General features: G+C 43.3%; 13 protein-coding genes and 1 non-coding gene across 31 annotated transcripts; 11 read left to right on the top strand and 3 right to left on the bottom strand.

Annotated features, from left to right (window-relative positions):
• Positions 1-15,816: 15,816 nt before the first annotated feature.
• On the bottom strand, positions 15,817-19,809 carry si:ch211-141o9.10 (probable endonuclease 4). The gene is made up of 8 exons (XM_047609618.1): positions 19,689-19,809; positions 19,098-19,266; positions 18,794-19,003; positions 18,504-18,686; positions 17,504-17,635; positions 17,239-17,343; positions 16,422-16,551; positions 15,817-16,246 (listed from the first exon to the last, which is right to left on the bottom strand). The coding sequence occupies exons 2-8, from the start codon at positions 19,246-19,248 to the stop codon at positions 16,186-16,188; spliced, it is 972 nt and encodes a 323-aa protein (XP_047465574.1). The 5' UTR covers positions 19,249-19,266; positions 19,689-19,809; the 3' UTR covers positions 15,817-16,185.
• tnrc6ba (trinucleotide repeat containing adaptor 6Ba) lies at positions 19,680-37,378 on the top strand. 5 transcript variants are annotated; one of them, XM_047609613.1, is made up of 22 exons: positions 19,680-19,828; positions 21,457-21,543; positions 22,539-22,560; positions 22,745-23,182; positions 23,310-26,288; positions 27,165-27,329; positions 27,516-27,712; positions 27,926-28,000; positions 28,889-29,098; positions 29,308-29,427; positions 29,605-29,730; positions 30,867-31,034; positions 31,558-31,677; positions 31,775-31,976; positions 32,098-32,265; positions 32,403-32,549; positions 32,662-32,805; positions 33,045-33,137; positions 33,368-33,571; positions 33,864-33,931; positions 34,098-34,237; positions 34,900-37,378. In XM_047609613.1, exons 2-22 carry the CDS (start codon positions 21,487-21,489, stop codon positions 35,468-35,470), a joined length of 6,414 nt encoding a protein of 2,137 aa, XP_047465569.1. In that variant the 5' UTR covers positions 19,680-19,828; positions 21,457-21,486; the 3' UTR covers positions 35,471-37,378. The 5 variants fall into 5 exon arrangements, with proteins under 5 accessions (XP_047465569.1, XP_047465568.1, XP_047465566.1 ...); XM_047609612.1 differs by having other exon boundaries at positions 31,555-31,677; XM_047609610.1 differs by having other exon boundaries at positions 31,528-31,677.
• Positions 37,379-38,485: 1,107 nt separating this feature from the next.
• csnk1e (casein kinase 1, epsilon) lies at positions 38,486-49,461 on the top strand. 11 transcript variants are annotated; one of them, XM_047609836.1, is made up of 12 exons: positions 38,486-38,533; positions 39,614-39,721; positions 41,129-41,226; positions 41,350-41,460; positions 42,882-43,030; positions 44,821-45,049; positions 45,228-45,398; positions 45,529-45,677; positions 45,779-45,977; positions 46,064-46,209; positions 47,052-47,117; positions 48,059-49,461. In XM_047609836.1, the coding sequence occupies exons 3-11, from the start codon at positions 41,151-41,153 to the stop codon at positions 47,082-47,084; spliced, it is 1,263 nt and encodes a 420-aa protein (XP_047465792.1). In that variant the 5' UTR covers positions 38,486-38,533; positions 39,614-39,721; positions 41,129-41,150; the 3' UTR covers positions 47,085-47,117; positions 48,059-49,461. The 11 variants fall into 11 exon arrangements, with proteins under 11 accessions (XP_047465792.1, XP_047465791.1, XP_047465796.1 ...); XM_047609835.1 differs by lacking the exon at positions 38,486-38,533 and adding an exon at positions 38,820-38,956; XM_047609840.1 differs by lacking the exon at positions 38,486-38,533 and having other exon boundaries at positions 39,449-39,721; positions 47,052-47,106; positions 48,062-49,461.
• A 1,326-nt stretch (positions 49,462-50,787) lies between these two features.
• On the top strand, positions 50,788-61,659 carry tmem184ba (transmembrane protein 184ba). 2 transcript variants are annotated; one of them, XM_047609863.1, is made up of 10 exons: positions 50,788-51,166; positions 51,276-51,329; positions 53,049-53,282; positions 54,072-54,237; positions 57,354-57,444; positions 57,627-57,794; positions 58,087-58,256; positions 58,348-58,542; positions 58,763-58,789; positions 59,393-61,659. In XM_047609863.1, the coding sequence occupies exons 3-10, from the start codon at positions 53,049-53,051 to the stop codon at positions 59,620-59,622; spliced, it is 1,281 nt and encodes a 426-aa protein (XP_047465819.1). In that variant the 5' UTR covers positions 50,788-51,166; positions 51,276-51,329; the 3' UTR covers positions 59,623-61,659. The 2 variants fall into 2 exon arrangements, with proteins under 2 accessions (XP_047465819.1, XP_047465820.1); XM_047609864.1 differs by lacking the exon at positions 58,763-58,789 and having other exon boundaries at positions 50,790-51,166.
• A 1,616-nt stretch (positions 61,660-63,275) lies between these two features.
• Positions 63,276-69,028, bottom strand: maff (v-maf avian musculoaponeurotic fibrosarcoma oncogene homolog F). Of its 2 annotated transcripts, none has more exons than XM_047608707.1 (3): positions 68,888-69,028; positions 66,159-66,242; positions 63,276-65,977 (listed from the first exon to the last, which is right to left on the bottom strand). In XM_047608707.1, exons 2-3 carry the CDS (start codon positions 66,189-66,191, stop codon positions 65,534-65,536), a joined length of 477 nt encoding a protein of 158 aa, XP_047464663.1. In that variant the 5' UTR covers positions 66,192-66,242; positions 68,888-69,028; the 3' UTR covers positions 63,276-65,533. The 2 variants fall into 2 exon arrangements, with proteins under 2 accessions (XP_047464663.1, XP_047464664.1); XM_047608708.1 differs by lacking the exon at positions 68,888-69,028 and adding an exon at positions 67,246-67,904.
• A 1,076-nt stretch (positions 69,029-70,104) lies between these two features.
• On the top strand, positions 70,105-72,893 carry tomm22 (translocase of outer mitochondrial membrane 22 homolog (yeast)). The gene is made up of 4 exons (XM_047608710.1): positions 70,105-70,402; positions 70,818-70,936; positions 71,297-71,414; positions 71,893-72,893. The coding sequence occupies exons 1-4, from the start codon at positions 70,313-70,315 to the stop codon at positions 71,965-71,967; spliced, it is 402 nt and encodes a 133-aa protein (XP_047464666.1). The 5' UTR covers positions 70,105-70,312; the 3' UTR covers positions 71,968-72,893.
• Positions 72,894-73,624: 731 nt separating this feature from the next.
• On the top strand, positions 73,625-77,748 carry dmc1 (DNA meiotic recombinase 1). Its single transcript, XM_047609425.1, has 13 exons — positions 73,625-73,993; positions 74,185-74,229; positions 74,317-74,463; positions 74,550-74,632; positions 74,843-74,895; positions 75,017-75,058; positions 75,176-75,248; positions 75,452-75,543; positions 75,691-75,764; positions 76,582-76,696; positions 76,961-77,021; positions 77,108-77,224; positions 77,553-77,748. The coding sequence occupies exons 1-13, from the start codon at positions 73,928-73,930 to the stop codon at positions 77,620-77,622; spliced, it is 1,038 nt and encodes a 345-aa protein (XP_047465381.1). The 5' UTR covers positions 73,625-73,927; the 3' UTR covers positions 77,623-77,748.
• Positions 77,749-78,741: 993 nt separating this feature from the next.
• gspt1 (G1 to S phase transition 1) lies at positions 78,742-90,343 on the top strand. Its single transcript, XM_047608607.1, has 14 exons — positions 78,742-79,152; positions 79,432-79,476; positions 81,332-81,601; positions 81,691-81,724; positions 81,812-81,889; positions 81,977-82,157; positions 82,296-82,450; positions 82,608-82,748; positions 86,302-86,395; positions 88,297-88,377; positions 88,510-88,683; positions 89,189-89,278; positions 89,373-89,541; positions 89,617-90,343. The coding sequence occupies exons 1-14, from the start codon at positions 78,957-78,959 to the stop codon at positions 89,667-89,669; spliced, it is 1,761 nt and encodes a 586-aa protein (XP_047464563.1). The 5' UTR covers positions 78,742-78,956; the 3' UTR covers positions 89,670-90,343.
• A 1,673-nt stretch (positions 90,344-92,016) lies between these two features.
• rsl1d1 (ribosomal L1 domain containing 1) lies at positions 92,017-101,357 on the top strand. Its single transcript, XM_047608608.1, has 9 exons — positions 92,017-92,135; positions 93,749-93,888; positions 95,029-95,167; positions 95,258-95,406; positions 98,194-98,295; positions 98,626-98,719; positions 100,567-100,692; positions 100,788-100,964; positions 101,055-101,357. The coding sequence occupies exons 1-9, from the start codon at positions 92,100-92,102 to the stop codon at positions 101,184-101,186; spliced, it is 1,095 nt and encodes a 364-aa protein (XP_047464564.1). The 5' UTR covers positions 92,017-92,099; the 3' UTR covers positions 101,187-101,357.
• On the top strand, positions 98,408-98,534 carry LOC125023065. Its single transcript, XR_007114527.1, has one exon. It is a non-coding gene; the product is annotated as a small nucleolar RNA SNORA55 (small nucleolar RNA).
• A 2,268-nt stretch (positions 101,358-103,625) lies between the features above and the next one.
• On the top strand, positions 103,626-106,719 carry LOC125022191 (transmembrane protein 238-like). Its single transcript, XM_047608609.1, has one exon. The coding sequence runs from the start codon at positions 103,895-103,897 to the stop codon at positions 104,381-104,383; it is 489 nt and encodes a 162-aa protein (XP_047464565.1). The 5' UTR covers positions 103,626-103,894; the 3' UTR covers positions 104,384-106,719.
• Positions 106,720-107,818: 1,099 nt separating this feature from the next.
• On the top strand, positions 107,819-251,807 carry snx29 (sorting nexin 29). Its single transcript, XM_047609141.1, has 21 exons — positions 107,819-108,242; positions 109,655-109,719; positions 110,638-110,690; positions 110,945-111,069; positions 113,094-113,274; positions 113,529-113,599; positions 115,189-115,446; positions 117,694-118,096; positions 118,897-119,009; positions 119,271-119,367; positions 119,542-119,624; positions 125,433-125,496; positions 126,050-126,178; positions 142,141-142,226; positions 181,319-181,425; positions 199,299-199,415; positions 203,096-203,151; positions 203,490-203,571; positions 228,138-228,278; positions 242,748-242,887; positions 249,403-251,807. Exons 1-21 carry the CDS (start codon positions 108,236-108,238, stop codon positions 249,527-249,529), a joined length of 2,505 nt encoding a protein of 834 aa, XP_047465097.1. The 5' UTR covers positions 107,819-108,235; the 3' UTR covers positions 249,530-251,807.
• A 78,030-nt stretch (positions 251,808-329,837) lies between these two features.
• Positions 329,838-380,136, bottom strand: shisa9a (shisa family member 9a). 2 transcript variants are annotated; one of them, XM_047609377.1, is made up of 4 exons: positions 379,104-380,136; positions 378,346-378,380; positions 346,407-346,583; positions 329,838-338,448 (listed from the first exon to the last, which is right to left on the bottom strand). In XM_047609377.1, the coding sequence occupies exons 1-4, from the start codon at positions 379,616-379,618 to the stop codon at positions 337,580-337,582; spliced, it is 1,596 nt and encodes a 531-aa protein (XP_047465333.1). In that variant the 5' UTR covers positions 379,619-380,136; the 3' UTR covers positions 329,838-337,579. The 2 variants fall into 2 exon arrangements, with proteins under 2 accessions (XP_047465333.1, XP_047465332.1); XM_047609376.1 differs by having other exon boundaries at positions 378,274-378,380; positions 379,104-380,130.
• A 2,773-nt stretch (positions 380,137-382,909) lies between these two features.
• On the top strand, positions 382,910-416,334 carry cpped1 (calcineurin-like phosphoesterase domain containing 1). The gene is made up of 6 exons (XM_047609822.1): positions 382,910-383,096; positions 386,582-386,800; positions 399,312-399,484; positions 399,735-399,866; positions 399,978-400,110; positions 414,257-416,334. The coding sequence occupies exons 1-6, from the start codon at positions 383,033-383,035 to the stop codon at positions 414,481-414,483; spliced, it is 948 nt and encodes a 315-aa protein (XP_047465778.1). The 5' UTR covers positions 382,910-383,032; the 3' UTR covers positions 414,484-416,334.
• Positions 416,335-417,505: the final 1,171 nt, after the last annotated feature.

The raw sequence follows: 417,505 nt of genomic DNA, 5'->3' as shown, positions 1-417,505 counted from the left end.
AAATATGTGGCAGAGCCAAGACAAGATAGCTATTTACCCAGTTTTTTGTAGTTTGTATGCTAAGCTAAAGCTAATAGTGAACTGGATGTAGCCTCTTTTGTATACAATCTGTGGTTGTAGTTTCATATTAACTGTATTGGAATAACGAGACATTTGCTACTGACTGGTAAAATTCATAAACGGCAATAACGAGACATGAGCATGAGCATTATGTATATATATATATATATCACACATTATAAATGTCTCAGCACGTTTGCCTTTAACTTTCAATCAGTTGTTCCCTGACTGCAGATCTTCATCCAACACTCAGAGAACAGAGGTGCAGCCCCATTAAAGTGCACATGACAGCAGCCCCACGCTGACCTGTCCAACAGGAAACAAGAGCCTTATCAACAGGAACACAATCCTCATTCCGTTCTCAAAGGCTTGTTACCGTCTGTCTGTCTGTCTGTCTGTCGTTAAAGCTCCGCGGTGGGCTGCAAGTCTGCCAACGTTCACCACTACTGATGACACCGCAGCTGGAAAACACTTCTGAGGGATGCTGCGACACTTCCCTTCTGTCCCCAAAACCGAGGTAGCACAAACACAAATGCACACTCATTTACGTGCATACGTACAAGCAGGGAAGTAACACAATCGCACACGGTCTTGGAAAGCTGCCATTGATCACTGTTTCAGAAAAACACCCTTCTCACGTCCTAACAAAGGACTTAATTGTCCTCTGCTTCTACAGGTTGTCGTGTTTTTGTAGTTGAGAGAACTGTTGTTGCATTTTGTTGCACTTTATACTTTTTGCATTTTGATAAAAGTTATGGGACTTTCGCTCTCGGCGTGCTTTTCAGGTTTTAACAAAACCATAAGAAATGTGGCTACGTGGTTCTGATTGGTCCAGGGTGCTTTTGCTGCCTTTAAATGTGGTCAGTTTGGCTCATTTGTATGTTTAATCAAGTTTATCTGTGGCGCATCAGCTGATTCATGGTGTGTTTAGTGACAAAGGGCTGAGCGTCCTCTAAGCACAGGCACTGTTTAATACACACATCTAATCTGTATATACAGTACAGGAGGGTATTAACGTGTGTGTGTGCGAGAGAGAGGGTGACTGCATGGCTGTATTTGGTCTGCGTCGTCTCCTGCTGCCATCTTTGCCCATACCTCCCAGGCATGAGGTGTTGGCACTGGTGCTCTGCCTTCACTCCAGCTTCAACACAAATTCATTCAACTGAGCCAAAAGACCAGCAGCGCTTTCAACAGATTCATTTGGTGACATTTACTTTGGATGTTTGTTGACTGAATTTCCAGGCCTCCAGGCCAAAGGGCCAAAGGGCCAAAGAAGTTGTCTTCCAGTGTCCACTTAGAGCCAAAAAACTCTTCTTTTTTTAAAGGAGAACCAACTTTTGTACTTGTGTGCACCATTTCTCTGTAAAGAAATATGCACAATAACTGCTAGCTAACAAGGAAATGCATACAATGATCTTATGAATGGAGAAATTTCTCAATATCAGCATGTTTCCTCAGTCAATGCATCATGGTACTACACTCTTACAAGTGTTGGATGCCACTTAATCGCACAATGAAGAGTGTAGGTGTGGCCACATGAGACTTGTTTGCAATTGTTATAAATTAAAAGAGCTTGAAATAAATCATGGGCTGAAGTTCAGCATGTTGTTGCAACAACACAAAAAAGTGGATGGGTGCAAAGTTCAACATATCTTAACTTTCAGGTGACTTAAGGCGAAGTCCAGTCGGTGGAACTGATACAGCTGATTGACTGATGACAGACACAGAGTTCCCCCATACATTAAAAAGACAAGGAGACAACGTACACGGCTGTGGTTCCTACCATCAAATTCACCACACTGATACCAGGCTTGTTACATCTGATGATGGAGCAGAACCTGCTATTCAGCCGACATATTTTTATTGTTGTTCTTAGGCATAATGGCGTCAGCCAAAGGCGCCGCTCTGTTGGCTAGTTTTGTTCCGGCACTCAAGCACGTAAACCCATAGCCCTTCACTCTGAGTAGAGAGCTATGCACCTATGCTGAACCTGTCCACCCGGGATGCCATACGTCATGTCCGGGAAATCTTGATGTGAGCTGCACGTACTCGGCTGTGTTTATATGCAGCTTGTAAAACAATATGCCACACTTTTTATCGATCATGGCAGTACATTGGCAAGACCGTGAGATACGCGAAAGGCTCTGCATCCGAGGAGAAGAGGAGATTCGGTGCACTTAAATATGTGATGATGAGTGGGAGGAAAAAACAGGCACGTAGCTCTCATAGCAGGAGGTCAGACCCGGGACTGCTGGTGATTGAAAGACCACCAAAGGCGGGGCTGAAAATCCTGTGTCAACCTGGTGTTTTCAATGTGAAAGGGGTATATGTGTTAACCCTGTGATAGACTGACAACCTGTCCCTGGGTGTACTCCGCCTCTCGCCCAGTGACGTTGAGGATACGTTCCAGCCCCCACCCAGGTCAAGTTACAGATAATGAATGAATGTTCTGATTATAAGTTGCTTACAAACTGCATTAACATAATCCAAAAATATGTCATTCTGAACTGACATTTTGAATAATGATTACTCACGTATACGTTTATTTACGTACATTTTGATCCTAATCATATTTCTTAATCTTATTTCTCCCTACATTCTTTCCTGTGCTATTGCTGCATCCACCACAGTTTAACTTTCAGTCCTGCTTTCGCAGCCGTGTATTATCAGTGTGCCATGACCTCTTTAGTCGAGACATTTTGAAGGCTGTGAAATTGGTTATTTTAAGACCGTGCCTTTCACCCGGAGATGATTGACTAATCATGCCGCTCTGACGAAATCATGTTAGTTGAAGAAAGCATTATGGGAATTTTCTGTGCTTTTTGTTATCTTACTTGATGTGTAATCGGCATGAAGTCAGCACCTCAGTCTGCTAACCCCGTTAAGATGCTGAAAATGTATTTTGTGCGGTCTGCAGAATGCCGTTTTCTTTCATGCCTACCACTTATTTTCTTGCCAACTCTTTAATTTTAGTCCTCTTTTACCACTTTGTGACTCAAGAACGTTTAAAGCACTTATGACCTCATACTGGTTATATTCTTAGATCTGCGTTTGCTGGTGTGAGTTTGAGACTCAAAATATTATTCGTGTATATCTGCCGAAGCTGTCATTTGTGCATATTTACCGACCACTTTCCCAAGCGTTTCATCTCTCATCTGCCCTCCCCCACTTTTTTTTTTTTTTTGCATAATGTCAAATCGTCCTGTCCATCTCCCTCTTTTCTCGCCACCCCCTTCTCTCCCAGGCTTTCTATGCATCCCTCCTCTCCCTCTCTCTCTATCCTTCGCTCCGTCCCAAGATAAACAACCTCTGTTCGGAGGCATGTCAGCTATTTGTTCCAAAAAGCTCACAAACCTTTTGGATGCTGTTCAGAGCTCTGTCCCCAAAGGGAGGGGAGATTACAAATTTAGTGCTTTTTCACAATCTCTCCCTCTGTTTTTCATTTTTCTTGGTCTGCGCTCCTCTCTTTTTTTTTCTCATCCAACTCTCTCACGACTTGTACATGCCTCGCTTGAAACTCGGTGATTCCCAGATTTGTGAGTTTTGACGCCTTGCCACCTTTATGTTTGACCCTGTGTTCCCGCTGCCCCGGTCTCCGTCGGCCACACAGGCTCTCCGGACCCTGCTCTTGTTTGTCAAATGGTGATTTATGTTCTGTCAGGCCGCTCTCCTCCGATTAACACTCAGGGTGAGAAACTAGCGTGAGCGCACCAGTTCTCATGCCTCGAGGGCAGCCTGTGTCAAGCCTCTTCTGAGAGTTACACACACGTGAACGCACAGACTTTGGTGACTCACTGTGGCAAAACACTCCCGATTTGGAATTTGCTTATCGCAGGCTTGTTTGGAAAAGCTTTTTTTTTTTTTCTCAGAGTAATGACCTGCAGTGTACATTTCTGTGATGACAAGTATGCATGAAAAGTGTGTGTTTTCCTGTTTTCCATTCTCAAATTAAACACAAATTACATTTTTTCTTTTTCTTTTGGTATTTACCCATTTCTGTTCAGCGTGTTTGCGAGAGAGAGCGTGTATGCGTAACACATAGTGATACACACTGACACACAAATCAAAATTAACCTAATTTTATTCTAAACTAAAACTCAGGCAGACAGAGAGCGTGTAACCTGTCCCCCGCTGGGATCTGCTTCTTTTTATAACCCTCGCATAAACACACATGCACATGTACAACAACACGAGGACTGTGTTTAGACTAGGCCTCCATTCCTAAATGGAGATACAGATCACTGTTTTGCTGCTCAGAGCATGACGAAGGGGTAATTATACCTGACCAGAGAGAAAACAGCAGGGAGCAGGGGGGTGTTGGAGCCCACCCCAAGGCAGGAGGAGGGAGGAAGGGGTGGGGGGGAGGGCAGCCTCTCTGTGCATGGACCACGCTGGCCCACTCATTGTTTGTACAGTTGAATATTTCCCCTGTGGGCACCGGTGGCATCTTTATACGCTCGCGTGTGACTCAATAATCCGCCTCCAGCTTCACGAGCGGACCTGCGACGAGAGGCGGCGGCATCTGACGCACTTGTCAACCGCTCGCCGTGATTAACTTTGAGCCGGAGAGTGTCAGGGTTGCTCGTCTGACCTCAGCCACTTTGTCTGTGGCTTGTCTCCTCTGGGAGTCCCTCCAAGAGCGTGTCTGGGAGAGAGAGAGAGAGGACTCCACCATGAAAGTCGTCAGCTGGGGTGTGCAATTTACGCTGTTCGACGCATCGGCTAGAATTAATTACAGCGTTTTGCTCGGGGACCGGGAGAAGTTTTCCATACGACACAAACATTATTTGTTTAATGTCATCCATAATAATCTAATGAGGATGCTGAGGTTTTGCTCTCTGTCATTTATGATGATATAATGCGCCCTAGCAAATCAAAGATTGAGTTTTCATCCAGCTCATTAAGCTCAGCCTCTGATATACACCAATCAGGCATAACATTATGACCACTTTCCTAATATTGTGTACGTCAGTTGTGACTCATCAGAGAATGGACATGGGCCTTTGGGTGCCTTCCTATTAGAGACTCCAGTGTAACGGTTTACATGGATGCGACGTCTAACGCTCTAATGAGATTTAAGTGTCTTCATACCGACTCAGAATGTGACTTTTTTCTTAAACAGAAAAGATGTTTCCCAACCTTATTAACAGGACAGAATTCATCCAGCTGGAGAAGATGATCCAGATGCACCTCTTTGCTCTCCCTTCAACGTCTTTCAGGCCAAGGACCCCCAAACTGATGGAGAGATTAAGTAGGGACCCCCTACCAAATATATGCATTCTATATTACACTTGCCCTTATAAATATACATTATTATATGAAAATTACAAGAAAAATGGATATAGAAAAATCTATAGACAACCAAAGATTTTGCGACCCCCCCTACAGTGACTCCACGGACCCCGTGGGTGTCACGGGCCCCCTGTTGAAGACTTATAGCCAAATGTTTACTTCACGTGGGACAAACATGCGCTGAAAGGTTGGATTTATTCCAGCCAGACAAAAATAGTCAGATTAAGCTTTCACGTTCTTATTAGGTGCTAAAGTTTTCCCTGTGAACCGCTAATCAAAGTTCTGCTCATTGTGCCAGTCTGTTCTGATAGAGCTGGTTACACAAGGCTTTTGTAACATGATTGTGCAATATGATCAAAACAGGAGCGACCTGTGGCACAACTGGATCCAAAAACCGATGAGGGCGAAGTGAGAGAGGAAGCGGGATGGCAGAAAAGCACGCTGAACAGGGTATCGAGGGAGGCCTGAGGAGGAAGGTGTGAAGGGAGTGAGTCGAAGCAGAATGAATGTTATATAATACGGACGAGAATGCAAGGATGTCTTTCCAGGAAAACTACTTTCGCACAGCGTATATACGCCTGCCAGATACGCTGGAACTATTTCCAGCAGCTCCAGAAATTCAGCCAATTACCAGAGTCATTTTCAAGCCTGCTCTGTACTGTGAAGCATTTTGAAATTATGAGTAATGGTTCGGAAAAAAGAAATATATAAAATCGCTCCCATATCGTGCAGCAGCATTATAAAGTTCTTATAATGGGAGCACTTAGTTCTGTTTTTAGTACTCGTTATTATGTTGCCGCTACTTGATCCATTAACGCACATAAATTAAACTAAAACTGGTTGATCTCGCCCATTGAGCCTACTTTAAAAAATGCATGCAGAGACATTTAAACGGCAGCCGTGACTTCTTCTCACTGCTGCAGTTGGAAAAGAGTCCGACTCTGTTTTTTTAAGTGGCCCGGGGTCCTTTGAGTGAGTTTTGGATCATGAACCAGACAATATGCCTGCCAACAGACGGCTCTAGAAAGTGCAAATTCTCACTTTCAAACTGAACCAAAGTTAATTAAATGCAGCTTCTTGGTCTAAGCAATATCCTCTATTTGATGCAGCGCTGCATATTGAAATAGGGAGCGAGTACCACTTAGTAAATCCCTTGTCTGCGCCCTGATCTGCTCCCCTTTGACCAGGCTGGTTTAAATTATGCCTCTTCAACCTTTAGTGGCCCGTCCGCTAATTTGACTCCTAGAATAACAGCAGCTACTGTGTTTTTCAGGAGTCTGGAACCAAACGTCTGTCTGGGGAGTCGGCAGTGGACACAGGTGCTCTCTCTCTCTATCCTGGTTGAATTATGTGCTCAGGAGGGAGCTGTTTTACTGTTTTAGAGGAAAAAAAATCCCAAATGTCTTGTTTTCATCAAGACTATTTCCTGATCGGCTCTTTCCTCTCCAGCCTGTCTGTGGAGTTGGCAGCGCGTGTGTGTGTGTTTGACTGCGGTTGCTCATGTGGGTGTAGGTCTATGCTTTGTATATGAGTTGGGTAAATGTCAGCTAACCCCTTTCAGATTATGTATTTCAATCATCTGCAAAGCAGCAAGATCGCTTCCTTTTAATTCTAAATGAATCATCGTAGTCATCTGGTCATCCTTAGCGAAATATTTATGTGAAAAAGCAGCTGTAACAGTGACCCGCAAACCCATTTCGTACACATGCAGTAGGCGCACAAACGCACACGTGTTCCGTAGTCCTCCAAACACACAGTATGACTAAAACGGATTAAAGCAAAGTGCAGAGGTAACCTTCAAAAGTTGACTCCGTCCATTAGTGATGCAGAGTAATACCTGAAATACTGATGGAAACCTGCTCAAAAGAACAAATGACACAAATATGACGCCAAACACGGGAGGAACTAGCTAGCCTAGCCTAGCTGTCAAAATGCCAAGGTTTACCAGCAATAGCCTAAAAGTAATTAATCAGCACAGTTTGTCTCATTTGTAAAAAGTCAGTCATGTCATTTTTACACATTTGTTTGTGGTAAATATGAAACCAATCATTCAAAACAAGTGAATTACTCAGCACGTGAAGCGTTACATGAGCTTCTTTCAATATACATAAAGCTGTAGGAACTTTGCCTCAGGACCAGGAACTTTTCAGCCATTTGTACTCCAGAGACCAGGGTCTAAATTAAGTTTGAAGCAAATGATTTCACACCCCAAATAGTCCCTGCTCAGGGTGGCTAAACACCCTTCTGGGTACAATCTGGGTACTTGGAAATACAGTTGAGGGTAAGTGAGCTGTCTGCTTCTGGACTTAATTGCTGAATCTTTATGGGTCTCTGGGAAGTGGTGGAAAACAAATGGTGTGAAGGAACCTTTTAGGACACCGAGGCTTAAAGTTCTAAGTATTTTTTGATGGAAACTCAAACGAAACTATCTGTCTCATGGTGGCGTACCATTACAGGTAAGCTATTGTGTCTCCATTGGAGTGGTATTATTGTAACAGCGGGGAACAAAGTGAATAAGCATATTAACAAGATTTTCAAACTGCTCCTTTTAATACTCCTTTGCCTTTATATGGTGATACATTTATTTATACAGCACCATTCAAGAGCAGATCAAAGTGAAGCAGACATAAAATTTAGACTTAAGAAGGATGAAAACACTATAAAGTATATTGCACCATCCATTAAGTTTACAGCCTCGGATTCAGTTGATACCACAATGACCTAACTCACACAGCGTTTCTGGATGGTGCCAATTTTCAAGAAGATGTCAGACAAGAAAGCAACTTTGGATACAGTTCATTCTAAATCTGGCGTATTATTTCTCCCACTTGGCGTTGTTTGTTAAGATGAGAGTGGAGGCATTCACAGGCATAAACCACACAGTCAAAAGTATCGTCTTCCCAGAAGACAGTGTGTGACTCACTGGTTAGAAGGTTTAATTCGGGGCTTAAAACTCTTTATGGGCCGATTTGCTCAGATCAGGATGAAGAACTGAGTGGGACGATTACTTCTTAAACCCCAGCTGCTTTAAAACAGAGCGGCCATGTTTTGACAATGCACCCAAACCTAAAAAATGTGCAAAGTTTACTTTCCCACAAAAGAAAACCAACACGATACAAGGGTAATCATACTATTTGATACACTACAAACCATACAGGCCCCTGTTGGAAATCCCCACCATTCCTGGCTTCGCTTTCCAAACCCCATCCCTTCTGTTCTCCACCCTCCACCAGCCCACCACCTCCTGCTCTGCTCCTCGTCGGTCCATACGCTCATCTGAGTGCACACATGCATACCGTGGACGTATGCGGCTCTCCTGCACTCGTTACACCGGGATGCGACGCTGATTAGTTTCCTGGCAGGAACGCTAACCACCCAGCCCCCGATTCGAAGTCGGGTTCCTCTTGAAGGGTCCGACAGTGGGTGGAGAGCTGTAGCCGCCGCTGTTTGTTTGCACTGTGTCCTTATTTCCGTGAATTCTGACCTGACAGGAAGCGTGGATGGGAGACAGGACAATGGGCTATTGTAAGACAACGCTTTATGTTACTGCGAGGCTCAAACAGGAAGGCACACTAAAACGGGGAGCGTGCATATACAAACGCTAGACTGCACGAACACACAGAGTCACAAAGACCCTAACGAAGACCGTCATGTTCCCCTGCCCTGTCTTCTAATCACGCACACGCTCGCTTGTGAGGATATTCCACTGACGACGCAGTTTGAACCTCCTCCCGATCTTAAATTCCAATCCCGAGTCCCGAAGCTGGTCTAAATCCTCACCTTAAACCCCGGCCAGAACACAAAATCTATCCCCGTTCATAAGTGGCAAGCGAGGAAATGTCTCACTATGCTGGATTTTAAGTCCCAGTCCATAACACATCTGTTCTTCATACCATAGCAAATATAAAACATGCACGCAGTGTCGCAGCGGTGCCCTTACATACAACGCATACCCCTGCATAAGCCCTCTATTTCAGACAGAAAGCTCGATTTAGACCGTGACCAGGCTAGCTGAAGTGTATTTGTGGTGTGAGAGAAATTTAATACATAACACATGGAATGAAAACCCATGAAGTGAAGCCCTGTGGTCAACAATGAGTATATACCAGAGCTTGGTTCCTGAACTACTGCAAACGCATAAACACATCTTAATAGTAGTAATCCTGGGGTTTCGCTCCCTGGCAATGTTTACGTGGATGCTAATAGTCAAAGTAATGGGCCAATTAAGAACAGAAATGCTCCATGCTAGCAACTCGGTCAGAGGAGACTGGCCCAAAGACTTTTCATCTGGACCGAATGAAACTGCAAACTGTAAAAAGAAAAAGAAAAATCAGCGATTACTCAAGGTTCATTGAAGCAATCCTCAACAGACCTATCAGTTAGGTGACACATTGCTGCTCCACATACTACTGCCTCGGGCCGGTCGGCTCCAGCGCAGACATCTGACCGCCCATGTCCAAGTCTCAGCCCGTGACCTCGGCCATGTCACCCTTCGGGTCAGCGGGGAAGGCCGGGCTCTGAGGCCGGGTGATGGATGGATTCACACCGGCTGTCAAAAGGTGCAAAAGGAAGGGAGCGATCCAGAGGAAGAGACGGGCTATTTACAGACATGATGGTATGTGGCAGAACTGCGCTGTTTACTGTGATCTGTGCTGTGTGTGTGTGTGTGTGTGTGTGTGTGTGGCTGACGGTATGGATTTTTTTGTCAAAACTGAAGGTGTGATAACAGAGCTGCTTATATAAACTGTACCGCGTGCTTATTTAGTCAATCCATTGATGCCTTAGGCTCCATCAGAACAGAGGTCAGACGTGTGTGTGTGCGAGTACCTTTGTACTGTGAGGAATGTCGATGTCTGACCTGTGCTCTTTGCATACGGATGATTGACCCGAAAGACTGACCCTGTGTCTGCTGGCTGGCTTCCCTCACACACACACACCCACCCACCAAACACGTGAAGCTCTGAGGTACGAACAACTCCCCAAACCCGCTAAGCAAAAACACTTTCTACGAGCGTTTAGCATTCGATACTTATCCGAGCCAGTCTGCGTGGAGTGGCGGCCTCACTGTGATTTCACTCACCAGACTGTAATTAGTTCTCAACATGTTTGACCCGGTGGCATCTAAATAACAGTGTGTTACCGCAGTGGTGAGATTGCAAGTGTGAAAATAGCAGTGTGTGCGTGGAGAGAGTCTGTTGATTGAGGTTTCTATTCCCGTGCGACGCAGGAGAAGCAGGTTTAATAGTTTTATTTTCCCCGTGAATGAGAAGGACAGATGTGTTTTGTCACAGTCCGAGGGGCCCTTACTGCTTTGGAGTTAATTGTGATAGTGATTCTTTGGGAAAGACGCCCAAGTACAGATATTTTTAAACTAACAAGGTGGGATAGACAGTTGCTCCAAATATCTGAGGGGACCTGATGTCTCCAGAGACGTCAGGAAGGAAGCTCTGATTCGATAGTACCAGACTGACTGGATGTCAGGAATTCTACGCATATTAGTCATCAAATGTCATGTTATACTGCTACTGTGCAACTGTCTGTAAATAGTATTATCCAAAAATTAATAGGTGCTCTTTCATGCCAACCCTGGGGACCTATTTGGGAATTTGGATGCTTGATACTCCACTAAGTTCACCTGTTACTTACTAAATTTGTGTTCTGTTTGGTGCTGACCATCATATATTCTTGCTAAAAACCAATAGCCGTAAGCAATGGTGATTACAGAGTTAAGGATAATATTCCAATTGGTAGGCCAAAACAAGTTGCTAAAAGATGCTAAAACAGAGTTAGGGGATGAGTCTAAATACTTTGAGGGTAGTCTTTTAATTATAAACCTTGATTATTGAATTAAAATTTTGCTGACTTTGCTTTCATCTGAACCTTTGAAATGAGGATTTTCAGTGTGTATATATCATACAGAACTTTTTTTTTATATAAATGAAGGTCCACTACCATTACCCAATGAGTTCACTCAAGTCCTGATCAAGCCAAATCTCTTTGTATTTCACTGCACACATTGATTTAAATCTGTTAAATTATGTGGCAACCGAGATGAACAGAGGAGAGTTACTAATGTAACGCGGGTTCCATGAATTAACAAGAAATAGACTCTTGAGTTGTGTCCAAGAAGAATTTCTGATGCTCCAGACAAAAAAAAAAGAAAAATTAAAAGAGAAACTCCATTCATGGTGAGGGCAAATACAGATTGGTGTTGCTTTTCTTTGTTGAAGTGCGCTGACAGGGGGGTAAGAAATGAGACTAGACAGACAACATTTACATGCGTCAACAATGTTTGTGTAATAACTGGCAGCAGGAGAAGACATTATCAAAGAGTATTCAAGCTAAGGTTGCATTGCTCCGTGGACTTTTAAGGAAACTACCAGAAGAGAAATGAGCCTCATCTCCTATTATGTTGTTGCTACGATGACTGTAGCTTATATTACACTGCCAACTTGCAGAGACATCAAGCAGATTGAAAGGTACATGAAATTATCTGAGTGGCTTCTCTTTTATTTAATGTTTTAGTCTACAACTTTCAATTCTGTGCCTTTTCATTCTGTTTCCCTCATGGCCTCTCTTTTTGGGGCCTTTTTTCTTTTTCACATCTTTCTCCTCTCTGCTGCTGTGATTGCCTGTCTCCTTGTGGCCTAATGCCCAGCCGCCACTGGGTAGCATTCCTCACGCCGAGCCAAGGGGAAGAGAGGGATCGAATGGGGGGAGGGTGGGGGGGCAGAAGAGAAGGACAAATGGAAGGAATGAGAGGAAGAACCGCAGTGGGTCTCCTGTGTTATAGATCTGTGACCGCTGCAATGAGGCCAGAAGACAATTTCTTCTCCAAATAGTTTGTCGTTTCCTCATTTTTCACTGTGCCCACTGCTCATAAACCTTCCCTTCTGTTTATAGTTGCATCCACTCGCTTTCAGACCGCCACTCACTCATTACAACACTCTCTCTCTCAAGCCACAAGAAACCCACGCAGTTTGACCATACAGATGTCTACTAAAATACATACAGCCTTGCTTTCTTCTTTTTCTTTCTTTTTTTTCCTTTTTTTTGCACTGGGGAATTAAATGCCATATCTTGAAGGTAACTTATGATGCCTAAAGCGCTGCCGAGGTGCAAAAATAAAGGATTTGCTGAGAAAGCAGAAAGGACTCCACCCTGAACTTCAGCTCTTATTTCTTCTCAACAACTTAAGCTCACGTGTGTGTACGTGATTTTTGAGGCTTGTAGGAGCATGAATGCGCGGGCAGCACAGAGGATTTTGTGTCTGTACTGTGGGCGAGTGTGTGTGGCATGTGCTTTGGGAAGTGCTGGCAGATGGAGCAGTTAGACTGCGGGTACAGTGAGAGGGCTCGGGAGTTTGGCTCGGCCCGTAACTCAAGCCACACTGGAGCAGGAGAGCCACGCACACAGTCCTTTCTCTTTCATGTCTCCCTCCGCTCGCTTTCTCCACAATATTTCACTCCGATTCTCATTTTTCTTCATTCTACACACGTTCTACTCTTCTCCTATCTTGAAAAATAAATATAACAAGTAGCCCTTTGGGTGTAAAGATGTTACGTTAAAAGGGTTTGCGTACTTTAGCAGGTACAGTGTGTGTAATATTGGCTCTCCTGAATAAACAAACACACAACAGTATTATTACAGTTGTTCTAATATTACAGTTTCATATGTTTAATTTGGTTTTCTTTGTCTACCGTCTCTGAGGTTTTCAGTCATTTTTATGCAGAAATGTAGAAGCTTGAAGGTAAAGGTGGGAGCCGCTTAGGTTAGCATAATAGCTAGTTCAGCTCCGACCAAACTATAACAAACTTCACTTACCAGCACCTCTTAAAGCTCACTAATTACTATACTAATAGGCATGAGATATATAATTATATCTCTTTTGTTTGATTTTCTTTGTTAGGCAGATTGTGTTACCTTTAAACAGAGCCAAGCTAGGTACTAGCTTATGCTAGCATGCTAGGCCATCCTCCTGCTGGCTGTAGCTTAATATTAAGAAAACAAATACACGTATTTTCCAAAATGCCAAAGCACATCACCCAGTTATTGAAGCAGGATGGAGGTCAGGGTCAAACATCATTATCTATTAATGGTTCTTCTTTAAAAGTCTTTTATTCATATCCTGTAATGAAAAGCATTTCCTGCAGACAATGCTCCACTCTGATACACCATAAATGTCACAAGCTGTTGTGTCGCGGCCTGCATTTGAAGTGAGGATGACTGCAAGTAATTAAGGCTTATGAAACCAAGGTTTTGGTGTTCGTCAGGCTGCTCCAAAATGACAATATACTTATAATCGGCAGCCTGAAGGTCACTGAGGTGGGTTTGAGAGTTAAAAGTTGCCATCCCATGACTAAAACCGTGCAGCTGGGCCAGAGGAGCCGTTCAGAGGAAGGCTGTGGTTTTACAGAGCAGCTCCAAAACATGCCTTTCAGCTAAAATTAATGAGGATAAAAAAAGGAGATTGAGGAACTGAAACCCCACTGCAAAAGTTTAGCTGGTGCGCGCGCGCTGCAAAGGGTGATCAAGTACATGACACAAATTAAAAGATAAAAAATGATCTCAAAGTATGCACGGTCCTGAAGTTTTGAAGTTTCTCCCCCCCCCCCCCTTTGGAGCCATTGAGGTCAAACAAACAGTGTTCATTTAAACAGTTTGAGACTTCTTTCCAGCTTCGCTTTGGCAGGCTGTTTCCACACAGCAGCAATCAGTCCGAGTCCAGCGAGAGATCATCAATTGGCCATTCGAACGCCCCTTACATAAGAGTTTGGAAAGCGGCTAAAAGACACCAGAATATCTGGTAGTCTTTACAAAGTTGTATAATTAGATCAGTGGCTTTGGGCTGCAGTGGAAAATATTTGCTGCACAATGTAATGACAGAGAAAGAGGAGAAGAAATGGCTGGACGAGAGCTCATAAAACATAGGCACACAGTGCACCGCAACCAATGCTGCACATCTTAATGTAGTTAGATAATGGAAAGGTATTTTATAGTCCCATCAGTGTTTTCCTTCTCTTGCCTCCTCTAGTAAATGATTCATTTAGAGTTTAGGAATGCGTGTTCACTGTTTAGTCTTCAGCTTCCCTGGGTTGTAACCCTTGACCCAACCAGATCACCAGAACGCCTCTGAAAACCATCAAGCATCTGCTTATCTAAACTGTGGAGCGTACAAGTTCCAGGACCGGGCCTCGTCATTATTCAAACTCCCATCCGTCCAACCGTTCCTCTGGCATCACCAGAGCTCTACTCTAACAGGAGACTTCTTTTTCATCGGTGCAGACTCAAACAGGCCGGACAGGCATTTCCTGTGGGTGGGACCTGAGAGCAGAGACATTCTTTTACCAGGCACCTCCACTTCCTGTCTCCGTTAACACCGCACTGAAAGACACTCAGTCTGGACCTGTGATCAGTTCACATTTTATTTGTGGCACAAAAGCAGATTAAGTTTAGGTTGCGAGATTACTAATGTGGCATGTGAACAAGAGTGCGAAATGCCGGGTCAAAGCGACGAGATAACGGAGGGAACAAAATATTCCCGTAAACCCAATGTCCTGAAGTGAGATAGGGGACAAGGAACAGGCATGTCTTTTTGAACGTATTGGCTCAGTAAAGAAGCAGAGAATATTTTAGAGCAGGGAGTGGTTTCATTAAAGACATCACTTTCCCACGTTTCTTCATCCATTCATTACGTCAACCACTCGCATTTATTATATTAAGATATAGAAACCATTCAACTTCATGAAACGTGATGACCGCTAATGGGTGGTGTTTTACGGTGCACTATGTTGAGAGTATTGTGAAACCATGCGGTCAACAAATATCAAACACGTCCCAAAATCCATTCTTGTAACTTTTTCTGAGCCGCATATTCTGTAATATACTAATGGGCATGTTTTTTTTTTTTTCTGTGTGTGAAAGCATATTTGCGTGCAGCACGGGGTGTTAGAATAAGTGTGACAATCAATTAATGTCCTCCCAGGGGTCAACAGCTGCACCAAAGTGTTGGTCTGAGTGTTTGTGTTGTGGTATTTAACAGCTGAGGGAATGTGATGGATCACTGTTGGTGAGAGAGGTGTGTGTTAAAGAGGGTCCTTACATCTCCACATTCATCCAACAATTGCCAAGTTAAGCTTTTTTTTTTTTTATTATCTAAAGAACCAACATAAATGAATTATTTCATGTCACTATCTGGCTATATTTAAGTTTTTTTTTTATATACATGTTATGTAATGAGTCCATCGGATGTACCTGGAAACAAACGGCGTCTGACTTCCTCTCCAATTCCGCTTAGTATATGCAGGAAGAATCAATCACTGTAACTACTGAATGAAATTTCAGACTGGTTAAAATCTTTTATATATTTTTTTCCACTTCTACCATATTATTCTTACAGATGGACATAGGAGATGAAGATGTGTTCCGGAATGAGGGTAATGTAAAAGGTAAAGGCAAAAGACCTGAACTGTGTTTTATTTTATTAAGTTTAAAGTACAATAGAAAAATGTGGCCATCTAAAGCAAATGTGCAAAAAAGTAGTCCATTTTTATTTTCAAATGCGCCTCTGTCCACATCCTTTAGGTCAGTGTTGCATTTGTGTGTTCCTGCTGCCCCCTAATGGTCCACTGTGAGGAGGAGGGCTCCTCGCAACTCAGGTGAAAACTTTAACAACAAAACATTCATTCCACTCATGTTCAACATGCTTCATCATCCATCCATCTCAGCACTTTTGGACAAACACTTAAAAACGTACAACTAGAACACACGTAGAAAAGTGTGAACTGTAGCTTTGCAGGTTTCAGTTTAGCAATGCTAATTCACCAGAAGGAATTATTTTTTCTCACACAGCGAATAAAGTAGTTCAATCTGCTCAGCATGTGTGAATCCAGGCCTGTGGGGGAAGGAGCATAATAGCCACATTTAAACTGGAGCCCAGGGCCTTCTCCAAACCAAAAAGAGACTCATTCCTAAAGTGAAATCTTGGAAATTAATAAAAAAAATTGTGTGTGTATATATTATATATATATTATTGCTTTAGTTTTCTATATTCCCTCCCCATATCTCACCGTCCAGGCGTCTCCAGGATCATAGGGATGTTGTCCAGTCTGGGCTCGTTGACGATGTCACGGAACGCGGAGACTCCAATGTGACCCTTTCCAATGTCTTCATGCAAATCAAGGTGACATCCCAGTTTACCTGCAAATCATTGGGAGGAAATGTTGCCTCTCTTCAAATTGGACTCCTGAGTTAAACTCACAAGAATCACAAAGGGATAGTTCTGTTTCTATGGAGTGGGGTAGTATGAAGTAAACATAGCGTATTACCTACAGTAGATGATGGTTGGCACTGAAGAAGAGGAGGAGAATGAAGCTGTTGTATTGTCACCGACTCCACTGATAAAATAGTACACCAGAGGACACAGGACTAGCTGGTGCAGTTCTGTGAGACTGGTGTTTTAACTTCAGATCAGAACCAACAGGTCAAAAACCAAACGTCCTAAACCAACACTCATGGAGGCAGAGGTTCTTGTGTCCGTCGTCTAAGCCAATGAAGTCTGGTTCTTTTGATGAGAGCATAGAGCAATATATCAAATTATAGCATCGCTTGAACTGATACTGACTTTTTCATTTCTATTTTTTAGATGGGCCTGGGCTAAAATACGTATTGTTGATGATTCCCTCCACTTAATTCATTGCCTGCTCCTCCAAGTTCGGGGCCTACCTACCAAACATCATCCACTGTAGGTAACACACTGACTATAAATGAACACCTCATGTCAGAGAAACCAAACTACCCCTTTACAATGAAAGAGACACTTGGGGATGAAGTGAACAATGCTACGTGATGCTACGTGATATTCCTGTGTCCAAGTCCTGCGTGTACCTTTGGAGTCATTGAGATGGATGGCCCTTAGATAGTGGAGACCTACTTCCCGGTCAAACTCGTCAAGCATGGCCTTAACTCCTCCCTCTGCAGCTAGGTCATGTCCTCTCAAAACAAGAAAGAACACTTCAGCACAGAAAGAGACACTCGCAGCCCTTCTGGTACTTTTAACATTTTCAAAAGGCGTGGCATGGATTTTCTCCATTTTTACCTTGGACATAAAAACAGAGGCTGTTACCATGCACCGTTACTAGGTTACACTCACCTGCTGCGAAGGCGTGACACGTGTCCAGACACACTCCTACTCTGGTCTGGTCTCTCACTCGGTCAATGATGCTCTTCAGCTCAGAGAACTTGCCGCCAACTGTACTGCCCTGGCCACTCATGTTCTCCAACACTGACCACGTGGAGGGCAAAGGGAGGAAACAAATACTATTAACTGGACACACCATTAGATTTGTCTTTGCACTTTGCTGCTGGCCTCTCTTGGTATACGTTCCCCAAACAAAATGATTAAAAATGCCCAGAATTTCACTATATGGACTGATCATAAAAAAACACTGTGAAGATCTCTACTGTTCCTCTGTACCAATGCAGTGCAACCTTACAGCGGATGTCTGACACATTTTTCCTTCAAGTATTGAGTTATACCTTTATTTTTACTGCTTTATATCTGGCTATAATAAGAGGAATTTCTGCAGTAGCTGCAGCCTCTGATATTAAAATTTATAGTAGGTCCTCAGCTGAATAGATGCACTTATTACCAATACATCTACAATTGTACGCTCATTTGCCAATTCATTAGGGACATAAGTGAAACTTATTGCATTCTAGTACAACAGTCCTGCTCCAAATCATGGTATTCAGCATTTGTTTGGGAGCTGTGGATTCATCTGTGTTTACATTTTTGTACTACTATTGAATCATTTGTTTCTATTTTTCTGACAACCACATTTCAGTCAGTGGGCTTGGCCAAATAAGAGAAGCGTTGTACTGTTAAATTCCTTCCAGTTTAACAGCACCACAAATGACATCCTCCAAAATGGTTAAATGACTTCCTTTCTGGCTGTTTCAAACTGAACATTACAACAGCCGTGAAGCTGAGATTTAATTATAATGTTTAGGCGATATCAAAAGGAGCATTTACATCTCGAAGAAACCCTGTTTCAATACGGAGCCGGATACACTGAAATTGCTAATGGTAAAATGACCCACATTACGAGTTTAATTAGAATTTCTGTGTCAGTTTTGTCAGGGCCCAGTACCTGTAACTACAGCCGATGTTTCAGAGTGAGCGTGGTTGATGCTGCTCGCTATCTTGTCCACACACTGCTCAGTGGTGATGATGCCCAGGGAGGAGCCCGGGTGGAAGTTGTAGAGGCCGAGGCCCAGGAGGCTGCAGCGGCTCAGCTCGTTCACCAGCAGGGCCCGGCTCTTCTGGAACACATCTGCGTGGGAACACGGTGAACAGAGCGGAGGAGGGAGTCAGGGCGGAGAATGTAACGCAGGAAAGATTAGAATCTGCAGGTGAGCGAATCAAAGTCAGAACGTGCACCATCTTTGGGAGATCCACAGTTCAGCAGGTAGGGCCCGTGAGGCAGGATGTGAGCCGGGTCGAAGCCCTGGAGGCTGCACTGCTCCCGAAACTTTGCCGCAGCCTTTTGGTCCGGCGCAGCCCTCTGCCATGACAGCTGGGAGCCCAGGAACAGGGCGAAGCTGCTGCCACCCATCTCGGTGCAGTACTCCACTGCTTTCCAGATGCCACCTGGGAGCAAGAAGGGATTATTTTGTGAACTGTGAGCAGGTGTGTGTGTGCTTGAGTAACAGGAGGAGCGTCAGAAGATGGCACCAGGTCCTACCTTTAATGCTGACATGAGCTCCAATGTACTTCTTATTTCCACACCTCTTCCTCCTCCTGTCTAACTTCTCCTCCGCGTCCTGGCCCTCCTTCTCCCTTTCCAAAGCATCCTCGGGTTTCCTTTTCCTCGCTCCCCTTTTCCTCCTATCCATGCTTCTACCAAGAGTAAACTGGTAGGTAGGTAAAGGGTAGAATTTGCTTATTTCAAACTACTACTTCATAAAAAATAAATGAACATGAGAGGGCTGGTCGCCTCTGGTGAATGCACAAGCAGAGCTGTTCAGTTTGATTGTCAACAGTTTGTGAAGGTTAAAACACGTCTTTTATGCCCCCCTCCCTCTCTCCACCCCACCCCCCCTGACAGGAGCCAGCCAGTCAGAGGGCTTCCACGCAGCTGCTGCAGGCTGGCCATTGGGCCATTGGAGACGCTTCAAGCCGAGCAGCAAAATGGCCGCCCGTCAACCGACTGACTCCACAGCGCTTTGAATTTTAAATTCTTCTGCACATTAGGGTTTACATTATTATAACGTTAGTACTTATTTACAAAACCAGTAGCTTGTCGCGCGTGTGTTTCCCACCATCTGCTACTTACTTGACTATCCGCTCAGGCGTCGCTGTTCTGTTCCCGTAGCCTCGACGAATGCCTCAAAAAGCTAGAAAAAAAAATTCGCACTGAAGCACTTTAGCTAAGCTAGCTAGCGCGCTAGCCTTTCTTCATATGTGATTCCTGAGGTGAGTAGCTTGGGAGATTTTGCGCAACGCCTGTGTGCGTCGCGCCGTGTCATTCGCGTGCAAAGACCAAAAGACTGCATCTGTTTTTATTAAATGTCGCGCCGCTGTGTTTGCAAACCAAGCGGACGCCGTTAAGCTGGCTACTTGTAGCTGTAACTTAGCTGGCTGTTAGGCTAACAGTCGGTAGCATTAGCTCTGTTTTAGCGGTGTGTATGTGGTCGAGCGTTAGCGGAGCTGGTAATCTGGCCCTCGACATATTTAGCTTTCAAAACCGCTGTGTACACACAGTAGAGTAGTCAGCAAACTTACATCGGCTGATCTCGTCAAGTTGTCAATATGCGCGATTTTGTGTGTACGCGCATTTTACGTGAGGATGGTCTGAAGCCAACTCTTTGGTAGCATCGAAGAAATTCTTATTAGCAGCTACTGTTCAACTTGTGTAGACCTGCTATGGCAGAGGTGAAAGTGGTTTGCCAGTTCCGTTTCTACATGGTTTGGACAGACGACTCTAACCACTTTGGGTTTTCGCGTTTGTGAAAACGCCGTTTAATTTTAGCATGTAGCTCAGGGCTTCTTGTGCCGTGGCGTTAGCCGTGTAATTGCTGATGAGCTTGGGATAATGTTGACATGGCCAGAGGGACGGCGACATAAGCTGCTGGAGTTTAGCCCCATCAGTGATTTGAAGGGCTGTGGGATAGAGCCGACTGCAGATCTGACAGGTCGGAATGACACCACAGCCTGGTCTGGTAGCTCTGATCCTCCAGGCCCGAGGTCGCTAGATTAGCTTCAGGGTGGATGTCAGGTTCGTTTTCCGTGAATCTGGGAATCCTGCGCGTTGGAAGAGTCTCAACGAACAAAATCGAAACCAACTAAAGGCGGACACAACCCGAGATTAGCAGTGCACAAAGTTCATGCGTTTAAAAGAATCTGATTTAGCCAAAGTTGTCGAAGATTTGTCGTCAGGTACCCTGCAGGAGTTTGGTGATTTGCCTTGCGCTTTAGCGAATTGCGTTTTCTTGTCTTGGTTGATTAGTTTAATGTAAGATATACTTTACATATATATGTATTACAAATGGCTATTCAGGATATAATGTCACACATTTCAAAACAGACGGCTAAATCAGTATCATGACTTCTGGAGATTCTGATCAAAAATATTTAGGGTTGTCCTGACCTGTCTTAAAGCTGTTGCAAATTTGTTTTTTTGCAGATATGCTCATGTTCAAACATTTAAAACTAGGTTTCAAGTTGAGTTGTTTGTTTGTTGTGATTTCCATAACCACATCCAGATCAGTCAGTCTGCTTGCAAGTGAGTTAGCTGACCGTGCTAAAGACCATCTAAAATGATTAAAGCTTTAAGTGTGAGCAGCTTACCACAGTCATGCACGCTTGTGATACAGATAATGACTGTGTTTGTAACATACATGTTCAGCAGTTCAATCTTTTTTGGCTCTAACACCTGATGGTTGATTCATCCAGTTGTCCATGGGGGTCTACCGTGGCTATTTAGCAACTGTGATGTGATGTTTGCCTTTGATTTTTGATGGAGACATCATCGACAATTACACTGTTTTTCAAAAGCTTACATTGTGATCACATTTTGGAATTTCCCCCTTTTGCCCTAGAAGAGAGGAGTATCAGGACAGGAGCAGTAGTTCATGGAAGACAAGAAAAGGAAAAAGGACGAAAAAAGAAAAAGGGAAGCCTCTCAGAAGGTGAGCATGTTCATCTCTTATAACTCCTTTGACAGAAACACTCTCAAAGTGAAATGGACTTTAGTATGAAAAGTGTGCATAGTTGAATGGTACTTAAATCTGTAAAAGGTGTGTAGGTAAACCAGCCAACTTGTACACAAGGTAATGGGAAAAACAAACACTAATGGCAAAAACAGATTTATACTCCGGGAACGCTTATTTGGTTCATTTTGCATCTGCTTCCCAGAGTGACTTGTAGGCTCCTCTGTCGAAGGTGGACATAATCAAGCAACTATATTACAACGCTGAGTTCAACATAATTGTTAAACCTGTTTTTGATCTAATTCTGATAGGATCTGATGATATTTTTTTGGACGTGTCAATATTAAGCAGCATTACAGATGTTTAAAAGAGGAGTCATTTTACATTAGAGAAGAAAAGGATGCCATCCCTCATGTATTCAACTGTTGGTCCGTATTAGTCCAGTCATGTTAGGGTATGTAAACTTGATATGTGAATGAGACATTTTATGTGTATGGAGTCTCTACTTGAAAAAAATCTTGGACTAGGGCGTTGACTATCTTTGTAATTAGTCACCTTCCTACTATTTCTAATGTTTGAGTTGATCTCACTTTGCTTTCCATTGTAATGAAAATATGAATTACAATTTATCTAGAGGTGACCAAACTTCAGTCATGTTTTGTTAACATCTCTTAACACATTGAATCCACTCTTCAAGACAGAGCAAGTAGGATCTTGAATGCAGGATGATATATTTAGTATCCTGGCACACCCACAATCAAATGATTGTGTTATTTTATCTAATGTGCTCATAGTTGCTATCTTTGCAAACTCATGATATCTCATGTTTTAGACTTTCTTTATCATTATTCCTCATCTTGTTCTGTTTTACTGAAGTTTGATGTTTGAATTAGTAAAATGCTTTTATTTATTGCTTCGTGCTGCTGCTTTTTAAGGAATAATTGAATAACTATTGTGTTTTTTCTTATGTATAGGTTACAGAGCAAAAAAACAAAGGTAAGCAGTGCAGTGGTGTTTGTCATTTATTTGTAAAGTTCATATGTTGTAGCTTTTACAAAGAAGATAAGAGTTGGATAGATGGGTATTTTCATCACGTCACACATGTGATGAGCTATTTCATACCAAAATGTCCAAAAATGTATTTAATTCACTCCATTTCTCTCACTTACTCTTCCTACAGTGCCAGATTTGACCAAGCCGGCTTCTGCCCAGTCCTCTGCCACTCAGAGCAGCTCTGCCTCCCCCAGCCCTGGACCCACCCCTTCTGCGTCCCCATCCCCAGCCACATCAGGCCCTGGCAGTGCTGCCACCCCGTCGCAGGGCGGCAACAATGCCAAGCGCCTGGCAGTGGCCAACGGACAGCCCACCTCCACTACCAGTTCTTCCTCCACCTCTGGCGGCCCCAGTGCTGCTGGAAACGGCAGTACAAATAGCGGAGGCGGAACTCAGGCGCCTCAGCAGCCACCACGCTACATGCCGAGAGAAGTGCCGCCGCGATTCCGCTGCCAGCAGGACCATAAAGTGCTACTGAAGAGAGGTCAGCCGCCACTGTCCTCTATGCTGCTGGGAGGGGGGGCAGGAGGGGATGGCCCCAATGCAAACATGGCTGCTGTCTCAGGTAAAGTGGTAGTGCAATAGGGTCGACTTAGAATGCATGAAATCATCTACAGATGTTAAATCATTTCTTAAAGATTACTTAATTTGGTCTTCTAAAGTCTCTCTCTTGTGGCATTTACTTTTTTCAGATTCTGGCACAGCTGCCTCCTCAGTGGCCCTCACCTCATCATCAGTTGCTGCTTCTACTACTACTTCTAATTATGCAAATTCCATGTGGGGGGCAAGCTCAGGCAGCCAGGCCTCCTCTCAGGGCAGGGAGAAAGTGATTGTTGATGGCAACGACCTAGAGGAGTGGCCTAGCATCGCTGGCAGTGATGGGGGAGGAGCTTCTTTCACTGGGACTGGAGGCGGCAGCGGCAACAACGGAATGCCTGTGAATAGCATCAGTGCCTCTGGCAACCAATCCTCACCCACTTCCTCGTTCTCTTTGCCCAATGAATGTATGCAGTCGTCCAACAGTGTGGCGTGGGGGACGGCTGCCTCCCAGGGTCATCTTGGAGGAGGTAATGCAGTAGCTGCAGCTGGGCCTCTGCTACAACAGCCCTCCTCACTTTCCAAAGCCCCCGCTGTGCCAGGGAGCCATGATGCCAGTGGCCCCATCGATGGCAGCAGTGGGATTCCAGGTGCCAACTTTAGTCCAAATGCCAACCCTTCGGCCTGGCCTGCCCTGGTGCAGCAGGATGGCCCCGCTGCTGGGGAAGGAAGTCTGTCTTCCTTCCATCACCAGGGCCCTGGAGGGTCTGCCAACAACTCTGCTTCCCTGGGGCTGGGAGGTGGGGCAGTCGGGGTGCTGGGGGGTCACCCATCTTTATCTGTGAATCAATCAAGCGCCCATCAGCACCAACTTCACCAAATGCAATCCAGAGACAGAGAAATGGGAGGGGGGAAGTGGGACAGTGAATCAGCGGGACCAAAAATTGCAGGGGGGGAAGGAATTGGGGGAGCAATGGACCATGGTGTGGGAGGAGGCGGAATGAGTGTGAGAGACCACAGCCTTGCCTCCTCATGGAGAGGCCAGCCTTCTTACCCTGCAGCTAACTCCAAAACGGGTGCCTCAAGGACTGATGGATGGGAGGGTGGAGACGGTGGCAAAGGAGGATTTGGAGCTTCAGATGGGGATAATGGGACCTCGGGTTGGGGATATCCGAGTTCCACAAGTGGGGTTAATGCTTGGGGCAGTTCTGGAAATGGGGGAAATGGTGGTCAAACCTCCGGGGTATCTCAGGGAGGGTGGGGGTCATCAGCAGTAGGAGAGAGAGGGGTTTCTGGTGGTGATTGGGGTGGGAGTTCTGCTGGTATTGGCGGAGCTAATCCAGGACGTGATGGAATGGGTGGAGCATGCAGCAGTAACAGCAGCAGTAGTGGAGGCAGCATAGCAGGCAACCCACCTCCTGCTGCTTCTTCTTCCTCAACAGCCACCACTACGACCAGAACCTGGGACAATCAGAAAGGAGAGGGTGAAACTGGGGAATGGTGCGCGGGATTAGGAGATCAGGGAGCACATGGAGGATCTTCATCCAGTGGTGGAAATTCCAGAAGTGGGAGTGGGCCTAACAGCAGTCGTCCTCGCCGGCCAGCTCCTAATGCTGAAGCTGCCTTACAGAACCTCCTGACTCGGTCTGATTTGGACCCTCGGGTCTTGTCTAACACAGGCTGGGGTCAAACACAGATTAGACAAAACACAGCCTGGGATGTTGAAGAGAATGCAGCACAGAGTAAAGTTGCATCTGTATCAGCTACATCAAAACACCCATCTTCTCTTGGTGGTCCTTCTCAGTATTCAAGTGGACCTAGGACCCTAAGCACTGATTCTATGGGTCCAGGGGTCGGCCCTTCCCTGGTCCCATCTACCGGGTCTTCTGGAGAGGGTTGGGAGAGCAGCAGTAACAGTAGCAGTAGTGGGGCCTCTTTGTCTGGTAGAGCCCCACCCCCTACAGGCCCCAACATGAGGAATCTTGGCGTCTCACAATCTGGGCCAGTGACCACAACTGGACCTGGTATGGGGTCAGGGGTAATACCAGGACCTAGCCAGCAGGGGAAGTCTACGGGCTGGGGTGGAGGAGGGATGGGTGCTGGGGATGGCCAGGAGGCCAAGGGTTGGGGCAATGAGGAATGGAGAGGCGGCAGCAGGGGAGGAAGTGGAGGTGGATGGGGTGATCCTGGGCAACAAGGCGATCAAGTGAGTGGAGGCTGGGGTGGAGGTCAGGAAGAGAAAGGGACCGGGGGCTGGAAAGAAATGGCTGGAAATGCAGGAGGAAGTGGGTGGGGATCAGAACAGAAAGTTGGGGCAGGTAAGGATTGGGGTGAGCAGGAATCCAAATCAAATAGTAGTGGTGGTGGAGGGGGATGGGGGGATGAGAGGAAGAATGGAGGTGGGCACTCAGGTGTGGATTCAAGTGTGGGTGGTTGGGGCAACTGGGATGACAGTGCTCCAAGGAGGACCTGGGGTGCAGGGGGCACCGGAGGAGGAGGAGGCAGCGGAGGAGGAGGGATTGGTGGTGTTGGAGGCATGGGATCCAAACCCCATCAAAGTTGGACTGGAGGAAACAAAATGCACCAGATGCCAAACAGCCAGACGGGCTCCATCACAGGCCCACAGGCACAACTGCAGCAGCAACAATCACAGCCCCGCAATCAGCATCCACAGCTGCAGCAAGCATTGGACCAAGGGGCTATGCAAGGGGGCGGTGGGAGGAAACTCATCTCTCAAGCCCAGAATCAGAACCAAAGCTCAGGCTGGACATCAGGGCCCATTCCTGGTGTGTCTGGAGGAGGTGGAAGTGGATCTGAACCGAGTGGCTGGGAGGAACCCTCGCCGCAGTCCATAAGCAGGAAGAATGAAATAGATGATGGAACATCAGCATGGGGAGACCCAACCCATTACAACTACAAGCCGGTCAACCTGTGGGATAAGAACAGTGGTCCTGCCGGCCAGCAGCCACATGGCCAGGGTCAGGTCCCACAACAACAGCAGCAGCAGCAGCAACAACAGCAGGTACCACAAGTACCACAAGTACAGCAGCAGCAGCCTAGCAGGCAAGCTGCAGGGCTTGGAGGTAACAGAGACTTCAATGCTGGCCACGGACCAGCCAAAGCTTCAGCTATGGGTAAGTCATAGAAACTCAGGTTGACCGTAATTGGAATTAAAAGCTTTCATGAAGGAGACGGTTCCTTAATTTGTGAAGTTATTGATTTTATCATTTCCCTATGACACCCTTTGTCAGTGTTAATGGTTTCAGATAGTACGCATGGAAGTCACTACAAATGACAATATGTGCATTCTCACCCACTGGCTTTCCTGCAAGAATCAATGTGTAATAGCACTTTTGCATTTTTAGGGTCATGCACTTTTTGGAGTTTGTATCCGAAACAGCGGTGGCGGATAATGTTCAAGTGTGTCAACAATTTTCACTTGCTGACTGTTACCGTAAAAGAAAAATGAACAAATCAGAAATGCAGCATAGAAACCACAGTCTTCATGGGAGAAGTGTGCAGTTGCTTTACAGGCTATGTTTGTGGTTTAGTGTAACAAAGCAACAACTGAATCATGAGAAAAATAGCAGTTCAGCCTGCCACCTGCTTGTTATCTATGCAGTTGCATCTAACCACAGAAACAGTTGTCAACTTCCATGGGTGCCCCAGCTAAGTATAGTCAAGATGTGCTAAACAAGATATGTTGGAGTTAATATAATTACGGTGCTCGGGCAGGAGATAGACATGTTTAGATAGTTTTAAGTGTCAGACCACATCAAGCCAATAACGCATCAGATAAGTACACATGAAGAATGCCACTGATTTTTAATCTCTGTGCCACAAACTAACCTAATAAAGACTCGGTTTAGACTTTGGAGTACATGAGCTAAAGTTAATTAAGACTCCCCATGTCTATAAAACATGTTGACACTGGACTCGCATTGATTAAAACAGGTGTCCTCACCATCTGTCCTGTTTCTCAGTTTAACCTTGTCCATGTCTGTCTGCAGGTCCTTCAGGTTGGGGTGGCACTTCTCCAACTAGTCCTACAGTAGACAATGGCACAGCAGCTTGGGGAAAGCCCACTGAAACCCCTACTGGCTGGGGAGACCCTGATGAGGCTGGAGGGAAGACGACATGTTGGGGAAGCGCCTCTTCAAACCCCATCAAATCTGGTAAGTTATTCATATCAAGAATTACTAAAAAAATGTTCCAGTAGAATCATAGCTGTCAGATGGGAGATATTCGTACGGGATGTTTTTGTTTTTTTGGGCTAGATCGAATTACGATTTGATCGAACAGTAAATAAAAACCTAAACGTCTGTGTTTTCTGTTATAACTGTGGCTGTGATCTTTTGCAGGTCCAAAGTCTATGCAAGATGGCTGGGGGGACAAAGAAGGCTCTGTTGCAGCCTCTCGTCACTCGAGCTGGGAGGATGATGAGGATGGTGGCGGTATGTGGAACAGCGCCGGCTCCCAGGGAAGTGGCTCGTCTTGGGGACAAGGGAGCAACGGAGGCTGGGGACAGAGCCATGGTGGGAAGAAGCCCAGCAACAAGGTGGGTTCCCTATAGGGAAAAGTAAACATAAAGAATTATTCAGTAAACAAAGGCGTCATGTTCTGAAACGTTGAATTAGTTGAATGCTATTTTTTGTAGCTACATCAGCAGAATTACCTGGAGGAGGAAGTACTCAAATGGTGCTGCTGGGAAAATAGGCAAAATTGCATTATAGTTTGTGTAATCATTACCTCATCTCACTTTATCTCTCAGGGTCCACTGAAGGCAGGTGGGGGAGACTCATGGATGGGGCCCATCAACAAACAGTTCTCCAATATGGGGCTGCTGGTAAGAACCAAAATTAGATACACAGACTAGGGATCGACCAATTATCGGCCTGGTGGATAACATCGGCCGATGTTCGGCATTTTTGCGATCGTCGGCATCTGCCGTTGTTTTCACCGATAACCGATAAAATTAATGTATTTTAAAACGTGCTCCTTTGGCTCTGATGCTGCCGACTTATCAGTTTCAGCACTCATGCTCTCACTACACTATCATCAACTTAACTACACAGAATAGATGTTAAATATTCGTCTTTTTGCCGGTCACTCGTAAAATCCAGGGAAATGATCCTGGCCATTCAAATGAGTCAGGCAGAGAGCACACAGCGAGTTTTTTCAATCAATAAATTTACCGTTACGTCTCACGTGTGTAAAATAGCCTTTATTGTTTGCATTTACAATTGCCAAGTGCCTTGTTCTTATTTATGTAATATGACATACAGTTCTAAGCACAAGATGGATTGGAAGTACTGACTCAATCACAAATTTGAGAACGGTTCAGTGTATTTTGTTGATTTTTTTTCAAAAATTCAGGGAGCTCCTGCACTTTTGTTTTAAAATAATTAAACTTAAAGGCATTTCAATTAAGATTTTGTGTTTGTGTAATTTTACAAAAAGTTAAGGACATTTTTTCAGTGTACACAGAACAAACAAACAGTATACTGTATTCATTTTAATCACAGTTGTGTTACTCTAAATTTTGACACCAAAATTTTAATTTTTACTGCAAATGAATATCGGTTCTACATATTGGCTATCGGTTTCGCTTGGTTATTATTAATCAGTATCAGCCCTGAAAAATCCATATCGGTCGATCCCTAACACAGACATGTATCTGGTAGCATGTCATGTAGTGCTGTTGGTGACCTGTGAACAACCTTTCCTGGTACAGAGCGATGATCCCAGTGGCCCCAACATTGACCTGGCTCCAGGTTCCCTCCAGGAGAAGAAGATGGAGGCAGAGAAAAGAGGAATGGGAATGAGTGATTACAATGGAGACATGAGGAAGGGGGGAAGAGGAGGAGGAGGCGGGGGGATGGGTTATCGTCCCGCTAGTTCCAAAGAGGCGCCGCCTGGGGATGCCGGATCCTACTATGACAAGGTGAAGCCTCACTGGCACCTCGCCAGCCGTTGTCTCCAATGTCTTTCTCGTGTCTAGATAACATTTTGTCCTTTATCTCTATTTATTTCCTCTTGTGATTCTACCTTTTCTCCTCACCTGTCTGTCTGCCTCATTTCTCCTTTCCTCAATCTTCCCCTACACCCTTCACCACCACTCACATTGGTCCACACTGGTTGTCACTGTGACAGACCTTGCCTATGATCAATCAGGATGGGTGCCTTGGGGAGGAGGGTCCTTGCTCTCTGTACTCACCACCCACTGTCTACAAGCCCCATTCCCTCTTCAACCACTCTATCCCCTTTAGACAAGTAAGATAAACACTCCTTTTGTTTCCGTCCTGCTGTCCTTACATTAGATTCTTGTAGTTGGTCATAAATACATCCCAAAGTATTCTTCATCCCGTCGGGTGTTCTGTGTAATCAGTTGTGTTTTTCACGTTATGGTTATAGGTGGCATAACACCTCTTTTTCTGCCTTTTATCACAGGGGGGTCACAGTATCTTTGGCAGTAGCGGAGGAATGCCCCAGTCAAGACATCAGCCAAGTATCCCACCAATAAACCAGTCCCCAGGGATACGAGCGCAAGTGCCTCATCAGTTCCTGTCGCCTCAGGTATCGAAACGTTTGCTTCTGCGCTGCTCATCTGTATTCTTCCCAGCTGACGTGTTTCACACCGACACAGGAACAATATGCACAGATTTATTTGTAGCTTCTTTGCTCTTCTTTACTGATTGTGTGTGGTCCTAATTGTTCATCAAAAAATGCTCACCCCTTTACTTGTGCATGGAAAGACGTCACGTATGGCTTATGATAAGCTGGTGTTATTTTAAATGACTTTGAGGAGCAAAGAAAGCCAACATGTTATTTGCTGCTACTGCGTGTTTACAAAAGGTACAGGGAGAGGTTTTACTAGAAAGGGCGTCTCACTTTATTGGAATTGCTGGAACTACAGAATCATAGTCTGATTGTAAAGTGGTGTTCAACAGCAAATTCACAGAGACACAAGCGCAACGACAGCAAAGTTTAATTTTGGCCTCCCGTCAGTTGAAGTCTTGTGAGCAAAACGCGTAGCCCTTTGTTTTGTTGTTGTGCAGTTTTTTCTATTTTTTTTTTTTTTTTGGGCAACAAGTCAGTATTAGCCTGCACATTGGAACTTATTCCCAGCTGGTTTCTATGATGGATAGCCATTTGACTATTAGTATGTACATTGACATCGAAGTGGTCGTGTGTGATGGATAACGAGCAGATCAGACAGAAGTGAGAAATTTGAATGGAAACCTTTTGTGGTTCTGTGCGGAAGTTGCACAGGTTGGGATGACATCGTGTTTAGATTAATCGTGCAACCCTTATAGGCTTTGTATATCCATGACGTGAGCTTCACAGGATGTTTTCTGAACTTTCTCACATAATCTGCCACCGCTTTGATTCTTCTATATTGTGATAAGGCTGGATGTATGCACACGGTCCAATCTTCAGTTCACGTCCTACAGAGTTTAATCACTTTTCAGAACAACATTGCCCACGTTTCTCTTCCTAAAGAATACAAGTAGAGCACGTGCCTTTTCCAGGGATCGAATCAGTTCCATCCTTTCACTCGGTCGCTCGTTAACACCGGTGTAACGAAAACATGCAAGAGAGTCGATGTTAATTGTGAAGAAAGCTGAAACAAATGTAGTTGCTAGTGGTTACAGCACCTAAAGGTTTCTGTGGTAACAGGTGTGCCTGCCTGCCGTTGTGTCTGTCTCCAGGTGCCAGGCTCAGTGTTGAAGCAGATGCCCCCTCCCAGCGGGAGCGTGGGGGGTGTTGGCAGCGTGGGAGGAGTGGCAGGAGTCGGGGGAGGTGTGTTCCCTCCGCAGCTGTCCCCCCAGCATATTGCCATGCTCAGCATCTATCCACCCCACATCCAGTTTCAGCTGGTGAGAAGCAGCGCTGTCTCTCTCTCTCTCTCTCAAAGCTACAGCGAGTTTCCACGATGAGTCGGCTCGGTCCGGAAACACATGGAAAAGGGCACACGCGGTTATGTCATTATTTCACGAATATTGATTTCTAAATGATCAAATATTTGTTTGTGCAGTCTTACCACAAGTGTCAAATCAAACAGTGAGAAAATTATTAATAGACTTTGGAAGTGGAAACCAGGCCTGGCACATTCGCATAATGGAAAAACTGTAATGCTGATCATGAAACCTTTTCCTTTTTTTTTTCTTTTTCTTTTTTTTTTTAGCTCTAGCTCCGCGGCCAAATATTTATGTAGTGATGATTACCTCTCACGAGAGCCAAAAATTACACTCAGGGTTTGTCAGTGCAAGCCTTGGAAAATATTTTGTGTTGTAACTTTGTGTCTTAGTTGCCATCTCACTCCACCTTTTTTTGTATAATTTCTGTTTTGTTCTGCCTGTGTTGGTCCAGACTTGTCACTTCCTCCTCCAGCAGCAGCAGCAGCAGCAGCAGCAGCAGCAGCAGCAGTCGCAGCAGCAGCAGCAGCAGCAGCCGCAGCAGCTCCTGCAGAACCAGAGGAAGTTCAACTCAAACGTGCGGCAGCAGGGTGACCCTCAACAGGTACGCACGCACGCACCCAACATCTCACTGCCACCTTTGTTCCTTTAACTTCCTCCTCCCCGCTAATGACTGTCGCTTTTTTGCTCCGTGACCTCAGCTGGCCAGGATCATGGCAATGCTCCAGCAGAGGCAGCAACCACCGGTCGGGGGTTTAGGTGGCAGCTCCAAACTCTCCCCCTCCCACCACGGTGGTGGTGGAGGAGGGGGTCACAAACTGCCTGGGGCTGACCCCCTGTCCCACCCGGGCCTGGTTGGATCTGTGGCTGACATGCACCAGAAAACTCTTGGGCCGTACTCCGGTGAGCATTTGTTGAAGCGTTGGTTTTAATGAATGGTCTGTTTGCCATATTTAGTTTAGCACTGTGAAATCATTTTACTGTCCTGTTCATGTTTCTCTTTGTCGCCTCTGCCTCTGAGTAGGGTTTGGTTCTGGTGTGAACCTCCCAGGTCTGGACCTCGGCGGCTCTGTGGTGGGAGGGCCTGGACCCATGAAGGACCTAGGTGGCCAGCAGTCCCGTTTCAAATGGATGATGGAGGGACACTGTTCTCCAGACACCTCCTCACCCGAGAGTGTGTTTCACAAAAATGGTGTGATGTTTTTTTAAACTTTTGCTTTATTTACAGTTGCATTTGATAGAACGTGGATATTAAGGCGTCGAGGCAGATAGTCTTGATGTCTTCTGGTATTAAGTGATGTAACGCAACACTCTCCGGCAACCTCCCAGGTCCCGTCACCCCCATAAAGATGCCCGGGGGCTCGCCCTTCTCCCAGTATGACATGATGGTTGGAGACGGGCTGAGTGACAACTGGCATCGCACCCCTGGCAACAAGATGGGCTCCAAGCCTGCCACCACGCCCAGCTGGCCCCCTGGTTAGTGTCGGCTTTAAAATCGGATGATAATTATTTCTGCGTGTGTTCTCTTCTCTCCTTAGTGCGACTGTTATTAATAGCACAGGCCACGTTTGTGTTTCTTCACGCGCAGAGTTCCAGCCCGGTGTGCCATGGAAGGGAATCGACCGTGTTGATCCTGAGTCAGACCCCTACATGACACCAGGGAGCATGATGGGAAACGCAGTGTCCACCAGTCTCAATGATACAGAGCACCAGTTGTTACAAGACCATACTGGTAAGGATTTGTGTGGTGACCTTGCTTTCACTCAACAGTGGTTAGTGGATAGTTTACACTGTTGCTACATAGTTAGCTTCTTGTGTCACTCATTGTCTTTTTGTTCAATAAAAGTTTTTACTAACACTCTTCTGGTGTATATTTTTGGAGGTGTTAGCCAAAAACAAAAATATGAATCTGTGTACTGGGATAGTTTTTAGTCATTCATTGATTGGAGCCCTGTGCCTCTGTGTTTGTAGATTCCACCCCTCCCCTCAACACCTTGCTGCCTTCACCTGGTGCCTGGCCCTACAGTGCCTCAGACAGTCCCCTCAACAACGCACACAACCCAGGTAAGCATGCACAAGAATAAACTGCACAACCTATTATGTCGTTTCTTTCTTTTTAAAACAAAAAAAAACAGCAAAACTCATTGTGTTGCTGATACGGTTTTTGAAGGAAATGTAGCACACACATTACTTCTGCCATGTCAAAGTGACACGTTGATGCATGAACCGTTGAGTAAAGTGTCAGCATGTATATTTCATAGCCTCTGACGTTCGTCCTTTTTGTCTCCCTTCAGGAAAGTACACAGAATACAAGACCAGCTGGCCCCCAGAGCCCATTGGACACAAGTCTTGGAAAGCCAGCCGTGGCAGCAGCCAGTCCCAGTTATCCCGCCCTCCTCCGGGCCTAGCCAGTCAAAAGCAGCAGTCGCCTTCCCCCTGGTCAGGAGGAGCCCCTCGTTTGGCCGGCCGGGGCTGGGGCAGTGGCTCAAGCACCACTGGTAATGCTCCTTTTCCTCGTTGTCCTCTTTAAAGCACAGTACTTGAAATATTTAGCTTGACTGAACATTGGCGATAAAACAACAGCCGGTGATTTCTGAGATACAACAACCCCGGATTTATATTTGATTTGGAGGAGCAAACAAGCTTCTGTTGAAGTAGCAGGGAAACGTATTCATCATTTATTACTTTTGAGTAGCCAGAAGAAGAAAAAAAACAGAGTGGGGTTGTGAGTACAGGTAGAGTAAAAACCTCTGACCCAGATTCTTCTTTCCGTTTGGTTTCTCTGTGCAGGTTCAACCTGGAGTGACGGCAACTCTCGGGAAAGCTGCTGGTTGGTGCTCAGCAACCTCACACCACAGGTAGGATTTTAAAATGTGGTTGTTTTAAAATGTGGGTGGTGTTGTAAATCTATGCTACAGACAAAAAAAAAAATAACCAGATGGAAACACCGGTCTGAGTTTCATATGTCAACCCATTACTCTTCCCTTTTAACTTCACTGCCATCCATCTTGTATAATTCTGCAGATTGATGGCTCCACTCTGAGGACCATCTGCATGCAGCACGGTCCCTTGTTGACCTTTCACCTTGGCCTGACCCAGGGCACTGCTCTGATTCGCTACGGCTCTAAACAGGAGGCAGCCAAGGCCCAGAGTGCACTCCACATGTAAGGAATCTTCCTAATTTAACTCTCATGTCTGTGTGAGAAATATGTATCTGGAGCCAGCAGCTGCTTAGCATAAAGATTTACAGTGATGAGGAATGTACCTAATAACAAGTTGGTCCAAGACTGTGCCAAAATATCTTTTCACTGTTTCTTGGCAACAATTAAATCCTGAAATAGACTGGAAACTGTACCTCTCATAAAAACAAGAGAAGAATTTGAACAGGATTCAACAGGGAAAATTAAAGGTTAAAGGAAACCTTCAATTTTTAAAGGAATTTTAATAGGCATTACTTTTCTTTCTGTCCACCCACTATCATTTTATTTGTCTTTTAATGTCGGACATGATTCAAAATTGTGTCTTTATTAAATATTATGTGCTGTAAGTCCTATTCAGTATGAACTAAAAATTAAATTAAATGTGCTCCTTCAATGTGTGGAGAAATATTCACAATGAAAATATTAGAAAAACTATTGAGATTTTTTGGGTGCTACTACTGAAGCTAAAATTACAAAGACAAGGAAATTGCAAAAGTCTTCATGACTACAGAGAACTGGCTAGTATTTGGGTAACAGCAGCAGGACCAAACTAAAAAACTTAATTTGATGTATTACTTAATGTCTGCTAATGTCACTGGGTTGAAAACCGTTTTGTTCGTTTTCAGGTGTGTTCTGGGTAACACCACCATCTTGGCAGAGTTTGTGAGCGAGGAGGATGTGGCTCGCTACATTGCACATTCCCAGGCAGGAGGAGCGGGGAGCGGAGGAGCCGCCGCCGGCTCCGGAGGATCCGGGCCTGCGGCAGCCTCCGCCGTGGGGGCTAACAGTAACGGCGGGAGCTGCGAGAGAGCAGGAGGCAACAGCGGGGGAGGAGGAGTAGAAGGAGCCTCCACGGCTGCGGGAGCAGGAAGTGGAGGAGCCGGGTCTTCCAGCTCCGGGTGGCAAAGTCTGGACAGCACAGGCAGCTCATCAGACCAGTCTGCCACCCAAGGGGCTGGACTGGGCATCTTTGCACAGTGGAGCAACAATGCAACAGGGATGGGCGGGGCCGGAGGCGTGGAGACTGGAAGGCAGGGTCTGTGGGGTGGGATGGGCGGGATGGGAGGGATGAGCGGGGCGGGGTACCCCAGCAGTAGCCTCTGGGGTTCTCCGGCACTTGAGGATCGTCACCAGATGGGCAGCCCCGCCTCACTGCTGCCAGGGGACCTGCTGGGCGGGGGGGCCGACTCCATCTGAGAGGCCGCGCGACACACACATTTTACACCTAAGTCATAATACATAATGTCACACTCTGCATTTATTTACAAGTAGAGATGACGTGAAACAAAGCTACACTGGTCATCCAACACAGAGACACTCATTATTTTCACACATGTACCGCTTAACTTTAAATGAAGACAACAGTAAAACTTGAACCGGGGGAAAAAGGTGAAATCCATTCAACTCTATAGGACTTAACTGGACAGCCCTTTGTCTTTGTCCCACCATCTGCATTCAGAGACACAATCACTCAGGCATGCACTGTAGACAGGCTCAGCCAGAGTCGTACATGTCAACAAGTTTAGCTATTGCTGTTTTTAGTGTGCCACTTTTTTTTTTTCTTCTTCTTCTTTTTGTATTACTATTTAATGGTCTAATATCAACATTCAGACTTGCAGACTGAGCCCTCGTAGACCTGGCTGGCGTACTTTGGAGTTCCCCGTGTTTTCTTCGGAAGCTTGAGAATGAGAAGGATCTGGAGGGGAGGAGGTTGTAGAAAAGTTGGGACAGCGCCACACTACTGAGTCAAGCAGATGTCCTGCAACGTTTGAGGTGCGGAAAAGGAGAATCTTTTTTTTTTTTTTTTTAGTAGGTACTGACGCCTCTATCTTGGTGGAAACACGCCATCACTATGGGACCCAGGGTGGAAAAAAAATAATAATAATCCAAACAAAAACAACATTAGCCAAACTTGCACTATATGCCTCTGGGTTTGTTGTTGACGCATCCTCCATTTTTGAAGCAGAGCTACAACACAACAACTACACAGACCTTACAGGACGATTTAACGTTACAACAGCAGTGGCCTTGGCTAACGCCCAGCGGCCGCCCACCCATGTCAGCAGCATCACACTCTTCTCATCAGTTACACTGCTCTTATATTTGACAAGCTAAATTGTATCTCCCTGTCAGTGTACGTTGGTTGTTTATCTTTTTTTTTTTCTGTTCTAAAAGAAAAAAAAAATGTGTGAAACTATGTGGAAATCCAGAGATGTCCTTTTTTTGCCCTTCAAACACTGACCTCGCTATTGTATTTTTTCTTACTCAAGAAATCAAGTTGGTTATTATTATATATTGTCATGATGTAATGATGACTATGATCACTTATTTACTCGCTGTACAAGGTGCCCTCCTGCCTGCCTGTGTGTGCATGAAAGGAGTGTTGACAGTTAACGACCGAATGGAGGAGGATGTGATGAAGATGACAATATCAGGAGTGTCTGTGTTATTCCTACAATGTTGAATGTTTTTTTTCTTTCTTGTCCATGAGAGATTCATGAGAAATGTTTGTGTGTGTGTGTGTGTGTGTGTGTGTGTGTGTGTGTGTGTAAGAGAGAGTATGCTTGCTTTTGAACACTTATCTGCTCCAGTCAGGGAAGTGAATAGATGTTAATCTGACGGCTTGCATTGAGAGAAAGGGGGTGCGTGGATGTGTACACGTGTTTGCGTGCTCGACTGTCTGGATAGTGTGATAGCTAAAAAGTTCAAAAACATTGGCACTATTGCATATGTCTCTTAAGTTGTGTTTTTTAGCAGCATTTTATTCCTGTTTGTATTTTTTTTTTCTGTCAAATGCAATAAGAGAATGATATTTTGTTTTTAAGACGAAGCAACCAACTGAAGGCATTTCTATTACGATGCCGCATCCTACCATACCAAGCTGAGCTGGAACAGTGTTTTACAGACACGTTAAAGACATTACATGTTATGCTTTACTGTGTTTCTTTTTTTTTTTTTCTATTTTGTCGTTATGTATCAGTTTAAATTAAGTCAGTCTTTATTATCACTCCTGTTCAGGATGTTTTCATTTATTTCAGATGTTACAAAAAGGAGAGGACATTAATTTAAAGCAGAAAAGAACAAGATAATAAAGGTTGAGTTGAAGTCTGGTGTTTTCGTTTGATCTGTTCCTTTGAGTTGTTTTTGGACCCCAGGATGCCGCGGCGCATTTCGCTCTTTCAGATTACTTGATAGGCGTCGCGTTATTCGTGTTCCATAGAAATGCGAAGTTCAAAGTCGATGCTGCACTGTCACGTACCCCGAGAACGGAGCAGAGAGGCCCACCTGAAAGAGATTCAAAACCTAACCTGAACTCATGAGCAGGTTCAGATTCTGAAAACTTTTTATTTGTCCACGGGGGGCGATTTGAAGCACGTGTGAGCAACATGTGGTAGAAAACATGATGTTGGGGTGATTGTGTAATAATTCTGGAGCTGTTCTTGATTTATGTCCACATCATTATTTGTTCCTTGAGTTGTTTTTGTAGTGAAGCAGACCTCTGAATTTCATCATTTCTGTCAGTTTTGCAGCTTTAGTCATGATGCAAAACTTCAACAACATATTTTATTTTAATCCATGTTTTAAGCCACGTCCAATCAATCCAGGGCTTGTGGAATGATATTTCTGTACACCTTGTTAGCAGTGGGCTGTACCTCCAACTGAGCGGTGTTAATTCTTCGTGGCATGGATTCAACAAGGTCCTAGAAACATTCCTCTCTGGTCCATGTTGGCATCAGAGTTGCTCCAGGCTTATGGGGATCATCTTAATGATGTGAGTGGTCTGCTGGACTGAGTGACCGTGGAGGCCGTTTGAGTCCAGTGAAGTCACGGTCACGTATCTGAAATGATATCTTGCCGAAAATACCTCCTCAAAGACGGGTACTTATCTGTGAGTCAAAGGGTTGGACTTGACCAGCAAACCGTAAGAAGACTGAAAGAGTCTACTGTGTATATACTTGTCTGACTGACGGAGGCAAACAACTGTGAGGCTATCAAAGCAACTGCTAACATAGCTAGCTTGCATCATGTAAGTTAATGACATAAGTAAATAAATAAGACTTGACTTAATTATTGGCAAGGATAGTTTAGCTCCTAGACTGTAAGGTGGCTTCAAAGGGGGTCGTGTTTGACACATTCACAAGAAGAGTCCCTTTGAACTGCCCATTCCTGAGCTATTCACAACGTCTGAAGTAAAAATGTGTAAAAATTTCTGACACCGACAGAAATGTGAAGGTGCTGGAAGTTCGTTTTCACTGGAAGGTGAGATTTTATAGTGTCATTTTGCTGTTGTGTAGTTTATCTTTATTAATTTCAACATTTTGAGGGAAATATTGATATAATGGCCTACTTATTTTCATCATGTCTTTGCGTTTTTCACTCTATATTAGCTTGTTAGCTTGCTAAACGTTCACAGCTAAACCGTTAGCCTCGATGGCTTCTAGCTGACGACTGTTGCCTAGCAGCGGCGTGGTTGCGACTTACCACTGATATTACAACGTGAAAACACATGTAGAGGCATTAAATAAATCTTTTAGTGAGTTTACAGTTATGTGGTCATTTAAAAAAAGAATATACGGTGGTTTCCAAGCCTGGAAGCCGGAGCAACCTCCGTTTCCACAATTTCTCGTGACAGAAAGTTGGCCTGGAGTCACTCCGATGAGAACTTCTTATCCTCCAGCAAAGGTCTGTCGGGCCAGTGTAATAGTTTGGTGATGCAGGTTATCTGAGTGCTAAGAAAAGGGCTGTTGTTGGTTGTTGGATTATACAGTTGCTTGCCCCACAATTAAATTCAAATGCTGTTGACAGACTCATATTATGATAAAAATGAAGCCTGACTATGCCAGGCTAGGCTACACTATTTACCACTAGAGGGAGCAGGTTGACATTTTCCTACAATTCCGCTTACATTTGGCCTTATTTGATCTATAACAGGTAGAGGCCACTAATTCTCTTCTTTTTTTTACACTATGAAAATTGCTTTGAGATTGATGAGTGGTGCAAACACACGCAGCAGCCATAAGTGAGCGCTGCCGGGGTGCTTCATTCATGCCTGCAGACGGCAGCAGCGGCGGCTTTAAGACAATCCGGGCATCTCTGCAAGTCTGCGGATGACATCATTGATATTGTCAATGGTGTAAACTGAGAGAGAGGGCTGGGTGAGTGTGAGGGGGAGACAGAGAGGGGAGAGAGAAGGAAGGACCTCCGTGTCTAGTTAGGCGTTTTTCCTCAGGAAAAAAAAAAACAAGACAATAATCGTGACAAGGAGAATATTCCAGAGTCGGGTCAACTGCACTTTTTTTTTTTTAGGTCTTTTTTTTTTGTATCATTTTATTTTTGCAGGACTGAGGGTTTGCAGATCTCCGAGGTTATGAGCCGTCCGAAGCCGCGTCGCTACGTCGCTGTCCAGGGTCCTGAGTGAGACGGAGCCACCGGGCGACCACGGAGCAGGTGAGGAGGTGGAGGAGGAAGAGGAAGAGGAAGAGGAGGTGTGGTGGTGGTGGTGGTGGTGGGTGTATGTTGGCTAGTCAAGGTGTCTGGAGATTGTGCGTGCGTGTATGTGTGTGTTGTTGTGTTGCTTTTAGGTTATGCAAACAGAGTCCAAATAGAGTCGCGTTGGGGCGTGTGTGGGGGCCGGTGGGGGTGCGTTTTATTGAGAAGTCCTGTGTGGAGGGTGCGGTTATGGGAATTATTACCACATCTGATGGTCAACCAGGGATGAACGGTGCGTTTTATTTATTTATTTATTTTATTTTTTTTTTTTCTCCATCCAGCGCCTACCTCATATACACTCTTGTGGTATCTGGGGCAACTGCATGGAAGTATTCTCTGTGAAAATATCACGTTTTTTTTTTTTTTTTTGGTGCAGTCTGTAACACTGACAGTAAAGCAGCTTTTTGGAGGCTGGGCGATATATAAAAAAAATGATGTGAAAGGTTTGGTGATGTGCAGCAGTGGCTTGCTCTGCCTCATTGTGCCTGCACGGTGCATGTGGATGGGGTGTATGTAGGTCCACAACGAACGCAGCCAAGTCTGGAAAAAAAAAAAAAAAAAAAAAGAACTTAGTCAGCGATTAATGCAATGTCAAACTGGCATGTAAAGTGTAACCTCTGTTAAAACCCTTCAGTCGTTCCCCACTTTTAAGTCCCCGTTTCATGGCTGTGCAGACAGATAGGAGGACTCGGGCAAAGGGAAACATGACTCACTCGAATTTTGTCAGGGGACTCCAGTCAAAAACTGGGAGTTTATGCAAATGATTGTACACAGGACCAGACTCCTTTGAAGAGCTTTGGGAAGAGTGTGTGAGATGCTGATCCAGCCCCCCCCCCCCCCCCCTCGCCCCCCGCAGATCTGCATAAATCATGTTACACAACTACACGCTTCTTCTCCTTTGCTCTCACCTTTTCCCCATGCACTTCATAAACACTTCGTTGGCTCGCATTGTTGTCTAGAGTTTATTACCGTCTAAAAGTGTCGAGATTCCAGCACAACAAAACGTGGCTTGGCGTTAGATCTAGAAAGGCTTTGCTTCCACGGATGGGTTAGCGAGCAACGTTTTCCTTGATGCTTCCAGTGATTCAACTCCGGCTGCAGTACGTCACTGTTTTGGCACAGCTATTTTCACTTTTCTTTTTCATCTCCTCTGTCAATCTTTCCCTCAAGTATTCGGTTTTATTTTCTCTCATGCTACAGCGGCCCCAGGGCACATAGCTTTGAGTTTGAAGTCTGCAGCTTTGCACCACAGTGTCCTTTTACTCTATTGATCACCAGTGATTGATGACAGCTTTGTGTGCGTTTGTATCTTTCTGTATGTGTGTGTGTCTCTGTGTGGTGTGTGCGTTTGTTTTAACCCCTCAGTGAGTTGAAACGCTCAGGGGCCATGGAGCTGAGGGTGGGGAACAAGTACCGCCTCGGGAGGAAGATAGGGAGCGGATCATTCGGAGATATTTACCTCGGTGAGGATCAATCCCACACGTGCTCCACAGAGTTTTCGTGCGCCGCGATAACCAACTCTGTCCTGATTTTCCGCCGCCGACATGTTGCAACTTCACTTCTCCCTCTTCGATTTCTGCCGACAGGTTCAAACATCGCTACAGGAGAGGAGGTAGCAATCAAACTGGAATGTGTGAAGACCAAACATCCACAGCTCCACATTGAGAGCAAATTCTACAAAATGATGCAAGGTGGAGGTAGGGCACACCAAGAAATGTCTCTGGCCTGTTTTTTGAAGGTTTACTACGGGTGAAGCCTTTTAGGGGCACTGAGGAGTGTTTAAAGCTGCAGTGGGCTATTAACAGTGATTATACTTGTTTAACAAGCATTGCACTTCATTTATAGACCTTGAGAGGCATTTGAGGTCCATTCAGGGTCATTCAGGGACACCAACAAGAAACTCTGACTTACATTAATCAGCTGTTGCACCAAGGTGTACTATGGGTTAAATGATGGATATACTGTGAGACAAGACACGAGCTAACGTGTTATATTGATATCCATTGATTGTCAGCACAGATTTATAAGACAGAAATAAGGTCAGAGCAAAATTTAGTAACAAAACATTAAACAATCTACAATGAAAACATTAGAATAAATTAGACTTTTTAAAAGTAAATGTGCAAAAGAGATCCGGTAAACCAGTTTTGCCACTCTGTCAGTTTGGTGTATGTATTATTTATAGTATTAGTAACAATACACTAGATAATGATTCTCACCGATAATATCATAACTGGAGAAGTGAATAACCATCTTGTGACAATTCAGTGTTCTGCTGGGAAACTTTCGGACCTGACATTCATCTGGATGTTACTTAAACATGTATCACCCACCTAGATGAGACCAGGCCCCCCCACCACATAGCAATGACTCTCACTCGATGGCAGCAGTCATACACACAAAAATGATTTAAAAAAAAAAAAACAGCACAAGATGACACCTGGATTTGACTAAGCCAATAGGTACGAGCCTCCTATTGGATAATTACTGCATGGGTGATAATCTTTCAGCTGGCGACAAGTTATTTAACCCCAACTGATGCATTGAGTAGCTTCTCAATTCTCAAACAACCGCATGGAAAGACACATCCTGTGTCCATGGAAAAGATGTTGGTCTGTTTGAGAAGGGTCAAATCATTAACATGCATCAAGCAGGGGGAAGGAGATTGACACAGAAACTATTAAAATTGGGATAAGGACTGTCCAACGCTGCATTATTAAAAACTGGAAGGACAGTGGGGAACCATCATGATGGGCGCGTCAGAGTAAGAAGAGAGGCAGATGAAGTTTTTTTTTTTGTCCAGGCAGTGTATAATATAATATAACATAATATAATATAATATAATATAGACCAATATTATTAGCAGTAATTAACATGTTATTATTAAGTACAGTAGTTATATTGATGTCAGGAGAGAATGGACAAAAGCAAGGAATAAATGACTGAAATGTAAAAATAATATAACCAAAAATAATAATGTAGCAGTCAAATAAAGACATCTGAGGAGGTGAAAATATAGCCATCGAGGAGAATTAGTGAAGTAAGTGCGATCCTGTGTTATTATTCTAAACTCTTCTATCTCCCGACTCTCTGATTTGCACCCCTCTCGGCCTGACAGTGGGGATCCCGTCTATTAAGTGGTGCGGAGCGGAGGGAGACTACAACGTTATGGTGATGGAGCTGCTGGGCCCCAGCCTGGAGGACCTGTTCAACTTCTGCTCCCGCAAGTTCAGCCTGAAAACCGTCCTGCTGCTGGCTGACCAGATGGTGAGACATGTGACTGACTGACTATAAAACATCATAATCACGCCTCACCGTTCTCCAGGAGAAATGAATCACAGAAGGACTCCTTTATGTGTCACGGAAAAACCATCAGGAGTTTTTTTTTTTTTTTTATAAGTGGCTGACAAATGAATAAGAAATAATAAAGGTGCGCGTCTACCTTTGCTTGCACGCAGCTGGCTGAAGTCGAACTCGGGCTGAGGGATCTCAACGAAACGACGTGCATATTTTTAGACCGGAACTAAAAAGATCATTTGAAATCTGAGAATAATTCTCATCTAAACCTCTGAAGCTGGTTTCCTGCCGTGAGACAAAGTCTAAGCCCCTCAACGTCTTCGACTGCACAGTGCAATTTAGGACGCAGGAGCACCGCAAGACGGCTTAATCATTATTGGAGGGGTTGGCCAGCCGTGTCTCTTATGAGCCTGTTTAATCCCTCATATGTCATTCTTTAGTCTACAACTGGCACACTTGTTCTTTTCATCCCATTTTCTCTTGGCCACCTTGACCTCTCCCTAATCACACTGGCTGTTGTTGTTACCTCTCCTCTCCTCTCCTCTCCTCTCCTCTCCTCTCCTCTCCTCTCCTCTCCTCTCCTCTCCTCTCCTCTAACAGGGCTATAACTAAGATTTTGATTGCCTCATAACGTAAAATGTCCTCTGTATATCTGCGGAAAGGCTGACAGAGTTATTGATCAGTATCCATGACTCAACTACTATTTCACCAGGCAATGAGACACGTAGCCTTTGAACCTCGCTTTCAGTTTTGGCTTAAACACTGCGGGAAAATAAAGTCACCGCCAGAGTCACAGCTCTGCTGGTAAAGGCCAGTACAAGTCTCACCTGCTGAGGCAGATGCTCATCAACCTACACTGAATTTGAATTTTAATATTCATTTTTTTCCATTTCTAATTTTTTCTGTTATCATTAAATTGTGAGAAATGTAAAATTCGTCCATTTGTCAAATTCAAACTAAGGTGTTGATTCATTTGACCTGCAATATATGCATGTTGTATTCTAATCATGATAGATTTTTTTTTCTTCCCAAAACAAACCTGTCATTAGCTAGTATTTCACCTGAAATGACTCAGTCTGGTCCTCTCCTTTAATTAAACCAAGGTTTAGATAAAGAATGATTTCCTGTTTTGATGCTGAGCTCTTTCCAGACATGTTGCTTTATTTGTAAATGTGTGATTCTCCGGCTGCAGGGAAAACGAGAATGAGTCAGGATGAGTTTGTCACTTAGCTGCTAGAGGACCTGACTAAACTTACTGGTGGTCAGATTACAGAGATTATGCTAAGTAGCAAACTACCACAACAACAAACACAGACTGTCTCTTTAACTAAGTAGTGAAATACGTTTTGTAGAAATGGGAAACAACATTTAGTTTTTTTGTCAAAAGCCTTTGGTGGTACGGTCTCAACGCAGCATGTTTTCATGCTCCTTGTTGGTGCATTCAAGGACACTGACATTATAAATAGTGTAGCTGATTGCTTAAGGGCATAAACTATTTTTCACGTCTTGTTGTGATAATTTTCACCTATTGTTCAGATGTAATCAGAAGGGATTTAACGTCTCAGACTGGATCAGAGTTTATCTTCAGTATGTGATAATTAAAACTTTTTACCAGCACAATAATGAGACGTGATAAAACTTCACGGCGGCGGTGTCTGAAGGCACCTCTGAGGTCTATGCTGTATATTTACCGTTACTAGGCCTCAACATGCAAGAAAACCAATACCCTGCTCTTTGTGTGTCTCTCTGTGTGTCTCCAGATCAGCAGGATCGAATACATCCACTCCAAGAACTTCATCCACAGAGACGTGAAGCCTGACAACTTCCTGATGGGGCTCGGGAAGAAAGGAAACCTGGTCTACATCATCGACTTTGGCCTGGCCAAGAAATACCGCGACGCCCGAACTCACCAGCACATCCCTTACCGCGAGAACAAGAACCTCACCGGCACCGCCCGCTACGCCTCCATCAACACCCACCTGGGCATCGGTAAGACAGCGCACCTGAGCAGGACCTGGCCTAAGTGACCTACCTAAGTGGGAATGTGTGTGTGAATGTCAGTAGAACATGTTTGCATGTTTATCAATGAGGATAGGATTTTTCCTTTCCTTTCCCTCCCTCAGACTTTAATCTCTCCTCTCCCTCCGTCCTGTCTTTGTCTCCACAGAGCAGTCGAGACGAGACGACCTGGAGTCTCTGGGCTACGTTCTCATGTACTTCAACCTGGGCTCTCTGCCCTGGCAGGGACTCAAGGCTGCCACCAAGAGGCAGAAGTATGAACGCATCAGTGAGAAGAAAATGTCCACCCCCATTGAGATGCTCTGCAAAGGATACCCCTGTGAGTACAATTTAGAGGCTGGTTTTAGATTACATAAGAGCATACAACAGAATAAAATCATTTATTTGTGGGTTTTTTCATCTGTTTTTGCTTAAAATCTTCTTCTCTCTCCGTGTGCTATGTTTTCCAGCTGAGTTCTCCACCTACCTGAACTTGTGTCGCTCCCTGCGGTTCGACGACAAGCCCGACTACTCATATCTGAGGCAGCTCTTCAGGAACCTGTTCCACAGGCAGGGCTTCTCCTACGACTACGTCTTTGACTGGAACATGCTGAAGTTTGTGAGTGTTGCGCGTTTCGCAAAAACGTGGAGGTCAAAATCTTTTTTTATCAGCGTTTACATTCCCGTCTTTACATTCTGTACCGTTCCTCCGCGTTTCAGGGCGCAAGCAGAACGGCTGAGGACGGAGAGAGGGAGAGGAGGGAGGGAAAAGAAGGGGAGGAACGAGCCGGAGGAGGCCAAAGAGGAGCCGGAGGCCGAGCCTTGCCTCCCGGTCCGAACCCGTCTGCGGCCAACAGGGTCAGGAACGAGGCCGACGCCGCACCTTCAAACCAGGCCACGCGCGGGGTCCAGCAGTCAGGTCAGGGTGTTTGCTTTCGGATGTTGCGCGAGGCTGACCCAGTTAAGACTTTCATTTTAAACGACGCGTTTTGTGCGGACGTGCAGGAAACCGCTCTCCTCAGGCGGGCAGAGCGGAACGCGCCGAGCGGGAGAGGAAGGTGGCCATGAGGCTTCATCGCGGGGCCCCCGCCAACGTCTCCTCCTCGGACCTCACTGCACGCCTCGACCAGTCACGCATCACTGCGTCACAGGTAGACATGACAGGTTTGACAACGCTTATTTGTGATAAGAGTTAGCACAGATTTCATGGGCATCGGCTGCTTAACCTGTTCTTGTCTTCATTCATTAGGACATGCATTCAGTTCAAAGTACAGATATTCAGTCTTCCCTTAATCATCTTTCATAAAATGCTGAGTTTCCCAACATTTGATTACTGACGTTACAGGATTGCCACTTAATAATACAAATAGTTAATTCAGAATGCCAAATTGGAAATACTGGAGCTGGGGAAATAACCACACATAATCACCTCATAATTACCACCAGGGCGTTGAGGTGAAGAGTTTTTTTTTTTGTTGAAAGTTTAATACGATATCGGCGCAGAATAGGCTAATCCTCCCAGGCAGACTCCATGTGACCCGCAGCCTCTTCATAAATTGTAATTGGACTCTTCCCATCGCTTCGTGGCTCGTTAAGGGTCACGTCTGCATCCAGCAGCGGTGACAGCAGCCATGTCCGGACTGAGTTTACTGTAACTTACTACTCCTCCATTCAAAGAATCTTACATGCGCTGTAATAAGGAAATAGTACAAATTTGAGCAGATACAATCTTAAACTGTATGAATTTGTGTGAATGAAGCATGATACAGATTAAACAAAAGCCTTAAGATGCACAGAGTTCTATGATGACAGCATACTATGGATAATAGTTCAGTAGCTGTCTATTGATTGAAGCAGTATATAATGATAGTCTGCTCTTCTTGGTCTAAACCGTATCCGGTGTCTGCATACTGTATGTCTGAGAAGGCTTAGGTTTGACCCTAGAATTACTCATTTGATTTGAAAACTCTTCTTGTTTTCCCTTCACACTCAGGTCAGTGTGCCATTTGAACATCTGGCAAAGTGAGTTACTCCTCGCTGGCCTGCAGGTCAGTGGCAGGTATGAACATGTCTGACACAAACACACATGCACTAAGCATATTTAAGCATCCATTTGTCCTCATGACCCCTGACTTCTCGTGTGTGAAACAAAATCCTTGCTATTAAAGAGGCATAAACTTATCAAGAGAATATGATGAAGGAATCAATGATGATGAGGCAGCTGTGGAGCTTAGCAGATAGAGCAGATTGTCCACAAACAGCAGGGTTAGTGGTCCGCTTACTGGGAGTACTAATAGGTCACTATATAAATACAAGCCATTTACTATCAGAGAGTATTATTCTTTTAACTTCTTCTCAGTCTTGATGAAGGACAGATGACAAATGAAACAATAAATCCAAAGTAGTGGCAGAAACGTTGCGGTATTCATTCCAAATACTCACCAAACCACAAACGCACACATTTGTCATGTGAAAGGCCTGGTCCCCAGAGAAAAGCAGGATTACATAGTTCATCCCATAGATCACATGCACATAGATTACATTTATTTATATTGTTTTACTGTTTGACATGATCCACCTTTAAGGTCAAAGTGTGTAAAAAAAATGCATTATCGTTCATAATATAATTCTGTCTTTTATTGATATTATCTTTCTTTTTGCTTGTGGTTCTGTCTCTTCTATGCACAACTAAGCTACTGTGACCAAGTAATTTCCCTCGTGGATCATCTAAGAAGTTTATCTGAGTCTAAGTAAATCAAAAAGTGACGTTTTGCTTAAATAGCGATTAGATTAAAAAAAAGAGGAAAGCAGGTGCTTACTTTCTTACTGATCTCTCTTCAATTCTAAAACAAACCAGGAAGTTATTTTTATTTTATTTTAAACTGTTTCTCTCCATCGAATAAATGTGAATGTAAGTACTTTCAAAATCACAAACTCGAGTTCTCCGAACATGAGCCTAAACTGACACACGTAATGTTTTTCTCCCTTGTTGTGTCTCAGCAGCTGCAGGGTATCAAACACCCCTTACGTTTCAAATGGATGAATGAAGACATGAATGAGTGAAGGAGGAGAAGAGGAGCTGGAGGAGGAGGAGGAGGAGGAGGAGGAGGAGGAGGTGTTGCGGTCCTTTAAAGGGGGACCGAGGGCGTCCGTGTGTCTGTCAGTATGCGGTGTGGTGAGCATGCCCGGTCTTATAAAGCTTGCTGAGACGATGGAAAACCAGTAACACAAACAAACTTTAGGCTGGATATGTTTGGCTTTTTCAAGGGTGCATCCAAAGGGAGAGGCGGAGAGAAACGACAAAAAGCACCTCCCCTTCTTCACTCATATTCACCTGCCATCGACTCAGAGGCTCAACTTGCAAAAAAATTTTAAAAGCGAAAAAAAAATAAAATAAAAAAAAATACAATGCACAAAACGGACTAAATATCAACTATTCTGTGGTTTAGACCTGTGGTTAAACAAAAAAAATATAAATCTGCTAACGTTTGAGAGCTACACATGCTGCTTATGGTGTTCTTTAGTAGAAATAAATATGTAAACAACCACGGGGACGAACACAAAAGCGTATACAGACGTGAAATGGATGAGTCAGGAGACGAGAACGTTCTTAAAAGTGTCCATGGAGGAGCGGAGAGAATAAACGTGAGAGGGTTTACGGGAGCGAGGCTGCTTTTCGTCAGTAATCGTGTCTGTCTGTGTTTTTGTCTTAAGTGTTTTGCCTTCAGCTTTGCTTTAGAGAGTCGGAGGGAAACCAAGGACAGAGTAAGAGGTGTGACAGAAGACGTGCCCCCAGTTAAAAGTTCCTATTTTTCAGCACACTTCTCACTTCGTTGGGTGAGACTGAAAACATGCTTACTGAATTTAAGAAGAGGAGAAGAGTCAGACTGCTGTGAGCAGAGGGTGGGAAAAAAAAACAAGGATTGTGTGATATGATAAAGCCTTAGTCCGGTTTGTAACACCAGGTATGAAACGACCTAAGAAAGTTATAAGATCTTCATGGTGAGCGGGTCTGGTGTTACGTTTATTTTATTTATTTTTTTTATTATCATTTTTCCTTTTTTGTTTTGTATTAAATGTAAAATGTGTAGATATATTTTGCCAGAATGTGACAGATTGTTTTAAAGAAATGGGGCTGGAGAGAAGAGTACAGTTTATCTCCTGGCTTCCCTGGGACAGAATTGTAAAAATATTACCAGAAACCTTGAGAGTCTGCCAGACGTTTGGGCAGGCAATGACAGGAAGGTTCTTGTTGATATTTTTTGACTGAGATGTTTTGACCCAGGGTTGGCAGGACGGATGGAAAAATGACTGATGTCCTGTACATTTCTTTACCATGCTTCAACTTTATTACTATGATATTTGTGTATATTTTCTGATTCAATAAAAATATACACAACGTATACAGGCCTCTAACATGATGCTTCATTTGATAAAATACATATAGATGTAGAGAGCTGAAGAGGTTGTGAGTACTAAAGGGTGAGATCAAATCAGAAGTTCTGAAATAAAGAACAGATGTCTCACTCTCTGTGCTATTTCTCTGTCGACAAATTTAAGTGCGGACTGTATGTGGCGCTGATATGCAAATGATCAGATTTCCTTGAGCTGCATCCTTCTGTTGAGGCAGCGTTCAGATGACATGACGGATGGTGGATTTGATCAAGTCATCAAGGACTTGTTCATGTTTCAGAACATTGCTTACTAAGCGCCACTGTGATCATCACAACTAAGTGTAACTGACTTTCTCAGTGTCAAATCCCAGATAGGTTTGAGTCTTTAAAGGGGCAGTGCATCAGACAAACTGGATCAGTTGGGGCCAAAGTACAATAAATGAGACCAAAGGAACACACTTCAGTCAGGAAAGGGTTGTTCTTTATGAGTTAAAAGATTCAGAATAACCGCACAAGGCTCCAATCAGATGGAGAAAAATACCTCTTAACTGATGAAGCTTTTATAACGAAACATGCGCCACCCTCTGGTTCGCATCTCGAGGTTAAGGATTCATACTGCATGTGATAGCAAAAAAGTCTCAGATCTCAGCACCGGGACACTGAGACACAATGACCCCTTTCCTGTGCAGATATCTGAACACGTCAGAGATAGTTTACAATAGGTTTGAGAGAACTGTGGTTCCAGAACAGCTTGTCCATAGATTTATCAAAGTTCACCACAAGACACCAGATTCTCTGGTTAACTTTAAATCCATGAATCTGCACTTGAACTTTAAATATTGAAAACTTTTACCCACTAATAAAGCTTATTACATTCTGATAAAGCTACCGTGGCACAGAGGCACTTAAGAGAAACCTTTTCATTGTTAATGTCAGTTACACCTGAGCACTTCCTGCCATGACAAGTCAAAATATCCGCCGTTACAAACAAACCTTGAAAGTTCATCAGAAAACTTTTTTTATTTTTTATAATAATATGAAATGATTATGATGCGCATCCGTTGCCCACACGCTGACTACGCAATTATGACAGGAAGTCGTGAACAAATATCGCATCACTCACTGCGTGAGTGGGAGCACTGCTCAGCTCTGATTGTACATCATCCACATTTTCAACCTGGCTGCACCAAGAATAGAACGGCGCATGCTCAGTGTGAAGGACACATCCTCCGCCCTCTTCCGGGTTATTAATGGTATTCGATGCGTGATTGGCTGAGCCCGCCTCGTCTCGTCGGAGTGGGCGGAGCCAGTCTGATCTGCCGTTAATCCTACAGGGATTGGGTTGAAGCCGTGGAGTGGAGGAAGAGGAGCGGAGACGAGAGACGAGTTCAATGCTCCAACTCATCAAACTCCGACTTTAGAGATTTTTAAGGGGCGCGCAGGAGCATTTAAAATACAACCCCTAAGCTGCGCAGCATGATAGTCAAACTTTAAACGTGATTTTTTTTTGTTTTGTTTTGGGGAGGGGGTGTGTTGGGGGGGAGAAGACGCCGAAGTGTTGACGGGGCAGTCCGCTGTGGCTCAACATGGATGTCCGGGGAGCAACGGTGCGGCTCTGAGGAGGAATTAAGGCCGTTTCTGGGTTATTTCTAGCCCCGAGAGTTTGTCTGACGGGGCTGAGGAGGATTTTTAAAGCAACAACCAATTTTACCAAGTGAGTGCAGTTTCCAAAAAAAAAAAAAAAAAAAAAAAAAAAAGCTTAAAGACACTTATACCGGTACTACAACTTCTCTGTCCAACTAACACAAATGTCTCAATTTCAGGCTTCAGGCAATTCAGGTTCATCTGTGAATTGTTGCGGCTGACTGTTATCAGAGGTGAGTCTGTTATGGCTTTGATATTTGCTCTTGTATTTTGTTTGCGCCATAATATTCAAAGTCGTTAAACCGCGACAATTTGCATTTATTCTCGGCAGCACAACAAAACCACAGTTACTTAAGGGGGAAAAACAAGAAAAGAAAAAACCCAGATGTGTTAGTAGCAGCTTTCTGTTTCCTAAACATTTGTATTGTTGTTGCCACTATGATAATCCTATAACTATCAGACACATTATTACTTATTATGAATGACAAATACCCCCTGTCTGCCCCCCATTGACCCTTTCCATCTGTTGCTCTGTAGCTGACCCCGTGTGTGTGTGTGTGTGTGTGTGTGAGAGAGACTGTCCTTTTTTTGCCTTTCAAATGAAACACACAGATGTCCTTTTGCTCCCGTGCAGCATCATTTCACTGCCACCGGTATTGTGTGTGTGGCTGCTGATGCCTTCACTTCTTCTTGTTGACATGTGGATCTGCTGATTCCCCGCAAACCAATACAAATGACCTGCTGCCTATCACACACACACACACACACACACACACACACACACAAGCAGAGATATAACCCCTCTCTGTCTTGCCTAATGCGTTCTATCGAACCACCAAAGTGAATTTAACGCAGTTAGTGTTCTTAAGAAACTAAATGGCGGCTGTAGTGTGTGGGGGGCGTCATTACGTCCGTCATTGTCCTATGACTTTTGGATGCCTTTCTACGCCATTTCCCACAGCTTAACATGCTCAAACTAGGCGTTTTTAGCACTGATTCACACTTATTTCTCACTCTATTAATGTTTCACAGCCGTGTGCGTTTGCCTCACTCCACCTCCATAACACTGACGTCCCTGTCTCTCCCGACGTTGCAATTATCTGCCGGTGTGCAAGAGCAAACACGCCCTGAGAGCACGACCGCGTCCTCCTGGAGGTAGCGAATAGCTGCTGCTGCTTATGCAACCCATCCTCTGGCCACGTCAAGTTCATCTTCAGCCGTAGACAGAGGATACGGCTGCACGTATCGCATCTTGTTGTTCCACATCGGCCTAAACTTGACGGCGCTGTGAGCTGTTGTCTCGTTCAGCCGTCTGCTCGGACGCTGAGGCGAGAGAATGACCCCTAAATCCTGCTTTTGATGCATTTACAAGTAGTAAACTCTGTGCTGTTATTATTTCTAATAACATTTTACAATTTTGCATCTCATCCAGGATCTTATTTGTCAGTTTGCAATTGGCTTGAAAATGTTGCAGCATGAAAAATATCCTGCTGTAAATATCGGGTTTTGTTCCGCTGTTTTGTTTTAATACAAAGAGAGATCAGTGAAGTCCCAGAACGCCAGAATGCCTCGAAGCTAAATGACATGTTGCTCTGGAGCTCATATGCTCCACCTAAAACCACAGCGGAGCGGTAGATGTTTGAGCCTGTTATCTGGCAGCGGTCAGATGTCATTCATCTTTCCTCTAAAACCTTGAACACATATAACACTGTACAAACAGAACGCACGCATTCTTTGCTAACAGTGACATGTGGACGTGTAGCGTCTCTGTTTGTTGGTCATCTTCCTAACTCAGATTACGCATTAAACTGATAACGCGGAGAGTGATCTATATTCCAGGTTGATGATTACAAGTGGAAACGAACGCTCATACTTTATGGATGGCGTCACACCATAGTTTCTGTTGGAACCGTGTAAATGTGATCGTTTGACGGCCTCTGTGTCACTTCCAGATGTTGAGGCTGTGGAGGCGAGACGTTCCGCTCTCGGAGAGGCTCGGCGAGGACGCTCCTCTCGCCCCAGCGCCCGCCCCCCCGCCCACGGCAGCTCCGATGGGTCCCAATATCTCATGGCTCCCTGAAGCCCCGCTGCTGGGCCCGGATCAGCCCATCTTTCTGATGACTCCAGCAGCGCAGGCCGTGTCGGGCTTCTTCGTTTGGACTGCGCTCATCCTCACCTGTCACCAGGTAACAGCTTCCCAGCCACACGAGGACACGGGGAGGGGCACGATTTTAATTCTACTCTATGATACGTAGCTATTTACTCTGCTGGAGTTACAGAAAATGGGGTTGGAACGAGCAAACCAGCTTTTCCGACACATGTGGACTAGACAGGCCGGTGGGTGTGGTGTTTAATGCACACACACAATACGATCCTGCAAATACACAAGATGCTCTCCGGGCCTGAGCAAATACATCTGCTCGTGGCCCAGAGAAGGGCAGGGGTTGCTTGGCAACATCCCTCGGCAGGTGTTTGTTATACAGAGCATGAATACATGCACACACACACATGCAAAGGTGGAAAAGCCTCATGAAATGTGTCTGAGAATAAAGACGGAGTGAAAATCTGAACGAATTCTCGATGATCTCGACGATGATGATGATGTCTGGCGACGTATTGATGTTTGAGGTCGGTGACTTTGACGGACTGACAAGACTGAAAACAGTCATTAAATATACACAGTATAAAGATGTACGTCTTCTAAAGACTGTCTTCACATAATGGTAATCATATTTTATAGCTCCTAAAATCCATTACCTCAGCCTGTCTTATAGACTCTCTGCTGTTTGCTCTTCCTACTCAACCATTAAAGCCCATTAAAGCTCTACTCTTATCGTAAGAACAGGAAAGCTGCTTTCCTGCTCGTTTTCTATTCCTTTTTCTACAGTGTCCAGTAAAAATAACGCACACACTATTCCAATGCCCCAATAACTAATTTTCCAAATCTTTAAAAAACACCTCTCTGTCCTTTCCAGATCTACATGCACTTACGCTTCTACAGCTCGCCGAGGGAGCAGCGCCACATCGTGCGGATTCTGTTCATCGTTCCCATCTACGCCTTCGATTCCTGGCTCAGCCTCCTTTTCTTCACCAACGACCAGTACTACGTGTACTTTGACACAGTCAGAGACTGCTACGAGGGTAAGGACATGGTTAATCCTGCCAGTGCCTCTATGTTTAGAGGTTTATATGCACCGTGATTCATCTCGAACGCTGAGCTCTCATGATAGATTATAAAACATAAAACATGTAATGGGTTGACTTTTGATCTCATTTATCGATTGGAAAAAAAAAACAAAAAAAGCATTTGTGTGGGCAACGTCTCCAGACAAGTTTATCTCTTTTGTCATCAGCAGATTAAGCCCTGCATGCAAGTGAGTGTTTGTTTTACAAAGTCCTCGTCACACATGTTGGATTCCTTCATTTTCTGTGGTAGACTGAAGCCATGTTTGCCAGTTTAAGTGGTAGCAGGTCAAAATGGACCTTTTCTGAGACAAAGAAAAGACTTGACCAACCGAGAAGCTTGAAATGAACTCGCATAGAACCCAAGTGATGTTGGGTTTACTTTAAAATACGTCATTCAAACATTATTCTTTCTAAGTCTTAATCTTTACAGTTAGTTCTAAACTCACAGACTTTTACTCTGCAAGCAGAGTTTTCAAAAAGCAGGTACTTTCATAGACACTCATTTTCCAGTTCATTAGGTACACTAGTAAATATAAATGTATTCTGATGTAACAGCCCTGCACTAAATCTCTAAACCTCTTTGTGATTGTTATAATGTTCAATTCGTGTTTAAATGGCATCAGAAACACGTTAGTTTAACAGTATGATCTTTTTGGAGGATGTAGTTTGTGTGAGTGTATATTCGTTGTGTAGCTGCTTTGCTTTTGTTCCAACACAAGTTCATGTTTATTTGGTTCCCTTTAGAACACGCACTGCGCTTGTTCCCAGTCAGAAGTGAGACGGATCCAGATGAACGCGTAGAGCTCGATGGTCGGAGTCTGTGATCATTAAAATCTTGAAATGACAAAAGTTATTGAAAGGCAGCCCACTGTTTCCGCTCTTTGTTCCTGTCAGTCAGTTGTCACGATAAGGATAGAAATAGCGTCCTTGCTGCGAGACATAACCAGCGCGTCACACTCTGTGTCGGCAAAGCCGATGACGTCACCTGCTTTTGAACGTGGGCCGGGGGGGCGCTCAGTGTATGGTTCTGCTTTTGGCAGGAAGCTCTGTCAATATTGCGGTCGTCACATAGCTCCCTCTCGCAGATGGCTCGCCCGCCTCCTCCTTTTTCTCCTCCTCTTCCTCATCTTCTCTTCCTGCACTGTGTTTTTTTTCACACTTGAGTCCTAATCTTTTTTAGTATCTTCTTCTTTTTAGGACACCATTTTTTTTTTGCCCTCATCTTCCTACAGTGCTGCTGAGCCCTGCCCAGATCTTTTTCTCAGCGAGGAAGAACAACCTGTTGCGTGGCAACCGCGCTCACAAATCTTCCTCGTCGACCAGCCCGGCTGCATCGGATAATGAGTCTCTCTCAACCAAACTTGCAGCAAAGTTCCCATTGTCATTGCATGTAGGCCTACTGTATCACCGTGGCAACTAGCGCTGCCGTGCACGAGGGTCCTTGGGGAGAAGTGAAAGAGCACAAACAGCTGAGACACACAGAGAGAGCAGCTCGAAGCAGATCAACCAGTTCTCATCACTCGGTCTTTAACACAAAAGGGCATGTGAGGCATCTTATTACCTGAGTATTGTCTGACAGGCATAATGCGCCGGTAACAAAAGTTGTAGCGAGCCTGCAGGCGGAGAATATTATAACCGATCTGCAGAGAGCTGATGTAACAATAATCACTGCCGGCAGCACGTCTGAGATATGCTTTGAGATCTGTCATGCGACACAACACTGCAACGCACATCTGCAGTCACCGCCGCCCCACACACGCCAGCGCGCACAACAGCGCACACCCAGGACGTACTGTACATCTGTCACACTTTCACACATTCAGAGTTGACTGGTTCACACCCATCGCGCTCTTAATCTTACGCTGCCTCGCATGCAGCCGCACGAAAAACCAGCCGAGATTCTGTGCGTGCGTATGTGTAGTAACCGTCTGGGGTTAGAAAGTTCTCGGGGGGGGGGGGGGGGGGGGGGGGGGGGTAACTGGATTAGCCATCAGCCTCTCAGCGAAGCAGCACAGAGATAATCCGCTGATCACAAGAGACGGGTGAATATCAGCGAGCAAAGGAAAAGCGTCTGAGGTTTTGAATTAATATCCTAACCGTGAACGTATATATCATTGTTGAAGAAATAAAGCACAGATTAATATGCGAGGAATGGGCAAAAACTTTTATCGGGTTACTGTCAGGCCTAATTACCGTGTCCATGTTTAGTGCATTGCTCCTTACCAGACGGCAGAAATCCGTGCTTTGGACATTCGTCGTCTTCTTTCACGTTTCTCCGTATGGTCTGAAACAGTTGGTGAAAACGGTGAAATATAAAAGAAAATACACGTAAACAACCTAATATCTCCTCTGGTAACATTATAAGGTCTCTGCACCAAGGTCAGCTACTGGTTTGGAGCGACAGGCAGCTGTCAGTCAGTCAGTCAGCTGGCCGCATTCGTAGAGCAGCATTAATGTCAGGAGACAGCTGCCTGCTTCACATCATCGGCTTCATGTGACCTGTCGCCTGCTGCCTTTCCACCAGTGGCATGATCAAAGCATCAGGACATCACATCTAATCATGGCCGCGCACTGTAACTGTGCAAACGTGGAGCGAGCGTGAGGCCGGAGCTGCTGCTGCTTCCAGGAGCAGCTTTGATAGCACATATTTGAGAAACGCTGCTGAATCTGTTTTCAAATTAGATTAATGTTAAATTTAATAGTGATTATGGTTTAAAGTGGCAGTGTAGGGAAGAACTTCAGGTGGAAATAAACTGGTGAATAATGGCTCAGTAGACTTTAATAGAATAGAGCTATAATTAATGTCATAAATAATGTTTTCCTGCAGTGACGATGCACAATGTCTGCTGTGCTTTTTTTACACCGCATTATATATTCATATTATCATTATATAACTTAAATATCTTATCTGTTTCAATTCGAACACTGAATTATCTATCCGTCTGTCTATTGTTGTACTTACTATAAGTAATTCTTTGTTTTTTAGACAAATAGCAAATGCTGAATTATCATGGACTGCATAACCAGACATAACAGACCAATCAACTGTTTCTCTCCGTATTCCTCCACAGCATTTGTCATCTACAACTTCCTGAGCCTGTGCTATGAATACCTGGGAGGAGAGAGCGCCATCATGGCCGAGATCAGAGGGAAACCCATCGAGTAAGTTCCACATTTGCCCAGCTGAAAGAACAGCACATAAAAGTCCCAGCTTGAAACAAGAATGTTTGTCCGATGGGCTGTCGTGTAAAGCTATCAGTGTGAATTTTTCTCTTTTCCTGGATGTCTCCTGAAAGTTTTGCTGCATCAGCACTTAACCGTGAATCTGGCGTTTGACCCGTCAGGTCCAGCTGCATGTACGGTACCTGCTGCCTGAGAGGGAAGGCCTACTCCATCGGCTTCCTGCGATTCTGTAAGCAGGCCACTCTGCAGTTCTGTGTGGTGAAGCCGCTCATGGCTGTCATCACCGTCGTCCTGCAGGCCTACGGGAAGTACAAGGACGGAGACTTCAAGTAAGTTCGGCACCCAGAGAGAATCCTCCGTTAATGGGAGCGTAGCAGTTGTTACATATTCAGGTGTTTAACAGCTTTCACAACATGTGCTGCACCTTTAACCTTAATTTTCCAGACTGATCATCGCCTCCTCCCTTAATCGTTCCGCTTCGGGACTTCAATCTCTAATGGGAAATTTAGCTTTTAGCGTGACCTATAACAGGACATAATCGGAGCAAACTTTGCTAAAAATGACGTGCGGATCAGAAGCAGCGTCGTTCCGACATCGTTCTCCGTTCTCTCTCCTCTCCAGCGTTGCCAGCGGTTACCTGTACGTGACCATCATCTACAACATCTCGGTCAGCCTGTCTCTGTACGCGCTGTTCCTCTTCTACTTCGCCACCAGGGACCTGCTCAGCCCGTACAGCCCCATGCTCAAGTTCCTCATGGTCAAGTCGGTCATCTTCCTCTCCTTCTGGCAGGGTGAGGAGACTCGACACGACTCTAATCAAACACACCGATCGTTATCGAGAGCAGACAGGTCATCATGTTCCCTCTGTTTGTTTCTAATCAGGCATGTTGCTGGCCATCCTGGAGAAGTGCGGGGCCATCCCTCAGATCAACTCCGTGGAGGTGTCCGTCGGCGAGGGCACGGTCGCCGCCGGTTACCAGAACTTCATCATCTGCGTGGAGATGTTCTTCGCCGCGCTGGCGCTCCGACACGCCTTCACGTACAGAGTGTACATGGACAAAAGCCTCGACTCCCACGGTGAGAGCGGACGGAGGGGGAGGATTTACCGTCTGCAACGCCACAAATGTTCTCACTAACAGACAAACTCAATCTCAAATACTCGCTCACCTGTTTTTTCTCCGTCTGTTCCGTCTCTTTTCTTCTCCTTTGTTTTCCACCTCACCGTTTTATTTCCTTTTTCCACTTGTGTCTTCATTTCTGTCATTTCTTCTTCTTCTTCTTCTGCTGCGCCGTAAAGGACCCGTTACTACATATGGAGAGTTTGGTAGGTCGAACACTGGTGATGTTTTCTCTTCTTTCCTCCCGTGTGTTTTGTGTTAGATTTGTATGTTAAGACGGTTTTAATTGTATTTTTTATTTTATATAGTCGTGTTGTTCTTCTAGCTCTGACCTTTCCTTTTCCTAAATCATCCCCACCCTTGTTTACTCTCTCGTTTTCTACTCTTCTCTCCCTGCCTCTCATCCGTCTTCATCACTGAACCCTTTTTTTTCTCCTCTCTAAATCTCACGCTGCCCCGACACAATCCCTCCTCTTCCCCTCATGTCTTTTTTACCCTTTCCCTCCTTTTGTTCACTTCTCTAAATCATTGACTCCCCTCCTCTCCCTGTTGTCGCGCCTTTTCTCACCCCGGCCTTCTCTCCTCGCACTAAATCACTCCCCGTCCACTCTGTGCTGACTCTATTATGCTCCCAGTACCAGTTGTTTACCACCGCACATTCTTCACTCGCTTTCCAGATCTGCTTAAAACCTAAATCTCTCTTTTCTTTTCGCCCCCTTCCCTCTCTTTTCTCCGCGCCTAAACATCGCTAGACCTTGACACACTTTTCTCCTGGATTCTAACCCTCGTGTCGTTCCTCCCCCCCGCAGGTCGCTGCGCGCCCATGAAGAGCATCTCCAGCAGCCTGAAAGAGACGATGAACCCGGGCGACATGGTCCAGGACGCCATCCACAACTTCTCCCCGGCCTACCAGCAGTACACCCAGCAGGCCACGCTGGAGCAGGGGGCGCCGCCGCCCGTCACCCGCACCCACAGCACCGTGAGCGCCCGCGGCGACACCGAGAAAACCCTCCTGCTCAGCTCGGACGACGAGTTCTAGATCAGAAACTGTCAAAAAAAACTGACTGTCGCTCAGACCGGGCGCATGAGGCGGCCTACACCGCGTGACTGATTAGACATTATGTGTTTGTTTTTTCCTGTTTTTTATTTTTATTTTTTTTAACCGGAGTGACCGCGAATGCAACAGCCTTTCCGTGTAAACGCCTCTCATTCGTCTTATTCATGGGAGAACTTGAAGCTGAGTTGGTGTCAAATTGGAAAGTTTGTGAGTCACGCTCACACACAATGAATCATACTTAACATGTGGAGCGAATTGTTTTCTGCTTTGGACAGAAGCTTCATTTTTACATTTCATCTCAGTCACGTCTCCACACGTAAACATCCCGGCCGACGTTATTCCTCGGTTCTGGCTCCGTTTTGGGCCGGACTTTGAACTGCCCGTTGTTTCCCTGAAGGGTCTAGCCTTAAGTTTACATATGATAAGGTCCTGAACTTTTCATTTTGCAAACCTGAAGCTACATGCTTAGGCATTCACTCGCAATTAAAGAGAAATTAGTCCGCTGGTACTTTGACGTGCTTCAGTGTTGCAGTCTGAACATGTGGTACGACACCATCGTGGGAGTTTAAGGGGACGTCCGTTGCGTGGGAGAAAGAGAAACCGAGCCGGAGTCAGCACACGGATCAATGTTGTTATTGGTATTGACGTTACGGATGACGGGGAGGCAGAGCGGCTTATAGATTATACGCTGCGTCTGCTCCAGCGGGCGGCAGGGGTGAGGAGAGGGCTGCAGGGGAGGCGGTCAGGATTACACCCGTGTAATTGGGGCGTTGTTTGAACGGCTGGGATTAGAGCTGGCTGTCCGCTCAGACGGCAGAACTCTGCCGGCCGCAATGTAGGTTAAATACATCGAGGAGGGAAACATCAGAGGAATATAGGTTGAAGCTAACTTTAGATGTTTGTTCTCATTAATGGGACATAAAAGGAGTTAAATGTTTCATATGTTCTTCTAGATGTTAAAGCTGGTCATAATTTACTATTAAAGGCAAATTTCCTTTTTAGCGCACAGGCCTTTTTAAATCACAGTTTGACTTTAAATCCCGACCGGCTTCTTCCAATTGACGACGCGCCGGACACACCCACTGTAACCGCTACTCTCTCATCTGGTCTGAATTCAGTATTGAGAATGTTGTTTTTATTTCTTCACACATCACACAGCTCTCGTCCTGAGGGTGTATCCGCGAGCAAAGCTGAATATTAGCCCTAAAATAAGGGAAAGTATCAGTCACTTTTTTTGTCAGATTGTTTGTCTTGGTTTGTCGGAGTTGGTTGTCTTTTTTTTTTTTTTTACTCATAGTTGGAGCTGTTGAGTCATCTGAGCGTGAGTCACGCTCGGTCTCCCAACATGTTTACTTGTAAGTACTTTCACTTCTTTGCTGTAGCTCTGTGTGAACACCAGGGGGCCGTGTGAGAAGATGTTTACGGTTCTAACGCTTGAGGAGGGTTCACATGGAGAGAAAAAAAACCCCAACCCTTTGTTGCTCTTCTATCTTCTTATCACTGGAAACCCACAGCGTGGCTCAGTCGCAGACAGTGGTCATTAAAGGGGGTTGTTTTCCGTTTATTCATTTCTTTTTTAACCACCTCTGTGCTCATCAGAAGCAGCGGCCTGTTTTTTTTTTCTACATACTGGTTTATTTTAAGTGACGATGAAACTTTGCAGCTCCTACGGGCAGTTTTCTTTTCTTTTTTTTTTCTTTTTTGCCTAACATCAGAATAAAGCAAAGCAGACAATGTGTCAGTCTTACCGCACTTTGAATGCCATAATTCACCCTCCATGTTCTTGCTCTGTGTTCTTCGGTCGTGTGTGTGAATATTGCTGACTAATGTTTTAAGTGCTGTCTACAGGAGGAGTAGTGTGCTGAGGTAGTTAAATGTGCTGTAAAAGTCAAGCACGGGAGAATTTTGTTTTTTATTTTTCGGTTTGTAGTCCTTTGTATATCATAAAGCTGCTCACGATGCTACTATTTCATGTCAAATGGAAAAAAAATAAAAGATATTTAGTTGGTATAATTTAAATGGACCACTTGGGTTTTATTTGACACGTTGTAGGACAATGGCCTATAGTGACATATGAGATAATGAAATGTGCTCTTGAATTGCATTCTGGGAAATGTAGGATTCCTGAGCCTCACTCCTGTAAAGCTTTCTAAATTTCCCTAAAAAAAAACACCCTGACATTGTGCTAGAGCCCCTTGAGGTTTTTGTTGATGATCTCTGTTAAAGTCGCTTTGAAGAATCCTTTTGTAAATATCTTTTTGAGGTGAAATGCTTCCCCACGGCTTTAACATTGTTGAAGGGGTCAACGGCAAGTCGTGTTTTAGCTACCTGAAGTAATACGCGTCACTTTAAGTGTAGTCTACATTTAGCTATTTGCTATATTTAGCCGTCATACCACCTTTTCCAATGTGGAAACTTAAGCCGTTGAATTGTTCCGTGCTGTCTTTGTCGCCACCAGACTCCATTCAGAAAAACATTAATTTTACTTCACAGAACACGGGAGCGTCTGGTCTAATACGGGCTTGATCGGTTCGCTTGGTGAGTGTTATTCTGTGACTTTTGGTCCAAATGAATGTGTTAAGGCACCAGAATCACCAGAATAGACCAACCATAATAGACCCTTATGCTCTGTGATGTAAAATTACTGCTTTGTTTTTTTTCCAGTGGAGTCTGGTGGCTTTCAGGAGGGCAGTCGATGGTCACATTGGAAAAGGCCGCCTCAGAGCAAGGTAAAGCAGTGCTAGAGCTCTTAGAAGACTCCAATTGATATGGAGGTGGCTTAAAGACGTCCACACCAGGTCGCTGCTTGGACAGAGTTTCAGTCTATTGTAGATGACACACTGATGATGGATAAATACCTCAAGCAGCCTCACTTCAAGGAAACCTAACAATGACTCTCCTCATATAACCTCTCCTGTCCATGTTGTATTTGTGCCCAGAGTAAGAAGAATTAAGACTGAATGTCCCAGTGTCCTTCTAAGTCATGAATGTAGGAAGATCTGAATTATACCTGGGTTCTGGAAACCAGAGGTTCTTAAACAAGGGTAATGGAAGAAATATTTTTAATAGCAATAATTGATTTTAAAAGGTTGAAATATTATGATATATTATTTGGATAGTGTGCCCTAGTAATAAATGATAATAATAATTTATCTGTTCTACTATATTAAGAACTGTTGGAAATCATTGTTGTAAATATTTGTTTTTAGCTCGAGCTAGAAACCAAGGTGAATGTGTGAAACCAATCTGAATCCACATCTGAATTTTAACACATTCACATTTTGTTACACGTGTGCGTGTTCACGGGGCCAGATGTGGTTAAAAAAAACGCTGAGACGCTGTAAAAAACCAGATGAGATACTCCTGACGCTCACAGGGAGAACATCGGGGACTTAGCGGAGGAGCCGAGGTAAACAGCGTAGCATGAGTCAGCACTTTTTTTGTTGTCGTGAAGCACATTCAGACCGAGCGTGCGCTCGCTACAAACACGTCAGAAATAATTAGACCATCGATCCTCCTCTCGCAGAGTTCGCTCCACGCGTACGTGAAGCTCCTCTTTATCTTCAGATCCGGGGCGGGTGAACGCGCGCGACTCCACTTCCCCCTCTCTTCCAAACCAGTCGACAACCACCATGTTATGTACAATATGTACAACATTTATTATAATTAATATATAAAATAGACAAATGTACTTAAATTTTCACAATAGAAAAAATACAGGTAATAAATACAAAGACCATTTTTTGTTTTGCAGGTATTACAAAACATCCAGCACAAATTGGACAGATGTGAGACGTTAAAATATTGAGAATAAATGCTGCCACACTGATATTCATATATAGCTAAATATATGTCCTGTATCTTTAGGAGTTATTTGCCAACACAGTTTAATGTGTTACACAGCCTACTTATACACAATATTGCTAGCACTATTCAGTGGCCTAAACTCCGTGGAACCTAAGGCCGACGTCTGATGGAGGTTTTCAAGTGAATAAAGCGCCACCCCTCTGCACCTCCTCTCCCAGTCCTCCTTTCCTACTTTCTTTCTCCATCGTCCAGCTCCTCCTCAGCCCTCTTGTCTCCTCCTCATCTCCACCTTTCTCTTTTAACCTTTTGACATCCCGCCAATTCAGAAGTGACCTTTCGCACGAACGAGTCATCATAGAAAAAAAAACAACAAAAAAAATAAAATAACGTCCCTCCAAGGATCCACCATGACAAGCCAGTACGAACATGACAAAAACAAAAAAAAAAGAACAAACACACACAAAAAAAATCATCATCATCATCATCATCATCATACAGCAATATGGCCATTGGCTTCGAGCATATTTCTACACTGCTAATAATTAACATTTCGTAATCATCGTCGCCACACAAACACAACAATTAGACATGAGAATATCCTCAGACTAGTCATAAGTACTTTTTTTTTGAAAACATACAGAACATCACAGCACTCGTTAGCTTGTCTTTCATAATATCTACCTTTAAATACAAATAAAATATAGAATATATCTCTGATAAATGTCACTCAACATTGTCGTCTCTCAGCGGCACGTACAAATATTACAAACAAGAACACAAAACGGGGAATGTATGCAAAAGATTTTTCGACTTGAGCGTAAATTCCTGCCAGACGCGACTCCGCTTTTGTTATGTTTTTTTTGTTGCCCTCCCCCCCGAGCGAAGTGACCAACGTGTGTCGTCGGAAGCTCACCACACGTGAAGGAAGGAAGCCGCAGCGGACTGTAGCGGAGTTACTGCACAGTAGAGGTCGGGGAAAACGGGTAATGTGGGGTTATAGCTTAGAAAATAGAAGGTGTGGTTACGAGCGGGAAAGAGGGAGACATTACAGCCTGTTTTTAACTTTTTCCTTCTTTAGCTCTGCATTCTTGAAACTCCTACAGACACTTGAAGGCACTGCGTCGCTCTGAGAGATGTGTACACAAGCGGTACAGAACAGGTAGGGAGTAGTGGCCGGAAGGATCCCCAAACTAGAAAAACATCTACAGCTTGAAAGAATTTTACGGACTTGTGCAGCGATTCCCAACCTTTTTTCTGGACAGTGAGGCGGCTGTCAGCGTGGTCGCTTTACTCCGCTCTGGAAACAGATCAAATAGCGACGATCTACTTCACAGCACCCGTTACCCCCCACCTGCGCAAAGGATAAGGACGTCTCCTTGCATGGTAGCAGACACACATGTAATTGCTAACTACGTCCGTGCCAGGAATGTTGTAGAGCCGAAACACGAACTCCTGCTCCACCCTGACATTTCGCCGTTGGTCACGTGCCTTAAATGTAAGCGGAAAAGACGCGCCCGGGCCTTTAGGTAGCTCAGCCAGAGGGCGCCGGCCGCGCGGCCTCGGGTCTGCTGAGCGGCGGAGGTGACGTACAGTAACTCTGCCGGGGTCGGTCTGGCTTCAGTCCGAGTTCAGTTACGCCCCCGTCTGGATCCGGGGGGGGAGGGCGGGGGGGGGGAGAAAGCGAGAGAGTTTTGTGCATGTGTGTGTGGTACGAGTACATCAGTGCCCAACACCCTGTTCACATTAAACCTGATGGTTCTGAATCTAAACTTTGAGTAAATTCAGTCGACTAAGCTGCGGTGTGATGAAGCAGCGACGAGCAGCGGACCCCTCCACCAGGCCTAGATGAGTCTGGACTACCGGGCGACAGGATCCTGTCACTAAACTAAATTACTACTGCATATGATGACGTGAACGAGGCGCTTAGTATTTTCCTACTAATATAGTCTTCCTGTTCTCCTGGGTGTGTGTGTGTGTGTGTGTGTGTTCTATGTGTTTGCCTGCAGGTGTGTGTGTGTTTGCATTGCAGGCTGTCTACCCCCCCCCTCCCCGACCCAACCCCCAGTCCGGCCCCCAGCAGCTCCTTCTAGGACGGCTCCTGTTCTCTCTGAGCTGGAGGCTGCGGCGGACTCTTGACGATGGTGATGACCGAGGCCGTGTTGAGGCGCGGGGCCGTGGCCAGCAGGCTGCCGCCTCCAGCCTCCAGGCCCCTGGCGAATCTCTGGAGGGCGGCGAGGCGCGCGCCCAGCCCCTCCAGCTCTTTCCTCATGCCGGCGTTCTCCGCCCCGAGCCTCTCCACCTCCCTCTGCAGCTCCATCTTCTGCTGCTCCAGGGCCTCCCGCTGCGACACCCGCTTCACCCTGCAGCTGGCGGCGTAGCCCCGGTTCTTCAAGGTGCGGCGCCGCTGCTTCAGCTTCTGGATCTCGTCGCGGGAGAGGCCGCGCAGGTGGAGGTTCAGCTCCCGCACCGACAGGGACATGAGCTCGCTGTCCGACAGGATGGGCACGTTCTCGCCGCATTCCTGCTTGACCTGAGGGGGGGGAGAAAGACGGGGGGAAATGTTAAAAAAAAAGAAAGAAAAGAGAGGAAAATGACAAATGACGCCAGGATGAAACTTCCTTTCAACATCAAAGTTTCAGCTCTGGGCTACAAGCATGACTCACTCTCCTTGAGATAACATAACTCGAGTGTTATTTCTGGCCATGTGTTACCTTCAGGGCTTTGCTGCTTCTCTCTGTCGCCATGATCCAATCGTCTTTTCCCCCCGAACACCACTCAGAACAAATATAGACACTCTGGAAGGACAGAAACGGGACACAGAAAAAAAAACCAAAGGTGTGTTATGACATGTGACTCGGGACAATGTGCGTTTTTTTTTTTTTTTTGGCTCAAGTGTGGTCTGACATTCACCATCCGCTCACAAGATGGCCAGTCATGCTCGATAAAGAAAAAGGGAAGCCGCAGACCTTTCACGCTTCTCCAAACACGCTCTCTCATTAAACGGTGCTGTTTGATATGAAAGCATGGAGGGGGGGGGGGTTGAAAGAAACACGTCTTTCTCTGTTAGCTGGAATAGTGAGGGGGAAGTTGGGTCTGCCCTTTGGTTGCTCAAAAGCAGGTGTCCTAACCAATTCCCTCAACACTTCCTCTTGTCAACATAACACCAACGGTTCACGGCTGTAACTGTGAAAACATTTTAGCGAAATATTTCCACACAGATGAAACCCCCGATAATGAAAACAATCTCAAGCGGCGTGTTACAGATCTGCAATTGGATTGCGCATTCAGGTCGTAAATTATCGGCGCGATCTGAATTTTTAAGAGTCAAAAGAGAACTAAAAGTAAAACCGGGCTCCGTCTCGTAACATGGTGAAATAAATGAGAAAGTATTTGGTAACTCTCTCTCCTGTTCTTCTCACTCAGCATTTCGCGCAGGCTGCGTCGGGACTTCCTACACGCCTCTTAGGTCAGCTCACAAATAGTGCTGTGTGGGATTAAAGTCTAACCTCCAAGTGGGCCAACATCAGCGCTTTTTTCCCCCTTAGTCACTACACGGTTGATCGTGTCGATAAAAAAAAGAAAAAAAAAACGACTCTGCAGCACACGCTGCGTTCACTTCACCTACATGCGGACCCGGGGCGCAGAGGATACAAACAGAATAGCTGCAGACTTTTAACATTTGATCAAAAGCACCAAATTTTACTCTGACATCACACGGCCGCAGGGGTGCTTTCCCACGTTGCATGTGCAAAGTCAGGCTGTTAACTTTCATATTTATTGCAACACTTGGATTTTGACCTTTTCGTCGGTTCACCCCGGCGGTCCAGAGGTGAGGAGGAAAACATGAAGGAGCTGTTAAAGGTTGCCAAACGCCGTCCCGTGGTTCCTTTGAGGTTGTTGTTGACCTTTTGGCGGCTCCTCTGACGAGCCAACTGCTTGCCACTCAACAAACTGCCCCGGTGGCGGCTCACACTTCTCGGTTCCCGGGGAATATTTATGATTGCTGACAAACTTTTTTTTTTTTAAGCCTATTTCCTCTTCTCAGTCTTTTCACAATAAAGTCAAAATTATGTAATTATCCTGCCATGTAATGTGAGCGATTTCATTCCGTTTCTTGTTGCGTTTATGCTCTTTCCCCTTATTATTATATAACACTTTTGTGACTCGGATCATAAAACTTATTGTAGAGCCATAACCCAGGTAGTTTCATTTACTGTTTTACACAACTGCACTCCCTCTGGTGTCTCTCTGAACTTTCTTACTGTGTCTCCTTTAATGGCCTTTTTTTATGGCGTAAAACTGTGTCCAAAAGATATATAAAAATAATAAAAAAAACTCTGTAGACACAGTAACCTACATAAACTGTAGCTGTAAACGATGCCGTTTAACCTGAGAAGAACCCAGGGAGACATGAGCAGGAACCACACAAGCCAAAGCAGTCATTTCATAACAGTGGTTTCACTTAGTGTGGCCTTTGAGTAACGCCATAGTAATCCTATTAGGGCTCCAGCGCCACACACAAGCTATATAAAAAAAGCACCTGTTTAGATGGCCTCGAAGGCAACAAACTGCATTTCCCGAAATGCGTAGGAAGTTGCAGCAACGGCGGCTGGTTGTCCGACCAGCCGGCGGACTCCGGCTGTAAACCGATGAGACCGCCGTTTCGTAAAGTCAGGGTGATTCAGCAATAAAGCCTTTGCTCAGCTCCACCAAGACTGCCAGTCTGTACAAACCCAGGAAACCAGACGTGACCACGTCTTTCTGTATTGGACCCAACAACACAGGACGTCCGTGTTTGTATTTCACTATAAATACCTCGTTGGTGGACTTTTAAAAATATCAAAGCGAGCGAGCAACAAGTGAACGCACCACCGCCGAACCTTAGCCAGAACATGTGTTGTTTTCTTGTCTAACTCCGTAATATCTACACGTTGTGACTTGAAATGCCCGAATAATAAAATGTTAACACGTAAAATCGTGCAAACCGTATTAATTTATCAAGCTAGGGCTAGGATTGAGCCTTAATCTTAAACGGTGAGGAGCTGGCCAGCTCAGGGGAACGGCGCTGCTGCTATAGTAAACACCCCGACAACCATTTATTTACTCTTTAAATAAACAATTTAAACCATTTCATACCCGCACACATAAAATAGGGGAGTGGAAACACCCTCCAGGCGTCAGACTGTGCGACTACAGAGGCGCAAATATGAAGAGCGAGGGCAAATTATCCGCATCATCTCAAACATGCTAGTAATGTTAACTGTTAGCACCTAGCATCCACGGTATCTGACGAGCTAAAGGAAAGCAAACAGCTGCCTGCTCACTTGTCCTTGGCAAGAGTCCCCCGGCGGAAACCAGTCCCCTAACGCTCGGCGAACACCACCACGTACCAGCCGAACCTCTTAATGTTTAGTATTTTGTTTAAAATGTGATAATTTACCTGCTGGGTCGACGCAAGCCTGGCGACAAAATGTCAGTCCGCCTTTTCCCGGAATTACTCCGCTGCTCTCTGAGGTTGGATTCTTTCATTCATAAAAAACACAAGCGACAATGACGTCAGGCCTAAAGAATGAGGGCGGGCCTAACCCCGCCCCCGCGGCGTACTCCGGGAGGATGTAAACAAGGAATCCCTGCATCCCTGAACTTTTCCATGAACAGCCCCCACTTCACTGCTCCCACCAGCGACAATAACAACTCTGGAAACAGATAGAAACGCTGCCATGTGGTTCTGAGTATATATATATATAAAAACCCGATTCCAGCTAAAACACATAAACGCATCACACGCACAAACACACCCTCGCTTAGTTTACAGTATAAGTGCTGTCATATGCCGTTTCATGAGGAGGCTGGCGATCATGTGCTTGTTTTCCACCATTTGAGTGTAACAGCGCATTCTTGTTTTCTCTGGGCTTTTGTTGGTCTATTTTAAAAAGTGACGATACATAAAAATCCCATAAATAAGACGTGGAGAACACTTATAAAATTCTTCTACAATACTTAGATAGATAGATAGATAGATAGATAGATAGATAGATAGATAGATAGATAGATAGATAGATAGATAGATAGATAGATAGATAGATAGATAGATAGATAGATAGATAGATAGATAGATAGATAGGAAAAAGGAGTAAACAAAAAAAGAATAGTTATATTTCCTAGTCCAGATCATGCTCCAAAAATTTAAAATATTTGGTAAAAAGGGTTTATCCATCTTTTCCATGTTATTGTGTTTAATGTGCAAAAAATATTTTTGGTGACCTTTACAATATAACAACTATGTAATAATACTAAAACCGTGCTAATGTAGTGCTTTAATTCATTTAATCAGTGCTGTGTTATTGCTGTATGTGATGCATAGTAGTATACTTTTGTGATTCCTGAATAAGATGTTAATCACATTTTTCGAAAGTTGTGTCCGGCTTTTAAAATAACCCATTGGTTCCATAAATCATATGTTTATCCACTGATATTTACCACAGATACCGTTAACCCGGTGATGATCTTAAGTAACACACTTCACACTGGTGTTTTTGGCCAGCACATGACACGACAGTTATGAGTCATGACTACAGTGATTGTTGTTAGTCAGTCAGAGCGACAGGGGGCGCTCGTTGTAAAAACACAAACACGAAGCGCAGTCTGACCCCTGCCACTCTGACGTCATCCGACCCTGACGAGGCTCACGTTTTCTAACCGTGACCTCAGACTGTCGTTGGACATATGCAGCCCCTTTAGCATTAGCTGTAACGAAAGCCAGCGGGGGAAATCATCAGAAAACGATCGTTTGCTGTAGTTTAGTTTCAGCCGACTCGTTCGCTGAGTTTACGCGGTCCATACAACCCGGAAAGAAGAAGAAGACATGGACACACTCGAGGAGCATTCGCCCGCTGCGGGCCCGGTGGCTACCCGGCCCCCCGAGGACGAGATAGACGACGACGAGGATGAAGATGTAAGAAAATGCCCATTCAAACGCACCCGGGGAATGTGATGGATAGAGAATAGAAAATTAACACCGTCTTATTTGACGTCTCCGGTATTCTTGCCAGACATGGCTATATAACAGGGTTGCAACGAGGCTAATTAGCTAGCTACTTAAGATGTGAGGTCTACCTCTGACAGCCATAGTCTCTGTCTGTCCGGTCTGTTCCTACTATACACAATCAATGAAAGTAGTGCAGTAATTAATAGTAGTCAATACGTTGATTGTTATTACGGTTTAATAGTGAATTTTCCATGGTTGTAACACCAATCTTAGATAGATAGATGTTGTTGAAGTATTTTTCCTGCATGTTCTTTATTTCTTCTTCGTTTTTTTCCTTGTAATGTCGCTCGAGTTGACTGTTGTTTGCGTTTTCCTTCTTAAGCTGGACGAGACCCTGGTGGAGAGGTTGTGGGGCCTGACAGAGATGTTTCCTGACACAGTGCGAACAGCTGCTGAGGTGTCTGCACAGTGCTCCATGTCACTGGTCAAGAAGTTTTACAGGTGTGTGTGTGTTTCAGGAGTGTTTTCATCTCACATCATTGCTGCATGAATCTGCTCATGCAGATGCCCGCTGTGACAGTACTGGAGATTAGTGTTGCTTACCAATAATGCTCTTCGCAACCAAGCTCCGCCATATCTGTCTCATCCCCCCATGTGCTCTGATCTTCCTCTGTCACTCAGCTTTTGTCACCAATAGGCTCATGTTTTTTCCCTGTCATAGCCTTTAGACATATAACCTGAATGCTTACAGGCTGCAGTTTAGAAAAGGATGATCTATTCTATTCTATTCTATTCTATTCTATTCTGTGATTGAACACATCTTGAACGTCGGACACTAATCAGGCTGTCGACTTGTTTCAGTTTTTCCCGCTCCGCTCTCTGGGTGGGCACTACCTCCTTCATGATCCTGGTGCTGCCCGTTGTGTTTGAGACGGAAAGACTACAGCTGGAGCAGCAGCAGCTACAACAGCAGAGACAGGTCAGTCTTCCTGGGTTTTAGAAGCAAAGAGAATGGAGACAAGCCTCAGCCGTGACAATTAGTAGTTTGAATGATCTGATCTGATCTGATCTGTTTCAGAAGCCACCACATTACTTCACAAGTGTGAGGTAGCAAGAACTGTTATTAGAGCTGCATTCAAAGATTCTTTTTTTTTCAATTGATAAATCTAAATAAACAAAATCCAATTAGTCAAAAGGTTGCTTACTCTGATTTTCGCAAAGCAGCCCTCTTTACTAGGCCTGTGTTTAAAGAAAGGTAATTTTTTGATGATTAGCATCAGGCTTTTCTGGATAAAGTTTAATTTTCAGCGAGAAAAGCGAGAACTTTGTGACATATTCCCCTCAAATCAACATTTTGCATGATTGATTGCATCCACACGTTGTTGCAGCATTATTATTACTATGCAATGTAACTTGAATCGAAAAGCAACCTGATTTGTTGAATCATTCCCTTCCAGATCCTGTTGGGGCCCAACACTGGGATGTCTGGTGGGATGCCGGGCATGATGCCTCCTGCACCTGGCAAGATGTGAGGGACGGGAAGCGCCGACACGAAACCGAAACCTGCTGCTGACGATACAGCAGGGTCACTCGCAAGGAGAGACAGAGAGACCAGGGAGAAGAGAACCTGCGGTTAAAAATACAAAACAAAAACAAAACAGCAAAATCTGCCTCTTCAGCACTGCATTAGGCTCACCCCAACGTAAAGTTGGTTAATCGGATCGGAGGTGGAGACTTCTCTCTCACTGTCTCTCCTTACTCCCAACATCATGCAGAGACTGATTTCCAGGAGCGCTGCTTCTGTTTTCTTGTTCTTTTTTTTAAAATAAATATCAGCATAAATAATGTGTTCTTTAGGGGTTAGTAGGTGGAAACACTGAAAAGAGGAAAAAAATCTTAAAGTTATCAGGTGTACGTCTTATGTTTGCAGTTTGAAGAGCATTAGTTTTGTTGGCAGTTCTGTCTACTTTCTGTGTGCTTGTCGGTTCCACTTGTGTGAGAATGATCTAATAATAATAATAATAATGACATCTGACAGGCTTGTGTGATAAACTGCGAGGAATGGTGTCTACACAGTGGCCTCTTGAAGTTCAGTGAACCAAATGACACTCTTTTCTACGTGGTGTTTCCGTCTGTACAGTTGTCACGATTCCCTGTTGTACTGTTTATGTCAAAGTGCAATGCCTCTCACTTGCCTCAGTGCAGTTTAAAGATTGTTCCTTAACGTTAATGGCATGTAACATGCAACAAAAGTCTGCCCTTAAAGACTTTGGAAGAAGTTTTTCAGTTACGAGTGTTTACGGTGGTGGAAGACGTTTTGATGCCATTATTACTCTGACACATCCAGTCTGAAGAGAATGCCATTCTGTTTTCTCTTTAGTCGTTCACAGCTCACTGACCAACACATGTCTCTCTTTCAACATGACTGCAAAAATTAAAACACCAAATGAAACAAAAAGTCTCGGGTGCAATGTTTATGACCATCTTCACTCCATGTGTCAAAGCAAAAATTACCATCAGTAAGTTTTTTTTTTTTTTTTTAAACCCTAAAAATGACACCCACAGCTACCATAACCATTAGAGCATTTCAGGGATGTGGTTGAAACAGAGACTCATTATGGTTGTATAGCTGACAAATGTGCATCAAATGCATGATGCCATCGTGTCAGTATGGTCTAAACTCTCCAGGGAACCTTGAATCTTCACTGCAAACTGCAGAAACCGGCAAGGTGGGCAATGATTGATATACATGCTTTGGTCCAACTTCATTCATCCGTTTTTAATAGCCAGTGTCCAACGTTGCATTCACTGCTGGTTTTATGGTCTTGGAGACTTTATGAGAACATGTTTCATAAGGCAGAGAGCAGAAACTAATTATGTTTTTTATATATATATAACTTCAGAGTTGTTATAAATCAGAATCAGCTTTAGAATTTGACTCCAGTCTCTTTGCTCATCGGTACAAAACATAAAAAATAGAAAACTGTAAAACATAAATTTCACTTTAAGAATAAAGAATTTTGAAAAAATAAATAACTTAATGATAGAGATGTTGTTATCATTAAGATCGAATTTTTAGCCGGCAACACTCAAAGCAACATTTATTTACTTGTATTTGGTCAAACATTTGTTAGTTTAACAAGTGAGAATAGAATTTCCGATTGTACTTGAATACGCCTCATGTCGGAATCTCCCGCCGCTACGAGCATCGTATGAACGTACAGTGGCTAACTTTTTAACTTTAAGTTCTTCTGACAGCGGATAACTATTATTAGTAACTACTCTTAGTTAGCTCGCCAAAAACAAAAAAACATATTAGGTACAGCCGTTAGTCCTTTTTGATATTTTAATCCGTGAATTGTGAACTCTTGTTACCAACATACGTTGAGCTAACAATTAACTTAGCTAATTTTAGCTGAAGTTGTTGCGGTTGACCTCGTCTTAACAGGAGATAAAATATATACATTTTATTTGTAACCGTGAAGCCATTCGATGGCGAAAATGAAAGCTGCAGAGGATCAAGTTGTTGAAGATGATAGCAGCTTCCAGGATGATGAGGTGAGAAATCTTTAGCCTCCACTACAGGAAAACCCTGAGATAAAAATTAGCCTAGCGTGCTAATGATAAGCAGGAGAACAAGTTGACTGGGTGGTTGGCACAAGATAACGTATATTTACATTATATTTCAAGGTATATTTGTATAGGTACAAACACTCTTATTAATGAATGTGTTGTATGTCTCTTAACAGGAGTCCTTCTTCCAAGACATTGACCTACTACAGAAACACGGCATTGTGAGTAAACGCCAAATCTGAAACATGCTCAGCACGAACAAAAATGTGTCTGTAATGACCAGCATCCATCGCTTGGTGTGACCACAGAACATGGCGGACATCAAGAAGCTGAAGTCAGTGGGTATCTGCACTGTGAAGGGGATCCAGATGACGACGCGTAAAGCTCTGTGCAACATCAAGGGCCTGTCCGAGGCCAAGGTGGAAAAAATCAAGGAAGCTGCTGGAAAAATGCTGGTGAGACGTTATCTAGTTATCTAGAGAGTCGATCGGCTGAAGGACTCGCATGGTTTATGTTTTAGATGGCTCTCTTTACACCGTAGACTGTCGGTTTCCAGACGGCCTTCGAGTACAGCGCGAGGAGGAAGCAGGTGTTCCACATCACGACCGGCAGCCAGGAGTTTGAGTTAAGATTAAGTCATAATAGTGTTGATTTTATGTGGACTGAAGGGGCACGCACACTTCAACTGTGAGACACATGATTATATATTATGTATGATTAACGATTATACATTTTCAGCACTTTGAGATTTACCAACAGCACACACTACCAGTCAAAGTCGAAATAAAACACAATGTCTGTGGTTGTGTGTCTGTTCGCCTGTGTTCTCTGCAGTAAACTTCTGGGTGGAGGTTTAGAGAGTATGGCCATCACAGAGGCCTTTGGAGGTGAGGGCACGGCTACTTCTGTAATATTCACTCTGCGATTTCCAATAGTGGTTAACACACGGCGTATTCATAACGTAACGGATGCCATTCAGTCTGCGTCATGCAATTTTTCATCCTATAGAGTTCCGCACAGGAAAAACCCAGCTGTCCCACACACTTTGCGGTGAGTGAGGAGCCTTTTTAGTTAAACCGTTCACTTTGAAGAGGTTAAAAAGGCAACACTGTAGAAAAAAATAAAATAAATTTCACGTAGTTGACTCGCTGCTGGTTCTTTGTCCAGTCGCCGCTCAGCTGCCAGGGGAGGACGGCTACTCCGGAGGAAAAGTCATCTTCATCGACACGGAGAACACCTTGTATCCTTCCAGTGTAAACAACCACGTAACTTTCAAAGCGCAGCCTCAATTTGACTGTGTGTAAAAACTTTACCGATGTAGTATGTGTGTTTTATATTCGTCATCACATTAAGAGGGCTGTATTTATGAACTGTGAGTATGTGTCACCAGGTTTCATAATGTGACTCCTAATCTATCTGTTATCCTTAACTGTCTGATTCTAGTCGTCCAGACAGACTGAGAGACATCGCTGATAGGTTTAATGTGGACCACAATGCTGTGCTGGACAATGTGCTTTACGCCCGAGCCTATACTAGTGCGAACAACACTTCATTTACCCTACAAGACTATAATATTGTACTATTGTACATTTGTGGTGTGCAAAGTCTAAAGCAGTACGCCCTGAAACGGTTTGTCGTGGTAAAGTTCTCCTGTGTCGCTTCTTTACTCTTCATCTCTGCAGGTGAACACCAGATGGAGCTGTTGGACTTTGTAGCCGCCAAATTTCATGAAGAGGGAGGAGTGTTCAAGCTGTTGGTAATTAACCTTGTCACAAATTTGGAATTTAATGGTAATGCTAATGATATTATACTGTTAAAATATTTCTTCCACAACACTCGCATCATGCACAGTCAACATTGTTTCATGAAAGAAGTTGCAAGGGACGCAGTTAAAGTGAGATAAGAAGATGAGTACATTTTGTAGTCCAGTGTGTGCGGGAGGGGAGTGAGTTTCAGCATTTTCGATGCAGCAAAGCAAAAGGTCCTGTTACCCATTGTTCTGAAGTTGAAGACATGTAGTGCCAGACAGACCTGCAATCTGAGATAGGCAGCGGAAAGATTATGAATGAATGATATTATTGAGATTCTATAGTCAATTCGGAGCCAGTGTGGTTGAATCATCAGGGGTGAAACATATTCCCTGGACTTTAAATGTGTAATAATCAGCACTGCAGACACCTGGATGAGTTGGAGATTGCGAATAACTGTATCTGTCATGTCTGATAAGATTTTACTGCAGAAATCAATTACTGTTGCAACCAGTGCCTTGACTATCATGAAGTGTTGCATCAAAACAGGATGTAGGCTGTAGGAGATGTCTCATGGGTCATAATCCACGAGACATTAATGTGGTAAGAGTCAGAAGGTACTATCCCAGAAAATAACAGTTTCTTAAGCTTCCGTTTTGTCTTTGGTTTGGTCATCAACTCTTAAAGCAGATCAAAGTGGAGTTTTATTATCTTTCTTTGCTGTTTTCTTCTGGAAAATTTGCACAAAAATAATTGGTGTGACGTCCAAAACGATGTTTCTGTTCTCTAACTTTTTCACTGTGTGTTTGTGCTTCTTTCTATTAGATCATTGACTCCATCATGGCTCTGTTCAGAGTAGACTTCTCTGGCCGAGGGGAACTGGCTGAACGGCAGCAGAAACTAGCCCAGATGCTCTCAAGGCTGCAGAAGATCTCTGAAGGTCTGATATGTATTTATTTTTATTTATTTATTTTCCTCATGAGCCATCCTGGACAAGGAATAGTAAAGCAAGTAACAAAATATCTCCTTAAAAATATTATTTCCGGAGATAAGAAAACACAATACAGGGAATGTTTGCAGAAGGTGCTGAACTAATGGCTCAGCATCTTTCTTACTGTGTTATCTTACACTCATACAGATTTAGAATTACACCAATTTCAGGATTTTATTTATATATATTTATTTGCTTCCGTATTTTCTGTAGAGTACAACGTAGCCGTGTTCATTACCAACCAGATGACAGCCGACCCTGGAGCGGGAATGACGTAAGACATCACACATTTCCTAAGAAGTCTTTTAATTCCATGAAAACACTGCAACACTTTTTTTTTTTTTTTTCTACCCATTTCAGATTTCAGGCTGATCCTAAGAAGCCAATTGGAGGACACATCCTGGCACACGCCTCCACCACACGGATCAGCCTGAGGAAGGGCCGTGGAGAGATGAGAATTGCTAAGATATTTGACAGGTATTTAGCAGTTTAAGGAATAAATCGTAGTGCTTACAGGTCCTTGAAGATTCATGACAACATTTTCTCTATGTTTTTCCTAACATGCAATATTCAGATTAGATGAATATCATCAAACTGAAAGTGATTTCCCATACTCAAATAAATAGCAGAGCAACTCCCTACATATAGTAGTGATACATAAAACAAATCTTAAAACTCACTAGTGCAGGACAGGAAAACATATGCCATTAAAAATGTTAATTATTTATTATTATTACTTATTAGTGATTACTTAATTACTCTCTTAATTTGTTATACTCATCTGTCTCTTTGTGATTTCCTCCAGTCCTGATATGCCTGAGAACGAGGCCACCTTTGCCATCACTGCTGGAGGAGTTAGTGATGCTAAAGAGTGAAGTACAAAGGAAAGAGATAAGACTTATTAACACCGTTCCCTGTTATGTAATGTATTCCTAATGTATTTATTGTTATTTATTGAGTTTCCTAACTTTATACAGCTTATTGTAGTTACATCATATGAACTTTTCTTGATTGTGATTATTGTGTTTTTGTAGTCAGTCGGAGAGATGTTGAAATAAATGATTACAGTTTCTAATGCCACCGGGGGCTATTGTTTTTTATACACAAGTACGTACAATAAAAACAGATAAATATAGAATAAAAAAGCAGAAGAGAGCAAGTAAAATGGATGGTGGAATCAATGGTCAGTAAAGTGATGAATAAGGGAGGGATGATGTAACCTACTGAGGCCCAAACTTTTGTTTGCTATGCATTTTTAATTTTGCCAAGGTATTTGGGATTAGTAGGACCAAAGACATATAAAAACTAAGTGTTATCTTTGAATAAGAAGCCCATCTTTTTTCATTTAAAAAAACAACAAAAAAAAAAAACAGGGAATATTTCATGGATTGATAAAGTCACCAATGTGACAAACAAAATAGAAATAGAAAACAAAAGTCCCAATGTCCTAAAATGAACACTTTAGCTAACTAATGAGCTAATTAGCTGTAGCTCGTTACTATTGACAGAATTTAGTTAAATTTGAGTGTTAATAAGCATAAATAAATGTGGACGCAGGGTCTGAGGAGGTTAAAGTAACGACAATTTCATTTTTGTCCTATTTGTTTTAGTTCGAAGACGAATAATTAAATTAGGAGAATGTTTACATTTAATAAGCTGTCCCTCAAAAACAACAATGAATAAATAAATAAATAAATTTCTTAATAAAAAATAAGTGCACTTGAGTCCAAAGTGCACTTATTTTTTATTAAGAAATTTATTTATTTATTTATTGTTGTTTTTGATTTATTATTTATTTATTGTTGTTTTTGCTGTTTAGTCCTGGGTCTCAGTGTTGTGTCCAGTGAACCATTTACCAGTGAAAGTTCATTGAAAAGGTGTCCTTTATGTAATTTTCACACGTCGCATTCATGCCGTGGACCAGATTTGTCGGTGTTGCGGGTTGCGGGTTTGACACCTGTGCACCACAGTGATCCGGTGCTGGCCTCTAGCGGCGGGCCCCGGACGCGCAGCTGCTCTCCACCACTTCTCGTCAGCTACGGGATCCATATGCCTGTCAAAGCGCGGCTTAACAAAGCGATGGGAACTTCAGCTGACGCGCTGCTAAGAGTCTGAAACACACCAGCAACTGGACGCGTTTGAACGGAGCCGTAGGAATCGTTGACGTTTCGCGGCGGCGGAAAGCCTGTCAACTCCGGAAAAAGCAGCGATGGACCCGAGAGACACAGCCCCGGATTCGTGGGAGCTGGAGGAGGATGCCGAGGCCCCGGCTGCCGCGGCGGACCTCCCCACCTCCTTCGCAGCCCTCAACGTCAACGCCAAGCCGTTTGTCCCCAATGTCAACGCCCCGGTGTTTGTCCCGAGCTTCCTTCAGAGCAGCCCCGTGGAAATGCCGGCTTCAGACGGTGGGTCAACCCTGCAGACACCTGGCTGGAAGTTAGCTTAACTGGCTAGCTCGCTTGCTAATCCAGCTAAGTTAGCCTTCCTCCCTTCAACTCACTGAGCACAGTTATAGCATTTTCTAATAACTAATCAACAAGTCCACGCAAGGGCGCGTCCTGCTTGTAATCTTGTAATAGCTGGTTTACAACTAAATAGCAGTCACATTCAAGTGTAACACGTGACCTCCCTTTTCTAATAAATGTTTATGAAACTTTGACATGCTCTGCCTTCTTTCCTCATAGGTACCCCTGATCCAATTGCCAGCATGGAGGTGGCAGAAACAGTCGGTATGCTTCCACATTTTTTTTGCCTCATACCTCACATGTTCAAGTTAAAGTTGTCAGGCGGGCGGACGGCAGGGGGAAGGTGTGGTTAGAGGCTCAGGTGTGCACATTTACCTGCGCACAGAACCCCCTCACCTGACCGGCTGCAGTCAGATGTGATTTCCCCACTCGAGCTTTCTCTCACTGAACCATATTTGGGTTTAGCGGTTAACCCATGTGCACGGGCCTACGTAGAATATGATGCAACCTCACTTGTCCCTGCCCAAAATAGACATCCCTTTGGCGCCTGCTATGTGCCAAAGGGTGCTGCATGTCCAAAGCCCCCGCCGCCCACCCCCACCTCCACCTGCTGCGTGAAACTTGCTCGGTCGGACCAGGAAAAATAGTCCCTTTCTGCTGACGTTGATATGCCTATATTCACATTTAGGGCCTCACCCATTACACCTACTGCTTAACTTAAAGAGCTGAAGGTGGAGCTGGAGCTGATCAGTTGTGGTTTACACATGAGACAAATGAGGGAGCCCGGTCCGGGGTGACCTTTGCTTTTCACATTTCTCACAGACATATTCACTGAAATGTGAGATACTGTTCCAGCATTTGGGTTCTCTGGCCATGTGTGAAAAACAAAGTGCAATTACAGCCCGGAGCCTGACGAGACTCGACAAAGTCACGGCATGAATGGCTTTCTGCGTCGCCAATAGTAATTTCTCACAGGCTGATTATAAACGAAGAAGGGTGAGAAGATAATGGGCATTGTACATGACTGCTGGGCTGCATAATTTCATAGTTACAGAGGCGGGAGGCTTATTTGTGTGTTGCTATGGGGAGATGCTTCTTCTGCTCGACTCAGCAGATTTCCGTTCACCCTTGTTACTGATTTTTTATTTTTTTATTTTTTCCTCTTTTTTTGGTTCTTGTTTGCTTGGCAGGACATTGCATCGATTGTGTTTTTAACAAGTGCACATGACTGTGGGACCACACGGAGTGATGCTTTGCAGTGCTTTCTAAATTATCTGGAGACAGTGCACAGGTTCAGCCACACTTCTGTTAGTATTTATAAAAGGGAAAAACAAGACGCTCGTATTGGAAAAAACATGTAACAAAAACAAATGCTTACAGTTGAACACAAAATACAGTTTATATAAACAAGGGCGAATTAACACTGTTTTTCAACTTGTGTTCATTTTTATAGGAAATTACCATTATTATAGTTTGCTGCTAAAAGTTGCCTATAACTTCTTATAGTGCAATATTAATAGAAAACTACATAATTTAGTTTTGTAGGTTTATATGCTGCGCTGCTGTCTTATTACTTTGAGGCCAAAAAACTAGATTATCGTCGTTGTTGTGAGTGGTTGTGTTTCTACCGTGTTAATTCAGTAAAGAGTGCATCTCACTTGGCTCTATCTTGTTACCTTTACTTAATTTATGTTGTTAATTAGCTTGAAACCAAAGACGGTACAGCCACTAAAAACATTAGTAAAAACATTTACTCGGTGCGGTTTTATTTTGTCCAACTTATTTAATAGTAAATTCAATTAAGCGTTTCTCTTTTTAATTAGCTTGTTTTCAGAGCAGTTTTAACGCACACACACACATATAAAAGAAACCAAACGTCATCTCGTGTGAGTGGTTTGTGTTTGGATTAGATGAATGGAAATTATATTATTTGTTACTCGTTTGAGGGAGGGATCTCATTCCAAAAGAACTGGCATATTAATTTGAGCTCGAATGGTGTCCAAGATCCAGAATTAATATGAATTGGCTTTTTTTTATATATTCCAGCCATACTTAAAACAAAATTTTGGTCAAAGTTGTGTCACGACACCAAATCTTTTTTTTTTTTTTTTTTCCCCAGCTCCGGTGGAGAACGGAGGCACAGAGGCAGACATGACCACGGAGGAAGAGACGTGGGAGCAGAAGGAGGAGCCGGGGGGAGGAGAAGGAGGCGGAGGACAGGATGACCTGGGGATGGGAGGAGCCGGCGAGGACGGGGGCGCTGCGAGAAAAGAGGACGAGGAGATGATGGAGGAGGAGGAGGAGGAGATTCCCACGCCCAAGGTGGCTCCGGCGCCGCCGGACGCCCCCAAGAAAGAGCACGTGAACGTGGTCTTCATCGGTCACGTGGGTGCGTCTCGTTTAATGTGTCGGCTCGTCTTCGATTGTCACAGGAAGATTACTGAAGTTTTTTATGTTTCTTCTCTTTTCATGTGTCAGACGCCGGCAAGTCAACGATCGGAGGGCAGATCATGTGAGAAAAGCATTTACCCTGAAGCGTAATTACACTTAAACACTGAGCTGCATTGAGACGTAGCGTGTGTTTTGTTCCTCTTGTCAGGTACTTAACTGGAATGGTGGAAAAGCGAACCCTGGAAAAATATGAAAGAGAGGCGAAAGAAAAGAACAGGGAGACATGGTAAAGGACAAACAGCTAATCACCATGAGACGTTTTCATTTTTTGTAAAATATAAATGAATGTAACGTGTGAACGTGGCGGCTGCAGGTACCTGTCGTGGGCTCTGGACACGAACCAGGAGGAGAGAGACAAGGGGAAGACGGTGGAGGTGGGAAGAGCTTACTTCGAGACGGAGAAAAAACACTTCACCATCCTGGACGCCCCTGGACACAAGAGCTTCGTCCCCAACATGATCGGTGGGGCATCACAAGCGGACCTGGCAGTCCTGGTGAGCCGCTAATGTCCCCGTCCTCTTCTCCGCTGACAATTTAATTTTCTAAAAAGGTTCATTTACCGGAAGGTTTAATAAAATGCTTCTTCTAGACGCTTGTTACGTCTGACAACCAACCGCGCCGGTCTGTTTCAGGTCATTTCCGCAAGAAAGGGAGAATTCGAGACCGGATTTGAGAAGGGAGGACAGACGCGGGAACACGCCATGCTGGCTAAGACGGCAGGAGTTAAACATCTCATTGTCCTGATCAACAAGATGGATGACCCCACTGTAAACTGGAGCCTAGAGAGGCGAGTAGGGCCTGGATCACAAGAGACGCGACAAGAATGTTTATTTTTCGACTAAAGAAGCCGCTAGCGATGGTTTTGGTTCCATTTCTATGACGGATGTCCTGCTGGTGTACACGTACAGTTCCTGTGTAATGAATTGTTATTTGTGTTCTTGCAGGTATGAGGAGTGTAAGGAGAAGCTGGTGCCTTTTCTAAAGAAGGTGGGCTTCAACCCTAAGAAGGACATCCACTTTATGCCTTGCTCTGGACTCACAGGTGCCAACCTCAAGGACCCTGTACCTGAATGCCCCTGGTACACGTAAGTGAGCTCCCAGAAAGGACTCGTTAAGAGTCGCACACTGTATATATTTCACTATTATTCTCAATATGATAATATTCAGAATTTGAATCAGGTCATATACATAATAATAATAATCAAAGTGTTTGTATTGATTTTCGTATCACAAACATCAAACATCCCAAACAAGACAAAATAGTAGGATTCAAAATATACAGCACAACAAACACAGGTCTAAACTACAGACAAAACAGTAACAAGACAGATCCTACTACTACTAGACAACAGACATAGCCACCACCCGTGTGGTCCAGACACTCTCGGGTTAAAAATAAATAGGTATATAAAAATGACAACAATAATAATAATAGTGATATTCATTATAACACAAAAACAAAAACAAAAAATAAAGGGAGGAGGGGGGGGGGGGTTCAGAAGCTGCCACTTATGTTTGAGCGGATGAAAACTCATGTTCAAAGTAAGAAATAAAAGGCTGCCAGACCTTAGAGTATCTCTTAGTATTGCCCAGTAAAGTAAATCTAAGATGTTCTAATTTAAGGTGTGCCATCACCTCCTCTACCCATCGTTTGTGAGTTGGCGGTGCTGCCTTTATCCAGTTAAATAAGATCAATCTCCTGGTCAACAGTGACGAGAATGCTATTGCTTTCCTTTGAGCCATCGTTAGTTGTGTTTCCCCTGGTGCCACACCAAAAATGGCTGCAAGAGGACCAGGCTCTATATTCTTGTTATATATGGATGAGAAGGTTTTGAAAATTTTGGTCCAAAACTCTTTGAGCCTGGGACAAGACCAGAACATGTGGGATACGTTGGCTGGCACCTGTTTACATCTAGGGCAAGTCGGATCAGCACCCTGGTAAATTCTTGACAGTTTGTCCTCGTGAAATGAAGCTGTGTAACACCTTAAACTGTATCAGTCCATGTCTAATACATACAGAGGAAGAGTGTATTAATTCTACTGCCCAGCCCCAGTCAACATCCGATATGTCCAGCTCTAACTCTTCCTCCCATTTCCTTTTTATGTAATCGAATCAGGTCATATACATAGTGTAAGACCTTTTCCTGATTGGTGCGATTTCCAGACATTACATAAGATAAGATAAGACTTTACTGATCCCCATTGGGGAAATTCAGATGTTACGATTGTCCACGTTATTTTTGTTATTATTATTATTAGTTAATTGAATTGGGACAATGCACATTAATTAACATTGATGCATTAGTCATCACAGAACCAGACACAGACAATGTCAATACAGACCAGAAAGGACACGGACAGACTTTATCGAAACAGACAATATAATGACAAAACATTTGCCCCACAATTATATATATATATATAAAAACATTAATGCACCAAAATCCAAAGACTATGCATCAGATTAAAGGACCCATCTAGGCTATGTGAGGACACGTCTGATTTATTTTTAACCCGTGTTTGAGATTTTAGTAGTAGTTGTCGCAGTTTCAGATGTGTGGTTTTAACTAGTTCCAGGAACGTGTTCCTCTTACAGATAAGACCGTTTGAGAGAATTCAGTTCTACGCTTCGGTACATTAAAGTCACGTCTAGTTAAAGCTCTCGTTCTTCGTCCTTCAAAGTTTTTTCTCCGCATGAATTAATTCAGCGGTGGGGAGGCAAGAGCATTTAAAAGTTTGAAAATGATGCAGGCGTCCATAAAGATTTGATACCTGTCTAGATTGAGAATATTATACTTTTTTAGGGCGTCAGAATAATGAAAGTAAAGAGGTTTCCTGTCTAAAATGTCAATTTTATGTTGCATTATAACAATATCATTTAGCTGTAAGGACCATTATTTAGCCGCGTATACATTGCCTTCTGAATACACCTCTCAGTTGTTTTTTCTGTGTTGCGTTCAGTATAGGCAACAGTTTGCGACATTAACATTACTAAGCCAAGCTGTATTTAAATGGGAAAATCATGGAAATATTTATTTTCATTATCCATGTAAGCAGCTTGGTGGGAATGCTGTCTTTTTGGAATAAGTGAATGATGCTGTGTTTTTGATGACATAAAATCTTCACATCTCAGGAATTCTTTTTTATTTTAGTTCCCTCCCTGTGCAGTCTGCTTTGCAAATTTTCTGTGTTTTTTTTTTTTTTTTCTCCAGTCAAAGGAATAAATGTGTATATTACAGTCGGGCTACTTGGGTCGCCTGCTGACTGCTCCTGCACTTTTAATGCTACATCAATTATTTCTTTTCCTGAAAGTTAACAGCTTTCCAACCACTGCCTTTTGAACATATTCACACTCAACCAATGGTTTTGATTTACTTAAACTACATCTACAGAATACAAGTAATACTATATCTATTGTTTCTTTTAGTGTCTTGGCTAAAAGAAAGACTAGAGCGAAAAGCAAAGAGATAAGCAGTTGACATTAGGCGTGAGTAGAGTTGTGTGTTTAATGATAAAGAGGGCAGAATGACGAAGAGAAAAATGGATAAAATCTTAAGTTTGGGACTCGTCTATGTAAATGTCCGTTACACTGAAGTTCTTGTCAGACGAGTTCAGACAATGTTGATTAAGCTAATCAGCACAAGGTGTCTGGTGTCTGTGGTGACTTTCTCACTCTGGTCAGGTTGGTTGATGCCAACCAGCCGAGGCTGCCAGAGGAGGCCATCAACTGTTATAATAGAGATGTATTGTCCTGTAAAAACTAGGAGCACGACAGATCCTAAAAACAAACAACAAATGTACCGTGGGTTTGATAAAACAGAAACTAGGGACTGGGAAAAATAACAGTGTTAAACAGAAAGCAGCCGACTGTGAGGACAAAAACAGTTTACCACCCGTGTTGGTTTTCCTCATTGGAAAACACTGAAAGAGGAGAAGGAAACCATAAACTGGAAGAGTCAAAGAACAGTTACTCTCACTGCCAGCAGGGGGAGATAAATGATCTCTATGACACCTTTAATATATATGTGTGTATGTATGTGTTGAGGAGTGGTATAAAAAATACATATGTATATACATAAAGATAAAAAAAATTAAAATAAAAAATAAAGATCACCATTACCAAATCAATAACAATAATAGTTGTAATTAGTTGTCTGTGTGATAGTATTATACCCTTACATAGAAGGTAATTTGTCAATGAGAGAATCTAAATGGATCGTCCATCAGCTCTTCAGTCTCTTTCTGTCCGACTTTAATAAATGCTTCATGCAAGATGATTACAATTTACCTGTCAGCATTTAGAATACATATGTCTAAGGGGAGTGAGGTGACGCTTTTGATTTTATGTATTAAATTACAAGTTCCTAAAGCTTAATAATGAAAACTATTTGTGCCGTGTTAGTAACACGCAGAGAAAACAGACTGAGCAGATTTGTTCTCTGTGTCGTCTGTGCTCGTTTCTGTGGAAATGTTGGCGGTAACATTGTGTCCTCCTTCACATTTTACATTTTTTACATCTGCCAGAATGCACTTAAAATACGAGTCACAAATCACTTACATTTCTCCGTGTCTACAGCTGCCTGTAATGACAGACGTTACTGTTTGTTTTGTTTTGTTTTGTTTTGTGTGTTTTATCAGGGGTATGCCATTTATTTCCCACCTGGACAGTTTGCCAAACTTCACCAGATCCAACGACGGACCGGTCAGACTACCCATCGTAGACAAATACAAGGTGAGCATACGGACACTTTGAATTTCTATTTCGAGAGGAGGGAAAAAAAAGCAGGAATCTGTTTTCTCCGCTGCGCCTCTCTCAGCCGATGAGTGGGTGTAAATTTTCTTTTGGTTTTTGCTCACTTGGCCACAGTCTTTCTTTGCTCTCGCTTCTGTCATTTTCTTTCCTCTCGGGTGATTTTCACAGCGCACAGAAACGCGCACATACACACTGCAGCCTCTGCACAGTCACGGCTCTTTAAGATCATTCAGCTTCTTGGCACTCAGCTCGGTTTATATGTTGGAAGCGGTTCAACATACATACTTACGTACTGTAAGTGTTCAGTTTTTCCTACATTAATCATCAGGTCTTTCCTTTCTTAACGTGTCCCCCTCTCTTTATCCTGTTTAACGCTGCCCTCTCGTCAACAGCCTTGTGTAGAAGTTACATGACTAAGTAGCCTGGTTGTTCTCCTGATGTAACAGGATTATGGTTCAGTTAACTGTGCTGCATACTAATGATACAGTATCTTTCAGCAGGACACAGAGCTGTGGATAAAACAGTAACATGATTATTTTTCTGGCCACTGGAAATTAACTTAAAGAAGATTATTATTTAATGTTTACACTGTCAGCACAAGTGAATCATGTATTTTGCACAGAGCGGTTCGTTCCTCTCATGATGCACTATAGAGATAAAGACATAGTTGGTCATTTTTGGCCCCGATTCTGGTTCTTGGTGAGAGTTTAAAAAAAAAAAAAGCTTTTTAGCCTTAAAAATAATAACGTTCCAAACATGTCAAACTTTAAAGAGCGCACATGGCTCGTAGTTTTTTCTCTTCCAGGTATCCAAGGCCTGTGTTTGAACTACATCAGGGCCTGATACTGACAGTGAGGGGAGTGTTTTTGAGCTGGGACGTAGTCACCGCTTGAATGTTTCGTACTGCCAAGTGCAAACATACTTCAGCCCAAGGTCGATCTGATCTTTGAATATTCATCATCGTTTGATCCGAGCCCAGATCTGATCTTAAGTAAACAAAATTGACAAAGTGTCCTCTCCTAAAGACGTACCTCACTTATTCTCCTAGATTAGGTGTGCACTGTGCAACCCTATTAATAAGTAGGACTACTACTTAACGTAACTTACAAATGTCTGTCTGACTTTGTTTTCCAGACTAAAGGTTTATAGCCGACCTAAAACTACATGAGGCTGGACTTGGCTGAAGCCAGATATGTGATATCCCTGGTTTCCCTAGTTTGAATAATACCTGTAACGGTCACAGCCACTGTTTATCTCCCTGCTCTGGGATGAATTAAAGGATTGTCTCATCTTAAACTCTAGCTAGCAACCGAGAATGTTCTTGTCTGCTGAGTTCATCAGAAAACCTGTGAGAACTTGCTGCGAGCCAGACAGCAACATTCATAAACAATAGTACTGTGTACGTTTGAAGTATCTTCAACAACCAGACCAGCTCCTCTTGGAGCTTGTGTGTTGCAGTTTTCATTAAAATCTGTTTGTCAGAGAGGATGAGGGTTGTCCTCAGTGTTGTGAAAAGGATATCGAGATATATATTTTTTATTCGTCCGCTGCCAGCTGATGCCTGTCTAGCTGAGGTTTGTTGGCCAGAGTAATTATCATTCCAACAGCTGTTAACTTGTTAATGTTGCAACAAACTGGAAACAGAGACGTTGTCTGTGTCCTGGTTACCCACTTAAAACACAGGGGAGGCTACGTATTCATTGACTGGACGTTTTTAGTAGGCGTTCTTTCCTTCATTCCTGCCCTAACCAGTGGGATTGTAAATATGTCTGTCCATGTTTCAGCTGGAGTGACTTCATTTATATTTAAATTTATATGTGTTTATATTTAAAAGTTACTGAACATTTGATTTTCTGATCCCTTTCCACATGTGTTTCCAGGATATGGGTACAGTTATCCTGGGGAAGCTGGAGTCTGGATGCATCAGTAAGGCCCAGCAGCTGGTCATGATGCCAAACAGGGTGAGTTCTCCTCCGTTTCACTTTGATCCTGCGAGCGCAGCTATTCAGTTTCTGTCGCAGCTCGTCACGTTTGAGCGCAGGAGTGTCTTCGTTTAGGTCATTCACAAATGTGTGTGTGTGTGTGTGTTGCAGCACACGGTGGAGGTGTTGAGCCTGCTGAGCGACGACGTGGAGACGGACGACGCGTGTCCCGGCGAGAACCTCAAGCTCAGGCTGAAGGGAATAGAGGAGGAAGAAATCCTCCCCGGTTTTATCCTTTGCAGCCCCGACAACCTATGCCACTCCGGTCGCACCTTTGACGCGCAGGTAAAAAACCAAGATGATCAAAGTGACTGTTTGCAGAGATCCGTCGTTAAAGCTAACAAATGCTCAACACATGCTTCTGCAGTTTATCTCTGTGCACTAATCTTATAGCAACAGCTACAAATGATCCAGTAGACAGACCGTGACATGAAGCACATGTGAATGTTGGTTCTTGTTTTGGACTAAATATGGAGAGTAATCATTTACATTTTATCTACAACTTTTAAGTACTAACTATATGTATGAATTAACACTAGTGCGTCTTTAACCTGGGCTTCCACCTTGGCAAATGTACATTTTTAACTCTGGCCTGAAAATAATTCCATTAAATAAAATCATTCAGGGCTGATCACACCACACTAAACTGTACGCTTGCATACACTGTGTTGTATTAAGAGATCACAAGCCAAGCGATGTCAGACACCCACTGCTTTATGATGTGTCAGATCAGCTGACTTTTAAAACCCTCTGACCCTGACACGCCGCTCGTTTGATCCGTTCGTTTCAGATCGTCATCATTGAGCACAAGTCAATCATTTGTCCTGGTTATAATGCAGTCCTCCACATCCACACCTGCATCGAAGAAGTGCAAATCACAGTGAGTTCAGCGCTCCGCCCGTTTAGCTGATGTGAACGCATTTTAAAACATTTACAACCGGGGTGCGGTTAAACTGTTTGTGTCGTGACCGCAGGCCTTAATCTGTCTGGTGGACAAGAAGTCGGGGGAGAAGAGCAAAACGCGACCACGCTTCGTCAAACAGGACCAGGTTTGCATCGCGAGGCTCCGGGCAGCCGGAGTCATCTGCTTAGAGACGTTCAAAGACTTCCCTCAGATGGGTCGATTCACGCTGAGAGACGAAGGTAAGGCTTTAGGGCTTTTCGCGCACGTCCGGCTTATTTCGACGGCGACGCCAACACTTGTTTTCGTGTCTCCAGGCAAAACTATCGCCATCGGCAAAGTGCTGAAGCTGGTGCCAGAAAAGGACTAAATGCAACAAGGGCAGCATGCATGGAGTTCTTCCACTCGTTACCAGAGGAGAAACGCTGCTAGAGCCGACCCAAACAGCTACTCTCTCTTTACACACAACTATGCTGAAGAGAAGGAACGACGACGACGACGACAAGGAGGGTAAAGGAGACTAAAATCACATCCAATGAAGAAAACAAGACTGAATCAGTTTTTATGATGAACAATATACAATGAGAGACCAAGTCCAGTGTGTCAGCTTTCTCATATTGAGAGCTCAGCTATGCCACTAAATGTAGCCACATGTCCCCCCCCTTCTGTACTCCCCGGGCTAACCGCGCCACCGGCTGGCCACGCCATTTATTTTTAGAATGGAGATGGATGCAGTGTAACTGAGTTTGGGGAAGAAAAAAGAAACTAAAACTACAGAATGATTTCATATCCTGCAAAAGAGCAGAGTTAGCCTGTAATTATAATTTGCATCTCCCTTTGAAGAGTGGGATTAGGAATCCGGCGGACATTTGATTTGGTTTTAAGGTTTGCTGTATGGAAATGTTTTGGTTTGGTCTCTCTCCACGTGAGATGGCTTTATGGGATTGAGCTCACATACTACTCTGATGAACCAAGGATAAACACACAGACAGACACAGACAGCTGTTACATAATCTAAAGTGAAAATAAATGATCAAGCTGTAACGGAGAGGTGTTGTTGTTTTATTTGTAATAATAGGTTTCTAAATAAGGGATCGTGTACAGTGAGCCGGTGATTATTGTGGAGGGGGTTATTTAGAACATGACCTACAACGAAACTATTCAATAATGTGACACAAAATAATGATTGAAAGAGATTTTATTTGTGTAAAATTAGCCTTTTGGTTGCTAGGGTGAGTAGTGTTCTTATGGAGAAATAAGCACAGTTAAATATTTGAGATTGACCAATCAGAATCGAGTATTCAAGAGAGCCGTGTTCTAATGTATAAATATCTCTAATATCAGTAAAATTCCATTTGAATGGTTTAAATTAAGTTATAAGTCGACTTTCTGCTGTAACAAAGTGCAGCCTGATCATTATATTTTATGGGATATTTTGGAGTTAGCATTAACAACTGTATTCAACTTCTCAAATTCTTCGAATGAAAAGACTGTGCACCTTGAACCTTTTGTAGTAGAATAGAATATCACAGTATGAAAACACACAACGAATTAATGATCGACCAGAATGAGAAGTAAGTGTTAATGCCAGAGAGGGAACTATTCCCTTTTACACCCAATTAGTTACATTTTAATTCAAATCAAATTTCTTCACTTCAGTAACTTCAGCAAACACAAAATATAAAATGCTACTAAGAAGTAGTTTCGAAAAGACTGAATGTGTAGCTTTAGCTGAGGACCCACTCACTGAATACATAACAATGTTCTATTAAAACTACTCAACCACTTATTCAAGCATTAATCAGAAGAATGATATTACAATAACAAACAGACTGGAAAAACTGGAACTGCAACTTGTGTAGCATTAGCTGAGAATCCTCACTGAATCTATGATGACCAACGCTGCACTATGGAAAAGATTTGGTTTCTTCAGTAGTGTTTTTTTTTTTATCCACAAACCCAAAATTCACAATCCAAGATTTGCCTTCACATGCCAACACCTCGCTGCACAAAACACACTGAGGTTTTTGTCATTTTTTCCCATTTATCATTAACAATAATCCTTGAAAGCAGTCATACAAGAATGAGTAGTGCAATGATAGAATGACAGATAACTAACGAACAAGGTTACACAAATTAAAATATAACATGGGTTTATCAAGGCAAACATTAACAAAAAGCTACTTCTAGAAAATGTTGAAGTCCTTGCAGATTCCAGCCATTTTGGCTGCTTTATCATTTTTCAGTCCTTGTAAAGAACCTATATGATAAAGAAATTCAGTGTTGGGTGTCTTATCTGTTCATCTGCACTTGTGTAGGAGATACTTTTTTTTTTGATCAACTGTTCCATTGAAAAAATTACTAAGAACATTGCGGAACATCTCATCTCATCTCCCATACCGCTTAATCCTCACTAGGGTCGCGGGGTTGCTGGAGCCCATCCCTGGAGCCCATCCCAGCTGGCTTCGGGTGAGAGGTGGGTTACACCCTGGATAGGACCCAGCCTTTCTCAGGGCTAACAACAGAGACAAACAACCAATCACACTCATACCTAGGGTCAATTTAGAATCACCAATCAGCCTAACGAGCATGTCTTTGGAGGTGGGAGGAAACCCGGAGTACCCGGAGAAAACACACGCAGACACAGGGAGAACATGCAAACTCCACCCCGAAAGACCCGAGCATTTAGTCCGAGCCCCCCTTGCGGATCATTAGAGAAATTTAGCCGTGACGCTGTACGTTTGTACGTCGTTGCGTCAACATTTGACATGCGCAGTAAGGAACACGTGAAGAACACAGCATGGCAGAACGAAATTTTCAGTTGGATTCGTCTCAGGTAAAAGTTTGTTATTTATCGCAGTTTATAAAGTATGTATACGGGATTACAGGTTAGAGGTCGTCGCTAGTTTCGGCTAGTGCTCGCTGCCTCGTTTGTTAGCCATTAGCCATTTGCCATTTGTCTTCACGGGTTTAGGAGGAAGTCACTTCAATTTTATTTACATGCCCTCAAGAAAAATACACATTTTCTCAAGAAAAGTCCGGTCTGAAAACCCGGCTTGAAACCTCCAGAGCAAGCCTGGAGGCGATCGTGGCAAGGGGGGAAAAAAATCACCTTTAACAGAGAGAAACAGGAAAAATCATGAGCAGAACCAAGCTCATGTGGAGCGATCCATCGGCCGAAGGCCGACTGGGTAGACAGAAAAGAAAAGAGAGAGAATAAGAGCTCGGTGGAGATGGTTCCCCGGCAGCCTAGGTCCATATCAGCATAAATAAATGGATGGTTGAGTCCAGCTCTAACTATAAGCTTTGTCAAAAAGGTGTTAAGCCTGATCTTAAAAGTGGAGAGGGTGCCTGCCTCCCGAACCCAAACTAGGAGCTGGTTCCACAGGAGAGGAGCCTGATAGCTGAAAGCTCTACCTCCCATACTGTGGGAACCACAAGTGGACCTGAACTTTCAGATCATTGTGATCTGTTGGAATGATATGGTACAGTGAGGTTTTTCAGATATGATGGAGCTAGGCCTTTAAGGGCCTTGTATGTAAGGAGCAGGAATTTAAATTTAAATAGACTTCAAAGGGAGCCAATGAAGAGAAGATAAAGCTGGAGTGATATGATCTGGCAATGCTTTTTCTGCAGCATTTTTCAATCAAACACAACTAACATGTTTTTAGCAACAATTATTGCCTTAATCGGACTATAACAAGACCACTTAAGTGCATGTAAACACATTACATGTTTTTTTTTACTCCAATTAAAATCAGAGTTCTCATTATCTGAATCAGTGCGTTTACATGCAGATCTTAATCGAGCTGTGCTCACAATTCGACTTTCTGACAACAGTCCTTGTCCCAGTTTACATGCAGCGAAGAAAATCGAGTAACTGTTCTCCTCCTCCCCACTAGGTGGCGATATGTGTCTTTTCAGCATTATCTGGGTGTGTCACTCAGTACGTTTACATGCAGGTAGAAAAAACGAATTATTGCCTCAATCGGACTATAACAGGAGAACTTAAGTGCATGTAAACACGTTACTCGATTTTCTCCACCATATATACGGCTTAATCGCAGTATTGATCGGATAATACGTGTGCGCATGCGCCACAACCGCTGCGCTGGCGTGTGACCCCGGAACAAAAACATCCAAGAAAGCCGGTCGTAGAAGAAGAAGATAAACACAGACGCTAGAAGAGCCGTCTGAGGGATATCGCGGATCTTACCTGCACTAGAAGTAGTGTGAACATTGCATACGTGATTTAAAAATGTACTATTATCCCTTTGGTTGTTGTTTGAAATGTCGGTCTGCCGCATGAACGACTCCTGTTTATTATATCACGTAATATGTCATAACAGGTCAACCGGAAATCGGTTATTTAAACAATTTGTTTATAATTTAAACAGTTATTTGATTTTCTTGCGTTCTTATTTTTTTTGTAATTGACCTTAATGACAGGTGAAGAAGGCGGTGCAGGCTCTGCAGGCTTTCCTTAAAACCAAGACCACTGGTGACGCGCTGTTCCTGGATGAGACTCAGCACATCAGCCTCCTCTTCACCCTGTGGAAGGTGCCACAGCGGGCCCAGACCATCCGCATGTGAGTACGATGGTGGTGGCAGGCTGGAGCCTGGAACCTTGGCACATATAAATAACACGTAAAAAGTGAAATACGTGTGTTTTACATATCTTTTCCGCCTTTATATTTTATATTTATCATACATTCTGACAAAGTACTTGAATTAACACATGCTCTGAAATCACAACAGTCAGAGGGATTAAATAAAAATATAAGGCCTTACACACAGTGGGACACAATGCTTTGGCCTCATATATGCGAAGTATGCTCTTGTGTTATTTAATACTTTGTCTTTAGTTGCATGTATGTTTGGTATTAAATAATATTCACCCAAATATATATATTCAACTTCATCTGCCTCTAATAGCTTTTAATAAATGACCAAGAGGAATAATATAGAAGTCTTTAACATCTGTTTAATTCAAAACAGTGAAATTAAAGGGTAAAGTGTTTGGAACGCACCTGCAAGTTGTTGCTTGTTAGCTTTTACAGCTGAGCGCGTAGCAGTTCATATACCAGGGACGCTCCATTGTTGATGTGTATCGGAGGCTTGACTGAAACAAATGGCTCCACTTGTCGTTGCTACCTGAAGCTGCGTAGATTGACAGGGCGTGGCCAGACAGTTACGTCACAAGCAGCTAAAATATCAAACGCATTTTCACTTTTCGACAACTCATAACAACCTGCGTGCCTGCATGGCATTTTATCAGCTTGTCTGAGCTGGCAGAGATGCCACACAGCCTAGAAGATGTAGATAAAGCTCACGGGGGCTCATGGAAGTTGTCATTTACGTACCAAGAAAAAATGAAATAGAAAACGCATGAGGGTTAAAGACCAGTTAAGAAAAAAACGGCACGGACAGCGCTCACGTTATGTGAAGCTATCTGTTTCTAGAGCATGGAGATTTGCAGTTATTAAACCAAACCTAACGTGAACCATAGAATGCCACGTTTCAACAGCTTATGTTTAGTATTCCTATATGAACGGCACAAGCTGCTATTTGACGCTAATTCCAACATTCATGTTGTCATGTAATTTAAAGACGGACAGATTCCGAACACATGATCTTATCTCACATATTGTTTGTAAAAGTTATAGTAGCTGTGATAACATAACAGAAGATATTAATTGATGTTGTCTGTTACCTTGTTTCATCGGTAGTCCTTTGCCCCATGGCCAGCGACCTGACACAGAAGACGTTTGCCTCTTCACCAGAGATGAACCCAAGATGACATCGGAGCAGTGCCAGAGGTTTTATAAGAGGCTGCTGGAGGAGAAGGGTGTCAAAAACATAACTGAGGTGAGAAGCATGTATCCAAACTCCTACAAACAGCACTGTTGCTGTACCAGCCAGTAACATACATATGTGGTCCATGTGTCTGTCTGGCAGATAATACCATACAAGATGTTAAAGACAGAGTACAAACCATTTGAGGCCAAGCGCCGCCTACTGGGGAACTTTGACTTGTTCCTCTCTGACGATCGGATCCGCCGCCTGCTGCCGTCTCACATCGGGAAACATTTCTACGAGAGAAAAAAGTAAGAATCCTTCTGTCCTTGTTATTGCTGTCCAGTCAAGATAGTCAGTTCAGTATAAAACCTTAACTGTTCAGTTCAGTTTGTAAGCCAAACAATCATTACGACAAGTGTAACCTTTATCACGTACAAGTGGAAACTACAGGAAACTAGAACAGGAACTACTGATAATTTTGCAATTGCTTGAGAGCTCAAAAATAGGGAATTGATTTGAATTAAATTCAATCTATGAAGCGGATAGAAATTCTTCATTGAACGTGGACTTCCTCACCAGTTAAGCAGGAACAGCTGGATACACACACCCAAATACTATACTAAGCCTCTATGAGCAATACAAAGCCAACATGAGCTAAATTTACGTAACGTAAAAACGTTTAAAACACCCAAGCTCCTGTTGACAAATGACAAAAATTACTCATTTGAGATTAGGTTAATTACCTTTAAAGAGGGAGAGGAAAAGCCAAAAAGAAAGGTCGTACGCTTCCGAAAACATGAAGACGAAAAACAGTTGCTAGGTAAACTTGCTAAACGCCAGCTTATGGTAGCTAACACTAATAGAAATACAAGTATATCAAAAACACTAAACTTGTTTGGCAGCTTTTATTCTATTTCTCTCGGTTCATCACTCACGTAATGTAGTGGAAGTAGCTGCCCTTGTGTTCTCGATCGAAGAAGAAGAAAAAAAGAAAGATTCACCTGGTGCGGAAAGGGATAGGTGGGCCTAATCTGTCAGCAGGCTGCTGATTGGCTAAAACAACCACCTATCCTGCTACATTCAGTGAACATTGGAAATTAGGATTTTACTTTTAAGGAAATTTGAAGGAACTTCGATGTATGTTGACATAAACCTCTGAAGCGCAAGTTCCAACTTGAATGTTTGGGCAGTGAACCAGCTGTTGTTTGTGTAAACACACCAAACCCACATTATATAACTAGTGGCGACAAAGGCCGCCTGCAGTGCCACCTCTTATCACCTGCGTCTTGACAGAAGAGTTGCACTTGAACACATGCAATGGCGACTAGCGTTGGCCAGCTGGACCACCTACATGAATAGAACTACACTATATTGCCAAAAGTATTCTCTCACCTGCCTTAACACGTACATGAACTGAAGTGACATCCCATTCTTAATCCTTAGGGCGACGTCGGCCCACATAGAAACATAGCTGAAATTGGGACGGCTTTCCAGAAGGTTTAGGAGTGTGGTCAGCATGGTCATTTTTGACCATTCTTCCAGAAGTATTTGTGAGGTCAGACACTGATGTTGAATGGCTCACAGTCTTCATCTGATTCATCCCAGAGGTGTTCTATCGGGTTGAGGTCAGGACTTCCTGACTTCAAGTTCTTCCACACCAAACTCACTCATCCATGTCTTCATGGACCCTGCTTTGGGCACTAGTGCACAGACTCAAACTGTTCCCACAAAGTTGGGAGCATGGAATTTCTCTTGGTGTGAAGCATTCAGAGTTCCTTTCACTGGAAGTGAGATGCCAAGGCTCATCTTGTGAAAAACAACCCCACTCCATAATATCCATCCACCAAACTTCACACTTGACACAGTGCAGTCAGACAAGAACCGTTCTCCTGGCAACCACCAAACCCAGATCGGTCCATCAGATTGCCAGATGGAGAAGTGTGATTTGTCAGAGCACGTCTCCACCGCTCTAGAGTCCAGTGGTGGCGTGCTTTAGATTGCACTTGGTGATGTTTGGCTTGGATGCAGCTGCTCGCTGCAAACCCATTCCATGAAGCTCTCTACGCTCTGTTCTTAAGATAATCTGAAGGCCACATGAAGTTTGGAGTTCTTTAGCGATTGACGGAAAGTTGGTAACCTCTGTGCACAATGCACCTCAGCATCCACTGTCATTTTACGTGGCCTGGCATTTCGTGGCTGAGTTACTGCCATTCCCAGTCACTTCCACTTTGTTATAATACCACCAACAGTTGACTGTGGAATATCTAGTAGTGAGAAAGGTTCATGACTGGACTGAACCAACTCATTCTTTCACAAATGTTTAGAAGACTTTATTGAGTCTGTTGAGACTTTATTCACCTGTGGCCATGGAAGTGATCGGAACACCTGAATTCAGTTATTTGGATAGGTGAACAAATACGTATTACACTGGCACTTTAGTGTATCTCTTCATACCAGCAATTGGTAGTTGTCTGTAGTCCTCATTCAAAAACATAATGGTTATTAATTGGTTATTATCTGTCATACAGAGCTGGCTTCTCATGAATGATGAGGAGTCGGTCTGGTTTGCATATTTGAATGTTCAGATAAGACAAAGGTCTGGTTTCACTGGTCGTCAAACCTGATCAACAAGTCGGAGCGATATCTCTGACCGGCTCATTCTGACATCGTTTGGGTTCAAGTGTGAAGTATGGCTAGTGATGCACTTTGGAATGTTTTTTCATATTTTAGTAAATTAATAAAAGTAATGCACCAACAAAATCACAAAGCAGTCAGCGTTTTCTGCTTTTTCCGTTCATTCAATTAAGAGATGACAGTAAATAGAATTTTATCTTGTGTAATGGATGATGAAAAACTGATGCATAACCATTGCTTCCAAAATTTGTGGCGTGTTTCATTCTTTGAATTAGTAATGTAAGAAATTGGTTTTGAAACCAACTTAAAACACAACATCAAGCAGTAAACACTGTCAGTCAGCAAAGGGACAAACCCCACACAGACCCATGTCAAAATTAATATCATGAAGGCAGAATATTTGTTTCACAACGTGCTGATATGTCATGTAGATGCATTCTTACCCTTCCTCTCCCTTTCAGAGAGCCGCTGTCTGTTAACCTGCAGAGCAAAAATCTGGCCAGAGACATCCAGAGAGTGATCCAGGGAACCAGCCTGAAGGTTACCAACAAGGGCTGCTGCTGGTGAGCTCAGCTCTGTTCCAACACAAATCTGGCTTTAGTTTTCAGTGCAGACCATCTCCTTCCGACAGCTTTGTCAGGGAGGCAAATCAAATGACAAGTATGAGAAACAGCAGCACTTACAACAACCCCGTCAATTCTGTGTTTTTGATGCGGGTAACGCAGGTGCAACAGTGACTCAATGTAAATCCAGATGGACCTCCTCTTCCCGTGGAGCCTGTCTCTACAACTTTGAAACACAAAATATAAGATTAAAAGATACCTTTTACATTTGTTACTTCAATTTGTGCTTCACCTTGTAACAATGCTGCTCCATGTTGGATTGTGTTGTAGTATGGCACGCGTCGCCCACTCCGGCATGACTGCAGAGGAAGTGACTGATAACATCGAGGCTGCTGTTCAGACCATAGTGGCCAAGCTGCGCATGGTGAGTATTGAGTCCGTAGACGGTATAAATATGGACAATGCGTGTCCACTTCTTGCGTTAGTCAAACTTCTGCTATTTTCTCCGGGATATGAGCAGCGCCATTTTGAAGTCTGGAGCCAGAGTCTGCGCAGTGCGGTCCATGAGGGCGCCACACTTCCGCCCACACTTCCGCCATACTCACTCGGATATTTGTTTAATTAATACTATGCTCTGATACCTCCACCAGTTACAAAGAAATGTTGGATTATACACTATAATTATTTTTTAAAAATTTATCTTTCACAACTCTCGCGGTCACACGGGACCGCCTTACGGAGCGGTTGGCATGGCAACTGGTGGTCGCTGTAACGTCACATCCTGTGGGACTAAAATGATCCAAAAAATATAATTTAAACATTATTTTAACTACCTAAAATGACTGAAATCACACTTGAAAAAAATTGATGTGTATTTTAGTGTTTTAGTGCCATTTGCTAACATGAAAAAGGTGGAGCTTATGACCTATACTTCAGCCAGCCACCAGGGGGAGCTCTACTTTGGCTTCATATTTAAGGAGCAGTTCTGTGTCCATCTTTATACAGTCTATGGCTGAAACCCAGGGAGATGACTTCTGTTTTGCCGACTTTGCTTTAGTCTTAATCCTCGATATTTATTTAGACTTAAGTCACTAGTGGACAGAGCTGGTTGCTCCTGCTCCATCCAGTGGTTTATGGCTCTGGCTTCCTTCCTAGATAGATTCTTCTCCCACCTTTACTGCATAATCAACAGAGATAAAGTGACAGTCTAAACAGATTTCCCCAGTTTCCCTGTTTGAATGACAAACACAAACACCTGCCCTAGCTTCCTTTCATGCCTTCTCATGTTGTATGCACCAGCTGTCTATTGACAGTTGTCCTTGTGTTGTGTTCAGGTACAAGTTTTTGGTCCAGACAAAGACGTCTACTTTTCCGGTAGTTCTTTGATAGGGTTTGATGCGTCTGAGCCCTAATGAAACCAAGAAATTAATGAATGTGCTCTTGAGCCTTTGCCAAAACCCACCCCACCTGTTGCTGCTCATTGGTTAAACAAACAAGTCTGGCTCAGAAAAATAATGAAAACCTGTAGACTTATTTGGCAATAAAACTCTCTTCTTCAGAAACGACAAAAACTTGGATATGACATGGGGAAGAAATTACCAGACATTAAAAAGTGAGAATTGGTGGGAAAACTAGTCATTTTTTCCTGTGTCTCCCAGAACGTAGCAACTGTTAGCTGCATCGTTTACATTTTACGCATAGAATCTACGAGCCAACATTTCTGAAGTCAGGAGTCTTGAATATCTTCTAAATGTAGACGACACTTACCGCAATATGCTGTGGAGAGTCGCGTATATAAATGCTTTGAGGAATCCTCCATGTGTTCCTATTTTTCTGTCTGCCTAGTTAAGCTAGTTGTGGATGCTAGTCAGATTAGCCACAGAAATGGTAACGTTGCATTCGCAGCATTAACGCTGTTCAGTATAGGCAGCGACAATTACTTAAACAATTAGAATACTGTAAATAATGAGAGCTTTTTTTCACTGTACCTTCTACACAGTACGTTAGTTAGTTTTCAGCGGAAGTTGGTTTCGGAGTCAGTTCACTGCTCTGTTAGCAACGCTATCCATGGTGGGAGCCCTCTGATTGGTGGGTCAGCTGCTAAGGATACTACGTATTAATTGTGTGAAACCTAATCATACAACAGCCTACAGCACAGTTGAACATTTAATTATTTTTCGTCACATTAAAAAACTATCTAGTTGTACTCCCGAAACACATTTTGTTTAAAATATGTAATTATTCGATCTCTAAATCGATTTCCATTGACAGAAAGGACCACTGATAAAGCTGATCCATGTAAAGAGTCAGACATCAGTGGCTCTGCCCATCTACACCTCAGACCTGAGCCACATTAGTGTGCTCGAGGAGATGCAAGCCAAGGCTCGCAGTGCCAGGGTGAGTACTGGTTAGTAGTCACATGGTTGTCCTGTGCGGACGGAGGCTTTATTGAAACAGTGAACATGACCGCCTGGCATATTTTTGTATTTCAGGCAGAAAAAAATCAGAAAAAAAAGAAGACGACCAAGCGCGTAAAGAAAGCAGATGCTCCAGCAGAGGGGACGGAGGAGAAGAAAAATAAGGCAGAGGAGAAGGAAAAAGAAGAAGAGGAGGAAGAGATCCCACAGCTGGTTCCCATAGAAACACCCAGCAAAAAGCCCAAACTGGAGGTCAGTGCTGTTGAGAACAGCTCGCATACTTCTGCTTCCGTCTAGAGCGTTCTGTGTTTCATTTAGCGAATCATTTCTTGTGTCTTGCAGAAGCCGCCCAAGAAGAAGCAACTGCAGAAAGCACCCAAACCTGCTGCTGTGAAGAAGGGAGCAAAGCCTCAGGGCAAACTGAGCAAGAAGGCTGGAAAGACAGACTCCAAAGTAAAGAGAAAAGTGAAATGATTCAGACTGGAGCGTTTTCTCAACGTGGACATTTGATTCCCAGATTGTTTGTATGGAGTTTAAAGTTTATCCGAAGCCGTCTAAAAGCTTTGTTTATCGCTTTAAACTCTTTTCCGTTTATGTTGAAACGGTGTCAGAAAGGTGATAATTAAAAGCTATGATGATTTTGGAGGATGTAGTTGTGTTTGTTACTTAGCCTAGTACACCGGCTAAAATGGGGCTGTCAAAATATTAGAAACTTGTCAGTACAACACAATTAAATAGTACTACAAAACGCAGAATCTAAAATGAAAACAGCTCTCTCTGTTATTTGGAAGGAATGCTGAACACCAACCATCATGAAGAATTGGTGTATATTAGAAAACATTTGTGTACGTAGTGAACACAAGAGTGTACGGTAACACTGCTCGCGGTGACTGTTTCATTCAGGGGGAGTGTAGGTATGAAAAAAATCTCCAGAATTAAACCTGTGGTTTATTTGCTGTGTAACATAAAAATATCAGCCCTCGCTGAGTATTCATACAGTACACGATGCTTTACACTGTGATACTTCCTGAAATGTCTAGCATGAGCCTCAGATAATCCTCCCCTATTTTTTATATGTTTAATCATCACTGAGTCAAACATTTCATCTCACACACTGTATTTTTTTTTAGATGCTCTAAGATTAAATCTTTTCAGGGTTGTGTCCACCCATGACTCCTACTTTTTTTTTTTTTTTTTTTTAAATAATACTTTAAAACACAGTTTGAAGTATTTTTTTTCTTCTGAGGAAGCTTCAGAAATGTGGTCATTTGGAATAAATATAGATATCCTGTTAAACCACCCCCCGCCCAAACAAATGGGTTGATCAGCCACCACATTAAAACCACCGACAGCAGACGTGAATAATACCATCTTGTGACAATGCGATGTTGTGCTGGGAACGAGCCTGACACACAGAGGCCCCTCCCCTCAGCCCACAGGATCCAAAGGTCCCCCCACTAACAACATTCAGTTTTCAGACACCGTAGGACACACTCAGAAGACCCATGTCCATAACTGGCGGGCACGAGGGAGACTTAGGAAGGTCATAATGTTATGCCTGATCAGTGTATACTGATTCCAGCCTTTAAAAACATGAATCTTACACTTAGACAGACTTTAATGATCCACAAGGGATATCACTTTGTCACCATAGCTTTGTTGCACATAAAAGTAAACACTAAAAAAAAAAAGATGAAAAAAATAATTTAATCCTCAACCGTGGATCAAACAGCAGCAGGATTATAGCATATGGTTCTTTTCTTAGCACTATATTAAAGTCCTTTGGGTTTAGCCGTAAAACTGACTTTTTATAAATACTTGCGTTGCTTTCCTAATGATGCATATAAAGTCTCAACGCAGTGTCGGGAGTTAAAAATGCACCACCTAATTGAAAATGAAATCCGAATCGTGTCCATCTTTTGTTAGTTTTAATATGCATTAGCCCTGAGTGGTGTGTTTGCTCATGATGGATGCAGTCATCAGGTCTGTGCTTGTATAGCTGCCAGCTGTATCAAGTGACACGCTTGTTGATAATGACATTGTACTCCGGGCTTGCAGCTGCCTCTCGCGTGTAATAATGCTACATGGGTGCGAGTGTACGCGGCATCAGAGGCTGTGCATCGTTGTAATGTCTGAAGGTGCGAATAATTCACTTCATTTTTATAAACACACACCGCTCTGATGTTAAAACTGATTTCTTTTTCTTTTTCTTTATTTTTTAACGTTGCAACAGAAGTTTGTTTGTTCTGAGGGTTTTAATGCAGCGAGGACATCAGCCGGCTCGTGAGTGGCGGTGACATTGTTAGGAGGTGGGCTGGGTCTGTGTTCATTCAGCTGTGTGGGTGCGGTGGGCCATCTGGAATTACACTTTGTCCGCGGGTTACCATGCAGGAGAACAAGAGATGCAGACACTCACCCTACAGGTGATATAGCTCCTTCCTTCCGTGAGGTTTTCTACGTTCACAGATGACTTCAGTACCGACTTTGTGAACAAACAAAGGCGGCTCAAGAGAAAATTAAAGAAGCAAGTTGGAGCGTTGTGGATTTTCGTGCGTCGAAAAAGAGGTTCTTAGGGGGACGAATCCAAAGCTTCAAACGGGTCACAGCCATGGAGGCAATTGGAGAAACTTCGTCTGCGGAACACTGCGGGAGTCAAAGCCTGTATCCTGACCCACGGTCCACAACCACAGGCTGTTCCTACCTCCACAAACCCATCATTGTGATGGTGATGGGTTCTCTCATGTCGGCTGTAGGCGCTCTCCTCTTCCTGCTCCGGTCCTCGGGGGTGGCCGAAGCGTCCCACTCGGTGGCCTCGGCGTGCCTCTCCATAGGGCTGATGTTTGTGGTGGTGGGGCTGGTGTGGATCCCCGTGCTCAAAGAGAAGCAAAGGCGGAAACGTTGGAGCCAGGCGGCTTGAGCTCGGAGGCGGTAATGACTCCCATCACAAGAAAATACAAACGTTATTTGTCAGTGATGATGCAACTGTTTCCTCATTCTGCTCTGAGTACAGTCAAGCTGATGTGGTTGTAGCTGATAACCGCTTGTGGACATTGCACTTTGACCAGTGCGACAGGACCGCTTCATGTGTTTCTCTTAGTTGAGTCAGAACTGCGCTTTATCGTCTTGCGGACACGTCGACCTCCTTTGGAACTAACTGAATCTGGAAGATCTCCGCTCGCACCATGCCGTCGTCTGTGAAGATGGAGCCGGTCGAGGAGAAGATCCATGGAGGAGTCGGCCGCTGCAAGTTCTCGTTCTGGTTCGCAGTGGCCCACGACATACTCGGCGTCTTCATCATGATGGTGGGGGTGTTCGGGGGCCTGGCCATCCACGACCTGTTCGTCTACGCCGGGGGCATCATCATCTTCCTCAGCCTGATCTGGTGGGTGTTCTGGTACTCGGGGAACATCGACGTGCCGCCGGAGGAGCTGGAGGACGATGTGGGCATGATCAAGCTGAAGAGAAGCGGACTGAACCAGGTTGTGAGGCGCATGTCCGGCCGCATCGCCAGCGGGATCAGGAGCTCCTTCAGGAGGAGCGGCCGGTCTTTCAGGAGAGGACCCGCGGGCGTCAGCGCACCTTCAAATGCTGGGACCAACCTGCCGCTATCCACCATCTACGACACCACCATAACCGCCCCATCCACAGAAGGGGTGTATGACACAGTGTGAACTGCGTCATGCCAGTGTGAACTAAAATCTAAAAGCAGGTGACACAAAGAGACTGATTTCTTTATGTTTGTCTCCTTTTGCTCATGGTTTTGTGTTGTTAAAAGGGATTTTTGCCTTTGCTTTTCTAACGTGCGCTTGTAATGATTAGATAGCACTGAGATCATCTGTGGATTAACATCCACGTGCTCATATCTGGCTGATAAGACTTAAACTTTGCACACAATAACAGTGGCTCTAATGACACCGCGGCAGAGACAGCAGCTTTCTCACCGGTCAATACTTTATTCATTAGTCACGTGTGGCTGATTGCAGGTTTTGAGGAGTACAGCTGTGGTGAATGTAAATAGAGGAATTAAGGAGGCCTTGTCTCATTTGGGTGAATAGACGTGAAGATAAGTCATTTAATCTTTACGACCTCGCATTGTATCATGCATTTGACGGTTAACATTCACAAGCATTACATTCAATTTTAGAACAGAAAAGAGAAGAAAGCAACATGTTTTGTTTTTGATTGCTAAAAGCAGAAGATGCAACATGTTAGGTTACTAAAACTCTACTCGGTGCCGGCTCTCCCTGAGGTTTGTGGAGGTTCCCGAGCTCTGTAAATGCTGTTTCTTTTGTGATGCGACGGGACTTTGAGCGTAAACGCTGAAGACATCTACAGACTTTAAGCTAACAGATTCTGGAGAGGACCTGTCTGAAACGCAATGGAGATGCTGTGGAATGACTTTGAGAAAACCGTTCACACTGGTTATCAGAAGAGTCTGGAGCTGAAGCAACTCTGTGAGGAACAACGATCTCAGATCCCTCTTGGACACTGCACCAGTTAAACTCTTTCCTGCTGCTGCTTGTTAGAGAATAGTGTTGTCCAATGAGGCTATATGAGAAATTAAATAATACTGGGTAGTATCTCAGCCATATCTAGAGGTAGTGATAGTTCAATGGGTGTGTTAAGATTGTACAACTGTGTTTCAAGCATGTATATAGTGTATATATAGAAATATTCTGCTTTGACAATAATTTGCGTCTGAAGTGGTTTTTCCAAAAAAAAAGTGGAAAGTGGAACTCTCGGAAATCTTAAAATTCTATGCGAAGGTTTTTCACTTGCAAGTACTAGATCAGCCATATCATTGTGACCATTATGACAAGTTAGGTGAATAGAACAGTTTGTTATCATGGCACCTGTCCATGTGTGTAAGGCAGCAAGGGAAACTTTTGTCCTCAAGGTGTGTTAGAAGCAGGATAAATGGGCAAGAGGCAGGATTTGAGCGACTTTGACAAGGGAAACACTCGGATGGATGGGTGTTTTGTGGGGTCAGTTTCGTGGGCCATGTGATCTGATCCAACGGACGACCTACTGTCGCTCACATTACTTCACTGTCCAAAATTTGTTTTGTATGAGGCTGTGCTGCTGCAGACCAGTCAGGTTTGTCTTTCTGACCCCAATCCACTGGCAAAGATGCCTACAGTGGGATAAAGTCCTCGTTAATGGGACCCCCAACTGCTAACTTACATCCACGTACCACAGGACACCTTCAGAAGTCTACTGGAGTCCATGCCTTTCATGGTGGTTTGGCAGTAAGAGGGAGATCATAATGTTCATAATGTTACAACATATTGTTATGGAGTCCTTCCCCTAATGTAAAATATGACTTTCAAAGTTCCACATCAAACTTATTAAGGTTGCCTGCCATAAAGATCTGGATGCTGTAGAAGGAATTATATTTCTTCAGCAACTTCATCTACTTCCAACATGTGTGGAGGAGGGAACAAAGTATACAGAGTGAAGAGCCGTAGAGCACGTTCTGGCCCATCGTTACTGAGGCTACATTTTAAAAGAAGCACCGCGTCCTTAACATTTCATCATTTTCCGTTACCAAGTGTAATATCATTTCCAATATTTCATGAGATTTCTATATTTGATTCATTTTACTTTTCTCTCGATGAAAAACAAAAGTCAGCGTGGTAAACTTACATTGCGAGAACCACAGGTGCAGCAGAGATGAGGCTAGCTAACTCCAAGCTAGCTTCAGCGAGACGCATCGGAATTGAAATCCAAACAACAAAAGGTGATACGACAAAAGATTAGGCGACGGATAGAAACAGAACAGAAAACACAGGTAAAAATATTCACAAACAACCAGGTCTCACAACGCAAAGAGGAACTAGTTGGACGGACAAAAGACGGGGGGTGGGGAGGATAGGACTATTTATACACTAATGAAAATGACACACAGGTAGTTAGGGTGGAGCCAGTTAAATGGGGAAAAGGGAAGCAAACCTGTTTTTTCATTAGCTACGTGTTACCAGGAAGTAAGCACAAAAAAAAACAACAACAAGCATTAAGCATGGCCCAGGTTGGCCAGGAGTCAGAGCATGGGACCTGGATGGATATGGCCCGAGGGCGAAGCACGGGGCCCAAATAGTTCAGGGGGTTGGCCCTCCAGGTGCCTGCTTGGAGGCAGGCAGAGACGCCAATGACCTTCTGCTAAGATTAGTTATCTTAGACAAAAATCCATTCATAATAGAAAGAATAAAGCTGTCAATCAAAGAACGCAGCAGGAGCTTGCCTCCTGGCTGCTGTCCTATGAGGGCAGAGCAAACCATCACTCAGGAGGGAAAACGCAATGTGAGTAAAATTAATGAAAGACACAGGGACAAGAATCTTTTCAGAATAAATGAGGAAGTAAGCGCAAGGAACCTTAAACACATGGTAGGATAAGATAAATAATCAAGATAGAAAAACAACTGAGAACCTTCACAGACTAAATCTGTGGGGCCTAAAGCCTAAAGTGATCACACAAAGGCCAGTTTCCTTTCAGAGGATAAAATGGAGCAGCAGATAAGTACACAAAGTCAGTTAGTGTTAGTCTGTAAAAATACTAATCCACTGATTTGGAGCAGAAACTATGGTAAAGCAGTACTTACCATTAATATGCTGCACCAAGAGAAGAAACTGATATATACAAAGTGTATAAAAAATGTATGTATGAATATATGTAATTTATTTATTGCTCATTGTTAAAATGTATCCTGGAAATAAAGGAATAAAACAAACATGAGAATAAAAAACAGAACAACATCACGTTAAACACGAACAAACTGTCAAAATTAACCTCAAATTATCTTCTTTTTTTTTGCACGTTGTTATGTATGATAAACAAAAATCATGAACCATGTACAAATTGTTCATTTGAAAATGAATTAGAGTTAATTAGAGGTCATTTTTGTATCCGTTTTTAAACTCTATAGTACTAGTGCTTTCTTTCAATTAATTTTACTGGTTAATAATGGTTCACTACTCACAAATGTCACGAAATACACAGACATGTAAGTGTTATTATCCCCGTACACGTCTTTCTGTAGCTCGTTTTACAAAAGACTACAACTCCCGTTGGCGCCATGTAGTCATATGACGGCAGCGTGTTTTGTCATGTGACCTCGCCACTGCTCTGTCAGTCTTTTTCGCAGTGTCACAGGCTTGAAACCGAAACATTTATTTCGCAGACGCTCCACCACACTTTACACAGGTGGTTTAAATGTTCTCAAACTACACTCCGACTCGGGCCCAGTGCTCCTCGTCTGTTTATTAGCCCGGCTGAAACTCCTACATGTCGGCGTGTGTTAGACTCGCAGCCCCGGCGCTTCTCCGGCAGGCCTCGCTGTTCACCGAGTGAGCATCTGTCCTCACGCCGCGGTTGGGTGGGTCCAGCTCGGCCACAGAGGCAGCATGGACCCGGTGCATCGCTAGCCTCCAACTCTTTGTGATTAAAAGCTACGGAGAGGGATGAGCCATACGGGAGGTGAACTGTTTAGCTTCGACCTCGCTGCTATCTGACTTTGGCTGTCAGAATGAACGGTGAGTTTACTTTGCTTCATTGATTTTGTTTTTATTTGGCACTCGACCATGAAATAGTGAAATTTCAAATCCCCCCCATGCAAGAGGCGGTTCAGCAACTTTACAACAGCTTTGCACCGTGGGCAACTCACTTCCTTCTAGTTCCCCAGTGTTAAAGTCCAGTGCATGGCTTGCAAACGGTGCACGGATTTTTGCTCTGAATAAAAGTGAAAACAAAACAGTTATATTCTAATTAACATGTTATGTGATCCAGTGTTGCACGTAGGAGCTCTCTCCATGTCACTATAACCATTTATCTCATGCATAATTCACTAAACCGTGACAAAATTATGTAGGGTGCTGGCCAGGTCCACTGTGACAAACTGGAAATCACTTGACAGACACGAGGAGGCTTATTCTTGAAGCGGAGAGTGCGCCTGTAGCAAGTAGCTGCCCTGAATCCCATTTCAACCAATGGGCGCTCCAAAGTTGACTTGAATCCCTGTGATGAAGGGCCCTCGAGCTGCGTTTAACCCGGAGCTGTTGTAGTGGGTTGGCAGCTCGAACAAGTTTAAACTTTTATCTGATATTCGGGATGATATATAACAGTATAACTGTGGATCAGAGAGAATCAGGAAGAATAAACCTGGAAATGCTGCACCAGGCTGCGGCCGATGATTATTTTCTGGGATTATTTGGTCTATAAGATTTTACAAGATCAGCAAACGTGAAGGAGAAATCAGGGTTTTATTTGAGTTTTTTTTTTTTTTTAAAAAGACAATTTATCCATCCATTTTCGTGTTGGACCATTAATTTTCTGATTAGATTTGCTCATAAATGCATTAACTGTATCCGTCACATGCCGCAGATGTGACTGAACTCTACAACAGCAGCAACCGTGATGGTTTATTACCATGCAGAACAATATTAGTGAGTGAATATTGGAGTTCCTCTTAAGTGGCTTGTGCAGTGCTGTTTGCTTCCACATGTTTTTATCATTTACATAGTTCCTGGAAATAAAAAGAGCGAATGAGGCGGAATCCCCCTACTAAAAAGCCTAGCCTATTCTGATTGGTTGGCTTAATACATATTTGAGGCTGAGGAGTTGAGAGGCATGTAGGGATGGGGAGGGAAGAGGAAAGCATATTACTGGATGTGAAATTCGTACATTTACATAGGTGCAAGATGAGTTGAAAACATTTTAAAATAATTTTCCAGGTAATCTCAAACTTAAAAATGTTGCGAAAAATCCCTAAAGAAGTACAACAAGTAATGTTCAAAATGCCAGTGGTCAAATAATCCACATGGTCCCTTTAATATTATATATGATGTACGATATATATGCCGGTTAAAATAATAACATCCATTCAGTATTAGTCTTTTTCTCAGTCCCTCATTAGCGGTTGTGGGTCTGTTTGTGTCCCCCCCTGCAGGCACTCAGCAGAGTGATACAAAGAGGCAGAACCTCCTGGAGAGGCTGCTGGACGCTGTCAAACAGGTGAGTTTGCCCAACCTGGTACCTGTATGATATTTATGTTGGATACAGCATGTGGCTGATTGTTAAGCAGAAGATCACAAAGGGAAAAACTAAATATAAGCATTCCTAAAAAAAACACCTCATATCAGACAAAGACACATCTGAGCCTGTGTTTGTAGTCGATCACAGGAAAAATCATTTCACATTCAGTGCGTGAAGTGTTTGGAATGGTGTCTTTACGAATGTGGTGTTTGAATATGTTTTACTTCCTTTATCTGCTTGCGTGCCAAAACACACCAGAGGAAGCAAAACTATTTACAACCTTGACAAGTTAAGCGTCTGCGACATTTAGAGCAAATGTGTTTGGTAAATGTGTGACTGTTTGAGTTTTTACTACTGAGCAAAGAAAGACAACGCTGGCATATAATCTGATGTGATGTCCTGTCTCATCCAGAAAGGGAAAGAGAAAGTGAGACCTGTGTTTACCGACTCTGACTCTGTATAAAATGTAAATCAGTAAATCAGTGATGCTTGTTAGCCCAAACAACAGGACAATAAAAACTTCCATAAACGGCGAGTACACACCTCCAGCCTTCTCCAGGTCACTACTATGTGTGATATTGTATTCAGGTTAAGAGAGAACGTTGAGTCATGTGTGTGTAACCTGATCCAAGGTCCCTTGATTTTTTCCTGAAAAGGAAATCAATGCCCCTGTTTGGCCTTTAATTTCCTATGGCCCGGACCGGGACACTAAACATGTAGCCACAAGTCAAGTGTTAGCAGTTGCTTGGTGTCCAACTAATCCCTGTAAAAATCCAGTCAGTTCTGTGGTTTGAGGCTGAGGAAATGTTGGAAATGTTTTATGTGCGGGGTGACTTTTTGAACCTAGCAGGCAACATTTCATACACGTCTGTTATCATCCTCCGCATATTTTTCCAGTGCCAAATCCGCTTTGGAGGAAGGAAAGAGATCGCCACGGACTCAGACAGCAGGTAAGAGAAGCTGCCTCTTACAAGAAGTGCTTCGGCTCTATGTCCGCGTGTTTATGTGGCAGCTAAGGGGCTGTTTGGTTTGAAGTCAGTAGATAATGTAGCACTTTAAACTCCACTTATCTTACCTCCAGCTGCTCATCATCTGAAAGTCCATTAAGATACTCCTGGCAGAATTTTAAATTCAACTTAAGTTTTCAGTGTGTGAATCGCTGTTTGGCTCCTCTCATCACGCTAACCTGTCCGTCTTTCTGCAGGGTGATCTGTCTGTGCGCCCAGTTTGAGGCGGTGCTGCAGCACGGTCTGAGGAAGAGCAGAGGCCTGGCCCTGACAGCGGCTGCTCTGAAGCAGGCCGCGGGCTTCAGCAGCAGGACTGAAGCAGGTACGACGGGGTTAGCGGGCTGTGCTGTAGGTTTTGAGTATCAGAGCCTGAGTGTTGTGTTAGCCTCCGGACGTGACTTTGGAAGAGGCTGAGGGGAGAGGGCTGGCAGTCGTGGAAGGTTGGAGGATGTGGTTGTGTTAGTGGGACGCTCTAAGCTGCAGGTTAATATTCACAGATGTCTAGACAGCCTCTATGGCAGAAAATAGTAGGAAACTATCTGCTTCCTTGTTTCTATTACTTGTCTGCCATAAAATCTGGCTGTGTCTATTTCAGTCTGAAGTGGGCTGCTGTTGCTTTGTACACGAGATGTGCTAGATATTACCAGATGGTCCTTCATTATTCGAGCGCTGTTCAAACTCACAAATAGAAAATATGACTGGCTATTAAATTCCACTTAATATCTCGTAAACAACAACATCAAAGAACAACTGGCAACGAAGGCTGAGTGTGTCGCTGCTTCCCGTATGGACCATAGACTGTATAAAACATGGATGATGCATTCCCACTTCCTCGTATTGGCCAAACTGACGCTAGAATTCCAGGGATACGGGCGACGCCATCTTAAGAGTTTGGAGCCAGAGTCTACTCAGTAACTAATTTAAATGAAACTACTCAGAAAAATGGACACTTGGACATATGCCATCGTTATATTAACTAGCTAAAACGACAGGAACCTAAAAAATAGCCAAAAAAAGACATTTGACCTGTCCTGTTGTCCATCTTTAATGTACAGTTTATGGTCTGGTCTATAACTTTATACCAGTAGCTGGCACTAGTTTATTAGTTTATACTTTATATCTGTGTTGGTCTTTCAAAAGGAGAAATGAGAAGAGCAACTACTGTTGGCTCAGAGTCAAGGAGTCTGGAAGGACCTTCAAACTGTTATACAGAGCTGGAGTGTGAAAAAAAACAATCGTCTTTGTCTTTTCAATTTAGCTTACTTTCGTACTCTCCTCTTGTCGCTGCTTAGCTAAGCTGAACAGCCCACTTGTCCCAGCACCAGCAAAGCCTACTAGTGTGGGACGCCCTGGGAAAACTAGCGCCACAAACATTCTCCGACGGCCCTACGCAAGAAAAGGCCGACTGTCAGATTGGAGCGTCACCGCCCTTGAAAAATATTTGTTTCTTTTACGAGGGACAACTCTATTCTCCTCCTTTCCTGTCTTTATTGGTTGCAGCTGAGATCTGCAGCCCTCTCTGGAAGTACTTCCCAAATTTCTAAGTTCAGCATGTGGACATATTTTTATGAAAACAGATCATTTCTGTTATTAAATCACTTGAAGCTCCACACCTTTAACCCCTTTTAGTAAAGAGCAATGATTCTTTGAGAAAAATTACACCATGAAAGGTTTCAAAGTCCAGTTTCATTTGCAGCGTTCAGCACTTATAAACACCATCCTGCTGACTGAGAGAAATTAACCTTCACATTATGTGTTTCTACTGTATCGTACTTGAGAAACGTGGGGGCTATTAATCCCAAATGGAAGAGCAGTACGCGACCCGTGTAATGGCTGCGGTTAGCAGAACCATTAGCATTTCTGATGTTTTTCCTGAATTTCATTTAGAAAACTGTGGCGAGGCTGAACTCAAGGATTTAATAAGGACGCGCCCTCTGACAAACTGTAGCAGCCGTACTTTTAACGCATTGCTCTGAGGACGTATGGTAATTTCATGCAAATGAGCAGCATAGCAAGCATTCCTGTCAATTAACCGAGAAAACTTTACATTAAAACAGACGCCTTATATTTTTTGTCTTTTATCTTCGAGCACCTGTGTTACAAAAATAAATTAAACGGTTGCAGTTCAGGATGGAGCCGTGCGAAAGGAGGCGTAGATATTCATTAGTGAGGAGGGAGAAGTTTCTTCACGGCTACTTTTCTGAACTTTTTGAACCACCAATTTCTTTTTTTTCAATGAATGAGTTTCTTTCTTGCCCATCCTCACCTACATTTTTTCCCTTTAACTTCCTCTTGGCTACTTTTATTATATTCTCTCTTTTTTTCTTTTTTTTTGTCTCCCACTAGAGTTGACTTTCTGGTTCTATGTGAAGGAGCACTTAAACCGCCACGAGCTGCAGCGCTTCTACTCCCTACGCCACATCTCCTCAGAGCTCGGCCGGGGTCGCGCCTGGCTGCGCTGCGCCCTCAACGAGCACTCTCTGGAGCGCTACCTGCACACTCTGCTGGCTGACCGCCCACGCCTGGGGTTAGTACTCTGTGTGTGTGTGTGTGTGATTCTCTTTGATTAGTCACCCTCACCTGTTCACTGTACATCACTGAGCCCAGTAACAAGGACATTTGCATAAGGCTGCGCTGATAAACCGCTCACACATTTGTGCAGAACGGTGTGAACTTGTGTGCTGTTTTCATAAGTCTACGCCACGGTTACGTCCTGTACAGGTTTCGCTTCCTGAGATATTTTTGGATATTTAATCACTTTACCTCTTCTCTGTTGTTCAGGACTTACTATGAAGACTGGGCTTTTATTCTGGACGAGGAGAGAGCCAGTATGCTGCCCACCATGGCTGCTGGTGAGTTTGGGTTTTAACCACTGACCATGTCTAAAAATGGGCAAACCGTGCATAATGTCACTCAGAGAGATTTCTGAAGAGAGGTTTTGAAGCTCAGCGGGAATTAACAGCTGTCGTCGCCATCTTGGATCCACCTTTTTTTTTTTTCCAAATATGGGTCACAAAATTCAGCTGTGCATGACACAGAGGTTAACAGCTTGGGACATGAGGTGGCACCCAACTGATGCTCAAAGCAGCCACACCCTTAGCTATGCAGAAATATAAACCTTGATATAATTCAAATTCACCACCTGCACTTTTATGTGGTGATATATAAAGGCTAAGTATGTTTATTTACCAGGCCATTCACATGGTTATTTCTGTTGCATTTTAGCATTGAGTTCTCCTGTTAAAAGGGAGCTTTTGCAGGCTGTAGGCTGGTATTTGTAAAGTTTCTTGTGACAGTTTGCATTGTTATTGGCGCTATATAAATAAAATTGAATTGAATTGGTGTATACGGGGACTGACTGTTTATCCGAGCCATTCTCAAATTGTCATTTCAGGAAGTGTAAATTGAGCATTTTATCCTCGCTTGGTTTAATGTTAGTTTAATGCAGGGAACCACACAACAGAGCCAACAGTAGTTGGAAAGAACTTTGTTAGTGTAGTGGCTAAACGTTAGCCAAGCAAAGTAAAGTTTGTCGTAGCACCTGCTATTATGGCATAACATGTTTATATGGTTTTGTTAAGGTTTTATTTTTAATGCAGTTCTAGTTTACACATCAGTTGTTGAGCATGTTATGAAGTAGACCTGGAGCTGACAGTGTGCTGATGCTAACACGCTAATGATGTTATTAGCATAAACTTAGCATGATATAGTAGATATTTTAGCATACATAAAATGTTTTTGGTTAGCATGTTAACGCGTTTCTGTAACCTGCTAGAATATTGGCATGTGGTAGTCGTAGGCTGGAGCAGACACAGCTAAAACTGATTAAGACTGTCGACAAACTTCTCAGCCTGAGATGACTTTGCTGCCACAGAGACGTGATGCCGTTTTAATTTATGAGCTTCATTTCAGTCCCTCAGGGTGTATTTTTTTGCCCAATTAGTGTTAAGGATCTGGAAATGGCAAAATTTTGACTTAATTTTTAATCTAAAACTGCTCTGTTGTGGTGTAGTAGTCATTAGTGCTTATTATCCTAGCTTGCTGAAGCTGCTTCATGCATACAGAGCTGCTGTAAAGACCGTAAATGAACTGGCTTTGGTCTTGTAAAGCACGGCTGAGTCTTCCGAGAGTTGGAGCTCTAACCTTGTTTGTGTTAATGTCTCGGCTTTTTCTGTTCAACTATTGATGAGTGCAACTCAGACAAACGCAAACCCTAAAATATTAAGAATATGCTCCACTGATCTCTTGCCAGATCTTTCCTTCTCCTCTCATAAACCATCAGATAGCATGAGTTCACTTTACCCATCTCGCTGTGGGCGACCAGAAATGCTTACAGAGGAGTTTGGTAAAGTTCACTTCTTGTGATTTGAAAGGCCTCATATGTGATGAATTACATCCCCCCCTCTCCCTCTGACTCCTTCTCTCTCTCTGCTGCCCTCAGGTTTGAACTCCATCCTCTTCGCCATCAACATCGACAACAACGACCTGAACGGCGGGGTGACGCGAGGCGGCTCCTCGGTGTCCCACCTCCTCAAGGAGTCGACGCAGGGCATCGGCAGCCTGTGGAAGGAGTCGACTCAGGGGGTGAGCAGCCTGCTGCGAGAGATCAGCACCGCCACGGCCGTGGTGCCCGGCTTCACCCCCAGAGCGGACGGTGCCTCGGACCCGCTGCCCGTCGTGCCGCGCAGCACCTCTGCTGGTAGGGAGCAGCGCATAGTCAGCTCAGTAGACTTCCTCTTCTCTCTAAAGCTTTTGTGAGAAAGCATTAAATCCATCTCATCATTCAGAGCCAGAGGCCAGCTCTGAAGTTGGAATACAGCAGATCTCTCAGCAGCAAAAATTTCAATTAGAAATAAACTTTGAATTCTTGGAAATAATAATTCATTTAATAATTTCCCTAATGGGGAAATTTGTTCTCAGCATTTTTTCCGACCCGTTCGTACTCGCACAGTAGTAGACACCCAGAACCACACATGCTACATTAGAAGAGTGAAGTGTTTGCTTGAGGCACCTCAGCTGTGGATGTTGGGGATTAGAACCAGCGACCTCATGCTCCCAAACATGCCACTCTACTCTTGTTCCCCGTTCGGACGTTAAGTTAATCGACACAGGACCTGCTTTATTTTAGCGCCGCGGCATACCGAACGTGTCAAGAGGCTTCACAGAACAAACACTACAGACAACATACGGCTCAGTTTGCGCTTGCACAGCACATTCGCTGGTGGAGCGGCTCTAGCGGAGGCAACTCGAGGGATCTGTCGCGGTGATGAAATCCCCCGTGACGTCTGGCCTCTCTGTTGGACCTCATTTAGCTGCCTGCCCGCTAACATTCCCGTCGGGGAAAGCTCACACCATGTTCTCTCCATATGTTTTGCTCGGGGGGGAACCAGCAAACATTTAAATTTGAGCTGCCTTGGTGCTGAAGCTTTCCACTGGAATGAGTGTAAATGCAATTCTGGCGTGGTGCACCAGTCCCAGCCGATGTGAGAAGAACCATTGAGGTTATTCGCTGGTTGATGACTTGCTAATGCACAGCCAGCCTCTGTCTCTGGCAGGGAGATGGGAAGGATTTACCTCTCTCTCAAAGCTTTTAAATAAATAAAGAAAACAGCTGCTTAACAGTCATGAATTTACACTATCAGGTACTTTCTGAAGGCAATATACCGTATAAATCAAGTGTAAGCCTTAAATATCGAGACAAAATGCCAGGAAATTCATCACCAGAGAGAGAATCAACACAGCATCTCTGGTTATATCCTTCATTGTACATAATTCTGGACAAAAATACAGTGTAGTTTATACCACTGAACCTTTGCAGCTTTTTTATTGCTCACATCTATCAGTTAAGACTCGGTTTGTTAGTTTAGTTCATGAAATGTGTTGCTGCTAGGGCTAAATGGTTTCCTAGTGTTTGTTCAAATAATAATCCAGGGTATTTCACATCGTATTATATCCAGTGAACTTTGGTTTGTTGAGTATTAAGACGGAAAAAAGGTTAAAGATAAACATTCACTTGCGAGTTCGTTAGGTACAGTAGGCGGGGCCTTCTGTGTGCAAGAAACTAGATTGACATGTCTCTCTAAAATGTGCTGGATTCACGTTAATGTGTAGTATTTAAAGAAATTTAAATATGTGGGGGAAAATAATTAAAAAATATAAAAATGTCTAATAAACCAAAGATTTTGTGACCTCCCCTTCAGTAACTCCGCTGACCCCCTAGGGGTAGCGGACCCCCTGTTGAAAACCTATGTTGTACTTTGTAGTAACGATACATGTTCTAGTAGCAGCTTCCTGCTACGGTTTCAGCATAAACCAAACATCATAACCGTCACGAAGGAGGAGTCGGTGCAGGACTATTGTATTTGTATGCATTTATTTTGTCTTTAAATATTACATGTGTTCGTCTTCCAGGAAGTCCAACATAGTGGTTTGATATTAACAAATTAGCTTCAGCGGAAGTGGAAGATGAGACGACACTGATATGGAAACATTTTCATTCTGTTTTAATAACTGGCTGGAAATGAACACAAATGTTTTCCAAGTGAAATTACAGCAATTTAAAAACTATGCGACCATAAAGTCTTAAATATTATAGTGACATTGCTCCGAGGCCACAGAGAGAAACTAATATCTGCTTCAAAATAAGCTACAAACTAACATGTAGTTTTTGGAGCCTTTTGTAACAGGACTTTAAGATACTTGCTTTGTGACACTGTCCTTTAATTTGCTGAACTTCTGCTTGGTTTCAGTTTATTTTCTAGAAAGTACATATTTCAAAAACCTCAGTAGTTTCTTGTTGGTAATGATAGAAGTTAGACAGAATTGGTCTTTACAAGGAATATATATTAAACTGTAATAAACTTAGTTCCTACATGTTAAAGATACTGAATTTATGAAGAGTGAGACTGCTTTTTTTTCAGCCTCTTTTTCATCTTTTTCCTTCCAGACTCGGGCCTGAAGAAGGAGCGCCGGAGGAAAAAGAAGATCACCAACATCATTTCCTTCGACGACGACCTGGACGGAGGAGCCGAGGACGAGGAGGAGGGGGAGGAGGACGCCCAGAAGATCGGCGCGATGAGGAAGAGCCACACCGCCCCCGCTCAGAGCAGCGTGGAGGAAGGGATAGACCCGCTGGAGCCGGCGTTCTCCGAGTCGCCCGCCCAGAACGGCCTTTCTGAGCCCGGGATCGTCAGCTGGGTGGGGTCCCCGCACGCCTGCCGCACGCCTCCCTTACCTACGCCTCCTCTGCCTGACAGTAAGAGCGTGGACAACGAGGAGGAAGAGGAAGAGGAGGAGATGTACAAACCCAGAGCACACACCCAGGAGGAGGACAAGGTCACCTCTGATCAGTGAGTTAAACGGAAATAAAGTAATACAAAACCGACTGTTATAATAACGGCAAGTACTCAGACCTTTTTCTTTATCTTGTTATTTTATCATTGGCTCAGATTATTGCCAGCTGTACACATTTTTATGGCATCCAAAAGCATGTTTCTTCTTGGAGCTGCAAAAAACAAACAGCATAAATGAAAAAGAAAAGTAGAACATGGACCTTAATGTTAATTCTCCAATATACAGTGAAAGTTGCGTGATTATTTCACACATAAATAAATGATTCTGTGGGAAGTAACTAACCCTGGAGGCTAAACTACTGAAATCCTGAAAAATCAGAATAAAGGGCAAGATATAGACAAATATTTATCTCTTGCTCTGATCCTGACATGCAACAAGAAACCTACAGAGTAGACTAGAGGCTTTAAAATCTGAGTTGTTGGTAAGTGTTTTCCGGTGTTGTTGTCGTTAGATTCAATCTGACTTGCACGTTTTTACAACATACACCAATCAGGCTGTTATCAACAATGGGGTGGGGGTGTCTGGTCTGGTCTAGGTGGGTGCTACATGTCTAAGTAACATCAACATGAATGACAGGTTCAAAAGTTTCCCAGCAGAACACTGAATTGCCACCTGTCAGTGGTTTTAATGTTGTGGCTGATTGGTATGGTATGTTCCTTGTCCTTTAATCTACATGTGGTTTTCAGTAAGTGTATAGATGGATGACACACGGGGCACAACAACACTAAAATGCTGCCGTTCCTTCGGGAAAAAAAACAAAAAACAAAGAAACTGAAAGTGAAATGTCTTGTCTCAGAGTGGTGGTGGGCAGTCTGTCCAGCGTGTCCACGTGGAGTCCCCTCCAGGTCATGGCCGACCACCGAAGCTCGGATATCCTCATTCCCCTGAACCCTTCAGACTCTCAGCCAGGTACTTCAGCTGCTCCAAAAGCACCACGCTCACACGAGAGATAATTAAAACGCTTCCTGATTCCTCAGCTCTCAGCATGTCGAGCGCCTCTGGCCCGCACATCTGCACTAATCTTTTACTTTCTGATGCGCTTGTTTAACTTTTACTGCTGCTGAAAAAAAAAAGGCCGCTTCAGAGGAAGAGCCAGTTGCCCACCAGATGAAGTCTAGGGACTTTCTCTGACTGGCCCGCGTCTTCACTTTCACTTCCATTTTGTCTCAGTGAGCTCTGTGGAAGACACGGCCGCGTTTCCAGTTCAGTGTGACTCAACGGGATCAGTGGGAAACTCTGAGAACGCCGCATCGCAGCTGACTTTCAAGTAAGCTGTGGTTTCAGGGGAGGAATGAATGCCCTGTGCTTGTAACCGATGGAGATTTCGCTTCCCAAATAATTCACACGCCTGTACGGACAAATCTGCTCAGTGTTATTCAATCTCAGCTTCTTAAAATAAAACTGAAATAATTTACCTGTCTCCTGTCATCCTTTCTTTCAGCATGGAGTCCAGTCCACCCATTCAGTCTGCTCCACTCTCCAACGCGCTGCCAACATCTGGTCTGCCAGAGACCATGACAGTGGGTGAGTGTTGTGTTTTTTTTTTTTTTTCCATCTTTCTCTTACTAGCTCTCGCTTCCTCCTGTGCGTTCTCAAACCTGTTCTGCGGTATGAATCACAATGTCGCGTGTTAGCCAGCGTCGGGACAACTGGACAGAGGTGTGTGTTTCACAGGTTTTCAGTCACTGCAATTAGATCATAACACTAAAAAACAAAAACAAAACACGGTTCAAACACACTCGTCAACAAGGCGGTTTTCATTTGTTATGGCTGAAAGCAGCGGAGTAACGTCCCAGACGGTACATGTCGGGACATGGCTGCTGCACGTCCATCTCTGACTTCTGGAGAATACACCCTCAGATCAGATTATCTTTTGGCAAAACCACAAGCGGAAGAGTCGACAATAATGCGCTGTAAAAACTTAGAACAGATCAGAATAGCTGGTGAAATCTCCACAACTCCTTCAGAGAAGCTACAAAACAAAACATCTAACCTGGTAGTTTAGATTTAATCTTTTCATATTCCAAAATATGAATATCACAGCACGGGTAACGCTAGCGCTATGTCCTTTGTGCTGCTGAGCACAACTGAAGATTTCCACTAGATGTCCCTGCAAAAGATTGAGTTACCACTTTCTGGTGAAGTTAAACAGGAACAAAATCAAATTTGGAGGGACGAAAGCTGTCGAGTTTTTAATGGTGATGAATCCTCCGGAAGCCCTGACAAACCATAGTCTGGAAATTTCCACCGCAAGCTGTTGTCTGCTGGAAATTAAATCCACCTCTGATTAGTGTTTTCAAACCTTGTTTTTCTTTGCTGGTAAAGTGATTTAATTTGCTTTGAGTGACGTTTTGTGCCCAGAGATTGTTCATTGTTTTTCCAGAATATTTCAAAAACATCGAATGCTCCACCAGGTGGCACTGTTGCTCCAGTTAACGCAACATATTGTACGTACAGTATATCTGCGAGCCATGTGTCATTTGTGACCGTTTTTGCTGGTGAGAGAAAAAGAGGAGAAAAAAAAATCTAATCATGTCAAGGTCTGCAATTTTATCAGACTTCTGATTTGGAGTAAAGTAAAATGTGTGTAGGACCCCCTTACACCACAGCCTTACGGGCTTTTTTTTTATTCTCGCCTTGAGTGTGGTCAGTGCCCCAGAGCTAATCAGAGCTTCGGCCCTTAGACGACGCTCAAATGGATGCTATTTGATTTTTTTTTTGTTTCTTGATTTTGTGTGTGAAAAAGAGAGAGTGACAGACAACTGTGGTTGCAAAGGTGAGGGGAACTGCTTCTACTGCTGGAACTGAGCCGGTAAGAGGAGGTCACAGGGTCAGAGAGAGAGAGTTGGTGACCTAAAAAAAATAAAATAAATAAACACCGTAGTGGCTGAGAGAAACAGTCATGCAGCACTGTGATGGAAACCAAATCTTGCCTGAAACACTGTAACGTCTCTCCAGACTCAGTCACATCACACGAGGAGAAATCCATAGTGGCACATGCGGGGATACCATTTTCTACGCCTTCAGTAGGCAAGAATACAGCTCATCCAAAACATATTTTACATTTCAGGTGGAGACCAAGATCCCTTTTTCTAAACTGGAAAAATCTCTCTTGCCCTTGCTCTTCACTCACCTAACAAAAAGCAACTCCAGGGGTTTGTTCACAGTAGTTCTGCTGGGAAATGCTGCAAACCACAGAGGACGAAGCGAAAGAATAACAGAAAGCTGGTTGAATGATGAGGCTCTGAGAAAACCTAGAATGGAACGTGACAAATTGATAATGTATTGATTTTAGAGGAATATTTCACTGTAGATTGGCCTTCAATCAAGTTAAACCTAATTTTCTGTTACTTAACAGGGCAGTATGTAGGATTTATAGGGATCATTGTGTTTAGATTAGTGCAAAATAGCACGAATAAGCCCTTTATTTCTACATAAGGATCGACTTGTCACAGAAATGAAAAACCAAACACTGACCTGCTTATTTGAATGTGTGCTTAGTAATCTGATCACAAGTAACCAGCTGATAATATGTGCGCTCACGCTTGACATGTGAAATGAAATGTTTCTCCAAACGTGTCTTCAGATCCGATTACGGTTTCGTGCTTCAGATGCAAATGAACACCAACATTGTTTGGAGCACAGGCGGTAGGATAATGGAACAGCAAGTGTCTCTGATTGATTGCAATGAGGCCGAGGATGCAATGTTTGTTCTTAAAGGAATGCGGTCACAGGCGGCTCCTTTTAGGCGTGATCTGACCAGATTCAAGATTTAACTACAAACATAGCATAGTGCCATGTGATGGCACACACACGCCCACATCAGTGAGATCCTGAGGAAAATCAAACAGCTTATCTAACCATGGATGAATGAATGTTGATGGGAGCGAGCTACAGTGTTAGCTTCTCTTCTGATAATATTGCGGAGTGCGTCTGGGATTTTCCCTGGGGATTGAGTAGGATGTCGGCCAGTTACGGGAAACCTGACTGAGTCGACGTGTAATATGCGGTGTCTTGAGTGGCTCAGCTCAAAATATGTTGGATTAATGCTAATGTGTATTTAAAGATATTTAAATTTGTGGGGGGAAATAAAATAATCAGCCAAAAATTTTACGACCCCCGCGTGCAGTACCTCCATGGACCCCTAGGTGTCACAGACCTATGCATTAAGACCTTTAAATAACATTTCCTACCAATGTGCACCACTTATATCTTTGTAAAAGTCAAGGTTTCAAGGGACACTCCAGCAGTTTCAGACATGGAAGTCAGTGTTAATGAATTTCTGTTCTTTTGGGTTTCCCCAAGTCATGCACGTAGGTTGCTAAAGTGGAGCTTGCTGATTAAGTCAGGAACTAAAATCAGCAGCTGATTGGCTCATGCGGTGACATAAAAGGATAATAAGACCATCTATGAATGGGAAAATTTGCACCGTGTCATTACATCGTGTGTATGTTTAGTGTTAAAGATCAGGTTAATGACAGTGTTTGCACTTTTTTCTGATTAAGGTTTTGTGAACCCACACAGACACTCAGATGAATTTAAAACAGACTGGATTTAAGGTGTGTGGGAGAGAAACTGAGAGGAAGAAAAACGATGTGTGTGTGTGCGAGAGAAAAGAGCTTTTCCTCAGTTATTTCCTTCCAGATCTGACGGCTTGCGAGGCCAAGCATTGGCTGTGCATTGACTGGAGACCACGGAGTCTATAATTCACAATGCACCTCGACTGCAAGACTTAGGTCTCCACTAATGCGTCTATTATTGGAACAATTGAGCAAGAGCGCGTCTGCTCACACATGCAAACACGCACACAAATCTTTTCTCCTAGGAGGTGGCTGTTCCACCTATGGTGCGTGCATACGTACTTCCACGCACATGCACACACTTGTGCTGTAATTTGTCCACGTCCCCCTGCGAGGACCGGGGGGCGTCTGGCGCCACCGAAGTCCCTAATGGCTCGTCTGTGGCACCCACTGTGAACGCGTGGTCGGACTAAAGGTCACGTTTATTTCTGGCCTGCTGATGTGAAGAACGGAGCTGTATAGATAATAGACTTCCTCTTTTCTCCTCTGTGTTGTTGTTGTTGTCTCTTCATCACACTCCTCCTCCTCCTCCTTCTTTTCCTCCTCCACTTTCTCCCCCTCCTCCCTCAAACCTGGCACTTAGCCTTGGGCTGAGGCAGACCTACTTGTCTGGGGCTACATCGACACCCTACATTAATTATGAAAATAGAGTTGTGGTCTCTGTGTGTGTGTGTGTGTGTGGAATGCAAAGTGCAGGGTAGATTAACTTCTTGTCTCATGCTTGTTATTTTTGGAAGTCCCGGTAACAGCCTAGTTATGGGCTTGGAAACCTTCATGTGCACCTCCAAGCGTAACTATGGAAACGAGCCCCTGCACCTCCACACAGCCCATCCGAAATCTGCCCTGAACATCAGGATGGAGATTAACATCAGCCAGCAGTTGACTGCCAGCGTACGGCTTCACTGACAGACGCTTTGAAAGCGTAAAGAAAAACGAAGATGATCTTAACTGACATTTTATTTCACATGGTTCAGGCTTCATGGAGAAAAGAAGAAGTTGTGCAATGTGGTTGCCCAAATTCCAAAAAAAAAATGTTTCTGAAAAACACAGGTGGTCTATTTGGTAAAAGATCAATATTTTAGACATGTTTCCTGGTGTGTAATAAATGGAGGTATGGAGTTACCTCCCCCCTCCCCCAAACAGTGCTCTCGTTGGTTACAAGTACATGTTCAAGCCTGAGAGCTAAAGCTGGCAGTGCTGCTGATAATGAATAGAAGCGGGAGGAGAGAAGGACATGAAAATTCAAGGAAGTGTTTCATTGGACAAAAAATTTGTATACACTCAATAGTGCAGGATGAGTCTTCATCTACTGCTGTCAGCTAGGCTAGTTAGCTGGTGTCTCCTTGTTGGTTGTTAGCTGTAGCTGACGGCTAGCCTGCTGGTCGTTTATTTATTTATTTATTTTTATTTATTTTTTTTGTATTTCAGTTGGACTGGAGATGTGTTGGTTGACATATAGTTGCATATCACATCACTTCTTACCTACTGCTGTTGGCTAGGCTAGTTAGCTGGTGTCTTCTTGTTGGTAGTCTTCTGGTCTTCTAGTGCTAGCTGACTGCTAGCTCGCTGTTTGGTTTTTCAGCTGGACTGGGCTTCTAAATGCGTTTTGCCTCAGATCTTGGCACAAGCTATTGTAACATTTCATACCTACAAAATTACCTTTTGGCCATTGTTCAGTCAGATGCTGCCTTATAGGTTACTTATAGTGAGTCTAGCAACATGGTTCTAGAGGTAGCAATAGCAGCCAGTCTGAAGTATCTATAAGTACAACAACTATTTCATCAAGAGATGAATGATCCCCAAATTATTCCTGTCTCCATTGAAACTTATCAGCTGCTTAAACATGCCCATGACTCGGAAAACACACGTTACCTGAAGCTCTTGTCATCGGCATCGGGTCAAGAGTTTAAATCGGATTTGAAGTGCAGATGACGCCTCGCTGGAGATCAAAATAAACACAAAATTTAAATTGCTCAGCATTTCATATTTCGCCAGGATGGAGAGGCAAACATAATTTAACACATCATTTGATTCAAAAACACGCATACATATTTTATTAAGCCTCTGACTGAACGCGTCGGTGAATTCACGAGGCCTCGACAGTCTCGTTTCTGCTCTTCCGTGATTGAAGAACAAGATGACTGCGGCCGGCGTTGGGTTTTTCAGACGTTTGGGGCCGAACAGGTGATGTTTTTTCTTGTGTAGCGGTAATGGAAGTAGGGTCACAAAGACCCAGGAGAGGAGCTTAACCACTTCACATTGTATTCCCGCCGCATTGTGCACATTCAGAACAAATACTGTGCCGTACGTGCTGATGATCAATCGAGGAGCACAAAAACAATATTGCAACAACAAAAAAAAAAGCTGCACCGCGAAATGACTCGTCTGCTGACCGTGATTCATCAGCGTGTGTTTTTGTTTCGGCGGTGGCTAAGTAGAGTTTGATGTTTGTCGTGATAGAATGTTTAATATAAATGGTCGCCGGTGTTCTCCTCCCCCTACACTCATCCTGGATTAGTTCCTTTCGCCATCTGAAAAATATGTTTTATTGTGGCAATAAAACCGAAATGATTCAGTAGAACTTTTGTCAGCTGAGGAGGGGAAAAAAAAGGGATTTTATCAAAACAGTTCGTCTTTGGGATGAAAGGAAAGCATAGATGTTATTTCTTCATTTGGTAGGTTATTAGTTTGTGAATATTACTGTGTCTGCGTGTGTGTGTTGTGTCCTTGACGTCTCACCTCTTCTCCACAGTGGAGCTCCGCCAGGCCATTGTCGCCATGATGAACAGGAAGGATGAGCTGGAGGAGCAAAACACGTACGTTGGGATGTACTCTCCTTATCAGCTGCTAGTGAACCACCCAGACAGACTGGGGGAAGCCACCGGCTGACCTTTCCGTGGAAATGATTCTTTGTGCCGACTCGCAGCAGTAAACAGTTTTGTTGTGTTGTTTTCCCGCAATAATCCCCCGTATACTGTGATTTACACTCATTTAACATCTGTTAAAAGCGTTCAGGAGTGCCACAAAAAACGTAGCGTTAGTACACCTCTGTGATTAATCATAATTAACGTGAATGTTCTGCCACGCAGTATTTAGATTTTCGCGATAAACTGAGATTTGTGTTCGGAGTATTAAATTTAAACGATGCAATCACAGATGTGTGTTGATTAAGTGTGATTCAGTCACTCGGTTATTACGGCAATTAAAGAAGCATCATGGTGTTTGTCTAATCTTCTGTTTATGAAAATAACATCACCCAGAGTGCCAACATTTAGAAATGTTAAAGGCTGGGTCTTTAGAGCGCGGGAGGCCTGATCCGAATGCTAACGTCGTTTAGCGTTGATGTGACATGCTCCGTGTGTTTTATAGGTCTCTCCGCAGCCTGCTGGATGGGGAGATGGAGCACTCGGCGGGCCTGAGGCAGGAGACTGATCTGCTCAGGAGGAAGCTGTCCGAGCTGGAGGAGAGACACTCGGCCAAGGTCCAGGCACTGGCGAGGTGAGATGCAGCCAGGACACAGCGCATTAATACGTGATGTTGTTTCGGCCTTTCGAGATGTTTAAGTCTGTACTGACAGATCTACACCGATCAGCCACAACATTAGCCTTTGTGCCTCCAAAACAGCTGAGACTCCATCAGAGAATGGACGAGGATCTTCTGAGCGTGTCCTATGCTGTGAATTTGGAGGCCAGGTCAACACCTTGTGCTGTTTTTCGTGTTTTTTGAGTTGTTCCTAAACTGTTTTTGTGTGTGCGAGTTCATGCTGGGGATGGATGATGCCATCAAGGAGTGACACTGCTATGGGGTGGGGGTGCCTAATCTGGTTCAGGTGGGTGGTACATGTCTAAGTAACATCCACATAAAAGCCAAATGTTTCCCAGCAGAACATTCAGTTGTCCCAAGATGGTCGATGTTATTTACTCCTCCTGTCGCTGGTTTTAATGTTGTGGCTGATCGGTGTACTTTGAGCCTGTGACGTGTTAAATTGCATTAGAGAAGAAGGAAAAACGGAAATGGCAATAACACAGTTCACAGAGCACGTAGAAGGCTCTTTTCATTTTCAATCTTCATCTTTTCTGAACATTTAAATGTTTTCACAACAGCATGATCGTCTAGAATGAATGAACTATAGATCAACTCAACAGCATAGTTCAGGAAAGGCCAGCGTGTAGCTACTCCTAGCCTCCCACCTGATGGTAGCCTAATAGTTGCCTCCCTGGTGTCACCCACTTTGAATGAGAAGAGTGATTTCCGTTTGCATAGACACACAACGCGTGCTGGCTGTGTTCTCCGTGGTGTGTTCGTGTGCATCTTTTTGGTTCAGACACAGGCGACGTGAGGTGGCTTCACAGTTGGTATCTTTTGCCAGTTGTCTCTTGGCATCAGTTTGGTGCGCACGTGCGTTTAGGGTCATCACAAATTGATAGTTTGCATGTTATACAATCTCCGTTTTTTTTTCCTTCTCTTTGAGGCTGATTAATAAATTTCTCTGAGATTCTATCTGTCGATTCATCGAAGAACTTTACAAATCTAGCAGATCAATCCATCTGCCATTAACAAAAAACAGCGCTGATTAAATGTGTCTTTCAGCTTCTATAGAAGTGAATTCCTTGGAACAGGAAATAGACTGACTAATGTCTGAATCAGTTGCCAGATGATTTTCAAATTATCTCCTATTATCATCCATAATAGCTGAGTAATAGCTTCCACCTAAGCTAGTACACTGTACCTGCAACTAAGGAGCTGCAGTCCTCAGAGACTCCTGGCACTGTTTGTGGTTTTCTCTAATCACCTCGCAGCATCTTACAATGGCACTTAATGAAGGAAGGAATTCCAGTTAAAACTTCCAGTCAGTGGGAATTTTATATCTGATGGTCAGGGGTCCAGCTTTTAGTTTTTAGTCTGAGGACAAAGGTTATGCGGTTTCATGGCGGCACTGACGGGAGGAATTATTCCAAAGCGGTGCTGGGAAATATTTTTGATGAAACCAGGGACTGAGTCACTTGTTATTAAAATACTTTTGTGATTAGAAATGGCCATTAATCAGTCATTCCACGAAAAAAAAGATGCATAATAGCATTTATTTGTGCTTGTTGTCAAGTGGCGCACTTTTTACATACTGGGGATTTAATTGCATGGCTGTACAGCTGATTTGAACAGCCCCTTTTTTTACATGTTGTTATTGATGCTATATAAATAAAATTGAATTGATTTAACATGTAAATATCTAACTTTAGGAAATAAAGAAAAAAAAAACATAAATGTATTGATTAATTCAGAACTATAGAAACAAAGCCGTTAATAGTTTTGTATAATTTTTTGGTGGGACTAGTGTCATATTCATTTAGTTTTGATTACGATCATATTTGTCTCCCATCATGTACAGGCATTAGCCTCCATCTATTTGCTGTAATGACCCACTTACGCCTTCAAACCAAAAAGTTTTCGGTCCTGAGTGAACGTTAACGCTGTGATAACCCAGAGTAACCTTCATGTCTGTGATTAAAGCTTCCTTGTCGCTGCTGATTGTGCCGGGCTGTGCTCCTTACCTACAGCAGCTGCGTCACCGTTTTACACATAATCACAGTAATTACCGCTACACCACCTAATGCCAAGAGCTTTACCCAGCCCCGAACAAGCGGCTACATTTACGCGAACATCACTGTTCGCTCCCCTCATCCAGTTTTGTCCTTTTGCGATGTAAAGAACTGGAGGAGGGTAAATGTCGGAACAACAGAAAACCTTTCCCCATTCATGCTCGTTGTGTTACGTTTCCTTCCGTAAATCACAAACGTGCTCGGCTTCGTCCCTATAATTGACCACCTGCAGTCTCCCTGAGACTTGGCTGCATCACACTGGCTTCTGCATTGTGCTGGATGTGGCGCTGGAAGTCTTCAGTCGAGCCCTGAGACCTTTAAATAGACGATTAGTCATCCCCCTAGCAGCCTAAACAGAAAGCCCCAGCCAGCCTGAGTTCGGTAACCACCAGCTAGGATTGATCGAGTGACTCCACTTGAGTGTGCGGAGAGGCTAAAGCTGAAGCTGATGAGTTTGTTGTTTGCGGAGGACAGCGCAGCAGCTGCCGGACTTTTAAGAAACGCCACGAAGTCCGTGTTCGACTCTTTAATGGAGTGTAAATGGCAATAGAGGGTGTAACGAGCGCACAGGGAACAAGGGGTGGCCTTAAGATCGCCTCTGCCGCTGAGACGCACCACACACACACACACACACACACACACACACACACACACCAGGCCTGTTCTGTCGTCTGCTGCTAAATCTCAAGTGCTGCTTTTCCTTTTCAGCCAAATCTTTCTCGATCAATAGCGGCTATAAATACCACTGAAGGAGCAGCTAGCCACTGAATGAGGGCTGGAAGCTGTCAGCGTCATTCAGAGAAAGAGGATACTGGCAACCGTTGCCATGCGCCCCCGAGATTCTTTGTGGCCATTGCGCCAAAGGGTGAAAGGACAGTCGAATCGTAACATCTTAGCACTTAAAAGATCAGCCGTGGTTGCTCGTTGAGTGGCAGCCGGCCGGATTACTTTAGTGGCGTTGAGTTAATTGAGGCGCATTGTTCAACCTTCGCTAATTTTGAGTGGGATCACTTTTCCACCAGCAGTAATGCTCAGGTTAAATGTTTATCTCTGCTACCAGATGGTCCCGCGGCTCGAGGAAAGGAGCCGCCAGTCAATTTCTTATTTTAGAGCTCCTCCAAGTGAGCACCCAAGCCCGAGGAAGCGGCGTCCCTTCGTACACAAGGCGTGCGTTTGTGTGTGTGTGTCTTGAGCCTGGATGTATAACGGGGGTGGCAGAGGATGAGCGAGCCGCCATAGATAGATCCCGGCTGACGTCGGCTCCGGCGGAGGGGAGCGGGCTAAAACGAGCTGCTGCTCACTTATTGACTTTCGCGCGCACACACACACACGAACCTCAGCAGGACCCTTACTCACACACCCATCCAAATATATCGCGAATATCGAAGACCCTTACTCACGCATTGACACATCAGCCCACGGCTGCTGAAACCTATGCCCACATGCAGCAATCCTCATCTGTGATTATAGGCACAAACAGCTCAGAATATTACGCTCGCAGTCGAGTTGTTTGTGTTGAAGGTTATTGAAGTAAAATGTCACGCTATTGAGTCCTCCACACAAAAAGTGCAGTAAATAGAATGAAAAAACACTTTATTTATTCATTGTTTTCGGAAAGAATCTTGTTCGAGGCATTATGGAGAATCTTTCTTGTCTCTTTATATAATCCCAGATGGACACTGTGATCAAGGCTCCATGGGGGACACATTATCTATTGTTCTTTTTGTTGCTGAAGATGGTTGTTTGTGACTCTGACTTCACATTCAGTTTTGGTTTTAATTAGGAGAATGTCAATATGTACAAAGAGAGCTTAATTTGAGAATAAATGCTTTGGTGGTTAGCCTTCAGTTAGAAACGGACAAATGGAGCAGCAGGAACAGCCCAGACTAACTGCTGACAAAATAGAAACGCAACAGATCAGTGGACAGATTTTCCTTATTGAGTTTTAGTTTAAACTTCATTCAGTCTGGGATGTCAGTCAGATGCCCGCCTGATGAGAAGCTGTGATGGAAAACAGTCAAAACATTATGACCACTGATAGGAGTGTTGAATATCATCGACCATCTTGTGACAATAGAATGTTCTGCTGGGAAACTTTTGGACCTGGCATTTATGTAGATGTTTCTTAGACATGTAGCACCCACCTAGACCAGACCAGGCACCCCCACCCCATAGCAATGACACTCCTTGGTGTTGACCTGGCATCCAAATTCGCTGGATCCCAAACCGATCAACATCCTGTTACCAAAGGACACCCTCAGAAGGTCCATCTTCATTCTCATCAGAGAATGAAGACCTACACAATATAATGTTATGCCTGAACGGTGTAGGTTGTGGTATAGAGTCTATACATCTTGTCTCTCTGTCCCTACTAGTTGGGGGTTGTCTGTCAGGGGGTTAGGGTTGAGGGTTTAAAGGATGTCACGCCTCTTTTGCCTTCCACATTGGCAGATTTTTGATATCGGTGAGACCCAAAGAAACGATGAAGTAGGTCTGTCTCTGTGTGCCCACACTGGAAAAAGATTTCAGTCTGTGTAAAAAGTGTAACAATTTCAAACTGTGTCGAGATGTAAATTAAACTGTCTTCAGGACTTATCATCCCCTGTACTATTTCCCATTTTTCTTAATACAAGAAGACTCCGCTTGTCCTGGCTCCTGTAATGCTTTATATAAATGAAATGGCGTGTCTTTCAGATCCATGGTCCCTTTTACGCTGACACATTTTAGCTGGTTTTGCAGTTTCGAAATGATTAGGATGATTTCTTACCAAGTGCCTAGCCCGAAGGTATCGAGAGAAGTCTCTTTTTGTGCAAATGGATGTACAAGTTGCCAACCCTGTATAACTCTCTCCCACCAAGATATCCTTAAGTGCTATGTAGATCCCCAATTGACTTTTAATTCTTAATTCACACTGTAGGGTTTGTGTCTACAAAGAAGCTTTATGTGTCATCGTTTTAATGAGTGCTCCCCTGTTGCATTCTCACAGCGGTGCACAACTTTCCACATGAAAGCGTACAGGTAATGTAACGTACGTTCATGCTGATCTTTGCTGTTCTACTGTCAACGTGAGTCAAGCAAAGGTTAGGAAGTACAAAATGGTTAACAGTGCACATGAAATATTTTCCACATATGAAAAAATGTTCTTATGAGGCAGGATGTTCTTGCACAGTAAGTTTTGGTTGTTGAACGTTTTCGTCAAATCGCCATTTAATTATGTTGTTCTTCTGGTTCCCTACGCTTAATATTTGATCAAAACCAAAATCTTACATGACACTTGGCCTCCATCTTGCAATCTTCATCGCACAGCACTTTTTCTTTTTTTGTTTTTTAAATTAGTTACTGTCTCTCGGGGTGCTAACGGACATTAAGTCATTAGAAAAACTGTTGCGTTAAAAATAGATGTCCAAAACCGAAATGGCCTCGCTCTGAATGTCTAGCCCTCCAGCCCATTCCCCCGATGATAGCGGTTGAGGCGCGCACACACACACAGAAACGCTCCCCTCAACCGTTCCTTGTCCTCGTTTTTAGACGTCGGTTGGCAGAGCAGATAGCCGACAGAAAGCAGGCCTCTCGCAGCAGGAAGACGGGAAGGCGGCCAGTCGACTGGGCCCGGGCCAGGAAGTGGTTCCTCGTCACTGGGAGTGGGGGCGGTTGGACAGGCAGACACATGGGCGCATAGAAAAGGAACGAGAGCAGATGCCTTTTTCTTAGCTGGCAGAGCCGCCTTTCTCCAGGCAGTCTGGTATGGCTGTTCTGAAAAAGTGGCTGAGAGAGCGGCTGTGAAGTTAGCCTAGTTTATTTTTTGGGAGTGTTTAGGCTTCTTTCTTTGGGAAGTCAATCATGTCACTCTACTCAGGGGGGTTTAACAACCCAGGCCCGCAGGTACACTACCAGTCAAAAGTTTTGGAACACCACACTTTTTCCATTTTTTTTATAGAAAATTATTTAGTTTATTGTGTCATTGCACTCTGAAATGAAAGCATAGAACATATAAGCAATTTGAGTAGAAAAAGAAATCGTGTATTCTAAACTTTTGACTCATCAAAGTAGCCACCTTTGGCAGATATAACAGCTGAACACACTCGTGGCATTCTTTCTACAATAGAAATCAAATATTCTTCAGAAAGTCTGTTGCAGAAGTTCCCATAAATATGTGGCACTTGTAGATTGCTTGGCTTTCACTCTTCTGTCCAGTTCATCCCACACAAGCTCGATGGGGTTTAAGCCTGGAGACTGTGCTGGCCACTCCATGTTTTCACACTTACCATCTTGTTTTTTTTTCCTGAGGTAGCTTTGGCGTAGCTTGGACTTGTGTTTTGGGTCATTATCTTGCTGTAGGATGAACCTCTGACCAACTAGGCGCATACCAGAGGGTATTGCATGGCGCTGCAGAATGCGGCAGTTGTAGCCGTTTTGGTTCAGGGTGCCGCTCACTCTGTACAAGCCACCGACCCTGGATCCAGCAAAACAGCCCCAGGCCATCACACCTCCTCCTCCATGTTTGACTGTTGATGTCACACACTGTGGAGCCATCCTCTTGCCTACTCGACAGCGTACAAAGAACGAAGATTTGCAATTTTGATTCATCAGTCCATAATACCGTCTTCCAGTCTTCAGTAGTCCAATGGCGGTGTTTCGTGGCCCAGGAGAGCCTCTTTGTCTAATTCTGACATCTTAGCAATGGCTTTCTTGCTGCAACTCGTCCTGTCAAACCTGCAGCTTGAAGTCTTCTCTTTGCGGTTGAAACTGAGACTTGCTTACTACGACTACTATTACTAATACTACGACTACTATTAAGCTGTGGTTGAAGCTGTTGTCCTGTTAGCCGCCTGTTAACTCTCAGAAACTTGTCCTCTGATTCAGTTGTGGCTTTGTACCAGACCGCTTCCTGTCAGAGTTTCCCCCTGTTTCTGAGAGCCGTTTGATGGTGAAGAAACCTGTACTCACTGACACCTTGACTTTCTTTGCAATTTCCCTGTAGGAAAGACCTACATTTTTATGATGGTCTGTCTCTCTTCCATTGTTAATTGCCTTTTTCTCTCCATTTTTGTAGCAACACACTACTTTCTGCAGTACAATACTGTTCACCTGGTGCTCATGAGGGTCTGGTACCACAGTGTGTTCCAACACTGCTTTTATGCAGACAGAGGGGGTTGTAAGTAATCATGAAAAGTTGGAACACCTGTAGGAATTAGTAGCACCAGCTTTCAAGGCTGATTCAACCTTCATTGCTGCAAAACAGCAGTGCATATACAAAAAGTTCCTCATGTCCTGTGTCGTCCTCAATCGCGGGTCTTCTGCTAGAGGTCTGGGAGTTCTTTCAGGACAGTATCTTAGCTGTTCCTAGGTGTTGTCAGGTGTTGTTCCTGGGATCAGTTGGAGCCATTCTCCAAGTTTTGGGGGTCACTGCCCCGAGTGCTACTACCTACTACCATGGGCACCATGCTCTCCTTAACCTTCTACATCAGTTCCAGCTGCTCTTTCAACCGTTGGTACTTCTCAACCTTTTCATTCGAGCCTTCAGAAATGTGTCGCAAGAGTCTATTTGTGCTTCACATGTATTTTATAAACTGTGCCTGAACATTAAATTGGACTCGGGAGCATTACACAGTGACTGAGCTATCTGTCTCCTAAGGCACCTTTGTACCTCTCATTTGCTACTTCCAAACGTAAAGAACAGGCAGGTTAGCGGTGTTTATTGCACATTAAGATGAGTACCGAGCATGAGGATAATAAAGGAAGGAAGAGGAGAATCCAATAGAGACAAGAGAAAATCACTCCAGGGCTTTAACTCAACCCAAGTAATTACAGCAGTTACATTAAGTTTAAGTTTTCCTCCTGAGATGGTTGGTTTGGTCGTTCTTCAAGAGAAGATACGATCCATCTTCCACCCTAATAATCACATACAGTGTTTGCTTTATATAAAACACATTCTCAAACTTTAGATTCTTCCCCCACTGTCTCCCTTTCAAACTAAATATTTACAGTCTTTATCTCTTGAGTGCACACAGTTTCCAGCTCTGTTGCCATCCCATCAGTTTTCAAACAAGACAGCTACACTTTCTTTATATCCATTTCTAAAGCCCTATTGTCACTGTTTTTTTACACGCGAATCACAAACTCTTTTAGAAAACACGCGAACACTGTTCATCCTTCTCACTTGTCTCACACGGAAGAGAACGACTTCAACCGTTTTAATGCCTTAGTGTAGCTAATAGGCTTATCCTCCGAGCAGGCGTTTACACTGGCAATATTCGTGCATCAGAGTATCGCCCTTAATGAGAGAGTGCTTTGTGGTTGGTCCCACAACAGCTGGACGAAGGATGCGGTTTCTGCGACGGAGATGCAGACTCCTTAACTTTTGAAAACTCATTTAAAACTTTACTCTCCCTGAAGGCAGACAAGACACTGAAAGTTCCACATCAGTTCAAATAATTTCATTCATCCCTCTGAAACAGCAACCAAACAAGAGACAAAGTTACAGTTGCATCATCCACTTTGGATGTTGATAAGGCCGCACATAGAGTTAGTGTCTTTTGTTTAACCTGTGCCTCTTAATTAGGGGAGGTTCACAAAGGGTGAGACTAGTGAAAGTTGAGGCAACAACCCAGGGAGTTTGGTGTGTACCACTGAATTCACCGCGTTGGCCGAACCCAGATGGAGGACTGTTGTCAAATATACCGTATATTTGTCTTCAAGTAAAGAGGAAGATTGGATAGTGTAGCCGGGTTTAAAAAATTGGTAATTCTCTGAAGCCTCCTCCGTGTACTACAGCTAAAAAGGTCTAATAACTTTATCAGCTGTCTTCTCCCTGTTACCGCAGGGCATTTGGCCAAGTTGTTAATTAACTGCTGCTGAGAGGATTTGGACCATACCTCTACTAGCGTTACCGGATTCCTTTTCATACGAGCGTGCACTGCGGTAGGACTTTTCTTGTGTTTCAGGACTGGTTATGCGTGGCTTCTCCATTAGTGAAGTGTTTCCACACACTCGAAGGGCTCCTCATCCGTCAGTCTCGCAGGCGTCCATTGTTACAAAGCGTCAATAAACCAACTAGTTTGAACAATCTCTACTATGTACAAGGCTGGATTACCATATGATTTGGTGCAGATATTCATGTTGCTTGAAGTTGACATTTGTGGATAGAAGTTCAGCCCCACAGAGCTGCTTCCTTAGCTGTTGACTGCACCTCACCAGCCTTGGACGCCTCTTTGGGGAAAACAATCCTACAGTGTAAACAAGTTTAAATTAATAAAAGAGTAGCTGTGTAGTTGGTTGCCCCGATCATAAATCCACTTATGTGTCCTTGGATTTGAAATTCTTCTCAAGCAGGCAGAGAAGATGAACCACTAAGAAGTCTTATCGTAGTAGTATCATGTGTTGGCTGCTGAATTTCTCATTGGCTTGGTATGTTAAATACGTCTCCTGCGTTACTTTAACTTCAGAGTTCAGCTTTTCTTATTTGACCTCTTAGACAAGCCTTTTTTTACTCCTCTGACTTTTATGTTGACACCTGTAGCATAATACGACGGCAGCACTGACCCTGTACGGGGAATCCAAACCCTTGAGATTGTCTTTTGGATTCGGCTGCTCGGACACAAGACAAGCCATACATCACTGTGAAATTCTGATAGACAGTTTTCATTATTTTATGACATTTTATTGACTAAAGCACTCATATTAAATATTTCACAGCAATTGCAGATGACCTGATAATGGAATTATTCATTAGTTGGAGCCTTATAAATAAGACAGTGAATTTTCTTTGGACCTCAGTGTGATTTATGTCGTTTAGCGAGGCCTTGGCTTTCTTCCATTTCTACTCAGTGATTGGAAACAACATAAAATGAAGTGGAAAAGGGCGCATTTGAATAACCGTTAAGCGTTGAGGAATGGTGGATGTTCATTGCCCAACGTATTCTGTGTTTTGGTTTTGCATGCGGCTGCCTACGCCTCTGATTAACTTGACGGAAACCGCGATGACACAGGCGCACTGCAGGGCGTGTGCCACTCCACCAGGTTGTGCTTTATCTGCCTGCTCTGAAATTGGTTTTGAAAACTGCTGCCGGAGCGGCGTTCCCTCATAACTGGCAGGCCGGTCGCTTATTTCCATTGTCCCGCTGACAGCTGCTATAATATCTGGTGCCTTTGTGCACTTCCACAAATTTCCCTCAAGACTAGTTGTATTGTTTGTGTATTGTATTGTTATAATATGTGTGTAACGTGCACTCTGTTCAGGCGTGTATTCTCTCCATCATCTTGTATCACGATACAGAGAGTGCTGCCTTCTTATAGTTGTACGCTTTATACTGTGAACATGCGTCGCTCTCACTGCAAGGACTCGTAAAACACAGGGCTACAGGGCTACTCCTGCGCTGACTTTTATTTAATCAGCCGTTGGAATTAACCCCCCGGGCCCCACACGCTGTTTTCTGTCTTAAATGGTAGAAAATACAAGCACATTACATCTGAAGAAAACACTGCACTTGTACCAAAGCGATCGATAATTCAACATGCGTTCATTGTCAGGCTGGCGTAACCTGAATGAGAAATTCAATTCCAAAGCGCAGGCACATTAACTGTTGTTTGTTTGAAATATAATTTATTCCTAGCAGAGAAAATTTGCTGAACGATTCTCTGAGCAGTTTTTCCAAGATCAAACAAAAGTGCTCATGTAAGTTATTTGCTGTCAGCGGTGCCATTACAGGTGTCGAAATTATCTGGGTGCAGGTTTTCCAAGCATTTTAAAAAATCATGGCGTCAGAACGCCTGACAACCAAGGCAATGGGATTAGTAATAAAAAGACTAATCAAACAGAAAGTGGGACCAAGTCACTGACCTTTATTACTGTTTAACACAGCAGAAAAGCTCTGGTATAATTAACAACACTAATGAGATAAATCCGTGTCCTGGTCTTGGCCCCTTGTTAATGTTATTAGGCCTTTTTTTTTTCTTGCTGTGTTGTCTCCACCAAGTCCTGTGGGAAATATTCGGCTTTTTAGCTGCTGAATGCTGCATTACTATGAGGCACACCTCTGTCACACACAAGTCTGTCTGCTGTTTGTGCTGAGCTGGTTTTTTTTTTGTTTTTTTCCAGGCTTGGCTGTTTGCCGCCCACATTACAAGTAATAATAAAATAATAGTAATAAAATACACAGAGAGTCAGTAAGCATTTCTTCCAGTTTCCTCAGTGGAAAAAAAAGGAAGAATCCAGATTTGATAGAAAGTGGATAACGAAGAAATGTTTGCGACGTTTGCTTAAACCTACAGGAATTATTCAACACATACATATTGAACACAAATTCACAAAGTCCGTCTGATCTTGGGCCTATAGACAAAGGCTCAGGATTACAAAACTAATCACACATCTCGTACTACCCACTAGAATTGGGTGGTGGTGTATTGTTCTGCGGGTGCGGTGCCTTCCGCCTGTATTTTCGTGTTGTGTTTGTTTCTGTTCTGCAGCCTTTGACCAGTGGTTGTGTAGTGTCTAGCGTGTCGCCGGCGCTCCAGGTTTCAAGCAGAGAGGTAGGTGAACGGCGCTCTTCAGCTGCATTGACTCAAAAATCCAGCTATTTGGCACCTTTATGCAAGGAAAAACGTATTCCTCTGATTGCTCTTGCCATCGCCGCTCCCTCTCTTCACTTAACTGTCGAGCTGACTTGACCACTCTCTTTTTTTTTTTACTTTTACTTATTTACATTATTATTGTCTCAAAATAAATATATAATCCATGTAGGTAGATGTCTGTGGCACCCCATAAGACTCTTTATTTAAACATGACAATCACTATCACCGGGTCACATGACCCCTAACCTCATGTGTCACATGACATTAGCTACACAAAAGACACTGACGTTGAAAACATTGAAACAGACATATCACATTTTGGATACAGGAGGAGTATATGGGAATATGAATCTTGGCTACACAGTAAGTTCTGTTAATGTTATCATTTATCTTTGAATTATCAACAAGGTTTCCCGTATAAATGACCTGAGATTGAGATCCCTAAAACTGACTAGTACCAGAGCATTATACTGCTACACCCGAGCAGCACTCCTGGCTGTTTGTTTGTGGCTTTAAATGTGTAATCCAGTCAGCAATAGATAAATGAATGTAGATGCACCTCACTATGAATAGGTGATTAGCATCAGAATCAGAATTACTTTATTGATCCCAAGGGGAAATTACTTTTCTTTACAGCAGCTCCAACCCAAAGTGTACCAGTGTTAAGAACAAAGAGCAGTCAGAATAAGTAAGAGACAATAAGAATAAGTAAGAGAATGTTAAAAACATAACATATAACCTGTGTTCTGAGTTATTGCTCTACAGAGAAAAAAAAAAGAATCACCAGATGAATAGGGATAAAATCTTCCATGATGAACTGCACAACCCTCAACTTTTTAGTTTTTAACGCAATCATTTTGTAAGCTCCAAGAACAAGCTTTTCACAAAGATTCCAAGTTTATTTTTTACTTTAACATTATTCATAATCATGGATTCAGTTTGGTCTGATTTTACTAATGAAACTGTAGACCAGAGGAAACTCGGCTCTAATCGGAGAGGACTCTAATCGGACTGCTTGTTGGCCGTCAGATTTGCAGCACAGGGTGCAAAGAGTATAGTACACAGCTGTTTTTGTCATATTTTCATTTTTGCATTTTTGCATATATATATATATATATAGATAGATAGATTACTTTATTCATCCCCGAAGGGAAAGTAGGTTATCAAAGCAGTCCGGTATTTGAATACAATAAAATACTGAGATATAAAAATAAAAGCAAGATAAAAACACAGAATAGGACAAGGACACTTAACAAAACACAGGATACATAGGTGGATAAGGTGCAGTGGCAAGAGATATAGCTTTACATATGGTAAAAGAAAATTTTCACCTGAGTTTCAAATATGTTGGTTCAGTCCCATTTTGTCAGAAGCTGTGATCTAACCTTAAAGCTGCTATAGGAGTAGAGATGATGAGGCTCATTCTCAGTAAAATGATTTCTCTGATTTAGCTTCTGAATATCAGCGTATCTCCGTGAACCTCTGTACAAACACACACACACACACACTTGGAGAAAGCGGCTTATATTAGCTATAATTTAATCAGGTTGAGAAGCAACTGGGCTCCGGGTGGTTCTGATAACGGCGTGTGGTTTCAGGAGGTCTCCCGGCAGGCGACTCTTTTGTTGGTTGTGAAGGAGGGCTGATAAGCAGGGCACCGAAAATCACCCATGGAGAATGAGGGCTGGTGTGGGGGGTGGTGGTGGTGGTGGTTGGGGGAGCAGCGGGAGAGCGGCGGCGGAGCAAGACAAAGGGTGTTAAATTTAACTACCAGGGGCGTAAAGCCACACTCCAAGTCTGATTGATTTCCTCCCCAACGTCGATGATGTTCTCACCCATTTACAATAAAAAACCATCTTAAATCTCTGGGATATTAAACTCCAAAATCCAGTTTTGGTCTTTCTTACAAAAAAACCCCATTTTGGCCCAAACACACCTGCTGCTTGTCTTAATACTCACATGGAAAAGACTTTAAAAAAAGACTTGAACTTTCTTGTATTCAGTAGACACACAATGATCCTTTTAGCCTGTGGATTTTGATATGAGCATTGATGCAGTAGATGGAGTTTATTGATGTGTTTGAAGGTTGTCAGAACTGCACTTCAGTACAGCTTTGCGAGTGTTGCTGCGATGTTTCCTTTCCCTTTATGTCGTCTGATGTGAATTCATATTGCTAGTTTGATTTTCCGTCTGCTTTCTGCATTGATTTATCCTCGTCCGACTTTGTGATTTATTGTATTTGCTGAGTGCTTCCAAGCTAACGGCGAAAATTGACTTGAACACTTGAGTGAAAAAGCGCATGCACTTAAAAGATCTGGTTTCCTGTTTGTTAAACATTTTCCCCAGTGAAAATCGGGCCTCTGTAATTTTAAATGTGGTTTGTGAACCCTTGAACATTATACCCGTGTGTGGTTTGTGAACACCTTGTTCTAAAGCCACAGGCATTAATCTGCTGCTATAACAGGCTTGCAGCTTTCTGCAGGATTTGGTTTAGTGTTGGTATGGGGGGGGGGGTAAGACCTGGCTCACAGGAGGTGTAGCTGTTTACTGATGGGGTTGTGCTTTGTGTGGGCCAGTCAAGTGTTGTGTTTACATGTGCTCAGACAGCACACGGTGTTTCTCCAGTTGGATGATTCCTCAAATCTCCTGTAACCATGAAAATTGTTTTCCTTTAGAGATATTGCAGCAGCTTACTGGAGGTGGAGGTGTCCACCACATGTTTATATCAATGAACTAGCCTGGCGTAGCCACACCCAATTCTGGGAGTCTAGCTGTGACATAATCAGTCCCCAACGGTGCACTAAAATGTTATGGGTGAAGGAAGCTGGGCCTGACTTTCAGGTTATCACTGAATATATCACGTCTTTGAAAATGTGTTCTCCAGATTGTTGCAAAAATGTCACTGTATGCTGTAGGATTTAGGTTTCCTTTACCCGGAGGTAATAAACTTGGCCACTGACTATGTATAAAGATGCCCAACTCCTTGTGACTTCGTCCATAGATATACTAAAGAGGAGTTTTGAAGTTCAGTGATCCTCCACTAATGACCTCTGCATTAAGTTGCCACGGCGAAGTATTTTAGGCTGCCTCTTGATCCCCACAATTTTCCAATTGATTGTTTTGGGTGAGTAAAGAATTGGTAAGATTAATTGAGAAGGTTTGGAGAAACAGACATTTGTATGACTTGTATTTATGAAATTTCATCAAAAAAAGATGCGGTGTCAACTAGCGTTTAACTGGCGTATACAGAGCGAGACAGACTGATGAGCTCACAGGTATAAATGGCTCTCGCCAGCATTGGCTATGTGTGTAGGTTATGGCGTCTCGGTCCCAAAGTGCTCTAAAAGCACCTTTACTCCTAACTTATTCAAAAATGGGCAAAGAGGTTGGATATAGGATGAGCTCAGGTGGCTAGGTAATGCCTCAGCAGACAGCTAGCTACCTGTTACGGCACCCACCTGTAAATCAAATGAGCTACGGCCAGGTAGCATAAGTTCACATCAGATTTAAAGGTGGAACATAAAAATTCACCCTTCTATGATGCAAGGCATGTTTGTTTCTACTGTAAAGTTAGACATTTGGACGTGCGATGTCTATACTCACTTCAAGAGCCGGCCTCAAGTGGACATTAGAGGAACTGCAGTTTTTAGCACTTAATGTTCATCTCCAGAGGTTTCCTCTAGCTGAAACCAGTAAAAACAAACCAAACGACATCTATTCAAGGTATGGGGGAAGGAATATCCTGCGTTATACTTACCTTGAATCTAAGCACACCTGTCAGTGTGTTGGAAGCTGCCTATTTGCTTCCTAACTTCATCCTAATTGCACAATTTTGTAAGATGCGTGGCTGCAATACGTCTCAGTCCGTCCACACAGCTGCTTTTGTTGATCCCGTCCACAGCATTTGATTCTTTCCAATCATCAAGACGCATCTCGGTGAATACATCTCAGACTGGCCATCTGGATTAGTTATCGAGTGTTTATATTTCCATCACTCCTCAGGTGACAAGATGTCACAACGACATTCACACCATCTCCCTCCACCACATGCTGCGATAGAACCAAGTAAACAGCATCATGTTACTGGCTTGCGACAGCTCCGAGAGTTGCTAGAAAATGTGCCCTTTACAGACTTGTGCATCTTCACCGTGGCAAGCTGATGATTGTTTTGTCTAAATGCACAAATATGATTCTGTTAAAAAAGCGAAACAGCTTGCGTACAGCGTGCTGTCCTTAGAGGGGCCTCTTATTCCGTTAACTGATGGTTTAATGCTTGCGTTTCTGTTTGTGCAGGGAGAATGAGGTCCTCAAGGTCCAGCTGAAGAAGTATGTGGGGGCGGTGCAGATGCTGAAGAGAGAGGGAAGCCAAGGCAATGACGGTAAAACACACACTCTCGCTCTCGCTCTGAAGATCGTTATGACCTGAAATTAGATTCCATATCTGTGTCCCAGTCCATCTATTTCGCTCTCAAACAGAAGCGCTCATGAAGGCAAAAACAAAAAAAAATGAGGTCATCAGTTTCCCTCCACATCCCACATCACTTCTGATGGGTTTCTCAGGGGCTCCGACCACTAACCTCCGCTCTTACAGTGTGAAACCTTGTCAGAAGGAGCGATGTGGTCCCCGTCCCCTCCTCCGTCTCTCTCGCTTATCCTTCTTTTTACGTTTTGTGAAGATTTGATAACTCTGACTTTGTTTTCTGGTTGCCGCGGGACGCACGCGTGGCTCTGCGTAAAGACAAGCGAGATAAGCCCGTGCTGTATCAAAGGCATAATAACATGAACATGGCAGATTGTGGGGGGCCGCACAATGGTTAATTGCATTCTCAGGATGGAAGTGAGAGTGGTTATCTTTGACGCCTGAGGAGTTTGTGTTTGTGAGGTTTGCGTTGCATGTTTTTATGGGTCAGAGAGGCAAAGAGACGTGGAGGACGTTGTCGTATTAAGTTAATTTGTTTATGATGTTTTTAAGATGCCATGAAAAAGTGTTTTTCTTTAAATCCCTTTCTTTCTTTGTGACAACCTCTGATTTTTCTGTATATTAGGTTGACAATATGAAGTTGTGATAACACATTTGTATGCTACGTTCTTGGCAGCCAGTGTTGCAGATTTTTAAAATGCTTTTCAAATTTACTTCACTGCATTTAAATCACTGTTGCTGTAACAGACTTGAGTCCAGTTCAAGTCTTGTTGGGCTATGAAACCTACCATCCACTGTATCCCAAAGATATCAGAAGGCATTGTGGCCAGGGCTTTGTGTGGGCCAGTGATGTTGCACCAGATAACACACACACACTGTGTTTCTCCAGTGAGGTCATTTCCTAAATGTCCTGTGCCCAAGGACACTGTTTTCCACTGGACATTAAGGAAACCTGATTTCCCCCGGTAGCTTTTCCTTGGTGAGCCGTGGCCACGTTTAACGGACAATATGTTCTTCAGCCCAATAGGAATCGTTCTGATTAGCTGCTTACAGGAACTCTAAACAACATGATCTCATAAGACACAGTGTGTGTTTACATGTCCCCAATTGATTTATTTTACATGCTTAAAGTGGTCACTGCTCATCGTGATGAGACTGAATTTGTCTGATAGAAAAGGGCGGAGATGAACGCACGTCGCTTTCAATGATTCCGTCCGCGTACACTACACGGATCGAGCATAACATTATGACTACTGCCTGACAATCCCCAACAGGTAATAGACAATGTGCTGCATAGACTCTAAACCACAACCTACACTGTTCAGGCATAACATTATGACCAGCGTCTTAATATTGTGTGGGTCTGGTTGTGACTCATGTGAGAATGGACATGGACCTTCTGAGGGTGTCCTGTGGTAGCAGGATGTTATTCGGGGCCTTTACAGATTGCTTTGTGTTTGCTGTGGGGTGGAGGTGCCTAGTCTGGTTTAGGCGGGTGGTACGTGTCTAAGTAACGTCCACATGAATACCAGGTCCAGAAGGTTCCCAGCAGAACATTGTGTTGTCACAAGATGGTCAACGTCATTCACTTCTCCTGTCGGTGGTTTTAATGTTGTGGCTGATCGGTCTATATAACAAATCAGCAACAGGTTACTTTAGAAATGTAATCTAAATGTTTATTTTATGTGGCTGTAAATTTGCTCTGTCACATTCTTATTTTCTACGTTAGCGGAGGAAATTTTAGATCCTCTAAACACTTCTATATGTACTATGTGTTGAAACTGAAGACACACCTTTATAGTTTAACAAACAGCCAGGCCATGCTTTGCTCACTGGCCATCATCTTATCCTAACTTAACCTTCACTAGTGAATTCCTTGACTTATTAACTGGATGTAAGCGACGCTGGCTAAGAGTTAATACCTTCGCCTCCTGTGTCTTCACTGTTACTGACTGAGCCGTAGGTGAGACTGCTGACACAGATGCCCCTTTGTGCTGAAGTAATGAAGCTTTACTCGGTTTTGTAACTGGTGGTGGAATTTCAGGCTATTATTATCTTTCATAAACAGGATGATTCATAATTGTTTGTCATACTGAGGCTTTTGTTTAAATGATTCCTGCATGTACAAGGTTCATCAGTAAGACCGACACAAAAGCAACATCACCCCCCCCCCAAAAAAAATTTTAACCATATCTGTTGTGAGAAACATGCAGCCGTTCAGAAGAGTTTGACACTGTCAACTGATGTTGTCAGGAGCTCTGACAGCCCCCCACTTGTTAAGACCTGTGCAAATTCGGTCTACAACGGAGTCATGTTTTAAACATCGCGGCGGTGTCGCATTTCATCCCTGCGCTTCCCGGCAATTACCGCGCTCGGCCTGTCAAACGCGGCCGCCCGGCCTGCTGACACCGGAGAGCTCGGCGGGGAGGAGGAATGAGGAGCGGGAGATGATTGGAAAGAGAAACAGCGATTCCCTCGTGATTGAGGAAGAAAGAAACGGCCATTACGCCCCGCTCGGCTCCGCGGCCGCTGACGGATCTGTTGGGCCTCGTCGTCTGCCTCCTCTCTCGAGTCTGCTCCTCTTGTTTGTTATTTCACCGCCATTATCTCTCCGGCTCACGTCGACTTTCCATTCTCCCGTCATTTGTCCCCTTTCCGTCTCCTTTTCTCCCCCTTTTTTTCCCCCTCCCTCTTGTCTCTCCTTTCCACCCGCGCTCCCCTCCCCTCGTCTTGACAGGCGTAGTAATTCCCGCTCCACGGCGGCGTCTAAATGATTTCATCCATCCTCGCCTCTGTCTTCTGCTAATGATGTGGCCCGTTCCGTCACACTTTGATGTTGACTATCAGAGTCTTCTGGTACGTTATGTGTTGGGACTGGAGAAGGGGAGGGTGGGGGGTAATGATACACAAGCAGACCTTTTTCATGTGCTGTCAGCGTGATCAGTGCGCTGCCTTTTAGAAATCCCTCCCGTCTAATGATAGCGCCGCCGACGTGATCTCTAAAACGCTCCTCAGGTGCTGTCAGAAGAAGACATCTTTCCTTCCCTCCGTTTCAGACGGTTGTTAATTACTGTTTCACTTCTTGCTGCCATATATCCCTGTTTTGTTTGCGGGGTGCCCTCCCAAGTGCTCATACTACTTGCACGTGAGGAAATCAGCGTGCTTCTGGTGATGCTGATTGCAATTCGTGTCACGCGCACACATCTAATTTGAAAACGTGTACACGTCGCCGAAGTGGAAGATGGGATGTACGTTTACTTTACATGTCACATTAGCATATATCCCGTTTGCGTAGCGCCAAAGCGGTTCATATGTTCACGAGCGCTTGCGTGCACGCGTGTGTGTCTGCATGTGTGTACGTCATTAGGACAAACCAATTAGCTGAGTCTCGGAGGACTTGTAGTGTAACGGCGACAGACGTGTTTACTGTAAAGCGGAGTCGGATGAAGAGGAAATCTCCCGGGAGAGACTCGGAGCTGCATTTGGGTTTGGCGCACGCGCTAACCCAGTTTCACACAATTCCTGTGGCTCCTTGAAGTGTAAACGTAATAACTGTGCTGAGTTTTTCAGCCTATATCACCCATTCTCTGTGGCCTCGAGATGCCTGCAGTTTGCTTCGTACTTGTACAGACTCACAGAGGGTAGGGCCTTGCAATCATTTTAAAATAAGCTCAGTGTGGTCCAACACTGGCTTGATTTCATGAGCTTTGTCATGTAAAAGTCATGCATAAAAAGTGCCCATCTGTCTCTTCCTGTGTTTTGGACCTGATGCACGACAAAGCTGCCAAAACTATCCGAACCCAACATGCATTACAGCAAGAATGCGGAGACCCAACTTTGGAAAAGGCGAATATGAAGCCGTACAAGATCTGAGGGCGAGGAGGCTTGGATTGCCTCATATCATAACACTTAGACATTAGCAATCCAGGTCAGCTTTTGTCTGTTAAGGTTCTCAGTCGTCCAGGTCATGGTAATCCAATCCTCAACTTCCCACCAGACTCTCAGAACTGAAGAAGCGAAACGCCGAAATTCAGCAAGTCCAGTTGCCTTTGGTATCAATAAAAATCTGTGAAGTCACCTATGTGACGGATCCCTACAGAACGGTTTTGCAGTCTAGTGCGGGTGGCGCCGGCCCAGGCCATCACGGCAGTGACTGACTGCGTCTTAAATGTCGACTAAGTGAAACATTAGGCAAAGAGGTGAGGCGTGAGTGTAGCTGAGGCCGGTGGGGGATGCCTAGGCAAACATCTAAAGACCCGAGAAGACACCCAGATGTCACTTAAAGCTGCTGCTCCCTTAATAATGCATGACTTTTAGCCTTGATATAGTTGAAAATAAGTGAGTTACATAAAATTCTCCTCCTTCACAGCTGTTTTTGTTCTGTAAGGGGCAGTAAACACGTCCATTTGTGCTGTAAAGTTGGACAAACGGGGAGGTCTATTGGAGCCAGCCTCAAGAGACACTTAGTCGTACAGTCACATACGGACACAAACATGTCCTCCTTTTCCCTTTTCTTTTTCCTCTCATGTCTTTCCTCCACGCCCCTCATAGGATGAAGGCGTAAGTAATGATATAGTCGTACACATGCTCAGGTTGTGGCTGGTAGTCAGGCAGGAAGAGTAATGGAATCATGATTGTGTGACAGTACTGAAGGATGATTGGAGTGGACTGGAGAGCCACTGTAGTGGTTTGGATGGAGTTGGATAGGTTTTGTAATCCATAGCAAGTTTTTCTGATAATATGTCCCTTGAATCCCGGTTCACGAGGACAGTCTCCTCCGTGGTAGACCGAGCCCTGTTCATTGTTGACGTCCCTTGTGGACACTGGATGTAGTGGATGGAGCAGGTCACAGGAGAAATAAAGAGTGTTATTGTCTTAACTGGTGGAGTAGAGTGAAAAATATTAAAGGTTAAGGACTGCGTGACCTGTGGCGGAGTCTGGAGTCAGTGGTTGCAATGATAGAAGGTTGGGATGGGAAAAGAGGGCACCGAGTGCATTAAAAAACATTTGTTTCCCCCTGAGAGCTTGCAGTGTCGCTCTTTAAGTGGAAGCTCTGTCTCCACCAGGTGATGATATTTCACACGGTTTCATTCTCCCAGGTGGATGTTTAATGGCTGACTGGCTGACCGAGTGCCGTGCCCTGGGGACGGTCACTGAATCTGGGGGAGACGCTTTCGCCGACTCTCCCTAAGACGGTTGATTGCTCCCCACAGTCGGCTGAAATTGGCCTGCCGTGCTGTGTGTGTGTGTATATATATATAAAAAGATTGGCCTGCCAGTGGTGGATAGGAATCAGGAGTTATTAACCTGTTAAGTGCTGGCTGGTCACGCTGAGGACACTTGAGGAGATCGATAAAGGGTCAGAGGGTAGTTAGTCTGGCGAGATGGAATTCCCTCCTTTCCATCTTCTTGTGAACAGCTCTGTGAGCTTCTTACTTCCTCTCATTTTGATCTATGCCGACCTTTATTTCATAACACTAATGGTCTTTTTTGTGCAAACGGCAAGAAGGAAAAAAGTGATCTTATATCTAATAGTGGTCTAGTAAAATGTTGGCCTTCAGAACTGCCTTAATTCTTCGTGACATACTTTCAACAAGGTGTTGGAAACGTTCCTCAGAGATTTTGGTCCATATTGACATGATAACATCACGCAATTGCTGCAGATTTGTTGGCTGCACATCTATGATGAGAATCTCCGGTTCCACCACATCCCAAAGGTTCCTCTATTGGATTGAGATAGACTGTGGAGGCCATTGGAGTACAGTGAACTCATCGTCACATTCAAGAAACCAGTTTGAGATGATATGAGCTTAGTGACATGGTGCATTATCCTGCTGGAAGTAGCCATCAGAAGATGGTCCACTGTGGTCATAAAGGGATGGACATGGTCAGCAACAATACTCAGGTAGACTGTGGCATTTAAACCATGCTCAGTTTGTACTAAGGGGTCCAAAGTGTGCCAAGAAAATATCCCCCACACCATTACACCACCACCACCAGTCTGAACTGTTGATACAAGGCAGGATGGATCCAAGCTTACATGTTGTTTACACCAAATTCTGACCCTGCCATCCGAATGCCGCAGCTGAAATCAAGACTCTTCAGACCAGGCAACGTTTTCCAATCTTCTATTGTCCAGTTTTGCTGAGCCTGTGTGAACTGTAGTCTCAGTTTCCTGTTCTTAGCTGACAGGAGTGGCACCTGGTGTGGTCTTCTGCTGCTGTAGTCCATCTTCTTCAAGGTTTGACATGTTGTGTGTTCAGAGATTTTGCATTCCTGCATTATCCTGCTGGAAGTAGCACCACCAGCCTGAACCGTTGATGCAAGGCAGGACGGATCCTTGCTTTCATGTTGTTTATAAATTCTGACCCTGCCATCCGAATGTCGCAGCTGAAATCGAGACTCGTCAGACCAGCCATGTGATTGACTCATTAGATGTTTGTGATTGAACTGGTGTACCTAATAAAGTGGCCATTTTTTTTAACTATCCCTACAGCTCCCTTATTTCTTTTTATCCAGCTGTGCTCCTTCTCACCTGTGCTTCCCCCACCAAACTCCATATGAACGGACCCGCGCTTTTATCCATTCTACGTTTTGCCTGTCTTTGCGTACGTGCCTAATTCCACCATAAATAAACCTGCCGCAGACAGCAGCTTATTCATCTCCAATGAGGAAATGGATTACACGGCCGTTTAAAACCCAATAAGCTCGCCTCGCCGCGCCTCGGCCCCTCTTGCGTCCTCTGACTGCCACTGGCCTAATGAGTGAATGAGAGGCATTTGTCAGCGCTGCCTGCCTAATAGGGGAGTGTAACTTTTTCATTAAGGTCACAGATCTGCGTTTACTGTCCCTCTGCGCGCTCCATTTTGCCCTTGCGCGGCCTCAGGGGGCGGTGGTGGTGGGGTGGGGGCAGTCGGGCGCCCTCCTACGGGCTGTCAGCTGTGTGTTGTACGGTTTTGTTTATGCACTTAAACTCGTGCGAGGGTGTGTTTGCAGGCTGATGAAAACTCGTGTACTACGCCGCCAAACCTGCTAAACGATGTGTGGTTAATACGGGGGTGGAGTTACTTTGGGGGTTAACGTGAGAAAAGCAGGTCACAGTGACAAGAGGGAGGTCGTAATTAAACAAGTGTGTAGGTATGTGTTTTTTTTTTTTTTTCCTGGGAAAATGTGCATATGAGTGCGCTTTTGTATTAATTGTCTCTATGAGTCTCATGTCCCCTTGTGTGAGTGTAGGTGAGACACAGCGTGTACGGATGTGTGTGTGTGTGTGTGTGTGAAAAGCCTAAATTAAACTGTGCATTAGCGGCTGTAGGAGGGTATGAAACTGTTGTAACTGGTGTGTAAGTGGTTTATGTTATAAAGTTATTTACGTCCCAGCAGGCCGACTGTAAAAGAGCAAATGATGAGTCACCCTCTATGTGAATTGAGCATAATTGAGCCCACACATTCGTCCGCGGCCTCAGATCATAACATCAGAAGCACATCGTTGAGCCTTTCAGGTCTTAATCCTCCAGATCGGGCCTGTTTACCGGCTCAAAGGTGCGAGGGGCTTTCATTTATTCGGCAGAGGGTGGCCTGTTTTTGTGTGCATACGGCAATTAATTCAGCAGACACTATTTATTAACCTGGCGCGGGAGAGGTGACATTCCATATTGTTTGTCCCAGGCGGGGCCAGGTGGTCAGCGGCGTACGTGTGCGAGCGCGGGGGGGCGGGCGCCTGAGCGGCGTCGCGTTTCTCGCGGGCGCTTCCATGCGGGCGCGGCGGGGGTGCGTGACAGATTTCATCACCTGGACGGATCGGTGTTAATGAACATTTTAATCGCCTCGCCGACTGCCAGGGGCCTGCTGGGTGTCGCCGCCCGCCTTTTCCCGCGGATAAATATGGAAAAGCACGGCCGAGGAGGGAAAGCGCTCCAGCGGGGCGTTGATTCTCATCCGATGCACCGTTTGGCTGCGAGGCAACAAGAGTTTTTTTTGCGTTTGGTTGAGGTGTTGTCATTTTGTTGCAGTTTCTTTTGCTTGTGTTCACTCTGAGCTGTTAAAAATGTCACAAAAATAGATAAATAAACAGGATTTCTGTTAAATCTTATTCATGCTCTCTGCCAGTAAATGAGTTGTTTCCAAACAATCGTGACACTGTTTCATTAGACTTTTTAATAGCTTGTTAGCTTTTAGTGAAAGGAGTGATTCTTCAGCTCGTTGCCTGTCAGTCTCTGTCGAAGGAGGAGACGTACCGATACGTGGGATATTTTTGTTGTTTGCTCTCATGGCTCATAAACTAAGTCACATTACTTAACAACAGGAGCTAGGGATCAAACCACAAATCCTGCTTTTACTGGAACCTCTAGTCTTAACTGCCTCCACTTTAGGGCTGGGTGGTATGACCAAAAATGAATATCATGCATAATCACATGTTTGCAACATTTTCAGCTGGTTGAGAGAGGAGTTAACGCAGCTATTTTACTGTGATGATGAGTAAATATTGTAGAATAATCCGAAACTTGTAGTAAAACTGGTTTGCATGGCCCCGTATTAGCACTACCTGCTGATGTGGACATTTGCAGCCCGGAGATTAAAAACAAAGAATTCAATATTATCGCGATGAAATTAATAAACAGAGGAAACTACGGTTTCATTTATTTTAACATATTTATTAATATTTAAACATTTTAACTGCTATGTCTGTAATGTCAACAGCAGCACGACCAGCTACCGTAATGTTTGTAGTCTGCGCCTAACATTTTTTTCCTCATTCGTGACGCTAAAACTGGGGACATATTTTGGGACAGTTTTAGCTGCGGGACAGGTCATCCAAAATGGGGACTGTCCCCCGAAATCAGGGACATCTGGTCACCCTAAAAAACAAAACAAAAAAAACCCACCTTTTTTTGCTGCTTAATTTTTTAGACCTTTCCATCTCCACCACGCCTCGCAGTGACGCACTCGCACTATGTGTGTTTACAAGCGCTGCACTGAAAATGTTCTATGTCTCGCGGTGCAGGGTTCCCAACGCTGTTTAATCAAACACACCAGTATATCACCCAGTTCTAGTCCACTTCTCCACGCTATTATGTCTTGCAGAATAAATATTGACTGTATATAAAGATGGAGCAAGCGTCATCTGTAAGCATCCTGAAGAGGGGTTTTGAAGCTCAGTGTCGTGGCTCTGATGGTCGCCATCTTGGCAGAAAGTGACTCTATTTAACTCATTCAAAAATGGGAGTGTGGCACTGAGGTGGATGATGCCTAAGCTGACAGCTAGTGAACCGCTGGATCGCCCACTTGTCACTCAAAGCGACCACACCCTTAATTATACATTAAAAACAGTTGAGTTTTTTAAAACTTCTACAGTTGTCATGAATGGACAAATCACATTTTGAAGGTGCACACCAGTGGACATACTTTACCAAATGAGAATATTGGAACAAGACAAATAAGTAAATGACCACCGAAAAGAAGCTTGATCAACTAAAGGCCATGAAACCAGTTTAAACTGAGGATTTTACTCTTCACACATCTTGTGAAAACAGGCGGTTGCGCAACTGTACTTGGCAACTGGTGTCCTTGTGTAGTTAATTTAGTCTCTACAGCCTTTATTGTTGTCTGACTTTTAAAGATATTGACCAGTTCTTATAACAACAGGGAGAATATTGAAAGAGCTCTACCTTCGCCCTTAAATTTCATCCTCTCACTTGCTTTTCAGGAAAGTTTGTTACTACCCTCTCACTTTGCAAGTCCATGTTGCTCCATAGACATTTACGCTTTACAATTTAAGCCTGAAACGTCTTTAAACGTTCCCAAAAACAGTCCCGATCTGATGATCTCAGTGGAAGCCGCGATCCTTTTACTTGTTTCAACTACCAAATTATCTAGAGACGGGATCAGGGACGAGCTTACAGAGGCGCGGAGGGGATTTTCGAGCTCCGCGGGCAAACTGAGGCATTGTGTGCAAAACTTGAGAGCAACTCAATTAGTGGAGGACAGTTCTAATATTTGCGCTGGTCTAAATCCTCCCGAAAGCTTTGTAATGGAGTGAGGCATCCGTCTCTGAGACTGGATTAAGCAGGGGGGGTGGCTGTGAGTCTGAAGAGGGAGGAGAGGCAGAGGGAGCGGGAAGCCCTCAGGTGATGCATCTGGGTTATTCACCTTTTCTCTCGCCTCGGGCTGCTTATGAATCCACACAAACACGCACATATGCACGGACGTCCAGGCGCACACACACATGCCTCCAGGTGATTACTGGACCTGGAACTCAAAGCCTCTGCTCTGATGCATGTTGCTGCCTTTTCAACCACTGCTGAACACACGTTTCTATCTTTTAAAGGTCTTTACATTTCCAGAACACATTCCTTACCCTGACTTTAACAATCTCGAGTAAATATTTAACCCTAACCCTAAGCTAAAACCAACCAGGTTTAACCCTAATTAAAAATTATTGGGCCGCAACACGGCACCACAACGTTGGTATTCTGCAAGAGTTTGCTCCACACAACTCAGCAACAACAACACCACACACACATCCTCATATCTCGTCTGTAGCTCCCAGCTCCAGTCTTGGGGAGCGATTACATCTGGTGCCAGCTCGCCCGCCTGCCTTGCAGCCCATGTGCAGGACCTGGTGCTGTATTAGCTGAGGCCAGGTGTAGCCAGCCAGTCATTTACTGCGCGAGTGCCTTCTCTCTGATGTTAACGCGGCTCAGGCTCTGACTTCAGGGCTAAGCGGCGCAGGCCGCGGCGAGCAGATGTCGGGTACAGAGGGGTGACGGGGCTGCCCGCCTGCCACCTCCGCCATCGCTTCATTTGGAGACTTTTATTTGTTTTCGCGGCGGCTCGTTTTGAAGCCGCATGACAGCCGAGTTTGTGCGTCGCGGTAGAGTAGAGAAGGGGAGTTAAAGTGTGTGTGTGTGTGTGGTTTGAATTAAAGGAGAGTTTGAGGTTAAGTGTCTATAGACTTGTTTGAAGGGGTTGGGTTTTAATCATAACAGCAGCTGCGTGTCGGATACCTGCGGCGAGCCCGCTGATTTCCAACAACTGTGGGAGGTGTACTCTGGGTGGGAGGTGGAGGCTTACAAGCGCGCGTTATTAGCAATGATGTCATTGGCTCGGTTCGGCCGAGGGGGATATTAATCAGAGCTGATCAGTGCCCCTGCGACAGCCAACCTACGTGGCGTCCCACACACAGAGCTGATAATGAAATTGTTGTATCATCTGTCTCCGGTGTCCTTTCCCCGTTGGTGTTGTCTTATCGTAATAAAGCCGCTCTGCACACGAACGTCGGCTGTTGTTCCACTGCTGTCGTTAACGCGCGCCGCACACGCTGACTGACTTCGGCCATCAGAGGGGGGGCAGAGCGATGTGTTTGTTTTGCATTAACTTTGAATTGTTCGTGTGCGGCGTCACAAAAAAAAAATGGAGATCCGCTGATGAATCTGAAATGAGCCGTAAAGGGATCGCGGCAGCTGTTGCTCAATTTTCAGGAGCACGGTTTGAATAAATCAGCCTAAACGTTGGAGCAAATTTTGATGTTTATTACTTCAGGCAACCGACATCAGTGCGCGCGTCGTTGTGTTAAATGTTTCTTTCAGTTCCACTTGCACTTTTTTTTTCACGGCGAGGTGGAAAAGATCAAAACCATCCGAGCAACCCCAGACGTGCGTTTGATATTGTCATAACTGAGCTTCGCGCTGCTCAGGTGAGTAATGACAAAGCAAACGCACGGCGATCAATTGCTCACCGTCGCCTGACAGATTTCTACGCATCTTATCCCGTAATCGCCTCAATTACTGGGCCGTCGGAACAATTGCCTCTCTTATTAAATGCACGGCTTTTTGTTCGTGATGTAGTACATCTGCTTCTGTTCCCTCAGTTCTCCTTTAAGCAACAATGTGCTGGTATTTCATCTTAAATGAACGGCTTTGAAATCATCTTTATACGCTGACTTCTAATATCTTGAGTACTCGAGTACGATTTTGTAAGTGCTTCAGAAACTACCAATTATGAGTTGTTGTTTTTAGATACAGTGCCTATAGGAAGAACTAGCTCTGTGTTATCTGTCCTAACTTTATAGCAGAAGCGAAGACTCGAAATATGACAAAGGAGGGAGCTAAGAAGAGAAAACTAGAGCAACAGTGCATGAAAATATAGAGCACACCTTTGACTGAGGGTTGGCGGTTGGCCTTAGCTTCTTTTGAACTAAGTAGTAAATAAAATCCCAGAATGCTTTGCTTGTGCGTTGGTACGCCTCCTCCTCTGTTGACTTTCATTAGCAACCTCATGCTACGAGTCACCGTTCTCCCAAAGTGGCAAAATGAAAGATGGAAAACAGGAGATTTTTTTTAGGACAGGTTGGAGACTGTGGAAAATGGTTTCCATTAAAAATGAACTGGAAAGGCCACAGATATGAGAATATATTAAAATGAATGCCAATGGACAGAAATATTACATCGCACACACATGCGCACAGGCGATTTTTCAAAAACGACAGTTTTTAATTTATAAATACCGTGTATTTGAGTTTGATGCCCCGGCCATAAAGTGACAGCTTCGAAAAGGACAAATGCGGAGCCTGTGCAGGTCATTTTTTTTTTTTTTTATTCGCGTGGACGCCTGAATACGAACACGATGATGTCATCACCTGTGTGACGATGCTGCATCAGATGTATGTAATGCAGCATTTCTACATCTAGATGCGGTTTTTCAGTGGATCCATCTTTACGCAGTTAGTTCTCGAAATGACGCCGAGGAAAACCGGAGAAAAAAAGTTCGGGTTGGTACGAACCAGAGCAGGTTCATGTAGGAGCTGTGTAGAAAATGTTAAGAAAGTGGCATAAAGTGTCAGCTACGCAGAGGTTCCTGACTATTCTCCTCACCAGCACTCCTGTAATAATAACAATAATACTAACACTAATAATAATAATATTAAAAACTCTATTTAGTTTTAAGTGCCTTCTAAGGAACCCAGGGATGCGGCACAACACAAAGGAACCATTCAACTTGCATCGTTTCGGATTCTCCAAACATGTGGGTATAATCTGTTTGGAGTGATACGTCTCTGCTTGATTACGAGTTTTCTTCTTCCTTTCTGGAGCGCCGCTGGGATTTCAATGCGAATATTTAGAGTCTTGCACAGATAACTATCCACGCTTGTTTGGAGCCCTTTCATACGAAACCCTGTGGAGCCTTTTGAGAAGCCGCGGCAACTCTCTGCTGAATGAGCGCCACCAGTAGACTCTCTATCTCTTTATCGCTGCCTCACAGCACATTTCACCCCCTCCGTGGGCACCGACGCACCGGTTGTCCTCTTAACACCCCCAAAATCCCCATCCTGTACGCGTATGTGCGCGTTTGTATTACGTCTGAGTGTTTACCTTGTTAATGTGCTGCGAGATAACTCCCCAGGACTATGAACAACTTAATCGTGCTTCTTATCTGCTGAAGAGCACTGGTCTCTTCTCTTCCAAATACCTGGAGTCTTAAGAGAAGAGGTGCAGGTGGTTGCGGATAGGTCTGTGTATAAGGGAACTGAAAGTAGGTGAGAGGTACGGTATACACGATCAGCCACAACATTAAAACCACTGACAGGAGAAGTAAATAACATCAACCATCTTGTGACGATTCAAGGTTCTGCTGGGAAACCTTTGGACCTGGCATTCATAATAAACATTCTATTATAAGAGATAATAAAGCAAAGCAACAAAACACTTTTCCCTGATATACATTTTAATACCATGATAATTCAGGTTAGGAGCATGGTAAGACTTAGCTAATACTAGCTCTTCCAGTCTCATCTTTTTGAAAGACGAACACTGACTGCTGCCTCCTGCTGGTGTGGAGAGTTATTTTGTTTCACAAAGTGCACGTGCCAGCTGATTGTTGGCTCTAGTCTTTGCGCTGTGTTCAAGGGCAACTTTTCGATCCAGACACAGGCAACGTGAGCCAACGTCGCCTTTCTGAAACGCACACTTAATCAGCTGAAAGCCACGTGGGCGTGTTATAAATGACTAGCCTACAGTGTGCTGTGGTTTGACCTTCCCCAGTCAGTAGTACGTCTCGTAGCTTTCCAGACTCTCATTCAGACAAAGCTTCACCATGAATGCTGGGGCTGAGAACAGCCTGATGGACGGTTTGACAATGACAAGGTCCCATCCCTGAAGCTAACATTTTACATGAATGCTGTTCAGTGGCAAAAAAAAAGTGCAGCTCGACATTAGTTGTCAGGGATATTGAAATAAACTATTGAGACCAACAATATTTTTTTTCTACCAGGCTGTAAACATGTTTAATAATGCTGTAAAGTTGGGCTCTTTAACATGGGGGTCTGTGGGGATTTGCTCCCTTTTGGAGCCTCAAGCGGCCACTCAATGAAATGCAATTCTTTGCACTTGTGCTTGGGCTTCTTCGCTCAGACCCGGAGGTTACCGCCTGAACTTACACCTGAACTTACAAGCTTGTTCCTGCTGCAATACTGAAATATAATTCCAGCTTGCAGAACACATTTACTGCAAGAAAGTGTGTCGAAGTAAATATTGAATCCATCTTTTGCAGAAGCGTCAGAGAAGTATTGACGTGGCGAGTTCTTTTCGTATTGATAGTACGGAGGGTACTAGCTGCAGAGCCATGAGTAAGTAGAGTGGAACGAGTTTTTAACAGCCTTCCCATCATTGCTCCAAGAGGCTCCTTTGTATTGGCGGTATATACCTGAGCTGAGGATAAGGAGGAGCTGGCCCTCTTGTCATTTCTTCTTCCTCCTTTGGGACGGGACCCAGGCTTTACTCATCTCTCCTGCCAGCTGTGCCACGTCAGACTCAGAATACCGATGAAGGAGGTTTGTCTTCTGAGGAGCAACACACAGAGGAGAAAAGTCATTTGCAGTTAGTTTATGTCTTCCACGACAAAAAACATGAGTCAAGGGCAAAGCGTCGGTACATGTTGGATGGATGTCCACCTGGATTTTGTCTCTGGCACTTTCAACAAACCCATGTTGTGGTCCTGGGCGGCCGACACTCATATGTGATTCGTCTGTGGTGTCGTGGATCTGAATAAACTCTCCATCTTTGTATACGTTGGAGACAAATATAGTTTCTGATTTGGCTTGTGTCTAATGGCGTTATTAGTTTAGATCAACGGCTTAATAGATGGGGTTTTTGAGATCAACTTAATCCCCAGTTTGTTTTTAGCCTGACGATTAATTCCTTATATTTTGGTGTTTTCAAAACAAACTGAGTTACAGGTTTTGCTTTCATATCTTTCTCAGCAACGTCGTCTTACGTCGTCTTTGGTTTCATGTACCAGTGAACTGTACTTTTTCAGTTTCATGATTGCATTACAGATGTGGCTAAGAGATGGTAATGATCCCCCCCAAGAAATAACAAAGAATGAGATGGAATGAGCATTAATGGACAAATTGTCTGTGTTGTCTTGTAGTGTGTTTGAAACAAGAATCAATTACTCATCACAAGGTGCTCAATCCCCAGTGCTCACTGAAAAAATAATTGTACAATAATACAATAATTTACAAGATGTGCTATTTTACTTTTAACATTACTTAGTATAGCTCACTCAAAACGCCTTTAAAGATGTCGACTGCTCAGACACGTCGACTCTTTTGTGTTTAGCACATGTTGGAATAAAAACACATTGGAGTTTAACATGCAGGCAAACCACAATGTTAAAGGTTTTACTGACCATCCTGCAGCTAGTCTTCCTTGTGCTGCCGTACACCGTCCAACCCTGAAGAACAGATGACTCCACAAAGAGTCCATCTACAACATGCGTACCTGTGGCCGGCAGACTCAGGCTATGCCGAGGTAATCCGGAGCGGATGCAATTTTTTGCAAATTGGATCCAAACCAATCCATACCACCTTTGAGGGTGGTATGAAATGTGATTCAAATTGTTTTCTGCAGCTGCTTTGTCGCCTCAAATTGGATTTCAAAGTGTCTTTTGCGTCACTTGCAACGCAACACACAGTGACAGTAATGTCGAATCCCGAGTTACGGAAGTGCTGAGCAGAAGCCGCGCTGCCGCAAGCGAAGCGCTATTTAGGACAATACTGTATGTAGAACAACGGTCCCTGGACTGATGGCAAAATAAATAGTCAGCTGGCTCTTTGGGGAGAGATGTCTGAACAGCCTGGAAGGAACCCACCACAACAAGACAACTGCTTAAGCTACTGTAGACATTCAGTCCTAAACATCTGTTTTTTCCACTAAGACACTAAGAATTGATACCCACCCTGCAGAATAAAGTGTCATACACACAGAAACAGACTAGCAGAGGTGTATCGACAAGTGACCTGGGGGATGTAAATGAAACTGTGGCGGCTGTAGGCGATACGGAGGCACGGAGTGGAACTGATCTCACCTTTCCATCATATGTCGTTTAACCACATCAGTCAGTGAGTTCCCCAGATGTGTATCGCAAGGACACACTGTCCAGCGTGTTTATGTGCTGCTTATTTCTCCCGGAAACATTCGGGGTGGGAGGTATACGGGAGAGGATTACCTTGGCAACGGGAGCCTGGGAAGTTCGCAAGCGGCCGACATTCGACTGAGAAAAGCGAATTGACTCATATGCGGTCGGAGGCTTAAAGCGGCTAACAAGTAAGCCCGCTATATGAATAGAAGTGTGCATACTTGTTTTCTCGCCTCAAGGCAGCTGTGGAGATCTTAGCCACTCGTCTGCCGCCTGTTATTTCAGCTAGGAGTGGAGGACTAAAGCCTGGAAGCAGAAAAGACACAGACAAGAGGTTTTCCATGCAAAGTGCTCCGGAAATATTTAACCTCACAGTGAAATAAAGTGTCCAATCCTGCACTTTGGCTGTAATATCTAATAATATATTTCAAAATGTAATGCTACATCAAATGTGTGGGTTTATTCATATGAAATGTTGACTGAATTCCAAACCTCCCTGATGGTGTTGTCCTCCACATGCCCCCCGCTGCTGCCCACTCCCTCTTGAACCGAGAATTTCTGTCGCGCTAAATTCAGTTTAGTCCCCAAATTGGCCATCTTTCATCGCTAAGTATACATGCACAACCCATGGAATAATTTATCTTGGAGTGACGACAAAAACTGCCAAAGATGAAAACAACTTCTACAACTTATGGTAACTCGCTTGGAGAGAATCCACTCAGCGATTCTCTGAGAGCATTTTCTTGGACTTTATCCCCCGGTGAATCCCACTGTGCTGTAGCCAAGTCAAAGAAATGCTTGTTTTGTAAAAGTCCTTTGGAGTCTGGATCAAAAGAATTTTTATAGCAGCTCAATCTGTGATTGAAATATGTAATGCTGGCACCGAGCCTCGTGCGGTGCTGCTTTCTTCTCTGACATATTCTCTGCTTTACATTCGCTTCCTCCGTCTTCACTCCCTCACGTTTGTTCTCATCTGGCCGGCCCTGCCTCCGTCCTGTCACATTAATAATCCACACTAATGCACAGAGGGTGTGGATGTATAGGGAAGAGACCGTATGTATATTTGATTGTCTTTGAGCTGTTTTTGCCGCTGATGACGGTTCAGTCGCGGCAGCAGGAAATAATGGAGATGGATGGAGAAAGGAAAAAAAAAATGGAAACACAAAAGTACACTTTAGAGTGGTTTTGCTGCTTTCGCGTCCCTTTCATCTTCCGAATGTGTGAAAAGCTTCTGAAGTGCTGTTATTTTTTTTGTGCCCGTATGAATATGGAAAGACGTATCATGATTTTTTTTTGGGGGGAGGACGCCTAGTTTACATCAGGGAAGTTGCAGACTACTTCCTGGAAGTTTGCCCCTTAATTACTGAGTGCGTTTTGCATATTCCAAGGACCAGAAGAGGTGATGTGATGTGTTTTTGTGCGGATCCCTCACATTATTACAACAGCGGGGGTCATCTCACCGCTTCAGCTGCTGACAGGCTACATCCCTCCCTCCTGCTTTCTGCTTATTAAGCTCGACAAAGAAAAAATAAAACGACAACAAGATTAAAAGCCTGTTCATGAACTTTGACAAGTTTTTTTGCGTTCGGCGCTCGTGAATGAGTCAAGATCCTGACTCAAGCGAGGTGAAGTTTACGAAAACAAAAACCACCGCCGCGCGGTTGTTTTCGGCAGCGGCAAGCGAAGAGCAGGTGGTGCTGATTGAAGGTTGCCGTCGCCCTCGGTGATTAGCCACGTCTGAACTTCAGCGTGTAATGGCCCCCTCATCTCCTGCGTAATTGGCTCTCGTATTGATTAAATAACATATGCATTTGTTAGTGTTTGTTTAGGAACTCGGGAAGTTGAAGTTCTCGAACTCTCGTGGCTCGTTCAAGCGTCCTCTCGTACGCCGGCGCTCGGTGTGAATGACAGCTCGCTTTGCAGCGCCTGTTACGCGATCATTTGCGGTAATTCAGGTTTTGAGGCGCGCTCCTTTCCCCCTTGATTTGGCTCATCTGTGTCTCTCTGACGTGTCTGAACTTCACGTTCGCTTCCCGTGCAGCGGGTCGTTTATGGAGTATGCTCATTGCGCTGTGGCCTGTGAGGAGTGTGATTGTTTTCCACTTCAGAGGAAATGTAGCCGGGGCCATATGGTTGAAACCCTTTTAACTATAGAGAAAGTGTAGCCGGGGCCATATGGCTGAAACCCTTTTAACTATATTGAAATCAAATTCAGTAATTGTTGCGCTTAAATTATAGTATCGTACGGTTGTTTTGTTTTCGCTTCTCCTGTTTATGGCTGAGCTGACATGTGCTCTCGCCCACAGCATCTCATTGCAGCATTAACCCTGACCAAAAAAAAAAAAAAAAAAACTGAATTGGAATAATATATTGAGATGTCACTAGCTTCAGGGAACAGCTCCAGGATCAGCACCATGGACAGCGAACGCGGCAGGAAAGAGGACACATCAGCAGCAACTGAACCTCGCGTCTTTTGGGGTTGTTGGACGTCCTCTGATTGTTTGGGATGAAACGTATCTGTGTCAGGGGACAATTTTCAGTTTTATTTCATATATTTATATATTTTTGTTTGTTTGCAGCAATTTACAGGTTCTGAAATCCAATGTTCTGTTTAAAAACAGCAGCTGAAGGGTGCAGTGTCTATTCCAGGGTGTTCGGGATGATTATTGCAGATGGATCAGGGTGGCCGTCCTGATCACTGAGGGTCTATTTAGATTAATTTAGCGGCCGGTTATATCTTTAGTACTGTAGTAGCCACAAAAATACCCGTGAAGTGTTCCCTCTGTTTGTTTGGGCATACATCCAAAACAAATGAAAAAATAATGGAAACGAGGGCAATTTCCTTCTGTTTTTGTGATGCGCTATGACCTGGATGTCTGTGAATTTTCGCCGACTTTTACTACGGCGTAACCACTAATAAAACTGGAACTCGGTTATATCTGTGGTTTATATGAGAGGAAAACGAGTGACTCTCCATCATTCTTTTGTTCTGTGTGAGCGCGGCCCTGAGTCTTTTACCCGTAGATGGCAGTGTGTCCACGGGTCTCCCGCACGGCGCCTGTGTGTCTGCCTTTAATGGTGTGAGGAGAGGCAGACAGCCGCTGACGGCCCTCCATAATGTAGATTTACAGTAATAGCCTACAAGGAGATTAGATGTACACTGTTAAATAGTTTGGAACGACGTCCCGCTCCGCTCTGCCGCGGCCTGACCTCGCTCAGTGAGCCGGCCGAACGCTGGACTAGACCATTGAGTCCGCGCGGGCTTTGACTAATAGTCAAGAAGAGGGAAGAGAGGACAAAGAAAAAGCTCGATCGAAGTCCGTCTTTTCCTTTCCTCCCCTTCCAAGTTGAAATGGTCTGAACCTGTTGATAAGGTCTCGGCGGAAGAGGGGGGGCATTAACGAGCGCCATCGACACACGCTCACGTGCTGTGAATGCGCCACCTCTTTCCTCCGCCACCTCCTCTATTCCTCTTCTTTCGTCTTGAGCCCTTCCAATGAGGCCGTCTTTTTTGTCCCCGAGGCTCATGGAGCCACCGGTCTATATCATTCCCTTCATTCATAATGGATCAGCACCAGGAGGAGCAAGAGCAGGATTTCAGGTGTTTTTAGTAGAAAGACGTCACAGTCTTGTGTCTGCTAGAGCGAGAGGTCGTCCCGTTTGGATTGAGTGATGATATAATGATATGCATTAACGTAACACATGAAGGTTTAAGTACAGCTCACATTCAGACGTGACGTAAAACACCTGACATACGTGTGATTACATTTTTCCGTTTTCTCCTGACTTAAATTCAACAACTGATTATATGTCAAACTTTTTTGTAATTATTTCTGCCAAACAAAATTGCAGCCGTGTCAGTGCACCGTCATTTATCACCTTGTTTTAGTCCTCAGACCTTTAGGATGGGAGTTATATATATATATATATATGTATATATAAAAAAAAATAAAAAGGGTTACCAGGGCAACCAGAGCCTGGAACATCCGCTAGCGACAACCTGTCAGCTACATCCGGATGGTCGATGAGCGGTGTACGCGGGCCAGGCTTTAGCCTCGGGGGTCGAGTGGTGTGGACCTAAAACGTGACTTTCCGTGTGACCTCACACACGTTAAACCGAAGCTTTCCGCTGCACGGCCTCGACTCGTCTCAGGCTGAACGGAGGAGTCTTTTTGAGCACCCTTTAAAGTAACATTGTGTCATCGCGGGGTAAACGAGGTAATTGTTTCTGCCTCCTTTTCTGATATGACACTGACAGTCTCAGGGAGCTGCTGTATGTCTTTTTCTTCCTCTCTTTGGAGGCATATTGTTAATAGTCAAGTCTGAGGATGCTTTGATGGGATTTTTTGCCAACTGGAGTAGATCTGCGAGAGGCTCCTCCTTCGTTTGCTCCCTTTATTTTTCATTCACAGTTTTTTTTTCCCCCCGTACATTCGTGTGACAGTTTCGTGACCCTGCCTTTCCTCTCTACGCTCATAATAGCCCACAGATAGCATCGGAATAAAAGCCGATCCCGATAACGACCCCTGTCCGGTTTCTGTCACTTTCTCTCTCTCTCTCTCTGCCTCCTTGTTTCTCATTATCTCTCGCTCATGATCTGCTTTTTCATATCGTGTCTTTCATATCCTCCTCTCTCTGTGCCATTCTGTGCAGCCTCCCTCAGTCACCATCCCCCTGGCTTCCCCTCAGCTCTAAAATAGGAAATGTCTAAATTACACTTGCTAATAGGTTGCAGCAGCCCCCCCCCCTCCTTTTTTCCCCCCGTCTCCGCTCTTTGTCTTCCTCTTTATAATTTAGCGTAAGAGACAGAGCACATTTCATTAAATACTAGAATACAAAGTGAAAGGAATATTCTCATCAACTCTTGAAAAAGATAGAAGACGTTCTCTCCTCTCCTCTCCTCTCCTCTCCTCTCCTCTCCTCTCCTCTCCTCTCCTCTCCTCTCCTCTCCTCTCCTCTCCTCTCCTCTCCTCCCAGATGGGAACATCAATACTTAATGCTCATTCTGCCACGCTGGCGCTCACCCCCCCGGCGGGCGTGCAAAACCGGAGCACAGGGCATCATCTCACTTGGATCATATGAACCACCTACACGAAGATCTCGTTATCTGTTTTTTTTTTTTTTTTTTTTTTTAATAATAAACCTTCCCCGAGACACCTGAGCCAAATCCTCATTAAAAGTACTCCATGCGGCGCATGCACATCAACACCTCATTAACATATTAATTTTGAGACGTTAAACGAACGACTCTCGACAAAAGGGGCCGATCGCTGAGATGATTGACTGTCTCCTTTGGCCTCAATGATGGATTCAACATTGAGCTTGACTTCGTTGCCTCGGGGCAGAAGGAAAACAGAATGGGTGTTTATTCATTTATTTATTAATCTTCTGCTGTATCGAGGACACACCGGGAGACTAAGAGGTATCCCTGAAGGCGACGTGAGAAGTCTGTGTACTTGTTATTGATTAATCTACATTGTGTTGTTTTGTTTTTTGTCACACGAATGAAAACGGACATTGCAATGAGTAATTTAACGCCGGCCAAAGATCCTCTCTTGGTTCTGGTCGCCGTGGGAAACGCATAATTTGTGCAAAACTGAAGCTGCAACTAGTAATTATTTTCAGAGCAGAGCAACTTCCAAGGGAAATACCGTTGTTTTTTGACCTGCAGTGATCTGAGTTATTTCCTTGTTGCTGCGACACAGAAGTGCACTTCAGTACCAATAAGACTTAACAAGTGTCTGGTTTCCCTGCAAAGCTTCATTTATCAGTTTATTCTTTAATGAATTAAGGAATATTTAATAATGCGTAATGTCCATCAGTTTCCAGGAACGATCTCTTCTCTTTCCAGTGGAACCATCAAGTCAACATTTTAATATGTTTTGAACATCCATCAACCTCGGCTGCACTTTGTTTCAGCTCTTAAATGACGATTGTTACCCAACAGTAGCTGTTGACGTTGTTCTCGTGAGCTTGTTAGCCATTTTTATCATAGCCTGAAGTTGCGTAAATACAGGAAGAGGCTAGTTGGAGCGATGAAATCCTTCGGTGACGCAAAGTGGGCAGGTACCAGGTGGAAGGAATCTCAAAAATCCTGATGTATAGACTTAAACTTTAATAAATCTTAATTTATGTGAAACCTTACCTCCGTTAAACTAGGAGCTAAAGAATGACATCATTGTGCGCCCTTGATTATAAAGCGCTGCGGGTAGGTGGGTTAACACGTTTCATCTAGTTGATTGATCAGCTGTCGCAGCAGCTTGTCCACTCCCCTATAATGTCGCCTGTTTATCAGAGTCAAACCATTAGAACAGACTCTGCTGCATCCACCAACGCCCTCAGCTCTAAACTGCGCCGCCGACTCGATGGAATTGCAATAGACGCTGTTACCTGAATGCATGTTTGGGCAGCGATCCGTGGCAGACGGGATGGCGAGACATGCTCGTCCGTTACTATGGCTTCGTGTCGCCTTTTAAGTGCGCGGGGAACTCAGCTGTTATACACCTGTAAATGTCAGGCCTCCGTGATTTCTGCCCGCGTTCTTTCCGTTTTTGCCGTCTCCCGGCACATCCCGTAAACATGTTTCCGCTCATCGTCGGGGACGAGGAGAATCACTCAGGCTGTTGTTGTGAGAGCAAAGCAGCTGCTGTGACCACAGTTTGAACCCTTCCCTCCTTTTCCAACCCTGCGAGTGTTTTAACCTCCGTTCCACCGGGGGAGGTCGGCCGAGGAGAGACGACTTTATTCACAGGCTTCGCATTAAAGCCGTGCAGTATAAGCAGTGTTTTACTCCTTCATGCTTTATTTTCTGGCTGCAGCTGTGAGAGGCAAATCGTAGCCATTACTACCTATTCTCCCCCAGACGTTTCCATTTTGTCCTCAATCCAAACTGATCAGTCCAGCAAAGTGAACGTTTCCAGGCTTCTCATTCCTTCCAATTTGGGTTTAGCTGCCGAGCGGTTGCATGACACAGGTTTGTTTCAGACTCTTTTAATGTTTCTCGTGAATCATTACAGCTAGACAAACAAACAAGCAGCGAGAGGAATGATCTGTGTGACTGAGTTGGATGTTGGATGCAGCGCAAGTGCTCTTTAACGTCACACAGACCATTAACACAATGAGCAAAAAAAACCCCAAAAAAAAAACAATTACATTGACTTTCTAAAATGGCACTGAATTAGCAAAGCCGCGGAGCTGCGTGGCGGGAGAGACGATGGAGACGCGCGGAGAAAGGAAGGCAGTGCTGCTGGCTGCCTTTGCTTTAAATGATCAGAGCCGAACAGCACGCTGGGTGGCTGCTGACAGTGTCGGGATGTCACGGGGAGACAAACGTCAGATCACAGCTCGTCGCCGGCTGCGGTTGATATTAAATCATCTCAACCTGCGATTTTTTTTATTTATTTATTTTTTTCAGCTCAGCAGCGGAGAACCAGGCCTCAACTTTGATCAGGCTCATGTGAGAGAAACACCTTCATTCTTAATTTTCAACACTTTTAATTTGAGAAAAGTTTTATTTAATGCAACTCAACACTTTGATAGTTTTTAAAAGTCGCAGGAAATGTGGATTCCAATCAGTAAAACAAAAATGTGAGAAAAGGTACATCAATAAATGGATGAGTAGTTAAGCAGCCAATTAATACATAGAAAATGATCTGGGGTTAATATCTGTATCAGGTGATCTGATCACAAGTGGACAACTTATTATTCTTTCAGCAGTTTGACTGTGTGATACGTAGGCCTTCGTTGTTGGGGTTATTTTAGGTCTACTTGCCTTTCCAGTCACAATTTGCTAAATTTTAAAAGTCTGTTAAAGAGCTCAGTGCACTTTTTGTCACGTCATTTTTAAGTCGGAAAAGCAAACACTGGGCCCAGCTCTCACGAAGAGTCTTTGTTTGTACATTAACGAAACAGCGTGAACTATTTTCCATTTTATTGTGCAGAAGTCTGGCTTTGTCAAGTGTCTCCTGGCAGGACAGACAGAGACGGAGAGAGAGAGAGAGAGAGAGGGAGGACCAGATTGACAGACATGGATTTATCCGACTCTAATCCTTAAAATTCCTGCTGAAGTCTCTGTGACGGCGACTTAGGTTTTTGCGTAGTGAAAATATTTGACCTTAAGAAGACTTGTGTCTGTTTGTGAAAGCCGAGTGTGTTTGTTATTCAGGAGCGATGTGCACTGCTCGAAGGAAAAACTTTGAAAAAGCCACTCTTCTCGCCATGCATATTCAAGGCGTTTACTCTGAGATGTGTTGGTGGTGTTCCATTTGGAAATAAGAGCACTCAGAGTCTTCGCGTGTAAATAGAGAATAAATTATGTCAGGACATCAACAGGTGTGATTTTGTGCGTTGCGAGTTGAGGCTCACAATGTTTGGGGCGCTGCAAGCGGACTTGACAGGGAATAAGTAAATCTTGTTGCGATGGGAACAGACATGATAATGGGTGACGCAAACGTCTGAGGATGATAAATGTTTTGAGTGTTGGCCCCGCTGTTCATAGTAGTAAGTAAAAGTGGATAATATAATCATAAATGGGAAAAGCTGTCAGGCATGTGATGGCATCTCAGAGGTAGTCACGCAGTGAACCATAAAAAGCTGGTGACAGCGTGGAACGCCTTACGTCTTGTGCTCTGAGCTGTCGACATTCATTTGGAATTTTGCTGTTAAAACCCTTTTCGGCGGCTGGAGTTTTGTTTGTGATGAGAGTTTGGGTTGGAGCCATAGACTGTATAAAGACGGAGGGGGGAACAGCTCAAGCAAGCACAGCTCCCCCTGGTGACTGGCTGCAGTATAGGTCGTAAGCTCCACCTCCTCCGTCTTAGTGGACGGTAGGAACGGGCGATACCTTATCGTGCTTGATTTACAACCAAAAAATATCCAATCTGGCATCTCACAATAAATGTGAGACAAATGTTCCTGCAGCCGTAACTCACCTGTGGCTAGTGGCTAAATGAGGCTACTGCTCAATAATGTAGAACTGGTTTGGCCATCAGAAGGTGGATGTGGAACAAACTTGCAAGGTGCAAAATAAAGATAATGGCTAAGGGTAGCAGCACAACAAATTTATTCCAGCACCTGAAGTACAGCCACAAGCTAGAATACGACGAAGGCTGGCAAACGAGTCAGGAGAAAGCAGCCACATCCACCGGTAAATTAGGGAGACCAGACGTCCCTGATTACTGAGGACAGTCCCCGTTTTGGAAGACCTGTCCCCCGGCTTTTAGCTTTTATGAATGAGAATAAATAAATAAATAAATAAATGTTAATATGCCAAAATAAATTAAACTATAGTTGTCCCTGTTTCCTCATTTCATCTTGTTGAAATTTAATCTTTTTTTTTTTATCTCCCAGCTGTAAATGTCCCAAAATTTTATTTCAGAAGACATTTCAGACATTTCATTTTTCACATTTCAGACATATTTGAGTAGTCAGGACGGGTTTCTCCACAACTGTATTTAATCACTACTTAAACCTGTAGTTAAGCAGCTTATTTGACTGTTCTAACTGGTAAGTATCATCTCAGAGCAGTGATTGTGAGGCTCTCAAGACAGAATGTGGCGACACATTCAGTCAAAGACACGGTTTTATGGAAGGGTTTCTGTCATTTTAGGTGGTTAGGGTTTAGGGTTAGGGTTACTTACACTATAGAAACAGAAACAGAAGTGTCGTCGGGTTATCGTTACCACGGTTCTGCGCAGACTCTGGCTCCAAAGTCAGAAGATGGTGCTGTCTGTAACCCTGGGAAAATAGTGTCTGTTTATCCAATGCAAGGAAGTGGCGAGACAGCATCCATATTTATACAGTTTATGGTTGGAGCAAATAAGTGTTGAGCAAAGTTTGAAATCACTGCAGCGCAGGAAGGAAGGAAGACATCTGAGAAGATGGTGTGTGGGAGGAGACCATTTTTGACAACCAATCACAGCTTTTCCCCCCAAAATAAATAAAGAAAAACTGAAAGAAGGACAGCTGGACTTGGTAGAGTTTCTCGAAGATGTTTCACCGCTCATCCAAGCAGCTTCTTCAGTGGGGAGTTGGGGTTTAAGTAGGAACATCTGTTGCTCATAAGAAATTCGCTTGACTACCGTCTGTTAACAACCAGACACTTACTTGTAGTTCCAGGAAACTGTTGATTCTGGATCCGGCTGAGAACCTTCGCAGACAGATCGCAGCTGTTGTGGTCTGCGTTGCCGCGACACACGGTCACATTTCTGGGTGGGTGCAGGTCCGTCTACAGCGGAGGCTACAGAGTAGGACACATGCTTCGTAGACTGGACCTGGGTGGACATATCTGATTTTTTCCTGTAGAGGGTCGTAAGGGATCAGGAGACTATCCGAGCTGGTTTTTGGCAAGAGGCATGGTGCACAAGTCAAACACAAGGCAGTCAACCGTTCTCACACTCTCGCGCTAACCTGCGGCCACTTCACAGGTTAACTTAACATGCAGGAGGCAGGTGTAGCTGGACACTTAGGACTCCTTTTGACAGTACAACTGATGTAAAAACTTAAAGTAAGCAAACCACTGGATTCATCTTCCTCTCCAGTTGATAGTTAGATACACAAAGCACTACTGTGAAAAATGCAGTCTACACAGAATTATTATGAGTGCAAGTTACAGAATATATTCATCGTATATCAGTCCAACTTTAACAGTAGTTCACGACCTTAAAATGCATCTATGGTATAATTTTCCTCTTGTAAATCAGCACTGCTCACCGCAGGTCGCGGACTAGATTATTCATGAAGAGAGAGAACTTCTGCCAAACTTTCTGCGTGAATATGAATACTTTGGGAGTAAAAGCTGACGTTAATGGTTTTGGTTTAGTCAGTTGTTTAGACCTAGGGACGCTGAGTGTCATCTATCTACGCGGAGAGGTAATTCATGTATCTGCATGTATGTGCGGGTTTATCCAATATTTAACGGCAGTCATAAATGCCTACACGCGGTGCTTCATAGGAGAATGGATGATCATCATGGATGCGAGTTTCGCTTTAACTGGTTCACATTTTGCACGCGATTGGTTCTGTAAATGTGCAGATTTTGCCGTGCATGACTGTCAGAGAGTGTGAGCGCTCTGTGAATGCTTAATAACTCTTTTAATAGGTTGCAGCAGATTGAGCTGTGATGCTTTCCAGCCGAGACAGTTTTGGGTCAGAGTTTTTTTTTTTTTTTTTCTCTCCTCTAATAATTGCTTTGATCACAGGAATAATTAGGTTTTCTTTTTCCCCGGCTCAAAACGCACACGTTAGCAGACTCGGGCACCTGCTTCGCACATGATTCCCTCCTACCCGTGGATGCACGGTGACATACATTTGACGTACGTGTGAATGTGCGAGGAGGATAGAAGGATTGCCGCTTCGACTATAAAACAAGTGAATTAATGTCGGGTCGGAGATTTACTGGAAACTCAGATTTGTGAATGCACTCAGTTGAGATAATGTGGATTTTAAATAGAATATTCATGTTGCGGTGCCGGGATAAGAAGCGGTAATCGCTCTCTTGAAGCTGCCGTTCTAACTGTTGCCTATTTGTAGAATAGATCTGGGCATGCTGTGCTGAAGGTGGAGACTTTCGTAACTCAAATTCAATTACCCAGCACCCCACGGTGGCACTTCTTCCCTCCCCAGTCTTTCTGATCTTGGGAAGCCACTCATATGAATCTATGGCTATGTTCAGATTGAGCCCGATATTCTGATTATAGGAGGTTTAGCCCAAACAATAGAAATTCTCCAGATTTATACCTCAGTGAGAACGGGGCTCTAAATTATTAACATTTAAATCAGTTTCAGGAGGGTAATTTAAACCTTTTTATAAACCCATTTTTTTGAATGTTCCATGTTAATAGGTTAGTATGTTTCCACTCTTCCCACAAATTGCAACTCCCAAACCGAGATGGCCGTCTGCAGAGAGTTTGTTCCTAATGAAACTTATGAAAGAACTGAATGTTGGACGCTTGGGAAAACAAGAAACAACAGAAACACTGGTCGTAGCGAAAACACTGCCGTGAGGCGAGACGGATGCGCAACTTCATCGCATCGCTGATGAAATGTAGCTACACACAGAAAGCACCAGGCTGCATTTAATCACAGCCCATTTAAACAGCTGACCTGAAAACTCTGTACGCAGCCGCGGCTCGTGAACTTCATTCTTGGTAAGAACAAGAACTCCAGATTCAGTTAGTTAGTACATAAACAGTGTATGTAGATATATATATAAATGCACTCATCAGCCACAACATTAAAACCACTGACAAGTATAAGAAAACAACATTGACCATCTTGTGTTCTGCTGGGAAACAGTTCTGACCTGAGATTTATTTGGAGCAGCCATCCCCAGGAGGATGCGGCCTGACACAGACACACACATAAAAACGGTTTAGGAACAACTCAGAGAAAAACATGTAGAACATTACAAGGTTACAAAGACCTGGCCTCCAAATTCACTAGATCCAAAACTGATCAAGGATCTGTGAGATGCATTGGAAAACTTGGTGTCCAACGTTGTTTTCCACCTTTGTCTGACATCAATGTTGTCATCAGCATTAAAACCACCAGGCACAGCCCCTCCCACTAGGTCAACTAGAGTGTTCTTGGTAAATATATGTACGGATTCTCACAGAACCATCTACTCAGAGTTTTTAATTAGCACATATGTCCTGCTGTAACTTTTTGTAGGTGCACGTTTGTTGTGTTCACTCTTATGTTCCAGGTCAGATTCACGTACGGATCTGAAATGTGAAATGATGTCATTTGATAGCCTTTGTGGGCGGAGTTTGCATGTTCTCCCTGTGTCTGCATTGGTTCTCCCCTGGTTCTCTGTCTTCCTCCCGACATTTAATGACATGCAATTGGCCGTAAGTGTGAATGGTTGTTTGTCTTTCCTGTCCAGGTTATACCCTGCCTTTCGTCCAGTGATGGCTGGGATAGAAGAAAGTAGGTTTTTAGGTAGGAAGGTTTTGCAGAGACAGTAACGTTGCCCGTTTTCTGCAGTGTCTAAACAGAAAAAGAGTGAAGCATCAATAATAAGAAAGAAGGCATCTTTGAATTGTATGTACTGTTGGTCCACCAGAACAAAGACGCTTAATATTTTTGCGCTTCAGACTGAATTTTGCCACAATGCGAGTTCCCTTCAGAAAGCCCCAAAGCCCTAAGCCCTTCCACAGGTTTTACTTTGACAACCTGCACTTTGAGCTGTACTATTTGGATTTCGTTTGTCTGTTAGTCTGTTCTCTACATGTAACACGTGCTTGTGATGCGTTGGTGCATTTGTGATTTTGACGCCATGACACATGCACGCCACAAATCCAATTATTTTCTGTCACACCGGCTACGAAAATTCACGGATATGCCCTTTACACGCCTTTACATATCCTATAAATATTGATCAAAACTTTCCGCTACACATAATCCTTCTTCTCCCTTACGTGAGCAATATCCAGTCCTATTATTATTATTATCACACTGCATTGTTCTGCTTGCGTACATGTAACCTCGGTGAAGGTCCATGTAATGCTGAGACGTGTCAAGGCAAAGCAAAGGCAGAGCACCTCAGATTAGAGCAGATAATAAAATGAAACTTAATGGTAGTGGTGAGGCTTAACAATAATACAAGTGATTATCACCAAAGAACATGCGGTTCTGAGCATAAACGAGGAAAGATATGGAGAGAGTTTGTTTTGACGTCAATTTGGGCAAAAAATATATTAAAAACAAGTTCAGAGATGTAAGTCATTCATTTAGAGCGAGTGCATCCGTCTTCTATTAGGCTGAAATGCCCAACAACGATCTTGTCAAGGAAGGGACAAGTGTTGAATGCAAATGCCAGTTAGCAGCTTGTTCAGGTCACAGTGACAGCCTTACGTGGATTATGTGCTTGTCCAAACAATCAGCCCGCTGATGTGATCTGCACTGCAGTAGACATAGCACAATTTGATTGCAGATTGAAGCTCTCATTATAGCCTCCGTGTAACATAATCAGATTTAATCACCTGAGTCCTTAGAAGAGCGTCAGATGAACTTTATTGATCCTGGCAGCCAAATTGGGTGACTGCCGTAACGGCGAGATAAGGCAGCGGAGGACATAGAGCAAACAAATTTTCTGAATCTCTCATGATTCCTTGAGGAGAAACTCTGATTTTTGTGCCACGTTCATTGCACAAGTTGACTGTGTGCGAATGAGGGTAGCTGATACTATACTGACGTTTGAGTTGGGAAGTTAGCCACCATCAACACTAAGTCAGTAGCAATAATCAGACATAGTACGCTGCCTTCCAACTTTGGTTGCATACACTTGTTGTGGTACATTGTGTAGAAATGTACATGTGTGAGACCAAACCATTATTGTTTACTTTCAATAATGTGTAATAATTTATATTTTATGATTTTGGCAGTCAAATAATTTGGTTGGCTTTAGGTAGTGATGGATAGAATTGTAACAGCGATTTAGTCATACGTGTCATCTGAGCACCATGGCGTTGAAGTTGTTTACAACAAAATTGCTGTGTAGTTGGTCCCACCAACAATACACTCATGAACACTGACCCCTTGTCAATGGACTGTTGGCTACAGTTAATAATAACACCTGTAGTGTAATATCACATACGTGTTGGGCACAGCACATGGTGAAGACAAAGACAGTGGCAGTAACGCTGTTTGGTTGATGTGCTTTGTAGAACTGAGTTCCTAAAACTTGCCTCCTGCACCTTATGCTACATAAATAATAAGCAACTTACCGCCTACCCTATATCAGTTTTACATTTTTAGTAGGTTCTTCAAAATGTTTTTTAAAGGTAGGAGATTGCAGTCTCAAACCTTGACACTAGGTGGCACTGAATTCTGCACATGGGTCCTTTAAGAGAAAGTTATTTTTTTAGTTGATAAGTCTGTGGTCTCTTTGATAATGTTGAGTAAGTTTATGCCCTTTTTCCATTGAAGATGTGCACCATTAATAAAAGGCGAAGGGTGGCAGTAGTTAAAATGAAATACATTAAATACTAAAATGCAGATACGCAGTAAGCCTGGGGGATGACATGCATGATTGTCTGTTCCAGTGTGATCAACAAAAAAATCTGATTGTATCTGTTAAAAAAGGATGACTGATGAAGCTTTGAACATTGGGAATGTTCTTGGAAATGTTTGTCAGATATAACACGATTCATATCTAAAGTATTCAGCCGATGCTTTGAAGCTAGACAAAAGGCATTGTGCTTTTGGAGAAGGAGTAGAAAGGGCTATTTCCGGGGCAGAAGAAAAATACTTTCAACTGCTTTTTTACCTTTTATGTGATATGAGCCTGCAGGCTGGCTGCAGTTTTGCTGCGATAGATGGGGGAGGTATTTGGGACTCGTCTAAGAACAGAGACTTGATTTGAAAGTAGAGCATTCTCACAAACAGCCGGATGGTTTTGAACTGATAGGTTTGAGTGTGTGCTGTCGGTGTGTTTAAACTCACACCCTAATTTTTTGGGAATACGAGTTGATTTGGTAATTAAAACATTGCAGTTTGACTTTACAATTCCAATCCTACACGTGCAAATGTATTTGATAGTTTATTCAGTGGAAGATGTGATTCTCTGATTCAGCTTGGGTCAGAACATCTTTTTATTTGTTCTCTTGTCTTGTTTTTGAAGTAAAATCCCTTACTAGGCTCAAACCAAGAGGCACTGTTCCCTCTCTGTCTGCATTTTTTGTCATAGTATTTGGAGAAGCTGCTTTCATGCCTCCTCAAAGAGCTCAGGGGAGAGTTGAAGACAACTTTGTGCCAAACCCCAGACTGACTGAGCCAGAGCTCTCCTGATTGGAACCATCCGAGCAAGATGAATCGTGATTTCCACACCTTCTGCCTCTTGCATGTGAATATAAACCTTGGGCCATTTGTCCCATGTAACGAGAGTGAACCGCCGACCTGATCCCTCCCCTCTATCTTTTTCGTCTTAGTACACATCCATATATAGAAACACAAAAGCTTTTTGTTATCTGAAGGAGGGGTACGCGACAAATGAACTATGAGCGATTAGAAAATGAAAGAAGATTGCTTTTGATTAGCTCTCATTAATTAACTCAGTCAGCCGCCTGCCTTTTCCCTAGCCGGCCCATCCACAATGCGTGGCCTGACTGCGTGATTAACTCAACCTTATGTGTGCATGTGTGAGTCTGAGGAAGGCCTGCTATCGTCAGTGAAGCAAGGCGTGAGGACTTTTTTTTCCCCCTTCCTTCTGTGCCTCATTTTTTTTGATCTTGTAGTTGTATAATAAAAAACAGATGAACCCTGAACCTCAATTTGCTTCGCCGTCCGCCTTTTGTGCTGATGTGCAGGTGCGTGCGCATGTTTAAATAATCCTTTTTTTTCCTTATGCATATTTTCATTAAAATGCACGGTGGGAAGTAGCCGGCCTTTTGAACATGCATGATTAGTGGCATGGAACAACAGTAAGCTGCCAGGTTAAATTGAACGGCACTGAATGATTGATATGGAGGAGAAATGGGAAGGAGATGAGAAAAAGACAATGAGGGAGAGGAAGAAGTGGTGAGGAAGATTTCAAAGGCAAAGTGGGTAAGTAGAGAAAGGATGAATGAAGGTGGCACGATTAAGCAGAAAGTTTGGAAGGAAGACGCAACAAAGGTAAAAAAAGAGAGAGAGAGAGAGAGAGAGAGAGAGAGAAACCAAATCAATACTTCATAGAGGAGAAGACTCAACAAAAACAAGGACATGTTTTTTAAGTTAAAAGAGATGAAAGAAAGTTGCAGGCACAAAAACAGGGAGAACAAAGGATAGGAGGCAGGAGCTGGGAGGGATGGAGCGATTTCTTAAGAAGATAAGATATGGAAGACGAGATTCAGGAGAGCCCCAATTTCACAGTGGTGTGAGTGCCGCTGGTTTGTGCTGCTACGGCATTACAAGGAGCGCTTCACTTGATTGCGCATTAGTCCTATTGTGGTGGGAGCACTGCACATGTTTTATTTAGCAGCTTTGCTCCGGCTCGGCAGCAGCAGGACGGACGTTTGTTTGTTCTGCAGGCTGCTGTGTGCTCGGGGTCGCGGATGCAGAGCCACGTCTCCTTACCGCTAATGGACGGAGCAGCTTTAGTCGAGTGTGTCAGCCTCTGCCCCGCTTTCTCAACCGCCGCCACCGACTTGCACTTTGGAGCGGATGTTTCAGGTTTTTCTTGATTTCACAGAAGGGTTTTGTCACTCTTTCTTTGAGACCTCTCTCTATTTGTTTCGCGGCACAAGCGATCGCGCTGCTGTACGTACGGCTTCAAAGGCCAAACCGAGTTAAAGTGTCTCCTCTTGTCTCTCTCTTCGTCCTCATCCTTCCAGCCTACAGCAATAGCAAATCACAAAAGAGATGAAATGTCTGGTCCATGTTTCACCTAATGTCATTCCTCTTCCGTATTTTGACCTGTAGACAGTTGGCAGTTTCTAGCTAGCTGGCCTCAGATAAATGAGAAGAACTTCGCCTCATCTGGCAATCACTTTGAGAGCTGACATCTGTCTGACATCTGACACCAGCATGGCGTGCACTGAAAGGAAAACCATAATCCCAGTTCTGTAACTGACTAGTTGAAGCATGTCTTCTGTCCAAAAACTTGTCATTGAACATTTCCCCTACTGTGCCGACCTGTATGGGAAGCTTTGTGGAGCTCTGTTGGAGTGTGAGGATTCACTCATTCACTCACTTGCCTCACTTTGTTAGGTCAGTACCCGGTGAGCGGGAGTTATTTATGTGGACGAAAATGCCTTGTTGATGTGAGAGGTCAGAGGAGAATGGGCAGACTGGTTGGAGATGATAGAAAGGCAACAGTAACTCAAATAACCACTTGTTACAACTAAGGAATTCAGAATACCATCTCTGAACGCACAACATGTCCAACCTTGAAGAAGATGGGCTGGAGATGGGTCTGACGAGTCTCGATTTCAGCTGTGACATTCGGATGGCAGCATCAGACTTTGGCGTAAACAGCATGAAAGCATGGATCCATCCTGCCTTGTATCAACGGTTCAGGCTGGTGGTGGTGATGTAATGGTGGGGGATATTTTCTTGGCACACTTTGGACCCCTTAGTACAAACTGAGGATGCTTTAAATGTCACAGCCTACTTGAGTATTGTTGCTGACCATGTCCATCCCTTTATGACCACAGTGGACCGTCTGCTGATGGCTACTTCCAGCAGGATAATGCATAATGTCACAAAGCTCATATCATCTCAAACTGGCTTCTTGAACGTGACAATGAGTTCACTGTACTCCAATGGCCTCCACAGTCACCAGATCTCAATCCAGTTCCAAAGAACTAAGGCAGTTCTGAAGGCTAAAGGGGGTCCAACCTTTTACTAGCAAGGTGTACCTAATAAAGTGGCAGCTGAGTGTATATTCAGGGTTTTGTTGTACCAAGCACTAAACTCCATCCTTTGGCTACACCTGCCACTAGGTCACAGGGATATAGGCATTGCCCAAAGGTTGGGGTACTACCTGAGAGAGACTATTAACATTGACACAGACAAACAGTTCAACTAACACGCATGTCTTCAAACTGTTGGAGGAGGCCAGAACATTTACAAAAAAAAAAAAGAAAACTCCTCACACATCAACAGATTCATACCCAGAATCCTCTTCCTGTGAGGTGACCCCATAATGTCACACAACAAAACACAACATGGAAGTGTTTTATCTCACATTTAAAATGTCACTCCTCACATGCCGTACTGTACCGTGCTGCTGTCAGCTTATCTCCTCTGGCATGGATGGCAACACATGAGGGATTAGCTACATGCTGTATTAATTTACTCTTTTAACTGATTCTGATTACAGTCACACTTTCTAGCTAGCTCTTTATTAGTCTGGTTGATCCACTGCAGGTTAATGCATCCAAGGGAAGTTGCAAAGATGTGTATTGCATCGCTTGTCTGCTAACACTTATGTATTTTGAGCCTCTTCCTTGTCCACATGATACAAAACGGGGTGTCCTCTTGTGAGAATAACTCTCTACAGCTCCAATAGTTGTCAGGAACTTCACAAACTCCCATTGTTCTGACACACCGACAGACTGAGCCTCGTACACGATGCATGAAACACTAGTCACAACTTAATTAACCTCCCACAGCATTGTCGAAAGCTTCACTTGAAATTGGAATAAAAAAACACATTTTCATCCACCCATGTGTCTCCTGTTCCTAGCCCCGTTTTCTAGTTCCTCACAAGGTATCCCAAGGTATTCCCAGGCCTGTCCAGACACATAATCCCCCCCAGCGATGCCTGAACCACCTCAGCCTCTTTCGATGCAAAGGAGGATCGGCTCTTCTCTAAGCTCCCTCCGGATATGAACTGCCCACCCAAACCCCGAGCCCAGCCGCCCGACAGAGAAAAAGCCTCATTTCACCAACTTGTGTCTGCATAGCCACGTAAAAACACATTCAATAATGAAATTGTTTGTCTGACACAGGGGATGTATATTGTATATTGTACCAAAGGCAAAGCAAATCTGGGACGATGTTTAAATCTGTGCAGCATGAAAGAAACATGACTTGACTTACAGGCACATTATCTCAGTTATTTAACAAACTCCTGGGCCGTCATCCCCCGGTGAACTCGTCAAAATGCTTGTTTGTTCCCGTAAACATGGACTAGTTGTGTATCTGAAAAGAGCCCCACAATGTCACCAAGTGAACCGAAAGCATTGGTGGGAGTTCTTGAATCGCAACAGAAACTCCATTGTACTCTGTTTCTTGAATGTTGTTTTGCCGTTTAGTCCGGGTTCAGGGGAAATTCTCCGCCAACCTGTGTTTGTGTGTCTTTCTCAGCAGACCTCCCCATTAAAGTGGCTCATTATCTCGCACACTGTGATCATTACAGAGACGTCTCCGGAGACTGTCGCGCGCTCGGCAACGCTCGGAGGACGCACACTTTTGGGAATGGGACAGAGCAGCAACAACACCAGTTTTCTGTTATAATCAGATGCTGTTTCTGTATACGCCGTTCAGGCGTAACATTATGACCGCCTTCCTAATATTGTCCACGTTGTCTCTTCAAAACAGCTCTGACTCATGAGAGAATGGACAACACGGTGTTGTTTAGTGGTGGCCTTTGGGTCCTGTGGGTTGAATTAACTAGCCTCTGCGGATCAGGCTTGTTCCAGTGCATCCCACGGATGCTGCTGCCATCAAGCAGTGTCATTGCTTTGGGGTTTGGTCTGGTCTAGGTGGGTGCCAGGTCCTAAAGTTTCCCGGAGGAACACTGAATTGCCAGAAGACGGTTAATTTTATCCACTTCTCCCGTTAGTGGTTTTAATGTTGTGGCTGATTGGTGCATGTAGCTCAGCTGTCCTGAGTTCATTGCTCACTTAGTTTTGTTATTGCAGACCAGCTGTCTACCTAATTTTGCAGAGTAGAGGAACATCTGTGCGCGCCCCCCCCCCCCTCTAGTTCACCCGCCGTCCCCTCACCCTCTGTCACTCCCTGCGTCTCTTATTCACCTACGCACCCCGTGTATCTTTCATTATTAGGAGCCTTTAAATATGACAGGTAACAGAAATCCAACTAGAAGAAAAGCAGAGCCGAGGCAAATTGTTACCGTTGGAGCAAACGTCAGCAGTTCTCCCTGAATGTGTGTTCTACTATGTGTGTGTGTGTGTGTGTGTGTGTTTACCTCACATTTTTGTGTGCGTTTTGTTGGATTCCTCTCTCAGCTGGGGGAAGTATGCCTTTCAGTATTTTTAATAGGATGTGTATATATTCTCAATGCCCGTGAATGTGTGTGTGTGTGTGTGTGTGCACCTGTGTTTGTAGCAGTCTTTTGGCTATTAGGCTGCTGACTGTCATGCACACTCCAGCGGGCCAAAGGTTTTTGCCGGAGCCATGATAATGTGTTTCTGTCAGCAGAGTGTCTGGATTTGTCAGTGAGTTGGTCACGTGTAAACATTATATCAGGAAAACGCCAGGATTGTCTTTCGATAGATGCTTCTGCAGATGGATGTCTGGCTTCGTTTCTTTATCTGTGTGACTTCTTTCGTGGACCGTCCATGGCACCTTACAGTTTAATGGAGGGGAAAGAGTCAGTGGTGTGAGTCATTTCATTTTTTTTTTTTTTTTTATTATTATTATTTAAATTGTGCCAGAGGTGAATTACACATAAAATATCAACTAAAAGATACAGTAATGTTGCAAGTTAAGAAAGTCAGTGTGTTGAAACTGAAAATACGCCAATCGGGTGTAACATTATGACCACCTTGTAGATTATGCTGCATGCTATGATGTTCATCATGGAGTGTCATTGCTATGGGGTGGGTGGTGCCTGGGTTGTACATGTCTAAGTAGCATCCACATGAATGCCAGGTCTAAAAGCTTCCCAGCAAAATATTGGATTGTCACAAGATGATGTGTTATTTCCTTCTCCTGGCACAGTACATTTTATATACTAACTAATCCTAACTTACTGATACTGGAGTACAACATTCCCAAGAGATATTATGGTAGGTGATAGAAAGAATGGACTCGAAAGACCAAGCTGAACTTAAATAATGCCCACATTCAGAGCACGGCAGTGTGTTTATCTGTAGTCCACCGAACCTTATTCATCACTGCTCTTGTTTGTGAACTTATACCTGCCTGTGATTCTCATTAGCTTTTCTATCTGCACTCGCCTCTGTTTGGAACCGCAACAAGCTGGCCTCCTTCATCAAGACCTGTCTCTTCCTCGCAGTCCAGCTGTGTATTTTCTAAAACCTCTCCCCGGAAAGCCGCCACCGCAAGTTTACCCGAGCTCCGCGGGGTCTTCGGAGATGCTGAGTTTCTCCCTCTTTCTCCTCGTCTTCGCCGTCTCGGCTCAAATCTCTCCCTCCTTCGAGCTGCAGTGTGTTTGCCTAGGTGTTAGCCGTCTGTGGTGGCGGCGAAATAACGGCGTTAATTTGCTTTCGCTGAGGTGATAAAACAATCCATCTCACGCCCACCGTCTGTAGAGGAAAAAAAAAAAAGACACACAGAGCTCAGTTAAGTTCGCTAAGTTTCTGTCGTTCTTCACCGGGGGGGGGACCGGATCCGTTGGTGTTCGTGGTTCCAGGAGCTTCGCTCGAGGCTGTGCTGTGATGACTTTAGCCGGTTATCAAGCTACAGTGGTGCAAAGAAGCAATAAACCCTATGTGAACACAGAGACGGAGTAAAACAGGCAATGATGAGAGGAGGGAGGGAGTTCATCATTTTGACAGAACCGTGAGAAGTGTCCTCGGTACGGAAAAATGTGTGTGCCGCGGTATTTCATGATGTACACAGGCGCGAGTGTACGCACATGAACCTGAAGCCTTTAGTGCTCCGGCGTGTCTCTCTGTGGGTGTGTGTTTGCATGTCTTTCCCTGCATGATTATATGTGCTTTTTATACTACGCGTGACTCATAACTCCTCGGTTGTGTGATGTTAATTAAATAAAATGGATATTCGTGACAAACCATAGATGCGCCGCTCTGCGCGAGCCATTCCCTCACTACGAAAATAAAGGAATCAAACAGCCGACCGTGTCACAACGCGCCACATCCCGGCGACGCAGCGTGGATAATTAGCAGAAAGCCGGTGCTTATAATTGGCTGCATTGGTCTGACATCTCAAAGCGTGGAGGTAAATATGAATCCTCTCTCTCTCTCTCTGTCTCTGCTGCAGCCCTGTCAGTGTTGCAGTCGAATGAAGACCAGGCCCCTGTCCCGCAGAACAAGTTCATGGGTGACATTGAGGAGCTGGCCGCCAGCTATGAACGCAAACTGATCGAGGTGAGAGCTGTCTCTTTTTTATTCCATCCCCTGCATCAGTTCCTGTCCTTTGCACTTGTTTAAGTTGGTGCCAGAAGGTGATTAACGTGGCTTTTAAGTGTCAGTTAGTGGACTGGGTAAACAACAAATAACATCTCATTACTGAGCTTTTCTGATGATGGCTCAGGCTTTTTGCTAAGTGTCGCTAATTATCTGCTAGCCCTAGCTTCAGAAGTCTAATGGGAGCGACTGATACAGCCGATTGACGGGGTTGGGTGCTGCCGCTGATCGAATCGACTCGATTCTCAGTCACAGTGTTCTGATCGCTTTCAGTGTCGCTTTGTGTAGACATACGCCGAACAGCCACAACATTAAAACCACAACATTAAAACCACAAGCCATAGGACTCTAAGCCCCCCACTAACAACATTCTGTTTCCAGACACCAGGACGCCTTCAGAAGGCCCATGTCCATTCTCTGATGAGTCACAACTGCTTTGGAGACTCAAAGGAGACCTACACAATATTAGGAAGGTGGTCATGATGTTTTCGAAACAATTCCATCTAAAATGTTTCCAAAGATTTTTAGTATTTCCACAATATTTTACTTCTAGCCAACGCATCTTTTAAAATCCAATCTGCCTTAGGTTTGTCGTGCAGAACAAGTGTCGCAATCCAAGGGTTTTTGTAAACCAATATCGGCTACAACAACATTTCGTAAATGTACCTAGGCAACTGTTACGGACCACCTATCAGTTACAGGGTAATGGGCAATGAACGCATCGCATTACATGAAGACAGGGCTTAAGTCTCGGTACAGCAGTTACAAAGTGGTGTTTTCCTTCCTTTATGCCTCAATAAGCCTCTAAGACATTTATGTTGTAAATAGTTACTTTGTGAATGCCCGACGCCGACTTTTATTCTGCTGGTTTTACCAAGGAGGATAAGTATGATCTTTGCATCCGCCAGGGCAAATGACCAGATTTCAGTCCCAGCCCAAGCCCCTGCCTCACACCGCACTGTGCTCACTTACTGTATATCTTATCAAAAATAATGAGGTAATGATTTTCATTGAGAAATATCTGGATCGCTAGTCTTTTTTTTTTGGCCTGTTGAGAGCTGTGCAGGGAAAAATTCTCCCCAAGCTACTCTGTCTAAATCAAGCAGAGAATTGCACTTGCATTGATTTAAAACCTCTAACAGTACCGAGAGCTATTCCCCGAGCAAGTTCATCACAAAAATATCAATCGCAGGACACGGGGAAGTGCTCTAATAATTGGACATCAGGCATAATGCTGCCCGCTGTGTGAGCGATGATGAGAGTTGTGTCTGCTTTCCTGTTAGGTTGGCTAATGAAGCAACACTCCCAGTAAGTGTGTATTCTAATGTGTACTGACGTGTGTGTGTGGTGGTTATCTACATGAATAATTTATGTGCAGTTTTCTATTTCTTTGACAAGAAAAAGAAAAAAAAAAAAACGTCTCTGTGTTTGCCCAAACTATGTTTTCACTTATTTATGCACATGCATGTGTGCTGAATATTTTATGGTGTTTACTTATTTATTTGTTCATTGGCTCGGCTGTCAGTCTGAATCTGGACTTTCGCAGCGACCCAGGAGGATGGGTGTGGGACACGTTGGCACTGCGGGCCCTCTCCCGGTGCCTGGCCTCGATTCGCTCGTGCAGAACACAGGTGTTTTCCTTGTCCCTATTAGGTAATAAGTTGCCCGATGGAAATATTGTCAAATGTGACAGCAGCTGCAGCGGCGAGGCTCACGCATGCTCTTTGGATAATGATATCAGGTAACCGCGGAGGAAAGAGGACGACAAAGGCACACGGCTATCAGGAGATACAGGATGTTCTCTTCGTTGTTCACCACTAACGCTGCCAACCGTCTCGAGTTTAAAGGGAGTTCCCATAATATTCAGAAGTTTAGTGAAACAGTGTCGTAGGGTTAGGAAAGTGCACATTTAGTGACAAAGAAAAAGAATTGTAGCTGATTATATATTAAATTTAACGATTTCCATGATTCAGAAAAAAATGGGATCTACATGAGCGGCCGTCAACACTCCCGATTCAACTGCCCTCGCTCGAGTGACTGTGACAAAATGTGACCGGCCAAGTTATTGATTTTGGGAAATGTCACATCCAGCCTCGTTGGGTATACACCGGCCTGCAGGAGACGAATAAATATCGGACAGGGCTTAGCCTTCATTAACCTGAGGAACACACCCGCGTTTGTGACCTACTTGAGTTTTAATTTAATGATGCTAATGCATCGTATTGACTCTGACTTTGTTTACACTTGACTGAAATCTCAGGGCACTCGATGCTCTTTTCCTGCTGCATCCTCCTCTCTTCCTGTGTCCTGTCAAGCTGTGCAGTGGGGAGAACACAAAGTCTCAGAAGAAGCCTCCCTAAAGGAAACTGGTTTAAGGTCTGGGTTGTGGTCTGTGAGTTGGGGAGGAAGGGGCGATGAAGGTTACCTATGCCTTACCTTACCTTACCCTACCTGAAACAAACACTCAGATGTCTTGTGTGAAAAGCCAAAGTGCAGCTCCAGCAATGAAACGTTAGGGTTGCTTTTTAGGACACTAAAAGGCAAGACTCGTTCCACTGAAACTACTGATTGCAGCATTCAAGACAAAAATGTGACCCTTTGGGTGCTGATGAGGCATAAAAGCATGAGTATCTTTTCTACTTTACCTATTCTTTTTTTCAAACATCACTTGGTTTTAGATTATGTTACTGGTCCCCAACGACTCCATCCACAAGTTGCTAGTAAATCCCCTGTTTAAGATCTTTAGGTGATGTTTTGGGTATTTTGGATGCTTTGTCAGGGAAATATCACCACCCAGTCTTTAGCTTTACTCTTTGGTACCGAGCAGGTGAGTTTATTTTTGTCTGTTACTAGAAATCACCAGATGTGGTGAGAGTTTGTGCATCATTAAACCAAAACAATGAGCTAAAAGTGTCTAAATTGCTCATTTGAACTGAAAGAACTCCACAGAGACCTGTTACAGTTTCCTGTGGGCTCTGTGCTGTAAGCCTTATTCACTCTCACAGTAGGTCATTGTTATGTGAAATTATGTGAATATTATCTGTCCAAGCTACTGTTTAGTGACACATTTGTGTAGCGTTACCGTTTACAGAATCAAAAAAACTAGTGAACCGACAGTGATTTTGACTTTGTGGATCTATAATTTATTAGTTATTGCGTCCTGCTGGTTTCATTTCTCTGCCTCTAACACATAGACCCTATTCACACTTTAAACTGTCTGTGCAGCTCTAAATGGTCGTATAAACGACTGGACATTTGACCGATGCAGTGTCCCGAGTCTTCACCAAAAATAACATCAGTGTAAGGATGTGGAGGTTGGTTTGGCGACAGTGGAGAAGGAAGTAAAGCTAGGAGCTCTTGTACACGTTGTACGTATGTATTATTGAAACGGACTGGGGACAGACTGATGTAACCGCCAACCTTAGAGATGTGCTATAGACAAATGTTACAGCAGTTACGGATCACCAGGCTCTGTGGCGCTCTGTAGACACCACTACACCAACCACTTAAGGTTTTTTCCACGAATGTCCAACCACAAACTAACAATGTGGTGCGCAGTGACTGATGTAATGAAACTTTTTTTTTTTTAACCTTGGATGATTTCAGGATTTCTTTCTTGTATCTTCATGCTTCATGCTCTCCTCAGTCAAGTCATTCTTTATTCCTCTGCATGCGTTCATGTGCTGTATGTTCGCATGCGTTCACCGGATATGTGAGTCTCTGCCCAGATGAGCGTCATTTCTCACATGAATTAACGTGAATATATTTTGATCTAAGTGGGTTTAAGAGAAACGATCAGCGTGGGAACCCTTTAACATATCCAAAATAAACACCACTGAAAAAAGTAAAGTGGAAGACGTACATATGCGCCAAGATAAACACAAAGGGCGAAGAGGAAATACAACAACGCGAGGGGATAAAGACATTTTATTATCATTTTTATTGCGTGCTTCATTGTCTGTGAGTAATAAAAACAAATTGCATAATGCAGTAAACATGTCCGCTGAGATTTCTAAGAAAAGGCTAAACTGCATGACATTGAGCTGTGAGTCTCTAGTGGGGAGGAAAGGGTGGGCTGATGATGATGATGATGATGATGACGATGATATAACACATCTGCGAATCGGTGCACACGGGGCTGTTGTTGTCACGCTGAAGATGCACAATACAGTACTATCAACCCGCAGACCGTTCACGCTCATCGACACGTGACTGGTCAGTTTTCACGCTCATATTGTTCATAATTATTAGTATTTGCAGATGGCAGAGGATAAATACATAGAGGAGTGTGCTTCATGAAGGCTCCCTCTGCCCAGCTACTTCAGATGTTCTAGCCCACCCGTAAACCTTAAGATGTTTAAGTACTCCTTTCAAGTGATATCTTTGTTTTTCAAAAAAAAAACAAAAAAGCTAGAACCCTTTTGCCTATTTATTTACCTGCAGGTGCTAATTAAAATTGAAAGAAGGCTGTTGCATGTGTTAGTGACTTGTTGTTTGATCTGCTGTAATTAGCAAACAGAAGCTTAAAAAATGAAAGAAGAACTCACAGAGTTTGAGAAAAGGTTGAAATCATATGCAGAGGTGGTGGTGCAGAGTTGGCAGAATGGCTGATTGTGTGACTGACGCACCACAAACAACACAAGGACCACAACAGACTAGGGTTGTCCTCAGCGCTAGTAGAGCGATGAGATTAATCTGGAGAATTAATAAAGAGTGGGAGTAAGGGCTCCTTCAAATGGGGATGTGATTATGAGTGAAGTTATAACTTCAAAGTTGTAACTTAAACTTTATTTCAATCAAAGCCTTAAAGTTTTTTTCAATTTTTTATATATATAAAATTATTTTCTTAACAGTTTTAACTTTAAACATACTAAATAGTAACGTACTATAATGTATTGAGTATATGTATTGAGTTTTGTTCGTGTCTATTCAAAGAAATTTAAATTTGTGGGCGAAAATAAAAAAAAATATATACAGTGGGGGAAATAAGTATTTGATCCCCTGCTGAATTTGTAAGTTTGCCCACTTCCATAGAAATGATCAGACTCTGGTTTTTATGGTTGTTTACTGGTTATGGGTATAGACAGAATATCAGTCGAAAATGCATTAAAAACACACAATCTAAAAGTTATAAATTGTTATGTATTTTATTAAGGGAAATAAGTATTTGATCCCCAACAATTCACTTAGAATTCAGGCTCCTACAGATTGGCTGGTGCGCATGTGGCACACAGCTGTGCTCAGTCAACTAATTACCAATACTCCTGATCTTAACTCGTCATGTATATAAAGCACACCTGCTCTAAGAATCAGTTTCTTACATTCCAACTTCTACAGCACCATGGGCAAGACCAAAGAGCTGTCAAAAGATGTCAGGGACAAGATTGTAGACCTGCACAAGGCTGGTATAGGTTACAAAACCATCAGCAAAAGGCTTGGTGAGAAGGTGACAACTATTGGTGCCATTATTCGCAAGTGGAAGACCCATAAAAGGACCATCAACTGTCCTCGGTCTGGAGCTCCCCGCAAAATCTCGCCTCATGGAGTGAGGATGATGATGAGAAAGGTGAGGGAGCAGCCTAAAACAACACGGCAGGAGCTTGTTAATGATCTGGAAGCAGTTGGGACCTCCGTCACCAAGAAAACAGTTGGCAACACACTGCGCCGTTATGGATTGAACTCTTGCAGTGCCCGCAAGGTCCCCCTGCTCAAGAAGGCACATGTACAGGCCCGCCTTAAGTTTGCCAGTGAACATCTAAATGACTCAGAGAAGGCTTGGGAGAAAGTGCTGTGGTCTGACGAAACCAAAGTTGAGCTATTTGGCATTAACTCGACCCACCGTGTTTGGAGGATGAAAAAACGTGAGTATGACCCAAAGAACACCATACCCACGGTTAAGCATGGAGGTGGAAACATCATGTTTTGGGGCTGTTTTTCAGCAAAGGGTACAGGGCAACTTCACCGCATTATGGGGCCAATGAATGCAGCCATGTACTGTAACATCTTGGACAAAAACCTTCTTTCCTCAGCAAGAACACTGAAGATGCCTCGTGGGTGGGTTTTCCAACATGACAATGACCCAAAACATACTGCCAGGACAACAAAGGAGTGGCTCAAGAAGAAGCATATTAAGGTCATGGAGTGGCCTAGTCAGTCTCCAGACCTTAACCCGATCGAAAACCTGTGGAGGGAGCTGAAGCTCCGAGTTTCCAAGAGGCAGCCAAGAAACTTGAAGGATTTAGAGACTGTCTGTAAAGATGAATGGGCCAAAATCCCTCCTGCGCTGTGTGCAAACCTGGTGACCAACTACAAGAAACGTCTCATCGCTGTGCTTGCCAACAAAGGTTTCTCTACAAAGTACTGACTTGTGTTGTGCTTGGGGATCAAATACTTATTTCCCTTAATAAAATACATAACAATTTATAACTTTTAGATTGTGTGTTTTTTATGCATTTTCGACTGATATTCTGTCTATACCCATAACCAGTAAACAACCATAAAAACCAGAGTCTGATCATTTCTATGGAAGTGGGCAAACTTACAAATTCAGCAGGGGATCAAATACTTATTTCCCCCACTGTACATATATATAAAAAAATGTCTAATCAACCAAAGATTCAGCGACCTCCCTGCAGTACCTCTGCACCCCCTGTTAAAGAACCATGCTCTACAACAACAACTACACCAACGTTACTTTTAGTTGGACTGTTCATAGGACTAGTAGACTAGTCAACATTTATTGGGTCTGTTTCATTGGACTAATTTTTATGTGTGTAACATCCGAGTCATTTGGCTTGTTCACGTCAGCGAGATTTTCATTGGCACTGGCTTTTTTGTTTGACCTAGCTGAAGAAAATAAGCAACCGCTTGTCATCACCCACCGTCCTTTGGTCATGGCGACTGAAGAAATCCCTATGACAGCCACAAAAGTTTGCGTTGCTTTTTTCTCTAACACGTCTAAATAACGGCAACAAAATAGCCTGTGACGCTCATTTTAGTGCAGACTTTCTCAACGGGGACGTTCATTCTTCAATGCAACTTTTTCTTAGTTCACCTTTTATTGTGGACAAAAAGTCTTTCACATTTGAGTCAGAGTCTGAAGACAGTTACAGGGTCACCCTAACACCTCTGATGAGCAGATTATCTGTAGGTTTGAAATGAGTTATAGGCAAGTTTTTACTTTCATGTTGCTTACTTAGGCTGTGGAAAAGTTCTTTACTGACAAAGTCGTCAGGGTCTTTAAACCTGCATGCTATACTATAGTTGTGCATATGGATTGTTAGCAAAACTATCTGCTAACACTAATACAGGGAGAAAAGGCAGAAAGCTTTTTCACAAGCTATTAAACTTGTGCTGTGGTTGTGTAAAGACACCTGGAAATGTAAATAATTAGAAAGTGCTGTAGAGAGTCTGGAGACTCCAAATCCTTGCACCTGAAATTGAGTCCACATTACATCATACAGTAGCGCAGTAGACCAACTTGTCTGTAGCTCTGAGGCTGGGTCGTCCTAACCCAAATCCTTCTGCAGACTCACGCCTGATAAACAAACAGACGTTAACTGCATTAGGAGTCACGTGACTCCGCAGCGACAGCGGAGGCCCTATTGTTGCCGGTTTCGTGTTTTCCCGCGGTGTGTTTTTTAATATCTGCTGTGTTGTACTGATAAGTAGAAGGAGCGTGCTGTTTGAGGATAGAGAAGACATATAGGTCGAAACTTCCAGTGGGATCAGGGATTCTCCCTTTGATCCGCGAGCTCATTAATTAACCATAAACAACATCGAGAACAAGAGCAGCAATTACAAGCTACCGACTCAGAAGAGACGAAGTAATAACCAGAAGACTATGAGCTAATGTGCTTGCTGCCTTTGCTGTGTAATGCAAGTGAATGTGGCCCCCGAAAAGATGCATAATGCATACTACTCTTCCTCCAAAAAAAAAATGCAGGTGAATCCGCTCTGAAGTATTCACACGTGCTCCAAGTACAGTGTTTCCCTAGGCGTTAAATGAGCTTTTATTTGAGTTATTTTTGTGATGTAAGGGCCTCTATGTGCAGATTCTGGTGCCTTTGATTGCAGGAGCACGATGTACTGAGGGTTTCAGTCACAATTACAGCAATTTTATTCAGCTTTTAGATGAATGATTCAAGGCCCACAGCGCCGCGAAACCGCCGCAGTAGCGTTGAAACTTAACGTGCCCGCTATAGGGCTCGAACACGTGCGTGTACGGTCAAGTCGCAGGGCTCATCAAAAATCAGTCGGAAAATGATTGTGGGAGTTACGCACAGCGCTGCCGAAGCTCTGCAGCAGGAGAGTAAGGTTTAAAAGTCTGTTAAGAGCAAGTCTAATATGATTAACAGGACTCCCCCCCCCCCCAACCTCATTTTCTATTTTCTCCTGTGCTGCTCCCTTTAAGCCTCCATTGCTCTGCCTGTTATGTTTTCCGTTCTCACACAACACACACACACACACACAGTTTTTAATAAAGCGGTGGCACATTTATCGCTTTAACGTCTTTGCAATTTCTGAAACAAGGGATCATCTCAGGGCCAGACTGAAATGATCTCTCATTTCCAGCCCACAACTCTCATTTTTCTGCCTGAAATGACACGTACTGCTGGCTAATTCTGTCAGCCGTTACTAGCCCGCTCATTAAATTTAATATTGAGTTCAAGTGAGAAGCTAAAGCTGTATACCACGTTTAAAAAGTCAACATCCTCATCCCCTGGTGTTGACGTGTGGGGTTAATTAGACCTATTGTTAGTATGAGGAGAAAAGTTATCTTGGATCAGACTCTTTGGCATCCTTGCTTACATATTTGTTTTGTTGATAGTGATGATCCTACCTCAGCTGGACACCAAACATTCTTATTCTGAAACAGATGGTCGACTTTGTTCATCCTCCTGTAATATACACCAGTCAGTTACAACATTAAAACCCCTGACTTGAGAAGTAACTTTTGCACCTGGCATTCACGTGGATGTAACTTAGACATGTACCACCCACCTAGGCCAGACCATGCACCCCCACACCATAGCAACGACACTCCTTGATTGCTCCGTAGCTGGATTAGCAATAACTCAAAAAAACATGAAAAACAGCACAAGGTGTTGACCTGGTCTTCACATTCACTAGATCCCAAACTAATCAAATATCTGTGGGATGCACTGGAACAAGCCTGAACCACAGAGGGCCCTTCCCTCAACCCAGAGGACGCCCAAAGATGTCCAAGACACACTCTTAAAGCCTTAAAGGAGGCCTATACAATATTATATACAATTATTCTTCTTGATCGGTATACAAGGTACTTTTGGACAGTAAATTCCTGGAGTATGGAGTACCCTTATTAGACAATTGTCAGGATTTTAGCACCTACCTAGGATAGGTAACCCCAGTGCCTGAGGGACTTCCACCGTACCTTAGGTGTAAATAGCTGGCAGCCTTGGCTCTACCGTAGCTGTTCCTAAGGTAAAATGCAGCTCAGGCACAACCAAGGGACACAGAAGGCATGTGAATGCTGCAGGACAACTGATTGAGATTTAGAACAAACAAGCAAAATGCATAAACATTGGGGACACATTAGTCAGCAAAGCCCTTCTCTTGAAGTTACCCTTAAAAATGGAACAAAACACTGGGAAATGGCTTATACTGTACATCATCAGAGTGTTGCAGGTTGGTACATTTTGTGCAGTACTGAGTGATGTTGATATACCAGCTGTCATCTGGCTATATACATCCCAAATATTTGCCTGATTTTCCTCTCTCAAAGACCTCTGGTTGTATAAGCCAGTCTTTGGCCTAAGCTTTGGTAGGATCCAGGAATTGCTTGGGGAAATACTACATAACATATAGTATGTGGAAGTTTGTTAAAGCCTAACCTGTAATCGTAAACAGACTTTCTGCTACCAGCTAAGTTGTTTAATCCACTATTTTCATCTTGGCACAGCCCTGCCGGCGTTGGTTTTGATAGTGAAAGTGACTGACTTTATGAATGTAAACTTAATCTGTGTCCGTCCAAAAGCCCTTAGCATTCGTGGACTCATGGAGAGCCTCCGTTTCCGGGAATGTCCATCTGCTTGTGATACATAAACGGCCCAAAGTAAAGCTGACAGACTGTACTTGAACATTGTCAGCACACAGCGTTTCAAAGTCATAATAATGCATAACCACAGAATGTGCGATCCAAGTGCTCGTGGCTCTCGCTGTGTGATGCGGCGGTGACAAAGACCGACGTCTGTACCGCGGACCAGATTTAGCCTTTTTCTATAAACTCCCCGTTTCTCTATTTTCTGTTGGGCCATCTGCTGCTTCATGTGCTCACGCCTCTTAACTCATCTCTCATTGTATGTTTTTTCCACCTCAGTTCAGAGTGGACGGCACAGCTTGTGATGTCTATATTGGTCATTTCTCGCACTCTTTCTTCTTCTTTTTTTTTTACCCCCGTTTCTCAGCGATGTCTTTTCCTGTCCACGAGCAGCTGCGCTCGGTTGAGTCAGATACATTGATAGAGACGCAAGCTGCATTTGGATTAACAAAGGCGCCTAGTATCGGCCACATTGTGGTTGAGGTCTCCCCCTCGTTAGGATGTTTAAGTGAACCTTTGATATCCTTTGATCGGATCTCAGATCATCCATGAATGAAAAAGAGATGAAAGAGTTTTCCTTTCAAGTCACGGTGTCCTGCCCCCTGAAATCCTCCTGGCTGTAGTATGAACACTAATAACAGCCTTCCGGTTTTATATAACACCAGAGTCCCCAGCTAATAGCTGATAACGAATCCTGATGATGTCAAAATTCCATTTTTAGAGAAAATTGGATTGGATAGGGAAAATGTACTTGAACATACAGCATAACAGCAAAACTGGGGAGAATACTGTCACTGCCAGGGAGTCAGATACTGCTGGTTCCTTGTGCCCTGGTGTCGTTTTTTCCCCCCATTGAGTCCAGTATTAGCTGAACTGTCTCATCATTGCTCTTGTGTTTAAGGGTTTCTTAATATTACTACAGAGACAGCAAACAACTTTGACTTTGAGCGTGGTTAGATTGAAATATACTGATGTCCACATTGTAAACACTGAATATAAAATGTACAAATATACGCAGAAAAGATGGTATGTTTACCATGTCTGATGGAGGGAGCCACTGATTTACAGGTTCACCACCGAAGCAGCTGCATTTATTCATCATAGTTCACGTGCGTGTTTAGAGGGGAAGTAGCAGAGCCTTGAAAGTTAAAAAGTCAAACACTCTCTCCAAACTTAGCATGAGCATCTCTGGATTGTTGTGCGCTTGCACTGAGTATATGAAACGAGGCGGGAGCAGGTAAACATTTCCACTAAATTGGTTGTGACCTTTCAGCATGGATTTGATCTCTCACCGAATACTTCATCGTCTCCCCGTGGGTTTTCATATTCCCTCCACTTGACCTCCTTTTGCGGCGTTCCATTAATCGTATGGGTCCCATTTCATTATTTTATTAGGTTTTGGGTCAGCCGTATCACTACTGTTCGTGCTCTCCTTTCTCTCTGTCTCCTTTTTGGGGTTTCTGCTCAGCTGGGGGTTGCTTAGCCTTTCTATTCAGGCCAACTTGGCACGGTTCAGATATGATCATACGCTAGGGGACAGCAGAAGAAGAGGGACAGAGAGATTCTGTAAAGATGGACGCAGCTAGTCGCAGAGGATAAGGCGTTATCCCCTCCTTATGCGTGCGTGCGTGTGTGTGTGCGATTGTGTGCGCGCCTCTCAGCGGCGTAGCGAGTGTTTACGGGTTCAGCCTCACTTGGATGGCAGTTAGCCGCCATGACTCCAGCAGTGCTGACAGTTGCATCACACTAAACCAACACTGCAGGCTTTAAAAAGTGTCAGATTTGTTACTGCGTTCACACACACACACACAACACAAAAAAACAGAACATGAAAAATTCCTTTGAAATAGTTAAGTTACTGTGTTGTGTGAAATTACATTTGTTCACAACATGTGATTTGTTTATTGATTCAGAGTTCTACAAAGCAAGAAAAAAAACATGTGTTTTCATTGTCAGCTGTTCCACTTGGCAGCACTGGAATAAATAAATGATACCGATTTGTCTATGTAGCATAGATGGTAATGTTTAGTGTATTTGTCATTATTAATGCCACTGGAAGAGAAGGTGCCGACAAAACAGAGCGAGATCATGGCAAGTTTTTTTTTTTTTTTTCCTTTTTCGGTTTGTTATTTATGCAAACTGAGCAATTTCGCCTTTTCTTGTGTGTAGATCTCAATTAGTAGCATGAGAACTGTCCTCAGACGTATGTGTCACGTTACCTGTGTGCTAGCATGTATCAGATAGAAAAAAAGATGTAGACAAAAGGGGGGTTCAGTCACCACAACATTGCACCACGGAGCTGCTGCTACTCAAAAACCGTACAGGATATCTTTGAACCTTCCAGGACCTGCAGAGGGAATATAATGTTCTTAAAGGTCTGCATGAAAAAAAAAAAAACATCTCCTCAGACGGGAGATTGCAGCATTCTGGTCACTTTTTGGTCCTGAGCTTTGATGGTAGGATGGCCCTGGGAGCTTCCCTGCCTGAGCCAATGCGGCGGTGGCTTCCAGCCTGTGGACGGTCTGTAGCCTAAAGCTTACAGCAGCACCCTGTCAGGCTTCTGCTTTGCTGACTTGTTGGGCTGTCAGGGCTTTTGTGATGTTTTTATGTTTCCTCGCTCAAAGCTTTACAACTTCGTATGCTGCAATAGCTTGAAGGAATTTGTCAGCCAGTCCATCAGTTTCAGGACAAACAAGTTCTGTTCAGTTGGTGAGTGTCAGGAGGGGGAAAAAAATATGTGGTAGGCACACGCCTGTGTACTGCTGCGTTCTCAAACTCAGCCACATGGACACACGGGTACAATGCACCACGACACACTCATGTTGGAATTCATGTTCTCCCTGGTTTGCTCATTAATTTTTCTTTCCGTTCTCTATTTCCAATTTATGTCATTGCCCGTCATGTTATCTTTTTATATCCCTGGTCCTTGTTACGTAAATCATTGGTGCAATTAAACTTAACTTTAAGTCTGACTTGTTCTGACAGTGCCCAGCTGCTTATCAAGTCGTCTTAACTGTGTTGTGTTGTACAGATATCTTGATTTTACGTGGGTGATTATTTTGATGATTATTAGCCCTCGTCCTGCAGATGTTCATTGGTTGATGTGAGCTTTATAGGCGGTTTAGATCAGGGGTCTTTAACGTTTTTCAGACCAAGGACCCCAAACTGATGAGATATTAAGTAGGGACCCCCTATGTTTTAGACCTGCGGTTTAGAATTAACTACAGCAACAGTGCAGAGCATAAGAAGACTTTAGCCATTAAATTTCTTTTTTTTTTTTTTTTTTAATTTATTTATTTTATTTATTTATTAAATTTCTTTAAATATGACACTTTAACACATCCAACATATTTTACTGAAGGGATAAACGGAGGCAGAAGACGTTATCTTTCAGTCCTGTTCAGTATTCTGGGGAAATCCCAGAAGCACACTGCAATATTTAAGAGAGTCTAACAGTGCAGCTCGTTCCCATCAACATCCATTCATCCCAGGTTAAATAAGTTGTGTGCTTCTCCTCACATCAGGGTCAGACATCTCACTAATGTGGGCGTATGTGTGCCATCACATGGGTTGGTAATTCACTGTCCCTACTACATTTAGCTATGTTGCACGGCCCCCCTACTGTTGCACATGTTTGAAATAGAAAAAATGAATATTTGAACCTGTGTATCACTTGAACAGCTTAATATTGAATGCAACATGATAATAATAAAGTATATTTATAAGTAGTACAAGGCAGAGTTTAATATAGAACACATATAGTAGGGAGGGGGTCCTTACTTAACCTCTCTATCAGTTTGGGGTCCTTGGCCTGAAAAACGTTGAAGACTCTTGCCCTAAATGAACCTGTAAGTGAGCCTGTGGTTTTCCTTGTCTACAGATGGATCAACTTCAGACTATGATTGCACCCACTGAGCAATGACCCTTGCATGTGAGGCCTAGTGTGAATGAAAACGTAAACCTGGTCATGTTTCCTAATGACCCTGCATGAGTAACAGTTGATGAGATGAATTTGCCCAAATCAGCAGCACGTGCTCGTAGCCAGACAGCCGCTGCTAAATAAAGACCACAGTTCGGTGTGTAAAATTAACACTTTTGAGAGCACACCCACATCCATCCGCCGCACGGTGCCACACTTATACACACGATACTGTACACGCACACGCATGCACATCCAGGGAATGACAAACTTATTAGCTCCCTGTCGCCGAGAATTAATTGGGTTTCTTCACGCTTAAAATGAATTCCCCCCCGTTTATAATGTCCTATTTAGGATGTAGTGGTTAAATGAACGGAGGTGATGAAGGGCTGGTGTGACAGAAGCATTTTAGGGTGTAAACGCAAACGTCCCCTTGCTTTTCTCCTGGTGGGAAATGACAAGAGGTGACAGAGGTGTCTGCCGGACCTGGGCCGCGCGTTTGTTTTGTTGTTGTCCATCATTGCGTTTTTTTGTGCCTTCAGCTCTTGTTTCGGTTTTTAATAAGAAGGATCAGGGTCCTTTCTGGATGCGGACAACATTTAAGATTCAGGGATGAGTCGCAGTCTGCTGTGTTTTATGTTTAAAGATTACCATCATCCGTGTTTTATTACTTTGCTGCCCTTTCTGATCCTGTGATTTCTGCTGTCTAAGTTTAGAAGCGTTTATATATTGACTGAGCACATTGGTGTCCCTGTTTGAACAGAAAGTGGCCAAGCAGGGGATCAGCAACAGACTCACCTGAACACTATTCAGATTTCTGGTGCACTTCTCCAAGTGAAATAAGTCTTTTATCCTTCCAGTAAAAAAAAGTTATCTTGCTGTTATTTATGTATTTTTTTTAAGGAGATTTCGAATGATTATTGTTCAAATCCCCTGCAAGAGACTGAAGGCCTCCAAGATTTGATGCAACTTGTTTATTTATCTGCTGCGGATGGATTACCGCCTATAGAGTTGTATCTGACAGTGAGGAGATTTAACAGCTCGCTCGAGGATACGCACATTGTTATTCAATCCGTAACTTTTGAGCCGCGGGTGAACAGTAATTCTGGGAAACAAAGACGGACGAATCTAAGCTGGGTGTCCTTAGTAAAACATCAATTATAACGTCTTATTTTCTGAACTGCTCGGATGGTACCGTTAATAACCGTGCGGTGAACGGTGGGTGGTTGTGTACTGTGTGATAGTTATTTATTTAGAGTGCCAGGTTTTGCCTGTTGGACTAACAATTAATCGTAATGGTGTGTTGGACAATGTGTGGCCACGTCCTTGCATTGGCCGGTGTAGGGGTTAGGTGGAACACGCAAGGTTATTAGTAATAATTATTAAGAGTAATTAGTAACCATCAAGAAATTAAATTTATAATATTAAGAAAATTTATATTTTCGGGGCACAGCCCTGGAACAGGTACTGATAACCTTGATGTAGGCAGCAGTCTGAAGTAAAAAGGTTAAAGTAAATGAGGCAATAAAAAGAAAATGATAGCAAGCAACAAGCATGCACAAGGATGAACGACAAGAGAAAGCAAAAACACCAAAGCGTGGGTTAAAGCAGTGCAATACTTCATACACTTCAGACACAAACAGCTAAACTAGCTCTGCCCAGACACTAAGCCTCTTAGTTGGCTCGCTTCTTCAAGCTGTCGGGCTTTTCTTCGTCGTTCTGGGTTCGACTAGGGCTCCTGCAGCTAGAACTGACGACACCATCCACACTAGCTGGCGTACGAGGTGGGGAGGGGGGGCTGATCCTCGGCGGACTGCGGGGTAATACAATGACGCAGTGAAGCGTCGTCCAATGAGAGTCAAGGATTTGACTCCACCGGTTTTCACCTAGCAGTGAATGATGGGTAAGGACTCCCTTTGTTTGAGTTTTATGAATGGTCAGGCTGCAGTTGAAACCTACAGACCCCATTCAGGCTTTTAGACCCGACACCAAAGTGACGCTATTTTCCTGGGGATACGTGCAGCGCCATCTTATGGTTTTGGAGTTATCATTGACCCAACTACATTCCCTCCAGACTCACTTAAGTTTTCGTTTAATTAACACCACGCTCTTCTCCACCTCCAACAGTTGCGAAGGTAGGTTGGCATGGTAACTCACCACTATGTCATCCTGTTTCTATAGTGTCAAATTACTAAACTTAAAATCAACATAATATGAACTGCCTAAAATGACGGAAACTATCCTTGAAAAATATATATACTTGGCATATGTTTCAGTTTTTTAGTTTAGGCGCGAGTCCCATCCGCTAACATGGAGGGGGAGGAGCTTATGACCTATACTGCAGCCAGCCACCAGGGGGAGCTCTACTTGCTTTGACTTCACTTTTACCATCCATATTTATACATCCTATGGTTTGGCCTGAGAGGATGCCATATAAATTGCATCCTCCGTTTCTGGTAACACACGCGACTTCATAATGTAACAGAACAAAATCTGAATTGTCCTAATTTAGGAGCGCCTTTTCAAAGCAGTTGTGAGTTCTCATGACATTTTAGGCCAAACAGCAGATCTCTTGATGCAGAGGCTGATCTGTACTCCACAGCCATGAACACTGCAGTCGACAGTTTTTCTCTTTTGTTATCAAAGCTCCTATTATAGCCACCGAATGCTTTGCCTGAGGAGCTTTGCCTAGATCATTTTGCACCATCCTTTATGTTACTCCTTAAATCACAGTTGTGGTCTGTTTGTTTTTTTACAATTGTTTTCATGTCCACTTTTACTCTCAGCTTTGTTTGTCCGGCTTACGTCCCCAGATCTTTTCGCTTTGCTCACTTCGCCTTATCGCGCTTCACAGTTTAACCCAAAAAGGAGGCGTTCAGATTAGGCGCTCGAGGAGAAAGATTTGTTATAATTTGTTCCAGAGGCAGAACACATTAACTGTACTGCAGCCTTAGCGATCTGTGTCTTTTGTGATGCAGTTGCCATGGCAACTGAAAGGTGAGTTTTTATAAAAAATTTAGACACTTTAATTAAATGTGATCTTGTGTAAACTCGACCGCGGCCTCACGTCTAGAGGGCGCCAGTGACACCCTGACAGCAGACCTCCTCCTGTCAGTGACTGTAATCACTTCTTATGGTAACATTGATTTTTTTTTTTTACATATAGACTTTGAAATATTTTGTGAAGGATTTAGTGAGTCTGCCTTTGAGATTAAAAGTGTCATCTTCTTTCTTTTTACATAACAAACCTCTCCTCCACCTCTGTGCAGCAGTGTGTGGGCCCTGTAATGGCGAATAAGTTCATTTATGACGGTCCGTGGCGGCTCACCTGTCAGCGAGCAGTCACGCTCTTCTGAAGCGGCTGTGACAGCAGGTGTGTCCCCTGTACAGCACAATATGTGTCACAGCTGTCAGCCTCCTGACAGAGACCTGTCCGCTCTGTCCGGCCTGGTTAGGCAGACAGGCCGGGGCGACGAACACACAAGCGTCGCATAATCGCTCGGCCATATTTTCATGAGCACACGCCGCGTCAAGGTTAGTTAGCGCTGATGACAATGGAAGGAGCAAGAAAGGAAGGGAGTGTGAATTCACAGAATATGAACTGGTTTCACCCCTTCAATCTTTTATTTTTTTTATTTTTTTGTCTCTGTCTGCTTCCCAGAATCTGTCCTTGTGTCAGCCTCTATTACGTCTCACCTGGTGTGCTTTCCCTCCTTTGTGCGTTTATCGGAAACGGAGAGCGGTCTCATGCTACACATAGTGTTTACATGCTATAATTGTGTCTCATGTAATAAAAGAGTGTGTTTTGCTCCTCTGTGTGTGTGTTTGCCGCAGGTCGCCGAGATGCACGGCGAGTTGATAGAGTTTAATGAGCGCCTGTACCGCTCGCTCATGGCCAAAGACCATCTCATTGTCCAGATGAGACAGGAACTCATTGACCTGAGAGGACCGGTGAGTGACTGGAGATACACACACACACACTAATGCCACATCCTCCTCCTCCTCCTCTTCTTTTTTTCCCCTCTTAGCCATCCTCTCATTTTCCTGACTCTCATCTAGATTTTATTTTCCGTGCTCGCCTGCTCATTTCTCTCTACGGTTTTCATCTGCTGTAGGAAAGCCCTGCTATCATTTGACTTTTTTCTCTCCCACACTGCAGTTCCTAGAGAGTTTCCTGTGCATAAGCTCTAAGGGTGTTTTCACATCTAGGCCAATGTTACAAAGCCAGGAGAGTTTTCCTGCCAGGTTAGTTTGCTTGACCTGGTGTGAACACAGCAGTCACGCTCCATCCAGGAACAAATCAACTAAACTGAAACCGGTTTGAGTTGGTGATAGCTCCCTGGACTGGTGCATTTTTAGAGTACGTGTAAGCTTTCAATTCCAAAATCAAGCAGTTAACCTGACGGAAATAGGCCGTCGTATGCCCCCGGAGCTTGTCCTGTCATTCAGATGTGTCTGTCCACAGCCGTGCGCCTTCTCAGTCTATAGATGCTCGTTACTTGATCTGTTGTTCATGTAAAGAACTGCAGAACATAAATGTCACTGCCCACACTCTTTGCCGATGCTCCATTTTTGATTCGATTGTTTCCTGAAATGCAATTATCCCGCAAAATTATGACCAATCACAAAACGCGTTGTGTTGAAGGTGCGTTGATTGCCTTGCGAGCACGACACCAACCAAGGTCAAACGCAACACTGGAAGAATAATGTTGCAATTACTCCCAGGATCTGAAAAAAAAAAAAAATAGATTCAAGATTCAAGTCGTGTTCGTTGTCACTTCCGCAATAAGTTAGACTCCCAGTCCCTCCGCATACACCGATCAGCCACAACATTAAAACTGCTGATAGGAGAAATAAATAACCGTGATCATATTGTGACAATTCAGTCTTCTGCTGGAAAACTTTTAGACCTGGCATTCGTGTGGATGTTATGTAGAAATGTACCACCCACCTAGACCAGACCAGACACCAACCAACCAATCGTTTAGGAACAACTCAAAGAAAAACCCTCAACCCATAGGACGCAAAGACCACAAGAGTATGGATGTACAAGAGAGACCTACACAATATTAGGAAGGTGGTCATTATTTCTGCTGTGATGGGTTTTACGTTACTAAACAGTCCAGATTGTCATACAGGCACCATCTCTGCTGAAAGTAGCTTCTAGCATCAGTTTTTATTGCCGACTATCCATTTCTACCGTTAAGGGACGTTTCAACTAAACTACTTTTCTCTGCACTTTCAAACTTGTCCTCTACAATAACAGCAAACCCTCAGAATGTCAACATCTGGTCATGCTCAGGAGAGCTTGAAGCTGTCTGCACACACACTCAAACACACACACTCTCAAACACACACACACACACACGCATGCTGGCCACAGTTTGAGATATACAGCTGCAGTGAAGGGAGCCCCAGGCTGGAGATAGGGCCTCTTATCCCTCAGCTTCAGCCCTGCTCTGCTGGACTGCTCACTCTCTGAGTTGTGTGTGTGTTTGTGCGTATTGATGTGTGTCCATCTCTGGCTCCTCATTGCGGCATGCTTCCGACTTCTAAGAGCTGCCACAGATGACCAGACCAGGGCCGCTTTCCCGCTTCTAAACCTTACCACCTCTTTTTATTCATCTCATCTTCTATTACTGTCTGTGTGGCTGCCCGTGTTTGTGTGCGAGCCTTGGAGGGTTTGATCAAAGCCTGGAGGCTGGAGACCCAGTAGAAGGGCATGTAGAGGCAGCGTCAGACCAGGTTTTAAATGGCCTCTCTGGGAGAGCTAGGAAACTGACAGTCCAGGTCTGAGTGACACAGACAGGACAGCGTTTCCACCACTTACACTGACTTGTATTTATTTCCAGGTGATTTGCCGTAACCTTGGCTATGACCACCATCTGTCCAAGCTAAACCCTACTCAAACTTTAAAGTCTTGACAACCAAAAACTTTGTAAAACTTGCTCCTTCCCCAAAAAATAAAGTCCTTTCAACAACTATAAACAGATTTAGGTCACCACAACTACACATTCTCTCTTTTTACCCACACATCTACGAGGCCAACATCTGGCCCTGACACGTGGTTCCTCAAGGGACCAGGAAGCGAGCGAAGATTGTCACTAGTTTGATGAATTTGTTCACACGTTGACATATCATGTCTGTCAAATTAGTGAGAACGCTGCTACCCAGCAGTGTTACCGTATATAACAGCAGCGGATGCTCATCAGCGATGACGGGAGCGCACACACAAACGCAACTGTTTCCGATGTCCATATGGAGGCTTCCCAGATGTTTTTGCCACACGAAAGAATGTGCGCATTGCTTTAAGCTACCCCACAGCTTGGTCAGATGAGCTCAGGTCCTCTTTCCTCAATACGCTGCCACCTGTCACATTTCTAATTAGTTATTATCAGTCAGTTTTAATTTAAGCTAGGCTTATTTTTCATCCGCGTTACTTCATCCTTGAGTTGCATTATATTTGTTTTTCAAATTCATCCTCTATCAAAATATAAGTTCAATTGGTGTGGGTCCAGTACTGACTGAGTTTATGGGTTGGAACCAAGCGTAAATGAAGAGTCCAATGGACGCCGCAAACCGCCATCAAAGAGCTACCGGCAACGAGTGGTGGCTGTGACGTCCCCAATGTCTGTAAAGAGTTCAACACATCACAAAGACTACAGCCAACAGACTGCTGAAAAATAAATTTTTGGACCTGTGTGGAAAGAAATAACTCTATACCAGCAGCTGGCAGTCGTCTGCATTTGTTATTCAAAATGGGAAAAGGGCTACCATTAGCAGGGAGGCTAGGACGCTAGGAAGACCTACAAACCGTCATACAGAACTGGCCTCTCCTGAATCATGTGGACCCGGTGATCTGCATTTTACTTTATTTTACTGGACTAGTGGTTACAGAAATAGGACTGTTGGTTGCCTACATCCATGGCTGAAGTGCCCTGGCTCAAGGCACCTGAATAAGATGCAGAGAACAAGCTGCTCACACATAAGCTTGGCTAAAATAACGCTCATTTCTACTGGCACTACTGTATGGCTTGTCGAGTTCTCTGCCACATCCTTGGACATCACTACTCTACTACTACTACTACTTTAATTCAACGCTCTTGGTCAATTATGGTCAATTATGGTCAGTTCTGACGGTGTTGGGCAAAATGACAGATTCAAGGCTTTAAACCTCTAGTCCACAAACCAATGGTTGCCATGACCAAAACTACATCCACCTATTTTAAACCGTCTGTGGAGGGAGTGACAAAATTGTGATGGACCGCTAGTATGTTCACTTTGCAACATGGTATCCAGCTTATATATACTTAAGAGAATATACTTAGCTAATATATTTACACCTATTTAGACATTTCAATAGTCAAGCTACTATGGAGTTACCTGTTTTCTCCTTAACTTAATGTTTGATGATATTCATATTTTTAATTGGAGAGCCCACCTTTCCGCTCTGCTGGCAGCCACACAAGTAGCCCCTGGGGTGCAAATAGACATATGCTTATGACTCACTGGTATCCTGGACACTGTGTGTTCTTGTATATATGTGATATATTTGTATATGTGTAATGAATGTCTATTGTATTTTTTTCCCCTCGCCCTCTGACACTCTCTCTCCCACTCATTGTTTCCAGGTTCCAGGTGATTTAAGCCAAACCTCAGATGACCCCAGCCTGTCAGATTTTGAGACGTAAGAATATTTCTCTTTCAGTTTTTCTTTTTTATCCCCACATATCTTCCTATCGCTCCCTCTCTACCCTTGAGCGATCTTGTCCTTCTCTACTATTCTTAAATCTCAAATTTGCACGGCAAAAAAAAAACAAAAAAAAACTGTTCAAGTTAATTCACAGCACTTTGGGTTTGTGACCAAATTAGACTCTGCTGTGACTTACTAGAGTGAACAGTGCTCCGCTGTAGCCGTCCAAGCATAGCTGACACACTGTTGATGCTGCTGCTGCCACTAATAATGCTAATGATGGTGATAATGATGACGGCAGTGAGCATGGTTTTGCTGTTTGTGTCACTCAGGGCTCATCGCGCTCTCATCAACGTGTGGATCCCCTCTGTGTTCCTGCAGGGCAGAGCTGCCAACGCCTACCACGTCTATCAGGTACACTCAGCCACATTAATATCTCCGTCTGTCTGACCGCTATCTTCTGTCGAGCAGCCACAATTAGTCATTTCTGATCCGGATCCATTTGTCCGAAACCCACTTTGAGACGTGATGTACTGTGTGTGATGTTCGTAGTGAAGTGCCCCAACGCAAAGCGATTTTGCGGTGGTTTTTAGTTGAAATGTAACGAGCGCGATTAAGGGTTGAACGCGACTGGAAGTTAAAAGTTCATGAAGGCAATGAGTGAGGTACATTAGCTCATATTTACATTAATAGCTCGTCATCGGGGTTCATTAGCTCTGATGTCTCACTGTTTTACCTTCTCATCTCTGCTCGCGTGGTCAAAGTAAACACATTTACTTCGGCAGCGCTTGGCACTCGGTCCAGTCGTTTTCATCGTTGCTTTGATTTTCATCAGTGAGGTATGCGGTTTTCTGTAGATAGTATCATCAACTTTCAGCAAGACATCTCTGAAATTTGGTCCTACAAAATTGTAAGAGTGTCTTCAACAAGAGGTCCGCAAACATATATAGTAGGTAGGAGCTTCCCTACTTGATCTCTCCATCAGTTTGGGGGTTCCTTGACCTGAAAAACAGTGACCAAGACCTCTGGTTTAGGTGACTCCTCAACCTTTTAAAGACAAAGTTTTTAGGCCTTTTGTGCCTTTATTGTATTTTTATGTTATCAGAGAGAGACAGGAAGTTATGAATGAGAGGACTTGACCCTCTCAACCAGGTGAACTATACAGCCATGCCTCTTCCTTTATTTTTAATCTGGTACCATCAACCGTTTTAATGTATCAGTTCATTTTGGAGTTTGATTCATGATTTTTGAAATTGGCAGCCATTATGTGAAAACACCCCTCTCCTGAAAACCACTCTGAATGTTTGACTATTAGATGAATTAAATCCAGTCATTAAATCAACCACTTTGTGTTAAGTGCAATTTAGAAAACGTTCTTGAGCATGCTTAAGTAAGACTTTTCTTCAGTGAGAAGGTAAGCGTGGTAAGCCATACACGCCAAACTCTTGCCAGATCATTAGGTACACCGGTGAAAAGAAATGCATTCTAATATAACCATCCCTCATGACTGTTATAAAGTTCAGACAGGTTGAACGTAGTTTGTGGCGCTGTTAAACTGGATTGAATGAAACACTATTCTATATAATATGGGGCTGTCAAAATAATAGCTACATGTGTCAGTACAATACTATACAATTCAATACAAAAGGACAGCCTCCACAATGAAAGCTCAGCTGAATCAACAGCTCTCTGAGTTATTTCAAACAAAGGCTGAATACGACAACCTTCAGGAAACTAGGATTTAGTGCAGGACTGAGCGAGTATAATAGAATATTTATGCTAGCATTTAGCTCAAAGCATCGCTGCACTTTACTATGACATGGATGGAGTCTTCTCATGACCATCTCGGATATACTGTATGCTTGTGATGTGAATAACTGAACAGACGCACAGAAGAGGAAAAAAAAAGAGGAAAATCTTAATTTTTCAATGATCCACTACAACACTGAGTAAATGATTCAATGTGATGGTCCGTCTTTTCTCTTGTCGGTCCTCCAGCGTAGACGTGTGTCATTGATTGGTGCCTACTTCTCTAGACCTAAATCGACCAAACTAATGACTGCGCCTCCCGCCACTTCTACGTTCACAATCAGGTCCTGTCAGAACTTTAACATCAGTGATAATAGCACGCCGCCACTTAACTAAAATAATGGTCCTCGATCTCGACGCCACGTACTTGTCTGAGAGAGGTTGGTCGGGGAGCTGGACTCGAGAGCAGCGTAACAACTGCCTCCAGCTCAACTGCTGCTTCTTCATGTATCTGTCAAGTTATCGAGCAAAGCAGACGACGGCAGCTCATTCCCCCGGTGACTGCTTTACGGTGTCTGTCACATTAACAAGGTGTTACACCTCAGCTCCCTCACCACAGCCGGCCCCCCCCCCCCCCACCCGGTTCCCCCCACCCGCGTGAGGCTGAAGCACACACGCTCAGGCATTCAGTCCCCTGGTTCAGATTTCGAGTTGCACACAAACAGACTGTCACACGTGAATGTACGAGTACAGTGGCGCTAGTATGATGTCCGGTGCACGAAACACACGCCGAGACATTGCAGCTCAGGTATTTACAGGAAACCGTTAGAGGTCAGACACACACTCGGACAGAAACACACGCACCCGCAGTGGACGCACTTCTTCGTGCTGTACAGACACACACACACACTCACACGGTGCTGTTATCTGCTCTGTAGCCAGGAGGTACACCTGTAACGTTAGTCGAGGGAATCCGTACGCGAGAGGCGAAGACAGGTGACACATCCTTAGCTCTAACTGATAGTCAAGACTGGTTGGCAACCGAGCTCAGCTCAGCTCCAGCTTATACATAATAGATGTGAATTCACAATCCAGGACTTGATTTTTTTTATTTTTTATTTTTTTTTATTTAGAGCTGGCTGACATCCTCCTGTGTGAAATTGTCTCGTGCACCTGACAGGGCAGGAGCACGGCAATGGCAAAGCGCTTTAATTCCTCCCCATTCCCGTCACGTACAGCTCAGGACCTTCTGGCACAGATGCTTGGGTCAGCGCTCTTCATTCGGCGCCGCAGCCGCGCCGAGATGAATGCGTCTGGGCGTGTCTCGACGCGCGTGATGAAAATAATTTCGCATTTGCATTTTGTGGCGTCGGCGGTGGTAAAATATTCAGTGGAAGGCAGATCACATTTCAATTTCTGCGCGGTGTTAAGAGAGCGACTTGTTTCCTGCAATTTGGCAACTTTTATATTTAGCAAGGTTTGCAGGTGAGGGTTTTTGTAATTGTGCCTTCGTAAAAACACAGAAGGCATTACAGATTAATGTTGCCCTAACCCCCTTTATACAGTATATGTATTTATGAATCTACGTCTTCAATGTTTTTCAGATCAATGACCCCCAAACTGATGAGAGATTAAGTACATACTATATGTGTTCTATATTAAACTCTGCCTAGTGCTCTAAATATACATTGTTATCATCATTTTGCATTCAATATTAAGCTATTCAAATAATACACAGTTTTATTATTATTTATTTCAAGCATGTGCAACAGTAGGGTGGTAATATGTGGCCTTGTGATTGGCTCAGCAGCGATGGGGGCGGGGCTTACTGTGCGCCGACTGAAAGATAACGTTTTCTGCCTCCATTTATCCCTTTACTTAAATATGTTGTTTTCATGTTAATGTGCAATTAAAGAAATTTACATTTGTGGGTAAAAATTAAACAAATATATATAACAAATGTCTAATCAACCAAAGATTTTGCGACCCATGCACTGAACGATGAAAGAAAACAGTGCCTACTAATACTTTTGACCTGAAGGAAATCCACACACTTGTAAATGAGTGACATATGTTTGAAATTTGTTTACAATAATACAAAGTATAATTAGCTAGATGTCCACTGCTCTGTGGGCATAAATCAGTGTCCACCTGCAGTTGCGGACACGTGAACCGACTCCTGCATCCAAGCGGAGCAGTTTCCATGTGCTGTGTTGATTTAGTCCATTTCCCTCCCTGCAATAGTCTCCAAGAGACTACTGTCCAGTCCTGGAGTCGGTATAAAGCACAGCCCATCTGGTGTGTTGGACCCTTCCCAGAGATATATTCGTCTAATGGCTCCCCGCGGACACCGCTTTTGTTCTTAGACAGGCTAATGGATGGCCAAGGTTACTGGAGACGTTGTTGTTAAGGTGAGGTTGTTGTGGTGATTGAACACTGAGCCAACAGTCTTAAAGACCTGAGAGTATCATGAGGAGAGGGCAGGGGTCTCTTTAAAATACCCTCGAGTGTGTGCGCATGGATTTCTTTCCAACGCCTTTTTCTCATTGTCACACTCGCCCGCCTGCGCGCGCACACACACACTCACGCACGCATATGCTTGCAAAATTGAACCAATGATGAGAGCAATGAGCCATAGCCAAAGCCAGAGAGGGTTTTGGGAGGCTGGGTGACTGAATGGGATTTTAGGTGCCGGAGCCTAAGTTAGGTCACAGCAACCTTGTGATTGAAAATAAGCATGCAAACAGCTCTATGATGCAGCTGAACCACTCCAGAGAGGAGGAAAGGCTGATCTAACCATCCCTCTCTTGCCTGCTTCATCCCTTTTTTTTTCCCACTCTTCCCTTCTTTTCAGCCTGTCTCCCTCTTCCTGCCAGATTGCATGGCATTATTATGACGGTCGAAACTGCTTGTACTCCATTTTCTCTCTCTCCGCCTGTCTTCAGAAAGTCAGGATTTCTGAAATACTTCTGTGGTGATGGTGAAGGCCTGTGGATGGAGACGGACAGAGGTGGAAGAGTGAGAAACCGATGGATTTGCTCCATCCATTATAGCCCGGAGCCCCCCCCCCCCCCCCCCCCCGCTCTTTGTGGCATGCAGCGCCTTCGCCCTTCCACCGTTTCATTACTCCCCGCGCCTCTTTTCCCCCTCCTGAACTCATAATGAGCGAGTTATACCGGCCGTGGCAAATCAGTGTCTCCCTCCCACATAACGCCAACAATGAAGACTATTAAGGGAGGAAGGCAGGAAGCACACCATCAGCGAACGCGAGGAGTCGTGCGGGAGACTCTTTGTTTTATTACCTGTGTATTTTAAGCCGACGTGCTGTGAAAAGAGCATCCGACGGAGGTTGATGAGAAACTGGCTGATTGTAATGGTATTTGTTTTGAGGAGGTAGTCAGCAAAAACTAGGATTTTAGGAAAGAGAGCCTGAAACAATGAGGAGGTATTTTGGCTTTGACAATGGTCATGTCAGTCAGTCGGTCCATCAGTTTGGACCAACCATAGGTATATTACCATCTATCACCTGCTATGATTCCATGATTTCGCTAACTGTTACTGAGTTGAGCCATTCTGACTTGTCCTCTAGTGCTACCATGTTGATATTTGTAGTTTGAATGATGTGATGACTGGACGGATGGAGTTCAGTATACTCAAATCTTTATCTAATACACCATTTTAAATTATATCCAGGGTGTGACTGCCACTCACACTCCACCCAACATTTGAATTAGTTGGAGTTAGTTGAGTTGGTTGGAGTCAGGGACTGAAATTAATTGGTGTTGGGTGGTGCCACCAACATTGAGCTCTTGGGGAATCTTGGGGGTGATGTCATGGAGGGTTTGAACAATGTCAATGAGTAATCACAAAACTTTGTTTTTTCCTCTGGTTGCCTAGTAGCACTTTCATGCCGAGAAATATTCTATGGTGCAGAACGCCCTATGATTTCTATTTTCCATTTTTTCCACAACCAATTAACCTGTGTTGACAAAGCAGCTGCTGGCTGTAAACTTAACTGACAGATCTGATATGGGTATCAGGGGTTTGGACAGTTTATTGCACCAGTTTCTACAGTAACTACATCGCAACACATGACAATATGGGTTCATATTCTAGGATTTTGATTGATTTGTGTCCAATGTACCCGGCCTATATAGGCTTACAAGACAGTAAAACAGTACGGTAAACAGTATACGTTTCAACAATCCAAAGATTCATTTAATGTTCGTAGCATTTTCAATAAATCTGACTGAAACATAAGTCTCCTCCTCGAAGAGCCAAGTTAACGTGGTACTCAGACGTCCAAAAATGAATCGTGACCCTTCTCCTGAACTTTTTCAAACAAGGATGTCCTCAGTTCGTAGTATAACGAGCAATGAAAGTTCATTGGAGTTCATCTCAACAACATCAGAATCACACAAAACACACATACACTGCACCCTCACACCTGCCCACTTCAATCGCCAAGGGCAGCGTACCAGACCTTGATTGTGCACACAAGGACCTCTGACCTCTCCCTAAGTTTAGTATTAGATATGGTTCTGTATAATAATGTTCTGAAATTTGAACATAACTACTAAGTTTAGGTTTCCTCCAATTCTCCTCCTTCCATTGTTTCTTCTAGATGTGAAGTAGTTTTTGTTTAATAGAGACATCTTTTGATCAGGGGATGTAGATGTACACACTATAGAAAAATAGCTAATGCATCACGCTAACTGGCACATTCTTTACCTCACATCGACTCATTAACGCGTCTTCATCATGTCAAAGTGTAGCAGGAGTGAATCTGTAGCTCTTATTTTTAGAATAGTTGCAACATCTCTGTTTTATTCATGTAAAATTAAGCGATTTGAATCTTGGCACACGTTTCTCTATTTATTTATCTGACATTCTCCTCGTCAGACGCTCTGAGGTCTGACAGACTCGCTGCTACGCTGCTGTCTGGTGGGATCTTTCGGGCCGCTGATTGTTAGGTGTCGTACCTGCGGTGCGGAGCGGCGGGAGGGACGTGCGTTTTTTTAATCGAGCTTTGATAACGTTTCGTGGAGACGAACGCGATTGCTAACGCTTGCCGGCGTATCTGCAGTCATGTGCTTTGATTTGACGAGAATAATGGAATAATTTCACAAGTTGGCTGTCGTGTGAACTCCTGATTAGTGCAGTTGGCAAACTGAGACGTTTTTAATCAAAACACCCAAAAACATCACACCTCAATTTACACCGAGGGATGGGAAACGGTAGAGGGAGCTTTAAATGATCTGAATAATAACTGTGTTTTCTTCCCGGAGACTTACTTTACATAGACTGTGTCATGTTATCGGCGTTAGGGTGACGTAGAGTGGAGAAGTTTCACCTTCTTTTTTTTTTTTTTTTTCCATCTTCCAGTCGAGTTAAATGTCAAACAAAGGCAATGTGTTTACTGCCTCTCATCATCATCCATTTCCCTGCCTCCCTCCCCCACCTATCCGACTCTCCCCTGCTTTATTATCCGCCTCTTGTTCATTTCGTCGTTATCAATCGCCCCCTTTTTCCCTTTCGCGCTCTCATTTACTCCCTCTCTCCTTCTCCTCTTTGCCCTCTCTCCCACGCGTTTCACCGCCGCTCACCCAGTCATTTTTCCATCCTGAGGCAGGGCTGCGAGGGCGGCGTTGCTCCCGGTGACGCGTTCCAGGACGAAATGGGCGGGACCGTCCCACCTCCACAGCGGTTTGACAACGTCGATGAATCACCGAGTCACGTCCCAAGCGAGACGAACTCGTGGAGAACACGAGGGGCCGCTCGCTGCAAAAAAAGAAAGCCGCTTTGCGCCAAGCGGCGTCCATCTGTGCGTGCATGTATAAAACGAGCACAAATAGCAAGAACAAATGTCATCAAGTGTGAATTGTATGTGAATTACATGCTGGCACGACTCACCGCCTGTTTTACTTATACGTATAATACATATCCTGGATGAGCACATGTTCCCAACTGAGCCATTCTCTTTAATCAGCAAAAGCTGATGTAGTTTCCACATAAAATCAGCGGCTTATTCCGAATTTCTCGCTCTATTATTTATGCTGGTGAGACTGGATAATGTCTGATTTCTCTTTCTGTCCGTCACACTTTATTTTTCCAACCAGCTGGATTTTTTACCGTAGGTTAAAAACAAAAAGCACACGAGCGCTGGGAACACATTTAGCGTCATTAATTCCGTGCGTTCCTGTCTTCACGCGCCGCTTTTTGTGCGCTCTCAGAGAGTGACAGAGGGGCCCCGCTTAATATCAGTCACACGAACCTTCGCCGGCTGTCCCTTTGCCTCCCAAAGCCTTTAATATGCACCGTGTAATTCAGCCACTCGATGAATAATGGAGACGTTCTCGTTGACACCCTTTCAGAAGTGCGCGCCGCTGCCTGCAATTGACTGACGTCCCCCAGAGAAATAGAACGCGGCCCGACGTATTAGCCGCTCTGATGTCTGTGTTAGCTGGTGGATGCAGAGGGGTTAACGTGAGAGAATTGCGGCTGCCGAGGGCGGTAAGCTTTACATCCAGACCCTCTCGCTGTGAGTCGCTGTGATTAGCCGGGGGCTTAAACCGCACAGCGGCCTCGGCTATGCAGATGAGATGATGCATCCATATGTATTAACGTGAACTTTGAGCGTGCTGCTGCGCCCGCGTTGCGTTCGGAGGCCGCCTCTTGAACGCGGTTAATGCCGACCGCGATCTTTACCAACGGGTTGACAGGAGACGGCGCGTGCGCGCGGACGCGCCGCGTGAGTTATTATGGTTATTATAACGGCTGGTGTGTGACAGAGGGAGATAACTATTACGTTGATGATGGTAATGATGAATGTTTTACAAAGATGATGATGATAATTACGATCGTTGTCTTGGTCTTACATCCATCAGTCATAGATTAAACACTCTCGGGGAAGGCGCCGAGGCTGTTTTTACAGATACACATTGCAGCACCGGCACCTCATCAACTTCAGCGCCGGCGTAATTTACATTGCATTTCCATTTTAGGCACTTAAGTCGGAGTTATTCACAAAGGGGAGGTTGAGGTTCAGTTTCGTGTTTGGCGGCACTTACACAAAGAGGACTGCCATTGATGGACGAGTCTGTTGGCGCTAGCAGGGCGGGAAGATTTGACCTCCTGGCTTGAGGGGGAAGATGCAAAAACGGCAACTCTTGTGTAACGCATTAAAGGAGAATATAACAGCATTAGATAGAGACGAAACAGAATGACGGAAAAAATTTGCATGCACCAATCGGGCAAAACGATAAGTGAATTACATTGACTATCTTGTGACAGTTCGTAGTTCTGTTGGGAAACTTCTGGAAGTCATGTGGACTTAGTGTGTAACTAGTTTGTCATTGATGTCCCATGATTTTAAGCTAAAATTAGACAACGTAAAAGTGATGTGTTGCTGTAACAAGAAAGATTCCCAACCTAAACAAGACTAGAACTAACTTATTTTATGTGTGAGCATACGTAGCAATAAATATGCTTGTGTGGTGGCCAGTAGACTGGATGAGAGCAGCTCAGACACGTGCTGGGCGAATGTGCTGGAACAAGCCTGATCCACGGCGTCTCCAGCTCTCAGCTTACGGGACTTAAAGGACTTGCCCTTCATGTCTGTGCCACTGTGCCGTTCTGCTGGCAGTGCTCGGTTTCATCGCGCCGCAACTTTTGTTTTTCTTCTCCTCGCGCCGCATCTCCGTCTGGATTTTAACCCTTCTTAACGTCGCACAGCCACGCTGAGTGGATCTCCAAACGAGGCGCGCTCGCAGCTTTCTCGAGAGCGGCGCGTCCCGGCAGCCGCCGGCGGAGGAGTGAGTGAGCGAGCCGCACCCTGCTGACAGCTGTCCTCAAACAGTACGGTGGCTCTCCTCTTTGAAACAAGACAACTGAGGCTTTATATCAGGAAATACAGCGAACTGCAGAATGCACAGATACTGAAAACAACTTTTTTTTTCTCTGTGCCTATTTTGAAAGGTGGTAGTGGATAAAAGTAGAAAGTGATGAGGCGAGTGAGAGGAGGTGACACGTAGAGCCGCTGCACCCTCTCAGCCAGGTGAGCCATCGGGCACCTGGGAAGACAGCTTTTCGACAAAACAGGGCAACGGCTCATCCAAATGATTTCACACTTTACTAATTAAGGTCCCCAGCAATACACCTGTCAAGTGTGAAGAAGACTGGATGAATGATTGTTGAGAAGCACAAAGAAAAGGACACACACAAGGACGTATCTAGTTGGTCTCTTTTCATTACAGTGTTATAACTGAGAAAGTTACTTTCTTTTATTAGGTACAAGTAGGGGGCGCTGCCAGGGAAAAAGGTTGGGAACCACTGACTTAGGGAACGTTAAACCTATGTTAGTTATTGAAAAATGCTTTTATCGGTGCCAATATAAGCAGATGCGCTAATCAACAGATTGAGCCACAACCTTACGAGCCATGGCAGATGACTTGATTAACTTTGATTATCTCATAACGACAGAGCCCAGTGATCACTGTGGCTGGAAGACTGGATGAGAGACACGTGTTGGGGAATGTGCTGGAACAAGCCTGATCCACGGCGTCTCCAGCTCTCAGCTTACGGGACTTAGAGAGGACTCATGTCTCTGTGCCTCTGAGTTGTTCTACTGACTGCACTCTGTTTCATCATACCACAAGTTTTTTTTTCTTTCTTTCTTTCTCTATATTACTTATACAGCATCTTAACCCTTCTCCGCATGGCTCGGCTACACTGATCTGATCTCACTGATCTGAAATGAGCCCAGCACTCAGAGCTGAAGTCCTGCTGTGGCACTCGATGTGAGCCGCCCTCCAATAAAAACTTCAAAGGTTTGTCTTTAGCAGGTGGAAATGGGATGTGATGGGAGGGGGGGGGGGGGGGAACCCGGTTTAGGAATCAGTGTTCGGATGGTGACGTCGCTGCCCCTCGGAGGAAGTCAGACGTGTGATGATCTCTGTTTTAGCCTCCAGACGTCCTCTCACATATCAGAGCTGCAACAGTTTGGATTTACCCGTTTTATTTGTCTCGATAATCGTCTGCCTCTGCCTCTCCAGCTTCATTTTCCTCATCACACCACTTTCCCTCCCCTCTGTCTTTATGTCCTATTCAGCTTGACTTTGCTCTACATCCTCCCCCTCCCTCCCCCCACACCCGCCCTTGCCCTCAATCATTTGCTCGCTGGCTTATTTACTACGTTCAAAGCCACTTCTCAGGACCTGTCAGTGACTCATTTGTTCACAAGAATTGGAGGAAGAGAGGGAGAGTCCCTTACCACGACGAGTTTTTAGTCAAGTGTTTGTGGGGACGCACACACACAAAGAAGAAGAGTGGGAGTGAGGGAGCTGACAGGAGAAGGGAGTGGGAGATGAAGAAAACGGAATAAAGGAAGCAATTGTGATGAAAGATGGAGATAAGAGCTACAGCTTGTCCTGTTTTTTCCTCCCGCTGCGGCGTTTGTTTTTTCAAGGTAGCCTCCAACTTAGATGTGGAGCGCTCACGTTTGGTTTCCACCCGCGAGTCTTAAAGAACTTGTGCCGAGTCCTCAAGGGATAAAAAGCTTGTTGCGTCTGGCGTATTGAGGGCCATTCTATATCAGCCACAGAGGAGGTGGGACGGGAAATAGAAAGAGATGTTTCTCCTATGGGCCTTCAGAACCTTACTTTAAATTGTGGAAGCTTTCAATCTATGTCTGTCTATATCTATAATTTGAAGTACTCCCATACTTTCAATGCAAGATGTGACAATTGTAAAATTGAAATTGAATGAGGAAAAAAAAACAGGCTTATATAGTAACATATGGAGTTATATAGAGTTGCTCAGGCAGTCTATCAGTGTGGCATAGAACACATTGCGTGTCCATTATTGCTGCACGATTCTGGAAAAAAATGTGAATCATGATTTTTTTTGCTTAGAATTGAGATCACGGTTCTTTGGCACATTTTTTTTTTTTTTTACAAATTGTTTATTGCACTGATGAACTTTAACAAAACAAAAAAAAACATTCAAATGTTCATTCAATACAGTATCAAACACTTAGATTTCCTTAGAATGTAGAGAGTACATTTGAACAGTAGATTTGTTAACCATCCATTTAACTCTCTTTATCGCTGACTTCTCTCTGCTTCTCTCCCTCACTGTTTCCACACACTCCTCCACTGACTGAATCACGTGTTGTAAAGACGCTTTACCATAGTTCGAGGGAGGAGTCAGCAGCAGTGCTTCCTTTATGGGCGCTTGAAAAAAATCCTTGAAGAAATGGGAGCATTTGTTTGTGATGCTGCTCGTGAAATAAAATGCTTAAGAATCGTTGTTTCAAAATGAGATCACCTGTATATGTAAATCGAGATCACGATTTTTTAAACGGTTTATCGTGCAGCCCTAAATAATGTGTCAGTCTGTTAAGCGTTAAATTTGCGTTAACCACATGAAATTTGTATAGCCACAGAGGCGGATCTGTTACTAGAGTTGGTGGAATAACTTCCATCAATCGGGGTGTGGGAACTCAGATGAAGTGCTCAGCAGCACGGTGCAGCCCGATTGTCGGAAGCAGAAGTGATTCAAAAGCCAGATGGTTTGCAGACGGCCTCTGCCTGAGGCAAGATGTATTTCAGTCAACAAATGTTAGTGCGACACACAAAACTGTCTCAACTCCTGTCTGCTGATCCTGTTAGCTACAGTAACACATATTGAAGTGAGTAAAGCAGCTAATACTCCATTCTCTAGACACAACTTTGTCATCTTTCTGTTGACTTGTAGTAATGATCCTTGGACTGATGATCTATTATTACTGTTGTCTCAGGTAATTATTTTCCAGACACTTTTTATCTCGTGGTTTAGACGAACACACATTCTACACAGGTGTTTATACACTCCCTTTTTATAGTAGTTCCATCAAACTGCTCCAAACTCCCATGATGCTTCCAACAGCTTATTAATTAATGTCCCAACAAAGGACAAAAAGCAAGCAGGCAGAGCTCCCCCTGGTGACTGCCTGCGGTGTAGGTCATAAGCTCCGCCTCCTCTATGTTAGTGGATGGGACATGGGCCAAACTAAAACACTATCAAGTGAATTCTTTTCAAGGATAGTTTCAGCCATTTTAGGAAGTTAATATTAAAGCATTTTCAAGTGTGATATTGGATAGGTTTCGTTTTATTTGGCAATTTGATGCTATAGAAACAGGACGTGACATCATAACAACATTTTTTGTAACTGGTGGAGGTAGATCAGAGCATAGTATTAATTAAATGAAAACATGAGTGAGTCTATGAGGAGGTGGCTGTTTGTGATTTTATGGTCAGACTGGTTCCAAAGTCTTTTCTGCAATGATACAGATCTTTTGAGGCGTCACATTATCGGCAGATTTTTTTCTATGTAGAATCGGAGCCCACATTCATAATACCCAAATGCTAATTTAAAAAAGAAATCAAAACAGATAGATGAAAACAACCTTTATAGTTGTTACACTCAGTCAGTCAAATGCCACGTTCATGGTGGCCTGGTTGCAGCCATCCACTCTGTTTACACAAGCGTGAGTGTTAATGTTTTCCGTGACAGTCCATCTAAAGGTCTGACAGGCGGTAAACAACATATTTCCATTCTGATGCTTTAACCAGATGATGCCATGGGAAAAGTGGTTATGTTAATGTGATGATGGAATATGTAGCTAAATATGGCCACGCTCAGGTATGTCGACATGGTTGTGTTTCAGATGTGCTACGACAGCTGTACAATTTACAAGTGGCACTCAAATTTACAACAACATAAAACAACGAAAGCCAGCTACTTTAATGATTAACCAAAACTTTTTTCATTTTAGAATTTAATTTAGTGAATGGCTGTGGTAGAGTAATATTTAAAGGTGGCGTCACTAATTGAGAAAAACTGTTGGTATTGGCCAAATAAACCCACCACTCCCTGCGAAACTCAGCAGTCTAACGTCACGTCCCATCATCAAGGCAATGACAACACAGCGTGTAATGTGACTAATGATGCCTTAAGGTCAAACTTTCTGGTTTTGACATGTGAAGTCGCGTTCACAAAATACGAGAGGAGTTCAAGATGACATGAACCGTGCGTCTTGAGCTTTTTGCTAGGCAGTTGATGGTTTACAGAAGGTGCTGATACAGCTTACTGAGCAAATGAGCTTAATGTAGCAAATGCAACGGCAAAAGGATGAGGCCTTTAGGAAAATGGTGTAATTACAATTCACCATTTGCTTCCATCATTTTTGGCCAAACCAACAAACCTCTTAAAGGCAACATTTCTAATGCTACATAGGTAGCAGGTTAGGGAACTAATCCACCTGCTGAGTGTGGGTGGTGTTTGCTCCTTCCACATGAGAAGTATCAGTCGTCTAACAAGCAGGGAGGTAAAGGCAATTACTACATGGAATTTGCTTTGAAGACAGCGAGTTACATCAGTGACGCCAAAAATTGCACATATTGGGTTTGGGGGGATAGTCACACCACATATTATAGAATAGGCCTGAAAAATCTCTGGCCAGTATATTCTAAGATGTTGACAGGACCAGAGAATGTGATCAGCTGGTTGACTTTTACAACGTGGGCAGGAGGGGTCAACCTCAGGAAAAGCATTGGCCAGTTTGACTCTAGGCCGGTGTTAAAAGGATTTTAAGTTGAATCAGGCTATGTCTTGCACAGGGGGAAGAGGTGTGTACTAGGTCCAGAGCAGCTTCCCACTGATCCTCTCTCATTACTTCCCCAAAGTCGTCCTCCCAGAGGTTTCTAATTCTTTGCAGTTACTGGGGGGAGATGTTGCAAATCTGATTATGAAGAACAGAAATCAAGCTTCTTTTATGTGGAGACAAAGAGAGAAGATTGTCAATAGCATTATCTAAAGGCAAATTCGGAAAGGAAGTAAAGTTTTTGTCTTATCCAGACATATCTGTAAAAGTGGGATTTCGGCAGGTCAGACATCTCAGAGAGTTTTGAAAATGTTCTGAATTTGCCCTGAAGAAAGAGACTTGAGACAGAAGTAATGCCATTTGTCCTCCAAGTTTTAAAGGCAGAGTCCAGTATAGAGGGTAGAAAACTGTTGTTATTAACAATTGGGGAATGAATTGACATTGTGGACAGGTTGAAATGTTTTCTAAATTGTGACCATATTTTTATTGAATTGAGGACAACTGGGTTGGAAAAGAAATGGTTTAGTGGAGTTGGAGGGGATGGAGCGCAAATGACTGAGCCAAGGTGAACTGGGCAGACTGCACACTCAAGGTGTAAAAACACCTTGACTTCTTCAGCTTAGTAATTAAAAAAAAAAAAACTGCAATAACGCCAAAGTGTAAACATGACATGTAGTGGTTTTACAGATGTATTTACACTAACATAAGCTAAGTGGCTCTAGTTTGCATCATTATATCTGGACAGACATCTACGTCTCAGCAAGAACGTGGAAATTTAAATGTTCTGTTTAGATTTTATACAAATGACTATAAGTGACCACTCTCAAACTACCGGTTTAGATCCATCAAATGTAATGACCAATGGAGGAATCAGTGCTAACAACCAAAATTTCGAAGTAAGTAAGCTGACGCTAGGGCTGAAATGAAAGGACTGCCATATTTTACGTTTACATTGACTAGTATACAGTATTTTTGATATTTTATATAGTGTTTCCAATTCAAATTTCTGAAAATGTAGAATATTGCAATATATCGCAATATCATAATATGGCAATAAAGTATCGTATCGTGGCTTAAGTATCACAATAAGTATCGTATCGTAACCCGAAGTCCTTGCCAATACCCACCCTTGCGTTCACACCGGTATTTAAAGCTGAGATCAGCTGTGTCTCAGCAGGTCCAACTTTAAAGCTATGGCCAAAATTTCCATATGAACAATGGAACACATGACCAATTTCAAAATGGCTCCCTCATAGCGATAAACACACATTGGACTGGCTCTACAGTTCCTCTCAACTCAATGGGGCTTTAAAGCAACTCATTGTTCAGATTTTATAACCTACAGTTGTACAGTTATGAATTCCGCTAATGTGTTGTTCTTGGCAAATGAAAGACTCTAAAGATCGTCGTATGACACTTGACGCAGCACCAAACAGCACTCACGCCTTTTCTTTCCTTTGCTATTGTTTCCCTTCTCCGAACCTCCAAATGGACTCCATTTCCTGCCAAACTGGGTAAATGGTTTGGCTTACAATGAAAGGCTGCGTTAAGTGGCTCACTCTTCATCTGCTCTCTCTCTCTCTCTGTATCGCTAAACACCCAGTACATACGGCCATCTTTACTCTCAGTCTACTACCCGTTTCTTTAGTCATGTGTTATATTTTTGTATATCATATCATATCATGCCCTCGTAGCTGCTGATTTGTTTCTTCAGGTGATGGTCATAGAGTATTTGTCTAGATATAAGTAGTATAAGTCATAAGCACTAATTGATTTAATGACCTTAAGTCCAAAAAATCCTTTTCTAACACATATAACACGTGCCTTCTGATTATGTAGCAGATGCTTATTCATTCTGCTGGCCAGCTCTTCTTTATTCAGGAAAACACAATTTCAACCGAATTCTACCTCTGAAAAGCATCAACATGCACTTAGGGATTTGTAGCAGATGGAACTCTCTTTGCTCGCTTGATTTGCGGAGTGATGTGACATTTTCTTCAAATCGAGCCGTGAAACAGAAAACAGTAGTTTAATAATACCCCTCTTTCACATTTAAGAGTTGTCTCAAACAGGGATGGGGGAGGGGAGGGGAGGCTGGTTGGTAAAATGAGTGGAAAAACCCTCCCCTGTACACTCTGCGAGAATCGGTTATTAAATTTTAATGAGAAGAAACTGCAGCTGTTTTCTTTGTCACATCTCACACTAATGGAAGCAACACAAAAGCGACCTATCGGGTGCTTGTGCGCACGCTCGACGTGAAGTATTACAGATTCTAGGAATATTTGCAAAACAGAGATGGCTCCAACCCTCCATCCGTCTGTCAGTGGTAAAAGCGTGTATGTAAGTCGAGGGAATGGTGAGGTCAATAGAAAGGAGGCAGTTTTCCCTGTTTTAAGAGCTCACAGGGACACGCAAAAGGTTAACACTTTTTATTTTATCTGACAAAATATAAATCTCAACATTTATGGGTAGACGGTGAGTTGTTAAAAGAGTCTCGTATCCCCTGCAGCGCCACTGAAGACGCCACGAATCAAGTTAATCAAACGCACGCACTTTGCTTTTGTCGGCGTTTGGTGTTGCGGCTTTGAGGCTTACATTTTCTTTTCTTCGACAATTTGGATTATTTGTGTGTCACTCGGTGCCTCATCACTCTGATGCGGTGACGCCAGCAGTCATTTTCCTTTCCATTTCTTTGTGGGCCCGTTCAGTCGTTCATCAGTCATCCAATTACACATTAATTTTCCCCCCTTAATCACTCATTCATCTGCATCATTTAGAGGCAAACACACTCATCAAAGCGGCGTTTATCTTCCGTCCGCACGCCTCCATAATCTCATCCTCTTTACTCCCTTCATTCCTTGACCTTCCACCTGTTTTCTCGCTTTTTTCTTTCTCCGTGCAGGTTCAACTCTAGTTGCCTCCAGCTTGGATTGTCTTTTCCTCCTCCTCCTCCTCCTCCCAACAACATCCTTCCTCCTGTGTCTTTGCTGTATTTACCGTAATAATCACCCTCCTTCTATCATCCGCGTTGTCTGTTTTCTTTTCTTTCTCTTATCTTTATTTGTCTTCAAAGCCATTCATGTTCATGTTTTCTGTCCTTGTTGATTGTGCTACTCGTGTTGTCTGTAGATCCACATTAAGCCCAGAAAGTGTTTTTTTTTTACTTAGTTTATAGAAAACTGAAGAAAGCCTTGATTAATAAATAATGAATAACAATTAATACGTTTCTGTTTAGCAAGTATCAGAAATACTATAGTACAGATAGTTCATTGAAATACACCATTATGAATGAGAAGGCGTGTCCAAACTTGGCTGCTAGTGTGTGACATTCTTTCTACTGTCTTCTGTGGAAGTCAGGTGTTCCATGCATATTAAGATCGATCCACTAATTCAGTTCCCATTGCATCTTGCTTTTACTTCTACATCAGGTGGTGCTTTATGCTAAACATCGTAGTGCCGTGCTTTGGACGCAGTGCGAAGATTTAGTAGTTTAGCAGCAACGTAAGTGTTTTAACTGAATTTCATGGGAATCCATCTGATTCTGACTAAATGAGTCACGAGTCACCTTCTGGGCCCTTTACTAAATGTAATGACGATCTGTGCAGCAGTTGTTACAATATTTCAGTCTGGACCATATCAGTGAGCGAGCTGGCAGACTGAATTTGGGCTAATGTGCTGCTGAGACGCTCATCATCAATGGTGAGTGGAACTAAGCTGATCATGTTGGAGTTAACAAATGTGGATCAGCAGTTACTTTAATGGAAACCTTTCCAAAATTGAGATAGCGTTTGAGTAAGTGGGTGGTGTTATGCTGAACTCAAAACTTTGGAGGAGGACCCAGCAGCGGCTCTGATCCGCACACCTGAGGCAGAAAGGGAACAGACAGACATGCAACCACGCAGGCCATCTTGACATAGAATGTCTAAAAGACAGAAAGAGGGTGAATTTTCTGTGCTTTTCGTTTGCTGGGTTATATTTCTGGGCAGGTGCGTGTCAGACTGCAGCGTAGAGCTGTAGCTGTAGAAGTGAGGTGAGATGCCTTTTATTTCCTGCGATCCTCTGCTTCTGTCTCCCTTCTCAAAACACCCAAATGGATTCTATTTTCTCCAAAATTGGGCAAATGGTTTGGCCTTCAATGATCTGTGAAGAGGGAGGTGTGACGACACGAAGCTCTGCTGCTTTTGCTTCGGTTTGAAGTGGCACACTCACTCTTCAGGAGGGAGAAGCCTCACTAGACGTGTAAACACCCAGTTTTAATATCGGTCTGGCAGCTGTTAAAAGATTTCTGCTATTGCCGTTTTTGGGTTTTGTATTTTTGTATTGTTTGAAATGTAGCAGCTGCTGATTTGTCGCCTCAATGAGCTTTTGTCCGTTGTTTCTTTCTTGCTTACTTGGTCCTGGTATTCGTTTCCATTTAACCAGAATGTGTTGGAACAGGGGTTGATGGGTTGTTATTCGCTGTATTTTTAAATCTTTATGCTGCATCCTTCACTGCTACTTGCTTAGATGAAGCATTTTAGCTTCTAGCAAACACCAGTCATGCCATGCTGGCAGTTGCATATTGTTCCAACTGTAAAGTGAGCAAGATGGCTCTCTGTATGGATCTCCTGCAGTGCTGGAAATGAGCTTGCACACAGTTTTCCCCACAGTCAGAACTCCTACAGTTAGCCCGCTTGTCAGATCGAGGAACAACAGACCAGGGTCTTCACTGAGAGGTGCAGCGGGGAAAGAGAGAGACACTTCATTATTATCTGCACTCTATGCATTTCTTAGCTGTGGCTCATGACTATTCCAGTTTCCACCTGCTTGTCGGAATAACCCTCCGGCTAAAGATCCAGTTAAATGTCAAGCAAGGAAAAAGGTGCAATTGTCTGTTCAGAGGCTTCCTCCTTCAGATCTTTATTTCTGAAGTTGTTTCACGGTTTGCAAGGAACCCTTTTCTCTCCGGGAAACTGTCACGCTATGTCTTTTACCGGATAAAGCCACAGAGATATATACGGGACGGTTCTCTTGCTGTGTGCAGCTTCGGCAATTTGAAACTTTGAATCGTGAGTGTGTGAGCATTGACCTCAAGCGCTCCGGTCTGCTAATGGGGATCCTAATGAATAAATCAAAACACCTGCTAGCTAGCCAGCCTTTTAACATCCAGGCGGGCTGAGAAAATGCAGAGCGCAGCTTTTATTATAGTGACGCCGTCCAAACTGAATAAATATAATTTGGTAATTGTCACCTGACGCTCATCATGAAAGTGAATTATCACTCTTCAGAGGGACAAACACGAAAGATAACACAAAGTACGCACGTTCTCCCAAAACGGGAACTGCTTTCCTTCATTTGTTCAGCTGCTTGCTGCATATTTTAGTTCACTGGTGGTCTTCTCTATAAATCTGTTGTGTATATATACTGTTCTCGCTCTGTGTTGTTATGCCGGAAAATCTGTAATCTGCAGGGATTCATCCAACTCAATTAAATGAGCATCGAAGAACATTCCGAGACAAAAACGCAGATACATTTCTGCGATTAAAGTTTTCAGCGCTTACTTATTTATTTTGTTATTCACATGTGGATCAGACATGTAGTACAGATCTGCAGACTATTTGTTTCTTACTATTACTATTTCTCGTCTTAGCCTAAATTCGCTAGTTTCTGTTGAGGACTTCTAAAAATCTGTACAAGTAGTTCACAGACTTTGTCTAAGATTGTCTAATTCCATATGTTTTAGCCCGTAAGTCAGATGAAAGGACTTTGACGGTGAGTTACTGAAAAACTGCAGCCTCGATTGATGGACCAGCTAAATGGCTTCTCAGAATTGGGGGGAATTGTTGTTTTGTTTAATTGTAATGCTCCATCAGTTGGCTTTCTTTTGCTTGTCGCAAATAATGGCCATCCTCTACTTTGAAGCAATTTTGACTTTGTGGTAGCTTTAAAAATGGCCACAGATCTGCTTCATTGTGATTACCGTAAACATTAGAGCAATTTCCATCAGCTTACGGGAAGCTGGTTTGATCTGATTAAACTGCTGCATGTCAGTGTGCTCGAGGATGAAGACCGCCATGACCTCCCAAAAAAAAAATCTTATTGACCTCAACTGAACATGTTGTGTTCCAGTTGTGACAAAATTTGACAAAATGACGTTTTATATCTGAAGGGTCAATGATGAAAGGGTTATTTATTTATCTCCATTCAGAACGAGTTTGTGCAGTTGGCGTCATCTGTGAAGGTTCTCAGTCATCCAGAGTTATTTATCGAAGGGTGAGAATCCGGTAGAGCAGGTAGAGATGACTTCCTGCTCCTAAATCAGTCTCACTGGAGAAAAATACAAGGTACTTACCGTGTGATACATCTAGTGATGTGGTTTAAGGAGCAGCGAAAGAATTTCTGGCCTTTAAGTTTGCACTTGAGGTAAGTGAGTCAGCTTTGTGGGTTACAGTTGGTGCGCGACAGCAGCAAATTGTAGCACTTCAGCACGAAAACATCTTTCTTGCTTGCACTTCAGCAACCAAAGGCGGATTTTCCTTTTCACGCTGTCGTACCGAGGTTATATTTTCATCAGACGTGTTATTATGCTTCCTCAGATGTTCTCGAAAGCCATTTAAATACTGACAACAGGACTGTGTCCATCACAGTTGAGCTTTCAACAGCAGCCAAAACCCATCACCCACCCTTTTTGTACCGGGTCCCTCTGAACCTTCATTAAAGGCCTGTTTGCTGTTTGAAGGCGTTTTTTTTTTTTAAATTTTTTATTTTTTTATCGGTGGTATCAAAGCCCTGGTGCTCAAATATTAGGAACACAGTGGTTGGATGTCGCCAAGATCTTTGTCAGAGATAATGAAAGACTGTTTGTTATTAGTCAGGGGGTGTGGGGGGGGGGAGCTGGTAGCTGTGTGCAGAGGCTAATGCGTTGCCATAAATAAGTATGCCAATGAGACGGTATAAAGTGGATTAGGCTTGCTGTGCTAACACTGCCATATGTGAGGAGCCATTTGATGTCTGAGAAGCTACACACTGGGGGACTGATTTTATCATCTGGGTACATACAGCTCTTGTATTCAGACTGCATGTGATAACGCGAAGCACATGGAGGCTTGACCTGAAACTGCTGCACTGTGGCCTGGTTTCTGAGGCAGACTGGACAATATGAAATCGTGGAAGTGCACTTCAGATCTAAAAGGACCGGATATAATGCGCAAAGCAAACACAGCTAGTTACTTGTCGCGCTTGTCAGGGCTCTGCATTGAGCCGGGCACTTCACCAAAACATATGGAATATTTAAAAGCACAAACCTCGCTTTCACCCTCACTCAATGTATGGAATACATTATGAGATGTCTAGCCCTCGTTTTAACGCTGCAGTAATGGCATAGCGCTTTGCCCCTTTATAAAACAATGGAATGATGGCGGCAGGTATGCATACACATCTCTTTTGAGATCACAAGTGAAATTGAACGTATTTGTCCTCTTTAACATGCTTTTACACAAGTGCACTGTATGAGAATGGTGAAATATTGATCAAAATCAGATCCCTTCAGTTAACTGCAGTCATCTGTCAGTCGCTGAAAGTGTTCAATGTGTGGATGCCAGAACTTTCTCACGGCATGCGTTTTTGTCTCGACGTATCATTAAAAACACAGGTGAAACGTGCTGTTAACGAAATGTCAAAGTGAATCATGAGAGCGATCTCCTAAATACAATGTAGATGGCTTCATGTCCTTCATTACCTACGCCCGGGATATTACATTTGATGTCAGAGTATCTGCTGTGAAACAGCCTCCATGAATTCAAAGGTCCTCTAAATACATCCTGAATAAGATATTTATCGTGCCCTAGTTTTGTCTCTGTCCCGTCCTTTGATCAGCACACACGGGCAACAAGACGACGCCGTGGTAAGTCGGTGCTTCATGTATGAAGTGCAAAAAGAAGCTCAAAAAATCACTTAAATGCCTTATCTACAAGTCACACATGAAGTGCTGAGACGACGAGTCTCCGTTCCGTTAATGGCCTTGTCTGCTTCCATCTCCTCAACAGTTGCTGTCATTTAACAGTTCTGGGTTTTTCCTTTAGAACAGCTGATCCTCATACAACAAGTCACTGCATATCAGAGGTTTTCAAAGTGTGTTTCCATAAAAATCCAAACAACTGAATTAGGTGTTAAAGGTTACTGATGGCACCGGGGACAGTGCGGCAGCTGAACTGGCTCGGAGACATTTCATCAAGTTTTAACTGACTGGTGGGAGTACCAGGTATCTTTAAAGAGACTGGTTTAGTAATCAGCTACGCCACTGTTTTCTAACAAACTGTTACGTTGTCTTAATTTGTTCACTAATTCGTGACTTAACTTTACTTGAGATACTTTTCATTCAGCACTGTAGTGAAATCTTATCACGCCTATTACACTTCTACATGTTGTTCCACTCGTCCTTGCCTATGTTGTAGATGAAGTGTTAATTGAATAGACCCAGAGAAAAAAGACGTAGCGTTGGAAAAACTTCACCTCCCACATATTCGGCAGAGGTCCGCGGTGCTGCATGCTTTTCTATCTATTTATGTTTGTCTTTACTATGAAGTGTTATGTTTCCAACATATTTTTGTAACATTAACAGCGTGTAGACATGGCTGTCACTGTTGAAATTTTTGCAATGAGACATTTGGGACAGCTAACGAAGCCCCAGCTGCTGGCTGCCTCTTAATGGCTGTCCAAAATGCCACATTTGCTTTGTTTGCTGCGTTGTCCGGACTGCACCGTAGCATCCGTGCTGACAAAGGATCACTGAGTGTCTTAAAGCCAAACCACGACTCTCATAGACCCAGATGCCAGTATTATCTAATATTAACCATAATAAAACGGCAACATTGTTACATACAGTTAATGTCAGCCAGCGTGGTCCAAGCCCAGAAAACTGCTGAATGGATCTAAGAGGTTGACTCCTTAGTGGATTGAGACTTGAGGTCCTTTTAATTGTCGTCTAGGTTCACCAGCAGGTCAGAGCCAACATCAACTAATAAGAAACTTTTAAGGAGGATAAGATTAATAACCAGTCAGTGACCTGAATTTGGTAAATATGATAAGTACTGGAGCCTTCACCACTAGATGCATCCTACTCACTTCTCTATGTCTGTAATTTTCATAACAACGTGCTTGGTGCTTCATAAGTGTTCGTAGGTTTTCCTAATGAACGATCTAAAGGGAAGAGTGAAAAGCAGTGTAATTGTTTTAATAAGGAATGACCGTGAACACTCACACGGTGTCTCCTGAAAGCTTTCATGAAGTTTTTACTAAGTGTTGTGCACATTCGTAGTTTGCCGAGGTTAACTCTTTAGTTCAGCGCACACAAAATGCATTACTTCCGCCATCATTGCTTCTGATTTATTGAATAAAGTGCTCTGAGCGGTTGTTTTTCAGTATAATCTGCTCCCACCCATCCACCCGAGCTCCTCGTCGTCGTCTCCTCGCAAACTAAACAGATTACTCACTTTTTTACTTTTAAATCCACGGCTTCTGGCTCGTGGTGATGCCCTTTCGTAATGATTTTTTTGCTAAAAATAAATTTCCCCAAACTGGACTCAGATCTATTCCCACATGTGCTCACTCTGTATCACTCTGCATTTATAGCCATTAACATGCCTTGGCTCAAAGTTTTTCCAAATTGGTCGCCAATGTGACTGATGTGTCAGATTTGTTTTCAGACCCAACGGTCCTAGGGTATGTAAAAACGCTGCCCTGCCGTGATGTTTCATCTTACCCTCAGGTCACATTTAAAAATGAAAAGTTCTGCTCAGGGTTCGTCTGTATACAAGGGTCCAGCTCAGCAGCAGTGTGCAAAATGAACGCATTCACGACTGCGATTTTGTTTGGGAACATTCAGTTCAGCAACACAACATGGCTTCTTCCATTTGTTTACTGTATTATTTATCTGCCTGGCAGGGGGGTAACAATGCCAAAGTACATCTGATCAAAATTGAAATCATTTTCTCTTTTCATGTACTTGAATCAAGTCTGTATTTTTTTATTTTTTTTTCTTTGCAGTGGTGCATTTCGTAATTGAATTCTCAAAAGCCGTCCTGTTCCCTCTTTTTTGTCGTCGTGTGCATTCCCCTTTTTCTGCCGTGAAAATAAAACCCGGCTGCTCCTCTTTCTCAACCTCTCTGTCTCGTAATAGGCTCATCTTTCCTCCTCTCCCCGCTCCTTCTCTCTTTCATGGGTCTGAATAAAGCAGCTAATGGTGCATGGAAATGGTGGCAGCGCAGCCACGTCTGTAGACTCTCTCTGTTATGTGCTGCCATATGTAAGTGAAAATACACATTTACAAGGCTGAGAACTCGTTCTTTCACCCATCTCGTTCATTTATTGCAAGACACTGAAAGAGCTTAATGACCAATGTGTGAACTGCAGCAAAATGGCTGTTACACAACAGGTTGGTAGGCTGGTGTGTTTCCCCATTGTTCCTTTGTGTTCTGTAGCATTTTTCACAGGCTACAGACTCTGAAGTTTGGGATATTTTAACAGAAATCAGGACCTGCTGCTCTTGATAATGACTGCAGTGATGAGATGAAGATGATGACGGCAATGGTGTGTCTTGCTTCTCCACAGGTGTACATCCGCATCCTGGACAATGAATGGAATGTGTACAGACGTTACACCGAGTTCAGAGAGCTCCACAACCACCTGAGAAGCCAGTTTCCTCAGGTGGACGCCTTCAGCTTCCCACCCAAGAAAGCCCTAGGAAACAAGGTGAGCTAACGCCAACGGTGAGTGTCGGTAGCTCACTCGACAGCCCCCTCAGTGCCACTAAATGAAAAGTACTATTTGAGCACCTGTTGATAAGTCAACTACAGTTGCACTCCCAAGCTTTAGTTCACCCTCGTTGCTATGCCCGTCAAGCTTTCTGACCCTGCAGTGCTGCCCTGAAGGCCTTTCGGTGTTCAAGGTGGCCAAGTTACAACCCATAATTCTCAGAAACTTTTGAAACACTAGGTTCCTTGATTTCACACGGAGGTATACATGAGCAGATTTCTCCTTTTTGGCTGGCGACTGCCAATGTGTTGGCCAAACAGCAACTGTCGCTGGCAGATTTTATGTGTTAATTAAGCCAATGTTAACTCCATGAGTGATTGAACACAGTCCCTGGCAGATTTTGAGTGTTTCAAGCGGAATTATTATCATTTTAAAAAAGAGAATCCTGTAAAAGACCTTAAATATACAGTGGCTAAAAGAACTGAAGCTGTAACAGGCAAAAAGTATTAATTGTGTTTCTATAATTATTATTGATGAATATTGGCTAACAGGTTTAGAATGTAAACCTACCCAGATCCAGTAAAACCTTATATATCCACCTTATTACAGTGACATTACATGGATTTGGAAGTAATGTGTATAATAATATGTTATTGATGTAAGTACATGAGGGAGCTAGTTAGCTGGATATGCTAACAGATGTTTAAGGTGTTTCCTACACTTGTTTTCTGTGTTTTTAGTTTTGACAAAGCTAATAAAGACACCATCCTGAAGGTATCACTCTTACCTCTCTACATGCAGTGGTTTGGTATGTGGAAGAACCTGCAGCTTGGTGGACTTATTGTGCCCGAGTATAGTTGAAAAGCTGTGACTGAAACAATCTCAGGTTGTTCAGGGAAACCCCTTTTCCAAACAACATGTGGTTGTCTTTATATCAGACTTAAACTGGAAAAATAATGGTCAGATGGGGGTCCCAAGTAGCCCTTCGGCCACGTTGTTCTGTTTTTATAGTACACTTCAAATATCACACTTACCGGACAATCGCTGCCGTAGAGTTCCATGACTTGCCTTCCTCTCCCCCACCTCTCTCCTTCCGTCCTCCTTTTCATCCCGCTCTCCTCTGTCTCCCTCCAACCTTTGGGAGATAATTTGGCTCTGACCCCGATTCTCTGGCCGGTTGGATTTAACGCTGCGAGAGTCAAAAGCTGCGGCCTGACTTCCCACCTTCAAAGACGCCGCGCTTTCACGGCTTTCGGGAAAAAAAAAAAAAAACGAGACAGAACGCCGTGTCGCAGGCGCTGCGAATGTGAGAAGAGAGACGGTGTGTGTATGTGTGTCTGCGCGGCCATGTGGGATCATGTGGAAGTATCTATTGAGGGCCTGGAGAGCTGGTGTCATTGTGTGCTGGAAAAGCCCCTCTCAAAGCCCATTACACTGCAGGTTCGAGTGAATTATTGGCTTTCACCGTATTCGTGAAGACGGCCATCTCTGCGGAGAAAGCAAGCCGTCGCTTTGTCGCTCTGACCACAATTTAAAGCCGGGATTCCACATGAAGCTGAGTGGAAAAGTACACACTGAACCCTTTCTGCAAACTCCTGGTGTGACAACCGTCTTTCTGCAGAGACCACCAGAATTGTCTACCTCACCGCTTGCGAGCTGTCAAAGCCCCTGACACCAGGGCTGGTCGTGTTTCATCTTTTGTGCTCTCCTACCACACGTCGTTCTGCGACCTGATAGATTGAGGGTAGCACATGATAGACAGCGATAAACAGATGGCTCTCGAAATCATCTTCTGAGAATGTTTTGAAAAAGTCTGCCCTTTCCAAGCAATTTCCATGGATGACTTCCCAGATGGTTCCATGTTGCAAACCATCTGGCGCGTCAGGTTCATTTCCACCTGCAGTCCCTGGACATGTGAACACAATACAATTATGCAGTAAATACTATAAATAATACACCACGATACGCTGTGCAAAGTCACATTGTTGTGAATAACAGGCGTAAACAGTGGAAGTCAGATGCCACCTCCCTTTTGTATTGTCATTATTTTCTCTTTATACTATGTTGTGGTCCTTTTACTAGATTCCACCAACCGTGTGTTGTGTATTTTGTTCATTTTCATGTGCCTCTTGCTGTCCCCTTTCTCAGCCTTGTTTCTGGAGACCAGAAGTTTTCGCATGCTTCATCTGTCCTTTGATTTTAAAGTCCAACCAAACAGGGTCCTGTTTAAGATATAAGCAGTGCAAATGGAAGAGATAAAATCGTGAGTCCTGTTCTAGCAGCATCTCGTTCCTCTGCTGAAAGTGATGCTGCAGCAACCGTCTAAAAAACAGTCTTGAAAATAAACTGATCACGATCCATAGATGCGGCAGCTTTGCAACATTCATTTCAAAATAGCTCCAAGAATATTCCTCAAACTAATGCATATTGAGTTGTACAAACTACGTAAATCCAATTCAATAGTTTGGTCAGTATTCTAAAATAGTCTGCTTCAGGAACTTGGACAAAAAAAAGAGCTGGAGGCCTTCAGTGCAGGCCGACATGAAATGAGGGAGCAGGTGGAGGGATTTATAGCTTAAAGACTCTGTAAGGACCAGATTGGTGAAGTTTGGGTGTGCTTAACATCCTCGTGTGCCAAATACGTGTGTGAACACCAAGCGCCCAAATTTCTTTCTGACAACCAAAGCTGCGCAGAATAAAGCTGCAGTAGTTTTGTGTGTCTGTGAGAGAGGGCGATGGAAGGGATGGTTCGGTTTGTGTGCGTGTATGTGTGTGTTCTCTTTGAGGTGTCTGTTTCTCTGTGGGTATGCCCCTCTCTGCAGCAGGGAGTGTGCATTTTTTTTTTTTTTTTTTTCCCCATGTGTATTCATTGTGTGTCTGTGTGTGTGTGTGGTTGTGTCAGTAATCAGCAGGCCTGCCGTGTTGACTTCCCCTGTTATTTCAGTCCAGCTAGTCCAGTGTCTCTGGCTCTCTTGGAGTACGCTCTAGTGTTGGCAGCAGTGAAGACTTTCTACTTCAGGTGAAGTGAGATCAGTGCCGCTGTAGGGACCAGGAGTGAAGCATACTAAGATAATTAACTCAAAAAGAAATGCAGAAACTTTAAATAGCTCCAGAAATACCTGGTTAAGTACTGAAACCAAAACCTGGTGCTTGTGTCTTAGGTCTAATCTCCAACTATTACAACACATATCTATTCATGGCCACAGTTGGTTATTGTCATACAGTCTTTGGTTTCCTTGTCTCTTACTTGTTCCAAGTTTGGGGGGTTAAATACTGTGTGAAGTGGTCTACTGATAAAACAGACAATTAATAAGTTCTAAACTAATTTCAAGCCAGAATCCCTCACTGTGGATTGCGTTACCTTGAAATGGAACTTGTGAGCATGTATAAAGGACCTGCAAGGTTGTCTGCACTAGAGTGCTTGTCATTCCATTGATAATATCCACCTTAAGTGGTGACACCACCGCTATTGGTTGGCATTTAGAAGCAACCTCGGTTCAGTAAGATAATGACCAGGTTATTTAAAGTAGGGAATATCACAATATTATATAATGAGGAATATCAGTGGTTTCCTCAGATATTCTGATTACGGAAGAAAGAAAAACACAACTACACACAACAGAATGTTGTTAGTGGGGACATTTGTGTCTCATGCGTTGAGGGGAGGGGCCTCTGTGGAGCAGGCTTGTTCCAATGCATCTCATTGATCCCATTTCACGTTTTTTGTGTTTTTGTTTGTTGTTTGTTTTTTTGCCAAATGAGTTGCCAATAAACCATTTTTTGTGTGTGCACCTGTGTCAGACTGCATCCTGCTGAGGTCATTACTATGCGGTGGGGGGGTGTGGTCAGCTCTAGGTGGGTGCTACATGTCTAAGTTACATCCACAAGAACGAATGCCAGGTCCAAAAGTTTCCCAGTATAGCACTGTATTGGCACAAGATGGTCAATGTTATTAACTTCTCCCGTCTGTGGTCATAATGTTATGCTTGATCAGTGTATATAGTGTATGTATGATCTGATTTGACTGAAAGCTACAATATGTTTGTAAATTACTGAGCCAGTCCATTTGGTTCTGCCTTCCTTTTCCATTCTTTTCATGCGTTACACTCTATTCATCTCTTTCTGCTTTTGCCATTCTCCGTCTTTCAGCCTCTGTCCTGCTTTCACCTCTTACACGGAGACACTTTGCAAAATCAGGCCCCGTCACCGTTATACCCGGCTAATGATGGAGAAATATAATGTCAGAAACAGGTTACTTGGTGTGAGGTGAGTGGGAGAGGCCTTCAAAAGCCTTTTTAACTGCGGGGTGAGTATCTGCTCCGCCGTCCTTGGCTCTGGTGAGGATGAAATAAACCTGCTGTCAGGTCGACATCAGGTAGCAGTGGAAATGCGGGCACACGCGCTTTTTACTAACCAGGGTAGATGGCATCGACTTTCTGTTTCATGCCTGCGAAGTCACTTTACAGAAGACAGTTTTACACATACCTATCACGGGGTGTCATCACCAGCATGGGGAAGGTGAGTCAAGCTCCCATCAAGGTGTTAGCTTGACGTGACTTTAATTCCAGCGTCCTCAGCGGGAATTTAACCAGTGACATGTTCCTTATATAGCACCTGGGGCCTTTATTTGGTCATATTTCACAGCGTCGTTTTAACCTGCTCCAGTTAATCCTGTTAATGCAAACGCAACACTTCCTGTTTCAAATTAAAAGCCCTTTGTCTTTTGGTCAACAAAAACTCCTTTATTTCTTAATGAGGCTTTTATTCTGACACATTCGCAGGGATACCATATGCAGCAACAGCCGCGCGGGATTAAAGGACAACAAAGCACACGCCCACCGTGACTGAAATAGCACAGTGATACTTAAGATCAGTAATCCAGAACAATGAAGCGATGAAAATAGTATGTTTGTCTTGGGCTGTTTATTAAATAAAAAGCAGCAGACAGTGCATAATGGTTACCTGGCAAGCAGCAGGACTTTATCAGCCCGCTCTCTATTTGGGTGTTAGCCAATTAGTTTTTTTTGGGTTTTTTTTGCTTGTGGAGACAATGTCCCTGGATATTATCCGAGACCAGCTTTTAACTGGCTACCAGTTTTTATTTAGAGAAGCCTGGTATGACTCATTTACTAATTTGCAAATAGTTTTAAACACATGCCAGTTGAATATACCCTGCTACACAACCATATAGTGTCTTTAACATTATTTTGTACCGCCATTGTGTAAAAACAGTGAGTGTGGGTCAGTGTGTGTCAGACTACAGAATGTTATTATTAAACTAGTTCACTTTCTTACAGTCTTTCATGCTGTGGTGACATTTAAGATGAAATAGAGATTTAATCATTTATTTTACTCTTTGGCAGGTGTTTGATGTCCCCTTCCTCTTTACACTGGCCAGTTTTAACAAGTTTACTTTCTTTCTATAAAATTGAGTCCAGCTATTGTACCTTACAAACTCTTTGCTGCAGGTGCGTCGTGGCCATCTGGCCAATCACAGGACACCTGAAAGTTGTAAATATGAGAAAGTTAAAACAAATTAAAAAAAAAAAAATCATTATGAAGTGTAATTGTCACAACTCTGATTTTCACTCTGAGCCAAAATAATGGAACTGTGGTTCTATCCTGGAGAAGATCGTTATATTTTTAAGCTGCTTGAGCCCCTTAGAGTTTTGTTATTTATCCTCAGGATTATGGCATACTCAGAAAACACTGGCTCATTTTATTTTATTTTTCAGGTGGATTAATAACAGTGACGGCATCAACATGTTGAATTTTTTATTATTATTTTTTTTTTTAGAACAAAAGAGTAACAAAAAAAAAAAAGCCCACAGCCAGTGGGAGAGATGGCCTGTGAGCATTAACCATGGTCTTGTGTGATCTCCTTATCATCACCACTGTTCCTTTTCGCCCCACTTCTGCATCTGTGTCTCTTTAGTCCTGTTAATTAGCTGATGAGGATCTCCCTCTCTACATCTGCAAGTGCTTTAGGCGAGGCTGTCCAGCTGCGTATCCCAACAATACAGATGCACTCGCGCCGCCGCCCGTGACGGCCTCTTTACCAGCCGATCTGTCTGGGGCCAGGCCGGGCGCACGGGCTAAGTGCTCCCAAGTTGCCACTGTCAAATTCCTCTGGACGCTGGTGTTGACACAGCGAGGGCGCAGAGCGATGATATCGAAGACTCAATTGTTGCGAGACTCCGGAGTCCAGCTGTCGGGTTTATTCACTTGCTGTGCAACTTTCGTTTTTGAGACTTATATCTAAGGGGGCTTACCATTTGTTGTTGTCCTACCTCAATATAGCTTTCTCTCCTTTGACCACTTGTATCGCTGCCTCCTCCGCTGCTCACTCGAATCACTCGTGTGCCCTTAGCTTTGATAAAATCACTTGGTGATTTTGTTGCGGCTCTTATCTCCTTCGCTTTTTTCCCCCTTTTAAGGTCATAGATGGAGACTTTTCGTTTGCCCGGAGCTACCAAGTAAAAGAGAGACAAAGTTTCAGTCGTTTTTTTCTGCAAGTAGTCACCACTTCTCCTCGATCAGTACACCGATAAGCCATAACATTATATCCACTGATTGTGTATTGACTGTGATTAGCTCATAATGTTATGCCTGATTGGTTTAAGTAGAACATGATCACGTGTTAAGATGATAGATAACCTTGAATCAGCTGCATCTAATTATTCCAATATTTGAAAAAAATAAATAAATAAATGAAAAAAATAATCACATTTCACACATGTGATTGCAACACTAGCAAATTCATCTGGGGAGGAGCTGTGCGGACGTCTGCACTGTTTGGAAACAGCTTTGAACTGTCTTCCCTTCAGATTAAGGCAAAGGACATGAACAATATCTCCTTGTGCTCACTGAGCGTCATGAAAGGGCAGGATGACCTGAGGGATTTCAGGAATGATTTGACTTTCCACATCTGTTAATCCTGAGATCAGTCACAGCGTTCACGCGGCATTACTTTGGTGATTAGCGGTTGGAGGTTGTGACAGTATTTCATTAACGTTAAACTCAGAACTCTCTGGAAGCTCTGTTGTTGCTGATCTTCACAGTCTTGCGGTGATGTAGTGCTCCAGAGTGTGTTACCACACTTATAGCTTGTGGTTATAGGTGCAACAGACTTTCAGCGTTGTATTATTAGCAACATTTGCTGCATTTACACTGGCAGAAGTATTTCACTAATAACCAAATTGATAGCCCAGTCAGAGTAAAAAAATAAAGCCTCAACCACAGTCTGGACAAACTAGCTTGATTGGAAGAAATGCTTTAAATAGTCCATTCAATAGAAACATACAAGCCCTTGAAAATCATGTAACGCTTGATCCAGTCAAAGGTCTCAGATTGTTTCTTTACATGATTGCCCCAGGTACCCATTACATTCTAAAATGCCATTTTACATCCATTGTTCATGGATGTAGCCTTTGCCTGGAGGAAAGGTTGTCAGGTGGTACCCGGCCATCATGAAGTGTTTTGACCCTTAACCGCAACACTCTCCAGCTGGTGGGTCGGCTCTGGTGTCCAGGTCATTGCTTTCTCTTCCAGGTGCTCCCACATGTGTTTGAGGAACAGGCCACATTGGTATATTCAGCCCTTAAAATTTCCCGGGAGGTCTTTTCAAGCCAGTTTTCCGGTTGATGTTGTATTTATGAGTTAGAAAGACATCAAACCACTTCTCAGGGCATTTGATTGGGTTCCCCTTTATGCTGGGGATCGTCTCCCTTGCACACGTAGCTTGAACTTTTCAGTTGGTTTTCCTCTTTGCATCACCAAGCACCTTGATTCCTTTGGCTTCGAGATAATCTTTGCTTTCAAGTTGCCGAGCCGTTGAGTTCCACGAAGACACATCTTGCCTGTGCTCATGTGGTTATTGTCACGGTAAAGGTTAAAAAACAGAAGTTGATAGCAGCCACAATGTTAGCCCACTTATTCATTGTCTACTGGCGGAATTCATTGTTTTCCATGGAGCTGGAGAAAAAAAAAAACTACTTCTGTTATATTTCCACCAGATTCGATGCTTCATAGCAGCAGGCAGCACCACTTTGTGCAACAAAAACAAAAAAACACACTGATTGATGTGTGTAGTCACGTAAACTCATCTATCTTCGGGGATCATTATATTTGGCGGTTAAGTTATGTGGATTCATTTGAATGATTTCAGTTGGGCTGAAGAAATATTGTAAACGTAGCCAACGACCAAGACAATCTGCAACTTTTAATGTGGATATTCAGTCAGTGTTGCCGGCGCTTTAAAACTTTTGACAGAGAAAGCCGAGTTTTCGGAGTCGGCCTGCTTGCGCAGCCACGACTGTGCTGCCTTTATTTACTACGATGCATTGCGGTGCGAGCTTGTTGGGGTTTGTTTTTCCAACCCAGTGTGCCGGCTACATCCGTGTACAGAAAGGAAATGCATCTGAAATATGGAACCCTCACTGTTTGACTAGAACAAAACAACTCTTGAAGATGGTTGTCTTTCTCTTTGATTTTGAAGGAAGTCTCCAGCACACATCAGCCCACAATCTCCCTGTCAGCTTGAAAGCTTTGATTATTGTGATTACGGTAACACATTATGTAAGTGTCCTAAGAAAAGAAAATGCTCTTAAACTTGTCCCATTTGCCCTTGGCAGTCACCTCATCTGCACATACAAAGAGGGAGGGAGAGCAGTTCCAAGGCTGCCCTGATTAATTAATCAGAGTACAAAGTGAATTATTAACCACTCTTAGTATGTTGTGTTCACATATTATGCAATATACATGCTTTATGCTTTTAATTATGACAGGGAGACATTGTGGAGGTCTTGTATGAGCGTTCCTGAATTGCCTGTGATGTTTTATGCATGGCCTGGACCCACAGTTTGGCGAGCGTTTGAACGCGGGACGAGGAGAGCAGCCTCTTCAGCCCCTCTGCGGTCCAGTGTGGGCTGACTTGGTGGGAAGTGTTGACCTTGTTTTGTTGCTAGTGTGTGTCGATGATGTCTCTCGTTTAATTCTAGTGGACTACAAGTTGATGTTCCTGAATAACGTCGTGTCCTAGGAGATTGCATTCTTTTATTTCGGACAAGATATTCGTTCTGGAGAGCTTTTTTGGTGAAATTCTGCTTGAAGTCTGCTTATATAAACCTTCAGAATTTGTACTACAGCGACTGATTATTCAAACAGCAGGCCTGGCCTCGGACAGTCCACCACACAGTATCACAGGCTTTCATTTCCATAGTGGAAAAAAATATACACTGATCTGCCACAGCATTAAAACCACTGACGGGAGAAGTAAATAGCACTGACCATCTTGTGACAACACTAACCGCTGTTTTGGAGGCACAAGGGAGACCTGCATAATATTAGAAAGGTGGTCATAATGTTATGTCTGATCAGTGTAATTGAAGATTTCCTGGCAGGATCGAGGTCATAAGCATTGATTTTATGTTGGACGGAAACGTGTTTGATACCTCAGAGTCTAGTTACTTTTCTCTTCTGTAAGTGTTTTTTGTTGCTAGGCAACAATTTACTTGTTTGGATGTTCAGTTCGTAGTGTTTTTTTTTTCTTTCTTTTTTTTTTTCCACTCCTCCAGACTTGAATGGGGAAAAGCTGGCAGCAAATTCACTGAGCAGTTGTGGAGACCCTGACGCATATGTGACTACTTTACGCTTCTCTTCCGTTGACAGCCCCCCGCTCCTGTTTATCTGCTCTCTCTGAGAAGAAGCATTTAGTTGTGCTGCGTGTGTGTGTGTGTGTGCATGTACTGTAGCTACAGTATCAGCCTGTACACATTTTTTTTTCTTTCTGCCATTACATCTACCATTGCGTGATTATTTCTGAATCCCATATCACGGTACATTTTGTTGACAAAGGCGTATAGAGATAGCGTAAACCTATATTGCCATTATAGTTTCATACAGAAATGCTTACAGAGAACTTAATGAACCATGGATGTGAGAGGAACAAGAATGGACACGATCCATAAAACACCCGGAAATATAAAAGCAGGGAATATTAAATAAATAAAAAAATACAGAAGAAAAAAGAAAAATGACAAAACAACTAAAGAAAAGTAATTGAATGTGATGGGTAAAAGGCTGTTTTGCAAAATGTCTGTCTGTCCTTACACTAAAATCCATGTAATTGATAAGATAATAATTAATGTAATGCTATTGTAGTTTCAAATATTTTATTTAGAGGTTGCTTAACCATCCAAAACACCTTGCATCCATTTTAAAAACTACTGATATCTGCTAAGCTAGATATCATCAATGGGTATATTCTCACTTTTAATCATATTACAGGTGTCTCATCAAATCGGGGCAACGACATGTTACATTATCGAAATGTATGTTTTGGATTTAAAGCAATAAGAAAACGTACTCCTTGGTTTTAGCTTTAGCTAACGCAAACTGCCTATCCTGGCGATGATTAGCTAGCAACCCCCGTCCAGCATGCAAAGCAGCCACGCCCTAACCTATGAACATATTTAAGCCTTGGTATAGTTATGTTATTTAAAACCTCTAAGTACAGTTCTGTACATTTATGAAACTAACTTATACCTGGCTGTGAAGTTGTTTCTGCTATAAAATGTGTCACGTTAACATGGAGGTCTATGGGGTTAACTCACCCTCGGAGCTACCCTCAAGTGGCCATTGTTGGAACTGCAGTTTTTTCGTAACTACAAATTTAAAGAGTGAACTTCAAATTTCTGTGATTTAAACATTTTCTTACATACAATTGTCAGAAAAGCAGAGTCAAACATGATGTCAGCTTTAACCTGCTCACGTAGAGCGACCTGCAGTGTTGTTCATGTGATTCATGAAGACAGCCCATAGATCCTCAGACGAATCCTTGCTCACATACGTGCCCGTATGATGAATGAAAATGGATTTGCTTAGGCTCACATGTCATTTGAGTGAAGTAGGCGTGGGTAAGAAATTATAGGTGAAGGGGCAGGCTAGGGAAGAGCAGTGCTGAGATATGGGGACGTACGCAGACAGATGTGAGGGGACAGAATCGTACTTGTACCAGCATCAGTATGCCACGGTAGTTTCTGCTCTGCCCCCTCTTTCCTCTGTGCAAACAAGAGACAGCACCTGGCCTCTTCAGCTCCCCTCTCTGTCTCCACAAGAGGATGAATCTGTCATGATGTCCATTAGTGTTATTACTGCTCTGACATCCGTGAAAGCAGTCAGGGTGTCCCTTTATTGTGTTGACATAGCATGAAACCCGCGCTGGCGTGCACAGCCTAATCTGACACATCAGATTTACCCGCTCCTGCCCCGTCTGTTTTTACCCCACATGCGGCACAGTTTACTTATCCGCTCCTGCTTTACTAAACTCACACACTTCATCCACTTCTCGGGGCTGCAGTGAACCTCTTATCTGCTCCCTCGTTTTTTAAAAGTTCTCTCTGCCCAAGTGCTGCATATCATCGACCGACTTCTTTTCTGGCTCTGGGGGTAAAATGTAGAAACTTCTGCACCGTAAATATGCGTGTGACGCCAGCTACTGTTCCTCTGTTAATTAAATATGCATTTTTTGGAAATTCTTGTTGCCATATTTTTCGCTTGCTGTCGTACGCGACTTTATTTGGACACACACAAAGATGCTGACTCACCGCTGAGCTACAACACCGTAGGTGAAAGTGCTAACGGTCGTCTTTAATTCGCTTTAAGCGATAAATAAGTTGAATTCACAAGTTAACATGCGACGCTGATGCTGCTGTAAAGTGAAGTCTGCTTCCACTTTTCTTTGAGTTCTGGATTTGTTCTTCTAAAAGTTGTTTGTGGAGTCGTAATCTTTCCTCATAGCATCACATTCTAGTTATGTAGTTACTTTGACGACTAAAAACAAAGCTCTAGAAGACACACGAGAGATCAAGCCACTGTTTTTACCGCTCACTTCACAGACCTGAGCTTCATTTCAGAAAAAGTTTTTTATTCACATCAAGGACTTTGACGGGAAGCCAGCGAGGGATCAGTTATGCGCTGCTGCATGCTGGGTAGATCTGATCACCATGGTTTGCACAAATTTAAAATGTGGTGAAAAGAAACTGGTGGAGGTTACTTCCTGCAAAGCCTATGTCCTACAAGAGACACCCAAAAGAGTAATAGTACATAAACTGAAATCATTACCTTTATGTCATGGAGAACGGGTTGGTTAAAGCTCACAGGTCCTCCATATCCATTATTATCCATTGACGTAATAAAGGTTCTTACCATCCATAAGTTTGATTTACACAAAGCCAGGATGCGTTGAGAGAAAGAATGTTTTCCCCTCATTCATTTCCTTAAGTCCATACTCCAAACAGACTGAATATAGCGAGTATGAAAATCACCTTAAGTACAATTAAGTACATTTTTCTAAATTTTCCAGTGCTGGTGTCTTCTATTGTTTTATTTTTCAGTAAAAATAAAACATCCAGTTCATCCCAGTTCATCCCAGTTGGCACATTTCTCAGACACATAACACTGACATTTATATAAAGCTCTTAAACTTATTATTACTCTAATTTCAGTTACTCCACACTCCCAAAAAAAATGTGAAAATGACCAGAATGTTTCATATTGTCACACATTATTTAACACAGGCCATGTTTAGAGTTATAGCTTTGTGAATTCTTTATTATAAAATACCTTAAAATATTTAAAATGTTTTTTTTTTATTATTATTCATTATATTTATTTACAAGCTACTCTGTGAAGATGAGAGTCCATATGACTTCTCTTTAATCCATTTGAGCCTATAACATCTTATGTAGTCTGTACTTCAGTGAATGGGTTTTAAAATAATAGTTATAAGTTGCAGTATTTTTTTTAAATAAAAATTCTTCTTGTCCAGTGGGATCAAATATGTATTTTTGGGCGAAACAATTAAATTCACTTGGGTCTTGGGATTTTAGATCAAAAGAAAAGCAGTAGCTTGAAAAAAAAAAAACATTGGAAATGTTGGCCTCGTACAATGGCTGTTTGTTCCAGTCCCATGCACCAGAGACTAAGACGGAGCGTTGCCCAAGCTTTGCTCTGAGCCTTCTTGGATGCTGATTAGCCATGCTAAAACTGGCCATGTGGCTCCGTGTCTCTGCCTCCAGAGTCGCGTAGCAGAAGCTGGTCTGAATGTTCAAAACAAAATAGGTACAAATGTTAAATAACAAGAAATCCCTTTCACTTTGACATATGTAAGGGGTCTGTGAATGACCACTGAGTTCAGGGTGAAGTACTAACAATGACGATTTGCTTGGACAGTAGAAAAACTGAAGCATGCATTTCTGAGACTCGTTCCCTGGGACCTGGACAGCTCACGCCCATTTTTGTCAGTCATCTTGATGAGCTCTATAATCTATGTATGTGATTTAATTCAGTCAGAGGCTGAGGGAAGCTACGCTGGCGTAACCAACAATAGGAAATGGAAAATGAATGAATGCAAAGAATAAGATTAGATCAGATTCAACTTCATTGTCATTGTATATTGTATGTACTGTTGTGTCGGTATATGCACAGTGACATGTCGTTTGTATCTAACCACAAGTGCAAATAGAAGCAAAATCAATCCAATAATATAGTATAAGCTATGATTGTTTAATATACTAGTATACTACTAGTACATACACAGATCAACCACAACAATATATATATACACCAATCAGGCATAAAATTATGACCACCCTCCTGATATTGTGTAGTGGGCCTTCTTAGGGTGTCCTCTGGTGTCTGTTGTTAGTGGGGGCCTTTGGGTCCTATGGGTTGAGGTGAAGGGCCTCTGTGGATCATCCCACAGATACTTGATCAGTTTGGGAACCATTGAATTTGGAGGCCAGGTCAACACCATGTGCATTTTTTCAAAATTGTAGTTTTAATGTTGTGGCTGATCAATGTATATAACATAACATTTGTTTTTAATACCTTTTTAGTTGTCTTTTGGTTATCATTCCAACACAATACTACATATTTACAATCTACAGCAGGCTAGATACCTCACTAACATACTATGTGATAAGTATCAGTGTCATTAAGGTTAATTATGGGCTAATAATGGATTAACTTTCCTGCAGTGTATTTCAGAGACTAATTCACTGTGTCCACTTAACTTTGCAACACCATCTGCTAAGCTGTGACTCTTGTGTTGAGGATAGTGCTGAGAGTATTGTCAGTATTTGTCACCTGTGAGCATATCAGGCAAAGTGCACACAGATACCGAAATATCCACGATTTGTGGATATAAACAGCTGGCGCTCTGGCCACAACCGAGAGAGCAGCGGGAGGAAAGTAGCAGGCTAAAACCTTGAGCTGAAACACACCATAAGGAGAACCGCAGAGTCGGGTTATACTCACAGTACAGTTGGCATAAAAGCAAAGATAACTACTCATTGTTTTGTTATTTAATCAAAACGGTTCATGATGCAGCTTTAACCTCAGCATGTGAGTCTGAGTCTTTCTTCTAAGTCTTTCTTCACACCGTTCGTCTCTCTCTGTCTGCAGGATGCCAAGTTCGTGGAGGAGAGGCGGAAGCAGCTGCAGGGCTACCTTCGCACGGTGATGAACAAACTGATCCAGGCGCTGCCGGAGTTCACAGCCCACCCCTCCAAAGAGACCCTGCTGTCTCTGCTGCCTTTCTGTCAGTAAGTGGACACACACAGGCATGATGGATACAGAACGACAGCTTTCCAGTGAGCACGTGTAGTTGCATGCGTAGGTGAGATAGAGTCGGGAGAAGGATGCCAGCACATGTTTGCTGATGTCGCCGAGTTCATATCTGTGAAAGATGGCTGCAATTTGAGTGGTGGACCGAAAACGGGTAAGGTGAATATTAAAAACAAAAAGAACTGTGTCTCTTTAAAGCGTTTTATGCGTACTCACAGAACTGAATGGTGGATTGTTTCTGTTTCTGTCAACAGAAAACGCAAATATAGTGAAAACCACCACTTTGTGCCTTTTAAACCAATTTAATTTACAACATTTTCTGACTGAATTACCTGCCACCACTGCTGTGGTAGTAGTTGGAATACAAACAGAGAGGATTAATGTCACTGAAAATGCCAAATCCCTTGTAAACAAACTTCAGTGTTTCCCTTCCATTATCCACTCATATTTACACACTAACGTGTCGTTTAAAACCTGTATGAGTAGGATTATTTGTGATCGTAGAATTGTTCAAATAACATCTATTTTTAAAAAAAAAAAAAAAAAAAAAAGCTTAATCCCTATGACAACAGGTTCATTGTGTGTGTTGCTCAAAAAGCAGGGTCACAGACTGGGATGTGGTTCATTTGCCACATGAGAGCAAAGCAGAAAACACACAGAACCGTGATAGTAAATTCAAAGGACAAACAAGCTCAATGTGTCTACTGATAGTGTGAGCTTTCAAGGAAGTGGTCTCCGCAGTCATCTACATAATTATCCATCATTTGGTAACCATGGTAACATATTCAGCATGTGATGGCAGGGATTTTCTTAGATACATCAGACTTCTTTGTGCCCCATTTTCAAGTAGATGGACAGTGTGTACTGTATGTTATCAAGCATACACACACATATATCCACAGAAACACGCAAAATGAGTAAGTAATTAAAGCAATTATAAATATAATGCACTGAAATGTACTCAAATGATGTTAAGTGAACTTGACCTTTTGCCACTGGCTGTTTCCTGCACGTCCATGTAACACTGGTGCTGGGGATGACATGAGTTACTGTTCCTGTCAGTCCATATAATTTCATCAGTGTTTCTTTTTATTTAATAATCAAGAGGTATTCCCACAGAAAAAAACATTATTGAATTTAAATACATTTTCAAGATATTAAAGGACCAATGTGTATGATTTAGTGACATCTAGTGGTCAAGCTGAAAAATACAGGAGTTCAGGAGAACCACCTGTGGTCGTTACTTCAATGTAAAAATAAATTCTCTTGAAAGACAGTATTAGGTTATTTTTTTCTGGGCAACTATACAAAATAGAAATTAATGAAAATGAGTGCCGCTAATGGGTGCCCTAAATTCGATGCACTTTGTTTCTTTAAAAGCTTTGCATACATCCAGTTTTTTTTTTTTAGTTGCAGTGGGTGCTCAGGTTCAATAAAGGAAACTACTCAATTGGATTTTTTTTTTACTACACCAGACAAAGAGCATCAGTATAATCCATATTCTAAATGAAGTAGAAATGCATCCAAATTGAGACGCAAGTCTCTCTAGAGGCAGTGGCCCACTGGATAAAGGGTATGAAATATTACAGCGCACAAGCAGCATATTCTGACTGAGACCTCATGACATCACCTTCTGCTGTTCTTTCTTGTTATTAAGACTGTAAGATTAGCTCCACATACACCGTTACGTGTACCGTTATCTGTTTGAGATTTTGAATTCCTGCTTACGTAACATTTTCTAAGTAGAGTATTCTAGGAACACAACAGGGTAACCATTAATGTAGGAAGGCGGAACAAACAACAAGGCGACATGCTGAACCAACTCTGTTCTTCTTGATGATGCAAAAAAACAAAACAAAACATGATCAACCACCAAGATTAGAAAAGGTTACAGTATTCAGCAACATCCTGCACAACATATCATGTAACTTATAGTGTTTGCTATATCTGCCTATGATGAATTTCAGCTGACAGAGAGTTGTAATTGCAGTGACACAGCCATTTTTAGCCGTGTGACTTAGAGGAATTGCAGTCGACAGTGGATCAACTCGGATCAGCGTATCATAATATCCCTTCATCATGTGCGTAGATGCGCAGTGCTTCTCATCGGTGGTGTTGTCACCATGTTACTAGGTCTTTTCTCATCTGAACAACTGCCTGCACAGTTATTATGATCCGACCTGTGCTGGTGTAGCATCTTCAGGAAGGGATGAGATGGCCTCAATGCACTGGTCATTAACCTTGTGATGTTTTGCTGGATGTCAATATGGAGAGTTGTCAAATGGTGGTAAGCAATGAAGGCCCGGAGGCTAACGTTAGCTAGTTGATGGATATTAAAACTGACAGTTAAAATCACACCTCTAGTTCTTGCTGAAGAATAGACACCCCATCAATTCTGTTGACTGCATCTTGCCACATTTGTTTGTGTTTTATTTATTTTTTCATTATTAAGTTCTTCTTCTTCTATCTGCCAAATCCTGGTACATCACTACCTACTGGACTAGAGTGTTTTCTTATCGCGTGCAAATTTGTGGTTACACATAGGATTATTTGTGATGTTTCTCCATAAGTGCGTGATGCACTCTTTAGTCTGAGCCCAGCTTCAGATTCTCCTCCTTTTTATTGAATTATACAAGACAGCAGTTTATTTCAAACCTCTCTGTTTCGTTGTTATTTATTCGCCATTATCTATGTACAGCCAGTTATTTTGTCAACTTCCATGACTGCACCAGATGTTATTGCTGGCAGATTTGTGACACAATAGCAAAGCCCGTTCCAAGAGCGGAGAGACTCAAATGCAAGATGACAGATGGAAGCGAGCGGAGAGAAAAATGACACATAGGAAAGATAAAGGGAAGCGAGCAAGTGAGGAGTGGATGTAAAGGAAGCCGGTCTCAGGCAGGGACAGAGAGAAGAGGAAAGGATAAAGCGAGAAAAGAAGGAAATACAGATTGCTGTTCTCACTCCAGACCTCCTACTGAGGCACTCAGAACTTACAGGCCAGATGGATCTGCAAACTCCTTAATACTGCTGCAGCGATCTAAATGCCACATGAAAATATGAGATTGTTGTTACACTAAATGAAATCTGAAAATATTCATTCCACACAGCTAAAAATTTCAATATAGTCTTGAAGTTGAGTCATCTAAAAACTGTAACACTTCTAATCCTCCAACTTTGAGGTTCTGTCATAACTCAACTCTCAGACTGATGAGAGGCATAAAAACCAGGGGTTCCTGCTGCTGTGATGTTGCTTCAGATTACTTTGACTGAAGCTCTGACACCAGATGTTTCTATATTATCACACTAAACTCTGACTGGACATGAAATCAATGTTAGAGTGGATCGTATCTATTTTTGACATTATCAAATAGCTGCTCCCCCTGGAAATAGGTTAATACAGGCGTAGATGAGCTTCATCCGTTGTCAACATACCGTATGCACTCTATCTGTTGCAGTGTATAGTCTTGTTTCTCCTACACTACACTCTAAATGTGCACTTTTATTACTTTTTGCCATTCTAATGCCAGGTCTGAACTCATGTACGTAGAGCTATCCATGTTATGAGTGAACCAAAGCTCCCTCAGTGGATGATGTTTATTTACTGAAACTTTGTCGACTAAAAAAAGCTGCAAGTACATTTTACCTTACAACCACATACCTTCAAACCGAAAGAATTCTAATGAGCCTCTGCTATGCTTTGCATTTTGTGCTTGCTAGCAAAAATTTAGCGTGCTGGATCTGTGGATCAGGCTCGTTCCATCCCACGGATGCTTGATCAGTTTAGGATCTAGTGAATAAGTAGCATCCACATGAGGTCCAAAATATGGTCAGTGTTATTCATTTCTCTGCTAGAGTCTGTACTTTTTACTACCTTTTGCTGTTACAAAATCATTTTGATGCTTGCATTTTGTGTACCCGTTTCCTCTAATTAGTTTCTCTGCATCCAGATTATGAATACTCCAACAGCGCCTGTGAAAGCTATTATCCTGCACAAATCAATATCACGTCCAAGTGGGGGACAAACACGGCGCAAAAAAAAAAAAAATCTGTAATCCAAATTAATTTGCCACGTTTAGCGACTCTACCCAGTTTGATATGAATAAATGAGATGCCTTGCGGTTTCAACTCTGCATGCTGCCCTCAATTTAGTGGGATATTTTATTTATTTATTTATTTATTCTTTGCTGATACACACTAATTCCTCTCCGCACCTCTGTGCTGCCAACCTTGGTCAGGTTCAAGTAGTGTGACTGCGTGTGATTGAACCAGCCTGGTGCGCTCTAGATATGGGAATAAGTGACTCACGTTCACCACACTACCAAACTTCAGGCTGCTCCTACTTTAGCCCGTTTCATTTTGACGGCTGTGACAGTGACACTTTGCGGCCATGCATTTTTTATGCTTCGGCTTGAACCGCGCTCGAGCGCTCAAGGTCACGGAGCCGAGCTGTAGCCGTTTCTGCCTTTTTAAACGCGACAACGCTTCCCTGCACTCACACTGTGCCGCTGCCTTAACTGCCATGCAAGCATATGGCTCGCAGTGACACCTTTTGCCAAAGCGCCATGAGCGCATTTATATTTAGCATGGATTGTCCAAGTGGGAATCAAGCTCCCTGACATGGGGCGGACGGGATGTCCCATCAAATCTAAGTCATACCTCTGGCAGCTAAGGTGCATCATTAAACAGGCCACTTGGACGTCCAGAAAGAAATGCCCTCTGCGTGTTCACTACTTGTAATAGTTATTGAAACTCCCTTTGTCAGATAAGCTCTTGAACTCGCCTCCACTGTCGCCGGGACCCGGCTTCATCATAAGCAGCGCGTGAGGGGTCACTGTCTTCGGCGTGACATCTCGAGGAGGAGAGCAGCGGAACACAAAGCTCCTCAGGCGGCAAGAAAGCATTTAACTCCAAGCATTCACTCTCCCAGCCTTTCATTTCCTCCCTTTGACAATTGCCTCTCATTCATCCCCGTCATTATCAGATAAGACTCGGGGATCAGCGGTTCACATGTTTTGAAGACCGTCGCCACGGTAACTGTGATGTCATCAAGTGGCCAGAATTATTTCCTGCTTCCTGGAAAATCTCAACAACAGCGGTCGGGGTGAATTACACTTTGGTTCCCGTCGTGCTGTCCAGTGGGCAGGGCCAAAATCATGTCGCCGATGTGGAGGTCCTGATATACTGAAACGCTGCTGCCGCTCTAGTAAAAGAAATGCAATTGATTCATGTCAAGCATAGGTTTTCAACGTGGTTTTCAACGTGGGACCCCTATGGGGTCCGTAGAGGTACTGCAGAGGGGTCGCACAATCTTGATTAGACATTTTTTTATATATTTTTAATTTTCCCCCACAAATTTAAATTTCTTAAAATACTGCACATTAACATGATCCAACATATTTTTTTAAAGGGATAAATGGAGGCAGAAGATGTTATCTTTCTGTCAGCACACCTGACACCTGTCAATCTAAGCCTCCTGTACACAATAGGCCCTGCCACTATCGCTGCTGAGCCAATCACAAGGCTGCATATTACACGATGACTCTGTCGGGTTCCCCACAACTGGCTGAGAGCCTGGTCAGTCCCCAGGTGAAATGATATAAATAATGTTTATTCATAAACAGCGCTAGGCCGAGTTTAATATAGAACGCGTATAGTAGGTAGGGGGTCTCTACTTAATCTCGTCGTCAGGTTGGGAGTCCGTAGCCCTAAAAAACGTTGAAGACGCCTGATGTGAAGGATGCCGTCTCATTTTGGCATTTCCCAAACCAATAACATAAGAGAAGAAGTTAAAGAATTAATGACACTGCAGTTTTAGCTTGTAACCTAGCCGCTAAACCTTTGGTTATGACTGACACATCCATTAATTACTCTTGGTAACACTGTCTTTAAGTATTACCTTCCATTTTTTCTCATCACTCTAAGAATTTTTTGACTCCTTTAACATGCTCTTTCTGTATGACCCCGTCTTCTGCATTGATTATTGGTGTGGATTTTGACTTTTTTCAGCAGCATGTTACTTTAGCCCTTTTTGTGTCTGAACTCATTGTGCTGCTTTTTGAGTTGACCCGACAGCTCAGTTTAAAAATTCAACAGTTTGACTAGTTTACTGGATAGAAACGTCAGAAATCCAGTATGTCTTGTTGATGAAATTACTTTATCTCTAAACCTGCTTTGAGTCCAATGAGCTGTGCAAGACAGAAGCTTAACAAAGTAACTAAAAGGCAGCGTACTGCTAACTGATACATTTACATTCAAGAGCAATTAATGTGGAATAAGTGGGTTTCAGGTTCATGGAAGCTTTGTTTGCTAATATCTGTGTTTTCATGAAAAAAAAAAGAAAAATCCTGTGGCAGAAAGGAAATGATGCATTTAGGACAACGGATGTAGCCTCATTGGTGTGTGTGAATAATAAACCCGATAATAAACTCCACCAGATGTTAAAGTACATGGCTTACTCCTCCTTCCCCTCCCCGCTGTTCTCTCTCACCAGAGACACACCACAGGCCAACGACGGCGGAGCCAAGACGCCCCGATCCAGAACCTCGTCCCGCTTCCCCAGACTGGGCCGCAACCGCAACCAGGAAGCCAGACCTGAGCCCCAGAGCGGTGACCTTTAACCCCGCAGCCTTAGAACTGACGATGTCTGTGTAGGCTGACAGTTTTCCAGTGTGTCTGGACTGTGACACGCTCAGGCTCACCGTGTGTGAGGACATTCGGGGTCGTCTGATGGACCTTAAAAGTGTTACGGATGAGAAGTCTCAGTCGAGGGATGGACATGGATGAGTTCGCGTTGCAGGGCTCTCTTCGAGAATATGTAAATGTTTCTGTGTGTTGTCCAGCTGGGTGAAGGTTCAATGACTCCCCCCACACACCCCACCCCCTCGAGGCTGCTTATCGATGGACCCAATCATACAGCACCTCTTACCTCACTGAGAGACCAAAAGACTCCTTAAACTGCACATGGACTCGTCTGGCCATCTCTCCGTCATCTCAAACACACTGAGGTGATGGATGGGGACATACTTTTTTTTTTTTTTTTTTTTTCTTATTTTTGTAGTAAAAGTGGATCATGGTCACAGTGCCTACAGTGTTTTGTAGCTGCTTTCCTGCTCTGGGTCAGGAGGGAAGGGTATGTGAAGAGGTGAAGATCGGGGTTAAAAAAAAAAACAAAAAACAATTCTTCTCTTTGGGAACAAGTGTTTTTCAGTTAAGGTGCCATTACATTTTTTTTTAGACGACAGTGATCCACAATCACGGGTGTGGACCACCAGACAGCGGGCATTCCTTTTTCCTACTTCTGTTGTTACTGTGGCTTTTATAAATAACCTGCAGACAGTTTAAGATATCTCAATGTCACCAGGGATACAGACATGATAAAAAATCTGTTTAAAATTCCACACAGTATGCTAGGAAAGCTTCGGGGTTCACCTCGCTTGATAAAACCTTAACAACTCAGGGACTGTGTAAAAATTATTGTGATAAAAGAGGTGACTTAGACACACTGGTAATATATCTCAAAATATAGCGCGGCTTGTATTCCATTAACATGGAACATTTTAAATATACAAAAAGTACAAGGCAGTGTAACATGCAGGATATTTCTGTCTCAGTGCAAACTAAAGTGACTGTTAGTAGAGGGTTATCAGAGATGTGGTAAACATTTAACACATATCAGTAAAGATCCATTTATATTTATGTTGCGTGACATATCGACATATTGTCTGGCTGTCTTAAAATATAAAAACAAGAAATATGAAGAAGGGTATGGTGAAGAATACTTCTAATTATTTTCCTTGAGTGTCCCCCAGCTCCACTTTTTTCTACTTGCGCTAATAATTTTTGGACAGTCCCTTATTGAGAGAGGTCTTAAATTCTTAAGTGTCCCCATCTTTCCACATATCCAACTCAAATTCAAATACCTGTTGTGAAATACTGTTGAGAAGAAAGAAATCACCATTATGGGTAAGCTGTCTTATGGGCGAGTTACCCCCCACCACTGCATCGATTAAATATGGGTCTTCACCAAAGGTCGGCTGGCTGTACTGCAAAATTCAATGTTTATTGATTGTTTGGCTGGTGTGTCTTAGCAGGATTTAATGCAGCATTATGTTGCAAATGAATGTTTAAAAAAAAAAAAAATGACTGAACACTTGAAAGCTGCTTGTCTGAGTCCAAGGAGAGGGCTGCTGAGCATCAAGTGTGTGTAAAACCGAGGCTCATGCATATGTATGCATTACCCGAGAATAGGCAGTGGCCGCGTTCAAACGAGGCGTGATTGTGTTAGAAAGGCTTCGTGAAACTTGAATCAAAGGGTCGGCTCGCGAGGCGGTAAACACTGTTCACCGTCCCTGATGGGAGTTGAACAAACAAGGCTTGTAATTAAAAGTTGTTGTTCTCACACAGAAATGACCCTCGCACGTATTGAGCCACTGGTAAACACTGCACAATGTCGTCAGGAAACTCTCACGAGGAAGCCATCAATTAAAGATTTTTGTCAGACTTCCTGGGGCCTTTTACACAATGAGATCAGATCACGTTTGGTCAGGTGACGAGACATCAAGCCAGAGAGGATATTTTAATCTTTTTTTTTTTAAAAAAAACAAAACAAATTTGATACATATTTTTTTTCTCAGTTTCACATGTGGCGCTGCTATTGCATTCTGTCTATAACATGTATTGTAACTTAAACACAAATTTCTATCATGACTATTCTCTACTGTCTTACATGGAAACTGGAAATGATGGTATTTTAGGTTTAGCTCTGCCTTATATGCATTAGAAAAATCAGCCAACGGGATCATACGACTGTATACTCTGTACAACTCTGGCAAACAACGGTGTCACATAGTCTCTACATTATTACAATAAAGTAGCCTTTTCATTGATAACGGTGAAGGCTGGGGTCAGTTTTTCTTTGGTCCCGAAATAGACTGCAGAAGAAAATGGACCTACCCATGCTTCTGCTTCACTCACTTTTTTTTTTGTTTGTTTTTGTTTTGTTTTTTCCGGCTATTCTCACACGTCTACAGACCACTTCAGAGTGGGCTGTTGTAGCAACTGTCCATCATCATTATGTCACGTTGCTTTTTTATAGAAAAAAAACGAAACTTCTCAAAAATATCGACATTTGAACATGCATCAGCATTCATTATTATTATTATATAGGATAAGTTGTTATAATCCCTTGTGCCAAGATCCCAGGCAAAACTCATCAACTGAAAAACCCGACCAGCAGGCTAGCAGTCAGCTACCAACTAGCAACCAAGAAAAAGACACCAGCTAACTAGCCTAGCCAACAGCAGTAGGCAGTATGCAGCACATCATTGGGGTTTTCACGTGGGCACTTCTCTTCACCGATGTTTGGTTAAGGTGAACAGTGAGTTCCAGCATCCTGAGAGAGTTACTACAAACTACTAAAACCACTAGCCTTACCTTAGCATGTTCCCCAGCTAGCGTGTTTCTTCCTTAGCCATAGCCGCTCACTTGCTCACTTGCTCACTCTGCTGCCAGGGTCATGTTGTTTACTGTGACCCTCTGTTCTCTCCCACGAATGCCCAGCTCGCGCAGGACCTATACTGCAGCCAGTCACCAGATGGAGCTCTACAAGCTTTGTCTTCACTTTTGAGGAGCTGTCATGGCATCCACTTTTGTTTTTTTGGGGTGCCACAGGTGGGTCTATCTTTACAACACAAATATACATGCTGTGTGTCTGTCAGTGTGTGTCCCATTTCACTCAGTACTAAAACAAACCCAAACACTCTTACAGCTGGTTTTAAACTGATATATGTGAATAAAGGTAAAATGTAAAGTGCAATAATAGTAAGTGTGTACGGGAGCAGTCAGGGAAGCCTATGTACGAAAGAGTTCTCCACTGATTTAGCATTCTGAACTCCTGTTATGTTGTTAGTGCAGCCCGGGGCCTACATTACCCCTGATGCAGCTCAACTCCTGACAAGCAGAGATTTGTTGCATGTGTGCTATGCTTTTAGGGGCTAAAGTTCCCTGTAGAAGAGATGAAGATACAGTATGTCACCCATAGTTTTCCTGAAGCAGGGCTTTGAATCTCAATGTGGTAGCTCAGGCAGGCATTTATGACCATTTGTAGCGCTATGGAGAAAAGCTTTCCTAACTGATTGTCGTTTCGGTTGTTAAAATACTCACCAGGTCATGGTTATATGCAGTTCAGTTTCTTTGCTGGGGAATATGCACTATATGCCTTTTCGTTTTGGTGAGTTACACTGAATTTTTCTTTGCAGGAAAACTCAGCTCAACCTTTACACCTCAAACATTGTGACCCCTCTTGCTCACCCACCAGGGATTTCTTTGATTTGAGGTATTTTTCAAAAGCATCTCAGAATGCCCCGAGCGGGCACATTTATTGAAGACAGCACGAAAATAACTGCTTGGCAGACATGCTGCGACACTCCGCTGGTACTGAGGTTAAAGTTCACGTGAAATAATTACAGACATCAGTATTTCCTCATATGACTCCATCTCCTTCCTCGGTAATCTTCACACATCCGACAAACTGACTCTTACTGTGCCGTGCCGGTGGCTTATAGAGATGCAGCCCAAACCCCCCTCTTGCAGGATTCCTTGTCTGTTCTTGTGTACTCTCTTATCCATGCCTTAGTCAGCAGTCAGGCCTTATCTATCAGTGTCACAGTGAGGAGAAAGTGAATTATAAAGTACCATGTGTGCAGTACTTACAATACCAGCGCCTATGTGCCGGTGTTGTTGTTGTTAACTGTGCTGCTCGCATTCATGGATGAAGGCGAAAGCCCATTACACAATTCTGCAGCAATGGTGAGCTTTGTGTGCCGATATAACCGTGCATGTGTATGCACACGCACAGCATGCGTGCATGATGCAACTGAAAAGGAGTCTAGGTGTGTGCTAAAGCGCGTCCGTGCTTATAAGATGAATGCATCAGCACTTTCCTTTTCTTTCTTTTTTATTTTTTTTATGCCGCTTATGAGCCGTGTGCCTAAATGGATAATGGATAGATGGTGTGAATTTTTGAAGAGTCTGTTTACTGAATGATTATTTAACCTTCACTGCTTCACTAAGTAGTCTGGGGGCTCCTATTCAAACCCGCCCGGCCAGTTCGGAAGAAACGGTTTTGCCGGTTCGCCGCCGCGTTCTGTCGGTAGAGACAAAGGAGGGAGAAGGGGAAAAAAAAAATGTTTGTTGAAAATGGGTAACAAGGCCGTTTAGGATGTGCATGGCTGCTTTCGGCAGTGTTAGACATTACGCACAGGGTTGCACAGAAGTGGTTGCATACAAGCAAAATACGTTTCTATTGTTTTGATGGAACAGAAAAGTCTGAGGCCATAATTCGCTTTGCATTGCAATAATTGATGAAATTAAGTAGTTGTGTGGGCAAAAATCATCGTTTTGCTCTCACAGTTGTCCTTACAGCTATCGTGGTTTAAGAGTCAGTGCATGAATACCTGTTCCATGTCTCCCCTCCTCACCCTGTCCACTCCGTCTTTGTCCCGATGTCCTGTCTCTCCTTTGAGATATGGAGCTGCGTCTTGGCTCATTTTACATTTCACTGTATGTCATTACCAAGCATCTACCTTTGTGTGAGGAGCATCAAGGAGTCGGTGACCCTGGTTTAAGCAAGGTCACTGTATAAGAAGCGCTATCTCCACAACACACAATGCCCACTTGGCATCAGGACGCATGTTTACTGCCATGATAAGGAAGAGGCTGACGTCTGCGGCGCGCTATACGCGGCAGGCCTTCGCTAAGGAGCTTCCTAATGGAAATGAAGATTAGCATGTGCTGCGTACTTAGGCTCGCGAGAAGGGCAACAGCAGCAGATGGTCCTCAGAGACTGGAGCGAGCTCCGCTAAGCTGCATCCATCTGAATTGCTTGTGTCAGTAATTACAGTAACTTTAGCTTTTGTAGTGGATGTTTAGCAGCTACAGGAACTTTTCCTTTGATTTCCTGGTGTTATTTTGGCTTTTTGTGCATCAAGATGAATAGTTTCTAGAATAATTCACTAGAATAAATGTTACGGCCATGTATCCACGCTGCATCATTTACTTTAACAATAACTTCATCTTTGTTTTCTGGTGTCAGCTTCCAGCAGTTTCATCCTGCCTGTTTGTTTTCTTCATGTTCTTAATTATTTTGTTTATTTTTTTTTTCTTCAGTCAGAATGAAGCCAGCATTTTGAGCACGGACAGTTTGTTGTTGTATTTACAGGTTTCATTTCTCCATCTGGCAGAACTTGATCTGAATGTTCACTGTATTCCCTGCAGATGCTCCTCCTCTGTACTGTCAACACCCACCATCACATTTACAGTTTCTCTTCGTTCAATATTTAAAAAAGAATTAGATTTTATGGGAACTTCTGAAATCTCCTTTCTTTCCTTCTCTCTCTTTTTGTTCGTACTTCCTTTTTCATTTCTCTGCCGCTTGCTTTCATTTCACTTCTTCTCATTTCCAGGCCTCCAGCCTCTCACTACCTAGATCTACCTTTATCCCCCTCACACTGCTTTCCTCCCTCCCGTCTCTCACCCCCTCCTCCAATCACCACCTCATCTCCTCTCTCTCCATATCTTGTTCCCTCTGAGACTCAGGCTGCTTGGCACATCGTATTTACTCAGCCAGTCACTGGCTGCCTCTGTTTATTACCCATTCAGGGATGAGACAAGAGAGACAAAGAAATCCAGCCCTTCTGAGGTTTCCCTCTCAGAGCTCCTGCTGCCGTCTGTCGCCGAATCTTTGAATGCTGTGTTGGAAAATTGATTGTTTCAGGGAATTTTTTCTTTCATCTTTTTCAATTTATTCTGTATCGAGCGCCGACTCCTGCCTGTTATGTCTAACAAAGTTCACAAGACCTGTAGTTACATGGAGCAGGGGGCTGGGTGAAGAAAATGGATCACCTAAGGCTCTGAACTGAAGATATGTTTCCGTTGTATCTTATCTGAATGCAACCCTTAATGAAGCTGTAATGGATTATGCTAATTTATATACTATCTGTTCTAGGAACATGGGAAATAAACTGTGCTTTATCCCTAAGCTATTTATAAACTTCTTCGTTGTGAATATACAGCGCTGCTAATATCAAGTTAATTAGGCAAGAGATATGCTGATTGTCACAATGTTGTGGCCAGATAAAACAGAGAAGCGAATACAAGACCTGACTTAATAATGACTAAATAATATTAACTGGTTGGATGACTGTGTTACAGTTTCCACATCTTTAAAGCCCACAGCGTGAGTTTCAGCCTTTTTCTGTAGAAAGCCAACAGTTTGTTGGATCTCTCAAGGCTCCCCTTTGTTCCCGTCCTCTCATTTCACTTTGTTTCCTTTACCTGCGGCCTGCCTCCGCTTCACAATGCAATCAGATCCTGGAGTGTGCTCTGCCTGCTTCTCACAGCTATCACAGGCTTTCACAATAGCCTGTGGCACCCTTTTGATCAGCCCCGAAGCTTGATCAGAACACCTCGAAGCATCGCTTAAACCGCGGCGGGAGAGGAAGTGAAAGTGAGCGGAGGTGAGATGTGGCTGCACTGTGCTAATGACTGAACTGCCAATAACAGGGTTTTTTAATGGTGTAATAGTTCTTGTGTCCACCAAGGGATGGAAGTAAAACTGCTATATTCCAGGATTAAACAATAAACCAATGCAAGACACAGTTTTAGATACTGTGCAGATTAAGATTTATTTTATTCCAGCAGCTACCATAAACCTACCTAAAATACTTTTAGGCATTTGTGGGCAAAGACAAATGATTTAAAGAGTAGTCACTGATCACTTTCTTTGATTCATTTTGCAACATTTGTGTCTAGATGCCAACTAGATACCAACAGCTAGCTAGATAACAGTCCAGCAGTGCATTAGCATATAGCAGCTAGCGCATCACATCTCTCATTAAGCCCTGGGAGCAAAACCAGGCTAAAAGGAGGAATACTGTCTGTCTGAAGTTGTCAGCCAGCCATTTACACAACTCCATTAATGCTAATACTTTTCATTGTCATCTAGGAATGCAGTTTGTTGTGCTTCCTGCATCAAAACAAAGAATTAATGATGACAGCTTTAAAGACAAATCTCTCTGTAAAGAAGAAAGTGACAAAACAAATTGAGCTACTCATGTTAATTTGTACATTGTGTTATTATCTAAACCATAACACATTACATTCAGTACATACTGCCAGCATCCTTCTTGGATTCTTTACAAATCTCAGTCTTGCAGTGCTCATGAAGGTTGAAGAAAATCCTGAAGCGTTGGAGTCAAACCTTCATTCAGAATTTTCTCTACCTGTATAATCCTTTTTTTGAGGGTTACAGAGGCTGGAGCCAATCCCAGCATCCATTGTGTGGAGGGCAGGGAAACACCCCGCAGGTGGTGATATTACAGCAGAGCTTACACAGTAAGGTGCACACATTCACCACTGCTGGCTACATCTACATGTCACATTGCCACATAAGGACTTCAAAGTCAGTGATGAGCTCAGAGGACTTAAGAGACAATCCTGACCGCTGACACAAAAGTGAACCTGCACCAAATAACAAAACGTACAGGTTAGTCTCCTTTTGTTATTCACGCTAACGTTGGCAAGGATCAAGCAGCATATGTGACTTCAGGTCTCTGATGGAAGTATTTTTTCACATCATGGCAGCAGACTGGGCTTTGCTTGTTAACAGGAGTGTTTTTCCACCCTCCTAGTGAAACAACAGAAAAATATGACTCTCTGCAGCTTGATGCTGGGACTGATAGAGACGCATTATCTGTCACATGGTTGAGAAATTTCACACACTCTCCAATGCACCTGACTTTGAATTGTTGAAGAAACCTGCAAAAACACGGGGTCATGACCACATTAACTACAGGACCATGTGAAAACCTTATTTTTTTTCAGTCCTATGGAGGCTCCAAGAACAAAGTCAATCAATCAAATGCCTCTCCTCATCAGTAGCAAATTATACTAATGATGAAGAAAGGTCACACTCTACTTACAAGGTTTTTAATACCACAAAAGGGTCCAATCATCCCCTCGAGAATACAGTAAACACAAATCTATGTCAAGGCATTAATCTGTTTCAAGACAGATATTTTGACTTGTAAGCATAGTGTACTCAGTTCCATAAAATTTCAGAGAAATCCAGGACAGTGAACAAGAATGCAGAAAACCAGGACTTACCCCATCTGGAATGTAGTCATAGTTACAGCACCTACCGACAAACTAGCTGGGCATAGACTCAATTTTTATTAGTCTTTTATTTTTATTAGTTTTTTATTAGTCTCAGTTTTTATTAGAATATGAGTCTGGTAACATGCCATTTGATTTCTTAAAAGGGCATTTTCAGCCGATATGGAGAAAAAATACCTTTGAATGAGGCTGGATAGTGTTGTGTGTTGTGGAGTGGTGAGCTACTGTGCATGTACAATGCACGCTTCAGCTTGGGAAGTGGGGCCAGCTTGGGATGTGAAGCAGGGGGCGGGGACTGCACAGCTAGCTCGGTTAACATAGTATCATAACATACCGGTAGCTAATTCACGTTTTATTCATGCATGGCATGATGGATGGAAGTGACTACGTGGCTAGTGTGCAATTTAGGACTTTTCCACTTTAGCAGAAGTTGGAAATAAAAGGTTTTGAACCACATCGACCAGAAGATTAAAACATTTTTCAAGATGAAAAAGACAAAACTAGATCATTCAACTAGGAGTGGTTTAAGAGGAAAACTTGGTTAACCAGGAGCTCATCAAGAAGGCGCTTGGTAAGTAACTTATTTTTGATCTAAATGGAATTGATAATGTTGTTTACATATTGTTTGAATTATAATGGAATTTTTGTAATGCGTAACTGTCTGTGGAGCTGAAATGGCTGTGGAGACTTTGTGTATTGATTGCTGTGTATTGGGTGTGCACTGATCACTCCAAGAGTGGTGCATTGTGTTTTTACTGTTGTCACTTACAGTTTCAATCTTGAGTATTTGATATTGCGAGATCTTGAACACTGCTGTTTGGTGGCACTATTGATATGTTAATATGTGTCATCAGATTGACATTGTTTGTGTGATGCCATCATTCAGCTGTAATTTTGTTGTCAGGTGCTGTGGTCCCCTCTCTCACTTGCTACTGTGTTTTTGTTGTGGTTGCATTGATTATGATATTTCTGGATTGCATTATAAGATTTTTCTGCATGGCCCCACCAGAATTTCCAAGCCAAAATTGCCACTGAACACACCTTTGAACGGAACACTGGGAAGAACTGGATAACGTAACATGAGAATATTGTCAAGACCACCACAAGAGAGGCTTTTTATCTGGGCTTTTCTCTCAAACACAGTAAACACAAGCCCATTTGAAGATAGGAACAGTAATCCAGGAACCTCCATGTCCTTTGGCCCTGGGGCAGCCCTACAGATTTCATGACCCAGCCATGCGCAGAAAGTCCACACTGATGTAGTTGAACCTGAGCATATCAGATATTACACAGGTCCTTCCCCTCTTTCATTCTACTTTATCAGTGATGAGGCTGAGAACCACAGAGACAGCGTGGTTTGACATCTCCATTCATGCGAAGAGCAAAAGGAGGTGTGGGAGGAGAATGGGATCGTAATTGGACACTTAATCACAGGAAGTGCTGTTTTACGGCCAGAACTGATGACCCTTAATATAAGCAAGGGTTGGATGTAATAGTGGAGGAGGGAATAAGAACACTGTCTTTAATGGCCGTTATGCTGCATGACTGACTATACTAGCTGAAATATTATTGGTGTTGCCATAAAAAAAAGCTACTATCCTTTTATCCTTCCACCTCCTATTGGTTGTCGGATCCTGTTCGTCTTCGTCATGCTAGTCTCGCGTGGCCTTGTTTTCTAGGCATAACTTGACATTTTTAGCAGTTAGCTCTATGTAAGAAGTGCTGACCCCAGTGACCCCTACCTCTGAGAGCCTATGTCTTCTCTCTGTTTTACCACTGTGGAGAGACAAAAGCAACAAAGAGCCTAGAAGGACACAGAGAGCAGAACAGACAGAGTAGAAATTGATCAGGAAAGAAGAGAAAGCACAGCAGTGAGAGGAGAAAGGATGGGATGTGAGGAATGCAGCAGAAGAAATGACAGAAGACAAAGAGAAACCACGTAGTAGAAAAGGAGAGTGGGTGGAAAGATAGGGGGAAAATTGAGATCACTAGAACGAGACAAAAGATGGAAATAAATGGACAGGGGAGAGCCGCGTGTCTGCCGTCCTCTTCAGAAACGGAAATGGAGCGTACAGAGTGGAGGGAATTCAAAGGCGCGGCCGGCAAACACGCGGCGGTGGATCCATCTCATGTGCGCCGTGCGAAGGTCAGCTTCATTTGTTCTCCGTAGAGACAAGAGGGTCCTTCATGTGATGAAAGCGAGAGGGAGGGGGCGCATGAAAAGGATGAGAGATGAGAGAGCCCGCGATGAGAAATATGAAGGTTTATTCCATCTTGTGAGCGAGTCTTCAGCCGACACATGCGCGCCGCTGACAGAGGGGAATACATTTGACTGTCAAACAGGTGCTTCTCATGAATGTGTAATGGTGTTGTCTGTACAGCGCTGCATGTGAATGGAAAGGATGGCCTTTACTGGTTAAAATGTCCTCGCCCAAGTTCTCTCTCCGGGTTGTTACTGAAGGTTGAACGCGCAAACTTTGAGTCAAACTGACAGAGAGAGAACTTTTGAAATCTGATTAATTCAAATTCAAAAGTATTTTCGGGATGAAGAAATGACAAGAAATGAGGGTTGTTTGAGCTTTAGGCTATAGCCTACATATCTGCAGCACGCAGTATCTAGCACATGAGCTGTCTCTTCTCAGCATATGTATTCAGGAGAATATAGATACTATTACTATACTGTGTTTCATCAGATGTCATCAAGTCAGTGTCGACTTCCATCGCATAATATTCAACTCTGCCTGATTGATGTATTATAAGACTTGAATTAGACAAACGAGAGAAAAAAAGTTTCATGATCACATTCTTTTAGCCTAAGATGTCAAATCTACATCTGCTCATGGGCCTGATTCTCTTAAGCGCTCACTGTGAATAAGGGCTAGGATTACTTTCTGGATCCACGCAAAATGTAGAGAAACCAGCAGATGGTTGTATCTCATGGTGGAGATGGTGGAGGTGTAATTAATGACAATGATTATCTGCTGCATCCCATTCAGCTGCTTTAGTTAACAGCATCCAAAGCTATGTCCAAGGCTGCCAGCCCGAATCCTTTTTATTTATTTATTTATTTAATTCTGGAAAGCAAAAACACCAAAAACATCAACATAAAATCATATTTTGCAAATGGAATCCACGTTTGGAAGTGGTCTGAAATGCCCTTCTAATGTGATTTCTACACATGCACGTCAGTCCTGAAGCTGTGGATGCTCCAGTCGGATCCCAAAGTGCCTTTTATGCCACTTAACAACATGACACGTCAAATCCAGAAACTACCAGCAGAGCTAAGGACAAAAAAAATGGATGGATGGATGGATGGATGGATGGATGGATGGATGGATGGATGGATGGATGGATGGATGTTAAAGTGAATTCTCTGCCAGCTTTTTGAAGCTTCCGTACAGGCAAAGCTGGAAGCAATCTACCAGAGCAAGATCATTTAAATCTGCATCACCAGCACAGGTATGTTACTGACACATGTGTGGTTACCACGGCGACCCATGCAGATAAGCAGGTGATGTCTGGGCACGCATGTCCGATCCGATCAACAGAAAATAACGGTACAGTCGGTCCTGAATATCTGATTTGAGAAGATATCCGATTTGCTTTCATGCGCAACGTAACTGACAGGACTCCCATCACTCTGGGACACGCCATCATTAACGTTACCAGTCAACCCTAAAATGTCAAAGTCAGTCCCAGTTTAGCACCACTGTGTGTTGAATTTAAGCAGGTATTTAATGGATATTTAATAGGTTCCTACATGGCAGAAGCGTTCTCTGCGCGTAATAGAATCAACTTTGTGTCAAAAACTGATCAAATGAAATGTTTTTCATGTTGTTTCAGTTGTTCCTAAAGCGTTTTTGTGTGTCTGTGTCAGGCTGCATCCTCCTGGGGATGGCTGCTGCCATCAAGGGGTGTCATTGCTATGGGGTGGTGGTGTCTGGTCTGGTCTAGTTGGGTGGTACATGTCCATAAGCGACGTCCACATGAATGCCAGGTCCAAAAGTTTCAAAGCAGAACGTTATTCACCTCTCATGTCAGGGGTTTTAACGTTGTGGCTGATCAGTGTATTAATTATTGAAAAGCTTAGTGGCTATAAATAGTGCATGCTTCCCGACAATGGGAATGTAAATGAGTTGATCTGCGTCAGCAATAGATGATTTCCTGTTTAAAATGTCAATATCTGACAAAGAACCGGAGGACCGGTTAAGAACCGGAGTTAAGAACATCCTGAAAGCGCAGCAAGCATCTGCTGCTGTGAGTCTCACAAGTGTTTTTCCTCGACACCACATCATCTGTCAGCGAAGTGCGTTATTGCACAGTTTCTTTAATGAAAGCATGTGAAAATTTTTCTTTGGGTAGAAATACTTAGAGGCAGAAGTTTCCCCAACTACTGAGTCATAGGTGGAATCCTCGTGATTTAGAGCAATGAAAGGCAACATGAGAAGCTGTGAAATATCACACTCTCAGTGCTGTAGATTCCCTCCTCGCCTTCTTAAGGCTTTCCTCACATGCTGCAAGTGTTCGCTGGAAGAAGGTGCATCAGTGTGTGTGCGTTTGTGCGCACGCTTTTCCTTCTTTTTTTTCCCCCTCTCTGTACTTCAGCTGCGCGTGCATGAGCGTCTGCGAGTAGAAATGTGATTGTTTGTTCTGCCATTCTGTTGCTAATTACCTTTATTTCTCTGCAAATAAAGCGGCGACTGCTGCTATATAAAAGAAGTGCAATAATCACACATTCTTGGGTCGGCCAGGCGGCTCGCCTCGTTTTCACAGGTTATCCACACCTTTTTTTATTTAGTATTTCAACACAGCGTCGACATCACGGCTGACAATCGGCTGCTCACTTCCATTTTTATCGGGTCTGTTTTTGAAGACAGGTGGCGTTTTCACACAGACAGGCGACGGCACATCTAATACATGAAAATGCATTAATACATGCCTGGCAATACATGAAAATGTTGGCAAAGCAAGTAAATTCGCGAACACTGAATTGAGATTAAAGAAAGAAACTTTTTACCCCAAGTTCCGGCTCCTCATCCTCCTCTGTTAAGCAGCTAAAAATGCAAAGGGAAAGCTGAAGGGATTGGGAGCTACACACACACACACACACACACAAAATTTTATTCAAAAATACATAACCCACTAAAAAGTTAAAAAATCTCCAAACGTAGAGAAGCAATTTTTTAAGCAATTCATACTGACAAACTCTGACAAAGGTCCAATCTGAGGTGTTTTGAGCTGCAGGGACTCCTGCAGTGAATTTCTGTTGACTGTATTAAATCAGATGTTTATCTCTGTCTGGGACTGCTGGTCTGGCCACACTTTGCCAGTCTTTCAGATTCCACAAGCCTCTCGCCTAGATACCTGCGGGACTCCCGACGGCGCTGTTGTTGCGGCTAGCATGAAGAAATCTGCTTGTTGTGCCTGTGTTTTTTGGGAGCGCGGACTCTTGTGAACCAACTGGGTCACGCGAAGCCGACGGAGCTTGAGTCGCTGGGGTTTATTAGTCGTTTGTGTTTAGGAGGGAGAAACCGCGAGAGGTGGTATGGGGTGTAGACCAGCGGTTTTCGCCACAGGACTTCAAGGGGGGGGGGGGTGCGGCGTGAGAAAAAATAAACCTGAAAAAAGTGTATACATCTGGTTAGCTAACTTTCCAACTAAATGGATCGTTTTTTAGTTGTCGAGGAGAGGACACAGAGTCAGGGGTGAGCAGAAAACGGAGTAAGTATGACCCTGATTATTTAAAGTTTGACGATGCAAGCACAGGTTAATTGAGCTGTGCTCAAAATTCAGCTTTCTGAATGTGGTCCTTGTCCCAGTTTACATGCAACGGAGAAAATCCGATAACTGACGGAGAATGTTCTCCTCCTCCACACTAGGTGGCGATATGTGTCTTTTCAGCAGGTTAATACCATGTTAATACGGCCCTCTTTCCAGTTGACCCATTACATCATATAATAAACAAGAGTCATCCGTGTGGCAGGCATTTCAAACAACCAGAGGCATTATAGTTCAGCTTTTTTAATCTTGTATGTAACATGCAGATAAGATGCGCAGGTGGCTCTTCTACCGGCTCTGTTTACCTTCTTCTTCGTCTGCAACCTGCTTTCTTGGATGTTGTTGTTCCGGGGTCACACGCCAGCGCAGCAGTTGTGGAGCATGAGTTGTCCAGTTAAACTCCTATTAACTAGGCACCGAAAGTCAATTCCCAGTCACATTATATGTCTTTGTTGGACAAGGAGGACTCCGATGTTAGTCAGTTGTCCAGTTAGAGTCGGATTAAGGTAATAACTACTTTTTTCCTCGTGCATGTGAACATACTTAGTGTTATTATTTGCAAAGACGTGCTAGTTAACAACAGTATGTATGACAATTGCACCGTCATTTTGAAACTAAGCACCAAAATTTATAGACCACGCGTGTTTGGTACATACAAAGCATCAACATGGGGGGGGAAGATACGAAGATAAGAAGAGAGAGAATATAAACTTCTGTGGTGCTCACGTGATTTTTGTAGGGAGAGTAATTACATGTGGTTGTCGTCCCTTGTCTGGAGCACATCCACTACAAATCCAGCCAGAAGAGGACTCCTCTGCTTAGACACGGCCGTGCAAGGAATTTGAGTTCAGATAAAGGAGCAGCTGGTCAAAAGCAATTTATGCACCGCTTTTTTGTAGCCATGGACACAAACGTGTTGGAGTTTCACTGAAGGTATTTTGAGTTTGTTTCAGTTTTCCATAGAACTCATGAAGGATGAGGTCAAAGCAAATTCAAAGAAAAGTCACTTCTGTGGCTGGCTGGAAGTCAGGGAAACTGTCCTTTTTCTTTTCTTTGCTCTTTTCAACTCAAAGGACAACGAGGAAAAGAAAAAAAACATTACTCACTGGAGGTTGTTTGGACAAATAAAGAAATAGAGGAAAGTCTGTTAGCGGCGAATTGAGAGAAGACCTTAGTGAGTCTTCATGAATTCAGTCGTGCAACAGAAGAAAACTCAAGGCAAAGATGTCTTCTTTTATAAAGGACAGTTCAGTGTAACGCATTCATGTTTCATTTTCAATCCCATTTAAAAAGAATGCAACTCAAGTATAAAAATCCATGAAGAATAAGTAACAGAATAAAACGTTTCTTCTTCTTTTATATTTCATCGTTGAGACTGTCCTTGGTGGGAAACACCCATCAAGAATTCCAACCACTTAATAAAAATGAGCCATTGAGAGGGGTGTCCTTTGAATAATCCATTTAATAAGTTAATGATAGCGCTTATGACCTGTAAACACTTAATCCAATCTTTTCTCTCTGGATGGTAAGAATTCATTCCATTCTGCACATGGCCAAGGTTTGTCTTGGTCGTCTTTATGATGTTGAAGGAATTCAGCTGGAATTTTAAAAAAATAAATAAATAAAAATGGAAGAACTTTGCAGATGTTAAAAAAGTTCTGGTTTAGGTTTTAGGGCGTATAAACGCGTATATCTTCAAATCAGTTTATTTAGCCCCCATGTGAACCCCCAGCTATTTCAATCTCAACATGCGCTTACATGGATGATATTCAGTCGTAGCCACTCTGATCTGAAAATGCTTTTGATGGGCTCTTAGTCTGTTTTGGTTGGTGTGGTTACATGAGGCATTTTGATTGTGTTTGATCATTATTCTGATTATCAGTGAAATGCTGGAGTCCATGTAAATGGCAGCGGTGACTGAAACCACTCCATGAAATCAAGCCAGCGCATAGTCCAAATACACACTCTCTTCTGGTTGGGGTTCAAGCAACTACCATCTGAAACATATGAAAGATTAAAAAAAAACAAAGAGCATTCCCACATTACACACCAGTTCATACCTCATTCGTCCACTAGTCACCCTGCCAGACTGACCTTGTCACTTGGCTGCACAGCTGCCCCCCACGAGTCATCAGTCGGCCCCTAGTATATAAAATCCCTGCAGTTGATCCTCTGTCTACAGATGATTGTTGACTCCTCTATGTAATGACCTGTGGATTGGGTAGTCTTTGAGACTTTCAGCAGTTTCAGCAAAGGTTGTCATTCCTCCGAAGGCTGAAGGGCGCTGTAGAGGGGAGTAGCCCTATCTGCTGACAGTCAAGCCCACACAGCGGATTCTTATTTGACCAATCCATCTTGTGAATTGTGGCCCTGCACAAGCCCATGTGTTTTGACTTATTAAGGCTATTTATACCTCGGCTCGGGTTGAGGCTGTATGGCGAATGGCCAAAAGCAGGGGTCTCAATTCATGTTAATGTGTGTGTATATATATATGAAGAGAGAGAGAGAGAGAGAGACTCTAGAGTAAGGGTCTTCAATGTTTTTTTTTTGTACAAAGGACCCCCAATCTGATGAAGAGATTAAGTAGAGACCCCCTACCTACTATATGTGCTCTATATTAAACTCTACCTAGTGCTATTTATGTACTTTATTATTGTATTTTGCATTCAATAAAATAATTAATTCAGTTATTCCTTTGCTAAAATATATTAGATTCATATTAATGAATATTTAAAGAAATTTAAATTTGTGGGGGAAATTCAAAAAAATTATAAAAATAATGTCTAATCAACCAAAGTTTTTTGCGACCCCTCTGCAGTGCCTCTGTGTCTTATAAATTTATGTGAAGTAATGTTTTTTTTTTCCAGTTGTGGAAGCAAGTTGACAAATACAACACTGGCAACACATGTTAACCCTCCTGTTATGTTCATGTCTAATGAACAACAATGATGTTCCTGGGTCAGTTTGACCTTGGGTCTGCTTAATTATCAAAAAGTTTCAGAAACCAAAAAATTACAGTGAATGTCTTTTATATCTAGTTTTACTCGACATCGATGTTTTGTTCAATTTTATTTTATTTTTATTATTTTATTTATTTTTTCTTTCTTTTTTTTAATGATAATAATTTAGCATGAGAAAAACTTTCCTTTTAGGGTCAAATTGACCCCACCTGACTCTGAAACGATCCATTTTATGCACAGAGGAAACAGGTTTTAACAGACGGTGGATACGTACAGACAGTTACAGGATTGTTCATCTTCTCAGTCACAAAAGAACTAATTAACCTGGGAGTTTACTCTTTGGAAGAATATCTGTTTTAGTGGAATATCTCAAGAAGATAACCAAACTTTCTGACCTGGAGTCGCGGTCCTTTGCCGGCCTACAGGAGTTCTGCGGGGTCTGGAGTAGCACACAAACTATCCAACAACCAAAGGAAGTAAAGCAAGACAGGGAATGCCAAGGAAGAAAAATTAAATTTTTATTTTTTTTTTTGCATGCACAGTTTTGAATTAATCACTACTTGTGCACTTCCCGTGCCTCAGACCACAGTGTGTACAGAATCTACCGTGCATTTAGTGCTGTTAAATATTAACAGTGGAAAAAGGAATTTACTTAAGACAGTAAAAAAAAAAAAAAAAAAAAAACTTCTTTAAACATTATGACTCCTGTACTCAAAGTGGGTTATATAAAATCGTATGAAGGGGCGTGTTGTGTTTCTTAATTTCTTTCATTTAAAAAGGCTTTATCACAAGAAGGAACGGTGTCAAAACTCTCGTCCAATCTGAGGGAACCTCTGGTGCCAACTGTAGAATCCCCGCCCGTTCAGTTCCAACACTCTACTTATATATGTTTTCTCTTCACCAGAAAACTCCACAGTTATATTCAATTAAAAGAGACCTTGACTCCTTACATCAGATATTTTACAGCCGACAGCTGAATGGACTGTTTAAATAAATGTGAAGGTAGGACACATTACTTGGTAATAGAAGGTATGCATTGACGTCACTGGATGCATTTAACATAAACCAAACAGGTTTACACACCCTGGGAGCCGTGAAAGTGGAGTATATTTGATTATACAGAGCAATTATTATCAGTGGTTTACATCCTCATAGACAGCTTGTAAGTAACCTTTTAACCTGTGAACAATGAACATATTTACCAGAAACAAAAAGGAGGGATAGGAAGGAGGGATACAGTCGCTCAACAAATCAGTGATGGCTTATTTGCACTTACGAAGGCTGGTCGACTATTACAATCAGTTTTTGGGTTTCATTTAAATTGTTCCTTTGCAGAAAAAATGTCAGACATTTGCTGTAGAAGATCTAAGCTCTAATATCTTTAACCGATGCTGTAGAGCTGTGTGATCGTCTGGGTTGTCTGGACGGTCCATGCTGGCTGGGAGGTGGACAGCAGGGTGAGGCTGGCTGTATCTGGAAAAGGACCAAACTGAGGCCATTCATAAACATGTATCGTTTCATTTAGTGATTTAAAATAGACGGCGAGCGTAAATACATGGGTATTTGAAGGCTACTAGGGTTAGGTCTGCTAAAATGCAACCATTGGTCACACTTGAAAAATAAGGCTTTTTTCTTAACAACACTTCCTGCAGTAAATTATGTGTTATTATGTATTTTCCAAGTATTTTCTTTTTTTTTTTCTTTTCTTTTTTGTCTGATACAGACATTACTTTCTGGCTAAAATGCAGGTGTTTGTGGTTGGCACAAGGCACCGTGGTCCGCTGCCCTTACATATCTTTACTGGAGCGTTTCCTCGTGCTAATTGCAAAGTGCCTGGCACGCAGAACCAATTAAAGATCAAGTGCATTTCATCGACATACTCAGGTGGGGGAAAACTGTTCTGGAGGTCTGTGGAGTGCACGTTTCATGAATCACAAGTAGGATCTTCATATTAGCCTCTTATTGCTTTAAGAATCAATAAAAAAAAAGTCATTCATGAATGTTGTATTGATTTGATGTAACTTAGGCACGTAGTCTGTGCTTGCTGTGTCTTTTTTGCCGGTCAGGTTAGTTTTTTTTTTCTACTTTCTGCTTCTCTTTCAACAATGGTGACTGAAAACATTCGGTGAAATTTTGCCGAACACGAGTCGTACAAATGTTTGTAACTCTGCACCTCCAAACCAGTTAACCCTCGTGTTCCGTCTTTTTTGATCCAAAACAGTTTTTGGAGATGGAGAAGCACTGTCACTGTAACTGATGCGTCATTTTCACACAGAAGTCTAAACCAGCTGTAAATGTGCCATTGTGTTCACGAGAAATCTTTGAGCTGAAATGAGCTGAAAACTGTTTCCCTTAGGGTTCCTTGTTATTTACTGTTCAACGGCAGTAGTCATATACTGTGTCCAACTGTACGACACAAATGAAACATGTCAAGTACTACGACTGTGGTACTTTAAACGATGTAGAAGGCTTCTGAGAATCCAAATGTGCAGCGAGACACTGGCTGCTGTGAGTGTGAGACGTGAATGAGTAATGAGCCGCATGTGAGAACACCTGGTGTGGATTTGTTCCCGTATATCAGGAGGATTAGGGAGGGCAGCTGACCTGGCCTTTAGGAAGTTACCGAGCTGTTTGATCAGTAGAACAAACTTAAACTTTCAGCTAACCTGTAGTGGAGACGAAAATGTTAGACTAAATGATCTAATCGGCCGAGGTTAAATGTAGATTCAGTTCAGGTTCAGGTTCAGGTTACTTTACTTATACCCGTAGGTAAACTTGGCTCGGGGTTCGAAACATCCATCTCAATCACAAACACGCACATGGATTAATACCATAACTAAGCAGTAAAGAATACAACAATAAAAAAAACTATACTATAACAATAAAGGTGCTGCAATCTTCAAAAAATAAGAACAAATACATAAATAAAGGGGATAAAAACCAAGGGGAGTAAAAAACAAAAACAAAAAAATGATGAATGAATGAATACAATAAAGTTATGTTGAAAAGTCTTTGCAGAGTGACTGATTTGTGCGATACTGACTGTTCACTAATTTAATAGCAGCCGTACCAAAACTGCTTTTAAAACGTACGGACATTGGGACTAAAAACTGGACCTCGCTGTGCAAAGGGTGAGAATGTTGTTAAAATGGTCACGGTTATCCGCTGTAACGGTCTGTTGTACAGTGATGAGGGGTTCAGCTGGGACTCACTGATCAGTTTATTAGAACATTTCACAACTTGAGTCACTGACTTCATTCATGTTTTATTTTACAGAGGCTACTAAACCATGAGACCAAGGAAAAGGACAAAATAGATACGATAAAAACATGATAAATTATCATGGTTTTGTCTTCATGAATGTGATTCATTTTTCTCAGACAAGGCAGGCGCTGGTGCCCTTCTCTACACTCAGCTTCACACTTTTCAGTTTAGAGTCAATAATTGTCCCCCAGGCACTTCCACGCGTTCCACTGATTCACCTTTTACGGTTGTGGCATCATGTGCGGCAGTTTTTCTTGTCAATAGTCAAATGATGTGAGCATAAACTGTTTATATTTTGCGAACACTCTTAAAAAGAGTGACACTCCCCTGGTACTGAATACTTAAATAAAACTGCAAAAGGAGGAAAAAAGAAATACATTTGTTCTGCTCTGCATGAAAAGATGAATGTACTCAGAGAAAAATCTAGTCTCTTTATTTTTTTCATTTATTTATTTACTTATTTTGCTATCCGTGAAGTCCCTGACTAAGTTTTTTGTTTAAGTTTAATAAATATATATTTTTTAAGTGTGGTCTAACCATGACATTCAGCCTTCAACTGAAAAATAGTGGAGACAGACTTTAAATCAGATGCTGATAAGTTAGAAATATACAGTTTCCCTGTCTCCCTGACATGCTTGTGTTATCACTTCAATCAGCCAGCTCTGCTGTGTCCCGGGAGACCGCCAAGTGTGTTGACAGTATATTTAGGGAACTTTTAACTCGATATATGGCTGAAACCCCCATGGCAACCGGGCCTTTTTATTCCTCTGGAAGTCACTATGGAAACGCTGGTGTTCATTAAATTTCACCCTCTGTTTGAAGATATTAAGACCAAATGAGAAAAGGGGTTCTCTATTTAAAGCAAACAACCAACTTCAACCCTGAACTCACTTTGATCCCCAGCGCGGCGCTGCCAAGAAATGTCCCCGTTTGTGGTTATCGGCTGAATGACGTCCTCGCTGTGGGACGTCCCGCGATACTCGGAGGATGCCGATTGCGTTTAAACCCATGGGGTCTATACATCTAGCAAACGCATGAACACCTACAGCTTTCCTCGAGGGACATGGAGAGGGAAATGGAAACGGCTTATAGTGCACTTGGGGACTTCATATGGGCTCCATCTTCACCTCACTGCTGTGGCTTCAGCATGACACACATACACATGAATGAGTAGAGAGATTATGGTCAAGCAGCCCACTAAGATAGCCCTCTGGGATAATAGATTTCCATACATCTGAAGTGTGTGTTTGTGGGAGTTACGCTGTCCAGATGCATACTTGGATTATTTTTTCGGTCTCAAAGGAATTGTATTAAGCTCTGACAGATGTAGCGACTGTGAGAAGAAGCTGTGTTTGTGTGTGTATGTGCGTATGTACTGTGTTCAGACATTCATATGCACAGATGTACTGTATACAGTACACAGATACATACCCACTCCAGCCCTCATGCAGCCCAACTGCCTGCTACACCTACACATGATTCAGCCCACGCAGGAGCACCGACGGTCCCTCTTATCTCATCACTGTCAGCCGTCCTCGAATCGTTACAGTGAAGCCCCATTGCAAATGCAGCTGGGGACCCCGGGAGGCCATGTTTATCTAAAGAGGATAGAGACAGATTGAATATGTAAAGCCAGCAGCTACTGGAATCCCATCACACTGATTGCTTTAGACCAGCTGAGAGTCTGAGATGAATTTTCTATTGCTCCCTAACTGAGGTTTAGTTGGACAGGGGCAGTGTTGGGGTAAACAGCAGGTGACTGTGTGGAGGTGGGTTGGGTGTCGGCTGGCGGAGTAATTTATATGCATTACACCTACTATATGTTCACGGTAACTGTATGTGGAAATCGCTGCATTGAATAGAGTATATTTGTAGGGTAGGACTTGGTTTCAGTTTAGTTTGGAGCAGATCAAATTTCACAGTTAAATTTATAGGCTATTGGTAAGAATGTCATTATCTACGAGGGATTCATTCCCCAAGGAGGTTAACTTGTATTTTTGATGTTCTACCAGCCAGCCAAAGACCAACACTTTTCTCAGAGCTGCAGCAAAGTCCCATCTATACCCTAGAGCAAAAGCTAGCCTATTCACCACTGCCAGTGAATGGCCGTTGGAAGTGGACCTGTGCAAGCTGCTGAAGTTCCCAGTCTGGGTAGTAACAACACAGCTTTGACGAGACATGTTGGAGCTCACAATGCCATTTGAATGGCATATGGACGATACTGACACAGGAAAGCACACCAAGTACCGGGATATAGACCCTTTCATGGCCTACATCACTGTGATCTCATGGTGTTAGCTGGAGGCAGAACAGAGGGAAGCTTGAGGCGAACACTGTCACTTTCAACCCTGAAAATGTCGTCTTGCTGTATTTTTTGGTGCCAAAACCGAAAAATCAAAAACACTAACTTGAAGTTTTATCACATACCGGCAGCTGCCAGTCGTAGATAACTATGGGTTGGCTTTGGCGATTAAAAGAAAGGACTGAAGTGAAACAATCATCAACGCCACATTTCATATCAGATCAGATTAATATGTAATTCATTGTCAGTTTCATCCTGGAAAACGTTACGGGTTAGATTAAATTGTGACTGAAATTACATTAAGTTAATCATTACTTAAGGGATTCTTGTTACGTGTTAGTGCTAATGCTAACCGCTAGCTAACATAACGTTAGTTGTGTGTTTCAGGGTTGTCCAAGAAGAAGTTGCATTTACTAGGTTACCCTTCACAGTGGTTCCACTTACTTCTTTTAATACCATTGTTGGAGAGGCTTCACTTGATAAAGACAGACCGGACTTGTCCCCTCTGTGTCCTCCTTTGGTTAAATTGTCCATCCAGTGAGTGAGAGTGTAGGGGTCGATGTCAGTCAGAGTCAACTTTTTAAAATAACACTCATGGTCTCAGAGAGTGACTGTATTAGTATATTCTCTAAAATATGCATTTACCTCGTCTATTCGTGCCAAAACAGTCCATTGAAATATGCTAACCACTGTTTACAGGCTATAGTGTTTAAGATGTGTTGCATCCAGTTAAGCCCCGCCCCTCAAATACATCACATTGTTTACAAACTGTGAAGGGGTCTATACAATCCTGGCAAATTTTCTTATAAGCCTCCGCAAAGATTTTTACACCACTAGGCGGTACAGATCAAGGCCATGGAATCTGAGCTATGGATAAACCTAGATGGTGTGGATCAAGAGAAAATATCTGTTGGCAAAGCTCCTGGGACATAAGTTAGAGTCGGGGTGTTTTATGCTGAAAGGCCCAAAACACCCAGCAACCCAAGAATACACCATTGATAACACATCTCAGCTCATCTGTTGGATATATTTCACAGCTCTCTTGCTTTTAAATAATGGATTTGAGCACTTTTATGTGGTTCTGACATAGCCTGGAAGCCGACCCAACTTCCAACAACCACCAATATTTTGTGGGAGCAAATCGGTCTAGAATTGGAGCTGATCATGTTCTGACAAAGACATTATTTGGGCAAAGTGTAACTGTGACATAGTCATTTGTGCGACGGGGAGATGAATTAGTTGAATGGTTCTATATGGTTGTACTCAACTGCATGCACAAATCTTTTTCTTTTCTGTATTGGTTGAAACATGGCACATAATGAAATCTAAATTACCAGACTCATCCTGATAAGAATTCAGGGACTATGCTGGGATAGTTCTGACAATAACCAACAAAGAACAACAATTGAAAAAAAGTTTCTTTACATATTTTTTAGAAAACAACACAAATTGGAATTTACATGTTTATTCATTATGTAAATATCAAGCTGTAACAGGTTATATAAAGTTTTTTTGTACATGCAGATGGCAATAAAAACACTTTTAAACTATGCAAAGCAAATAATTTAGGGTTCAACAATAGTTCACATGAAAGAAGGCCAAAACAACAGATTGACAGACTCCTTTTTAGTGTCTCTTGAAAAGCAGAAATCCTTTTGTAAATTTATTTAATTTGGCTATTTGATAATTTGAGGGAGCGAAAATAGACAGTGACATCTTAGTTGTAGGCAATCTGAACTTCTGAAGTTGGCTGTAACGGCAACTTTGATCATTAATTAGCTGAGGAAATCTGCTGAAATCCTGCATCTTTTGCCCCCTTGTTCTCATTATGCCTTCTTGTCCGTATGCATTTTTTCCCAACGTACAGACACTTAACGCGTGCCACAGGACCGACAACACACAGACAGGGAAGCACACTTTATATAACATGTGCAAGTCTTATTTAAACTCACAGGACTGTATCATCCCCAATTATGGCTTGGAGCAGTTTCCCCTTTGATATAAACATTGAATAACCCCCAAGAGAATATGAACACATACACAAACACGCAGCCTTACTAGAAGAGATCTGATTATAAAAGGCTTTTTTTAGAATCCTATTTCTAGAACGAAGAAGCATGAGAATCCCTTCACCATTCATCGACGCCCGGCCTCTGAAGTATAGTCAACAGCAGCATGCGGCGATTAATTAGAGATTTGTCTCGATGAGGAGAGGTTTGGGAGGCAGAAGGATAAAGCAGGCAAATCTGCTGGCCTAATTAGAGGAATTTAATTTCTCACAGGCTCACATTGACTCAGACCTTGATGGGGCATTTTTGAGAGAAACGGGGTGGGGGAGGTAGAGGGAAAGCGGCTTGTCCGTGATGGTGCACGCGGTAATGGATGGGTGAAGAGAGACTGCCAGAAGGGAAGTACGAGGCGCAGTGAAATCATGTCGCGCGTTGACAACAGAGCTCGTGAGATGTGCTCATGTCTTGTCAAAGAGGCTGCTTCTCTGTAGTTTTAGGGGCAGGAAAGGTTTCGAAGGGGTTTTGCAGCATTTTTGTGGAAAGTGGGATCACACTGTGGCTTAACACCCACTATCACGACAAAGTTGATTAATGCCAAGTTATCAGTTGACAGGTTCTCAACTTGAACAACAAAATATGTTGCTGGTCCAAGCCTTGGTCTACAGCCTTGGTCACTGTTTTATAGGTCAAGGACCCCCAAACTGATGGAGAGATTAAGTAGGGACCCCCCTACCTACTATATGTGTTCTATATTAAACTCCTAGTGCTATTTATAAATATATAATATATAATATAATATATATATATATATATATATATGTGTGTATATTAATATATATATATATAAATGTCCAGTCAACCAAGACCTAGGGTCTAGACTCTAGAGTAGGAGTCATTTTTCAGGCCAAGGACCCCAAACTGATGGAGAGATTAAGTAAGAACCCCCTATCTACTATATGTGTTCTATATGAAACTCAGCCCAGTGCTATTTATAAATGGAGTCTATCCAAGCTGTCATTGGGCGGGAGGCGAGGTACACCCTGGACAGGACGCCAGAGACCACCAATAACATTCACCGTCACACTCACACCTAGATTCATCAATTAAGAGTCACCAATCACCCTGACATGAGTCTTTGGAGCACCGGAGTACCCGGAAAAAATCCAGAACATGCAAACTCCACTCAGAAAGGCCCAACCTGGACTTGAACCCCGACCTTCTTGCTGGGAGGCATCACTGCTAACCACCGAGATGCTGTGCTGCTGCTATTCACAAACATACATTATTATAATCATTTTGCATTAAGCTATCCCCTATCTCTTTTCTAAAATATGTTAGATTCAATGTGTATTTAATATATATATGTATATATAAAAATGTCCAGAGCCTCCACAGACCCCCAGTTGAAGACCTACGGTCTAGACTCTAGGGTAACACCTTTTAGTAGGGCAACATAATTTGCCTGTGCTTTCCAGTCAATTTAAATTATTGTTAAATAAATTTAATATATTTTTTAATTTGCTTCCTGCCTGTGTTCTCCCACGTTTCTGACTATCTTTGGTTTCTCATTGTGTGCCCCTCCATCAGTAGTCTATAGTCATCACCTATGTTAGCCTTTGTGTATACATAGCCCTGTCTATGTCCCAGTGTGTTGTAAGTTCGTCCATTCATTCTGCTGCTAACTTACCCTTGTGTTCATGAACCCTTGTGTTTCCTGGTACTTAAGTTCCTCATGGTTCCTTATTTTCCAAATATTTGACCTTTGGACAAAACCATGTCATTTATTTTAATTGCTACATCGACACATTGGCAGGGCGCAGCTGCTTGCCTGACACTGACAACAAGACTGCAGGAAGTTGCTGCTCCTGGCCAAGAAACAGTTGGCTGATAACTTGCCTTAACACCATAAAGTGTTGTTTAACACAAAAACATTGGGTTTTGTACAAATTACACAAAGAAGAGGTAAGGTGTTAATTAGTGAGGTGCTGGCAGGCGGATATTTGCTGCTCTGTGTTTCCAGTCTTCATGATAAGCTGCTGTCTGCAGATTAATTTGGGTCTGGAAAAAATGTTCCGTTAATATAGACGGATAAATGAAAAGTAGATCTGTGCTTAGCTCTCCCGTATCTGAACCTCACCTCAAAGTTTCACCCTGAGCTTTGGGTTTTCTAAACTTAGCCTTAAATGAAGCTGTTTTAAATAACCGTCTTTATTACTTCGCAGTCAGTGATGGGTTTTCTTGAGTTGGCTCTGTTTCTGCTCCTGATTCAGATTCCAATTTAACAAGAGTGTTGTCAAGCCTGGACCTAAAGTGAATGAGGTTTTGGTTGAAAGACACTAAATCAGCAGGAGACTATTACTGAAGTCAGACTCCATTCTGTCACCAAGATGGATACTGATTAGAAGAGGAACAAGTGGTTTGTTTATTGGATTAGCCGGCGGTGGTGGGAGGAGCAGCCGGAGATTGAGAGAGGCAGACTTGCAGCGTCAGGTGGAGGTAATAGAAGAGGCTCCTTTTTTTTTTCTCCTTAAGGAGGACGCTTGGTTCATCTGTACTTAAATGTCAATGGGGAATGAAGCGGCAGTGCAGTGCGGCTTATCTGAGCTGACGGGGAAGCAGCTGGTGTCATCTGTCTCCTTTTACTGGAGTAAACAGCTCATACTACAACAGTTAAAGACTGTAATTAGTGCAGGTCCACAAACAGACCTGACCCTGCCACACATCCTTTGCCCATCTGTGAAAATGAGTCACAGCGAGTGGAAGCATTAATGTGATGCACTCAGTCCATATACATTACACTAATAGCACCCTCGGGACTAAAAAGAGCCCTTCAGTTGTACGGACTAATATCCCTTTAAAACACTATTGGCTTTTGGTGGCCAGTGGAAAGGTAACCCATCATTGCTCTTGCTCTGTCTCTTTGTGTCACACACACACACACTTGCAGACGCACACATATTCGAAGCCTAATGTGTTCTCAGCCTAATAGCTCTTTCATTAGTGCCAATCCAAAGACAAATGGATTCAATAAGCAGTCCAAATCTATCTGTCTGTTTGGGTTTAGCAACACCCCTGCTCCCTCACTCCTCGCCCGCCGCTTATGTACTCTGCACTGGCTGGCGAGAGAGAGGCGAGAAAATAGATGGGAAAGTGGATGGAATAGACAGCAGATTGACAAAACGGGGCCTAATGACTTGAAAAGGGTGAAAAGGCGTGAGGGTAGTGTGAGCGGGCTCCGTGTCAAGAAGTTGTTAACAGGAATATTGTTTCCATTATGGAAAGTTAGATGGGGAGGGTGAGCGTTGTTTGGGTAATTTGCTGAGTAGAATGACGAGGGATTTTGTTCAGCTCCATACACAGAGGTTTTGTGTACAGCACCAGTCACACGTATTCCTGAGCTTAATGGGAGCCCCGGTGTCGTTTTGTGCTGCATTCAAGAAAGCTAACAAACCAAGTAATTAATACCATGAATATGAATGTTCCCATGAAATAAATAAATAAACACCTCGCCCATGGTTGTCATAGACGCATGTCAGCAGTACGTGCTGGGCCACGTTAGTGTACCAGCGGCGTGCACGGCGCTCACAGGGTCCCTAATCAAGTCTCGATTTCCAATTTCCCGGCAGCGCCGTCCCTTTGAACAGGGGTCAAGTCTCCTTCGCTAATTTGTTTGCCTGCCGCAGCGAGAGGGAGTCCGACTGGCACAACATCACAAGGTGTCCCTGGAAAGTGTCAAATAGCAGCCAGGGATGGGTGGGTCTTTAGAGAACACTGCAGATCTGTGTGTGTGTGTGTGTGTGTGTGTTAACGTTTTCCTCTGTCATTGAATAATTTGTGGATCATTCTTTCTACAAAAGCTGCAAAAAAAAAAAAAAGAATTTCATTTGTCTTTGTTTCAGTGAAGAGTTTCATGTCTAAACTCTGTCTTGGAGGCTTTCCCACCCTGTCAAGAATGACATATTTGGAAGTTGCATTGATTTTGTGTTTATGTGTGAGTGGTAGTGTGGGTAGGGTGGTGGGCGGCCGCGTGGGAAAAGGATGATTGCGCTTCGTGTGTGTGTGCGTGCGCGCACGCGGGTATGTGTGGGTTGGTGGTTCAGCTGGTGGTGGGAGCTCTCTAAATAACAATGGTGTGCCTGAAAGCCTGGAATAAGATACATCTCTCTCCTTCGTGTGTGTGTGAACGCATCCCTCTCTGTGCTCATGATGTGACAAAACATGAACAAAAGGATTTGTTTAGAATTAGTCAAGGATTAGACATCTATTTCAATGTCTTTTGTCGAGTCAAATGTCTTACACGGCCGGAAAGGCTGCGCTGCAAGCGAAGTGTACATCAGTCGGAAGCGAGTGCGAGATGCGAAACGCTACAAATCAAACGCAGCACCGGTCAAACAAACTCATTCACGATGGCACTGGTAAAATGCTTACATTTTCCTTTTCTGATACAGCTATTTTCGTGCAAGTCTGAAACTCTCGGAGCACATTTATACATCCTTCAAAACTCTTTGCCCCTTTTGAGGGCCCTGTTTCCATAGCAACAAGGGTTGGGTGTATTTGTGTGTGTGCGTGTGTGTGTGTGTGTGTCCAGCTCCACTTGTTGCGTTTTGTGATGCTCACAGGCTTTGAGCTGCGCCTCATTCTTCAGAGGACAATAACACAGGCTGAAACACGATACAGTGTGTTTGTGTTTTTCTTTTCGGGATGACTGCACTATCAGACGGTGCCCTCCACCCGTGGGTGTAGGCACAAGTATCATTTACATACTGTCCCTCGCATTCTGTGGACACACTGACGCGTATAACACATGTTAATTGAGTTGGCTTGGCCTGGTGAATGCACTTTCACTTTCATCCTCGCTGATCGGTGCAGCAGCAGCTTTGTTCTGCCTGGCATCATGTTTACCCACCGGTCAGTAATTTAGAGGCAGAACAACATCTCTGTCATCCTGCCAGTTATCACAGTTTACCGAGCAGTGCATCTCTTTCTGTCTGTCACCCGCCCCCCCCCCTTCTCTGTGCCGTCTGCTCTCCTGACTTCGATCTCCGCTTCTAGCTATCGGCGTATGCATTCGTGCATTCCTCCCTCCCCTTAAAACTTCCCCAGCGCTACCTCGGTTTCACTTACATCACTTTCTTTTCCAGCCTACATCCTCCGTGCGCGGCTTCGTCTCAGCCCTCCGCCCACGCCCGGCCTCCCAGACGGTCGTTTGTCACCTGCATCTCCCCCTGATGATAACATCAGTCTGTTGATAAATCAGGCGTCTGCCACGGATCAAAGTGCAGAGGGGCTCTCACACACAGGTAGCTATCGTTGTCATCCCTCCACCTGTCACCGCCGGCCCTCCCGCCATCTCCCCACATTTCTCTCCTGTCCCGTGCTGCCCTTGATTGCTGACACTAAAGTGAGAGAAGGATAGCACATACGGCAAAATGAAAAAAATGAAAAATAACCGAATGCCTTGCGTGACACAGGTGTTATTCTTACCATAACAATGTACAGTAACTATATAACGGTCAATTAGCTTGTTAGAATACGACAGAATGTCTCACAATGAAATAAAAATGTCAAACGTGTAGGTCGGTGGGTAAATGGATTGGATTGTAACCCCAGATTGGCAAATATCAACTTTAATGTCATCCGTTGTTTGATGGCCGTAGTGTACTTACATCCATTAAATATTTGTGGCTGACGGTTCATTTGAATGATTCAATGCCTCACGATGGAAAAGGAGAAGAGGGTCTGCCTTTACCGCAACATATAAATGACAAACGTGCAAGTACAAGTGCATATTTTCCACAACCTCAGCAAAACATACAAAAACAAAAAAGAGCCTTAACTGTAGAAAAAAGCCGCTTGCATTTCTAAAGTCTCACTATCAGTTGTAGTTTCATGCATTCTCACCACTTTGTGTTGAACTGTTAATTGAAATTCATGAAAAACGCAAGTTTGTTTATTGATTCCTTTTTGGATCTTATTGCCACATACCTCAGAGTAGACATTGATGTTTCTGATTTAATGTTGTAAAGCACCGGACAAATAATCTAGACCTAATGACAACAGAAAGAAAGCTCCATAACAAGCTTGCGGCAACAAACCATAACTGGCAAATGGTAATGTTACATTATGCAGAATCAGAGTGCTTGCTCCTACCAATTCTCACATTTTTGTTCTCCTGCCTCCCTAGATAAGTGACTCGCATTTCCCCTGACTCCCTTTTTGCACTGGGCTGGTGGAGAAAGGCAGAAAACAAGAAGTACCAGGAAGTTTAACAGGTACATGTAATGTAATGTGTTTTAATGCAGGTGTCTTCAACGTTTTCCAGGCCAATGACCCCCAAACTAATAGAGAGATAAAGTAGGGACCCCCTACCTACTATATGTGTTCTATATTAAACTCAACCTAAGGCTTTTAATAAATATACATTATTATTATTATTTTCCATTCAATATTAAACAATTCAAGTAATGCATTTTTTATTATTTCAAACATGTGCAACAGTATGGTGCAACTGCTGTAAACATAAACGTATGTATTCCAAACATAGGATTTCACCTGGGGACTGAATAGTGGAGGAAAATTTTTTAAAAAATAAAAATAAATAAATAAATATATATACATAAAAAATGTTTAATCAACCAAAGACTTTGTGACCCTCTGTAGTAACCCTGCGGACCCCCGAGGGGTCACAGACCCCAGGTTGAAGACCTATGAGTTAATGGAAAGAGAGAGAGCGGTGTGGGACTGTTTTGTACTGATGGTGGGGTCCAGATAATTGAGAGATATTGGCTCGGCATAGGATTTTCTACTAAGAAAGCGCAGCGGGGCGTCGATCTTTTGGACGAGCAGAGCATTGGGCGTTCAAGTGCTCCTGAACTCTCACACTTGGCGAGTAAGCAAGATATAAGCAAAGTGACAACAAAGCTAATAACAGTTGAGAGGGCTCGGTGACTGGCACTGACTTTGATCATTGTGGGACGGTGGAGGAGAAGCGGGATGACCATGGTGGGGGGGATTTGAAGGGGATGCCGCTGTAAATATCCCGGCCGAGTCAGGTGTGCCAAACAGAGCAGAACAGTTGGCCAGGCATGCTGGAGTCTGGAACAGCACAGCTTGGCTCACGGCTGATGTGACCTGTTGTCACTTCTAACAGCTAGTGTGGGAAAACAGAAGAGGAAGGAGAAGGAAAATAGCACAGGGGGACCGGAGGGTGTTACCGGAGGGGTGGGTGCAAACAAGTGTGGGTTAAGGAGCAGAGAGAAGACAGAGGCAGGAGGAATTTGAAGTATGGGGGCAAGCAGTGATGAGAATTTAAGAAGGATAATGCCATGTTGGAGGGGAATAAACTCGTAAAGAAATTAAATGAAGGGTAGGGAGGCTATAAAATTGGTTGTATTGTCCTCACATAACTTATATAATTATGAGTTGGAAAAAAAAAACTTTTTATTGCAATGACATGAGCATGCAAAGTATTTTTGCCAATGAGAAGCAGAATTCCAGATGAAGAAAGACAGGAAAGGCTGAAGGTGACTTTGGTTGAAGACTCCCTGAGCCAAGATAAGGTGGAAACAGGCAGGAGGAGGGTTGCACAGGAGAAAGTCTGAAAGAAGTGAATTTAAAGAACAGAGACGAGGGATGTAGTGATTTGGTAGCATGGGAAAGAATGGATGACATGAAGAGAATAAAGGAGCAGGAACAACCATATCTACTGTAGAGGAAAAGAAAGGGTAAATTCTGCCATTAAAGTTTGCATCTCAGTCCAATGATGCATCCGATTCTTTTTAACAGCACTACAGAAGAACTAAAGTTTCTTTCTTTGTGTGCTTAAGTTAAGGCTTCAGTTTGCTACCCCAGCATGTTCCTAAACTGATGACATTCCCGCCGGGCTAACCTTACATCGCGTTTAACGGTAATTAGCGAATGCTAGCGTGCAGATTTGAATGTGGTGACTTCGCATTTAAGTGTGTGCTGAGCCACGGGACAGCCTCACAGCGCTGTTATGGGTGCAGACTATTAGTCTAATCAAAACCAGTTCTAACGAGCACTAACGCTTGCTTCCTGTCCTGCCATGAACTGCTGACAGGTGAAGTTAGAGACCAACGGGATGAACGTAGCAAAACATTTAGCAGCGGGATTATTCAGACACTTTCCTCAGGACATGGTGGAGACCAAATGAGATTCAGGAGGGGAGGATATGGAGTTTATATTTGACAAGTTCTCCAAAGTTTCACCTAATGAATGATTCGTTGTTATTCATGTAGCAAAAACAAGGAACAAAGGTTTGCCTGTTGTGCACACTCTTTGCAAAAGATTGAAACATTATATTACCTGAAGTCTGCACCACTGAACATAATGCATGCATCCATAATGCTTAATTATTGCGGTTATGTGGTAGTGTTATAGTCTACTGTAAGAATATTTTGTAAGAGGCAGAGTTGACTATACGGTGCCACTGGCAATGCAACAAAGTCGTAAAATAATCTTCTTGAGGGACACAGCGGGTGGTTGTGAGGTCAGTGTCTCCTTCACCCTTCCCTCGCTGATAGTGCGCAACATGCAGCCGTAAAGGGCAGAAACATATGAGCCTGCCATGTGTGATGATCGACAAAATGCAATTAGCTGTGACAAGCTGCCTGGAAACAGAAAGGAGAATCCTCCATTGGGTGTTCCTGATTAAATCGAAGAGACTTTCATCTCGTTTAAGGCTGCCACAAATGGATGTTTCCAGGTTAAAATGGCCTGGTTTCCGAAAGCCACCTATGACTATTAGTCTAGGAGACAACTGCTGACAGCCAGCCCGCGAAGAAGAGTGGTGCGAGAAGCAGCGATGTAGAGTTTCGAACTTCCGTTTGTCCTCCAGTTGGGTTCAGCTTTTTTGTATGTATTGCCAGAGTTGTGGAAAAGACTTTCACCTCTGTCATTTGCATATTCTAGTGAAAGGCAGATCACCTTTTCCACACAGAACTCAATGAACCATTCCAGCGTCCACCGAGCCTTCAGTGGCCACGGTGCGCGAAGCGACGTTCGTGGGCTGTTTGTGTTTGTGAGGTTCTCGGCCAATTTTCCAGTATCATCCTGGTGGCAGTTATTTGCAGTGGTGTGGGCTGTTTGTCTGCTCGCGGAGATGGCGCTGCTCAGAGGCAGCTGTTCAAATGAACTCTGATTGGTGAGGACATAACATAAACACTGGTTCTGCGATTATTTTTCTTTTTTTTTTTAAAGAGGCAAAATATTAGGTTTGCTGGTCTAGCCATTTAGTTTTTGTTTGCAACAGTCAAAAAATAAAAAGTTTCAACAGACTAGTTTAAAAATTTCATTGGATGGGTATAGAATTAAATGATGCAGAACCGATGAGAAGTCATGCTTATGAGATATGGAGAGTGTATACTCCAGTGGTTGAATTTACATATATAATATCCTCTACAGAAAATTCCTTACATAGATCCTACAGCCGCAGATGGTTGCTGGTGGCTCTGCCTCCCATCTCCTGCCCATTCCTTCCGCTTCCTCCGCTCTCTCCAGAGAATCCTCTTTGTTCATACCTGGACGTGCACAATGCTTCCCTGAAGGAGACTTTGGAGAGAAAATCCTGCCAGGAGTTTCTGTCTCCAGAAACTTTATTCTTTAGGTCCACTTCTTGAATTATTTAAAAGGGAAGTTGAGGCTCTGTTACTGCATTCAAACTTTTTTTTTTTCCCCCTCGGTGCTTGTGTCGGTTGAGAAGGAGGAGGCGGCAGCGGAGGAGGAAGAGGCTGTTTTGGGTGTCGGTGTTATTTTCTCTCAGCGGTGCCACACGCTGGGTATCTGCAGGAAGAGCTTGGCATCAGAATTAAGGATGCAGATATTAAAATGATTAATTCGACCTCACCAAGCCGAGGTCCCATTTAGCCTGACCACTTTTGTGTATCTCTGCTCTCCCCTGCTCACACAGAAAATGTCCCATTCATGCAGATGATCCATTATGAGCCTCCAGCACACAGGCATGTTGATGAAGGCACAGATGGTGTATGGGTGTGTGTGTGTGTGTGTGTGTGTGTGTGTGTGTGTGTGTGTGTGTGTGTGTGTGTTTGTGTGGTTGAAAATGATAAAGATTCTGTGAGGGGAGGGTGGAGACAAGAAGAGGGTAAAGGCAGATGAGTGCACTTGTAGGAGTGGTGGCTGAATTCAAGGCTGAGTGTACAATGGACGGCCTAGCAACACATTTGATGCGTCTCTCTCATTCAGACCAAATAACTCTTTGCATTTGATAAAGGGAAAAGTCTAGAATAAACATTTGAAAAAACAAGTCACTTTTTTTTCCTAGTATCATACACCACATAACCAGAAAATGGAAAGGAATATGGAATATTAAGCATTAACGAAGCATCGATGTTCAAAAATCTGGAGTGCCCTGCGCAGCTCAAATCTTCTTACTGTTGGTACAGGTGATGTCAGGCAAAGGCATGAAAATGTGAGGAAAAAAAAGAGTTTTGCTGCACACAACAAATGCAGAAGAAAAAATATTCACTTTATTATGACAAACAGAAGCATCGATGATATAAGGTTGATTGTGAGAGGAGTTCATTATGGGTCAGCCACAACCCCCTTGACAGTTCATGCTCTGATTGTTGGACTCTTCTGCTAGAATGAGGTCGGATGCTGTGATCAGATGTCGGTTACATCTGGTTGGATTCGATAAAGTGGACAGAGAAGGAACCTTGACTGCGCGCAGTGAACTTGGTGGGAATGGAATTTATTGAAAGTGTCAACGTCCTTCATGAAAGACATTACATGTGTATTTAGAACAACAGAATGATCATGAGTTTAGTGTTTGGTGACTTATTTCATTTATTCATAGATTTCACCCATGGTGCTCAGTTGCATAATTGCAGCCACCTTTTCCATAGTTTTGGTCTCATGCATGTTAGATGTAAACCCAACTAGTCGCTGATTACATCAATAATAAAACCACAGTATCAAGTAATGATTTGCAGTGACGATATCTATGTTCTTGAACTGAATACATGTGCTGAGAACAGGCAGCTCATACGCTACATACTGAGTGTAAGAGCCATAATTTATGTTGGGGCGCAATACTCCTCCAAGACACAGGAGGGCAGCCAGGCAGTGTTTGAACTGGAGGCTGATTGTTGCAACAGGTGTTATATAATTGCTTGTTATTGTGGCAAGGATGCTGATGGGGAAGAAAAACTGTTTTTGACTGTATGTGAACCGACGTTTCATTTTGGTGCTTTACGTTATTTTTGGCACATTTATTAAGTTATTATTTAATTAATCAAAGTGCGGCAGAAAATAAACCATTGTAAGGTAGAAAAATGGTAACATTGGATTAATTTGCTCACTACACATCCAAACAATAGGCCCATTATCAGCCAGTGGCTCAGTAAAGCACTCTGTCACTACACTGAGAACTGCATATATGTATAGCCTGTATAAAAACATCCTGCAACTCAGCATCATCAATAGCTTTCAATAATACTGCGCGTGTGTGTTGTGCAGCTAAAGGTCTAATAAATTTGACATTTAAATCCACCAGCAGATGCCTTCTCTTTGTTACCACAGGGTGTTTGGAGTGACTTCAGCAGTTGAGAGGTTTTGAACCATTTCCCTGCTAGCATGAGTGAATGCATTATCAGATGAGTGAGCATTGCAGTAGTACTTTTGCTGTATTTCTGGACTGACTTACAAATTTTGCATGTCACGGTAGCATGGGCTTCATCTTGAGTGAAGTATTTTCACTTGTTAAACCACCTAATTTGTATTGTCACGTGATCGGTGACTGGTTGACAAAGTGACTAGTCGACTAGTCTGTATAACCCCATGTATATGAGACATTTACTGTTTTTTTCTTTAGTAATGTCAGAATATATCCAGGAAACTTTGCAACAATGCCAACAATGAATTGCTTTGTAATGGTTGAATGTAGTTCTCCCCAGGATGGTTTCACTCACACCTACCCCATACATCAGCTGTATTTTTTTGCTTCAGATCAATATATAATTAATATGTATAGAATAGCATGCTTTCATTTGAAAAAGAAAATAAACACCCAGTGCATCATTAGATTGAAGGAAACACAGTAGCTACCACTCTACATGAACTTACAAATTCTTATTCTCTTACTGTACTTATTTTGATGAAGTTGTATTTCCCCTTAAAGAATGCAAACCAGTACTCTTTTGTGGAGCTTTTCTAGCAAAGTTGCAGCTGGTGCTGGAGCACTGTGTCAGAATCAAAGGAGAACGTGTCCCCGACCTGTAGCCTTGTCTGCCCCACTTCAGCTCTACGCTTCACATTCACTCTCCTAATTGCCCACCTGTGGGCATCCTAATTGGCTTAGAAGACCAGTTTTAATCAGGGAGAGTAACCAGGATTAGGACCCCAAGACTTCCCTGAAAAGTTAAGACACGGCAAAACGCAGAGTGAGAGAAAGGCAAGAAATAGAAAGAAAACAGTGACTTACTGCACCAACAGACTCAGAAGCGACTATTTAGTAAATGAAAACAAAGCACTCGTGGCATTTGGAGTCACCTCACACACAAGCGAGCACTTAATGATGCGCATTAAGGCAGAGATTTATTAAGGAATCTGTAGAAGGCTATTAGCTACGCCTTTGATTTATTCATCAGGGACTGAAGCGGCACAATAAATATGGAAATAACTCCTGGCCCCTTCAGACTACAGCTCTGGGGATCACCCAAGCTGCATAAGAATTTGGATCCAGAGGGTGTTGATATGTCGTTGGTTAGAGGAGCTCATGATGGCTAGTTTCTGTCTGTGGCGACATAGGCTGCAATAAATTCACTCTGCACAGATCCACTCTGCACACACAGCTCCTAATGTAAACTGAATTATATTTAATGGAATTCATAATAGCAGTTTTTCACCGCCTCACTGAGCCAAATATAAGAAAACCACTTATTTGTTAGGGATTAGAAAGTCATGGTCATGTAAGGTAATCAGTTTGAGTGGAGACAAAATGTCTTTCAGACCTGGAATAAGGAGGGGTTGTAACGTATGGCCTGCTCATACACTGTATTGCCAAAAGTATTCACCTCACTTGACTTTACATCTATTTGAGCTTCAGTGACAATGCCATTCTTAATCCCTGGGATTTAATATGATGTCAGCCCACCCTTTGTTGCTGTTACAGCTTCAATTCTTCTTTGAAGGCTTTCCACAAGGTTTAGAAGTAGGTTTATGGGGATTTTTGACCATTCTTCCAGAAGTGCATTTGTAAAGTCTGACACTGATGTTGGACAAGAAGGTCCGGCTCACAGTCTTCGCTCTAATTGATCCCAAAGGTATTCTATTGGGTTGAGGTGAGGACTCTGTGCAGGCCAGTCAAATTCTCCAACACCAAACTCGCTCATCCATGTCTTTATGGACCTTGCTTTGGGCACAGGTGCACGGCCATGTTCGAACAGGAAGGGGCCATCCCCAAACTGTTCCCACAAAGTTGGGAGCTTGGAATTGTCCAAAATCTCTTGGTGTGTTCCTTTCATTGGAACTAAGGGGCCGAGCCCAGCTCCTGAAAAACAACCGCACACCATATTCGCCCCTCAACTAAACTTCACACTTAGCACAATGCAGTCAGACAAGTAATGTTCTCCTGGCAACCACCAAACTCAGATTGGTCAATCAGATTGTCAGACAGAGAAGCGTGATTCATCACTGCAGAGGATGTCTCCACTGCTCTAGCGTCCAGTGGCGGCGTGCCTTACACACCATCCTGGATGCAGCTGCTCCATGAATCCCTCTCCACGCTGTACTTTTGCTGTGGTTACTAATTTACAGCACTTGCCAGAACTTCCCGCTACATTTGTTAATTTTTTACATGTCACCTCTAAAGAAAAATATGTCTCAGGATTGCATTGTGGTCTATGTTGACCACTGTTTGTATACAAATCAGCATCTCTGCCTCCTCAACGATGGATTTTTGTGTGAAATGGTGACTCTCAGTGAAAATTGGCACTCGAAGGAGAATGGATGCTGTGATCGGACTCTCTTTCTACTGGTCACCCGTGAGGCGATCTCAAATCACCTCTGCTCAGGTTTTAAGTATTTTGTGTGTAAATAGTCAACCTGCTCACCAGAGCCACTGCCTGGAGTGCGGTACTCGTACTGTAATATTAGAGCTCATGCGAAAGTAACACAGCTTTGTGAAGCACTCTTATTGAAGCAATAAAGATTCTCAACCCGCAATTGAAAAACCCCCATCTAGTCTTCATTCACGAGCATCTCAAATGTAATTTCGGAAAACATTTGGTCTGTAAGTAAGTTCCCATTCAGAACCTTTTCCGCGGAATCATCACAAAAGTTATCATTTCCGGCGTTTCCAGTCCTCTGTTTATAGAGCAATACATCACTGTGACAGATCTCATCACGAGAAAGGCAGGACAAGTGCTTCCTTTCGTTTCTAGCAAACTAGATAACTCGCCGACTGTATGTGAACTGCTGCACTTTGGATTTGTCCTCCCAACACTTCAGAGAGGTTTTCCAGTCTTTCTGCTGACAGTCAGAAGCCTGATGTTACGCCATAACAGCAAGGTTCAACTCTATAATCTTGTAATTGTGAAAATGTTAGGATTTGTTAAATGGAATCTTACAATAAAATATGTAATATGAACTCCATCATCATCTTTATATATATACTGCCTGGCCAGAAAGAAAAGTCACCTCCTGGATTTAAGCAACTTTGTAGTCCGATATGCACTCACAGTGACTCCTGTGTGAGATCACGTTTAGGAACTGACAACACTAGCTTAAATCTCATCACAGGCTGAATTTTGCATGCAAAACCTTCCTCTCTGGTGTGAGGGCTGCTCGTTTTGTACACCCACTAGTAACCGCAAGAGCCACCTGCCAACTTGATTGCAGTTTGTAAACATGGAGCTTCTGTCATTTGAAGCGTGCAACAAATGTATCACCTGAACACACTTAACTAAGCCAGGGATTAGAATACCACCACAGTATTGCTCGGAACACAATGTCTTTCAGAGGCAGAGTAGAAAAGGGACGTGCACAAGCGGTATAATTTCAGTCCAGATTTAAAAATGCATCCAATTAGCAGTTAAGCAAGGGTATTTGGGAAATTCATAAAGAAATGATCATGTTTCTGTGTTTCTTCTTACTTGGATAATTACTTGGATGATAAGATGACAGTAAAATAATTTTGGTTATGTTCTATGGCCGAGTTGGTCTGTATTAAAAATGCAAGTGAAATTACTACTTGAGCCTATTTATAAGACATTGTGTACACTGACTGGATGAGAAATAAGCCTAGGTCAATACTTTTTTGTCTTCCATCCTGAACTAAATAGTCTTTTAAAACTTGACTAATACCTGGCTTCAAATCCCAGTGGTGGAGTAGTAGGCGGTGGTTAGGGACGATGTACAGAAATGAAAGAAAATCACACTTTTAAAAAATTATTCATTTTTTCTAATGTCTATGTTCTGCCAGTGCAGCTGTGCGCCTCTTTGCAAGAGAATCCAACAATTCCAGGTGTATTTGTAAAGTCACTACTGACCAATATGTAAAGTGAATCGCAGAGCAGCATTCTGATTTCTTTATTGTAAATAGCCTATTAATTGTTAACTAGTAGAGCTAGGCTAAGCTACTTTTTAGGTCTTGGACAAAAAGTGGGTTCGCGTCCGTTTTTTAATGTAGCCTAGGTAGCGAAAGACAATGTAGGCTACGATGAAAGAAAATCACACTTTTTAAAATTAAATCGTTTTGTTCATTGTTGAACTGAATTGTTATGCCAATGCAGCTGTGTGTGTTTATCAGAGAATCCAAGACAAAGACCACACGGTGTGCGTTGGGCCAGTCCACCTCTGTGTGTGATCATTGCCTAACATTTCTAAAGTTTGCCTTGGCTGATAACCAAAGCTACTGATGGTTTTCCAAGTGTTGCTCTTCAAGTTACCCTTTAACAACAGTCCTAAGAATCTGTCCAAGATATGTTGAATATTGTGTTATATTGTGCACAACGCAGCTCAATGCTCGTGTTGTGTCACAACTGCACATCCATGCCTCCATCCCAATGGACAGGAAATACCCCATATGTACTTTCCCTGCAGTTATTTGCATTATGACCATAGTGTGTCTTGTGATGCCGGCGCCTACAGAGGATCTTCTGTTTCTAACTGCGCACACATCGCGCCATATGTCTGCAGATGAATTCAAACAGGGACAACCTGCATAGGCCGAATACTCAAACACACTTTTATGCATGCACAGACACAAAGCCTGCCCACCATGTGTATGCATGCACATTTCCTCGCGCCTCCGAGGAAATCTAAACAATAATTCTGTGTGTGATATTGCCAGTAATGCCAACACACACTGGAGTGTGCACTGAGCGTCCTGCGGGAGTGCCGCCTCGCACACACATCAAAGCCATAACGGGGAGATAGGCATCCGAGCAGGCTGCCGTGTTTCTCTGTGTGTCAATTACATACAGTAATGCGCAACCCGATGCTCCCGTGTGGACGTCATGCAGGACTTAACGGTGCAACAATCCGGTGAATCATACCTTACCATGCATCTTTATTTTTCTGGAGGATCAAGCTGTAAGATATGTGGTTTATTATGATCAGCAACATGAGGCTCCGGTGCACAAGCCTGACGTCGTGTCATCATTAATGTTGTCTAACCACGTTCTTTAGCTGTGAAAATGCACACAGGCAGAAAGAAAGATACCGGGTTTATTGTCTGACTGAGCGGTAGCATGGTTTGGCATAATTGTCTGTGTTATCAGTCTGACATTTACCTACAGCAGACAGGGAGCTTCAAAGCAATAGTGTCACAAATATCTACACCAGTGGTACACACACATGTACACACACACACACACACACAAATGCACACTCCCAATCTTGTGTTTCTATGTTTTGAAAGACTTTGCCTTAACCATCCCTAACACTAAACTAATTTTAACCTTTAACCTAAAACCAAGTCCCAACTCGGAAAGTTTCATGGCCCAGAAAAAGGAAAACATGGCCCCATGGTGTTAGTATTCGGAAAGAGTTTGGCCCCGCGGCTTAACAAAACAAGAACACACACACCAAACAACAACTGATACGATAATGTTCAGATAACAACGATGAGGCAAACTGCACAAGTGTAGTCTATTTGAAACTGAAATTTCAAATAGACTGAGGGAGAGGAAGTGAGAACTTTTTTACTTTTACTGAGCCCCTTACACAGTAGCTATATATATACATATATCTCTAAACCACTGCTGATGCAGAAAATAGATAGCGTTAGCCATCATACCCTTTGAGTGCATGTTTATGCCTCCATATGCAGTGGCTACACAGCTTTCCAAAGCCATCGCTATATAGCTCCTGGAATGGGAACGGTTCCAGCTGTTGCCCTCGGCTGCAGATTAATGTGTGTACAGGCCATGTGCGAATGTGTGTGAAGAGCATAAATGTGTTATAGAGCCATATCTATCTCTCACACACCTGTGATCCACTTTCTAATACCCCCCACTTCCTTTTTGCGCACACAAGGTGTCTGAAATAAATTCAATGAATTCCTTCCAGTGCAAAGTTTGCAATCTTTTCTTTGGGTTTTTCATATCATAAGTATGACAGTCACACATGAGCACACATGAGACTCTGGAGGGAAGATTTCATAGCATTTCAAAGCTCATATTGATTTGTGAAGATGGATTATGCGCAGTATGTATAGCATGATCAATGAGATCAAAAGGAGAGAAGCTCTTGACTATAATGCAGGGGTCATGACTGGCTATTATTCAGCTTAAATGCAGAAAGACACAGCCATGGAGGATTCTTATACAGGGTTATGATGCTTGAATATTTACACAGGTGGACAAACAGCACTCTTGGATATCTGGTGCCAAGATGAAGGAAAGTTCTCAATTCCCAGACAAAGAAAAACTTCCTTTTCTATCCAAATCTGTGAGTCTTAACTTACTCAATATACATCACAATGCCACAAAATATTGATTCATTTGTTAAAAGGTCATAGGTGTTCGATGAGTTCAACTAGATGCCGTCAATAAAAAGCTTAGAAAAGACAATTGGATAGAAAGCAGCGACCCTAAACAGTGTTACAGTAGCTGTACACAAGTTTGAGCTACATGCTAATGGCTTAATGTTACCTTCTTAGTTTGGCCTGTTAGTGTCACAACTAGTCACAATCGCGTCAATGACCACCTTGCTTAATTGTGAGTATCTGGAAGATTACAAATGTTTGTACAAAGGGGGGGCAGATTGCGACCTAATCCTTCCTGATCAAAAGTGGAAATATAACACGCTTTTGATCAGGGTACACAGTTGACAGTTGGCAAGGTTACAGTGTGTGTCTGTGGGTGTGCGGTGCAGATTATGCGCACAGCAGAGAAAACTGCTGCAATGACATGGTGATCCAAAAGAGCTGTGTGTTAGTGTGTTAAGAGGACCACCAAATACAGCTGGATTTGCTCTGCGTGGACAATGAATAATTGAGCAAAATTACGTGACAACGCAGTGGGGCTGTAGAATGTATGTCACAGTATTTTTTTTTTCTAATGGTTGAGAGAGGAATTAATGCAGTAGACTGAATAAGGTTCGACTATTTTACTGTGATGATGAGTAAATATTGTTGAATAATCCCTCATTAGTAGTAAAACAGGTTTGCGTGGCCCTGTGTTAGCACTGCTTGCTGATGTGGAAATCTGGATACATTTACAGCTCGGAGATTAAAAAATAAAAAATAAATGTTATCAGGATGAAATGAAGACACAGGGACAAGTATGGTTTCATTTATTTTGACATATTTATTCATATTTAAACATATTTAAACTGCTATGTCTGAAATGTCAGTAGCAGCACAACCTGCTACCGTAATAACAGTAGATTGTGTGCAACATTTTTTTTCTCATTCATAAAAAACTAAAATTGGGGACATTTACGGGGACAGCCTTAGACGGGGAACAGGTCATCCAAAATGGGGACTGTCCTCAGAAATCGGGGACATCTGGTCACCCTCTCATGGCACAAGTCCTCACGTTCCGCCGCTTAATTTTTCAGACCTTTCCATGTTCATATCTGAGTCATCATCAAACCAGTGGCTCAATCAAAAGAGTGGCCCACAGTGGTATCCCTAGAATGTCTAAAGAACCATTTGCCAGGTACTGTCTTGAGATCCTCCTCCGGTTTTGGATCTAGTATTCATTGTGTTTGCAACAAGCCCTGTCTGCACAATCATAATCCCAATCAAAAGCTCACGTAACAGTAAACTTCTCTTACCACTGTCCATTTCCTCATTGTCCTGATTCATGTTTTTATGTTGTCACTGTGTATCAAGCGATGGCCGCATGCAGATGGCCATGGAGTCACCTATGTGCCACAAATCAAAACTGTCGTCTGCGACTGAAAAACAGTGACTGATGTTTGCGGCCCTCAGAGTTAAAACTTCGTCATTGTGTGAAAGAAGTGTCTGACAGCAACAACACATAGCCTCCCCAGCGATTGCGCTGCATTTCATCATGCACGAGCTTTATTGGTGTCAGTTGTCAGCGCTGTAGACTCGCTGATAGATTTTAACAGTTGAAATGAGGATCGTTGACTGATTGGTTGTGAGTGTGTTCTATGCCCTTGTGCTGTCAATAGACGCCGGGGCGGGTTTCTCAGACTCACAGTGGATGCCTCGAGCTGGAGACCTACTCACTCTGTTAACTGATGAAAGCTGCAAACCCATTTTTACTGTTACATTGTTTTTCTTCCAGTGGAGAGTATATTTGCTTCGTTCTAGACACCATTTAGAGCATTTATATACAGTATGTCCTGCAAATCCACGTATAAAACCCCTCGTCCCTTTCTACCTATATCCTGTCCTCAAAGCAGAAGATGTATCATAGATATGAGGAGGATTTTAAAATGTTACACCACATGTTATTCAGTATTGGCTGCAACGTATTATCCTGAAGATCTCCTTACTACAACAAGTTTATCTTCTCTGTGCACATCAGCAACCCCAAACGTGTGCAATATTAAAGAGAAGTCTTTTTCATGGGCTTGACAGAAACACTGGATCTGCTTATGAGGGAGATTTTCTGCAACTTTGACCAACAGAGTTTTACCAAAGCTTTTGCTGAACTCCCTCGAGAGCCGAAGTTAAGACAGAACCACTGAAGGTTTCTTCCACAAGTATGAAAACCCTGTTCAAAATCCTTTACACTTGTAGTACAGAAAATAAGTAAAACCCCAGCCTTGAAATGTCTCCATACTGAACAGTATGTTGCACAATTAACTCACAAAGTACATTTCCCAGCTACCTGGAAATAAAAATATCACTCAGCAACATTAGCGATTTTGGCTTGGAAATTCTGGTGGGGCAACGCAGGAAAATCTTGTAATGCAATCCAGAAATAAATCAATATCCCCACAACAAACACCAGAGACCACAGTACCTGACAACAAACAGGTAATGACAAAGTTGCACCTGACGACAAAATTGCAGATGAATAATGCCATCACACAAACAATGCCAATCTGACAACATATATTATCATATCAATAGCGCCACCAAACGGCAGTGTTCAAGATCTCACTAGATCAAATACTCACTATCGAAACTATAACGTGACAATAATAAAAATACAATGCACAACTCCTGGTGTAAATGTCTCACACCCTAATACGCAGCAATCAATACACAAAGTCACCACACATAATAAACCACAGCCCAATTACAGCTCCACAGACAGATGAACAGCTTCGTGAGGCGTCTGTAGGCGAAATTGGATTAATCAAATGTGGACATTTCATTGGGGACAAAGTTTATTACTTAGAAGTCATAAGCATGGCGTGACTGTACTGTAATGCTTCCATGTGAATTACCCTGTGTGATGAACTCGACAAACATCGAATCAATAGGCAGTTTCATCGATACATTGATCAGTCCCTGTGAAACTACCTGAATCTAAAGGATTCAGTTTGATTACCAGCTGTTAAAGAATAGAAAAATGGTTGTTTAGTCAAAATAATGCTGCTGACAAGCAAATAAGCAGGTCGACAAGTAGCTCGAAATGATTGTGCTGATGAAATTGACTACTACTTATGGACTAATACTACAAAGAGGCTGCTGATGTGTACATTTTGAGATATCCAGTGTCAAAGTCCCTTTCCCTTATTTGACCTCAGAGTTCTGCTCAGTCTGCATGGCCAATTACACAGCACTATGCTTTTTTTTTTTTTTTTTACTGTGTATATTTTTCTGCACAACACTACTCTTATTTGTCCTCTTGCCTTGTAAAAATCATTACTATTTTCATTTCAGTTATCTAGCAATTTCATTTTGCGATATTTGATACACAAACTTGCATTTATTTCTTTATTTCTTTAATAAAAATACCATTTCTGACAGATTGAAATACCTAAGGATGACACACAGACTGCATGGATTTGTTCCTGTAATCTCAGCTGAACTGCAAGTTCTGAAAAACTACATAGCTTTTGAGAGCAGGCTATCTAAATGATCCACTGCAAACCGTCTTGACAGTGCAGACGTTGAAAGAATGGAGTCAGTGGCAAAATTAAGGAACCCATTAACTATGTTGCATTCATATGAGCTCTTTCGGAGCAGAAACTGGATATAACTGGAAATGATGGCAGTAAAACATCACTTAATGATCCTTCTACAACCAATCCGACAAGGCCAGCTTTGAAGACTCTCGCCCCCTTCAGCTACTTGTTATTCAATGAAATGATGCATGGTTCTAAGGGGAAAAATTCCAGGGAGAGTGAATGGCGCAACTCAATGAAAATCTCTGAAAGTCACTGATTAGTGCCAGCGTGTTCCCTGCTGACAAGTGGGTTAGTCATTAGTTGACCAGATAGTTTACTATCTCGCTCTGCATCTTGTCACAAGTTGGCACAATGTACTCAAAAGTCTGGAGACAACCACCCCAAGTAATTATTATTTTTGCTGTTTTCTGTGTGTGGCAAAATAAAACTGTGTTTTATATTTTCCAGCACAGTCTTCTGACAGTATTTATCAGCGAGGTTTTATGTAATCAGTTTTATTGTGAAATGTGTTAAACCTTTGACTGGTTATGTATTTGTCACCAAGTCGGAATTGTTTTTGTGCAACACGCTGTAGCGTGACTGAGCCTCTACAATGGATGAGGACAATGGATAAAGTTTTTTTTTAGGCGCTTTCTTCGATAAACAAAGTTGTCTTGAGTCTCCGTCAAAGTGTGACTTTCGTTCATTTTGTAAACTCTCCTTCACAACTCGAGCGAAAATTCATCTGCTGAGGAAGAGGAAGCAACTGTATTTAGCCTGCAGTCTTTGCTGGAGTGATTCAACAGTTTCTGTTGTAGGTGTCAGAGCCAACCTGCTGGTGTCAGGTGGGTTATATTTCACAGGTTAACCTGATAACCCGCCAACAACCCTCTCAGGATTTGCTGTCACATTCAATTACCTTACCTGAGTGGCTGTGTGTTTGTACGTGAAAGCAAGAGAGAAGAAGAGAAAGAGTAAGACGGAGAGAGAGGATACAGAGCTGAGAGAAAAAGAGATTGATGGGTGTTTGCGTGCTTGTGTGTCTGTTTGCTTGTCTGCTGTTTGCCTTCTGTGTGTGTGCTAATTTGTGTGGACCAATGCCTGGGTGGAGCACATCCCAGCGGTGTGTAAAAATGCTGTCAAAAAGTTAATGTGATTTCCACTGGTGGCTTTGAAGCCAGTTGTGTCATCCCCATCACATTGTGATTCGTTATCATTCAGCTGTGTGTTTGGATCATGAAAACCAACTTGCTTGTGTCACATCTATTGAATCAAAGCAATGCAAGGAAAATATTGATCAGGAGCTTCTCCGATAGTGTGCGACAGTGATGGATGTGCTCTTGTTAAAGTAGCCACGGTGTTGGTGTCAAGGAATCCTTTCTAACCTTCACCATGAGTCTCTTTAATCTCAACTTTAAATTAGCTCAGAGCGTTTTATTTTAAGGTAATGCATTTGAAAAGGAAGCTGTAATGTGTTGTACAGAAGACATCAATACTATGACGGCATTATGTCATTTAGGTAGAATAATACTGCTGATTCTTTTATGAAGACAAAAGATGAGATGAGACAAGATAATACTTTAATGATCCTCACTGGGGAAATTCAAATGCTACAGCAGCACAAGTCAAGAAAAACCTTAGGAATAGGTAAGGTCTTTTAAATAACTGACAGATCCACCAGGCCAGGTCTGTCAGGCCCATCAGGTCGGTGACACCTAAAGGTCTTTTAAATGACACGTAACATCTGCCAGGGGACGCCTCTGGAGAAGACTGCAGGTGACAGCCGAAACATGTCAGGTATTTAAAAAAATGTTCCTATCCCTTTTTGTCTTGATGAAAGAATCAGCACTGTTATTCATTGTTAGGTTGTTGCCTATATCTGCTGTAAATGATGCGACAAACTGATAAAGCTGTAATCAAGGGGAGTAATATTTCTCGAAAAAGTAAAATCGATCATGACTGAACCTGTGGATTACTAATAAAGGTATTGCAGTATTTATATTCTTTCATTACTATGTACTGGTATCTGTGGTGATATTAAGTTGTTGCTATTGTAATCTCTACAAATAGATATCCCAATATCAGGATGTTTTCAGAGAAGCTAAAGTGTGTTCTTCAGTAAGGCCAGGACAGTTTTACAGTGGATCAGCTCCCGACCTGTTAGCATGGCATAGCCAGAATCAAATCTTTCATTATGGGGCATGTTTCAACCCTCAGTACTCTGAATCATTTTGATAAACTATTTAAACTCTGGGGTGATCTGATGATGTGTGCGCTGCTCTTGATCAGCTAAAAAAAATTCTTTGCAGGAGCAAAGGAGGGGTTCAAGACCAACTTTCTCACTCTAAAACTTTGTGATCAGGGAAATTGTTCTGGCTTCCAGGTTAATCGTATCCATTCTTCAGAGAGAAAGTTCTGTACATGACTTCATCATCTGTAGCTGTTACCAGCAACAGTTACAGGTAATGACTTATATGTTAGAGAATGCCTCTAAATGCGCTAGGGCTGGTACCGCTGTTAAACTACTATCCTCACTGAGCACTCAGGTACACATGTACACCTGCTTACTCTGGTAATTATGCCCATAATTGGGCAACAATGCATCTCTTGGGGATTTTTTGGTTAGCTTAGGACGGCGCAGGCAGAGCATCTTGTTGAGATGTCAGAGGAGAATGACCTAACTTTGTTTAAGCCGACAGAAAGGTTATTGATAACTCAGGTGTTGAACCTCGGGGTTATGTAGTGTGGGCTACAGCAGGAAAAGACCATGCTGGGGTCCTCTCCTTTCAGCCTGCAGCATAATTCATCATTGGGAATTCATCAAAAGTGGACAGCTGAAGGAAAGGAAAAAAAAACAACAAGTAGCCTGTTCAGCTAAACCTCCATTTGTGCTGAGACTGCAGGTGGTAGGGTCAGATTTTGGTGTCATCAGCATAAATGCATAGACACAACTGCAGTCCAGGTTGCTGCTGGTCATGCTGGTCAGTGGCCCAAGGTGTGGGGGCACACCTTGGGCCACTTCATATACCAATATCAGTCATGGTTTGAACACTACAGTGTATCAGACTTTTTTTGATGACCATGTGCATCCCTTTATGGCGACAATGTACCCAGACAAAGTGCTAGGTGAGTGTGAAGTTGATGGATGCCACACAAAAACATTTATTTGCATCCATTCATATCCTTGCGGTATGGAGCTTGTGTTGGCCTTTTACACCCACGCAAGTGTTTTCAATTTCTCTACATAATTATACCTCTGCTCAGGTAGATGATCATATGCTACAAATGATTTAGTGTCACAAAACTCCATATTAAAGATAAAAGGTGCACCACATTGATTGGTGACCTCCAAATTAAAGGGTGGAGCAGATGCAGTATAAGTCAAGTCCTGGGAATCAGTCTAATTAGGAATATTATGTAACACAATTTGGGGGTGAGACCTTTTGAGGAGTTCAATGAATGCTCTACATGTAATATAATTTGCACTTGATGCATATTTAAGCGTGAGAAACTGTTACATTTCAATGACGTTTTAGAATTTGCCGTGAGGTTTTTCAATGCGTAGGAAAACAAGTGGCCACAGTGTTCACTGCTTGCAGTTTGCAGCAGAGGCTGCAGAGCTGTTGGAGCATATGAATAACTTAGAGGCTCACAACGTAACAGTTTCATAAACTGCAACTGGTACATGTATTTTTTTTTATAGTGCTTATCAAAATCTCAGTTGTTTAAACTGTAAGCAAAGGTAAATTTGGGTATTTAAAGTCTAATTGGGCTTTTAAATCGTACACTCAGATTCAGTTAATTGCTGTTGGTTTGATGTCTGTTTCATCATTCTTACCTTTTTACATTTCATTTATATTCTATCTTGTTTGTTCTTATTATTGCATCATATGTAATATCTTGGCTCACTTGGACAACTCGGTGAAGACTTCATCCTGTTGTCTGCCAGCCCTGGATAACACCACAGCGTTAGTATATCTGATTATCATAATGAGCAACAGATGAGCTCAGGAAAGCTTAAGAAGTCTTTGTTTCGATATACTATTTGCTTGCCTTATCTACTGTGAAAATGAATATATCAGTGAAATCATTCAGTCTGAGGGGCTGTGTATTTGTATGTATTATTTACTTAGCATTGCAGGAGTCAGACTTGTTTTATTCTAGATGCACTGGCCAACCAAAGTAATGATTATGTAAAATAATGAAGGATTTATCAGAAGTTTCCCTTTGAAAACATCATCAACATATTTCTTAATCATCATTAAAAACATCTCTAAATGAGGGCTGCATCTTGAAGTTGATGCACTCTTCATGTCGATAATTGTGTGCATGTTTAAGTTAGGAGTTAACATTTATATTGGTAGTACTCTCAGTATCCTTTAATATTTCTTCACTCTCTGAATTTGAACACTGTTCTTTATTTAGAATGTTGCCACAGGAAATACAATGCTTCCCTACTACCCGACCAATCTCCAGGCTGTCACAAGGACTCTGACTTCTTCTGCAGGTGTGCCACTAATGTTAGCTGCAGCAGGGGACCTGGCTTTCAGGCTATTAACTACGGTACACCCTTCAGCTTCTAGAAATACTGTGTTTGATCAGGTGTTTCTTTTTTTTTATTTCATGTTTGACATGTAGCTCTGGCTTTTCACTTTGCATTTCCAATCCTGTAGCAAGTGTTTTGGCTTTTGACGCAACCCCACTTGTGACTGCTTTTCACTCACCATCGCCCTGACTGCACTGAATTTCAACAAGTTGCATGGGTGTTGTAGTCTAGGTATTAGGCTGCAGAGAGCATCCTTGAGATACATTACTTTAATCGATCCTTGACTTCGTGAACCAGTGAATCACAAGAGCATCAAAAGTGAAGAAGTCAACATGGCACAACCATCTTACATACAAAGACATGTATTTTCTGAGCAACACGGTCATGTGGAATATACACAATCAAGCATAACATTATGTACATCTTCCTAATATTTTGTAGGTCTACCTTTTGTGTCAGTTGTGACTCATCAGAGAATGGACATGGGCCTTCTGAGGGTGTCCTCTGGTGTCTGTTTCCTTTCATGCAGACACACCAGACTGATGGGTGCAGCCTGCAACTTCCACAAGGTGCACACACAACATGAAGTGAAGTCATAGTTGGCTTTCATTGCCAGCAGGTCCTTTATGTACATTGGATGTGTCTGGGACTTTAATAAATGCATTTGAAACCTCTTTCCACCAGCCTTTCAACAGGTGATTTAATAAGCCCACAAGACAACACAGAACAAATGTTTTCCCCTCCCCATTTTCAGAGCCAGGGAATTACGACACGTACGATGACTCTGACATATGCTGCTGTGTTTCACCGGCTGGAAAATGAGACGGAATTTTTTTCCCCCCATCGATCACAGTATTATTGGCGGTAATTCATAAATCTGTACTCGGAAAAAAAGGAGAGATAATCTGTCACTGAAGAACAGATGTAATGCTTTAGAAGACTTACATCCATTTCTAGGACAGTGCTAATGTGTGTGTGTGTGTGTGTGGATGTGTGTCACTGGAATATTGCCTCTAATTACCCTGAATAAATCCCGTCCTTATGGCAATTGACTGAAACGTGTGAAAATATGCATAGTAATTTTCTACAGTTGACTTGGTTGATACTGATGGCATTCGGTGTTAAATGTTGATTGCCTTGCAGTTGAGCTGATGAGGATGGTGACGAAAATGCACACGTGCAAAACTGCAAGTCAGAATGCCTAAACAAAGCTGTGGGATGTTCACACCACTCTCGCATGTGAGTCAGTGTGAGAACATCTGCACTGCCCCCCACAGTGCACTCATGTGATTTTCAAAGGGTGTTTGTTTACCTGCCTCCTTTACATCCCATCATCTCCCAGTGCATTCAGAAACCCCTCCAAGTAATTAAAATGCATTGTGAGTTGTGGATCCATATATCTTGTCAGATGTGTAGGATTTGCCAGAAATTTGACAGAATTATGGCATTAAACTTCCATGACGTTGGAGGATTTGAGACAGATTACAAACCGCACACAGAGATGGCCTAATTTTTAGCATCTAATATGTGTGAAACTGGATGCTGTGTCCCACAATGCAGCTCAGTTTTGTCTTTTTAGCAGTGATAGTTTAGGGACAGTAGTAGGGATAAGGATAGCAATGCTGTATTGAAATCTCTTGACAACTATTGAATGAATTAATATCAAATTTAGTGTGTGTGGGCATGTTAACACGTCAGGGTTGGCAGTCAGCTCAAAGCACCATCCCATAAAGCCACTCAGTAAAAGTTGGTGTATGAACTCGAGGTTTTACAGACTAAACTACTTGTACAGACTAGTCATCCGTAGGGATATGAGTATTGATCCAGAAATATCGATACTTCTGATCTAGAAGTGTGGGTTTTTTTGGGGGGAAAATATCGATACCAAGTCTGCTTTCACAAGAAACAGTAATACTTTTAGGCATGTTTCTTAACAAAACTATAATGGGAAATGAAAGAGAATGTACAATGAGACCTTTATTGTCAAAGTTCAAGTTCTGTCAAATTCTAACCTGAAGACCACTCTGTCTGGTCCAAAAGGAATTATCAAAGTTCTGTTCTTCTTTTAACTTTTGTTTGAGAGAGATTTTTTTTTTTTTTTTTTTTTTTTAAATGTGATTTGCTCAGATTTTCAGTTGAGTTGTTGATTTACACTGATTGCCCTTAACTGCTCTGATTAAAGAGAAGTCTGATGTTTGGCAGCTTGTTTAATTGTACAGAGGTATAAAATACATTTTTCATAATTACATTCACAAAAGTCATCATTTCCACATACACAAGTGGACGTCTAAAAGTATCGATATCGGTATCACCTTGGTACTACTTGGTATCGGATCGAAAGGGAAAATAGTGGTATCGCACATCCCTATTCGTCAGTTTGTCGTCTTCGTTGCTGCTGTGCAATGGCGCTGATCACGTGACAATAACAACATGGACGCCTCCAGGAAGACAGGTAAGGATCCCATTGGATCGAAACTAGCAGCGGTTCACCAAGTGTGTGGAAATACGTCACCGAAGATGAAGCTCAGACTACTGTGATATGCCGAACATGTAAGTCCGCTCTAAAATACAACAAATGTACTACTGCAATGCACACTGGTATGAAAACGCATTCGCCAATGGTAAAATGGTTTTAATCCTCGCGATAGCAGTCAGTAAACAACTTCACTAAACTACCCGCCCTAACTGGTAAATTTTATTGTCTATATTGTTGCTGTTGTTGTTGACCTTTAGCTACCGTACATGGAAAACGTTTCAGAGAAATACCGCATTTTTCTAAACCCGACTACTTAGCATCCCATCTAACAAGTACTAAAGATTTACGATGGTGACTAGACTACTGTCTGCTGATAATCTCACATGTTTATGTTCAGTTCTGTTGTATAATATTAGTTGTCATTGTTGCTGCATTGTTGAGTGCTTCACATTTGTGTAAAAATAAAAACTAGCCAACTTTAATATAAATAAAACATTAAAATCCCTAAACATTAAAGTAAACATAAAATTAGGAACGTTTGTGACAAGACCATTTCGGTGTGCTCTCATCCTCTTGGGTTTCTTTCTCAGACAAAAAAAAAAAAACATATATATATATATATATATATATATAAGATGTGAGATGTGACCTTGGTCGTCACACAGGACTGTAAACATTTTTGAGGCTGGAGCGAGATTTCGACCCTCTCGCTCAAGTATGGCACGCCAAAGATGGCCACAACTCCAAATGCATACTTTTTCACCTGTAGTTGACTTTGGAGAGGTGATCCACTTCCTGAAAGTATGCTTGCTCCCCTTCACTTTCAGTAGCACTTCTGAAATAGCTCTCTTTCGGCTCATCTTCAGTTGGCTACTTTTCAGCAAATGCTGAGTGCTTGTTTTGGAAATGTATTTTAACGTATTTTTCTTGTTTGCCACATTGTTGTGATCTGTCCAGACAGTGACAGACTAATGGACTTCCTGGAGAGCCGGCCACACAGGCAGCAGTTCCTGGTGTCCATCACATCATAATTTTGTTGTGCAGATGTCAGCCACCAGGAGAAAAAGGCACAGGGGTGAAGTTTCAGATGTTCAGACTTGCGCCGAGAGAGAACCACTCCATCACCTGAATCTGAAGCGTCCCCATCCACAATGAGGTGTCCCTTTAGGCTGTCGGTGAGTGAGCAGGGGGGCACTGGGAAAGAGGGACTTGAGACTGGGGAAGGTGGTCTCGGCCTTGGGAGTCTAGGCAAAGGATGGAAATGAATATGAGGCGAGTGAGAGCGGATGCAGTCAGCCATCATGAATGCCTTAATACACATACTGCATACTGTAGGTCTTGATTGTTGTTGCTATGGCGATGAGGCCAATCAGGATTTCAAAACAGAGAAAACAAAACACACGCCACCAGAGCTCCTTTCTTCTCCTGCAATCTAGATCCAGAGTTTAAGAGTGAAATTGATTTAAGATGCAATTTTAATAGAGTTTTCTCAGTTTTCTCTCATCCAATCTGTTATATTCTGATTGCACATTGTCAGAAAAAAGTATAAAAAGTATAAATGCATTTAAAAAACTAAAACATCAACGTGTAGATTCTGCCCTCCGTAGATTGTGGAGTTTGTTGACATTACAATAGAAGAAGCAGACTTTTTCCAGTCAATAGGAAAAGATGACAGACTCACAATTGAGTTGGTGCTGCCTGCATTGACTGCGCTGACATTCATCTTTTTAAGCACTTACTTGAACAACTCAACTTGCTTTGCCACCACCGTGTTTCTTTCCCTGCCTGAAATTTATTATCCTGATTATTAGCGGTATAGCGGTGTCCACGTGAACGCAGCGTGTGTGCATGGACTGACACGCACAGACTAAGCACCACTGATAAGTTTGTGGAAAAAGCTAAAGCTGTTTCTCCTTATCCAAAGTGTTTTGCATAGAATCTCGGGATGAGGCTGCTCGACAAATTCTCAACATTCTGCATAGAGCGAGCACAATGTACCAAAAGGATAATGAGCTTAAATACTTTGCGGGATTATGAGGAAATGTTTACTGATAAAGTTCGCTCAAAGACGACCTTGAGGAGGAAATGGATTTTGAATTATTTGCTTCTTACACCCGGACACTGATCAGCAGCTTTTCTCGAACGGAACACTTAACCTAATTACCCCAATGCTCAGTACATGTGAGCTGTAAATCATTTAAATAAAGGTAATAAAAGTTGCGTGGAGGAGCCTAATCTAATGTAGCAGAGAGAGCATTTTGCAGGGGGCCGTCGTCTCTGTGTGGAGCCGGCAGGATATTCGAGCAGTGAGAGAGCTGCAGTCTGACCAGAGTTCAAAAGAGCGATTTCAGCTCCATTTCCACCAAAAGTATAAAGCCAACTCATCTCTCCTGCTGTTTGGTGACCCATCACCTTCAAGCCCAGAGATCAATAAAAAAAAAATTCCAACACAAATAAAAAAATAAGAAGTAAATAAGAAAAAACTTCAGTATCTTTTAAATACATCCACTAATCATATCAGGAAGTAGGCTGTAATTAGGAACAAGTAATCTAATTAGAAGTTCACTGTTCCGGTGCTTAGACCAGAGGAATGTGTGTGCATGTGTGGTCTGGTTTTCTGATTGGCTCTGTGGTCCATCTGCCTTTATAGTATATAATGCCACTGCAGCCTGGGAGGCTTTTGTCGAGCCCCGCTGAACACCTGATATTATCCAGGTGTGTGTTGCCATAGCGACATTAGTCCGTGTGTTGGAGCAGAAGCGGAAAAGGGTCTGTGCTTTCCTGCAGTGTGAAGGTGTGAGCTCTTGTGTCAGGCCTCTGTAATTGCCGATCGATGACGTGCTGAAATCGCAAGAGTGAATTTATCTCTCTGCCCCTGTGAAGCCACACACACTCCGCCGAGAAATGAGGTAAACTAATTTAGCTTCAGGAGTAATACACATCAGTAAACATCTCGCATAATCTTCCACCCAGCCTAAAAACACATGCTGAATCAGAGGGGAGGAGAAAAAAAAAAAAAGCGAACTAAGGCTTCTACCTCAAAGATGCACTTATTGATTATTCTGCTGAGCAACTTTGTTTTGGAGGAGGCTGCAGAGAACTGTAAATTCATCCTCGCGGCTTTGCATAATTGTGGTATTAACGGGCAGAGATGGAGGGAATAAAAAAAAGAGGTAGCCAATCGCATTGCTCTGGAGCCACAAGCAGCCTGCTTCGGATCGGCAAGGAGGACTGCCGGGCACTGATTAGTGTTTGTATCTGGCAGTCTCAGTCTTTCCCAAATGGCTTGACTCACTTTTCTCACAGTTGCTTCCTAAAAAAAAAAGTAAGCTATTTTCCTTTTAATTTTGTCCTTGCACTGATATGAAATTAAATAAATAAATCAGATTAAGTAGTGAAACATTTGTTGAATTTATCCAAAGATCAGAAGATTAAAGCTCTGTTTCCATCACGGAGACATGGATTTTCAAAATAACGTTAAGAGGTCTTTCATTTAGGATCTGGAGCCCGACTCTCCTATTTTGTAAAAAGCATTTTTTCAAAGACATTTTGATTCATTACATGACACTTTAATGTACTTATGTTAATGATGGCTAAGGAAAGTATCCCGATGATCCATGACTATATAACATCATTAGTCTTTGTATTCTTCTCAGGAAACATCTAGTCACCGGAACTGTCCAAATGACTTGTGTCTCCCTCTCATCCTGTGGGTGATGGTGGAGAATTTGAGTCAGACTAAAGTCTATGCTAATTTTCACCCTGGCAAAAGGAATGGTTTACCTCAGTGGCTGCATTTCTATTACCCCTAGAAATGCACTGCCTTGAGGTTGACACCATCAACCTCATAAATGGAAATTATAACGTCACAAGTTGTGACACTTTTGTTGATGACTTCGAAAAATAGTAGAGCTCAGTGATATGTCAATCTATTTGTAGTTTGGCCACGTAGTGTCTGCTATTTGTCTGAGGAAAGTGCTATTCCCAAGTGCATCCTGGCTTCCTTTTGCTATTGCAATACACACAAGTCTAAAGAACAGTGGTTAGTTTGCTAAATTGTTAGCCTTGGTGGCAACTATGGTCTAACATTTATATAACAGAGGTGCAGTAGCATCTTTGCATTGGGGCCCCAAAGCGTTTTTCATTGGCTGACTTGAAGCAAGGGGTGGCGACTGCACAGGTCTCGCTAGCTTGGCTAATGTCGTTGACTGTACTAGTGGCAAACAGTAGCTAAGTAAACTAAGAGTTTACCACCTGAGCAGACGTTTGAGATAAAAGGTTTGGGACCACATCGACCAGTGGATTTAATCATTTCTCAAGAGGGAAAACGGCAAAACTAAGCCATTCAACCAGGAGTGGTTGAAACAGACAACTTGTCTGCTTGTCAAAAAGGCACTTGGTGAGTCTTATTTATTTTTAGTCTAAATGTAATTGATAATCTAGTTTATGGTTTTCCTGCGTGGCCCCACCAGAAATTCCTAACCAAAATCACCACTGTAGAGGTGAGTTCATGACTTAAGGCTGATGTCACCACTTGAATATGAAGGATTTACGAACCTGTAAACACGAGGTGGTGTAAAAAGTAAAATGTTATATTTGTAAAAGACACTGGCTTTGGTTGAATACAGAATCTAAACCAAGTACTCTTCATCACATGTTTTGCACAAACAGCACAGCCTATCTGTAGCTCTTTTTGCCCTCAGTCAACAAGTCTTTTGACACTTGACGAGGCTGATCTGATAGCAGTTAGAACACTAACTGGCATTCACATTTCACTGGCAATGGGAACTTCATCTTCCAGGATTATCGTCTGCGAGCATTGGCACCTTGCCCAGAGCAGGGCGGACGAGCACAGATCGTCCACGACAGTGTGTGTGTCTCGGAGTGTGTGTGAGAATGAGTGAATGTCTGAAATAAGTAGTAAGCAGGTAAGTGTGTTCAGTTAATAAGGGCATATTCATGTATTAAATGATTTGCTTTTTGAGCACACCTGGCACAAAATAGCAGCCATTATCCTCTTCCCCACCAGTTGTAGTTAGGAAAAATCATTGTGTCTCAGATGTAAATTATAAAACTGTGTGAATTTATGGCTTTAATTGGAGAAAACAATTGAACAAAAGTACGCAATTTAGTTTGCACTGACAATTGTATTTCGATCTTTGCCCATCATATTTGTTTTATTACTAACATCTCCTGTCACTGGAATATTCTTACCTGTCCACAAGTCACCTCCGATTGGTTCGCTGCTCCTTCCTGTCACCTGACCTCGTTATCTGCCTTCCCAGCTGCTTCCCTTTGCTAATTAGTGTCAGTTTCTGTAATGAACTGTTGACAGTCTGCTGTGTGTCAGGCCACACTGCTCGACCATCCTGTCTCGCTCTGTCTTTTGAATGTAATCCTTATTTAGACCAAGTTATGAATGTTTTTAATCCACTTTAGTTGTCCGCTGAGCCCTAATGAGCGCAACAACACCTTGGCTATGAAGTACTTCTTAAGAACACAACTCATTAATTGCAGTAGAGGGCAAAGTGAAATAGTTTCTCCAAATCATCACATCCTTCACTTGGCGTGATGAGAAGTCATTAAATGTCCGTCCAAAAGATGAGCTGTCTTTAAATTCTTGTTAAGTGTCACAAGCTCTAACAAAGTTTAGGCTTTGTTTGTTCTGTCACTGTACTTTGTCACTAGCCAGCCTTTAAAGCAGCGTCAGTCAGTAAGAAAATAGCTTCTGTTGAAGTGTGATTTCGCAGCCCTGTTTTTCATACATAATCATGTGTTTGCAACATTTTCTAATGGCTGAGAGAGGAATTAATGCAGTGGATTGACTAAGGTTAGGCTATTTTACGGTGATGATACGTACATATTGTAGAATAATCCCACACTAGTAGTGCATGACCCTGTGTTAGCACTGCTAACACAGGGTCATGCACAGGGTCTGAGATTAAAAAAATAAAATAAAATACATTTTTAAAAAAGAATAAATGCCATCAAGATGAAATGAACAGACAGGGACAATTACATTTTAATTTTTTTTTACATTTATTTTATTCATATTTAAACTGCTATGTCTGTAAGGTCAATAGCAGCACTATTGGCTACCATAATAGTTGTAGTCTATGTGCACAATTGCAGACAGCTTTAGCCAGGGGACTGGTCATCCAAAATTGGCACTGTCCATGTGACGCCGGGTCACCGTTAAAAACCCAACAACAAAGTAAACAAGCTCTGACTACTGTACTCTCCACTAAATTGCAGACGACCCAACTTAGCAATAAGGTAATGAAAGTAGTTGGGTATTTAGCTGCTACAGAGTCAGTGAATTAGTGGTTGGTGGAGACCAAACCACAGCTACAAGTAGACTATAGTAAAGTTATATTTACCAAGAAGCAAAATCCAGTATATTTCAAATAAATTGTGCTGTTGCTCTGTTTCTGCTGTTTGATAATTAAATTTCCTTCTAAATAAATCAGTGTCTGAGAGTAAGGCCCAGTGTCATAACTTAAATATATTTATACAACAGAGAAAACAATCTCAATCTTCACTCAGTAAATCACCATGTTAGCGAGAAAGTGGATGACAGGATGAGTGAGTGCTGCATGAGTAACAACCGAGAGACAATGACAAAGGCGCGCACTCAAACTACAGACACTCAGGAGGATAAGTTTGAGTTCTTGGTTGTAATGAAAGTGAGATGGTTGTGTCAAACAGCTTGAAGCGAAGCAAAGCTACGACGACGAGCCGCTCCGGACAAATACTAAGAAACACCATCTAACCCTGTTGTCTCTCATCAAAACATTTTTAATTTCTGTTCCATCATTACATTGTTTTGAGCCCGGGCGATTCTTGTTACTCTAATCTCAAACAAAGCCAACCATCGGGTCCGCTTTCAACGGGGGACTCTCATTATCGCTGGATCCCACTGGATGTGCACTTTTACCCCAAGCTACAGGCTACGCTCATTAAAACAGACCAACAAGAAAGTCACATTCTGACTTCTCCACACTAAAGAGGAACTCTGAAATCTCTCTTTGTCACACACAAAGTGAAATGTCACTTTTTTCATTTTGGTTTTGTTTGAAGTTTTCGCCGCTGTCAAGAAATCATGATCTGCCACTGGATATCTTGGGCGCGCCAGTCGTCTCACACAACTGAAAAATAACTTGGTTTTGTTTGGTCCATTTAGTGAAATCAGGTTTAGTACTTGAAGACAGACACTGAGAGACCACAATAGCTTCCATTCCCAAGTAACTTTTAATTTAAAGTTTTGCTCATAGAATAATATAACCATAGAGGCCATTTTATTATGAATTATTATGCAGCAGAGATGTCTTGATTACATCTGGATACAAAATACAGTGTATCATAATCAAATTCAGACGCATTTTCTATCACACAAATAAACTAGAATATAATGTTTTCTGGTTGTCATTCATTTAGGCACTTGTGACTTTCGATCAAGATCAGAGAAAGATGCAAATAGTTTTTTTTTCAAGTTACACAACTGACTCGAAACAAATTCAAACATGTTCATTACCTTTGAACCAAACCCACAACCTACTCCCATTTTTAGAAGATTATAAATCCATAGCCATAGCCCTGGCCTAGCCTCTCCCTCATGTGTTTCTACCGTCTTTTTCCTTCCCTCTGTTTTCTGTTGGTCTCTGTTTGCCCTGTGTATGTTTAGATGTGGTGTGCAGTTCATGCTTTAGTTTCCAATTAACCTGAGCACCAAGACTCATCTGCTTATCATGCTCTTGTAGCATACACTTACTTGCCAGTTCATTCACTAGTAAAATCCAGTGCCCTCTTATACAACAGTCCTCTTAGTTTCATGATTGGTCTAATGGGGATCATCCTTATGTTCCCCGGGTCCTATGTTCCCTGGGTCCTATGTTACCCACTTTGTATGTGACCGGGAACATAGGACCCTTTTTTTTTAAAAAAGGGTTAGGGACCCAGGGAACATAGGTACGCTCCCATCTAATGTTCAATTTACATTGAGACAGCGTTTGAAAGGTGGTAATAGAAATACGTAAAATGAGATTGTCAAAATGGAAATGTTCAACAACACAATTCAAAAGTAATACAAAGCACAGCCTACAGAATGGAAACAAGGTTGAATTCATAGTGCCCTCATTTATTTAAAACTGTAAAAACGATAACCTTCACCAAGCTTATTTAGTGCAGGGTTGTTATATTGGAAATAACTGACTGGCAATTCAGTGTACAAATGTTTGTTGCCATTGTAATACTTTTTTAATCCTAATCTTCTCCATAATTACTTTTTCCCATAGCCTCAAGTGCTTGGTCAACCACCTTTGTTGGTGCCATCCTAATGTGTGCTCAGCTAAACCTACCTGTCTCAAGTCACCTTTCAACCACCAATAACGCACCAGATAAACCTCATCTTCAACCTCATACTGATCCTTCCAGCCAGTATTGGTACACCTAAAGAATATTGCTTCTAACATGAACATTTTGCCTTCAAGGGCTGACAAATGTTCCTGTTTTTCTCAGCTTAATGTATGCAGAAGGAAAAGGAGAAGCCACCCATACAAGTCTACATACATGTAGAGACATGGTAGTGAAGCTCCTGGCAGTTGAGAACGTACAGAAAAGAAATCTTCAGGCATTCACACATGCAAAAGGAGCCTTACGTTGCTGGTCTCAACCTCTGATTAATGCGCATTCAGAATAATTGCTGTGTACGCTTGTTTATGTGTGTTCTGTTTTGATTTGTGAGCGTTCAGGAAACGATTTTAGTTGAAGAATAATGCATAAAGTCTTGCAGCGGTTTGGTAATACAGGGTCTGCAGAGTGCACTGTGTGTGTGTGTGTCAGGGCTTGATTGTGAATGCATATATGAATATATGCAATATGCATGTGCACTTCTTTGGTTGGCTGTGCTTTTAGTGTTTTCCCTGTTACTCTCAGCAGAAAACCGTTGGCCTGGTGATCGTCTTCATGGCCAGAAAAGGTGGAGCCTGGTGTCATCCACTGTATTTAGGACCTAGCGTTTGGGGTTGCGGTGTCCAAAATGAGGAAATTCTCCAAATGAGGGATGAAGAAAATAAAATCCAAACACAAATCATTTAGAATTGAAGAGTAACAGGAATAATTAACATACATTTATTTGTGTGTGACGCCAGTAGACCGATACATGTGAGCGGTGAAGGAAAGAGACTGATAGAATCTGGTATTAGCTTAGGGTTAATGCAGACTGTTCCCTGAATAATAGCCAGCATCCGGTCACAGCAATATTGATTTGAAACAGTGATCCTTCTTTGAACAGACAGCAGGAGAGACTGCGCTGCGCTAATAGCCTTCACTCACCGACCTCCCTGCAAGTACAGCTAGTGTGCGATCGGGACACCGAGGTGAAGCGTGCGACTGTTCATTTTAGCCTATGTTCAGAAAAGTGATTGTGCCCTGGGCCCTGGTGATGGACTCACTCATATTTGGGGAATACCCACATGCATGTGTGGTGTCACCTGCCAGCTTGTGCTGGGTCACATCAAGAGGAATTGATGAATGCCGCCTAATAAGGGCTGGACTGCTCTTTCACTCTATCACTGTGTGCCCTGTCGTTGACTTAGCTCACCTACTGGGACGCCCTTACACTCTGGACTCGGAGATCTACCCAGAACGCCCCCGGACTTCCTCAAACATGAGTGAGGCGACTTGGAAAGCACCGTATCCCACACCCCACCAGTTCCCACCAGCACCACATGCCTCTCTTCCTGTGTCCTATCCTTTGTCCTCATCTATTCTCTACGGTGTAGCGCTGTCCGTCCTGCCACACAAGGTCACTCCACTCAATAAAGGTCAACAAACTAGCTCCTGGGGAGGGCCGGTGATAGCCACACACACTGAAACAATAAAATATTCAGCTGCAACAATATAACAGCAGCAATCTCATATAACGTTGACACCCTGTGGCGTTTAACTATGTGGATAAACGCCTCATGGATGTGAGGTGTCTTTGGAGTGTGTATTTGCATTTGTATTTTTGTGAGTACGCTCGAGCGCACGTGTGCAAATTTGTGTGTGTGTTTGAATGCGAGGAGTTTAAGCGGTGTGATACCTCCCGGTGCCTCTCGCTCACCTATCCCCTAATCTCTGGCGACTCCCAAGCGAGATAGCAGAGCTTACTGACATTTGAATATTCCGACTTCTCGGCTGGAATGTCAATTAAGACTGAGGCGGTGCTGGCAGCCCTCTCTTTCCTCTGCTTTCCCGCTGTGCTAATTTCTCCTGTCACTCCAGCGGTGTGACTGAGTTGAGAAAGAACACAAGGCGCTTCAAGTGGACAAGGTGAAGTTTGCGCTGAGCTGAAGTCCTCGGGTTCCCCTAGCCGATTTTACCCTGTCCCCCAACTGGTGCAGAAGACATGTTAGCGTTAGATAACGCGTAACTTTTTGGATCTTTCCATCAGTCTCTGCTCACTTTCGCGAGATTTGTTTTGATTGAATTTTCCCCTAATCGCTCCCTCATGCACATTGGTGATGTATGGAGCGGCACACAAAGCGTTCGACAGGGGTGGGGCGATTAAAGTAATGAACAGCCTCGGAGATGGAGGGCTGCATAAATCTGCATACTCCGATGTAACCGGGAGCATATTGAAACATCTAGTCATTCATCTGGTCTCTGTCAAGTCGACTTGCACTTTTCTGGCCTCGCAAAAAAAAAAAAAAAAGGAGAGAAAATGTTAAATTATTACATTATTCATCACATTTATTATAGTGCAGATGAAGCTGCTATAGAGTCTCTTAGTGTCTTTTTTTTTTTTTTTGTCTCACACACATCCGCACGCATATGCTAAAAACCACAAGGCTGAGAAGAAACACTTCGACAGTGTTCCCTGCTAGATTTATGCAATCAATTCAAACACAGTGGGAATTAGTGAGGCCCCGGAGCAAAAGCAGTTCATAAGTTATCAAAATGACTCCAATAAATGTTTTGAAGTCACGGTTCAAAACTCAAATATAAAAAAAAAACAAAAAACCTTGGACTTGGAGTTCTTGGCTGCAGAGGGGAACACCGAGACACACAGCAGGGGACACAGAGAGAGGAGGAGGAGGAGGGAGAGGATGAACGGGAAGATCAGGAAGAATAAAGAAAGCAGTGCCAGAGAGAAGAGTGTGCAATAGTAGGGAAGAGAGGCGGGCATGGAAAAGCGAAAGTGGAGTATCTGTATCTGTAGCGTAGCTCTCCCTCTCCCCAGCCTGCAGACATGCAGTAGGTAAAGGTACCACTGACTTATTGTGTCCTGTTTGAGCTCCCTCCTTAAAGAAGCGCTGCTGCGTCCTTCTGACTCTAAAGAATGTGCTGAGTAACTTTGTTTGGGATGAGGTTACAGCAAACTGTAAATTCTCCCACGCAGCCGAGAATCATCCGGCATAAACAAGGCAGAGATGGAGGGAATAATAATCTCTGCATTTCAAACAACAACTCGTCATCCCTTCCTCTTCCTCTCATCCTCTCCCTGCATCTCTCCCTGTTGTGTGCCCAGTGTCTCTGCTCCTCTCTTTCTCTCCCTCCCTTTTTTCTTCCACCCTGTCTATCGTTCCTTCCCCACCTAGCCACGGTTGTTGCCTTGGTAACAATACAAAGAGATTTTCTTCTCGGCTCTGTCACCGTGGCAACGCTTGGCTTTCCTCCAGACCGTTGTTGGAGACTCGCCGCTCTCCGGTCCACTCCAGCCTGCTTGTACTGACCACGGCTCCGAATGAGGCCACGCATCGTCTGGAAATCACTCAAGTGCTGGTGCCTCTATGAAAACTAACAGAAAGTGTGAGTGGCCGTGAGACTGCTGGGGGTTCAGTATTTTTGATTTTGTGAAGACAGGCACTCTAGGTTTGCTTCAAGCAGTGACTGGGCAGAAGTGATTAAAGTGTCTAGACTGGGATGGCCTTTGTCATATGAGGACGAATCTCTGGTTTTATGATAAGGATGCCTTCTACCATCAACGTATTCTTTAGTACCAAAAGTATTTTAATGACTGTTGCAAACAAAGCTGGGTTTACCATTGAGCTTTGTAAGGTTGTTATTACTTTTGCCTATAGGAGAAGCTGTTCCATCCAGTCGTGGCTAAAGAAAGGGTCCCTTTTATTCAGAATGTTATTCTGGTACTGTAATTGGATTCTTTTATGCGTTTCAACCAATACAGACAGAGAATTACCTCTGCACACAATTGGATAGTCCTATAACTAATCAGAGCCATTTTGTTGTAAACAATTTAACTCCACGGCGCTCAGATGAGGTGTATCACTATGTTGCTTTTACTGGCTCAACAGACTTGTACTGGAGCATGATCATCTCCCAACCCACCATTTGATGTCATATGAGGTTCTTTGATAATATAGTGAGCTGTATGAGTCCATGTATGGGAAAGTATGGGAGATGTTTAAAAGCGCATTCCAGCTTCACATGATGTTATTATGAGCACCGCTAATGGATGAAAACCACAGAGACCGCAGCGTTGAGAAAACTGAAAACACGTCTTAAATGAATTCACCTTTTGAATCAGGGTCATTTACAGAGGAATTAGAATGATGTGTTACATATTATTATAATGTGCTCATAAATTCTGCAGGACGTTAGATGGTAAGTGATGTATGTGGCAGAAATGGGCAATAAGGGATATCAGAGATCCTGTTGTGTGGCCATAAATGTGTCAGATCAGAACTGGGAAGTGACAACCGACAATAGAACCATGAACTGGCGTGACAGGGTGTTGGCCGGTGCGCTCGAACAAGTCTGATTTATGGCACCTCCAGTGTGGCACTTACAAAACAGGCTCTGCTGCTAGCATCCAGGCACCAGATTAAAAAGGAGGTGCATAGGTCTTTTAGAGTTTATGACCAGTCTGAGTCGCAGCTCATGATTGACAACGCTATCTTAGGCAGGGGTGGTCAGAATGTTGTCTGAATATATTAAATCCCTGACTGAAGCATTCTGTCTATAAATAAAGACGGTGATTCAAAAGGACAACATTTTAATTTGGAAAACTGAAGGATGTCCTCAATACTACACTCGCTGGCTACCTTATTAGGTAAACTTTGCTGGTTCTTTGTTGGACCTGCTTTAATTCTTGAGTGCTGGACAAAGAGGTTTGGTCCATATTAACACAATAGCATCCCACAGTTGTTGCAGATTTGTCGACTGCACGTCCATGATCTCTTGTTCCACCACATCTCAAAGATGCTCTATTGGATTCAGAGCTGGTGTGGAGGTCATTTGAGTACAGTCAGTCTCAATGTTGTGTTTGAGAAATAGATGTGAGATGATTTCACCTTTGTAACATGGAGCGTTACTCTGCTGGAAGTAGATATCAAAAGATCAGAACACTGTGGTCTTGAAGGGATGAACAACACTTAGTTGGTAGCAAGTAATAAGAAAATACCCCTCACAGATGTAAGCCCGCCAGCCGGAACCATTAATACAAAGCATGATAGAATTTAAGACAACATTTTTCTAATCTTCAGTTGTCCAGTTCTGGTGAGCCTCTGTTTCCTGTACTTGGCTAACAAGATTGACACTTGGTGTGTTCTTCTGCTGCTGCAGCCCCTCTTTTTCTTGGTATGTTAAGAAATGTTCTTCATCGTACCTAAGCTACAAGAAGTCATTACTTGAGCTAGCGTTGCCTAGCACAAACCAGCCTGGTCATCTCTCTGTAAAGCCTAGATATGATTGTGTCTAAAAATTCCAGTAGATCAGCAGTTTCTGAAATACTTAGAGAAGGCCCCAACTATTCTGTATTCAAGTCACCTTTCATCCTGATTATAATGCTCGGTTTGAACTTCAGCAGGTATCCTTCACAATGAGATATCTAAGATATCCAGGCAGTTGAACTCATGTGCTTAATAAGGTGGCCTAGGGCTGGCAGATACGACAAAAATGTATGTCACGGTAATTGACAAAACTCTGATGGTATCATGGTATAGTGTGATTTTTTTTTTTTTTTCATGCTAAATCACAACATGTTCTGAAATGAAATCTGGGGACAATTACAGCTTCAAAATTCATATCATAATGGGAAAAATACCGGTATTTGGTATACAGCCCAACACTAAGTTGGCCAGTGATATATGTGTATTGAATTGGACCTGTGTTGACTTATTTTGGAGTCCACCACTTGTGACAGCAATTAGCATGAACAGTTAGGCCCAAAATATTTGGTTTGATAACGTACCGTGAAATAAATTCTGTGTAAAATCTTGCTTGACATGTGGAACAATATCCATGATAATGTGGAAACAACTGGCTCCAAACCACCTTCCTCCACATGGGCCCACAATTGCTTGCTACACCCCTGCTGGTGGATCACTGATATTGCCACAAATGCTAATTCTGTACAGCTGGTGCTGAAACCGAGTGCCACTTGTGAGCCGCAGCAGCCAGTTGGCAACCGAGAGGTTTATTACAACAGTAACGGGAGACTTGACATTCCGGGCGCATTGTGCCAACAACTAAAATGCACTTTAGAGATGTCGTACCAATGGGATTATGTTTTGGCAGGCTGGCAGTTGCTGGGAATTTATACGTTTACCAGGCCAAAAGCTGCCATCACTGCCACGGTAACTGATTACACTTATGTAAGAGTGTCAGTGGGTTGCTGTTTCGAGTCTTTTGTTTGAGTGTCAATGGGTTGTTTTTCTCGTCAAGCTTTACTTTGTCTCTGGTTCACATCAAGACCCATTGAAGTGACGCCTCACAGTATTATCTCAACAGATTTGTCCTGATTACTCTCACCGCCGTGGTGACAGGCCAGGCACAACAAATCTCAGAGTCACTTTAATTATAAGATTTTATAAAGGCAGAAAGAAAGGGGCTGATTTTATGCATAGTTCATTTTATTTTTTGAAAGTACTACTCAGTACATTACCCTTTGTGGATCTGGAGGGAACTTTCCTAAGGTAGAAAACAAAACCTTCTATTTGGCAAGACTGCAAAGTGAAGGTAGTAAGAAACTTAAGATATGAGCCATTTCTACTAAAACAAAAGTTTTCTCCTCTTTTGGATCTACCGTATGCCAATCTCACCTCGTATGCATTAGCCAATTCATTTCGCTGCAGCCATCGGAATCCATCTCGACAAAGTAAAGTAGCAGGAATGTTAATCTGTTTACGTATGCGTCAGCAGCCGGCCTCTTTTGTATTTTCTATTCCAGTTTCCTCAAAGAAAAGAAACAATTACAGCCCAATACGTCCACACAGTAGTGGAGATTGTCAGTCAGCCTGAGCCGTACCAGGGAGTCAGACAGGCTGCACCTGTGATCTTTCACAAAATATTCATGCCAGCGATTTTATTCAGCATATTTATAGCAGTTTAATCGCTCCCTCATGTCTGTTGTGTCCTTACAGTAATAAACAAAACTGCCTATTTGCATTATTTCTGTCAGTCACATTATGTGACACCCTGACTGTGCATATTAAGCGCCGGAGCAGGATTTAATTTCCTTTTGCACGTTTAATTGGACTCTACACATTTGACTGCACAACAAGAGTGTCTGCTGTGTCTTTAAAATGATGCTGTCCCATTTGGAGGAAATTATTTTACAACCTTGCATACATAACTTCATTAACTTTCTCTCACACATACTTTCCTGTAGAGAGGACTTAAGGCATGTGAGGGAAGCAGCAAATCCGCAGCAGACCTTTTACGTAATGTAAGGGGTCACCTGCATAGGCCCACCTTTAAATTTAACAACTCAAGTTATTTGCATATTGATTCGTAATTGTACTGCTGTGCAAGGATACAACACAAGTTAACCACAATGCCAAACTCGCGGTCAAATCAAGATACCCATGTGTGTCTGTGTCGGGCTGCATCCTGCTGGGGGTGACTGCTGCCATCAAGGAGTGTCATTGCTGTGGGGTGGGGGTGTCAGGTCTGGTCTAGGTGGGTGATGCATGTCTAAATAACATCCACATGAATGTCAGGTCTAAAAGTTTCCCAGCAGAACACTGAATTGTCACAGTATGATCACTGTTATTTACTTCTCCTGTCAGTGGTTTTAATGTTGTGGCTGATCGGTGTATTTACACTTGTTGCACTCCAGGGCTATCATCGAGACCTTCTTCTGTTACAATTAAGGGACTGCCTGCTAAGGCAGTCCCTTATGCCATAGTTTTACTTGACTCTGTTTTCTTCTATTCTTTTAAAGGTCAAACAAATGACAACATCATTTAATTTGCTAAAGATAATGAAATCGCTCTTATTTTGTTTTGTTCTGTTTACTTATGCTCTTTAAGGAATGTAAAAAAAAAAAAACACAGATGGCTTGCTTAATACACTGCTCCTCTCTTCTTTTCTCTTTATCTCACACACGTTTGATGAACTTCATAAATCTGCTGCTTCCACATTTTCTTCTAATGTTTAACTCCAAATGACAGTTCAACAAAAAATTTGGTTTCTGCATTTCTCTATTGGGCCATTAATTATTTTTTTTTTGTTTAATTGGTATTCTGTTTTATAACAGTGATGGAGTTTGAGAGATAATCATTTTGTAATTTACTTTTAATTAATGATGTACTTGGAAGATAAACAGTCCCAGGGAGGTAAAATGTGCTTCAGCTTCCGTATCTATTAAACATTCAAATATTTGCTGGGTGCTCTCCATCAGCTGACCTTTAAGCTGTGATTAGTCTTTTTGCGCAGCAGCAGGTAGCTGATGGTCTGATTACAGACATGATTGAGATTGCCAGTGTGACTTCCCTTAAGTTCACATTCCTGTTATTAGTGTAAACTCTGCAGGATGCGAGTGTGTATCGAAGTGTAAGAGGTAAAGAAAATTTAAAAAATGTGCGTGCATTTGAGGAAAAGCTAAAAGTGGGATTTTTGTGGAAGTATATAGTGGAAATATATATATGTATCTGGATTTGTATGTGTGTCTTTGTGCACCCTTATGTAAAGGGTGCACCCATGATGGAAGGCAGAAAGTGACAGACTGGGGAAAGCCAACAACAAACAAATAGAATGATGAGTAGCTGTTCTATTTTAAATTTAAGCGATGGCTACCACTAATGTCCACATTAGGGTTAGCTACTGACCCATACCTTCTTCCAACGGTGCGTTCACGGACCTGACTAATAGTCCAGTCTGCCCGAGTTCATTATAGCTATGCATTAGCTGGCTACTGCTGCCATAACGTAATGCATTATGGCTAGATAATGCCAGTCCTGTGAAGGACTAGCTAGCTGTATATGCTTTAACCTGTTTCCTCGGGATACCATCAAGCCCAAATCGACTACACAGTCTTGCTAGCATCTAGCTAGCATTCGGTGGTGCTACCGCTATCGAGTAAAACAGCACCTGCACTATCTGTAACATCAGTTCCATCATAGTTAGGCTCTGCCTGCGACCCAACTGAAAACGTGGGTGTCTTTGAAGAAGGATGGAACCGTTGTGTACATGTGAAGCAGGGCTTGGAAGCGCCTTTAAATTTGACGTCCACTCTACTTCCACCGTCTGTCATGGCGGTCAAATATCGCTCGAGAGGAACGTGACGTCACGTGCGAATGGTCAATGCTGGTATCTGCATGCGTGTCTTCGTGCACCCTTATGCACAGAAATGCGGCTACTCACATCATGCGTCTGTGAGTGCAAGCCGCGCTGTGTGTGTTGGGAGGTCTGGAAAAAGCACTCTGGGGCCACTGGAAATAAAGAGCCAGCTCTATGCTGAAAGCGGGAAGGTGGCAGCAGCAAGAAAGCACGCATCTGTGTGTGGTCTAACTTTGCACTTCCGTTGTTTGCAACAATGACGGTAAAAAGCATCCCGATTCTTCTGACTCTTCTTCTGGTGTGTGCATCGTATGAGTCAGGGGAAAGTTTCCACGTGAGCCATTACACAAATGTTTTCGCAAACGTGTGTGGGGTTTTGTACAACTGTAGGACGATGAGTGTTTGCATGTGGTGTGATGGTGTGTGTGGTCTTTGTAGTAATTAGGTAACAGTCTGGTCCTCAGCAATCTATATCCTGTCAGTGAGGACAAAGAGAGACCTGCTGATGAACCATCTGTTGTCCAGGTGCAGCGCTCTCTCTCTCTCGCTCTCTCTCTCTCTTTCTCTCTCTCTCTCTCCTGTTAGCTCTGTCCCATTAAGGACATCTGTCTGTCCCACTCACTTTAACCCCGGGTAGCTGCTTGATCCTGGCAGCAGCTTGTTCTCGTCTCCTCCGTAAAATCGATCCCATCATCAGGACCGTAGTGAAGTGGTGTTGTTGTTGCCATCCGTTTTGTTCCAGGCTGGATCTCTCTGCTTTGCACCCGCATGTAAAGCACTTCATCTACTGTCAAGAAAAATAACGTGCTAACTAAAAGGCTAACAGGGCATTAAAGGATGGGAAAAGGGCAATTCTACACCAGGTGAATAAGCAGTTACAATTTGTATGGTCTGTGGGGTGGTTTTCATCTTGTCATTTTAAAAACATGGGCATACTGGATGTGAGGCTATCATGGCTAAATCATACAAACTGATATTAGCACGGTTTTATTTAAAATCTCTGGTCAGCTAATGAATGTGAGTTTGAAATTTACAATGCAGCCACGAGTTAGTTGCTAATTTCATCCACTTTCTGCTTGCCGGTGGGCAGGTGGTGTTAAAAACACGTGCATCTCATGACCACGAATGCTGCTGAGGAGAGCCGTGTAACCAGAGGCAATGCTAAAATTTTTGGGGCCCTAGGCAAAGATTTCCAGTTGCTTATTGTCGCCCTAGCTAAGCTTACAAGTCAATTAGCTGCAGTGTCTCAACTCATGCTGGCAGCACACACACAGATCTCACTGTCGAAGAAATAACGAATGAAATGGTACGATACTGGTGGAAATAATTTTATTCAAATGTGTCTCCCCCCATAGTTAAAGCTAGACTAGGATTCTACGGGCCTGGGGTGCCGATGGTTGCACCCTTAATAAGCTTGTTAACTCTGCTTGTCCAGTGCTCATCAGTGATGCACCTTAGTCCTGGTTGCTTATTTTTGATCATGGTCATTTATAACCTGATTGGTGTCATTTAACTCAAATTGTTCATTTTTTTTCTGAGAGCATGGGTTTGCCGGTATTTTTCATGCATGCACCCCATTTTTGAAAGGTACAGCCCGGTCTTCAGGGTTGTCTGTCAAATAGTCACAAAATAGATTTCTGTAAATGGATGTGAACCTCCCTTAGTCCGATTTCGGTCGGTTGAAAGGTGGACAGAAAGGATGGACATTAAGGAGTTGAAGGGGTGCTGATGGTGGCTCCAGTTACACAAGGGGCTTTGATTCAGGGACTTCTTCCTTTCAGTATTAAACTTGGGATTTGTCTTGGTATTGTATTTCTTTTCGTTTTTGTTGTTTTCTCTCATTTTAGGTTTATTCAACACTTGGTTAGCTTAAGAAAAGACGATGGTTGGGGTCTCATTGACCAAAGGCATGCGACTTACACTATTGTTGATTCCGCGTCGCAAGTCTAATGAGTAAATATTAATGCGGCATAGGTATTTTAGAGATCCATAGAAATTTGAAATAGGGACTGATTAAAGAAATGCACGCCACAGGGCAAACCCAGCCGCGCTCCACGCCTCGCTCTCGTAACTCTAATTTCAAAGACTTTCATTCGAACAAACCTTTGTGCCACTGTCCATCTCTAAATAAGGCATGGTGCGTGGAGAAAAATGGCGACAGAGCTGCTGAAATCGCACGGCATTACAAACAAAGTGCCTTTGGGGACGTTCCCATAGTGACACGTGTTCCCTCACCCAGCAGTTCAGAAAGGGAGTCTGAGCTAACAATCAAATGAGTCTCAAAGGCACACCATGCAATTACCTCTTTTTTTTTGTGATAAGGACCCCTGGAGAAAACAAAATGAAGATCTTTGAGATTGCCACAATGCAACGCTCACCCGTGTTCCATGTCATCTAACATGTAATGTATGTATCTTCTACGACTTGATTCTCTCAAGGATGGATGTGCTGAAGACGCAAATACTCGGAGCGTAGACTACACTTTCCACTGTAAAGAAGAGGCGCAGTCTGACAAAGAGGGTTATAAAACGGAGAACTTATTTGTTCAGCTTCTCTACGTTGTATACCCTTTTTTAAAGAGCGTGGAGAAGCGCCCTGCTTTGCACGGTGCATTTTCTCCATGAGAGCCCACGGCTCACTCTGGCCCTGTCTGTGTCTTTGAATACTGTATTATCTTGACAGAGAAAGATAGAGAGTCTCCGGGGAGACTGGCTGGTCAATCCTTTTGACAAGATGACTCACTGAACTTTGTGCAGAGGGTAGTCCCATAATACACCACCTTCTGCATACAATAATTAGCTGTAGCAGGGGTCGTGATGTGCACACAGTGACAGGCCCCGGCTCGGGCGTTCGGCACGCTGCTCAAGTTCAGCTTTACACTCGCTCTGACGTGTATGACATTGACGTCTTCTTTTATCAGCAACAATACCAACAGGAAAAGGCTAAAGGTCGGAGCTGCAGTCGCTTAGATCACGATCATGTGCGTCTGTGGGAGAAACGGCAGAATGGGAAATCAGAGCTGCGGGGAAAGGGTACGAGGAGGTATTGTAACAGGTATGAGTCACAACTGCTGTAAATGTGATTTGGTTCAAGCTCGTCCCTGCGATGTAGTTTGAATTATGTGTGAGTCCACATTTAATTAAACACTCTTCACTTCTTCCTTTTTTTGCAGCACAGTCTCTCTAAAGATTTTCTAAATCCTCTTTATGGTCATAATATTTATTTCATACTTCTTTCTCTTTTATATTATTTCCTTTCTTCACATCCACTGCTTAAAGTCCTCTTCGTCTGCTATGCAGGATCACTGCATAAAATATGTACCCCGAGATGCTTTGTTGTCCCTTTTCTCGGCATCTGTATTCCTTAAACCGTCTTTTCGGTTGTAATATTTGCATTTCATCCCATTCCTAAATTTTCTAAAAGGGCTGTTAATCTGCAAACCAGGATAAAAGCTGAACTGGAGAAACGGAGGGAAAAAAAAAATTACTTGCAGAGAAAATTGGGGGGAGCAGAAATATTCAGAATATCAGAGCACATTTCCAATTTCAAACAGACACCATTACTATGATAGCTCCCTTGGATCTCGGAGTTCAAATAAACAGTGTAAAAGAAGACAAAGTCAGTCCCAGCGTCGCTGTCAGTGGTATTCCTCCAGGCTGTACATCGCTTTCTCTTCACAGATTAGAGTCTGACTCCTCCTGGTCGGAAGGGTTGGAAGGGAATGGCTCATTTTCACACGCGCTGATTTTCTCTGCCCTGGGCCATGAGAATTTCTGAGAAGCGTAGGGGTGTTTTCCCTATATAATTTATAATTGGGTGTGCTGTGCAGTGAGTCCTTCAATAGACTAAGGAGGAAATATCACGCAGAAAAACACTGAGAAAGACATCAGTTATGAGGATACAGGCTGACATTGTTGTCTGACTCTTTTTGAACCCACCTTCTGGTCTGGTCACATAATCACATGGTAGTTGGTGGCATAATAGCAGGACATTTTTGCACGACATTGACCATGACTGTTGTGTACGTAGGTTGAGGAACAGCAGCACTTTCACCACAGAGGCTGGATATAATTTTCTTGGAAACAAGACGAACTTCCACATACACAAACCTTTTGTGGTGGAAAGTTGGTCGGTAACTTCAAAGATCTGCTGGTTCAGTCAGACCTCCAGGCTGTGATGGACAGAATAGTAACATCAACAGAGTTGAACAAGATTGATTGTAGGATTATTCTCGTTCATGCAAAGATTTTCTTTTTTGTGTTTCAGTGTAACAATCAAATCCGAATGGTGCCAGCAGAGTCATATTCTGAAAAGAATTGTGTCTGGCTACACCAGGAGAGGGTAAAATTGCAAAGTGGGATATTTACTTTTTCTTTTAATCTTTTTCATTTTAAATTTAATTTTCCATCACTTTCATTTTGTGTCGCTGTTTTCTGACTCCGCTAGATGTTGGATATGCTTGGTTAAGTTTAAGAAGCATGAATGGTTTTGGTTTAAATGCAATTCAAAATACATGGTGTAGGCACAAAACATTCTGTCAAGTTAAAACTGTTATTTCTGAAGTCATGTTATGAAAGATTTTGGGATCACTTCCCTAAGAGCCATGAGAATGACCTGAACAGTTGTGTTTTTGCAGATGAAACTCCATGCCGTCTGTAATGTACAAGCCAAATAAGTAGACTTCAGTGGTGTCGAACACTATATCATGTGACCAATGGACTGAATGCATAACACATGAACGGTTCTGGTTTTGAAGCTCAGCGTGGTGGCCGTGCCTGTTGCCATCTTGGCAGTGTCTGACACCGCCTAATTTGCAGTTATTTCAAAAAAGTGTAGTGAGGTGGAGAGTGAGTGGAACGGAGGTGAAGATAATTCCTTGTTCACAGAAATTGCGCACCTCCATTAGCACACGTGTGGCTCGCTGTGTACATTGTGTGTGTGTACTTAGGTAGCAAATAGCTTATCAATATCTGCTAATCGAGCCAGCTAACACATCTGGTACATAAACCCAATAAACACAGAGATTGCTTCTGTTTGATGAGGGAACAAAATAACACTCCATTGTATATCCACAAATAACTCAACTTTTATTCAAACAGCTGCAGCCTACTAGCTCCAAGATGGCAGCCAGCGTAAGTGGCCATCGTTTCACGCTCAACCTTTTGACCGCAGACCATCTGGGTACTCTTAGTGCACTGATTTTGCCATATTTATCAGTGCGACTGCAATTATGTGGTAAAAAAAAAAAAAAGCGAATGTAATTATGGAAGAGCATGATTTGAGACAAGGCTAGTGTTCTCATTACTGGAGGTGATTTTTATTTTTTATTTTGGATCTCTGGGCGTGTTCAAGCTTGGACCAATCAGACGCCTGACTTTATCATACATGATTTTTCTTTTTCTTTTTTTTTGAACTCCTCAGGTGGATAGTGATGGGACCTACATTGATACAAACACAGACATACCATATAAAGGGTCCTATAACTAAATGGCGACCGAACCAGACTGACTTTGACGGTAACGTGTTATTGACTTTAATTCATAAGAGAAACTGTACACACTAATTAATCCCTTGATATAAAGCTGTTCTTGAACCATTTGGTGTGCTGGCATGATTTTGGCCTCCTGTGGCTCCCCAACAGGAAGAGTATGTCTAAGTGCTACTGACATTGGGTAATAGGACTTTGAATACACTGATGTGCATCATTCTAATCTCAAGAAATGAATATTTCCAACAGTGTATAACATGTTAATACCCACTTAAATTGCCAAAAATAGCAGCGATGGATTTCGATCACTACCTCAAAGATCACTGATTGCAGGGCCAATGGACCAACTAAGGACAGCTCCTTCTGGTCCAGTTTTTGTTTTCAATGCTAGTATATTGGTGAGGTTGATTCACTAAATACTGGCCAGGTGTGGGGCTGTTTCCACCTGCAGACTGACATGAAGCCGTATTTCAATGAGATGGAAAAATACTAGACTAAATCTGGACGTTTTTATCTTCAGCCCCATCCAGAACTTTATTGAAAAGACGCCCGGGATGCCGATAATTTAGGTCTTACGGTAGGAACACAAACAACACTTCCAGCAACGAAGGACGACCGTGATGTCACCTTACGCTGTCCGTGTCTGGCCCAAAACCTTGAACGGCCCAGTTGGTACATATTTTCTGAGCTTCCGAGAAAGAAAACATTTTTTTTTTTTTCTGGGAAACCAAAGGAGCAATTTTTCAAGTCTAGCAAGACCCACAAACTGTTGTAAAGAGCGGGCTTCTTTTAAATCGGCCTGTTCATTCTAGATCAAGGGTCTTTAACGTTTTTCAGACCAAGGACCCTCAAACTGATGGAGAGATTAAGTAGGGACTCACTACGTCCTATACATGTTCCACATTAAACTCGGCCTAGTGCATTTATACATTATTATTATCATTCTGCATTCAATCTTAAGCTATTCAATAAATACACAGGTTCAAATATTAATTCAAGTGCATTCTTTCTAGCTCCTGTATCGCTGAATGAGTGAAGTGTTGACTGAAAGATAATGTCTTCTGCCTCCATTAATCCCTTCACTAAAATATGTTGGATTCAAGTTAATATGTCTTTAAAGAAATTTAAAGATTTTGCGAACCCCCTGCAGTACCTCCACGGACCCCCTAGGGGGAAGACCTATGTTCCAGATGATCATCATTTAAACAACGGCAAATTGATAATAACATTAAGAAGTAAGAACAAGAGCAGGAATAACTAATACTAATGCTGAGTGTGGCGATGGCGATGGTGCCCCCAAAGCAGCAGTGCCAGATGGCTTTAAACTCACTCTTGTTGTGCGGCTCCGCTCTGCTGAGCGTGGATTCTGGAAGGTAGGGAAGGATTGGCAGGGGAGCGGGAGGAAAAGCAGGCTTTGCTTTGTTTTGGGTTAAATTCCCTGGACTCTTTCCTCCCTGCCAACACTGGCAGCCTGAGCAATCGGTGTAATTTCACGTTGTCTGCATAGCGTCCGTTGGTGTGTGTTTGTATTTATGCACGTGGAGGTGCGAAGGCAACATTTGGTTCTTGTTTGTTTTTTCATACCTTGCTTGCACAGTTCACATGAAGGCAAAGAGAGAGAGAGAGAGAGAGAGAGAGAGAGAGAGAGAGAAACCTTAACAACCAAAACAGCAGGTCTGATTTTGCCAGGCAGTGATGTTCCATTTGAAGCCCAAGGACACATTAACTGTCAGACCTCAGCTCATCGTGCAGCGTAATGAGAGGAGGAGCACTTTCACAGTGAATAACTACCCATTTGAATACAGTGACTTTATAGACTAAGGCACATTTCATCTACATTTCAACCTTTTATGTCTTAAGCAAGTAGCCAGATGCAAAATAGTATGAAGATAGTGTAAGTCTAAATTTAGATCAATTACTTGACTTAAAGTGACAAATTTTTTACCTTAAAAAAACAGTTCCTAAATTATTTTAGTATTTTACAGTATCATGTAATAATATGAAGGACACTGCTGTAAACTGACTAAATGTTAAACGTGTATTTGGTCTTTTTGTTTTTTTCATATTGAACATTATATGCAGGACGTTGCATCGTAGATGGAGACCTCCTATAGGGAGGTGAATGCCAAAATGCCAAAGCAAGTAACTCACTTAGAACTATTTAAAAAGTCTCCTCTCACTCACTGCAGCCACTGTGCACCAGCGCTACATACGTCGACCCAATAAAATGGCAAAAATATACATAAAAGATGTAAATATAATTAATTTTACTCACCAGAACGTAAGGAACAACTCGGTCCCCCTCTGAGTCTGGGAGCCTGGGCTAGGTCTCATAGTTGTTGACCTGAAAGTGGTGAACACACCTGTTCCTTGGCTGGGTCAGGCTACACAGCTACAGGCCTTTCTTCACAATATCCTGCATTTCCTTGAAAGTCCCTTATGAAAATGACTTTCTTAGAACATCTACAACCAAACTGATAGCCTGTCCTCCTTACACCATCGCGGGTTAAAAAGAAAGCTTGAGTTAAACAGAGTGGCTCCCTGACCCTCCAATCAGAGGATGCAAAAACGGCGACACTACCGTGGGCCACAGAGAAGGCCTAAGAATACCAACTTGAAATGTGACTGCTTAAATGAACAGCGTCATTATAATATATTTTAAGCTTCAATCAACTGGAGTTTTGATTGCGAAGGCGCGGGCATATTTCTTTGACATGAACAACACATGATGGCTGAAATATGATTGGATAAAAGCTCTAATGCAAAGTTACGCTGCCAGGCGAGCGGCAGACAAGTCATAAAATGAAAAGAACAGCCTATTGGGAATAATTTGAAAAGATTAATGGGAAAATATCAAAATGTAAGTCAGTGATTTTGTTAAAGTTTGAACCAGCGGAGAGGGCTTTGCCGGCATTTGACGACCCACCACTCAGTGATACCCTGAGTGCTTGGTAAAGAGTCTTTCCAGGGCACGAAAAATCTATGTCAGGAATAGCTGAAAACTATTTAATGCCTCGGCTGCTAAAACTAGTAGCGACCTCTGGCTACATTTGAAACTTTTCCTTTTGTTAGGTAAGTTTGACATTGTCTAGGAGTTCTGAAGCGTCTTGCCGAAGTCTCGGCAGCGGGCACTGCTACTGCTGCTTCCCGTTCAGGATCAGCCCCTGGTTCACAGAGAGCTATATAAATGTTCCTAAGGCTCCAGTTGCAACCACCCTTCACCATAAAAATGGGGTGCGAGGAGATTTACATTATTCATCAGTTGATAGTCTGATTTGTGAACCTGAAGCCACACCTCCAGCCAAACGGAGCAGGTACTCATGAATAATATGCAGATTTTATGCAAATAGGTTTCAATACCACATTCTGGAGGAAAGAGGGGGATCTGGGGTTTAAGGAAAGATGCATTTAGTAAGATTTTTTTCAATAAAAAAAAAAACTTTTGCTGGTTAAAATGTCATGCGTTTAAAATAGGGACTGTATTTATAAAAATGCTCACTTTGATTTAAAAAAAAACTGTAAGCGGCGTCGAAATTGTCATCAATAACAAAAACTTATTTAGTTTTGAACTGACATCTGTGAGACATTAAGGTGTCAACTTCAGAGACAAGCTAGCTGATGCGTGAACTCTGCTTCAGCTTTTGCTTTGCTGCTATATATAAAAATATGTCTCCAAACTTAGTCCAATCTGTCCTAATATCGTCTGTTTAACATCAAATGTTCGCTGGGAAGCCGAGAGCCGAGGGGAACGGAGTGAGAGGACGACAGTGGGAGGGAAAGATGAGAAGAAGAGACGAAGGGCGGGGAATAAAGAAGAGCCAGGGAACTGTGCGGTATGTCTCCTTGAGGACAAAAGGACAAGCAAACAAAACAGGATAAAAAGGAAGGCGAGGAGAGGAGCGCATTTACAGAAGTCATCTTTTATTGCCACGTAAGAAAGTCGTATATAGAACAATGGTGATATACTGTCAGATGGCAAATCAACAACAAAAGAGGAACAAAAAAATATCCCTATCATCCCTCCCCCAAAATAAGGAAAACAGACAGTCATAGCAACACTATGGTAATATATTTCTTTGACAAAACGTCTGCTATATTTCTTTTTTTTTTTTTTAACAATATTAGAATAGTACCAAAATACAGCTTTTTCATAACTCAGTTTCACAAATTATAAAGTCAGTAAACAGTAAAAGTACGATGGGGCATCACGGTGCATATTATAAGCTACTGTGCAAACAATAGTGGGAGGTGGGTTCTACCATAGAAAATATGCTTTACTAGTCACACATAAATGCAGTGTCGGGGGCCATATGATTCCTTATACACATATGCTTAAATACCACAAACTGGTCTGGACATCAAAAATAGAAAATTAGATCTCGTTTAACTTTGTATTTTATGTGTGATTAACACCAAAATGAGTTAATCGATGAGTTATTCTATAAAAGGATATGCTTGCTAATGGATAGTAGTTATGCCGCGAATAGCTTATTGATTCTTCAAAAGTAACGGGGAAATCCCTTGGCTCTGGACCATATAAGAGATCAATAAGCAGAGGACTATTCACATCTGCTGTGACTCAAATCCTTCCGTTAATTCCAAATGGACTCATGGTATATATAAAAAAAAAAAAAAAATCATACATACATACATATAAAGTACACTATAGGAGCAAACGCTATTAAAAACAGATGTTGATCGTTACTGGACAATAAAACACTGCGTCTCCTGTGTCGCCGTATGCGTTAGTAGGCAGCTCCGAGTCGGTGAAAACACTGCGCGTAAAGAGCGATGCTATACAAAGTCGTAAACATGAGTGACGAGAACCCCTGTGAGGGAGTAGTGAACTGCGGATTCGTTTGATCGGAGGGATTCATTGGCTGTAATGTTTACAATGCCGTCAAATCCAGCGACAATTAAAAGATGGAAAAGAAAGTGATGCGAAGTCAGAGAGAAATGTAACTTGTGTTCGAGCCCTTTAGTGTCCTTCCAGTGAATTGTACATGTCCCTCGCTCCGATTACAATAACGCTGCCCCGTCATTCCTCTAATGAAGAGTAGCGTTCGCTGCATTTTACCTTCACTTATTAATTGGCCTTCTTTTCAGCTTCCCCACCAAGAAATGAATATTTACACCTCCGTTTTCCCGATGCAGACCGATAGCAAATATCAATCCAGGGTTCACATCTTAAATAGGATTCAGAGCGTGAAATAAATAAATAAATAAATAAATAAACACCAGGAGCTGTGAAAATGTTCCAGTGCTTATTGGAGAGAGCAGATTTCCACAGAGGAGCCACGGAATCTATAGATCTACATATGCGTTGCACTATGCATCAAAGATCAATAGTCTCCACTCCTCTCGGTAACAGTATTTTAGCAACATGAAGCAATTGAATGGAGGAGTTTGTGTGTGTGTGTGTGTGTGTGTATGTGGATGCGTGTATGTGCCCTGCACCGCCGACATTGTGACATCTAAGTGACATCATGTGACATAATTCAAAGCTTCTTATCAACTGTTGACACTAACTTCCTTTTCTATCTCTTCTGTGCCGCTGTGGACTTGGTTGCGGCACCCAAGCTCTTCCTCACGTTTCTCTGGGATTCGTGAATAAAGACCACAGTGAGGCCGCTGTTCTGTCTCTTGTTGACAACTCCTTCTAGATATTCCACTGTGTGTGTTTTTTCCCCCAATGGCTTCCTGCTCTTCTGAACAAGAGAGCTCAATTTCAGGGTGTCTTGCTTTTTTGTATCAATGGGCCTCTCTCACAAGTTTCCCCACATTCATGTCACACTGACATTTCCTCCTAATGCGTCTCTTACAAGCTTTTGTGATACTCAGTTTTGTGCCAGCTCTTGTCTATTGTGTATTTTCGTAATTGTGGTAGGTGGGGTGGTTTGTTTGTGTTTGCCTTTCTGCTTTCCCTACCATGATCAGAGACGTTTAATTAATGGCAAATCCTCAGCCCGTCCGTGTGCCACACTTGCTCCTTGCTTTTCTTTGTGCCCTTATTAACTTGACTTGAGACCAACCAATCTGGTCACCAGCTCAAACATCAGCTCGGCGCATATATTTCTAGACATCTTAATGTGATCATTGCTGGCCGCTGATTAACTGTGGGCGCACCGGTGTGTTAGCCGCATGTGGCGCTGTTGACGCACCACGCGACTATACGCGAACACTGGTGGCTCTTGGCAGTGAGAGGCAGCTCGTCATGTATTGCGATGGCTCAAGTAATGCAGGCGTAGAAAGACGTGTACAGAGATCAGGAAGAGCTCAAAAGGCAGCGATTTGCAGGCGGGAAGCCAGTGAGAGATCAACATTTCTGCACAAGCAACTAGTTCATGTAATCAACATGTGCAAAGCTCAAGCTAGCAAGGTTATGCTACCAAGCTGGCCGGTCTGCAACGTTTTATAGGAAAGTACACTAGAAAAAATGTATATAAAAAAAGAAAAATCCAAGGCATTGAGTTCTTAGAAGAGAGTGCTGCTCTTTATCTTTGAGTTCGTTACTTTCTAATACAAAGCGTCCATGCCAGACAACGGAATTTAGTCTGATTAGATTAAGTGACGACAACAGTGATGACATTAATTTGTCTCTATTGTGGCCCCGTTTGGTAATTCAGACACAATATTGTATCCAAAAACATTATTATTATTATTAACTCTAGGTCACAAGGCCAAAGCGTATTCAGCACAAGCGCAAACACCACATAACCTAAGGCTGCATGCTTGACCGGCCCTGATTCCTGCTCCTGCCTCTGCCGCTGATCAATGTACCGCTGAACCACAGCACCCTGTAACTTGGGTCTGATTGCTATAATTAGCTCACTTGCACCTCAGCCGGGACTTGATGGCAGGCAGTATACCCTTGGGGCAATCTGGTCCGAGATAGTTTGGAGTAATGAGTTCGCACCGAACGGTCTTAGCTAGGTAGCCAGCCAGGAACATGATAGAGGCGGACAATCAAAATAGCGCCACTTGTTATGCTTTGTCCATGTAGGAGTGTTTTTCTTAGGGTTGTGCACCAATTCAACAGAGAGTTATTAAATGGGCAAAATGTTTCACGATCAATCTTGTGAGCTGTAACTTTCTGTATATGTTTCATCCTTTGCAAAGCTGTTTTTATTCCAAGTTCAAATAAAAGTTAATGGTGCAACGTGGTTAATTAGCCGTCTTCTGGCAGTTAGCGTAATAACACCAACACTGCTGATGCAAGCATATGGTAAACTGCATATCTACAGTCTATAGCCCCTCAGTCCCCAGGACACAGCTCCAACCATGCTAATCAATCGGTTCTCTTCACTTTTTTTTTTTTTTTTACCCTGTAAACCTTCCTCTCTTTTAATCTGGAACATCAACAACTTTTTATGGACAGCTCCCAGGTTCTATTTCATTCCTTGTGACTGGCAAAGACAGAGAATTCATGGAACCCGGGTTACATTTGTAACTTTTGATTTGCTGCCATTGACTCTACCAAGCTTGTAGTTGCTATGATCTACTGCTTTTTTTGTTGCTCCACTTTTCAGCTCTGGTTGAAGTAAAAACTAATCGGCTACCCGTGTGCCAGAAAGTTGCCTTTAACACCAGAAAAACACTGTGATATACAGAGATATTTTCCTGCCGCTGATGATCTTAATATGCATTCTGTGCAACTTGTTTGGCAAGGGCTTGAATGTGCAGCTCATTTATATGTAAAGAGCATTAATGTTTGTTATGCTAATACTGATAGTGAGTATCACCACTTTCCCAAATTGTCTTTTCAATAAATGATAAAAACTCACTGCTCCGGAGTACCTACTGCTGATTCCTCTGTAACTGAACCGAGTTTGAGCCTCCAAACTATCCGCGTCCTTTTGTCTCCGCCGTGGCATTTTTTGTCCGACTGACTCGTCTGATGAAAAATGTCACACATGACTGCCCCCTGAACCCACTCATCTGTGATCCTGACCCTATCAAGCGCGACCCACCCTACGCAACCGATTCCCCGCTTTCTATCAGGTTTATTTTGGCTGTTACGGTGAGTGATGAGGGTGTTTGTTTTTTTCTTTTTCTTTTTTTCTTTTTTTGGGTTTATTTGCCAACTGTTTCCACTGCCATGCCTGCTTACCAATCGTTCCGGTGGCTGCTTTTGCAGAGCTCAACACGCTTTAGGAATGGGGCGGCATGGGGGCGGCATACTTCCACATTTCCGCCTTGCTGGATTAAGTCAATTGGTTCTGATAATGCACACCCAGCAAACACTGACCTGCTTTTCAACTCAACAAAACAGCGATCTATCAGGAAAAAGAGAAAAGAAATATGAAAAGCACAAAAAAAAAGGACAGAATCTGCGAAGGATTCTCCTCGGATGCAAATAGGTTTTATGGGATCGAGAATCCCATTTAGATATGATTGACTTTGTCTGGTTCGTTGTTTTGACTTCTCCAGAGACAATAATCATATACAAAGGTTGGACTCGCACACAAACACACACAATCTATAAACAGTGAAATGCCGCAGTGTTCAAGAGGACACAGTGGTACAAAATTGCAAACTGAAATATTTTTCGGGCTCACAGACCAAACCAGTCGTTCCTTTCAAGGTGGGGGTGAATTGTGATTAGTCACTGCCTCGTCATGACTGTTCTTCGCACTGTCACAGAAAAGATTCATCACAGCCCCGTTTTTCGCCTCTCTCGATATCCTCTGCTCTGAACGTCTTCCATTCAGGCAACGAGGGATCAGCGGAGAAGAAAGCAGTGAAAAGAAGTGTAGGAGATAAAAGGATAAAAAGAAAGAGAAAGGCTATGTATATTTATATATAGATATACATATATAAAAAGCATATTATCGGTTATCGCTACAAAGGGCCAAGATCTGGAGTTTCACAGTCTTTCATGTACAACAGGCGCAGTGACAGCACTGACTCTTTGTCTGTCTGCCGTGATGAAGCCTGCCGCTCGCCACTGTGGGAGCACAAGAAAAAGCAGAGTCCGCTCTGTGTTATGTCCCGTGCGCGTGAGTGAGTGTGCGTGTTAGGTTCGGGTGTGTAGGTGACACACTTTAACGCTCTGACAACTTCCTAAATCCCGTTCCATGCCTTGAATATCGGCGTCAGGTTTCCAGTCATGCGACCCTCAAGGTGGCAGGGGTTTCACAGCGTGCGGTACAAAGTGTCCCCCCCTTACGGAGCCCCTTATCAGACGCTCAGCTGGCTCACTTGTTTCATCTAGCTTTTGATTTGGGAACTGGAGTATTAGGTGCCCCTCATATCTACGAGCGGTCTGGATCCAAAACGAGCCCAAACCGCGTTAGCTCTGCTGGCGCTGGCAATAAAATGTGTCTCTGATATACACACTGTGACTCTTTGTAATACTTTCTCAGCAGATTGTCATGTGCACCTCTTCCTCTCATATTCTTCGTAATGCTTTAAAATGGGTTATTAACACCGTTTTTTTTTTTTGTTTGTTTTTCCTTTCTTTTTTTAAATTTATTTATCCACAAATGTCCCCACGATCCATGTTTGTCAGAGCGATACTGTCTGAGCCACTCATCACCTGTCTGTGTTTCGGTTGAGTCTACACACAAATTTAAACATTTTTAACACAATCAGATCACACAAAAAAAAGCATCTCAGTGCTCGGTTAATAACCGTGGAGGCAGCACTTCAGATCGCAAGGTCAAATAAATGATAACACATCTCACATTTAAGAGAAAAATAGATGGGCATAGAGAAACCCTTGAAAAATTTGGCCTATTTGTCAGAATTTATTTTTATGTGTGAGCCATGTAACCCAGATAGATATTTCCAGCTGCTTGTGCTGTTTTTTTGTTGTTGTTGTTGTTTTTTTTAGATACACCTTGAGTACAGTGAGTGATCAAATCGAGCCTAGTTTAGGTTGGCAGTGTCTTACCAGCACAAAAACAAGACGTAAAGAAAAGTAGAAAAGACAAAGAAAGAAACATCCACTTTTCACAGTAGTTTCTGTCATAAACCCAAGAAATAATAAATAAATAGAAAGTTCAAAATCTGCGCAGAAACAATGTATTATTAATGTAAAACTGACATTTGGTCCACAGAATAAAATACGAGGTGCATTGTCGCACATGTTTTACATGTGCTGTTGGTATTCACCTTGATCAATAATATAATTTGAATGGAATAAATTATTTGCCCATTGCCAGCATGATCGAAGCCCACAGCTTTATTTCTTGAACATTTTATTTGGCCCTTTAGAGGAGTAGTTCAACTGTTTTGTTGCCTGGCAACGTGGTGTGAAGTTACTTCACAGTCTGGCATGTAAGCCCCCCTCAGAACCACAGGATGTCCTTTTTACACTTGGGTTTTTGTTCAGCTTAAATAAATGAGATATTAAGTGTTAATCTCTGGCATTTTGAGGTGGGTGCAGGCAGTTTTCACGATTGTATTATTGCACAGAAACGTACTGTTTTGTTCCTGTTTCCAGTGTTGGTTCAAAAGTCTAGACATAGGAGTGGCCTCTCATCTACAGCAACACGTGTCACATACCTTATTTTAAATTGTGTAAATGGTTTTCGAATAAATAGAGTCAGTTATTCTGACAAAGCTGCCATTTCTAGGAGTATAAGCTTAACCTTGTGAGAGCGTTTTAATACTTTGATGATCTAAACTGAAGATCTCGGAAAAGTGCTGGACAATATGTTCGGAAAGCAAACAAATCTGCGTCATTCTTTTTGTGTCAGACCTTGGTTATCTGCTTGTGAAAATGCGTCTGCTTGTGTGTGTTTCTGAACGTGTGTGCATGAGCACAATGCTCCGAGGAACCTCTGCTAGCTGCGGCATCACCCAGATGCAGCCTCCAGGCCCCCTTATCCATCCTCTGGGCCAGCTGTCACCACACAGAGGAGATCAGAACAAAACAATGACGGTGCGACAGCCTCCATTCTCTGTGCAGGAGCCGTGTGGAAAAGGGCGACCTTCAGCCGCGGAGCTTCTGAAGGCGCTTCTGAATAGCCAAAGTACAAAGCCCTGTATGTCTGCAGTCCAAAGCCCAGCACCCTCATCATGTGTGTCTGCTTCAAAGCCCTCAGGAGATTTGAGTATGAATCATGACGGAATGCAGTATCTTCCAAACCATTCAATGCTGTGCTGGGCAGATGAGCGCACTTTCTCGTTGCAAGGTTTGTGGATAAAATCTGCTGTTTCTCTTCCCACGATGCTTCAGTGCATTACACTTGATCCCTTATATTGCTTCTCAGGTTTGGTTCGTAAAGCCAATCCATTTAATTATCATCAGTGTCCCTCAGTAACATCTGTGTCACACCATATTCTCAGATATTGTTACCATTACAGAGAAAATTAGCTGTGTAGACAACACTCTGATATCATCACAAGTATACAGACATCCCTGCTCTGTAAGGTTCTCGATATGGTTACACACGGCACCAACTTGCACAGCATCCTTTGGACAACAAAGGTCTGTTGAGTGATTTGATTGGTGAACTCTTTGTGAAACGAGGACCACTCAGACACGATATACCAACAAGCCTCAGCTTCTTCACACGAACACACATGTACGTTTGCACCTTTGGACACCCAGGAGTCGGCGTCTCCGCTCAGAGAATATTTGTGCCACCACTCCACATGCATCCTTTTCCCCCTCTTTTTTCTGCTTCGCCTCCTCTCTCACACAGTCACCTCTGTCTTGCTGTTGGTCACAAAGTAGGGCTGTGTGGGGAGGAAGTGTTGACTGTGGCTGTGGCCTCTGGTGCTGTGGAGCTGATTCGGCTCCAGCACAGTACACTGAGGCCTCTTGTGCCCGTAGGTCTTTCTCCGGCCCACCGTCTCAGTCCCGTCCCAGCCTTTTAGCCCCAGCCCCATCCCATGCCCAGCTGCAATTGTGTTGGAACTGTATGCCAATGGGCGGCCCATTGTAGCTGAGCCTGGGCCAATGGTGGTCTCGGCGGCCCTGGAGAGGCCCAGGGATGTGCCACCTGGCATGGTCCCCACCATGTGTGCCAGGGAGGTAGCTCCAAGTCCGTGCTGCTTGCTACTGTGGCTATGAGCATGAGTGTGAGAGCTGTGAGAGCTGTGGGCAGCGTGACTGTGGCTGCTTTTGGGTTTCTGGCCATTTGGCTTTAGTCCCCCCCCTCCTCCACCTGCTATGTGCCGTTCTGTTGGGAGCGTTGAGACAGAGGAGATACTGGGCATCTCAGTGACATAGGTGGCCACTGGCTCTGGAGTCAGTGGACCCAGGGAGGTCATAGGAGTCATGGAGGTCATCTGGGTGAGAGAAGTCATGGGTGTCATGGAAGTCATGGGTGTCATGGAGGTCATTTGGGACATTGACGTCATCTGGGTGATGGTGGGGTTCATGTGATTGGAGGTCATAGGGTTTGAAGCCATGGGGTTGGCGGTCATTGGAGGAGTCATTGACGATATGTTGCCCATGGAGGGTCTGGAGTTTCCCATGGGCTGGAGAGGAAGGCCACCTTTCGTTGGCAGTTCTACCATCAGTCGACGTTTGTTGTAGAGTTCACCATTATATTTGGCAGCTGACAGGAGAGAGAGAAAGAGAGAGAGAAAGAAACAAACGTTAAGTGGACATATATCTTGGGTTAAATCTTAAAATCAAAATTAATTCCAGTTTTGGCTGTTTGCAGAAACTAAAACGGTTATACAGAAAGAAATAAGCAGTTTGCAGATCAGCTGCAGACTAAGATGAGAACAAGCAAGTACACATGCACAGGCAGGAATTTGGTTAGAAAATATCCAGTCCCATCTCGCTCCCGCAATCTGCAAAGGTCAAATAACGAAGCCCATATATTTTAACTTTGTTTTAACTCAGCCTTCCCTCATCTAACTGACCAAGCAAGCTGTCAGGGCTACTCTGAACGCCTGCATGTGGCCTGTCTTGCCACCGGAGGAGTGAAATCAAAAGGAAAGCCCAGAATGTCTCCTCCACCTCGCCTCCTTCCTCCCTTATAAAACCTGTGGTGGGAAGTTGTTCGATATGATAAAAAAAGGATGAGTATCTGGGCAAAAGTATCTATCTATCTATCTATCTATCTATCTATCTATCTATCTATCTATCTATCTATCTGACTGAACGGAATGTATAATTCATTACACAATTCAAACAAGCTCTATAAATTATTTAATAAATACTTCAACTATTTTTCTTTTGCCACTGACTGTCACGTAGACCTCTGTAGTTAAGGATAATGCTCTGGAAGGCTTTTTGATAGTAAGGAATATGTTTCGATTGGTCAGAGAACATGAAGACATGCATTTAGTAAAACCTTAATTGTGTCAAATTGTTCTATGCGTTGGTGAAAGCATCCTCCATTTCCCTCTAAACCTAGGTGCGTGTTTGTGTTTGAGTTTCTTCACCTTTGTCGCAGTGAGCTTTAATGATTCTCATTTATTCCTCCCTCTGTCAGTCAGTGTCACCAAGCAACAGTCTCTCTTATCACTGCGAAATGTGACCTTTTTCCATCCGTCAGATTCACGTTCACAGTCGAGTCATTACTCTTAAGCCCCTAGTTGCCTCCACATCCTTGAAGATAAAGTTAACACACTCAGCGAGTTTGCTTTGCTGCTGTAACTATAAATCTACTTTATCGCTCTGTGAACGGCGGAGAGAAATGAGCAAGCGGCCCTGTGGAGGGATAGGAGGAGGGGGTTGTGGATGGAGGAGGGTGGGGGGCCCCTGCCGAGTCGCCGCTAGATCGCCCTTGGGGATCAAACTTGCTTAAGCGACAGGTGAATCAATCCGGCGGTAGTCAGCTCGACGGTTCACACATCCAGCGGTGTACGTGAGTGGAAACGGAAATCACCGCTGCTACGCAGTGTGGGCTCTGCATGCCTCTGCCTCAGAAAGCCAGTATCCCACTGAGACTAACACACATTATGCATCAGGAAAAAACCTGAACTCTGTTTCTCAGAAGTCCCTCAGTGCCAGCAACATAAAAACCTTATTAGGTTAAACTAGTATGTCAATCTGCTTTTTATTAGGCAATCAGGTTGTCTACTGCCTAGGTGGTGGAGAGTTCATTATCTCCAAAAGTCTTTGAATTAAGAAAAGGAAAACCTTGTAAAATGCAAAATGTTCCAAAGACATAATATATTCGTAATTCGGTTAGTATTTACTATAAGTGGGTGGATCTTGCTGTCATAGTGCTGCTACCCTAACCAAAACATCCATTTGTCTGGGTTTCAGTCGAGACGTTTATTGTCTCCTTGCAAAGTAAATGCTGTCTGTGAGAATTTAGTTTTTTTCACTGCAGAAACTCTTTACAAATGCATGGTTGAAAAATGATCCAGTTTAAAGATATTCAGTGTTGGCACGGCATGTTAAATGCAATCCAAACCTGCTCTGAGTTGTAATAGCCAGCTACTATTCCTGCTGTGGAAATGTACAGTGATATCAGGGAGGCCTGGGTATAGTAATAGCATGAGAAGAGATCTGTTAGAACACAGACACACACTGCTTGTGCTTTTGTTATAATATGCTGGAAATTTGTCATTGGTCATACTCGGATTTACATGATTTACTTTTTTCACAACAGTTGCCATGAGGCTGACGTTTGAATACATTGATACCTACTGGGTGGACTGATGAAATCTGCTGGCGTTGATGAATACTTGCAGTATTACTGAACCTGGGCTCTACTTTTCACTTGAAATTGGCTTTGTATTAAACAAAGATGCCATTCTATTGCCACTGAACGGCTGTAATCAAATGCAGTACACTAAAGGTTCTTGTTTTGGCCACTTACAGGCTCACATTGTAATGATGATCATCTGCAAACGTTATGGATCACTATGTCCCACCATTTAGAGTCTGTGATAAGGCCTTTTATAATAACGGTAAGATTTTCCCATGTATTCATTATTACGCAGGACAAGATGTTACAATCCCTTGTGCCAAGATCTGAGGTAAAACACATTTAGAAGTCCAGTCCAACTGAAAAATTAACCAACAGGCTAGCAGTCAGCTACCAACTAGCAACCAACAATAAGACAGCAGTTAACTAACCTAGCTAACAGCAGTAGGCAGTATGTGGCACATCATTGGGGTTTTCAGGTGGGCACTTCCCTTCACTAGAACTAAATCAACAAAACTGTCTGAACATCTCCCTCTTGTGTTTTATCTCGTGTTTTTTAGCATGTGAAGAGCATTACCGTAGTGACAAGGTCTACAAGTTCTCCAACACACATTTTTTTCATATAGGTAAGGATTTTTTGGCATGCTCTCTTTGCTTTGTGAATATTAAGTACATAATATATAGATGTACTTAAATACAACCACTTGGCAGCCATCAACAAATGTACTGGTTGTACTGGGCAGCATCCAGGGTGAGTCACTTTATCATTGTGATACAGGAAGTGCTCATTTGATTGCAAAACCACACTAAATCGAGCAACCTTACCCCAAACTAACGACCTACTTGGCTGACCGACTGTGGAAAACGTATTAACAGACATGTAGGAGCCGTTGTCTCCTTGGGGTTTAAACCAGTTGTTAGATTGAGCAGAGCCCTTGTATGCTATGCTAGATATGAACCATAACTGCTCGTTTGTACTTATACTGTGTCCTCCTCTGGGCTTAGTTACAGATTTGCCAGAAGCGACCCTTATTAGCTAGTTTTTGCCTCGGTTGCTGCTGGAAGTCAATAAAAAGACCTTATATAGATGCACAGTGGGGCAGTTGAGATGGTTATTGATCAACAGAAGAGGGCCTTATCAGTTGACTGGATGACCACTGGGGGAAGTGGCAGAAGCAATTAAAGAACTGAGGGAAACGTAGTTTAAGAGTGTTGAGAAATGGTGTTGATCTTAGCCTTCGATTTCTATTGCGACCTACAGCCGGTGAATACTCAAGAGTAGTTCACATAAGAGAAGAGTTTTGGTTTTAGTTGTGTAATTTGTTACTCACACAGTTTTCGCAGCTCATGTGTGATGTTCTCATCACTGGACTTCTTAAATGGCAGCCTGCCTCCCAGAATCCCAAGCTCCTGCGCTATGTGTCTTTGGACAGGTTTCCAATAATTTCATAGAGGACTCTTTGAATACCACTTGTGGAATGGGAATCTGTCAGTCAAGCGTGAGCCTGAGGGCGTGAGGCCTGCCTTCAATTACAGAAATGGAATCAGATATGAGGTGCTATACGGGAGGATCGAGATTAGCAGCCCAAAGATTCTTTAAGGGGTGAGATGGAGCGTGATGGATTGGAGGTGGGGTGAGGTGGGAGGGAAGGAGCGAGGAGGGTCAGGGGGTGAAGAGGGGCTGGGAGGGGAATGCAAAAGAAGCAAAAAGAAAAGGTGAGAGAAAATTAAATTGTGAAAAATGTGACAAAAATATGATAGGAGAGAAGATAGAAAATGGGGACATGTGGGAGGGAAGGTGCAGGGAGAGAACAGGAGAAGAGGTGAGAGGAGGGAGAGAAAAGTGAGCCTCGGCATTGAAACTGTGAGAAGAGCAAACAGAAGGTAAGAGGATGGTGTAGGGGCAGTGGTGAAAGGAAGATGGGGGCCATTTAAGACGTAAAGAAGCAGAGATTGGGAAGGTGGTTTGAAAGGAGCTGATACTGGCAGACATGTGCTGTGAATCAAAATACAGTTTCTACATAGCTGTCTGGACTTATCGGAATCTTCCTATAATGAGCCTCGCACAATACCAAAAATTGCCTTATTGTAAATGGACCAAATTGGTAGTTCTGCACATTTTATTCTATTAACTTGAAATCATAGACACTTACATTTCTTCCAGCTATCTTCAGAGCAAACCACATTTTTTTTTTTTTTGATTAACTTTGCAGCCTACAGGCAGTCAGTGCTGTCAGGCCACGTCAGTACATTATAAAAATCATCTTGCAGAGACTTAATACCGCTTTAGAATACTAATCTTGGTGAATGTTGAGTCTGGTACTTTTTCATTGACATTATAGTTTAGCTGTCCAACTCCGTGTGCCAATGTACTAGTAGAAATCTGAGTGAAATGAATGTCTCATTCATGTGAGCAGTGAAACAGTGGTAAATAAATATCTCTGTAGGTCACTTGTGGGATTTTGAACCGAAACTGAGAGTGCCTTCAATATTCAAATGTTTCTTACAAAATTGTCCATTAGCATGCTAACTAACATAGCTAGCTACACTGATGGCTCGCCATCTTTCAAAGATTCTCAGTGCAGCTTGTTGTGTTCCTTCTTGAGCGCTCTCCTACTATTGCTTGAAGTTAGCCTGTAACACATGATGGACAGGTCGACTATGACTTGCCAAGTGCTGCTTTTTCCTTTCCCAAACATTTTCAAAAGACGACCTCTAGCGTGGTTCTGTGCAACAAACCATCTGGCGCATCAGGTAATCTCCAACCGGAACGCCACATCTGGAGTCAGATTCTCTATGCCAGGGTTTTACTCAGATTGCAGTCACAATCCAAATCCACTCTTATTGCAGTACTAGTATTGTGAGAAATTAACTTTTGCAGAAGTTTACCAGTACTGGAAAAACTGTTATTTACTGGGTAACGTCATTCTCTGACTGTCTTTTGTAAAACAGAGGTTGGCCTGTGAGTTCTGAACTACAGAAATGAATAAAGAAAAACAGTGCATCTCGTTGGTATAATCTCTCCAGCAGTGAAGAGCCACTGCTTCAGCCTTTACAGAACCCATTATTACTCACATTGCTTTAGTGCAACAAGTTATTTTCTCTGGCCGAGGCAGAGTTGCCTGGAAGTGTTTTAAATTAGCCTATTGTAGTGTGTGTTGGTCAGACGGTCTCATTTGTCAGGGCTGCTCCTTGAAAGTTCATCTCTGAGCCACTGGATGATGACATTTCATTTTGCAAAGCTAATTATCGAGCGGTTTAATCCAAAATGTACCACAATCTAAATTTAGCTCTCTTGAAGACAGCACGGTTGTAGAAGATAAGCGCTGCAATTCTTAAGCGAATCAATACCCACAATCAACAATGTTCCCTCGGTCAGCGCCCAGAGTTTGGTACTGGAAGTTTAGTTTCTAATTTGTGGCACATTCTCCCATTTGTAATGGCTAACGCATTTCAGAATTTCCTTGTACCTATTATCTATAAACCTGCCTCGACTGTTTTCTCTACGGATAGAGATACCAGCCATTTTCCAAAATGCCGGCAGCAGTCCCCAGAGCATGTGTTGCATCCATCTGTTGGGTTTATGTGTGGTGAGATGAAAGGAAGCAGTAACCTAACATCAGTGAGGATGGTTTTCCAGTTAAGAAACAGTTGCCTCCCGTACCCAAATGGCCTTACGTCCTGTGGCGGCACTACGCTATTGAACAATCAGCTATAGAAAGACAGTCTATGCATTGAAGCCATTGTCAGTGGAAACATTGACGTGTTTTCCTTTCTTTCCTTTTATGATGTTTTTTTTTTCTCCTTGGTGAATATTGGTGCAGAAATATTGAGCTGAGAAAGAACCCCTTTGTTCCTTGATCTTCGGGGACTGACACCAAGATGTCTTCTGTTGGCGTTTTAGAAAAGCAATTGTCTCCAATCAAACACGGCTGCAGCTGTGCTGAAAGTATACAGACATTCTTTGATGTCTATATTTGGCCAGTTTTCTGGGAATTACAAAAATGAATCACCAAACAATAAAGTTGCCAGGACCCAGGTTGACAGTGTTCATCACCATTGTCTCTGATGTTCTTTTCCAAGTCCTTAAAGCTATATAAATGATGTGTCTGCTTGCCACTTTTTATGCATTACTCACTCAATTGTTTCCCTGTTTTCAATTTTGCTGGCAGTTACATAAACTGCAACCACAATTACACAACTTCTTCTTGGTTTGCCCAAAACAGTGCTCAGAATAAGCATGATAATCTATTACTGCAACATTTCTTCGGATGAGTCAGGGCTCTCGATATGCTGTGTGGTGTAGGGAATTTATAATACAGAGGAAGTTCATGCCTTTATTTGTCATCAAAATCAATTTTACTTTCTGCTGCCTGACGTGCAGAAAATGGGTTTCAAATGCAAGCCCTGTAAGGTCATTTTTCTAATAAAGCATGCACAAACATAAACAAATACCACCTTGTAGCAGTTTAAACAGATATCGAGATGTATTCGGAGATAATATCTGCTGCCGGTGAGCTGAATTCTGATTCAAGTGAGTGCAGAGTACCTGTCTAGCATAAACAAGCTGACAAAGACACAGTGAAAATTGGCATGTCACTCTCAAATGAATTTGAGAGTGACATGTCTAATATGGCCACGGTGAGGAAAATTCAAATAAGCAGAACTGGAAAACTGAATTATCAGATGTGATGGTATGTAGTAGGAAGTCTGAAGCTTAACAAGCAGTGTCTGTCTTAAAGTAAATCCAGTTTTGTTGAGCACCTGTCAAATCTGCCTGTGAGTCTGTTATAGGCTGTACTTAAAGATGGGTTGTGATATCATAGATTTCCTGAAGTTGAGTGTTGTGGTTCTGAACTGTCACCATCTTGGCAGCAACCTAACTCTCAGCTCATCCAAAAAGTTGAAAAGTTGAAGTGTGAGTCGGCACGAGACGGCAAGCAACATATATACTGAAGTATACCAAGAAGAAGCTGTGTAATTGTGGTGGCAGTGGTCTCTCATTGTGACCATTCCCTGAGTTTAACTTCATTGTCTGGAAGCCGTCAACAAAATTTCCACTGGGAAACAGGTCCATTGGGAAGTGATTATGTGCTGGGCTAATCACATCGTCTTTGTGTGGTGATATACAGACAAGTACCACCAAAGTGGAATTGGCGTTGTTTACAACACAATGCCTCTGATTAGTCATAAGAGTATCCAATTGTCTACAGAGGTATTTTATTATCCGTAGCCTGTCAGTTGATACTGAAGAACTGAGTCAGGCTACAACAGGCTATCAATTTAAACTTCAATGCAATTCAAACAGATTGAATTAGTTATAGAGACAATAGCGCCATTTAAAATCTTTGTTTTTATTGTTCAAAGATGTAAATATCTTCACTGATACATACATTTAGCCACTTTTCATTCAACCATGTCCTCTATGGGACTAGTTGCAGCTTGGTTTACACAGCCGCCTCTATCTAACGCTCCCTTATGCCATCCACAGAACTCCAGGGTTGTGCTTTTGAAGCTCAGAGTCGTGGTTCCGGCCGTCGCCATCTTGGCATTGTCTGACTCCGCCCAATTCTGGGCTGGTTCAGAAATGATCACAGATGTGGAGCATGAGTGGTGCTGGAGCAGACAGCTAGCCGCCTGTTATGGAACTCGCTCAAATCAGCTACGGCACGGATTCTGATTAATTCACATACTTCCTCGTTCTTCTTTTATCAAAATCAAATGCCAGCCATGGATGAATCACGTTGACTGCACTACCATGAGTGAGGACAGCCAGGACAGCTACACACATTAAGCTATCAATAGCATCAAGTACACATCCTCTGTGACTGTGCAGAAGCTCTCTATTCTCCTTCATCTTACATTTTAGAGATGTCATAACAATAAGGAACCCCGACACTCACCTACAGCCTTCAGGGAGGCGTACTTGTTGAGATCCTTGTTTTGCTGCTGTTGCTGCTGCTGCTGCTGCTGTTGCTGCTGCTGTTCGTACACATGAGCCAGCTGGCTGAGGGCGGGGTAAGGGTGCTGCTGTCCCATGTTTGAGCCCGGTCCCACGTTGTTGTTAATCTGACCACCCTCTGCGGACAAAAAACACATGACGGGACAAGGTTACAATGAAAGCCCCAATTTTATTGGCCGACGAGCAGCTCGGAGAGGAATTTGAAAGTCAAAGGATTCGTTAAAGGGCAGCTTGACAGGAAAATTTCTCCTTTGCCTTTTTTTTTTCCTTTGGCATCCAGTTATAGTCTTTTTTTATATTGTAGAACTCATGAGCATCAGCTGATGGGCTCTTGCCATCATTTTACAGCTGCAGCCCATTATGTAGACTTGGACACAATCCATCGCGTAAATATACCCACACTGAAAAGCTGCATCTGCTGTCTCTTACATGAGATTTTCCCAGTACATGCCACCATTATACACTGAATACTCCTGTGTGTCTCTCTCTCTCTTTTTTTTTTTTTTTCTTACACGAGATGGCTTTTATACAAATCCTAACTGGGTATAGTCTTAGTGAGCCTCTGAAGTGAGCTATGAACATTAACATTTAACATTATTACTTCAAGGAAATGTATCAGTGTTTTCCCTAACCACAAAGGAAATACACATTTAAAAGCAGAACTGCTTGACAGTAATAATAAAAAATACTTTTCATTTCGGTGGATTATTTGGGTAAATAATTTAAATAAATATCATTTCAGTTTCTGTTTTTTTAGTATGTCCTCTAAACAGCAGGGATAGTCTGGCCGTCATTATAGTGCATAGTTGAGGCTATTACTATGAGAGCAGCAGGGAACACTGTGTTGTTTTGGGGATTTGAAAGAAAGTGACCTTGTTTGATTGAGCTCCAAATGTTGAAATCTCTCCAGTTGGGCCCACTGCTCTGATTCAGAGATGAAAGTCTGCATATCTGCAGAGCCAATTTCATAGATTTATTTTTTTTTTATCTTCCTTGTTTACATAATCTTAAAAATAATGGTGAAAGATGGTAAAATCAGAATATACACCAATGAGGCATAACGTCGTTTCACGGAGTGTGTTTGCAAAATACTGTTACATATATAGTCAGAACCATAACCTGCTTTCCCACTACTACTCATCTCCTTTCCAGCACTGACTCAATAACCCCATTTGCAAAGCAGTAAATCATGATCATCTTCAACCTCCACCACGCTCACTGTTGTTGCAGGCTCACAATGATGATGTGTGTCCTTTTTTCTATAATATCGTTGTAAAGTCTCCTGCATTTCCACCATGTGCTTCACTGTATGTATAACTGCATGTCATCGATAAAGACACTGAGATATCGGTGCTTGTGACTCTATGAAGACGACCAATGATCCGATGGAACATTTACGTTCCTAGGAAAGTTCCAGGGACTAAAAGTTGTTTAATGCAGTTACAGATGACCGTCTGGTTACGCTAGTCATCTGTGTTTCACATGGACAACGCCACAGATATTGCAACGTTTATCCCCGTTGGTTCTCAAAGTGCTTTACCTTTATACATTCATACTCACTGGTTCAGTGTCTTACTCGAGGACGCTTCAGCATGTGATCATTTTACTGGTTCTTGGACAAATCGCACTACCAACTGAGCCACGGGCATCCCCAGATGTTGCCAATAAAAACCCTACTCCCCATCAGTGATTCAGAACTGAAGCAGCTACTTGAATGAATTGATTTGTTTTTGGGCTAAATGCAACGTTCGTTCCAGTGTTTGGGCTACTATTATTTAAACAGTTTGTCCATATCTTTAGTTAACTCATTCAATTGCTTCTCCATTACTTTCTTCCATGACTCACAGTTGCGGCCCGTGGTGTTTTCAGGTGTGACAGCTGACTCAGTGTGTGGAGCGACTCCACACTTCTCTCGCATATGCAAAATATTCACATTTCAAATTTTTTAAACCCGTGAAAGTACATCTTTATTCTGTTACTATAAATGCATAGTATGTGACTAACTCGTTTTTTATTTTATTTTATTTTATTTGTTTATTTATTTTTTTGCTACCCTCTTATGGTGTAGGAAACAGCAGATGTCTTATATTAATTACAGTATCATGGCTGCGATATTGGCTAAGTGTAATGTCTTCCTCTAATTAAATAAGTGATAATTAGATTTCAAAAGATTTGCGGCTGGTTGAGCGACGGAGAACTGCTCTAGCAGAGCTGCTGCACGGTTTGACTTTAAAGCGCAGCCGAATGTTAAGATATAACGTGGGAATTGTTCTCACGCCGCGCTGAGCCTGAAAGATAATTGCAAATTCCTGTTACTGAAGGCGAAGGAATCCCGGCTAAGTGAATACATTGTGTTAAAAGCCTCAATCCTGCCACTTGATAATATGAGACGGAGGAAAAAAAAAAGTTAAGAGACAGAGAACAAGGCTAAGGAATGAGCAGAAGTAAAAAAAAAAAAAAAAAAAAAAAAAAAAAGAGGAATAGGGGGATATGGAGAGGGATGAAATACATGAAGAATGGACTATAAAGATGAGACTTAAAAGAGGAGTGTGAAGCTCGCCAAAAAAATCACGAAGGCAGAAAATACAAGACAGCGACTCAAAAAAAGATGGACAAACAGTCCAATCCTAGCTACTCCATTCCTTCTTTGTCTTTGCTTGTAGTTCCTGGCAAAAGTGCCCATTGATGGTCTATTGTTACTCCACTGAGATAAGGAATACACAAAGCCACAACCCCGACAATACCGACAATATTGCTTTTCACCACCACTTTCTCCATGTTTCATCTCGGAGGTGCAAGTCGTTACTAATTAAACACTTAGCCCCGGCACCGTCAATGCAGAGGGAGCATAGAGACAATTAAAAAGAGCAGCATCCGAGTAAGAAGACAAATAAGACATAAGATTCCCTAATGTGATTCCTCGTGGTGTCTGGTGAAAATAAAAAATGACATAGCTTCTCATAAACAACCGCCCTTGATCTGTTTATGGGTTAAAGTCCAACGGTGACAATATGAATTTAGGCAAACCTGAACCTGTATGAGGAGTCAGGCACACAATGGAAGCAAAGGATTGAGTCAACATTCACACCAGCCGTGATCAAAACAGGATTTATTTTTCACAGGAAGGCAAAATGGCTGTCACGAGGTCACCAATTTTCTCATTTCATAATGGATTTTGTCTGGCTGAGGGGGACATTTATAAAATTCAATATCCTATCAAAGCACAGGTGCGCCTCCTCCTTTTTATTCAGGCGCTCTGCCATGAACCGATTCACAGAGGATCCTTGAGCATCCACGGGAATGTCTGCACAGATTTGCAAAATCCACAGTTACGTAAAATACAAAAAGCATACTTCCTCACATCTGTCCTATGTAGTGAACTGTGACTGTGTGCTGTTTTATGTTGTTTATAAAATAAAATCTGGTCAGACCGAAGCTGTGACAAGATAATCAGTTCTTGAATAAGAAATAATGCGTCTTTACTCAGCTTTTGTTAAACATCCTAGATGTGCGTCAGTAGAAAATTTGGTTTGTAAGACGTAGATTTGAAAGCAATTCAGCACTTCTTGAAGTCAGTTAGGACGTTGACTCACCAATAAACTGCAGCAGAGCTCTTAGGGTTAGGACTAAGGTTAGGGTTAGGACTTGTGGTTACAATCATTCTGGAAAGTACCTTTTCTGCAGTTTATCACATCACGTTTTAGGTCCTAGTCTTCAAAATGTACAAGACTAATTGTCTCAACAAACGTTTATGGTTGGTCCATTAATGCTGCTCGCACGTGAGAGTAACTCAGCATACTGCTCCTTGCGGTAGTTTCCTCCAATATTTACTCGAATGCCATTTTAATGTGTCACTCTGGTTTGCTCATAAAGGACTATTATTATTTCAGCTAGATAAAACCACTTTGCACATTCTCTTGACAGCTCAGGAAAGCAACAATGACGATAGGAATCTGAGGCATGTTGCCACAAAAACTCTTATACAATACCAATATCATAGATCCCATTATTCCACTCCCGCACTTTATCAGGATCCCATTGAGAACCATTTTGTTTGAGTGGAAAATAAATCGCACACATTCAGTAAGCCAGTGAAAACAAACAGATGACATCATCACACCGTGTACCCATTCCTCAGGATGACTGACAGCTTCCGCTGGGATGTCTGTTAGGAGGATGAAAGGGATGCGGTAGGAGTCTGCCGCGGTGGTCACAGTGCTTCACCAAGCTGAACCCAGCCAAAGTGATTCTCTGAGGTCATGACAGTCTTCAACCAGCGCAGCAGTGACAGACAGCTTTTATTCCTGCAGCTGAGCTGTTTCCCCGAGATCAGAAACAAGCTGCGAACTACAAACAAATGCACATAAATTGGCCGCAGTTGGGAATCAGTAGTCGTAATCTACAGCAGATCCGACAGCAGCGCTCTTTTGCATCATGAATATTTCAACCACAGAGGTACTTCCTCAGGTAGGGACTTTAGGTAGGGGCAGGCATTTTAGTAAACCATCCCACATCTCATTTAAAAATCAGTTGCATTCAGAGGAATCTGAGAAATGTAGCCATAGCTCTCAAACGAAACCTCCACAAGAGTCAAATCATCAGTGATCTGGGGCTTTCCAGACAGCAGTACACAAGGTCAACGATGTCCATCAAGTTTTCTCAAACTGGAACAACGTACAGAAGATTGTATGTTTACGAAAAAAGGCCAAAGGACACAGTATGTTCATCTTGGGCGATGCCGGTGCCAACAGAAAGAATTTTTGGCAAGATCTAGTGTGGACTAGAGTGGGCAGTCTGGTAGTTTGTGTGTACGTCGCACTGTGATATAGTATACACTACAATAGACGGACGGAGTGGATTCTACAAACAGCCGAGCCATGCCTTCAAAATGCCTGTAAGTGTCAGCCCACATAAAATGAATAATCTGACTAGAATATCAAAAAAATGACTAGAGCTAGCTAGCTGACAACCTCCAACTACAAATCTGCAATATAATTTTAAACTATACTTCTTATTATTTATACGCACTATAGTGAATTATCTTATAAGTAGTAGCTTGTTATTATGTCTTTGCATTGAATGAATATGGAAAAACTGAAGCAAAACTGAGGTAGTCCATTTGGATGCTATTGGACGTATGTATCGCTGACAATGGACAAAATCCTGCACAGACATGAAAACCAAATCCATCTCTAACAATAGCAAAACTACAGGCTTTCCGATTCAGTGAGGCTTCAGTGGTGCAGAGGGTTTCTTGTTCTAGATGACCAATAAACAAACATCTAATGGAGGAATGCAGCCCGGTTGCTAATATGTGTGAGACAGAGGGAAAGCTACAGGCAGTGAAGTCCATTGTTTATCCAATGTGCTAAATCAGCTGTTAACGTAGAAAGCAATTGAATCATTCAGTTACATCCGCGGTTCACAGTCTTTTGTCCTCAGAACACATTCCTTTCTTGCACACACAGACACACAAATATCTCTGCTCCAGTTTGTGCACAGGAGCACTGAGAGCATATTCACTTTCAGTTTTCTCCACAAAGGACACATTCTGGCAATGCCTGGTCACGTCCTTCAAGACTTCTTTTGAGAAATAGCCGTCCTTTCTTTTTCAATGCTGATGAGTCATTAGCACTTTCTCAGACGGGTTGTTTCATTTGTTAAAGAAGAAAGTGACGCTCTGACTGTAGGGAGAAATACAGTGAACCGGGATGAACTACCAGCTTGCTGACCTGACGAAACAGATTTAGATCTGGGCTGCAGACACCATAAACTCACAGAGGTACGGTTTGTTAAGTAGCCTGATAGGAATGGGTGAGAGCAAGAACAAAAAAATCTGTACGGCTGTATATTCATACTTTTAACAAGTGTTAACTACTTTTTTTCATTTGAATATTTTCTTTTTTCTTCTAACATTAAAGCCTTGTTATACACCGATCCACCGCAACATTAAAACCAATAACAGGATAAGTGAATATCATTGATCCTCTTGTGGCATTTCAATGTTCTGATGTGAAACTTTTGGACTTGGCATTCGTGTGGATGTTACTTAGACATGGACCTTCAACCTAGACCAGACCAGTTGTGTTTTGTGTTCAAACTGCTACTTGTCTTTGCCGTCAAATACGTTGCCAGTCAAAGGCCATGTCCGGCCAATACATGTAAGTTAAATACAGTTAAACTGAGGGTGATACCAGAAGGAATATTTAGGCATTGTGTGTTGTTAAACAGTCGCAAACATATTTTTCTCTGGAAAAAAATCGACTTTCCCAAACGCCTTATTACTTTAAGACATAGAACATTTTTAGAACTGTGCTGTTCTTTGACTGCTGAGCCATGTAGCCTCTCACTGTTGCGCTAGCTCAGTAGTGATCTTTACATTCTTATCTACCCTCTGTTACTTCTGTATATTCCTGATCAGCTAAAACACCATCTCCATAGAGTCGTGGAAAACCCAGCTCAGATGCTCTGGTGAAAAGAGTTCGTCCGCATCTACCCACACTGTGTACCAACTTTACCAATCTTTCTCGATCTAATCAAACTGCACAAATCCAGCAATTCTTAAGGCTGGGCCATTTCAATGATAAAAGCGGGGAGTCCATGGTTCTGATTCATAATCTAATCCTGCCAGGCACATTGTTTCAATTGGTATGTGGTCCATGTCACAGCCGGTTCCTCTAAAGGTCAGCTATGATGATTTTCGTTAGAGCCCCATGAGTTTGACGAGATAGGCATCTGGCTGTGGAAGATTACCGCTGACCAATATGAAATATTTATCATTTCCTGTGTGCCGATTTTTCTCCCCTCTTGAAATGCACGCTCTTCGCCGAAGTACACGGTAACAGTGGCTGTAAATTGGCTTAAGGTTGAATCATTGCTATGTTACATCAGTCAATGACAGGAGGATTTATTTATATGAAGGCGTGACAGAGGAGCGCTTAAGAGAGGGGAAGCAGCCGCATTTGGTTAGGAATATATGCCACAGCTCGAGCCTTAATTTTAGCGTTAAAGAAGAGGACATTTACATGAGTTTACACTGCAGGGCGAAGGCGCGGGAACGTCAGGATTACAGTAAGTGTGACTGCACTGATGAGACAGCATGTGGATGATGAGCTTATGACTCCCAGGTAACAGACAGTGCAGCCGGCAATGCACGACTCGCGCGTGCGCCCGGCGCACGGCGGCGAAGCGCAGAGTGATTTCAAAGCCCGTGTTCTCTGCCTCGCGGGGAGCCAGACATTCAGCACGGAGCCGCGAGGCAATCCTCCCGGGGCAGAAGCGGTATCTCTGCTTTTCTCGTGTCCCAGACAAGAATACTTTCTGTTCTCCTCCATGGTGAGGGAGTGGAAATAGAGCAGACAACACGTTCGGCTGTGTCCCTTGATGTGTGGTGTGTGTGTGTGTGAGAAAATGGAGAAGACATGACATAAATACGATATCAAGGAAGAGCCTGAGTACATGTATGTCATACTTGGCCTTGCTCCATTGCTACTGGCTGTACAGTGTAATTTCACTGCTTGTTTGATTCGCCTCTGGAAACTGTAAGCAGCTGACTCATCTATTATTCCCTCTTTCTCCTCACTGTGAAAAGTGGATAAACCCTCTTCTTTTCTTCAGCGGCAACGCCGCTTCTCTGTCATTACTCATCTCTCTCCATCTCTCCTCTCCTTCTCTCTTGTCATGGCAACAGTATTCTCTCGTGTAGTATTCGCCGTGCAGCACACGGCGAGTTCGCATTGTCCCGCAGTCACCCGCGCCCACATATCAACAGGCAGGCCGGCTGTACTGTACTGAAAAAGTCATTGTTATGCAACCTATGTTATGCCGCCTGCTGCTCTGTCGGTCTGTCTGTTCAACTCTCTCCGCTGATTCTTCACGTGTCTGCTTGCCTCCTCTGAGTTTGTTCTAGGTCACATCCTAACAGCTCTGTCAGGCGTTGTCAAAAAAGCGCATGTTTTATTGAAGGACCTGCTCCAGTTTGGTAAAAAGGCAATTTTGTGACTCATCTTTGGGTAAAGCGCTTTGTCGCCGAATAGATGTTGACACAGGAGCCTGCGCCGACCGTGACAACCTGCGTAAACAGAGCCCCGGTGTGAAAGATGAGACGCGTGCAGTTGTCCAAGGCTGCTTGTGTCGCGATATTAGCTCAGAAGAGTGACATGAAAATTGCTCCGTACCCTTCCTGAGTGTTTTCCCGTCTTCCGTGTCAGCCGCCCGAGATCGCATTCCCTTACGTGACAGCGTGACACCCGCCCTCGTGTTTGAGTAGGAGTGTGTGGGGGTCCCATCCGTTTCCGTGCATATGCATGTTTAGTCACAGTGAAAATGGTAAGCAGGTTACGTGTGAGCCTGTGTGTTAGCCAGGAGTCGAGAGCTCCCTCCGTATTTGCCCTCCCGTCTGTGTGCGGCGCGTAAGAAGCTGCATATGTTCTGACCTCATCCCTTCGGCCCCGTATCTCTCGCCTGCAGCATGGAGGACGGCGAGGAGCGTAGAGCAGGCGGACGCCTTGCCGGGCACCCGCTGAGCGCACGGGAATTTTGCAGAACTCGACTGTAAAATCCCTTTTCTGTGGCAGGCACTAAGGTGGGGAGGTTCATGTGGCGGCTTGAGCAAGGGGCTTTCGGGGGAATGGGTCAGTGCGATTGTTGGCTACAGTAAACAAAATCCTCAAATGCGTGCAACATACAAACAAGAAAGTTTGCCAGAATGTTAAGGAGACAAGTAACAAGAGAAGAACAGATGTACGGGGCTCCATGGGCCTGGCTACCCGCTGCTTCTGTCAGCAGTGGGAGGCAAGTGTGCAGTGTAAAGGCCAAAGCTCACAGATAAAAACGATTTGACACCAAATAAACCCCCACCTTCACGAGAGATAAGCAAACAGCATACAGCTTTTAGAGGAGCTTCAAAAGTCACGGGAAAGTCGATTTATTTTCAAGTAGTGTTTCCCCAAACGACTGCTTGCTTTCCAGGGGTACAGCAGGAAAGACTGCACTTAACTCAGTCCGAAGAAGTGATTTGATTTCTGCATGAATTCACACATGTTGAGAATGCCTGTGAACCAGAGAGGAAGCAAACAGCTGATGCTCTGCTTGCTAATGCATTAGCTCGCTGATAAACTACACCGATCAGGCATAACTTTATGACCACCTCTCTAATCTCTTGTGTAGGTCTCCGTTATCGCCGTGGGTCTACTGAGGGTGTCCTGTGGGTTCTGGCATCAGAATGTTGTTAGTGAGGGTCTTTGGGTTCTACAGGCTGTGGATCAGGTTTGTTCCTGTGCATCCTACAGATACCTCAGATACTATTGCCGATGTCCCCATTAATGACAAATATACTGGGGGAACCCCTCCGTTTAAATTATAGCGAGGCTTAAATAAGGACGTGGGCGCGCTGAGTGACATGTGGTTGTTGCTCGCTGTCTGTTGTCTGCGGCTCCACTCACACTCCCCCTCTACGGGGATGTTTAATTAGCCGACAGTTAGGTGGAGTCGGGCACTGCCAAGACGGTGACAACGGGAGCCAACACACTGAACTTCAAAGACACTCTTCAGGAATCCTGTGGGTAACTTTAAGGTCCATGGCTAAAAATAGTGAATGAGCTGTTCAAATGTGCAAGCTAAAAGTAATGGCTAAATAGTTGCTAAATAACTTAACGCATAGTGTATGAAATGCCCCTAGTTAGATAAGAGCAGCTGGTAAATGGCTCAAATAGTGAAATAGATGCTGTACATATAGCTAGCAGGGCTAAATATGATCCAGACTTAGGTACATGTGTGATTGTGTTGATAACTGACTACTTGTGCTCCATTGCATGAACATTCGGCACCATGTCCATGATGATAAGAAGATCTTACATATTAAAGCCGTGTCACTGGCACCGGCAGCCACTCATTTGCCTGCAGGACTTTGTGCCTTCAGGAGTTGGGTGGGCCTGGCTTAGCCTCAAGGCTGCTGTGCGGAATTCAGCGCACAACACCGCGTGTCTGCTCCAAAGAAATATGTGACAGTCTCGGTCTCCTATATGGCCTTGTTTTCCAAACATTGTTCATCTCATTATCATCGCCATATGTTACTAGCTTCGTCCTTCGCTCATTAACGCGTGAGCGCACTCCCATTTAGCTCAGGAGATATGGAGAAGTGTGCAACAGAGAAATGCACACAGGCAGCTCTGCTCTGAAGCCGATCACATATCTCTGTGTAATTCCCATGAGGACTGACCATTAAACAGATAGGAGCGGCATGCAGAGAAACGGTATTATTGAAAAGTCTGTCACGGGAAATGGCGGAGGCAAATGATAGCAGAGAGAATGGCTTATCTACCCTTAATTGTCCCCGCCTGAGTCTTTGAAAGCACAATGACTTCCGCTGCACCCTTTTATGATTAGAGCTTTCCGTCATACCTTCCTCATTTTGAAGAGCTATTGATTTCTATTGTTCGTGATTTTTTTTTTTTTTTCCCCCATCTTTCTCTCCTGTTGATGGAACATTTGCAGCACGATTCAACAACTGTCTCCCTGTTGCATTGTCTTGTCACAGGACAATGCATTGACTCGAGTCTCAAAGGGCATTGTTAAAGCTGGTCACTGAATCCATAGTAAGATATCACTCTGAAATATCTCAGGCCAAGGGAGTTGGCTTTTAAAGGTTATCTGCGTGGGTGCTTATCCCACGCAGATTACCAAACAATCTCGATAATGACCACATCTTTCAGTATTTCCTCTCCCTCCCGCCTCACTGTGGCCAAAGACACTTTTTCTTAGATTTTTTTATCTAACTCCTAAACTGTACAGCAGATGTGGGCAATCATTTGTAACAGCATTGTAATGTGTCAACGCAGCTGACTTCACACTCGCGCTTATAGGTAAAGGTATCTGCCTTGTGGCGTCTAAATCGCACGAGTGGATGGGAACAACTCACACGAAAAGCTCGTTGGAGCAGCTGTAATGCAAAATAACACCTCCAGATACGGAGACCTGTTTATCAGACGCTTTAAAGCGTGAGTTCTCTGCCGCTGCCGACAGATGTGTGGGAGAGCGCCGGGCAGAAAAACAGGCCGTGCAAAGCAGGAGTTTGCGAGGAGGAGCTGCAGAGAACCGTTTCTTATCAACAAGAAATCATGTTACTGTACGAGAGCGACAGTTTCATAAGCTTTAATTAATATTTATTTGAGACAAATTAAACTGTTTGTGTGAATAAGTGCCAGTAATTGTGGTAGATGTGGTGCCTATACCAAACCAAACAGGAGCTGAAAATGAAAGCAATAGCAAAAAATAGGGGATATTCCACAACATGGAGAAGTAGATGTCGTGGGCAGCAATGGCTCAGTAGGTAACCGGAGGGTTAGCGTGGTACATGGACTACATCCCTATGTCCTTTAGCCAGTCCTTGGTGCTTGTGTATGAATTTATAGGTAGAAAATGGTAGCACCATTTGCACACCATTCACATTGGTCTGGTGCTGGGTAAATACCACTTTCCTCCCTTCCTCCTCCTCATTATACTCCCTCACGCTCAAGGACATCGTAAACAGTCACCCATGTTGGATCTACCGACGATGACGTCGGAAGTCACTGGCAATCGACCTGTTATGTTATTTCTGGATGAGAATGTGTACTATAGCAAGGTTATGCAAAGATCGCTGGTTTTTAGATCCCTAGAGGGATCTCATGTTACGATATCTAACCAGAAACGGGCAGCGGCCGTGTTAATAATCGTTCACATTTTTTTTTTAATCTGTGTCATGCAATTCTGTGATCCCACTATCAGTTACACTCATTCAGTCACACTGACTGTAAGTCGCTGACTTAGCCTTTAGTGCCACAGCTACTCCGGCCTCATATTACTGTTAGTGAGTCCTTTGCACTTAGGTATATAGATTTTAAAGGCGTAGAAAAGCCCAGATACCTTGGGTTGAGATTTCAGGAAATGAAATACCGGTGTGGTGCACCACTAGATTCAATTCGCTCTATCTCAAAAAAGATTTCAAGGAAATTTCCTTTACGTGGTATTTTAAAATGTATACGTTCAGGCTCTGTGACATGATAAGAGCGTTGGACAGTCACCTCCGCTGGCTACAGACTGGGTGTTCCTCCTGGTGACAGGTCTCATCAGTCACCGGGCCAGAGAGAGAGAGAGAGCCTGAGAGTCAGGTAGGTGGTGAAAACACAGAAATAAATACTTTCTCCACTATAGGACATGACTGACAAAAAAGAGTCCTTGTTCAACATGATGATGAAGCATCACTCAAGGAAACAGAGCATCCACAATCACTATTGTTTCTTTCAACGATCTTGTCTCTTTCAAAGAAAAAAGTTCCAATTTAAAGACAGGGCCTAATCATTTTTGAGCCCTTTGCTCGTTTCAAAAAGGTCCTAGTGTTTGTATTTGGGTCTTTCTCAGCTATCTGACTGGCAGGATGCTACCGCTGCATTGCTTCCTTTACTTGCTGGCCCATACTGCCCCCCCTCCACCACCACAACCACCACCACCACCTCATCCAGTGTTATGAGTCAGCAGAGGGACTGCTGCTCTATCAACTGAGGGCAACATGCTGCTAGAGACAAAGTGAGACAGACAAAGTCAGACAGAGTCAGAGGGAGGCAGTGGGAGACGGTGATGATAATGATGCGTGTCTCTACGGGGGTCTGACACCTCTGACTGCACGTCGGCACCGACGGCCCAGATACCAAAAGAGAGCGGCAGGCAGGACGCTGCTTTCCAACGTTTGATTGTGAGGGCCTGTCAGGTAGTCTGTGGTATTTGTGATGACAGAAGTTAATCAAAACATATGTGACTCAGCTGAAGGCAATATTAAGCTTGGATCAGATTTATAATTATTGCAAAGGTTCACAACAGTATTGTATCGGGTATCCTTCAATTTGAGCAGAATTAAAGGGCACACCATCGATTTTACGCATGAAGAAAGTTTACAGGTCAGGAGGAATAATAGTCAGTTAAGAACTTTAAACTGAAGTTTGAAACATAACCCTGACAGTCAGAGAGAGAAAATGAAATCCTGCAATGCAAACCAGAGGTATGACGTTTGAAAGGAGCAGACATTTTGGCCTACAACGGTCTCATGAAGGAAGTGAGGAACTTCACAAACCATCTTCAAGATACAAGCCCAGTTTCAGCTTCTTTGATGGATACACTATGACCTGGGAAACTGTGAAACTCGATAGTCCCATTGCACTGTGGGAAATATCTCAGTTTTTTTTTTTTTTTAAGCTCAGACCACAGACCACATTTTCGATCCTGCCCATCACATCACACTAGGAGAAACTTCACAGATCACCTCCCTTCGACAGGATATCATTTAGACTGTCAAGCCAGATCAAGTAGCGATGACTTTATAACAGGGGGAAGCACCTGGTAACAAGTGAGGAGCTGGGAGAAAATACAAAAGTAGAGAAAACTGAGTTGAGGAAACGCGGTCAACACTCAGAACTGGAGGGGAGACTTTAACTGCCAGTTTAAACAGCTTTCAACGCTAGCATGCTACCTAACGTTAGCCTAGGGGGCTAGGATGTTTACGACTGACTGCCTGACAAAACCATCAGCTGCCCTGTTTCCTTGCAGACTCATTTTCCCCATTTCTTATTGTGAAAATAATCCTTCACATTTTAAATCCTTAAAAGCGATTTTCGGCGCCGAAAGTCTACAAACCTTCAAATTACTATGTCATCTGGGCAGAATCAGATCCTCTGAATGTTGGGTGGTAAATTGGCCCAAAGCTCCAAAGTAGTCTTTGCCCAGCATTAATCAAGCACCAAAACTTAAAAACATCACTGACGCACCTTCAAAGCCTCTAAAGCACCCCGAGATAAGCTCATGAGTTGCAACTGAAAGAAATTTCATAACGAAAGTCTAGCTTTAAATTAATTTGTTGTTGTTCGCTGTATGCTACACAAATCTGCTGGATCTCGTTCTTAAACGGGGTTAAACTGAGATACAATTCTCAGTTTAAAACGTAACACTGCAGACGTGCTGAAGGCAGGATCCTGGCGGCTGATAGTGTTTAATTAAGTGTAACCTCAGAATCTATTCTCCCCGCGGACTCTGACCCACTGTCTGCTCCACTGGCTCTGCTGAAGAGAGGCTTTATGTTTAAAAGCTTTAGTCTGCTGCACCTGGCCCTTGGGCTGAATCCCTGGCAGGTTTAAGCGTCGGAGCACAGCTGTGAGGGGCTTTTCTTGGCCTGCGAGGGCGAGGCTGGGCAGTGGGCAGATTTCTGCCTCGCTCAGCCGGCAGCGGCGGGATGAGAAATGCAGCGACTGCTGAACTGAGGGGAGAGTTAAATGTGAGCAGCAACGGCTTAACACGACATCCAGACAGTCTGATCAGTCCCAGACTGCAATTAACAGGCTTTTTTTTCCCTTTTACTTTTAGCTGAACACAGGAAAGGTGCAAAATTAGCTAGCTATGGTCCAAGTAACCTCTTGTTACAGCTCGATAGCGTGATGTCATTTGCTCTGCTCCCCAACTTTGTGACATTTACAACATGCTAACGAGGCTCCTTTCTTCTTTTGTTCTCTTTCGTGTTTTCGTGTGTCCTGCACAAAGACACGCACCCTGTTTCTTCCTTTAGCTGAAACGCTTGGGTGATAATCCGAGAGGTTTTGCTTCACTAAGGCGGCAGCATCTTTTGGGATGTGTTTGCCTAATGTGCACCTGGATGGGTGCTTTATTGTAGATGTGGCATTGGTTGACCAAAATGAGGAAGGCCGGACTGGGACTCTTGATGTCCCTCTGGCTCAGCGCCGCTGCCACATGTCTGCCTCGTATCATCACACTGTGGGCAACACACTCCTCTCTGTGTACCTGTTCACTTGTCTACCTGTTTATCCTCCCTCCTCCTCTCTGAATCCATCAGCCCATCTGTTGTCAAAAGTGTTTATCCGCCTGCCTCTATCTCTCTGTGTCTGTGGCTCAATAAGAAAGAAAACTGGTCAGCGCGCTTTCACTGCACCATTCAGTAATCACGCACACATCCGGAGAGGCATCGGACGCCATTCCCCCAGCTCATGAAAGACATGTTTTGGGAGGAGGGAAAACGTTATTTCCGGAAGCAATCCCGAGGGATCTCCTCAGTGAGAGAAGCAGATCACCCCACGAGTGAATCCCACACTCCACCGCGGGACCTCTCCGTTCACCCGAAAAAGATGCCTTTGTGACATTCTATTATTAGCAACGCAAACTAAACAGCGCACTTATTGATGGCCCGTGCTGCAGGAATCGACTCGAGCGAGACATCCATACTCCCTCCGAGGGTTAGGGATGCAAGAGGAAAAGGAGAGGGAAGAGGAAAAAGTAGGTTACTGACGAAAAGACCGGCTGCCTCGCTCCATTTGCAAGCTAGGAGAACACAAGCACCGGCGGGGCGATAGCGTACAGTACGCGAGTCTGCGTCCCTGTGACTCGTGCGTGTGTGAATGTGTTGTTGTGAGAACTGCATGAAGGGCAACAGAACCACACTTTAGATGCTAAAGCGCGCGTTCTGACACGGGCACGCCGGCGTCCGTTCATGGAGCACGGACCTTCCCGTGCCGCTCCGTCAGCGCGCCCTTCGATGCGTGCACGGATACCCGCTGGATGTCGAACGCGAAAGCATTTGTGCGAGGGTCTGCGCGACGCAATGGCCCTGCCGAGTGGCAGTGTAGCTGTCGGCTCTTCTCCACCGCGCCGTGTCTTGGCAACAGGGAGTGCGAGGGAACCAGTGCGAGCAGACAAAGACACCTCCGTCTGCCCCCGGCGAGCGCTGCGGAGCGGGGAGGGAGGCAGGCCGGGCCAGAGATGGAGGGTTAGAAATGGGTCATAAGGAAATCCCCATATGGATGACCCTCCATCCCCTCCTCCCAAGCTCAACACCCCCGCTGGGCACTGCCTGTGTTGCCAGCAGCCCTTCAAGACTAACCCAGCGCCCTGAGCGAGAGGCACATGGGGGACGCTTGGCTCCAAATACACACAAACTCGCTCTGAAACAGACTGTGCCGATTCCGACAAGTTACACATTATGTCACAACGTGGACGATCCGTGTCACCGTCAGCGTAATTAGATCACTTAGTGTAATTGGGCGTAAGAAAGGGCAAAAAGCAGGAGGCCTGCTGGTTCTGCTGTCGCCCAAATGGTTTGGCTCTCTGAGTTCAACTCTTTCACTGATATATATGAAGAGCGGGGGGGAACAAAAACGCTGCAAGGTGCGAATCGGAGGATCAAAAGGAAAATGTCATGAATCCTGCAAAGCAGTAGACATCCACCACCAGACAAATCACTTGCAGACCTGCAGCCGCCGTATTTCTGGCTGACATCACCTTTCACTGTGTCTGTCACATCTGGTTTTTTCTTTGTTTGCACACACACACACACTCGCACACACACACAAAGCACATGCTCGCAGATCCACACGTGTGTCTCCACCCACTGCTTCGTTTCTCGTGTCTTTCTAAATGAACTAAATCTAAACTGGTTAATTATGAGATCCATCGCTGTTAGCACCTGTTAGGTAATTAATGCCAATCACTGCCTTCTGGGGAGGAAAATTATCCTCGATAAAAACACGGTTTAGCGAGCATCAGTCTCCGTCTCTCTCGCGCTCTTCCTCCTTTCTCTTCCCTCTCCCCTGCTCATTACCTCCATCAACCTGTGCGCCCCGCGCCTGCTGTTGGCAAATCACCTCAGAAAAAAACAATAAATAAGCGGCGCAACAAACCCTGCGCTCCGTCGGCGAAGCGGAGTCAGAGTCGCGGAATTCCACCGGCCACAGATGGGCAGACGGTGTGGGAGTGGAGTGCGGACGCGGGGATGGAGAAAGCCGAGCTGTCCGTCGGCAAATGCAAAGCAATAAATAATTTAGGTTGGAGCTAATGCTGGGATGCTAATGCTGGTTTCCGGCGTGAGTGGTGGCTGGCTGGCTGAGCGGACCTGCAGCTTCACCGCCGCGCGTTGGTATTCAAACCAATAGTGTCCTGTATAAAATTTTAAGACGCGTTGCAAATTTAATCAGCAGTCAACCACTTGATATTAAAAACTTGACTCCGGCTTTGCTGCGGCTGCAGGTTCGGATGCTTCGGCGCGTGTTTGAATTTCCTCTGAGAGCTGATATTGAAATGCAGTAAATATAATTTTTGGTGTATCTGGCAGGTTGCAGATGGGCAGTGTGGAAGACTGTTTCTGAAGATGATGATGATAATCTCGCCTTCTCCACACGGGCTGCAACCTGTGCAAATGCTGGCAAATAGGCTATTAAAGTCGTTGCATTATAGCATCAATAACCCATTAATGCAAACACACAGGTTATCACTTGGCAGCTGTGCAGGGCTGGAGTCTGCACTTCTCCTCACTTTCTGTGTACCTCAGTATAATAGCAGCGGGCTGGAGATTGCTTCGTAACACATACAGTAAACTTGTGGGGTTCGTATTAATGTTAACAGTGTGACTGTATTAATTATAGCTGTAGCTAGGTAGCCAATTAACATTTTAGCAATATGAGGCATTAAAAATGCAGGTTCTGGCTGACTTCTCAGTTTTTCCAGCTGACTCGCTTCCAAATGAAGATCTGAGGAGACCTTAGCAGGGTACATTTTAAATGGTTTGCACTTAAAGCATGTAGCTCTAGTCACCCCAGCGGCTTGGATATTTACAGCTTCTCATGCACACATTCCCCTACACACATATCAGGCATAATTATGACCACCTTCCTAATATTGTGTGTTGTGGCTGCAGCATGGGTGAATGGCCATGGTTAATCTTGAATCTTGAATCTTGTAGGTCTCATTTGTGCCTGTAACAGCTGTGTCTGATTGGTGTACACTCACTTGCCAAAAAATTGGGTACAATAGTAGATTGGAATACATTATAACACATGTCCTCCTTCATGAGTATGTTTAAACAGCGTGGTGATAATTCCACTGCATGATCGGATCATTCTCTTTCTCGTGCTTGCCTACCAACTTGTGCCTTAAAGGAGTGTCTCTCCCTTCTAAAACCTGACCTTCAACATCCCTCTCCTTTCTCGTCTTCGTCTTTCATCTTTCTTTCCAGAAACCAGATGGACAAGGAGGCGAAGCTTCCTAAGACGTGCCCCGACCCCGAGTGTCTGTCCCCGGGTTCCCTCTGTCCGTCTGTGCGTTCTGACCCTTTCATCCCTTCCCGTCAACCCCTCATCACTTTATTCAGTTCCCTCACGTCCTTTCTACCAGTAAACTTTCAGTTAAGGTATTGTCTTTGTTTTTTTGAAAATTAAGTTGTTAATAGAAGAGAAATGTCCCGTGTCCGTGCAACACAATATGCAATAGTACTACACTGAACGGCATTGTTCTTGAGTTACACACACAATGAGGAAAAGCACGTTTGACTACTGTCTCGTCATAACCCTGTTTTACTGTAAATTTACACTTTCATTTCTATTTCTATTTAGACTTTTAAGAGGAAAGGCTTTTGGGACGAGGACTAATTGATGTGTTTGGCAAGTGTGTTTCAGGTAAACGGCTGGTGTTAAGGTCCTCAAATCCAACAAAGAGCAGGATTAAGCTGCTAATGTTAGCTCCCTGTTAAGCGTCCGGGACAGGCTTTTACACAGCGGAGACAGAATACAGTGTGGATCAGGGTTATTTTGGCAGGAAACCGAGACAGATAGGTTAAAAAAAAAAAAAAGGTCTCCTACTGGAACTAAAAATATACTAGAGCACATTAGCGCCGTATTAAACCAGTCCTTACAGACCTTGCGTGATTTTTTTTCTCCTTTCTTGCTACAACCCCATGCACAGATCCTACATGTAAAGAAATTAGAAACCTTGGCATGCTGGTTTGTTAAACTGTGGCTGGATAATGGCTACGGAGAGGAATCATCAATCATCTACTGAATAGTATTAATGTGACGTGCTTTAAACTGCTGAATGTTGTAGCCAAAGTCAGAGTGCTAGAGCTAAAAACTTTTTCAACTAACTTTTCATTTATAAATCAGAGTTCAGCCTACCTCAACTTTATACACACTCACAAACATTGGGTACTTTGTAATTTAGCAAAGTACCCAGAGATAGACACGGTGGGTTGAGGGAGGCTCTTATACATAAATCGAATCTACTCTGTGGGCGTCGCTGTGTGAAATGACCTATACATCATTTATGACTTTTAACTGTTGATCTTGAGGCGTCGTACAGCCTCGTGCTACAATGTACACAATCAGGCAGAAGGAGGAGGGGATGAGTGAGGAAGATGCATGAGATGAGCAGAGAGGAGGTAGCTGCCGGGAGGAGAGGGCGCAGATTAAAATCAATACAAATATACAGCTGGACTAAATGACTCGGGTACATAGAGATGAGGTCCAATATGATGCTGAAAAAACACGCACTAATTCTGAATGCGCACACTCAAAGAAATCAGAAACCAGCTCAGAAGTAGAGGCTTGGATTTGAGTTGGTGCAAAATGAGGCCTCCAGACTTGACTTCCTAGTGTTTGGGTGAATCCAATTTTGACCTTTTGAAAATATTTATTTGTCTGGCAGGTTTTGCATAGCATAGCATGTGCATTGCTTCTGCAGTTGGCAGGTCAGTTGTACAGGGAGGAAGGTGTTTTAATGGCTGACATATACGGCAGAAACCCAACACTCTTTAGCCTGCTGGGGAAAAACGGAGTGTGTAAACCACTTTAGTGGGAGGGAAAACGATAAATGAGAACCTAAAATAGGGACTTGTCACCCTGGAAAACTGGATGTGCGCAATTTGAGAAAAGCACAGTATAGGTCAAAGTTTAACTAGGGTGTTATTGTGACTTCCAAATCCTCCCAAAGCTGCTGCCCTCATTCCGTTTATGTAACGGTGCTCCAGTCCACCGACCACCAATTGTTTTCCGTCAGTATTCACTCGGGCCAATCAGAAGAAGAGATTGTTGACAATTTCTTTACCCGTGGGTAAATTGCTTCGCTGGCTTCACCAGTCTGGCAGTTCTACCAGGTGTCTGAAAAAGACAATAAATTTTCTATTTGCAGTATGTTTTCCAAAGAAATCCCTTGAGGAGGAAAGCAACCGAGATCCTGTTACGCTGTGAACCTCACCAGGCATTTGAAGGTTAGTCACGTAAAGGGATGAGAAACTCTACGGCAAAAACACACACAAGGAAAGCATTGTATTGTTTATGTACACCGGCAAGGCATAACATTATAACCACTGACAGGAGAAGGAAATGACATTGGCCATCTTCTGACAAAATAATGCTCCCCTGGGAAACGTTCATTCATGTAGATGTTACTTGAACATGTACCACCCACCTAGACCAGACCAATTACTGCTAATGCAGTATTTGGATATCAGTGCACAATGCTAAGCTGATGGGTTCAGAGATTGCTGTTAATGCAAACTGAGCATTTCCTGCTGCTGCAGCCTCAAACTGAAAGTATCTAACCGACATGACAAAATTTGCAAATGTGTTTACCGCAGCGCGTCACAAATGTGCCATTTGGGACGTTTTTTGATGGAGGACCTAGAGAGAACGACCACAGTGAGCTGTTAGATGAAGAGCTGCGAGCGACAGGCCGCACACCTCCAGCTTCTCAGAGAGGCGGCAAACGTGTTTTACTGCTGCCTGCTGTTTACATGCACATGTTCTGTGGAGAACAAATCACTGTATGATGGATAAAGGACAATTGTCTCCTGAGTTCTTTATTAAATATTTGTTTGTTTTGCCGCTAAATTGGCTGCTGCACTGGAAGTAGGGGTCAATCAACCAGGAGGCTACAATGTGAATAAAATGCTCCTCTTATGGATTTACGTTAACTACTGTCTCTGCCGCCGTCCTCTGCCTGCCTGCTACCTACAGCGAGAAACGAGAACTCTCATCATTTACCTGTGGACCACGTTCACGTCGATACTGTTTGTTCACACATGAGACGCAGCAGAATTGCCGATGCGACAGCACACAGGGGAGCATTTGACCATTTCGGGACTAAATGAATTTCAAAGCATCTGAGCCGCGTTGCCACAACAGAAGCCTGTTACCATTGTGCTCCCAAGGCAAAAAGCAACAGGGTGCTTTGTCTGAATCCCGTCTGCTCTGTCTCTCATACCGGGAGAGGCCTGAGAGATCGATGGCCTCTCGCGTATAGATTTCCTCACAGTTCACCGCTCTGTCTGTTCTGTTCTTCCCCCTTTTTCGCCATCAGTCCCTTCTCATTTTTTCGTCCTCCACTTGCAATATGCTTCTCTCGTTTTTTTCTGCTCCTTCCTTTCATTTCTCTCCGTCTTCCAGACTTGGTGCGTGCAGCTGCTCTCTGTCGCGCTCCCAGATATCAGAATGGCAGGAAAAAAGAAAGACACTTTCAGGTCTCTTCTACTTCTATTTCCTAAGATTCCTGAGGGAAACTGATTCAATTGCTGCCTGCTGGTGAGGCTGACGGCGACATCTAAAGGTATCGCTCCCTGTGGGCGTCTTTCTCCCCAGAATTCCTACACCTCCACTTAGTACAGCACTCAGTGCAAGTGCTCTCTCTTCATGGGAGGAAAAAGTACCTTTCTTGTGTGTTTGAAGATGGTTCTCCTATATGTAAAGACGTACGAACTTGCGTGATTATAGGCTGTTAGCTAGACACTCACGGGAAGAATTAAATCTGCTCCCGATAATAGAGCTAAGTAAAAGTTGAATGCTTCATCACGGGCGTCGCCGTGTATATTATACATTACCGGGCAGCCACCTAAATTAATGCGCCCGCTGATTTTCTAATAAGGTAAGGCCCGTCGGGATTGTGGAGCTCATTAAGTTGCTTTGTGCGCAGACACGGTGTCGTACTGCGGCCCGCAATCTGATGAAGAAGATACCAGAATGGTGCATTTGCATATATGCATGAGATGAAACAAAGTCCAAGCCAATAAAAAACAAAAAAAAAAGGGCAGGAAAACAATCCAGATATCCGATTTAAGCCTTCAGGGTTAAAAGTGGGATTTCGACAACAAAACAGAAACAAGAAATCAGCTTTTCAATCTGCTTTTCAACTAATATTTCTGACGTGGCGTTGCTGCAGAATTGCTGCGTATTGTTGTGGTGTTGTCCATCCGGGCATAAATTCATGAATTACCCTAAGGTGTGGTTCTTATCGTTCTCTTTATCCACTGTGGCCTCCTGGACGGGTGTATGGACACCTGTTGAATGAATAATGTCACATTTAGAGCCACCACTTCATTGCTAATCTGACTGTGCGCACAGGTAACAGCATCCACCCACACCTCTAACCCTCACTAATTACTTAATAACCTAATTACTATCTTGTTTCGAGGAAAGAGTAAAAACATTTGTGCCTTTGCAGAGCTGATATGAGCGACTATTTCTGTTTTCTATTTTGCAGTCAAAGTGTAGTTGCCAGGCAACCGGTAGCTGTTTCCACCTGTCTCCAGTGTTTATGCTGAGCTAAGCTTCCCCGGCCGCTAAACATCAGACGTTCGTTCTCTCATTTAAATCTCAAAACGAAAGCACAGATTTTATAACATATCAGCCCGTTTGATTCGTGGCGTGAAACCTGATTACAATTGCGATCCACTGTGATTTTCACGAGTTCAATTTTTTCCTCCGCAAAGGAAGAACAAACTTTTCAGAGCGCCCTTTGATGCTCAGAAGATTGCTTTTTGAAACCATTTATGCATTCAGTCTGTGTGTTCTCCTTGACTCCTTTTTGACACTGAGGTGATTCTGGCTGCGTGGTGCTTTCTCTAAATAAAATAAATAAAGGCAACATTTGACCTTTCCTGGAAGAAAGCCTCTGAGAAAAAAATACAGCTTGATCTCCTGGTTGAAATCCTCCAGACGTTGGGACCTGCTGCTCGATTGTAGATTCAAGCTCAAGCGGCAACAAAATAACATTATCTGAGCGTCGTCAATCAGTGCCTTCAAAGACACACATCTGGTGGAAATCTCATCCGGAAACAATGACAAAAACAACATCAGGGGTGGAAGAGAAGCGGAGATTCCGTAACCAGCCACTGCCGTGAGAGACAGGACGAGCCAACAGTGGGACGAAACGGAGCCCAAACCGAGAGCAGGGTGATTGCTGCAATCAGAAGGGTGGAAAACAAAACTCCTTCTCTGTTTTTGTGAGGCGTTCCAGGCTGGTAATTTGCAGGCAGGCAGGCGCAGGATCTGTCAGAGTGAGAGCCCAGCATCGTGACGCATTTCGCCCAGCCACATGTCCCCTATCCATGGGCCAGCGCCCAGCCGGATGGGATGCAGGGGGTAGTGGGAGCGGGAGCGGTACGCCTGTCCGTTTACTGTTTGTGTGTGTCCATATGCGTGCATGCGTATCGGAGGGGTGAGCGTCGGGAGAGCTGCCAATGTGTCCTGACCTCCTCGGGGCAGAGCGGTGAGCGAGCCAGGCCATACTGAAGCCTGCAGGCGAAAACAGAGAGAAAGACACGGAGCTGGCTCTCCCAAGACCGCCACCCCCGACTATATATATACACGTTGTGTGGGGAGGGGGGGGCGAGTTAGAGGGGGGGTTCACAAATGTGCTCTCAGCGTGAGTCCTCCCTGCATGTGACGCTGGTGGCATCAGTCAGCTAGCCAAGCAAATCTGCTGCCTGCCCCTGGGCTGTGTGAGGCCTGGAATAAAAATCGCGGGGTGTGTGCGTGTGGAGTTCATACACGTGTGGGGGCGGGCGCCATTTGGGCGTCCGTACGCATGTGTGTACACGGGGAAGATAAAAGACAAAAGAGCGCTCAGTGCATTCGGGACGTGGACGGTGATCTTTTGCTTTGGCCGAGTTGGTCCAAAGCAGACTGTTCACTTTTAAAGCCAAGATTTTGAAAATAAGCACACATGGAGAGGATGGTGGCCAAAGTGGCCAGCTCAGATCTGACCGTACTCCAATCCTTTCGAGTGTTGATTTTTTTTTTTTTTTTTTGGCCCCACAACTTGAAGTCCTCCGATTATTAACAAAATAAAAGCAGATGATGTTCAACTGTGTTCCACGTCAAACAGATGAAGACGGTTGGTGTTCAGGTTGGGCCTGTGACAGACATTTCAGCCATTCATAGGTTTAATACAAGGGTCTATGTATAAAAAAACTATATAATTCACACGGTATTATTGAGTCCAGTAGACGCCACCACCAACTGCAATCCGAATAATAAGCCTACAGACTACAGCTCTATTTTGCTATTAGAAACAGTAGAAAACGGGGGGAAACTGTGGAAATGGCTGCAGATTACAGAGGATTTCACACGGCGCATTACACGGCGTAGCACAGTTACACATGTTAAGGGGCCTAAACAGATTTACAATGCCACTATGAGACTCAGCCTGCTTCACTGTGTATCCGTCAGGCGGTAAGCTTGTTATTGTTGTAAGGAACATTGCTGTTTTCTCCACTGCATTGACAAAAATAAAAAAATAAACGAGGATGCGCGTATTGACTCAAGCGGCTCTCAAAAGTTGAATTGCAAACAAAACCCTTGCCTTGAAAAACTGTGTTTACAGTTATTGTCATTAATAATGCATCTTTTTTTTGTGTGTGTGTGTGTGCGAACTCGAAGAACAGAAAATAATCCTAATGTTTGCAAAGGGCTTGAGTCATTGATTTGAATAGTCAATTAAGGAGAGTCAGTGTGGCAGTTAATTAGAAACCAGTGGTGATAACCACCTGTTCAAACATGCAGATGGGAAGTCTGTCTGCTCGTCCCACGACTGCCTGCTAGTGCTGCGTCGTTCCGGATAGTCAAATGTAAATGAGACCGAAATGGACGAAGACGGATGGATGTAATATTCCTCGTGGCGCTCGGGGTTTGACCGAGGCGCGTCGCAGGTCACGACATACACGCGCCCGCTGCAGACAGTTTGCGCGCAGACGTGAGAACGTGCACACCTGCGAACGCGAGGACGGACGTAATTACCTGTCAGGCGCGAGACACGGAGCCTTCCTGGAAGTAAATGAAGTGATTAATATTCCCGCGGAAGGGGTGGGAGTGTTGGGCTGATTAGAAGTTAAGATATTCTCTTTTATTACGCTGTGCCACGCTGGCATGGAAAAATGGAAAAATCACACAGCAGAGGATGCAAAGCACTAAGAACAGAAAAGGATGAGCGGCGCTAAACCCGTATCTCCCTGCCCATCAGTGTTTGCTTTCTTTTAAATGTCTGCAAAATGAGTGCTTGTTCCAATTCTGAAAGAAGTCGGTGCAACCTGCACCACTTTAGGATTTCAGAGAGGCAGTTAAAACGCATTTTCTCTTTCCCGTTTAATAAATCTTTTTGTCTTCTCCATCCAGCCCTCAGTCCCAGTCTCCCTCCCTCCCTCCCCGTTCATGCTGTGTTGACACCTCCTTTGTCGGCATCCCTCTGCGCCTAAACTGAGCAAATGTCTACTGTCGGTCGATGCTTGCCGGCTGTACGGCCCCAGAGCCCCAGTAAGCAGCAGCCTAACAGCTTCCCAGTGCTGCTGAGGGGCTTCACATTAAAATAATTAGGCGGAGAAAGGGTGCAGGAACGCGGCCCGGGAGAGGAGGAGGAGACGCTTCTGCACTTTCTCAGACTCTGAGCCAGCGACTTACTGTCTCTTTGCTTTGTTGCTCTCTGTAGCCTGATTTAATCCTGTAGCGAGGCTCCAAATGGCTCAGAGAGACGGGATTGTTTTTAGGAGTGATGAGGTTTTCAAACCAACTAAATCACCTTTAATGCGAGTCATGAGGAGACGGATGCCAGAGTCTGACGGCTAGCAGAAGAGAAACTGAGCCGAGGGCTGAACACAAGTGAATTCCAGCTAGTTGCCAACCAACTGCTTTAACATTTCTCCATGCAAACTTCTAAGAGAGATTAAGTAGGGACCCCCTACCAACTACACGTGTTCTATGTTAAACTCTGCCTAGTTCTATTTATAAATATACATTATCATTATCATTTTGCATTCAATATTAAGCTAATATCCCTTTACTAAAATATGGTACAATGTGTATTTAAAGAAACTTTGTGGGGGGAAATATGTATAAAATGTCTAACCAATCAAAGATTTTGCGACCCCCTCTGCAGTACCTCTGCGGACTCCCTAGGGGTCGCTGACCCCCTGTTGAAGACCTATGTCCATTAAGAAGACCTTCGAACTAAAAGCACACTTTGGGGCATATTTGACTTCACAGGGGCCTCTCATGCTAATGTGGTGGTTGTGTCTTGCTTGCTACATTGAAGCGTCCACCTCTTCAAATTGCCATTCACTGGACATAAACAGCGGTCAAGAAGGCGCCAGTAGCCTAAGCTGAAGGTTTATGGCAATGTCCATGTGACGTAAAAACTAGAACCAGCAAACGATTAGCAGCCACCTAGAAACCACGTCCTTACTGAACAATATGACACATAAACTGAAGTATGTTGTGTGTGGTGCTGCCTTCAAGTGGAACTTGTGACCTCGTGGTTACAGCGTGGGAAGCAGTGTACACAAAATGCTCGCCTTAGAAGTGGTAACATCAGCTGTAAGTTGTGAGAACAGCAGCTGTTGGTGTCCAGAGGCCACAAGGCTAAAAATTAGCCCGCTAAGCTAGGAGCTAAGACTGTGACTTAATGTAAGTAATGCAAAGGATGATGCTGTTGGGAATATCATCATTTTATATTATAAAAATGTATTATACAGTTACTCTGACAATATATCATCACCCGTGAACTCAGTCCTTTCCAAAAATGTTAACTTTCCGCCAAGTTGCTAGTACAACAAAAGGGGGCTGTTCATATGAACATTTCCTTTGCTTGTCAGGTTTAATGGATACACTGTACAGTACATACAGCACACGGCCATTTGCAAAAACCAAACCTCAAACACACAGTTGGGTTTAGTTCAAATAAGTGGCAGTTGTTTCCTACCTTTATGCCAGCTGTAGCATCAGATTTAACACACAGATTAATCTGAGGGTGCTTTTACACTAGGGTCGTTCAGGAACATCTTCCCATTAAGTTGGTTTGTTCGGTCTGGTGTGAAGAGAGCGATCACACCCAATTAGAGAAAATGGTCTCAGCCCAATTCTCCTGTTCCTCCTGTTCATTTGCAATGGGAACACACTATGGACTGATACAATTATACTTTATTAGGTACACTTGTTCAATTATTTGTTAACACAAATAACTAATCAGGCAATCAAATGGCTGCAATTCAATGCATTTAGTCATGTAGAGGTGATCAAGACAACTTGCTGAAGTTCAAACCGAGCATCAAAATGCAGACGAAAGGGGATTTAAGTGACTCTGAACGTGGTATGGTTGTTGGTGCCAGACGGGCTGGTCTGAGTATTTCACAAACTGCTGATCTACTGGGATTTTCACGCACAACCATCTCTAGGGTTTACAGAGAATGTTCCAAAAAAGAGGAAATATCCAGTGAGAGAGAGGTTGCACAGGTGAAAATGACTTGTTGACATGAGTGGTCAGAGGAGAATGGGCAGACTGGTCGGAGATGATAGAAAGACAACAGTAACTCAAACAACCACTCGTTACAACCACGGAATGCAGAATACCATCTCTGAACGCACAACACATCCAACCTTGAAGAAGATGGGCTACAGCAGCAGAAGACCACACCGGGTGCCACTCCTGTCAGCTAAGAACAGGAAACTGAGACTGAAACTGGACAATAGAAAATTGGAAAAAACGTTAACTGGTCTGACGAGTCTCGATTTCAGCTGCGACATTCGGATGGCAGGGTCACAATTTGGCATAAACAACATGAAAGCAAGGATCCATTCTGCCTTGTATCAACAGTTCAGGCGGGTAGTGGTGGTGTAATGGTGTGGGGGATATTTCTTGGCACAATTTGGGCCTCTTAGTACAAACTGAGCATGGTTTAAATGCCATGGGTTAGGGTTAGGTTTAGGGTTAGGGTTAGTGGGGGTGCCCATGCTTACTGCCTATCATCCTCATCCACTTGTTTCTGGTAAATTAAGACCAATCCTCATTCTTGATTCCCATATGCACACAAACCGAATCACAGTTGAATGCAACATTGTAACAATATTGTATCATTCAAAGCACGTGGCCATATGTCCCCAAACTCCTGCACTACATCTTTAAGAGTAGGTATAAAACGTGTATTAAAATATCCACTGTTCGTGTCAGAATGTGGGTGAACGTCATTAAGGAAAGGAATTAACATTTTCCTCAATGGTGTGGATCAAAGAAAACCAGCTGTAGATATAGTAGAGGCTTTACTGTCACTCCAGCAGGCTATGAGCCTGAAAGACAAACCCAGGAATGGAACCTCAGCCGCGCTTTTCTTGCCCGTTTGAACGCGAGGACAGAAGCTGAGCTTCAAAAAGAGCCGGAGCCGGAGTGACGCCTCCCAGATAACTACCTACAGCTCTGTCATTTTCTCTTTCACAGCCTCTCTTTGCTTGTTTTTGTGGCTCGTGTGTGTGTAGGTTCACTAGCTGATGCTCCTCTTTTCCGCTCTGACACTCCGCAATCAGATGTGACATGCTGAGGGCTCGAATGACAGCCGGGAAGACAAGGTCACACAGTCACCTACTTTTAACGAAGGGTATGTACAACTCCTTGTGACAGGTCTGCGCCGCGCAACAAAAACACATTCATACAGACCTCGTGCACGCCTTCGTTCACTCACACACGCTCAGACACAAGGCGGAGCAGGAGGGTTTTGCAGACAGGGCCTTTTTTTCATGGCTGCACGATCTCGGAAGCAATTGCCTATTAAAATTTCATCCTTCCCATCTCAGAATGTTTAGGAAAAGATTATAACTACCGGGGAGGTAATTAAGCCTGCAAATGGTGAACTGAGTCGTGAATACAGAGCACTGTGTACGTTGTGTAAGTGTGTGTGTTTTGTCTTCATAAACTATAATATAATGCTGCCCACCCAAGGCTCTTTGAGTCTGATACCCACAATAATCGCATACGTAAACAACTAAGGTGTGATTTAGTGTAATGATGCACAACCACAACTACCTGATTCTTATTCACCGCCGTCCTGTTCATTAGATTACAACGTAAATGTAGCAGCAACTATATTAAGTTTATAGTGATAAAAACTTTGATGAAAGTCACCCCGAGTCGTTTCCAGACTTCTTTTTCCTCCACCTTAGCCTCAGCAGGGCTTCAATAATGAACATATGACGCGTGTCTTTGAACGGTGATGGCTGCCATCATTCTGGATGACATCATTTGACTCCTATTACCCATTCTCTCTTTCCCCTCTGTTTTCTCGCTCGGTCTTTGTCCCGTCCACTCTTTGATGCCGAGAGTGAAGAGGCGCGTTTTTTTTTTTTTTTTGCAGCCTTTTAAGGATTCAAACAAAGTCTCTGGTTTTTGAGATGACATGAAAGTCTGCGAGCCTGCCCAGCTGGGGAATTTGTGGGCCGGCTGCTTCGCATAGCAACCGCGACAGTGTCCGTTCTTAATGTGCCGCGGGTTTTACGACGGGAGGGGGGCCCAAAATAGAATAAGAAAACGTAAACCTTGCTCGGTTTATTACTAATTGACACTGTTTGCTTCTTACTCGCGGGGTGGCGATGCTTTCTCAAGGCCCAGCAAAGCACGGATTAAGCGGCGCACTTGCTGTTCCATACGTCTGTTACCAAGTACAATTAACAGAACAGACTACTTATAAGTAGTGAAGCATCTGTGGTGTCTCCTTCAGGAACGAGTGACATTCTGACAGTCTCACAAGACCTGAAGGAATATTCCCCACTTTTACAAACAAGCAGAGATCTGCCAGAGCAGATCCATTGATGCTAGTAATAGGGCAATCTGGCCATAAGCTATAATCAATATGTGGTTTGCGCTAAAAATAGATTTTCCAGCACATTCCTAAGCTATATCTGAACAGACCTCCTTCCTGCAGGCAGGCGTGTGCACTATTGGCCCCTTTAACCCGTGCACTTATCTTTACATTGCAATTACCACTCTCTTCACTCTCCTCCTCCTTCGCATTCCCAGTGACACACTCACTGAAAAAGATCACCTTCCCCCCTCCTTTTGCAGTCTATTTATCTTCTGTTAATTACTTAAAATAAGAATAATACGCGCGCATCCAGAGCAATCCATATCTCATCCCTCTCCTCTCCCACGTCCGTGATGAATCGCCTCCCTCGCCGACTTAGGTGGGGTGGGGTGTGGGGGGACCTGTGAACCAATCAGGTGCCTGTCGGGGAGGATCCTGTCAGATCACAGAGGTTAATAACATTCCACATGATTACCCGCAAGTCGCAAGGATGAGAAGGTTCAGAGGGAGCAGGTTCCGCATTGCAAATAATAATCGCTATTTCACAGCGGCGTCCTCCTGCTCACTTTAGGTGATAGGCCAGGCCTCGCTATCTCATCACTCCCACAGTGAGGAAAAGGCGAAGGGAAGACTCGAGTGGACCCTGACACCTCCTGAAAGTGTCATTTATCTCATTTCGCGGTAGCAGTTCTTTGAGGCAACCCCCACCTCACCCAAAAAATAAATAAAAAATCAAACCTTTTTTAATGAGTGCAACCTTTCCTCCCCCCCCCCGTTTTCCACGAGACGTGTGCTCATAATGATGTTGACGGTGTCTGTGGGTGTAGTGCTTCACGCTGAGTGGGGTTTTGTCACCTTGTCGCTAGCCTGGGGGACATGGTGAAGGGCTGTATGGTTATCACATCCTCACAAATAGAATTAGTCATCCAGCCACTTCCTTAACTGAACACTTCCTGGTTCCTGGTAAATGGGGTGAAGCTGTAAATGAAATGCAGACTGCTGGGAACCAAGCGAAAGGGACAAAAATAAATCATTTGGGGACGACACTAGAACTAAAATTCATGTTGTATTCGCGTAACAAAATTGAAAACTAATCTGATTCAGCTGCTGATCTTTTTAGTTTCAGCAAAAGTAGAGCTTTAAAACGAATATAGGGTTGTAAACTTTCTGCCATTCACATACACAGTGAAGGAGCTTCGTAGTAACAACAAGCAATGAGGGAGACTGTCAGTCTTCATCAGACACACGGTGAATATCGGTGGACATTTTTGACCTGGCACAAGAAATACCGGAGTGATGGAACTTTTTAGAGAAACTCAACGCCACTGCTTACCCTGCATGCCCTGGTCTGCGCATATTTCTGCCTTTTTTTTTTTTGTGTGCGCATTCATCCGTGTTCATTCTTCGGTGTTAAAAACACAAAGAGGCTCGGCACTGTAGCAGCCCACGGTGCACATCAGAAATAGACGGCATTCATACACTTTGAATTATACCCCCACGACCACCACCACCGCCCGAAAAAAAAAAACCCACACGCAAACACTCTTCCGCCACCGCCGCCACTTCTTTCGCCGACTCACACACATACTCCCACTTTCCTCTTTCTCTCTGTCATTATATCATGTGGGCACGAACCAAAATAAAGCAGTGAATAACGGCTGGATTTGAAAAGCGGCAAGGAAAAAGGCAGGCAGATATTTTCTCGCTGTTATGAAATGGATGGATATCTGGCCTGCGTGAGATAAAACAAAACCCAGTGCTGTCATTTGAAACAAAATAGGAACAAGCCTGCAGGGATGTGTGCTTTTTTCTTTTTTCTTTTTTTGTCTCCCAGTGCTTATGCTGCTTGTTTCAAGATCTCACAATCAACCCCGTTGGCTTTGAAACGTTTGAGTTCCAGCTGAGACAAGTGACTTAATCTCGAACTCTCGCCTCCCCTAATCAGTCTGCAGGAGGACCTACTTTGACACGTCCCAGGTCCCTTTAAATGAGCAGCTTCTTGCTGACACACTCCCCGCCTGAACTTCCATACTCTGCTTCAAGCTATACAGGGTCGCACACAGTTCAGACGGCAAGGAGCGGTCTAAAACTGCTCGAAAACAAACGAGGAGAAACTCACGCAGGTTTGTGGCCCTGGAAACATAGTGCTGGGAGTGCATCCCAAGGGCCTCCTCCCCCCGATACTGCTCACCTGGACACCCGCCCTGCAGCACACTGGCGACGGCCCTGTCAGACAGATAGGAGAGGAAAGGAAAGGAAAGGGGGGAGAGTGAGAGAGGCGGATGAGGAACTGTGCACAACATGGTTAATTTAATTATCCAGTTCGGCTGCACTGGCGCACATTATCATCTCGTGAAACTGTGAAGTGCAGCTATCTGGGGAGAGGGGTAAGAAAGGAAATTCCCGCATGAATGGAAATGATTTGTCCCGTTTTCGACGCGATCTTTGCGCACACCTATTGCGAAGGTGTGGAGCAACATCAGCGTTCTCCAGTCAGACAGATAACACAATGGAACACAATGGAGCGCAATGCCGCGTTGTTCCGGTGAAAACGCCCCCGCCAGACGAGGGAAGAGTAGCTCACGTAATGTTATGCCATATCACAGTGGTCAGATGGACTGGAGTGGAGGACGCCTTCTCCAATCGCGTCCATAGAATCTGATCGCGGAAGATGGTATGAGTGGCTCTGGCAACTCAAAGACTACTACCAGTGTGTGAAATATAACCAGCTCGGTGTGTTTGAAGCAAGTTTATCTATTTTGTCTTTTCATTGTATACTTAAAATGTGCAAGGGAGGAGAAAAAAAAGAGGAGAACGACACGTTGCGCGCTCCAGATCACTGCGTGCGTAGGCTACTATTGCAAGTCTCTTTGTAAACAAGCACACTGAGAGAAGCAGGGAGAGAAGAAGGAGGGAGGCAGACCGACAAAGAGAGGAAGAGAGACTCACCTGGACATGTTCTCTCTTTGGGGTCGGTGCGCCTTTTCCAGTCCCAATTTAGTGAAAATCCCCACAAGAGCCATAATGGCCACTACTCCACAAATGATGTAAACAATTAAGTTCGTCTTGTCTTTGGTTCTGTCGGCAATCTTGTTCATTTTTTTGTACGGCGTCTGCCCCGTCTTCATCCACACCGGAGTGTCATAATTTTTACAGGTGCTCTGGTCCAACCGCGAGTGCTTGTAGGAGCAACAGAAACGGAAGCCACAGGTGCCGCAGCAGTACAGATAATTGCCCGTTTTGCAGATGAACGGCGGGTCCCACTGGCCCATCACGTCGTAGTAGCCCCGACATTTGTCCTCCGTGTGCGGGGTCTCCTCGGACACGCTCTCCTCCTCCCTGGAGCCGTTGGAGGTGGCGATCATCACGAATCCCCCGAGCAGTCCCGGCTCCCCGTCAGCCTTACACACGAGAGCCATAAGTTTGAGCAACAAGAAGCCGAGGAGAAAGTATTTGCCTCTCATTGTGCTTTCTCCTCCGTTCAACTTCACGCGGAAACGAAAAGACTTGGGGAGAGGGGAAAAGGCGCACAGTCATGATATGCTGGAAAGTCCAGAAACATACATCCGAATAGCAACACAACGTCATCCGCGCCGATGAACATCTTTCCTAATATACCATCATCCAAATAAATAAACAATCAAGCAAAGAAAAAAATGCGCAGAATAAAAAACAATCTTTGCCGAAGTGAACTTGATTTAACCTAATTGTTTCCAAAAGCGCGCTCTCTGCTGCGCATCTAAAAAGGTCTCTCCACGAAGGATGGTGCAGGCTCAGATTTCGCGTATTCAGGGGTGCATCACTTTACATAGGCTATCCATCTGTGCGCTATTACGCACAGGAGTAGGCAGAGGCTCAAGCCGCACCGAGGATGAGAGCGCAGTGAGCGAATAGAAGAGCCGAGGGTGGGAGCGCCTGGTGCGCAAAGGAGAGGAGGAGGAGGAAAACTGGGGGAGGGAGTGAGACTGCGAGGGCCGAGGACAACGAGAGAGAGAGAAAGAGAGAGAGGGAGTGAGAGAGAGATTTATTGTGAAATATTATGATAAAAGCCCCGAAATACGCACACCACTATTCTGTTTTGAGAGGGAAACCGTGGGAGTCACTTGCCACTTGGTGCACATCCAGCCGTAGGTTGCCATTGTTTGAGAAATCCTGGAATCACAAGTGTCTTAATGCGTTGCGATAGGTGGTGGCTGGCTGCGCCTCTACTGTCAAGGGATGCGTTTTGAAATCACCAAAGACGAGGAACCGTGGATCCCACGGGACATTCCACAAAACAGTATGGCCATCAGTGCCGACTCAGTCCGGATTCAAATGTTTTGATAGCCAAGTGACACAACCACACGAAGAGAAGATATACAAAGTAATACAATATCTATAATATGGTAAATAGAACAATGTATCTCACTGCGAAGAAAATGTCAAAAAAGTAATAGATAATAGAAAACGACCGTAGGCATGTGTTTTAAATTGCTAATTAACAACTCAGCGTGGTTACATCAGCCCACCATGATTTATAGACAATAGGAGAAAGTGTTATATTTATTGACTAAATGAAGTCCTTCAAATGCAGTCGTTTGTGTCAAACGGATAGTGTGGGAGACAAAAACACCTTAGCTGCCTTAACTTAAGTGGAAAAAAAAATATCCAAAAACGTAAGTCCAAGTCACGCCTGACTTGTGGTGATTCATCTTTTGTTGGAAGAGCATGCAACTAGTCCTCATTCAAATATTCACTCGTATTAAAGCAACCGGAGGCACATTTTGTGTTCACCTTTAAACATGAAGAATGCGTCATTCGGTCACAATGAGCTCTCTCCATGGTGCTGAAAGCACCCAGCCTCTGTCCAAGGTCCTCTTGGTGTGGACAAGGAGCCGTGGGCGATGGCAAAATGACGTGGACGAAACACACGTTTAGTTTCTAAAGGCTCAGCCTTGGGATGTGTTAAATTTTGGTAATGATAGACCAACATCTTATTGTAATGATTTTATTTTTTAAAGAGTATGTTCATAATAATCGATTTGGAATCATTTTGTTTCCCACCACAGTCTTCTTTTTATTACTATATGTACAACAGTTATACGCTCATAAGAGACTGATCACTGAAGTTTATAAGATATACACTTTATCAGTCAAGAATAAATACAAAGTATTTTATTCCGACTTTATGGACAATAGTATATAACAGTTAATCTCAGCTCCATCAAAGTTAATTATGTTTTCATTTGGGAGTGTGTGCATTTGAATTGTGTTGCACTGACATATGTTTCTGTTCTAGTTAGAACGGAAACACATTTGTGTTTTTAATTCAATCCAGTTAAACAGCGTCATGATGTACACCCTCCAATATACATACTGTAGAATTCCCAAATTTCTGACACTGTTTCAACTGCTGGGGGATTTAGTGTAGGATTGTCTTCTCACATTCGTTTTCGTTTTGGCTAGTGATTGTATTTGTGGCTTGTGAATAAAATGATGATGTGCAGCTGTGGATCCCCCTAACACGACCAAGTAATCAATAAAATCATCTGTGCTGTAGTGAAAGCAGGTAAGTAAAATTAAAAGAGTAAGACAATAAACATCCACTCTCAAACACTGTCCTGTTTGGTCTGAATTGAAATAGTAAACGTTACATTCTGCACATGGTTTGACACCCTGAAGTGCCTACTTGTGGTTTATTTTTATTTTTTAAACTTTTATTTTAGGGAAGTCTGCGTTTTTTTTATTTGTTTTTTATTCAACAAACGTTATACATATAACAGTTAGCTCATTAATATATTACAATACAAGTACTATAAACCCAAACACACCACCAGTCTCTTTCCAACAGACACTGAAAGAGCAAAATAAATGAATGAAAAAATATTAAAGAGATTCTCTTGGCCAGAGAAGACAGGCGGTTTGAAAGAGGAGTGAAGGAAGCCACCTATGTCAGACTGGAAAACCTTCTCTAAGCAGAGGAGGTGGCCTGAGATATAATCTGCCATCAATTTACAATACAGTCTTAGGTTCTGTCCCCAAGATGTTTCAATCCCATTCGCACCTTGAGACTGGAGCCTCTGACAATGGCCTGTTAGGACATCATAGAGAAAGAGGTCAGGGAGAAACAGTCCCCACTCTCAATGACAGGTAAGAATCCAGCTGTTCATGGAAATTAGCTGCACCACTTTCTGGTCAAGCATGGTCCTGATGGATTTACCCCAGTTAAACCTCAGCTTCCCACCAGCCCCTTAGAACTGGAGAAGCTACTCGGATGAGTGGCAAAATGTTCATTTGTTTGATAGGAACAGTACCAATTAATGAACATCTATTCAGACAGCAATAGGCGTACATCATTTGACAGATTATAGCAACAATGCTAAAACACATAATGCCTGAAACGCAACACAGACACGACATGCAACAGGGCAATAGATGACAATGAGAGCACATCACAAGACTTTTAAGAAGATAAAAGTCAGTGGTTACGAGACTGATTTGCTAGCCTTTACAGAAAGAGCATTTTGTTCGAGAGCTTTTTTTTTTTTTAACTTTTTAAAAAAATATTACAATGTGACACTGGTTTATCAAGGACCTTTAGTGACTTTTTATTGTGAGTTTGGATGTATTATATCTGCCAGCGACCAACATATAATACAATATTCAATGTGGGATATTCTTCTTAAATCTCAACAAGTCCAGCTGCTTTTCTAAACGCTCGTCGGATAAATATTAAAGAGAGAGAGAGGGAAAGACACGGAAGTGTGCATGTCAGTGGTCACTCAGGCTGATTAATCGATCACCGATCCTCGCCAGCCCGAGCTGTAACCGCAGCTACACAACAAGCCGCACGGGTCACACGTTAGTTTGCTCGGACGAGTTTGCAACCAGCGGATGCTATGGCCGACAAAGAGGATATATTCCTCAGGGCAAAACGTCGGACGTTCAGCGGACTGACTGAAGGTAACCGACTCTCGTTAGCCTCCTTAGCCTCGCCGGCTAGCCAACTTCCAGGCTAAGGCATTAGCTAAAAGAGTCTTAACTGTTACACAAGGAGTTGTTGCTGCCTGCAGGTTATCGGTCACACAGGACAAACCGTGTCACTTGACCGCTTTTGTGTTTACGTTTTTTTGTTTGTTTTTTTACGTTAACCTGTCTCCATTGGCAGCCGTAACCAGACAAGGTCGCTAGCTTGCTCGCGTTTATTTACTGAATTATCAGTAGGCAGCGTTATCTGTTTTAGCAGTGAGTCATATCAGTGCAGGAATTAAATACTGCTTGTTTGGAAAGTCCTCTACAAATACCAAGTGGCATATATGTAGCACGTTTCTGCTACTTAGTGTGGGATAATGAGCTAAAAAGTCGCACAAAACTTCACACTAGAAGTCATGTTTGTGTGAAATGACTCAGTTGTTGTTAATTTATAGCATTGTTGTCTCTATCGCCTAAAATTATTAGTTGAGATCATTATAGTTAGAGGTTTTACTATGAAAATGTGTGGTTCAGCGCTGCAACTGAGATACTCGGACATTGGACACACATAACAAGCACCGTGCTGAGGAGTGTGTGTGCGAATCGATACTGAAATATCGATACATCCGATACCATCTTTAAGTTATACAGTTGATGCACAACTCAAAGTGTCCGTACTATAGATACCTCAGTCATTAGAGGTAATCCATGTCATTAATAGGAACACAGAAGGTAGGAAATAACCAAACTATTGAGTTGTGGCAACACAGTTGGTTAGTTTGGTTTTTCTGTTGTTGTATTAGTTCCGCTGTACATTAAATGAGACCGCTACCTCAATATGCAAGTTTAAAATTAATTAATAAGTTAATCACTCTGATCTCTTGCATTCTTATAAAGCTATGATTTGAAACACACTACTTTTATTTACATTTACCAGGCACATTAGGCGTAATTGCACATGGTATCGGGTCGGTATCGCCGATACCAGCCTGAATTTTACTCAGTATCGGATCAGAAACGAAATCGGTGGTATCGAACATCACCAGTGCTCAGCTGTGTGTGTTCAGCCCTCATGTCTGTTGGGTTTATTAGCGCCTCCTGCTGGAAACCGGCTACTATCAGTGAACTCAAGAGAAGACCCTTTCATTGTGAGTTGTTTGCCACAAAAGCATTTTAACCTCAATAACCTCACTGATTTGATCCTCTTCTCCACCACGGCTGCACACAGCCTCTTATCTCTCACTACTGAGAGTACTTATAGCTTTTTATTTTTCATTTCCTCGTGGAGTGTTCACCTGCACCTGCTCCAGAACGAAATATTTTGGAGCGGGATATGTTCATTGCGCCCCGCGTGTTTTGCCCGTGATCCCCGTGGGTTTTGCATAGATTGCTCTGCAAAGACTAGCAGGTGTCTATTGTCGGGTAATGGAATTCCACATGGAAACATCTATAAGCTGACGCTGAGAGCTGGGAGGCGTCTGAGCTGCAGGAGCTCAAGACGCTGATGAGTGTTTTTGAAGATAAAATTAGGCATATGCCACCGCCAGAAACTTTATATTTACTCAGATTCCTGTCAGCTGGTTAAATTCAAAACTCATCAACGGTCCTCGTTGTTTTTGCAGCATGATTCATCATGCGTCCCCCCTGGGTAGGTTAAAATCGAGGCGAGTCTAGGTTGGACCGAAGGCTTTATCGTGTAATTTGGTAGAAGCGAAGATGATAATCGTAAATGTAGAATTTGTTTCCCCTCGTGATTTCATAAATGTCAATTACACCAAGGGGATCATTGTTGAGCTTCTACTCGCCTCGCTCCCATGAGCGAGACACTCTTTGTCGCTCTTTCTTTTCCTATCGTCGCTCGAGTTTCTCTGGAGGACAGAATTATTACAAACTCATTTGGGTGAGAGACACGTGGGGAGCATTTTAAACACAGAGGATGCTGAACAGCTTCTCGCCCCTGCTGAGTATGAGTGAGGGGAGGGGGGGGGGGGTCTGTGCAGAATGCAGATGCAGACTCTCCACAGTGACAGCCATGCATAGCTACAGAGCCTCTGCTTCCCCATCCTCCGGAAACTAAATGAGTGGAGCAGAACGCTTTTGTTTACACCTGTTCTTAGCGTCTGCCTGTTTTCCAGCAACAGAGACCCCATTTCCATATCATTTTGCCGGGTTCCGTCTATTGTTCCCCGTGTCATACCTCGTCATTACCATCAGCTAAGTGTCTGCCTCTGTTCTTTTCACGGAATAGCAGGCGCTGTTTGTCTAGTTAATGAATATTTGAGAGTGATTAGATTGTAGGGTCCTTCTGTTACATAATATCAGGATTATGTAAAACGCTTGCTCTCTGCCATTCATTCTCTAGCATGTGGCTCTTTGTTAATTATTTAGCACTGGTTGCTCGTGGAGTGAGCATAAACATCGTCGCATCGCAGATCTTTAATTGCCGGTCCTGAATCCTGATCGCAGCGCTCTCAAATGTCACGCTGATTCAAAGAATGGATATTACGAGATTTCTGTGTAAAGCTTTCACAGCGGGGCTTACTCTGCTAAATGACTAATGTGGTGATAATGCTTAATCCTTGAAGCTTTTACGGTTACACATATTACTACACACCTTTTTCTGTGAAAGCATCCAGTGACTTAAAACAATGTTTAGATTCTGCAAAAAAAATCCAGAGCGGATAAATCCGGTGGTCGGCTGCTATTGAAAGTGTTCCAAGTACGTGAAAGCGAAAACATACGTTTACGTATATGTTTGGTCACTAATTATTGTTGTTTTTACATTCATCGTTAGAAAGAACCATTATTGTTTCATTAAATCCTTAGTTGAACTCTTAAAAATATTGGGCGTTTCCTGCATCCTCTCGTTAGACAAAAGTCTTGCGATGCTTTTTTTGAATGAACTGTGTGAGATTAGCCCACATGTGAGGAGGGAAAAGGCTTACGCGTGGCAGCATTTTGGATTTAAAAAGTATGACGACAGAGAAAAGCTGGACAAAGGCAAAGCCCTAATGCAAGATGTGCAGACTGGAGATAAAATGTTGTGGAAATACCACACATCTCCAAAACTAATGATAACATTAGTCATCATCAGACGGCAACGATGAAATACGTCTTAATGAATTGCGTTGAATTGAATCGGGACCTCAAAGTGATTCAATATATCAGCAGTGACACCTTTCGCTTTCTATGATTTCTTGCTTTTATTTATTAAAACTGTATCAAATGCATCAACACCAACATTTTAAGCTGTTTTGGTAAATAGTTACGCATCCAGTTGAGCTATGCCAGGCTAAGTGAAAGCTGCTTTTCAGACACATTCACATAAAGTGAACCTGTACACACACAGAAAAGCAGCACCTCCTCTAAGTAGAATGCAGATGTGTTTTCCCCACTGCAACAAGTCAGATCACCTAATCACATCGTGGCCTTGGTAATAACCAGCCTATGTCCGTGCTCGTCATTTCTCGTCCTAGATGCACAGGGCGAGTGGACCGGGCCGTTTTGCTTCATCCAAGCCGCAGACCCCCAGCTCGGCCTGATGAAAGCCTGGAGGGACGGAGACTGCGACGGCGGGGGGGACGAATGGGCCGAGGAAGTGGAGCTCACCAAACAGGCCGTGGAGGCCGTGAACCAGCTCAGGCCGAGGCCGAGGTTCATGGTGCTGTGCGGTGACCTCGTCCACGCTATGCCAGGTAGGGGTGGAGCACAGAAAAGAGAGACTGTAGGTCTAAAACACATCAGTCTATCACCTGGCAAAGTCTTTCTTAGCATTATTTCATGTAATTTAAAATATACTAAGGGGTACGCCGCCGTTTTCTCAACGCAGGGATAAATTCATGCCGAGTTCCGAGGCTTTGAAAGAAACCGCGAAAGCAAACGCTCACCGTTAGAAACACACTGCAGAAGTGGGGGGAAGTTCCCAGTGGACTCATAGCACTGATAGTGCCCACAACCGGTGCAACTGCCAATTATTTGGTAATGTTTGAGGACATAATGTGAACTCACAGATGCCAGCTGCGTGAGATTTAACTCTCCTCAGCCATTGATACAGCAGTGCTCCTTTGAGCTCCTTCCACTTTATTGCATGCGATACCTCACACAGGTTCGTGCAAACGCCGGCACCTAATTTTAAAATGCATGAAATGACGCTCCCAAATTACAGATAACGGCAAACTATTTGGAAACACAAGCTGTGATTTCACGCATTTCAAGCCTCATTGATATTTAACACTTTGCATTTAATCCCCCTGCGATTTGGAACGACGGTTCGACGACGGCTTTGTACTGGGAGCGGAGGGAGAGCTGGAGCTATATCCAGGCTATTTCACCACGTCTAAATATAGGCGATTATATTGTTTATAGAGCAGTGAATGCGCCGGGCAGAAGGGTTACTGTGACCTCAACCTTGACGGCGTTATTAAAAAAAAGATTCACTTTCTTCTGATGTTTCAATGTTTTATTACTTTGTGGTGTCGAGGTCGGACAGATCAGCAGTGAAAACCTGTCTGTTTGCACTGTGGCTTTTAGTTTTTTGACCTTAGGCACAAACGCTTCTCTGAAAAGGAGCTTTTAAGCCAATCTCAAACATATTTGTAATATTAGTAAAACATTCCAAGGATATTTCTGACTGAAACCCTTTTTTTTTATCCTTTGTAAACACATGTGCATTTAATCCATTCAATCGTACACGCAGCGGTGAACAAACTCAAAGCAGTCTGCAGCAATGTGTGCAGCACCCGGTGAGCAGTTTAAGGGGTTTAGGAATTTTAACCAGCGAACATCTCAGAATGCATGAAAAATAGCACAAGGTGTTAGATCCCACTACATCAGGTGGGCCATGACCATTTAGTCAGGATTGTTTTGGAGGCGTAAGAGAGACTTACACATTATTAGGAACGTGTGTAGATATGGTTATCAAGTGTGTGGACATACAGAACATACCCCCTCCTGTCTGTGCCAGTTACTGCACATTTCCAGATATGGTTTTAGTACAAGCAGCATTTCTGACACTCGCCAGTCTTTAAAGAGAATGGAATATGCCTCATATCTACAGTACATTGATTTATTTATTCTCTGCCGCCCCGTTAGATAGGCCTAATCTAATTAATGCACTCTGTGAAGAACGTCGAGTTCGGGAGGGTTCAGTCAAAGAACATCCCTCACCGAGGCAGGTTTGAACATCAGCCCTCTCTCTGTTTCCCAGCCAAAGTCTGTAAACAACTTATTCCCACATGACAGCGGCTGATATTTATCTATGAAAAGCGAAGGCCTTCTGGCTGTTCTCAGGCTGATGCTGATGAAGATTTTGGCCATTGATCGGAGCAGACAGACTTTAAATTCCCATCCAATTCTAAAAGTCAATAGGAGCCAAGCGCTGGTGTGTCACGGCGGCTGGGAGGCAAAAAAAAAAGTTAGTCAGCTGGCCTGTTTGTGAAGTCTGGGTTGTAAACATCAAACCTCCCGTGACAGCATGCAATATTTATCTATACAAAACACCTGGTTGCCAGGCTGCAGGAAAGCAGAGTTCTGCTTTTTGTTTTGTTCTGTTTTGTTTTTTGCTTTTTGTACTAGTTGCATTTGGAGAATATGAGGGATACTATTCCGTCCTTTATATATATATATATAATACCTATAAATGCAAATACTTGCCAGTTCATTGGGTACACTCGTGAACATAAATGCATTCTAGTGTAACAGCCCTACGCTCTGATCATCATAAAATATAAGGTAGTTGGTATTTGTTTTGCATTTACAGAGAGCTGTGGGTCTAGTTGTGTTTTCAATTTGCATGAGGATGTTTCAACCAGTTGATCATTATCCAATATCATCCAACATTTAGAGTCCTGAGAGAACTTTCTGGTGCACATCCAGATTAGATACGCCAGATACGCCAAACAGGCATAACATTATGACCACCTTCTTAATAGTGTGTAGGTTTCTCTCGTGCCTCCAAAACAGAGAATGAACATTGGCCTTCTGACAGTGTCCTGGACCGGGGCAGCACAACACAGTGGCCCCAGAGACATGAACACAAACTGGCTCTTAATGCAAGCCAAGCGAAGCATCGCCACAGATGGACATCTACCTGTTGGAGCCAGTTGTTCCTCCCAGTGAACAGCTGCATGTATTTTTTTTTTTGGCAGGACAACATGAGCTGCTTGTTCTGCTCTGGCCCAAGCAGCGAGAGTCTACCTCTGTGCACCGTGCACAAGTATCGATGGCATTCGACTTTCTGAAAAGTCGTTTACTAGACAAGAAGAAAAAGACTGTTTTTCTTTTCTTCTTTTAGCCTCTTGGAAAGATTAGACTCTTTATTCTATCAGATTATTATGGAATTTAAAGGAGCAAATAGATGAGACTGTTTTTTGTTCCTTCTATTTGCCAACTGGAATTTATTTTTGCACCTTCTGTATATTTGAATTTATTTTCACACCTTTTGTTTTGTGCACATTTATTTTTTATAAAAATAATTTTTCAACAGGAAAGCAGGGCTATATTATGTGTTAAAACTGTGCATTCTGCACTACTTTCTGCCTTCTGTCCTTTATCCAGGTTCGCTGTTCCTAAGATTTGTAGTATTATTGAATTTAAAAACTTTATCAACCCCATTTCTAAATGGCAGTCAACACCTTTGTCTATAACAGCACCGCAAATCTTCCTCCTCCAAAATGATCACACAGTTGAATTACCGCCTCTCTGACGCTAGTTCAGCGTGAAGGGGAATTTAGTGCAGGACTATTATAATAGATTGCATTCATTTTTGATTAGTGTTCCTAGTAACTGGCAAGTGAGTGTATGTCCGTTGGTTTCCGTCCATCAATCTCCTCCTGGGAGTTAGACATGTTAGATGTGTTGGAACCGTGACAGCGAGCCGGCTCCTTTTGTCACAGTGGCAGCTGGTTTTCCCCAGTACACCAGATGCTTCCACTGTTTAGCCAGATATATTGAATAGAAGTGGGTTTGAAAATAGCCGGTTACCTCCAGAAAAGGCTGGCCGTGCAAAGCAAATAATTTTTCCGTGGCTCGTTTCCCACCTTGTTTGGAGTCGACACACTGCGTTTGACTCATGCTGCGTTCAGACGTGTCTGTTTCTCTGTTTCGCTCGAGACAGACAAGCGATGATTAATGGAACATAACCTGTAAATATAGACCTACCAGCTGATAAAATAAACATTTTTGAATTTGCAGACAGCGTGTTCTTCTGTACAAGACCCTGTGTTTTGACAGATTTTATTATTGAAGTGAGTGGAATGAATTGAAATGAGTGAAATGAGTGGCCCTGTGCGCTGGGTCCAGGTGCCTGATTTCATAACGGCGTAAGTGAAACGGGCCGGCAGGACCCACTGCAGAGAAATGTTCAGGGAAAGAGCCGCAAGCCACCGACCAATGCAAACTACCTTTGCATGACAATTATAGGGCTAGCATGAGGTGCCTGACTGGATGATTGGCCTCAGGGAATGGTCACAGAAAGAGAAAAGAAGTCAGCGGGCGAACATGTCTCCCCCCGTCTCTGCGTGTCCTCTCTCTCTCAGCGCTCTGTTGACATACTTGATTGGCTCGAGATGAAAGTTTCTCCGGCCTCGATCCTGATGCCGAGGTACGAGATTAAGCCGAATTAGAATATTTAGTTATATGTGGTGCAGTATGTCATCTGGAAAAATGTCCTTGGCTCTGTTTCTGAAACATGGACTCGAGGCAAACTATTCATATTCAACACAGATTCGGCTTTGGCTTAGTCACAGAGCAATTCCTGCTCTCCTCATCCTTTCTGGGTCATAATGACCACCAATTTTAGCTGCACAGTCACAGCCATGAACACCCCTGGATGTGTCTCTCCCGATCACCAATCATCCGAGTGTCTCGCTGTAGGCGTCCGAGCGTCCTTATCATCTCCATGACTGCTCCATTCATGCTAAAACAGTCTCCAGATCTCCTCCTGATCAGTCACGCTTAGAGGTTGAAATCTGATCTGTTTCAAATGCAGCGGGGACAGTAGATAGTATCAGCGTAGGGTCTAAACCTCAAGGCCTTCGGGACCTTTAAACGCCGCAGAGTCAACCCTTGTTACCGTCAGCCCCGGCCGACCAGGTTGTGCGTGCCACCCTCATTACCCGCCACGTCCGTCACTTGCCTGGCAACTGGGGGCCGCCGCATCCGTGGGGGAGGAGGGGAGCGATATTACAGCCGGAGCTGCTTCTTCTGTCTCTCGGCTGACATTTCCCCTTAAACTGTTTATTTACAATGGAGAATGAATGGGTGGCGGCCAGGGGAAGCTGGCTGTCAACCGGCATTGTCAACACCGCTGCCTTTCGGCGACAGGAAATTGGCAACTGTATCCCTGTTCCCGCAGATTTCACTCTCCATCCCTCCTCTCCGCCGCTCGCGCCGCTCTCCCTTTCTTTCGGCCTCTTTTCTCTGTCATCTGTCGGTTCTCTTTAGCAAACAGCTGCGGTCGCACGCCTCGCGCTCAGGTGCTCAGATTTTTTTCTCGCCTGTGATCAATCTATTTAAAGCTCCCGTTTGAATTAAGTCTAGAGTTGGGCGATCAAAGGTTTGTTTTTGTAGTTCTCGAAGAAACTATAAATATTAATGTCTCTAAATTCAGTGTCTGGTATAAGGTTTAAGCTAAAGTAGGTGATGAATAGGTGGTTTAGACTTCTGCATTTGACGGCGCAGCTACGGCATCAGTGCAAAGCATACACAAACCCCACACAGACACTAAACCTGATGTGCACCTCTCTGTAAATGTAACAACGCTCAGTGGCGACATAGACCGTGATTGGTCCGCTTGGTCTGCTTCTTCTTCTCCGCAACCTTCAAATTGATGGAACACGTTGAGGAAAGGTTAACTGATAAGGTCCGGAGATACAAACATTTGTATGACTCGTGTTTGGCGAAAGTTTCAGTTGCCATTTTTGAAAGTGAAGCAGACTGATGAGCACACAAGCATAAACAGCTTGCAACGCTATCACACTACGCGTGTACGTTACGGCGTCTCTGTCCTGCAGTACTCTAAAAGAGCCTTTACAGGCAGGATACCCTTAAGCTGAGTGGTGATGTCTCCATTTAATCAAGTCTCTTCCTTATCAAAAACTTGCGAAGTGGTGATCAGAAACACTTATGTGCTCAAGCTGGAGACAAGCTGGACTTAAAAGCATCCCATCACATTGTTCTACAAGGAAAAACTCATCTTAGGTCATAGAATTATGGTAAATACGTGCAGGCAGGTGTTTGCTCCTACAACGTCTTATCATCCAGACCTTTACAGATAGAACGTTCTTCAATCACAACACCCCGTCTCCTCTCCAGGCCGAGCCGTCCCCCAAGAGACGCTTTCTCATCTCGGCAACTTCGCTCAATCTTTGCTCTCTTCCTCTTCCCTGTCTCTGCCTCTCCCTCCTTCAATTTCACTTTCTAGTGTCTTCCTCTCACTTACTTTCAAAGCTGACAAATGAAGAGGATAAAGAGCAGGGAGGGGGCGGGCGGCGGCGGCGGAAGAGGGAGGAGGAGGCGGCGAGGTGGGCAAAAGAGCGAGATGGAGAGCTGATTAGATTAGAGAAACACGCTGGACTTGACACTCTCCTAATGAGCACTACAAAGGCTTCAAGCTGCGTCTCTGGGGGTTTGTGAGGGATGTAGCGCATGATACAGCGGGGAGATGTGTTTAAGTATGTGTGCGCATCTGCATGTGCGTGAACCTCACAGGGGTGAAGGAGATGTTGCCGTGGGACTTCTCTGTCCCCTCTCTGGAACCGCGGAGGCCGGTTTGGTTGTGATTGAAGGTGGGGGTAAATGTTGGCTCTCTGTGAGATTCTGAATCAGAGGAGAGTTTGTAGCAGAGACCGCCTTGGGAAGATTTGTTTTTTGGGACACGTGGAAGCATTTGGATTTCTTTAGAGGTGGGTGGGCGAGCGGGGAAGCTTTGTGTGTTTACCAAATGATTCATCTAGCAGCTTGTGGGCTGTAATAGGTTTGTTGGGGGGGGTCTTTGGACTACTAGGAATGTAGAAGTTTAGAAATGTCCACTTTCTTTGAGGCGTAGGAGAATCGCAGTTCACACAGTATAAAAAGACCGCTTTAAAATCAATTTGTGGTTTCCGTATTCGGGTCTGAGGGCGGCAGCACACAAACCCTCAGGTGTCAAGATAGCAGCGCTATGGAACTTATTACCAAGAATAGGGATACAGCAGAGTTACATCATAACATACAGAACATACGGCGCACAAGAAAGGAGCATCACATGGCACATGCTCCTCTGGCGTGCTTGCTGTGTTGACGGTGTGTGCACAATATTGTAAATCCATTACGATATTCACACATAATAACCTTTCAAATGGGGCTATTCTCTAGTATTTACAATCATCAACTTTAAGGCCTAGCTGGTCTGCTGCTGTATATTTTAATACAAACTTGTGATGTCACAGATTGGCTTTGGTGCCATTCAAATCTAAATGTATAGTTAGGTCCATACGTGTTTGGACACTGGCACATTTTGGGTTTTATCAAAACATTTTTAATTTCTTAAGTTATATAATCAACCTGAGACATTTTTATACTCTATTTTCCAAAGATCAAAAGCAATTGGACAGTAGCTTCAAATCCTGCACAGGTGTAGGATAGTCCCTCAGTATTTCCTCATCAGTTCAAGAGGCGCATGCCAGTCTTGTGCTTCAAAAACAAAAGAGTCAATCAAAGAAGTAGCAGGAACATTTGGAGTGGCTGAAAGGCAACATAAAAATGCCTGGATGTCCACAGGAGACAGCAGTGGCAGATGATCTCCGTATCCTTTCCATGGAAAAGAAAAATCAGTTCTAACAACAACACGACACACAGCATAAGGTGGATGCTGTGTGAATCATAGGCATTTATGGCACAATGTGCTAGTGTTTTTTGATGATGTGTATGGAATTATAGTTTCTGCTCCGATTCGGCCAAATGAGGCAAAGTTGATTGGATGGGTTTCACTGGACAGATGGACAATGGCAGTGCGAGACATAAAGAGAGAGCAGCCGCGTTCAAGAAACTAGTTTGAGATGATTTCAGCTTTGTGACATGGAGAGTTATCCAGCTGGAAATAGCCATCAGAAGACATGTACTCTGTGGCCATAAAGGGGTGGACATCGTCCATCGGCACTATTCAGTTTGGCTCTAGTAATTGAATAACACTCAGTTGGTACTAAGGGGCACAAAGTGTGCCAAGGAAACATCCCATACACCATTATATCGCCACTACCAGCCTGAACCATTGATACAAGACAGAATGGATCCATGTTTTCATGTAGTTTACTCTCAAATCTTGACCATTTAAATGTCAAAGTTTTTCAATCTTCTGCTGTTTAATTTCGGTGATTTGCCCTTGCACCATAGTTGCCTCAATTTCTTGTGATTTATATTTCTTTCATTATTGATAGAAGCTTTTATGTCACCCACAGTGTGTTTGCTGTAAATTTCTTCAAACTTAAAATTGTTGTTTTGTTTAAGGACAGTACGTTATTTGTGGGAAACGATTATAGATGCATTTAATGTGTCTTTATCATACCTAAGACCTTGTCAGAAACTGTCGGCCAACGCCACGTCAGCACAACCTGACGGTACCCACTTGACTCAGTCAAGTCACAAATAAAGAGGTCCCTACGCCTTGAGAATATAGTTGTGTAAGTGTAGGAAATGATTGTGACGGCAAAACCTCACACACTGTGGACTCTGTGCTGTGTCGACAGGCAGTCTTTAAAGGAAATTGAGAGAAGTGCTTGCAGCATTGGACAGGCTCAACGAGAATCTGCCACAGTCTCCTGTCAAGGTTTGAGAATCAGTGTTGCAATCTCATTAAATGAACAAGGACTTTCAGTCAGAGCCCCAGAGAGAGTGGAAGGCTGCTTTGTGATTTTTTTTATTTGCGTATACATTGCTCTGTACATATATATTGCTTATGCAAAAAGAGAGAATGACAGAAACATATGCACAGTTTTAGTTCACTCACTTGTGCAAAGAGATAATGCACATGTTATCCTAATCATTTATTAAATTAACTCCGTATCCTTTCACCCTGTATTACACTGTTACACGTTTTCATGCTTTTTATATGCGTCATATAATGAGCTGACGTCACAAATCCTGTCTTTCCCTTTGTGTCCTCCCTGCAATACAATTTGCACAAAGTGCATATGATATGGCACTATTAAAGGATAAGATCATGATAAATGGCCAAAACTGGCGAGCGTGAGTCCATTTTTACAATGAATAACTATATCAAGAGTGAGATCGTGTTTAACAACATCGTAGCTCCCGTCATCGGCGGCTGGAGGCCAAAAACGTGGGAATTATTTTGGGTTTCTCTTCAGCTGCTGCAGGTACATCCAGATAACCCATAACTGTTGAAACTTCGTGTTACAGTAATGAGGTCATTAACCGACCCTCCTCGTTAATCTAGAGGAAGGTGTCTTAAATGCAGGTGGGGTTTGGTCGAGGCTTGGTTTCAGTTGTGTTGTGCAGATGGTTGATGCATAGTTATGCCATGTTAGCAGATGGCTGTAGTTGAGGGCAGGCAGCTGGTGGTGTAAGGAAGCAGAAGGCAGCGCAGCCACTGGGTGTGGCAACTAGTGCTGTTTGTTCATTTATTTTCTAGAAGTAATCTTAATAGAAATAATAATGCCTTGGTTTCATACAACGCCGTGTCATAGAAACAATACAATCGAATGCGTTATTCGTCCACTCACGCAGTCCCACCCTGGTGGTGGCAAACTACCTCAGTAGTCACAGCTGCCCTGTGGCAGGCTGACCGAAAAGTGGCTGCCAATCCATGTCAATGGCCTCTCCGAACCACCAGCATCACTTACTCGCAATCACACACCAGTGAGTTCACACTGGGAGCAAGGTGGGTTAAGTGTCTTGCCCATGGACACAGAATAGGGATGGGGTGAGATCGAACCCGGCCAACCTTTTCGGTTATTGGGCGACCGCTCTACCTCCTGAGCTGCGGCTAGATGCTTTTGTTGACTCCCACTCTGCTTCACAATGCTATTCATGCCATGTTGGAGCCCAAAACCCAGTGCCCCTGATAAATATTAACATTTCACACTCTGCTGGCCTGTTCAGAGAAGCAAACTTGAGCCCAGATCAAGCGTACTCTGTTGCGATGTCAAGCATAAAACTTGTCTTCCTTTTCTTAGCCTCTGGGCAGCTCCAGTGGAGCAGCTGACAAGGTCAGGTGACTTGCTAAGAGGCACATTGATGGTGTTAAAAAGAGGGTAGACTTCCTACCTAGTGGAGTACTTAAAGAAATTGACCTTATACAAACACAAACCTATGAATAAATGGTCATAACAAGCCATTAATCAATTTGTCTTTAACAGCAGGGTTAGTTCAAAGCTACCAGCTGCTACAATTGCCTCCGCATTTTAAACGACAACCTTTTTGCCCCCAATTCTCCATCCCAGCTTCATTAGCGAGGCTGCCTTTGTTTGCATGCGATTGTGGCAGCGGTCAAATACTGTGAAGGTGGCATAATGAGTCTGCATTGTTACGCCTTCTGCTGTCATCCTTTATTTTTTTATCGTCAAGATTCCGCCTCAAACTGTCGGCTCACCAGAGAAGCAGGTGTTTAGTTGTTTTAAATTGCGTCGCGCATCCCCCAGTAGAGAACGCCGCCCAGACCACTTATCTAGTTATTGATAATCAATGAATGTGCTGGGAATTCATAAGTGAAGCGGCTAGATTTATGCACAACTAATGAATTTCATGACATGTTTTCCACATCACTGACAATTGCAGTTTGTTTTTCCCATTAGACTTGGGATTCGTTACATGCTGCACAAATATCATTCCTGTCCACCAAAAAACATTTTCCGCAACCTGAATTTGTCTTGGCACACAATGCATTGAATGCACCAGTGAGTCATTTTCATAGCGCGGAATTATAATTTTGCAATCAAATAAAGGGAAGCAATTGGAACAATTATTGCCTAATTTGCAATTTGCAATCGCTAATGTCACTACCAATTTAATACAAATGGGAACAAAATAAAAACAACTTTTAATATAACCCCACATAAATCTCAATCACCAGCATGGCACCACCAGTGCTCGCGTTGTTATCGTTGTCCTCTGTCTATAGTACATTGAGCAAATACCATAGGAAGAAAAGCACAATATTGTGTCAATTTAATCAGCTACATTGATTTTATCAGCCTGTACCTGATGTACCCAGCGTGCACAGTCATCCCCAATTACAGCTCACTACCAGGCATAACGGGCCAAACAATGACGGGTCACGTTAACTTTAAGTTCTGCTTGGGCAGATAAATGTACAGGTGAATTTCAGATTACAATCAGAAGTCGTTATCATGTTCAGCTTTGCCAGTAAATAGAAGAGGGACTCTTCCGTTAGCTCCACACTGAATGCGTCTTTACGTCTGTGATGAATAAGTTAAACAAAGGATTCATCTTTTCCCTGGAAAGTCATCATTTATTTTAATGATTTAATGACAGATTGAAAAAGCTCTTGGGCTGGGTACCACTATAGATTTCTGGTTCACGAGGTTCTGATTTGATTCAGTGCAATACCAATTCATTCAGAGATATTTCATATTTTTTAACAATTCTGCCTCGTCATGAAGGAGATTTTCACAATACCTAAGTTCCCTTTTGTTTGGGAGATGTTTTTGTCCAGCTCTTCTCTGTTGTCAGATTTTTTAGACTTTTCAAATCCACAATGCATCAGCTTTCAGGGCTGATGGTGCTCTCAGAGTTGTAGCTTCTGTCATTTTGTGGGGTAATCATGTGTTCAATTCATTTTTTTCTGAGTTATGATTAAAGGAGATTTCATACAAATTGAATTGGAAAATAGTTTTTATAAAACCACATTTTATACCCCAGTAGCACATACTGTATTCTGCAAGAAACTCAAAGCTAGAGCTTTACTGGCAGCCCAACTATTCGGCAAGAATTACTTCCTGGTCACATCAGCTGGCCAATCAATTGGCTGCAGTAGTTTATGAGGTCAGTGACTATGTCACATGCAGTTACGACTCTAACCTGAACACAAATGTATCTCACATAATCTGTTATATATATATATATATATACCAAAAAAAGGCATTCGGTTGTTCCTCCATATTGGACTGCTTGTTTTTCTCATGTACTGGTAATTCAGTATCTGGCGGCTCTAGCTTCATTGTAGAGGACGTGCAGGAGAAAGCGAGGATTAACATTTTATCTGGCTGCGTTTTAAACTCTAAACAGTTTCTCCCACCGTTCTGCACAAGATGTTCTGCTGAAAACGGCTCTTATGTAATGAGTCCTACCCAAACATCTAAGGAAACGTTTGCTCCAGAAGTAGGCCAATAAAATAATTACTCAGATGAATAGAGAGGGAGAGTGGGAGAAAAGGGGAGGGGAAGGAATAACTTACAGTAAGAGCAGGGGCTGATTTGTGGTTTGTTTGATATCAATTCTAAATTATAAATAGGTTTAAATCTCACCCATTCTCTGGCCTTTACCAATGCTGGGACTGAATTAATTGAGCTCAAGTGAACTCCAGGCTTAATCTTTGTGAAGATCTCTTAAAACAACTTGCACCACTCGATCTGGCTTCTAACAGCTGTGTCCTGCAAGGTTTGTTTTGCCACATGGACTGAGATGAGCCCAGAACACTACACATGATGTAGGTAACCATGGTGATTTGAAGCTGGCTTCTACAGACCATTTATCATTATCAGAGGTGTCATCCAAATAATTCTTTCTCCCTTTAAGCAATTCTCTTTGTTTTCTTTTCTTTTTTTCCAATTTTCATTCATTTCTCTCTGTTTGACTTTTTTTTTAATCTTCTTCAAGTAAATGAAAAGTCACTATAGCTTTTTACAGTAATATACACCAATGAGGCATATCATTATGACCAGCGTCCTAATATTGTGCAGGTCTCCTTTGTACCTCCAAAATAGTTTAGACCCATCAGAGAATGGACATGAGTCTTCTGAGGGGTCCTATGGGTTGAGGGGATCGTCCAACAGATACTTGATCAGTTTGGGATCTTGTGAATTTGGAGGCCAGGTCAACACCTTGTGCTGTTCTTCATGTTTTTTGACTTGTTCCTAAACAGTTTTTCCATGTGTGCCTGTGTCAGGCTGCATCGTGATTTTAATGTCGTGGCCACGCCACAATATTTGTGTTTTGGATGTGATAGTCAGTCTCCCATTTCCCTCACAGACACGCCATTCAGAGAAGGTCAAGAGCGAGACCTGAAGGCAGCCTTGAAGGGGACGGATCCCTCCATCCCTCTGGTGTTTGTCAGTGGGAACCATGACCTGGGTAACACGCCCACCCCCGCCACTGTGGAACACTACTGCAGTGCATGGGGAGATGACTATTTCAGCTTCTGGGTAAGCAGGCAACCTAACAGATATAGTAATAGTAGCATTGCCAGTAGTGATACAGAAATGCTTGTAGCGCGGATGGATATTATGAGCTCGCCTGTGAATGCCCTCTCCCATCTCACAGGATCTGAATGCACAACACCACCCCGTTATGTTACTCATGTTATCACTGCGTAGTCCTCAGGGTGATGATACAGAATATAAGAGTCACAGAACATGATAAAACTGTATTTCATCTTCCCTGGTGTTTTCCCAGGTGGGTGGAGTTCTCTGCCTGGTTCTGAACTCCCAGCTGTTCTACGACGCCTCAGCTTGTCCTCAGCTGAAGGAGGCTCAGGAGACCTGGCTGGAGTTGCAGCTGAGCAGGGCCTCCTCGTCCTCGCCAACGGTAATAGCATCAATGGATTTGATTAGTGAAACTATCCAGATAGACGATGTCATGTTAAATGGAATTTTGACTTGGGAGATCTTCTGAACCATCTCGCCCGTCTCTGCACAGGAGCCCAAACCCAAACATGTCTTGGTGTTCCAGCACATTCCTCTGTACCTAAAGAGCCCCGATGAAGCCGACGACTACTTCAACCTGCAGAGGATAGTCAGAGAAAACCTGCTGGACAGGTTCAAGAAAGCAGGTAAGAGATCAGGAAAGCACGAGTTATGGGATTCTTCTATCTGTTTCTACAAGTTATCGTGTTGGGAATAGGTTACAGAGACTCGGTAACATCTTAACATAACGTACCATCCTTTAAACATGTCATCTTGGGAGCATTTGTTTGACTTTGGATACAATTACATGTCTCAAAAGAGATAAAAGTTTTATTGTTTTAAAGGGCGTTAAGCTGCCTCTTCCCAAGCCCTACGATATCAGCTGTATTTTCCGTGATGCTGGATTTAAGCCACTGTGAAATGGTCTTAAGTTTCTCGTGTTAATACGTTTTAGCTCTACTCCTGTAAAACCTGTTCATTTCAAGCATATCTGACTGAGACACAGCTAAGATCCTCAGCCCGGAGGATTAGGGCGCCATTATCCAGGACCACAGGAGGAGCTCCTGGCACACGCACAACAAGGACATAATTGAATTAATTAATGCATTCACTTCCTATATTAAGAATAATTCCGTTATCAAAATCCATTCTTGTAGCCTCATAAGAGGATGATACAAACTCTCACAAGGACAATAAGTCTCTAAGACGCCTCTTAGTGATGCACATGGGCTATCAGGCCAGTTCTGCACCACTGATTGACAGGACCCCTGATTCCATGCTTGTCATGCTACTCAAATCATGCATCAAGGTGACTGACGAGGGATGGGATTAATTTCATTATCCACTCATTAATCCAGTACGTATTTAACCATGCTGGCCCGTTCTGGTCTGGCGACCATGTTCACTCATAATTGATTGCTCCTTCAAGTAGCACCGGTTAAAGATTTAAAGGGCAATAGGTACAAGCTTTTATTTGTAGCAGTGGAGGGTGTTGTTGTAGGTGCAGAACATGTTAGATGCATGTGTCTTTTCTCATCCACACCCTTGTGTCCTGCCAGCAGTTATGAATTCAGACTATGTACAGGGGACGGTGCTGTGTGAACTGTACACATACATACATGTATATGGTTATTAATAATGGATGTCAGACATGCTGCTGCTCACTGTAAACCGCATACACTACATGACTTTGTCATGTCCCTGTGTATGTAAGAAGAGCAAGAGAAACTCTGTGATTTATCTCAGAGCATCTCATATTTTACTCATCGCTTTCATGTACCATCTCTGCACAGAGACGTAACAAGGGTGTCAGGCTCTCTCCCTTAATTTTATCCACACAAAAAAATGTCTTATTGTAAAAATTACTGAAAAACCCGTGAATTTTAAACGAGCTGTAATGATCTGACAAAAAAACAACACTTCCATTAAAAAAAAAAAAAAAGACCAGCTTTAATTGTTTAATGTAGTCTTCGTCTCTTAGTTCTTTCTGCTCCTCTGATCTCTCCTCTCACTTTCATGCTTTTTCTGCTTTCTAATTCATCTCCTACTAGAAGTGACTTGTGATTGTTACATTTGTGCTCTGTATGTAGTGGAGGAACGCTTGTAAAAGCGACTGACTGATCGTCTTGGCTCAACGTCGGTTTGTGATAGAGCAGCTGCTTTGCATTTTTACTGGATACACTCAAGTCGTTATGATCACTGCCAGGACAGGAAATCATGCATTGACTGCAAAGACGATATTGAACACATGACCTGGTGACGTGGTCGACGTTATCCCCAGTAAACGTCAGCACGTTAACGTTATCATTGTGAACCAAAGTCGTGGACAGTGCCACCTAGTGGTAAGCTGTTTGCATCATATGACAAGTGACTGTATCGACTCAATCGCGTTGGCTTTAAATTGAGATTAGTTCAGCTTGTTGCATGCTCATTTTACACAAGGTTCTTGGTTCACACCCTCTGGCCACCTGGGACCTTTCTGTGCACATTTTGCTTTGTTCTTCCTGTGTTCTCCTAGCCATGAGACCAGCCAGAACATCCCCCGTCCACAAATATTTTGTAAAGGAAAGTTGGATGAAACTGATACAGAGATTAAGTAGAGACCAGTTTAGCATCTAACCAGATGGGCAATAAGCAGTGCGTGTATGTAGCATTAATAGTTTGGTATATAACTGGTATGGTACTGGTTCGTTTTATAACATGGACAATATTTACAGATGAAACCTATGTAAAATATACACAATGATTGATTGAGGTAATATGAAGATATTATACGGATGGGTTTGTGCGTTGAAATTAAGCAGGCTAACATTTTATACTGGAGGAAATGGCAGATGATAAATATGGTGATAAATACAGATATAATGAGCTTTCAACACTGCATAAATACTAAGCTGTAGCTGCGTAATGTTACTAAACTAGCTCAATATTTGGTACGTAGCACGGTGCAAACTGATTGTTTAAAGTGTGAATGTGCAGGACAGTCCAGTAGTGCAGTGGTGATGGTGTAACAGTCTTTAGTCAGAGAGGGAATAAAGAGTGGATTGGTGGAGGTCACCGGGGGGCAGAGTTCAGCAAGTTCACCGCTCTGGGGAAAAAGCTGTTCCTCAGGCTGCTGGTCCTTGTCCATATGTCACGCTGATGGCAATACTGTGATAAATAAACTGACAGCGACTGCGCACAGCCTTAGTTTTGTCAAATGAGCCGTCTGGCAAAGATTTTAAATGGAGCTTCTGAATCGAGATATCTTCCTCCGTCATTCACTGATTCAATGAGCTCGGAGCAACTTGCATCACACTGTGACTCGCCCGTAGGCTGGAGTGGTGAGCGTTCAGTTTGCAGCTGGAAATACAAGCGTCTCTCAGGGTCAAATAAACTTGACTATTATGGTGGTTGGAAGACAGCTTCCATTAAAAAAATATATATTGGCTAGATTGGATCTAACTGCACAATAACTATCTTCTAATAATAACAAGAAAACAGGACCTGTGTTGGTTTCACTTGAGATTGCAGTTGTGTCATTATTGTGTTAACTAAAGAAAAACAGAGCTAAGGAAAGCGCGCTGTTTGTTTTTCCTGGCTGCGTGGTGGCAGACCTTGTTTCCTCTCATCCGTAGTAAATTATGTCTCTGTTGGTCATACGCCAGCATTGGTAATTTTATCCTCCGTTTTTTTTTTTTTTTTTTTACTACCTTATTCACACATCATCTCCCTGCCCTGTTGGTCCGTCCTCATTGCTGCACCCTGTGATCTGAAGCCTCCAGATGTGTTCTTGCACTCCGGTGATCATTACTGTCATTACATTAAAAGGGCAGCATCATTAACCTCACACACACACACACGCACACACACGCGCGCTCGCTTCTCACGGCGCTCATGAATCTCTGAAGGACTGGAGCGCAGGAAGCACGGATGTCATTTTTCTTCGGAGATTTTCATTAAGTAAGCATTTGACAAGGATAAGTTTCCAGCTGTATTTGTACAGCTAGCTCTCATATCGTTTTTGCTGGAAGACAAATGTTGCTATAACAGAGCAACCGGACTATTACATGTTTTATTGTGTAAGGGCACGAGTGTTTCTTTGCACCAGTAACGCATTAATATTGTTTAAAAACTGGGATGTTTTTAAACTAAGGATGTTTGTCTTGGTTTGCTAGTTCGTATTTGAGCAAAGCCAAACATCGGCTTCTCATTTGTTTCTAGTAATTCCAATGCCACAGAAGACAGCCTTGAAATGGGATCTGTGCGCATCACACAAATGTCTCTTTGACATCAGCTCAATCCTCATAAAAAAGTACACACCGCTTCGTGTGTGTGTGTGTGTGTGTGTGAGTGACTTGCCCACTCCAGAGGTGTCTTCTCGTGGTGGCAGTTGACTTACAGCTACTGGGGATTTGACTCAACATTTATAAGGTTGTTACTGCTGCTCCAGTGTTTTCCGCAGCCCCCTCACCACTCCTGTGACATATGATGGGAGCGGAGGCTATAGTCCCCCGCAGACAAAGAAACGCATTTAATAGATTTTTCACCTCACAGAGGTATTTTTCATTTCGCTCTCTCCACTTCTTCATTTGATGTGATGTGTGCTGCTGGTTGAGTTATTGAGCCCGTGCCCGCTCTGCAATTTGTTCGGGTTTTCCATATAAATTACTATCCAGTGGTGCACTTTTCCTTGCATGATATATTCTACCGTATGTATCTATATATTATCTCAGCAGCGCGGCTGCACATGGAAAAGGTGCAAGACCAATTAGTCTTATGCGGCTCATCAGAGCGAGCGTTTCCACGCTGGGAACTGTTGACTGCAGCTCATATTAATGATACTCCGTCTCTATTTTGTGACCTCTTCCTGGCGCTATTGTGCAGTCCCTGTTTTAATTGCATAAGCAATTACAAGGTTTGTGATTTTGCAGTGAAGTTTGCCTTTAATTGTGCACTTTGTTGCTGTCACACTCCTTATTGGAATGTTTGAATGTACAATTAAGTCTTTTCTAATACCGTTACGGTATTTAGTAGCGTGAAAGACACGTTAAACTTCACCTGTGGGGAACTTTTGGTTTAGAGTCACTCCACTGTGGCATTTGTTTTAAAAAGATATAGATAGCAAAATAACTTTAAGCGACAAACCGTTAATAACGTAATACATTTGTGCATATATCCCATAATTCTCTGTTTGGTTGTAGGACTGTCCGGTCTCTGTTACCAGACACGTATTCCGATAAGAACTGAGTCTGGTTACGCCAGGCTGCGGTGAATGAACATTTCCAGACATAAGGACACGATAAACTCCATGAACTGGGTCTAAAATTAATTTGAAGCGACTGCAAAAAACAGTCAGTCAGCGGAAGACTTACAGTCGGCTCGGTACAGTCGGTAACAGTCACACAAAGCCCCGGAGGAAGTTCTTTGCTCATATTATGGGTATATCTGTGCTGTCTCGTCACTGTCAGATCCATAATCACAGTAAATAATGCTCTCCTGGGCTTTATTATTCCTACCTTTGCCAGTTTCCCAATGCACGGAAGCAACTCAGCCAACATTTAGTTGCTGCAAGTGGAGGAAGAAAGACGTGCATAAATTGTAGGTTGCATGCTCGTTAAGGATGTTGAATTGAGGGAGAGCGGGTTTTACGCACATCCAGAATCTCCTCAGAGGAGATTGAAACTCCCATGGCTGAGGATCGCTGTCTGCTTTCCGAGAGGGGAGTGGAGTAGCAGAAATCCCAGCAGCTCTCTCTGCTCTCTCCTCTCCTTATAGATGGAGTACTGTAATTAGATCTCCCCCCCCATCCCTGCCACCGCTTCTCCTCCCTCTTCCTCCGTGGTTCGTATCCTACATTCAGGATCAGCACACGTACAAACAAGGATGGACGAACGCGCAGACGGATACACACTTCCTTGCTGCCTGTGTTCGCCTCCAAACCTTGTTTACATATAGAAAAAGCAAAACAAAAAAAACAAGAGTGCAGCTGAGAAATTTACTAGGATTTCTGACATTGCTGTCGGCTGTTGAGTTGTACATACAGTAGGTAATTAGAGGCAAGATAAGCCATGTGCCGCTCTGCATAGTGTCTCCGTTTCTCTGCCTCTCACTCTTCCCTGCTTTCTTGCCGCAGGTTGTCTTTATCAGCAAGGGTTGTGCTCTGTTCGTAAGTGAAGGCACATTCATCACCCACTGGGGATTTGATAAGAGGCCGCAGTTAAGCTTTTAACACCATTGTTTTAATGATGAAACTGAATAATGCTTCTGTTTTTCCAGTGTTTACTGGACTGTTTCTTTCCTGCAGCCAAACGTCCAGTCTTACTGGCCTGTTGTTTCCGGTGCTGAGATTACGCAACACAATCCAGAAAGACCAGTTTATGTGTAGAAATACCCTCCCAACCAAAAAGTGTGACACTTTATTGCCCGTTGTGGTGTCTTTTCACATGTCCACGATATTGTGCACAGTGGATTTTTTTTTCATCTCCCAGATGTTAGCGTTGAAGGTCTGGCAAAGCAGTTGCCTCACTGAATGAAGGGGGTTCTGCTTGCTTCCAGGGCGCGCCGTGCTTGTCTGAGCCGATCTGTAGTGTAGTAAATTCATCATCCCTTCATGCATAAAACAGTTGCCGTGGATGATACCCTTGGAGAGGTTTTCACAACTTTCCCTTTGTTTACCGGTTTACTTCGCTGTTCAAGACCTTGTCTCATCTTGAGACTTGTTTCTTTTTATCAAGTCACCTTAGACCACGTTTACACCAATAAGAGTTTTGGGTGAAACCGCATAGGTCTTGCACGGTTCTGCCTGACGTCAGTGACGGATCCGGATCTTCCCGAGACAGGAACCACACTCTATTGAATCCAGGTCCCAGGGTGAAAAAATAAAAAATAAATTGGAGCCTGTGCAGTTCCTATTTGCCTGATGCGAACACGATGATGTCATCGCCCCACTCTCTCCCCTCGACCCTCTGACTCCAGACGTCTCATAACGACAACATTAACGGCAGAGCACAGGCTTGTGGCGGTGCTGCATCAGATATTGACCCTTGTTGGGTGACTAGGTAAAAAGGATTATGGACTGTAATCCGGACTGTATGTTTGAATACGGCGTGCAAGGTTTTGTTTTGTTTTTTGCTGAGGTCTCTAGCAGAAATGGCACCATGCAGAGGCCTGGGATATGTACTACAGGCTTTCTACAACCAGATGCTGTTTTGTAATGGATCGACGTTTGCGGAGAAATACGCCGAGGAAAACCGCATCGTTTTCGTACGTGTGGACGTGGCCTTAGACACACATGGCTGCTTGGCGCTTGTTTGTTTTTGTGCTTCCTTTGCACATTTTTGCATAATTAGAGCCCCACTGACTGATACACGTAAAATACCTTGAAAAATGATTTACATAAATGACGCAGTGGCAGACAGACAGCTACATTAAGCATAACTTTAATTCTTGAGACGGCTGACTAATATAAAAAGCTGTAACACTCATAAAGTCTCGCGATATCCGCTTATTCTCATATATTCTCGTCTCTTCACTTTGAGGAAGGTGGACTTCAAATGAACTGGTCACATGACCTCCTGCGTCATCCCCGGTGACGGGGAAATTTAAAAAAAAAATGTTTCCTTCGATGCATCTGAAAAACCACCTCATGAGAGCGTGAAAACGTTTTAGTGATATTTGAGTTTTGGAATGGAGACGTTTCCATTACCAGGTTTTTATTGCGATATTTAGGTTTAGCGCATTTCCAGTGGAAATGGAAACGCAGCACGTGACATTGGACTGATTGAACGCCCCCCACAGAATCATAGCTTGGTGAATTCAAGATGATTAGCACCAGGTTTGGGACCAAACGGCCCCCAAGTCATGCATGCTCTTATAGGAGTAAATGACACGTGGACTACTTTCATTTACCAGTTGCCTGATTGTGTCCATGTGTGTGCGTTTTTATCTCGAGCGTGTTTTTGCTGGAGGACACGGGACGGGGATGCTTCACGGTGACGGATGGCTGAGAGTGATTTATGAGGCGCCAGGGCTGCAAGATGCCTCGCCACACTACATCATTTTCTATCCCTCTGTCATGCAAATTATCAACAGCTACTATTTCATGGTGAATTATTTCCCAGACCTGCACTTTAATGACAGCCGCCCTTCAAGACACACACGCGCGTTGTGTGTTCCCTCCTACGCAGCCCGTTCTCACAGATGTGCAGATGACAGCTTTGTTCAGAACTGCATTAAGAGTTTTTGTCAAAAGACAAAAGAAGGAGAAAAGGGGGAAAGGTCAGTGGGAAAACAATTCTCCCCAGTTTGTCAGTTGGAGGAGGTTTATTGGCAGGATGGGAACTTGGCTTGTAATTAGCAAATCCAGTGTTGTAGCCGGTAAATCGGTGACCGAGAGATGAAAGGGCTGTGATGGAAAGTGAGAAGAGAAAGAAGGGGAGGGCAGATTGAAGGAAGGATCACAAACATCAAGCCTAATTAGATGTGCCCTGACGTTTCTTCTTTTATCCCTTTATTTTGAGGTCTACATCAGCAGCAGCTGTTCGCATCCGAACAGTAATATGTGCCACATAACGTGGTTCAGATCATTATGAAATATAAGAATCATCACGTACGTAGGACTCGGTGCATATCGGAAGGGACTCCACCTTCCTCTCTGTGCATTTTTCTGCAACCCCTGACCGGAATTCAATTTGACTCTGGGTAATTTTCCTCCGTTTGCATCCACTGTGTTTTCATCACTCTGACTGCTGCTTACTCTGGGTATTTTCCGAGCACTCTAATGTCTCCCCTCCGACTGCCTCCCTCTTTCCCGCGCTCCCCAACCCTGCGTGTCAAAGCAAAGACCAGTCCCCACAGTCCATCACAAAGAACGGCGCAACAGAACCAGCGTTGTTTCAGTCATCGGCCCAGAGAGTACGTGTTTGCACAGGGCATCCACTCAGCAAAAAAAAAAAGAAAAAAAAAAGTGAATGTGAGGAACGCAGTAAAGCGTGACGAAGAGACAAATAAATGGGGCAAAAATTGGACTTAACGATCCGGTTGTGAATGTAATACTGCCGTTTAACACTCTCTGAACACGTACCGCGCCTCCCGTCTCCGTATGGCTTAGTGGGTAAAGCAAGACTTCGGCTGAATGGCTTTAGTGTAATATTGCCAGTGGAAGGAGGGTAATTTTGTTCTTGATGTCACTCTCTGATGTCTAGAGCCACAACCCTACAGTGCCACAGTTAACGGTTTAAGTCTCACTAGGCCTCCCACGCTAATTGTGCTGCGAAGCACTTCAGATAACAATGCACAGAAGGCAATATGTGGCACCTTGATTGGAGTGAATGGAAGTGAAAATCAGTTGTGTATTGTAATTCATCAGTGTCATAGCAAGGCCACTTTCACAGAAGGATGCCAGCTGTCATTATCCTGGAGGCAGCGGTGGCTTTCAGAGCCGCCATCCAGTTTTTACTTCAGTTGAAAATTACAGCAGTTAGCACTTTCTGGTTTAAGGGGGCACGTCAAAATTTGAACCCCCTAAAAAAAATATATATACATATATATATTTTCTATTATGAAGTTGATTTCCACAGTTTTAAACTTTTAGTAATTTCAGCTGCTGGTTGTTAGTGGGTGCAACACTTTGGGATAGATGGAGAAATCCTTGCCCCCCCATGAGGATACATCATCATAACTATGATCATTTCTCAACTTGTCATCTAGCACCATTAACCAGTCATGAGCAAATACTTAAACGCATGTTGGCCTGTTGTGTCGATACTGTGTAAGCTGTGTAGCGAAGCTACAGCTTCCCGTTTTCACTGCAGGTTTTCCACTGCTGCTAAGCGTGCACGGCGCACCCCTGCGTCACGTTTCTTATGTGGTTGGCAAGATTCCTAAATTGTATTTTGCTTTTTATTTTGTGTGTTTTTCAGTTTCACGCTGGCCCTCGCAGCCTCTACAATTTCAGAGGTCAGCTTCATCTCCAGACTATTATAAAGGGAATAGCTTTTTTTTCTGTCTTTATTTTTTTTCTCTCATTTGTTTATCTTTTTATTCATGCGGGCAATCTTTTAGAGATTGAAAATGCTTTTCTTTCTCAGACTTGCCATCTTGTCTCTGAAAAAGAGTCTTTTTTTTTTAGAAGACGTATGCCCTGGGGAGAGCGGTTTGACTTCTAAAACCACATAAAGGCGGCTTTCTGAAAAGGACATTTTAAAATGCATTCTGGCCAGGGTACGTCGGGCCTTTGCTAAATTATCTATGAGATCTGTTTTCGTGGAAAAAGCCAATGGAGCAAGCTGATTCATGTCACAACATAACAAAATGTCTATTGGTCATGTCCACTTAAATTCTCCACTATATGGAAGACCTTGAAGGAAAACTTGTATTGTGTAGTGGTGACCTAAAAGCGTCTGATAGACGGCTACTCCAAGCACAAGAAAACTAGGAGTTGAATTGCTCACAGAACCGGCCAGAATCTGTTATTCTGGCATTCGAACTGTAGTATCCCTTATTTTCTTAGGTACTTTAAGTTAAGAAACACCAGCAATGGACAGATTCATGAGTGTGCACAGATTAAATGCAAATCTACCTACAGAGACCATCTATTACACTAAATACTTTAGAGGTTTTTCCTCATCAGGCTGATTAATTCAGCCCAATCAGCATCCATATAGCACTGCTGGCCGACCACATCAGTCAAATTGCCAAGATCATCACTGTAGACTCTCATCTTAAGGCTGTTTAGTTGTTCTTTTAACTGCAGACTTAGGGTTAGGGTTAGGGCTAGGGTTAGGGTTAGGGTTAGGGTTAGCGTTAGGGCAGACAATGCAATCTGAAAAGGTTAAGTGGGGGATACTTTGATCATAAGTTTGTGTTTTTTTGTTACTTTATATACTTTTATATACTGTTTATACAGTATGCTGGGGAAGCCAGTTAACACATTTCTGTAAAAAAGATGAATCAGCAATATCTTTGCCTCTTTTTAATGCAGAGGGAACCAGTCAAGATTTCACTGAAAGTGTAAGTGAACATTTTGATGCTTAGAAAGAGGGAATCCACAACTAGTGAGAAATACATGAGGAACTGAGTCAATTTAAGGAGTCTGTTTATTTTGTGTTCATACTCAAGTAGTTGCCTTTAAATCCAAAGTCCCTGAGGTGGTATAATCCAGAAGTTACTGGTGGTGTTTCTACCTGAGTTGAACTATTGAATTCAGTGTTCAGTGTCTAGTTGGTCTGTTGTTCCTCTACCCATCGAGCAGGTCACGTCAGACTTCCTTAGCAACAGTATCCACCAGCACTGCCCTCACTTGCTGTGTTTCCATTACCCCTATAAATGTGCAACACCTAAGTATTGCAATAAAGATGTGTTAATGGACACGCCTACATTTGGAAAAACCTCTCCGATATCACTGCAACATTTTTACACTCTCGTGAGGAAACACGAACACACTGCAGTTGTACTTTATTGAAATTTCAGAAATATCGCTTTTATTTTGCGAAAAAGTATGAATTACTGTACTTACTGTAGTTGTTTAAGAAATATTTTGTCCTTTTGGTCGATGAGGTTAGCCGAGACGTTTCATACCACTCTCTCTGCACAGAGACTAAATATGAGGCTACAGCTAGCAACTGGTTAGCTTAACGTATTGGAAACTTAACTAGACAGTTGCCGTAGTTAATGAAAATGGTAGCCATCATCTAACCCTCATTAAACGGGAATGAGGATTTCCTCAATGTGCTTAGGTTTCCTGTTTCACATACATATGGGGGGAAGGCGTTGCTGCTGCGTGGTGGTGGTGTCGTCGCGGCGCGTGTGGGATGTGGATCGTCAGCGATACGGCTGCAGAACTCGGAAGCACTGATAGCGTACACGTGTACATATGCACACTTCCGCGCTCCCACACACTTAATTTGGCGCCGCGATTAAACGTGGTATCTCCGGGAGTTACAGAGGAGGTTCAGAGACACTATTTCAGCTTCAAAAAGATATATTTTGTTTCCTCCCGCCGGTCCGTTCGTCAGCACAGGATTAAACCCTGTCTAACGCCGCTTCGCTATTTGCCGTCTTCTCTCCACCGCCTCATCTCGGCGAGGTGACTAAGAAGTCACAGCTCTCATGTGGATCCTGTAACGCATCCAGCGTCTCCACAATCGGCGTCGCTAACCGAGTCATCAAGTGATCCCATCAAACATTTTCCCCAGTTCACACTTCTGTCGCTGCTTCGCTTTGTTTTCATTCTCAGGTTCTCAATAATTGTAGATGAGCTGTGTAATTTCTTGTGGGACAGATAAAAACACTCAAACGCCTGTTAGAGTCGGAAATCCTACACACACACACTCCCCTTCACACACATAGTTTTACAGAATAATCAGCACATGCTTTCGCCCAGAGGTGTAGTGGGCATTTATGACCTTTCATCCTCCGTCTAGAAACAATATCAAGGACACACATTTGCGACTAGACGGCGTTGAGCCCACCTAGTTAGTCAGTCACCTGGAGAAGTGGCAAGGTTACATAAAAAAGGCTACTATTCCTGGCAACACACAGACGTACACACAGCTTCATGAAATGTGTGGGCTAATGATATAGCTACAGGCCCACCCAGAAGTCACAGAAGGGTGCACACACACACACACACACACACACACACACACACTGTGCTGCCACAGGTTTTTATTGGGAGTAAATTTAGCCCAGGCGAACATACACAGACACAAGCCTAAACCATCAATTTCCATCTATGGCAGATTAATAATTTATTGGTCCGGCACATGCGGCCGCCCCGTTCGCATAGCTCCCGATATTAATATAAATTTAGGTCATATTTGTATTCTGGTGCTGTTTGATTATGCGCCTTGGTGGACTTGATGATTCAGGGGCAATTTCACGGTACTGACGTCGAAGTGGTGGGTACATGAAAGCTTTTAATTTTTTATTTATTTTATTTTTTCAGAAGGATCTTCCTCGCCTTTGTTGTGCAGATTTCTGGGACAGACCGATGTCTTTCTCATGCACAGACTGCAATTTATCCTCTTTTGTTGCCAGTTTTCATTATTTTTTTTGGCTGGGTGTCGCCCGGGAGACGAGGCAGCGAGCAGCCAGACTTCCCTCCATGGAAACACTTGCAGTTAGAAAATAAAGCAGCTCACGTTCTCTGCCAGAAGGCTGCAGTGAGCTCATGTTGAAACCCCTCACTTACACCGTCGTGTCCATGCAAAAGCAGGTGTAGACATTAGACTATGTTAATGTGTATTTAAATAAATTTAAATTTGTGGGGGAAGGTTAAAGAATATATAAAAAAAATGTCTAATCAACCGAAGATTTTGCGACCCTCCCCTCAGTGCCTCCCTGTTAAGGACTTGTGCATTAGGCTATTAACATACAGCCACACCTCAGCTTTTCTGTCTTTGACTTAAAGCACTAAATACACTGCCAAGTCACATCATCTACGCTTTAAAATTAAGTCTGCAATTAAAATCAAACTAAAAACCATTTTTTTTTCAAAATACAAGCAGGTTTGACACCTTTGTTTCTGATCAACTTCCTCAATTCTGTCCTTTTTTCTTTAATCCCTCTTTTTCTTTCATCTGTCATTCACTCTTTCCTCCCTTAATCTCTTCTATCTAGTTTTATCTAGTGCTTCTCTTTCATCATATCTTCCTTTGTCCCATTTTTTCCCGCCTCTTTCTTCTTTTTCCATCAAGTAACCTCTCGCTAAGAAGTGCATCCACGTTTCACTGTAACGCTGCTAAAATGATGAGGACATCTAAATATACATTTCCCTCTCAGAACCTGATGGAGGGTTCTTGTTTAAAAGCGCCCCAGGAGCTGTAAGCTCGGTTATATAAATCCAAGGCATGAGTCACTAATATTGATTAACAAACCTGTCATCTCCTCGTAGAAATATTTTGGTTGTTGTTTTTGCGAAGAGTTGTTAATAATCGTATGAAGTGCACATGTATTTGGGACGGATGAGGAACAGAAGGTTAAATGTGATGAGAATTATACAGATCCATTATAAGCTACATTCACTGGCCACTTTATTAGGTACACCTAGCTAGTAAAAGGTTGGACCTTCTTTTGCTGTCAGAACTGCCTTAGTTCTTTGTGGCAAACTTTCAACAAGGTTGTGGAAACGTTCCTCAGAGATTTTGGTCCATATTGACATGATGGCATCACACAGTTGCTGCAGATTTGTCGGCTGAACATCTATGATGAGAATCTCCCGTTCCTCCACATCCCAAAGATGCTCTACTTGACTGAGATCTGGTGACTGTGGCGGCCATTGGAGTACAGTGAACTCATTGTCATGTTCAAGAAACCAGTTTGAGATGATATGAGCTTTGTGACATGGTGCATTATCCTGCTGGAAGTAGACGTCAGAAGATGGTTCACTGTGGTCATAAAGGGATGGACATGGTCAGCAACAATACTCAGTACGCTGTGGCATTTAAACCAAATATCCCTCTCACCATTACACCACCACCACCAGTCTGAACCGTTGATACGTTGAAGGCAGGATGGATCCATGCTTTCATGTTGTTTACGCCAAATTCTCACCCAGATTCTGATGCATTGAATTGCAGCCATGTGACTGGCTGGTCAGCTAGTTGTGTTAACAAGCAATTGAACAGGCGTACCTAATAAAGTGGCAAGTGAGTGCATGTTGCCTATAAACAGGCCTTATAGAAGGACCCGTGGATCAGTGGTTAGAGAAGTGGACTTGGAACTGTTGAGGTTTGAATGTCCACGGCTCTTCCATGAGCTCTTAGTTCTCCGTTTAATGCACACATTTATTTCTGTCGCTCCTCGCTGCAGGGGTGAAGGCCGTCTTCTCCGGCCATTATCACCGAAACGCCGGCGGCTGCCACGGCGGCCTGGACATGGTGGTGAGCTCAGCCATCGGCTGCCAGCTCGGCGAGGACACCCACGGCGTCAGGGTGGTGGTGGTGACCGCCGACAGCGTCGTCCACCGCTACCACAGCCTGGAGCAGCTGCGAGCGCGAGGGATGGACGAGGACCTGAAGAAGCTCCTGCAGGCCTGAAGGCCAGTCCGAGGAATTCCAGAGATGTTTATCTGTGTATTTTGTTATTGATTTGCTTTGGTTGTACATATTTCTGAGCCCTTCCAGAGCTTCCAGGAGATCAGTGCGTTCGTCAACTCGAGAGTTGGGTGTCTTCAGTTGACCGGAGGACTGATCTTAAAGTGAAAATAAAACAATAGGCCCCGTTCAGACCTTGCATTGACGTACGTCCTGGACAGTCGGATCACGAGTAGCCAGTTTATTCATTGACGACAATCTCCGACTACATTTGGCTCAATGTGTGTGTGTTTACAGTGAGACAAAGAGACTTCACAGCTTCTTCCAAAATATGCGTTATCTCTAAGTCCTCATGACATGACACAAACACACACGACAAACAGCTGTTAATTGTCCTGCTACAAATGTAGAGATTCATTAAAGACGTCAGCTGTGAAAATATTCTGCTGCTCCCTAATAATATCTGCGTTTATTTACTCTCAGAGCACGAAACTGAGACCGGATCTCAAGTTTTGACTGAGGACGCACACAGAGACATATTTTGATGCCAGGTCTGAACAGGGCCACAGGGTTATACTAAGGCAAGACACAAGCAGTCACTTAAAGCCTATCAAAATTAGACTACACGCCAGCCACAAGTTATAAAGTTGGACTTCCGAAGATATTAAATTTGGTTTATGTCGTCCATACTGAATGTTTGAAGCGTCTCTCGGAGGATTGGATGTAATCTCTGCTCCTGCTGCCCTGAAAGGCTGCGCAGAGATCAGCGAATGTATTTTAACGCCAGTGTTTGTTTTGTGGAGAAGCACAGATACTGTATATCTGAAGTAGCATTACACCCTCTGTCTTCCTGTGCAGTGCAGACGTAGCCCGTGCAACTTAAATCCAAAGTGTTCCACCGTTAAAGGAAGGTTCCGTCTGAATCTCACTCAGAGCAGCTCCTGGGGGGGTAGAACGAGAGGCGTTTTGTTGCTTGTTGGGGCAGTTATCTTCAAAAGACCAAATAACAGCGTGGTGCAAGGCTTGATTTTTAAATTACCTTCACACATGTTCTTTGAAGGCCTCATGGGAGATGTAGGAAGGTATAAAGAAACCTTTGCAGCTCTCTGTCTGTCAGTGTATCAATAGTGAAAGGTTGGAACGTTCCATTAATGATCCTAAATTGTGTAGCTATTTCTACTGTGTTTGTTGTTGCTACAGTCTAATGCCTCGTTGGCCATCCTATGCAAGCTACTCACATCAACATGTTGTGTGTGTTTTTATGTTTAATGTTGTTTTACTGACCTCTGTTCTGTATATAGACGCCGGCCTTGCAGGTAAAAGATGCGACTAATACTAATGAGATTTTTTTTTGTTTTTTTTTTACTTGTCCGGCATGTGAACTGTTTTAGAGAGCTTTTGAATGTATGTTGACTTAAAAAATTATGCTTAATTCTACTACGTACTAATTCTTACAAAAATGACATCTTCTTTTTGGACTGAACCTAGTTTAAAAATATATATATTTTTCTTACAATTTCAGCCCTGGTTGATAAAAAGAACACTAATGATTTTTGATAACCCCTTACAACTTATACACTGCCATTATTGTGGCTCCTTCACAATAAAAGCTATGCCAGCTATACACTTGGAATGTGAAGCAGCAGCAGCAGCAGCAGCAGCAGGAGGCCTTGAATCAGCATGAAAGTACTTTAAAACAAAATTAAATGGGACCAGAAACACTATCAGTTATGGATTTAATGACGATGTCAAGATTGAAATTGCATCAGATCACCATTAAAAAGACTCAAGTACAACATCCATTTGGTAGCTCCTGGTGGAATTCTTATTAAAACAGAAATAAAAAAAAAAAAACTTTTTGTGATAAATCTGTTTCATTATTCGATCACAGCTTCAGCCACTATTTAAGATGCAACTCTTCACATTTAAATCCCACCTAATGACTCCGAGCACATTTGGGATGCTTGCGTCAAACTGCACCCGGAGCAGTGATCAGTAAATAAAACAGATAAAGTGGAATTGTCTTGCTAAAAGCCAAACTAAAGGGCTGGTGTCAGACTGATTGAGGACATTGATGTGTTAGCGGTTGCTGGTGGGAGGAGGACAGCGTTTCCTGCCTCGGTGCAGCGTGAGAGTCGACTGCGTACGGGCTAATGTGAGAGCCCGCCGTCCCCAAATGGTCTTTAAAATGGACATTTCTGCAACTAAACGACTTCCAGCGCGAGCCCTAAATGACTCTACTCGATTACGCTTTCCACACACAGACTCTCACACTCTCCCTGACCGACTGGGAACGGAAGGGAGTTGTCATGGCAACGCTTTAGCAACACATCTGTGTGTGCGCGCTTGGGGAGAAGGCGCACAATGCTGTGTGTGTGTCTGTGTGTGTGTGTGTGTCCGTCCGTGGTCTGGTGGGTACTGTAGGTGATCGCTGACCTCATTTCACACTGACGGATTCTGTCTCTTTTCCAAAAAGTCAGCATGTGAGGGATGGAGGGATGGGGCGGAGGGGGGCTGGGTGTCTGAGAGGAATGGATAATGAGTGTGATGTGTGAAAGACGACTCAGTCCATCTCCTTCATTTCCTGTCTGAGAAGGAACCTTATGTCCTTATCTATTTTTATATCCTCATGGCGGCCGCGCTCAGTCACATTGTTCTTTATCTTTTTTTTGTGTGTGTGTGCGTGTGTGTGAATTTTCTGTTATTCTGTTAGAGCACCACGGCCCCGTGAATTTAGAGGGAGCATCACGCGCTTTTCACTCGTTCCCAAACACCGTGACTGTGACAACTGGTTGTAATTTTTTTTTTTTATAATAAAAGTCGATTTTAAACCTTGAATGGCTGCACTCTGTTTGTTGCACTATAAAAAAAAAAAAAGCTCGCACAGACAACTTTCCATGTGTTCCTGAACTGTGGGACGAAGTGTTGGTGGAGCTCATATTGTCTGGTATCAGCCGCCTGCTCGTGTTTCTCAGCCTGCTACACTTTAAGCTTCACAAAGCATGCTAGTTTCATTCAGTAAGTC

The sequence above is a fragment of the Mugil cephalus genome, chromosome 16, assembly GCF_022458985.1.
Source record: "Mugil cephalus isolate CIBA_MC_2020 chromosome 16, CIBA_Mcephalus_1.1, whole genome shotgun sequence".
Taxonomy (NCBI): domain Eukaryota; kingdom Metazoa; phylum Chordata; class Actinopteri; order Mugiliformes; family Mugilidae; genus Mugil; species Mugil cephalus.
Note: the sequence above shows the minus strand (reverse complement) of the source record. Positions and strands in the feature narration are given on the sequence as shown.

Excerpts from the sequence above, each read along its gene's own strand:
- maff (XM_047608707.1), bottom strand. The coding sequence starts at position 66,191 with ATGGCGACAGAGAGAAGCAGCAAAGCCCTGAAG. Across the intron at positions 65,978-66,158 it reads GAAGCAGCAAAGCCCTGAAG|GTCAAGCAGGAATGCGGCGA; the intron begins GTAACACATGGC and ends CCCCCCCCTCAG.
- rsl1d1 (XM_047608608.1), top strand. The coding sequence starts at position 92,100 with ATGGCAGAACGAAATTTTCAGTTGGATTCGTCTCAG. Across the intron at positions 93,889-95,028 it reads CGGGCCCAGACCATCCGCAT|TCCTTTGCCCCATGGCCAGC; the intron begins GTGAGTACGATG and ends TTTCATCGGTAG. Across the intron at positions 98,296-98,625 it reads ACCAACAAGGGCTGCTGCTG|TATGGCACGCGTCGCCCACT; the intron begins GTGAGCTCAGCT and ends ATTGTGTTGTAG.
- tomm22 (XM_047608710.1), top strand. The coding sequence starts at position 70,313 with ATGGACACACTCGAGGAGCATTCGCCCGCTGCGGGCCCGGTGGCTACC. Across the intron at positions 70,937-71,296 it reads CTGGTCAAGAAGTTTTACAG|TTTTTCCCGCTCCGCTCTCT; the intron begins GTGTGTGTGTGT and ends GACTTGTTTCAG. Across the intron at positions 71,415-71,892 it reads AGCTACAACAGCAGAGACAG|ATCCTGTTGGGGCCCAACAC; the intron begins GTCAGTCTTCCT and ends ATTCCCTTCCAG.
- LOC125022191 (XM_047608609.1), top strand. The coding sequence starts at position 103,895 with ATGCCGTCGTCTGTGAAGATGGAGCCGGTCGAGGAGAAGATCCATGGA.
- cpped1 (XM_047609822.1), top strand. The coding sequence starts at position 383,033 with ATGGCCGACAAAGAGGATATATTCCTCAGGGCAAAACGTCGGACGTTC. Across the intron at positions 383,097-386,581 it reads GTTCAGCGGACTGACTGAAG|ATGCACAGGGCGAGTGGACC; the intron begins GTAACCGACTCT and ends TTCTCGTCCTAG. Across the intron at positions 399,485-399,734 it reads ATGACTATTTCAGCTTCTGG|GTGGGTGGAGTTCTCTGCCT; the intron begins GTAAGCAGGCAA and ends GTGTTTTCCCAG.
- tnrc6ba (XM_047609610.1), top strand. The coding sequence starts at position 21,487 with ATGGAAGACAAGAAAAGGAAAAAGGACGAAAAAAGAAAAAGGGAAGCC. Across the intron at positions 28,001-28,888 it reads TCTCCAATATGGGGCTGCTG|AGCGATGATCCCAGTGGCCC; the intron begins GTAAGAACCAAA and ends TTCCTGGTACAG. Across the intron at positions 31,977-32,097 it reads AACTCTTGGGCCGTACTCCG|GGTTTGGTTCTGGTGTGAAC; the intron begins GTGAGCATTTGT and ends GCCTCTGAGTAG.
- shisa9a (XM_047609376.1), bottom strand. The coding sequence starts at position 379,618 with ATGAGAGGCAAATACTTTCTCCTCGGCTTCTTGTTGCTCAAACTTATG. Across the intron at positions 378,381-379,103 it reads CAAAGAGAGAACATGTCCAG|GGCCGTCGCCAGTGTGCTGC; the intron begins GTGAGTCTCTCT and ends TCTGTCTGACAG. Across the intron at positions 338,449-346,406 it reads CGCCTCCCTGAAGGCTGTAG|CTGCCAAATATAATGGTGAA; the intron begins GTGAGTGTCGGG and ends CTCTCCTGTCAG.
- csnk1e (XM_047609836.1), top strand. The coding sequence starts at position 41,151 with ATGGAGCTGAGGGTGGGGAACAAGTACCGCCTCGGGAGGAAGATAGGG. Across the intron at positions 41,461-42,881 it reads CAAAATGATGCAAGGTGGAG|TGGGGATCCCGTCTATTAAG; the intron begins GTAGGGCACACC and ends TCGGCCTGACAG. Across the intron at positions 45,978-46,063 it reads GCGCGGGGTCCAGCAGTCAG|GAAACCGCTCTCCTCAGGCG; the intron begins GTCAGGGTGTTT and ends GCGGACGTGCAG.
- si:ch211-141o9.10 (XM_047609618.1), bottom strand. The coding sequence starts at position 19,248 with ATGGATAGGAGGAAAAGGGGAGCGAGGAAAAGGAAACCCGAGGATGCT. Across the intron at positions 16,552-17,238 it reads CCATCTCAATGACTCCAAAG|GTAAACTGGGATGTCACCTT; the intron begins GTACACGCAGGA and ends AATGATTTGCAG. Across the intron at positions 16,247-16,421 it reads ATCCTGGAGACGCCTGGACG|GCCTGGATTCACACATGCTG; the intron begins GTGAGATATGGG and ends CTTCCCCCACAG.
- gspt1 (XM_047608607.1), top strand. The coding sequence starts at position 78,957 with ATGGACCCGAGAGACACAGCCCCGGATTCGTGGGAGCTGGAGGAGGAT. Across the intron at positions 81,890-81,976 it reads GAAAAGAACAGGGAGACATG|GTACCTGTCGTGGGCTCTGG; the intron begins GTAAAGGACAAA and ends TGGCGGCTGCAG. Across the intron at positions 88,684-89,188 it reads GTCGCACCTTTGACGCGCAG|ATCGTCATCATTGAGCACAA; the intron begins GTAAAAAACCAA and ends CGTTCGTTTCAG.
- snx29 (XM_047609141.1), top strand. Across the intron at positions 111,070-113,093 it reads CAGCAGCAGGACTGAAGCAG|AGTTGACTTTCTGGTTCTAT; the intron begins GTACGACGGGGT and ends GTCTCCCACTAG. Across the intron at positions 203,572-228,137 it reads ACGCCTACCACGTCTATCAG|GTGTACATCCGCATCCTGGA; the intron begins GTACACTCAGCC and ends GCTTCTCCACAG.
- tmem184ba (XM_047609863.1), top strand. The coding sequence starts at position 53,049 with ATGTTGAGGCTGTGGAGGCGAGACGTTCCGCTCTCGGAGAGGCTCGGC. Across the intron at positions 57,445-57,626 it reads ATCAGAGGGAAACCCATCGA|GTCCAGCTGCATGTACGGTA; the intron begins GTAAGTTCCACA and ends TTGACCCGTCAG. Across the intron at positions 58,257-58,347 it reads CTTCCTCTCCTTCTGGCAGG|GCATGTTGCTGGCCATCCTG; the intron begins GTGAGGAGACTC and ends GTTTCTAATCAG.
- dmc1 (XM_047609425.1), top strand. The coding sequence starts at position 73,928 with ATGGCGAAAATGAAAGCTGCAGAGGATCAAGTTGTTGAAGATGATAGC. Across the intron at positions 73,994-74,184 it reads GCAGCTTCCAGGATGATGAG|GAGTCCTTCTTCCAAGACAT; the intron begins GTGAGAAATCTT and ends GTCTCTTAACAG. Across the intron at positions 75,544-75,690 it reads TTACGCCCGAGCCTATACTA|GTGAACACCAGATGGAGCTG; the intron begins GTGCGAACAACA and ends TCATCTCTGCAG.